This window comes from Salmo salar, chromosome 01 (assembly GCF_965601325.2).
Source record: "Salmo salar chromosome 01, fSalSal1, whole genome shotgun sequence".
Lineage (NCBI taxonomy): Eukaryota > Metazoa > Chordata > Actinopteri > Salmoniformes > Salmonidae > Salmo > Salmo salar.
Genome location: NC_138291.1, coordinates 72108908 through 72616827, shown reverse-complemented (window position 1 = coordinate 72616827; position 507920 = coordinate 72108908). Strand labels below are relative to the sequence as shown.

The 507920-nt window shown below is 42.8% G+C and overlaps 2 protein-coding genes across 2 annotated transcripts; one reads left to right on the top strand and one right to left on the bottom strand.

Moving 5' to 3' along the window:
* Positions 1-42343: 42343 nt before the first annotated feature.
* Positions 42344-400741, top strand: LOC106607945 (attractin-like protein 1). The gene is made up of 30 exons (XM_014205458.3): positions 42344-43400; positions 106156-106239; positions 106472-106585; positions 107511-107639; positions 108504-108712; positions 116143-116317; positions 116710-116797; positions 125622-125877; positions 128327-128510; positions 130011-130165; positions 138854-138938; positions 139355-139566; positions 145717-145835; positions 146076-146192; positions 146358-146490; positions 149047-149234; positions 150507-150720; positions 152172-152360; positions 158648-158884; positions 159212-159349; positions 182420-182513; positions 200213-200265; positions 213364-213458; positions 213644-213722; positions 215075-215232; positions 243416-243477; positions 258708-258786; positions 317120-317233; positions 381133-381247; positions 398042-400741. Exons 1-30 carry the CDS (start codon positions 43159-43161, stop codon positions 398164-398166), a joined length of 4242 nt encoding a protein of 1413 aa, XP_014060933.1. The 5' UTR covers positions 42344-43158; the 3' UTR covers positions 398167-400741.
* An 11014-nt stretch (positions 400742-411755) lies between these two features.
* On the bottom strand, positions 411756-507462 carry LOC106607942 (GDNF family receptor alpha-1). Its single transcript, XM_014205442.3, has 9 exons — positions 506818-507462; positions 505862-506164; positions 504266-504349; positions 437633-437984; positions 436270-436379; positions 435319-435453; positions 422294-422493; positions 415268-415315; positions 411756-414432 (listed from the first exon to the last, which is right to left on the bottom strand). Exons 1-9 carry the CDS (start codon positions 506855-506857, stop codon positions 414277-414279), a joined length of 1428 nt encoding a protein of 475 aa, XP_014060917.1. The 5' UTR covers positions 506858-507462; the 3' UTR covers positions 411756-414276.
* Between the last annotated feature and the right edge of the window lie 458 nt (positions 507463-507920).

Here is a 507920-nt window from a genome sequence, read left to right as displayed (position 1 = left end):
CTTTAGATAAAAAATGTCTCACATATAGCTCTGCTTCATACTGAACTACATTATGCCTCTCCAGTGAGATGATTTGCCTAGCTGCTAGTCTGTTTTGTTATAAACAAAACAAAGGTAGGCTACTGATTTGTTTATTTAGAGCCCCAATTAGCTTATTCTAATTGCAACAGCGAGGCTACTCTTCCTGTAATTCAACATATCAAACACCAGACGAGTGGCGCTGACACGGTGGTCAGGTGTAAGGTGTTTCCTCCGACACATTGGTGTGGCGGGCTTCCAGTTTAAGTGGGCGTTGTGTCAAGCAGCAGTGCGGCTTGGCTGGGTTGTGTTTTGGAGGATGCACGGCTTTCGCCTCTCCCGAGTCTGTACGGGAGTTGCAGGGATGATACAAGACTGTAACAACCAATTGGGGGGAAAAAGGGGGGAGGGGGAAAGGGGGGGGGGGGGGACTAAACAAAAAACACTAGCTGAGTTATGTGAATGATTATATTCCTGCCTCATATCCATAGATATAAAGCTGAAGTCGGAAGTTTACATAAACCTTAGCCAAATACATTTAAACTCAGTTTTTCACAATTCCTGACATTTAATCCTAGTAAAAATTCCCTGTTTTAGGTAAGTTAGGATCACCATTTCATTTTAAGAATGCGAAATGTCAGAATAATAGTAGAGAGAATGATTTATTTCAGCTTTTATTTCTTTCATCACATTCCCAGTGGCTCAGAAGTTTACATACACTCAATTAGTATTTGGTAGCATTGCTGTTAAATTGTTTAACTTGGGTCAAACGTTTCGGGTAGCCTTCCACAAGCTTCCCACAATAAGTTAGGTGAATTTTGGCCCATTCCTCCTGACAGAGCTGGTGTAACTGAGTCAGGTTTGTAGGCCTCCTTGCTCGCGCATTCTTTTTCAGTTCTGCCCACAGATTTTCTATAGGATTGAGGTCAAGGCTTTGTGATGGCCACTCCATTACCTTGACTTTGTTGTCCTTAAGCCATTTTGCCACAACTTTGGAAGTAAGCTTGGGGTCATTATCCATTTGGAAGACCCATTTGCGACCAATCCTTAACTTCATGACTGATGTCTTGAGATGTTGCTTCAATATATCCACATAATTTTCCTCCCTCATGATGCCATCTATTTTGTGAAGTGCACCAGTCCCTCCTGCAGCAAAGCACTCCCACAACATGATGCTGCACCCCCGTGCTTCACGATTGGGATGGTGTTCTTCGGCTTGCAAGCCTCCCCCTTTTCCCTCCAAACATAATGATGGTCATTATGGCCAAACAGTTCTATTTTTGTTTCATCAGACCAGAGGACATTTCTCCACAAAGTACGATCTTTGTCCCCATGTACAGTTGCAAACCATAGTCTGTCTTTTTAATGGCGGTTTTGGAGCAGTGGCTTCTTCCTTGCTGAGCGGCCTTTCAGGTTATGTCGATATAGGACTCGTTTTACTGTGAATGTAGATACTTTTGTACCTGTTTCCTTTAGCATCTTCACAAGGTCCTTTGCTGTTGTTCTGGGAATGATTTGCACTTTTCTCACCAAAGTACGTTCATCTCTAGGAGACAGAACGCGTCTCCTTCCTGAGCGGTATGACGGCTGCATGGTCCCATGGTGTTTATACTTGCCTACTATTGTTTGTATAGGTGAACGTGGTACCTTCAGGCGTTTGGAAATTGCTCCCAAGGATGAACCAGACTTGTGGATGTCTACAATTTTTTTTCTGAGGTCTTGGTTGATTTCTTTTGATTTTCCCATGATGTCAAGCAAAGAGGCACTGAGTTTGAAGGTAGGCCTTGAAATACATCCACAGGTACACCCCCAATTGACTCAAATTATGTCAATTAGCCTATCAGAAGCTTCTAAAGCCATAACATAATTTTCTGGAATTTTCCAAGCTGTTTAAAGGCACAGTCAACTTAGTGTATGTAAACTTCTGACCCACTGGAATTGTGATACAGTGAATTATAAGTGAAATAATCTGTCTGTAAACAACTGTTGGAAAAATTACTTGTGTCATGCACAAAGTAGATGTCCTAACCAACTTGACAAAAATATAGTTTGTTAACAAGAAATTTGTTGAGTGGTTGAAAAATGAGTTTTATGACTCCAACCTAAGTGTATGTAAACTTCCGACTTCAACTCTATGATGATTAAGTGATAATGCCCTCGAAGCCGGTGTTTGGAGGATATATTTTCACGTGCCAATATATCCTCCAAACACATTATCACTGTTATACAATGGCTTACCAACATATTCAAATAATGATTAACATATGTTAATTAAAAACATTATTATGATTCATTTATTCATACTCTTTCTACCTTCCAGAAGATATAGTCCCGAAACAAATCTAGGGTTGCTACCCAAGCCGGCTGGTCGTTCTATTGGTTCGGTTGTCAGAGACGTGACCCAGTTGTTCAGTCTTTTTGTTCTGTATCTATGGATGCGACCCAGTCGCTCGTTCTAAATGTTGCATTGCCATACTGGCTGGCAACGTTCTTATTATCGCTTGCTAGCTAGCCAACTACTAACTTACAGTCACGCCAAACAGTGCAGAAAGAACAACAACAGTAGCTTCATTTGTTTAAGCTGTTTTCTAGTGACATTTATTTGGATGCATCCATAACAATGAGCTAATGAGGCACGATTTCGCCTGGCATAAAAAGTGCTCTCTCGTTAGGACACTGTTGTTCAGAGGAGCTAGCCAACAACACAGCTAACAAAATAACTTCAAACTTGTAACGGCTGTCGTCAGAATGAGACCAAAGCGCAGCGTGGAAAGTGTTCATGATGTTTTATTTTCACCAAAAACACTCAAACAAAAATAACAAAAAAATTAAACGAAAGCACACAGTTCTGTCAGGTACAGAATACGAAACAGAAAACAACTAACCACAAAACACAGGTGGAAAAAGGCTGCCTAAGTATGATTCCCAATCAGAGACAACAATAGACAGCTGCCTCTGATTACGAACCACACTTGGCCAAAAACAAAGAAATACATAACATAGAATGCCCACCACACATCACACCCTGACCTAACCAAACAGAGAAATAAAATGTCTTTCTAAGGTCAGGGCGTGACAGTACCCCCCCTCCCCCCCCCAAAAGGTGCGGACTCCCGGCCGCAAACCTGAACCTATAGGGAAGGGTCCGGGTGGGCATCTACCCTTGGTGGTGGCTCCGGTTCGGGGCGAAGCCCTCGCTCCGCCCGCTGATCCCTCCGCTTTTGTGTAACCGTACCGTGGATCATCGCTGGAGGCTCTAAACTGCGGACCGTCGCTGGAGGCTCTGGACTGCGGACCGTCGCTGGAGGCTCTGGACTGCGGACCGTCGCTGGAGACTCTGGACTGCGGACCGTCGCTGGAGACTCTGGACTGCGGACCGTCGCTGGAGACTCTGGACTGCGCACCGTCGCTGGAGACTCTGGACTGCGGACCGTCGCTGGAGGCTCCTGACTGGGGATCGTCGCTGTAGGCTCCTGACTGGGGACCGTCGCTGTAGGCTTCGTGCCATGGATGATCACTGGAGGCTTCGTGCCATGGATCATCACTGGAGGCTTCGTGCTATGGATTATCACTGGAGGCTCCGAGCCATGGATTATCACTGGAGGCTTCGTGCCATGGATCATCACTACAGGCTCCGGGCCATGGATCATCACTGGAGGCTTCATGCCATGGATTATCACTGGAGGCTCCGTGCTATGGATCATCACTGGAGGCTTCGGACCATGGATCATCACTGGAGGCTTTGTACGTGGAGCCGGAACAGGTCTCACCGGACTGGGGAGATGCACTGGAGACCGGGTGCGCGGAGCTAGCACAGAATATACTGGGCCGTGGAGGCGCACTGGCGGGCTGGAACGTAGGGCTGGCACAACCCGTCCTGGCTGGATGCTTACTTTAGCCCTGCAAGTGCGGGGCACTGGCACAGGACGAACTGGGCTGTGAAGGCGTACTGGCAACACAGTGTGTAGAGCTGGCGCAGGATATACTGGGCCGTGGAGGCGCACTGAAGGTCTGGAGTATAGGGCTGGCACAACCCGTCCTGGCTGGATGCTTACTTTAGCCCGGCAAGTGCGGGGCGCTGGCACAGGATGAACTGGGCTGTGAAGGCGCACTGGCAACACAGTGCGTAGAGCTGGAGCAGGATATCCTGGACCGAGGAGACGCACCGGAGACCAGGAGCGCTGAGCCGGCACAATCCGTCCTGGCTGAATGCTCACTTTAGCCCGGCAAATGCGGGGCGCAGGCAACGAGCGCACCAGGCTGTGAATGTGCACCAAAGATACGGTGCGCATCACCGCATAACACGATGCCTGACTGGTCACACGCTCCCCACGGTAAGCACGTGGAGTTGGCTCAGGTCTCAACCCTGACTCCGCCAATCTCCCCGTGTGCCCCCCCCCCCCCCCCAACATTTTTTTGGAGCTGCCTCTCGGGCTTCCGTTGTTGCCGTGCTAATTCCTCATAACGTCGCCGTTCTGCTCTCGCTGCTTCTATCTCCTCCTTTGGACGCCGATACTCCCCAGCCTGCCTCCTGGGTCCTTTCCCGTCTAGGATTTCCTCCCAGGTCCATTCGTCCTGACCACGCTGCTTGGTCCTTTGGTGGTGATTAGTTCTGTAACGGCTGTCGTCGGAATGAGACCAAAGCGCAGCGTGGAAAGTGTTCATGATGTTTTATTTTCACCAAAATCACACAAACAAAAATAACAAAAAAAATGAAACGAAAGCGCACAGTTCTGTCAGGTACAGAATACGAAACAGAAAACAACTAACCACAAAACACAGGTGGAAAAAGGCTGCCTAAGTATGATTCCCAATCAGAGACAACAATAGACAGCTCTGCCTCTGATTAGGAACCACACCCGGCCAAAAACAAAGAAATAGATAACATAGAATGCCCACCCCACATCACACCCTGACCTAACCAAATAGAGAAATAAAACGGCTCTCTAAGGTCAGGGCGTGACAAAACTGAAGCTGGGAAGACTGTAATCTAGCTGCACTTAATTTCGTTTCACCTTTTTTCAATTTACATTTCTTTGTATATATCCATAAAAATTATGCCAGCTGATTCGACTTGCTAAGAAACGCTGCCTGCCTCGCTCTCTCGTCCCGACTCCTACACGTTCATTACTATGGGACAGTTGCATTCCATTTACAATCTTCACTGCTTTTAACAGCAAGCGTAATACCTCTACTGCTTCATGCCGCAGCACGACTCTCCCAAACAATTTCCCCAGGCCTCTCTGCGCTCGCGGTTTATGAGTTTGAGTTCTCAGAGCAAAGCAAAGATTATGCCCTATTCACAGTTGATTCAAGGTGGGTGACTGTTCATGGTGGAATGGTGTTGATTACTTTATTCCCTCCAAGACTCAAGTTTCGCCAAAGCAAAGTACAGAATACATTATCTCAAGTGTTGTTTTGTTTTCATACTGTCATTCATACAGTCACACTGTATATATACTTCCTTTTTTTCTACTGTATTATTGACTGTGTTTGCTTATTCCATGTGTAACTCTGTGTTGTTGTATGTGTCGAACTGCTTTGCTTTATCTTGGCCAGGTCACAGTTGTAAATGAGAACTTGTTCTCAACTAGCCTACCTTGTTAAATAAAGGTGAAATAAAAAATGAGCACTTATATTGCCCTGTTCCGAATTCAATAAAGTTGCAGACTTTTTCAAGACTTAATAAATTGTTGCAACAAATTTCACAGAGTGAAACTCAGAAAGGAAATAGCTGTAAGAGCTGGCTAACTGCATGGTGTGACAGGATGAGCAGCCAGGAGTGGAGTTAGGCACGTTTGAAGAGACTGCAGCTGCAGACTCTCCTCTCCTCCTCTTTGGATATGCAGACAGAGCAGAGGAAGCTGGGTTGGTAAAGCATCACTGGTAATGCTTACATTAAGTTGCCCCTATGACTATGTAACTAACACAGTAATAACTGTTAACAGTAGTTACATAGATTTTACTACATACTACATGATAATAGTGTTTGTTGCGAAATCAGTTATTACACAATTGGAACAAGAAATGTGTAATTACACATTCACTTGCTGAAGGTTATTCCACATGTGTAACTACAGATACTATTACACATTCTCTTGTTCCACTATGTAACTCATTTTTTGTAATTACACATTTGAAAGTCACCTGTGAATTACCATGTTAATAACTCAAACTAAAATATGACTTTGTTAATTACAAGGTGCCACTACCATGGAATGTACTGGAATACCAGGGTTGATAAATAGGCTAGGACCTGGTAACAACAATTGTAACAATGCACATCCTGTCATTAACTACCAGTCATTTTCAATTAGTTTATGACCTGGCTCAAAAGCTATACTAAATCAAGTGTAATGTAAGAACAATGTATATACTTGTAATTATCATGTAACTACCCAAGAGCAAGCAACTTAATGTAAAGTGAAGCCCAGTAGGGTATAACCTTTATAATTACCATGTAGTTACAATGTAACAACCTTTGCAGACAATAGGCTAAACAGGAGAAATTAGGAGACAGGAGAACATTAGGTTTAAACCATTTTAATTACATTGCACTTACAATGTAGCAATCTTTAACAACCAACTGTAATTACAATGTTGTTACATGGGATATACATGTACTTACGCTGTACTTACCCAGGAGCAAGCAACTTAATGTAAAGCGAAGTGACATTTTAATTATTATAGTTACTAAAACATACTAACAGGGTGGTGGTAAAGCTAGCTAGCTAAGCACTGGCACAATGTCAATAAACATGACAAAATAGTCATAAAACATTTCACAATTATGAGACTTGGATTGCACTTTTGCACATTACAAACCTTTATAGGCCTAAACAGGAAAAATTAAGAGACAAAAATGGTATCCAGGATCCTTGGGATGTCCATGCCCTAACCCCTGCCATTACCTTTAAAAATGTCAACTTCAATCGGGGTAGGGACGTCCCAAGGATTCTGGATAAAAATAGCACGTGACCTCGATTTTGGCTGCAGAGGAGAGTGTGATAGGTCAGTGTGACATCACTTCCTTGTGAACTCTCACTTATACAAAATCATTTAAATAAACTTTTACAACAGTTAACCTTTTTGTTCACTATTAATAAATAGACGGAAATGTGGACGTTTCCACATTCAAAAGAAGAAAATACAAATAAGAACGGCATCATTGTTAGATTAAGACACCACGGGAGCCGGTGCAAGATATTGGCGCGGAAACGTATCTCAATCCAGGGATAAGAAATTGCTTTTACTCCGAATTATCCCATCCCAACTGTTACACTGGGAAGATTGAATGACTGTTCATTTTTCTGTAAAGCTACACTTTTCATCCTCATGCTAGCTAGCAGTAACCACAGCAGCCATTATGGAATGGCACTTCTTGTTGAACTGTGTCAGCCAACCCGCTCCTTTGTTGTTCAACACGAAGTGCCATTCCACAATGGCGGTGGTGGCTACTGCTAGCTAGCACGAGGATGAAAAGGGCAGTTTTCCGGAAAAACTAGCAGTATGTCAATATTCTTGATGTATCAGTTTGGATATATGTCAAATTTGGAGTACAGTGGCACATCCCATCCCCGTATTGAGGAATGTTTTCCGACCCATATCTTGCGCCAGCTCTGCTGTGTCTTAATCTAACCATGAATCCATTCCGACCCCAGTGCAGCTCAGTGTAAACAAGCGTAACAGTAGGGTCGGAATCTGTTGGCTAGACACCAGAGTCATGGGAGGAGTGAGTATTAATTCTGCTGTAGAATTAATTGCTCAGCCAACAGGTCAAACAAATTACAAACAAATTACAAATCAACGAGTCACTCAGAAAAACGAATCATGATTCTCAAGTCAGTAAAAAGGCTTGTTCAAAAATAATGAATCGTTTGCAAACTGCACATTACTACTAGTTGTGGTGTAGTGGAGGGTAGATGCAAGTAAACACACTTTTTTTTTTGCCCAATAGTTTAGCTTTTGCGGAAAAATGCATTGAAAGTACAGGGAGCTGAACTTTTTTCACCACGAGCGGCGTTCAGTCTACCCACCTATTTGTTTTGCCACTACATCACTGATCACTACCTCTCACACTCTCTCTGCAGCCAAAATGGAAGCCATATGATATTTCAGTCTCTTAATTTGTTGTGCTTTTAAAGGTTTGTAATGTGCAAAAAAAAGCTATGTTGGTCTCAAATAGTGAAATTGTAAACTAAATGTTTCATGAGTTTTGGGATTTAGTAACATTTATTAAAATGTGGAAAGGGTGCTGACATTAGGCTACCAGTGCCTAGCTAGCCATCTAGCTAGCTACATTAGTGAATGATGGGGAAATGGTGTTTTTACTAACTACAATATTTATTACTTTGAGCCTGAAATGGGGAATTGAATTTGATTATGAGTCTTTGTCAAATCCATTAAAGAAAAGTCAAACTGAAAAATGCTCTCCTGTGCTCTCCTCATTTCCCCTGGTTAGAATATTATCTGCAAAGGTTGTTACATTATAATTATAAAGGTTATACCCTACTGGGTTCTCTTTACATTAAGTTGCTTGCTCCTGGTTAGGTACATGATAGTTACAAGTATATCCTATGCAACTACATTGTTCTTAGATTATACTTTATTTGGTATCACCTTTGAACCAGGTCATAACATAGAAATAAACAAATAGAAAATGACTGGTAGTTAATGACAGGATGTGCCTTGTTACAATTGTTGTTACCAGGTCCTAGTCTATTTATCAACCCTGGTAGTACATGTGGATTAGATGGTAGTGGCACCTTGTTGCTGCATGTAACAAGATCAGATTATGGTTTGAGTTATTAACATGGTAATTCACAGGTGACTTTCAAACATGTAATTACTAAACAGTTACATAGTGGAACAAGAAAATGTGTAATAACATAAGCACACTGAACAAAAATATAAAAGTAACATGTAACAATTTCAAAGATTTACAGTTCATATAAGGAAATCAGTCAACTGAAATAAATAAATTAGGCCCTATTCTATGGATTTCACATGACTGGGAATACAGATATGCATCTGTTGGTCACAGATACCTTTGAAAAAAAAGGTAGGGGAGGGGACCGGAAAAGCAGTTAGTATCTGGTGTGACCACCATTTGCCTCATGCAGCGCGACACATCTCCTTCGTATAGAGTTGATCAGGTTGTTGATTATGGCTTGTGGAATGTTGTCCCACTCCTCTTCAATGGCTGTATGAAGTTGCTGGATATTAGAGGAAACTGGAACACACTGTCGTACATGTCGATCCAGAGCATCCCAAACAAGCTCAATGGGTGACATTTCTGGTGAGTATGCAGGCCATGGAAGAACTGGGACATTTTCAGCTTCCTGGAATTGTGTACAGATTCTTGCGACATGGGGTTGTGCATTATCATGCTGAAACATGAGGTGATGGCGGCGGATGAATGGAACGACAATGGGCCTCAGGATCTCATCACGTTATCTCTGTGCATTCAAATTGCCTTCGATAATAATGCAATTGTGTTCGTTGTCCTTAGCTTATGCCTGCCCGTTACATAACCGCACCACCACCATAGGGCACTCTGTTCACAACGTTGACATCAGAAAACCGCTCGCCCACACAACGCCATACATGTGGTCTGTGGTTGTGATGCCGATTAGACGTACTGCCAAATTCTCTAAAACGACCTTGGAGTCGGCTTACGTTAGAGAAATTAACATTTGATTCTCTGGCGACAGCTCTGGTGGACATTCCTGCAGTCAGCATGCCAATTGCATGCTCTGTGGCATTATGTTGTGTGACAAAACTGCACATTTTAGAGTGGCCTTTTATTGTCCCCAGTACAAGGTGCACCTGTGTAACGTTCATGCTGTTTAATCAGCTTCTTGATATGCCACACCTGTCAGGTGGATGGATTATATTGGCAAAGGAGAAATGTTCCCTAACAGGGATGTAAACAGATTTGTGGGCAAAATTTGAGAGAATTTTTGTGCGCTTTTTGTGCGTATTGAACATTTCTGGGATCTTTTACTTCAGCTCATGAAACATGGGACCAACAATTTACATGTTTTGTTTATATTTTTGTTCAGTGTAGTTACACGTGGAATAACGTTCAGCAAGAGACTGTAATTACACAGCCCTTGTTCCAGTTGTGTACTAACTGATTCCGCAACAACCCTATTACCATGTGATTACATATTAAAACCTATGTAACTACGATGTTAACATAGTATTACTGTGTTAGTTACATAGTAATAGGGGCAACTTAATGTGAAGTGTTACCACATCATTTAGACACCGCCCACTCCCATTGAAACATCAAATAGTCAACGCAACATTTCCAGTTCAAAATGCTGGCTGCAGGCTAGCCACTAGATCAGAGGTGCACACTTGGCGGGACCTCAATCTCGACACATTTCTCATAAATAATTGTTAAATTAAATACTGATGAAGCAACCCTTTTTTTCAATGTACACATACTGCGCTGGGAAGGTCCCAGACAGCGCCCCATACTACTGTGTGTTGTCCAATCACGTGCATTATTTAAATAACTTCATGAAACTCAGCCAATCAAAGTGAATGCTAACAATGCATATTAAGAGACTGATGTTGTCAGAGAGAGAGACATTAAGAGAAGCAAAAGCGGAAGCGAGAGGAGAAATTATAGAATGGCGTGCGCAAAAGTCAGTAAAGTCAAAACAGAAAATCGAGCTTTCAAAGAGGAGTTGACAGACAAATATGCCTTTATCCTTCCCGCAGCGAGTGTCAAACCATTCTACCTGATATGTTCAGAGACCGTGGCTCTAATAAAAAGTGCCAACGTGAAGCGCCACTACGAGACAAAGCACAGATCTTTTGAGCAAACATATCCACAGCAGTCTGAGGTGAGGGCACTCAAAATAAATGAACTCAAAGCCCAGTATGATCGGTCTACCAGAGTCCTTTCCCATCCATTCACTGCCCAACAACGTGCAAACGAATGTTCACTAAAAATAGCTTGGATTTTGGGTCAACACCAAAAGCCATTTACTGACGGGGGAGTAGTGATGGAGTGCATGAATGATGTTGCTGAAACTTTACTTGACCGTAAACAAAAAGACGAGCTGTGTGAAAAGTCACGTACCAATGTCACATACAACAACAGCAAGAAAGAGTGAAATACTAACAGAGGATGTATTAACACAGCTTGATGAAGCTAATCGGAGTGCACAGTGCATAGCATTAGCTGTTGATGAATCTACTGATGTGAATTATAATGCCCAGCTTCTGGTGTATGTTAGATTTTACCACACAGAGAAGAAGAAATTCTGTGAAGACCTGTTAGGTGTAACACCACTCGAGACACATACAAGAGAAAAGGGCATAGACATGGCCATAAAGGAGATGCTGAGAAAGAGGGGGATAGATCTAAAATAAGTGGTGTCTATCACCTCAGATGGGGCCCCTGCCATGATAGGAAGAGAGAGAGGAGCTGTGGCACGGCTGAAAGAGGACAACCCTGATCTCACAGCTCACCACTGCATCATTCATCAGTCTGTCCTGTGCGCCAATCTGTCAGAAGAGTATGCTGAAGTGATGAATACAATGATGAAACTCATCAACTTCCTCAGGGCATCCTCATCTCATCAACATCGCCTGCTGAGAGAATTCCTGAAAGAAGTTGAGGCAAATGCAAATGACCTACTGCTGCACAACAACGTAAGATGGCTCAGTAAAGGCAGGGTGTTGGAACGCTTTTGGTCTATTCGAAAGAAAATAACAGTTTTCCTAAAACAGCTCAAGAGTCAGAAGGCAACCCAGTTCAGTTTTTTTGCAAGACAATTGCAAAATGGATATTGTTGCTTTTTTGGTAGGCATCACACCTTAATGAGCTCAATGTGAAACTACAGGGCAACAACAATTCAGTTTGTGATTTGATGACTGCTCCTTTGATCTGTCTGCTCCTTCCACAGGAAACTGTAAGTGTTCAAGGAAGATCTTCAATGAGACTTTGCACACTTCCCAAAAGTGCAGGAACAGATTCAGGGTGAGAGAGATGTTTCTCCTCATGTTGACTTCATAGACAAGCTGATTGGAAACTTCAGAAATCGCTTTGACAGCTTCCGCCTTGCACAGAAGCTACTTCTTCCAATTGAGAATCCATTCCTCATCACAGATGTCAGGGGATTTTCAAAGGAGGTGACACAGACCTTCAAGTGGGCATATGCTGGATCGCTACAGATGGAATTGATTGATCTGCAAGCAAATGTTGCACTAAGAGAGCACTTTCAACTAACTGATCATGACACTTTCTGGCTGCAGGCAGAAAACAGGTCTGAGACTGTTTTCCCTGGTCTAACCAAAGTAGCACTACACACCTTGACCATGTTTGTCTCCACATACAGTTGTGAGTCTTCTTTCTCCATTATGAACATCATTAAAAATAAGTACTGCTCTAGACTCACCAATGAGCACCTACATATCTGCATGAGAATGGCACTGACTCCATTCCAGCCAAGGTTTAAATTACTGGCAGGGCAAGCAAAAGCCCATTTCTCTCACTAAAGAAGAGAGATGGAGAAGTGAAGTGGGAAAAAGTAGGAAAGGTAAATATTAAACCTTCTTATTTGTTCAAAAATCAAAGCACTTTTTTTTCAGAATCAGGCACTTTTGTTATTTTTTTGTGAAGGTGCAGTCTTGTTTTACTTGAAATGAGAACATTTGTGATAGGCCTACTTTTATTTATGATTAGGGTGCACGTTTATTTTACCTCATGTTTAATGTGTCTGCATTGAAAATGTGCAATAAATATTGTTGAAATGTTGTTGAAATGTAGTACTTTGTTTATTAGCTATACATATACAAGAACTACATTTGCACATTAGACATTTGAATGGCTTGGACCTTTGGAGGGAGAAAATGTTAGTCACTGGACCTCTTTGAATTCTAATTGTGCACCCCTGCACTAGATGAACAATCCACTGGACTGTATCTACATGTACATTTGCATTTTTATAGATTCCTTGATAGAATATGAATAGATGCCTTGATGAATATGAATATAAGCCTTTTACTCCACTTTTAAAACACTGACTGAAAGAAAGCCAAAAAACAAAGCTTTTCTCTAAGTCTGACTCATATTAACTTCCTTCAATAAGAAGAGCATATTGAAGCATTACTTATAACAGCATATGGATAAATCAGTTGTGATTCATAGTACAGCTACGAGGAGCAAATAGTTAAACAATGCCAGAACTCCTCTACATCAGTCGCAGGCTCCATTAACAGCATCAACTGAGCACTGGGAGAATTAACACATTTATTTCATTTTTTTATGTTTTATTTAACCTTTATTTAAATAAGAAAGTCATTTAAGAACAAATTCTTATTTACAATGACGACCTACCAAAAGGCAAAAGGCCTCCTGCGAGGTTGGGGGCTGGGATTAAAAATATAAATAAATTAAATAAAAATATAGGACAAAACACCCATCACGTCAAGAGAGACAACACAACACTAAATAAAGAGAGACCTAAGACAACAACATAGCATGGCAGCAACACATGACAACACAGCATTGTAGCAATACAACATGATAACATATGGTAGCAACACAACATGGCAGCAACACAACATGGTAGCAGGACAAAACAGGGTACAAACATTATTGGGCACAGACAACACACAAAGGGCAAGGTAGAGACAACAATACATCATGCAAAGCAACCACAACTGTCAGCAAGAGTGTCCATGATTGAGTCTTTGAATGAAGAGATTGAGATAAAACTGTCCAGTTTGAGTGTTTGCTGCAGCTCGTTCCAGTCGCGACCCAGGGATGTGTGTGCTTTGGGGACCTTTAACAGAATGTGACTGGCATAATAGGTGTTGTATGTGGAGAATGAGGGCTGCAGTAGATATCTCAGATAGGGGGGAGTGAGGCCTAAGAGGGTTTTATAAATAAGCATCAACCAGTGGGTCTTGCAACGGGTATACAGAGATGACCCGTTTACAGGGGAGTATAGAGTGCAGTGATGTGTCCTATAAGGAGCATTGGTTGCAAATCTGTTGGCAGAATGGTAAAGTACATCTAGCTGCTCAAGAGCACCCTTACCTGCCGATCTATAAATTACATCTCCATAATCTAGCATGGGTAGGATGGTCATCTGAATCAGGGTTAGTTTGGCAGCTGGGGTGAAAGAGGAGCGATTTCGATAGAGGAAACCAAGTCTAGATTTAACTTTAACCTGCAGCTTTGATATGTGCTGAGAGAAGGACAGTGTAACATACAGTGCAGTCTGAACCCAACTTCTACACTGTAAAGGAGAGCAATTACTAATGCAATAGCTGTCTGCAGCAATAAAGTCAAACTGTATAATTTATGTCAGACAATGCAGTCGCTACTGAAGCAGATAAGATCATGCAGCAGCCAGTGAATATATAACAAAGAAGCACTGGAACTGCTAAACCAAAAAACTCAACTATAGAAACAACCAGATAAAAAATACCTAAAACCAACACCAACTTCCAAATAACGAAAGACCCACAATGCTGTTCTATAGATTTCACAAGTACAGTAACTTATCAGACAAACATCTGAAAGCTTACATGCTCCAGTTTTTTCTCTTTCCTGCGGAGCCATACGCCTGCAGAGTAGTCCTGCTGCTGGACAGTGCTGTAGATGGTATTCGCCGGGACCACCAGGGGACCACCCCCCTTCAGCTGGAGCTCCATAAAGCCCACTGACTGCAGCCCGGCCGAGCGCATCTCCAGATCCTCATGTCAGGCTAGGCTGGAGAAGCCCTCTGCTCAGATCCCTGGCTCACGGATCCCATGTGTCGTGCTGAAGGGGGAAGAAGAGACTGACAGAGGAAGAAGAGACCCGTCAGGATTAGACCCCAGTAGAGTCAGCAACACTGCCTGTCGGTGCTGGCAGAGTTAGGGAGGCAGGCTGCTCCACTCTACCCTCTCTCTCTCTCTGGCACTTTTATCCCCCTCCCTCCCTGCTTCTCCTGGTTTCTAGGTCTTTCTATTTCCTCTGTCTCTACCATCACCACTCTCCACCTCAAGCAGTGATATCCCTGGTTGTCAGAGGGAGCCTTCACAGACTAATCAAAAAGATATGCACACATTTAAACATAAACAACTGAATGTGTACACACACACACACCGTTTAATCATGCTTTGCTCACATTTTGCCATGAGGCTGAGATTATTTTTGTCATATGCCATCTGGGCCCCCCCTCAAAAGCACTGCGCGCATGTTCGGTAATCCGGCCCTGGGTATGACATCATTTTGTATGATCTGTGGAGACACACACAGGTATGACATTCTGTATTATCTGCGGACACAGACATACACATGTATGACCTCAGGTATGATCTGCAGTAACCTCTGTTTACCTCAGCCCATCAAACGCCACACAGGCAATAGAGCTTGACGTCTAATTACCCAGACAGAACCTGCTTTCCCAGAGCTACAGTCAGACCTCCTTAATTTGGACACATTGTAGCATGAAAGGCTGCCTTCCTGACAAATAATGAGATAACAACGGCTTATTTTCACCTATGCTACCCTTTTGTTGGTTGGGAGTTTGTTGGGACCCACACATTTGTAGGTGGATACCTCAGCTTGATTCTTCAACTTTCACCATTGTTATAGCTACTGTAGGTGTTACGTAACTTGAAGAAATGACTTTGTAAAAAAGGCAGGTTATGGGAGATTGCTCATCCACCCCATCAATGATAGCTGTGTCTAGCTGCTTTACTTTTGGGGGCAATGGTTCATAAAGCAACCATAAATTCCATCTTTCTGTCAGAAGGTAGGATATGCATATTATTAGTAGATTTGGATAGCAAACACTCTGAAGTTTCTAAAACTGTTTGAATGATGTCTGTGAGTATAACAGAACTCATATGGCAGGCAAAAACCTGAGAAAAATCCAACCCGGAAGTGTGGAAATCTGAGGTTTGTAGTTTTTCAAGTGATTGCCTATACAGTATACAGTGACTTAGGGTTCATTTTCCACTTCCCAAGGCATCCACTAGATGTCAACAGTCTTTAGAACGTTGTTTCATGCTTCTACTGTGAATATGGAGCGAACAAGAGGGCCTGGCAGTAGATGAGTAAGAAAATGACATGAGCTCAGAGGCGCGCGCTCACTTGAGAGTTAGCTGTGTTCCTTTTCTTTTCTGAAGACATTGGAATTGTCTGGTTGGAATATTACTGAAGATTTATGTTAAAAACGTCCTAAAGATTGATGCTATACATCGTTTGACATATTTCTACGAACGTAAATATAAAAAAAATTACTTTTCGTCGTGACATTTTGCGTGTGCTTCCTGCATTTGGAGTAGTGGACTGAACGCGCGAACAAAAAGGAGGTATTTGGACATAAATTATGGACTTTATCGAACAAAACAAACATTTATTGTGGACCTGGGATTGCTGGGAGTGCATTCTGATGAAGATCAAAGGTAAGTGAATATTTATAATATTATTTCTGAGTTTTGTTGACTCCACAAAATGGCGGGTTTGGTTTCGTGTCTGAACGCTGTACTCATATTATTGCAAAATTTGCTTTCGCCGTAAAGCTTTTTTGAAATCTGACACAGCGGTTGCATTAAGGAGAAGTGTATCTATAATTCTTTAAATAACTGTTGAATATTTTATCAACGTTTATGATGAGTATTTATGTAAATTGATGTGCTCATTCACCAGAAGTTTTGGGAGGCAAAACATTTCTGAACATTACACTCCAATGTAAAATGGGGTTTTTGGATATAAATATGAACTTTATCGAGCAAAACATACATGTATTGTGTAACATGAAGTCCTATGAGTGCCATCTGATGAAGATCATCAAAGGTTAGTGATTCATTTTAGCTGTATTTCTGTTTTTTGTGACGCCTCTCCTTGCTTGGAAAATGCCTGTGTTTTTTTTTGTTTAGGTGCTGTCCTAACATAATCTAATTTTATGCTCTCGCCGTAAAGCCTTTTTGAAATTGGACAATGTGGTTGGATTAACGAGAAGTGTATCTTTAAATTGTGATATAATAGTTGTATGTTTGAGAAATTTGAATTATGAGATTTTTGTTGTTTTGAATTTGCCGCCCTGCTGTTTCACTGGCTGTTGAATAGCGTCCCACATACCCCAGAGAGGTTTTAAAATAAAGGTTAAATATATATTTTTTAATAATCTCTCGATGTCTCTGCTGGGCATGCAATATCAAGTGTGTCTAGTGTGGGCTCAATCAAATGATCCATAGCCTATAGGCTATATAGAGAGCATGCTCGGAAAAGCACAGAGCAAAGTTATATTTCGAAGAAAATGTACTTCCTTCCCGAGTTTTTGCACTTCTGGGATGGTGTATATAAAACTAGGTTACACTGCATTACACACTGCAATTGATAGGCTATCCCAATCATGAGCCCTGGCCTGCCCTGCTCTTGCTGATGTAAACTATTTTGTGCTAACTAATAAGGCCAGTCAAAGGCTTCTTCCGGAAAAATGTTTTATTCCTCTAACGCTCTTCTATTTTCAAACTTTTGCGAAAGGATTGGTAATTCACCTGTTCTATATCAGCTCTCTTGCGCTCAGATGGGAGGGGTGGAAATTTGAGGGGTGTCCTTAAAAACATGATCCTAAGTGCTAATTTCAGGCAACACTGGTATGGATATTTAAGTCCAAAAGCTGGTTTAAGCAGTAAAGTGGTTGGTTATGGCATGAATTTTGACAGCATAAACACAGCCTATCCAGCCCATGCCCATATGTGCATGGAACAAGAGTGATGTGCTTTTGGTGACTGTATACTTTGTATTTCAAAACAAACTCATGTTTTTTATTAAAATAATGTTAATTAAAAACCAAGCAATGAAGGCTGTTTTCTTTTTTCCTGCCCAATGCAATCTAGTAGTCAATAACGTCAATAAATGGTTTGGCTCTTGAGACCACTTGGAAATAAATCTTAACCACCAAAGCTTTATTAACAGTTTGAGGGGAGCAAAACAGTAAGCTGACGTTACCTTTTTTTGTATTGTAGGCAGGCCTACATTATTTTTGTCATGCAGCAGCGCCCGTTTTGAACATGCGTAAAACCCCCTCCATGATGTATGCTAGATGTGTCCATGCCCATCATAAAACGAGAGAAGAGAACCTCGGTGAATACCGGTGAACCTTGCATTTAGAAGTTATTTTCCTGTAACAATTGCTTGTTTTCCGTTTCATATGTTTAAAACCCAAGCCCCCAATAGGCTACCCATACCCTATGCAGTGGCGACCTGTCATTCAGGGCAGGTGGGGCTCAAAACAGGTGTCGCACTGTTTAGCAAACAAAATAATATTTTATGTTAATTGGGCAATAATACTTTACACATATCAGTTTGCAAACAATGTAAAAAAATTAATAATTTAGTTAATAAAGCTGCATGCAAACATGGTCTTTTTTTGCTTTCTTGAGTAAGGCAGCTCCAAAATGCAGGTGTTTCAGCCTAGCTCAGTGCTTCCTGTGGTGGTGGGGCAGCCAGAGGAAAATACAGAGCTTAGTGGTTTGAAATGTTCTCTAGTTGCACTGTGATTGTCTCACTGTTCTTTCACTCATAGGGACACTAAGTCACTGCAAAATCTAAAGGGAGAGCTTGAAAAATTCAAGCACCTTGGGTGCTGCCAAAGATTTACATTAGAAGTGCCCATCCAAGAAGGCTCAAGGTCATTGGCCACAGATAAAATTACGTCAAATCACGTTATATCTACCATAGCTTTGATTTGACTGATCATGTCAACGTCATACTTTCAAAATCTTAGCTAGCAAGCTAGAATCGTCATGAATCAAGTCGACAATCTAGAGCCAAATCATTTTCAACCCTTGTCATATGATAAAACGTATCGGTGCTCATCGGCCATTGGACATACAGTTGAAGTCGAAGTTTACATACACTTAGATTGGAGTCATTAAAACTCGTTTTTCAACCACTCCACAAATTTCTTGTGAACAAACTATAGTTTTGTCAAGTCGGTTAGGACATCTACTGTGTGCATGACACAAGTAACTTTTCCAACAATTGTTTACAGACAGATTATTTCACTTATAATTCGCTGTATCAGAGTTCCAGTGGGTCAGAAGCTTACATACACTAAGTTGACTGTGCCTTTAAACAGCTTGGAAAATTCCATAAAATGGTGTCATGGCTTTAGAAGCTTCTGATAGGCTAATTGACATAATTTGAGTCAATTGGAGGTGTACCTGTGGATGTATTTCAAGGCCTACCTTCAAACTCGTACTTTGGTGGAAAAGTGCAAATCAATCCCAGAACAACAGCAAAGGACCTTGTGAAGATGCTAGAGGAAACAACAGGTACAAAAATATCTATATCCACAGTAAAACGAATCCTATATCGACATAACCTGAAAGGCCGTTCAGCAAGGAAGAAGCCATTGCTCCTAAACCGCCATAAAAAAGTCAGACTACGGTTTGCAACTGCACATGGGGACAAAGATTGTACTTTCTGGAGAAATGTCCTCTGGTCTGATGAAACAAAAATAGAACTGTTTGGCCATAATGACCATCATTATGTTTGGAGGAAAAAGGGGGAGGCTTGCAAGCCGAAGAACACCATCCCAACCGTGAAGCACGGGGTGGCAGCATCATGTTGTGGGGGTGATTTGCTGCAGGAGGGACTGATGCACTTCACAAAATAGATGGCAACACAAGGAAAGAAAATTAGGTGGATATATTGAAGCAACATCTCAAGACATCAGTCAGGAAGTTAAAGCTTGGTCGCAAATGGGTCTTCCAAATGCACAATGACCCCAAGCATACTTCCAAAGTTGTGGCAAAATGGCTTAAGGACAACAAAGTCAAGGTATTGGAGTGGCCTGCACAAAGCCCTGACCTCAATCCCATAGAAAATGTGTGGGCAGAACTGAAAAAGCTTGTCTGAGCAAGAAGGCCTACAAACCTGACTCAGTTACACCAGCTCTGTCAGGAGGAATGAGCCAAAATTCACTCAATTTATTGTGGGAAGCTTGTGGAAGGCTACCCAAAATGTTTGACCCAAGTTAAACAATTTAAAGGCAATGCTACCAAATACTACCTGGACAACACCCTGTCGTTCTCCACTAACATCAAGGCGGTGACCCGATCCTGTAGGTTCATGCTCTACAACATTCGCAGAGTACGACCCTGCCTCACACAGGAAGCGGCGCAGGTCCTAATCCAGGCACTTGTCATCTCCCGTCTGGATTACTGCAACTCGCTGTTGGCTGGGCTCCCTGCCTGTGCCATTAAACCCCTACAACTCATCCAGAACGCCGCAGCCTGTCTGGTGTTCAACCTTCCCAAGTTCTCTCACGTCACCCCGCTCCTCCGCTCTCTCCACTGGCTTCCAGTTGAAGCTCGCATCCGCTACAAGACCATGGTGATTGCCTACGGAGCTGTGAAGGGAACGGCACCTCCATACCTTCAGGCTCTGATCAGGCCCTACACCCAAACAAGGGCACTGCGTTCATCCACCACTGGCCTGCTGGCCCCCCTACCTCTGAGGAAGCACAGTTCCCGCTCAGCCCAGTCAAAACTGTTTGCTGCTCTGGCACCCCAATGGTGGAACAAGCTCCCTCACGACGCCAGGACAGCGGAGTCAATCACCACCTTCCGGAGACACCTGAAACCCCACCTCTTTAAGGAATACCTAGGATAGGATAAAGTAATCCCCCCCCCCCCCTCCCCCCCCTTAAAAGATTTAGATGCACTATTGTAAAGTGGTTGTTCCACTGGATATCATAAGGTGAATGCACCATTTTGTAAGTCGCTCTGGATAAGAGCGTCTGCTAAATGACTTAAATGTAAATGTAGCTATTTGAGTGTATGTAAACTTCTGACCCACTGGGAATGTGATGAAAGAAATAAAACCTGAAATAAATCACTCTCCTATTATTCTGACATTTCACATTCTTAAAATAAAGTGGTGATCCTAACTTATCTAAAACAGGGAATTTTTATTAGGATTAAATATCAGAAATTGTGAAACTGAGTTTAAATGTATTTGGCTAAGGTGTATGTAGACTTTCGACTTCAACTGTAAATAGTTGGAAATCGCAGATTCCACAATGAGTGGTTTGGAAGGAGTCAGTGGCTAACTGCAAGCGTTGCAAAGCAATCACTAGCCTGCTATTCAGTGGAGAGGGTGTGTGGTCCAAGTCTGGGTTTAAGGGTCTCATTTCCAAGCTTAAAATGATAAACATTCACTTGCAACACCATGGGCCAGAAAAAGTTGAATACATTGGCAATGCTGTCAATCCAGCATGACTTCTGCCGTGTTCAGAATAACTGGAAACTTAGAACTGGGAAATCTCAGACTTCTGTAAGTTCAAGACATGTTGTTCCATATACATTATTCATGCACTTCACATGGTACTTTTATATATGGTTAGCCTTCGTGCTCGGGGACCACGCCTAACCGCAAGATCAGGAGTCTGTGTATGCTTTTCGCTCCGGAGGCTTTCAGTTCTCTCAGGAGAGTGAGTCGTGTTGCTAGGCACACCATGTTTATCTCTCACAGGGTGCAGCCATCTTGCCTAGACTCTTGTGTGTTCCTCGGTGAATGAGCTATGCAGTAGCTAGCTTAACGAGAGCAGACCACTGCAAGACTAGGCACACTCCTTACATCCTGCCAACACCCCCACGTATAGTAGAATCAACTATAACGTGGCATGAGTTACAGCTGACCCACACATATTAACTAAGATTGAGCTAATGTGTGTGAGTTTGTGTGCTCTGCCCCTCCCCCCACGATCAGACAGTTCACACCACACTGTTGGCTTCACTTTCACAGCGAAACTACATAACTATTATGGTGTTTCATTGTGAGAGATGCGGGGTACCCCTGCCTACGGGGGATGCACACTGCCTGCATGAGCTGTCTTGGGTTAGATCACGCACGGAGAGAGGTTAGAGAACCCAATAGTTGTTTGGCCACAGTACCATCTGTAGCTGGGAGCGCCGCTATAGAGGCACCCCCGGTAGTGACGGAAGCAACACAGGAGCTTTTAGCGAGAATGGCTACCGCCATTGATATCAAGCTGTAAAAACAAAATCTGAGCAGCTCCTTATTCCCGTCTGTCCCAAGTTTGCTTTGGCTTTCTGTGAATACTAGAGCAAAATGGGAGGGTGCTTCCGTTGCGACACCCAGAACAGGCTGTGGACTCTCCTAATGGATGCAGAGTCCTTGGTGTAGACCACTATCCGGTGATGGATGACATGCTTTGGCTTCAGTGGTGACTTCACGCCACAATCTTTGGCTGGCACAGTCTACACTGCCACTGCCATTTCAGAAAACATTCTTGGAGCTCCCCTTCATGCCAGGTTCCACCTTTGGACAAAGGGTTGACAACATCATACAGCAGACTACAAAACTGAGCAAAGACTTTGCAGGAGTTCTTGGCAACTTCCCGCCCTACCGCTGCCCCTCGGAGGAGGCCAAAGACAGGGCAGGATGTTTCGAGGGTGCTCCAGCAACATCTTGGCCCCCCTCCTCCCCCGAAGAGACAGCAGGAGCAGGGAAACAGGAACTGGCGTTTTACACCCCGACAGCATAAGGACAGGTGTCGTGACCACCCTTACAAGCCGTGGCACGCGGCTAAGAACGATGGGCCCCGGCAGTCCTCCTGAGTTGCTGGCGGTCGGCTTCTGCCGTCTCTCCCAGGCCCAAAGGGCAAACTGGGAGAGGCAGGTGGAGTCTCCCTGGGTACTAGGCATTGTCCGGGAGGGATACAAACTCCAGTTCCGATGTCGACCGCCATCCTACAGGGGCATCTGGGTCCCCTCAGTGGCAGATGGGGTGAGGAAGGAGGCTTTCCAGTTGGGGATAGCCTTGCTCCTTAGCAAGGACGCAATCAGGAAGGTGGAGCCACTAGAACGGCTAATTGGGTTCTACTCCACGTATTTCATAGTTCCGAAAAAGGACAGCAGCTTTCAGACGATCCTGGACATGTGCAGCCTCAACAAATGTTTAAAGGAGCTCAAGTTCAAGATGGCCTCGCAAGCGCGGGTGTTACAGCAGGTGTACCTGTGTACCTGTTTGAGTCTCCGGAGAACATCACTAAATACTTCATAATAACAACCCAAATGTTAAAAGTGGCAGAGTTGTCCTTTAACATTTCAGACAACCATTTACACAGTGTACAAAACATTCCTAATATTGAGTTGCACCCCCATGGATTCATCTGGTCAGTCTATGTCATGGAAAGAGTAGGGTTTCCTAATGTTTTGTACACTCAGTGTATATTCTGACTGAAGCGTCCACATTACTCTATCAATATATGCACTGCATTAAACATCAAGTGAAGCCGAGTCATGTATGTATCTTTGCAAGGAGAGGTGGGTGTTGTACCCTCCTGCTGGTTCTTGTTTTGCAAGGAGAGGTGGGTTGCTGTCCATCCCATTATATTCCAATCACATTCTCTATCAGAAAGCCTATCAGAGAAGCATCAGGAGTCCATCCAGCATAGAGAATACTGAACTCTGGCCAACACTATAACTCTACCTCAAGGCCAACATTCTGTCTCTAGTTCAGAGACTAAAATATAATTGATGTTGATCTGACAGAGTATTATGCTATACATACTTAAAAAATAGAATTTAAAATAGTTGGGTTCACTGCCATTTTACTATGTGGCAATTAATTATTAAAACGAATGTCAGTATGACTGAAATGTTTCCAAAGCGGTTTCACTGAACAAATAAAATGAGAATGTGTGGAATGTCATTAAAAACAGTTATGTGGATGACATTATCCAATCTTATCGTCCAATCTTACCCAGCAGCATTTAAATGAGCCATGAAATGACATAGTAACCTCATCAGTGGGACTGAAACCAATCTAGCCGCGTACGGGTTACAAAAATACGTGCAAAAATAAAAGTGCAAAAATGGTCAATGCAGATAGTTAAGTAGTCTGGGTAGCTATTGATTAGCTATTTAGCAGTCTTATGGCTTGGGGGTAGAAGCTGTTCAGGGTCCTGTTGGTTCCAAACTTGGTGCATCGGTATCGCTTGCCATGTGGTAGCAGAGAGAACAGTCTATGACTTGAGTGACTGGAGTCTTTAACAATATTTAGGGCCTTCCTCTGACACCGCCTGGTATAGAGGTCCTGGATTGCAGGGAGCTCGGCCCCAGTGATGTACTAGAATGTACGCACTACCCTCTGTAGGGCCTTGTGGTTGGATGCCATGCAGTTGCCATACCAAGCAATGATGCAGCCAGTCAAGATGCTCTCAATGGTGCAGCTGTAGAACTTTTTGAGGGTGTGCTGGCCCATGCTGAATCTTTTCAACCTCCTGAAAATATTAACGCCTATGGCATTTTGTCCTCTGTCCCTGGAATTGGGCCTGAATGGTAATTGCCTTTGTGACAATCACTGTATGAACCAGATTCATAATTAGTATTCACTGTGCATGAAATTGAGGATAAAGTTTGGTAATTCTAAGCAGTCTGTCGACTGCTTAGAATTTATGGCCAGAAAGGGAAAGGGAAAATGGGAGACCTAGTCAGTTGTACAACTAAATGCCTTCAACGAAAATGTGTCTTCCAATATTTAACCCAACCACTCGGAATCAGAGAGATGCGGTGGGCTGCCTTAATTGAAACATGCCATTATATTGTTTGAGTTAAGAACACATAACTTGCAGTGAATAAACTCAGCAATGTCATATGCATTGCATCTAATGATTACTCAGCATAAGCCTCAGCCAAAGTTGATCTCAAAAAACGATTTAGTTGAAGTTTAAGGACATTATCTGCATGCAACTTTTTATCAAATGATAGTCTCTTTGTTTTGAGATTAATTAGTCATTTAACATTGGCTGCGTTTACACTGGCAGACCAATTACATTTCAGTCATTTAGCAGACACTTAACTTACAGTAGTGAGTGTGTCACGGGTATCGTCGGTGAAGGAGGACCAAAATGCAGCAGGACTGTGTTTGTTCATTTTCAACATTTATTAAATCAAAACGAACACAAAAACAACACACAAGCGATCGAACGATCCACTGACAGTCTGACAAGGCTAAACACAGAACAATTTCCCACAAACACACAGACAAACACACCCAACTAATATAGGACTTCCAATCAAACGCAACACCACACAGCTGCCTTCAATTGGAAGTCCACCCCAATTAACTCCACATAGAAACACACTTACTAGACTACACATAGAAATACATAAACATAGACCATAAACCACAAAACCCGGAAATACTAAATCAAACACCCTTTTACCAAAACACCACCCCGGACCACATAAAACAAATACCCTCTGCCACGTCCTGACCAAACTACAATAACAATTAACCCTTATACTGGCCAGGACGTGACAGAGTGCATACATTTTCATACTTTTTTTTACTGGTCCCCCGTGGGAATCAAACCCACAACTCTGGTATTGCAAGAGCCATGCTCTAAAAATGGATCCACACGAGACCCCAATTTTGATATTTTTTTCTCCGCTATTGGTCTTGACCAATCACAGATTTTTTCACAAATCTTTTTCAAAGCTGATTGGTCAACAAATATCAGAATTGGGCTGCCTGTGTAAACTCAGCCAAAGTGTCCCATACAGTGCCTTCAGCAACTATTCATACCCCTTGGTTTATTCCACATTTTGTTGCGTTGCAGCCTGATTTCAAAATGTATTAAATGATTTATTTTTCCTCACCCATCTACACACAGTACTCCATTATGGCAAACGTGAAAACATGTTTAGAAATGTTAGCAAATTTATTGAAAATGAAATACAGAAATATGTAATTTACATAAGCATATACACATGTTAGAATTACCTTTGTGAATCTTTCTGGGTAAGTCTATAAGAGCTTTACGCACTTGCAACTCTTCAAGCTCTGTCAAGTTGGTGGTTGATCAGTGCTAGACAGCCATTTTCAAGTCAAAACTGTAACTAGGTCACTCAGGAACTTTCAGTGTTGTCTCGGTAAGCAACTCTAGCGTATATTTGGCATTTTAGCTGTTTTAGGTTATTGTCTTGCTGAAAGGTGAATTTGTCTCCCAATGTCTGTTGGAAAGCAGACAGGCAAGTTTTCCTCTAGGATTTTGCCTGTGCTTAGCTCTATTCCATTTATTTTAATAAAAAAAACTCACTAGTCCTTGTCGATGACAAGCATACCCATAACATGATGCATCCATCACCATGCTTGAAAATATGAAGTGTGGTACTCAGTGATGTGTTGGATTTGCCCCAAACATAACACTTTGTATTCAGGACAAAGTTCATTTCTTTACCAATTTTTTGTAGTTTTACTTTAGTGTCTTATTGCAAACAGGATGCCTGTTTTGGAATATTTTTATTCTGTACAGGCTTCCTAGTTTTCACTCTGTCATTTAGGTTAGTGTTGTGGAGTAACTACATTGTTTATCTATCCTCAGTTCTCCTATCACAGCCATTAAACTCTATAAGTGTTTTAGTCACCATTGGCCTCATGGTTAAATCCCTGAGCTGTTTCCTTCCTCACCGGCAACTGAGTTAGGAAGGACTCTTGTATCTTTGTAGTGACTAGGTGTATTGATACACCATACAAAGTGCAATGAATAACTTCAGCATGCTGAAAGGGATATTCAATTTCTGCTTTTTTGTTTTACCCATCTACCAATAGGTACCCTTCTTTGAGAGGCATTGGAAAACCTCCCTGGACTTTGTGGTTGAAATTCACTGCTCAACTGAGGGACCTTACAGATACTGTAATTGTACTGTATGTGTGGGGTACAGAGATGAGGTAGTCATTCAAAAATAATGTTAAACAGTATTATTGCACACAGGGTGAGTCCATGCAACTTATGTGACTTGTTGAGCAAATATTTTCTCCTGATCTTATTTAGGCTTGCCATAACAAAAGAGGTTAAATACTTAGACTTAAGACATTTCATTTTTTCATTTTTAATACATTTGTAAAAATGTCTAAAAACATACACTTTGACTTTATGGGGTATTGTGTGTAGGCCAGTGACAAAATCTAAATTTAATACGTTTTAAATTCAGGCTGTAACACAACAGAATGTGGAAAAAGTCAAGGGGTATGAATACTTTATCTGGTCAGCCCAATGCTAACCCTGAATTAAAGGTTAATTGACATTGTGCTTTGCAGAAATGCTTAACAGACTCATGTCCTCGGTGGACAATAAGGAGAGTAATGTAGCGGAAAAGTTTATAAAGTCGATTGATGTTACGGTTGCCCTTTCCATGTCATTTTAAGTGAATATACTTTTTGTTTGCTACCATTTTGGGGGATGGTCAGACATTTACCCATGACCCTTTGAGGCGTCAGATACTTTATTTTGTCATTCCATGCACTTAAGTTTTCTTCCGTGGATTTGGCGTGAGTGTTGGAAGATGACTGTTTGAGTTTAGCACAATGAATAATGAATGTGATTCAGTGCCTGTGTGAGTTGTCTGTGCTTCTCCTATAAAGTCCACTGGACCATGGGAAGCACCTCATGCCTTTAAAGCCCACTGCGGATAGACTGTGCAGCTCTGACTATCAAGGAAATGAAACAATAGCTTCTGATACTTCATTAACTGGGTTCTTCTGAGACACCCTGTGCCAATAGAGTGAAAGTATTCATGTTACTTACCCTGTCTAAAAGTGTGTCATTGTGTTACATTTTGGACATGGTCACCTTGACAACACTGCCCAGACTTACAATAGAAAATGACTGTCAGCATCAAAAGATTATCATATTATCTCTCTTGCATTTCCTGCGATTCTTATAAAACATAGCAACTTCTATCCTACATGGCTCCATAGCAGTACTGTACTGGTGATTTAAGATGGCCAGTTACTGTAGGTGTTTTAATAGGGCACGTCTCAGGCACCCACCAAAGTTCTCAAATAACCTCTAATGAGAGCAGCTGAGACCCAGGAGACTGAAGAAGCAGTGGTGTAAAAAGTACCCAATTGTCATACTTGAGTAAAAGTAAAAATACCTTAATAGGAAATGACTCAAGTAAAAGTGAAAGTCACCCAGTAAATTACTACTTGAGTAAAAGTGCAAAAGTATTTGGTTTTAAATATACTTAAGTATCAAAAGTAAATGTATGAATAATTTAAAATACCTTATATTGAGGAAACCAGACGGCACAATTTTGTTGTTTTTTAAAGTTACCAGGGGCACACTCCAACAGTCAGACATTATTTACAAATGATGCATTTGTGTTTAGTGAGTCCGCCATATCAGAGGCATCAGAGATGACCAGGGAGGTTCTGTTGATAATTGTGTGAATTGGACCATTTTCTGTCCTGCTTAGCATTCAAAATGTAACAAGTACTTTTGGGTGTCAGGGAAAAGGTATTATTTTCTTTAGGAATGTAGTGACGTAAAAGTAAAAGTTGTCAAAAATAGAAATAGTAAAGTAAAGTACAGTTACCCCAAAAAACGACTTAAGTAGTACTTTAAAGTATTTTTACTTAAGTACTTTACACCACTGTGAAGAAGCTCTAATGAAACCATAATAAAGACTGCATAGCTGCCACAGAGCTCACCATACTGTTGTAGGAAGGCTCTCCCTTTCATGCTAGGAGCTCTGTTTAATTACTGCAAAAACTGTCACTGGGCTGACACAATTAGTTAAGTGGGCTTTTTCGCCACTCTGTAAGATTTGCTATTAAGCAAAAATGTGTAACTTTTCTGGAGTAGAATATTCAATTAGGTAACAACTGATTGGCTAGCCCTGAAAAGTTGGTGCTAACCCAGCTCCAGAGCAGTACCAGCTAGCCCTGGGCTAAGGCTGGTGCTATCCCACTTTATGCACAAGAGTGTCTTAGGTCTGGCCCAAAAGCTCCCTTAGCCCAGGGCATGGCTACTACATATTTTGTTGCCATCTAGTGGATGGTTGTGTGGCTCAAAAGCTCAGCACTTCAGAAGCTGGTCTTAAATTATGTCCGTTTGACTTGAAATAAATAATATTGGCAATAATATTTCAGAAAAAAAGTGTATTTGCATTAAAGCTGCAGTGGACTATACAACTTAGTCTGGTCATGTAAACATCCATGCAATATCAAAGGGCCACACCTAATGTAAGAACAGTTTCATATATTATCCATTATTTTTTACTGATTCTATTAATCCATTAGTTGATGTTATTGAGTAATTGTGAAATAGAGACCTTCAGTCCATTGTATAAGTTGAATTTAGGTGCTCTTTTCATTCAGTGCCACAGGAGAGCCATTGTCACTATAGTGGTTTGACCTACTGGACTAAGTGGTCACAAGAAATACAACAACTACTTTACCCCTTTGTTTATACAGGAACAAAGAGGAGCTCCCAAATAAGGCTACATGACACAGGCAATTCAATTAATGATAAGAAGCACAATGCAGTTCAAAAAAGTGTACGAGTTTATTTTCACGTAAGTACGTTTCTCGATTGCTTGAACACTTCTCGAAACAGGTTTCAGTCAACGCAGCCCACTAAACTGAAGTGCATTTAAAAAAAGTGTACGCATGCACACTTTCCCTCACTCTGTCCATTGTGTGTTGGTGTCTCCCATCAGCAGCTTCTCTTGTACTCTTTTATGAATGGATAAATGGCCATATTGCGAGAATCAGGATCCCCAACAATGTATAGTGTGGAGACTATACACTATACAATAGGCTACACTAGGCTACATCTCAGGGCCTTCTCTGTTGTGGGGAGTTGCAGATAATTTGTGTAGAACCTGAAGTGTTTCTTATTCATTTGCTGTATAGAGTACTCTAATTATACTACATTTGATATAATTAAATGTTTGATTGTACAGTATGGTAGACATCTTCATCCAATAATTTTGTACTTTTCCTGACGCGACAGCAAAATAATTAATTGTCACAAGAAAAATCAAGTCACAAGAAAAATCATAAGTAATAGGGAAAATATTCATTTAACTCATTCTATCTCTATAATTTCAACCACCCAAAAGAAAAACAACAAGAAAAAAATTATCTGGATATTATTAAAGCTTGCCATGCTTTTTGTGTGAGGAAATTGGATTTGTGCTTTATCAAGGATCATTAGGCTCCAATTACTGCGGAGGCTTCAATCTGCAGACTAAGCTATGTCCTTATTTCACTGTGTCTCTCAAACAGGGAAACGCTGAAGCAAAAAACAACTGTCTCTGAAGCCAAGGGTCTGTGGGGTCTGTTAACATGGCCATATCACTCACACGGACAAGTCATGCCCTCCTAGCCTCAGTTCTTTTAGGCCTAAATATAATTATCTGGTTGGTGATTGCAGTCTTTTGTGTTATTGCAACCATAACCAAGGTCATACTGGAATGCTCATTCTTATCTTGATAACATTATACATAGACAAATAATATCTGCAGAGAGACTGCAGGAATGTTAGTCTGCACTGGATAGAGGAGGCAGACTCAATGCTGCAGGATTGTTTTGAGAATACTGATTGGAATATGTTCAAAGATTCATCCATCAACATTGAGGAATACACATCATTAGTCACAGGCTTCATTAGGTAATGTGTTGATGATGTTGTACCCACAATAACAATCAGGACATACGCCAACCAAAAACCCTGGATGAAAGGAGATATCCGTACAATGCTGCGAGTCTGTACTGCAGCAATCAATGTCAGCAGAAGGAACCCTGATGACTCAGTGGTGCGCATCATGTATTTAAATATTTTACATTTTAGTCATTTAGCAGACACTCAAGGCTCAAAATGGCCAGAAACAAATAACTTTCTTCTAAAACTCGTCAGTCTATTCTTGTTCTGAGAAATTAAGGCTATTCCATGCGAGAAATTGCCAAGAAACTGAAGATCTCGTACAATGCTGTGTACTAATCCCTTCACAGAACAGCGCAAACTGTCACTAACCAGAATAGAAAGAGGAGTGGGAGGCCCTGGTGCACAACTGAGCAAGAGGACAAGTACATTAGAGTGACAGCTTCATTAAACTGGAAGCTTCATTAAATAGTACCCGCAAAACACCCGCAATAGTGAAGAGGCGACTCCGGGATGCTGGCCTTCTAGGCAGAGTTGCAAAGAAAAAGCCATATCTCAGACTGGCCAATAAAAAGAAAAGATTAAGATGGGCAAAAGAACACAGGCACTGGACATAGGAACTCTGCCTAGAAAGCCAGCATCCCGGAGTCGCCTTTTCACTGTTGACGTTGAGACTGGTGTTTTGTGGGTACTATTTAATGAAGCTGCCAGTTGAGGACTTGTGAGCATCTGCTTGAGTGTGATCGTATTTAATGCCCAGTAGTACTCATGAGTACATTTTGTACATTCAGCTTTGTGTAGTCGCCCTATATAAAGACCGTATTGATAGACACAGCTTTCAACAAAGTCCTAACAAATGAACTATCTGCAAGTTCTTACCCTAGTCTGTACGGATCTGATACAAAAACCACAAAGAAATCCCATATACTATATATATAAATGACAAATAGAATATATTGTAAAACCATGACCCTAACATGAAAACAATGGGACGTTTGGGCTATACAGACCTAACACAAGCATCACAGAGAGAGTGATAGGGACAGCAGAGAGAGAGAGAGACAGAGTGAGGGGACCTGATTTAAACCCAGACTGCAGAGAGTCTTTGACCCTGGGGAATATACGTCATTGAAGAAGAGGGGGTCATCGGCACAAGTTCTCATTCTCATGACATAACAAGACAGATGATCCTGTCAGTGCTTTAGCTTAGCCAAGGCCAGCCTCAGACCTCCCTGTTTAGACACACTGCAAATTGAAGGCAGGACAGATGGCAGTGTTTCATAAACCCTCTCTGGCATGAGCTGCTCAGAGGATATGAAATCACATTTTCATCCTCATCGATGATCTCCCTCATGGTTGGCTCACAGAAGCTATATGACAGGATTTGTCTGAAATGGGTCTGACCTAGATTTGGTTTTGCCCTCTGCCCTCAATCACTAGGACTGAATCATTCTCTTTGGACTATCATTATTCAGTAACATGCTTTTTGTTTGTCTACTGCACCTGGGTGAACATTTTGGTGTTTGCACTAGCACTACAAAGCTAATATTTCAAAGGCCAGTGACTGATAATTTCCTAAGTGTTAATTCATTTGTTTACATCATTAAGCCTTTATGTATGTGTTACGAATGACCAAAGGTGTCTGGCTGTATAATATATACTCTAAGGCATTTATGTATGTGTTATAGTGACCAAATGGGTCTGACTTTATACAAAGTGCAATGTCATATGATATAAGGCATTTATATATGTGTTATAAATGACCAAAGAGGTCTGACTTTAAATTAAGTAAAGAGTCATGCGATATAGAGTCTTTAGGGATGTGTTATGAATGACCGAAGGTGTTTCACTTCAAATTAAGAATTACAGGACACTACATAAAGTGTAAATAAATAGGTTATGAACGTTCTGCTGATTTATGAAGGTTCTCTCATGATCCACAGGTTACTGTAGGCTGTGAGAGGTATTTAAATTGGTTGCTGACCTGCAAAGCTTGTGTGTGTGTGTCAGAACCAAGATGTTTTGGAATAGTCCAACCTGAGACGGCCGCACCAGGTATTCCTCTTCTTTTCCCATGCTGGAGAGCAAGGCTTGATTACAACCTGTTACAATGGTGCCAACATTTTGTGGCTGATCTTTCACCGGGGGAGTGGGTGAATGTGTCAAAGATCTGATTGTGCCCAGAACCTTGCGGTATGGCTAGTTTTTGTTGTGTGCATGTTCGTGTACTGAGGAACATGTAACTTGGTTCCAGAAGAAAATACACTTTTAATGCCTTTAGGTTGGGGGCTTTCATCAAGGTACAGGTGAAGTCGGAAGTTTACATAGGCTTAGGTTGGAGTCATTAAAACTCGTTTTTCAACCACTCCACAAATTTCTTGTTAACAAACTATAGTTTTGGGAAGTCGGTTAGGACATCTACTTTGTGCATGACACAAGTAATTTTTCCAACAATTGTTTACAGACAGATTATTTCACTTATAATTCACTGTATCACAATTCCAGTGGGTCAGAGGTTTACGTACACTAAGTTGACTGTGCCTTTAAACAGCTTGGGAAATTCCAGAAAATGATGTCATGGCTTTAGAAGCTTCTGATAGGCTAATTGACATAATTTGAGTCAATTGGAGGTGTACCTGTGGATGTATTTCAAGGCCTACCTTCAAACTCAGTGACTCTTTGCTTGACATTATGGGAAAATCAAAAGAAATCAGCCAAGACCTCAGAAAAAAAATTGTAGACCTCCACAAGTCTGGTTCATCCTTGGGAGCAATTTCCAAATGCCTGAAGGTACTACATTTATCTGTACAAACAATAGTTTGCAAGTATAAACACCAAGGGATCCCGCAGCCGTCATACCGCTCAGGAAGGAGACGCGTTCTGTCTCCTAGAGATGAACGTACTTTGGTGCGAAAAGTGCAAATCAATCCCAGAACAACAGCAAAGGACCTTGTGAAGATGCTGGAGGAAACAACAGGTACAAAAGTATCTATATCCACAGTAAAACGAGTCCTATATCGAGATAACCTTGAAAGACTGCTCAGCTAGGAAGAAGCCACTGCTCAAAAACCGCCATAAAAAAGCCAGACTACGGTTTGCAACTGCACATGGGACAAAGATCGTGCTTTTTGGAGAAATGTCCTCTGGTCTGATGAAACAAAAATAGAACTGTTTGACCATAATGACCATCGTTATGTTTGGAGGAAAAAGAGGGAGGTTTGCAAGCTGATGAACACCATTCCAACTGTGAAGCACAGGGTGGCAGCATCATGTTGCGGGGGTGATTTGCTGCAGGAGGGACTGGTGCACTTCACAAAATAGATGACATCGTGAGGAAAGAAAATTATGTGGATATATTGAAGCAACATCTCAAGACATCAGTCAGGAAGCTAAAGCTTGGTCGCAAATGGGTCTTCCAAATGGACAATGACCCCACGCATACTTCCAAAGTTGTGTCAAAATGGCTTAAGGGCAACAAAGTCAAGGTATTGGAGTGGCATCACAAAGCCCTGACCTCAATCATATAGAAAATGTGTGGGCAGAACTAAAAAAGTGTGTGCGAGCAAGAAGGCCTACAAACCTGACTCAGTTACACCAGCTCTGTCAGGAGGAATGGGCCAAAATTTACCCAACTTATTGTGGGAAGCTTGTGGAATGCTACCTGAAACGTTTGACCCAAGTTAAACAATTTAAAGGCAATGCTACCAAATACTAATTGAGTGTATGTAAACTTCTGACCCACTGGGAATGTGATGAAAGAAATAAAAGCTGAAATAAATCACTCTCTACTATTATTCTGACATTTCACATTCTTAAAATAAAGTGGTGATCCTAACTGACCTAAGACAGGGAATTTTTACTAGGATTAAATGTCAGGAATTGTGAAAAACGGAGTTTAAATGTATTTGGCTAAGGTGTATGTAAACTTCTGTTTTCAACTGTAAGTGTTCCTTGGTGTAATGTCGTCTCCAGCCTATTGCACACACAGCACATACAAGCCTGGGATATCAACCATTCAAAGTTGGCCTTAGTGGGAGTGACCATAGAATTCTATAGGAGTGACCTTACTGAGTAAAGTATTTGTCATCGTCACTACTTAACAGTCAAAAAGTGATTTTAAACCTCACCCTCACTAATGAAGGCCAAGTTTGATGCATTTATCCACCAGACCTTCCGCGTATTTGGGCAGAAGTGTCTGGGAACGAGATTAGATGTAATGTGACTAACATGACAACATGTCACTCTTTATAAAGCACATGTTTATGTCATATTCAACCTAGTGGGTTATGTCACATTTGACATGGTGATTATGTCACACAGTTATGTCACATTTATGAACCCTTTATAAAGCATGACATACGGTTGTATATGCTTGGTAACATGTTTATGTAGTGCTTATTATGTCATTTCACAGGTCTTTCAAATATTTTGCAGGCCTTCTAAATATTTTGCAGCCTTCTACCAAAGTTCGCAAGCCTTTGAAATAGTTTGCAGCTTTTTAACAAACTTCGCAGGCCAAAATATTTCTATTTTATATTTTGTAGCCTTTTACCAAATTTCGCAGGCTTTTACCAAACTTTGAAGCCTTTTACCAAACTTCACAGCCTATTATTTTGAAGCTAGTTTGCCCCTTAGGGCCACAGTATTGAATACTTGCAGTAACAGTTTGTGGACATATGAGGGAACCAGCGAGTAGGCAAACATACTCTGTTATACAAACCAATGATTCATATATTATCTGGCTATGGTAGTGACAGATGGCAGAGCTGAGGGGTATACTACAAAGCAGCATAAAGGAGTTAGCCAGCTAAATTGCCTAAATATTCTGAAATACTTTTTATTTTAAATAAAGATAAGCTTGAAATGGGAGTGGTCTAATAGACTCAACAAACAGAAACACATATACACAGTACCAGTCAAAACTTTGGACACACCTACTCATTGCAGGGTTTTTCTTTATTTTTACTATTTTCTACATTGTAGAATAATAGTGAAGACATCAAAACTATGAAATAGCACATATGGAATTATGTAGTAATGAAGAAAGTGTTAAACAAATCTAAATATATTTTATATTTGAGATTCTTCAAAGTAGCCACCCTTTGCCTTGTTGACAGCTTTGCACACTCTTGGCATTCTCTCAACCAGCTTCATGAAGTAGTCACCTGGAATGCATTTCAATTCACAGGTGTACCTTGTTAAAAGTTTATTTGTGGAATTTCTTTCCTTGTCAGGAATGACGCTGGAAAATAGAAGCAGGCACGGGGAGTTGACATTTAATTAGGAGCGGACATGCAACAGGACAGGAACAGCGAAACACAAAGACAGACTACAAACAATGCAGCAGCGGGGAACAGAGCTGGGGAACTGACAAATATAGGGGAGGTAATAAACAGGTGATTGAGTGAGTCCAGGTGAGTCCAATATCGCTGAAGCACATGACGAAGGAAGGCAGGTGTGCGTAAAATGATGGTGGCAGGAGTGTGTAATGCAGCGCAGCCTGGCGCAGAGTGAGAACAGGCGTGACATTCCTTCTTAGTGCATTTTGAGCCAATCAATTGTGTTGTGAGAAGGTGTCACGCCTGTTCCCGCTCTGCCTCTCCAGCACTCAAGGGTGCCAGACTGCCTTCATTACGCACACCTGTCACCATCCTTATGCGCACCTGTGCTTCATCACCGATCACCATCACGCACAGCAATGCTTCATTGGACTCACCTGGACACCTTTAATTTGTTGATTGCCTTTCCCCATGTGTTCTCTGTATCAGTATTGTTGTCGTTTCCGTTTCCCCTGTCCAGACGCTGTTCGTATTCTGTTTCATGTCCGTAATTCATTAAATCTTCAGTTCCTGTACCTGCTTCTCGTCCCCAGCGTCTGTCCTCACACAAGGTAGGGGTGGTATACAGAAGATAGCCCTATTTGGTGAAAGACCAAGTCCATATTATGGCAAGAACAGCTCAAATAAGCAAAGAGAAATGACAGTCCATCATTACTTTAAGACATGAATGTCAATCAATCAAGAAAATTTCAAGGACTTTGAAAGTTTCTTCAAGTACAGTCACAAAAACCATCAAGCGCTATGATGAAACTGGCTCTCATGAGGACCGCCAGAGGAAAGGAAGACCCAGACTTACCTCTGCTGCAGAGGATAAGTTCATTAGTGGTACCAACCCAGAAATTGCAGCCCAAATAAATGCTTCACAGAGTTCAAGTAACAGACACATCTCAACATCAACTGTTCAGAGGAGACTGTGTGAATCAGGCCTTCATGGTCGAATTGCTGCAAAGAAACCACCACTAAAGGACACCAATAAGAAGAAGAGACTTGCTTGAGCCAAGAAACACGAGCAATAGATATTATACCAGTGGAAATCTGTACTTTGGACTGATGACTCCAAATTTGAGTTTGTTGGTTCCAACCACCATTTCTTTGTGAGACGCGGAGTAGGTGAATGGAAGATCTCCACATGTGTGGTTCCCACCGTGAAGCATGGAGGAGGAGGTTGTCACAATCTTCTCCGGCAGATGATAAAGAAAAATCATTGTCGGACCAAAACGCAGCAGGGTTATGTGCACTCATCTTCTTTTATTGAATTGGCAAAGAAGGAAAAACCAAAATAAACACGTACACAAAACACAAAACACAATGACGAATAACAGGCCGGTAAGGCATTAAGGCTATGCCTAGCACAATCTCCCACAAACTACTAACACAAACACATACCTATATATAGGACTCTCAATCAGAGGCAACTAGGAAACACCTGCCTCCAATTGAGAGTCCAACACCCAATGACCTAAACAAAGAAATACTAATACTACAATGAACATAGAAATCCAAAACATAACATAGCCCAAAACCCGGAAATAATAAATCAAACACCCTTCTAAACAACCAACCACCCCAAACCACATAAAACAAATACCCCTTGCCACGTCCTGACCAAACTACAATACAAATATCCCCTATTACTGGTCAGGACGTGACAGAGGTGTGATGGTGTGGGGGTGCTTTTCTGGTGACACTGTCTGTGATTTATTTAGAATTTAAGGCACACTTAACCGGCATGGCTACCACAGCATTCTGCAGCGATATGCCATCCCATCTGGTTTGCGCTTAGTGGGACTTAAATTTGTTTTTCAAAAGGACAATGACCCAACACACCTCCAGGTTGTGTAAGGGCTATTTGACCAAGAAGTAGAGTGATGGAGTGCTGCATCAGATGACCTGGCCTCCACAATCACCCGACTTCAACCCAATTGAGATGGTTTGGGATGAGTTGGACTGCAGTGAAGGAAAAGCAGCCAACAAGTGCCCAGCATATGTGGGAACTCCTTCAAGACTGTTGGAAAAGCATTCCAGGTGAAGCTGGTCGAGAGAATGACGAGAGTGTGCAAAGTTGTCATCAAGGCAATGGGTCGCTACTTTGTAGAATAGTGAATACATCAAAACTACAATTCTTCAATGTAGAAAATTGTCAAAATAAAGAAAACCCTTGAATGGTGTGTCCAAACTTGTGGCTGGTACTGTATGTTTAGCTTTCTTAATTAATCTGGTTGATTATCAAAATTAGTTGGCTAACTCATTGATCCTGTTGATCATTGATCCTGTTTTGTAGTATACCCCTTTGATGATCTAGATGCTCTTATCTAGGCCCAGTGTCTAAAGAAAGGATCAGTGTCCATTATGTAATTTTATACAAAACAATTGTCTTTTCATCACCATTCGATAAAACAAATCTTAATGCATCTAGGAAATAAAGACCTGTAAACACAGAGATACAATCGGCGGAAATAGCATCTAGGAATATTTATGATGAATGTAAGCTTTCCTTTCTAGTAGCTGATTAATAGACAACTTTCCAAGTCAAAATTGCTCTCTTTCAGTGCTGGATGGTCCTGTCTGACAGTAAAACAAACATTACACATGTTTTTACATTTTTTTATGTTGTGGTTATACTCAGACACGGAAAACTGTACTTTTTTTTCCAGTCAAAGGTTCCTCTGTGGATTTCATATGTTCAGCCCCTACTCTTGCAATTACGTTAGGGGGTATCCATAATGATGTCCACAATCCAATATGGCTGCCACAATACCATTAAATTGTGGTTTAATCACCTGTATAACCGCTCTACATGTTTTAAATGAGAGACAATTTTCAGATTTGTGTACTGTACTTATGACCTATAATCAAGACAATTTGTATGTAATTGAATTATGTTGGGAATCCAATATGCCCGCCATAATGACACTCAAACACCTTTGTCTGGATATAGAAATGGCAGCAGAGTGCTTGGCATGGCAACACCAAGTATTTGAAGACACAAGCCTCTTTGAGGATCAATGAGGCAACTTTGAGGCTCCAATGAAAGGAAAGAGAATCCAACCCTGGACTCGGACACCCACTCCCTAGCATTACAACTTGCCCCCACTGTGGTATAACTTGTGCCTCCAGGATTGGGTTATTAAGTCACCTCCTTATCATTTAGAAGTGAGCTTTTATTCATTGCTAATCCAAAACGGCAGCCTAAATCTAACATGAGCTTCCACTGGCTCAGTGCATTCGTGATGCATATTGGTATGTTCTGGTGCACTCTTATGCTGTTTGGGTTGTGCTGGCACATTGCTTCTTCTAGAAAATCATGTCCACCATCCTGGCTGTCTGCCCTGGAGCTGCAATATACTGTATGTTGACTTGGTGACATTATGGTGTATGGGGAGGATGCAACCACACATAATGACAAGCGCATAAGGCAGGTGTTCACCACAATGAACAAACAGAACCTGAGACTCTTAGACAAGAAATGCCATCAACTTAGTGTGCCTTCACATGTCATAGGAATTGCATATCTCCAATGTAATGTCAATGCCATCCTGAATCTCCCAAAACTGTCATTTATAAGCCTAATCCACCTTCAGTCCTTCCCTCTGGCAGTTACTAACAATTTGTATTTAAATGTTTGAGCCCACTTCTTTTCCTTGGAGCCAATTATAATAACCACAACATAAAAAAATATGTAACTATGTATTTTTGTCAGGCAGGACCATACAGCACTGAATGTGTCACGTCCTGACCATGGTAAACTGTTATTTTCTATGGTAGAGTAGGTCAAGGCATGACAGGGGGGTTTATTCTATGTGTTCTAGTTCTATGTTGTTAGGTTCTAGTTTTTGTATTTCTATGTTGGTTTGTTTGGGATGATCTCCAATTAGAGGCAGCTGGTCCTCGTTGTCTTTAATTGGAGATCATACTTAAGTAGGGGTTTTTCTACCTGGGTTTTGTGGGTGATTATTTTTGAGTCGTGTTTGTTTCTCCTCTGCGTCATGGTTTGTTGTTTTGTTTATTCAGTTTATTTAGGTATTGCATAGTTTCACAGATTAAATAAAATGTGGAACGACACACACGCTGTACTTTGGTCATCTTCTCCTTTCAACAACCGTGACAGAATGTGAACAAATTTTACTTGGAAAGTTGTCTAATACTCAACTACAAAAAGTAAAGTTTACATTCATCATAAATATTCATAGTTGATATTTCTGCCTATTGTATTTCTATGTTTACAGGTCTATATTTCCAAGATTTATTCAGATATCCTTACACTAATTGTTTGTGTGTATGGCAAACAACTGACTACTTGTTTTTAGTTATTTCAGAGCTTGCAATGTTGGGTAGCATAAGTTTGTGGCCCATGAGTTTAGAGGGTGTGTCACAATATCTATCAATTTAACCACTTTTGCAGTAAAATATTTTTACACAACCATCCATTTAATAAATTAGACATAGATTTGTTTTGTTATACCTTGGGTAGAGGTATCTACAATTTTTGGGGGCTTTGCCACTAGCCTATATCTTCAAGGTCTTTCCAGCTAGGATGGCTCTTTTCCCCGACGCTACTTCAGCCCCACTCACAGCTGTTGGTCAAAGAGGAACATTTTGGGATTAATTTTATTCAAAGATCTCTGTTTTTCTGGGCCTGCAATAAACATGCAATATAATGTAATTATCTGTGTGTTGCTCTGTTTCTAGCAACAGAGGTACATTCACTTAGTGGAAAGTAATCCCCCCCAAACAAAATTGAACATGACCTCTTCTACATTTCCCAAGAGAAGCTTAATCTTTTGTATTTTATGGAAACAAATACTCATACTTTTTTTTTACTAAAGCAATAAGTGACTTAATACCATTGGCATGTGTAAGCAGCTTAATTATATCACCCAGAATAGTAAATGGATGATGACCATTTAGACTGATAATGCTACTGAAGGTGATGATGAACAAGGTCAGACCTGAATCCTCATTACAACTCTGAAAAATAATTCAAATACCACAGTGAACCATTTATGCTGGCTTTGTATTCTTGTTGCTTGGGTAAATTCCATTATGCAGCTTAGAATTTTTCTCACCCTGGTGTCAATGCAGAAATATTGATTGGGTCACAGTCCCATCGTGAGGAAAATTAAAAAGAAAAATGTATATTGATTCTTGACAATTCGATTGAAACCAAAACAACAAATTGCATTTAATTATAAAACTCACTCAATACATGTAGGCCTAGGAAATTCTATGGCAAACCACTTACATTTTTATAATGATAGCTTATTTTCTTGGTCGAGTAGAAAAGACTGAATCCATGGTAGGTTATTGTACTTGTTCAACAGCATACATAATCAATCATCTTCCTGGCTTCAAGTCAAGTGTGTGCCATTTAAAACAAATTGAGATTAAATATATTAGCAGAGCCAAGGGAACTTGAGGTCAGTAACAAAGACAGGAAAATATTTCTGCCACAGTGGTTTGAAATTGCCCATGGGAAAATTATGTGATGTGATTGTGATAAGGTTCTGTATAGGGACCATAGAGATCCTATTAAATCACTATAGTGGTATGTCATAAACCCACAAAGTTCCAGAATGGAGGTGAAAATGGCAGCCATAAAGGTCAGGAAGAAATCCAAACCAGTCTAATCAGAATGAATGGCAGTAGAGGCATAATCCTGAAGACATGTGATACATAAAAAATGTTGCAATAGAATTATTGTCAACCTAAAATATTGTCATATAATTATAAATACAGTTTATACTGGTTTTATAAAAAAATTCTGTATATAGCCTCTAAAATATATGTAAACAGACCATAAATGTCAACATTTTTGTTTTCTTGGAAAGCTGTGAGTTCTATTATATGATACAACATAAGTAATTGTTGCATTTACAACTTGTCTAAGTCCTATCACATCAACAGATTTCAGCCAGCTGTAAATTGACTGCATTTTTTAAAGATACACTATGCAGAAATCACTCCGCCATTTCCTAGTTGCTTAAATTCTCATTTCAGTTTATGTGACAAAACAAGCAAGTATAGTGTAGAAAATCATTGTACCATCTAAACCACTGTGAAATATTGTATTTTCAGCTGTTTGAAGCTAGTGTACAAAACTGAAAGTAAAAGACTCAAAAAACAAATGTAATAACGAGAGGCATAGAAATAGCGCACATAGAACAGATATACCTCTTCTTAGACTTGCTTTCAATGCTTACATTTCTATGTGAAATTGGTCTTCATCCAGAAAGTGACATATTGCAGCTTAAAATGTAATGTTGGCATATTGTCAGTTCATTTGAAAAATGTTTGGAATTATTACTCTAAAACTGCCTGGCTAGCTATCTATCAAACAGTGCAGATACATTCTTCAAATACATTATTTTACACAATATCTTATCCCTGACCAAAATGGCTGACATTTATCCCAACATAAGCAGGATATCCACTGTTCTAGTATTGTAATTCCCAATTATACGTCAGGAACGCTATCGCTCAATACAGCTGAATCGTGTAGCTACTGTCTCTTTAAATGCGTAATTTTGCACTGCTCATGCTCGGAGCTTTGTCCAGGAGTTTCCCCGTTGAAAAACCAGCTGTGCGAGCATCTTCATGTAGGGTACTCGTGTTGTTATTCATCGGTGAATATCGCTCTCTGTGACAAGGATTAAAAGGGTTTTAATGCAAATAACTCATTATCTTCGGTGAATGCGCCTAACCTGGACGTTGGAAAAAGCGGAACGGAGAACGGTCAACTTGATCTATTTGTCCGGGTTGCTGCATTCTCCACCGCAGCGAACAACATCCAAAACCGACTCTTGCAATGGAAATAGGAATCCAGAACTAACATCAATCCTGTGACCAACTCTTTTCTTCCAATTTTTCTGGAAACATTAGCATGGCGAACTTGAAAATTGCTTGGAAAATACTTCATTTAGAATAGGCCTACAACTTATAAACAACAATTATCTTTGGTTTTTTAAAATGGCTTCTTAGCCTCTGGGAATAACGGTGTGTGCATTCATTAGTTCAAGAAAGTTTAATAGGAGTGCATTAAAGTCAGTGAAAATTTGAAGACTTCGTTGTCGGATGATGCTCTAACGTCAGTTACCGGAGATGACACAAGCAATATGCTCAGATTTCAGAGTTATGTTTCTATAGCCTATAAATAAGCCTATTTGGATGTTGAGTGTATGTATTATTTCGCTTTATGGCTAGGCTATTCCATGCATACGCCAATGCTTTGTTTACAAATGATGTATTACCAATAAGTGACGTTTAGTTGAGTCACTCCAGCTGTTTAAGTGTGAATAACGGAGTCTTCACCAGAAAAGTAGACCTTAACCTGTTTCTAAAGTAGAATGGGTGGGGACTGCCGAGGAATGCGTCGAGGCACATGGACTAAATATTCAAATACGAGACCCCAGGACATACAAATATATTTTGGGGCATTTCTTATGCTGTACTTGGTGTTTTACACCGAAGCATCAGTCTCCAAGTCCTGTGATAAAAATTGCTTCTCTGGGAAATGCACCAATGGGACTTGCGTCTGTGACCAAGGATGGGTTGGAGACCTGTGTCAACACTGTCAGGGAAGATTCAAGTAAGTATCCACAAATATACTGTTTCAAAGTAACATTCTAATGGAGTATTGAGTGGTTGTATCTAGACTACTTTGTAACCTTTGTTCAAAGACAAATTCCACTAGACATTATTACAACCTCGGTCTGAAGTAGACAATTGTTGGCTTGCCGCTGATGCTTCAGAATCTTCAACCAATGACTCCTTAACCCGGCGCATTCCTTTGTTATTGCTCTCTGGCCACGCTACAATATAAAGTCTTTACATTTCCCGCAAGGGTGGTTTTTGTCCAAATAATTCTCTCAGGGGAATCTTATCGATTTCCCAATCAAATAGGCCTAGCAGCAGTCACCTGTAGACTCAACAGATATGTAATGCATAAAGCCATGTTTTTTTGATCTTGTGGTTGGGGCTTGCAATTGCTGTCATTTCATGGCTAACCTAACTTAGCAGGCGTTAAATAAATGCCCGAGCAGAGTCACCACGTCCAACTAGTGGGTCAGGCGATGCCCCACTGTCTAATTCATATCGTATGATTTCTGCTGATTGTTCTCGACTATATCGACTGATTGGTTCTGTAAGGGGTGGGATGCAGGCCTAGCTCTGCTACACTGGCAGTGAATTCCTGATTCAGAAAGTGTGGGCAAATTCACAGTTTTATTTAGTTATTTTTGTCAAAAGTACTGATTTCAAATCAAATTTTATTGGTCACATACACATGGTTAGCAGATGTTAATGCGAGTGTAGAGAAATGCTTGTGCTTCTAGTTCCGACCGTGCATTAATATCTAACAAGTAATCTTAACAATTTCACAACAACTACCTTATACACACACACACAAGTGTAAATTAATGAATAAGAATATGCACATATAAATATATGGATGAGCGATGGCCGTGCGGCATAGGCAAGATGCAGTAGATGGTATAGAGTACAGTATATACATATGAGATGAGTAATGTAGGGTATGTAAACATTATATAAAGTGGCATTGTTTAAAGTGCCTAGTGATACATTTATTGCATCCAATTTTTAATTATTAAAGTGGCTAGAGATTTGAGTCAGTATGTTGGCAGCAGCCACTCAATGTTAGTGATAGCTGTTTAACAGTCTGATCGCCTTGAGATAGAAGCTGTTTTTCAGTCTCTTGGTCCCAGCTTTGATGCACCTGTACTGACCTCGCCTTCTGGATGATAGCGGGGTGAACAGGCAGTGGCTCGGGTGGTTGTTGTCCTTGATCATCTTTTTGGCCTTCCTGTGACATCGGGTGGTGTAGGTGTCTTGGAGGGCAGGTAGTTTGCCCCCAGTGATGCGTTGTGCAGACCTCACTACCCTCTGGAGAGTCTTACGGTTGTGGGCGGAGTAGTCGCCGTACCAGGCGGTGATACAGCCCGACAAGATGCTCTCGATTGTGCATCTGTAAAAGTTTGTGTGTTTTCATTGACAAGCCAAATTTCTTCAGCCTCCTGAGGTTGAAGAGGCGCCTTCTTCACCACGCTGTCTGTGTGGGTGGACCATTTCAGTTTGTCCGTGATGTGTACGCCTAGGAACTTAAAACTTTCCACCTTCTCAACTACTGTCCCGTCGATGTGGATAGGGGGGGTGCTCCCTCTGCTGTTTCCTGAAGTCCACGATAATCTCCTTTGTTTTGTTGACGTTGAGTGTGAGGTTATTTTCTTGACACCACACTCCGAGGGCCCTCACCTCCTCCCTGTAGGCCGTCTCGTTGTTGTTGGTAATCAAGCCTACCACTGTAGTGTCGTCTGCAAACTTGATGATTGAGTTGGAGGCGTGCATGGCCACGCAGTCATGGGTGAACAGGGAGTACAGGAGAGGGCTGAGAACGCACCCTTGAGGGGCCCTAGTGTTGAGGATCAGCGGGGTGGAGATGTTGTTTCCTACCCTCACCACCTGGGGGTGGCCTGTCAGAAAGTCCAGGACCCAGTTGCACAGGGTGGGGTCGAGACCCAGTTTGGAGGGTACTTTGGTGTTAAATGCTTTGCTGTAATCGATGAACAGCATTCTTGCATGGGTATTCCTCTTGTCCAGATGGGTTAGGGCAGTGTGCAGTGTGATTGCGATTGCGTCTGTGGACCTATTGGGGCGGTAAGCAAATTGGAGTGGGTCTAGGGTGTCAGGTAGGGTGGAGGTGATATGATCCTTGACTAGTCTCTCAAAGCACTTCATGATGATGGAATGATAGTCATTTAGCTCAGTTACCTTAGCTTTCTTGGGAACAGGAACAATGGTGGCCATTTTTGAAGCATGTGGGAACAGCAGACTGGGATAGGGATTGATTGAATATGTCCGTAAACATTCCAGCCAACTGGTCTACGCATGCTCTGAGGATGCGGCTAGGGATGCCATCTGGGCCGGCAGCCTTGCGAGGGTTAACACTTTTAAATGTTTTACTCACATTGGCTGCGGTGAAGGAGAGCCCGCAGGTTTTGGTAGCGGGCCGTGTATTGTCCTCAAAGCGAGCAAAGAAGTTGTTTAGCTTGTCTGGGAGCAAGACGTCAGTGTCCGCGACGGGGCTGGTTTTCTTTTTGTAATCCATGATTGACTGTAGACCCTGCCACATATGTCTTGTGTCTGAGCTGTTGAATTGCGACTCTACTTTGCCTCTATACTGAGGCTTAATTCTTGCCTCAATTCTTTGAGTCAAGAAATGTGTACTTTTTCACCTAAAACATTTGAGATGATTTTATATCATTATTTTATGAAGCTGACTGCCACAGTAGCGGAGATGGGTAACAACTGCACATGTGTGCTCTCGGGGGAATCCCTGCTACGTAGAAACGGCACGTTATGCCCTTATCCACAGATGCACGTTTTCTTTGGCGGATAAGTGAAGACAGTGTTACACGTTAGTTATACAAATTAATCAAACAACCTACAAATATGTCTGACTATGAAATACTCATGAGTGATGAAGAAAACAACTGGAGATGCACAGATCGAACCATATTTATTTGAGCCTGAGTATTTGGGTGAAGAATTGAGGCAAATTAAGCTTCAGATGGCCGCTGCTGCTCTTGCCACCTAAGCCACAGCAGTGGCTGTACCACAGATCCAACCCATCCCCAGGATCAAGACCGACTGGTCATGCAGTTGTGGCAATTGCGCTCCAATTCCTCAAAGGAGGAATGTTTGTGCTGTGGAGAATTCGAATACGTGACTACAATTCTTACAGAAATGGAGGATGATGATGAGGAGCAGTTAGTTTGCGTTTGCGACCACTGGGATTTTGCTGCCAACAAACTCTGGTGTCCTGAAAAAAAAAAAAATCTGTATTCCAAAAACGAATGGGAGATGCACCCCTGTTCCAGCTGGGCCAAATGGACAGTTATCTAATGAGTAAGTAGCCAGACTTTATTGAAAGATCGCTTATCGTAAACCTCTATGAGCGGGATCGTTAGTGGGTCCATGTTTTCACATTAGCCCAAAACTCTATAGCCTATGTTTTATTTATCACCATGATTTTTGTGATATTCTATTCTGCAATGTAAGGTTACAGTGTCTTATCTCTCTTACACTGATGTTCAGGATAACATGGTTTCATATTAGTTGATAACTGATATTGAAAGGTGATATGATGCAGTCTAACTAGATAAGGTGGCCTAGGCTACTTCATCCTAATGTAAGCTAAATGCATTGGATACAAATACTGGCATATGATGAAGGATAACATGTCCAATATAATTATATAAATGCATATCAAACATATACAGTACCAGTCAAAAGTTTGGACACACCTACTCATTCCAGTGTTTTAGTTTCCACTCATTCAAGGCACACCTGTTAATTGAAATGCATTCCAGGTGACTCTCACAAAGCTGGTTGAGAGAATGCCAAGAGTGTGCAAAGCTGTCAAAGGCAAAGGGTGGCTACTTTGAAGAATCTCAAATATAAAATATATTTTGATTTGTTTAACACTTTTTTGGTTACTACTTGATTCCATATATATTATTTCATAGTTTTGATGTCTTCACTATTATTCTACAATGTAGAAAATAGTAAAAATAAAGAAAAACACTTGAATGAGTAGGTGTGTCCAAACTTTTGAATGGTACTGTATATATTCAATGAAATTAATACAGCATTGTAATATTATTGATGCATTTCAATCTCCTTGCAGGGGATTAGACAGATGAACTGCAGGCACCAGATGCCCAAACTTCAAAACCAGAAACATGGAGACATCAACACTTGTCATTTTGAATAAATATTAACACGTTGATTGGTTTTCCTGTATCTGTGCATGAGTCCTTAAAAAAAGTCCATTGTACAAAATAGGTCATTCCCAAGTGAGGGACATTTTAAGTAGATTAACCTCCAACATTCATAAACTTGATCAGTACATCAAGGCAAGTTTTGTCATGACCGCCACCATTTATTTTATACACGGGACAGGAGTTTACATGTTTTTGTTCCAGCCCTTTACTAACACCTCATTCAACTAATTGTGGTCTAAATTGAAGACTTGCACACAGTGCAATCCCCTAGGACAGAAAATCACCTCTGAATAAGAATGAGCTTCATAAGTAACAATGTCTCGACAAATCTGCATGATAAACAATAACATGGGTGAATCTATTTCTATATAACACTGTGATGTTGCACACAATCCTGGGATATGGTGACTATCCTAGTGGCTGGGAGGTTCCAAACAAGTTCTTTACATCTGCAGGGTGTCAGGGTGATATGTCCTTCAAGCAGAGACAAGGGGGGAGAAATTAACCTCTGCTATTAATGTCCAATCTTTTTGTTAACAGTTTTGCATATTTTTAGGCTTGTTCAGTTGTTTATAGAAGAGTAAAATAACTCAGCCTCTAATTTTAACTAGTAACACCAAATCTCAAGTTAGGTAAACAGACACTGCATGCAGCTAGTTAGCAAGCTAGCTAAACAGACTCATCAACAGAATAAACAAATAACTTGGCTGGCTAGCAAGCCTAGAATGAACAGAACACAGCTGTCTGTTAAAAAATTGAGTTGGGCTGAACTGTTTTCTCCTGCCAAGCCAATGCAATGGAGTGAAATGCGATCAGGTTTCCCACTTCTTTCCTTTAAAACAAATGGGGAAAAAACGATTTGCTACATGTCTTTAGCTGGCTAGCAAGTTCATTACTTCATGATATAATAACACATTGCAATTTACACATTGCTGAATCTACGATTAGGCCTAGTTTGTTTAGTTGTTCATCTCTAAACAGCCGATAAGCAGGATGAGAGTTCACCTACTAATGTTAGCTAGCTATCACGTCCAACGTGTTAGCTAGCTAGCTTGGCAATGGGCTGATAAACAACATATGAAAGTAATTTGTTGAACATTTTAACATCATTTGGTGAATAAATAAACTTTATAGTTACATTTCGCAAAGTTCTTCTTATTCTTTTTCTCCCAAGCGGGGACTTCTGTCCGTAATTATTTGAAATTTTAATTTTTTACTGAGCCGCAAGGTGTTTTGGGATAGCCTTCCTAGCGAAGGATACATGGGATGCTGCCTTCATAATCGCCCGAATGAAGGCACCTTAGAAGGCAGCATTTTAAGGTACCTTGGGATTGGGACAGGCCAATTTTTATGTCCTGCCTAGAAATGCTGCCTTCCTTGTCGATTGGGACACAGCCCATATCTCGTTCATATGCATCGTCTCTGAAGTGCTTGCTACACGCGTAGTGATGCAAGGTTGGCTGCAGGAGTATTTGCATCGTATTTACTATTTCAAATTGCTACTAACTATCTTCTGCATCTCTCTGTATCTTTTATCGGAGAACAGTAAAATTTGGTGCCTTCTGCCCTGCCATCTCTTTTTCCACTTTGCGTAACTAACTTTACCTGCGATATGCCTAACTCTGTCAACTTTCGCACCAGCGTCTTCTCCCCACCCCCCAAAAAATGTAATCTGTGACGTCAAGCTCCATAAAAGGGCATATACATATTTCATGTAGCAGGGTCTCCCCCACAAGGCCGCACAAATGCGGTTGCTACCCATCTTCTCTGCTTTGGCAGTCAACTACATAAAATAATGATCTAAAAATGTTTTAGGTGCAAAAGTACACATTTACTGAACCAAAACCGATAGTACTTTTGACAAAAATAGCTCATTCTGCCAGACGCTTCCAATAAAATAAGGAATTTGTCCACACTTTTTTGAACTTCTGAATCATGATTTCACTGGCAACGGAGCTAGGCCTGCATCCAGCAACGTCACGTGACCCGTTTTTTTGCAGCTGTTTCAGTACAGTACTAAAGGGAGAGAGAGGAGGAGGAGAGGGCATCCACATGCTTTCTATCCAAATCAGTTTGTGCATATATTATGATGACATTCTGTCACGTTTTTGTTCGTTTTGATCTTCGGCAAGGGTTTTTTTGTCTGTTTGTGCACGTAACTCTAGCCGAAGTCTATGCCCCTTCGTCGGTGATCAACAGTAGGGATTCTTCAATGTAGTGTCTGTTGTCATTCAACGAGAGACGATTTCATGCACATTTTTCTTGAGAAATACAGCACCAAACATCTTAGTTACATGTAAAATTGCATGACTAAGACTTCCTCGGCAAAAACGTCAAAATTAATGACAATTTCTTGAGTTATCTTAGATTAATTCAGACTATTTTGAGGAAGTGTATACTGGCTACGGCATCTCGAGGGACATTTTTCTAGTTTTTTTTAAGGGTGTATGTGAGGCACATATGTTCCCTTTGCCTAGCCAAGTTCAGCTAGGAGAAAACCGAACCTAATATGCAAATGCCTTAACACTCCCCCATCTCTCTTTTTCTGAGAGCCCAGCTGAGGAATGATCCATGTCTTGTTTCAAACCACATATGATTAGAGGTTTAATCATGTTGTGGGAATGTATTTGCTTGCCTGGATGTTTCATCAAGGTCTGATCTCTCTTTTTTATGCCTTATAATGTGATATTAATTAGTCAGCAAATATAAATTGTCAGTATCCATAATGACATGGCCATATCCATATCGGGTGTCAGAATGCTGAATGGACAGCGATACAGACATCAAGTGGAATATGATCATAAGCTAGGTCACAACGTACTGATACTACTGATACTGAGCTAAGCTACTGATACGGTTCTGCAGTGGCATCACTAAACAGCACTGCATTGACTCTGGTGCTCAATGCAGTTCTATCTCTGAGTCCACCATAATAGTCCACATAGCATGATCTGCCAAGTCTAGTTCTGTAGTCTGGAAAAAGTCTCAATTTCAGTAGACATCCATTTTATCGATCATGACGTGGGGCTTTTGGCAAGGCAAGTATTTGGGCCCCACACCATTTCGCCGAGAACGTAGTAGCTGCAGCTCAACATGATGACCGGAGTATGGGCGAGTGGGTGTGTCGAAATGAAAGTAGTGGGCGTGTGGAAAGGAGTGAGTGTGTCAAGCGCTCTGCTATAGGTTAGACGATTTTGATTAAGCAGTGTTTTTTTGTTTCTTACCGCGCAACTAACATACCGCGAAAGTTTGGACTTCTGTTTTGAAGCCAGAGGATGAGTCCAAGTTATATAAATTGTTTGAAAATTGACAATTGTTTTTAGTTTTTATTAAAAAGTACTGATGGTGTACTGTTGCTTCATATACGTGTTCTTATACGTGTATGTCACCCTGTTATTGGCTACTAGGTAGCTACTACCTACGCCGTTGCTGAAGGACACTGTGTCTCGGTGTTGTTGCCATTCATGCCCTCCACATGCAGTAGTAGATTGTTGGCCTATGCATGTATCAAGGTGACATGTAGATGGTTATCAATATTAGTTATTTCTTGTGTAGGCTGTTGTCCTACTTTTAATAAAATCATGGGAGGGAAACTTGCCACGTCAGCCCCCGCCGGCGACACAGCTGTGATAGTCGCCCAGTAAGAACCACCTCAGGTCAGCAGGCACTTCGATACAACACCGGTCGCCGGCTTGCCGGCTTATCAACTCGTTGTGCAGCCCAATCAGCCACACAAAATGGTCTAGATTGGCAACAAATCTGCCCAATTATCTGATTTGATTTATTTCCATACACCGACTCCTTTCAACACACATCCGGTCACCATAATTGGGCTGCCACTAACCATAGTTGATTTCGCCCGGTGGGCGGTGCTATACGTAACAGTGGGCATGGGTTTCAAAGTGCAAAGGTAGTCCGATGCGCATCCAGGTTCAACCGAGAACCCTCCCCCTGGGACCTCATTCATAAATTAAGCTATGGTGGGTTTTATACATTTATAGTTTACAGTTGCACTTTCATATAAGTACATACTTTTCTTCATTTGAACTAACAATAGATAGCTACCAATTGGCTGGACCAATTTTCCCAAAAGTGAACCATGTGTAACGTCAAGTTTTGCTTGCTAGCCAACCAACAACATCAATGCCATATTAAGCCAATCTACTAAATTTACCTGAATCAACCTGAACTCATGGATACCATTTTTATTAGAGCCCGACTGATATTATCGTCCGATATTGGCCTTTCACATAAATATTTGTATCGGTCTTTATTCCACAGATAAAGCACCAATATTATATACATAGAATAAACAAATAAGTGTGCTCATTTGTGGTCATTTTGTTAACATTTTCAACGCTTGCCTGTAGAGGGCGCTCTAAGAGCTTCTCATTGAACATCACTCAGCCCCAGGTCACAAAGTGAGAGAGAGTAGGCATGGTGGTTTGACGGTGAGTAGCTTGCCACAGCCAGCGTATTTAAAAAGTAAATAATCAAAGTACACTTCACCAAGCAAGCAGCCCTGTCCTCATAACATTCTCAGTTAGTTAACTTTAACTGGCTAGCTAGCCAGCAAGATAGTTAGCTTAGCTATCTAGTCAGCAAGGTAGTTAGCTTAGCCAGCTAGCAATCTGTGCTATTTATGTGCCAACACTCGACTGGCACCAAAGTGAACCTTGATACAAAAATAACACTGTTACTGTCTGGGGATACTATGACAGCTAGTGTGCTTATTTAGTTAGTTTTCTGAAATATGCAATCTGCAAAAAGCAAGACAGTTGACGCAGACCTATTAAGTCATGGGGCGGCAGGTAGCCTGGCGGGTAGGAGCGTTGGGCCAGTGACCGAAAGGTTGCTGGATCAATCCCTGAGCTGACAAGGCAGTTAACCCACTGATTGCCGATGACGTGAATGTCGATTTAAGGCAGCCCCCCACACCTCTACATTTCAGTTGAAGGCATTCAGTTGTACAACTGACTAGGTATCCCCCTTTCCCCATGTGCTTGCATTCATGATGAGATAAGTAGCTAACGTGAGTTGGCTTACATTAGAATGTGTGACCAGTGCTGCAAGCATTTGCCTGCATAAATGTTTGCAATCATCAGTGCATGCCCTTTGCAGTTGAAATGGATAGCCGATACATTTTGTATTGGATAACAGTAAGGAACATATGGGTTCTGTAAGAAACATTGTCATAATGAACAGTTAGCTTGTGTTTGTCACAATGTACTGTCATGGTTCGTGCTATCCGGGATCGTTATGACGTGCTTACCCCATTGAAGTTGATGTTTAAAACAGTTAAGGTAGGGGTTAAGTTCAGGGTTAGGTTAAAATCCCATATCGGTCAGGCGCAAATTTTTTATGTCTCTGTCCAGTATGAAAGAAGTTAGAGGTAGTTTGATGAGCCAATACTAACTAGCACACTAGTCAGCAATTCTGTTAGCACTAGTTAGCAACTTCCTTTAAACCGCACGCAGAGACATAAAAATGGTATCCACGAGTTCATCTGACTCTGGGGAAGTTGATAAAGGGTCTCATTGCCAAGATCCTGAGGTATCCCTTCAAGCTTTCATGTACCGAATAAAAAAAAATCAAAAGTTCAATGTGTTTCCAACGCATTTTCAACTCTACTGATAGTTTTGTCACAAAAACTGGTGCATAAAATAGCAAATGTGCACCTGCACTATAGCCAACAGTTCGCAGGTAGTGATTAGAGATATGAGCGAGAATATTTTTATTTGTCAAATGGCAGTCAAGCATCAATCATCAAGTTATCAGAATAAGACCCTCAATATTTATTGAAAAGCAGCATCAAGCTCATCCAATTTCCATCACAGTTGTTGTGTTTTTTTTGTATGCAATTAAAACTGGATGGAAAAGTGGTTACTCAAAGGAATTATTTGTGTTTCTGGCTTCTTTAAAGGCCCGGTGCAGCCAAACTAGATTTTCCTGTGTTTTTATATTTCCACACTATATGAGGTTGGAATAATACTGTGAAATTATGAAAAGAATGACAATGCCCTTTTAGTGTATGAGTTGTTTAAAAAGACAGAGTGTAAAAATCGTCTGTCCTCGGTTGCAACACTCACTACCGAGTTCCAAACTGCATCTGGAAGCAAGGTCAGCACAAGAACTGTTCGTCGGGAGCGTCATGAAATGGGTTTCCATGGCTGATTAGCAGCACACAAGTCTAACAGGCTGACTACACCACTTGCGTCGCAAAATAAATGTAGAAATCTATATTATTCCATTTTTGCATCCACACTGCTCTCGCGCTCCAACGAGCGTCTGCGTTGCCAAGGGCTAAAATAGAAGTCAGTTCTATTTCTGACGCAGATTGCGCTGCAAGTCCTGCCTCTCCCATCTCCTCATTGGTTTATAGAAGCAGGTACCCACATGCCATCTCCTCATTGGTTATATCCACGTGGGTGACTGAAAGACGAAATAGGTCGGTGGCGGTAATGCACCTAATTTATGAAAGTTGCCAATCGCAATATAAAGTCAAGAGAAGAAAAGGCCTGGAAGGAGGAGAGATGACTAGAAACGATTTGGTTGACCGTTTTATGTGTGGATTAATTGGTGGAGTAGAGGACCTTGTGCATTTCAGGTAAAATAACAACTCATTGTTTATATCCCAGGTCAAATTAGCTAGCAACAGCAAGCTAGCTAAATAGGACAAATTAGCTAGCAAGTGCAAGCTAGCTAGCTAAATTGCCACAAATGTTTAATGCTTTTTGACCTGTCCCCAAATAAATATAATTGGTTTAGAGTTTGTTTTGATATTTTAACCTGCGTGTCGTGATCGCATTTGGTGTGGGGGAACAAAATACATTTATACACGATGGCGCACGCGCGCAGCCGGTTTGGGTTCCGTGTAAGATCACCATGTGCAATGCCAAGCGTTTGCTGGAATGGTGTAAAGCTTGCTGCCATTGGCACTCTGGAGCAGTGGAAACGTGTTCTCTGGAGTGATGAATCACGCTTCACCATCTGGAAGTCCGACAGACAAATCTGGGTTTGGTGGATGCCAGGAGAACGCTACCTCCCTGAATGCATAGTGGCAACTGTAAAGTTTGGTGGAGGAGGATTAATGGTATGGGGCTGTTTTTCATAGTTCGGGCTAGGCCCCTTAGTTCCAGGGAAGGGAAATCTTAACGCTACATTATACAATGACATTCTAGACGATTCTGTGCTTCTAATTTTGTGGCAACAGTTTGGGAAAGTCCCTTTCCTGTTTCAGCATGTCGAGATCGGTTTGGAAGAACTTGACTGGCCTGCACAGAGCCCTGACCTCAACCTCATTGAACATCTTTGGGATGAATTGGAATGCCGACTGCGAGCCAGGCCTAATCGCCCAACATCAGTGCCCGACCTCACTAATGCTCTTGTGGCTGAATGGAAGCAAGTCCCTGCAGCAATGTTCCAACATCTAGTGGAAAGCTTTCTCAGAACAGTGGAGGCTGTTATAGCAGCAAAGGAGGGACCAACTCCATATTAATGCCCATGATTTTGGAATGAGATGTTCGACGAGCAGGTGTCCACATACTTTTGGTCATGTAGTGAACAAATTATTTTGGTCAGTTAAGAACCCGTTCTTATTTACAATGACAGCCTACCGGGGAACAGTGGGTGAACTGCCTTGTTCAGGGGCAGAACGACAGATTTTTACCTTGTCAGCTCGAGGATTCAATCTAGCAACCTTTCGGTTACTGGCCCAACGCTCTAACCTACCTGTTGCCCCAATTGATGGCTATACATATTTTTTTTTTGCAGCAGTTAGACCTACAGTACATTACAAAACGTTCTCTGATATTGATTATCAATATCTACGGTGCCTTCAGAAAATATTCACATCCCTGGACGTTTTCCAAATGTTGTTGTATAATAATAGTGTTTAACATGATTTTTGAATGACTACCTCACCTGTGTACCTCACACATACAAATATCTGTACGGTCCCTCAGTCGAGCAGTGAATTTCAATCACAGATTCAACCACAAAGACCAGGGAGGTTTTCCAATGTCTCACAAAGAAGGGCACCTATTGGTAGAACAAAAACAGACACTGAATATCCCTTTGAGTATGGTGAAGTTATTAATTACACTTTGGATGGTGTATTTATACAACCAGTCCATATAAAGATACAGGTGTCCTTCTTAAATCAGTTGCCATAGAGGTAGGAAACCTCTTAGGAATTTCACAATGAGGTCAATGGTGACTTTAAAATAGAGTTTAATGGCTGTGATAGGAAAAAACTGAGGGTGGATAAACAACATTGTAGTTATTCTACAAAACTAACCTAAATGACAGAGTGAAGAGAAGGAAGCCTGTACAGAATTCAAATATTCCAAAACATGCATCCCGTTTTCAACAATGTACTAAATAAAGTAAAACTGCCAAAAATGTATCAAAGAAATTAACTTTATGTTCTGAATACAAAGCTTTATGTTTGGGGCAAATCCATCACAACACACCACTGAGTTCCACTCTTCATATTTTCAAGCATGTTTTCAAGCAAAGTCCTAGAGGAAAACCTGGTTCAGTCTGCTTTTCAACAGACACTGGGAGACAAATTCACCTTTCAGCAGGGCAATAACCTAAAACAAGGCCAAATATGCACTGGAGTTGTTTACCAAGACAACATTACATTTTCTTGAGGGGCTTAATAATGGTTTTGACTTAAATCGGCTTGAAGATCAATGGCAGGACTTGAAAATGGCTGTGTAGCAATGATCAGCAACCAACATGACAGAGCTTGAATAATTTCAAAAATAATAAATCTGTAAATATTGTACAATCAAAGTGTGCAAAGCTCTTAGAAACGTACCCAGAAAGCCTCACAGCTGTATTCTCAAGACATTTGCTACAATTTCTAAAAACATATTTTCACTTCGTTGTAATGGGGTATTGTGTGTAGATGGGTGAGAAAATATAATATTTTATCAATTTTGAATTCAGGCTGTAATACAACAAAATGTGGAATAAGTCAAGGGGTATGATTACTTTCTGAAGGCACTGTATATTTCCCAAAAGGCATAATCGTGGAGATGGGTGATTAGAAGTTCCTAGACACAATGAAGAAATCGCACATACATGATCCCAAAATGGTGTCAATTTGTCACAGGACCACATCATATGTAATAGGGTTCCTTTGTGCTTTTTCCATCTCCAAAAGAGATGTGACATTTCTGTGTGCATTACATGCATTCTGGTAGGAGTGTAGTAAGTCCTATGAATTATCTTAAATTGCAGTATTTTGTGTCTTAGGTTGTAGGAGCAGGTATGAGCATATTCATATCTGTAACCAATGGTTCTCCTAAATTTCTTCCTTTTAGATCTGTTTCCCATTTTTCCCTTATAGGTTCTGAACCATCAGGTATTTTTGACAAAAGGTACTTAATTGTTACCCAGAAATGATTTGATATTGAGATAAAAACGGCTACATTGGATCTTTAAAAAAAACGATGAATCTAATCGGTGTCCTTAGTCTTAGTTGTTTGCTCAAGGGCCTATACATGAGACCAACTTTACCATATTATCCTGGAGGCATACTTACACACACAGTCTCATTACTTTGCGTGAATGATATCAACTTTAAACAATGCGAAATTCAAATATACAATTATTTGTTCAGCTTCTTTCTATTCTGTGGCAGTATGAAATAGCAAACATAAGATGAATTCAGTGATTACATTTGTTTACTTCATCTTTGTGGCTCCCTGATGAAACAGTAACATCCATTACTGTAGTTAGGTTTAGCCAACCTGTACTCTATGGCTTAGCGGTGTGTTGAGTAGATTCCATGATCCGGACATGAGCAAGTGCTCGTCTCGTTTTCAACACATTGTGCACTCGTATGCGTGCTGAAATCTACGCCCACCATGACGTATAGCACCGACCACCGGGCGAAATGGTGTGAAAAGAGTGTGTTCATGGCTGACTACCTGTATAGATTGAGTGGAAAATAGTAAATTCCTACTCACACGTAAAGTACTGTGATTGATAATGAACACATTACTTATTGCTGGCAGATTGAGTGTGAAAGCCTCTTAAAACTGGTCTACGTGATTGGAAATAGTGAATATGTAGGCTTATTTGATTATGAACATTGATCAACCATCCCTGAGTGTAGAGTTGGCTTAGGGGAGGGTCTGCAGATTTTTCCTTTAGTACAGTCCTTGATTGATTGCCTGTATTGGCCTAATGTGAGGAGTTGAGGGAATCAGCACCTTTGCATCATCCAGCAACTTTCACACTTGGACCATTTGTCATCATCCTCTGGACTCACTATTTAAAAGGAAGGGTAGACACTACTGGGTCACATCTTGTTGAATATATTTTGATTGGGTGAAAACTTGCATGTCTATCATCAGGATGCAAATGACAGCACATTTGATATTTAAAATTAAATGGCCCAGGCAGATGATGTGGTTACAATGAATTAAGGTGTTTGCTGCACAAAATATATTTTTTTAATCAAAAAATTGTGGAACTATTTTAGTGCAGTTATGTTACTTAGGCCTATTTGCATTATTTACCTTGAAACTACTGTGAAATAACTGTAATTACTGTCATTTCTAAATACCAACCATTTATTATCTAAGGACAACTAAATTGAGTAATCTTAATCTAATTGAAATGTAATCCATTTTCAGCAGAGGATGTTATTTACCTCAATCTTTTAGGATTTAGGGGTCACTGGTCCAGTTTTATGTGGGACTAGTACTGTTTGTGGAGGGTAAATGTGGGAGGGTAATGCCAAGTCATGTGAGAATGGGAACTGGATCTAACCTGAGTGTGGGGCGCTGAAGAGGGATTCTAGGCAGCACATTGATTTAATGAAGTGCCACCATCTATGACCAGATGAAAGCTGGTCATTTCATCCCATTCAAACCATTACATTTGTTTATGCTCTCATTCAAAAATGGTTTGTCCTTACATTTGCCCTGGCTGATTTTATGTCCATGCTGTCTGTATTAAAGTTTTTATTTTTATTTTATCATCTCCAGATTTTAATGTCAGAAATGGCAAGTTTACAGTTCCTGTCTGAGGGAATCTCTATTGGACAGACGCACATAACATCATCTGACGCAATAATGCAATATTTTTGTTGTGGGTTTTCCGAGAGCATCTGATTCATTAGGGTGCATCAAATACTTTAGTGGATTACAACAAGTTCATTATCAGTGGCAAATAGGGAAGTTGGAACTGCACAGATGCTGTGTGAGGTTCATAAAAGCTTAAGTGCCAATCAATGAGAGACAGATGCATGAAAAAAACATGTGGTTCATCCTTACATTGACTGTGCATGACGTTAGAGTGGTTCTATTGTAATCAGTAAAATATGTGAGTTAGCAGTGGGAACAGCTTGCTTTGTTTGTCTATTGATTTTGATATCTGTGCTTTTTATGGCACTGCAGCCCTCTCTAGTCTGTTTCCCTGAGTGTGACTGTCTGACTGTCCCACAGGCTGGATGCTGCAAATAGAGCCAGACAGATCTTGCAACTTGCAGCTAACCCATACATGAATTATTTCCACAAACAAACACAGTTTCAACCGAGATGCTGCCAAAAACAAAATTCAGGCTACGAGCACTCGCTGGCATCCTAAATTAAAAAAAAATGCTAGCTTATACTCTTATAGACTGATAAAGAGGTCAAATGAAGTTTATGTATTGTTTTGAATGCAGGACAAAAATATTGTCTCTGCCAGTTTTTCACATCTGGCAATGAAGCACTTTTGTTATTTTATTCTCTGTCCTCTTATACAGTTGAAGTTGGAAGTTTACATACACCTTAGCCAAATACATTTAAACTCAGTTTTTCACAATTCCTGACATTTAATCCTAGTAACAATTCCCTGTCTTAGGTCAGTTAGGATCACCACTTTATTTTAAGAATGTGAAATGTCAGAATAATAGTAGAGAGAATGATTTATTTCAGCTTTTATTTCTTTCATCACATTCCCAGTGGGTCAGAAGTTTACATACACTCAATTAGTATTTGGTAGCATTGCCTTTAAATTGTTTAACTTGGGTCAAACGTTTCAGGTAGCATTCCACAAGCTTCCCACAATAAGTTGGGTGAATTTTGGCCCATTCCTCCTGACAGAGCTGGTGTAACTGAGTCAGGTTTGTAGGCCTTCTTGCTTGCACACGCTTTTTCAGTTCTGCCCACACATTTTCTATATGATTGAGGTCAGGGCTTTGTGATGGCCACTCCAATACCTTGACTTTGTTGTACTTAAGCCATTTTCCCACAACTTTGGAAGTATGCTTGGGGTCATTGTCCGTTCAATATAACCACACAATTTTCCTACCTCATGTTATCTATTTTGTGAAGTGCACTAGTGTCACAGCTGTGTGGAGAGATGGACCAAGGCGCAGCGTGCTCTGAGTTCCACATCTTTATTTATGTGAAACTTACAAAACAAAAAGGAAATAAACAACAAACCGTAACATAAGCGGTGCAGCATGCACTAACTCAAAATAAGATCCCACAAAACACAGTAGGGAAATGGCTGCCTAAGTATGATCCCAAATCAGAGACAACGATAAACAGCTGCATCTGATTGGGAACCATACCAGGCCAACATAGAAATAAACACACTAGATCACCCACCCTAGTCACACCCCGACCTAACCAAAATAGAGAATAAAAAGGCTCTCTATGGTCAGGGCGTTTTGGAGCAGTGGCTTCTTCCTTGCTGAGCGGCCTTTCTGGTTATGTCGATATAGGACTCGTTTTACTGTGGATATAGATACTTTTGCATCTGTTTACTCCAGCATCTTCACAAGGTCCTTTGCTGTTGTTCTGGGATTGATTTGCACTTTTCGCACCAAAGTACGTTCATCTCTAGGAGACAGAACGCATCTCCTTCCTGAGCGGTATGACGGCTGCGTGGTCCCATGGTGTTTATACTTGCAAACTATTGTTTGTACAGATTAATGTGGTACCTTCAGGCGTTTGGAAATTGCTCCCAAGGATGAACCAGACTTGTGGAGGTCGACAATTTTTTTTCTGAGGTCTTGGCTGATTTCTTTTGATTTTCCCATGATGTCAAACAAAGAGGCACTGAGTTTGAAGGTAGGCCTTGAAATACATCCACAGGTACACCTCCAACTTGCTCAAATGATGTCAATTAGCCTATCAGAAGCTTCTAAAGCCATAACATAATTTTCAGGAATTTTCCAAGCTATTTACAGGCACAGTCAACTTAGTGTATGTAAACTTCTGACCCACTGGAATTGTGATACAGTGAATTTTAAGTGAAATAATCTTGTCTGTAAACAATTGTTGGAAAAATTACTTGTGTCATGCCCAAAGTAGATGTCCTAACCGACTTGCCAAAACAATAGTTTGATAACAAGAAATTGGTGGAGTGGTTGAAAAACGAGTTTTAATGACTCCAACCTAAGTGTATGTAAACTTCCGACTTCAACTGTAGGAAAACGTGAGGGTTACGAGTGGACATAAATTTGAGGCGATTGCCTTCTGCTTGGCCCACGTTGACCTATACTCCCACACTTTACCTTTCCCTCCTTTTATCTAATCTCTTCTTTTTCTCTTTCTTTCTTGACTCTACCTTGGTGATCAAACTGTTAGTTCCACGAAAAACATATTGCTCATGTTTTTAATGTGGTATATTTTGAAAATACATAATTGCTACAGAACCAGTAAATGTGTTTCCTTTTACTCTAGTGAATGTGCAGTACATTGTGCACTTAGCGAGGGATAATAATGTTATGATCTTTCAAAGGAAACTTCTGATATGGGGGATTCTTGGCTTCTGGTTGTTTAAACTTGCCTTTTCAAGACTTTCCTAATTAGATTTTTTCCTGAATCTCATCTCATTACAAACATGCTGAGTGCATTCATTTAGTTCATTTATTTGTCAAGCAGCACTTGCTGGTGTCACATGCACTGAATTTATCAAACATTGTACAAGCCATTGAACTCGGAACACTGAACTCAGAAGGGAAGATTCAAGTAGTTATACATCTCTATAGTAGCTTTACTTGCCTAATTATAACATCATTCCCACCAGAAATCAAATCCCTTTTTGACAAGAATATGAGAATCATAAAGATATGTACACAATGTTAATCAGAGAGCATCCTGGTGAGGGGGAACGCATAGTATCTAATTAACGAATCTAGATAGCCTGTCTGCTTGTTACTTTCCCCTCACCCCCTCTCTCCATTCCCTCACCCCCCTCTCTCCATTCCCTTATCCCCGTCCCTCCATTTCTTATCTGCATTTCTAGAAGTTGTTGTAAGCTCTGAGGAGCACCATAGAATCACTGTGATGTAAATAGCCAAAACGAAACGGATATTACAATCTGTATTCGTTGCTGCATCTCCCCCTATCTACTCTATTTGCATTTGTTCCTCCTCAGTCCCACCAGTCCTGATGTGCTTTTCTAACTTAGCTCGGGATGTGGAATTTGGAAACGGATCAGAGTGTGAAAACTGTTAGAGACCTCATGCATATGTAGCCAAGGAGGGGGTGAAGTATCCAAAACATGAAGGCCTTCTTTCCTGCACGGACAGCCTGAACAGCTCTGAGAGGAGGGATTGTAAAGTTGTTTTGAGAACATGACACTCTGTATTTATAGAGCAAAGAACATCAAGCACTTCTTTTTACACAGCCTCTCAGTTTCCTCAGCATCCAAACCCTCTGGGGGTTTTCTGAAAATGGTGTCACATACTGTATACAGGCGAGGTGGTGAGAAACATCCCTGCACAGCGTAGACTGAAAAATAACTACTGTACAGGGAGTGTGCACGCAAATAGTACAAGAACATTGCACATGACCCTGCTCGCACCACATCAGGATGTGGTCTCTGAATATGAACACAGTTAGGGCCTTTCTAGATTCATACAGACCTCTGAGACTTCTAAATGAGATTGGGCTGCTCTTCTACTCCCTGGTCTACTGACAAGCCCCTCAGAGCTCCTTCCACTAGACCACATTTCATAAATGCACTATATTGTATCGGGCTGCTGTGCGTGTCTTATAAATGTTGTTTTTGTACAATGCTCATGACATTACAAATAGAGTTCCCTTGTGGTCATTTAGACACGGCTATGATGTGGTGGACTGAACCATTTGATGACTGAGATACTGGAGACTCAACATCTAAACCACAAACACCTGGTTCGCCCCTCTAGGATTACCTGTAAAACGACATGATATTAAAGAGCATGTCTGATATAAATATAGCCATGTTGGTGTTTGATCCCTGTGGATCAAGATAATCGGCTCTCCCAGTGGCATCGACAATGAAGCAAATGAAAATAGACACATTTCAGTTGAAACAAACCTAAATGTCTGACCAGATCTACTGTAAAAATAGCTTGCCTGTCCTAGGAACAGTTAATGTTTCCTAAACTTCTGTTAAATATTTGATGAGCAATGGCTGTTCATGTGCATACTTTAGGGAGGGAAGGCGTAGGAGTCTAGTTCTGTCTAGTTCTCACAGGCGTATCCTACATATTTTAGTTGTCTGAGAACACAGGAGTGACCTCTTACATCACCAAACATGTGTTTCTCATACACAATGTGTGTGTGTGTGTTGTGATTACCGTTATGCATGTTTAAGCCTCAGGCGGGGTACAGTGATGACGCAGCTGATTGTGGGTATTTTTTTGTGCACAGTGAACTGAAATTGCCACTGTGTTAAGCTGAGCTGTGTGTTTGAAGGGTGGGGGAGAGCTGGATGGCCATCTGTCCAGAGAGTGAGGTAGCCCTTTCCTGTAGTGGAATGACTGAGTGCCCTTTAGTGGCCTCATGGGTGGAACATTATTAATATATTTCATTATTAATAAATATTATATATTTTTTTAAACTCAGAAAATCTGGTATTTCTATGTCAAACGCCTTTGTTATATTTCAGTCTTTTGAGATGTACACTACCGTTCAAAAGTTTGGGGTCACTTAGACATTTCCTTGTTTTTGAAAGAAAAGCTATATTTTTGGTCCATTAAAATAACAACAAATTGATCAGAAATACAGGGTAGACATTGTTAATGTTGTAAATGACTATTGTAGCTGGAAACGGCAGATTTTTTTATGGAATATCTACATAGGCGTACAGAGGCCCATTATCAGCAACCATCACTCCTGTGTTCCAATGGCACGTTGTGTTAACTAATCCAAGTTTATCATTTTAAAAGGCTAATTGATCATTAGAAACCCCTTTTGCAATTATGTTAGCACAGCTGAAAACTGTTGTGCTAATTAAAGAAGCAATAAAACTGGCCTTCTTTAGACTAGTTGAGTATCTGGAGCATCAGCATTTGTGGGTTCGATTACAGGCTCAAAATGGCCAGAAACAAAGAACTTTCTTCTGAAACTCGTCAGTCTATTCTTGTTCTCAGAAATGAAGGCTATTCCATGCGAGAAATTGCCAAGAAACTGAAGATCTCATACAACGCTGTGTACTACTCCCTTCACAGAACAGCGCAAACTGGCTCCAACCAGAATAGAAAGAGGAGTGGGAGGCCCCGGTGCATACCTGAGCAAGAGAACAAGTAATTCAGAGTGTCTAGTATGAGAAACAGACGCCTCACAAGTCCTCAACTGGCAGCTTCATTAAATAGTACCTGCAAACACCAGTCTCAACGTCAACAGTGAAGAGGCGACTCCGGGTTGCTGGCCTTCTAGGCAGAGTTGCAAAGAAAAAGCCATATCTCAGAATGGCCAATAAACATGTAATATTAAGATGGGCAAAAGAACAGACACTGGACAGAGGAACTGCCTAGAAGGCCAGCATCCCGGAGTCGCCTCTTCACTGTTGACGTTGAGACTGGTGATGGTTGCTGATAATGAGCCTCTGTACGCCTATGTAGATATTCCATAAAAAAAATCTGCTGTTTCCAGCTACAATAGTCATTTACAACATTAACAATGTCTACACTGTATTTCTGATCAATTTGATGTTATTTTAATGGACAAAGAATGTGCTTTTCTTTCAAAAACAAGGACATTTCTAAGTGACCCCAAACTTTTGAACGGTAGTGTATATAAAGTGTAATATTGGGATGCATAACCATGTGTGCGAGGTCTATACTTTTGTTTCAAAGTAGATTTGTTTAAGACTACCAAGAAACACGGTGTGACCCTGATTTATCCCACTGCAGTAAAAGGTTAATCCTGCTATGATGAGAGAGAGGGCCATCCCTCATGTAAGAATAGACACACACACACACTTGGAACTGTGTAACTTATGACTCATGCTCTCCCTATTTTCCCAGAAACTAGAAGGCCAGGAGGCTCCAACGATGTCACTATGTTTTCTGTGACCGTCACCATCACCATGGGATTATCATGAAGAATGAGAGAATGCTTGTTGTGGAACAATGTGGTCTGCTTTCTTTCTAAGATGTTTGTAATCACTGCATGTATCCCTCTCTGTTCAGTATACCCACTGCTTATGTAGACATATAAATCAAATTAGAACACTTAAAATTATTTCTCCGCCTTGTGTGAGTATGGCCATGATTATATCTCTTTCTGACAGACACCTTCCGTCTCTGAAGGAGGTATTAGTCTCCTCTGATGGTCGCCTGTCTTGAGCTCATCAATTGAATAGCTATTACAATGTGGGCATTCAACATGTAAATGTTGGCATTCCTTTCTCTTCCTAAATGGAAGTTTGACTGGTTCTGCCTACCATTCTCTGGTCTGTCAGTGTCTGTGTCAGTCAGTCTTTGTTAGTCGTGAAAGAGTGTCTGCTTCAGTGTGGAGTCGCTTCCATCAACAGGGAGTTAGAACCATAGAACCCTGCACCTCACAATAGATTTCTCCCCCAGTTGATGATGTCATGCTAGTTTTGGCATGCTCCACAAAAGCAGAGCGATCAATGATAATTTGTCCCAATCGTAGCAATCCCAGTCCCCTTGCTCTTTATGCTATTCACCAAGAAGAATAGGCTGAGCAGATCAATTCAGTGCCAGGCGCAATTGTGGTGTGAGATTGTCAAGTAAGATGAATTGTTATCCTTCTTTAATGGACCAGGCCAATTATTAAGATGCAGAGGGGGAAAATAATCAATTTAAATAAATGTCTGCTACAAAGTGGGGTCATTTGGTTTGCCCTTCCCTCTTGCACAAATGATTATATTCTGAGCCAGTGAGGTATCCGTGCAGGTGCTAAGAATTGTCAGCAATTTGTATTGAATTAATTTGTCTATCTGTAGTTATAGGTTTCATTGTGTATTTTTTCCTCAATGTCCTGTGTGTGTGTGGGAGCAATTGTTGAATCAGTGTGGGACTGTGTGTAGGATGTGAGGGATACTTTGGGATTTTGGCAATGAGGCCCTTTATCTACTTCTCCAGCATGCTAGCAGATACCCATAGACTTCCAGTCATTGTGCTAATGCTAGTTAGCAGTGGCTCGGAAACTAGCTCTAACTTCCTTCATACTGGACATAAAAATGGTACCCACGAGTTCATGACTCTGGGGAAGTAGATAAGGGCCTCATTGCCAAGTATCCCTTTAATGTCATGTGTGTGTGTGCATTTGTCGAATCAGCATTTGTTTGTACATATACTGAGTTAGGTTTAGTCAGTTGAACTGTAGTTTGATAGATTGCACAGCATTGCTGTAAAGTGTCTCCCCGTGTGACGTCTCCAAGAGCGGTATTACGCACTTCAACTCCTTGACCGTTGGCGTTGGCAAGCTGTGTCTCAGCGGTGTCTAGGGCGGAATGTTCACTCAGTGTTATGGATTCTGTGTGTCCCTGCTGGAGTTGTTATGGTTTGCCTGGCTGAGTGCATCTCTCTCTAGGAACACATGGGAACACCAGGGAGTGGAGTGATGGTTCATGTAGAGTTCACAACAAAACCTGTGATTGAACCGAGTGCGCTGTGATTACTTCAGCTTTTTTGGCTTTTCTTCCTTCACCCCCATGCCCTGTCCGTCATTTGATCTCTCTCTCTCTCTCTCTCTTCTTACTCTCCCCATCTTTCTCTTTCACTCACCCACTGTCTTTCTCTCCCTGCTGGATGTGTTAAGTTGTTACTTTTTTGTCAAGCTGCACTAATGACCACTCATGAATGCACCCTGGAAAGCAGAGTCCACACCCCCATTTCAAAATGGCTCTGTTCATAACTGAATTCATAACCCAAGCATTTGCTGGGTGGCGGTGTGTGGGTGTGGTGGTTTAAACTACACAGTGTGGTTTGATTATTTTACTTAATTTGGGTTATTTGACCGTGTTCTTTCCTTGGTCTGCTCATGTGGTTTATTTTTCTTAGCTGCCTCTAGCTATGTTCTGACAGCTTAGTTAAGCTGTGGGAAGAGTTAAGTCACCAACACCAACGTTGTATGAGAGAGGCTTCATAGCTATGATCCTTTCCATATAAAAGGACCCATGAGCACCAACAAATTCATATTGCTCTTAATATCTCACAACCTATAATTTCAAACATTGTGTGATGACAAGAGCAGCCTAAAAGAGGGGTTGGGGGGGGGGGCACACAATGCAAATAGTCTGGGTAGCCATTTGATTACCTGTTCAGGAGTCTAATGGCTTGGGGGTAAAAACTGTTGAGAAGCCTTTTTGTCTTAGACTTGGCACTCCGGTACCGCTTGCCATGCAGTAGTAGAGAGAACAGTCTATGACTGGGATGGCTGGGGTCTTTGACAATTTTTAGGGCCTTCCTCTGACAACGCCTGGTGTAGAGGTCCTGGATGGCAGGCAACTTAGCCCCAGTGATGTACTGGGCCGTACGCACTACCCTCTGTAGTGCCTTGCGGTCGGAGGCCGAGGATTTGCCGTACCAGGCTGTGATGCAACCAGTCAGGATGCTCTCGATGTTGCAGCTGTAGAACCTTTTGAGGATCTCAGGATCCATGTCAAATCTTTAGTTTCCTGAGGAGGAATAGGCTTTGTCGTGCCCTCTTCACGACTGTCTTGGTGTGTTTGGACCATTCTAGTTTGTTGTTGATGTGGACACCAAGGAACTTGAAGCTCTCAACCTGCTCCCTTACTGCCCCGTCGATGAGAATGGGGGGCGTGCTCGGTCCTCCTTTTCCTGTAGTCCACAATCATCTCCTTAGTCTTGGTTACGTTGAGGGATAGGTTGTTATTCTGGCACCACCCGGCCAGGTCTCTGACCTCCCTATAGGCTGTCTCGTCGTTGTCGGTGATCAGGCCTACCACTGTTGTGTTGTCTGCAAACTTAATGATGGTGTTGGAGTCGTGCCTGGCCATGCAGTCGTGGGTGAACAGGGAGTACAGGAGGGGACTGAGCACGCACCCCTGGGGAGCTCCAGTGTTGAGGATCAGCGTGGCAGATGTGTTGCTACCTACCCTCACCACCTGGGGGCGGCCAGTCAGGAAGTCCAGGATCCAGTTGCAGAGGGAGGTGTTTAGTCCCAGGATCCTTAGCTTAGTGATGAGCTTTGAGGGTACTATGGTGTTGAATGCTGAGCTGTAGTCACTTCTGAGAAAGGGAGACCCACTGAATTAGTATCGGAGCTGATACTGACACTGCTGGGGATGTAACACTTCAAAACGCCCTTCCTGATCGGCCGCGCAAATAGATCACAAGCAACGAAGCCAGCCAAGGGAGCGCCACCAAGGCCGTTCATCGCACAGCTGCACTACCCCCATACCTGGGATCTCATCCTCAAACTGGCGAGTCAACATTTCCCCCTTAACTACAACTGAGCCAGGGTGTCTTTCTACCCAGATCTTACTTTAGAGGTAAGGAACCAACAGAAAGTGTATGATGAGCTGCACAATTAATGCAGGGTGGCCAGCATCCGATATGGATTCCTCTTCCCAGCCCGGTCCAAGGTGTCCGGCGAGGGATCAACACGTATGTTTTACACCCCAAAAGAGGCCGAACTGTTCTTGACAAGCAAGCTCCCTGTGTAAGAATCCAGAACTGCTGCATCAGCCTCCCAAGTGGCCAAATACAGGCCAGAACTGTGTTTGAATATCCTGCCAATGTCTTTTCCATCAGAAGATCAGACATTGGGAATTAAAATGATGGGTGAAATGTTATTGTTTATATAGCACTGTTTAGCCTATCATGTTTTAGTCCCACTCACCCCCTAATGTGAGAGTTAAGTGTTATTTTTTATTTTTTTATACAGTACCAGTCAAAAGTTTGGACAGCTACTCATTCAAGGGTTTTTTCTTTATTTGTACTATTTTCTACTGTTGTAGAATAGTAGTGAAGACTATGAAATAACACATACAGTTGAAGTCGGAAGTTTACATACACCTTAGCCAAATACATTTAAACTCAGTTTTTCACAATTCCTGATATTTAATCCAAGTAGAAATTCCCTGTCTTAGGTTAGTTAGGATCACCACTTTATTTTAAGAATGTGAAATGTCAGAATAATAGTAGAGAGTGATTTATTTCAGCTTTTATTTCTTTCATCACATTCCCAGTGGGTCATACGTTTACATGCGCTCAATTAGTATTTGGTAGTATTGGCTTTAACCCCTGTGCGGCCTCGACATCCAGCGAAAAATCATATCGCCATTAGCATAACAAAATTTTATATATTTTTTATTTTTTAAATATTTTTCAAATTATATCGTTTTATAGATACACCTCTCCTGAATCGAACCACGTTGTCCGATTTCAAAAAGGCTTTACAGCAAAAGCAAAACATTAGATTATGTTAGAGGAATATATCGTAAAAGTAGCCACATAGCCATTTTCCGACCAACCACATGCATCACAAATAACCAAAAAACAGCTAAATGCAGCACTAACCTTTTACAAACTTCATCAGATGACACTCCAAGGACATCATGTTACACAATACATGCATTCTTTTGTTCGATAAAGTTCATATTTATATATAAAAACAGCATTTTACATCGGCGCGTAACGTTGACTAACTATTTTCCCTCAAATGCATCCGGTGAAACTGTGCTACAATTTACTAAATTACTATTCGAAAACATTTTTAAAATGTAATATTGTCATTCTTAGATTTATAGACGAATATCTCTTGAAAGCACCTGTAATGCCAGATTTAAAAATAACTTTACTGGGTAATCACACTTTGCGATACTCAGAACAATAGGCTAGCAATAGCAATAGGCTAGCCATCTTGGAACAATCGCATATCACATCTAGTCTTGTATACTATTGTCAATAATCCCTTACCTTTGATTCACTTCATCCTTAGGCACTTCCAGGAATCCCAGGTCCACAACAAATGTATTTTCGTTCGAAAAAGTTCATCCGTTATGTTCCATTAGCTTGTTGTTGTTAGTGCGTTCTGAAGGCTGAACCAAAAGTCCGACATGCGCGGGGCTACTCTTTCAACAAAATGCATTTTTTTCTTATTTAGGTTCGTTCAAACATGTCAAAAGTTGTATAACATAAATCTGTAGGGCCTTTTTCAACGAGAGCTCCAATAAGATTCGAGGGGGACGATTGCATTGTGTTTCAAAACGTTTCGAAAGGGGAGGGTAACCAGGGGCGCCGGCGTCATAATGGTGATGGCCCTGTCCGTGTGACCACGTTCCACAGCGTGTCATTCTGTCAGTTTTCACAGTAGGAGACTCAAATTACTTTGTAAAGACTGGGGACATCTAGTGGAAGCAATAGGAAGTGCTCAATGAACCATAGCTCACGGTGTGATTAATAGGCAACGTGATGAAGTTGAGTTCGCAATTCAGAATTCCACTTCCTGTTTCGATCTGTCTCGGGGTTTTGACTGCCATATGAGTTCTGTTATACTCACAGACACCATTCAAACAGTTTTAGAAACTTTAGGGTGTTTTCTATCCACAAGTATCAATTATATGCATATCCTAGCTTCTGAGTTTGAGTAGTAGGCCGTTTAAAATGGGCACTAATTTTTTTCAAAATGCGCTGTGACGCCCCCTATCCTAGGCGACCGTCAAGAGGTTAAATTGTTTAACTTGTGTCAAACGTTTTGGGTAGCCTTCCACAAGCTTCCCACAATAAGTTGGGTGAATTTTGGCCCATTCTTCCTGACAGAGCTGGTGTAACTGAGTCAGGTTTGTAGGCCTCCTTGTTCGCACACACTTTTCCAGTTCTGCCCACAAATTGTCTATAGGATTGAGGTCAGGGCTTTGTGATGGCCACTCCAATACCTTGACTTTGTTGTCAGTAAGCCATTTTGCCACAACTTTGGAAGTATGCTTGGGGTCATTGTCCATTTGGAAGACCCATTTGTGACCAAGCTATAACTTCCTGACTGATGTCTTGAGATGTTGTTTCAATATATCCACATAACAGCTTACTGGCCGTATGCGAACGAGTGATGCGCGTTTGGAGCAATACTGACTGTATCCAAGGCTCAAAGCCAATTGTTCACATAACAACATAATGCAGCCCTCGCTCTGGAAAGAGAGTGGAAAGGCAGTTTGCCAGTTAACTCCTGAATGATATCGAAGAGGTAGGTGTGAAGCCTGACCACAGAGACGGGGTCAGGCTTGCGCTTTAACCAAAAAACAACTGGCATTAGGAAAGTTTGAGGTGAGGGAGAAAGTGTGGTGGAACAAGTATTGTTAGCATGGTTAAGGATCTTGCTAGCTGGATCGAATTATGCGTTAGCCAGACAGAGAAATAAGTGTGGTGGAATAAGTATTGGTAGCAAGGTTAAGGATCTTGCTAGCTGGATCGAATTATGCATTAGCTAGCCAGAGAAATGTTGAGCAACATTTGCCAACTTAACTGATCAATTAATTTAGTTTATGGTGTGAAACAGCTAACGTTAGCTCATCTGATGTTGTAACATTAGCTAGCTAACTTTAGTAACCTAACCAATTCGCTATAGTATTAACTGGTAACGTTATACAACTCCTTGCCGTTCCTCAAGTTATAACGCGTTAGTTGCTTACTGGACCCTGGCAATCTGTGTGAAATGTTAACTACTTAACTATCTAACGAACTAACTACTATCTGTGAGCTAATGTTTTCCCTCTACAGTGTGTGGTTCATTTTCAGAATGAGAGAACTAGGTGAAAAATGAGGCGTTGCTTGTTAACTGCTATGGTCTAGGTGGGACGCTAGCGTGCGGGACACAGCCAGTGAAATATCAGGGCGGCAAATTCAAAAACAACAAAATGTCATAATTCAACTTCCTCAAATATACACTTCTCCTTGATGTAACCACATTGTCCAATTTCAAAAGGCTTTACAGCGAAAGCAAAACATTAGATTATGTTAGGAGAGTACATAGACAAAAATAATCACACAGCTATTTTCCAAGCAAGGACATGTGTCAATAAAACCCAAAACACAGCTAAATGAAGCACTAACCTTTAACGATCTTCATCAGATGACACTCCTAGGACATTATGTTACACAATACATGTATGTTTTGTTCGATAAAGTTCATATTTATATCCAAAAACAGCATTTTACATTGGCGCGTGATGTTCAGAAAATGTATCCCCACCAAAACGTCCGGTGAATGTGCACATCAATTTACAAAAATACTCATCATAAACGTTGACAAAATATATAACAATTATTTAAAGAATTATAGATGGACTACTCCTGGATGCAACCGCTGTGTCAGATTTTAAAATAGCTTTACGGAGAAAGCACATTTTTCAATATTCATAGCATAGTACATAGTACATAGCTCAGCTATCACGGCGAGCTATTCAGACACCCACCAAGTTCGGGGCAACCTAAACTCAGAATTAGTATTAGAAATATTCTCTTACCTTTGCTGATCTTCGTCAGAATGCACTCCCAGGACTGCTACTTCCACAAGAAATGTTGTTTTTGTTCGAAATAATCCATCTTTATGTACAAATACCTCCGTTTTGTTCGTGCGTACAGATCACTTATCCAAAGGCATAACGCGCGAGCGCGGAACCAGAGACGAAAAGTCAAAATGTTCCATTACCGTACTTAGAAGCATGTCAAACGCTGTTTAAAATCAATCTTTATGGTATTTTTTACGTAAAATTGCGATAATATTCCAACCGGACAATAGCATATTCATTCAAGAAGAAAAAGAAGGACTGGCGCGCTCGCTTGACCCCGCCTATCCAATCCCTTTGTTGCCAGGCAGACCACTCAGTAACTGAGCTCCTATTATCTGCCCAGTGACAGGAGAATGCTCAAACCACTTTCTGAAGGCTGTTGACAGCCAATGGAAGCCTTAGGAAGTGCAACGTCCCCCACAGACACTGTAGTTTCGATAGAGAATCAAAAGAACTACAATTCTCAGACTTTCCACTTCCTGCTTGGATTTTCTCAGGTTTTTGCCTGCCATATGAGTTCTGTTATACTCACAGACACCATTCAAACAGTTTTAGAAACATCAGTGTTTTCTATCCAAATCTACTAATAATATGCATATTCTAGTTTCTGGGCCAGAGTAGTAACCTGTTTAAATTGGGTACGTTTTTCATCCGGCCGTGAAAATACTGGCCCCTAGCCCAGACAGGTTAAACAGTTAAGTGTTGCTGGAGCTGGGCCTGGCTTAAGCTGGATGCCACTATAGAGGTGAAAGGAACACCACACACTTTCCCTCTTTCTCAATTCAGTGGATATAAAGGGGTATGCTAGGCGTTCTCTCTGCCTGAAAGAGATCAATTATGCCAACAAAGGGTATCATGCTCTGCTGGCACATTGTGGAACAGATGTCCACAGGCAGAAAGTGTACAATGTAATAATGTGCAGTGTAGCCCAAAGATATTGCTTTTGTGTTGAACTTGACAGTAACACGTGAGTGAGGGGGGATTATTAAATGTTTTACTCAGTGAATGTTATTTTTGCACACATGTAGCCTTGTGCACATGTAGAGCAAAAATAGAATGCCTGTTTGTTTCATTCTATTTCTACGTAAGATGTTTTTTTCCCAAGTGCAATATTTAGATGTGTGTGGTCACAAGTGTTCTATTATAAAGGCTGTCATGGCTAACTGCAATATTAGTCTATTGTTTTTTCCTCAAGACTTGAGTGTCATTTGCAGTAAAGTCTAGGCAACAAATACATTTTTTTTTAGCTGTGAGTTAGGTTCACATTAACCACTTTTTATGTTGCACACACAGACTGATCATATTATTTGTTTAATTAGTTCAAACCTGCATTTCCCCCTAACAGGGATTTTGTGCATGTTTCAGTGCAAAAAAAAAAGCATCACCTTTTTGGGCCCTGACCAGTTTGTATCCCTGATCTATATACACTGAGTGTACAAAACATTAGGAACTACTCTTTCCATGAAACGGACTGACCAGGTGAATCCAGGTGAACGCTATGATCCCTAATTGATGTCACCTGTTAAATCCACTTCAATCAGTGTAGATGAATGGGAGGAGACGGGTTAATAAGGATTTTTTATGGATTGTGAATGTGCGCCATTCAGAGGGTGAATGGGTAAGACAAAAGATTTCACTGCCTTTGAACGGGGTATGGTAGTAGGTGCCAGGCGCACCAGTTTGAGTGTGTCAAGATCTGCAACGCTGCTGGGTTTTTCACGCTCAACAGTTTCCCTTGTGTATCAAGAATGGTCCACTACCCAAAACGACATCCAGCCAACTTTCAAGGTTTAATGTCACATGCAGTACAGTGAAATGCCTTTCTTGCCAACTCAAAACACACAATGCAAAAATAATATATTACTAGAAAAAAACATGAGAAAGAAGAGTAGGAATTATGAAATACACAAATAAGTAAGTAAGCATACTATATACAGAAATCAGTTCCAATACCATATTTACATGTGCAGGGATACTGGAGTGATTGAGGTAGATATGCATATGCTTAAGGAGACTAGGCGTCAGGATATAAGATCAACAGAGTAGCAACAGCTTGCATGTGAGTGGGTGTGCGGATGTGTAGAGTCAGTATAAATATATTTGCATATTATGTGTGACTGAGCAAATGATGGAGTGAGTGTTTGAGTGACAGTGTGTGTGTGTAGGGCCCTGTGAGAGTGCAAATATTGAAGAAAAGGTCAACTCAGTCGTATTGCTTGGGGATCGAAGCTGTTCAAGTGCCTGTTGGTGTCAGACTTGATGCACCGTTACCTCTTGCCTTGCGGCAGCAGAGAAAATAGTCTATGGCTTGGGTGGTTGGGGTCTGACGACTTTCCGGGCCTTTTCACACCGCCTGATATAGAGGTCCTCCTGAGGGGGAAAAAGGCATTGTCGCATCTACTTCATGACTGTGCATGTTTGTTTGTAACATTTTAACTTGACACAAATGTGGTAAGCATTGGAGTCAACATGGTCCAGTATCCCTGTGGAAGGCTTTCGACAACTTGTAGAGTCCATGCCCTGACGAATTGAGGCTGTTCTAAAGGCAAAAGGGGGTGCAACTCAATATTAAGAAGTTGTATACAAAGAAGCATGGAAATGTAGGCTAATATGAAGAGGAGTGTCTCATGCATAAATCATGAATGGACACTTGTCTTGTAAATGGATTACTCCATGTCAACAATGGAGTGGTCAAATGACCTATAACCCTATTTTAAAATACCCCTTTCCTCGGTTGACTGATCACTGAGGGTAGTGCAGACACACTTGTGTGTGTGTGTAATACATGTCAGTGTCAAATTATTCTGCATATACATTTCACAGTCTCATGGTATTCCTTTTTGGCTTTGATGATATACAAACTCTTGCCTAGTTTCAGACTTTGAATGAGCTTAAAGTACCAATTAAATCACTTTGACATGTTTGCCTGGAATTGCTGACACCAGTGGTCAACATTTCTCTTTCCACGGAAACCATGTGTTACTCTTTTTTATTCCAGTGTCTTGTTTGCTCAGCTCAGGACTTCATTGAAATAGAATTTTCAGTAAAATGATCATTTCTGAATTAATATTGTATGAAGACAGTGTTGGATTTCCTGCCCGAGTTCCTTTTCTAAAGGGTCTGCTGTGATCTAAGGAGTGTGTGGGGCATACAGTACAGTATGGGACGCCAACCCTTTAATGAAATCAGGAGGAGGCTGATGACAACGGATAGTGATTTCAGTTGGCATGAATTCTCCATGCAGCTCTAAGAGGCCAAAACACGATTGAGTCCTAATGAGAGCATATGTGATGGGGCCTACCATCAGGACTGAGTAAGGAGGAGATGCCTATTAGTCTGGCATTGCTTTCACAGACCCTCCCTCCAATCTTAGCTCTCCTCTAAGTCTAAACAGACGTCTAACATTCTGATCCGGAGTCAGTAGTTGTTTAGCTCATAATGGATTGGGTCAGGTTTGGGTTAGGAAGAACTGATCCTAAATCAGCTGTTAAGGGTAGAGTGACTAGCCTGCAGATGGAGATATCAGGGGTGTGGTCAGCTCTGGTGAAACTGGAAGCAGTTCTCCATCATAGTCCCAGGACACATTGATTTATCTGGCTCTGTAAATGAAACTATTAACCCTGACTGATCAGGTTGTCTTTCTCTTTCTGGTGACACACGAGTGTGTCTTTCTGTGGTATACACGTGCGTTTTTATATACCAGATGCTATACGTGTGTTAATAAGGATTTGGATGTCTCACACGTGTTTGTCGTTTTGTGGCATCTGCTTTGTGTTCAATCACTATTGCAGTCTTCCTCCCTCATCATAATCGCTAGTGTGTTTAGGATTTTATTATAATATATGCCATTGTGGGAATATTTTTAGCACAAGGTACTGTTAAACTACACAAGGCTTTTAAGTTAAACCTCCCTATGTAATTTTCCTTCTGTGGGCTGCGTGTACACTGTGGGTAATAATAGTAGTAGTACTATAATGAAGGGTCTTTCTGTTCTCACATACCATCCAACGTCATCACACACACACACACACACAGTTGTAATGAGGATTATTTCTGTCTTCACAGTCATGCCTGCATCATCAGCAAAGTGGTAGACCAGCATTTAAAGGCTGGTAGACTCTCTCACCCACACTAATGCAAGCATGTGCACTGGTGGACACACATACGCAAGCATGAAACTCCAGTATGTTTTTTGTCTTTCAGTTAATTTAGGACCGATTTCACTGTTCAGAAAAGAGTGGGTTACTCTGTATGCGGAGTTGGGTGGTGGTTCTCTAAGTGGCTTATTTGCACCTGAGCAGAGGCTATATACAGTTGAAGTCGGAAGTTTACATACACCTTAGCCAAATACATTTAAACGCAGTTTTTCACAATTCCTGACATTTAATCCTAATAAAAATTCCCTGTCTTAGGTCAATTAGGATCACCACTTTATTTTAAGAATGTGAAATATCAGAATAATAGTAGAGTGAACTATTTCTTTCAGCTTTTATTTCTTTCATCACATTCCTAGTGGGTCAGAAGTTCACATACACTCAATTAGTATTTGGTAGCATTGCCTTTAAATTGTTTAACTTGGGTCCAACGTTTCAGGTAGCCTTCCACATGAATTTTGGCCCATTCCTCCTGACAGAGCTGGTGTAACTGAGTCCGGTTTGTAGGCCTCCTTGCTCGCACATGCTTTTTCAGTTCTGCCCACACATTTTCTATAGGATTGAGGTCAGGGCTTTGTGACGGCCACTCAAATAACAATTTTCCTACCTCATGATGCCACCTATTTTGTGAAGTGCCCCAGTCCCTCCTGCAGCAAAGCACCCCCACAAAATTATGCTGCCACCCCCGTGCTTCACGGTTGGGATGGTGTTCTTCGGCTTGCAAGCGTACCTCCTTTTCCTCCAAAAATAACAATGGTCATTATGGCCAAACAGTTCTATTTTTGTTTCATCAGACCAGAGGACATTTCTCCAAAAAGTACGATCTTTGTCCCCATGTGCAGTTGCAAACCGTAGTCTGGCTTTTTTAAAGGCGGTTTTGGAGCAGTGGCTTCTTCCTTGCTGAGCGGCCTTTCCGGTTATGTTCATATAGGACTCGTTTCTACTGTGGATATAGATACTTTTGTACCTGTTTCCTCCAGCATCTTTACAAGGTCCTTTGCTGTTGTTCTGTGATTGATTTGCACTTTTCGCACCAAAGTACGTTCATCTCTAGGAGACAGAATGCGTCTCCTTCCTGAGCGCTATGACGGCTGCGTGGTCCCATTGTGTTTATACTTGCATACTATTGTTTGTACAGATGAACGTGTTACCTTCAGGCGTTTGGAAATTGTTCCAAAGGATGAACCAGACTTGTGGAGGTCTACAATTGTATAACGATGTATGATCGCTAGGGTGGCGACACATACATTGTACGTGTTTTTCATGTGTCTCTCTCCATTCTGGTTTGTTTTATACTGTTCAATCAAACTTCAACCAAAAGTTGGAATATAGTGGGCACTTTGATACAGTGTTGTTTGACATGACAACGAATGAAAAAACCAGGGAGGGGTTATTGTGACAAGGTACAAACCAAGTTGTTGGTCAGTCTTTCCCAGTGGGCCCTAATTAGTTACCTGGCTACCCAGACTCCTTTCTCTGGCCAAACACTACACCATGCACACAGATGTTAGTTTTTTCTCAACTGTTACGAACCCCTTTGGCCCTGCAGTCTAGGGGGGGGATGGAAACGAGACCCGTAACATATCTCATGCAAATCATAATAGTGAAAAGGAACAGTGAGAACTAGTAACAGACAACCTAAATCTACCGTCAAACACTTATGGTTTATTTGTTAAACACACAGTAAGGGGGGGACCCAAGGAAAGAAATAATAAATATCCAAAAACCCCTAAGCTAGTCTTACTTGCTTCAATAACCGCTAGCTAACTAACCAATAAAATACAGTGGGTGGTCCGCCCAGTTCTAACTAGGGTTCTTAGACAATGTTTTCCTACGGGTAGTGTATGCCTATGGGCGACTTGTCTTGGTATCCCCTTTTTCCACCAACAAACAGTCATACGCCACAATAATACATACTCACATAATAAGGGACAAATGTGACATCTAGGTGCTAAAACAAAAGAGAGAGAACTCCAGAGACAACTGATTGGGATACTTTTAAACCAAGGGAAAGGGGATGTGATTGGGTAAGAGAAAAGGAGCAGGTGTGTCTTCTGATTGGCGACTGATGAGTGACACCTGTGACTAGGGCAGAAGAAAGAAAACAAATGCACACACAGGATACCTGTATCCGTAACATCAGCAACGAGTCTGGATCATTCTGTCATTGGCTTTGTTACTCTGATTGGTTAGAAATGATCCAATCGCTGATGACTTTGTTTTGTACCATCCCCTTCAATTTGACATCACCACAAACAACTTCAATGAATGCCTTCTCGGACTGAAGTATGCAGCGAACATAAAGCAGTGGAAAAATTCACTTTCGAGTCATCAGGCAACCTAATTAGATTACATGAAATGTTTTCTCTTACTTGATGTAGCTTTGTTGTAGTTAACATATTCATACTGTGCCTATTCCTCTCAGATTTATATACTGTTGCACAAACAACATGCTGATCTACGCCTACACCAGCACTGGTATCAGGCTGTATTAGCTAGCTTTGTTTGCTCTGACTAAGTACGTTTAGCTAACAAACTAGCGATTAACATTAGCGACTAACACACTTTATTTTAGCCACAACTTGCTAAGAAAAGACAAACTATCTTTTTTTTCCTTTTTTGGGGGGCCTATCCACCACCACCCCTTTTCAGAGGACAAAAATTAGCTTTGTTTTTACAGCTTTTTCTTTTGTTGTTACACGTACATTCAACACATATTTTACATACATGACATTTTTATATATACTGCTCAAAAAAATAAAGGGAACACTTAAACAACACATCCTAGATCTGAATGAAAGAAATAATCTTATTAAATACTTTTTTCTTTACATAGTTGAATGTGCTGACAACAAAATCACACAAAAATAATCAATGGAAATCCAATTTATCAACCCATGGAGATCTGGATTTGGAGTCACACTCAAAATTAAAGTGGAAAACCACACTACAGGCTGATCCAACTTTGATGTAATGTCCTTAAAACAAGTAAAAATGAGGCTCAGTAGTGTGTGTGGCCTCCACGTGCCTGTATGACCTCCCTACAATGCCTGGGCATGCTCCTGATGAGGTGGCAGATGGTCTCCTGAGGGATCCCCTCCCAGACCTGGACTAAAGCATCCGCCAACTCCTGGACAGTCTGTGGTGCAACGTGGCGTTGGTGGATGGAGCGAGACATGATGTCCCAGATGTGCTCAATTGGATTCAGGTCTGGGGAACGGGCGGGCCAGTCCATAGCATCAATGCCTTCCTCTTGCAGGAACTGCTGACACACTCCAGCCACATGAGGTCTAGCATTGTCTTGCATTAGGAGGAACCCAGGGCCAACCGCACCAGCATATGGTCTCACAAGGGGTCTGAGGATCTCATCTCGGTACCTAATGGCAGTCAGGCTACCTCTGGCGAGCACATGGAGGGCTGTGCGGCCCCCCAAAGAAATACCACCCCACACCATGACTGACCCACCGCCAAACCGGTCATGCTGGAGGATGTTGCAGGCAGCAGAACGTTCTCCACGGCGTCTCCAGACTCTGTCACATCTGTCACGTGCTCAGTGTGAACCTGCTTTCATCTGTGAAGAGCACAGGGCGCCAGTGGCGAATTTGCCAATCTTGGTGTTCTCTGGAAAATGCCAAACGTCCTGCACGGTGTTGGGCTGTAAGCACAACCCCCACCTGTGGACGTCGGGCCCTCATACCACCCTCATGGAGTCTGTTTCTGACCGTTTGAGCAGACACATGCACATTTGTGGCCTGCTGGAGGTCATTTTGCAGGGCTCTGGCAGTGCTTCTCCTGCTCCTCCTTGCACAAAGGCGGAGGTAGCGGTCCTGCTGCTGGGTTGTTGCCCTCCTATGGCCTCCTCCACGTCTCCTGATGTACTGGCCTGTCTCCTGGAAGCGCCTCCATGCTCTGGACACTACGCTGACAGACACAGCAAACCTTCTTGCCACAGCTCGCATTGATGTGCCATCCTGGATGAGCTGCACTACCTGAGCCACTTGTGTGGGTTGTAGACTCCGTCTTATGCTACCACTAGAGTGAAAGCACCGCCAGCATTCAAAAGTGACCAAAACATCAGCCAGGAAGCATAGAAACTGAGAAGTGGTCTGTGGTCCCCACCTGCAGAACCACTCCTTTATTGGGGGTGTCTTGCTAATTGCCTATAATTTCCACCTGTTGTCTATTCCATTTGCACAACAGCATGTGAAATTTATTGTCAATCAGTGTTGCTTCCTAAGTTGACAGTTTGATTTCACAGAAGTGTGATTGACTTGGAGATACATTGTGTTGTTTAAGTGTTCCCTTTATTTTTTTGAGCAGTGTATATATTTTTTTTACAGTAGTTACATAGCAAGAATAAAGTAATTTGATATTTTATATACATTATATCTAGATAGATAGTATTATACATTTTATATCGTGCTTTCAGTCATAACTATTATAGAACATGAGCTTTTAAACTCACCCCTCAGAAGGTCTCAGTCCATCCCACCTATCTCCACAAACCGCCTTCTTATGACTTCCATGTGCCATATTATTCAACTGCACTGTGATGTTTAAAATCAATTCTGAACCTGTTTAATTGCATAGTATCTACAGATAAATATTTTTACTAAAAGTATTATTATATTGTTGACTGATTGACTAGGGTTTTTGAAATCTCCCAACAGTACTATTTGTAGGGTTCATTTTACATAAATGTTGTGATTTTTCAGCCATTCTTGAAACTGTGACCAGAAACAAGCTACATAGGAGCAATACCAAAATAAGTTATCTAATGATTCTGTCTCTTCGTAGCAAAATCTATATAGCTGAGATGGGTGTATGCCCCATATACATAACGTTCTGTTTGTAGCAAGAATTTAGTATAATAATTTAAATTGAAAAACTTGTAAGTTTTGAATCAAGCGTTGTTTTAGAAAGGTCGATATTTTGAAAAAGGTTCCATTTTCAACTAACTGAAAGTCAAAGGTTGTAATCTGGATAAAGGGAAAATGGGGTGAGCCATTCTTACTAATCTACTGGAGAACCAGTTCGGGTTTAAGGGTAACTTTTGTATGACTGATGCTTTTAGTGAGATGTTTAATGTTTAATATTTAAGAATTTTAGCCCCCCAAACTCATATTCATTATATAAATAAGCATGTTTTATTTTGCCTGGCTTGCCGTTCAAATAAAATGCAATATTTTTTGCTCAAATAATTTAAAAGAGAAATTGTTCGGCATAAGTAAATAGGTAAACTGAGATATTTTCCCACAAATAGACAGGTATTTACCTTTCTATGGTAGCAAGATCTTTTTTTTTGTGAACCTTCTGATAAAATTTGTTGTAAGTTCCTTTATTTCTTTAGGGATATGTGTACCGAGTGGGATTAAAAGTTTTTTTGTGCTGTTGTCTTTGCCCAACAATGTTTGTGCCCTATTTTGCTGTGTTGTCATCTGTTGCTGCCATGCTATGTTGTCTTCTTAGGTCTCTCTTTATGTAGTGTTGTGTTGTCTCTCTTGTTGTGATGTGTGTTTTGTCCTATATTTTTATTTAATTTATTTTTAATCCCAGCCCCCATCCCCGCAGGAGGCCTTTTGCCTTTTGGTAGGCCGTTATTGTAAATAAGAATTTGTTCTGAACTGACTTGCCTAGTTAAATAAAATAAAAAAGTATGTCCACTTCACCGTCAGACCATTTTATTGGTAAACTTCATGGTAATGTAAAAGTAATATTTTTTCGCAATCCAATACATAATATGTTACACACTTTTTATAGTTTGGTTGTAATCCAAAGAGGTTAAAACAATTATCTAGATCCTCTATGAAGCTGTGCAGAGATCCAGTTGTGGATTTAAGAGGAAATTAGATATGGTGACAGTGGACAACCTTGTTTTACTCCTCTTGATAGTTTAATACTTTCTGCGAAGTAGCCATTATTTATTATTTTACACCAGGGGTTGCTTTACATAATGTTAATCTGTTTGTTTAAGAGATTCACCTAAATTAAAATAGTCCAGACATTTATATATAAATTATAGTCGTACTTTATCAAAAACCTTTTCAAAATCTGCTATGAATACCAGACCTGGTTTCCTAGATTTTTCATAGTGTTGTATTGTTTCAAGTACTTGTCTTAAATTATCTCCAATATAAGAAACCTGTCTGATCAGGATGAATAATATCTGACAACACCTTTTTAATTCTATGTGCTTTGCATTTTGCTAGGATTTTTCCATCACCAAACTCTAGTGTAAGGGGCCTCCAGTTTTTTAGATAGACTGGATCTTTATACTTATGACCTGGGTTCTGTTTCAGTAATAGTGAAATCAAACCATTTTGCTGAGTACCTGATAATTTATTGTTTTTATAGGAGTGGTTAAAACATGCTAATAGTGGATCTTTGAGTAGATCAAACAAGGTTTCATATACAGTCGTGGCCAAAAGTTTTGAGAATGACACAAATATTAATTTTCACAAAGTCTGCTGCATCAGTTTGTATGATGGCAATTTGCATATACTCCAGAATGTTATGAAGAGTGATCAGATGAATTGCAATTAATTGCAAAGTCCCTCTTTGCCATGCAAATGAACTGAATCCCCAAAAAAAACATTTCCACTGCATTTCAGCCCTGCCACAAAAGGACCAGCTGACATCATGTCAGTGATTCTCTCGTTAACACAGGTGTGAGTGTTGACAAGGACAAGGCTGGAGATCACTCTGTCATGCTGATTGAGTTCGAATAACAGACTGGAAGCTTCAAAAGGAGGGTGGTGCTTGGAATCATTGTTCTTCCTCTGTCAGCCATGGTTACCTGCAAGGAAACACGTGCCGTCATCATTGCTTTGCACAAAAAGGGCTTGACAGCTAAGGATATTGCTGCCAGTAAGATTGCACCTAAATCAACCATTTATCGGATCATCAAGAACTTCAAGGAGAGCGGTTCAATTGTTGTGAAGAAGGCTTCAGTGTGTCCAAAAAAGTCCAGCAAGCGCCAGGACCATCTCCTAAAGTTGATTCAGCTGCGGGATCGGGGCACCACCAGTACAGAGCTTGCTCAGGAATGGCAGCAGGCAGATGTGAGTGCATGAGGTGAAGACTTTTGGAGGATGGCCTGGTGTCACGAAGGGCAGCAAAGAAGCCACTTCTCTCCAGGAAAAACATCAGGGACAGACTGATATTCTGCAAAAGGTACAGGGATTGGACTGCTGAGGACTGGGGTAAAGTAATTTTCTCTGATGAATCCCCTTTCCGATTGTTTGGGGCATCCGGAAAAAGCTTGTCCAGAGAAGACAAGGTGAGCGCTACCATCAGTCCTGTGTCATGCCAACAGTAAAGCATCCTGAGACCATTCATGTGTGGGGTTGCTTCTCAGCCAAGGGAGTGGGCTCACTCACAATTTTGCCTAAGGACACAGCCATGAATAAAGAATGGTACCAACACATCCTCAGAGAGCAACTTCTTCCAACCATCCAGGAACAGTTTGGTGACGAACAATGCCTTTTCCAGCAGTCAGGATGAACAATGCCTTTTCCAGCAGTCAGGATGTGGCCCAGAAGTTAATTGACAGCATGCCAGGGCAGATTGCAGAGGTCTTGAAAAAGAAGGGTCAACACTGCAAATATTGACTCTTTGCATCAACTTCATGTAATTGTCAATAAAAGCCTTTGACACGTATGAAATGCTTGTAATTATACTTCAGTATTCCATAGTAACATCTGACAAAAATATCTAAAGGCACTGAAGCAGTAAACTTTGTGGAAATTAATATTTATCATTCTCAAAACTTTTGGCCACGACTGTACAATGTTTTTTCTGAAGTCTTGGCTGATTTTCTTTTGATTTTCCCATGATGTCAAGCAAAGAGGCACTGAGTTTGAAGGTAGGCCTTGAAATACATCCACAGGTTCACCTCCAATTGACTCAAATGATGTAAATTAGTCTATCAGAAGCTTCTAAAGCCATGACATCATTTTCTGGAATTTTCCAAGCTTTTTAAAGGCACAGTCAACTTCGTGTATGTAAACTTCTGATCCAGTGGAATTGTGATACAGTGAAATAATCTGTCTGTAAACAATTGTTGGAAAAATTACTTGTGTCATGTCATGCACAAAGTAGATGTCCTAACCGACTTGTCAAAACTATAGTTTGTTAACAAGACATTTGTGGAGTGGTTGAAAAATGAGTTTTAATGACTCCAACCTAAGTGTATGTAAACTTCCGACTTCAACTGTACCTAAACTGGTATGCCATCCAGCCCTGGAGTTTCCCCTGGCCTAAAGGCTTTAATTGCATCAATAAGTTCCTCCTTTCCAATTTCCCTAAGTGCATGAGGGGCAATAATTTGTAGTGTGACTTCCTTTACGATCCATTGGGGTACATAAAACCGTCTTATAATCTCCCACCATAATAATAGCGTAATTTGTTGCTTGTGAGCTCGATAGATTAGTATATATAATTTCAAAGAAGTGTGGATCATCATTATTTGGACCATATAGATTAGTTATCAAAAACTGTTTATTATCCAATAGCATATTTAAAATGATCCACTTCCCTTTCGGATCTGTTTAATTAATATCATTACCCCTTTTGAGTTTCTTTGCTCATTACATAAATATATTTCTCCCTCCCAGTCCTTTTTCAATACAACCTCATCTGTAATTGTAGAGTGAGTTTCCTGTAAACAATAGATATTATATTCCTTCTCTTTTAGCCAGGTAAAGACTGATCGTCTTTTTTTATAAGACATTACAAGTATAACTAGCAATACTTATTTCACCACTCACCATAATTTAAATTATAGTTACCAAAATATATGCCTTTAAACCCACCACCAAAAAGTACCATGATCATCAAATGTATCCAATATTACCAGTATGAATGTCTGACATTATCCATGCAGCCGTACCATAATATATGCACTGCTAAACATATTGTAGCTGCCACTAACTCTAAGTAAACCTCCAATTGTCTTCCAATATCCTTCCCACGAAAGGCTTCCCCAATCCCAGAAGGGGGTGTTGTCCCTCATCCTATCATACAACCTCCATGCCCATAATGTACCTTTAGCGTCCTAAAACACACCTTCAACCGCCAATTAGCGTGGCCCAGGTAAAACATACCTTCAACTGGCGATTGGCGTGTCCCAGGTAAAACACACCTTCAACCGCTCACAAACTAGCTGTTTGCAGACAGTAAGATACACAAACTAATAGTGTAATTATAGAACACTTGTGGATTTATATTAAGAAGCAACGTGGAAAGCTGCAACGTTGTCTGCAGCATTGACCATGAAGACTCGCTGTGAGTGAACGTGACATGAGTGGTTGTTGTGAGTCATGGTTGAGCAAAAACGTCTCTCTTTGAGTGGCATGCGGTGGGGCTTGGTGTGTGTGGAAGGAAGGAGAGAGACGATTCAAGTATCAAATTGAGTAAACAATAAAAACTGACATTATACTTGGTGGAGGGGTGTATAGTGATGAGAAGTTTGGCTCTTTTAACTAACTCTGATCTTTTTCCCGACTTGTTCAGTAAAAACAACGAATGTTTTGACTAATTTTGTTAATTTGAGCCAGTAATGCCCAGAGCATGCAGGACCCCCTAACGGTGAACTTAAAACTGATTCTACAAGCGTCCAGTTCACCATGAGGTGTTTATTGGAGCTGTCATTTGTAACTGAGACTTGTAAAAGTATGCTTTAAAAAATGTACATTTGTTGATTGCTAGACATACAAATAAGATACATTTTTGATACATTTGAAACAAGGACTAGTTGTGGCCGCAACTGGACTAGATTGTGAACGACTCTTGGTGGAATGCATTACTTGACAGCTGTGAGGGTGATAAGCACAATATCATTTGCAAACTGCAGCATCCCAAACAATTTGTTCTCAGAGACAGTGTGTATGTTTTGGTTCTACAAAGCTGTGTCTATCATAACATTCAATAATCAATTAATTGCATTTATTCTTGCACCATGCGAACAATTAACAGTGCTAAACATGTATTTTTCTTCTCTATGCTGTTATTGCTGCCTGCAGCATGATCTATTTTACAATTGTTGGTTGGAGCACGTCTCCGGAGCTGCTGAGCCGGAGGAATGCGTATTAATCCAGCTGTAGTCATTGCGGCGAGCAGGGTCATCACAAGTTACCACAGCCACAAAGTCTTAAACCCTGCCTGTTTCTACAATTTATGTTAGTAAAATCTGATTTTAAATCTAATCTTAACCTTAACCTCTGCTAACATTTGCTCTAACCCTTACCTTCAATTAAATTAAGACCAAAAAGCAAACTTTGTGGCTGTGGTAACTAATATAAAGCGGCCAGTTGGTCAAATGAACAACAAAATGAACGAGTCACACAGAAAAAAAAGAATCATGACTCTCGAGTCAGTAAAAAGAGTTGTTAAAAAAGAACAACTCATTCACGAACTGCACATGACTAGTGGTGTAACACATATAACTAACAAAACATTTAAATACTTTTATACAAGGTAAATTAAAAACCCAAACCGGTCCCTGCATCAATACCGGTATACTGTATAGTAAAATATGATATCCTGCCCAGCCTTAGGGTCAGAGTCACTGTATTTATGTGCAGATCTGTGACCACTCAGCAGCCAATCTTTTACTATAAACTTTTTTGAATATTCATAAGCTTTCATTTGACAAAATAGTTGTTAAAGAGCTAAATACAGTAGCTCTATTCTACTGTATCTCATGGTTGATGGAGTCCACAACGTTCATTTAGATGTCTCTGATTTGTCACACTAACATATTGGTTGAGGGTGTATGGAGGGGCTAGTCAGATTCGATTCTATTAACTTAAGCCAGACCTTATTTTTGAAAAGAATGTCAAAGCTATGCCATTTCTCTTCCTGGGGTCTGCAGATGAATGAATTGCTGGTGTAATGCTGCTGGACCATAACAAGATGTTGGAGACCTACAAACATCAATCTCTCCTCTTACTGCCCCTTTTACACTATTTTTCATGATTTTAATAAAGGATGCCTGGACGGATGGTCAAGGTTATTTACAACGGGTCATCCATCACCCCTTTGTCTGTCTCTCTACTACAGACACTCACATGCATGTACACTCACACACTTGCATGCACACTCAAAATCATGCAGTGATTATGATAATACCTTCACTCAATCTTCACCCTCTTACACTGCTGATCAAATAAAATACATCTGTATTTGACACGTGCGCCAAATACACATGCATGCTTACGAGCCCTTCCCAATGATGCAGAGTAAAAAAAAAAAAAGTAACACAGAGGAATAAAATTAACAAGAATGAAGCTACTGTATATACAGGGAGTACCAGTACCAGATCAATGTGATGGGGTACGAGGTATTTGAGGTAGATATGTACAGTACCTGTCAAAACTTTGGATACACCTACTCATTCAAGGGTTTTTCTTTATTTTTACTATTTTCTACATTGTAGAATAATAGTGAAGACATCAAAACTATGAAATAACACATGGAATCATGTAGTAACCAAAAAAAGTGTTAAACAAATCAAAATATATTTCATATTTTAGATTCTTCAAAGTAGCTACCCTTTGCCTCGATGACAGCTTTGCACACACTTGGCATTCTCTCAACCAGCTTCACCTGGGATGCTTTTCCAACAGTATTGAAGGAGTTCCCACATAGGCCGAGCACTTGTTGGCCGCTTTTCCTTCACTCTGCCGTCCAACTCATCCCAAACCATCTCAATTGGGTTGAGGCCAGGTCATCTGATGCAGCACTCCATCATTCTCTTGTCAAATAGTTCTGCTGAAAAACAAATGATAGTCCTACTAGGTGCAAACCAGATGGGATGGCGTATCGCTGCAGAAGCTGTGGTAGGCATGCTGGTTAAGTGTGCCTTGAATTCTAAATAAATCACAGACAGTGTCACCAGCAAAGCACCCCCACAACATCACACCTCTTCCTCCATGCTTCACTGTGAGAATCACACATGCTGAGATCATCCGTTCACCTACTCTGCTTCTCACAAAGTCATGGGTGTTGGAACCAAAAATCTCAAATTTGGACTCAACAGACTAAAGGATAGATTTCCACCGGTCTAATGTCCATTGCTTGTGTTTCTTGGCCCAAGCAAGTCTCTTCTTCTCATTGGTGTCCTTTAGTAGTGGTTTCTTTGCCGCAATTCGACTATGAAGGCCTGATTCACACAGTCTCCTCTGAACAGTTGATGTTGAGATGTGTCTGTTACTTGAACTTTGTGAAACATTTATTTGGGCTGCAATTTCTGAGGCTGGTAACTCCAATGAACCTATCCTCTGCAGCGGAGGTAACTCTGGGTCTTCTGTTCCTGTGGCGATACTCGTGAGAGCCAGTTTCATCATAGTGCTTGATGAGTTTTGCGACTGCACTTGAAGAAACTTTCAAAGTTCTTGAAATGTTCTGTTTTGACTGACCTTCAAGTCTTAAAGTAATGCTGGACTGTCATTCCTCTTTGCTTATTTGAGCTGTTCTTGCCACAATATGGACTTGGTCTTTTACCAAATAGGGCTATCTTCTGTGTACCACCCCTACCTTGTCACAACACAACTATTTGGCCCAAATGCATTAAGAAGGAAAGAAATTCCACAAATGAACTTTTGACAAGGCACACCTGTTAATTGAAATGCATTCCAGGTGACTACCTCATGAAGCTGGTTGAGAGAATGCCAAGAGTGTGCAAAGCTGTCAATTAAGCAAAGGGTGGCTACTTTGAAGAATCTCATATAAAATATATTTTGATTTGTTTAACACTTTTCTTGGTTACTACATGATTCCATATGTGTTATTTCATAGTTTTGATGTCTTCACTATTCTATTGTCTATGTAGAAAATAGTAAAAATAAAGAAAAACCCTTGAATGAGTAGGTGTGTCCAAACTTTTGACTGGTACTGTACATAAAGGCAGGGTAAAGTGACTAGGCATCAGATAGATCATAATAATAACAGTAAGAATAAAGAACAGAGTTGCAGCAGCATATGATAAGTGTGTGCTGTGTCGGTATATGTATGTATGTTTGCGTATGTAGTGTATGTGAATGTTTGTGGGTTTTGTGTGATAGTGTCAGTGTAGGTTGTGTGAGCGAGTATGTATATAGTGCGAGTATATAGTCTTGTGAGTGTCCATAGAGTCAGAGCAAGATAAGGTAAAAGCACATTGTCTGTGTACCATTTAATTAACTACTTTGCAGTCGTATGGCTATTTAGCAGTCTTGTGGCTTGTGGTAGAAGCTGTCCGGAGCCTGTCGGTCCGAGAACCGGTGCTCTGGTAAAGTTTGCCGGACGGTAGCAGATTGAACAGTATATGGCTTGGGTGGCTGAAGTTTTTGGCAATTTTTAGGGCCTTCCTCTGACTGATATAGAGGCCTGGATGGCAGGGAGCTCGGGCCCAGTGATATACGCACAACCCTCTGTAGCGCTTTGCGGCCGAGGGCGGTGCATTTGCTATATCAAGCGGGGGGATGCAGACAGTCAAGATGCTCTCAATGGTGCAGCTGTAGAACTTTTTGAGGATCCGAGGGCCCATGCCAAATCTTTTCAGGCTCCTGAGGAGGAAAAGGCACTGTTGTACCCTATTCTTGACTGTGCGGGTGTGTGTGGACCATGTTAAGTCCTTAGTGATGTGCATGTCAAGGAACTTGAAGCTTTCGACCCGCTCCACTACAGCCCCATCGATGTGGATGGGGGCGTGTTCTCCCCTCTTTCTCCTGTAGTACACGATCAGCTATTTTGTCTCACTAACGTTGAGGGAAAGGTTGTTAGAAGTGTGGTGCACTGCCAAGTTAAGTCTTTCACCTCCTCGCTGTAGGCTGTCTCATCGCCATCAGTGATTAGGTCTTCCACCATTGTGTCGTCAACAAACTTGATGATGGGGTTGAAGTTGTGTGTGGCCATGCTGTCATAGGTGAACAGGGAGTACAGGAGGGGACTAAGCATGCACCCCTAAGGGGCCCCTGTGTTAAAGGTCAGGGTGGCGGATGTGTTGTTGCCACCACCTGGGTCCTGCTGGTCAGGATGTCCAGGATCCAGTTGCAGAGGGAGGTGTTCAGTCCCAGGGCCCCGAGCTTGGAGCGGATTATGGGAGCACAAGAGGGGACTAAGCACGCACCACTGAGGGGCCCTTGTGTTGAAGGTCAGCGTGGCGGAGGTGTTGTTGCCACCACCTGGGACCGGTCCATCAGGAAGTCCAGGATCCAGTTGCAGAGGGATATGTTCAGTCCCAGGGCCCTGAGCTTGGTGATGATCTTGTAGGGGATTAGGGTGTGGAACGCTGAGCTGCAGTCTATGAACAGCATTCTCACATAGTTATTTCCACTCTTGTCCAGGTGGGAGAGGGCAGTGTGAAGTGCATTTGAGATTGCATCATCTGTGGATCTTTTGGTGTGGTATGCGAATTGGTGTGGGTTTCAACTTTCAAGTTTTATTGTCACATGCACAAGTACAGTGCAATGCCAGGGTGTCTGGGATTATGGTGTTGATGTGTGTCATGACCAGTCTTTCAAAGCACTTCATAATTACAGATGTGAGTGCTATAGGGCGATAGTCATTTAGGCAAGTTACCTTGGTGTTCTTGGGAACAGGGACATTGGTGTACAACTTGAAACATGTTGGGATTACCAACTAAGACTAGGAGAGATTGAAAATGTCAGTGAAGACACTTGCCAGCTGATCTGCGCATGCTCTGAGAATGCTGGTATTGGTATTCCGTTTGGCTTTCATGCAGGACTCAGTGTTTTCCTCGAAGCGAGCATAAAAGGCATTTTGCTCGTTTGGGAGTTCTGCGTCACTGGGCATCTCACAGCTGGGTTTCCCTTTGTAGTCCGTTATCGTCTGCAAGCCCTGCCACATCCGACGAGCGTCAGAGCTGGTGTAATAGTATTCCACCTTCCTTTTATATTGTCCTTTTGCATGTTTGATGTCTCGTCTGAGGTCTTGGTGGGCTTTCTTGCATGGGTCCTTGTCCGTGTCCCGTTCTTTATAAGTGGTAGCTCTAGCCTTTAGCCCAGCATAGATAATGTTTTTTGGTTTGGGTACGTTCGTATAGTCACTATGGAGACGACCTCGTCTGTGCACTTATTAATGAAGCCCGTAACTGATGTGGTAAACTCTTCAATGCTATCGGATGAAACCCAGAACATAAACAGTCTACTAGCAAAACAGTCTTGTAGCCTGGCGTCTGCTTCATCACACCACTTCTGTATTGAGTGCGTCACTGGTACTTACTGTTTGAGCTGTTGTTGGTAAACAGGAAGCAGGAAGATAGTCATGGTCTGATTTGCTGAAGGGAGGGCGAGAGGGGCCTTGTATGTGTGGTCTAGAATTGTTGTGCCCCTAGTGGCGCAGGAGACGTATTGGTAGAAGTGAGGTAGAACGGTTTTAAGTCTCCCCACGTTAAAGTCTCCACCCACCAGAACTGCTGCCTCTGGGTGTGCGGTTTCTAGTTTGTTTATGGGCCCATACAGTTCGTTGAGTGCCAGTTCGTTGAGTGGGGTTGGCTTGTGATGGGATGCAGACAGCCGTGATAGTTATGGACGAGAACTCTCTTGGCAGATAAAAAGGTCTGCAGCTTATCATGAGGTATTCTATATCAGGTGTGCAAAAGCTCTAGATTTTCTTCACACTGGAAGCAGGGCACCAGTTGTTGATTATGAAGAGGCACATCCCTACCCCTTTAAACTTTCCTGAGGCTGCCATTGTCGGATCATCTGATGTATCATACAACACACACACGCACACACACTCTCAGCGGGAGCGCGATAACATATCTCTCCATCTTCACTAGCAGACACAGCTATGGATCCTGCTACTGTACCTGTGTGTATTGAGTGAACAATGCAGCAGTCACCCATGATTCATTTATCATTGTCTATTCGCAGGACTGCAATAGCCTGGAGGAGACGGGTGTTTGTGTGCAATGTATGCAAGTACAGTACCATATCTCTATTAGATAACAACCGTTATAGAGTTTTTATGGCCGATGCTGATACCGATTTTTGGGGGTCAAGGAGGTCGTTGGCTGCAATTTTATGTCGATATTAAATGTCATTCAATTTGAAAATGTTGACGACAAAATTTCCCAGAGACAGCCATGTATGCATGAATGCATTACTTTGAAATTTCAAACAATAAATGTGACTTTGGTAAAAAACAATCTGAACTACATAACAACATAATGGTAATAATTGTATTTGAATGGTACATCTCATGATAAACTGGATAAATGAAGATGGTATAGGCATACTCACAATACAGGTGAATGCATATTGTGCATGGGTTGCGTTACAGAGCTTGTTTTGGCTGATCAGTGGAGTCTATGGTGGTACAGATGACCCAAAAAATATTTTCTCAGGCCGCATCTCTCAACAAGTCAGCTGCCAGGACGAAACTCTAGTTCAGCTATCTGTCAAAAAAGGGGTGGGTTGTAATTTGATCCTACTGCTACAATTGGATAGAGCGAGGCTGTAACTCCTCTCCCCTTCACATCTCTCTCCATCGCTCATATCACTTGCTGCTGTTTACTGCTACTATGATAACTAGCTCAATGGCGAAGATATTTGTTACCAAGCCATAAACATGCAAAATATCTAGTAAGGAGAGCGACGGTAGGAATAAATCTGAAATGACGATGCAGGTTCTGTCTGAATTACTCAAATCTGCCCATAGTTTGAGAAGTGAGAACGCACACACACACACGCTGATCTACAGCTTTCTTGGTCCATAAACATGCAAGAAGATTCTTAGGTAGCTGAACCTATTGACAACCTTTCTTTTGAAATTTTTAAACACCTTTTTTTCTTATTATGACAATAATCTAATCCAACTATCCACCGTTAATTTACAGATACGATTGCAGCTGGTCAGATCAGCACATCAGTAAGAAGCTAACATTACACCGCCATTCTTCACTAAAAGGCACATTGGAGTCTGCCAAAAGGCACCTGAAGACTCACAGACCATGAGAAACAACATTCTCTGGTCTGATGAAACCAAGATTGAACTCTTTGGCCTGAAGGCCAAGCATCACTTCTAGAGGAAACATGGCACCATCCCTACGGTGAAGCATGGTGGTGGCAGCATCATGCTGTGGGGATTTTTCAGCTCCAGCTACTGGAAGACTAGTCAGAATCGAGGCAAAGATGAACGCAATAAAGTACAGAGAGATCCTTGTTTATAACCTGCTCCAGAGCGCTCAGGACCTCAGACTGGGGCGAAGGTTCACCTTCCAACAGGACAACGACCCTAAGCACACAGCCAAGACAACGCAGGAGTGGCTTCGGGACAAGTCTCTGAATGTCGTTGACTGGCCCAGCCAGAGCCCGGACTTGAACCTGATCGAACATCTCTGGAGAGACCTGAAAATAGCTTTGCAGCGACGCTCCCCATCCAACCTGACAAAGCTTGAGAGGATCTGCAGAGAAGAATGGGAGAAACTCCCCAAATACAGGTGTGCCAAGCTTGTAGAGTCATTCCCAAAAAGACTCAAGACTATAATCACTGCCAATCACTGCCAAAGGTGATTACAACCCTGAGTAAAGGGTCTGAATACTTATGTAAATGTGATATTTATTTTTTTCTTTGTCATTATGGGTTATTGTGTGTAGATTAATGACGTAACATAACAAAATTTTGAAAAAGTCAAGGGGTCTGGATATTTTCCGAAGGCACTGTATGTTGCTATTAGATCTTATCTAATATCTTAGCACCATGTTTATCTAGCCAGCTATCTAGCATAGTAGCTAATATAGCTAGCTAGTTAACACCACAGATAAAAGGGTTATCGCAATCTTTGATAACAGGTCACATAGCTATCTGCTTAGCTAGTTAGCTTGCTTATTGCATGCATGTCCAGGCATGTTGACATAAGCCTTATTATTAGTGAATTAAACTAAACGAATATTTGTGACAGGAGTTGTATTTTGGATACAGGTCAATTCATCCGTTTTTCAATACTGCACCTTTCAGTTGGAGAATGAGCTAGCTTGCTGCTTGCGGCTGCTGTTCATTTTCCCAGCTAGACATTCGTCTGCATTGTGCAGTGCTCGTGGCTCAGGCAGTGAGTGGCGGCTGGCATAGCAGCAGTTTTGCAATGTAGAGGGACTATCGGCAAAGCCGATAGAGAAGGGCTGATAGCCGTTAGACTAGAAAAAGTCAATATCGTCCCAATATATCAGCTCGGATGTTCTCTAATCTCTACAGAGGCTATGTGACAGTAAGGGAGTGGTCCTGCTCTGTCCCCAGAGAAAGCAGTTGTCTTGAACAGGGGACTGTTTTTATTTATTTTTTACCAGGGGACGACGTTGTATAACACTTGAGATGAGGTCACTATCAGCTGACTGGACACTGTCACTAAGCTCTTTGTCCACAAGCTAGATCTGTCTTTGTGTGTCTGTTTGTGTGTGTACGCGTGTATGTGTACTTACCCTTGTGTGAATGTTTTCACAAACTTGGACTCTCTATATGTTGAACAATACAATGCATTTCTGTTTTCCTGAGTTTGGAGTGTTTTTATTGGTTGAACAATATAGAGAGGGATGCATGACTGTGCTTTATTGACACCTCATGATAATGACAGAGTGACCAGATATTTAACTATAGGGATTTGCATATCAGTCTTCTGTATTATTCATTGTTTCAGAGACATTTGAGGAATTTGATAAATCTAAGGAATGGTTGATTTTACTCCTGTTTATACATACTGTAAACCTCTCCAGCTACTGCTTACAGAAATCAAAGAACAAAAACTTCCCACATAGACTCATTTCACACTCTGTATATCTTCCTCACTTGAACCTGAACTATGGGCATGCTCTTCCTCCATGTGATCAGACTAGGTCTAGATAGTGTCAGTATGCATGTGGCCTCTCTTAATACCCTTGCCCTCTAGTGCCATGCTGTATTAAGGAGGTTATCTAACTGGTCCTGTTCACCACTTCTCTCCGCTTCTGCCATGTAGTCTCTCTGGACTCATGAATTAGTACAAGAGCCCTTCTGCAGTGTGGGAGCAAGTCTTTGATCTGCTCCTGGCAGAGAGACAGGTCAGTCAGAGCTCCCTGAGAGGGACAGGTGTGCTCAGAACACTGAACACAGCCCAGGGGAGAAGAAACATGTAGTGTTGCTACCGAGTAACAAGCAGAAAGTACTGTAGCTGACTGAAAATCTGGGCATCATGAACAATGTGCTATAGTTGTGCAGTGAGGAAAGTTGAAGGAGGACAAGTAGTAGGGGAGAAAGCAGCTGTGAAGAGAGTCTGACTCAGTGAGAGCGGAGAGTTGGGAGTAAACTAATGGTGAGGTCACAGGATGATGTCTTCTCTCCAAGGAACCAGAACCTTAGACACGTGTGGACTAGAGGTCAGAGGTCATATAGATCAGCACGTGCTTCCTGTGGTCTCACTAGGTTAGCGGGCTGTGTTACAGTATATCCTTCCCTGTTCTCCTCTGCAATACATATTTGGCACAGTCTCTTCTGCTCCCCCTCCCAGTCTGTTGGTGTGTCCTTAGGGAAGTGAAACCAATAGGGATTTTCCACTTCTTTTCCAGGCCAGAATGTGTGTGATAGGATCTGTTTCCAAGAAAGCAAGTGTGTGTGTGAGAGAGAGGGAGAGAGATAGAGGAAGGAAGAGAGTGACAGTGAGAGAGGAAGAGAGCAAAGCAGGGAGGATGATGAAAAGAGATAGTTAGTTATTTTACCTACACTACCTGAGGAACTTCCGTTTCTAGTCTGAAGTGTCAAGGGATTCACACCGGCCGCTGTGCATCTATCTGCTACACACAATCAATTATTCACTCAGAGGAGATTAATATTTCATAACGGTTGACTCGCCTCCCATACCTCCACTCCTCTCTGCCTTTTTATGTGTCTCCGTTCTTGTGGAATTCTAAAAGGAGGAGGAGAAGCACTTTGGTTAAAGCCTCCTTGTCTTCCTGCATTCTGTGGGAGAGGCTGCTGCTGGCCTAATCTTCTAACGCTACCTCGCTGTGAAAACTCGCTGTTGGGTGTTGTGGAATTTTTACGTGTGCATTTTGAGTGGCTCAGGTTTTCAGGCGGTTTTCAAAGACATTCCATGTCCACATTAAAGATGTATGGGCCTCCACACTTCACCCCAATTTGAGATGCACTCGTTAAATCCTAGTAGCATTTCATGCTTATAAGGCTCAGCCTCAAACCACTCTTGACGATAGGCCTGAATGTGGTCAGATTGGCGCATGATTGAAGTCTAAAAAGACTGACCGTTTATCCTCATGTCCTTCAAAGGCTCTTTAGAAAAACAATCAATGTGCTTGTCCAGGTTAAGGGTTTAACACTAAAGGAAAGAGCATAGGCCTATTAATGTACTGCTAGCTGTATCATTATACCCTCCACAACATCTGTTACCTGCATGGAATACAGTATGAATTGTGCCTTTGATGTCTCCAGCATGACTGCAGGCGGTCAATAATATATTCCTCCCAGGCTCAGAGTAGAAAACACACACCTACACAATATCTCTCTCTCGCAGACTGACATTAGACCAATAACATAAGAGTTTCATCTGAATATTTGAGCTTGTTGGTTGTAGTCTGTTTGGATTGGATAAGAACTGTGTAGTACGGCAATCTGAGCTCTGCCTTCGAGATAGATTAACAGTTCTGTTCCAATCCCTGGGATTAAAGTGAGATAGAGAGAGTGTGAGAGAGAAAGAGAGAGAGAGTGAGTGTGAATGAGTGGTAATGAGAATGAGAGTGAAAGAGAGCTAGAGTGAGAGAGAGAGAGACCCAAACATAACCAGGTGGAAGCTCACTCACTTGGCGGTATTTGTAAGTATGCCTCCTTGGAGTCAGGCTGCGCTGCAATCTGTCTGTTTTACAGGAAGTCATCACATTTGGACCTCAAGGGCCCTGATCCAACTCCGGTCCTGAGTGGTATAATGTAGCGTTGTTTAGCCTATCTCGGCTCAGACAGCGCCTGTTTATAGTGTGTGTGTGTGTGTGTTTGTTTCTGTCTTTGTGTCTTTGTGTCTTTGTGTCTTTGTGTCTTTGTGTCTTTGTGTCTTTGTGTGTGTCTGTCTGTCTGTCTGTCTGTCTGTCTGTCTGTCTGTCTGTCTGTCTGTCTGTCTGTCTGTCTGTCTGTCTGTCTGTCTGTCTGTCTGTCTGTCTGTCTGTCTGTCTGTCTGTCTGTCTGTCTGTCTGTCTGTCTGTCTGTCTGTCTGTCTGTCTGTCTGTCTGTCTGTCTGTCTGTCTGTCTGTCTGTCTGTCTGTCTTCCTCATCCTACCCCTGCCACAGGCCCTGAACTGGTTGTCCTGGATGACCTCTGCCAGATGGGTTGTACTGTCAGTACTAGCTCCTAGCTCAGACACGCAACGCAATGCAGCTTAGTTTGGGTTTTTGCTAGTCTAGTCGCTCTGCTGGCTCTCGGGCCACTCTCTCTCTCTCTCTCTCTACCTCTCTCTCTCTCTCTCTCTCTTTATACCTCTCTCTCTCTCTCTCTCTGACTCTCTTTAACTTTCTCTCTGTATAATTCCCTGGAGATGCCTTTGAAAATGTAACTGTGTAAAGTGCAGTTGTCGTTCTGTCTGCGTCATGCCACTCAGTAGGGGGTTCGCTAAATTCACTCCCTGCTGAATGTACTCTCTGCATGATTCCAGAGTGTGTGATTTCTATCAGTTTGTAGAGCGGTTCCGTTAATGCATATTCTGCTGTGCATCAAGGTTGTTGAGAAGTCATTGTTGTTGTGTCTTCTACATGATATGTTGTGACATAAGGTCATTGTGATAAGGTCTCGGCTCTGCTAATATGTGAATATGAGACAGTCACTGCTCAGCCTTAGATGCCCTACGACTCACCCCCTAGACACACACACACACACACACACACACACACACACACACACACACACACACACACACACACACACACACACACACACACACACACACACACACACACACACACACACACACACACACACACAGTGTAGTTGGAGGGTTTGTGTTCTAGGCTGATGCCAGGGAGTGATGTTGCTAGGTGCCAGTGTGACCACAGTGTCCCAGGTTCCCAGCAGTGAGAATGCTATGTCAAATACTGGGGACATGTCAATGTCCTGAAGACATCCGCTCCTGGCTCTCCTTCAATAGTCTTCTATTTTGTCCCATTATATCAGGGTGACCTGAAAATAGCATTCTCTAATAGTCTCTATAGGGATGTGTGGCTGAAGATGGAGGTAATGTCCGTTAAACAGGGTAGATGCTTTCTGAATGTGAAAGCTAATGATTTTCTATAACACTCTTGTATTTTCTCTTGTGGTTTCAGTCAGGGATGGATTAATGCAGGGGCTTACCAGGGCTGAAGTCCCTGGGCCCAGGCCCGTGGGGGGTCCAAGAGGAAGCAACATTTAAAATATATGTATGCATGTATGTATGTTTGTACAGTTAAAGTCGGAAGTTTACATACACCTTAGCTAAATACATTTAAATGCAGTTTTTCACAATTCCTGACATTTAATCCTAGTAAAAATTCCCTGTCTTAGGTCAGTTAGGATCACCACTTTATTTTAAGAATGTGAAATGTCAGAATAATAGTAGAGAGAATGATTTATTTCGTTTCATCACATTCTCAGTGGGTCAGAAGTTTACATACACTCAATTAGTATTTGGTAGCATTGCCTTTAAATTGTTTAACTTGGGTCAAACGTTTCAGGTAGCCTTCCACAAGCTTCCCACAATAAGTTGGGTGAATTTTGGCCCATTCCTCCTGACAGAGCTGGTGTAACTGAGTCAGGTTTGTAGGCCTCCTTGCTCGCACAAGATTTTTCAGTTCTGCCCACAAATGTTCTATAGGATTGAGCTCAGGGCTTTGTGATGGCCACTTCAATACCTTGACTTTGTTGTCCTTAACCTGTTAGGGCTAGGGGGCAGTATTGACACGGCTGGATAAAAAACATACCCGATTTAATCTGGTTACCAATCCTACCCAGTAACTAGAATATGCATATACTTATTACATATGGATAGAAAACACCCTAAATTTTCTAAAACTGTTTGAATGGTGTCTGTGAGTATAACAGAACTCAAATGGCAGGTCAAAACCTGAGAGATTCCTTTACAGGAAGTGGCCTGTCTGACCATTTCTTGAACTTCTTTTCCATCTCTATCATTTACTAAGGATCTCTGCTCTAACGTGACACTTCCCACGTCGTCCATAGGCGCTCAGAGCCCAGGAAAAAACAGAATGTCGTCATTCCAGCCCCAGGCTGAAACACATTATCGCCTTTCTCAAGTGGCCGATCAAGGGACACTGGGCTTAGGCGCGTGACCCGACCGCCCCCGCCTTTGGGATTTTTTCCTCTGTTTGCCGAAAAGGAGATTCCCTGTCGGAATATTATCGCTTTTCTACGAGAAAAATGTCGTAAAAATTGATTTTAAACAGCGGTTGACATGCTTCGAAGTACGGTAATGGAATATTTAGAATTTTATTGTCACGAATTGCGCCATGCGCGCGACACTTCTTTACTATTTCGGATAGTGTCTGGAACGCACGAACAAAACGCCGCTATTCGGATATAACGATGGATTATTTTGGACCAAACCAACATTTGTTATTGAAGTAGCAGTCCTGGGTGTGCATTCTGACGAAGACAACAAAAGGTAATCAAACTTTTATAATAGTAAATATGATTATGGTGAGTGCTAAACTTGCCGGGTGTCTAAATAGCGAGCCCGTGATGCCTGGGCTATGTACTTAGAATATTGCAAAATGTGCTTTCACCAAAAAGCTATTTTAAAATCGGACATATCGAGTGCATAGAGGAGGTCTGTATCTATAATTCTTAAAATAATTGTTATGCTTTTTGTGAACGTTTATCGTGAGTAATTTAGTAAAATGTTAGCGAATTCCCCGGAAGTTTGCGGGGGGTATGCTAGTTCTGAACGTCACATGCTAATGTAAAAAGCTGGTTTTTGATATAAATATGAACTTGATTGAACAAAACATGCATGTATTGTATAACATAATGTCCTAGGGTTGTCATCTGATGAAGATCATCAAAGGTGAGTGCTGCATTTAGCTGTCTTCTGGGTTTTGGTGACATTATATGCTGGCTTGAAAAATGGGTGTCTGATTATTTCGGGCTTGGTACTCTGCTGACATAATCTAATGTTTTGCTTTCGTTGTAAAGCCTTTTTGAAATCGGACAGTGTGGTTAGATTAACGAGAGTCTTGTCTTTAAATAGCTGTAAAATAGTCATATGTTTGAGAAATTGAAGTAATAGGATTTTTAAGGTTTTGAAAATCGCGCCACAGGCTGCCAGTGGCTGTTACGTAGGTGGGACGAATTCGTAAAGCGTCCCACCTAGCCCATAGAGGTTAAGCCATTTTGCCACAACTTTGGAAGTATGCTTGGGGTCATTTAGGCTGGGTTTCTGTACAGCACTTTGTGAAATCAGCTGATGTAAGAAGGGCTTTATAAATACATTTGATTGATTGATTGTCCATTTGGAAGACCCATTTTCGACCAACCTTTAACTTCCTGACTGATGTCTTGAGATGTTGCTTCAATATATCCAAATCATTTTCCTTCCCCATGATGCCATCTATTTTGTGAAATGTACCAGTCCCTCCTGCAGCAAAGCACCTCCACAACATGATGCTGCCACCTTCGTGCTTCACGGTTGGGATGGTGTTCTTCAGCTTGCAAGCGTCCCCCTTTTTCCTCCAACCATAAAGATGGTCATTATGACCAAACAGTTCTATTTTTGCTTCATCAGAACAGAGGACATTTCTCCAAAAAGTACGATCTTTATCCCCATGTGCAGTTGCATACTATAGTCTGGCTTTTTTATGGTGGTTTTGGAGCAGTGGCTTCTTCCTTGCTGAGCGGCCTTTCAGGTTATGTCGATATAGGACTCGTTTTACTGTGGATATAGATTCTTTTGTACCTGTTTCCTCTAGCATCTTCACAAGGTCCTTTGCTGTTGTTCTGGGATTGATTTGCACTTTTCGCACCAAAGTACGTTCATCTCTAGGAGACAGAACGCGCCTCCTTCCTGAGTGGTATGACGGCTGCGTGGTCCCATGGTGTTTATACTTGCATACTATTGTTTGTACATATGAACATGGTACCTTCAGGTGTTTGGAAATTGCTTCCAAGGATGAACCAGACTTGTGGAGCTCCACAAATTTTGAGTGATTTCTTTTGATTTTCCCATGATGTCAAGCAAAGTGGCGCTGAGTTTAAAGGTAGGCCTTGAAATACATCCACAGGTACATTGGAGGTGTACCTGTGGATGTATTTCAAGGCCTGACTCAAATTATGTAATTTAGCCTATCAGAAGCTTCTAAAGCCATGAAATCATTTTCTGGAATTTTCCAAGCTGTTTAAAGGCACCGTAAACTTGTGACCCACTGGAATTGTGATATGGTGAATTATAAGTGAAATAATCTGTCTGTAAACAATTGTTGGAGAAATTACTTGTGCCATGCACAAAATCCTAACCTACTTGCCAAAACTATAGTTTGTTAACAAGAAATTTGTGGAGTGGTTGAAAAACTAGTTTTAATGACTCCAACCTAAGTGTATGTAAACTTCCAACTTCAACTGTATGTGTGTATATATTTATATATATATACAGTATACAGTGCATTTGGAAAGTATTCTGACCCATGACTTTTCCACATTTTGTTACGTTACAGCCTTATTCTAAAATGTATTAATTACATGTTTTTTCCTCATCAATCTACACACGATACCCCATAATAACAAAGCGAAAACAGGTTGTTATACATTTGTTATACAAATGTGTTACAAATAAAAAACAGAAATACCTTATTTACATAAGTATTCAGACCCTATGCTATGAGACTTGAAATTGAGCTCAGGTGCATCCTGTTTCCACTGATCATCCTTGAGATGTTTCTACAACAAGATGTTTCTATTGGAGTCCATCTGTGTTAAATTCAATTGATTGGGCATGATTTGCAAAGGCACACACCTGTCGAAATAAGGTCCCACAGTAGGTAGAGTGGCCAGATTGAAACCACTCCTCAGTAAAAGGCACCTGACAGCCCACTTGGAGTTTTCTGAAAGGCACCTAAAAGACTCTGACCATGAGAAACAAGATTCTCTGGTCTGATGAAACCAAGATTGAACTCTTTGGCCTGAATGCCAAGCATCACATCTGGAGGAAACCTGGCATCATCCCTACGGTGAAGCATGGTGTTTTTCAGCGGCAGGGACTGGGAGACTAGTCAGGGTAGAGGGAAAGATGAATGGAGCAAATTACAGAGAGATCCTTGATGAAAACCTGCTCTAGAGTGCTCAGGACCTCAGACTGGGGCGAAGGCTGACATTCCAACAGGACTAGAACCCTTAGTACACAGCCAAGACAATGCAGGATTGGCTTTGGGACAAGTCTCTGAATGTCCTTGAGTGGCCCAGCCAGAGCCCACACTTGAACCCGATCGAACATCTCTGAAAGACCTGAAAACAGTTGCGCAGCGACGCTACCCATCCAACCTGACAGATCTTGAGAGGATCTGCAGAGAAGAATGGGAGAAACTCCCCAAATACAGGTGTGCCAAGCTTGTAGTGTCCTACCGAAGAAGACTTGAGGCTGTAATCGCTGCCAAAGGTTCTTCAACAAAGTACTAAGTAAAGGGTTCGAATACTTATGCAAATGTGATATTTCATTTGTTTATTTTTTATACATTTGCAAGAACAAGAAATTTAAAAAACGTTTTTTTTTGCTTTGTCATTATGTGGTATTGTGTGTAGTTTGATGAGGCGGGGGAAAAATGTAATCCAAAATGTGGAAAAAGCCTGAGTACTGTCCGAATGCACTGTATATTATATATGAAATATATTTTTTTTAATGCAACTGCCAACCACAGGAGGATTCAGGAGCCGGCTCTTAATGAGTGTAGACAGCCTGCTTGTGCCTGCAGCCGTTCTTCTAATCGTCAGATGGGGGAGGAGAGGAGGTAGTGGGAACACGTGGGTAACTAGGGGGTCCTGCCTTGATTGGGTAACTAATTCATAAAAATATACAAATAAACTGCATAATAAATAAATGTGACTGGTCAATTATGCGAGTCAGGGGGCCCAAGAGGCAAAATATATTATTTAAAATTCAATATCGACCCCAGGAGCCCGCTCTTAATGTTCAAAATACACCAGAGATCTTAATTTCATACTCGTCGCCAAACCCACTGACTCCAGGTCATCTACAAGTCTTTGCTAGGTAAATCCCCGCCTTATCTCAGTTCACTGGTTACCATTGCAGCACCCACCCACATCATGCGCTCCAGCAGGTATATTTCACTGGTCACCCACAAAGCCAATTCTTACTTGGCCGCCTTTCCTTACAGTTCTCTGCTGCCAATGACTTGAACGAACTGAAAAAAATCGCTGAAGATGGAGAATATTATCTCCCTCACTAACCTCAAACACCAGCTGCCAGAGCAGCTCACAGATCATTGCACCTGTATAGCCCATCTGTAAATAGTCCATCCAACTACCTCATCTCCATACTGTATTTATTGATTTATTTTGCTCCTTTGCACCCCAGTATCTCTACTTGCACATTCATCTTCTGCACAGATATCACTCCAGTGTTTAGTTGCTATATCGTAATTACCTCGTCACTACGGCCTATTTTATTGCCTTATCTTACCTCATTTGCACACACTGTATATATACTTTTTTTCTACTGTATTATTGACTGTATGTTTGTTTATTCCATGTGTAACTCTGTGTTGTTGTATGTGTCGAACTGCTTTGCTTTATCTTGGCCAAGTCGCAGTTGTAAATGATAACTTGTTCTCAACTAGCCTGCCTGGTTAAATGAAGGTGAAATAAAAATAAAGAAAGAAAAATGTATCCACAAATGATCAGTAGTTTATAAAAATAACTGTGCATTAAGATGTATCAGGTATCTGCCCAAGTAAAGGAAACACCAACATGAAGTATCTTAAAAGGGTGTTGTGCCACCACAATCTGCCAGAACAGCTTCAATGCACCTTGGCATAGATTCTACAAGTGGACCGAAACCATGCCCGGAAAATGCACCCCACAGCATAACATGTTATTTGTATCCCTCATTTACTCACGTTTTTCCTTTATTTTGGTAGTTACCTGTTGCCTACATTCGGGAAGGTCGCAATTTGTCCAGCATGCAGCCAAATATACAGCTTTTTGTATTGTGGACATAGACATAATCCATAGAAGGGTTTTGGAACCTCTTACCCTGGCCATTGGACTAGTAAACTCTATGGGTACTATAGCAATGGCAATGACTTGAATAGGAACTATAATCTATCGATTATAATAAAACTGTAAGGTTGGTTGTGGCTGTCAACATACATTTACGGGAAAAACGTACAGTTTGGAAAGAAAATGCCAGCTGTTGAAAAGAGAAGACATATCTGTCTGTACAACCAATAGATTTGTTTTTCTCAACAAAAAAAAACAATTTTTTGCAAACGGCAGCACTGTTTTTCAAAGTAGCTCATCTTGAGATAGGCTATTGCCAAGACACACGCATCGGCCCTCACCGTGAGTAGTATCCTATGGCTTCATCATTAGGTGAGTCAGTCTCCCACTGGAAATTGTATTTAGTAGCCTACTGTAACCTATATAAATATTTTAGTAATTTGTGTGGTATTAAAAATAAATTCTGCCAATCTCTTCTATCATGTAAATTGTGTAGAATTGCATGAAATGCATTTTTAAAAGCAAAAAAAAACTATCCATGTGTGTAAATCCTAGAAAGCCTCTGCTCAACTGTAGCCTATGCCACATCACATGTTATTATGGCTTTATTATAAAGGGGCTTTTTCTTCAACAGTAAATTTACCACGCTTCAAATTGCATCTTGTGCACAGATTTGTTTACAGAAAATGATGGCCCTGGTTTCAGTGTAATTGCTTGAGATGGTTGTTGGGATTGTTGTTCAGTTAAGGACTCCTTAAAGCAGACCCATATCTGTCCCTAGATTCCCCATTTGAAATGAGGAAGGCCCTCAAATGTGATCACATGTAGAGAACGCCAACGCACAAACAGACTCTCAAACACACACCTTAGACGACACTTACTCACATGAAATGTACTGTAGCTGCACCACATTGATGGGCTCATACGACAAACAGGTTTTTCATTTCTTTGCACATAAAATGCAGCAGGCAAACCCACGGCTGACAAATGTGTCTCCCTCTCCGTCTCTCACCATGCTGAGTGCCATTCTATTATGTGTTCCTACTCAGCCAAGAGATGCAGGTGTTTTCCTGGTGATGTTTATTGACCTCATATAATAGATTTGATATGCTGGCCAGCTTTCTTATTCATGATGTATAAGGTGTAGTGTATGATTGTTGTGCAGAGGGAAAGGAGTATAATAACAGAGCGCTTTAATAGTAGGCCTAATTGGGACAGTCCATGTTGCAAATGGGACGACATTTCTTCATTCTCACCTATTTGGAGTTTGAATTAAGCCTATACCCTCTAGTGACTGAGGGAATAGGGGATAGTTAGTGTTAGCTATTGCTAGTCGGCTGTACCTCTGGCATTTGTCATCCTATAGCTTATTCTCCATCTTCTTTTTAAATAGTGACCCAACTGTGACTATCTATCCATCTATCCACCCCTCTCTCCACTTAGTAATTGCTGCTTTTCACTCTTTGCTAGGTTAACAGAGCCATCGGGTTCCCTCACCGATGGACCAATCAACTACAAGTACAAGACCAAGTGCACCTGGCTGATCGAGGGCTAGTAAGTAGCTCTTTCTCTCTTTCCTCCTCCCTCCTATCGCTATTCATACCCCCTTTTCTCTACATTCCGTACAGTATGAATTCATTCTTAGACTGATTAATGTCATTGTTCAGTGGTCTTAGTGTTAAATTCTTTGTCTAATGTAAAGAATCCTGGTCAGATGTGGGCAGTTGTGAAGTTCTAGTTACCTCTGCAGCCCGTTTTAAACCATGTTCTATGTTCTGTCCTCCAGCCCAAACGCTGTGCTCAGGTTGCGCTTCAACCATTTTGCCACGGAATGTAGCTGGGACCACACGTACGTCTATGACGGAGACTCCATCTATGCACCTCTGGTCGCAGTATTCAGGTGTGTCATCATACTCTATGTAGATCGGGTCACTGTGCATGCATGAACACCAAATACTGTATACCTCCAAAGCCTAATTTGTGTAGAACACATGCAGCTAAATAATACAGAGGATTGTAGAATCTACACATACTGCAACACCCACAGAAGGGATTCAGAATACTGGCTAGCTGAAGAGGAATTGTTCTCTCTCTGCAATATACTGTAGGTAACGAGTGGGTGTTATCCATGAATCAATTGATTAATATTCTACATTTAGCTTTTAGGTGTTCCTCCTCTCCAGTCTTTAGAAGCAATGTTCTCCACCCACTTAGCCACCCTCTCTCCCCCTTCCCTTTGAACAATAGGTCCACAATCTAATTCCTTCCACTGGGGGTCCTTCACCATCGACTCTCCCCTGGTCCATCACTATTGGCTGTGTGGTCTTTGTGTTGCGCCTAGGAGCCTGGGTGTGGTCCTCCCAGTGGGGACTCTGTCTGACTGCTGGAAAACAGATTAGAGTGGATTTCTCCACCCTCTCCTATAACCTTGATGTGGCTTTGCTGTGTGTACTGTGTGTGCTGTGCTGTTCAGGCCTGAGCCTGATCCTCCATGCGATAGAGGGATCGATCCCAAGGAGAGAAAGGAATCACTTTCTCCCAATGATGTAGCGAGGGAAGGGGGGTTGTCATGGTGACAGCAATCCCAGCTCAGCAGTCAAGGGTGACTGGGTGATCATTTACCCAGCATGCTTTTGGAGCTTAGTATGCATTTGTGTGTGTGTGTGTGTGTGTGTGTGTGTGTGTGTGTGTGTGTGTGTGTGTGTGTGTGTGTGTGTGTGTGTGTGTGTGTGTGTGTGTGTGTGTGTGTGTGTGTGTGTGTGTGTGTGTGTGAATACCATGTGTGAATACTCCATCATTAATGTATTTTTCTTCTTCTCCCACAGCGGTCTCGTTGTCCCGGAAACGAGAGGGAACGAGACTGTTCCGGAAGTGGTAGCCACCTCTGGATACGCACTGTTGCACTTCTTCAGTGACGCTGCCTACAACCTGACTGGATTCCACATCTCCTACTCGTGAGTGGCCCCAGCCAATACACACACTTTACATTTACAAAGTCCTCACCTCTACAGTACATCACCATTGGGGAAGTTTCTGACTCAGTAGCAGACAGTGGGATGGCTAAGAGCCATGTCCCCATTAAATTGTCTTTCCTCTCTATATATTCCTGTACACATACAACCTCAGACCACATCCCACCCTCTCTAGGGTCTACAATGTCTGTCACAGGAGTAGCTGGGGAACACCATTACAGCTAAGGAGATAGCACCCATTGACATACGAGAGGCGTGTGTGTGTGTGTGTGTGTGTGTGTGTGTGTGTGTGTGTGTGTGTGTGTGTGTGTGTGTGTGTGTGTGTGTGTGTGTGTGTGTGTGTGTGTGTGTGTGTGTGTGTGTGTGTGTGTGTGTGTGTGTGTGTGTGTGTGATTCTGAAAAAGTATTCATTGGGTTGCTTCACAAAGCAGCAGACTAGAGTCTAGCTCAGCCTCAAGGCCTCCAGCACAGACATACACCATGTGGCCATAAAGGTGTTGCCATAGCAACGCTGCTGTCACAGCCCTAAACATTATCGTCTCCCTATTGCTGAAAAGCCCATGCATTATCCTGAATCCTTGACTTCTGTCTCTCTGTCTACTGTACCTTCCCTTTTTCTCAATTATTTTGTCTGTATCTCTTTCGCACTTCTCTCTAACTCTCTCTTGATTCCTCTGTATCTCACTCTATCTGTTCTGCTCGCAGAAAAATAGTGCTTCAATGGATGTCAATCACCTCTGTTAATCAATCATTCTGTCAGCTATTTGTCTTTCGTCAATTATTACAATGATGACCTTTCCAAATGTACATCCCCATTCCTCCCATCTCTCTTTTCTGTGTCTGCAGGGTCAACTCGTGCCCCAATAACTGCTCAGGCCATGGGAAGTGCAGCACAGGGAACTCCATCGCCAGCCGGGTGTACTGTGAGTGTGATAAGTACTGGAAGGGCGAGGCCTGTGACATCCCCTACTGCAGGAACAACTGTGGCAGCCCCGACCATGGCTACTGTGACCTCACTGGGGAGAAAAGCTGTGTCTGTAACGACAGCTGGCAAGGTGGGGCTAGGGCCATGGTTATTCTAATATTGTGTCAATGTTGTCACCATGGTGTTGTATCTTCATGGTGGTTTATAGGGTTCATTCATTCTTTCTTCAATGACAAAGGTAAGTTCTTTGTGTTCTTGTAGATTGAGTCACATGGCTATCTTCTGGCTGAAAAGAGAACTGTGAACAAAGGTGCACAGAGACCATGTCTCATTTGTTACAGTAATACAAGCGGACACCTGGTGTGTTCAGCAGACACTGTATGACAGTCTTTGTGTATATGAAGAGAATGGGGTCATGTTGACACGTTTTAGGATCCACGTGAGCTGTTGGATAATGTCCAACACTTTTTCGACAGTTTGACAGCTGGAGCCTTTTGATGTTGAGTATCCCATGCTCTAACAATCTATCCTTGAGGTGATGGTGGAAGACCACAGGTTTCTTCATTCTCGCTGAACTATAATCCATCCTCCTTATTCATACATGCTACGCTAAATATAATACTTGCTATATATAGTCTACCACAGTATGAGTCATACCCAATAAACCTAGCGGTCAAACAGAAATGGTTCCGATTGTTTTTCCACCATTCATTTTATCCATCGTGGATTTTGGAAACACTTCAAATAAGGGTTGTTTCAAGTAGGCTTATCTCGGCCAGATGTTTTGATAACCATGTAAATCTCTCACGGACAAGGTGACTTTTATCAGTATATTCACCTCTATTTACCCCTCAGAAATGTAATGCTAATTAGCTGCTAATGTAGCTATCATACAGAATTACAAATGTCTGTCTCAAGCTTCACGTCACTCACCAGGGCCATGATGATCTGGACAAGACTGCCAAATCGAGGCAAAGGTAAGAATCTCTGGATTAACTATCTTATGTGAGCTACATTTTGTAATTTAATAAATTGGCTAAAGTTGTTTAAATTGACAATTCTGTTAACTGTCTTGGGCAAGTTTGACATTGAAAATGCATGTTATCTAGCTAGCTAGATCATGGTCAGCTAGTTAGCAACATTAGCCTGGCTAGATGGCTGCAGATTGTCTAGCCATTTTAAATGCATGAGAAATTCATAAAAACGAGTTTAGCTTTCTTTGGCTTTTATAAACCAACAGTCTAGCTATCTAGTTAACTAACTAGCTAACTTAGATGATGAAGCTAGGGCTAGGCGTTCTTGATAATGTTTGTTTGTGTCTATGGGTGAGGGGTGGGTAGCCTACTACCGATGTGTATCCTAGTTATCTGTATTATTTAAGTCTGGCTTTTTTGACAGGTTTCAGAGATGGACTGATTAGCATCTTCTCGAGTCAACCATGTGCTTACATTACTGCAGGAAAACATTGATATGTTAGCTGTTACCCTCTGGACAGCAGATCATTAGTATAGCTAGTAGGCAAGGTTATGTAACCTTATTTAGTCCTACCTGCTATGGTGGGTTTTAAATGAATTGGTATTCACCCGTTTGTTTTTGAGGTAGAATTACTGTCATGTTATTGATGCCAAATTGCAAACCTTATTTGCACCTTCTCTATTCCAGAACCAATGGGTGTGCCTGAGTCTTATCACCTCTCAACTAGGTTAGCTGTTTCAACCTGGAACACTATTCCAGGTTTATATATAGTGCATGCTCCACTCTCAAGTTGAAGTTGAACTTGTTGACTGATGCCATGGCGGCGGCTGCTAAAAAGAAGGGAGCAGCTGCGAACCAGAAGACTGCATCCAAGGCAGCCCTGGACCACACCTGCCCTGTTTGTCAGGTGAGTAGGATTGTTTGGTACTGTATGTACCTTTTAGGTTCCTCTCCATGTGTAGACTATTGTACTGGCCTGTGTGGGACAGTCTTTCATGTGTAGTAGTTTGTTGTATCGTATTGCTTAGTTAATCATTTGTGTCAACTTTGAATTCAATCTAAGCCGCAGATTGTTAACTTCCTCCATTTTGTACTTGACCTTTATAGAGGCAGACCCGAAGACATTCAAGCAGCACTTTGAGAGCAAGCATTCCAGGTCTCCAATGGCCCCATTTGTATCTTTATTCCATGATCAACCTTCTCCCTAGCTACCCCTTATTCCACACTATGCCTTTTATGCTCCATGGTCCCTCAACTTTGGACACTTTGGAACTTTCCATCTTATCTCTACAAACGCAGCCTACCTTCACCCATTTTCCCCATGCTGCTTTCTTCACTTGTTGTTCTTCTGATTTGATAACATCTAGACTCAGTAACATGTTTAAAAGTTTTGTGGTGTACTGTTTTGCTACCCTTTTCTCCTGTCTACGTAGTGCTGTCCTCCTGCTTTTCTGGGGATCAGTCCGAATGCAGTGGTAAATGTGCTGCTCACAAATGACAGCAGCAACATGGACCTGTTCAATTGACAAGAAGGGTGTTGATATAGCTGTGTTTAGAGATGGCTTCCTTGTTTTGAGTTAATGTGTTTCTCATTCTGCTGGAGTTGATCTAGTATTTAAAATAAAACCTACCTTACGCATTACATTTGTCCATTTGTAACTCATCCATCACAATCACAATATGCTGTTTTATATTTTGTGCTGGTGTCAGCTAGAGATGATGTGCAGGAGTTTGCAGGGATTTGTAGTCTTGTATGATGTCGACTTTGATGCTAATTAGCTTTTTTCGAATCTGAGAGTAAATAGAGCTGAATATATTGATGAAAGTCACCTTGTCCGAGAGAGATTTACATGGTTATCAAAACATCACGCCAGGGTACGTCTACACGAAACACAACCCTTATTTGAAGTGTTTCCAAAATCCACGATGGATCAAATGAATGGTGGAAAAACAATTGGAACCATTTCCATGTTTGACCGCTAGGTTTATTGGGTATTATGACTCATCCACTGTGGGGCTCAATTGTCTGTTCACCAAGAGGAGATATCTTTATATTCCATGTCTGCCATCTAGTGGTAATGGAGGTTTTGTTCTCACTCGAATACTGTATGATTTGGTGATGTATTCATACACGTATTTACTCTACTTTGTTCATGTGTTTCATCTAACCTCATGACCAAAAACAGACATTGCTCTTAATGTCACAACCCTCTGAAGTCTTCAGTGGTGTTATGTGGACTGTGTCCATGTGCATTCCATAGGAAGTGCACCTCTATTGATAAAACTAACACAAATGTATGGTTGTATTGGACATGTGAGGCATACACTTCTATGTTTCCATTCCACTCTCTGTATGATCTGGATGATTCCGACTGTGTATCTCTCTTAGTTGGGCAGGATATCAACCCTGATAACATGGTCTTTAACCCATTAGATATTAATGAAGCGAACAATAAATATAATGATTGGGTTGATCCTGACAAAAATGTCCTGAATATTACCAGAAATAAGTCTATGACTTCTGATGACTATAATGTTAAGCAATTTAACAACGTGTAAAGAGGCCACCCGATTCTGACATTGGTAGTTTGTTTCATTGATATCCTTGTGTCAACCTTGGATTTGATGAATATTGAAGATAAATGTGTTTTATATTGAGTGATTAACTATAAATGTATTTAAAAGTGTGAACCACTCACTGCATCTGATTTCAGCTATCTGTATCCCCTCATCTATGATCCCACAAGAGTGAACAGTTCATTTTCATTTTTATTGATCGTATTTTTACAAATTATTTGAATAATGTTGCTAATACAGGTATACTTTATACTGACATTTCTGACCACTTTCCAATTTTCCACTTCTCTTTGGCAGCTGGAAATGAACAGACGGGAATGATTAATAACATTAAATGTAAAATATTTAACACAAGTAATTGTGAGCACTTTAAGATTGATTGATATTTCATGTTTATAATCAGGCCAATGTAGAATCTGCTTACCTGACTTTTCTCACATCTTTCAACTCTGTATTTCACCACTGCTTTCCCTTAGGTAAGAGAGCAACAGAAGGGTTCTGGAAACCTTGGTTTACAACCAGTCAAAAAAAAAATACTCAGTAAAAAAAAACAAGTTGTATAAAAAGTTTCTCCTGAATTCTGCAAATTACAAAATGTATAAGAACAAATTCACTCACATACTTCGGATATCCCCCAAAAATATATTTTACTAACAAATTCCAAGAGTCCTAAAATAATATAAAGTCATCTTGGAAAATCATCAATCAACTGTTGAATAAGAAAAATGCATCTACAGCTATCCCATCTTAATTTATTGTTGGAAATACGATCTATAGTGATCCTGATGTTATTTCATGTCAAGTGAATAACTTTTTTGTGAATGTGGGTTCATCTCTGTCAAATAAATTAAAAAAACTGATGGAAATCCCTTGGATTACATTTAAGGGACATTTCCCTTCTCTGCTTCAGTTTGATCCTCCTGATGTAATGGAGGTAATTGGTAACTTAAAGATATCAGTAGCAGGTCATGATGAGTTTGGTGCCTCCTTTGGTGAAATCAGTGTCTTGATTACTGAACCTCAAAAGTATATCTTCACCAAATCTGGTGTTGTTCCTAAAGATTAGAAAATTGCCAAAGTTATCCGCAGCTATAAATCTGAAGATCCAATAACTTTTACAAATTATCTCCCAATATCTGGACTACCATGTTTTTTTAAATCCTAGAAAAATTGGTATATAAGAAAATGTTCAAATATTTAATTCAACACTGTATTGAGCACCAATATGGTTTTTGTAAAAACTACTCCACAGATATGGCCCTTTTGCAATTTGTGGATAAAATCTGTACAGCCCATAACAACAATGAATACGCTCTTGACATCTTTTTAGATTTATCCAAATCGTTTGACACCGTTGATCATGAAATATGACTTTCTAAATTGCATTATTACGTTTTTCATGAGTACACAGTACCTGTCAAAAGTTTGGACACACCTACTCATTCAAGGGTTTTTCTTTATTTTTACTATTTTCTACATTGTAGAATAATAGTGAAGACATCAACACTATGAAATAACACATATGGAATCATGTAGTAACCAAAAAAGTGTTAAACAAATAAAAAAAATATATATATATTTAAGATTCTTCAAAGTAGCCACAGAGATCCTTGATGAAAACCTGCTCCAGAGCGCTCAGGACCTCAGACTGGGGCCTTCCAACAGGACAACGATCTTAAGTACCCAGCCAAGACAATGCAGGAGTGGCTTCGGGACAAGTCTCTGAATGTCCTTGAGGTGCCCAGCCAGAGCCCGAACCCAATCAAACATCTCTGGAGATACTTGAAAATAGGTGTGCAGCAACTCTCCCCATTCAACCTGACAGCTTTCGAGGATCTACAGAGAAGAATGGAAAAGAAACTCTCCAAATACAGGTGTGCCAAGCTTATAGCGTCATATCCAAGAAGACTGGGCTGTAATCGCTGCCAAAGGTGCTTCAACAAAGTACTGAGTAAAGGGTCTAAATACTTATGTAAATGTGATATTTCAGTTTTTATTTTTTATACATTAGCAAAAATGTATAGCGACCTGGTTTTGCTTTGGCATTATTGGGTATTGTGTGTAGATATTTAATGCATTTTAGAATAAGGCTGTAATGTAACAAAATGTGGAAAAAGTCAAGGGGTCTGAATACTTTCCGCATGCTTTGTAGTTATGTTAATGCTAGAGCACAATTTGTTCATTCAAACGGCTGTGTATCTACCAGGGCCAAGATATCCTGCGGCGTACCACAGGGTTCAATAATTGGACCTTCGATATTCCTGATCTATATCAATGACCTAGCTGCTGTGTCTTCTACCGTACCTCCCATTCTCTTTGCTGATGATACCAATTTGATTTTATCACACAATATTTCTATTCACCAATTAATGAAGCCAACTCAGTCATGAACACCTTTTCTGAATGGTTCCAGATAAACAAATTCTCTTTAAATGTTAACAAATCTACCTTTTTTGCATTCACTCGTGAGAATAAGACATTTTTAAATATTGTTAAAAAAAGAGCCAGAATCTCAATTGGTGGGAATAAAATTGAACAATTCACATACACTAGATTCCTCTGTTCTAGTTGATGAAAAGTTATCCTTGAAAGATCCTATTCAATTTGTCTGCAGCAAAGTGATGAAATCTGTTGTTATCATCAGAAAGATTAATGGTTTGGTTCATCAGGCTTGCTTCCTAACTCTATACTATAGCTTCATTTACCGATATCTAATTTACTGTAGTATTGCCTGGGCCGGTACATATGCCTCCTTCCTATACAAATGACTCATCATACAAAAGACTAGCCACCTCTCTAATTACCTGGCTCCATCTGCACCTTTTGTTTAAGAAACTCAATATATTGTCTATTTATGACATTAATGTACTCCAATTATGCACTTTCATCTACAAATACTCATACTTCCCTGACAGTTTACCTAAACCCTTCAATGGATTCTTCCAGATTAATTCTGAAATCCATCTATATAACACAGGACACTGCGATAACCTTCACCCTCCCCACTGCCGCACCTCACATAGTCAATTCTCTATCAGATACAGAGGTACTATACTCTGGAAGTCTTATCTTTACTTTGCCAAAACCTCATCATCCCTCAGTAACTTCAAGCGAAAACTGGGGGTCAGCCTGATGAACCAAACTACCCAATAATCCCCTCCATGTATCCTCTCTTTCACTCACTCACTCACTCACTCACTCACTCACTCACTCACTCACTCACTCACTCACTCACTCACTCACTCACTCACTCACTCACTCACTCACTCACTCACTCAAACATGGTATACTGAGTATATAATATACAATTATAATTAATATGCTTTGTTTAACTTTTATACTTTTACTCGTGGTATGGTTCATTACAAGCCTTTTGGGCTTACAACCTCACCGGCACACCTTTTTTAAATTTGTATTATCTGTACTGTTTTGTCTTTCTTTTATTTTCTTTGGTGCAAATAAATTCAACATACAGCATAATACTTCATCCTTACAGTAGAACCAACCAAGCACCTCTCAATGAGACAGAGTTGGTGCCACTGCTATTTTATGAGTTGCTGGTCATTGATTACATCACACTAATGAGGTTTTCTCCACTGATATATTGGGTTAGACAGCGTGCTGGCCCATAGACACGATCACACCCATTCCACTGTCTGTCCCCCACTCTAATAGAGGCCAACAGAGGCCAATATCAGCGGGTCCTTCTCATAATTGGGTTTGATGAATCAGTCCCTCCCTCCTGATTAAAACCCCTAATGGTTTTGCCATCAGTTGGCCTCTGGGTGGTGGGGTCCTGTTAGCATGTGAGGTCTTCACCATCATGGCCGACCCCCCCACATGACATAGGCTGTGTTATCAGGCCCTTCACCAGCAGATGGTGCTGTGGTACCACTTTGGTTGTCATCTGTATTGAAGTGTTTTTGATGAGTCTTTTGCTACAAACGCACCTCACGTATTTGTAGGTATTTGTCATGTGTTTGAGTCATGTGTTGTCGTCCTCTCCAGGTCCAGACTGTGCTCTGTCAGTACCATCCACAGAGTCTTATTGGGTGATGCCTAATGTCAAGCCCTTCGGACAATCTCTGGGCAGGGCCTCCCATAAGACTGTGGTCCACGGGAAACTCATGTGGGTCGTTGGAGGATACACCTTCAACTACAGCTCCTTCCACATGGTGCTCAAGTAAGGCACTGACTGAAGAGAGGCCTGGAACGTCTGTCTGCCTGCCTGCCTGCCTGCCTGCCTGCCTGCCTGCCTGCCTGCCTGCCTGCCTGCCTGCCTGCCTGCCTGCCTGCCTGCCTGCCTGCCTGCCTGCCTGCCTGCCTGCCCCCCTCTTTCTCTTCATCTCTCTCTGTGTCTATTTACCTCCTATATATTTGTCTCTCTCCTTCCTGTCTTTCGCCTTCTCTCTGTGGGTCTTTTGCTCCAAACTCTCTGTCTCTCTCCTCTCGACTACTTCATCTCTTTGTCTCCATTTACCTGTAATATCTCTCTGTATCACTAACTTCTCCCTCCACTCTCTATCTATTTGTTGAATGTTCCCAAGCCTGACTCTCTTTTTTCCCTCTCTGCAGTTATAATATGGAGAGCAGCACTTGGGATGTGGTGCCAATCAATAGTGGTCCTCTGCAGAGATATGGCCATTCTCTGGCTCTCTACCAGGTAAAGCAGCTAATGGTCACAGCCCACTATCAGGGTGGATGTGTTCCTTCCATCTAGCTTTCTGTCATCAACTGGTACCATACACCTATACAGGGCTCTATACATCTACAGACTGTAGGGTTCTCTCTCTGTCTCTTTCTGTTTCTCTGGGGTTTTCTCTCTCCTTCACACATAAACTGTGTACATTTATATAGGGTTCTCTCTCTCTCGCTCTGTGGTTATCCTATCTCCTTCTCTCTGTTGGGTGAGGGAGCTAAGAGGATTGCCTCCCTGGGTCTGAGTAGAGATAACATTGCAGTAAGATTTATGTGGGGACCTCAGGATTTGTCAGAGAGCAGAAGGGCTGCAGGCTTTGCTTCGACTAACTGACACTTTGTCTCACTAGGGGAAACAAGCATGACCACATTTAAAAGGCCTGCTCTGCCTCTTCTCCCCTTGAAACTATAGGAGTCTGTCTGAATGACACTCCCTGTTAAATAGAAAGGCTGCATTTGGCATGTATGTGTGACATTAAACTCTTCCTTTACAGCTGTGAGTCTTTCCACACCTGGATTGTGCAACATTTGCCCGTTATTCTTTAAAAGCAACTCCAAGTTAAGATTTGGCCCTTTGTTTTAGGTTATTGTTGAAAGGTGAATTAATCTCCCAGTGTCTGGTGGAAAGCATACTTTTTATTCTGTCACTCTGTCAATTAGTTTAGTATTGTGGAGTAACTACAATGTTGTTGATCCATCCTGTTTTTTCCTATCACAGCCATGAAACTCTGTAACTGTTTTAAAGTCACCATTGGCCTCATGGTGAAATCTCTGAGCGGTTTCCTTCCTCTCCAGCAACTGAGTTAGGAAGGACGTCTGTATCTCAGTAGTGACTGGATGGTCTATCAATACACCCAAAGTGTAATTAATAACTTCACCATGCTCAAATGGATATTCATTGTCAGTTTTTTTGTGTTTTTTTTTACAAATCTACCAATAGATGCCCTTCTTTGCAAGGCATTGGAAAGCCTACCTGGTCTTTATGGTTGAATCTGTGTTTGAAATTCACTGCTCGACTGAGGGACCTTTGTGGTGGCTAATTTCTGCATTACCAAATGAGGAGAGTTACAAACTTCACACACCAGTCAGAGTTATACTTAAACTACATATTTAATAATAAGAGCTTTGCATTAGCACTGACTTTCAACGATTCCCCATTTCTAATGAACCGTTGATAGTGACAACACAAAAGTACAAAGATCTTTTATAGCCAAGATACACCCCTCTCAACCTACATGACGAACCACAGATCTTAGGAACAGTTCACAAAGAAAGACTTTTACTTGAGAGAGGAGTATCCCATAGCCAGATAGCATTCGCTATAAATTATCGTACAGTTTGGTCCCTAAGACGAGGTTCTAATCTCGTTCCTGGTACTTCATAGCACAAAAATATTACCTCATGTTATCTGGAATGCTCTTTAGGTTTTATCACCCAAAGACATCGTAAATATCCTCTGTCAGTGCTATCTCATAGAGGCCCATCCTCAGTAGAGTTAACACACACACAATAGTTAACAGAATACTATATTCTGTCGAATATAACAACAATTATAATGCAATACAAGCATTATAACATAATCTTGCAATTTTCCACGACACCTTACAGATAATTGTACACTCAGTGGCCAGTTTATTAGGTACACCAACCCGTTCACAAAAATGGATCGCTCCTACAGAAAATGAGTCACATGGCCGTGACTTGTTATATAAAACAGGCAGATGGGCATCGAGGCTTTCAGTTACTGTTCGATTGAACATTAGAATAGGCTAAATGAGTGGTACATGAGCGTGGTATGACTAGGGCTATCGCGGTGACCTTATTACCGCCACACCGGCAGTCACGAGTCATGACCGCAGTCAAATTCTCTGTGACCATTGGTCACGGTAATCCTATCCAAAACTGTGCAAATGAATGGCGCTGATGGGTAGACTACCAAACTTGTTAACGGCCCCCGCTAATGCCCTGGTACTCAGTGCTCTCTGGAATTAGAATAATATGAATGATGAGGACAAATGGTGATGGGAGTTAGAGCTCCCATTCCAAAAGGTACACAGGAAAGCCCCGGACCCAATATGCATGAATTCATTTTTAAAACCCCTTTTGAAAGTACCTAAAGAACAACCGGTCGGATCCCCGTGAGGGAAGAGTTGAAAAGCCAATTGTTTTGCTACTTTATTAAATTGGAGCCAGAAAGAGAGAGCGAGAGAGAGAGAGGCACAGAGCATCTGTAGGTTATTAGGGAGTGGAGGCATAGCGGTGTCGGTGTGTACCTGTTGAATTTTGGTCGTTGTAGCCTTTCTTTATCATTTCACTTTGAATTCTGTCATTTTAATTCCATCTTCCATTGATTAGATACCGCTAACTTGCTTGCCACACAAGCTGAGCAGCAATGCAATTGAGCGCATGCCTTTTTTTTGGCCATCTTTTCCAAATCATCAATATAGAGTCCCATCATGCAACCCATATGTTTTGATTTCGAAGACATTCCCAGGTTTATAGGCCTTTTCACAAATACATAAATAATGGATACTATTCTGATAGTGTAGGCTATATTAAATTGATTTATTTGACTTTTTTAAATGTAGATGTGTCGAAGGCGCACATCATCAGTTTATATAGAAGTCCAGAGATGATACGCATGTTGATGTTAATTAACGGTCAGTTACCATGAGACCGGCAGTCATTTGCGTGACAATTACCGGCTGACAAAATGTCATGACTGCCCCACCGTAGGTATGATTGTTGGTGCCAGGCACGCCGTATCCAGTATCTCAGAAACGGCTGTTTAATGCCTCACAAAGGATCGAAGTAACAGGCTACTTTGACACTGAAAAACTAAGAATCTGAGATCAATAAAAATGACCTTGTCTTGAATCCATCAATAGCCTAGGCCTAGGTGTGTGGAGACACACATATTATAGTCCTAAAAAAGCTTTCCAGGTTCACTGACTCACCCAATGGTGCGCAGCTCACTCACCGGCGATGGCCGATGCGCTCTTGCCAAAAGCTTATCTCTCTTGTTTTACTTTGTAAAACAATGCTGTTCGCTCAATAGACCTATTTGGAAGTTGATAACTTGGTAGTCTTCAGACAGATTAGTCTTCTCTTTTCAGCAGGATCCATTTGCTTTCCAACCTGTTTTCCCGCAATTGTATTTGAAATATTGTACTGTAATGGGCAAATATTGTACAATCCAGGTGTGCAAATCTCTTACCCAAAATCACCGTCAAAGTATTGACTCGGGTGTGAATACTATTTCTGGATTTGTGCAAACATTTCTAAAAGCATGTTTTCACTTTGTCATTATTGGTTATTGTGTGTAGATGGTTGAGAAAGAACATATATTTTATCCATTTTGAATTCAGGTTGTAACACAACATTTGGAATAAGTAAAAGGGTATGACTACTTCTTGAAAGCTAGCTTCTTGAAAGCTATGTGTGTGAGCGTGTGCATGCATGTGTGGACAGTCATGGCTGTGTGCCCACTTTTTCACTATATCCCTATCTTTCACATGTTCCATTCATGTACTTGCTTTGAACACACTTAGCCCATCAAGTGTTCCTTTACTAGTCACATTTTACATTTTACATTTTAGTCATTTAGCAGACGCTCTTATCCAGAGCGACTTACAAATTGGTGCATTCACCTATAATATCCAGTGGAACAACCACTTTACAATAGTGCATCTAAATCTTTTAAGTGGGGGGTTAGAAGGATTACTTTATCCTATCCCAGGTATTCCTTGAAGAGGTGGGGTTTCAGGTGTCTCCGGAAGGTGGTGATTGACTCCGCTGTCCTGGCGTCGTGAGGGAGCTTGTTCCACCATTGGGGTGCCAGAGCAGCGAACAGTTTTGACTGGGCTGAGCGGGAACTGTGCTTCCTCAGAGGTAGGGAGGCGAGCAGGCCAGAGGTGGATGAACGGAGTGCCCTTGTTTGGGTGTAGGGCCTGATCAGAGCCTGAAGGTACGGAGGTGCCGTTCCCCTCACAGCTCCGTAGGCAAGCACCATGGTCTTGTAGCGGATGCGAGCTTCGACTGGAAGCCAGTGGAGAGAGCGGAGGAGCGGGGTGACGTGAGAGAACTTGGGAAGGTTGAACACCAGACGGGCTGCGGCGTTCTGGATGAGTTGTAGGGGTTTAATGGCACAGGCAGGGAGCCCAGCCAACAGCGAGTTGCAGTAATCCAGACGGGAGATGACAAGTGCCTGGATTAGGACCTGCGCCGCTTCCTGTGTGAGGCAGGGTCGTACTCTGCGAATGTTGTAGAGCATGAACCTACAGGATCGGGTCACCGCCTTGATGTTGGTGGAGAACGACAGGGTGTTGTCCAGGGTCACGCCAAGGCTCTTAGCACTCTGGGAGGAGGACACAAGGGAGTTGTCAACCGTGATGGCGAGATCATGGAACGGGCAGTCCTTCCCCGGGAGGAAGAGCAGCTCCGTCTTGCCGAGGTTCAGCTTGAGGTGGTGATCCGTCATCCACACTGATATGTCTGCCAGACAAGCAGAGATGCGATTCGCCACCTGGTTGTCAGAAGGGGGAAAGGAGAAGATTAATTGTGTGTCATCTGCATAGCAATGATATGAGAGACCATGTGAGGATATGACAGAGCCAAGTGACTTGGTGTATAGCGAGAATAGGAGTGGGCCAAGAACAGAGCCCTGGGGGACACCAGTGGTGAGAGCACGTGGTGCGGAGACAGATTCTCGCCACGCCACCTGGTAGGAGCGACCTGTCAGGTAGGACACAATCCAAGCGTGCGCGGTGCCGGAGATGCCCAGCTCGGAGAGGGTGGAGAGGAGGATCTGATGGTTCACGGTATCAAAGGCAGCAGATAGGTCTAGAAGGATGAGAGCAGAGGAGAGAGAGTTAGCTTTAGCAGTGCGGAGAGCCTCCGTGACACAGAGAAGAGCAGTCTCAGTTGAATGCCCAGTCTTGAAACCTGACTGATTAGGATCAAGAAGGTCATTCTGAGAGAGATAGCAAGAGAGCTGGCCAAGCACGGCGCGTTCAAGAGTTTTGGAGAGAAAGGAAAGAAGGGATACTGGCCTGTAGTTGTTGACATCGGAGGGATCGAGTGTAGGTTTTTTCAGAAGGGGTGCAACTCTCGCTCTCTTGAAGACGGAAGGGACGTAGCCAGCGGTCAAGGATGCGTTGATGAGCGAGGTGAGGTAGGGGAGAAGGTCTCCGGAAATGGTCTGGAGAAGAGAGGAGGGGATAGGGTCAAGTGGGCAGGTTGTTGGGCGGCCGGCCGTCACAAGACGCGAGATTTCATCTGGAGAGAGAGGGGAGAAAGAGGTCAAAGCACAGGGTAGGGCAGTGTGAGCAGGACCAGCAGTGTCGTTTGACTTAGCAAACGAGGATCGGATGTCGTCAACCTTCTTTTCAAAATGGTTGACGAAGTCATCCGCAGAGAGGGAGGAGGGGGGGGGAGGGGGAGGAGGATTCAGGAGGGAGGAGAAGGTAGCAAAGAGCTTCCTAGGGTTAGAGGCAGATGCTTGGAGTTTAGAGTGGTAGAAAGTGGCTTTAGCAGCAGAGACAGAAGAGGAAAATGTAGAGAGGAGGGAGTGAAAGGATGCCAGGTCCGCAGGGAGGCGAGTTTTCCTCCATTTCCGCTCGGCTGCCCGGAGCCCTGTTCTGTGAGCTCGCAGTGAGTCGTCGAGCCACGGAGCAGGAGGGGAGGACCGAGCCGGCCTGGAGGATAGGGGACAGAGGAAATCAAAGGATGCAGAGAGGGAGGAGAGGAGGGTTGAGGAGGCAGAATCAGGAGATAGGTTGGAGAAGGTTTGAGCAGAGGGAAGAGATGATAGGATGGAAGAGGAGAGAGTAGCGGGAGAGAGAGAGCGAAGGTTGGGACGGCGCAATACCATCCGAGTAGGGGGAGAGTGAGAAGTGTTGGATGAGAGCGAGAGGGAAAAGGATACAAGGTAGTGGTCGGAGACTTGGAGGGGAGTTGCAATGAGATTAGTGGAAGAACAGCATCTAGTAAAGATGAGGTCAAGCGTATTGCCTGCCTTGTGAGTAGGGGGGGAAGGTGAGAGGGTGAGGTCGAAAGAGGAGAGGAGTGGAAAGAAGGAGGCAGAGAGGAATGAGTCGAAGGTAGACGTGGGGAGGTTAAAGTCACCCAGAACTGTGAGAGGTGAGCCATCCTCAGGAAAGGAACTTATCAAGGCGTCAAGCTCATTGATGAACTCTCCAAGGGAACCTGAAGGGCGATAAATGATAAGGATGTTAAGCTTGAAAGGGCTGGTAACTGTGACAGCATGGAATTCAAATGAGGAGATAGACAGATGGGTCAGGGGAGAAAGAGAGAATGTCCACTTGGGAGAGATGAGGATTCCAGTGCCACCACCCCGCTGGCTCGATGCTCTAGGGGTATGCGAGAACACGTAGTCAGACGAGGAGAGAGCAGTAGGAGTAGCAGTGTTATCTGTGGTGATCCATGTTTCCGTCAGCGCCAGGAAGTCTAGGGACTGGAGGGTAGCATAGGCTGAGATGAACTCAGCCTTGTTGGCCGCAGACCGGCAGTTCCAGAGGCTGCCGGAGACCTGGAACTCCACGTCACAATGGTGTACCTCCACCACTGGTGTCTCCAGGTGTCAATTCATCAAAAACAGAAAACTTTCCGGGAAATGGAGGAAACGTCTCTATATTTGACATTATGGCAGTAGAGACGTATTTAGTTGTACATGTCTAACTCCCTCCTCCGTTATGAACCCCCTCTCCTTCGCTCTATTCATTTCCTCTGTGGGTGTGAAGAGCCCTGTTTGACCGCTGTTCTTCAGCCACCAGCCCCACGTACAGAAAGGAGCAATCCACAATTAGCATATAAATGGACACCTACATTAAAGAGATTTTAAATGTAAGCCTTATGCTGAGCTAGTGCAGCACAGAAATCAAGCCAACAAACCTGGAATCTAGAGACAGGAACATGAGAGAATAGACTTTCAGAGTCAGGGAGAAGAGCATATGTGGGTGTGACCATGCATGTTGTTGTTTACACACACACACACACACACACACACACACACACACACACACACACACACACACACACACACACACACACACACACACACACACACACACACACACACACACACACACTCTCTACGTCTATAATTCAAGAGTCCTCCATCTACCCTGAAATATGTCATTATTTTCTATCTCCCCTCTAAGGATTGAGAGATTACCGTAAGCATCTGTCGCTGCTAGGAATATAGGCCGTCGCTCATGCCCATTATCGATTTTATAATACCGACCGAAGCAATAGCTCGGCCTTACGCGCGCATTCAGATCCTATCGTTTATATAACATCCCCTGCTTGGCATTCACATTTTGTATTCACAAATAAAAAAGTCACCTTCAATAAAAGTCCCCACTTTGTCGGAAATCGAGCTTCTGAGGGAGTCGTGGTAGAAACAGAAGCGTGGGGGTTGCTGCTCAGCTGGTGATGCGGTGGTTAAACCCCCCTCCAGCCGAAAATTATTACTAATTGTGTGTTGGAGTGTGTGTTTGGCTGTGTGTTTTGTGCACTCCTCTTCCTCCCCGTCTGCTTCTACTACACGACTCAGACCTTGCGTATGTGAGAGAGTAATCTCTTGGACAGAGACATGTCATATAAATGGTATTAGGCTCTGTCAACAGCCTGTGGGATGCGACGACTAATGAGGAACTTTGTTCCGGTACGCTAATTCTTCGGCACTGATCATTTGGACAAATCACGATTTCGCAGGTGCTCGCATCTTTCCAATTTCGGAAGGGGAGGGGACGTTTGGCTCATAGACTAGCCTGAAACTTGCATAGTATCTTTCACGTTAGTATCTTTCTCCTCACATCTCTCCCCAGAACTTAATAAAGCATTTTACTCAATTATGCAAGATTTTAGTTCTGGGTTTCTGAGATTAGTGAAACGTGATTCAGGTGGGTGCTGCAGTGCGTGCTGAGGTAATTTAGAAGTAAGAGAGAAGCAGATTTCCTTGACAGAAAATACATTGAGGTGCTTAAGGCTGTTGGTTCCCTGGTGGGATGTGTTTGTGGCCAGGGATACAGCATAATTGGCCCCGTGCTGTGTAGCGACACAGTGTGTCACCTGTGCTAGGATGTTCCCTTATTTGTTTCTGTGAGGGTGGAGCTCCTCTAGGTTGACTGTACAGTACAATATGTTGCTTTATGTTTAGGAAATGGAAAGTTGCAGTAGAATAGTAGTCTGCACTGGACAAACAGGATGCCATAGCATGTATGACTGTATTGCTATCTTAGATCACTGCACTGGCTGTAGTAGGTTTTTTGCATACCTATCAGGTTAAGGTAGTTGATTTTTATCTGTAGTATCAGGTGATTCAGTGGTTGACTGCAGTATGAGGCTATAGCAGCAGTCTTTCTTATTGATTGTTGGTGTTCACGGTGCAACGTAGCTATACCAAGTGTGTGTGTGTGTGTGGGGGGGGGGGGGGGGGGGGGGTATTTGGGGTCCAGCTCCCACTCTGGCAGAGCTGATACACACTATGGAGAAGCTCAAGGTCCTGCAGCTCAATTACACACACACACACACACACACACACACACACACACACACACACACACACACACACACACACACACACACACACACACTGTCTCACCTTTTTCTCATACTGAACACAAGCATGCACAGAGCAGACATATTGTCGAGGGCAGTCGGTGATAGAAATCCCTTTAATCTAGTCTGGCTTTACAAATATAAACACAATCTCTAACACATGTTCTCTGTCATCTCATGCCTCTGATGTTTGCCCCCCTCCTCAGGACGACATCTACATGTATGGGGGGAAGCTGGAGGCCGGTTCAGGCAACGTGACAGATGAGCTGTGGGTCTTTAACATCCCTAGTCGAACTTGGTCCCTGAGGACCCCGAGCAACCTGGTCCAGGGACATCCCTACGCCGTGGAGGGACACTCCGCCCACCTGACTGAACTGACCAATGGGGACCTGGTGATGGTGGTCATCTTCGGCTACTCACCCGTCTACAGCTACATCAGCAAAGTGCAGGAGTACAACATCAGTAGGTCCAAGAATGGAGATATGGATGTATGGATGGATGGGTGGATGGATGGATGAATCAAATGAATGAGTGAATGAAGTCTGTCCAGCCACACATACTGTATCCGTCCCTCCATCTATCCATCTATCCATCCATTGATCTCTCTTGTCTGTCTTCTTAACCAATTGATTTGTCTCAGTCTGACGTTAATCAATCAGTCCACTAGCCCACTGCTGAGTCCACCCTCCATTAGCCTGCTATATATCTGAGCCAAGAGAATCAGAGAATTGGGTTGTTAAGTGGGGTTGACAGCCATGATGAATGATTTCAGATTTACATCCCACATGTACCCGATGGCAGATTTCGGAGCATTCCAAAATAGGCAAGGAGACAGCAACATCCTCAGATGACCTCAACAACTTTGTATTCATTTCATGGTGCTCAATGATTAATACATTGTTGTTGGGGTCATCTTTGGGTGTTGCTGTCACTCATCTATTTATGGAAGGCTCAGGATCTTTAATGTTTACCCAGATAACTCTCTTTTCCCATTACATTTTTTTTTTGTAGCACCATTACCTGCATATTACTCTGTGGCAGTCTTATTCTTATGATGGCAAGTACACTTACTGTCTATATACAGACACGTATACACCCCACAGTATCTTTAACTTTATCATCTTTTTTTTGTAAGATTTAATTTGATATTTTATTAACAATACACAACATACACATACAAATGACAACATCATACAAACATCAACTACATCACACCTGCCCAGACCCACTAGCACACACCCCCATCTCTAGCCCGCGCATCACTTTCCTCCACATGGCCTGAAATGGAACCATTTTGTTTCTCTCCGTAGCCCATGCACTTTCAATATTTAAATAATAAATCATTCGATTTTTTCCCATTGTGCTAATGATGGCGGATGATTGATTTACACGTTTTTAGTATACGTTTTTTCAAGACGATTGTTAAGTAGAGAATCGTCTAACCAATCGGGTGTCTCACTACACCCCCATATGCCATGTACTCCAAAGACGGATTAAAAGTACGTTTACATTGTAATACTTCTGACAGCCAACCTTCTAGCTCCGCCCACAACTTCCGGACTTCGTAGCGTTCCCAGAAAGCATGGATTATTCATTATTCGTCTTATACTGAAGACATGACTGCTGTTGTGCTGTAGAATTTGTGAATGTTGTCTCTTGTATAATAAATTATATACATGTGCTTATAGTGGATTAAGCTTACATTTCCGTTAACTGTAATTTTGTTAGTTAAGCTCCATCATGTGCCAGCATCAGTTATTTTTAAGTCTTGGTTAGTTTATATTAGTTTATTATTTTCTAAAAGATTGTCAGTTGGATATGCCCTCTGCAAGGTTTTGTAGATCTTCCCTATCATATGAATATCCTTTTCTGACTCAAATAAGGTTATCCTCTTGACTGCATTAGAGTCAAGGTCTTTTGACCAGAGCTAGTGACCACTGTTGAACGCCTAGGTTTTCATACCAGCAGATGGCGCTAAGCTACAGTGTTTTGAGGAGTAACAATCAGGTGAATGTCTGCATTACAAAGCATTTCCGCCTATAGGAGGCTCACTGCAGCCCAGTCCAGCCACATTAAAACCTGTGGAGAGAGTTTAAGAGGGAGGGGACATCTACAGTGTTGGGTACTCTAGTCCTCGAGTACCTCCAATAGCACACAAAAAACACCTGATGGCTCTCTGGTCATTAAGAGGAGGTGGCACCTAGGCAAGACCTTCTAGGAGAAGACGATAATTAATGTGCCCGAGTTCTACTGGAAAGTCACTTTATTACCTCCCTCTCTCCCTGCCCCTCATCTCTCTCCCCTCCCCTCACCTATCCCTCCCTCATATATATCTCTCCCCTATCCCTCCCTCTCCATCTCAAACTAGTCCGCCTCTCTCAAACAGTTTTTTTCCTATAATTAGTTTTATTTAGAGCACTATGGATATTGTGATATTTCATCAAATTTAGAGAGTTGAGTGTCACCATTTAGAAAGTTGAGTCTACCTTTTAGGTGACTTCCTATAAGTGAAAGGAAGAAGGAAATAGTTTGTTAAAAGAACTCACCTGGCAAATTGTCAGTAAACTGTTTGACCTTCCCCATTATCTACTTTTCACTTTCTCTATTTCCCTTCACTTGTGGGAGTTGGGAGGTCTGCTTCTCAGTGTATCACATGCTCCGTGGCCTCCCCCTCTCTCCAGCTCTCCCTCCATCTGTCACAAGGGGACTTGAAGTACATGGTGGAGCAGCCTGCTGGCTTGGTCTGGCTCCCAGAGTCAGCCTTTTACACACACTCTCATTTGACACACCCAGGCACACACACTCACGAGCATGGACACTTATTTTCCATACCGTATGTCTCAAAGCTGATCCAATCATGCTGGCCCACTCACACTAAGATGCACTTCTCTTCTGCCTCTCTGTCACACAGGGACAAACTCCTGGCAGGTCCCTGAGACCAACGGGGCCATCGTCCAGGGTGGCTATGGCCACAGCAGTGTGTATGACAGCTCCGGCAGGTGCGTGTATGTCCACGGGGGCTACAAGGCCCTGCCTGCCAACAAGTATGGCCTGGTGGACGAGCTGTATCGCTATGAGGTGCAGACCCGGACCTGGTGAGTGCTATTAGGTTGGCAGAAAGTGTCTGTCTGTCTGTCTGTCTGTCTGTCTGTCTGTCTGTCTGTCTGTCTGTCTGTCTGTCTGTCTGTCTGTCAGCCTGTCTGCCTGACTCTCTGTCTGTCTGTCTCTCTGTGTTTGTGCTTGTATCAGCAGCTGCATATTCACTTGAAAGTTCACAAGCTGTATCAATTTACCAGTCCTGAGAAAACTGTGTGTAAAATAAGCCTATATTCCCCAGTGCCCCAGTAGCAAAATGCATTTATTTGCTAAATGTCGAGTGAACAGACGTTGGCGTCTTACATTAGGTAGATGTTTAACACAGAGATGCTTGTCTTGCCTGTGTTCAGACACTGTGTCTAGACGCTCAGTGCTGGACAGCTGAAAGGCAGATTTGTCAAAGCACACTAATGCAATAGTCAGCATTGTGTTGCGAGGAGGTACTCATTATGTCCACATACCTAGACACTCAGCGTCAAACACATGAGCATACAGCGCATACTGGAAAGATACAGAAGGATGAGCTAGAAAGATTCACAGTGAAGCAGAGATTGTATACACAGTGTGATATGAAAGGAGGCCTCCGCTGAACCTTGACGGATGGATGGGCGACAGGGGAGGGTACACCCTTTCAATCTCCCCCTCCCTCTCTCTCTCTCTCTCTCTCTCTCTCTCTCTCACTGTCTCTCTGTTTCCCATCATCCAGACTGTCACATATCCGTTGGGTTTGACAGTGACCAGTCTGTCTGCATGGCCGGTGTCTGTCTGTCTCTGTTGATCCTCAACTGGAGTTCTGTCTGTCTGCCTTTCATGTCTGATGTCAGTTGTATATTCACTCGTAACTTATTGAGGCAGTTGATGTGCCCTCTTGCCAAAGCTTGCTGACACATAGCACACAGTTTATTGCAATGGGTCCATTTATTTACAGTCGGTAGGTTGAATATACACTGAGGCTACTTAGGCAGAAATGGAATTTGGAATTTTCAAACCCTCTCAGAACTATGAAGTCTGTAAACCCCTACATACTCTCTCTGTGTCTATGGATAGTACAGTTGACGCTTAGGCAGACGGTGGGGTCTGTGCACTTTGACCCTAGCAGAGGAGATGGGAGAGGATGAAATATTCCTGTAGAGTTTTGTGTGTGTGTGTCCATGGTGCCACATTATGGATGACGTCTGTCTGGGTATTTGACCTGGCCTATGGAGAGTGACCTTCAGTCCAACTGTTCACTTGCATAAGCCACATGACCCAGACTGGCCCACACACTGCTGTAATCAACACCCAGGGATGGGCACGCATGCACGCACACACTCATGCATGCACGCACATACATGCTCATAATTGACACATTAATACATTAGCATTGTGTGTGTGTGTGTGTGTGTGTGTGTGTGTGTGTGTGTGTGTGTGTGTGTGTGTGTGTGTGTGTGTGTGTGTGTGTGTGTGTGTGTGTGTGTGTGTGTGTGTGTGTGTGTGTGTGTGTGTGTGTGTGTTGACAGGATGATCCTGAGAGAGAGTGGTCTGGCGCGGTACCTCCACACTGCAGTGCTGAGCAATGGGGCTCTGCTGGTGTTTGGAGGAAACACCCACAACGACACGTCCCTCAGTAACGGAGCCAAGTGCTTCTCGGCTGACTTCCTGGCATACGACATAGGTAAGGACCAATCATATGCATACAGACAAATCATAGGTAACAACCATCCCCTCCTCAACTGCTTTTGGTATGATGCAATCCTCATGTTTTGAACTGACTATATTTGATACCTTTGTGCTGAAAATATAAGTTACTGGTTTCAACCTCCAGGCATATCGTACAGGTATAAATGTTACATACTAAATACGTATACATACATAGTTAAGTATAAGCAACCCCAACCCCCTACCATACAATACCACACATTCCTCCAGGGAGACACCATACATGTGATCTTCACTGTCACCAGCATGCGCCCACCCACCCACTCCCATCAGAGTTGACCCCTGACTCCTAAAGCCAGTTGTCATTTGTCATTTTCCAGTGTTAGTCGCCTCCCAGGCCTGGACCCACACAGATCACACAGTGAATGTAACCAAAAAAGAACTGGCAGGTGATATTCTGCAGCCTTAGGGGAAAGTGTGTTCACTGACCTTTGACCTCAACAAACAACAGCATTAGCCTTAGGCTGTTATGAAAGTCAAGTGGAAGTGTAAAGCTAAGATACCTTTCCATAAGGGTAAATGCACAGCCCCAATTACCTGAGATAGAAGATCACGTTCTGTTGTAACAGGGACAGTAGACATCCTTTAAAAAGTGGAACTAGCTCTAAACCAAAAGCTAGTCATAGCCACTCATGATTAGGGCTGTGGCGGTAATGGCATTTTGTCAGCCGGTTATTGTCATGCAAATGACTGCCGGTTTCACGGAAATTGATCTTTAATTAACATAAACCCGTTAAGCATCTCTAGGCCTCCACACATACAAGCCACTGATGCGTGCCTTTGGAACCTCTACAGTGAGGGGAAAAAGTATTTGATCCCCTGCTGATTTTGTACGTTTGCCCACTGACAAAGAAATGATCAGTCTATAATTTTAATGGTAGGTTTATTTGAACAGTGAGAGACAGAATAACAACAACAAAAATCCAGAAAAACGCATGTCAAAAATGTTGTAAAATGATTTGCATTTTAATGAGGGAAATAAGTATTTGACCCCTCTGCAAAACATGACTTAGTACTTGGTGGCAAAACCCTTGTTGGCAATCGCAGAGGTCAGACGTTTCTTGTAGTTGGCCACCAGGTTTGCACACATCTCAGGAGGGATTTTGTCCCACTCCTCTTTGCAGATCTTCTCCAAGTCATTAAGGTTTCAAGGCTGACGTTTGGCAACTCGAACCTTCAGCTCCCTCCACAGATTTTCTATGGGATTAAGGTCTGGAGACTGGCTAGGCCACTCCAGGACCTTAATGTGCTTCTTGAGCCACTCCTTTGTTGCCTTGGCCGTGTGTTTTGGGTCATTGTCGTGCTGGAATACCCATCCACGACCCATTTTCAATGCCCTGGCTGAGGGAAGGAGGTTCTCACCCAAGATTTGACGGTACCGTAAATTCCGGACTATAAGCCGCAACTTTTTTCCCAGGCTTTGAACCACGCGGCTTAAACAATGACGGGCTAATATATGGATTTTTCCCGCTTTCAATTTTTTTTTTCCAAAAAAACACATTCTGTGACGTGCTCAGTTTTTTGGCGGCATGAAGCTTTCATTAGACCAATGAAATTGCCGAATGGGTTAAGGTCAAACAACTTTTTTGTTTACTGTTTAGATTAAATCGAGCGCTCTCAAACTTCCCATCATTCTGATTACGGTAGTCATTTTGTCACCTTCATCATGGCAAAGATAGGGAGAAATGCATATGTTGCAGCTTTCAAGTTGAAGGCGATTGATCTGGCTGTTGGAAAAGGAAATAGAGCTGTTGCACGGGAGCTTGGTCTTAATGAGTCGATGATAAGACGTTGGAAACAGCAGCGTGAGGAATTGACTCAGTGCAAAAAGACAACTAAAGCTTACTGCTAATTTTTTATTTTTTGTTACAAGCCGTGTTTCGTTAAAGCCTGTGTAAAGTTCATTTGTTTCAATGTACCGGTAGGCACCTGCGGCTTATAGACGTGCGGCTTATTTATGTTCAAAAAAATATATTTTTTTAAATTCAGTGGGTGCGGCTTATATTCAGGTGCGCTTAATAGTCCGGAAATTACGGTACATGGCCCCGTCCATCGTCCCTTTGATGCGGTGAAGTTGTCCTGTCCCCTTAGCAGAAAAACACCCCCAAAGCATAATGTTTCCACCTCCATGTTTGACGGTGGGGATGGTGTTCTTGGGGTCATAGGCAGCATTCCTCCTCCTCCAAAGTTGAGTTGAGTTGATGCCAAAGAGCTCCATTTTGGTTTCATCTGACCACAACACTTTCACCCAGTTGTCCTCTGAATCATTCAGATATTCATTGGCAAACTTCAGACGGGCATGTATATGTGCTTTCTTGAGCAGGGGGACCTTGCGGGCGCTGCAGGATTTCAGTTCTTTACGGCGTAGTGTGTTACCAATTGTTTTCTTGGTGACTATGGTCCCAGCTGCCTTGAGATCATTGACAAGATCCTTCCGTGTAGTTCTGGGCTGATTCCTCACCGTTCTCATGATCATTGCAACTCCATGAGGTGAGATCTTGCATGGAGCCCCAGGCCGAGGGAGATTGACAGTTCTTTTGTGTTTCTTCCATTTGCGAATAATCACACCAACTGTTGTCACCTTCTCACCAAGCTGCTTGGCGATGGTCTTGTAGCCCATTCCAGCCTTGTGTAGGTCTACAATCTTGTCCCTGACATCCTTGGAGAGCTCTTTGGTCTTGGCCATGGTGGAGAGTTTGGAATCTGATTGATTGATTGCTTCTGTGGACAGGTGTCTTTTATAAAGGTAACAAGCTGAGATTAGGAGCACTCCCTTTAAGAGTGTGCTCCTAATCTCAGCTCGTTACCTGTATAAAAGACACCTGGGAGCCAGAAATCTTTCTGATTGAGAGGGGGTCAAATACTTATTTCCCTCATTAAAATGCAAATTAATTTATAACATTTTTGACATGCGTTTTTCTGGATTTTTTTGTTGTTATTCTGTCTCTCACTGTTCAAATAAACCTACCATTAAAATTATAGACTGATCCTTTCTTTGTCAGTGGGCAAACATACAAAATCAGCAGGGGATCAAATATTTTTTTCCCTCACTGTACATTTCTTTTAAAGTAAAAAAATCAATTTTATAAAACGCATAATAAATCCATTTTTTTTTTAGACCGGTCTAAAGAAACATTATGATATGAAGAAAGTGTATTTCGGAAGAACTAAATGTGAGTCGGCATACTATATGTTATTTGGCTATGCGCCATGCCATTGGCTAGTTCATTTAGCAGACAAGATATGCTTATGAGTCCCGTGCCATTATTTTATACTGTATGATTTTATTGTAAGAATAATATAGTTGAACTTAGCTGAATAAAATAGAAAAAGGATATTTTTCTCATTCCCAAGTGATTGCGCATATGAAGTGGCTATGATGAATGTCAAAGTGGTCGTTTGAAACAGGTCATACACACTAGATTTAGAGTTATTTGGTAAATTTACTTGTGAAACCTTAGAATGTCTTAGAAATCAAAACATAAACGGGCTGCATGATGCGACTATAGCTATTGACTATTTGAAAAAGTCACACAAAAAAAAACGTCCGTGAAAGGTAGTCCCAGCGTCGTCCAGGTTAATGAAGGGTTTGGCCGGGGGGCTTTACTTGGCTCATCACGCTCTAGCGACTCCTTGTGGAGGACCGGGCGGATGCAGGCTGACTTTTGTTGTCAGATGAATGGTGTTTCCTCCGACACATTGGTGCAGCTGGCTCCAGGGTTAAGCGGGCGGGTGTTAAGAAGCGCGGCTTGGCGGGTCATGTTTCGCAGAATGCATGACTCGACCTTCGCCTCTCCCGAGCCCGTTGGGGAGTTGTAACAATGAGACAAATTTGGGAGAAAAAAGGGGGTAGAAAATACAATAAAAATAAATACAAATAAAGCTTGCGTTCCTTGGCTCAGGCGGCACACCTTGTTCTTTCATCAAGTGATCATATTTTCACCCATCAGAATATTCTCAATTTAATATTGTCTTTATTAATATGTACAATTTGTTTTGATTTAGAATGGCCCATTATCAAATGGGTAGGAACAGGGGCAGGGAGAAAAATACATGAAATTAAATCATGCCAGGTAGGATACTCTGGTTTTATAGGGGAGCAGAAATAGGCCGAAATATAGTAGCATCTGGGATCCTCATATTTTTAGTGGCAACCATCAAAACTCTTCTTTCACACAGGATTGCATATAGAAATGTCTGGGCTTATAAGAACAATTATTTCACTCACATATTCCACCCAAACTCTGTATTGCCATGGGCTCTCCAACCATGTTTCTGCAGCTACCCAGCGCCTAATTTGGGAAACCAAGTGAAATCTGTTCGGGAACATCGATGGTAACATGTTTTCATAACGAAACGTACTGTATATAGGCATATGGATGTTCTACATGCAACGTCTTAAATGTTTTGAATGAATCATCACCTTAGAAAGCGCTGTCCAATTCGTTGTGTTTGGCTTTGAAACAACCTCCACAATGACCATGTTTTACACTCAGTTTCAACCTGTTGTTGAACTTCTTTCTTCAAATTGATCGATCACAGTGAGGTCAAAACATTTAGCCTAATGATGAGTTTTAAAAGCATGATACTGTTTTGATGATAAGTGTTTGATGTGATTTTCCATTGCATTTGCATTGATGTCAGAGTGGTTAGAGCACTGAGTACCAGGCCATTAGTGACCTGATGGTCGTTAGTGAGTTGGGTACCACCAACGCATGTCCAGAGTGCATAAAAGGAGATTACCGTGACTCAACGGTCACGTGGAATTTGACTGTGGTCATGACTCATGACTGCCGGTGTGACGATAATGCGGTCACTGCAACAGCCCTACTCATGATAGACTATTCATTACCCCCTGGTCAAATACAGTTATTTTGCTCTCTTTGGAGTTAGTAAGCTATCCTCTGCAAGATATAAAAGGGCGGTTTAGTACTAAAGGTTTAGAGTTATGTGTGTGTGTGTGCATGCCTTCCTGTGTGTGTGTGTTTGGACTACCTGGGGTTTTACTGGAGATCTCGGGATGTGAGTTACAGCTCACCTTTCAGTGCTGACAGTAATACAGTGGGGATCATTAACACCCCATAAAGAGCTGCAGAATGGGAGCCGGCCAGATGGCGTCTGCTCTTTTAGGAATATTTGTTTTGAATACAGTGACTCTGCAGGGGAATTACGGGACATTCTGAGCACAGGGAGGGAGGCAAGGGAGGAGGAGAGGGATGCGTCCTCAAATCTCTACAGCCAGCCCTTCCCTGACTCTGTTCACCAGCCACCCTTCACAAGTTTTACTGCACTGAGAGAGGAGGGGAGGGTTGATGGAGAATTAAAATAGAGAGATGGAGACAAAGTAAATAGGAAGATTGGGACTAGCAAGAGAGAAAGAGGAGACAACATTAAGTCAATGAGTCATTAAGGTAGTAGATGTAGTAATACATTCAAAGAAAGAAAATATATTAAAGCGGAATGTTTATCCGCTAATTAGACGATGTAGCAAATCCAGATAAGGACAAGATGTTTGAAGAACTTGACTCTGTAGCTTTCTCCAGCAGTCATGGAGGGTCACGGCTCAACTTTCATTCTTAGTCTTTTAAATAGCCAGTCCAATCACCTTGAGTAGGCCACTCCCAATGGATGAAAAGTCCAATGTCACTTTTATAATCCGAAGGCAACTGATTGTTTTATGTTCAAGGTGTTAAGCTAGACTGATGCTTGGCTAGGGGAATGTGGAGTAGACTCTTCACTCAAGCTCAGGCAAAACCAATCTCTGTGATTGGAGCTCCGTTATATAGGCCAGTGTTTGGCCAGACATGGCCTCTTGGCGACCTGTCATTTATTATAGTCCCTGAGGACTGGGTTGTCACTGGACATTGTTGACTCATTTCATTATAAAGCCAAATTAACAATCTCCATTATCAGCCTCTTATAGAGAGAACAGGTTTGTGGAAGGCATTTTCCCTGTATTGCTTTTATAATAATGGAACAATTTTGCTTATATAACATGCCGGAACCTACTATAGACCAAAACAAAGCTATAGTGAAGGATGCTTCTTACTCAAGTATTGCTGAAAGACATTGTAGCCTACTACAGTACATATGAGATGTGTCAACAGGTTTCTCTAGTTGAATGTGTTAAAAGTCTCATTTATTAGTTAATGGACTGATATGACTTCCTCTCGTCTCCCCTCGTCTCTCTGTGAGCTAATTAATTAGTTCCACCTGTGGAAGAGGCCTCACTCTACCGCTCCCTCTCTCTATTGGCCCCGCCACGCACGCTGAGAGACGGTTTTAAGCGCTAATTTGTTTTTGTTTTTCTCTGCTAACCTTGGAGGGGGAAAGCGTTATTAGCTTTTTGTGTTTTTCTTCTGCGAGAGATTTAATTCAGGTCGACACAGATGGCAGTTTTAATTTGCGTTTAATCCCCCCCCCCCCCATTACCCCATCTTCATACTTCTAATTAGATTTGGGGGAAATGATCTCTAATTAAAAATGTTTTGTCCCCACACCCCCTGAAAGGCAACTGGCAGTGCCGTCTTCAACAAGAGTGACCTGTTTATATTGGAGCTCCAGACAGTGTCTCTCAAAGCAGCTCCCGAACACAAAAACACATTTCATTAAGTTTGCCATTTGAATGAGTTTGATTTCCCCATCACTCTTGACTCTGGTGCAGATTTGGTCCGCTGATTCTCCTGTCATCTCCCCCTGTCTACGTGTACATTATTCATGGTTCCTCTGCCAATATCCTGGGAGGAAATGAAATAGGGGGACCGTTGGGATAAGTATCAGTGAGTTTCATTATAGAGAGTCATCTCCAGCCATCTCCAGTACACCTCAGGTGGTTGGAAGACCCAATGGGCTGTCTGTCAGTGCATGTCTGGGGTATGGATTCACTCTAGCTCCAGGCTTCAGGATAGGTAGTAGGCCTCAGATAGTGCTAACGTCAGGATTCCAATTTAACTACTGGTGGTCTGTCACAAATACTTATTTTGGTCTGTCCCTTTAGCCACTGCATCACCTATGCACATCTCTATCTTATGTGACTATCAAAAAGTACTGTAGGTCTGAGTCTGACCAGCTGAGAGAGAGTATTAGAATGATTGACGTTTAAACGCGATCACACCATGACCCTGTCAGAGAGCAACTTGGTCTTTAGGAAGGGATTACAGCGCCTTCTGATCTGGACTGGTGTTGTTGACTTATCTTTCCCTTTAAACACAGTCCCAATTAGCCAAGCACTTGCGTGGTCGTTTGCAACCTGGCTGCACAATTAACTCCCAAGCACAGTTTATATTGGACAACTAATCTGGGTAAATGGCACATTTACATATTAATGCAATAGTGGACGTGTGGGTTGTAAAGCATCAGAAAGCTGTAAAATGAAATGCTAAAATGCACGATCGTGATTGCTCTTAGAGCCATTACTCTGAACCACAGCATAGAATCCCCAACAGACAAGATCAATGGATGGTTAAACTGGTTTGTGAAGTCATATTCAGAGGCAGCCACATAATAAACAATTCAAAGACATTATGTTAAGAGGTTGGCGTTTATACTCTCCGAGGATCCCTCTAACAGCGAGGAAACTGAACGTTGTACTCTCTCAATTTAACATGATTTGGCTCGTGATATTATCAAAGTGAAGAAATCGGCTTTGCCTACTATCATTTTCTCTCTGTTATTATTTGTTTGCTCTGAGCAGAATGGTAGATAATCACTGACAGACAAATTGTCTAGCTGTATTGTGGGCTGTGTTGTCAGAGCTGCTCCAGGTAGACTTGTTGTAGCCTACCCATGGATCAGTGTGGTTCCTGACCAGGGTCCTAGGAGATTGGTAATCAAACTACCATTAAGGGCCTGTGTGCCCACCACCACCACCACCCCAGGATTGTCTAATAGCAGCTGCAGTGGATTCAACTGTAATTAGGGTTATTTATGCAATCGTAAAAGGCATCTTTTCTAGCTGCAGTTAGTTGTTTATGATGGCCCTGTTTCTAGGGTATGGCCCCTAGTGCTCTGCTCACACACAGTGTTAATCACTGCTGGGCTTGACACACCCAGCCCTATAGGGGACCATGGTATTCATACAGGCCATTCTCCACAGCCTCTGTTCAAAGGATTCTCATACGTGTTAATAATGTAGAGTTGACACTTCCATTGTAGATTATGTGTGTGTGAGTGTGTGCAACAGTGCAGACGTGGTGTGTGTGTGTGTGTGTGTGCGCGCGCCGTGTGTGTGTACCCAGTCTCAGGTTTCACAGATATTCTGTCTCAGTGGCTCTGGTACTTACTGTATTCTGTGTTTCAATATGTACAGTAGGGTGGTATGGTACAGGCCTACTGAAATGAAATCCAAGCAAGTACACCCCCCTGGAAAGGATGCTAGTCTATCGTAGGGCCTTCACCCCAATCTTTCTCCTTAATGCTGAGTGCTAAGCAGAGACACATCAGGACCCATTTTTACAGCCTTTGGTATGACTCACAACCTTCCAATCTCAGGGCGGACACTCTAACCACAAGGACACTGAGTTGGTCTAGAGTCGCAGTGGAGGTATCAATTTTGGGTATTGCGGTTGAGTGCTTGACCCTACACAAGATGATCCAAGTTTCTACTGAAGCAAAAACTGATCATGTGCATGTTTGTTCTTTTCAGCTTGTGATGAATGGAAAGTCCTGCCCAGGCCAGATCTCCACCGTGATGTCAACCGCTTTGGCCACACCTCTGTTGTCAGCAATGGGTCAGTCACTCACATCCACTATATTGCCCCTCTGTTACTTTTTTATTAATTTTTTTATCTCACAGTTTCCTGACATCAGTTTCCTCAGTGTTACCTGGTAATAATGTGTACTCTGAGTATTTCCTGCGTTGTGTTCTCGGTAACACTTTATTTGGATAGTTCATCTGTAGATACTCTACAGACTAGCAGTAACATTTCAACTATCTTCTAACCTTAACTCTTATCCTAACCCTAAACATAACCCTAGCCCTAACTCTAACCTTAACCCTTACCCTCATTCTTAGCCTAACGCAAACCCTTACCATGACCTTAACAAGCAGTTGCTTATCAACAGATTGTTTGTTGATGGCATGACCATTTGCAGAGCAACTACAGATGGATTATCAAAATAAAGTGTGATCGTGTTCTCTCCCCAGGTCCATGTATGTGTTTGGAGGCTTCTCTGGTGTGCTGCTGAATGACGTGCTGGTCTACACCCCTCCCAGCTGCCAGGCCTTCGGTGAGGAGCAGCGCTGTGCCAACGCTGGCCCCGGTATCCGCTGTGTCTGGTTTAGGGACCACTGTGTCCCCTGGGACACCGGCCATGCCAACGGCAGCGTGCCCGCTCCCTTCTGCCCACCACGCACCAGTACGTGTTGCATGACATTGCTCTGTATTCTGTATTCATAGGATACATGTGGTGACACATTTTTATCTGCATATTTGTCATGGGGGAGGGTCGGTTTCGCTTCCCCCTCTGGTAGTTAACTGACTAATGGATACATGTAGGGCTATTGCGGTGACGGTATTACCGACACACCGGCGGTCACGAGTGATGAAGGCAGTCAAATGCCACGTGAACCTTTAGTCACGGTAATTAGGCTTCTCCAATCTCTGATGCTGCTGATGGTCATTAGTAGTCTACCAAACTTGCCAACTGCCTGGTACTCAGCACTCTATTGTCCCTCTAATCACTCTGACATAAATGCAAATAAAAGTCCGCTGACCCTGCTTCGGTACAGGTGCATGATAATGGTCCATTCTATATCAAAAAGAATTTCAAACATGTATTATTTAGTATATGTAAAGACAAGATTAAATCAAGAATAGTCTGATGGGTGACAATATTAGCCTATCACTTGTGAATTATATATTATCTGTTGTGAATGATGCCCAGCATAAGAACAAATTATAAAAGTTATAAATCATATTCGCACACATCATGTAGTCTAGCCCATAGGCCTATATGTCTTAATAAGGTTTGTATCACAGCTAAAGTGTCCAAATAACTTAAAATGAAGCACATAATTCCACTTTACAAGGGGTGTAGAGCCTGGCATACTTAAGCAGCGCCTGTTTGGGGAAGATCATTTTCACCATAAATGCACCATCTATCGAATCCCAAAACTATGTTTGGAATATTTATTTCTCACACAGAATAGAATATGTCGATAGTAGTGCTTTTGCTGTTCGTTAGGCCTACTGATCTTGTTGGCTGACTACAATGTATTAAACATCAAAACATATAGCCCAACGTTTGTAGAACAACTAAAGTTATATTAATAACTCTAAATTAAGCATATAGGAATACCTATTTATTTGTTAACCGCTCAACACAGAATAGCTTCATGTGCGCACTCCCTCAAGATGTTTGGAGAAATATCCTTTCTATTTTTTTCAGCTTTGTTCAATTGTATTCTTCATACTATAAAATAATGCCATGGAATTCTAAGCAAATCTTGTCTGCTAAATTCACTAGTGTAGCCCACAGCCATTTGGCATAGCCAGATCAGGACCTAACATAACTCAGAGTATGCTATTCTGTTCTTCTGAAATATACATTTTCTTCAGATCTTGCTTCTTTAGACCTGTCTAAAATAAATAATGGATTTATTGTGAAGGTGTAGGCTATATTACATGGATTTATTAGACTTTTTCAAATGTAGATGTTCCGAAGGTCTGCATCAGTAGCTTGTAGGCTATTTGTGGAAGCCAGGAGATGCTAATTGTGTTTATGTTAATTAACGGTCAATTACCGTTAGACCGACAGTTATTTGCTTGACAATCACCAATTTTGTGAACCCCACAGCCCTAGATACATGTTCTATAGTTGAGCCGTCCATGATGGAACCAATCCTCATTTCACATCAAACTCTCTTGTTCCTACCTGCCTCTTATACTGTGCTGTATGAATCATCACCCTTTTTGAGAGTAATAATAATTCTGATTCCTCATAAGGCCTGTGCACATAGTGGTTGGAACAAAAGGTCAGGACCAACACAATTATCCCGTTCGGAGGCAAATACAATTATGCTGGAAATATACTCACAAGGTTGCAGAAACACCTGTATTGTGTTTTAGAGTGTTATCGGAGGTGAATTGGACCGGTGATTAACTAATTAAATGACTAATTGATGACAGATTATCACACTGTTTATCCTCTGTCCTTCTCTAATCGTTCATTTGTCACTGGCTGCTGGCATGGAGGGTATGAGTTGAAATTGGCTCTACAGGGCAAATAGAAATGAAAAGCATATTGAGCTAGACCCATCTACCTTTTTGTTTTCCTACTGAGAAGGCGGTGTTGCAGGGGGCATTTTCATGTCAACCCTGTTTTTGTTTTTCTTAAGTCAATGGCGCCGAAGGGGATGGCTGCCGTTTTACGGGCTCCTAACCAACTGTACTATTTTGTTAGTTTTTTCACATAGTTTGTAACTCATATTGTACATAATGTTGCTGCTACCGTCTCTTATGACTGAAAATAGCTTTTGGACATCAGAACAGCGATTACTCACCTCGAACTGGATGAAGATTTTTTCTTTAATGAGTCCAATGCAAAGGATATACTGCTTTGTCCGATCTACGATTAAGACTATCCTACCAATGGATGCTACGCTACAGGACTGTTTTGCTAGCACAGACTGGATGTGTTCTGGGATTCATCCAACGTCATTGAGGAGTATATCACCTCAGTCACTTGCTTCACCATTAAGTGCATCAACGACGTCATCCCCACAGTGACCGTACGTACATATCCCAACCAGAAGCCATAGATTACAGGCAACATCGGCACCGAGCTAAATGCTAGAGCTGCCGCTTTCAAGGAGCAGGACGCTTATAAGAAATCCTGCTATGCCCTCAGACGAACCATCAAACAGGCAAAGCTTCAATACAGGACTTAGATTGAATCCTACTACACCGGCTCTGACGCTCGTCGCTTGTGGCAGGGCTTGCAAACTATTGCGGACTACAAAGGGAAACCCAGCCATGAGCTGCCCAATGATGCGAGCCTACCAGATGAGCTAATGGCCTTTTATGCTCGCTTCGAGGCAAGCAACACTGAAGCATGTATAAGAGCACCAACTGTTCCAGACGACTGCATGATCACGCTCTCCGTAGCCGATGTGAGCAAGACCTTTAAACAGGTCAACATTCACAAAGCCGCAAGGCCAGACGGATTACCAGGACGTGTACTCAAAGCATGCGCGGACGAACTGGAAAGTGTCTTCACTGACATTTTCAACCTCTCTTTGGCCGAGTCTGTAATACCTACATGTTTCAGACAGACTACCATAGTCCATGTTCCCAAGAAAGCAAAGATAACCTGCCTAAATGATTACCTCCCGTAGCACTCACGTCGGTAGCCATGAAGTGCTTTGAAAGGCTGGTCATGGCTCACATGAACACCGTCATGCCGGAAACCCTAGACCCACTCCAATTCTCATATCGCCTCAACAGATCCACAGATGACACAATCTCAATCGCACTCTACCATGCCCTTTCCCACCTGGACAAAAGGAACACCTATGTGAGAATGCTGTTCATTGACTACAGCTCAGCGTTCAACACCATAGTACCCAGAAAGCTCATCACTAAGCTAAGGACACTTGGACTAAATACCTCCCTCTGCAACTGGATCCTGAACTTCCTGAAGGGCCGCCCCCAGGTGGTGAGGGTAGGCAACAACAACATCTGCCACGCTGATCCACAACACGGGGGCCCCTCAGGGGTGCGTGATTAGTCCCCTCCTGTACTCCCTGTTCACCCACGACTGTGTGGCCAAGCACGACTCCAACACCATCATTCAGTTTGCTGACGACACAACAGCGGTAGGCCTGATCACCGACAACGATGAGACAGCCTATAGGGAGTAGGTCAGAGACCTGGCACTGTGGTGCCAGGACAAAAACCTCTCCCTCAATGTGAGCAAGACATAGGAGCTTATCATGGACTATAAGAAAAGGAGGGCCAAACAGGCCCCTATTAACATCGACGGCTGTAGTGGAGCGGGTCGAGAGTTTCAAGTTCCTTGCTGTCCACATCACCACAAACTATCATGGTCCAAACACACCAAGACAGTTGTGAAGATGGCACGACAACACCTTTCCCCCTCAGGAGACTGAAAAGATTTGGCATGGGTCCCCAGATCCTCATAATGTTCTACAGCTGCACCATCGAGAGCATCCTGACTGATTGCATCACCGCCTGGTATTGCAACTGCTCGGCGTCTGACCATAAGGCACTACAGAGTGTAGTGCATACGGCCCAGTTCATCACTGGGGCCAAGCTTCCTGCTATCCAGGACCTATATACAAGGTGGTGTCAGCAGAAGGCCCAAAAATTGTCAAAGACTCCAGTCACCCAAGTCATAGACTGATCTCTCTGCTACCGCACGGCAAGTGGTACCGGTGTGCCAAGTCTAGGTCCAACAGCTTCTACCCCAAAGCCATAAGACTGCTGAACAATTCATCAAATGTCCACCCGGACTATTTACATTGATAACCCCCCTTTGTTTTTACTCTGCTGCTACTCGCTGTTTATTATCTATACATAGTCACTTTACCCCTAACAACAGTTGAAGTCGGAAGTTTACATACACCTTAGCCAAATGCATTTAAACTCAGTTTTTCACAATTCCTGACATTTAATCCAAGTAAAAATTCCCTGTCTTAGGTCAGTTAGGATCACCACTTTATTTAAAGAATGTGAAATGTCAGAATAATCGTAGAGAGAATGATTTATTTCAGCTTTTATTTCTTTCATCACATTCACAGTGGGTCAGAAGTTTACATACACTCAAATAATATTTGGTAGCATTGCCTTTTAAATTGTTTAACTTGGGTCAAACGTTTTGGGTAGCCTACCACAAGCTTCCCACAATAAGTTGGGTGAATTTTGGCCCATCCTCCTGACAGAGCTGGTGTAACTGAGTCAGGTTTAGTGACCTCCTTGCTCGCACACGCTTTTTCAGTTCTGCCCACACATTTTCTATAGGCTGGAGGTCAGGGCTTTGTGATGGCCACTCCAATACCTTGACTTTGTTGTCCTTAAGCCATTTTGCCACAACTTTGGAAGTATGCTTGGGGTCATTGTCCATTTGGAAAACCCATCTGCGACCAAGCTATAACTTCCTGACTGATGTCTTGAAATGTTGCTTCAATATATCCACATCATTTTCCTGCCTCATGATGCCATCTATTTTGTGAAGTGCACCAGTCCCTCCTGCAGCAAAGCACCCCCACAACATGATGCTGCCACCCCCGTGCTTCACGGTTGGGATGGTGTTCTTCAGCTTGCAAGCCTCCTCCTTTTTCCTCCAAACATAATGATGGTCATTATGGCCAAAAAGTTCTATTTTTGTTTCATCAGACCAGAGGACAATTCTCCAAAAAGTACGATCTTTGTCCCCATGTGCAGTTGCAAACCGTAGTCTGGCTTTTTTATGGCAGTTTTGGAGCAGTGGCTTCTTCCTTGTTGAGCGGCCTTTCAGGTTATGTCGATATAGGACTCGTTTTACTGTGGATATAGATACTTTTGCACCTGTTTCCTCCAGCTTCTTCACAAGGTCCTTTGCTGTTGTTCTGGGATTGATTTGCCCTTTTCGCACCAAAGTACGTTCATCTCTAGGAGACAGAACGCGTCTCCTTCCTGAGTGGTATGACGGTTGTGTGGTCCCATGGTGTTTATATTTGCGTACTGTTGTTTGTACAGATGAACGTGGTACCTTCAGGCATTTGGAAACTGCTCCCAAGGATGAACCAGACTTTTGGAGGTCTACAATTTTTTTTCTGAGCTCTTGGCTGATTTCTTTTGATTTTCCCATAATGTCAAGCAAAGATACACTGAGTTTGAAAGTAGGCCTTGAAATACATCCACAGGTACACCTCCAAATGACTCAAATGATGTCAATTAGCCTATCAGAAGCTTCTAAAGCCATGACATAATTCTCTGGAATTTTCGAAGCTGTTTAAAGGCACAGTCATCAGCGTGTATGTAAACTTCTGACCCATTGGTTACCTTGACTAACCTGTACCCCCTGCATATTGACTCATTATTGTTATGTAATTTTCTTGTTACTTTTTGATTGTATTTTTTTACTTTAGTTTTTTATTTCGTAAATATTTTCTTGAACTGCATTGTTGGTTGAGGACTTGTAAGTAGTTTCACGCTAAGGTCTACAGCTTTTGTATTCGGCGGATGTGACAAATACAATTTGATTTGATTGTGTCTCTTGACCTGCTGTTCTCTAGTATTGTTTCTTTCACTAGACTGATATTATGTACACAGAATCCTGATAGAGAGGACAATGTTAGACAATGTCTCTGGCATTCTCTGTTCTGCTACAGTTACTACTGATCCTTAACTTTTTCTCTGGGTTCTCTAACTCTGTTCCCTTATAAAACTGTCTGTGTCGAGTGTTCCGTATTTATTTTTGAAGCTTTTTTTTAAACCTCACCCCCAGACGGTGCAGACTAGACTAACTGTGTTCTGCTGTTAAACTGTGTCGTCCCCCATCCAGATAGTGAAGACGAGAGGTGCTTCAGGTTCTCTGACTGTGTCAGCTGCACTGCCAACACCAATGGCTGCCAGTGGTGTGAAGACAAGAAGTGCATCTCTGCTTCCAGCAACTGCACTGTGGTGAGTCTGCCTACAGGGGGCAGTAGTGAGACAAAACAGTCACAGCTAGGATCTTATTGGCTTCAATTGTCAATGAATTACGCAGCATAAATAGTCAGGCAGCTTGAAGCTTGCCTTCTACTGAGTCACTACTTAACTCTTGTTGTTGTAGTGTACTAAGTCACTATTATCTCACCTGCTTAGCTAGCAGTGTCTGTTAGACTAATGCTTGTCCCTGCTGGCTCCTCTGTGTGTCTATAGCTGACCCTGGAGCTTGCGCAGCAGCATAGAGGTCCTCTGTCCCTGGCCCCTCCCCCGTCCATGCTGTCTGAACAACAGCTCTCTGTGTGGAAGCAAGGGGCAAAGAGGATGGGACACGTGGGTATTCCATACTGTTGCAGGGGTTTTTCTATTAATGCCAAACCATACTTTTCTGTTCTGCCAGTGCACAAATTTCAGATTTACATGACCCCAATACTATGAAGTAAATTCACCATAATAATAACTATGTAGATGTTTGATGTTTGTACACTTTCTTTGCAGTCTGTAAAGAACTTCGTCAAATGCCATGTGAGAAATGAACATATCTGCAGCAAGCTGGTTAACTGTAAGAGCTGCTCCCTCAACCTCCACTGTCAATGGGAGCTTCAGCAACAGGAGTGCCATGCCATCCCTGGTGAGAAAGAACGCACACACACACACACACACACACACACACACACACACACACACACACACACACACACACACACACACACACACACACACACCACACACACACACACACACACACACACACACACACACACACACACACACACACACCCACAAACGTCTTCCAAAAACGTCTTCCAAAAACTCCAAACAAGCAAGAACTCTGCTTAGCTTACTACCTGTTTGATAGCTACAAGCAAGTTTGAATGCTTGGAGAACTTATGCTAATGTTTGATTCATTATCAACACTCTTGTAGCGTTTCCCCAGGGAAAACATGTTTTTCCCCTGTCTCTAAAGTGGATTTATTGCTCTCATTTTTCAAAGCTCCAGAAGGAGTTCAACACAGAAACACTCACAAACAAACACGTACCCACGCGCGTATCCACGCACGCAGGCGTAAGCTGATGTACATGCACGCACGCACACACACACACACACACACACACACACACACACACACACACACACACCCACACACCCACACACACACACACACCTCCAAATACAGTACATCCACAAATACACTCTCCTCTCCAGCGTGGTGACGGGATGTAGGCCAATTATAATTGTTTACTTGATGTTATGAAAATGGAGCCTCAGCTGACTCATAAATGAGAGCCCAGTAAGTACAGTGCCTTCAGAAAGTATTCACACCCCTTTACTTTTTCCACATTTTGTTGTGTAACAATTTGGGATTGACATTTTTTTATCAACGATCTACACAAAATATTTGTAAAAAAATATTGAAAAATAAAACACTAATATATCTTGATTAAGTATTCAACCACCTGAGTCAATACATGTTAGAATCACCTTTGGCAGTGATTACAGCTCTGAGTCTTTCTGGGTAAGTCTCTAAGAGTTTTGCACTCTTGGATTATACAATATTTGCACATTATTATTTTTAAATGTTTTCAAGCTCTGTCAAATTGGTTGTTTATTATTGCTAGACAGCTATTTTCATGTTTTGCCATAGATTTTCAAGCTGATTTAAGTCAAAATTGTAACTATACCACTCAGGAACATTCAATGTTGTCTTGGTAAGCAACTCCAGTGTATATTTGGCCTTGTGTTTTAGGTTATTGTCCTGCTGAAAGGTGCATTTGTCTTCCAGTGTATAATGGAAAGCAGACAGAACCAGGTTTGACTAAAACCAAATCAAAATTGTGTAGAAATTATAATGGACCTATGTTCATACAGTTTATTGACTGTCCAGCGGGCTAATAATCACTAGACAGTCAGGGACCATTGACATTCCCAAAACTATGGATAGAGGACACATTTCTTTTCTCCAATTTTGACAGCAAGGAAATATAACACATTTTCAATGTGGCCCTCCGGACCTCATTGAAGACCGAATGCGGCCTCTAGGGCAAAATTAGTTTGACACCCCTGTTCTAAAGACTTTAACTCTAGCCATGTGTTGGTTACGGTTCATGTCAGTACTGCTCTCTCGTTGGACATCTTTTCAACAGCCTTTTATGCTTGAAAAAAGGGTTTCTTTCTTAGTCTGATGAAAATAATTTGATGGTGGTAACCATTATCCAACTTTGATTGTAATCAGCGCAGGTCTCCAAAATAAGCAGAGAAATTCCTGAGATGAAAGTGGAGTTGTTTCTCTCTTATTCTCTGCAATGTGTTGCTTATTAACTAAGGTCTCGTCCCTCATCTGTGTAGTTTTTCCCACTGTTTGATGTGTCTGTCAGTCAGAGCACAACTGTATACTTGTGCTTGACAAACACTTACTTGTGTATTCAATCAGGGTGGTCGATGCAAGCTTCTTTGAAGCATAATCCATCATTTTCAATCTATATCTCAACTGATTGACTGACTGTTCTTCAATTCACACCATGAGGTCAGGGCCGGTCTGAGATTTTTGGAGGCCCTAAGCGAGATTTGGTTTGGTGGCTCTCCACCTCATGGGCAAAACAGTGCTAAAGTTATTTTCCTGAAATTCTACACATTTTGCCATGGGGCATAGAGAAAATGTTGTGGTTTTAAAGCACATTTTATGCAATTCTGCACAGTTTGCCATGGCGTAGAGAGAAATGTTACAGTTTTAAAACACATTACATGCAATTCTACTCATTTTCCCATGGGGCGAAGAAAAAAATGTGCAGTTTAAAAGAGAATTTTCTGCACTTCTACACATTTGCAATGAAATATGCCATGTTCATATGATATCTGAGTGAGAGTGACTATCACAATCAACGGGGGCCCCCTGAGAAAAACTGCTGATGCACTACCACATTTTTTGTTAGTTAGAATGTGTATTCTACTATTCTAATTCTGAACAGTAAGTTGAGACGCCTACTGAGTTCCTAAAAAATATATTTTTTTATAAGATATTTGCCAATCGACTTTGCTTTTACATTAGCGACATACTTGCTTAATGTGTGAGTAGTGAGATGCATATCAAATGTAGTTGAGATCCTTGAGGGGTGTTGAGTCTTCCAGTTGTGTGGCCTAACACAGTCTGGGTCTGAGTCTAAATTACTGTTCTCTCCCTGTCCACAGCTCAGCTCTGTGGGGAAGGCTGGCATCATGTTGGGGAGGCTTGCCTCAGGATCAACTCCAGCAGGGAGAGCTATGACAATGCCCAGCACTACTGTAAGAACCTGGACGGGAACATAGCCTCCCTCACCACCGCCAAGCAGGTGGACTTTGTACTGGACGAGCTGCAGAAGTTCCAGCTACAAGAGAAGGTAAGGGAAACGCCTCTGTTTAAAATAGTGTGTTGTTTTAAACATAGTACTTTATCAAGGATTTTCATATGGAATGTACTTTTCCAAGTCGAAGGCCCGAGGAATGGCCATGCCAGACCGCATGAAACTTACCCCATGATAATCTGAAACCAAACATGTTGAACACATGTTGAAGTGTTAGCTTATTTACTGCTGAATCAACCCACATCTGATCCAGTGTTTACATGTACATCTAGACTACATTTCCATGATCCCAACCAAACTTATATTTGTTTTCTCAACAGTCTGTTTATATCCCTATCACACATGCTGACTTTTCCAGTGATTGCGCTGTCAGGAGGATATGCAAGAGGAAATATTTCACTGGTGTTTGACTGGTGCCGTTAATTAAAAAAATAGAGCAAGAGGATCTCTCGCTATGGTTTTGGGGTGGAGTGTTTAAGCAGCTTCTGTCTGTTCTTTGAAGATGAACGCTATTCTTAATAATAAAGCTCACCTTGGTTGTTTTAGGATGCAGAGGCAACAGTTTTCCCTCCTCTCATTTCTTTTCTGACATTTATTTGGAAGTAGCTGATGCTCTCCATGGCTACAATAATCAGTTTGCTTTTCCCCCCTAAGAAATTCATTATTTTCCATCCCAGTTGCGGCCTGTAATAGGAATTTTGAATGAAAGTGCATTTTAGCGTACAGCAACACGTTTTTCAGGATTTAAATCACGGCAGTCTCCTTCGATTACTCAAATTTTATGCTCTCATAAATTTTTACTGTGTGATAGATCATAGCCGGTGTTAGCTGGCTAATTAACAATTTATTACAGGTAAAACTTTTGAGACGTTATTGCCCATTTAAGAAATAACTCAAACACACAGACATTTTTAAAAGTCAAAATAAATACCTTAGTTTAATGACTCTGGCTTGTCTTGGTTTTATGGATTGGTGTTGGCTGTAAGTCTGAGGTCGAGAACTTTCACTGTAATTATAGCAATTTTCCCAACGGTTTGATTTAAGATTTCACATAAACATTGCATGAATCAAATATGTATGATTTATGTTGAGAAAGGAATAACATGTTTTCATACTCTTACTGGCCCTCAACATACTATGGAGAATAGAGAGAATTCCTATCTTAGATTTCAGGATTTTAACCTCCCTCTCCCTTTTCTCTCTCTCTCTCATATTCTTCATTCTTTCATCTTTCTCTTCCCCTCTTTCTCCATCCATTTTCTCCTCCCCCTCTCGCCTGCCTCTTTCTCTCCCCTCTCTGTCCTGTAGAAGTTAGCTCCATGGGTGGGCCTAAGGAAGATCAACATCTCGTACTGGGGCTGGGAGGACATGTCTCCCTTCACCAACTCCTCTCTGCAGTGGCTGCCCGGGGAGCCCAGCGACTCAGGCTTCTGTGCTTACCTGGAGAGGGTAGAGGTGGCAGGGCTCAAGGCCAACCCCTGCACCGCCACAACTGATGGACTCATCTGTGAAAAACCAGTCGGTGAGAGAGGGACTGGGAGAAAGAGGGATAGGGAGAGAAAAAGGGAGGGAGGGAAAGGGAAGGAGAGCTGAAGAAGAATAAAGGTGATGGTGATTGAATAATAGAGACTAATTCTCAAAGGCACCTGTAACCCTTGTGAATTCCATGAGGCCTCCCTTGAACATGAGTATGTCATTATTCTGAAGCTCAATCAGGCACTACTGAATTAGAGATACAAGTTTACAATCATCATCATCATTGACAAGGAGCCGAATTCACTAGTGAATTTAAAAGGGGACAGAATGTTGGTGGAGAGATATTGTTTTAGGAAGAGCATCCTTATGACTGGAGAAGATCATAGCCTGGAGTGTTTGACAGCAGTGGTGTAAAGTACTTAAGTACAAATACTTTAAAGTACTACTTAAGTCGTTTTTTTTGGGTATCTGTACTTTACTTTACTATTTATATTTTTGACAACTTTTACTTTTACTTCACTACATTCCTAAAGAAAATATGTACTTTTCACACACTTATGATCTGGCTAACTCACTAAACACGAATGCTTTGTTTGTAAATGATGTCTGAGTGTTGGAGTGTACTCCTGGCTATCCGTACATTTTAAAACAAGAACACTGCCGTCTGGTTTGCTTAATATAAGGAATGTGAAAAGATGTATACTTTTACTTTTGACACTTACGTATATTTAAAACCAAATACTTTTATACTTTTACTCAAGTAGTATTTCACTGGGTGACTTTTACTTGAATCATTTTCTATTAAGGCGTCTTTACTTTTACTCAAATATTATAATTGGTTACTTTTTCTACCACTGTTTGACAGTGGCTGACCTTCCTTCCCATCATGGCCCCTCAGTGACCGACCGTCCCTCTCACGCATTCAAGGAAACTGGAAACACGAGCAGGCCCGTCTGACTCACTGTCTTATTTTGTCCGCTTTTAGCCGCACTGAACCATGCTTGGACTCATTTAGGAACCCAGAATAGCTTGGGAGCCGAAGAAAATGAGGCCTCAAATGTGCAGTTTTGGCCGCCGTACTTCCCATAGCGCGACTTTGCACTGACAGAGAGTGGAAATGGGTAACCAAAGACATCCTGCTGTTTCTTATTACTTTTCTGTTTCCTCCACCACTGCGGAGTTGTCTCCCACTTCGATACAACCTGCCTGCCTAAATCAGCTCAAATGATGGGGTCGGACCGAGGGAGGAAATTACTATTGTTTACCGTCTGCTCTTGGGTTAAATTAATTATTTAATGTAATAAATGGTACATGAATTGTTATGGGTGTACCTGCTGCAAAAACACTCTGTTTTTGGTTGAGATAAGGTTGAAATAAAATGTCTATGTTTTAGAGGCAGTGCAAATGTACATAAACTCCCACAGATTATTTTTAGCACTACTTTCAGGCTGGGCACAGATGTTATTTAAATATGATTTTATTTTCACCTTTCCACAGTGAGCCCCAATCAGAGTGCCCGCCCGTGTAAGGCGCCCTGCTCCCTGCGCACCACCTGTGCCAACTGCACCAGCCAGGCCATGGAGTGTATGTGGTGCAGCAGCACCCAGCGATGTGTGGACTCCAACGCTTACGTCATCTCCTTCCCCTACGGACAGTGTCTGGAATGGCAGACTGGAGACTGCGTCTGTGAGTATACAGGTCAAAATGTTCAGCTTCCACTGTGTGTGTGTGTGTGTGTGTGCTGTGTGTGTGTGTGTGTGTGTGTGTGTGTGTGTGTGTGTGTGTGTGTGTGTGTGTGTGTGTGTGTGTGTGTGTGTGTGTGTGTGTGTGTGTATCTTCAACACAACCTCCAAAGGAATGCGGGTAAATAGATTATTGCAAACAGTCTCTCACTCTCTCACTCTCTCTCTCACTCACACACTCTGGCTCACTTTATGTTCCAAATAGTTACAGCTCCTGTGTGTTAGTAGTGAATTCCTCAGGGTTAGTGTTGCTCAGTGAGATCAGACTCCCTTGGATGTTTGCGGACTCATTTTGCTCTACAGTCAGCCAGGTGCTTCCACTTCCCTAGACCCTTAGGTGTATGCCACCCTGTCCCTGGGTACTATGGGAAAATCAATAACGTATCGACGTGCATCCAACTCGATGAAAAGTATATGCCCCGCTGTTAGTGTTTCCTTTGCTCTAAAAGCCCTCCGTTGAATGTCTGATCTTGATGTATAGATCCTGTAGTGTCAGATAACCCCCAGACTTTGCTGAGAGAGATAGGTGCACATAAACAGGAAATGTGTTTTACGCAGTGGCACTTTTGAAACTCATGTCAATCAGATGTTGGTACCAACAATAACACATTGTGAGAATCTGTTCTCATAGTCCGACGCAAGGAGTAACATGCTGTCAGCCGTCTATGGACTCTGTTTTACCACTTTTCAAATAGGGAAAGAGCTTTCACCACATTTTGCCATGGTCACATAATTTGCTTGAACTCCCCCTCGTTATACCACAGCAGCGACAGTATTCACAGTGCGTGACATAATGTAAAACAACAATGGTATGCACAATTAGGCCACATCCTCTCAGTGCCATTTCACCAGGGGAGTCTGAAGTCATTACCATTCAGCTACTAAGTGATGGTCAGTGTGCTTGTGGAGTATTCATATTATGGCCTGACATTTCTGATTACACTAAACTCTCTATACAAACATCTATCGGTTCTGAGATTTGGGGAATGTAATTAGGCAAATTGTACTATTGCTTTTATTGTCCTCCAGAGTAATGCAACTCACGGAAGCCTGACAATATGGATCCAATCAAAATGTAAATTAGTTGTTTTAGCGTCGGTGTGTATGCTAAGCCCATATCAGGCTTTTGGCTTCAGAACGTAGAGATAAAGAAATGTACTGTTACAGCAAAACACAATGGGTCATTGTGCTAATGTGTTTTTGTTTTCAACATGTTAATTTAAAGGAATGTCATAGTTCGCCTTAGGATTATTTTATCAAGTTTAGGGGTTTTGTAGGGAGAGAACAAATATACAAAATGTAATTATTATTCAACTCCATCTGTGTATGTTTTTTGCCTGTTCACTTCAATCCTTGCCAAGATTTTCCCCTCAAGTTTGCCATTTCTCCATCCACAGTACCTTTCCAAATCTTTTTAGGTAGGTGGTTACTTGTGTTTTGGTTTTGAGGGGATATTGGGAGAAACAGGAAGCAAGATTAACTTTTTGGTGTACTAGCCAGTAGCCACAGGATGTATTTATCTTGAAAGGCCCGGGGGAGGTCAGCGACTCCAATCTGGCTGTGCTCCTGAAAGAATGTCCCCCTAAACACAATGTGATTCTGCAGCTGCTCCTGGAAATGGTCTTTCTCCGCGTTAAGGTCATATTTCAGCAGGTAATTAGAACACAGCTCGGCCCCGTTCTCTTTAGTTAGGTTCAGTATACCTCCTACACACACTCGCACGCATGCACACGCACACACAAACACACGGGCACACTGGCATCCGATGAGGGCAGAGCCCACTTATTTGCATCTCAGAGTGATTCACCATCCCCATCCATCTGCCTGGCACACCACCCCACCCAAATGTCCAGGAGCATTAACCTGACCAACACTTGCATATGTTCATTTAGCAATCAACCATCTTCCGCCTTGTGCTTTGAGATCACACAGAATGCTATGTAGCAATAGAAAGAAATGTGTACCCAAATGCGCTTCAGCCCAGCATGAACATAAAGGGAATCAGGTGCTCGACTGAGGGACTTGAAAATCCCCCAAACATTCCTTACCCAAGGACATTTCAACAGGTGATTATCCACGTAGCTTATGTTTCGGCGTAGCAATAGAACATCACTCTAGTTTCCCTACAGATGCTTCATTCAGAGATCTGTCATAGAGCAGGAGGAAAGTCGTTAACAGTTCTTTAAAGACAAGCTGTTCCAAAGACAACCCCAGCATTGGTTGAGAGAACAATACGGCATATTTATGGAGGTGTTGTACTGTACCACATAGGTTTCTGTTCTTTGATCGACAGAGTGTGGGCTGGGTTATGTTTATTTAAATAGTTCTCAACACACAATGGAAAAAGACAGAATATTAATGACAAGGTATGAACCTCCTGAAATATGAAGTAGATGTCAGAATGATTAAATATTTTGAGTTTGTAGCCCCATATGATTGCTCAATGGTATGAGTAAACCTTTAAAATGATTATGCTATTTGGTTCTTACTACTTGGAGTGGCATTTTCGCTTGAACTTTAAACAAATACAAGAGCCCTTTAAAAAGCCTTAAAAGCTGTTAGAGTTTAGGAAGATAATATTTCCACACTGTGTAAACTCTACAGGCTGGGAGAGGGAAGAGGAGTGCCTCTGTGTTTGTAATTGTGAAGCACAAGATTGTGGTTGGAGAAAAAGACAGGAGAACCTAGAAATGAATCAGCACCATGGTTGAATATTGCAACAGGGACAATTCAATAAACACTTTTTCTGCTTATGGAAATGGTAGCAGTTAAAAACTCAAACATCTGGCAAAAATGCAAATTCTACCATTCACTCAGCCAACTCCACACGGCAATGGAAGAGAACATCTTGGAACTTCCTCATACCTTTTGGTCTCTTATGGGTTCTTGTTGAGTTACCTTGTGTTTCCTCCTTCAACCGTGTTTCACAGCGCTGGCAGGCTTGCTCGCCCCTGTGCACGTGTGTGTCGCCGTCGTGGCTCACAACCAGTTGACTTGTTTAGCTACTCCATGATGGCCAAACCTGAATAAACTATCTGAAAGGCCCCAGTCAATCATTTAGATTTATGATGTATTATTAGAACCAAGCTGTAAATATTGGATCACAAACAAATGTTTCCCTCTTATGCTCGACAAAGTTCAAAGAAGGAAACTAACAAGTTCAATCTCCCAGATGTTGTCAAAGAAAACAGATTTAACTGACCCACCAAGCTCACCTCTGCTTCTGAATCCATAAGTTATGGATTGAACATTTCTTTGTAAGCATTGAATGCAGTAAAATATGTAATTTCACATTGTTTGTTTGAATGTCAGAAACATTGTATTGTGAATACCAATGCATCCTCAATAGAGACAACGTTTATGGAAAGGAATTACATTTATTTAGGAAAGAAGAGGTCAAGCTATCGGAAAGAAGTAATAACATTTCAAGTTTTAAATCTTATTAGTCGTATGTACAGGATACACATGGTATAAACCGTCCAACGAAATGCTTACTTGCAAGTTCCTTGTCGGCTATGCAACAACAGTAAGAAGTAATAATGATAAGGACACGGACATAAAGTAAATGGCTCAGTAGAATAGAATAAACATTTTAGCATAAGTATAATACAGGAATGCATAATTTATAGTACAATATTTACACATGTATCAAGGAAGGGGAGATTGGGGGGCACGTTTTTGAATTGTGCAGTATTAGCCGTAGTATAAAATAAATACATAAAAATAGTTTATAAAATAGTATTAGCAATAGTATAAGCGTATAAAGGAGGATGCAGGTGGTACTAATGAAATAGCCTTTATTGTGATGTGACTACTATGCTTCATCAAGGACAGGCAGTTAAGATTATATTTAGTAACTTTAACTAAATTGGTACTCTCTATGTATATGTACGTCAGAAGTGTCTTTGAAAGCACTGATGTTTTAAAGCTTACATACAGTACATAAATGTATATATATATATGGAGAGTAACTGCACCTCCATAGAGTCTTTTTGAGCTAACTTTGTCCTCTAAACTGACCAAACACCCTCACTTTCTTGTTAAAGTGCCTATGCTGCATATGTTAGTGTTAAGTAAATGCATTAAGAGGATATAAGTTGTGTTTGGTCCTGGGGGGCTTTATGTTGGGGCTATGGGATGAACAGACGTTTGCCTCGCCTTAGGCTTAGGGGCTTTACTCTTTGTCGTCAGCCAACCACCTGCTTTTGTCAGACAGTCCGACGGGTTGCAATATGGCTGCCACCCGCAGCTCTCTCCCTTCTCTGATAGGCTGAACAAAAGCACGTTTGCTAAAATGTAATCCTTGCAAAATGTCACTCTTTGGTTGGAAGGCCTGAGTCAGACTTCAGCTTTCAATAGATGAAGTGAAGAGGGTGTACGTGATAAGGGCTTACAGCACTATGATAAACACACTTTTTCAACTCAAGCCTTGATAACCTCGGCAGCTCTTGATAACCTCGGCAGCTCTTGATAACTTGGCTCAATAACACAAACTTTCAATCCCCAAAAATACTCCATTGTCCTAAAGTTGGGAATCATTTCTCTCTAAATGAAAAACCGCAAATGTATCCCCACCCTCTAATCCATTAAATAATGAATCAGCTGGCTATTCGATGAATAGTCAGTGGCTGTCTAAGAAAGTGTTGGAGAGCATTACCTCCCACTGCCAAGAGAATTAATTAAGTAATGAGTAACAAATGTCTACTTTATTTATGTGTTGTTTAGGTGGATGGATGTAACAGTGCTTACTTATACTACTGATTAATGTTCTCAATAGCAGCCAAGTATTCTATAAGGGACTTTACAATGTGTCTAAATACGCTGAACAAAAATATAAACAAAACGTGAAACAATTTCAAAGATTTACCGTTCATGTAAGGAAATCAGTCTATTGAAAAAAATCCATTAGGCCCTAATCTATGGATTTCACATGAATACATATATGCATCTGTTGGTCACAAATACCTTAACAAAAAAGATAGGGGCGTGGATCAGAAAACCAGTCAGTATCTGGTGTGACAACCATTTGCCTCATGCAGCATGACACATCTCCTTTGCATATAGTTGATCAGGCTGTTGATTGTGGCCTGTGGAATGTTGTCCCACTCCTCTTCAATGGCTGTGCGAGATGCTGGATTTTGGCGGGAACTGGAACACACTATCTTACACGTCGACCCAGAGCATCCCGAACATGCTCAATGGGTGCTGAGTATGCAGGCCATATAAGAACTGGGCCATTTTCAGGTTCCAGGAATTGTGTACAGATCCTTGCAACATGGGGCCATGCATTATCATGCTGAAACATGAGGTGATGGCAGCAGATGAAAATACAAATTGGGTTTGTTGTCTGTAGCTTATGCCTGCCCATACCATAACCCCACTGCCACCTTGGAACGCTCTGTTCTCAACGCTGACACCAGCAAACCTATCGCCCACACAACGCCATCTGCACAGAACAGTTGAAACCAGGATTCATCCATGAAGAGCTCACTTCTCCAGCGTGCCAGTGGCCATCCAAGACTTCAGTTACGAAGTCGAACCGCAGTCAGTTTAAGACCCTGGTGAGGACGACGAGCACGCAGATGAGCTTCCCTGAGACTGTTTCTGACAGTTTGTGCAGAAATTGTTCCGTTGTACAAACCCACACTTTCATCAGCTGTCCGGGTGTCTCGTCTCAGACGATCTAGCAGGTGAAGAAGCCTGATGTTGAGGTCCTGGGCTGGCGTGGTTACACGTGGTCTGCGGTTGTGAAGCCGGTTGGACATACTGACAAATTCTCTAAAACGACGTTGGAGGTGGCTTATGGTAGAGAAATGAACATTAAATTCTCTAGCAACAGCTCTGGTGGACATTCCTGCAGCCAGCATGCCAATTGCACGCTCCCTCAAAACTTGAGACATCTGTGGCATTGTGTTGTGTGACAAAACTGCACATTTTAGAGTGGCCTTTTATTGTCCCCAGCACAAGTTGCACCTGTGTAATGATCCTGCTGTTTAATCAGATTCTTGATAAGCCACACCTGTCAGGTGGATGGATTATCTTGGCAAAGGATAAATGCTCACTTAACAGGGATGTAAACACATTTTTTGTGTGTATGGAACATTTCTAGGATCTTTTATTTCAGCTCATGAAACATGGGACCAACACTTTACATGTTTCGTTTATATTTTTGTTCAGTGTAAATGTGTCTAAATAATCTCTCTTTCTCTCGGTCTCATTCTCCCCTTCTAGCTCAGAACTGTTCGGGCCTGAGGACGTGTAGCCAGTGTTTGGATCAGGCAGAATGTGGCTGGTGTGGAGACCCCACTAACACAGGGAAAGGCCAGTGTATGGAGGGTTCATACCGTGGGCCCATGAAGAGCCCCTCCAGACAGGCCAGAGAAAGGGAGAGTTACCGAGACATGGTACTGGAGCCTGGTCTTTGCCCCAGAGATAAAGGGTTCGACTGGGCCTACATCCACTGCCCTGGTAGGTCAACACACACACACACACACACACACACACACACACACACACACACACACCACACACACACACACCACACACACACCACACACACACAGAGAGAGACAAACGCATGCATGCATACACCTAGGTACGTCGACCCATGTAACTACGCTCACACAAAAACTCATTACGACTCCCATCATGTAGCACCTCAATGCAACCATAAACAAACATAAATACATTCACATGTTTATTGTATTCCTTTGGCTTCAGACATAAAGCTATACACCCCCTCCACATAACAACACTCATTGTTAATCTCTATCTCTCTCTCTCTCTCTTTCTCAGCCTGCCAGTGTAATGGCCACAGCACCTGTGTCAATGGCAGTGCTTGTGAGCAGTGCAGGAACTTGACCACCGGACTGCAGTGCCAGACCTGCATGCCTGGTTACCATGGAGACCCCACTAACGGTGGGAAGTGCCAGGGTAAGTACAGTGATGGGTGCAGTGCAGCAGAGTGGAATGGAGGGGGCAGTGTGTAAAGGTTTTGGCTCAGATCTGTGCATCCTCTGTGAAGGACACTGTTTGAATGTGTTTGAACAACAGTAGAGCCAGAAACGACACATGTATTTCTGACTGTGTTGAAAGGTGTAGTAGACAGGCGCTTGAGCAGCTCCGTGTTTAATCAGAGTTCTATCAACTCCTACAGTATTTCAATCCTGTCCAGTCCAGTGGTCCCGATCGTTTTGAAACACTGATCTGGTACGTCCACGACACCATCACTCTGAATCTCTCAGTATGAAATGGAAAGAAAGAGCAAGGTGAATAACAGAGAGGGCCAGAAAGAGAGATGGGAAGAAAGAGGATGGAAAGAGGAAACAGATATCTGTAGACTCTAATAGTGAGATAGAAAGAGTAGGAGAAAGTGAGTGAGCGTGAGAGAGAGGAAGGTGTAATAACATCATTCTCCGGCTGACAGATGTGCTTTTTCCCCGCGTGGCGCGTGACATTAAATCACATTTAATCATTTTCTTATTTCCTGAAGTTGACTGCAGCCCCCGCCGCTGGCGACGAGCACAGAGCCGTGCGCGTTTGATAGATGCGCACCCCTCTGCGTCTCCCGGGGATACGCTCACCCTCTCTCACACTCCCTCTCTCCTCCCTTCTGTCTTTCCTCCCTCCATCACCCTCCCTCCCTCCAACAGGTTTAACGCTGTCATGATTAAATGCAATTTATTAACTCCCGTCCGTCAGTTGTATACCTCCCCACCACGGCCGCTTGTTTAACAGGCTGACTCTTGAGGAGTGTGCTTGTGGAGGCTGTTTCACTCCTCAGTCTTGCAGGATAGAAAGATTTACCTGGGCATTAATGGCTCTAAGTCACTGATCTGTACTGGATTAGGCTCCAAATGGGATTTCTCTCCTCATGTCTTTACATTGTGGAGGGGCGGGGGAGTTGGGGGAGTAGACATCAGACAGAGAGAGTGATTTGAAGGGGGGGGAGCGAGACAGCAGCACGTCAACAAGGCATCAAACTAAAATATGAGGAATGCGGAGCTGCCCTTGGAGTAAGAATGGACGATAGAATGATAACGGGAGATGGCGGATAGACATGAGGAAGAGAGATTGCCCGGTCTGGTGTCCCCGGCCGTGATAGATGAAGACATTGTGCAATGTGAGAGGGGGCAGTGTGTGTGTGTGTTTGAAGGAGTGTGTGTATGCAGCACTTACATGGTGAGGAGAATAGCCCTCCAAGACTCACTGACAGGTTCACCTTGTTCAGACACTGAAAGCGTCTGCTCACCCTGTCCAGCCTAGCCTAGTCTAGCACCGCACAGTACGGTGTGGCTTGACTCACTGCAACACACCTCTCTCTGGGGCGGAGAGTACTTTGAGTGGGAGAGAGAAAAACTCTTAGCACTAGCCTGTGGTGGGCTGTGCATATGAATTGGCTTTTGAAAGAGACCAGCATGGTGACATAACATGTTGTGCTGGGGTTGTAGAGATTTGATAGAGCTTGGTGAGGGAATTTACTGTACAATAGCAAAACATACCATCCCAGACACTTTCTGTTGACTACAATACCAAAACGTACAATACCAGACACTTTCTGTTGACTACAATACCAAAACGTACAATTCTAGACACTTTCTGTTAACTACAATACCAAAATGTACAATACCAGACACTTTCTGTTGACTACAATACCAGACACTTTCTGTTGACTACAATACCAAAACGTACAATCCCAGACACTTTCTGTTGACTACAATACCAACAAGCGGTACAATTCTAGACACTTTCTGTTAACTACAATACCAAAATGTACAATACCAGACACTTTCTGTTGACTACAATACCAGACACTTTCTGTTGACTACAATACCAAAACGTACAAGTAAGGCATCCAGTGTTGCCTGATCTACTGTAAACCTGGTTGATTCAATGTGCCAAGGTTAGCATTTGCTCTTGTGTTATGGTAGCCATGACTGATCTGTTTCTCCTTAACTACAGCTGCAGTAGTACTTGTATAACACTCTTCTGGGAACTTCTGGATGCCCTACTTAGTTCTTTGTGCCAGCGTAATAAGTCTGACTTCCAGTGTGTTTTTGTACGCTAACTGCACAGTCACACAAAAGACACACAGGGAGCCCCAGCAAGCTGTTGGTTGTTGTTCTTTTAGTCTGCCTCTCTCTCCTCTTTATTCCTCCCTCTCCTTGCATGAAGCCAGTTCAATTAAAATGTTTTTTTATTGCTTTTGGATATGGCACACTGTGCTAGCCTGGTGAATTCCATTACAGACCGTAGCAGAGCCCCTTTAGCCAACTTGTCCTCCACAGGCCCGGAGTCTCTACATATGATGTAGAGACATGTCTGTCTGTCGGTCTCTCTCGCTTTCTGTCTGTCTTTCTGTGTGTCTGGCTGGCTGTGTGTCTGTCTGTCTGTGTGTCTGTCTGTCTGTGTGCCTGTCTGTCTGTTTGTTTGTCTGTGTTTTTGTTTTTCTGTCTCTCCCTGCCTGTTTGTTTAATGGTCTCCAACCGTGAAGGGCTTGTTGGTTTTTCTGTTGTGGTTTTGTGCTCTCATTGACACCTAAATTGCTCTTGAGGGGATTCATATTGAGTTGTGTTGTTTGCCCGCTAACCTTTCTGTGTAATGCTATTCAAATCTCACAGTGTTCCCCAAACCACTAAGATCTCATGCAGAATTTTCTTGTTATTGCCTTTCATTAATCTTGCATGCAGGAGTAGCCTACTTCAACATCCTTTCCCCTTTTTCCTAGACTTTTTGGTTCTCCCTCTCTCTTCTGCTTTCTCTTTCTCCCCGGTTCTCTCTTTATATATCTCCAAACACATGTCATTTCAGCAAGCCATGACCCCCACCATCTCTGATTGTTCTGAAATAGTTTCTGCAGTTAGAAACAATATTAGCATTATTAGATTAGCATTCCTGCAGATTAGCATTAGCATTTATTGGAGAAACAGAGAGGACACATGTTATGTACTAAAAACAATTATCATCTGATACCCATAGACTTCCAGTCATTGCGCTAACGCCAGTTAGCATTGGCTCTCGAAACTATCTCTAAATTCCTTCATACTGGACACAGAGACATCTGACTTTGTAGAAGTAGATAAAGGGCTTCATTTCCAAAATTCAGAGGTATCCCATAAGGCACCAACCACTGCAAGTGGTCACCAATATCATTTGGGATGTAGCGTCATCACTGCAATAGAAGATACACTGAAGAAAGAAAATAAAGTGAAAGAAGGAAATGAGGAATGAGTAGTGCTCGAGCTGTTTTCAAATTATTTTTATTTGAAATGTATTTGGGCAAATACATTGTTCTAATAGTAAACTTTCTCTCTACATGTATACATCATTATCATTTAAAGGTTCAGTCATGAATTAACATTGAGGGGGGTCAAAATTATTCACACTTTTTTAATCTAATAGCAGGAACAGCACCATCTAGTGGTCAGCCCCTGGTAATATCAGGTTGTATGACAACTTCAATGACAAATTTCTCTGAAAAGGGGAAAATAACCATCACCAAATTCACTGACAATAGATTACATAGTATGAAGAAACAATACTCCTAGCTGTAGCTTCATACTACATGTCAGACATAGTGAACTGATACTATATACTGGCCATTGGTGTGGGCTTGGTGTGTGGTTTGGGGGGTCCGTGGGTTGCTTTTGACCATTGCTTAATCATTATTAAGAAGAGGTTTGGTCCAAATTGCATGTTGGGTACTATATTTACTGAATATTATATGAATCAAATATATTGAAATGGCCAATTTAGGTGCAATCAATTAGCTTAATTTCTATAGAGTTCAAATGTTCTTTCAACAAAATAATGTTGCAGGAATGCTTATCTTATCTGTTTCTAACTACAGATATTATTTCAGAACAATCTAGGTGGAACGACCCATATAGTACACATATACATACACACGCACGCACGTACGCAGACATATACACACACACCCTTTGACAGTTGCGGGGTATAAATTAGTGGCTGTCATGTTGAGTGTGGAAGGACGCTGTTGTGTGTGAATCCATGCGGAATGTGAACGCTTGAGTCAGTGTACTGTACATTTCTATTAATGCCTACATTATGTGAAAAAAAATGTGTGTATGCGTACCAGGGCCATGAATGCGCATGCCGGTAGATCATCCTTCCCAGCAGCCTCATGCTGTCCAGTCAATCCCCCTCCAGCGGCCATATTTCTGGCCACTGCTCATACATTCACACGCACACAGACATACACGCACGCAGGCACAAACACACACACTTAGTGCTCTGATCTGGAAAAGGCATCTACTGCTATAGGATTGCATACCTGTTAGCCAAGCTGAAATGTGGAGTGGTGGGAGTTGAATTATTATGCGTCTCATTACCATGTCAAAACCGCAGGTCAAGTTTAGCAGATACATCAACCTGAGAGTGATGCCCTCCTATTATACACTAATCTGCTGAGTGTGGAGAGTAGGCCTGTCTCTCACTCTTTCCCCTCTATATTCAAGACCTTATTGATGTCAGAGAGGTCATGAGCCTTTATCTGCCTTCATAGCCCTTGACCTTTCACGATCATTAAAACCAGAATAGCAAGTCCCTTTTATCTCAACAAACTGCCGACTCCTCACAATCTAACAAAGGCAAGATAGAAGACCAAATCCAAACCCTCTTTAGCAGAAAATGATTAGTTCTCAGAAGAGATGGTTTCACGCTAAGCATTAAATAGCTATGGGCTACCCCAGGCCCTCCCCGGCGGCACGTAAAGTTTTTTTGCCCTAGCACTACACAGCTGATTTAAATAATCAAAGCTTGATGAATTGGTTATTTGAATCAGCTGTGTATTGCTAGGGCAAAAACCAAAACTTCCATCCAGGGGGACCCCAGGACCGAGTTTGAGAAACCGTGGTCTACACAACCGGGACATAGAGAGACATGTACGTGCTAAATCTATCCTAGTGAGAAAAAAGCTTCGCTGATATTTATCACCACTGGTTCTAACTTTGTTGAAGATGTTTAATTAGATGGAGATCCTCAATTGAAACACCAACACTCCCATCGGTGCCGCCTCCCAAACAGGGGAGTCTGGAGCTGTAATTCCACCATATGCTAGAGACACGTACAGAGCTCTTCTCAGGGCCAGGGGAGAAGCCTACTCGCTCACAGTGGAAATTCATGGATTCTAAAGTGCTTTTGGTAGAAAACAGAGCCTGGAAGGTTGTGTGGGTGTACAGTCACTTATTGAGGTTGCAAATGTCCATTTAGTTTTTTATCTAGACAATGTGAAAAAGCCATTTAGAAAAGTCTCTGCTGGGGGGCAATGTGTGCTTATTCATGATAACATATCACAGGTGTGTTACACTGGATGTGCGTACTTGTCCCGTTTCAAGTAGCGTTTTAGGAACTAAATGCTAAGTCACAGTGTTCAGATATGCTTTCTTAATCCTGCAACAACAGGAAATGTGAATTATGTGGATTATAATTAATGGCCATTTTTTGTAGGGGTTAATACTTTTTAAACTTGATACGCTACTATTTGCATTTCCTGCTGCGCAAGACAATTATCTGCGACAACAAAGTGATCAAATGACGCTAGATTTATGAAATAGGTAGAAAATGATATCCTTCCAAAAGGGATAGGATTAGACAAATAGCTTGATTTAAAAACAAACATCAATCAAAAAACAATGTAATTGTCTTCAAACAAAGATCAACATGATCTATCAGAGAAGGATCAGAACAGCTTGCCCCTCCTTGCCTCTCCATTCCTGTCCATCATCTCCTCCATTTTGTCTTTCTGACATCTCCATTAGGGCTCACTGGGCATCTTGCTGCCCCCCCTCCTTATGTCATAGGCAATCCTCAGTGACACTTAATCATGTTTAGCCGGGCATCGTTTGTGATCCACATGGGTTATTAGGTTTACCTTCATTACTGAAGGATTTGTGAAGGTCGTGCTCTTTACAGACAGACCGCTCCACAATTACCTGTGTGTCGTCTGCCTAGAAGGTCCTTTGTCATCCGGAGATAGAGATTTGGTAGGCCTCTATTAAATCAAAAATAAAGAATTTACCCTCACTTTCAGAGAAGAGGGTTGATGCGTTATAGTCAGTGTCTCTGTTTGAAACGTGTGAGACCTGCACATACAGTGTTGCTGGTTTAAATTCCATGATTTCAGAGGAAGGCCCCAAAAATTCTCAGAAAGACTCCAGTCACCCCAGTCACACTCATAGACTGTTCTCTCTGGTACCGCACGGCAAGTGGTACCGGAGCGCCAAATCTAGGTCCAAAAGGCTCCTTAACAGCTTCTACCCCCAAGCCAGAAGACTGCTCAACAATTAATCAAATGCCCCCCCTTTGTTTTTATACTGCGGCTACTCGCTGTTTATTATCTATGCATAGTCACTTTACCCCTACCTACTAATTACCTCGACTAAACTGTACCCCCGCACATTGACTCAGTACCGGTACCCCCTGTATATATTATTTAATTTATTTTCTTTTATTTAGTAAATATTTTCTTAACTCTATTTTCTTAAAACTGCATTGTTGTTTTACGGGCTTGTAAGTAAGCATTTCACGGTAAGGTCTACACTTGTTGTATTCGGAGCATGTGACAAATACAATTGTATTTTATTTGATATTTTTATATTATATTTGAAGTGTGTTAATGCTGTTGTAGCAATACATCTCTTCAGCAGCACAGAGGAGGCTTAACTCAGGCTATCCTGAACACTAGGCACACCATGCTGCCTGCCAACATCAGTCAGTACAGTATAATCTCGCCCCTTTGACTGCTTCGAAGGACAGGAGAAAGGAACTGTAAAATGCTGGCACATTTCAATTTCTGTGCCTGGTTCCAATTCAATTATTTTATTCATGACATGATTATTTGAACTTGTCATTTGCTGGCAGGCCTATGGAGATTAATGGAGAGGAGGTTGAAAGGCTGGCCGGGGAGATGAACAGTCAGAGGAGAGAACCAAACAGACCTGCTGTGTCTTCAAAGACCTGCAAAGCTTTATGTTTACTAGGAACACACATGTACACTGAGTATACAAAACATTAGGAACACCTTCCTAATATTGAGTGTCGAAAGTGTTCCACAGCGATGCAGGTCCATGTTGACGCCAATGCTTCCCACTGTCCTTTGGGTGGTGGACCATACCCAGGGAAAATTGTTGATCGTGAAAAACCCTCTGTATGGCACACACACACAATCCATTTCTCAATTATCTCAAGGCTTAAAAATCCTTCTTTAACCTGTCTCCTCCCCTTCATCTACACTGATTGAAATTGATTTAACAAGTGACATCAAGAAGGGATCATAGCTTTCACCTGGATTCACCTGGTCAGTCTGTGTCATGGAAAGAGCAGGTGTCCTTAATGTTTTGCACACTCAGTGTAGAAAGACCTCTGTCCCCCTCCTCACCTATACTCCAGATATAGTTACTGCAGGGGTGGAGGGCAGCTCTCCTGGCTAATAAAAACAACTCAAGTACCATTCCTGTTCTGATAGAACTCTGAGCGTTAGCAGACTGAACCCTTCTCATATTGTGCAGTGGTGGGTGCTATATGCCACTACCGTTGTTTCAAATCCTCCTCTTCAAATCAAAGAGATCAGTCAATAATGTTGATGCCTGCATGCCTGGCTTTTGACACCTCAACAGATCGAGTAGGATATAATTCATGTTGAACCTCTGTCTCAGTGAGCCATTGTCCTGACACACCCGTATTAAACTCCTCTACCCTGATGTGTAGAAGTCTCAGCCTATAGGTTCTAAGGTATAGTGGGTGTAGCTGAGGGTATATCAGCCTGGTGGTTCCTATAGAAACCTCCTGCAGTATTCTTTTCCACTGTGGAGCTCCAGCTAAACACTGAGGAGGATTTAAGTGTCAATTAGAGAGCTGACAAGCAGTGACGGCTGGCAGGGGTCAGCTCCTCACAACTTAAACGAGACATGGGAAGGGAGGAGATGGGAGGTGGAGGGGATTGGGGAGTACAGAAAAGTGAGAGGGGGGTATATGGTTATGCGAGGCGTGGTCAGTGCAGTGGAAGGAAAATGATTTATTCCTTTGGATTGAGGTTATGTTGTTTTAGTTTATGTCTTGTGAGGTGAATAGTAAATCGGCAATTAAAAGAAGTGCATTTATTACCATGGTCATCCATGAGAAAAACTTGCGGACCAAGTACTAGGATCAAGATTTCAGTCAATGCTTTGGTCTCTATAGCTAGGTTTCCATCCAATTGACGACAGATTTTCATGCTAATATTCTAAATCCGCATAATGTTTGAGATCATTTTTATTTATCAAATGTCTGCCGAGCATCGATCATTATGTCACCAGACTAAGACCCTAGATATTTATTGGAAAGGTGCATCAAGCTCATCATCAGGGGTGCATGCTTATTCTCCTCCTGCACTCCCTGTTCACCCACGACTGCGTTGCCAAGCACAACTTCAACACCATAATTAAGTTTGCTGACAACGATGAGACAGCCTATAGGGAGGTCAGAGACCTGGCAGTGTGGTGCCAGGACAACAATCTCTCCCTCAATGTGAGCAAGACAAAGGAGCTGATCGTGGACTATAGGAAAAGGAGGGCTGAACAGGCCCCCATTAACATTGACAGGGCTGAAGTGGAGTGGGTTGAGAGTTTCAAGTTCTTTGGTGCCCACATCACCAACAAACTATCATGGTCCAAACACACCAAGACAGTTGTGAGATGGCACGACAACACCTTTTCCCCCTCAGGAGACTGAAACGATTTGGCATGGGTCCCCAGTTCCACAGCTGCACCATCGAGAGCATCTTGCCCGGTTGCATCACCACCTGGTATGGCAACTGCTAGGCATCTGACCGTAACGCGCTACAGAGGGTAGTGCGTTCCGGCCCAGTACACCACTGGGGCCAAGCTTCTTGCCATCCAGGACCTATATATTAGGCAGTGTCAGAGGAAGGCCCAAAAATTGTGAAAGACTCCAGTCACCCAAGTCATAGACTGTTCTTTCTGCTACCACCCCCCCTCTCTGTTTTTACACTGCTGCTACTCACTGTTTATTATCTATGCATAGTCACTTTACAAATTACCTCGACTAACTTGTACCCCCACATTGACTCGGTACCGGTACCCCAGTATATAGCCTCATTATTGTTATGTAATTTTCTTGTTACTTTTTGATTAGATTTTTTTTCTTTCGTTTATTTAGTAAATATTTTCTTAACTCTATTTCTTGAACTGCGTTGTTGGTTAAGGGCTTGTAAGTAAGCATTTCACGGTAAGGTCTACACCTGTTGTATTCGGCGCATGTGACAAATATAATTAGATTTGATATTTTATTTGTGCACTTTCACCACCCTGTGAAGTTTATCATGACTTATTTAATTTGTAGCCTAATATACTGCATGCTTTCTTGAGTCGTAGTGGGAGGACCACACAACATCTCATCGCGTGACTCCAAGTTTACTCCTATATGATGCTTATTATATCAATATTTGCACATAAAAGCGTTTCCACCACCATTTCTCCCATAATTAATTTTACTGACACAAAAAGATCTCACTTTGTCAAACTTATTTTTTGGGGGGACATTTGCAAAGTTTACAGACACATTTGCTTTTTCTATCAGGCCTGTCATGACTTTTTTTTACCGACATGTAGGTTGGATGGAAACCTGGTTTATGTAACACAATAATTAAAACAACACACAACAACACACATGGGGACCTAAAATGGATTTCGATTCAAAATCCTATTTTCCTTAACCTTAAAGGTGCACTATGCAGAAATTGCTCTGCCATTTCCTGGTTGCTAAAATTCTAATAGTTCCCTAATTTTAGTTTGTGAAAAACAAGCAAGTATAGTGAAGAGAATCATTGTACCATCTAAACTGCTGTGAAATATACTGTATGTTCCATAACTTTAAATATTTTTTGCTGTTTGAAGCTGGTGTACAAAACCGAAAGTAAATGACGCAAAAACTAAACTTAAGAATGGGAGGCATAGAAATAGCGCACATAGAACAGATCTACCGCTTCTTAGACTTGCGTTCAATGAGAATGAAAGATCTATAACATTTCTATATGAATTTGGTCGGGTCGCCCAAAAAGTTGCATATTGCAGGTTTAACCTGTAACCAAAACCCTAAACCCAATTCCTAACCTTAACCCTAACCCCTAAGCTTAAAATAGCCCTTGTCCTAATGGGCACAAGGGAGCATTTTCCTTGTTTTACTATCCTTGTGGGGCCTTTTTGTGATTTTTGGTCCCCACAAGGGTAGAAGAACCAACCAACACACACACACACACACACACACACAGACAGACAGACAGACAGACAGACAGACAGACTCCATTGTAGTGTATGTGCATTAGATCTGCTGTCTCTTACGCACAGATGCAGGATGCAGTGGGGTGAGAAATTGTAGGCTCTGCAGGGGCTTGCACGAGGAATGGGAAATATGATTTATATCAAATCCGCTCGTCGGTTAGAGGATTTTTTTTTTTGGTATCTTATTTTTGTGTTGTCAGCAGAAAATATGGTGTGTGATGCTTTTTCACATCCAATCCCCTCCCACGCATCAGAGTTTAGTGGCTCCTAATGCAATACTGTTTTCAAGGCATACTCAATCAAAAGAGGTTTTAGTGTGGTAAATAACTAGCAGTGACACATGCCATGTTGAATGAATGGATGAGCAGCCAAATGCAGGCATACCCACTGTAAATGTAATTGATCTAGCCAGGGAGCATATAAGGGATTAGGGTACTGTTCCACCTTGTTAGAAATCAATCAGTTTCCAGCAGGTGACTTCAACTCTAGTCCTAGATGGCTAGAAGGAGTCTTAGGCTAGTTTCTCCCTGGCGCTTAATTGTCTAATTTATTATATTGAGTCCACTCACCTGGATTCTCTGGCCTGAATCAATGGCTGATTTAACAGGCAAGGTTTTAAACAGGCAAACACTGAAGCCCTGTGAGCTGGTTACAGTGTTCAAATTAAATCTGCTAAATTGGCACTAAACTATTTTGAATCACATCAATGGGTTCTGCAATTTACTTCTTAGTCCAGTATTTCTGCCCCGCAAAGCTACCTCGAAGACACTTTTTTCCTCCTTTCATTTTTAGAACTTAGTCATATGTGTTAACCTCAGCAAAAGGAGGGCCCTTGAGGGACTGACAGTGAATGTCATTAAACACCACTGCTACCTGTATGCCACCATGCACCACACAGTGTTACACTATAGGGACCCACAATCTAACACGTGTCAAGTCTCACAGGACCAGAGTGTGCAGTATGGGAGGCTCAGGTGTGTCAGATCAGCCTTTGTAGCCAATCAGCTAGCTACCACAGCTTGTTGTCTCAGAACTTGGCTCAGAGGTGTGAGCTGCATTGTGACTCAGCATTCTCAGAGATACATTGTGGTTTCTTCTGCTGGTATGTATAGATGTGTCAGTTGTTGAGAACTTTAGAAGCAGTCCCTGTAAACAACCACAGTGTTGAAATAACAAGAGTAAAGTGAGGGTGAGGGGTGTGAGTCTGCTCATATGCATTCATGTATGTACTGTACACTATATTTATGTTTCCGCAAGCATAGGCACAATAGTGTGCTTGTTTGTTCCTTGTCCGTTTAGGTTCATGTATATAGTTCCGAGTGGTGTGGTGTGTGTGGTGTGTGTGTGTGTGTGTGTGTGTGTGTGTGTGTGTGTGTGTGTGTGTGTGTGTGTGTGGGGGGGATCTGCAGTAGACCCTGCTGTAGTGGTATTGAGTCAGTCACTCCCCACATCTTCCTGTCAAAGTGCTTTAACAGCAGCTCCTGAAGCACACTGCTCTGCTCCTATTATGATAGTACATTTTATACAGATCCTAATTTAACCATAAATCATATCAGTGTCTGCTCTGCACAGAGAGGAGAGGAGCTCTACAGCTGCAGGCTGCTCCCTGTCTCTTCAGCTCAGCCTACAAGAGCTAACCCCCTGTTAATACTATGCATACTAGACACTTTGGAAGTTTGACAATGTAGTCTACAGAGCTATACATGCACTGGGCCAATGATCATTCATTCTGTTTATCCAGTTTCTATTTTCATTGTGACTGCTATCAGATTTTCCTCGCATATTGGCAATGTATCATACATCATCTACACTAAGCCTGAATGTTAGAACATTCTTAATGCTTACATTGAGCCAGAGTACTGTATACAGTATTACATTAGTCCTAAACTGTCTGTGTAGCTAGGCATAATTCCAACTGAGTAAATCCCTTGTCTTGCTGTTCTCAAAAACTTAAAATGCAAATACGGTATAGCTGAATCACAAAAAATATATTTATGCTTTTTTGTTTTTGGTATGACTGTGAGAGGAGGCATTTCATCTTGTGTCTGAACAAGTATCTGGTTATGGAAGTGTGGGATGTGTTTGGGTATGTTTGATAGCGTGTTTATGTTATGCTGTAGTACAGATACCACTAGGGCTGTGAGAAAGGGCAGTGTATCCTAATAAAATACCAAAACATCTCATTGTACAGAAAATACTAACTTTGCTGTCAAGGGAATAGTATCATGAAAACATATTTACTGAGAGCTATCTTACATTGTCTCTGTGTCAGCTTCTTTAATTGGGTCAGTTACATCTGATTAAAGATGAAAAAATACAATACATCTCTTTGTCAAACTTCTCTATTTGGCTTTGTTCAAAAGAGGGAGGGAGAGATGGAGGGGGAGAGCTCCATTTGGGAATTTGCGCTGGGATGCACAGAGAGAGCTACCGCTCGTAGAGCATATGCCCCAAAGATAAAAAGCTAACAAGCTGCACTGCCTCCCAACACAGAATCCTCATTGTATTTTCGCTGTTAATTCCATTATTTTGATCTCTCTGTGTTTCTCTGAAAATAGGACAGCAAATAGGACAGTGGAAGTGAAGTGGCATGTCTCTACTGCTGCAGTAGTTAGTTAGTGGTGCACTTCACTGGGTTCCGTGCCTCCTACAGAACAGCAGTATGGAGAAGGACGAGGATGGGCAAGTTTTTCTTGCCAGTGTCAGGGATATCACAGTGGACCCTAAGGGTCTGTCTATACTTTATGTATGAAAGTCAAGTTTTAATGGGATATTTCTAAGGCTCTATGCAATGTATTGTTTTTGTCCTGATGATTCGTCACTATGGGTGGAACTGTTTGTTGTTGGTTTTGGCAAAGTCTCTGAGAGAGTGAAAGTATTTGCCTATGTATTTTGAGAACAGATGGTTATATCTGGAGTAATAGCTGTCAAACTTCTGTAAGGAGCTGGATGAGTCAGAGATCATGCTACATTCACAGATTCTCGCTCTCGTGATTCCTCATATTTTATCCATAGAAGGGTTCTTTGGATGAAGGATTATTGACATTTATTTGACATGTGTATCTTAAAGCATAATTGAGAAATACTTAATTAAAGTTAGACGATTTGTGATATTTTGGTTTACCCAAGTCTCATTTAAGACTCCATAATGTTTCACAAATATTCCAACAATAAATTATTTCTCTATTATGATTTAAGATACACATGTAAAATACACTAAATGGCAAAAAGTATGTGGACACCTGATCGTCGAACATCTCATTTCAAAATCATGGGCATTAATATGGAGTTGGTCTCCCCTTTTCTGCTATAACAGCATCCACTCTTCTGGGAAGGATTTCCACTATATGTTGGAACATTTCTGCAGGGACTTGCTTCCATTCATCCACAAGAGCATTAGTGAGGTCGGTCACTGATGTTGGGCGATTAGGCCTGGCTCGTAGTCGGCGTTCCAATTCATCCCAAAGGTGTTCGATGGGTTTGAGGTCAGGGCTCTGTGCACTCCAGTCAAGTTTTTCCACACGGAGCTCGACAAACCATTTCTATATGGACCTTGCTTTGTTCATGGAGGTGTGGTCCCGTATGGCTCAGTTGGTAGAGCATGGTGTTTGCAATGCCAGGGTTGTGGGTTCAATTCCCACGGGGGGCCAGTATGAAATTATATATTTTTTTAAACGTATGAAATGTATGCATTCACTACTGTAAGTCGCTCTGGATAAGAGCGTCTGCTAAATGACTAAAATGTAAAAATGTAAATGAGGCATTGTCATGCTGTTTCAGGAAAGGGCCTTCCCCAAACTGTTGCCACAAAGTTGGAAGCACAGCATTGACTAGAATGTCATTGCATTTACATTTACATTTAAGTCATTTAGCAGACGCTCTTATCCAGAGCGACTTACAAATTGGTGCATTCACCTTATAATATCCAGTGGAACAACCACTTTACAATAGTGCATCTAAATCTTTTAAGGGGGGGTTAGAAGGATTACTTTATCCTATCCCAGGTATTCCTTAAAGAGGTGGGGTTTCAGGTGTCTCCGGAAGGTGGTGATTGACTCCGCTGTCCTGGCGTCGTGAGGGAGCTTGTTCCACCATTGGGGTGCCAGAGCAGCGAACAGTTTTGACTGGGCTGAGCGGGAACTGTGCTTCCTCAGAGGTAGGGAGGCGAGCAGGCCAGAGGTGGATGAACGCAGTGCCCTTGTTTGGGTGTAGGGCCTGATCAGAGCCTGAAGGTACGGAGGTGCCGTTCCCCTCACAGCTCCGTAGGCAAGCACCATGGTCTTGTAGCGGATGCGAGCTTCAACTGGAAGCCAGTGGAGAGAGCGGAGGAGCGGGGTGACGTGAGAGAACTTGGGAAGGTTGAACACCAGACGGGCTGCGGCGTTCTGGATGAGTTGTAGGGGTTTAATGGCACAGGCAGGGAGCCCAGCCAACAACGAGTTGCAGTAATCCAGACGGGAGATGACAAGTGCCTGGATTAGGACCTGCGCCGCTTCCTGTGTGAGGCAGGGTCGTACTCTGCGAATGTTGTAGAGCATGAACCTACAGGATCGGGTCACCGCCTTGATGTTAGTGGAGAACGACAGGGTGTTGTCCAGGGTCATGCCGAGGCTCTTAGCACTCTGGGAGGAGGACACAAGGGAGTTGTCAACCGTGATGGCGAGATCATGGAACGGGCAGTCCTTCCCCGGGAGGAAGAGCAGCTCCGTCTTGCCGAGGTTCAGCTTGAGGTGGTGATCCATCATCCACACTGATATGTCTGCCAGACATGCAGAGATGCGATTCGCCACCTGGTTGTCAGAAGGGGGAAAGGAGAAGATTAATTGTGTGTCATCTGCATAGCAATGATATGAGAGACCATGTGAGGATATGACAGAGCCAAGTGACTTGGTGTATAGCGAGAATAGGAGTGGGCCTAGAACAGAGCCCTGGGGGACACCAGTGATGAGAGCACGTGGTTCGGAGACAGATTCTCGCCACGCCACCTGGTAGGAGCGACCTGTCAGGTAGGACGCAATCCGACCTGTCAGGTAGGACGCAACTCGGAGAGGGTGGAGAGGAGGATCTGATGGTTCACAGTATCAAAGGCAGCAGATAGGTCTAGAAGGATGAGAGCAGAGGAGAGAGAGTTAGCTTTAGCAGTGCGGAGAGCCTCCGTGACACAGAGAAGAGCAGTCTCAGTTGAATGCCCAGTCTTGAAACCTGACTGATTAGGATCAAGAAGGTAATTCTGAGAGAGATAGCAAGAGAGCTGGCCAAGGACGGCACGTTCAAGAGTTTTGGAGAGAAAGGAAAGAAGGGATACTGGTCTGTAGTTGTTGACATCGGAGGGATCGAGTGTAGGTTTTTTCAGAAGGGGTGCAACTCTCGCTCTCTTGAAGATGGAAGGGACGTAGCCAGCGGTCAAGGATGAGTTGATGAGCGAGGTGAGGTAGGGGAGAAGGTCTCCGGAAATGGTCTGGAGAAGAGAGGAGGGGATAGGGTCAAGCGGGCAGGTTGTTGGGCGGCCGGCCGTCACAAGACGCAAGATTTCATCTGGAGAGAGAGGGGAGAAAGAGGTCAAAGCACAGGGTAGGGCAGTGTGAGCAGGACCTGCGGTGTCGTTTGACTTAGCATACGAGGATCGGATGTCGTCAACCTTCTTTTCAAAATGGTTGACGAAGTCATCCGCAGAGAGGGAGGAGGGGGGGGGGGGGGAGGAGGATTCAGGAGGGAGGAGAAGGTAGCAAAGAGCTTCCTAGGGTTAGAGGCAGATGCTTGGAGTTTAGAGTGGTAGAAAGTGGCTTTAGCAGCAGAGACAGAAGAGGTAAATGTAGAGAGGAGGGAGTGAAAGAATGCCAGGTCCGCAGGGAGGCGAGTTTTCCTCCATTTCCGCTCGGCTGCCCGGAGCCCTGTTCTGTGAGCTCGTAGTGAGTCGTCGAGCCACGGAGCAGGAGGGGAGGACCGAGCCGGCCTGGAGGATAGGGTACAGAGGAAATCAAAGGATGCAGAGAGGGAGGAGAGGAGGGTTGAGGAGGCAGAATCAGGAGATAGGTTGGAGAAGGTTTGAGCAGAGGGAAGAGATGATAGGATGGAAGAGGAGAGAGTAGCGGGAGAGAGAGAGCGCAGGTTGGGACGGCGCAATACCATCCGAGTAGGGGTAGAGTGAGAAGTGTTGGATGAGAGCGAGAGGGAAAAGGATACAAGGTAGTGGTCGGAGACTTGGAGGGGAGTTGCAATGAGATTAGTGGATGAACAGCATCTAGTAAAGATGAGGTCAAGCGTATTGCCTGCCTTGTGAGTAGGGGGGGAAGGTGAGAGGGTGAGGTCGAAAGAGGAGAGGAGTGGAAAGAAGGAGGCAGAGAGGAATGAGTCAAAGGTAGACGTGGGAAGGTTAAAGTCACCCAGAACTGTGAGAGGTGAGCCATCCTCAGGAAAGGAACTTATCAAGGCGTCAAGCTCATTGATGAACTCTCCAAGGGAACCTGGAGGGCGATAAATGATAAGGATGTTAAGCTTGAAAGGGCTGGTAACTGTGACAGCATGGAATTCAAATGAGGAGATAGACAGATGGGTCAGGGGAGAAAGAGAGAATGTCCACTTGGGAGAGATGAGGATTCCAGTGCCACCACCCCGCTGGCTCGATGCTCTAGGGGTATGCGAGAACACGTAGTCAGACGAGGAGAGAGCAGTAGGAGTAGCAGTGTTATCTGTGGTAATCCATGTTTCCGTCAGCGCCAGGAAGTCTAGGGACTGGAGGGTAGCATAGGCTGAGATGAACTCAGCCTTGTTGGCCGCAGACCGGCAGTTCCAGAGGCTGCCGGAGACCTGGAACTCCACGTGGGTCGTGCGCGCTGGGACCACCAGGTTAGAGTGGCAGCGGCCACTCGGTGTGGAGCGTTTGTATGGCCTGTGCAGAGGGGAGAGAACAGGGATAGACAGACACATAGTAGACAAGCTACAGAAGAGGCTACGCTAATGCAAAGGAGATTGGAATGACAAGTGGACTACACGTCTCGAATGTTCAGAAAGTTAAGCTTACGTTGCAAAAACCCTTATTGACTAAAATGATACAGTACTGCTGGCTGGTGGAGTAGGCTAGCTAGCAGTGGCTGCGTTGTTGACTTTGAACGTGTAGCTGGCTAGGTAACCTCGATAGTTTCAGTACTACACCTTGTCATGATACAAAGCAACTTTGTAGCTAGCTAGCTAACATAACACTAATCAAGACGTTCCTTGTAATGTATTTAGTTTCTACAATGCTGCTCGTCGGTAATAGTTGGCTGGGTTAGGAAAAATGGCGTCGTGGGGGACGGAAATAGCTGGCTAGCTAACCTCGATGGCTGGCTAGCTAACCTCGGTAATTACTAAACTACACAATTATCAAGCTATGACAAAGACAACTAAGTAGCTAGCTAGCTAACACTAGTCAAATCGTTCCGTTGTAAAGTATTAGTATCTACAGCGCTGCTAGTCGGTAACGGTTGGCTAGCTAGCAGTGGGTTAATGATGACTAGGTGTGTTGACTAAGTCTGGCGCCGCGTCGCGGCTGGCTAGCTCACCTCGATAATTACTCAAACTACACAATTATCTTAGATACAGAGACAGCAAAGACAACTATGTAGCTGGCTAACTAACACTAACACCACACTAATCAAGTCGTTACGTTGTAATGTAATAGTTTCTACAGTGCTGCTAGTCGGTAGAAGTTGGCTAGCTAGCAGTGATGACTAGCTAGCTAGCAGCTAGCAGTGTTGACTACGTTAGGAGGACGAAGATAGCTAGCCTCGATAATTACTCAATTACTCTAAACTACACAATTATCTTTGATACAAAGACGGCTATGTAGCTAGCTAAGAAGAATTGCTCAGATCAAACAAATCAAGCCGTTGTAATGTAGTGAAGTGTAATATTACCTGTGGAGCGAAGCGTCGTGCGACTGCTCGCTCCAAACTGGAAGTACCGGGTCATTATAAACCAGTCATCGGATTAACACACTGTCCTCTCTAGATCATAAACCAGTCATCAAATTAACACACTGTCCCCTCTAGATCATAAACCAGTCATCAGATTAACACACTGTCCTCTCTACATTATAAACCAGTCATCGGATTAACACACTGTCCTCTCTATATCATAAACCAGTCATCAAATTAACACACTGTCCCCTCTAGATCAAAAACCAGTCATCGGATTAACACACTGTACTCTCTAGATCTTAAACCAGTCATCAGATTAACACACTGTCTCCTCTAGATCATAAACCAGTCATCAGATTAACACACTGTCCCCTCTAGATCATAAACCAGTCATCAGATTAACACACTGTCCCCTCTAGATCATAAACCAGTCATCAGATTAACACTGTCTCCTCTAGATCATAAACCAGTCATCAGATTAACACACTGTCTCCTCTAGATCATAAACCAGTCATCAGATTAACACACTGTCCCCTCTAGATCATAAACCAGTCATCAGATTAACACACGGTCCTCTCTACATTATAAACCAGTCATCGGATTAACACACTGTCCTCTCTAGATCATAAACCAGTCATCAGATTAACACTGTCTCCTCTAGATCATAAACCAGTCATCAGATTAACACACTGTCCCCTCTAGATCATAAACCAGTCATCAGATTAACACACTGTCCCCTCTAGATCATAAACCAGTCATCAGATTAACACACTGTCCCCTCTAGATCATAAACCAGTCATACGATTAACACTGCCTCCTCTAGATCATAAACCAGTCATCAGATTAACACACGGTCTCCTCTAGATCATAAACCAGTCATCAGATTAACACTTACTCCTCTAGATCATAAACCAGTCACCAGATAACACTGTCCCCTCTAGATCATAAACCAGTCATCAGATTAACACACTGTCCCCTCTCGATCATAAACCAGTCATCAGATTAACACACTGTCCCCTCTAGATCATAAACCAGTCATCAGATTAACACACTGTCCTCTCTACATTATAAACCAGTCATCGAATTAACACACTGTCCTCTCTAGATCATAAACCAGTCATCAGATTAACACACTGTCTCCTCTAGATCATAAACCAGTCATCAGATAACACTGTCCCCTCTAGATCATTAACCAGTCATCAGATTAACACACTGTCCTCTCTAGATCATAAACCAGTCATCGGATTAACACACTGTACTCTCTAGATCTTAAACCAGTCATCAGATTAACACTGTCTCCTCTAGATCATAAACCAGTCATCAGATTAACACACTGTCTCCTCTAGATCATAAACCAGTCATCAGATTAACACACTGTCCCCTCTAGATCATAAACCAGTCATCAGATTAACACACGGTCCTCTCTACATTATAAACCAGTCATCGGATTAACACACTGTCCTCTCTAGATCATAAACCAGTCATCAGATTAACACTGTCTCCTCTAGATCATAAACCAGTCATCAGATTAACACACTGTCCCCTCTAGATCATAAACCAGTCATCAGATTAACACACTGTCCCCTCTAGATCATAAACCAGTCATCAGATTAACACACTGTCCCCTCTAGATCATAAACCAGTCATACGATTAACACTGCCTCCTCTAGATCATAAACCAGTCATAAGATTAACACTGTCTCCTCTAGATCATAAACCAGTCATCAGATTAACACACGGTCTCCTCTAGATCATAAACCAGTCATCAGATTAACACTTACTCCTCTAGATCATAAACCAGTCACCAGATACCACTGTCCCCTCTAGATCATAAACCAGTCATCAGATTAACACACTGTCCCCTCTCGATCATAAACCAGTCATCAGATTAACACACTGTCCCCTCTAGATCATAAACCAGTCATCAGATTAACACACTGTCCTCTCTACATTATAAACCAGTCATCGAATTAACACACTGTCCTCTCTAGATCATAAACCAGTCATCAGATTAACACACTGTCTCCTCTAGATCATAAACCAGTCATCAGATAACACTGTCCCCTCTAGATCATTAACCAGTCATCAGATTAACACACTGTCCTCGCTAGATCATAAACCAGTCATCGGATTAACACACTGTACTCTCTAGATCTTAAACCAGTCATCAGATTAACACACTGTCTCCTCTAGATCATAAACCAGTCATCAGATTAACACACTGTCCCCTCTAGATCATAAACCAGTCAACAGATTAACACACTGTCCCCTCTAGATCATAAACCAGTCATCAGATTAACACTGTCTCCTCTAGATCATAAACCAGTCATCAGATTAACACACTGTCTCCTCTAGATCATAAACCAGTCATCAGATTAACACTGTCTCCTCTAGATCATAAACCAGTCACCAGATAACACTGTCCCCTCTAGATCATAAACCAGTCATCAGATTAACACACTGTCCCCTGTAGATCATAAACCAGTCATCAGATTAACACTGTCTCATCTAGATCATAAACCAGTCATCAGATTAACACACTGTCCCCTCTAGATCATAAACCAGTTATCAGATTAACACTGTCCTCTCTAGATCATAAATCAGTCATCAGATTAACACTGTCTCCTCTAGATCATAAACCAGTCATCAGATTAACACACTGTACCCTCTAGATCATAAACCAGTCATCAGATTAACACTGTCCTCTCTAGATCATAAATCAGTCATCAGATGAACACTGTCCCCTCTAGATCATAAACCAGTCACCAGATAACACTGTCCCCTCTAGATCATAAACCAGTCATCAGATTAACACACTGTGCTCTCTAGATCATAAACCAGTCATCGGATTAACACAATGTACTCTCTAGATCTTAAACCAGTCATCAGATTAACACACTGTCTCCTCTAGATCATAAACCATTCATCAGATTAACACACTGTCCCCTCTAGATCATAAACCAGTCATTAGATTAACTCACTGTCCTCTCTTGATCATAAACCAGTCATCGGATTAACACACTGTACTCTCTAGATCATAAACGAGTCATCAGATTAACACACTTTCCTCTCTAGATCATAAACCAGTCATCAGATTTACAAACTGTCTCCTCTAGATCATAAACCAGTCATCAGATTAACACACTGTCCCCTCTAGGTCATAAACCAGTCATCAGATAACACTGTCCCCTCTAGATCATAAACCAGTCATCAGATTAACACACTGTCCCCTCTAGATCATAAACCAGTATTCAGATGAACACACTGTCTCCTCTAGATCATTGAATGCTGTGGCGTTAGAATTTCCCTTCACTGGAACTAAGGGGCCAAACCTGAACCATGAAAAACAGCCCCAGACCATTATTCCTCATCCACCAAACTTTACAGTTGGCGCTATGCATTTGGGCAGGTAGTGTTCTTCTGGCATCCACCAAACCCGGATTTGTCCATCGGTCTGTCAGATGGTGAAGTGTGATTCATCACTCCAGAGAACGCGTTTCCATTGCTCCAGAGTCTAATGGCGGCAAGCTTTACACCACTCCAGCCGATGCTTGACATTGCGCATGGTAATCTTAGGCTTGTGTGCGGCTGCTCTGCCATGGAAATCCATTTCAGGAAGCTCCCGACAAACAGTTCTTGTGCTGACGTGGCATCCTGAGGCAGGTTGGAACTCTGTAGTGAGTGTTGCAACCGAGGACAGATGATTTTTACACTTCAGTACTCAGCAGTCCCGTTCTGTGAGCTTGAATGTCCTAACACTTGGCGGCTGAGCCGTTATTGCTCCTAGACGTTTCCACTTCACAATAACAGCACTTACAGTTGACCGGGGCAGCTCTAGCAGGGCAGAATTTTGACGAACTGACTTGTTGGAAGAGTGGCATCCTATGACAGTGCCACGTTGAAAATCACTGAGCTCTTCAGTACAGGCCATTCTACTGCCAATATTTGTCTATGGAGATTGCATGGCTATGTGATAGATTTTATACACCTGTCAGAAATGGGTGTGGCTGAAATAGCCGAATCCACTAATTTTAAGGGGTGTCCACATACTTTTGTGTAGTGTATATGTCAACAGCCCTTCCTCCAAAGGACCCTTCTATGGAATCATGTACTTAGACTCACTCATATAATGGCTTGAGAGTATTTTGTTCTCATTATGCCCTCTCTGCCCCAGGTTACCTTGACCTCATTGCGCTGAAACAGCGTTCTATCCATTTCCTCTGCATTCTCTCGATCAGACCACTCAGAATGAGTAACTATAAACACACTCCCCAGTCCCATCATTTTTTGACATACACATGCAATTTCAACTGATCATTTTATCCCCAAGGTTTCTGGTCAGCATATATACAGAAGCTAACAGTCATGATTTAAACATTGACTTGCTGTAAACATTCAAACTCTATCTGCCTAATGTTGCTCTTGAGTGTGCAATATGTTTATATTCAATGCTGTTTTGTCCTCTGCAACTATCACATTATGTGACTCACTGTCACTCCCCTCTGGCTAACCCAAGGTCACTGATTTTAAGGTTAGGTGAGGACACCAGTGTTGGCCCCTTTGCCACCAGAGAGTGCCGTTTAGACATAAACAGAACAGTCCAGGAAGATGTCAGATTCGCCCGAGAACTCAGGGCCATGTTCAGCCCTGTCACTCTCCTGTCTGACTCACTGACTCACAGGTTTGACTCACAGGTTTGTGTGTTGTGCATCATTGTGAGAAGACTGACAGTGTTTTCCTCTTTCTCCTCTCTCCCCTGCTCTCCTCTCTCTTTCTCCTCCCTTTGTTTTATTTGATCACGGCAGCTTGCAAGTGCAACGGACATGCCAATCTATGTCAGGTGTTGACAGGGAAATGTTACTGTCAAACCAAGGGGATCAAGGGAGACCAGTGCCAGCTGTAAGTATGATGTATTTTGTCTTAGCACACTTCATTATCAACCCTTTTGCATCATTCCACCACAACAGCAATACATAGGATGATTTTAGCTCCTACCATGTTAATGGTATATCCCACTACTACTGTTTGACCTGGTCGCCTCTAGCTGTGGATGAGATGTGGGGCTGTACTCACTCTGAAACTTTGAGTCTCACAGTGTCAGCAATTTGGCTCTCTGTTAATTTGCGTTTAGGGCCTTAAAGCCCAGGCTTTAGTACCAGTAATGGGGGTTGGCACAGGAGCCACAGCACCCACTGTGTTTGTGCCATCCTAGTGCCAGGCTGGCCTTCTGCAGCAATATAATACTCCAAAGTGCCTTCACTGGCGCGGTAAAGGCAGGGTGAAAAATGCTGCATCAATAAATCTTGGAGTAGAGGAGTAGAGGAGTGGAGGAGTGCACTGCTGCCACTGGCACTATAGTGTTCTAATGAGGCCTACTTAACACTGGAAGGTGCCTGTGTGCGTGCGTGTGTGCGCACGTGGGTGTGTGTGAGTTTGCATGCACGTGTCTTTGAGGGATTGAGAGATTGATGAAGAAAGTAAGTGTGCATGCATATATTGTGTAGAATAGTCTCTCTGTGAATGTCAAATCATGTGTGCATGTGTATTTTATAGCGGTGCTTTGCATACGAGTGAAAAGGTTTTGTTTTGCAAATGGGACATCTCTCATCATTACCATCTGACCTTTGCTCCCTTTACAGGACTGACATGCTGTGCAGTCTCCTGCGTTGCTCACACGTGCATGCACACTCTCTATTAACCCTCTAGAGTCTAGCGTCTAAGCCCTGTCTAAGCCGGTGGAGGGGAGGGGGGGTTGGTTCTAAGCTAACATATGGAATTGTTTTAAGATGGTCATACCAACAATCGTTTAGCTATTTGATTTAGAATTTTAAGTCCCATTAAGGTATAAAAATATATAATATATACAAAAATGATTGGATGAAACATTGAATTTGGCATTACTGCTATTAGCCAATAGAAATGCATTGAATAACAGATTCACTACATGGAACAACAGATAGTCCCCGCCCCAAAAAACTAAAGGAACTTTGTTCTGCAGTGTCTGTCCTATATCTGAGAGAGATAAGAAAGATCAGTAAACATAATTTTCTTTATTTCTTTTTACATGTATTTATCCCCTTATTTTAGGCATTCAACTATCTCCATATATACTTCCATTCATCTTTTTAAACTGGTACCGGGGACCTTCAGATGAGTCTTGTGAGGCTTGAGGGCATCCAATGGCAAAACGGAGAACACCATTGTATTCATGAGAGTCTCAGATTTCCACAGAGTGGTCATAATATACTGAACAAAAATATAAATGCAACATGTAAAGTGTTCGTTTCATGAGCTGAAATAAAAGATCCCAGAAATGTTCCATACACACAAAAGAACAAATTTCTCTCAAATTTGGTGCACAAATTTTTTTACATCCCTGTTAGTGAGCATTTCTCCTTTGCCAAGATAATCCATCCACCTGACAGGTGTGGCATATCAATTAACTGATTAAACAGCATGATCATTACACATGTGCACCTTGTGCTGGGACAATAACCACTCGAAAATGTGCAGTTTTGTCACACAACACAATGCCACATATGTCTCAAGTTGAGGGAGCGTGCAATTGGCATGCTGACTGAAGGAATGTCCACCAGAGCTGTTGCCAGATAATTGAATGTGAATTTCTCTACCATAAGCTGCCTCCAACGTCGTTTTAGAGAATTTGGCAGTACGTTCAACCGGCCTCACAACCTCAGACCACATGTAACCACGCCAGTCCAGGACTTCCGCATCCAGCTTCTTCACCTACGGGATGATTTGAGACGAGCCACCAGGACAGCTGGTGAAACTGTGGGTTTGCACAACCGAAGAATTTCTGCACAAACTGTCAGAAATCGTCTCAGGGAAGCTCATCTGCGTGCTCATCATCCTCACCAGGGTCTTGACCTGACTGCAGGTGTAAAGCTCACCACCATTTGACACTGGAGCAGTGGAAACGCGTTCTCTGGAATGATGAATCTAGGTTTGGCGGATGCCAGGAGAACGCTACCTGCCCAAATGCATAGTGCCAACTGTAAAGTTTGTTGGAGGAGTAATAATGGTCTGGAGCTGTTTTTCATTGTTCGGGCTAGAACCCTTAGTTCCAGTGAAGGGAAATCTTAATGCTACAGCATACAATGACAGTCTAGACGATTCTGTGCTTCCAACTTTGTGGCAACAGTTTGGGGAAGGCCCTTTCCTGTTTCAGCATAACAATGCCTCCGTCCACAAAGCGAAGTCCATACAGAAATGGTTTGTCAAGATAGGTGTGGAAGAACTTGACTGGCCTGCACAGAGCCCTGACCTCAACCCGATCGAACACCTTTGGGATGAATTGGAACTCCGACTGCAAACCAGGCCTAATCTCCCAAAATTAGTGCTCTTGTCCCCACAGCAATGTTCCAACATCTATTGGAAAGCCTTCCAAGTCCTAGTTTTTCCACCCATTTCAATCTAAACCATATTGGTTGCTTACAGTAGATTCATGACTCCTCAAAAAATATGTTAACCTGTACAGTATCAAACTAGGCTACAGAAAAAGAGATTCAACGGTGATATTGATTAAACCATGCACAGAACAACTGTTGTTGTTTAATCCGCAAAAATCTGAATGTTGGCGAATGGTGGACGGTTAGCAACTTGGTAAAATAATTCCTATTTTTCATTTTTCAGTCGTCCTTCACTTAGATACTTGAAGTGTCGTGAGTGAGAGCAGTCGGCTTCCCGCATTGATTTATATTTGTTCTCTCCGCTGCAGGCACTGTGCGCGACTGCTTGATGTCAATTTCCAATCAAATGCTTTTGTCGTCAAAACTCTGTTTTTCTGAGAGTTTTCTCAAAATGGCTGTGTGTAATGGAAGGCATTTATTTATTTGCCATTTTGATTATGAACGAGCGATTTCCCCTGGGCTGACGGTAAGCGCCCCCATCCCCCTGCTTCAGCAGGTCTGCACGCTCTGGCGGGCTGCAATAAAGGAACCATTAGCAAGAGCAGGATGCCTGTGTCTGTGCGTGGGTGGTTTTGTTTTGTGCGCTTGTGGCATGCATGTATATGAGTTTATGTTTTTGTGACCAACTGTTGTTAAGTTATATAGTTATATATATATTTGTTAAATATTTGTAGATATAATAAGCATAGTGAATGTATATGTATGTGTTCGTCAGCCATATCAGTGTGCCTGTGTGTCACGCCCTGACCGTAGAGATCCTTATTATTCTCTATGTTTGGTTAGGTCAGGGTGTGACTCGGGTGGGGAAGTGTATGTTTTCTGTTTCTTTGTTTGTGGGCCGAGTGTGATTCTGTAACGGCTGTCTTCATAAATGGACCAAGGCGCAGCAGGTATGTGAATACTCATATTTAATTACCCAACAAAAGGAGTAAAGCATCCACAGGAAACAATAAACACGACAGCAGCAACAGTTTGCAGGCTAAAAAACGCAGTGCAAAACAACCACCCACAACCCCAAAGAAAAACACACACACCTATATAGGACTTCCAATCAAAGGCAACTCAACACACCTGCCTTCAATTGGAAGTCCCAATCAACAATACAAACATTCCCCATACACAAAACTGCCACGTCCTGACCCCAAAACTAAAACAATAGCTCCATCTGCTGGTCAGGACGTGACAGGTTCCCAATCAGAGGCAGCTGTCTATCGTTGTCTCTGATTGGGAATCATATTTAGGCAGCCTGTTTTCCACCTGTGTTTGTGGGAGGTTGTTTTCCGTTTAGCACCTGAGCCTGACAGAACTGTGCGCTTTCGTTTTTTCACCGTTTGTTATTTTTGTTTGAGTGTGTTGTGAAGTAAATTATCATGAACACTTACCACGCTGCGCCTTGGTCCACTTCTCCTTCTAACGACGAGCGTTACACATTGTGTGTTTTTACTTGTGTGTGTGTGTACAGTATGTGTGTGTGTGTGTGTGTATCAAGGTTTTGCGCCGGACAAGTGACCGGGAAGATAAAAATGTATCGGACATTTGAGAAATTTACCGGTCGTCCATATGCGTTGGGTGCGTAACCCATTAGGGCGTCCACCCACGCAGTCAATGCCATCAATAAACAAAGGATATTGGCCAAATGAGCCACATTTACATGTGCTTAGAATCATCCTTTAACAAATTACAAAACACTATTCCTTGTGTTTTGATTTGTAGCATATGTGAAACTTCATAGCCTATTGGTTTTTACTTTCCTAAAACAATAAATGTCCAACTCACAGTTCAGCGGTCTGAGATTTGAGCACTAAAGGGCATTGCATGCATAGGCTTAGGCGTCCACTGTATGATATAAACATAGAAATATACACTACCGTTCAAAAGTTTGGGGTCACTTAAATGTCCTTGTTTTTGAAAGAAAAGCTATCTGTCCATTTAAAATAACATCAAATTGATCAGAAATATAGTGTAGACATTGTTAATGTTGTAAATGACTATTGTAGTTGAAACGGCAGATTTTTTATGGATACCTACATCGGCGTACAATCTTGAAGAGTGGATTCAGCTCATTATCAGCAACCATCACTTCAGTGTTCTAATGTCACGTTGTGTTAGCTAATCCAAGTTTATAATTTTAAAAGGCTAATTGATCATTAGAAAACCCTTTTGCAATTATGTTAGCACAGCTGAAAACTGTTGTCCTGATTAAAGAAGCAATAAAACTGACCTTCTTTAGACTATTTGAGGATCTGGAGTATCAACATTTGTGAGTTTGATTACAGGCTCAAAATGTCCAGAAACAAAGTACTTTCTTCTGAAACTCGTCAGTCTATTCTTGTTCTGAGAAATGAAGGCTATTCCATGAGAGAAAGTGCCAAGATGTGTACTACTCCCTTCACAGAATAGCGCAAACTGGCTCTAACCAGAATAGAAAGAGGAGTGGGAGGCCCTAGTGCACAACTGAGCAAGAGGACAAGTACAGAGTGTCTAGTTTGAGAAACGGACGCCTCACAAGTCCTCAACTGGCAGCTTCATTAAATAGTACCCGCAAACACCAGTCTCAACGCCAACAGCGAAGAGGCGACTCCAGGATGCTGTCCTTTTCCAGCTACAGTCCTTGGTAGCGTGCCGCGTCGGTGGGACTGTATTATCCTCAAAGCGGACAAAGGTGTTTAGTTTGTCTGGAAGCAAGACGTTGGTGTCCGTGACGTGGCTGGTTTTCTTTTTGTAGTCTGTAATTGCCTGTAGACCCTGCCACATACGTCTCGTGTCTGAGCCATTGAATTGCAACTCCACTTTGTCCCTGTACCGGCATTTCACTTGTTTGATTGCCTTGCGGATGGAATAACTACACTGTGTATATTCAACCATATTTCCAGAGATCTTTCCATGGTTGAATGCGGTGGTTCGCGCTTTCAGTTTTGTGAGAATGCCACCATATATCCATGGTTTCTGGTTAGGGTAGGTTTTAATAGTCACAGTGGGTACAACATCTCCAATGCACTTCCTTATAAACTCACTCACAGAGTCAGCAGTCAATGTTATTCTCTGAGGCTTCCCGGAACATTTCCCAGTCCACATGATCAAAACAATCTTGAAGAGTGGATTCCGATTGGTCAGACCAGCGTTGAATGGTTCTAGTCACGGGTACATCCTGTTTGAGTTTCTGCCTGTTGGACGGTAGGAGAAAAATGGAGTCGTGGTCGGATTTGCCGAAGGGAGGGTGAGGGAGGGCCTTGTATGCATCGCAGAAGTTAGAGTAGCAGTGGTCCAGTGTATTACTCGCACGAGTGCTGCAGTCAATGTGCTGATAGAATTTAGGTAGCTTTGTTCTTAAATTAGCTTTGTTAAAATCCCCAGCTACAATAAATTCAGCCTCAGGATATATAGTTTCCAGTTTACATAAAGTCCAGTGAACTTCCTTGAGGGCCATCAAGGTATCTGCTTGGGGGGTATACGCTGCTGTGACTATAATTGAAGAGAATTCTCTTGGGAGATAATGTGGTCGGCATTTGATTGTAAGGAATTCTAGGTCAGGTGGACAGAAGGACTTGAGTTCCTGTATGTTGTTATTATTACACCATGAGTAGTTAATCATGAAGCATACACCCCCGCCATTCTTCTTACCAGAAAGATGTTTGTGTCTGTTGGCTCGACGCGTGAAGAAACCCGGTGGCTGTACCAACTCCGACAACATATCCCGAGAGAGCCATGTTTTCGTGAAACAGAGAATGTGACAATCTCTGATGTCTCTCTGGAAGGCAACCCTTGCCCTAATTTCGTCCACCTTGTTGTCTAGAGACTGGACATTGGAGAGTAATATACTCGGAAGCGGTGGGTGGTGTGCACGCCTACGAAGTCTGACCAGGATGCCGCTCCGTCTACCTCTCCCGCGGCGACGTTGTTTTGGGGTCGGCCTCTAGGATTAGATCCCATGTCTTGGCTGGTGGTCCAAACAAAGGCTCCACTTTGGGAAAATCGGATTCCTGGTCGTAATGTTGGTAAGATGACGTCGCTCTTATATCCAATAGTTCTTACCGGCTGTATGTAATAACACTTAAGATTTTCTGGGCTAACAATGTAAGAAATAATACATAAAAAACAAAATACTGCATATTTTCCTAAGGACTCGAAGCGAGGCGACCATCTCTGTCGGCGCCATCTTGCAATGGCCTTTTGCCGCTCTGTATCTCAAATCCATATCAAATATCTAGTTTAAAAAAATATATTTGCTATTGAGCTCAAAATTGAGTTGAGAAAAAAAAGCTGAAAGCTGAGAACATCCTTTCTCCACCCAAGTTGTGTTTTCCCCGCATTTGGATTTTAAAATGTTATACTATCAAAACACTTTTTTTTCTCTCCCGGAGCATTTTTCTTCCTTGGGAAAGGAGAGAGAGAGTGGCTCTCTCAACACAGAAGCAGGCCCCAACAAAACAGGCACAGGGGCAAGCAGAAAGACACTATGATTATAAGAATCATGAGGATAATGTACTTTACTATTTGACCAAATCATGGTTTTAGCCTCTTAAACAAAATTGTCGCAGTCTGTAGTCCTTTCTTGTAGGCTTTTCAGTATAGACATACTCTCTAACTTTCATTTTACTTCAATGAGGCCTCATCTTCTTTTTTTGGGGTTATTTTTTACCCCTTTTTCTCCACAATTTCATGATGTCCAATTGGTAGTTACAGTCTTGTCCCATTGCTGCAACCCCCGTACGGACTCGGGAGAGGCGAAGGTCGAGAGCCGTGTATCCTCCGAAACACGACCCCGCCAAGCCACACTGCTTCTTGACACACTGCTCACTTCACCCGGAAACCAGCCGCACCAATGTGTCAGAGGAAACACCATACAGCTGGCGACTGAAGTCAGCGTGCATGCGCCCGGCCGCCACAAGAAGTCACTAGAGCGGGATGGGAAAAGCCAGCCGGCCAAACCCTCCCCTAACCCTGATGATGCTGAGCAAATTGTGCGCAGTCACATGGGTCTCCCCGTCGTGGCCGGCTGCGACACAGCCCGGGATCGTACCCGGATCTGTAGTGTTGCCTCTAGCACTGTGATGCAGTGCTCTCTTGCTCTCTCATTCTCCTCAGCAGAGGCAGCTCGCAAGGAGCAAGAGAATGGTGCTCGAAATCGGGGCTACAATTTGGCCGGCTGCAATTTTATTTATCGGCTTTTCATTTATTTTATCGCCCAAAAGCCGGCAATGTGGTTGGCTTGTTCATTCTCTGTCCTTTGCTCCAGAGTTGTCTCACAGTGCCTTTGTCTGCTTAGATCTGCAGTGTGGACATCAAGCTCACTGGCCCACTCTACATAGGCTACAAACAAGCATGCACACACACACGTGAGCTGGGGTACAATAGATCTGATATATGTAGAATGAAGTGTCCTTCCCGAATTTCCATTTACAAGATGAAAAGAGAGAAAAAAGAACCAATGCAGACCCACTCACTAACAAATGACTGTTTTTTGACACACAACCAAACAAACTGTTATGCAGACAGAAACACACTGGTATGGAGTGTGTTGTCTCTTCACCATTGCTTATGTATGATTGCCTGTTACAGCCCAAGAGCTGGGCACATGGTGCGTGGTGGGATGCTTGATTGTTTTCCAGTCACACATTGAGCAGGGGAATAGTCGTGGCCAGGGTCATGGGGTGAGGTCAGTGGGTTAGGGAGTTACTGTAGGGTCATTGGATCTAGGCCACAGAGCCAAATTTAACGAAGAAAGAAACAAATCCAATTCCAGTACTTATCTCAACACCTGCCACGCAGCTGATGCTTTTCAATATCTGGTGTGCTACCCTGTTTAAAATTGTATTCATTCATGTGTGTCTGTTCAGATGTGTGTGTGTGTGTGTGTGTGTATGTGTGTGTGTGTTTGTGTTTTTTTGGGGGTGGCAGATAGCAAAGAGGTTAAGACCGTTGGGCCAGTAACAGAACAGTTGCTGGTTTGATTCCTCTTGCCAACTAGGTTAAAAATCTGTCGATGTGTCCTTAAGCAAGGCACTTAACCCCAATTACTCCTGTAAGTTGCTCTGAATAAGAGTGTCTGCTAAATGACTAAAATGTAAATGTTTTCAAATACAGTATGTGTGTATTTGTGAGTATACCGTGTATTCCTGTGTGCTTCTGCCTGCGTGCCCATGGACCAGCGAGGCAGAGCAATGTTTGATGGAGGGAGATGTGAGCCTTAAGTGGTGGACAAGGGAAATTTGCACTGAGCAAATAAATGTCAAGTTAAGTGCCTGTTGAAATTGCCTCCATGTGGGAAGCAGGCTGCATCCAAGCGTTGCTGTCGGGGAGAAAATAGGAAATAAAAGGCAGAAGAACAGCAGCCATGACAGATTTCAGAAAACACTATGATAATCTCTTCAGTGTTGGATCTGCTGCCATATAGTCTTTCCTACAGTAACACCTTAACCTGTTTAGGTCTGTCCTTGTTTGCACTCAGCTGCTAATGATCTTTTTCTTGTGTGTTTGTTTTGATTAGGATTGAGTACTCTGTGTGTGTGTGTGTGTGTGTGTGTGTGTGTGTGTGTGTGTGCGTGCACTCAGCTGTATGATTGTGCACCCCAATACATGTCAGACATGCTTTTAAGTCATGTACCCAGTAGGTCCCTCAAGTCCTCTGGCACTGGCCTTTTAACTATCCCAAAGCCTAGGACCAAGAGTCATGGAGAGGCAGCCTTTAGTTACTATGCCCCCAGCCTCTGGAATAGCCTGCCAGAGAACCTGAGGAGGCCTGAAACTGTGGACATATTTAAAATACAGTTGAAGTCGGAAGTTTACATACACCTTAGCCAAATACATTTAAACTCAGTTTTTCACAATTCCTGACATTGAATCCGAGTAAAATCCCCTGTCTTAGGTCAGTGAGGATCACCTCTTTATTTTAAGAATGTGAAATGTCAGAATAATAGTAGAGTGATTTATTTCAGCTTTTATTTCTTTCATCACATTCCCAGTGGTTCAGAAGTTTACATGCACTCAATTAGTATTTGGTAGCATTGCCTTTAAATTGTTTAACTTGGGTCAAACGTTTCGGGTAGCCTTCCACAAGCTTCCCACAATAAGTTGGGTGAATTTTGGCCCATTCCTCCTGACAGAGCTAATGTAACTGAGTTAGGTTTGTAGGCCTCCTTGCTCGCACGCGCTTTTTCAGTTCTGCCCACAAATTGTCTATGGGATTGAGGTCAGGGCTTTGTGATGGCCACTCCAATACCTTGACTTTGTTGTCTATAAGCCATTTTGCCACAACTTTGGAAGTATGCTTGGGGTCAATGTCCATTTGGAAGACCCATTTGGAAGGCCCCGGGGCGGCAGCGTAGCCTAGTGGTTAGAGCGTTGGACTAGTATTTTTTTTATTTTTTTATTTTTTTTATTTCACCTTTATTTAACCAGGTAGGCAAGTTGAGAACAAGTTCTCATTTACAATTGCGACCTGGCCAAGATAAAGCAAAGCAGTTCGACAACATACAAAAACACAGAGTTACACATGGAGTAAAACAACATACAATCAATGATGCAGTAGAATAAAAAAAATACAAAAATAAGACTATATACAATGTGAGCAAATGATGTGAGATAAGGGAGGTAAAGGCAAAAAAATGCCATGGTGGCAAAGTAAATAAAGTATAGCAAGAAAAACACTGGAATGGTAGATTTGTAGTTTGAAGAAAGTTCAAAGATAAAATATAAATAATATGGTGCAAAGGAGCAAAATAAATAAAATAAATAAATACAGTAGGGGAAGAGGTAGTAGTTTGGGCTATGTACAGGTGCAGTGATCTGTGAGCTGCTCTGACAGCTGGTGCTTAAAGCTAGTGAGGGAGATAAGTGTTTCCAGTTTCAGAGATTTTTGTAGTTCGTTCCAGTCATTGGCAGCAGAGAACTGGAAGGAGAGACGACCAAAGGAGGAGTTGGCTTTAGGGGTGACCAGAGAGATATACCTGCTGGAGCGCGTGCTACAGGTGGGTGCTGCTATGGTGACCAGTGAGCGGAGATAAGGGGGGACTTTACCTAGCAGAGTCTTGTAGATGACCTGGAGCCAATGTGTTTGGCGACGATTATGAAGCGAAGGCCAGCCAACGAGAGCGTACAGGTCGCAGTGGTGGGTAGTATATGGGGCTTTGGTGACAAAACGGATGGCACTGTGATAGACTGCATCCAGCTTGTTGAGTAGGGTATTGGAAGCTATTTTGTAAATGACATCGCCGAAGTCGAGGATTGGTAGGATGGTCAGTTTTACGAGGGTATGTTTGGCAGCATGAGTGAAGGATGCTTTGTTGCGAAATAGGAAGCCAATTCGAGATTTCACTTTGGATTGGAGATGATTGATGTGAGTCTGGAAGGAGAGTTTACAGTCTAACCAGACACCTAGGTATTTGTAGTTGTCCACAAATTCTAAGTTAGAACCGTCCAGAGAAGTGATGCTGGACAGGCGGGCAGGTGCAGGCAGCAATCGGTTGAAGAGCATGCATTTAGTTTTACTTGTGTTTAGGAGCAGTTGGAGACCACGGAAGGAGAGTTGAATGGCATTGAAGCTCGTCTGGAGGGTTGTTAACACAGTGTCCAAAGAAGGGCCAGAAGTGTACAGAATGGTGTCGTCTGCGTAGAGGTGGATCAGAGATTCATCAGCAGCAAGAGCGACATCATTTATGTATACAGAGAAAAGAGTTGGCCCAAGAATTGAACCCTGTGGTACCCCCATAGAGACTGCCAGAGGTCCAGACAGTAGGCCCTCCGATTTGACACACTGAACTCTGTCAGAGAAGTAGTTGGTGAACCAGGCGACGCAATCGTTTGAGAAACCAAGGCTACTGAGTCTGCCGATGAGGATGTGGTGATTAACAGAGTCAAAAGCTTTGGCCAGGTCAATGAATACGGCAGCACAGTAATGTTTCTTATCGATGGCGGTTACGATGTCGTTTAGGACCTTGAGCGTGGCTGAGGTGCACCCATGACCACTTCTGAAACCAGATTGCATAGCGGAGAGGGTGCGGTGGGATTCGAAATGGTCGGTAATCTGTTTGTTGACTTGGCTTTTGAAGACCTTAGAAAGGCAGGGTAGGATGGATATAGGTCTGTAGCAATTTGGGTCAAGAGTGTCACCTCCTTTGAAGAGGGGGATGACAGCAGCTGCTTTCCAATCTATGGGAATCTCAGACGACACGAAAGAAAGGTTGAACAGGCTAGTAATAGGGGTTGCAATAATTTCGGCAGATAATTTTAGAAAGAAAGGGTCCAGATTGTCAAGCCCAGCTGATTTGTAGGGGTCCAGATTTTGCAGCTCTTTCAGAACATCAGCTGAATGGATTTGGGAGAAGGAGAAATGGGGGAGGCTTGGGCGAGTAGCTGTGGGGGGTGCAGTGCTGTTGAATGCAGTAGGGGTAGTTAGGTGGAAAGCATGGCCAGCCGTAGAAAAATGCTTATTGAAATTCTCAATTATAGTGGGCTTATCGGTGGTGACAGAGTTTCCTATCCTCAGTGCAGTGGGCAGTTGGGAGGAGGTGTTCTTATTCTCCATGGACTTTACAATGTCCCAGAACTTTTTAGAGTTGGAGTTGCACGAAGCGAATTTCTGTTTGAAAAAGCTAGCCTTGGCGTTTCTAACTGCCTGTGTGTATTGGTTTCTAACTTCCCTAAAAAGTTGCATATCGCGGGGGCAGTTCGATGCTAATGCAGAACGCCACAGGATATTTTTGTGTTGGTTAAGGGCAGTCAGGTCTGGGGAGAACCAAGGGCTATATCTGTTCCTGGTTCTAAATTTCTTGAAAGGGGCATGCTTATTTAAGATGGAGAGGAAGGCATTTAAAAAAAATAACCAGGCATCCTCTACTGACGGGATGAGGTCAATATCCTTCCAGGATACCAGGGCCAGGTCGATTAGAAAGGCTTGCTCGTTGAAATGTTTCAGGGAGCGTTTGACAGTGATGAGTGGAGGTCGTTTGACCGCTGACCCATTACGGGTGCAGGCAATGAGGCAGTGATCGCTGAGATCTTGGTTGAAAACAGCAGAGGTGTATTTAGAGGGCACGTTGGTTAGGATGATATCTATGAGGGTGCCAGTGTTTGCGGCTTTGGGGTTGTACCTGGTGGGTTCATTAATAATTTCTGTGAGATTGAGGGCATCAAGCTTGGATTGTAGGATGGCTGGGGTGTTAAGCATGTCCCAGTTTAGGTCACCTAGTAGCACGAGCTCTGAAGATAGATGGGGGGCAATCAGTTCACATATGGTGTCCAGAGCACAACTAGGGGCCGAGGGGGGTCTATAGCAGGCGGAACGGTGAGAGACTTGTTTTTGGAGAGGTGGATTTTTAAAAGTAGAAGTTCAAATTGTTTGGGTACAGACCTGGATAGCAGGACAGAACTCTGCAGGCTATCTCTGCAGTAGATTGCAACACCGCCCCCTTTGGTCGTTCTATCTTGTCTGAAAACGTTGTAGTTAGGGATGAAGATTTCAGAGTTTTTGGTGGACTTCCTAAGCCAAGATTCAGACACAGCTAGGACATCCGGGTTGGCGGAGTGTGCTAAAGCAGTGAATAAAACAAACTTAGGGAGGAGGCTTCTAATGTTAACATGCATGAAACCAAGGTTATTACGGTTACAGAAGTCATCAAAAGAGAGCGCCTGGGGAGTAGGAGTGGAGCCAGGCACTGCAGGGCCTGGATTCACCTCTACATCCCCAGAGGAGCAGAGAAGAATAAGTATGAGGGTACGGCTAAAAGCTATAAGAATTGGTCGTCTGTGACGTCCAGAATAGAGAGAAAAAGGAGCAGGTTTCTGGGGGCGATAAAATAGCTTCAAGGTATAATGTACAGACAAAGGTATGGTGGGATGTGAGTACAGAGGAGGTAAACCTAGGCATTTAGTGATAGTGAGAGAGATATTGTCTCTAGAAACATCATTGAAACCAGAAGATGTCATAGCATGTGTGGGTGGAGGAACTGAGAGGTTGGATAAGGTATAATGAGCAGGGCTAGAGGCTCTACAGTGAAATAAGCCAATAAACACTAACCAGAACAGCAATGGAGAAGGCATATTGACATTAAGGAGAGGCATGCTTAGCCGAGTGATCAAAGGGTCCAGTGAGATTAAGACAGCTAGCCGGGCCATAGGTAGCAAGCTGGTGGAAGATGGGAGGGAGGTCTGTTTTTAGCCAGCTCGTACGTTTCCGTCTGTGGGTTAGTGGGGTTCCGTGTGGAAGGGGGGACCTGTCCAAGTTGGCAAAATAGTTAGTTATAGTGGCCCAAGAAAAGCGGACTGGGGCGCGTCGCTGGAGGCTCCGGACTGGGGTGCGTCGCTGGATGCTCCGGACTGGGCCGCGTCGCTGGAGGCTCCGGACTGGGGCGCGTCGCTGGAGGTCTGGAGCTTAGGGCTGGCACACCCCGTCCTGGCTGGATGGTTATTGTAGCCCAGCAAGGGCGGGGCGCTGTTACAGGACGAACTGGGCTGTGCTGGTGAACAGGGGGTACTGTGCGTAGAGCAGGCGCAGGATAACCTGGGCCGTAGAGACGCACTGGAGACCAGATACGCTGAGCCGGCGCACTTCTTCCTGGCTGACGGCCAACTCTAGCACGGCAACCGTGAGGAGCTTGTACTTCGCATGGGCGACACAGTGCGCATCACCGCATACCACGGTGCTTGTTCAGTCACTCGCTCCCCACGGTAAGCACGGGGAGTTGGCTCAGGTCTTAAAACCGCCTTAGCCAATCTACCCGTGTGCCCCCCCCCCCATTTTTTTTTTGCTGCTGCTTCTCGGGCCTCGGTTGTTGCCTTGCCTGTCGATCTCGTCGCTGTACCTCCCTTGCTGCTTCCACCTGTTCCCATGGGAGGCGATCCCTTCCGGCCTGGATCTCCTCCCACGTCCAGGATCCTTTACCATCCAGGATGTCCTCCCATGTCCAGTCCATCGGCCCACGCTGCTTGGTCCTTTGGTGGTAGGATCTTCTGTCACGATCGTCTAAAGGAGTGGACCAAAGTGCAGCATGGTTACTGTTCATCGTTGTATTTATTTACCTCAGAACACTACAAACAAAAAGGAATAAACAATGATAACGACCGTAATGTCTTGTAGGCTTAACAAGCAGTACAAAATTAAGATCCCACAACTACAGGTGGGGAAAGGCTGCCTAAGTATGATTCTTAATCAGAGACAACGATAGACAGCTGCCTCTGATTAGGAACCGTACTCGGCTCAAAACAAAGAAATAGACACCATAGAATGCCCACCCCACACCCTGACCTAACCACATAGAGAAACAACCTGTCTCTCTCAGGTCAGGGCGTGACAGGATGTCCTAACCGACTTGCCAAAACTATAGTTTGTTAAAAATACATTTGTGGAGTGGTTGAAAAATGAGTTTTAATGACTCCAACCTAAGTGTATGTAAACTTCCAACTTCAACTGTTGATCTTAAAACACACCTTTTTCGCTATGCTTTTCCTTAAGGTGCTTTTTAGTGTTTCAATTTTTATTGCTATTATTTTGTTATTTATCTTCATGTTTCTGTTTTTATTTTCATTGTTTTTATTCATTTTTTCCCCCTGTGAATCATTTTGCGTTGCATTCATGTCTGAAATGTGCTGTGTAAATAAAGCTTGAATTAATTTGATTTGATGTGTGTGTGTGTTTGCACTGTTGCTGTGCACGCAAAAGTGTGAAATCAAAGGTAGGTACCTCTTCTTACGTGGTGAGTCTAATTAAAAGACTCCTTCCTATCAGACAGACAGACTGAAACGCAACAGTCTCCCCTTCCTTTCCTGCGTCTCCTGACACCTAGGTTATATTTGTGCTCCCCTAGAACCTTGGTCCCAGAAGAGAGCGAAGTAAACAGACTCAGTTTCAGAGGTTTATTTTGGCACTGCTGTTGCCACCCTGCCTTGCACGCTGTCTGGCCCAATGGGGTCATGGCATATGTGGGTTTGTGCGAGTGAGAGGGGGAAGTTGGCTTTTTAAATAGATCCAATCTCCCATCTCAGCATTTACCTTAGCATGCTCCTCCTGTTACTGACAGCAACTGATGCATGAACAGACAAACCACAGACTCTCTCTCTCTCTCTCTCTCTCTCTCTCTCTCTCTCCCCCCCCTCTCTCGCTCACACACACACACACATACACACACACACACACACACACAGAGCGATGGCATGCGCCCACAGCGACCTTTAATCTTCAGACCTTCTGCCCTCTGTCACGGCTCACAGAGAAAGCCATGCTGAGGGTTCACAGAGAGTCAAACACTCTTCACACAGCCTGTGTGTGTGTGTGTTCTGTTGTCTGGGGAAAAGCTGAGACTGTGGCAGCCTAATAGCAGATTAAGGGTCCCGAAGGACAGTGGTGCTTTTCTCTATGTCATCCCAGTCTGTGAGCGTAGGAGTGAAAGGCAGCCAAACAGACAGAAGAGAGACTGGGGAAGGAAGCCAGTGTGGTACACCCATCTTGGCACCATTACCACTTAAGCTACTTAACCAGCCAGCCCCTAGCTGAGTGTTAAGTGTTAGTGTTCTCTGGGGAGATGACGAGTGGGGCTGGGGCCTTCTAAAGTCCCTGTGGTGCATCTTAAAATTGCTGTCATGTTCTTAAGATTAACTGAGGAAAATATTTTTTGTCCTGGCCTTGGCTTTGTGTAAGGGGAATACAATCGGTTCCAAACTCGTATGCTCACAAGGCCTTCAACAAATAGATGGACTGAGGCGTACAAACCAGATAACACTGCTGCGGCCTTTGTATTTGAATTGAAGTCTTCTTGAGCTGTTTTGTGGGGTTATTGTTTACAACGCCCTCTATAAGAACAATACAGAAGGATAAAGCCCTGTCCTTGGCTATGAAATATTCATTACTGCTACTTTATGACTCTCATACTAAGGGTTGGCCAGCCACTGAATGAAATCTGTTTTGTTATGTATAAGCACAGGAAAGTGAGTATTGCCTACCTTATTTCGCTGTAACCACTGCCTGACCAGCCTTGCAAACCCTAGCAATTATGTTCTGAATCCATTTATTGACTCAAGGGGCAGATTTAACGATGTATCATATCTGTTTCGATAGGCTTGTCAAAATAGTGGAGTATGTATTTACAAAGTGGCGGTTTTCCACACTGTTGCCCTTTCCAAGGTCTCCTCCTGGGTTTTGCAGAAGTTGGGTATTGGTAATAAACATGGGTCTTTGGACTGCAGTAATGACCCCTGCTTCGTAAACCAAACCATATGATCAAATGCCATCTACCACAATAACCCTCACACTTGGTACTCCTGACTCCCCACAGTCTAGTCTGCTTTCAATTCTCTTCCTGCATTTTGAGGGCCTTGTCTTAGTATTGGAGTCAAGGCTGCCTGATTGACTTGACAAACAGGGTCAAATTAAGGGTTGATGGAGTCATCCACACACCTGACTATTGTTTAATAGCACTTATTCAGTTTAGTGTATTTTTCAAGCCTCTGTTAGGTCCTACTGTAGCTGTCCTCTGCGTCTTTCAGTAGCGTTCAAGGTGCTCTCTAGCTGGGCTGTTTTTAGCCGTCTAACTCCCCTGCTGTTCAGAACACAGACAGACAGACAGACAGACAGACAGACAGACAGACAGACAGACAGACAGACAGACAGACAGACAGACAGACAGACAGACAGACAGACAGACAGACAGACAGACAGACAGACAGACAGACAGACAGACAGACAGACAGACAGACAGACAGACAGACAGACAGACAGACAGACAGACAGACAGACAGACAGACAGACAGACAGACAGACAGACAGACAGACAGACAGACAGACAGACAGACAGACAGACAGACAGACAGACAGACAGACAGACAGACAGACAGACAGACAGACAGACAGACAGACAGACAGACAGACAGACAGACAGACAGACAGACAGACGGCTCCTGCCCGCGAGCAGAGCGGTATTGTCAGATAGGGCTATCTGGGGAAATCACCTCATCATATCCAGGGAGAGGACAGCACCAGAAGCAGCACACAGTATTGTCACCTCAGATACTACCTCTACAAACAGCCTCTCAGGACACTTTTCCCTGACACGCCCAAAATAAACCTCAGTGATGATGTTATTAACAGTCTGTGATGGCTTTGGCAAAGTGACAGATACCTTGTTAAGCTCATTGTTCTATGTCTTCTATTCTTCTTCCCCTTCTCTCTTATTGTTGCAGTTGCGACTCCGAGAACCGTTACCTTGGCAACCCCCTCAGAGGAACGTGCTACTGTAAGTATCCTGCCGCTGCAGTCACACCTGAGTCTCCATTGCATCTTTGTCCTCCAGATGTTGCCGTGGTCCTGATCAGTTGCAGCATACCACACATCTGCACATCTCTTTGACCTTTGCTGTGAAGGGAGTTGGCTAAGCAGATGGAAGCTTTTAGTCTGTGCCAGGCAGTATGGCAGCAATCGACTATAGATTTGTCTGGCTCTAAACTTGATTTGAAAGATTTGTAGCGGGCGATGGTAGCAGGGTTTAGAGGGGCTTCTGTCTCCAGATATCAATGTCAGACCACATATTGATTTGACTCATTTGCAGAAAATTGGTGGTTTTTCAAGTTAAAGTACATGGGGGAATATTTTACTCAAAACAGATGCTGGCATCAGCCGGTGGAATTTGGTCCACTGACCAGGGTTGTAAGGGTAGCTGTTTTGGACAAAGTTCAAGTACTGTCACTTCCAATAGTAATCCTGTTGAGTGTAGTCATGCATGAATGTAGTTCTATGAGAGAGGTTGTCAATTGTAACTTTGATGCTAGTAGTCAGAATTGCTTAGGTCAGGAAATCATCAAGTATCCCTTTGATCAGAACAAATGCAAACATTTTTTGTCGAAGCAATGCTTTCACTTACCTAGTTCAAAACTAACCATGTACTGTACATATACCACACACTACATGTAGTTTTAACATTTGTTTCAATAGTTGATATTCAGAGCTATTAAAAAACACAAAACACCCACCAAAAAAAGAACCTGTGGACTGTCCTTTAAGTTCGTTAAAGGAAGAAGAGCAACCAGAGCTCTAGAACAACACAACCCTTCACAACATCAAAACACATCCAGATATATAGAAAACAAATCTCAATCTAAAAACACATATCTGTACTGTCAACTTTTGAACTAGTACTGTTCTGTATTTGTATTGTCTGATTCTAACCAGCTTTAGAAAGGTTAAGTACACGCACCGCCATCACTCACTGTGGCCACCACTGTCTTCTGTTACTCATGACAGATTGTGTCTGTTCAGCTGACTGGCATTATGTCTGAGTACAGAGGGCACTAGGTGGCACCCTCGCTGTACAGTGTACCCACAGTTACCAGGAGGCAGTGGAGGACGTGTCTGTGGAGATCACTCCCAATCACTATGGTCACTCTGAGAGGTGTCTATCCGCCTATCTCTGTTTGGCTACGGACTGTGTCCCCTGAGGGACATGTCATATCCTGATCGTTCCCCTGCGTCAGTTGAGAGGGTTCAAAGTCATTAGGGAGCAAATGGACAAGCTATCTGCCAGGTCTGTTTGAACATGGCCAAACAAGCACACGGATACTCTAAATGGCACATTAGAAATACATTTGTTTCCTGTGTTCCTTTATCATACGCTATTCTATCAAATAGAAAAGTGGCTGTAAATCATCTATTAGCATGCTATTCAGATCTCACGGTGGACATGGAGGATAAATAAGAGCTCTATTTGAGGTCTGTGAGAAAGTGGGACTGATTTTCATCCTACATGGCATTTCAAATCTCCATAACAGGCGGGGTCATCAGCAAAGCTGTCGTTCACCTCAGAGGACTGAAAGGTCTGCCATGTTTGATGACTGATAGTGTTTTCCATTATGTCACGAGCGTAGAAACTTAGGCTCCAAGGTTAAGCCCCACTTAAGTGCTACAATTATGTCATAACCAATCAAGATTCAAAGCTTTTATCATGTTGTTTTGCTAAAGGCTAGCTATTGTGAGTCAAGCCCTGCCTTTCCTAGAAGCATTACCAGTGCAGATGTGTAGGATTTGTTGGACATGTAGGATGTGCGGATGTGTAAGCTGGGATGTGGATGTGGATGTGAAGGTTAAAGAGACTAATTGGGCCAATTATGCCTAATGAATCAGGGCGACTGAAGGGTAGCACACATGGCTTTCTGGGAACTGAGTGTGACATCCTCTATTTGAGGGGATTGATGTTTACTTTGCACGTTCATTACATGCTAATTATTTAACCATCTACTTATGTCAATTGTGACAAGGCAGAAATCTATTACAATGACACTAATAATGATAGGGAGAGTAATGATGATGAGGAAGGACATTTTATTAATTGAGATGTTGCTACTGTACTAGTCAAACTACTAGTACTTCTACAACTACTTTATGGCTTCAATATGTACTTCTACTACTAATAATAGTACTTAGTAATTATACTAATGGTAGGCCTAAAACTACCTACCACTGGAAACTGATCTATGTCATTCTTCCAATCAACGCGAAAAATACATTGGATTTGAAAAAAGTATGAAGGGAAAGGGGGATACCTAATCAGTTGTATAACTGAATGCCTTCAACTGAAATGTGTCTTCCACATTTAACCCCTCATGTGACCAGTACTGTTTTCATCTCATTTCAACCAGAGTTGTAAACATTAAAATTAGGGTAAAACTTCAACTTAAATTCTTTGACTTAACCTGACTAACAGGTTGTTACATCAATCTAATTTCAACACAATCATCAGAACTATGTATACGTTGAAATTGCGTAGACAAATTCCACATAGAAATGTAAAAAATATTTTTCATCCTACATTTAATATACTGTATAGTGGGTGGTCTGTGGAATGGCAGATAAAATGTCCACCACTACTCAACCTCATCATAAATTGATTCATTTACTTAAGTCCAAGTATTTAAGTTGAAGTTTTACCATAATATCAATATTTACAATTCTGGTTGAAATGAGATGAAAACAACACATTGATTCCATGTGACAATACGTTGACAAATTACGATGAAACAACATTGATTCAACCAGTGTGTGCCCAGTGGGTTCCCACTGGAATGTAATCATGGCTGATGCTAATGAGGAAGCTGGTCGTCAGTGGCTGACCAGGTTAGTGTGGGTAATGAGTTGCTCTCACAGTGGATCAGTGTCAGCTAGAAGGCCCTAATGAGAAGGAGCCACCAAGTGTGTCCCACCAGCCCCGCCACCCGCCATTACCAGCCTCAAACCCTCAAGCCCCTTATCATGAGAGGATCAGGCACTCTGCACTAAACGCTAAACACTATCTGACAGGCACTCTGCGCAGACGCCTAACCAGTGTCAGATAGATACAGTGAGAGATACTCTCCCCAGACGCAAGCACGGAGGCTTCTCTGTGCTGATAATCTCTACTTGCTAATTGTAGACAGGCTGTGTAGACTATGGTCTTGAACCTCGATGTTGTCACGAAGAGTGTCTGTTCGACTGGACTGAGGGAATTATCTCCCTTTAAACTAATATTAGTAATACTGAGCAGACAACTTAATTGTACAATAGATGTCTGAACATTATCAGTCAGGCAGTTGGCACAGACAGCTGAGTAGTACCATCAGACAAGCTGAGTGCTACCATCAGACAGGCACATGTTCATAGCTATTTTACAGAAGATACCGCCATCATTATAGGTGTCACTTTACCTGGGGGCCCAGAATAATCAAGGAAACCACTTCTTCTGAGCAAGTGTCCTGAGTGTAAATTCTCAATAGCTCGGTTTCCATGCAAATATTCTAAAATCTGCATAAAAACAATATGTGCATTTTCCCACCGGAGCTATGTTTCATGTTGCAGATAAAACGGTGTGTATGATGATGGTGCACATGGACAGAACTTTTGTGGTTAAATTCCCATGTACCAAATCAAATCAATAAATCAAGTTAAATGGGTTTCCAGTGGGTTTTCAACTCTACTGGTGGTTTTGTCACAAAATATGTTGCGTTATATAGCGAATGTGCCTACTCTGGTCTTGGCATGTGCGCTAAAGCCAGCAGCTCACATATACAATGCAGGTAGGTTAGCCTACATGATGAGATTAATATGGACAAAAGAGTAAGATCATTTTTAATTAGTCAAACGGCAGCCAAGCATTGATCATCATGTCACCAGAATAAGACCCTCACTGTTAACTGGGTAGGAGCATCAAGCTCATCACTGTGCACTTTTCCCCACCCTGTGAAGTTCATCGTTTATGTCATCTGTAGCCTGATATACTGCATGCTTTCCCGAGTCGTAGTGGGAGGACTACACAACATATCATTGCGAGACTCCAAGTTTACCGTATGATGGTTATTATATCAATATTTGCGCATAAAGGCATTTCTCGCAGAATGAATTACAGACATAAAGAAGGGGAAAGGGGATACCTAGTCAGTTGCACAACTGAATGCATTCAACTGAAATGTTTTTCCCACATTAACCAAACCCTCAAAATCGCAGGTTGACGTTTATTGTCATGAGCCTTGTCCTGGAGGCAGAACTGAACAATTTCCCCTTAGATAGGCAAGCTGCAAAGTTTAAATTGGCTATACTGCAAAAACTCATGAAAACAAAAATGTGCTTTTTGTTCTTAATTTAATTTAGGCATTTGGGTTAACAGGGTGGTTAAAGTTAGGCTGTAGGACTTTATGGATGTGCCAGCTAGTGAGCACTCTGCAGAGCTGCCTCCAGAACAAGATTCATGACGAAAAATGCTAACCTGCACAAAAAGGACCCACCTTGTCGTTACATTTTTATCCGACATGTACTTTACTTTCGTAAAAAGGTTGGATGGAAACCTAGTTGTTGGTGTTCTTTTTGAAAAAAAAAAGGTTTAACTAATTGCTTTCTCTCTGTACTAATGCTATACATGCATTTATTTGTCTTTGAAGAAAATGTTTCAAATGCAAGGTAATGAATAGTAACAAGCATTAAATGAAATCTCCAAGTGCATCCTGTATCGCTGATGTTGAATAGGGCATCATGCTGTTTCAACTTACTGGATGCAGACTTGTAAATATGAAATTACTTTACAGGTGAGATTTTGCTCTTTCTTTTAGATTCTGAATAAAGTTACACAGTATGCTAATACCATGACTTGTCTATAGCAACTTTAGTCTTGTGTAGCTAATTTGATGCTTACATTGCCTTATTTAAGTTATCTTTGTAAGGTAAAATGTGTGCCCAATAAACATGTTCACATTTATGTAATGTATGCAAATAATTTAGATTATCCGAGGGGAAATTGTTTTGTTATTTCTCTGATGGGAGTTTTAATTTGCACTTGTTGCTTTTGCATCACAGTGGCAAATATTATATCAGGCATGAAATCTAACATATTGAAACATTTTCGATGTTTTAAAGGATTGCGCAACTTGACAAGTCTTCCACTTTGCATAATGTCATTGTTTTCAGCAGGGATTCTTTGAGTGGGCACGGCATTTGTCTAAGTATACTGTACATTAATAACCACCATACACTGCTACCAAATACCCTAGAAACCTCACAATGTCCTTTTTTGAATTTCTCTGCACTTCTGTGTCCTCTTTACAGAGCATGTAGAACTGTTTGAAGTTTACTGAAGACCCTTATGGGATAAACAACACACAGCAACGTGTGTGCCCGAAGCGGGAGGGAGAAAGAGTCACGCATTGGCTTTGATCTGATATCTGCTAATTCCTTTAATTCGGCATGGCGACTAAACAAAACGCAACTATTTGTCGAACATAATTTCCTTTCGTCTCGCTAAGGCTCTGAAATGAAGTCCTCTCTGAACTCAGCAGGAGTATTTTTTTGTCGAGTTAGAACGATGAAAAACAATTGTATGTTCTTCTCACGTGGCTGATAAACAGCAGTTCATAGAAGGCGTGAAATGGGGAAGTGAATGGCACAGTGTGAGCTTCTGAGACAGACAGGTAGTGCATTCAGCTGTCATTGACTAACTATGAAGATGGCATTTCCTCATAGTGTGTGGGGTTTGGTTGTGATGGCCATTGTGTTTATAGGCTTCGCAGGATGCACAACTCCAGTCCACAAGGACTGTATCCCTGCATTTTCAAATGGTCCCTGGCACTGAATTGATGAGTTCATATCATTGAATGCCCAGAGAGTGCACATACCTGGCCTCCAATGTCTGATCAAATTGCAAAAAAGGAAAACCAGCAGGACCTGCAACCACTTGAGGACCGGAGTTCAGTTGTGCATTGGGTTGCACATTTTGGGGAATATTCAGAGGTGGAAACTTGCCGTGGGAATTAACGGGAATATGCGGGAATTAACGGGAATATATGGGAATTAACAGGAATATGTGGGAAATAACGGAAATATATGCAAATTAATATTAATACCATTTAAATGTAGATGTTTTTTATATTGGCTATATTTACCATATCATATGGAGACAGAAACATAAGCCTTTTACCTTATCATAAGTAGACATAATTGCAAATTATTAAATCCTTCCAATAGAAAAAACATTTTAGTTACGAATTGAACTTTAATTAAATTAGTTGACTCTTCACATGGGAGGATTTCACTGAACAACAAAAGAAAGGGAATATTGAATGATCCCCGAAGATCCATCGCATCTCCCAAAAACGTTTTCAACATACATCTGTAAAATTATAGTCTAGAAACTAAAGCTTTGGTTGTCTTCCTCTCAGGCTTCCATGTCTTCTCCCTGGACCTCCTCAATGTCCACCTCTTGAACATCAGACTCTGAGGCCTCATCTTCACTGTCACTTTCCAACCTTGTTGAGGATGGCTCGTTGTCAGGCTCAAAAAGCCTCAAATTTGCCTGTATGGCCACCAAATTTTCAACCCTAGTATTGGTCAGCCTGTTGCGTGCTTTGGTGTGTGTGTTCCCAAACAAGGACCAGTTGCACTCTGAGGTGGCTGATGTTGGTGGGATTTGGAGGAGGATGTAGGCAACAGGGGAAAGAGCCTCAGATCCACAAAGTTCCTGTCACCAGGTGGCTGATGAGATATGTTGGCACGACTGCCATATTGCATCTCCATCCCAAAGCCCTTGCTTGGAAGTGTACTTCACCAGACTGCCAAGAAACTTGCCCTCATCCAGGCCAAGGTGGTGAGACACGGTAGTGATGTCACCATAGACCTTGTTGATCTCTGCACCAGAGAGGATGCTCTTGCCAGCATACTTGGGGTCCAACATGTACGCTGCGGCGTGTATGGGCTTCAGGCAGAAATCTTCACGCTTTTTCATGTTTTTCAGAACTGCAGTTTCTTCTTCTGCAGTACGGATTTCTTCTCTTAAATCTGCAAGCAGAGTATGAACATCAGACAGGATGGCATTGTCTCCCTCAATCCCTGCAATGGCTACTGCTATAGGTTTCATGAGTTTCAGGCTGCTTACCACTCTCTCCCAAAATACATCATCCAGGAGGATCCTCTTGATGGGGCTGTCCATATCTGCAGACTGCGATATGAACATTTCTTGGAGAGACACCTTCCCCTCCACGAGACTGTCAAACTTGATGACAACACAACCCCAACGGGTGTTGCTGGGCAGCTTCAATGTGGTGCTCTTATTCTTCTCACTTTGCTTAGTGAGGTAGATTGTTGCTATAACTTGATGACCCTTCACATACCTAACCATTTCCTTGGCTCTCTTGTAGTGTATCCATTGTTTTCAGTGCCATAATGTCCTTGAGGAGAAGATTCAATGCATGAGCAGCACAGCCAATGGGTGTGAAGTGAGGGTAGGACTCCTCCACTTTAGACCAAGCAGCCTTCATGTTCGCAGCATTATCTGTCACCAGTGAAAATACCTTCTGTGGTCCAAGGTCATGGATGACTGCCTTCAGCTCATCTGCAATGTAGAGACTGATGTGTCTGTTGTCCCTTGTGTCTGTGCTCTTGTAGAATACTGGTTGAGGGGTGGAGATGATGTAGTTAATTATTCCTTGCCCACGAACATTCAACCACCCATCAGAGATGATTGCAATACTGTCTGCTTTCTCTATGATTTGCTTGACCTTCACTTGAAGTCTGTTGAGCTCTGCATCCCGCAAATGCTACGCCATCTTGAATCCAAGATGGCATAGCAGTAAGACGTGTGTTGTTTTGGCTCATGTAATATTCATTTTTTTCTGTTTTTTTGTTGTTGTATGTATTTCAATCTCTTTTTTCCATTTTCGAATCAAATATACCTACCTGCAACCCGCCTCACCCAATGTTGTACGGATCTGCAATTTTTTGGACTTTATAACTGGAACCTCCGTCAGAAGCTAGCCGCCACTGCACTGAGGATAGGAAACACTGTCACCACCGATAAATCCACGATATTCGAGAATTTCAAGAAGCAATTCTCTACGGCTGGCCATGCTTTCCACCTGGCTACCCCAACCCCGGCCAACAGCTCTGCACCACCCGCAGCAACTGGCCCAACTGACTGCCTCGCCTGGTTCACTACCTACTAGCTAACTGACTGCCTCGCCTGGTTCATTACCTACTAGCTATTTAGTCATTGTTAGCCACTGCTAGCGGTCTTTACCTTTAGCTCAGACACCAGCCGCTTTAGCCCGGATAATACCTGCCAGTCTGCACAGTGTGATATCAGCCCTGAGCATATCGGACTGCTTTTCTCCACTACATCACCGGATTCCTGCCGCAAGCTCTAGACCATTACACTGGATCATCGCAGCTAACTATCTGCTACCAAGTGGCTATTGTGGCTAACGCCCTTGTCCAGAAGCAAGCACCAGTTAGCCTCGAGCTAGCCCCCTGCTAGGCCCATCTCCCTGCTAGCCAACAAAGTACACCAACTATAATACCTCTCTTGCCAATTGGCCTGGACCCTTTGTCGACACGGATCCCCACTGATCCATCACGACTGGTCTGCTGACGGAATTCGGCCGATGTGCTCTCAACCGGCATCTGCGTCGTGGATGTCGGTGAAGACCCATCTGCTAGCCCCGACCCGCTAGCATTCTGAACACCGTGTCTCCCGCTCGCCTAGTGTTGTAACGACTACCGAATGGCTCCCTGTTTCATCTATTGCTGCTCATTGGACGCTATGATCACTCGGCTACACAGCTGATGCCTGCTGGACTGTTTATTAACACAGTACTTCATTTTGTTTATCTGTTGGCCCCAGCCTCGAACTCAGGCCCTGTGTGTAGCTAACTGACCCTCTCTGCCTATTCATCGCCATTTATCCATTGTTCTTGTCTTAGCTGTTTACCCATTGCTGTCTTACCCGTTGTTGTCTTAGCTCTCCCAATCAACACGCGATTGCTTTATGCCTCTCTCTAATGTCAATATGCCTTGTATACTGTTGTTTAGGGTAGCTCTCATTGTTTTATTTTACTGCGGAGCCCCTAGTCCCGCTCAACATGCCGTAGATGGCTTGTTTGTCCCACCCCCCACATGCGGAGACCTCACCTAACTTAACTGGTGCCTCCAGAGATGCAACCTCTCTCATCGTCACTCTATCCCTAGGTTTACCTGCTCTGTACTCGCACCCTACCATACCCTTGTCTGTACGTTATGCCCTGAATCTATCCTACCACGCCCAGAAATCTGCTTCTTTTATTCTCTGTTCCCAACGCACTAGACAACCAGTTCTTATAGCCTTTAGCCATACCCTCATCCTACTCCTCCTCTGTTCCTCTGGTGATGTAGATGTTAACCCAGGTCCTGTGTGTCCCCAGACGCTCTCATTTGTTGACTTCTGTAACCGTAAAAGCCTTGGGTTCATGCATGTGAACATCAGAAGCATCCTCCTTAAGTTTGCTTTATTCACTGTTTTAGCACACTCCGCCAACCCTGATGTCCTAGCCGTGTCTGAATCCTGGCTTAGGAAGGCCACCAAAAATGTGTAAATGTCCATCCCGAACTACAACATTTTCCATCAAGATAGAACTGCTAAAGGGGGCATAGTTGCAATCTACTGCAGAGATAGCCTGCAGAGTTGTGTCATACTATCCAGGTTTATGCCCAAACAGTACAATCCTAAATCGGTAAACATGGGCACCCTCATAGATATCATCCTGACCAACTTGCCCTCTAAATACACTTCTGCTGTTTTCAACCGTTATGGGTCTGCGGTCAAATGACCACATCAGTGTCAAACGCTCCCTTAAACACTTCTCGAGCAGACCTTTCTAATCGACCTGGCCCGGGAATCCTGGAAGGATATTGACCTCATCCCATCAGTAGAGGATACCTGGTTGTTCTTTAAAAGTTCTTTCCTCACCATCTTAAATAAGCATGCCTCTTTCAAAACATATTGAACTAAGAACAGATATAGCCTTTGGTTCACTCCAGACTTGACTGCCCTTGACCAGCACAAAAACATCCTGTGGCGTACTGCACTAGCATGGAATAGACCCCGCAATATGCAACTTTTCAGCGAAGTCAGGAACCAATATACACAGTCAGTTAGGAAAGCAAAGACTAGCTTTTTCAAACAGACATTTGCATCCTGCAGCACTAATTCCAAAAAGTTTTGGGACACTGTAAAGCCCAGCTGCACACTGCCCACTGCACTGAGGATAGGAAACACTGTCACCACCGATAAATCCACGATATTCGAGAATTTCAATAAGCAATTCTCTACGGCTGGCCATGCTTTCCACCTGGCTACCCCAACCCCGGCCAACAGCTCTGCACCACCCGCAGCAACTGGCCCAACTGACTGCCTTGCCTGGTTCACTAGCTACTTCTCAGATTGAGTTCATGGTGTCAAATCGGAGGGCCTGTTGTCCGGACCTCTGGCAGTCTCTATGGGTGTGCCACAGGGTTCAATTCTCGGGCCGACTCTTTTCTCTGTATATATCAATGATGTCGCTCTTGCTGCGGGTGGTTCTTTGATCCACTTCTATGCAGATGACACCATTCTGTATACTTCTGGCCCTTCTTTGGACACTGTGCTAACTAACCTCCAGACTCCAGACCTCCAAAAGGGCTTCAATGCCATACAACACTCCTTCTGTGGCCTCCAACTGCTCTTAAATGCTAGTAAAACGAAATGCATGCTCTTCAACCGATCGCTGTCCGCACCCGCCCGCCCGACTAGCATCACTACTCTAGAATATGTGGACAATTATAAATACCTAGGTCTCTGGCTAGACTGTAAACTTTCGTTCCAGACTCATATTAAACATCTCCAATCCAAAATGAAATCTAGAATCGGCTTCCTATTTCGCAACAAAGTTTCCTTCACTCATGCTGCCAAAGAACACAAAGGCGACCTGCCCAAACGAATACAGACCCGTAGCACTCACGTCCGTAGCCATGAAGTGCTTTGAAAGGTTGGTAATGTCCCAGCTATATACAGCCCATCTGTAAATAGCCCTACCAACTACCTTCCTCATCCCCATATTTGTTTTTGTTTTTCTTCCCTTTTGCATACCAGTATTTCTACTTGCACATCCTCATCTGCACATCTATCACTCCAGTGTTCATTGCTAAATTGTAATTACTTAGCCACTATGGCCTATTTATTGACTTACCTCCTTACTTCATTTGCACACACTGTATACAGATTTTCTGTTGTATTATTGACTGTACGTTTGTTTTTCCCATTTGTAAGTCTGTGTTGTTGTTTTTGTCACACTGCTTAGCTTTATCTTGGCCAGGTCGCAGTTGTAAATGAGAACTTGTTCTCAACTGGCCTACCTGGTTAAATAAAGGTGAAAAATAAAATACAATAAAAAATAAAGCATGTCTGGTTGGAGGGGTGTATGCTGGGCGAAGAACATTCAGAAATCTCTTCCAATACATTGCCTGTGAGCATCAGGGGTGAACCAGTTGCATACACAGCTCGAGCAAGACATTCATCAGCATTTCTCTGACTACGTTCCTCCATTGAGTACAAAAAACACTTCTGATTCCAGGAGGACCATGAGCTGTTGCTATCGATACGGTGTCGGATTCATCATTTTCACCTCGAATAGAAGTAGAGGGACTGTTGTCAGAGGTTGCTTGTTGTGAGCGCTGCGGGAACTTTATGCACTTGGCCAGATGATTCTGCATCTTTGTTGCGTTCTTCACATATGATTTGGCACAGTATTTGCAAATGTACACAGCTTTTCCTTCTGCATTAGCTGTAGTGAAATGTCTCCACACATCATATTGTGCCCGTGTCATTTTCCTGTAATGATTAGAAAACAATTACTTAAAAAAAAACAAATACAATTCCATGTACAGATAAATAGTTAAGCAGTTAGATTAAACAACTCCTTTGTAAGATACATGTTTTAAAATGAAACATGTATGGAAACAAATTAATTAATTAACACTCCTCATTTAGCAGGCTCAAGCAAGCCAAAACCCACATGGTAGCAAAAACTAACTAGCAGAAATTGTTAACAAGTTAGAAATGATTTAAACACACTTTGCTGTAGGCTACTATTTACTAGTTAACAAAAAATCATGTATGTCATATAAAATATATTCACCCCACACAGTATTGTAATCAAGACTTACCAGAAATCATGTAGTCCTTGGCTCAGATAGTGTAGTTGTGTGGGCTCAATCTCATTAATGTGCAAGATCTTGAGAATCAGCTGTACATGTAATGGAAGAATGCACTGTGCATGAAGAGGGTTGCAATTCCATTGAATTGGGGATAGTTTAACCAAAATATCCCATAAGACCTAGAAGTGCCTTATGTGTATCCCACAAAAAAGGTTCACTGTTATAAGCTAACTTTTTTGATGAATTTAAGCAAAATTCCCCAAATTCCGGGGCTTAACTTCCCATGGAAAATTTCCAGTGAAAAGGTTTCCGACCCTTTGCAACCCTAGTTGTGCACCCCTGGTGGAACCTGAACTCCTCTGAATAGTTAATAACAGTGATCTGAAGGGGTTAGTGAACCATCCTGCTGAGCATATTGACAATCCAATAGAGACCGTCTCCCACATGGCTCCTCCTAGACAGTACCCTTTGAATCAAGGGCTGTCTTCTGAATGGAATCAGACAAGGTGACCTTCCTAGAGTCCTGCTGTGGTCCAGATGGTAAATGTTCCAAATCCCAGCATTACAGCCCATTGTGGCTCAGACAATGAGGCCCTGTCATTGAATAGGACAAACGTTTATAAAAATAGAACGGGCATTGAATCCCAGTGAATACTTTCTATTAGCCGTACACCCATGTCATATTGATCTTCCTCTACTCTTGTTTCCTAGTACAGCTTGTGCTGATTGAAATACTGCATTATTGATATGAAAAGGAAGGCAATCACTTGCACTTGTTGTGGTCTGATTCCTGGGCAACTCTTCCGACGAGAGTTGTTCTGACTGTGTCCCTGCACTTTAAGAATACATCCCTAATCTTCTGTTTGTCTCTCTGTCCCTGCAGACAACCTGCTGATTGACTATCAGTTCACCTTCAGCCTTCTCCAGGAGGATGACCACCACTACACCGCCATCAACTTCATGGCCACCCCTGAACAGGTCAGTAACCACACAGAGGCTTCCCTCAGTCATCCTGAGGGACGGTCTCATGTAGCCTTTCTGTTATGTATATCATGCATCAATTATGTAAAGAAGAGAAAACCCACATAAGTATTATTCCAAGTCATCATAATGTTGGTTTGGAATACATGTGTTCGACCTCGTTTTGTGGTCATATTTTACAGAGCAACAAGAACTTGGACATGTCGATCAATGCATCCAACAACTTCAACCTCAACATCACCTGGTCTATTGGATCAACGGGTAACTTGTCTTAGCTGATCATTTTGCCATAGTTTGGATCGGTATATGCTGTAGTAAATGTCAATGTCAATGTTTATTTGACTGTTTGACAACATTGATTCTGACTGACCACCTAGCTATAGTCACTACGGTGGATATAACCCATTCAGCATCATACAGTGTACACCCTGTGCACTACAGAATCCATTGTAGGACATTTTAATACTGTACCAGTCACCTGGGATGGTAAAAATAAAACGTACAAACTCTGATGTACAGAATCTCACTCAATTTGTCAACTTACCCAGAGGGAATGGTGCCTTTGTTGTTCTGCTCAGTGTCTCTCATTAGACAAGAATGTCTGTAGAGGAATGCCCCTCTTGAAAAATGCAGTGGAGATATTTTTAATTATGGCATTGGGGCATTGTTGAAGTGTTTTTGTGTGATTTCAATTAAGATAAAACCTTGCCCAGACTGTTCCCATGTTAAGGGCCCAGATTTTTTTTTTTTTACTTAATTTGAGAGGAAACTTCAGGGCTTCAGAATATATGTGCTGAACAATTACAGTGAGTCTGTGTTATGGCACTGATAAAGTAGTTGGGGTAATCTTTTATTAAAGCTGTCCTAAAGTCTGCCCTATTAATGCAGTATTCTTGATAACGTCTTCAATTATGACTACTTAAAATATACATGCATCTCTCTTTTTTGTAAAGGAAGTAGAATTACACTCTCCTTACATTTTTTAAGCTTTATTTGAACAGATCAAGTCTCTGGCTGGGAGTTACATGTGTGTTGACAGGTTACACCCACTATCACTGCTAGAATCTGTGCATCTGTCTTCTAAAACATCACTGTCAATAGCCTGGCTACCTATTTCTGTGTACTCTCTCGACTGTCATCACTAAACGTGGTTTGTTTGACTGGTGGAACTGTCACAGCAGTACCTATGCCCTCTGTACCTATACAGTTGAAGTCGGAAGTTTACACTTAGGTTGGAGTCATTAAAACTTGTTTTTCAACCACTCCACAAATGTATTGTTAACAAACATAATTGTCTCGCGTGGCTCAGTTGGTAGAGCATGGTGTTTGCAATGCCAGGGTTGTGGGTTCGATTCCCACGGGGGACCAGTACGGAGAAGAAAAATGTATGCATTCACTACTGTAAGTCGCTCTGGATAAGAGCGTCTGCTAAATGACTAAAATGTAAACTATAGTTTTGGCAAGTCGGTTAGGACATCTACTTTGTGCATGACACAAGTAATTTTTCCAACAATTGTTTACAGACAGATTATTTAACTTATATGACCAACTGTATTATCCTCTCAGTGTCCTTCCCATGACGACTCACAATATGACCCGCTTCTCCCCCCTAGCTGGCACCATCTCTGGCGAAGAGGTGCCCATTGTGTCCAAGACCAATATCCAGGAACACAGAGACAGCTTCTCCTGTGAGAAGTTCAACTTCCGGGTCAACTCCAACATCACCTTCTATGTCTACGTCAGCAACTTCTCCTGGCCAATCAAGATCCAGGTGAGGTTCTGTCAGTAGTGATCTCACAATCCACAACTGCGTTACATCCCCACCAAGGGAGATTTAAAAATATATACACTAACGTTCAAAAGTTTGGGGTCACTTAGAGATGTTGTAAATGACTATTGTAGCTGGAAACGGCAGATTGTTTTATGGAATACCTACATTGGCGTACAGAGGCCCATTATCAGCAACCATCACTCCTGTGTTCCAATGGCACGTTGTGTTAGCTAATCCAAGTTTATCTATTTAAAACGCTAATTGATCATTAGAAAACCCTTTTGCAATTATGTTAGCACAGCTGAAAACTGTTGTTCTGATTAAAGAAGCAATAAAACTGGCCTTCTTTAGACTAGTTGAGTATCTGGAGCATCAGCATTTGTGGGTTTGATTACATGCTCAAAATAGCCAGAAACAAAGTACTTTCTTCTGAAACTCGTCAGTCTATTCTTGTTCTGAAATGAAGGCTATTCCATGCTAGAAATTGCCAAGAAACTGAAGATCTGGTACAACGCTGTGTACTACTCCCTTCACAGAACAGCGCAAACTGGCTATAACCAGAATAGAAAGAGGAGTGGGAGGCCCCGGGGTACAACTGAGCAAGAGGACAAGTACATTAGAGTCTCTAGTTTGAGAAACAGACGCCTCACAAGTCCTCAACTGCAGCTTCATTAAATAGTACCCACAAAACACCAGTCTCAACGTCAACAGTGAAGAGGCTACTCCGGGATGCTGGCCTTCTAGGTAGAGTTCCTCTGTCCAGTGTTATTTTGCCCATCTTACTCTTTTCATTTTATTGGCCAGTCTGAGATATGGCTTTTTCTTTGCAACTCTGCCTAGAAGGCCAGCATCCTGGAGTCGCCTCTTCACTGTTGACAGCTCAAGATATTGGGGCTCAGGATATTGAACTACCTGGACGAATGACTGGTGGTAGCGGAGTTGAGGGTGTAGGTGGTGTTTCACACATTCATGCTGGTTTCCCATGTTCAGTCTCTGGGTTTCATAGTGAATCAAGAGAAGAGCTGTTTGACTACATCTCAACGCATTCTGTTTCTGGATCTTGAGTTAGACTCAAGAGTGTAGAATTGTGCGTTCTTGTCCCTGCAGAGGGTGGCCGGTTTCCGGCTTTGCTTCGCCCAATTTTTGCCTATTTGGGATGATGGTTTCTATGATCGCTGTGGTTCCCCTCGGGCTGTTGCGAACTTTCCAGCGGCGGGTGGTAGACACTCGCTTGGACGCATCATCGCACCACCTAAACCCCTAGTCACTGTGGGTGTCTCGTCATACCTATGGTCTCTGGCTTGATAGAGGGACCCACGGCTGTTGTCTCTGGGGACCCCCATGGGTCGACCTATTTCCCGCAAGGTGATCATGACAGACCTATCCCCCTGAGGGTGGGGTGCACTGTGCATGAGCAGCTCAATTCGGGGGTTGTGGACTATGTCGCAGAGCATGCCACATATCAATTACGTGGAGATTTTGGGAAAGGAGATACAACACCTGTTCGGCCCCGCGCCTCCCCGTTCTGGGCTCGGTGAAGAGGGGTGAAAATGTATGGCATTAATCCGTGCCTCTGGTATATCACCTGTGGAAAGCAGGGCTTCTGGTGAGGCATGGTGTTCATTGGCCTTGACAGGCGTGATTCTAATGTTCTTCAGTAAAGTAGCGCTCAAAATCACCATAGCTGTGCTGTACCTCATTTTCCTCCTTCAGGGAACAGTAGTTATAGTCATAACTGTACAATCTCAGAGAACAATTGCCCCCGATTTGATCATTTGAGAGGACTGTTGGAAAACAATATCTGATTTAAACAATATCTGTCTCTACAGAACATATAAATATGTGAAATGGCTCTAGAACTCTTGGTCTGTCTCTTTAAGGCATAAAGCCATGATAGGACCTTGAGCATAAACTATAATAAAACGTGTTTGGCAAAAATATAATATTTAATGATCCATGAGTTTTGTAGTGTCGCCATCAATTATTTAGGATTGCCTTAATACTGAGACAGCCATACAAAATATTCATGGTTTAATCTTATGATGCATAAAATTGAAGTAGACTTTGGCGGTGATATTTTAAGATATGTCACACCCAATGTTGTGATAAAACGAGCTGAAATCTGATTGAATGGACTGACTGCAAGTAGCATGCTTAGTTAATCAACACTGAGACACTCAAATAGTCCTGAGCTAAAAAAAGAAAGAAAATGGAGGTATTGGATATGCTAGACCAGGCCTGGGCGATTATTTTCCATGGAGGGCCACATTAGAATACATTTTTGCCATCGCGGGCCAGAATCATATTACAGAATTATACATCATGTGTATGACTGTGTTGACAGCTGAATCTACTGTAAAATCACATCCGATATGCGACTTATTTTACTTTTTTAACATGCACAGAAATAAACCACATCCATGTTCTCCTTTTGGTAGGCATTTTCATTATTAAACATGCAATGAAGGTATAGGTTCTGACGTTGCTATGCGCAGGATTGCTGAGAGGTGAGAGTCAGTAAGAGATGATCTATGCCATGACTTGTTATATTTCATTACTGAAAATGTCTGTTCACATACATACCCAAACAGTACAAACATATTCTGAGCATGACTCCTGATCTTTGGAAAGTTTTGTGCATCGAAAGATGCATAGAACCTCAACAGTGACATTGTTTTGAATAGTTCTCCAATCACTGCATCAGATTGAAGATCGATAAGCTCAGGTTGCAGTTCTTTGGGCACATTATTCACATTGAAGGTGAAAGGAGAGGAAACCAACAGCATGTCATTTTCCAACACTTTGAAATCCTCAAAACGACAAGAAAACTCACCGTTCAAAGTACGCAGCAGCGATGTATACTTCTCCCGCTGGTCATCTGATGGGGAACAGACTAGTAGTGTCGGAAGGTGGGTGAGATTGTTGGCTTCTACTTGGCGGGTCAGGTTGAGTAAATTTCCCTTGAAGGCTTTGACTAGGCTGTACATCTGAAGTGCAAAAAGGCCCTTCCCTTGTTTGGAATTCAGGTGTTCACGGTGAAAGCAAAATCAGCCAACCATTCTTTATCTTGCAGTTGAGGGAAATCCACATATTTTCCTTTCATTTGCAATCTCCGACTTCAGGTCCCACACCCTTTTAAGCACCTTCCCCAAACTCAGCCATCTCACGTTTGTGTGGTAGGGAAGATCTGCATGCCCCGACTGTCTCTTCCAACAGTGAGACAATCTGCCTGTGGTTTAAAGATTTTGCTCTTATGAAGTTTACCACTTTAGTGACTGTATCTACAACATGGCTCATTTCCAGAACACATTTCCAGAGCACCTCCTGATGAATAATGCAATGCAGGAAAATCATTTTCTTATCTGGGTTCAGCTCAGCTACTTGATCTTGTATCCTTTTCAAAAGGCCAATGTTTTGGCCTTTTGTCAAGTTTGGGCACCCATCAGTGGTCACACTGGATAACTTTTCAAAACTCAGTCCCAGCTTTTCCACACACTTATTAACCTCCTCCAATAAATCTTTCCCTGTGGTTGTGCTCTTCATTGACTGCACTGAAGCTCCTCTGTAATTTCAAAGTCTGGGGTTATAACTCGTAAGAATATCAACAACTACGCCGTGTCACGTGCATCACTGCTCTCATCCAGAGCCAAGGAGAAATAGGTGCAATCCTTTACGTTGTCTTTCAACTGTTGTTCCATATTCTCTGAGATGTCCTCAACATGCCGTGTCACTGTTCGTCTTGACAGGGAAACATTTTCAAACAGCTCTTTCTTGTCGGGGCAAAGTACTGCTGCAGAGTCAATTAAACATTCTTTAATGAATTCGCCCTCAGCGAATTTCTTGCTATGTTTAGCAATTTTGTGGGACGATACATAGCTAGCTCTCTCAATTCCGTCGTTTGCTGAATGCAGTTTTGTGAAAAGTTCTTGCTGCTTTTGCAACTGAGAAAGAAACTCTTTCGGTGCACTTGCCCTCTGCTCAGAAGACATATTCCTATATTTCTCTGCATGCTTCATCTGGAAGTGTCGGGACAAGTGCTCTCTTTGCACACTAAGCACACAACTTTCCCTGATACCTCAATAAATAAATATTTCAATGTCCACTCTTGCTGGAACACCCTACATTCATTGTCTACTTTCCTTTTCTTTGAACTCTTTGGAAAAACACATTTTTGCGCAATTTCTAGCTAGCTACTATTTGTAACTGTGACGTGTGTGTCAGCCTGTCAGTCACTGTTTGTCCTCGTGCAGTTCTTATTTATACGTGCCTTCAAAATAAATGTCCCACAAGCGGTGGAAGTTAAATCATTACACAAAGGCGAGTATTCATTGGGCTTTTAATTTGAATAACAAATACGTTTTTCAAAACTTTGAGCATGAGCATGATTCTGCGGGCTGTATTGAATCAGGCGAGCTGGCCTTTGCCCAGGCCTGTGCTAGACATATGTTGCAATGCAATATCTGAAAGAGGAGCTGCACATCTTCTGGGACTGTCACACACTCTGTAGCTCATATTTGGGATTTCTCTCCCGGTTCCCACCGCTTTTCTGGGTAATTAAATGTTTTCTTATTTTAATGTCTTATCTTTCGGGGAGAGAACAACAGAGCAGCACCAGCTGGTTTTCGATGCAGCAACCAAACAGACAATCAAACAGATAAACATTCTTAGAGGGGAATATCAAATACAGAATGTTGAAGGTGCTCTGGTAGTATTCCGATATGAATGTAGCAGTTGATTGCAGACTGTCCTGCAGCATGTGTTAAAGTAATCCGTCCATTGATCGGGGCTCATAAGTATTTCCCATAAATGCTGTTTTATCAGAGCTCTATACAGATGAGATGGTAACGTGAGAAGTTAATTATCATAATGAGCACTATCCCACAGCCGTATATAGAGCCATCTCAGTCGGACGCATTTTCGTCAGTAACACGAGACCAGGCCCCGCTGCTCTCTTGACCTTGGTGGCTTCCGACACAGACACGGTAATGATGAGGAATTGTCCAGAGGATTTCTAATGGCCAGTCTCAATTATTAATTATATATTGTTTTGCTCTGAAGTTTGGTTTAGTATGTAATGCAAATATGATTTATATAAAATATAGTGATGTCTCACCCTCAGTGAAGGGCACCACCAACATCTGTCATTTTATCTGACTGAGTGACTCATCCTTTGAGAAGAAACTCTTTGGATTTTGATTCCAAAATGAGATACAGAATGCCAAGTTTTCTGTAGCTATCATCATATAAAGACTTCCAGACCAGTCATATATTTTCATTCTGGGATGTGTAGCCCAGGACAGACTAGCTGTGTCCGCTTCAAAGTGTGTCAGATGGAAGCAGAGTTAGGCTGGTGAGATGTGTTACCTCGGGTTTCTCCTGCTGGACTGATCTAATGACAAGAGAGAGATTACTTTCGCCACCAGGGCTATGATCCCTGTCCTCTCCTCCTCTTTCTCTATTTCTCTTTCACATCCACTGTGGAAGGATTTTACTTGCTCTCTCTATCTTTTTTTCTTTCTTGGACTCTCTCCTCCACGGATACATACAGAATAATACACACTCTGAATTGAACTGAGACTCTCTTTGTTTCCTGCGGATATGGGGGTACATCAGTTGATTGAAGGGGTGGCTCAATTTCTGCTCTGTGAGGCGCTCTATCTAAGAACTTAGATCAAAGTTTTCTAACAGTGTTTTATATGAACAATTCTAAACCTTCCCCCAGATATAGTGTGTCTTAGACATGCATATGTCTCTAAAATACATTAGACATGTGTTCGCTTATCTATTCTCCAAAGATTTCTACATGTATTGTTATTGCTAGTCTGCATGTAAACACGCCCACTGGACTCCTCCTCTTATTGGAGGAACTAGGTTGACCGTGACCATTTCAGTCCTCATTAACATTGCGAGTGTAGCCGTGTGCTCTGGTCTCTGACGTGATGTTATTCACTGTGGCAGTGAGACTGGGTGTAAAGATGGGTCCTCCTCCACTCTCCGGTCATTGTCTGCTTTTTGGGCCATCACCATCCCAGAGGACCCCCTGAGCTATCCAACACACTGCCTGACTGAGCACTGTCCAACACACTGCCTGACTGACGGTGCGATGTACAACACACTGCCTGATTACCTGAGCACTGGACAACACACTGCCTGACTGCCTGAGTGCTGTACAACACACTGCCTGACTGACGGTGCGATGTACAACACACTGCCTGATTACCTGAGCGCTGTCCAACACACTGCCTGACTGCCTGAGTGCTGTACAACACACTGCCTGACTGACGGTGCGATGTACAACACACTGCCTGATTACCTGAGCACTGGACAACACACTGCCTGACTGACGGTGCGATGTACAACACACTGCCTGATTACCTGAGCATTGGACAACACACTGCCTGACTGACGGTGCGATGTACAACACACTGCCTGATTACCTGAGCACTGGACAACACACTGCCTGACTGACGGTGCGATGTACAACACACTGCCTGATTACCTGAGCACTGGACAACACACTGCCTGACTGACGGTGCGATGTACAACACACTGCCTGACTGACGGTGCGATGTACAACACACTGCCTGATTACCTGAGCACTGGACAACACACTGCCTGACTGACTGAGCGCTGTACAACACACTGCCTGACTGACGGTGCGATGTACAACACACTGCCTGATTACCTGAGCACTGGACAACACACTGCCTGACTGACTGAGCGCTGTACAACACACTGCCTGACTGACTGAGCACTGGACAACACACTGCCTGACTGACGGTGCGATGTACAACACACTGCCTGATTACCTGAGCATTGGACAACACACTGCCTGACTGACGGTGCGATGTACAACACACTGCCTGACTGACTGAGCACTGGACAACACACTGCCTGACTGACGGTGCGATGTACAACACACTGCCTGATTACCTGAGCATTGGACAACACACTGCCTGACTGACTGAGCGCTGTACAACACACTGCCTGACTGACTGAGCACTGGACAACACACTGCCTGACTGACGGTGCGATGTACAACACACTGCCTGATTACCTGAGCATTGGACAACACACTGCCTGACTGACGGTGCGATGTACAACACACTGCCTGACTGACTGAGCGCTGTACAACACACTGCCTGACTGACGGTGCGATGTACAACACACTGCCTGACTGACTGAGCGCTGTACAACACACTGCCTGACTGCCTGTGTGCTGTACATCACACTGCCTGACTGACTAAGAGCTGTCACTCACACTCTGTCTGACTCAGTAGTCTCAGTAGTTACAATGACCGAAGGCTTGTTACCCACTCCCCAACTAAGCGATCGCTCTCCCTCCCTCTCTCACACACGCACATACTTACAGACAGAGTAATACATACCTTTCACATCCACTTCACAGAGCGTAATCAGATCTGAAAGGAAACAACCTCCTAATTAAACACTCCTGAACACAGGGAATATGAAGTCGCTTAGTGTGACAGATGTCTGTGTAGCAATGTCACTTTCTCTTCACTAACATCTGGAGGAAGATGTGATAGGTAGAATATATGTGGGTGTATACTATACTTGTTATTGTCTTTATACTATGTACTGTATATTGACATGTTTATATGTTTTTCACTACATATTTGTTTTTCAAAAAAATCCTGTTTGCATGCTGTGCTCTAGTCCTCCTCCACCTTCTCTCACATGATGCATTTTATTATTCATATTCCAATTAGTCACGAGGACAAATTACAGGGGTGACGACTGGATATATTAGAACACTATTTCTGTGATGTATCGCTGAGCTGTAGCGGGAAGTATTTCTGGCCCAATTCTCTTAGGCGGGAAAGACTACACCGGATGACGGACGCGCCCAGTCCCCTCTCCCCCCTCTTCCCCCCTCAACTGCCCCCCCCCCTGTTAGTATGAGTGTGGCCCCTGTAGCCATATGACTTCACCCCTGCTCTCAGGGCTGGTTGGAGGGTAGAGTGAGCTGCTGATCGTATGTCCTTGTGGAACAGATTTAGATTGAATCTGTCAAGCTGACCTTGCACCTTCTACCATGACATCACACTTTACAGAAATGTATTTTCTGTTTTTTATCTCTGATTTGTAGAGCCAGGCGATGGTAACTCAACTGGTCAAGGCAGTCTGAGATTCTTTGTTGCAAATTTTATTGGGACATAGACGTACCACCCTCTATCTCTCTATTTTTCTGTTTCTCCCTTTCTCTCTCTGATTGCCTGACCTACAGACTACTCAAGTCATCTTACATCATCAAGTCAAATCAAATTGTATTGGTCACACACACATGGTTAGCAAATGTTATTGTGAGTGTAGCGAAGTGCTTATGCTTCTAGATCCGACAGTGCAGCAGCATCTAACAATTCCACAACAAAACCTAATACACACAATCTAGTAAAGGAATGGGATGAAAATATATAAGTATAAAATATATGGATGAGCAGTGACAGAGCGGCTAAGATGCAATAGATAGTAAAGAATAGATAGTGAAAGATACAGTATATACATATGAGGTGAGTAATGCGTGATGTGTAAACATTCTTAAAGTGGCATTATTAAAGTGACTAGTGTTCCATTTATTAAAGTGGCCAATGATATCAAGTCTGTAGTTAGGCAGCAACCTCTCAGTTGTAGTGGTGGCTTTTTAACAATCTGATGGCCTTGAGATAGAAGCTGTTTTTCAATCTCTCTGTCCCAGCTTTGATGCCCCTGTACTGACCTCGCCTTTTGGATGGTAGCGGGGTGAGCAGGCAGTGGCTCGGGTGGTTGTTGTCCTTGATGATCTTTTTGGCCTTCCTGTGACATCGGGTGCTGTAGGTGTCCTGTAGGGCAGGTAGTTTGCCCCCGGTGATGCGTTGGGCAGACCGCACCACCCTCTGGAGAGCCCTGCGGTTGTGGGCGGTGCAGTTTCCATACCAGGCGGTGATACAGCCCGACAGGAAGCTCTCAATTGTGCACCTGTAAAAGTTTTTCGTCCCTCCTGAGGTTGAAGAGACACTGTTGTGCCTTCTTCACAACACTGTCTGTGTTCGTGGACCATTTCAGTTTGTCGTTGATATGTACACCGAGGAACTTAAAACTTTCCACCTTCTCCACTGCTGTCCCGTCGATGTGGATAGGGGGCTGCTCCCTTTGCTGTTTCCTGAAGTCCATGATCATCTCTGTTGTTTTTCTTACATTGAGTGAGAAATTATTTTCCTGACACCACACACCGAGGGCCCTCACCTCCTCCCTGTAGGCAGTCTTGTCGTTGTTGGTAATCAAGCCTACCACTGTAGTGTCGTCTGCAAACTTGATGATTGAGTTGGAGGTGTGCATGGGTGAACAGGGAGTACAGGAGAGGGCCTAGAATGCACCCTTGTGGGGCCCTAGTGTTGAGGATCAGCGGAGTGGAGATGTTGTTTCCTACCTTCACCACCTGGGGCAGCCCGTCAGGAAGTCCAGGACCCAGTTGCACAGGGCTGGGTCGAGACCCAGGGTCTCAATCTTATTGATGAGTTTGGAGGGGACTATGGTGTTGAATGCTGAGCTATAGTCAATGAACAGCATTCTTACATTGGTATTCCTCTTGTCCAGATGGGATAGGGCAGTGTGTTATGGCGATTTGCATCGTCTGTGGACCTATTGGTGTGGTAAGCAAATTGGAGTGCGTCTAGGGTAACAGTAGGGTGGAGGTGATATGATCCTTGACTAGTCTCTCAAAGCACTTCATGATGACAGAAGTGAGTGTTACAGGGGGATAGTCATTAGTTCAGTTACCTTAGCTTTCTTGGGAACAGGAACAATGGTGGACATCTTGAAGCATGTGAGGACAGCAGACTGGGATAGGGATTGATTGAATATGTCCGTAAACACTCCAGCCAGCTGGTGTGCGCATGCTCTGGGGACGCGGCTAGGGATGCCGTCTGAGCCGGCAGCCTTGAGAGGGTTAACACGTTTAAATGTTTTACTCATGTCGGCCACGGAGAAGGTGAGCCCACAGTCTTTGGTAGCGGGCTGTGTCGGTGGCACTGTATTGTCCTCAAAGCGCGCAAAGAAGTTGTTTAATTTGTCTGGGAGAAAGACGTCGATGTCCGCGACGGGGCTGGTTTTCTTTTTGTAGTCCGTGATTGTCTGTGGACCCTGCCACATACGTCTCGTGTTTGAGTCGTTGAATTGTGACTCCACTTTGTCTCTATACTGACACTTTGGTTGTTTGATTGCGGGCATGATTCTAGTCACCTTGCCATGATTAAATGCGGTGGTACGTGCTTTCAGTTTTGCGTGAATGCTGCCATCAATCCAAGGTTTATGGTTAAGGAAGATTTTAATAGTAACAGTGGGTACAACATCTCCTATACACTTCCTTATAAACTCGCTCACCGAGTCAGCGTATATGTCAATGTTATTGTCTGAGGCTACCCAAGACATATCCCAGTCCGCATGATCAAAACATTCTTGAAGCGTGGAATCCATCTCTATCGGCGCCATCTTGTCCTAATCCACAGCTATTCATTTGAACGGTGTACTGTACTTGCTACCTTCCAGCATTTACTGCTGTGTATTTTCCGTTTTAACCTTTTTGACAGAAGATGAGTTCCCTATTACCAATTATTATTTCTCAGCAGAACTACTCTAATCTTCTATATGGTTAGTTTGGTGTGAGTGAAGATAAACCTGTCAGGGTTGTTAGTTTTTACTCTGTTTATTTTGAACCGGACAACTAGGAAAAGCTCAAACCAAGTTTATTCACTCAATGGGTCAGACAGCTGAACAGACAAAGACATGATCGCACCAGCACAAGTGTATATATACCCCACTTTAGGTGGAGTCTCCTCCTTTCCTCTAAACAATACATATTTGTTGCTAGGTAGGAAGTTAAGTGATGTGGGTAATAAACTGTTCCTTCTCCCTTCATGTGACCTGACCTGACCTCGTCCCCCATTCCTCATTAATCCACAGCTATCCACCCTTATCAGTGACCACAACCATGTGATTGCCGTTTCCCTTACTTAGTAACATTCCATGCCCCTGGCTCATATCCAAAATCCATTGACCCCACCATAAACATTCCTCCTACATATAACCTTTAACTTCTGGTGTAGCAAGTATTTCAAATTACAACCCAACAATTGTAACCAGACTGTGGCCCTTCTCCTTTCCATAGGATACCTGATGTCTAACAAAAACATATTCTGACAGAATGTAAACGTTCTGCGTTCCCTTCTTTCATTCATTGACATGAATAGGGATATTTCATATTTCAAGTTTAGAAGTTAGAACCCATCAAGATGAACTCTGTATACTCTACTCAGTGAACTAATGCCCCGGGCTGTAAAATGATACCTGCTCATGTATAGCACATTTCCTCGATCTCCCCCCTGCACCTCCAGAGTGTCTCCAGTGTCTGTTTAATGAAGGCTGTGTGTGTGAAGTCCTGGCCCTATCAATCGCCTACCTGGCCACCCCACAGAAATAAAGGCTGTATGAATCCTACCCTCTCATCGATTCTCGTCTTTCCACTGACTCCTGCATGGCCAGGCCTAATTCAGCTGATTAAATGGGTTTCAGTGAGGCGGCCATGTTGTTTCCCCGGCTCTGGGCACACTATTGGTCCGTGATTAGATTTTCTCCCAACACAGAGTCACTTATTTAGCCTCTCAGAGGACATCATTAAATAGAATGCCTTTTATAATGTAATTGCTGACAGGCACTGTGCGGTGTACCTCAACAGCTGCTCGCCTCCCGACGATGGGAGTGACAAAGTGTCCTTTATTGGATAAAAGGGAAATTGAAACGGCACATAAAACATAGCAGCATCTCTATCTGATGATGGTCTTATCAGGAGGAGATCCTCTTTCCTATGGATGTAAGAGGAGAGGCCAGGTTAAGTGCTGCCTGTTTAAAAATATGGGAAATAGAGAGATGTCACATGGGCTATTAGTTCATGGATGTTGATTGGGGGTATACGTGACTCACAGTCATTAACATATCAACCGGAATGTAGAGGAATTATTTTGTAAGGAATTTTAATGATGATCTTGCAACAGGAACTCAAATCTGAACAATAGGACTGTTTCTTTTCACTTTTTTCTAAAATGTAGAACCAACCTTGAGGCTGGCATGTAAGATTTGTGAAATTGATTAGTTCACAGGGAAACTGTTTACGTTCAAACACTGTTCACTTTACCAAAATAAATGTCTAACTGTAAAATTAACAGACAGACAAACAAATGAATTATAAAGGACACAGTCAGTCATAGGCCAAAACAGGTTTTTATTCCACTCAATGACTCCACTGTATTTCTCTTCACCACACTCAATATAAACAATATAATCCCTACATTGGTTTGGAGCTTGTACAAGTCACAGTGGTCACTAAAGCTGCTACTGACTGTTTTGTCCTTGGTGAGTGTTTTTGGGGAACCCTGTAGCTGTTGCTAGCTGCTGGGTAGCTCTCTCCCTGGTACTCTGGACCCATTTGGGTCTGTTTTCGACCCTCCCCCTTGCAGTCATGTCAGTTCCCAGGGACAGGAACATGCACAAGCCTCTGGTGATGGCTGTTAGCACGCAACAGGCTCTATTTGATATCAATGATGCTGCCATCACATTGGGAGAAGAGGGAGAAGCAGTGAGTTTAGATCAGGGCTTTTTAAAGTTGGAGGGCTGAAACACTTCTGTTTTTCATCATCTTCTTCTAATAAGGACTTTAGACTTGGTATACCAGGTGAGTGCAATTAACTACCAGGTAGAAATAAAAAACAGAAGTGTTTCCGCCCTCCTGGACCGGACTTGAACAGCCCTGGTCTATATCCTGAGGCCGCATTTATTGTAGCTGGGGATTTTAACAAAGCGAATTTGATGAAAACTCTACCGAAGTTCTATCAACACATTGACTGTAGTACTTGTGCTGCTAAATCACTCGACCACTGCTACTCCAACTTCTGGGACACCTACAAGGCCCTCCCTTTGGGCAAATCTGATCACGACTCCATTTTGCTCCTCCCTTCCTAAAGGAAGAAACTCCAACAGGAAGTACCCATGCTAAGGACTATTCAACGCTGGTCTGACCAATCTGAATCCATGCTTCAAGATTGTTTTGATCACGCGGACTGGGATATGTTCCGGGTAGCCTCTGAGAATAACATTGACAAATATACTGATATGGTGACTGAGTTTATCAGGAAGTGTATAGGAGATGTTGTACCCACTGTGACTATTAAAACCTACCCTAACCATAAACCATGGATAGATGGCGGAATTCGCACAAAACTGAAAGCGCAAACCACCGCATTTAAACATGGCAAGGTGACTGAGAATATGGCTGAATATAAACAGTGTAGATATTGCCTCAGTAAAGCAATCAAACAGGTAAAACGTCAGTATAGAGACAAAGTGGAGTCGCAATTCAACGGCTCAGACACGAGACGTATGTGGCAGGATCTACAGACAATCACGGACTACAAAGGGAAAACCAGCCACGTCGCGAACACCGACAGCTAAACACCTTATTTGCCTGCTTTGAGGATAATACAGTGCCACCGACGTGGCCCACTACCAAGGACTGTGTGCTCTTGTTCTCCGTGGCCGATGTGAGTAAGACATTTAAGCGAGTTAACCCTTGCAAGGCTGCCGGCCCAGACGGCATCCCTAGCCGCGTCCCCAGAGTATGCGCAGACCAGCTAGCTGGAGTGTTTACGGACATATTCAGTCTCTCCCTATCCCAGTCTGCTGTCCCCACATGCTTCAAGATGTCCACCATTGTTCCTGTACCCAAGAAAGCACTCACTTCTGTCATCATGAAGTGCTTTGAGAGACTAGTCAAGGATCATATCACCTCTACCTTACCTGCCACCCTAGACCCACTTCAATTTGCTTACCGCCCCAATAGATCCACAGACAATGCAATCGCCATCGCACTGCACACTTCCTTATCCCATCTGGACAAGAGAAATACCTATGTAAGAATGCTGTTCATTGACTATAGCTCAGCATTCTACACCATAGTACCCTACAAGCTCATCATTAAGTTTGGGGCCCTGGGTCTGAACTCTGCCCTGTGCAACTGGGTCCTGGACTTCCTGACGTGCTGCCCCCAGGTGGTGAAGGTAGGAAACAACACCTCTACTTCACTGATCCTCAACACAGGTGCCCAACAAGGGTGCGTGCTCATCCCTCTCCTGTACTCCCTGTTCCATCATGACTGCGTGGCCACGCACGCCTCCAACTCAATCATCAAGTTTGCAGACGACACAACAGTAGTAGGCCTGATTACCAACAATGACGAGACAGCTTACAGGGAGGAGGTGAGGGCCCTGGGGGTGTGGTGCCAGGAAAATAACCTCTCCCTCAACGTCAATGAAACAAAGGAGCTGATTGTGGACTAGCAGAGGGAGCAGCCCCCTAAGCAACTCGACGGGACCGCAGTGGAGAAGGTGGAAAGCTTCAGGTTCCTCTGCGTACACATCACTGACAAACTGAAATGGTCCACCGACACAGACAGCGTGGTGAAGAAGGCGCAACAACCTCAGGAGGCTGAAGAAATTCGTCTTGGCACCTAAAACCCTCACAAACCTTTACAGATGCACAATTGAGAGCATCCTATCGGGCTGTATCACTGCCTCATACGGCAACTGCACCGCCCGCAACCGCAGGGCTCTCCAGAGGGTAGTGCGGTCTGCCCAATGCATCACCGGGGGCAAACTACCTGCCCTACAGGACACCTACAGCACCCGATGTCACAGGAAGGCTAAAAAGATCATCAAGGACAACAACCACCCGAGCCACTGCCTGTTCACCCCGCTATCATCCAGAAGGCGAGGTCAGTACAGGTGCATCAAAGCTGGGACAGAGAGATTGAAAACAGCTTCTATCTCAAAGCCATCAGACTGTTAAACAGCCATCACTAGCACCTTAGAGGCTGCTGCCCTGTATACATAGACTTGAAATCACTGGCCACTTTAATAATGGAACACTATTCACTTTAGTAATGTTTACATATTTTGCATTACTCATCTTGTATGTATTTATTGTATTGTATTGTATTCTACTGTATTTTATTATATTTTGCGCCGACATTGCTTTTCCAAATATTTATATGATCTTAATTACATTCCTTTACTTTAGATTTGTTTGTTGCGTGTATTGTTGTGGAATTGTTTGATATTACTAAACACGTGTACGTGACCAATAAAATTTGATTTGATCAATGTATGGCAGATAGAAAAACGCAAAACACAACTGGTCAAATATGATGGCTCGCTATACGACTTCATGACTTCATTCAATCTTTATATACCAAAGACGAAAAAAGTACGAAAAAAAAAAAATAATAATAATAATAAATGTATGAAATGTATGCATTCACTACTGTAAGTCACTCTGGATAAGAGTGTCTGCTAAATGACTAAAATGTTAATGTAAAGAACATATTGTAGTTGGGGCAAACATGACACTTACCACTGAATTCATATACATACAGGATATAAACCCTGAGAGGAATGAGTGAGTGGAGCACCTATCGGTTTAAAAGGAGTGTACTTGTGTTTACTCTTGAAAACGGTAACGTGTTTCACACGTATCGCTGAGGATCACTGATTAGCATACTGTGTAGGTGGATGTCATACTCAGCTAATGCCTTGCTGTGTCAGTAGGTCTCCTCATGAATATGCTAATGGTACCGCATGTCCAGTTTTCCTGTGGAGAAGCACTTTCTCTCATTCTCTCACTCGCTCTTTCAACCTTTCTCTCTCTCTTTTGATTTTCCTTTCTTGGACACACACTCTTAATTTCACAGACTCACATTCACACAGTTACTCTCCTATCCCCTCCCCTCTGTGATCCACTGAACCCCTTTCCCTATCTCTCCCATCTCTTATTGATAAGTTGAAATCTCTCTTTTACTGTAGTTTTAAACAAGCGGTTATTCGCCAGGCTTTGGGAATTGACAACAGCTCAGTTACTTCACTGCCCCTCTGACCATCACATGAGGTCCACCGTAGGCCTGCCGTAATGACTCTTCTGTCTTAATGTGGGCCTCTGAGCCTTGGAGTCATATCATTCACTTCAGAGACCTGTGACTATCTCTTCCCTCTCCTCTCTTTCTTGGTTTGGTCTCACTCGTAGTAATTGCAACTCATATAGGTTACTATTGAGCTTTAGAGGGCACTGTCACTCAATACATTCTTAGCCTCTGATCTCCAAACAATTTGATTCTAGTAGAGAGGGATTGGAGCAGGGACACAGGCCTATGGTATGGGACTGAGTGTGTGTGGGAGAATTATCATCTTATTTATCATCTTATGTGATCTTTTGACAGTCCCCTATTCATTATTAATACAGCTGGCCTGCTATTTACAGAGGTGTGGACTCGAGTCTGACTCGAGTCACAAGTTTGATGACTTGAGGCTCGACTTGATAGAAAATAAAATAACTTGAGACTTGACTTGGACTTGGAGCCTCAAGACTCAGGACTCGACTTTGACTTCAGTCTAATGACTTGAAATTATCTGGCCAGGTTTTGTAACGTTCTGTCACTCATTTTGTGGCACATTGTCTCTGTGGATTACTCTCCACGCAGACAGAGACGGTAGCCGCAGCGTCACACTTGCAAAAAATGTGCAACATATTGGCTAGTGAAACGCACACTCGGCCCTCTGATTGGACCAGCATAACTGTCAATCAACACAGGTCGGGTGAGCTAGTGAACAGATTGCAGATTTGCTGTACAGCTATAGGATCGGGTATTGTGCAAACGTCAAATTGTAGGGAGAGAGTATTGCCGTAAGTTAATATGCAGGTCCAAGGAATATTAACTGTTTACTTTGCAAGCTCACCAGCAATGGAGCGTTAAGCAACAAGCACTAGCGTAGGCCTACTGGTATTTTGGTATGCAATTGCTTGAAATTGATCATTTACTTATGAACCTTGCATTTGGAATTTGTTGTTAAAATGTATTATTCGATAATCAAAATATGTTGTGGACAAAATTGTTAAAAGGGTTGTCTGGCTGCCTCAATAAATAGACAAAGATTTGTAGTTGATCAAGTAAAGCCTGTTTGTTTACATTTTCTTTTACTAGACTTGAGTCTTGTCTTGGTCTTTAAATGCACGACTTGGAATTGACTCGAGACTCGACCCGTTCTACTAGTTGGGTCTCGACTTGAGACTCGGACCTTGTGACTTAAGACATGCTTGTGACTCAAATAATAGTGACTTGCTCCCACCTCTGGCTATTTATAATAGACATGTTCCTATTCAGTTATGGCAAGGTAGTAGAATCCCCCTATAAGCGGAACTCTTTCCACTTAATTTACATATTTTCACATTGACATATTTAAACAGATCTAATTAAACATTTCTATTCACTAACGCAAAGTTACGTAAATCATTGAGCACTCTCCTATATGATCATGTTCAGTTCTGCACTCCCCACTCAACCTGTTTGTAGTGAGGCATTCAACTGCAAGCCCTTTTAACCCCACAGCCCTGGCTTTAATCCCAGCCCTCAGAGATCCAGAGCCAACAGAGATGTGGCTGGTTTTATGGCCATTTTCCCCCCCTTCCTGCCTTGCTTTAAACCACAAACACTGCTCCTAGTGATCCATCACAGAACACACACCATCAACTGGGCCTTCTCCAAAAAAAACTGCAGGCCTGCCGAAAGGGATCCGACTCTAGCAAACTCACAGTGCTCCAATTTCCTCAAAGAGCTTTTTAATGGAACAGAGCAAAAGGCGGGTGAGTGCTCAGATTTTAAAAAACAACAGAAAAGGATTCTCTTTTATGATGGAGGGATTTTGTCCATGCAAGCAGTTGTTGTCAGGAGGAGTGATGTGGCCGATTTCCTCGACTCCCAGTGCCAACCAGACCTGGCGATGACGCTACCGCCGTACGTCTCCTGCAGAAGAGGGCCAGCCCCGTACTGCTTATCGATTGTTGTAGCTTTCCCAACTGCGGCTGTCGTAAATTGAAGGGCCGTCCTCACCGGCGTGCATCAGCCGTAATATGTGTGTGTGTGGGGGGGGGGGGGGGGGGGGGGGGTTGGTATACTTGAGTGCATTGACTGTAGACCAAGGCTTCCATCTGATATCACCCTTAATGGCGTGTCCCTCTGGACGAAAATCAGCCTTTCTCAATGTTTTTCATTGGAAGGCAATTTCACTAGAAACGTACATGCCAGTAAATCACTTAAACCCTTCCTCCCTCACCAACTACCCTCTGAGGTATTCTTCGAACATGGCCAGGTTTTTGACAGGTTATTATTCCCAAAAAGCCATGTGTTTATGTCTTGACTCACCTTTTATGCATAAGAATTAGAATGATCTACCAGAAACATATGGAACAGCACATATTGTCATGTTCGTCGTAATGATTGGACCAAGGCACAGCGTGAGTAGCGTTCCACATCTTTATTATAACGTGAAACTTCAGCAAAATACAAAAACAATAAATGATCAAACGAAACGTGAAGACAGTGAAATGCAAACAGGCACCTACACAAAAACAAGATCCCACAAAACAGTGGGGAAATGGTTGCCTAAATATGATCTTACAATCAGAGACAATGCTAAACAGCTACCAAGCACACGAACATAGAAATAAACAACATAGAACACCCCCAGTCATGCCCTGACCTACTATACCATAGAGAACCAAGGGCTCTCTATGGTCAGGGCATGACAGTACCCCCCCCCCCCCCAAAGGTGTGGACTCCGGCAGCAAAACCTGACACCAAATAGGGAGGGTGGGGGGGTGATTAGTGTCGGTGGCGGCTTTGGTGTGAGACGAAGTACCCGCTCATCCCGCGGATCCGCCAACATCGGGGGCGGCTCTGGTGCGGAACGAAGAAACCGCTCATCCCGCGGATCCAGCCATGGACCCAGGCTGAACACTGTGCCTGGACTGGATCTCGATGCCGAGGAAGGCTCCTGCCATGGAGCGGGACTGGACACCGGCCCTGGCCTGGACATCGGTGCAGAGGAAGACTCCTGCCATGGAGCGGGACTGGACACCCTGTCTGGACTGGGCATCGGCGCCGAGGAGGGCTCCTGCCATGGAGCTGGACTGGACGCCGTGTCTGGACTGGGTATCGGCGCAGAGGAGGGATCCTGCCATGGAGCTGGACTGGACGCCGTGTATGGAAGCTCCGGACCTGTTGACCCTCGCTGAAAGTTCCGGACTGTTAACCGTCGCTGGAGGTTCTGGACCGTTGACCGTCTCAGGAGGTTCCGGGCGGTGGACCGTCTCAGGCTGTGGACCGTCTCAGGAGGTTCCGGGCTGTGGACCATCTCAGGAGGTTCCGGACTGTGGACCGTCTCAGGAGGTTCCGGACTGTGGACCGTCTCAGGCTGTGGACCGTCTCAGGAGGTTCCGGACTGTGGACCGTCTCAGGCTGTGGACCGTTTCAGGAGGTTCCGGACTGTGGACTGTCTCAGGCTGTGGACTGTCTCAGGAGGTTCCGGACTGTGGACCATCTCAGGAGATTCCGGACTGTGGACTGTCGATGGAGGTTCCGGACTGTGGACCGTCGTTGGAGGTTCCGGACTGGGGTGATTAGTGTCGGTGGCGGCTTTGGTGTGAGACGAAGTACCCGCTCATCCCGCGGATCCGCCAACATCGGGGGCGGCTCTGGTGCGGAACGAAGAAACCGCTCATCCCGCGGATCCAGCCATGGACCCAGGCTGAACACTGTGCCTGGACTGGATCTCGATGCCGAGGAAGGCTCCTGCCATGGAGCGGGACTGGACACCGGCCCTGGCCTGGACATCGGTGCAGAGGAAGACTCCTGCCATGGAGCGGGACTGGACACCCTGTCTGGACTGGGCATCGGCGCCGAGGAGGGCTCCTGCCATGGAGCTGGACTGGACGCCGTGTCTGGACTGGGTATCGGCGCAGAGGAGGGATCCTGCCATGGAGCTGGACTGGACGCCGTGTATGGAAGCTCCGGACCTGTTGACCCTCGCTGAAAGTTCCGGACTGTTAACCGTCGCTGGAGGTTCTGGACCGTTGACCGTCTCAGGAGGTTCCGGGCGGTGGACCGTCTCAGGCTGTGGACCGTCTCAGGAGGTTCCGGGCTGTGGACCATCTCAGGAGGTTCCGGACTGTGGACCGTCTCAGGAGGTTCCGGACTGTGGACCGTCTCAGGCTGTGGACCGTCTCAGGAGGTTCCGGACTGTGGACCGTCTCAGGCTGTGGACCGTTTCAGGAGGTTCCGGACTGTGGACTGTCTCAGGCTGTGGACTGTCTCAGGAGGTTCCGGACTGTGGACCATCTCAGGAGATTCCGGACTGTGGACTGTCGATGGAGGTTCCGGACTGTGGACCGTCGTTGGAGGTTCCGGACTGTGGACCGTCGTTGGAGGTTCCGGACTGTGGACCGTCGTTGGAGGTTCCGGACTGTGGACCGTCGTTGGAGGTTCCGGACTGTGGACCGTCGTTGGAGGTTCCGGACTGTGGACCGTCGTTGGAGGTTCCGGACTGTGGACCGTCATTGGAGGTTTCGGACTGTGAAACGTCGCCGGAAGCTCTGGACTGGGAACTGTCGCCGGAAGCTCTGGACTGGGAACTGTCGCCGGAAGCTCTGGACTGGGAACTGTCGCCGGAAGCTCTGGACTGGGAACTGTCGCCGGAAGTTCTGGACTGGTAACCATTCGCCGGAAGCTCTGGACTGTGAAGGCGCACTGGAGGCCTGATGCATGGGGCCGGCACAGGACGTACCGGACTGGGGAGGCGCACTGGAGGCCTGGTGCGTGGAGCTGGCACAGGACGTAATGGACTGTGGAGATGTACTGGAGACCTGGTGCGTAGAACCAGCATCAATGGTACCAGTTCGATGACACACCTCGCACGGCAAGTGCGGGGAGCTGGCACAGGACGTACTGGGCTGTGCAGGCGCACTGGAGACCTGGTGCGTAGAACCGGCATCAATGGTACCGGTTCGATGACATACCTCGCACGGCAAGTCCGAGGAGCTGGCACAGGATGTACTGGGCTGTGGAGGCGCACTGGAGACCTGGTGTGTAGAACCGGCACACATGGCACCCGGACAAATGACACGCTCCTCAAGGCGAGTGTGGAGAGCTAGCACAGGACGTACTGGGCTGTGGAGGCGCGCTGGAGACCTGGTGTGTAGAATCGGCACACATGGCACCGGACAAATGACACGCTCCTCAAGGCGAGTGTGGAGAGCTAGCACAGGACATACAGGGCTGGGAAGGCGTACTGGAGACCTGGTGCGTGGAGCCGGCACAACTTTCACCAGACTGATAGCACGCTCCTCAGGACGAGTCCGGAGAGCTGACTCAGGTGGCATTAAACCGATAACACGCTCCTTAGGGCAAATGTCGTGCATCCTCCACCAATTTTGGGCTTTCTATGTGGCCGCGAACCCCGGTGTCGTCGCTGTCCTCCATCATAACCTTCCGTCTGCCGCTGCTGCCAAGGAAGGCGATCCTTTCCTGCCAAGATTTCCTCCCAAGTCCAGGACCCCTTCCCATCCAGGATCTCCTCCCAAGTCCAGGATACACTCTCCTCCTGGGCACGCTGCTTGGTCCTGTTGTGGTGGGATCTTTTGTCACGTTCGTCGTAATGATTGGACCAAGGCGCAGCGTGAATAGTGTTCCACATCTTTATAATAACGTGAAACTTCAGCAAAATACAAAAACAATAAATGATCAAACGAAACGTGCAGACAGTGAAATGCAAACAGGCACCTACACAAAAACAAGATCCCACAAAACAGTGGGGAAATGGCTGCCTAAATATGATCCCCAATCAGAGAAAACGCTAAACAGCTGCCTCTGATTGGGAACCATACCAAGCACACCAACATAGAAATTAACAACATAGAACACCCCCAGTCACACCCTGACCTACTATACCATAGAGAACCAAGGGCTCTCTATGGTCAGGGCGTAACACATATTTCTCTCTGTTCAATGTGAGGAGGACATTAAAAACAACCAAACTCGTAGCTCTTCTGTTAGGTCGACTTCTGCTCTTGGCTTAGTAAAAATATGTAAAATAAATTATGCCTGCAAACTTATCACATTTCTGTGAATGACTTCAGCGTAGAAAAAGCCCTTTTGACAACTTGTAGCTGAAGGCAGTGGCTTTGGATTAACAGCAGGCTCCGCGTGGCCCAACATTGTACAGGTATAGTCATGGGGAGGAGGGGAAAACAGAGTTGATCATTGGGACAAATGTGATAGTTTGTGACAGGCAGAACTTAGTTTGCGTGTGTGGTGGGGGAGCAGAGGGGAATTGGTGTATGTTACACATTCTTATCCTTGTAGTTTCATTTGTGTGTTTACTGCTATTGTATGTAGAGTACTGGACTTCTTCCACTTTGTCCAGTTAAACTTGGTTAAGCAGGCCAATGATAAACAATATAAAACTACACATTGTGGAGTTTTATGCTGCATCACCGGGAGCGGTAGGTAGCCTAGTGGTTAGAGCGTTGGGCCAGTAACCGAAAGGTTGCTAGGTTGAATCCCCGAGCTGACAATGTAAAAATCTATTGTTCTGCCCCTGAACAAGGCAGTTAACCCATTGTTCCTAGGCTGTCATTGTAAATAAGAATTTGTTCTTAACTGACTTGCCTAATTAAATAAAGGTTAAATAAATAAAAAATATCACTGCTTGATATGGCAAAGGGCTACAGAGGGTGGTGCGGACAGCCCAGTCCATCTCAGGGGCTGAGCTCCCTACCATCCAGGACCTCTATATCAGGTGGTGTCAGAGGAAGGCCCGATTGCCAAAGACTCTGCTACTGTCTGGCTCTTGGACCAACAGGCTCCGAGACAGCTTCTACCCCCAAGTCATAAGCCTGCTAAATAGCCAGACTGCTAAATACTCAATAAATGGTACCCAAACTACACTATATATACAAAAGTAACTGGAAACCCCTTTAAATGAGTGCATTTGGCCATTTTAGCCACATCCGTTGCTGACAGGTGTATAAAATTGAGCACACAGCCATGCAATCACCATAGACAAACATTGGCAGTAGAATGACCTAGAATGACCTTTCAATGTGGCACCGTCATAGGAGGCTTCCTTTCCAACAAGTCAGTTCGTCAAATTTCTGCATTGCTAGAGCTTCCTCTGTCAACTGTAAGGGCTGTTATTGTGAAGTGGAAACGTCTAGGAGCAACAACGACTCACCTGCGAAGTGGCAGGCCACACAAGCTCACAGAATGGAAGTGCTGAAGCGTCTTTCTCTGTAGTGATGAATTACGCTTCACCATGTGACAGTCTGATGGATGAATCTGAGTTTGGGGGATGACAGGAGAACGATACCTGCCCGAATGCATAGTGCCAACTGTAAGGAGGAGGAATAATGGTCTGGGGCTGTTTTTCGTGGTTCAGGCTATGTCCCTTAGTTCCAGTGAAGGGAAATCTTAACGCTACAGCATACAATGACATTCAAGATGATTCTGTGCTTCCAATTTTGTGGCAAAAGTTTGGGGAAGGCCCTTTTCTGTTACAGCATGACAATTTTGGGTATTTGGTATTTAATTAGGATCCCCATTAGCAGCAGCTACTCTTTCTGGGGTCAACACAAAACATGAAACATAATACAGAATGACATAATACGGACCATCAATAGACAAGAACAGCTCAAGGACAGAACTACATACATTTTTAAAAAGGCACACGTAGCCTACATATCAATGCATACACACAAACTATCTAAGTCAAATAGGGGAGAGGAATTGTGCCACGAAGTGTTGCTTTATCTGTTTTTTGAAACCAGGTTTGCTGTTTTTTTGAGCAATATGAGATGGAAGGAAGTTCCATGCAATAAGGGCTCTATATAATACTGTACGCTTTCTTGAATTTGTTCTAGATTTAGGGACTGTGAAAAGACCCCTGGTGGCATGTCTGGTGGGATAAGTGTGTGTGTCAGAAGTGTGTGTAAGTTGACTATGCAAACAATTTGGGATTTTCAACACATTAATGTTTCTTATGAAAAGAATAAATTATGCAGTCAGTCTCTCCTCAACTCTTAGCCAAGAGGCTGGCATGCATAATATTTATATCAGCCCTCTGATTACAATGAAGAGCAAAACGTGCCGCTCTGTTCTGGGCCAGCTGCAGCTTAACTAGGTCTTTCCTTGCAGCACTGGACCACACGACCGGACAGTAATCAAGATTAGACCAAACTAAAGCCTGCAGAACTTGCTTTTTGGAGTGTGACGTCAAAAAAGCTGATTATCTCTTTATTTCGGCTAGACCTCTCCCCATCTTTACAGCCATTGAATCTAAATGTTTTGACCATGACAGTTTACAATCTAAGGTTACGCCAAGTAATTTATTCTCCTCAACTTGTTCAACAGCCACACCATTCATTACCAGATTCATCTGAGGTCTAGCACTTAAGGAATTATTTGTACCAAATACAATGCTCATAGTTTTAGAGATGTTCAGGACCAGTTTATTATTGGCCACCCATTCCAAAACAAACTGCAACTCTTTGTTAAGGGTTTCAGTGACTTCATTAACTGTGGTTGCTGATGCGTATATGGTTGAATCATCAGCATACATGGACACACATGCTTTGTTTAATGCCAGTGGCAGGTCATTGGTAAAAATAGAAAAGAGTAGAGGGCCTAGAGAGCTGCCCTGCGGTACACCACACTTTACATGTTTGACATTAGAGAAGCTTCCATTAAAGAAAACTCTTTGAGTTCTATTAGATAGATAGCTCTGAATCCACGATATGGCTGAGATTGAAAAGCCATGGCACATATGTTCTTTCAACAACAGGTTGTGGTCAATAATATCAAAGGCTGCACTGTAATCTAACAGTACAGGTCCCACAATCTTCTTATTATCAATTTCTTTCAACCAATCATCAGTCATTTGTGTCAGTGCAGTACATGTTGAGTGCCCTTCTCTGTAAGCATGCTGAAAGTCTGTTGTAAATTTGTTTACAGAGAAATAGCTAAGAGCTGTCAGCAAGCTTATAGGTCTGCTGTTAGAACCAGTAAAGGCCGCTTTACCACTCTTGGGTAGCAGAATTACTTTGGCTTTCCTCTAGTCTCAGATAAAAAATATGGCAGATGCTGTATACAATGCCCCTTTCACAAGGCGAGGTCCATACAGAAATGGTTTGTCGAGATCGGTGTGGAAGAACTTGACTGACCTGCGCAGAGCCCTAACTTCAACCCCATCGAACACCTTTGGGATGAAATGGAACGCAGACTTGCGAGCCAGGCCTAATCGCCCAACATTAGTGCCCGACCTCACTAATGCTCTTGTGGCTGAATGGAAGCAAATCCCTGCAGCAATGTTCCAACATCTAGTGGAAAGCCTTCCCAGAAGAGTGGAGGCTGTTATAGCAGCAAAGGGGGGACCAACTCCATATTAATGCCTATGATTTTGGAATGAGATTTTCAACGAGCAGGTGTCCACATACTTTTGGTCATGTAGTGTATCTGCACTGACTCTATCTTGCACTGACACTCACTAGACTATGTATACACACCATATACACACTCACACCTCTACATTGACACTCCCACACAAAACCCACACACATTCACATACACTACATACACCCACACACATACATACACATTACACATATACATGCACACTCACACACTTTTACCCTCATCATTTGCTGCTGCTATGTTCTTTATTTTACTCTTATTAATATCTATCTTGATGGTTAGTCACTTTACCCTGCCTTCATGTACATATCTACCTCGTACCTCTGCACATTGATCTGGTTCTGGTACTCCCTGTATAATGCTCAAGATGAGCATTCACGTACCTGCTGCGTTTTGGTCCTCCATTTCTACCAACGACAACCGTGACACCTCTTGTGTTACTATTTTTAGAAAGGGCTCATAAGCAAGAATTTCACGGTAAAGTCTACCCCAGTTGTATTTGCTGCATTTGACAAATAACAATATACCTGAAAACATATCAACACGCCATTCAATATCCCCTTGCATGAGCTAACAAATGAGAAAATCACTATAGTTGAATGTACCATTGAAAAGTTTAGTCTCTCTCAGAGCTTTGGATTTACTGTATATTTGCCGTATTCAATTGATCTACAAATCTGGGAGGTAGATTTAGTCATGCACCTCTCTCATACTAATCATGGAACGGGAGAGAACATGTGGTTCTGCAGCTAAGGCAGTTTGCATCGCAAAGAAAAAGTGGTCACCTTATGTAACTTATGTAACGGTTCATAGCAACCACTAGCCTTAGGTAAAGCAGATATTTAAACCTCTTGAGGACCCCTTCGAGATAAAATTCCGTTAACGGGATTGGTTGGACAACAACCAGTGAGATAGCACGGCGCGAAATTCAAAAAAAATAATCTCAAAATGAAAATTCAAGTATTATACGGCATTTTAAAGATACTCTACTCGTTAATCCAATCACATTGTCCGATTTCAAAAAGGCTTTACGGTGAAAGCAAAACATTAGATTATTTTAGGATAGCACCTTAGCAAAAAAAAGCAATTTTCCAAGCACGGATAGCCGTCACAAAACCAGATATACAGCTGAAATGAAGCACTAACCTTTGACAATCTTCATCAGATGACACTCCTAGGACATCATGTTAGACAATACATGCATTTTTTGTTCGATCAAGTTCATATTTATATCCAAAAACCCAATTTTTTACATTGGCGCGTGACGTTCAGAAAATGTTTTCTCCCCATAACTTACGGTGAATAGGCACATTCATTTACAGAAGAACTCATAAACGTTGACAAAATGTATAACAATTATTTAAAGAATTAGAGTTAATCTACTCCTTTATGCAACCACTTTGTCAGATTTCAAAATAACTTTATGGAAAAAGCACATTGTTCAATATTCTGAGTACAGAACTTAGCCTTCAATGCTAAGCTATACAGTTAGCCAACAACCACGGCATCGACAAATCTCTAAAAAATATGTTAGAAATATTTTCTTATCTTTGCTGATCTTCGGCGGAATGCACTCAGAAGGGCACCCACTTCCACAAGAAATGTTCATTTGTTCTGCAAAGTCCATCATTTATGTCCAAATACGTCCGTTTTGTTGACCCATCCAAAACACTTTACAATGCCATGTGGCGTGGACGCAAATCCATAGACGAAATGTTAAAAAGTTCCATTACCGTTTGTAGAAACACGTCAAACGATGTTTACAATCAATCCTTTAGGGTATTTTTTTACGTAAAATTGCAATCATTTTACAACCGGGCAATAGGTATTCATCCCAGAAGAAAAATAAAAAACATCGAAGCCACGTGCATGCGCGTCACGAGACACCTGTCCTCAGACTGGCCACTGATTGACTGAGCCACAATTTTCTGCCCGGTAACAGGTGACGGATGAAACCAGTTCCTAAAGATTGTTGACAGCCAATGGAAGAGTTAGGAGGTGCAACGTAAATCCTATGTCACTGTAGTTTTTCAAGGGATTCAAAAGAAAAACTAAATTTCTAATTTCTCCCACTTCCTGATTCAATTTGTCTCAGGTGTTTGCCTGCCATATGAGTTCTGTTATACTCACAGACACCATTCAAACAGTTTTAGAAACTTCAGAGTGTTTTCTATCCAAATCTACTAATAATATGCATATTCTATTTTCTGGACCAGAGTAGTAACCTGTTTAAGTTGGGTACGTTTTTCATCCGGCCGTGAAAATACTGCCCCCTAGCCCCAAGAGGATTTATTAATCTACAAAACAGCGGTTTCACATGAGTCCTTGTTACATGTGTGGGTAGGTACACTATTATTGCACGGTCATGCACAAGATCATTCATGTCTGAAAAATGGCTTTAATTTAGTTAATGATCATTTTAGACTTTTCGCTTTAATAGTTAACCGCAAGGACTGTGTAATGTCATTGATTGGCCAGAAAATCTACTATCCTGGTTTCCCATGACTGTAACAGGCCCTGATTAGCAGGGAAGGAAGATAGTCCACATTCTGCGGAACTTGAGGTGTACATTGGAAATGAATCCCCCTGCTGTGTGTACTGTCTCCAGCCAATCAGTAGCATAAACTACTATATTGAATTATTCTAATGGGAACTCTGTCTACTTCTGTTTCTTGTCAACAACATATGTTTTATTACAGTATTATCAATCTGTCCACTGTATGTAATGTATTCAATGTCTTTTACATCCTTCTCACATACTTATTTTCTCTGTCATTTCTTCCATAGATCGCCTTCTCCCAGCACAACAGCATCATGGACCTGGTGCAGTTTTTTGTCACCTTTTTCAGGTACGTACCATTTAGATGGAACTAATAAGGCAAACAAATATGCCGTTTTCCATGGTTAATCCCTTTCTGCTTAATAAAAAAAGACAACAGACCTAATTATGTCTGCTGTCTCCAGGCCATCTTCTGCCAGTCAACCAGTTTCACCGAATGAGCCGATCACGTGCGTTGTTAGTGCTTAATTTGAGACAGATCTTGCCGGAACAGGATCCGGCACCTCTCCGTCTTAGACTGTTTCGTTCCGGGACATATTTGGCCAGATCCGGTACATCTTGTGGCATGAAAAAGTTTTTAAAAGTATCACTTTTTTGAGTAAAAGCGATCAAAGTTTATTTGAATTTCAACTTCCTTAATTGTCTGGACCAACCTCCTCCTGTATGTATGTATATATGTGTATATGTATGCATGCGTATATGTATATGGATATATATATTTACCCAAAAAATATATGGGGGATTGGAAATGATGCAGACAATTACATTGATGGAAGCAACATTCTTTCCGCAACATTAAGCTGACCCACCTCTTTAAAAAAAAAAGAAAAAAAAGAGTTGATTCGGGTTGGGTCGACCCGGGCTTATGGTTTGTGTAACATTGTAACCTATGTTTGAGACCAATGCATGGCCATAGTTGTGTGAGTAGCACGTCTGTATCTCTCACAGAACTAGAATTAGATTCACTTTCTATGATCTTTCTCTCTGCTCTGATGGACATGAGCCTGCAACTCTCATCTCTCCAGCATTGCATAATTTTGCCACAGAGGATCAACAGCTTCTTTTAAAAAATTGCCTAGATATGGATTGTGTGTAACCCAGTAACAAGGCATAGCCTACAGTCGGGAATGCGCAGCAAATCTGTCAGTGCACAGCATGCAGACAAAACAGGCTTTTCGCAATATTTCAAATACAATTGCGGGAAAACAGGTTGGAAACCAAATGGTGCCTGCTGAAAATAGAAGACATTAATCTGTCTGCCGTAGGCTAACAAAATATTTGATCAACTTCCAAATATTGTTTTACAAAGTAAAACAAGAGTGAGATATAGGCTTTTGGCACGAACGTATTGGCCATCTCTGGCGAGTGAGCTGGGTGAGTCAGTGAAACTGAAAAGCATGTTTAGGACTATCATTTCCTCCTCGTATTGTAGCCTACAGTATGTCTCCACACACCTATTGATGAATTCAAGGTTGTTTTTATTGATCTCAGATTTTCTGTTAGTAAAAGTAATTTAGATCATTTGTGTGGTATTAAAAAAGATTCTGCCTAAGTCTCCAGTCATGTAAAATGATTTAGAATTGCATGAAATGCATTTATAAAAGGCTGTGTGTAAATGCCTGTCAGAGATATCCTTGATAGCAGGAAAGGGGTAGAGTCAAGTGCAGGAGACTGTGGTCCGTTTGAACAGATGTTTAATAATCACCGATAAATAAAGTCGCCACAAGGCAGGGTGCGCAGAATAAGACAGGAGGACAGCTCCAAAATCAAAACACACAGGACACAGCCCGGCAACCCTAATGCCTAATCCAAAAATTACACGGCGTAGCTGAAGCAGCGCAAAATGCCGACTATCACAAAGAACATGACATGAAACAATCCCGCACGAATTCCCAAACAAAAAAGACAATCTAAATACCCCCCCACTAATGACTAACAAGGAACAGGTGCGGACCTAGACAGACAAAACCAAAAGACACAGAAACGTAGATCGGCGGCAGCTAGTAGGCCGGCGGCGACGACCGCTGAGCACCGCCCGACCGGGGAGGGGCGCCACCTTCTGTGGACGCTGTGACAATGCCTCTACTCTACTGCTCTATGCCACTACACAAATGCAATGATATGCATGCAGTGCTTTATTATAAAGGTGATTTTTTTTTTCTTCTCATCCCTTCCGGTACCTCAGAGTTCCCCAGGTCACCCCCCCTCTCGCGCTCTCAGCAGCTCCTGATATCCAAATTAAACACTGTGCATTGTGCTTCGTTATTGGCAGACAAGTTTGGAAACCACCAAAACAGGCAGAAATTTCAGGCGGTCTTTTCAAACAGCTCTTACATCAAAAGGGCATAATCATAATTTTCACAATTTCAGTATTATTCCAACCTCATAGTGTGGAAATACAGTTGAAGTCGGAAGTTTACATACACTTTAGCCAAATACATTTAAACTCAGTTTTTCACAATTCCTGACATATAATCCTAGTAAAAATAGTTTTAGGCCAGTTAGGATCACCACTTTATTTTAAGAATGTGAAATGTCAGAATAATAGTATAGAGAATGATTTATTTCAGCTTTTATTTCTTTCATCACATTCCCAGTGGGTCAGAAGTTTACATGCACTCAATTAGTATTTGATAGCATTGCCTTTAAATTGTTTAACTTGGGTCAAACGTTTCGGATTGCCTTTCACAAGCTTCCCACAATAAGTTGGGTGAATTTTGGCCCATTCCTCCTGACAGAGCTGGTGTAACTGAGTCAGGTTTGTAGGCCTCCTTGCTCGCACACACTTTTTCAGTTCTGCCCACAAATTTTCTATGGGATTGAGGCCAGGGCTTTGTGATGGCCACTCCAATACCTTGACTTTGTTGTCCTTAAGCCATTTTGCCACAACTTCGGAAGTATGCTTGGGGTCATTGTTCATTTGGAAGACCCATTTGTGACCAAGCTTTAACTTCCTGACTGATGTCTTGAGATGTTGCTTCAATATATCCACATCATTTTCCTTCCTCATGATGCCATCTATTTTGTGAAGTGCACCACTCCCTCCTGCAGCAAAGCACCCCCACAACATGATGCTGCCACCCCCGTGCTTCACGGTTGGGATGGTGTTCTTCGGCTTGCAAGCTTCCTCCTTTTTCCTCCAAACATAATGATGGTCATTATGGCCAAACATTTCTATTTTTGTTTCATCAGACCAGAGGACATTTCTCCAAAAAGTACGATCTTTGTCCCATGTGCAGTTGCAAACCGTAGTCTGGCTTTTTTATGGCGGTTTTGGAGCAGTGGCTTCTTCCTTGCTGAGTGGCCTTCAGGTTATGTCGACATAGGACTCGTTTTACTGTGGGTATAGATACTTTTATTCCTGTTTCCTCCAGCATCTTCACAAGGTCCTTTGCTGTTGTTCTGGGATTGATTTGCACTTTTCGCACCAAAGTACGTTCATCTCTAGGAGACAGAACGCGTCTCCTTCCTGAGTGGTATGACATCTGCGTGGTCCCATGGTGTTTATACTTGCGTACTATTGTTTGTACAGATGAACTTTGTACCTTCAGGCGTTTGAAAATTGCTCCCAAGGATGAACCAGACTTTTGGAGGTCTAGAATATTTTTTCTGAGGTCTTGGCTGATTTATTTTTTGATTTTCCCATGATGTCAAGCAAAGAGGCACTGAGTTTGAAGGTAGGTCTTGAAATACATCCACAAGTACACCTCCAATTGACTCCAATTTTCAATGGTGTGTGTACTGGGAGCGGAGTCAATATGCCAATATGCCAAAGTGCAAAACGCGCAAACGGTCACAATAATTACGTACAAACAAATAAACATACCTCGTGAAATAAAACACGGAATAAACGCACACCAGCATAGCGCGTCAAACATGACACGTAACACGAAACAATCTCACTCAAAGACATGAGGGGGAACAGAGGAATAAATACATGTAGTGTGATTGTTGAATGAAAACCAGGTGTGCAGGGAACAAGACAAAACAAATGGATAAATAAAAAATGGAGTGGCGATGGCTAGAAAGCCGGTGACGCCGAACGCCGCCCGAACAAGGAGAGGAGCCAACTTCGGCGGAAGTCGTGACAGTACCCCCCCCCCCCTTGATGCGCGGCTCCAGCGGTGCGCCGACACCGGCCTCGGGGACGACCCGGAGGGTGAGGCGCAGGGCGATCCGGCCGGAGACGGTGGAACTCCCGTAGCAGTTCAGGGTCCAACACATCCGCCACCGGAACCCAGCACCTCTCCTCTGGACCGTACCCCTCAAATCCTGGATGGAATGGACGGAGTACGCCGGGACCCCCTCGATGTCCAGAGGGGGCAGAGGAACCCCCGCACCTCAGACTCCTGGAGCGGACCAGCCACCACCGGCATAAGGAGAGACACATGGAATGAGGGGTTAATATGGTAATCAGGGGGAAGCTGTAACCTGTAAATACCACGTTCACTCTCCTCAGGACTTTAAATGGCCCCACAAACCGCGGGCCCAGCTTCTGGCAGGGCAGGCGGAGGGGCAGGTTTCAGGTCGAAAGCCAGACCCTGTCCCCTGGTGCGAACACCGGGGCCTCACTGCGGTGACAATCCGCGCTGGTCTTTTGGCGCAGTGCGGCCTGCTGGAGGTGACCATGGGCGGCTTCCCATGTCTCCTCCACATGCCTGAACCAATCGTCCACCACAGGAGCCTCGGTCTGACTCTGATGCCATGGTGCCAGAACCGGTGAGGTGAGGCTGATTGAGACCCCCAGACGTTCCATGAACACCATCCAGACTCTCGAAGTGAACTGGGGACCTCGATCAGACACTATATCCTCAGGCACCCCGTAGTGCCAGAAGACGTGTGTAAACAGGGCCTCCTCAGTTTGTAGGGCCGTAGGGAGACCGGGCAGAGGGAGGAGACGACAGGACTTAGAGAATCGATCCACAACGACCAGGATCGTGGTGTTTCCCTATGAGGGAGGAAGATCCGTTAGAAAATCCACCGACAGGTGTGACCAAGGCCGTTGTGGAATGCGTAAGGGATGTAGCTTACCACTGAGCAGGTGTCTAGGAGCCTTACACTGGGTGCACACCGAGCAGGAGGAAACATAAACCCTCACATCCCTAGCCAAGGTGGGCCACCAGTACTTCCCAGTCAGACAGCGCACCATCCAACCGATCCCCGGATGACCAGATGAGGGTGATGTGTGGGCCCATTAGATCAAATGGTCACAGACAGCAGACGAAACGTACCGACATCCGACGGGACACTGGAGTGGAGCGGGCTCTGTACGCAACGCCTGCTCAATGTCCGCGTAAAGCTCCCACACGACCGACGCTACCAGGCAGGAGGCCGGGAGAATGGGAGTCTGATCCATGGGCCACTCCTCTGTGTCATACAGCAGGGACAGTGCGTCTACCTTCACATTCTGGGAACCTGGTCTGTAGGACAGGGTAAACACAAAATGGGTAAAGAACATGGCCCACCTTGCCTGACGAGGATTTAGTCTCCTAGCTGCCCGGATGTACTCTAGGTTGCGGTGGTCAGTCCAGATGAGAAAAGGGTGTTTAGCCCCCTCAAGCCAATGTCTCTACGCCTTCAAAGGCTTAACCACAGCCAACAGCTCCCGGTCCCCCACATCATAGTTCCGCTCTGCCGGGCTAAGCTTCTTTGAGAAGAAAGCACAGGGGCGGAACTTCGGTGGCGTGCCCAAGCGCTGAGAGAGCACGGCTCCTATCCCAGCCTCGGACGCATCCACCTCCACTATGAACGCCAAAGAGGGATCCGGATGGGCCAGCACGGGAGTCGAGGTAAACAGAGCTCTTAGGTGCCCAAAAGCCCTGTCCACCTCAACCGATCACTGCAGACGTACAGGACCCCCCTTCAGCAGTGAGGTAATTGGAGCAGCCACCTGACCAAAACCCCGGATAAATCTCCGGTAGTAATTGGCAAACCCTAAAAATGACTGCACCTCCTTTACTGTGGTGGGAGTCGGCCAATTACGCACGGCTGCAATGCGGTCACTCTCCATCTCCACCCCTGATGTGGAAATGCGATACCCTAGGAATGAGATGGCCTGCTGAAAGAACAGGCATTTCTCAGCCTTGACGTACAGGTCATGCTCCAACAGTCGTCCAAGTACCTTGTGCACCAAGGACACATGCTCGGCGCGTGTAGCGGAGTATATCAGAATGTCATCGATATACACCACTACACTCTGCCTGTGCAGGTCCCTGAAAATCTCGTCTACAAAGGATTGGAAGACTGATGGAGCATTCATCAACCCGTGCGGCATGACGAGGTACTCATAATGCCCTGAGGTGGTAGTAAACGCCGTCTTCCACTCGTCTCCCTCCCGGATACACACCAGGTTGTACGCACTCCTGAGATACAGTTTAGTGAAGAAGCGTTCCCCGTGCATTGACTCAATCACCGTGGCGATAAGAGGTAGCGGGTAACTGTACCTCACCGTGATTTGATTGAGACCTCGATAGTCAATGCACGGGCGCAGACCTCCATCCTTCTTCTTCACAAAAAAGAAACTCAAGGAGGCGGTTGAAGTGGAGGACCGAATGTACCCCTGACGCAGGGATTTGAAGACATATGTCTCCATAGCCACCGTCTCCGCTTGCGACAGGGGATACACGTGACTCCTGGAAAGTGCAGCGTCTACCAGGAGATTTATCACACAATCCCCCCGTCGATGGGGTGGTAATTGAGTCACCTTCTTTTTACAGAAGACGAGAGCCTAATTGGCATATTCTGGGGGAATGCGCACGGTGGAGACCTGGTCTTGACTTTCCACCATGGTAGCACCAACGGAAACCCCTACACACCTCCCCGAGCACTCTCACGACCACCCCGTGAGAGCCCTCTGTTGCCAGGAAATGGTGGGCTTATGACGAGCCAACCAGGGAAGGCCTAGTACCATGGGAAACGCAGGAAATTCAATGAGGAAGAGACTGATTCTCTCCTCGTGACCCCCCTGCATCTCCATGGCCAGGGAGATGGTGGCTTCCCTGATTAGCCCGGACCCTAATGGTCGACTATCCAGAGTGTGTACCGGGAAAGGTCTAACCACAGGAATAATGGGGATCCCTAAACTAAGGGCAAACGCTCTGTCGATAAAGTTCCCAGCTGCGCATGAATCGATGAGCGCCTTATGCTGGGAATGCGGGAAAAACTCAGGAAAACAAACAGGTACAAACAGGGGGACAACAGAGGACTCTGGATGAGAGTGGTGCAGACTCACCTGGGGTGACGCCAGAGTGCCCTGCCTGCTGCCTCGACTCCCAGAGGGACCAACCCGGCACCGACCGGCAGTGTGCCCTCTGCGGCCACAGATTGTGCACGTTAAGGCCCCTCCTCCAGCCTCCCTATGCGCAGCCCCTCCCAGCTCCATGGGCACCGGAGCGGGGGTGCTGGAAGATGGAACCAACAGAGGCCCCTCTGGACGTCCGCGGGTGACCAGCAGGTTATCCAACCAGATGGACAGATCCACCAGTTGGTCAAAAGTGATGGTGGCATCCCTGCAGGCTAACTCCCGTCGACGTCCTCATGCAGGCTGCATCGGTAGTGGTCGATGAGGGCCCCATCGTTCCATCCTGCTCCGGCGACCAAGGTCCGGAATTCCAGTGCGAACTCCTGTGCGCTCCTCGTCCCGTGCCTCAAATGGTGCCGTTTCCCCGTTCTTCCTTCGGGTGGATGGTCGAAGATGGCCTGGAAGCGGCGGGTGAACTCCTCGAAGTGGTCCAACGCCGCGTCTCCTTCTCCCCATACAGCGTTTGCCCACTCCAGAGCTCTCCCCGAGAGGCATGAGACGAGGGCGGACACTCTTTCCCTTCCCGAGGGAGCTGGGTGAATGGTGGCCAGGTATAGGTCCAGTTGTAAGAGGAACCCCTGGCACTGTGCTGCCGTCCCTTCATACTCCCTGGGAAGGGAGAGACGCACCCCACTGGACCTGGATCCGGACAGGACTGGTAGTGGTAACCCCGGTTGCGCTGGTCGAGGCGCTGGAGAAACTTCCTGTCTCTCCCAGCGGTCCATGGTCTGGACAACACGATCCATCATGGCACCGAGATGATGCAGCATTGCTGAGTGTTCCTGGACGTGCTCCTCGACTCCTCTGACCGGGGTACCTGCTCCTGCTGACTCCATTGTTAGGTGTGAGATTTTGTCAATGGTGTGTGTACTGAGAGCGGAGTAAGATGCAGGAGAGCAGAGAATTGTGAACAGGCGCACACTTTATTTAGGCAGGAGAAACCAACAGACGGACGCCACTGCGTCGAAACCGCCAGCCAATATGCCAAAGTGCAAAACGCGCAAACGGTCACAATAATTATGTACAAACAAATAAACATACCTCGTGAAATAAAACACGGAATAAACGCACACCAGAATAGCGCGTCAAACATGACACGTAACACGAAACAATCTCACACAAAGACATGAGGGGGAACAGAGGAATAAATACATGTAGTGTGATTGGGGAATGAAAACCAGGTGTGCAGGGAACAAAAAACAAATGGATAAATAAAAAATGGAGCGGCGATGGCTAGAAAGCCGGTGACGTGGACCGCCGAACGCCACCCGAATAAGGAGAGGAGCCGACTTCGGCGGAAGTCGTGACACAAATGATGTCAATTAGCCTATCAGAAGCTTCTAAAGCCTTCCCCGTAGCTCAGTTGGTAGAGCATGGTGTTTGCAACGCCAGGGTTGTGGGTTCGATTCCCACGGGGGGCCAAGTACGAAAATAAAAAAAAAATGTATGAAATGAAAAAAATGAAATGTATGCATTCACTACTGTAAGTCGCTCTGGATAAGAGCGTCTGCTAAATGACTAAAATGTAAATGTAAATAATTTTCTGGAATTTCCCAAGCTGTTTAAAGGCACAGTCAACTTAGTGTATGTAAACTTCTGACCCACTGGAATTGTGATACAGTAAATTATAAGTGAAATAATCTGTCTGTAAACAATTGTTGGAAAAACTACTTGTGTCATGCACAAAGTAGATGTCCTAACCGACTTGCCAAAACTATAGTTTGTTAACAAGAAATTTGTGGAGTGGTTGAAAAACAAGTTTTAATGACTCCAACATAAGTGTATGTAAACTTCCGACTTCAACTGTATATATAAACACAGCAAAATCATGTTTTTGACTGCACTGGGCCTTTAAGGTTCAGTCATTTGCTCCAAGAGCTTATTCCGCTGTGTCATGTTCATAGTGGCACACACTTCCTTCTCACCTGCTGTCTTCTTTAGTAAGCACCTTCTGAAGCATGCACTTTATCCACTTTTTTCCCCAGATGTAACAGCTGATTTTTCAATATAATGTCACTTTCTGTGTTTGTCCCCTGCTCTTATCCTGCCTTGTTAAGTTTACTGCAGTGATCAAGTGCAGCTATAATTATATCACAATAAATAAAACCTCCACAGAGCCCTGTGCATCATGGGTCCTGTGAGATGCATCCAATTGCATCTCACAGCTCAAAGGCTTTAGCAGAAGCAGTATGTGCTGCCCTATGTGACCTCAGTTGATTAAAGGCTTTTGTCAAAGGGAAAAAGGAGTTCACGTGTGGCTATGTTAACATGGTTGTAGATGTTTTTGTGTAAATGTAAGCTATGCATGTGCATGTCACAGAGGGTACGAGTTTGTGGTCTTTGTATGTGTGACTGTGTGAGAGTGTATGCTTTGTCCATTGCATGTGTGTGTGTGTGAGTGTGCGTGTCTGTATGCTTTGCTGTGTGTGTGTGTGTGTGTGTGTGTGTGTGTGTGTGTGTGTGTGTGTGTGTGTGTGTGTGTGTGTGTGTGTGTGTGTGTGTGTGTGGTGTGTGTGTGTGTGTGTGTGTGTGTGTGTGTGTTGGCTGTGCTCCATTGGTGTGTATAAGAGATGAAGTGGCAGGGCGGCAGAGCTGCGGTGCCCTGTGTGTGAGTCGGCCCTGCAGGCTGAGGGCACAGCACACTGACATGATGGAGCTGGCACCACAGAGAGAGAAAGAGAGAGTGAGGGGAAGAGCGAAAGAGAGAGAGAGCGGGAACTAGGAAGGGAGAGGGGGGTCGAGAGAGAGAGACGAGGGCAGGGAGAGAGAGGGGGGGAGGGGGGGGAGCGAGAGACAGAGTGGAGGAGATCTTTTCCCTTAGAATTAAATAATCTCAATGCTTTTCATAGGTGCTTTTTCTCCAATTCTGAGTTAGGGCAGTATGCAGTCATAGATTTCACTTTCATTATCTTGTTTCAGGTACTGTAACAACAGTACAGTAATTTGATCATTTGGACATGTTTTGACCCTATACATGCCTCTCCTTTAGCATCTTTCTTCTGTTTTTCTCTTAGTATATCTTCTTATGTTTGAGTGACACTCTGGGTGTCTGTTCCTCTATTTTAGTGTTCATCCAAGCTACTTATATTTCTGCAATTATCTTTACTGTACAGTTCACCTGTCATCCTATGTGTGTGTGTGTGTGTGTGTGTGTGTGGTGTGTGTGTGTGTGTGTGTGTGTGTGTGTGTGTGTGTGGTGTGTGTGTGTGTGTGGTGTGTGTGTGTGTGTGTGTGTGGTGGTGTGTGGGACAATGCCACATGATCTCCTATCTCCTTAGTTACATCATGCATATCTTTAACATATGTACACTTGCATACATGAGACAGAAACGAGAGAGGGAAAAAAGGTTGGAAGATTCTCACCTAATTTTATCCTCAAACTAAACTCTCGACATGAAGTAGTATTCTAACAGACTCTGATTAACTTCTAAAAGCTAATTTGACCAGCTTTTCTTTGAAGAGTGGTTAAATCGTTTTTGCTCTCTCTCTTTCTCTCTCTCGTTCACACTTTCCAGAGCGGTTCCCTATATGAGCAAGAAAAATTGTTGTAATGAAGGAGTGTTTATGCTGCTTCTCCTTTTCAGCCCCAATGCTAATTGGTGACATTGCAGTTCAGTTTGGTCCAATTACTCGTTTCCTCTCTCTAAGTTGATTAGAAATCATCTCTCCTTCTTCTCTTGCTCAAGTTCAGCACAGAGACAATATACAAAGCTAAGTGCCTAATAAGCCTCTATCAGCTGTCCCAATTAATTCAAAATGGCTATCAACATTCTGTGCCGCTGCAACCTGAGGGATACTCCATGCAGTTTGACAAACAACAATGCTTTGTGTGCTATTCTTTGTAACTGATAGAAAGGTAAACAAATTGGGATTGTGTTATCCACTATTTGGGCTCCCTTAGAAATCAGCCTTTTGCCATTCTGTGTGCCTGGGGGAATATAATTGGTTAACAGCTTGGTACTCTATGGTGTACAGATGGAATTGTCTTTCTTTTGGTAATTTGTGGATTGAGTGTGGAGGATTGGGTATCGATCTTGTAGCTCGCTGCTGGGTGTTTGTGATATGTTCTCCAATGGTTCGGATGATTGGACGTGTTATAAACCCCTTCCCCATGTTCATGTGATCCACTATACTGAACAACTAACCCTCAGTCCCTCACTGCCGCACGTGCGCACACACACACACACACACACACACACACACACACACACACACACACACACACACAGTACCTTCAGAAAGTATCAATACCTCTTGACTTTTTTTTGCTCACCCATCTACACAAAATACCCCGTAATGACAAAGTGAAAAGATGTTTTTAGGAATGTTTGCAAAGTTATTGAAAATGAAGTTCAGAAATATCGAATTTACATAAGTATTCAGACCCCTGAGTCAATACATGTTAGAATCACATTTGGCAGCGATTACAGCTGTGTCTTTCTGGGTAAGTCTCCAAATGCTTTACACACCTGATTGTACAAATATTGTACATTCTTTCAAAAATCTTTGTGTGGACCAAACAATTGATTCTCATGCAAAATCCTATTTTCCCTAACCCCTAACCCTAACCGTTAACCTAACTCTTAACCTTAACCCCAACTCCTAATTCTAACCCTAACCCTAATTCTGACCCTAACTGTAAACCTACACCTAAAATAGCCTTTTTTCCATGTGGGGACCAGAGAAATGTCCCCACTTGGTCAGGATAGCAAAACCAAGCCACACACACACACACACACACACACACACACACACACACACACACACACACACACACACACACACACACACAATGAAACGTACACTGTATCCGTCCCACTCAGCCCTCCCATCCACCCCAAAACTGCACATGGAACTCATTGGTTTGAATCTCATTGGTTGCGGATGACTTGGCTAAAGCTATATGTGTAAGAAACCCCAATAAACCCCCTAATACCTCTTTAATAGTGACAGTTAGTCTTCTCCTCTCCCCATTAGTGCAGTAAGCCGCCCTGTTTGGGATTAATTGCAGGCTGAGTTAATAGATTTGATGTGGAATGATGGACTGTTACTGATTGGGCTTTGAAATATGGCCAAGCCAACGAGCGGTGTTGGAGGGGAGGAAGAGTCTGTTCCAAACAATCCCAGTTACACTCCTGCCAGCAATATGGAGCTACAGCCATCATAGGGTTGTGTGAGACTTTCATGATTATTTATTTATTTTCCAAAAGTTTTTAGACATTGGTGAAGAAATTGTTCATAGCTTGACGTACTGTACGGTCATATTTAATCAAACCTGTCAAACCTGCACACACATGCACCTATAGTGACAACTGTAAGTATGTACCATACTGTCAGTATATGGTTCACATCACTAACTAGGCAAATTCCTCAGTCTGATAGTTTATGTACTGTACTAGTGGTTTTCCAGAACATATGAGAAAGAGCATTTCCACAGCCTTTCAGCAGGCTTGGCTTGGAAATGTCACGCTAATTACAACTCTTTAGCCCTTTACGATGTGGTCATTGCTTCTAAGCTATTTTCTAGCTGTACACGGAGGGCGTTATGAAGATAGCGATTGTCTTGGACTTCTACACTACTTCCTGTCTTGGTGGTTTGGTTCTTTGACCTCCAGGACTTGTAAAAGCTCTGGTTGAAAGACAGGCTTTGTGTGATCTAATGTCCAAATGTCATTGGCATTGGGATCATTCTATGTGACATTGCTCTGTGTAAGATGGCCACTCTCCTTGACCCACTCCATGGGTCCAATTGATCTCATGCTATTTCCCCATATTTCATTTGGTTTACCTCCTCAGTCTTAAAGTCCATTTCATCGTATTCGGTGCTGCTAGCCCTTTGGCGGGCATTTTTGTAGTTTTCTCTAAGGTAAAAAGACATGCAGCACTCTATGCAGGCACATGGAGAAATGACAACTGTCAAGGCAACCAAATCTTCCGTAAAGTACAGTCGTGGCCAAAAGTTTTGAGAATGACACAAATATTAATTTTCACAAAGTCTGCTGCCTCAGTTTGTATGATGGCAATTTGCATATACTCCAGAATGTTATGTAGAGTGATCAGATGAATTGCAAAGTCCCTTTTTGCCATGCAAATGAACTGAATCCCCCCAAAACATTTCCACTGCATTTCAGCCCTGCCACAAAAGGACCAGCTGACGTTATGTCAGTGATTTTCTCATTAACACAAGTGTGAGTGTTGACGAGGACAAGGCTGGAGATCACTCTGTCATGCTGATTGAGTTCGAATAACAGACTGGAAGCTTCAAAAGGAGGGTGGTGCTTGGAATCATTGTTCTCCTATGTCAACCATTGTTACCTGCAACTAAACACGTGCCGTCATAATTCCTTTGCACAAAAAGGGCTTCACAGGCAAGGATATTGCTGCCAGTAAGATTGCACCTAAATCAACCATTTATCGGATCATCAAGAACTTCAAGGAGAGCGGTTCAATTGTTGTGAAGAAGGCTTCAGGGCACCCAAGAAAGTCCAGCAAGCGCCAGGACCGTCTCCAAAAGTTGATTCAGCTGCGGGGTCGGGGCACCACCAGTACAGAGCTTGCTCAGGAATGGCAGCAGGCAGGTGTGAGTGCATCTGCATGCACAGTGAGGCGAAGACTTTTGGAGGATGGTCTGGTGTCAAGAAGGGCAGCAAAGAAGCCACTTCTCTCCAGGAAAAACATCGGGGACAGACTGATATTCTGCAAAAGGTACAGGGATTGGACTGCTGAGGACTGGGGTAAAGTCATTTTCTCTGATGAATCCCCTTTCCGATTGTTTGGGGCATCCGGAAAAAAGCTTGTCCGGAGACGACAAGGTGAGCGCTACCATCAGTCCTGTGTCATGCCAACATTAAAGCATCCTGAGACCATTCATGTGTGGGGTTGCTTCTCAGCCAAGGGAGTGGGCTCGCTCACAATTTTGCCTAAGAACAGAGCCATGAATAAAGAATGGTACCAACACATCCTCCGAGAGCAACTTCTCCCAACCATCCAGGAATACTCTGGTGATGAACAATGCCTTTTCAAGCATGATGGAGCACCTTGCCATAAGGCAAAAGTGATAACTTAGTGGCTCGGGGAACAAAACATCGATATTTTGGGTCCATGGCCAGGAAACTCCCCAGACCTTAATCCCATTGAGAACCTGTGGTCAAACAAAAATCCACAAATTCTGACAAACTCCAAGCATTGATTATGCAAGAATGGGCTGCCATCAGTCAGGATGTGGCCCAGAAGTTAATTGACAGCATGCCAGGGCGGATTGCAGAGGTCTTGAAAAAGAAGGGTCAACACTGCAAATATTGACTCTTTGCATCAACTTCATGTAATTGTCAATAAAAGCCTTTGACACTTATAAAATGCTTGTAATTATACTTCAGTATTCCATAGTAACATCTGACAAAAATATCTAGACACTGAAGCGGCAAACTTTGTGAGAATTAATATTTGTGTCATTCTCAAAACTTTTGGCCACGACTGTACATTGACACATTGACAGATCTTTCGAGGAGACTATTATGCTGGCCATTCAAAACATTTCTAAAGTATTTCTAAAGTATTAATAGTGTTCACTTTAGATCAGGTACTGCAAAATGTGATTTGTAAAATGGTTTAAAAGAACACCTAATCGTATGAATAATTCATACATTTTTCAAAAGTTATAACTATCTATATAGCATTTACAAATTTACAAAACGTAGGTGTACTAATAAATAAATGGTGAGCAAACTATTTATGAATGCCTTATAAATGGTTATTACTGAACGTTATAATAAAGCGTTAACAGATTGGTCATGTGACAACTAGACCATGAAAATAGTCACTACCCCCTTGTGATGTCATGCCAGTTCTATGAATTATTAAATATTTAAAGAATAGGTTTGATTGTATGCAGCTACTTTTGTCCTTACCTCCCCATGGTACTGTTGTGAAATTATATTATATTTCATGTAAATACTAGAATGAATAGATAAAGGGTGATGAGCTAATTAAATTCGCATTTACATTTTAGTCATTTAGCGGACACTCTTGTCCAGTGCGACATACAGGAGCAATTAGGGTTAAGTGCTCAACAGCACATCGACAGATTTTTTTTACCTAGTCTGCTCGGGGTTTCAAACCAGCGACCTTTCGGTTACTGGCCCAACGCTCTTAACGACTACGCTATCTGCCGCCAATTTATTGATTGATTGGTTGATTGATTGTGCTGTTTCCTCCTGCAGCTGTTTCCTGTCCCTGTTGCTGGTGGCAGCGGTGGTGTGGAAGGTCAAACAGACGTGCTGGGCATCCAGGAGGAGAGAGGTAGGTCATAGGTCAATCTCCTCAGCTGACCTGATTGTTGGAAATCTACCAATGGTCACATGCCACATCATTTACTGCGCAGACGGGTATCAGATTACTATATCTTAGGATGCAGATGGATCTGGCGGGGGACTGGAATGTAGTCTGCCTGGAACGCGACCCATGAGCGGATCACACAGTACAACACCAGATTCAAACCCCCTTACTGGCACAAATGAGAGGGTGCTCTATTCTCACTAACTCAGACTCTGGGTTTGTATTTGTGTCTACAAATATGTGTATGTTTTGTGTTTGTCCCTGTCTCTGTGGGTTTTAACATAAATACATGATTTCCTATGCAGTGCTAAGAGCTTCTGGTACTCTATATGTACACTGAGTATACAAAACCTGCTCTTTCCATGACATAGACTGACCCGCTAAATCCAGGTGAAAGCTATGATCCCTTTTTAACACTCCACAGGTTAAAGAAGGATTTTTAAGCCTTGAGACAATTAAGAAATGGATTTTGTGTGTGTGTCATTCAGAGGGTGAACACAAGATTGAAGTGGCTTTGAAGAGGGTATGGCAGTAGGTGCCAGGCACACCGGTTTGCAATGCTGCTGGGTGTTTCACGCTTAACAGTTTCCCGTGTGTATCAAGAATGGTCCACCACCCAAAGGACATCCAGACAACTTGACACTGTCGGAAGTGTTGGATTCAGCATGGGCCAGCATCTGTGGGAATGCTTTCGACACCTTGTAGAGTCTATGCCCCAACACATTTTCTCTGTTTTGAGGGCAAAGGGGGGTGCAACTCAATATTAGGAAGCTGTTCCAAAATTATATCTTCACCTTTTCATGGACAATTGAACAGACCAGATCCTCAAAGACATTGACTGACCTTGTGTGTGACTCTACATGTCAACAAAGTAGGTTAGACTCTAGAATGTTTTCATAATGGTAGTAGTCTCCCCATTACATTCTGTACCACACCCACTGTGTGCTGTTCACTAGTAGCTTCCCCTGCAGGCAAGGCTTCATTTCCCCCCTCCAGTGCAAAGGCAGCTCCCGACCCCCCGGCTGTTCTGAAGGTTGTGTTAATGTCACCCGCTCTGCAAACACGACTCACTCCTTAACGAGCGGAGCGCAGCAATAAACAAGGCCATTCCCCTTAATTACTGCTCCTCATGATCCAATTAACTCTGACGGAGTGATCCTTAACGAAGTGGAATGGAGTGATATATCACTTAAAGCTGCAACAGATGCCACATCCGTTTCATTTGTCTCTGTTTCTACTCTTCTGTTTTCTTTACAGGCCGCAAAACGGTGCCATAAATACACACATACCAATGTGCAACTTAAATAAGTGATGATTGGGCTTTTAAAATCAATACAAACATCACTGTGGATTTAATTGAGATGTAACATGCTCGGTTTCTGTGAAATCCATTGAGATTTGACAAGAGGACTCTTATAGTTAAAACACTGGGGGTTTTGTCCCTCCTTTGCCAAGGCTGCCACAGTTGGTGGTTTTCTCTTCATCAAATGCTGTGCTTTCAGATGTGTAATGGTTTTAATATCACAGAGGGGGTTATTCCCGCCTGTTTTAGCTCTGTCCTTTTATCAAAATGTGCACATCTTATTAGTCCATTTGACTTTCATATCTTGTGTTTCAGATGATTAAGTGATTTTTCTGTTAGTGGGACGGCTATTGATTTAGCCAAGTCTTTTTAAAGTTCTCTGCAACATTTCAATTATACCTACAGGAAGATTTCTGCTGTACTGTGTCTACTGTTGCAGAATTGTGTGTATGGGGTTTGGATTGCCACAGAGAATTTAAAATATAGCTACTGTACCTGTACTACACACCTGTGTGTGCTTATGCGGCAGACTTGAACCCAAAACGCCAAGTTTTATGCCATTATGAATGAATGGTGGTGACATCTGCAGTGTAGTGTAAAGTCTCCTCTTACCTGGCTGGCCCTGTATTTGTTTAGCCTTGTTTCCCAGTGAGAGCACACTTGCTTGTGGACACATCTACATTATTAATGAGGAAGAGTCCCATGTCACAGAAGAGCTGCAATGCTGCATTCACTGTGCCTCACTCTCTTTGTGGACACTAACACTCAGCTTGAATGTAGCATGTCACCCATGGGGTAAAGTCCAGGGGCACTGATATCACACATTTCCAGCTGCATTAGTTATTTTACTACATCCCATATATTACAGGGGGTTGTAGTCCTATTTTATGACCACGGTTAGAACAGAGAGGTACAGTTGAAGTCGGAAGTTTACATACACCTTAGCCAAATACATTTAAACTCAGCTTTTCACAATTCCTGACATTTAATCCGAGTTAAAATTCCCTATCTTAGGTCAGTTAGGATCAGCACTTTATTTTAAGAATGTGAAATGTCAGAATAATTGTAGAGATAATTATTTATTTCTGCTTTTATTTCTTTTTTCACATTCCCAGTGGGTCAGAAATTTACATACACTCAATCAGTATTTGGTAGCATTGCCTTTAAATTGTTTAACTTGGGTCAAACGTTTCGGGTAGCCTTCCACAAGATTCCCACAATACGTTTTGGACCATTCCGCCTGACAGAGCAGGTGTAACTGAGTCAGGTTTGTAGGCCTCCTTGCTGGCACACGCCTTTTCAGTTCTGCCCACACATTTTCTATGGGATTGAGGTCAGGGCTTTGTGATGGCCACTCCAATAGCTTGACTTTGTTGTCCTTAAGCCATTTTGCCACAACTTTGGAAGTATGCTTGGGGTCATTGTCCATTTGGAAGACCCATTTGCGACCAAGCTTTAACTTCCTGACTGATGTCTTAAGATGATGCTTCAATATATCCACGTAATTTTCCTGCCTCATGATGCCATCTATTTTGTGAAGTGCACCAGTCCCTCCTGCAGCAATGCACCCCCACAACATGTTGCTGCCACCCCCGTGCTTCACTGTTGGGATGGTGTTCTTCGGCTTGCAAGCCTCCCCCTTTTTCCTCCAAACATAACGATGGTCATTATGGCCAAACAGTTCTATTTTTGTTTCATCAGGCCAGAGGACATTTCTCCAAAAAGTACTATCTTTGTCCCCATGTGCAGTCGTTTTACTGTGGATATAGATACTTTTGTACCTGTTTCCTCCAGTATCTTCACAAGGTCCTTTGCTGTTGTTCTGGGATAGATTTGCACTTCTCGCACCAAAGTACGTTCCATTCTAGGAGACAGAATGCGTCTCCTTCCTGACCAGTATGATGGTTGCGCGGTCCCATGATGTTTATACTTGCGTACAATTGTTTGTACAGATGAACGTTGTACCTTCAGGCGTTTGGAATTGCTCCCAAGGATGAACCAGACTTGTGGAGGTTTACAATTTTTTTCTGAGGTATTTGGCTGATTTCTTTTGATTTTCCCATGATGTCAAGCAAAGAGGCACTGAGTTTGAAGGTAGGCCTTGAAATACATCCACAGATACACCTCCAATTGACTGAAATGATGTCAATTAGCCTATGAGAAGCTTCTAAAGCCATGACATAATTTTCTGGAATTTCCCAAGCTGTTTAAATGTACAGTCAACTTAGTGTATGTAAACTTCTGAGCCACTGAAATTGTGATACAGTGAATTATAAGTGAAATAATCTGTATGTAAGCAATTGTTGGAAACATTTCTTGTATCATGCACAAAGTAACCGACAAAGTAACCGACATGCCAAAACTATAGTTTGTTAACAAGAAATTTGAGGAGTGGTTGAAAAACTAGTTTTCATGACTCCAACCTAAGTGTAAGTGTTAACTTCCGACTTCAATTGTATGTAGTTAAATACAAAAAAATGAATAAGATGTCTGTCAAAAAGATAGTGTGAGAACTGTTCTAGCAACTGCATGCCTGTGGTCAGTTGAGCAATGGAGTGTTAACATGTTTGTGTGTGTGTCTCTCTCTCTCTCTCACTCTCACTCTCACTCTCACACACTTTTAGTAGGGTTTTAGCTGTGTGTGAGGGTAGATGGTGGAGTGAAGTGAGGGAAAGGACAGAGGATCCATTACTAGACTTAGGTAAACACACACGTGCGCGCACATTGTCAGAACCAGTGAAAAGCAATTGTCTGACTTCAGTGCTGGCAGCTCATAACTTTGTGATTAACTACGCAGGAGTCTTCCTACCTACTTCCTTCATTACTCACTCTGCACCATCAAGCGGGAAATTAACAATGCAAATCAATGGAGCTGGATGCTGTATTTTTATGATCTTCCTGTTTTGATGTTATTAAAGCAGGAGTGATGAGATACATTGTTGATGTTACAGTAGGTGCTCGGGGACTTGGTCAATTGGACCAAATGGGGCTGATATATAATAGCCGTTATTATTTTTCGGGCTCCAACAGTCATTTCTGAAGAAGTTCTCATTTCTCTTTAAGATTGCCTTGTTAATATAATTTATCATGTGTTGTAAACAAGAAGTCTATGGGTTGTTGTTTTAAGCAGTTATATAAGTGACACAAAAAAAAGGAATATTATAAATTATATTCAGGCCCCTGGGGGAATCGATGCTGCATCACGGTCCTCTGACGTGATTAGAGGACTCCTTTGCTCCATGTAAACCGCATGTGCTTTGGGCTTCGGTAAATCATTAGCGTGAATAAAGCTTGTATGCAGTTTTATCTATATCAGTGTATTAATGTTGCACGGTATACAGGTTCCACAGCAATATCACAGTACCAAAACGTCATGATACTTATGATACCAACATTTTAGAATACCGTAGTACCATTTCATATGATACTACTTCATTTTTCGGCCCTACCAATCTAAAGAACCCGCTGGCGCCTGTTATAAAATGTTAATGAATTCTGTTTTGTTTATAAATTCAGGCGAATTTTTTTAAGCAATGTGCCGGTCCAATAATGTCCACTTCACTTTCAGGCGCATATTATATCACGTGTGGGAGCTGTAATCAGCCAGCCAGCAGTCGCATCCCCCTCCAGCCATCACTCAGCTGCTTCTCTCCGTCCGCTCTCCCTGCACATCTATTCCTGAACGTTTTTGAAGTATAATTTAGCTGTGATTATGACTGGGGATGCAATCTCTGATGAGTTTCCTTTGTTACATTTGTGTATTTGATACATTGGAGCAAACCATGTCGTGGGCCGTTTTAAACTAATTCCAGGTTGCTAATTATTGGTTAGATTAAAAAAAAAAAATCTGTCACATTACCTAGCTAACAACTTTCTAACTTGACAGTAGGTCTAGTCAAATTTGATTGGAACAGGAAGAAAGGGAAAGGGTCTGCTACTCATGAGATGTGCTTTAAAGGTAGGATTCATATAGGCCTAATGTAAGCCTAAAATATATAAAAAATCAATTTCTTGGTGCCTTACGTTTCTAAAGTTGGTATCGGTATGTTTGTGGGAGAGAGAATGGTGTGTTTATGAGTGAGAGGGTGACAGAGAGAGTGTGTGTGAGGGAGAGGGTGACAGAGAGAGTGTGTGTGAGGGAGAGAGGGTGGTGTGTTTATGAGTGAGAGGGTGACAGAGAGAGTGTGTGTGAGGGAGAGAGGGGGGGGTGTTTATGAGTGAGAGGGTGACAGAGAGAGTGTGTGTGAGGGAGAGAGGGTGGTGTGTTTATGAGTGAGAGGGTGACAGAGAGAGTGTGTGTGAGGGAGAGAGGGGGGTGTGTTTATGAGTGAGAGGGTGACAGAGAGAGTGTGTGTGAGGGAGAGAGGGTGGGTGGGACAGTCTATGTGGGTCTGTTTACTGAAGAGTGAGGAAGGTTTCATGCAGTATTTTCCCCTTACTGACACAATGACATGCAGATCATTATGCATGTATATTACTTCCTCCCATTTCTCCAACCAAATCAAAGGTAGGCCTTTGCAAATATGAGCAAATCGCCATTATATGCAGTATTATATTATACAGTGTGAAGTTAAATTCTGTGTGTTGTATTGAGTAGAAGTGTGAATATCAGTGACAGGTTTTTTGTGTAGCACATGCGCATAGCGTTTAGAAAACGGGAACAAGCGTCAGGGGGACGGGGCAAACAGGACGCTAGGCCACTCTGAATTTTGTCCCCGTGTAATTGCGATACTTCTTGGTATTGTGATACTTGGCCTGGTATTGTATCGTTAGTAAAATGTTGGTATCGTGACAACCCTACAATGTGTCCAGATCTTATAATGGATTCTTCCTTAGCTGTTAATTGTCTCTAAATCTAAAGGTACAACCTAGATTCGAGACAATGTCTTAAGTAGTTGAACATGGTATTAATCCAACCTCATGAAAGTGACAACCTGACACATACATATTTTTGTCAAAAACAACTTTATATCGAAGGAATGCTTTTGATTTGGCGGCCTGCACATGCGCAGTTTGGGGCGAGACGACCGTTAGACCCAGTGACGTGTTTCTGTGTATGAACTCAGATAGCCAATGTCACCATGACATCGCCTACAAGCGTGATCGGGGATTTCTACTGGAGAAGCAGTTTCTGCCTATCTTCATACTGTACTGGCTTTGGTAATACGGTAAAGGCAAATGTGTCATTATTTGACTTAATTTCAATGTAGTGACAGTTATATTGTAGCACTATTCACTGTAGTGCTTATCATCTTTTGGCACATATCCTATGGGTGAAACTCTGGAGGGATTGTTCTAGCGAAGGTGAAAATGGGATCTCTTCAGAGTTAATTATGGATCACAACCAGCAGAGAGAAAAATTCAACTGGGCTCATGCTAATTACATTTCCAACAATAATTTTGGGATATGAGATCAAACAATCAAAACTACTTTGAAATTGTAATGATGATGCACAAGACAGCTTGTACAGACCTCTTTGATTCCCCTAATAGGGCTGCCCCTCTGTAGACTGGGGAAAAGCCCTATTTTGACAACTAACCTCATTAAGCTTGCTCTTCATCTCGCAATCAATAAATAAACAAATAAACAAACAAATTAATAGATAATGGCTTTCTTATTTAATTGTCAATTTTATGCGTTACTGTGGTAATAATTTGGTTGTCTGATGGCCATGTTAAGCAGCTTACTGCCGTAAATTAGCTTTTTACATTAGCGTTGACTCATATTTACCAAGGAAATATTCACACAGCTAAAATATGTATTGGGTTTAGTCAGATTTTAGAGTATGGAAGTCTCTCACCAGCTCCCCTCTGAAATTACCATCTATCCCCTCTAGTCTCCAGTCCAATGTTACTGCTATTCCAAACCACAGACAGATGTTGCCCAATTCTCTGATTAAATGCTGATTTATTCCTGTAATTTAGTTTAGCCGCTGTCGTCCTCAAAAGAGCAACATGAATTTTGTGGGCATAAATTAAACCATCATTTGTATGTGTGTGTGTTTGTGTGCGTTATCATATTAGGTGAGACTTGTTAAGGCTTGGCACTTCTGACCTTTTGGTGTCGGTATGATAATTACCACAATTCCCCATTACATTTATTATTTTAAATTAGACTTTGCATAAAGTAATTAACATATTGTGTCATTTCTTTGCTGTCATTATTGCATTAAAGTTTATAGATATTCAGCTGTATGAGCTGCAAAAACATTCCATAATGAACAGAAATGTGATTAAATTTGAGGTTTTAAGGCAATTCTTTTCTTAACTTGTCCCTGCTATTCTCAAATTAGCCAGATTTGAAAGCAATTACAGCTCCCAGGAATCACATTTAATAATTTAGATGTTTGATAGTCTAGTTATTGAAGTTATTATATTCTTCGGTAGTAGTGGAGCAGCCACCTATTGTGTTGAGAGAGAATTATTTTGATGAGAAAGTTAATCCCATAGCATATTCCCAGAGGGCGGCGCACAATTGGCCCAGCGTCATCCGGGTTTGGTCGGTGTAGACCGTCATTGCAAATAAGAATTTGTTCTTAACTGACATGCCTAGTTAAATACTTTTTTTTATTTTTTATTGCTGTGAGTTGAGGTGACTCTGAAGGCCTACAGTACTTGGCACCCTCTATAGACCTATCACTCTATGCAACACAGACCACAATCTCCTGTTGGACAGATTATGTTGTCTGGGCCAGTGGGCACCAAATCACCCTTACCCCATATTTGGCAGCCATTAATAGAGGTGGTAGATTAGGAGGGTTTAATGTGGCCAAGCATTGGCTCCCCTGGACAGCCTCAGTGTAAACAAAGCAAAGGGATGAGCCTCGATGCTGTGCTGCTTAACCTAGCCGCTGAACATCAGCAACACTCAGTCAGATAGGCTGCCAGCTATTCTGCGTGCCACCACAGCACTCGTCCAGGCGGAATCAAAGTCTAACCATGCTCTTTCATCATTGTATTCAAGACAGAAAGATAATCAGTTTTCTTTCCATTTAGGGATAGATTCATCGGAGTCGATTTGGTTAAAACCACTGTTTTTTCTTTCATATAGTGAACTGTATTATACCACCATGTTAGCCAGTCTACCATATGCTCTAAGCCATAAATCACAATTTTTCATCAGAATGAAAGTTTGTTTTGGGTACAAGCTGTATGATCGATAATTGTTAATACATTGTATTGGGGTATAGGCCGACGAGGACTCAGAAGTTGGAGTAAATATGAGAGACGGACACTATATCAGTCTTCAAACACAGCTGTGATGTTTACGGGCCCACTGTGCATTAATGACTCCACACTATCAGCTCCTCACAGGTGACTGCTTTTATCATCTGACGGTAGATTAGTCTGAAGGTCCCCAGCTTCGCAGGGATCTGAAACGCCCGCCGCCGAACTCCAATGTCAATCTTCAAAGGAGCCAGGGACCCTGCGCCTAGTGCTCTGAGGGACGTGGCAAGGACGTCTCCCTGGAGCCATAATGTGGCCCACACCAGTTTTATTTGTGTTTGTTCTGGTTTCATTTATTTTCTTCCTGCAAAGTTCCCAAGGCTCACTTTTTGTAATAATATCCCCCTACACATTCTGAGGTATGTTCTGACATGCTGATCCTTGTTGTCATGGTGATTGATGGTGATGGTTGACTTCAGGCTGGTGTCTGAAATGGCTTCCATTTTATTTATTTTTGATCGTTTTTTGAGGGGGTAGATCAGCTTTAATATTGCAAGTAGATTATAGCTTCCATCAATGTAATTGCCTGCATCATTTCCAATTCCCCATATATTTTTCGTAAATATATACACATATACAGTGGATTCGGAAAGTGTTTTGATCCTTACAAGTTACAAGTTTCCCCTCATTAATCTAAACACCATACCCCATAATGACAAAGCAAAAACAGTTTTTTAGAAATGTTTGCAAATGTATAAAAATGAAAAATGAAATATCACATTTACATAAGTATTCAGACCATTTACTCAGTTCTTTGGTGAAGCACCTTTGGCAGCAATTACAGCCTCGATAGTCTTGCGTATGACGCTACAAGCTTGGCACACCTGTATTTGATGAGTTACTCCCATTCTTCTCTGCAGATCCTCTCAAGCTCTGTCAGGTTGGATAGGGAGCATTGCTACACAGCTATTTTCAGGACTCTCCAGAGATGTTCAACCTGGTTCAAGTCCGGTCTCTGGCCGGGCCACACAAGGACATTCAGAGACTTGTCCCAAAGCTATTCCTGTGTTGTCTTAGCTGTGTGCTTAGGGTCGTTGTCCTGTTGGAAGGTGGACCTTCGCCCCAGTCTGAGGTCCTGAGCACTCTGGAGCAGGTTTTTATCAAGGATCTCTCTGTACTTTCGATCCTGACTAGTCCCCCAGTCTCTGCTACTGAAAACATCCCCATAGCATGATGCGGCCACCATCATGCTTCACTGTAGGGATGGTGCCAGGTTTCCTCTAGACGTGACGCTTGGCTTTCTAGCCAAAGAGTTCAATCTTGGTTCCATCAGACCAGAGATTATCATGGTATGAGCGTCCTTTAGGTGCCTTTTGGCACACTCCAAGCGGGCTGTCATGTGCCTTTTACTGAGGAGTGGCTTCCGTCTTGCCACTCTACCATAAAGGCCTGATTGGTGGAGTGCTGTGGAGATGGTTGTCCTTCTGGAAGGTTCTCCCATGTTGTCGTGACTTTACTTTCATTCATCTGATGACTGTTACTTATCTAATCAACTAACTTTAATAACTGTTTAATTGTTACCCAATTAAATTTATCATGTAACAATTAACTCATTAGGATTTGGGGCACCACGAGAGCGGTTCTTTAAAGCATTACCATCCCCGAATTGAACTCTAAAGGCCTTTACCTATCACATCCATAAACAGTCAACTTATTAATCATAACCTTGTATCATATCATCATTCTGAACAGTTGTAACCTTGCATCTGCAAAAACCGAGCCTCACTTATAATTCAGTACTACACAAATTGGTTTAATTAATGATTTACTAGCTAACTATATGGTAACACAGAATAAACATACACATTTAATACATTAAAAACATGTCCCTAGCGGACCGACAGCTCTAGGAATTTAACCTCTATGGGCTAGGTGGGACGCTAGCGTGCCACCCGTGGTGCACTCCATCAACAGCAGGTGCATTTCAAGAGCGGCAAATTTGAATCCAAATAAATGTCAAAATTCAAATTTTTCAAACATACAACTATTTTACACCCTTTGAAAGATAAACATCTCCTTAATCTAACCACGTTTTACGATTTCAAAAAGGTTTTACGGCGAAAGCATAAATTTAGAGTATGTTAGGACAGTACATTTACAAGAGTTGTGTGTAATGTTTTGTCAAGTCAAAGACAGGGTCACCAAAACCATAAAACCAGCTAAAATGATGCACTAACCTTTTACAATCTCCATCAGATGACACTCCTAGGACATTATGTTAGACAATGCATGCATTTTTAGTTCTATCAAGTTCATATTTATATCCAAAAACAGCGTTTTACTATGGCATTGATGTTGAGGAAATCGTTTCCCTCCAATAACCGGCAGTCAAGTCAGCGTCACAAATTAAATAATTAAAATTAGAAAACATTGGTAAAATATTATATTGTCATTTAAAGAATTATAGATTTACATCTCTTGAACGCAATCAACTTGCCAGATTTAAAAATAACCTTACTGGGAAATCACACTTTGCAATAATCTGAGCACTGCGCCCAGAAAAATACGCGTTGCGATACAGACTAGACGTCATGTTGGGGAGATCTAAAATCGAAAATACTATGTAAATAATTCTTTACCTTTGATTCTCTTCATCAGATGTCACTTCCAGGTATCACAGGTCCATAACGAATGTAGTTTTGTTCAAAAAAGCTCATTATTTATGTCCAAAAATCTCTGTCTTGTTAGCACATGATCTAAGCCAGCCGGACTTCTCGTCATGAACGAGGGGAAAAAATATATTTACGTTCGTTCAAACATGTCAAACGTTGTATAGCATAAATCATTAGGGCCTTTTTTAACCAGAACATGAATAATATTCAAGGTGGACGAATGCATACTCTTTTATAACGTATTGGAACGAGGGTACCCAACATGAACTCGCGCGCCAGGTGTCTAATGGGACATCATCGTTCCATGGCTCTTGTTCGGTCAGATCTCCCTCCAGAAGACTCAAAACACTTTGTAAAGGCTGGTGACATCTAGTGGAAGCAATAGGAAGTGCCAAAATATTCCTCAGCCCCTGTGTTTTTCAATGGGATAGGTTTAAAGGTAATACAACACATCAGGTATCCACTTCCTGTCAGAAAATGTCTCAGGGTTTTGCCTGCCAAATGAGTTCTGTTATACTCACAGACACCATTCAAACAGTTTTAGAAACTTTAGAGTGTTTTCTATCCATATATAATAAGTATATGCATATTCTAGTTACTGGGTAGGATTAGTAACCAGATTAAATCGGGTACATTTTTTTATCCAGACGTGCAAATGCTGCCCCCTAGCCCTAACAGGTTAAGAATGATGGAGGCCACTGTGGTCTTGTGAACCTTCAATGCTGCAGAAATGTTTTAATACCCTTCCCCAGATCTGTGCCTCGACACAATACTGTCTTGGAGCACTACGGACAATTCCTTCAACCTCATGGCTTGGTTTTTGCTCTGACATGCACTGTCAACTGTGGGACTTTATATAGACTGGTGTGTGCCTTTCCAAATCATGTCCAATCAATTGGATTTACCACAGGTGTACTCCCATGAAGTTGTAGAAACATCTCAAGGATGATCAATTGAAACAGGATGCACCTGAGCTCAATTTCAAGTCTCATAGCAAAGGGTTTGAAAATGTATGTAAATAAGGTATTTCTGTGTTTTAAAATAAAACACCTGTTTTCACATTGTCATTATGGGGTATTGTCTGTAGATTGATTACATTTTTTTATTTATTTAATCCATTTTAGAATAAGGCTGTAACGTAACAATATGGAAAAAGTCAAGGGGTCTGAATACTTTCTGAACGGACTGTATAGATACATGCATACACATATATGCAGGGTTGGGGAGTATCGGATTATATGGAATCCATTACATGTAAGGGATCACAATTTTTTTTTGCTGTAATGCGTTACGTTACCAGCAAAAATATTGTAATCAGATTACAGATACTTTGAAAAACTAGATGATTACTTTGAGGATCACTTTTAAATTCAGAAAGGATGTTAGCTGAAAGAAATATTTGACAGTTATCTGTTTTCTCAATGACATTCAAAAAATGTGTGTGAGTCTGACCCCAAGTCAGAGACCACTGACTATGCCTAATTAAATAAAGGTTAAATAAAATAAAATACAATAAAAATGATGACACACCAAATGTGTTTGATGGATTGCGGGAAAAGAGCAGGAATAGGCTTTTGTAGGCTACAGTCCAAGGTATGTCTTCCAATGCTGCGACTGCTGTCAGCATCCAAAGATTATCACACTTGAATAAACACTTGGAGGTAAGGATGACAGCAGTGGTGAAGTCTACCGAGATACGGATATCACTAATTATTGATATCTACATAGCGCCTGAATCACACTGCTGCTCTCTCATTTAGCTATTTGCGCATTGTGGTTGTTGTGGATGGCGGTTCACAAATCTAAGTGTGTATTTGAACCCAATAATGGTTGAATTCAAGAAGTTTAAGCTACCTACAGTATCAGTCATTGTTTTTGAAACCAGTGGACAGCAAGGGGAAAATGTGCTCTTGTAACAGCAGTACGATCTTTGTCCCCAAACCGTAGTCTGGCTTTTTTTATGGCGGTTTTGGAGCAGTGAGCTTCTTCCTTGCTGATTTGCCTTTCAGTTTATGTTGATATAGGACTCGTTTTACTGTGGATATAGATACTTTTGTACCTGTTTCCTCCAGCATCTTCACTAGGTCCTTTGCTGTTGTTCTGGGATTGATTTACACTTTTCACACTAAGTACGTTCATCTCTAGGAGACAGAACGTGTTTCCTTCCTGAGCGGTATGACGGATGCGTGGTCCCATGGTGTTTATACTTGCAAACTATTGTTTGTACAGATGAATGTGGTACCTTCAGGCATTTGTAAATTGCTCCCAAGGATGAACCAGACTTGTGGAGGTCTACAATTTTCTTTCTGAGGTCTTGGCAGATTTTTTTTGATTTTCCCATGGTGTCAAGCAAAGAGGCACTGAGTTTGAAGGTATGCCTTGAAATAGATCCACAGGTACACCTCCAATTGACTCAAATGATGTCAATTAGCCTATCAGAAGCTTCTAAAGCCATTACATAATTTTCTGGAATTTACCAAGCTGTTTAAAGGCAACTTAGTGTATGTAAACCTCTGACCGCCTGGAATTGTGATACAGTGAATTATAAGTGAAATAATCTGTCCGTAAACAATTGTTGGAAAAATTACTTGTGTCATGCACAAAGTAGATGTGTCACATCCTGACCAGTAAAGGGGTCATTTGTCATTGTAGTATGGTCAGGGCGTGGCAGGGGGTGTTGTTTTTGTGTGTTTTAGGGTTGGTTCTAGTTTTCATTTTCTATGTTTGTTTTCTATGTGTGGCCGAGTATGGTTTCCAATCAGAGGCAGGTGTCTTTCGTTGTCTCTGATTGGAAGCCATACTTAGGCAGCCCCTTTTTCCTTTGGGTTTGTGGGTGGTTGTTTTCTGTATAGCCTTACGGAACTGTTTGGTCATTTGTTTATTTTGTTTGAGTGTTCTCTCTAAATAAAGTAAGAAGATGAGCACTATACCCGCTGCGCCTTGGTCTGTCCCTTACGACGCTTGTGACAAGATGTCCTAACCGACTTGACAAAACTATAGTTTGTTCACAAGAAATTTGTGGAGTGGTTGAAAAACGAGTTTTAATGACTCCAACCTAAGTGTATGTAAACTTCCGACTTCAACTGTATATACACACAGTATATATATATACTCCCATAATTGGAGTTAACTAATGAACCTCAACACTTAGGCTTCTACTTCCAGCTTATACATACTATATGCATTTTACTGACACAATCTATTTTACAACATGTATTCTTTTGTTTGTTTTTACTCCTATACTTCCGCAACCCCTCCCAGTTTGATTTCTATTTGCCATATATTTTTTAACTGTGCTTTTTCACAAAAGTTCGGAACCCCTCCCATTTATCTCTTAACACTTATTGCAGTGTAGTCACTGATAGGTTTGTTTACTTCTTCTAGAGGTATCTCACAGCCTGCATACTTACAAGTGTATACTCATAGTGGGGACACACATTGAAGGTAAGGTGCAGATGTATGGCCTCGCCAGCATGCAGTTAGAGCTCTCTCACGCTAGACTAAAGCATCCACTCTGTCCTCATGTCTCATTAGTTAGAACACAGCCTGCCTCTCATACAGCTTGGCATCTACATGCTCTCTCTTGCTTGTTGTGATCATCATGTTCTGGGTCCGGTTTCAGTGATGAGGGGGTTTGTTGCTGTCAGACCGATTCTAAAGCTGGAAGTGCCAATAGTGTCTGCTGGCAACATTTGAATCTGTGTGAATTTAGCCAGTGTGTATGTGTGAATGCACACACACCCACCCACACACCCACACATCGAGGGAATGCTGACACAAGACCTCTATCTTTGTCTCAATCTGATTTTTAATGTAGCGAACAACAACGTCCCCAGAGTCCGCCCTCCCCCCTTCAATCAGCTCTATTGCAAATAAAAACCACACCGCCTGGTTTTATTGCCACTATCTAATTTACCCTGCTTTACATCCTAGAAATGTCCTTACTGTGGCTGAATTTATTTCTGATTAGCTAGATGCAAATACATTTGTCTGGGGATGGAAATTGTGGTGGCTGCAGTTTAAATGATGTGTGTTTGTTTAGCAAGCAGGTTGGTGTTATGAAAATGGACCTGTTTCAAATAATGCAAGAAATGGAGATGATACAGTAGCTAACTTTTTTCTTAAAAAGACAACAACACTGTTTTTAGCCATGTGTTTTTAAAAAGGAAAACAGATGTTTCATTGGATTTGTAATTACATGTTTGATGACTGATGACATCTGTCAAAACTAGAAATGTGAAAAGCGTATTGTTTAATGTCAGCATATGACAATGCCTAATTATCTTTGTGCGTACAGTGCCTTCAGAAATACTTATTCCACATTTTGTTGTTACAGCCTGAATTCGAAATGGATTAAATAAAACCATATATAACCCATCTACACACAATACCCCATAATAATAAAGTGAAAACATGTTTTTAGAAATGTATTGAAAATGTATTGAAAATGAAATATCTCATTTACATAAGTGTTCACACTCCTTTGCTATGCCACTCGAAATTGAGCTCAGGTGCATCCAGTTTCCTTTGATCATCCTTGAGATGTCGCTACAACTTGATTGGAGTCCACCTGTGGCCAATTGAATTATTTGGACATGATTTAGAAAGAAACACACCTGTCTATATAAGGTCCCGATGTTGACAGTGCATGTCAGAGCAGGAACTATACCACGAAGTCCAAAGAACTGTCCGTAGATCTCCGAGATAGAGATGTGATAAGGCATATATGGTATCTGGGGGAAGGGAATAGAACAATTTCTAGAGTGTTGAAACTTTCCAGGAGCACAGTGGTCTCCATCATTGGGAAATTGAAAAAATATGGAACTACCCAGACTCTGCCTAGAGCTGGCCTTCCGACCAAACAGAGCAACCGGGCAAGAAGGACCTTGGTCAGGGAGGTGACCAAGAACCCACTCCTGAGAAAAAGGCACATGGCAGCAAGCCTGGAGTTTGCATAAAAAGCACATGAAATATTGAGATCATATGGCAAAAGATGCTGTGGTCTGTAACTATTTGGCCTGAATGCAAAGCAGTATGTATTTGAGAAAGCCAGGCACAGCCCATCACCGGTCTAACACCATCCCTACTGTGAAGCATGTTGGTGGCACCATTATGCTATGATGATACATTTCAGCGGCAGGGACTAGGAGACTGGTAAGGATAGATGGAACAATGAATGGAGACAAATACAGGCAAGTCTTTGAGAACCTCCTTCAGAGTGCAAATGACCTTGGACTCGGGCGAAGATTTATGTTCCAACAGGACAATGACCCCAAGCATACAGCCAAAGCAACCCTGGAATGGCTTCAGAAGAAGATTGTGAAAGTCCTTGAGTGGCCCAGCCAAAGCCCAGACTTGAATCCCATTGAAGATTGCTGTTCACCGCCACTCCCCATCCAATTTAACAGAGCATGAGAAAATCTGCAAGGAATAATGGGAGAAAATCCCCAGATGTGCAGAACTGATACAGACATCCAAATCGACTCAAAGCTGTATTCGCCGTCAAAGGTGCTTCTACAAAGTATTGAATACTTATTTAAATGAGAGATTTCTGTATTTTATTTTCAACACATTTGAAAAACATTCTCCAATATTTTTTTCTCACTTTCTCATTATTGGGATATTGTGTGTAGATGGGTGATAGAAAGAAATATACGTAATCAATTTTGAATCCAGGCTGTAACACAATAAAATGTGGAATAAGTCAAGGGGTATGAATATTTTCTGAAGGCTCTGTACGTACACAGACCATCACACAATCAATGTCCCTTTCTCCCTTATGCATGTACACACACACAGAGACCCTCACACAGAGAATGTCCAATATAATATTCAGACAATATCTAGACATGTGCATAAAACATGCACGCTGCAACACTGCTCCATCCCCATTGCATAGCTTCCCCCAGCTTCTCTTTGTGACTAGGAGGTGGACCACCACTCTCAGTGAGAACACTCCAGTTAATAACACTTTATGCTTGTTTTCTGGATTGCAGTAGGTTTCCATCACAATACACCAGCCAATCATCCCTGCCTGAATCCCACTTACAGCTTATTTTATGATGATTTTTGAATGACTGTGCTATTATGTGTTGTTACGTTTGAGAACTGGTCAGGATGTTTCTTTGTTTAAATGAATGGCCTGTACACGGAAATACATCTCTCTGGTATACAACAGCGGAAATAGAACATGATCTTGAGCTTGCTTTTTAAAATTTGTGTTATTTGTGAGCAAGATTCATTTGGATTCTCAAATCTTTGCGGTACATACTGTATTTCTGTTCCTGGATGGTATACAGAGATTGCTAAAAGCATTAAATGTAATTTCACAGCTGTGCTGTGCCTGATGCGTCAATGAAGCCCTGGAGTAATTGTTAACACTAGAAAAGCCTGGCCCCGGGGCCCCTCTTCAAACCAATGAGTATTTTCAACAGTCTAATAAATACATTTCATATATGCTATCACAAAAATAATAATTTGGTTGTGTTTGTGTCTTAGGTAACATTAGAATACGAAAGAAAATCACAATAGCACAATAGCATTTTCATGATTTCATTATTCTGTGTACAATGAAAAACCACTAAAACATCACAATTAAAGTGTTAAAATCCATTAAATTAACACCATCACAAAGATCATTCATTATTAATTCGTTAACGGCAGGTCTTGAGGAACGTTATGAAACTAAGAAAATGCTTTTCAGTACTAATATATTACTCTGCTTTGAGTTTTGGGAGTGTACATGGAATTGTGGTAATTCTGCCCAAAAGGTATATTTTGAAATAGAGCTCAAGTGGTCATTTTCAAAAGTTGTTTGGCAAGGATATGTGATTTAGAAGCTGCAGAATCTGCTCTCTCTGTTTCTATATAGACATCAAAACGTCTTACCTGCTTGTGACTCTGAAGGAGCATTTGCAAAAGTCACTTTTTGGCGGTTCTTTCTGTGTTCCTGTGTCAATTCCAAGCTGCACTGTTCAAATCAAATTGTATTGGTCAAAAACACGTATTTAGCAGATGTTATTGCGGGTGTAGCTAAATGCTTGTGTTCCTAGCTCCAACAGTGCAGTAATGTCTAACAATTCACAACAATACACACATCTAAAATTAAAATAATGGAATTAAGAAATATATAAACATTAGGATGCGCAATGTCGGAGAGGCATTGACTAAAATACAGTAGAATAGAAAACAGTATATACATATGAAATGAGTAAAGCAGTATGTGAACGTTATTAAAGTGACGAGTGTTCCATGTCTATGTCTAGTGATGGCTATTTAACAGTCTGATGGCCTTGAGATAGAAGCTGTTTTTCAGTCTCTCGGTCCCAACTTTGATGCACCTGTACTGAGCTCTCCTTCTTGATGACAGCGGGGTGAACAGGCTGTGGCTCAGGTGGTTGATGTCCTTGATGATCTTTTTGGCCTTCCTGTGATATCGGGTGCTGTAGGTGTCCTGGAGGGCAGGCAGTGTTTCCCCGGTTGGAGAGCCCTGCGGTTGCGGGCGGTGCAGTTGCCATACCAGGTGGTGATACAGCCCGACAGGATGCTCTCAGTTGTGCATCTCTAAAAGTTTGTGAGGGTTTTAGGGGCCAAGCCAAATTTCTTCAGCCTCCTGAGGTTGAAGTGGCGCTGTTGCGCCTTCTTCACCACGTTGTCTATGTGGGTGGACCATTTCAGATCGTCAGTGATGTGTACTGTTACGAACCGGCTCAGAGTTCACAACAAAAGGGAGACAACGTAGAGACAAGGAATATCAAAATATATATTTATTAAATAAAGTAAACTAAGAACTATGAACAATGGTGTGTGTAATCAGTAATCAGTAGTGTAAGTGAGTGTTTTGCATGCCTGAATGTAATAATGCAGGGTGTTGAAATGTGCCAAAGCAAATAACCAAAAAGCCACAAAACTACCACAACAGAAATCAACCAAGGTGTCTGCATGGAGAGAGTCTCCCCAATCAATGTGGAAGAGGTCTATTTATCATGGGACTCACCGGGCCCAGGTGTTTCCCATGTAGCTGACGACCCTCCCAACTCCACCCACCGGCATCCTAATAAGGAAACAAGAACAAAGAGAGAGAATACGACAGAGTGGGAGGGTCGTCACAGTACGCCGAGGAACTTAAAGCTTTCGACCTTCTCCACTGTGGTCCCATCAATGTGGATAGGGGCGTGCTCCCTCTGCTTTTTCCGGAAGTCGACGAACAGCTCCTTTGTTTTGTTGACGTTGAGGGAAAGGTTATTTTCCTGGCACCACTCCGCCAGGGCCCTCACCTCCTCCCTGTAGGCTGTCTCGTCATTGTTGGTAATCAGGCCTACTATGGTTGTGTCGTCTGCAAACTTGATGATTGAGTTGGGGGGCGTTTGTTGCCACGCAGTCATGGGTGAACAGGGAGTACAGGAGGGGGCTGAGCATGCACCCTTGTGGGGCCCCTGTCTTGAGGATCAGTGGAAGTGGAGGTGTTGTTTCCTACATTCATCACCTGAGGGTGGCCCGTCAGGATCTCCAATACCCCATTCCACAGGGCAGGGTTCAGACCCAGGGCCCAGAGCTTGATGATGAGCTTGGAGGGTACTATGGTGTTGAAGGCTGAGCTATAGTCAATGAACAGCACTCCAGCTGGCTGGAGTTAACGCGCTTAAATGTCTTATTCCCATCGGCCACTGAGAACGAGAGCCCACAGTCCTTGGGAGCGGGCCGCGTCGATGGCACTGTGTTATCCTCAAAGCGGGCAAAGAAGGTGTTTAGCTTGTCCGGGAGCAAGATGTTTGTGTCTGCGACATGGCTGGTTTTGCCTTTGTAATCCGTGATTGTCTGTAGAGCCTGCCACATACGTCTCACTTTGTCTCTGTACTGACATTTTGCCTGTTTAATTGCCTTACGGAGAGAATAACTACACTGTTTGCAATCGACCATATTCCAAATCACCTTGCCATGGTTAAATGCAGTGGTTTGTGCTTTCAGTTTAGTGCGAATCTATCCACGGCTTCTGGTTTGGGTAGGTTTTAGTTGCGTCCTACCTGACAGGTCGGATTGCGTCCTACCTGACAGGTCGCTCCTACCAGGTGGCGTGGCGAGAATCTGTCTCCGCACCATGCGCTCTCACCACTGGTGTCCCCCAGGGCTCTGTTCTAGGCCCTCTCCTATTCTCGCTATACACCAAGTCACTTGGCTCTGTCATATCCTCACATGGTCTCTCCTATCATTGCTATGCAGACGACACACAATTAATCTTCTCCTTTCCCCCTTCTGATAACCAGGCGGCGAATCGCATCTCTGCATGTCTGTCAGACATATCAGTGTGGATGACGGATCACCAGCTCAAGCTGAACCTCGGCAAGACGGAGCTGCTCTTCCTCCCGGGGAAGGACTGCCCGTTCCATGATCTCGCCATCACGGTTGACAACTCCCTTGTGTCCTCCTCCCAGAGTGCTAAGAACCTTGGCGTGATCCTGGACAACACCCTGTCGTTCTCCACTAACATCAAGGAGGTGACCCGATCCTGTAGGTTCATGCTCTACAACATTCGCAGAGTACGACCCTGCCTCACACAGGAAGCGGCGCAGGTCCTAATCCAGGCACTTGTCATCTCCCGTCTGGATTACTGCAACTCGCTGTTGGCTGGGCTCCCTGCCTGTGCCATTAAACCCCTACAACTCATCCAGAACGCCGCAGCCCGTCTGGTGTTCAACCTTCCCAAGTTCTCTCACGTCACCCCGCTCCTCCGCTCTCTCCACTGGCTTCCAGTTGAAGCTCGCATCCGCTACAAGACCATGGTGATTGCCTACGGAGCTGTGAAGGGAACGGCACCTCCATACCTTCAGGCTCTGACCAACCCTACACCCAAACAAGGGAACTGCGTTCATCCACCTCTGGCCTGCTGGCCCCCCTACCTCTGAGGAAGCACAGTTCCCGCTCAGCCCTGTCAAAACTGTTCGCTGCTCTGGCACCCCAATGGTGGAACAAGCTCCCTCACGACGCCAGGACAGCGGAGTCAATCACCACCTTCCGGAGACACCTGAAACCCCACCTCTTTAAGGAATACCTAGGATAGGATAAAGTAATCCTTCTAACCCCCCCTCCCCTTAAAAGATTTAGATGCACTATTGTAAAGTGGTTGTTCCACTGGATATCATAAGGTGAATGCACCAATTTGTAAGTCGCTCTGGATAAGAGCGTCTGCTAAATGACTTAAATGTAAATGTAAATGTATATAGTTTAGGTGTAGTTTTGATGGGCCATAATCAGCTCTGCAGGCTGACTGCCAGTTAATGACTGGCGGTGAATGGGGGGCAGGGAAACAAAAATTCTGTTCATGATTTTAAGAGTCTAACAACAACAGTGTGTTTATATAGACTTATTAAGGAAAAGTGAAGAATGGGGGGGACTTTAAAAATGTATTTTCTATTGTTAAATAAACAGCTAGATGTGGGATTGGTGGTTAATTGGATTGCTGTTATGAAGTGTGAAGCTTAGAAACAGGATTAACAGTGAGATATCTGCATCCTGCTCTGCTAGTAACAGACTGTCCACTTAACGCTAAACCGCCTTCCTGTCAGACTGTTTTAACATTAGCCACTATGATCAAAGCATTCCAGACAATCATCAATTATGGTACAGCCCATATCCAGAGTCATACATATAGAATATCTAAATACACGCTTATCAACACATGTGGAATTGTGACGTATGCAGCAGTGATGTCCGGGTTGAATAAAGAGAAAACAATGCCTTAAAAAAATCCATAAATGTGTAATTATTGTGTAACTTATAGGTTACATTGAGGTTTTTCTTTCATTATTTTAGGCTACCTGGATTAGTGCATAAACCTAAGCTTGCCGGCTACGTTATATGTGAAGATTGTGAGACGCTATACAAATTCGACCATGCAAAAAAACGTATCTCTTAAACTGACCGATTTTTATGGGAATGTTTTTATTATTTTACTTAGATTGACACACGGTTGCGGGCCACAGATTTTCACTTTATCACATATAGTCGGACGGTTGCGGATGGGTTATTAGCAGTTTCGGGCGGGTGCGGGCAAACAAACAGCTGACAAACAAACAGCTAGTATGCAGTGATGCACTAAAATGCCAAACAAACATGAACACACTAACACGCACACACACTCAACTCCACACGTATCCACACTCACACACAAGCCCTCTAGGAGTTCCACTAGGAGGCCAAATTAGAATAGTGAAGATTTGACTGTTAAATGACTTAAAGCCTCCCACAGCCAGCGGCGAGAGAAATTAATGCATGTCTCAGATAGAGGAACGCTTCGACTAATTTTACATGAAAGCTGAGCCTTTATCAGATTAGCAAGGCTCATTCAAGCATGTGTGAAACTGCATTTTGTTCCCCAGTGTCAAAGTGAAGCGTAACATTGGTGTCTTTGTGAGGCTATCACGGTCTCCATCATCCTCTTAGTGTCGGCTCTGCCGTGTTAGCTCGCTGCAGGGGACCGCTGAGTTACTGTAGGCCAGCGTCTCCTCCTGCTTAAAGTCCAGGTAGGCTGTGATGGTGAAAAGCTCAATGCCAGTCTATGCACCGGTTGTCCACTACAGCCACATAGGTAGACCTACAGTATGCCATCAGCACCTTATTAGCAAACAGGGCTGTCTATGTGGCAGGTTTGATCCGCTCCACACTTCAGGTGATGTTGTAGGTTACCACTGCCATAGCCAATACACTCCCTTCTCTATGGTATGATGTATATCTCTCTCTCTCTCTCTCTCTCTCTCTCTCTCTCTCTCTCTCTCTCTCTCTCTCTCTCTCTCTCTCTCGCCATTTTTCCTCTTTTACAATTGTGAAGTAGGGAAACATTCCTGCCCCCCCTCTCTCTCTCTCTCTCTCTCTCTCCATCTTTCTGAGTGTTCCAACCATGTGAGGGCTGAAGAGCCCCTGCTCTCCTCTTCTCCAGCAGAGCGGTGACAGCTGTCACGGAAACGAGTGCCAGGGAATCGAGTCCCCCATACCTGGTCCTCAGCAAGTCTCCCGCCAGGAAGAGACAATTAGCGAGAGAGGTTCTGTGATCAGAGCACATCCCGACTCCCTCTCGCTGCCCTCACACTCCCTCACCCTCCATCCTGCTTCCTCACCCACCCTTTCATGCTGCTTATCCTGTATATAAGAATTTGGACATGCAGGGATTCACTGGACAGACACAGGCTCAGGTCTGAAGTCAACTGTACACGGGGTATACATAGCTAACATGACCTCACCGTGCTTCAACAGCTCAATCACTTTTTATCCCCCACTTTGCTCATGTTCAAGTACTTTTTCTCCTTCCTTTTTTTATTTGCCCTCTAGCCTCACCTCAAAGCACTTCTTTGAAGTGACTCATAAATTGTGTGTGTGTGTGTGTGTGTGTGTGTGTGTGTGTGTGTGTGTGTGTGTGTGTGTGTGTGTGTGTGTGTGTGTGTGTGTGTGTGTGTGTGTGTGTGTGTGTGTGTGTGTGTGATTTTCCTCTGGCATTGTTATTGCGCTGATGTTCAGTGTTCAGCCTGTTCCACAGAAAGAACATGATGAAGAGTGCAGAGAATAGGTCATCTGAAGAGGCTGTATGGAGAATGTAAACAGTACTTGTAAAACCCTAAGACGAGCGCTAATATTGACACACTTGGGGGATTAATGATGTATTTGATAACTTAATGAACATATCCATTAGCATATTGCAGACATGTTGGCGGGTAGAGGTTGGCTTGTGGACTCAACAGCCTGGATGTCTTGGTGTAGCAGTAGTTCGGAGTAGAGGTTAAGGCTTCCTTATACTTCCCATCCGAAACAGTTCAGAAACATAGTATATTATGATGACATTTTGTGACGGACCATTCTGTACAGTATGCAATAGGTTATTGATAAATCGATCATCTCAGGGTACGATTTTCTTTATTAGAGTGTGTTACCTTCACCTAATTTTTCTTCTGTTTAGCCCTATGTAGAACTACATTGATTGCTGTTTTTGGTTTTTAATACTGAGGGATGTGCTGTTAATAGAGGATGTACTAGATGTCTCTGCCAGCTCTGAACCGTCCTCTCAACCAACCCCTCATCATCTCTAATGGCTGTCAGCCATTTCCTGCTTTGTTGACCCTAGTGGTAATAGCTGGGGTTACCGCAGGGGGTGGGGGGGTGGGGTTGATGGGATGCCCAACAGAAGTGGACAGGGTGTATGGGGACGTTAAACCGAGCTCACCCAACCCCAGAGAAAAGAGAATGGTGTTTGTGTGTGTTGTATCTGTGCAGCCCCTGCCTGCATTGATGTTTACATGTATGGTAGTATTCAAGCGTTAACCAAATGTTTGTGTGTGTGTGTGTGTGTGTGTGTGTGCATGTGTCTTTGCAAATGTGTATTTATGTGTTTGTGTTATAAGAGGGGTCTATAAATCCAGTCAGAGTGCATAAACCCAGACAGATGTAATGACTAGTAAAATACGAGGGGCTCCTTTAGATCCTGGATTGACTGTCTGTGGAGATGGCAGACAGAGAGGTGGGAGCAGACACTCTCCCAGACCTGCGGGACCCCCCCACCCCCCCGGACCTACACATAGAGGACCCACACCGAGAGGACCTACATCCAGACCACAACACTACCAGCCACATACACACCCCCAACCAATCAACACCCACCCCCCCCCCCCCCCCCCCCAAGTCAACCATGCCCACACCCCAGTTAGGCCCCCTCAGATCAGACCTATGCCCCTCATGCCCACCCCATGCACCCCACCCCCGCAAGAGGGCCTCAACATGGAAGTCACTCATATGCCCAGGCTGTGAGCAGGCAAACAGGCCCAACCCCCACTCTTACACTAGCCCAAGCCAATGGCATATACCAGTTGCTCAGCAGGATCTGCTCACACTTACTGGCCTGAGGCCAAACCACACGTCCAACAACATTGGACACTTTATGGAACACAAAGCCTTCACTATATCATCCTGGAATATCCAAGGCCTGAAGTCATCTGCCTTTGGCCTAAAGAGCAGGAACCTGGACTTCATCAAAGAAATCGGAAATACAGACATTGTCATCCTACAAGAAACCTGGTATAGAGGAGACGGACCCACTGGTTGTCCTCTAGGTTACAGAGAGCTGGTAGTCCCATCCACCAAACTACCAGGTGTGAAACAGGGAAGGGACTCAGGGGGTATGCTAATTTTGTATAGAGCAGACCTAACTCACTCCATTAAATTAATCAAAACAGGAACATTTTACATTTGGCTAGAAATTCAAAAGGAAATGATCTTAACAGAAAAAAAGACCTGTGTGCCACCTATATCCCCCACTAGAATCCCCATAATTTAATGAAGACAGCTTCTCCATCCTGGAGGGGGAAATCAATCATTTCCAGGCCTAGGGACATGTACGAGTCTGTGGCGACCTAAATGCCAGATCCGGACAAGAACCTGACATCCTCAGCACACAGGGGGACAAACACCTGCCTGGAGGTGAGGGCATTCCCTCCCCCATATGCCCCCCTAGGCAAAATGATGACAACATAACCAACACAAACGGGTCACAACTCCTGCAGCTCTGTCGCACACTGGGTATGTACATAGTCAATGGTAGGCTTCGAGGGGACTCCTATGGTAGGTACACCTATAGCTCATCTCTTAGCAGTAGTACTGTAGACTACTTTATCACTGACCTCAACCCAGAGTCTCTCAGAGCGTTCACGGTCAGCCCACTGACACCCCTTTCAGACCACAGCAAAATCACAGTCTACTTGAACAGAGCAATACTCAATCATGCGGCATCAGAGCCAAAGGAATTGAGTAATATTAAGAAATGCTATAGATGGAAGGAATGTAGTTTGGAAACCTACCAAAAAACAATTAGGCAACAACAAATTCAATCCCTTTTAGACAACTTCCTGGACAAAACGTTCCACTGTAATAGTGAAGGTGTAAACTTGGCAGTAGAAAATCTTAGCAGTATATTTGACCTCTCAGCTTCCCTATCAAATGTAAAAATCTCAAATAGAAAACCGAAGAAAATGAACAATAATGACAAATGGTTTGATGAAGAATGCAAAAATGAAGGAAAAAATAGAGAAACCTGTCCAACCAAAAACATAGAGACCCGGAAAATCTGAGTCTACGCCTTCACTATGGTGAATCACTAGAACAATACAGAAATACACTACGGAAAAAGAAGGAACAGCACGTCAGAAATCAGCTCAATGTAATTCCATAATTCATAGACTAACCACTTCTGGGAAAATTGGAAAACACTAAACAAACAACAACACAAAGAATTATCTATCCAAAACAAAGATGCATTGGTAAACCACTTCTGTAATATTTTCGGCTATATAACAAAGAACAAACAGCAAAAACATGTACATGATCAAAAGCAAATCTTAGAATCAACTAATAAAGACTACCAGAACCGACTGGATTCTCCAAATACCTTGAATGAACTACAGGACAAATAAAATCCTCCAACCCAAAAAGAGCTGTGGTGTTGATGGGATCCTCAATGAAATGATCAAATATACAGACAACAAATTCCAATTGGCTATACTAAAACTCGTTATCATCATCCTTAGCTCTGGCATCTTCGTCAATATTTGGAACCAAGTACTGATCACCCCAATCCACAAAAGTGGACACAAATTTGACCCCAATAACTACCGTGGGATATGCGTCAACAGCAACCTTTGGAAAATCCTCTGCATTATAATTAACAGCAGACTCGTACATTTCCTCAGTGAAAACAATGTACTGAGCAAATGTCAAATTGGCTTTTTACCAAATTATCGTACGACAGACCACGTATTCACCCTGCAAACCCTAATTGACAAACAAACAAACCAAAACAAAGACAAAGTCTTCTCATGCTTTGTTGATTTCAAAAAAGCCTTAGACTCAACTTGGCATGAGGGTCTGCCATACAAATTGATGAGAAGTGGTGTTGGGGGAAAAAACATACGACGTTATAACATCCATGTACACAAACAACCAGTGCGCGGTTAAAATAGGCAAAAAGCACACACATTTCTTTCCACAGGGCCGTGGGGTGAGACAGGGATGCAGCTTAAGCCCCACCCTCTTCAACATACAGCATATCACAAAAGTGAGTACACCCCTCACATTTTTGTAAATATTTGAGTATATCTTTTCATGTGACAACACTGAAGAAATGACACTTTGCTACAATGTAAAGTAGTGAGTGTACAGCTTGGATAACAGTGTAAATTTGCTGTCCCCTCAAAATAACTCAACACACAGCCATTGATGTCAAAACCGCTGGCAACAAAAGTGAGTACACCCCTAAGTGAAAATGTCCAAATTGGGCCCAAAGTGTCAATATTTTGTGTGGCCACCATCATTTTCCAGCACTGCCTTAACCCTCTTGGGCATGGAGTTCACCAGAGCTTCACAGGTTGCCACTTGATTCCTCTTCCACTCCTCCATGATGACATCACAGAGCTGGTGGATGTTAGAGACTCCTCCAGCTTCCGTTTGAGGATGCCCCACAGATGCTCAATAAGGTTTAGGTCTGGAGACATGCTTGGCCAGTCCATCACATTTACCCTCAGTTTCTTTAGCAAGGCAGTGGTCGTCTTGGAGGTGTGTTTGGGGTCGTTATCATGTTGGAATAATGCCCTGCGGCCCAGTCTCCGAAGGGAGGGGATCATGCTCTGCTTTAGTGTGTCACAGTACATGTTGGCATTCATGGTTCCCTCAATGAACTGTAGCTCCCCAGTGCCGGCAGCACTCATGCAGCCCCAGACCATGACACTCCCACCACCATGCTTGACTGTAGGCAAGACACACTTGTCTTTGTACTTCTCACCTGGTTGCCGCCACACACGCTTGACACCATCTGAACCAAATAAGTTTATCTTGGTCTCATCAGACCACAGGACATGGTTCCAGTAATCCATGTCCTTAGTCTGCTTGTCTTCAGCAAACTGTTTGCGGGCTTCCTTGTGCATCATCTTTAGAAGAGGCTTCCTTCTGGGACGACAGCCATGCAGACCAATTTGATGCAGTGTGCGGCATATGGTCTGAGCACTGACAGGCTGACCCCCTACCCCTTCAACCTCTGCAGCAATGCTGGCAGCACTCATACATCTATTTCCCAAAGACAACCTCTGGATATGACGCTGACCACGTACACTCAACTTCTTTGGTCGACCATGGCGAGGCCTGTTCTGAGTGGAACCTGTCCTGTTAAACTGCTGTATGGTCTTGGCCACTGTGCTGCAGCTCAGTTTCAGGGTCTTGGCAATCTTCTTATAGCCCAGGCCATCTTTATGTAGAGCAACAATTCTTTTTTTCAGATCCTAAGAGAGTTCTTTGCCATGAGGTGCCATGTTGAACTTCCAGTGACCAGTCAGTATGAGGGAGTGTGAGAGCGATGACACCAAATTTAACACACCTGCTCCCCATTCACACCTGAGACCTTGTAACACTAGGGGTGTACTCACTTAGGGGTGTACTCACTTTTGTTGCCAGCGGTTTAGACATTAATGGCTGTGTGTTGAGTTATTTTGAGGGGACAGCAAATTTACACTGTTATCCAAGCTGTACACTCACTACTTTACATTGTAGCAAAGTGTCATTTCTTCAGTGTTGTCACATGAAAAGATATACTCAAATATTTACAAAAATGTGAGGGGTGTACTCACTTTTGTGATATACTGTATATATCAACAAATTGGCGAGGGCACTAGAAAAGTCTGCAGCATTCGGCCTCACCCTACTAGAATCTGAAGTCAAATGTCTACTGTTTGCTGATGATCTGGTGCTTCTGTCACCAACCAAGGAGGTCCTACAGCAGCGCTTAGATCTTCTGCACAGATTCTGCCAGACCTGGGCCCTGACAGTAAATCTCAGTAAGACCAAAATAATGGTGTTCCAAAAAAGGTCCAGTCGCCAGGACCATAAATACAAATTCCATCTATACACCGTTGCCCTAGAGCACACAAAAAAACTATACATACCTTGGACTAAACATCAGCGCCACAGGTAACTTCCACAAAGCTGTGAACGATCTAAGAGACAAGACAAAAGGGCATTCTATGCCATCAAAATGAACATAAAATTCGACATACGAATTAGGATTTGGCTAAAAATACTTGAATCAGTTATAGAACCCATTGCCCTTTATGGTTGTGAGGTCTGGGGTCCTCTCACCAACCAAGAATTCACAAAATGGGACAAACACCAAAATGAGACTCTGCATGCAGAATTCAACCAAATCATGAGAAAACAAAAAGATAATTACTTGACACATAGGAAAGAATTAACAAAAAAACTAATCAAACTAGAATGCTTTTTGTCCCTAAACAGAGAGTACACAGTGGCAGAATAACTGACCACTGTGACTCACCCAAACTTAAGGAAAGCTTTGACTATGTACAGACTCAATGAGCATAGCCTTGCTATTGAGAGAGGCCGCTGTATGCAGACCTCGCTCTCAAGAGAAGACAGGCTATGTGCACACTTCCCACAAAATGAGGTGGAAACTGAGCTGCACTTCCTAACCTACTGCCCAATGTATGACCATATTAGAGACACATATTTCCCTCAGATTACACAGATCCACAAAGAATTTGAAAACAAACGTGATTTTGATAAACTCCCATATCTACTGGGTGAGATAGCAAGATTTGTGACCTGTTGCCACAAGAAAAGTTCAACCAGTGAAGAACACCATTGTAAATACATCCCATATTTATGCTTATTTATTCTCCCTTTTGTACTTTATCCATTTGTACATCGTTACAACACTGTATATATACATGACATTTGTAATGTCTTTTTTCTTTTGGAACTTCTGTGAGTGTAATGTTTACTGTTAATTTTTATTGTTTATTTCACTTATGTATATTATCTGCTTTACTTGCTTTGGCAATGTTAACATATGTTTCCCATGCCAATAAAGCCCCTTGAATTGAATTGAATTGAATTGAGAGAAAGAGTTGGGTGCAGACAGAGAGAGAGGTGGGGGCAGATAGACAGAGATAGCCAGACAGACAGGCAGACAAACACAGAGAAAGAATGAGATTTAAAAAAATATATTTAACCTTTATTTAACTAGGCAAGTCAGAGATAGAGAGAGGGGTGGGGACAGACACAGGAAGCGAGACAGAGGAAACGAGACTGAAGAAGAGAAAGAAAGACAGATGGACAGACAAAGAGACAGGCAAACAGACACAGAGGAAGAGACAGAGAGAGGTGTTTATGAGGCAGATGGACAGACAGAGAGGTAGACAGAGGCTCTTGCAGACTCAGTAACATGTAGAGAGCTGTGTATTGATCCCAGACAACATGCTGTAAATATGCAGGGTAATGAATGCAGTTATCGGCCTCACACACAGACTCAATCAATCACTGACTTTAGCCCTCTGTCTGTGGAGATTCACAGCTTGCCCTATTAGCGTAATTTCCCCCAAGTTTAGACAAAATCATTTTTCCATATATAATGATAAAACTGTATTGCATCAGTTTATTATCCCTGTGCTTTGAGCCTATTTTGCAATTATAGAGTTGAAATACAGAAGTGTGTTAAAATGTGTGTGTGTACAGTGTGTGTGTATACTGTATGCCTGTAAGTACATGTGTGTGTGCATACATTGCTATATAAGCGCATTCGTGTAGATGGGAGTTTTCCGGTCAGTTAGTTCAACAACTGACCCAACACTGAGTGCACAAAACAAACACATTTTTGCCTTTAGAACAGCCTCAATTCGTTGGGGCATGCTCTACAAGGTGTCGAAAGCATTCCACAGGGATGGTGGCCCATGTTGACTCCAATGCTTCACATAGTTGTGGCAAGTTGCCTGGATGTCTTTTGGGTGGTGGACCATTCTTGACACACACAGGAAACTGTTGAGTGTGAAAAACCCAGCAGCATTGCAGTTCTTGACACAGACCTGTGTGCCTGGCACCTACTACCATACCCTGTTAAAATACACGTTGTCTTGCCCATTCATCCTCTGAATGGCACACATACACAATTAATGTCTCAATTGTCTCAAGGCTTAACAGTATTTGTTTAACAATTTCCTCCCCTTCACCTACACTGATTGAAGTGGATTTAACAAGTGACATTAATAAGGGATCATAGCTTTCACCTGGATTCACCCGGTCAGTCTATGTCATGGAAAGAGCAGGTGTTTCTAATGTTTTGTATATTCAGTGCACAAGGACACTAGGTGGATGCTGCACAGGACAGCTAATAACACTTCCCCATTATGAACCTTCCCCATTGATGTCTTTAAGGCTGGTTGAGCATTGCTCTTCTGCTCTGTAGTAGAGGGCTCTGAATGTTGCATGCCTGATTGGTCCAGTAATATAAACAGATCTCAGTGGCTAGAGCATAATTTGCCATGATTTAAAGGGTGAGATGGTTTAAAAAGAATGTGGCTTTGCAAAATAATGATTGTTAATGTAACGTATTGGAACAGTTTAGCCTGGCGTAAAGGGCCCACTGTGTGCTATAAATGAGAGAGAAAACAGGATATTCTCATGAACCAACTATGGTGGATGGTGCTTTTAGCAATGGCACTATAACTGGAGGGGATTGGATTTGTTGTTACTGGTGTGAGAGTACCTGTAGGGGTACAAAAAAGGGTACTGGAAAGCCCTTGCAGCAGCATCAATATGCCTGTTCAATACTATATTGGACAGTATTCAGACTCTCAATTTGAACAGTTCTCAGTTTCATATCATTACAACTGTCTATGTTTTTTCCTATCTGCACTTGTAGAAGTACTTGTCTCATAGCAGACAATTTAGATAATTCTCTTGATTAGCCGAAAGTCATTATTCCTCTTGGAATAAGAAATGGAAACAGGTGAGTTGCTCCGATGACGGAAGCACCTTGACTCGAGGCGATCTCTATCCTCAATTTCGCTCTGCTTCATGGAGGCTGCTTGAAATTATGCAAAATAACGAACACTGACATCTGCCTGCTTCGATTGGCTTAATGAATTAAGCCAGCTGCTTAGTCTTTCAAAGTCTTTGTCCTCCGGTATTGAAGTTAGCTCCCAGGGTACTATTTGACAAGCACTGCCTCGAGGCACACATACTGCCCTCGTCATTTTCACTGCCTATCAAAATAAGCCCCCCTGAAGGAAAACAGACCTATCTTTTTTTTTTTATCTCTCGCTCTCTCTAATAAATGCAACAGATGGACAAATAATTAATGGACTTCAGGGATTTTGCTGGGAATTCAGGTGTTCAATTTATTGTCAAATGTCACTTTTCTTTTCTTAGAATGCACTTATATACTGTATATATTTTCTAATGGTATCAGGTATTTCTTAATATTTTGTGTTAAAGAAAATTATATGTTCCACTTGCATGAATACTCTAGGTATATTTGCATTTATGAACATTAACATAAAGGGGTGGAACAGGACTGCAACCACCAAAAACTTGCTCTGTCTAGGCCTACCTGCACTCACCTGTGCTGTCTAGACTGCCTCAATAACTACTGTTGTTGTCACGTTATGTTGCATAATTCAACAAGTGTGTCAATAGCAGGATAGCCACAGATACATACTTTACATTGTTTGTGAATCAGACATAATATTGGACGATAATCGTGAGTGTTCAATTTCGGAAGTTGCTTTCATTTCAGTGCATCCAAGGCCGGTTCGCCCCAGGGCCCCAAACCTCCAGGGGGCCCCCAAACCCCAATTTCTTTTCAGGTCAGGTAGCATATGTGACCGACCGGCTTGATTTGGTCTCATGTAGCAACATTTTGAAAAGGTGTTTTTTACATTGGATAAAAGTAGAGACTCAGAGCTCTTTGTCTACACCCATTCAGCATCACTTACACCCTCTTAAGCTTTAGCACCACCCATCTCTTCAAGGATTCACATGTGAGGCTATGTACTAAACAACCAAAGATTTCAAGACTAAAGGCTGGTTTATACTACGGGTATGTTCATAAATTTAATCTGGAGTGCAAGTGTGCTCTGGGCGTTTCTAAACTCAGAGTGTTGTCAGATTGTCCGTTCGTAAATTCAGAGCGTTTCACTCTCGGAGCGTTCAGACCGCACACTGGACGCTCTGGCCGAGGAGTAGGGTTGATCCTAGCGTTCTGCCCTAACAACAGCAGTCAAGCACCCTAACTAACTGGCTAATGTTGGCTAGCTACTTCCAGACAGAAATGAGAGCTCACTCTGACCGTTTTACTCATACTAGCAGAGCTGGTATGGCTGTTTTTATGTTATCCAGAGCATTGGTGACTGCAACTGTGCTGCTGGCAACAATTTAATTAAGCTTTTTTGCCAATGTTTACTGACACCGTCCGTATTTAATGGGTGTTGAGCGTTCGTAAATTTGTCAGTTATTCTGCACTCTGGCACATTCAGAAGAGAGTTCTCTGAAATCAGAGTAGATAGAGCACATTGACCAGCAACGTCTATCGACAGTTGTCGCAGTGACATTATGAACATTCTATTGAAATGGATACTTGCATAGTGGAATCTTTTGTTTAGACATGTAGCTAGCTATCTAGCTAAACAATTACCCATAATCACAACTCATAACGTTACTATCCTGCATGAATCTGCAGGTAGCTAACCAACCAGGTTCAATGTTAGCTAGCTAAAATTAGGCTATAACTAGCAATGCAAATGGCTCTGAGATACGAATAATATTACTACCCAGATCATACACGTAATGTCAGCTAGCTAGCCAGCCAGCTACCGTTACGTGCAATATCTTAAAATTTAGCTAGCTAGACTATCTTACCCGTATACATGGATGGACGCTTCTCCCTCTCTGTCACGGATGCCAAGGTTGCCCTTAGTTTGAAGATGTAACCCGGAGACAGGTGTTTTATACAACAGCCTTCTGTGTGTTCTCTTTTCGACTCCGTCTGCATATTTGCAATCAAACTCCAGAATTTGATCCATGTCCTCAGGTATCATACTCTAATTCCACTGATTTCAAAACTCGGTCGTCCAGAAAGTGGAGAGCAACACTTGTGCAATTCTACTACGTGATATCTTTAAAAAAAAGTTGCGTTAGAAAGGAATACATACACATACTGTCCAGCTCATCTTATAGACAGAAGTATGCTACATGGCAGACCAATCCGAACTCATCTCTTGGGATGTCCAGCCCACTCATTACCTCAGCCAATCATGGCTAGAGGGAAGGTTGCTGACTTTTTCCATGGCTTAACCGACTAGGCTCGTAATATAACAATTTTATTAGTATTTACAGATGGCATTACTGTTTGTTATTAAGGCACATGAAACTTCATGTTCCAGAAGGCATTTCTGCCCCAAAAAAAGCATTTTGATAAAAAAAAAAAAAGTTTAGGTTCAAATGGTGCTCCTGTGAGGTAGTGTTGCGCGACATATGCCTAGTTTCCTGAAACAAGTCACATAAGATTGCAAAATGTGTAGAATTGCAGGAAATTAGCTTTAAAACTTCTAATTGTTTCTCTCTGCCTCACGGCAAAATATGTGGAATAGCAGGAAATTTGCTATAAAACTGTTTCACACAAAAACAAAACAAATATTATTTTTCTTGTGATGTAAGTGTCGAGACGATGCGTTAAATCCCTGACAAAGCTTTAACATTCTTATAGATGTAACGGAAAGACAAGGTATTCCATTGAGCCCATTTCAGACATTACCGGGGTGTGTTTGACAGGTAATTATAAAAATGTCCGTGATAGCAACATTAATGGTAAAAAACAACAGGGGCAAGTGAATTTTCCACCCCTCAAACAGGAAATAGAAGGCTGGAAAAGACAGATCCTCAGGTGGGCGCTGCATGAGCGTTGATACCAGGAGTGAAAGTAGATTTAATTTCTTCCAGTACTGGACCTCCTATGTGTACATGCGTGAGCACCAAAATAATATATCAGCCTAGCAGGCTCTGCCCTAGATGTTGTGCTGCCACCCCCTCCTATCCACGCTAAACTGAATAGTGTACGGCAGGGGTCGGCAATAGTCGGCACATCAGAGCATAATAGCAGCCCAATTCATAGGCCTATGCTATAAAAACATTTTGTTTAACACATCTGGATAGTAGGCTTTATAATCAGTTCAATGTCAATAACATATCCTAATATTTTCAATCTGATTACACTGATAAAAATCACCAAGTGTCTTGTTTGTAAGGAAATGGTTGCTGTTTTCAAATAATAAAATATTAGACATCCTTATGAATCTAAGCATGGCACTTTCAAAAGTTACCTTTCCACCCAGACAGAGACTCGACCAACGAAGAAAGTTTTAAGCTTCAACTGCTGGCTACTCGTCCGTTGCTTAACCCAACAACACAAGTGCTTCCCTAAAAGCTTCCTGCGTTCAAACATCTTCTCTTTTCAGAAAATGAAAATCTCAATTAATAGGGACGGAATAGCAAAGTCAATTTTGGGCTGCAGCTCAGCTTCAGAATGTCATAGAGATTGATCAATATATATATTGTGGTCATTTTAAAGCTTTCTTGTAACATAAGGCATCACAGAGTTAAGCGTTGTTATAGAACGCTTTATATATACAGTGAGGGGGGAAAAGTATTTGATCCCCTGCTGATTTTGTACGTTTGCCCACTGACAAAGAAATGATCAGTCTATAATTTTAATGGTAAGTTTATTTGAACAGTGAAAGACAGAATAACAACAACAAAAATCCTGAAAAACACATGTCAAAAATGTTAGAAAATTATTTACATTTTAATGAGGGAAATAAGTATGTGACCCCTCTGCAAAACATGACTTAGTACTTGGTGGCAAAACCCTTGTTGGCAATCACAGAGGTCAGACATTTCTTGTTGTTGGCCACCAGGTTTGCACACATCTCAGGAGGGATTTTGTCCCACTCCTCTTTGCAGATCTTCTCCAAGTCATTAAGGTTTCGAGGCTGACGTTTGGCAACTCAAACCTTCAGCTCCCTCCAGAGATTTTCTATGGGATTAAGGTCTGGAGACTGGCTAGGCAACTCCAGGACCTTAATGTGCTTCTTCTTGAGCCACTCCTTTGTTGCCTTGGCCGTGTGCTTTGGGTCATTGTCATGCTGGAATACCCATCCACGACCCATTTACAATGCCCTGGCTGAGGGAAGGAGGTTCTCACCCAAGATTTGACGGTACATGGCCCCGTCAATTGTCCCTTTGATGCGGTGAAGTTGTCCTGTCCCCTAAAGCATAATGTTTCCACCTCCATGTTTGACGGTGGGGATGGTGTTCTTGGGGTCGTAGGCAGCATTCCTCCTCCTCCAAACACGGCGAGTTGAGTTGACGCCAAAATGCTCCATTTTGGTCTCATCTGACCACAACACTTTCACCCAGTTGTCCTCTGAATCATTCAGATGTTCATTGACAAACTTCAGACGGCATGTATATGTGCTTTCTTGAGCAGGGGGACCTTGCGGGCGCTGCAGGTTTTCAGTCCTTCACGGCGTAGTGTGTTACCAATTGTTTTCTTGGTGACTATGGTCCCAGCTGCCTTGAGATCATTGACAAGATCCTCCCGTGTACTTCTGGGCTGATTCCTCACCGTTCTCATGATCATTGCAACTCCACGAGGTGAGATCTTGCATGGAGCCCCAGGCCGAGGGAGATTGACAGTTCTTTTGTGTTTCTTCCATTTGCGAATAATCACACCAACTGTTGTCACCTTTTCACCAAGCTGCTTGGCGATGGTCTTGTAGCCCATTCCAGCCTTGTGTAGGTCTAGAATCTTGTCCCTGACTTCCTTGGAGAGCTCTTTGGTCTTGGCCATGGTGGAGAGTTTGGAATCTGATTGATTGATTGTTTCTGTGGACAGGTGTCTTTTATACAGGTAACAAACTGAGATTAGGAGCACTCCCTTTAAGAGTGTGCTCCTAATCTCAGCTCGTTATCTGTATAAAAGACACCTGGGAGCCAGACATCTTTCTGATTGAGAGGGGGTCAAATACTTATTTCCCTGATTAAAATGCAAATCAATTTATAACATTTTTGCCATGGGTTTTTCTGGATTTTTTTGTTGTTATTCTGTCTCTCACTGTTCAAATAAACCTACCATTAAAATTATAGACTGATCATTTCTTTGTCAGTGGGCAAACATACAAAATCAGTAGGGGATCAAATACTTTTTTCCCTCACTGTATATATAGCTAGAAAATGGGTATCCCTTTTGCCCTTTTCTTTAACAAGGGGTATGGCATACCCTTACTTCATTTGAGCCCTGATTTTAACCAAGACCTTCCCAGACACTGAGGTATTTAAGGAGTGCATGGTGACAGTATTGGAGGATTTGGCTATACCGAAAAATCTATGGATAGCATACTTGCGTCTGTCAAACAGTTTGGCCTACCTCTTTACATATATATATAGGAAGAAATAGTCTCCAACAAACCCCTCTTGTTGTTAGTGAAGTCTAATTAAAATGAAGACAATTGTTGAAATGAATTTCTTTCAGAACCATTTGCTGTCCACCTCTGTTTGATTATGCCGAAGCCGCTCCATAGTTGATGTCTGCCCGCTTGCCTTTTTAGTTGACTTTATCCTGCACTCTCTGTCCTCAATAATAAGTTCATGATTTAAAAAGTGTCTGTCTCATGAAATTGTTATACATTTGGTCTCCAGTCTAGGGCTACAGAAAAAACACATAGGCTACTACTCTTTCTACTGTAGGCTACATAGGTCTAATTTATGTTAAATTAATTTGATGGAGCGTTGGTGGAGAGCCGCAGCGCTGCGTTTCTCCAACAGCACACTGGAGAGGCGTGCTGGGCACGGAAAAATATACATAATTTGTGCCCCAGCCTTTGGCAAAGTGGGCACTGTTTATCATGGGGCTGAATCAGTGCTCACCTAAATAGCTGTCATGAGAAGTTATCATTGTTTTTGGGCAGAATAATGTGAGGTGTTGTGTGTTGTTGGAGGTGCGTCTTGGTCATTTTAGCTCAAAAAATGCCACCCTCATCAATCTGCCGCTCCAGGCGACTGCCTAATCCTGCCTAATCATAGATTTAAATTTGCAATCCCTATTAATTCAATGGCGTCTCTGTGGGCCTAGTCATACGTATTTGTCATTTAACTTTTACAATTATTTACCTTTTATTGTGGCAACTCCGACCACAAGGCACTACAGAGTGTAGTGCGAACGGCCCAGTACATCACTGGGGCCAAGCTTCCTGCTATCCAGGACCTCTATACCAGGCGGTGTCAGAGGAAGGCCCTAAAAATTGTCAAAGGCTCCAGCCACACTTGTCATTGACTGTTCTCTCTGCTACCACACGGGAAGCGGTACTGGAGCACCAAGTCTAGGTCCAAGAGGCTTTTAAACAGCTTCTACCCCCAAGCCATAAGACTCCTGAACACCTAATCAAATGGCTACCCAGACTATTTGCATTACCCCCCTCTCCCCCTCTTTTACACCGCTGCTACTCTCTGTTGTTATCATCTATGCATAGTCACTTTGATAACTCTACCTACATGTACATATTACCTCACATTGACTCTGTACCGGTACCCCCCTGTATATAGTCTCGCTATTGTTATTTTACTGCTGCTCTTTAATTACTTTTTACTTTTATTTCTTATTCTTATCCATATTTTTTTAAACTGCATTGTTGGTTAGGGGCTCGTAAGTAAGCATTTCACTGTAAGGTTGTATTCGGCGCATGTGACTAATATTTTTTTTATTTTATTGTATTTGAAGCACAACCAGTCATTACATTTTTGTCTGATTGTCAAACAATCACTTCAAATGGCTCCTTTCTAAAGCTACTCGCGCACGTTGATCCCCTCGCAACATATTTCCAGCCTCCAAACAGTGGTGAATGGAAAGAGACATCTGTTACACAAAACACCAAAAAGTGTAATGCCATTTTGGCGATAGAATTAATTGCTCCACTGCTGTCCGTGTGTCAGTGTCGGCCACTCATCTCTGCCTTGGAAAAATGTCAGTGTTCTCGTCGAACCACATCACATTTTGGAGCGTAAGCTATAGGCCTACCACCTGTTTTCAAGTCCATTCGCTCATCTTTCATGCCTCAGACATGCATTGATGGTAAATAGTGGTGTTATAGCCTACAGTTTTCTTGACATTTTGTTTTCATTATTATTGTGATATGCTCATGTTTTAACCCCACAATGTTTTTTTGCCGGGATGCCGTACCGGACCATACTGCCTTACTTTCACTCCTGGTTGCTACTCACTCACTCACTCACTCACTCACTCACTCACTCACTCACTCACTCACTCACTCACTCACTCACTCACTCACAGACAGACAGACAGACAGACAGACAGACAGACAGACAGACAGACAGACAGACAGACAGACAGACAGACAGACAGACAGACAGACAGACAGACAGACAGACAGACAGACAGACAGACAGACAGACAGACAGACAGACAGACAGACAGACAGACAGACAGACAGACAGACAGACAGACAGACAGACAGACAGACAGACAGAGAAATCATTCACTGCCAGTTTCAGCAGCGCAGTTCAATCACACACAGTCACGTTGACCCGCAGGTGGGGACATTGGCTAGCCAACATTAGACTGAGAGATGGCATAACTTATCATTAACTTAACACACTCAACTTATCAGGACCCCTCATCATGCAGAAGCCAGAGTGAAATGAGTGGGAACAGTAGGTGAGTATATACTGGTGTGTAGAGTGGTAGAGAAGTATCTAGTGGCATAGACTAGAGGCCAGACACCAGCAGCAGTAACTAACAACACATTAACCTCCTGCAGAGCCAGACACTGGTGTGGAGGGATGGAGGATAGAGGATACTGGGTATTTCTTAATCAAATTACAAACTGAAGGCTTTGTGGTACATTAGTTGTGGACTTTCTATGTGAGACATATGGTGAAAAGTGAGATAGTGAGTGTGTGTCTTGGAAAACTCATGTTTTTTTTCCTTCTTTTAATTACGTTCGACCTAATGATGCAGAGAGTTGTGCTCTCTTCATTAGAATACAATGTTTGTCTATTGTTTGGGTTTTCTCTTTCAGTAAACAAATGACCCACTGCTGTCCTATGATATTTAACTTTTCCAACTTTTGCCAGCTATGGAATAGGAAGTTTATCAGAAATACAGTAACGGGAGGAGAGAACGGAGGGCATAGGAGAGGCATGGCAACCAACATGACCAAGAAGCTGTCAGCGCAGAGAGGAGGACGAGTGATGATTCATGAGAAACTGAGCCAGCTGCAGCCATTTTGTGAAAAAAGGTTACAGACGTGTCATTGCAGCCAGGTGCCATTTTATTACTGCTTATGATAATTCACAAACACTTAAGAGTGTAGCACATATGCATTAGCTGTGAATATGCATTCCATTTAGACCAAACTAAAATATAAACGCAACAGAGGAGTGAGACAACATTCCACAATCAACAGCCTGATCAACTCTATGCGAAAGAGATGTGTTGTGCTGGTTCTCTGATCCACACCCCTACCTTTTTTTTAAAGGTATCTGTGACCAAAAGATGCATATCTGTATTAACAGTATTGTGAAATGCTTTGATTAGTGCCTAATGCATGTATTTCAATTGACTGATTACCTTATATGAAATGTAACAGTAAAATCTTTGAAAATGTTGGGTTTATATTTTTGTTCAATGTGGTAGCCTAGATCACTCAAGGAATAGTGCAGCTTTTCTTTAATGTACAATACTTTCAATTGTTTTCCATTATCTGTGCACTTCTTGATTAAGCAGTCATTACTGTAAAATATAATTTGTTGTTAATTGTAATGATATACGCTGAGAGTCGGGAAGCAAGTTCAGGGAGTGAGCGTTTTAATAAAATAAACGGAACATAATACAAAACAAGAAACACTAACAGTACACCGACATGAAACTGAAACAGAAACGCCTGGGGAAGGAACCAAAGGGAGTGACATATACAGGACAGGTAATCAGGGAGGTGATGGAGTCCAGGTGAGTCTGATGATGTGCAGGTGCGCGTAACGATGGTGACAGGTGTGCTCCATAACGAGCAGCCTGGTGACCTAGAGACCGGAGAGGGAGCACATGTGACATTAATGATATACCTGGTAGATGGATAGATGAATAAATCGATCCGTCTCTCTGTTTTCGACATCTTGATGAGTTGGCCTTGTTAGATGATGGTATGGATCACCACGTCCACTCTGTCCACTCTCATCCTCAATTCATTTACTAAAGTGACAACATGAAACAGAAAAAAGATGTAGTGAAATTCCAAAGGTGGAATGTTATTAAATAATGTCATAATTAATAAACATTATTTAAAAAACCCGCTGAATTATACAGGGTTTTTATGTCAAACGGTTTTGTTATGTTTCAGTCATCCGTGATGTATATAAAGTGTAATATTGGGACGCAAACTCAAAATGTAATACATTCCAACTCTATATCTGACATGGTACAGATGTCTTCTTCTTTAATCCCATAACCATGTGTGTGAGATGTATACGTATTTAAAAGTAGATTTCTTTAAGACTACCAAGAAACATTCTGTGTGACCCTGATTTAGCCCACTGCAATAAAAATGTATGAAGCTGTCCCAGGGAATCACCAGAATCAATAACGCTGTAACCATAACGATTCCTCAGCTTGGCACAAAATTAGTCTGATAGTTATTATTAGCATTATTGTCATTATCGTTACTGGGATATGTTGCCATTTGACATCCTTGACTCAATGGGTCATTGTTGCTTGACCTTATTGGATGGTGAAGCTGCCGTTAAGTCAGACAATTTTAGCATGTGAAATAGTATACCTATATGTGAGAGGTCAGTGAGAGGTAGAGTGCCTTCGAAAAGTATTCAGACCCCTTGACTTTTTCCACATTTTGTTACTTTTACTGCCTTATTCTAAAATGTGTTAAATAAATACTAAATCATCAGCAATGTACACACAATACCCCATAATGACAAATTGAAAACATTTTTTTTTAAATTAAAAACCAAATGACCTTATTTACATAAGTATTCAGACCCTTTTCTATGAGGCTCAAAATTGAGCTCAGGTGCATCATGTTTCCATTGATCATCATTGAGATGTTTCCACAACTTGATTGGAGTCCATCTGTGGTAAATTCAATTGATTGGACAAGATTTGGAAAGGTACACACCTGTCTATATAAGGTCCCATAGTTGACAGTGCATGTCAGAGCCCATAACCCGATGGTCACTCTAGAGTTTTTCTGTGGAGATGGGAGAACCTTCCAGAAGGTCAACCAGCTCTGCAGCACTCTACCATAAAGGCCTGATTGATGGAGTGGCCAGACGGAAGCCACTCCTCAGTAAAAGGCACATGACAGCCCACTTGGATTTTGCCAAAAGGCACCTAAAGATTCTCCAACCTGATGAAACCAAGATTGAACTCTTTGGCCTGAATACCAAGCATCACGTCTGGAGGAAACCTGGCACCATCCCTATGGTGAAGCATGGTGGTGGCAGGATGTTTTTCAGCGGCAGGGACTGGGAGACAAGTCAGGATTGAGGCAAAGATAATCGGAGCAAACTACAGAAAGGGCCTTGATGAGAACCTGCTTCAGAGTGCTCAGGACCTCAGACTGGGATGAAGATTCATCTTCCAACAGGACAATGACCCTAAGCACACAGCCAAGACAACACAGGAGTGGCTTCTGGACAAGTCTCTGACTGTCCTTGAGTGGCCCGGCCAGAGCTTGAACCCGATCGAACATCTCTGGAGGAACCTGAAAATAGCTGTGCAGCAACGCTCCCCATCTAACCTGACAGAACTTGAGAGAATCTGCAGAGAAGAATGGGAGAAACTCCCTAAAAACAGGTATGCCAAGCTTGTAGAGTCATTCCCAAGAAGACTCGATGCTGTAATCATTGCCAAAGGTGCTTCAACAAAGTACTGAGTAAAGGGTCTGAAAACTTATGTAAATGTAATATTTCCGTTTTTTTTTTTTATAAATTAATAACCTGTTTTTGCTTTGCCATTATGGGGGTATTGTGTGTAGATTGATGAGGAAAAAAATGATTTAATCAATTTTAGAATAAGGCTGTAACGTAACAAAATGTGGAAAAGGTCAAGGGGTCTGAATACTTTCTGAAGGCACTGTATACCACCATATACCACTACCAAATGGTTTACTTATTTCCCTTCACATAGGTTTACAGGTGGCTATAGACAGTGAAACGGCAGCTGAATCACTAGCGATAAAGAGCTTGCAAGAAATGCAATTCTCTATACTCGTGTGTGTGACATTAACTTGAAACTTAAAGGTTAACCGTTTGTAATTAAAAACCAAGCACACTAATCATGCTTTCGTCGGAGAAGCAAACAGGGTCGCTTCTCTCATGTCGCGGCGGTAATGAACCATGTTAATTGTAAGGCCTGAGGGCCACCTATGGCATTGACTAATTGTTTTGATATGTGAGTACCTTTATTTAAGTGACTATAGTTGAGTTTGTCATTTAGCAGACGCTCTTATCCAGAGCGACTTACAGTAGTGAATGCATACATTTCATACATATTTTATTTTCATTTTTTCCCGTACTGGTCCCCCTTGGGATTTATGTTGGAGAGTTTACCCTACTAACTTGGGGGCGGCAGGTAGTCTCGAGGTTAAAGTGTTGGGCTGGTAACCAAAAGGTTGTTAGTTTGAATAAATCTGACGTAGTGCCCTTGAGCATGGCATTTAACCCCAATTGCTTGAGGGATGCTGGAAAAAAATTGTGGACCATGACTCTGACCTCAATTCTCTGCGGTTGTCTCAGGGAGTGTGAAATAGAACAAATAGAGCACCTGTGTAGTGTATGGTTGCTAACTTCCCACCTGGTCTCAGAGTGATTCCCATTGTTACAGTAACTGCTTGGTAATCTCATTTGACATGGGGACAGATTTATGAAGTGTTTGCACCTGTTATTTATACAATGTAACCAACAATGGAAGCCAACCTATCTATATGTCATCTTAAGTGATAAAGTGATTTAACCTTTTGTTCTACCTTGTATGTTTTGATTCCCTCAGGGAAAGAACAGGTGAAAACTTTCCTGTGCTACAACCGCTTCACAAATATGCATCAGTACATCCTCCTCATATCATGCCATACCTGGCTGTCACACAACACTTTCAAACGACTTTTTTTATATAATTGTTTGTGGTGAAAAAAATTGTGACATTCGGGTGTCCACTACAGAGGACATTTTTTGATAACATCTTATTTAGCTATTATTTAATGTGAAAATATTATTACGCAGTCCTGACAACTCACTTATCCTGAGATATTCACTTACTAGAAACAAGTAGAATATCAAACTCACAAAAAGTATAATTAATAATTACACACACTTCTTTTGAAATTTGCAAATTTGGACGGCAGGCATTTTTTTTACAACCAGGAAGATACAGTTGTCATGGTCACACCTCCACATGTGCTATCATTGAAAAGGCCAGAATATCCTCTCTAAGGGACAACATGACGTAATACAGTGGCTTGTATGGCCTCAGAAATACGGGCCAAGAACTGATGTCCAGTAGAGAGGACAAAAATGAATTACTGGGTCTCAGGAGGATATTATTCATGTCCCAGGGGACATCACTCACCTAAGAGGCCAAGCCTTGCCTTGCCTTCACTTAAACATGTAGTGTTTTGTGTTTACGATGCTCCTGCCCACTCTGGTTTATCAGTTAGGGTCAGAGGTGAGCTGGAGCGATGGCGCACAGTGTCTTGACCCTGTATGCCAGTGTTAGGCCTGTGCTGGTCTGTGGTTGGCTCCCAAACAGAATGAAGAGGCAGCAGCAGCTGTGTGTGCAGCGCTGCAGATGTAAATAGTGGTCAAAGATCCCCCTCCCACGGTACCTTGGGTAAATTAGCAGCCGATCGCTACCATCTGTTTCTTTACCACGCGGAGCCGAGTCGGACAGCGGAGGGTTACTCTGAGAACTGGGAGGGCAGCCAAGGCGGAGGTGTGGGCGATATAGCCGCACCGCTCAGAGGCGTACCTACCCACATCAAGTTCGTAAATTAAATTAGAGAAGAACTAGGGCACTCATGTTTCTGGGGTAAGGGAAAAGTGTCTCGCTGTTATGTAAAAACAGGGCGGTGGACCCAGTGTTGACAGTTCTGGTATAGAATACAGTATGCTCTTTGACTCAGAGTTCTACCATGCCATCACTAGCCGGCTACCACCCGGCTACTCAACCCTGCACTTTAGAGGCTGCTGCCCTATGTACATAGACATGGAACACTAGTCACTTTAATAATGTTTACATACTGCTTTATTCATCTCATATGCATATACTGTATTCTATTCTACTATATTTTAGTCAATGCCACTCCGACATTGCTCGTCCTAATATTTATATATTTCTTTATTCCATTCCATTTTACTTTTAGATGTGTGTATTTTTGTGAATTGTTGGAGCTAGGAACACAAGCATTTCGCTGCACCCACAATAACATCTGCTAAACATGTGTATGGGACCAATACAATTTACTTTGATTTGAGAGGTGTAGAAACTGAGGAGTGAACTACTGTAAGCTGAAGCTGGATGTGAAACTCATGGAGGCTGTGTTGTTTTGTCTCCTCCATTATCAGGAGGAGATACTGTCACCACAGTTCCTCCATGACTGGGAGGGGTGTCAGTGTTGTTCAAACACGCGCATACAGTTGCACATACACACACACACGCAGTCTGCTTACACATGAATCCACATGCCTTGTCTGAAGGGGACTGTAGCACTATTGTTTTACATAGCCATAAAGTACAGTGGAAATCAGTGTGCGTGTTGAGTCTACGCCTTTACTTAGCTTAAGCATACCTCTAGCCTCACTTCATCTCTCCCCAACTAAGTGAAACTGTCTCACCTCCTCATCTCTTTGAAAAGTGAAAGTGGAACTCAAGAGTGTGTTTTCATCCCATTTCACCCCCTGCTTGCAGTTAATCTATTGTAATTTCCTCAGCTCACTAAATTCATAATTATAAATCTACATACCCATTATTGCACCCCAAACAAACCAACAACCCGAGAGCAAAGACGGAGATGAATACCGAAGTATGGTATAATTGGCTTTAGCTCATTTTCAATCTATCAGTATGTTCAATATGCTCCCCCGCCTCAGAGCAGAGGATAGAGATGGTTACTGGAGTCTAATAGGCCTCTGCTCGTTTGATCTCTGTCCATTGGGAGCAAGCCCAACCTAGTCCATTTCTCTGGGGTCTGGCGTGTGTTTTGTCTCTGCCTGTAGTTCTGCCTTGTTCCTCCGCACACAACTGGAGGTCACGGCAAGTCCTTCCTCACCCACAATTACCCCAAACCAACCTTGCTCTGCTTCGAGATGCCGGCAGATGTCCGGAACAGCGATTGTAATGATCTCACTCTAGTTCCGGCTGGGCCTGGGCTCTAAACAGACCTCCACAGTCCCTCTATTGGATTAGCCCGATCAGGGTGACGCATGACACCCCCCGTCTCCGTCCTCGCTCACAGAGGACCCACTCCACCAACAGATGGACCGTCCAGACAGGAAGTCCATTTGGAGCAGCACTAACGGATCCAATGCGTCCCTCCCTCCCCCCTTCGTCTACCTTTGTCTGGTGCCGCTGGTGCATTGGCTCTTAGCATCACAGACCTTTTTCATAGCAGATGTCTAGAGAGAGAGTGAGACCAGTGAACTGTTACTGGCCAGCGAAGTGTAGCGCCCCTCTCTCACGCTCACACGCCACCACCAGACCACCCTGCTCGCGGTGTGGTGATATCATAGTGGTGCTGCCATGGCGACTGGTCCTCCGAGGCAGGTATTTGCTAATGAGCCTTTGTGGTTGAGATAGAGGGTTGAGAAAGAGCAATGAGGAGAGGTGAGACAGGGCGTGGCGTCTGACCCATGCTTCATTATCCTGGCAGTCTGGGTGGGTGGTGAGCTGTAACGGACGTTTGGCAGGCCAGCCCCTCCTCCTTGGCACAGAGACAGATAGACAACACAGCCAGCTGGACTGTCTAAGAGCCAAGGGGAGGAGAGTCTCAAGACTATTGCTTACCTGTTGAATACAGTCCATACACTGGCACATTAAACACTAATATCTGAATCAGAATAACTTTTCCAAAGTACTTAATGCACTTTCTGTTCTGGAGGGTGTTCCAGACCAGAACACTGGTCATGACCTCTCTCTCTGTCTCCCCTATCCCCTCTCTCTCTCTCTGTCTCTCTCTCTCCCCCTCTCTCGTTGTCTCTGTCTCCTCTGTCTCCTCTCTCTCTCTCTCTCTCTCCCCGTCTTCCCCCTCTCTCTCTCTCTCTCTCTCTGTCCCTGTCTCCCTCTCCCTCTGATCAACAGATGGAATAGCCCAATTATATTACTGCTGACGTCTGCTTGGTCTACTCCATGCTCTCTGGCAGCTGTGCAAGAGAGAGGACGAGAGAGAGAAGGAAAGAGAGGAGAGAGAGTAGAAGAGAGAGCCTCTTTAATTAGTATGAGCTCTGCAACATCGAGTGCTAACATCTGCTCGTATCAGCCTGTAGTGTGGAATGAAGAGCTCTTGAAGAGGGCCCACTCTCTCCGACTCTCTCAGAGTCAACAGCACTCTCCCTCCCCTCATCTCAGCCTGGTGAAATGGCCGCCAAGTTATTGAAGGGCACTGAGCTCTGAGCTAGGTCAAGTAGAGTGAGTCAGACAGACTCAGAGGGGAGTTCACACACTAAATGGTCTTGGTCAATGTCCAGGGCATGCCCCATGTGAGATGAATGTGTGTGCATTAGCACTTTATTTATTAAAACGGTTCTAGCTTTGACGGAGTGTCTGTATGTGGCATGAAAGGTATGGATGTTCTATTCACACGACACGAGAGCATGAATTTTCTGCATGGCGCCAATCCTGACCATTTACTTCCTATACTGTGCGTTTATCATTGTCCTGGTTCAGCAAGGATGGGTTAGTAGGTCGTTTGAGGTTTTTGTCTTATGCTTTGAAGTTTGTGTGGTCAATCTTTCATTTTGTGCTTTTAACGAGGTGGTTTTACAAGCGTACTGTGCCTTTTGACTCTAAGTCTAACTCCAAGGAGAATCCTCTGTGTTCAGAGCATCTCCTTGATCAGATTGTACCCATTCTGACACTAATTTAAGGAGCAGCACTAACACTCTGCACATTCCATGGAGACAGATGAACACGGTCTGGGAATCTGAGATGGCTGTAGGACGTTCCGTTATTGCCTGCTGGGAGTTTCACTAGCAGAGTTGGAATTTGTCACCTTCGTTTCTATCCAATTATAGTATTGTTGGTACCAGAATATGATACAATGTTGCTCACAAAGACCTCTTGGACTCCCTATACACTGCCTCGTTAACTAAGTTTGACTTTGCACACCATAAAGTGTTATCTGTCCATGGAGTGGTAGCCTACAGCGATGTGACACACACAGCTTCTTGTTCTTCTGCAGGAGAGGGTCCTAATTTGTCTACTGTACATGGTGCCCCACAGTGTACCAGACAGCAGACTCAGTTTGCTCCTGTCTCCCCTCTCTCCTCTCTCTGTCTCCTCTCTCTCCCCTCTTTCTCCTCTCTCTCCTCTCTCTCCCAGACCAGACATGTAAACACAGACAGATTAGCATGCTTACATAAACTCCCTCACAGTTAGACATTCCTTGTTCACAGTGCCCTCTTTCTCTCCTCCGCTCTCACTCTTTCTCTACCTGACACTTTCTTGTGTGTTCACTCCAAAACATATATTTAAAAAAACATTTAACCCCTATCTTTTGTGAAGTACTTGTTCAGAAGCAATATTTTAACTCTCTCTCGCCACACCCTATAGTTAGCCTGTGTGGATGGCATCTCTTAGCACCTTTTGGACTATAGTCTGAACTAGTCGGAGCGAGTGTATACTTTGGGACTGTGTTTGTTCTTATGCTGGTGACCATGGAACCATAGAGCTGAAAGAACAGTGATGAGTCACTCCTCTTAGAGAACGGTAGGAAAGATCAGTCAGCTGCTGAGTCCCACTCAAGCATCGTTTGCTGTACCCACGTCCCTCCTTCAAATTAGGCATACCGTCGCTTCCTTTTTTATCCTGATTTTCATCCATAGGGTGAACATTTTCTTGTTCCTCTTTTTTTCCTCTGGGTGATGAATGCTTATTTGAGAAGTGGAACTTATGGAGAGATGTTACACAATCATAGCAATTCTGTAATGCACTCAAGATATGTGCATTAGAAGCAGCTTCTTATGGTAGTGAAAACAGTGCTATAGCTGAGTATGTTTTAGCTGAATCTGTTTTCCATTTTAGACCACGTCAACTTCTCTTTTTCTTCTTCTTCTTCTTTTCTCACTGTATATCTGTCTAACTGTGGTCAGTGCTATGTCTGACCCAGAGTCTGAATGGGACCTCTGGTCCCATATGGCATACGGTACAGTAACGTACATGTGTACTGCAAGAGTCCCTGTGCTACGGGTCTACCAGAGCCAGCATCAATGTACAAGTGAGCACCTGCTCCTTCTTCGTGTCTCTCTCCATGGGTCTGGAGTCACGCTGGGATGGTGTGTTGGGATGTTGTCTGGCTGCTCACTGTGGCTACGGAGGAATAACAGACCCCACTTTTTCTGCAGATTAATTGGTATTCTCTCTATCGCTCTGTCGCTCTCTCGCCATCTCTCTCGCTTTCTTGCTCTACTATATCTCTCTATTGCTCTGTCTCTTTCTATCTCTCCTTCTATGTTTATTTCTGGTTTGTACGTATACTCAGAGCGACAGAGCACAATGCTGTTTTGTGAATTTTCTTTGAGGTCTGCGAGTATGGATATTTGGTTCATTGGAACACTCTGTGCAGCTAGAATAGTCTACCGTGTTTCACCAGCAGAGCCATAGCCTCCAAACACAACATTATTCCAACACATTGTCCTAAGTCATTTTTCACAATACCACTGTGTAAAATCTACTTAACAACAAAGATATTCCGGGAGCCTTCCACTCATCCTCTTGCATAGACTAGCAGGCTGGTGGAAGTGTTTTCTATATCGTTTTTTTCACAGTCCATTGTTTTGCTCGGCGAAGTGAATCAGCGATTTCATGAGCAATGCCCTGAGGGTAAGAACGTTACTGATACTTATCAGCTGGGATGCCAAAGCTTCCCCCGCTGGGTATTGTTTTCAAGTGCTGCCTGTACTCTTAATTAAATGTAAGTGCCAAGGACTCTTTTCTGATGCTGCCTCTACTCTAAATCAAATGTAAAGGCTTGAGACTAATAATACGTTTAAGTTTCTCTTTCTCCAGAAGGACATGTGGAACTCACGTAAAGTATTATGATTTCAAATAATTCTTACCTCGGGAAAAAAAGTTCTCCCCTCCATCTCTGAACTGATCCCTACTTTAACAGTGAGAGGAGCATGTAGAGAAAAATAGATGAATTGTTCATGGCACGATGATCGAGAAAGCCAGAGAAATTGCCTGCCTGATCTCGTTTCACAGAAAAAAGGGAGGGAAAGAAACCAAGTACACGGTGCACTGAGCACAGAGTACAAAGAGATATGTCCCCTCTAGAAAACACAAACACTAGTGTTATGCATCTACAGTACTAGGAGTATACACAGCCTCCGATGAATATTGAAGTAAAGAAAGAAAGTTTTCATTACCATTCGCACAGACTTAGACAGTGACTGTTGGGGAACGTTGGCATATCTCTATGACTATGATAGAGCTGTATAGACATTGTACTGGCTCCCCTTTTTATCTGTGCAAATAAGTAAACTAATGTAAACTAAAACCATAGGAAGATGTGCGTCAGTCTTTCACTGTCTGTAGTGTAATAGAGCAGTATTGGCTTGTTTACTTCCGAGACAGTTGGCTCCCTTCAATCTGATCAAAGTTTAATTGGGTGCACCGACCACTCAAGGCCTCACTTCAGAATATTTGTTTATTCTAACATTATCGACCCCTCCCCTGCCAACCCCCGGAGGTTTATAATTGTGCAGCAAAGGATGTTCTGTTTTTTTCCTTCTTTTTAATTCCCTGGCACACCAAGCAGAAACAGGATGATCTAATCCAGCACTTACACAGCAGCTCTCTTTATTAACTCAATGCAGCCTCCCAGCTCCCTGTATGAGGATATCGCTGGGCCAGGCCTTTATCTTTCTGCATTGGCCCCAGATAGCTATTGATTGGGGATTGATTGGGTGGGCTCCTTGTTAAAGATATGTTGAGGTGAAGCTGGGGGCTGGTGCTAAATCTGCTGAGTCATACTGTATTTCACAGGCTCTCTGCCCATTGATGTGCTGTTGGATCTGGGCCTTCTGTAATTGGATCAGTCCATGGCCTCCAGCTCTGGGCCGGCTTAGGTTCAGCCGTAGACATCATCCCAGGTTGTGGTAATAGGGTTGTGTACTGGAGAAAAGAAGGGACGACGTTGGTAAAAAAAAAAACAAGAGGGGTACTACCTTATTTTTAAAGATAATTTAAATAGCAAGCCTCCAGCATGAGATGAGCAGATGACAACATACAGTATTTGGACAATGGTTCAAGGTTACCATCCACATCACCAGAGTAAGAGCAACGGGGTCTGAGAGACAGCAACATAAGAGGAAGAAGAGTGGTAATTAAACATTTCCCTGCATTACCATTGTGTGATCGAGCATGAAATAGAAACCTAGTCCAAGCCATTGTCACCCACAGAAAGAGATGACCCTTGACACTTAATTTACATGTCAGGTGACTTTACCTGACACGGTTAATTTAATTAAAATGAGGTAATTTAACGAGGGCATCTGCGGCCTATAATTGGCCGATGAACCCAGCCAGCCAACCAGCTGGAAGGAAAATTGCGCCACAGTCACAGTAAGGTCACGTCTGACAATTATGCTTGCCTCTGTGGCACATTTGGAAATTGATGGGTATTAATCTGCTATTTTGTTAGTTGGAGAGTAGGGCTGTGTAGGGAGCCGCTGGTGGCTTCCACTGGTTTCCAGGGGAACAGTGTTTATAATGCCCATTTAGTCCATTTAGCCATGTGTCCCATTAGCATTAGCATCCCATCTGTCTCAGTCTCCCCCGAGAGCACTGGGGTGTGTGTGTGTATGGGGGGGGTGTTTGGCATTGGCTCAGGTCTTCAAAGCTGTTATGTGGGTTGTTGATGGTGGCATCAGACAGGCCTGTCTCTTGGGTCTGTAGGTGGCACTAAGGATCGCTGCACTAGCCTGTCCTCAAGGGCTGTAGGTCAGGGTTCATCAACTAGATTCAGCTGTGGGCCGATTTTCTTTTCTTGAGCGGATGGTCAAATTGACCGCAGAAAGCCCAAACCAATGACTAAAACATAATTACTTCAAACGTTGCTTACATTTTTATATAATCATATATATATATATATATCTCTATTATGCGTGGTAATACTTTGGAACGGATTTCCATAATGTAAATCACTTGGAGCTGATTTCGCTGGTCTTTTTGCAGTATTCTATGTCCAACAACAACAAAAGAATGGTTAAAAGTGGTATTAAAATCACCAGCCACCAGTTGGGGAACCCTGCTGTAGGTCCTCTTTATAAATAACCACCTAGCTCTGACGCACACACACACACACACACACACACACACACACACACACACACACACACACACACACACACACACACACATCCACACACCTTTGTGGGAATGTAGTAGGCGTGATCATCTGTCTGAGGGAATATTTAATGCTGTCTGCGCTAAGGACCTGTCCTCAGGATAAGTCATTTCAGATGATAGGGTTTTAGCTGTGTGTGAGGGCAGGGGGTGGAGAGAAGTGAGGAAAAGGACAGAGGATCAATTTCTATTTCTTATACTGTCCTTTGTTTATATCTTAAAGGGGTAGGCAGAAATAAGTATGTGACAGGACTTTAGCAGGAAAATGATTTTATCCAATTAGCAGGCCGTTACATGACTGAGTGGAAGTGGATCAGTGTGTACTCTGGTATACTCTGTCCAGTTCATTTAAATACAACAGTAGAAGAGCTTTCTCTGTCTCCCTCACATTATTACACACACTGAAGGAGAAATTATTTGGCAAGGTCTCTGGGAAGGTAAATGTGTTGCATTGACTGTGCTCAGCGTACTGCTGTAGTTGATCCCTCGTTATAGTGAAGCAACTGCCCTGTAGAACCTGCTCCTATTCACTTTGCTTACATTCTGCCCTTCCAGTCCAGGCTGCATCGTTTCTCACGTTTCTGTTGCAGGATTAAATAATCCCAAAGGTGTTATTTTCAATTATACAACACACTGTCCCTGCTACCATTGATTGGCTATGATGGTCATTGTTATGGAGACTGTTCCACTTCTCAGTCAATTTGCTTTTCATTTCAAAACATTTGTCCAAAAGCCACTTTTTAAAAGTTTAAACCCATTTGTTTGCCAAAAGTGACTCTTCTAAGAACATGAAGCCCACTGTGGTGTTTCATATTGCAGGTATATCTTTGCCCTTGTTTGCACAGATGAGATTTCTCACCCTCTTTCAACAAGTAGACAAATGTTGCTTGGAAACTTTGCAAATACGGCGGAAATTATATTTGTTATCGCCTCTGGATATTATGCCCAGCGGCATACAGCGGAGGTGTGGGATGCAGGGAGTTTAGGACTCAACGGGTCTGGTTTAATAGTGCTGTATTGTTGTCAAATCACAGCCCATCTCAGGGGACCCCTCTCTTTCACTCCAATAGAAGGCCTGTTTAAATATTTCATGCCAATAACCGCCGCCTATCCTATCGCTCCTCTCATCCCAAGCCGAGCGCCAGCCAGAGGACGGGGCTTTAATAAGAAGATAATGAATGATTAATTGAAAGGATATCAATCGTGTCTGCGTCAGTGTAGAGCTCCAACAATGTCCAACGTGTTGTCTCCTGACGGTCGTCAAGGGCAACATAATGAGGCGTGTGCACTTGGGCAAAGTCTTTAAAGAGACTTCCCTAGATCTGCTGTTACAGTGAGAAGGTAGTAGGAAAGGGGAACATCTTTTTATTAGAGAATCAGATAATCATACTTATAGCTACCGTAATATGTGTTGGTGGACGTGTAAAACTTCAGTTTAAACACTCAAATCTTTATCTTTTTTTCCATAGAACCAGTCTAATGAGATTGAATCAGACATTAGATGTTTGTATTATTATTCTCAACCCAAATGTCACTTTCCTCTTCATTAGGGCTGTATTGATGAACACAGGGAGTCTCATTAAGAGTTGGACAGGTCTTGTTTGCAGTTCTCCTCTAATCACTGATTAAGACATTAATCAGGATAAGCCCAGAGGAGGCTGTCATTGATTAAGTAATCCAGTTAGAATGCAGATTGGTAGGACCGCAGGTCCATCCTCTTCCAGCCATATATCTACTGGCTCTCACTGCAGCAATATAGCATGAGAAATGTCTTCTCAATGAGCTTGGCATTTCTACTACATCAGCAGTCTTTGTGTGTATGTGTGGTGTGGGCGTGAGTGCATGCATGCTCTCAAGAATAATGGTTTGCTGGATAAAAGCCAATCTCCTGTCAATGCCTTTCTATACCCCAAAAATCATTACTTTGTCATATTCCATTTTTCGGATTCTGAAAATGTAGCCAAAGCACAGATGATTTTTGGTTTTGTTTTGGTTCCCACTGATTGAGATTTGCAGCCCGGTGCCCCTCTGAAGGGTAGGGTTATAGAAGTTTAGAGGATATCAAAGTATGAATTTAGTAGACCTAGTCTACTCACGCTTTGGCCAGCTGCCATTTCACTCCATTTAAATCATTGAGCACTACTTGGAGCCCCATTGTCAGTCTGCTAAACAGCCCTCAAAATGTCCTATTGCAGGTACTTCAAAGATGTTTGTTATTATCTGTGCACACAGGAAAACAGTTTTGCTCTTATTGGTCCAAAGTGTCAGTTCCTCTCCTCTGCCCCTCACCTCTCGTCCCCTCTCATATCTGCCTTTCGTTGTTTACAGCATTCTGAAATTAATTAGGCGTTTTATGGGTCATTTACTGGCAGCCGATATAGATACCACCTTGTACTTCTTGACTTGTGAAGGACTTGTCAGGGGACATAAAATACACATGCTCTACCAGGGCACAGTATCCACTGGACTCACAGCCCCAGCCCTCCCGCCTTCCCTTTTATGATCGCCTCTCTGACTGTCCAGACCGATTAATCAAGCCTCTACTTCCCGACCTAGCTCACCCTGACCAGCTCACTGTCTCTCACGCCAACCCTGCGGTAGGGACAGGTTAGAGGATAGTGAGAAGGAGCTAATGCTAACAGACAGAGACACACTGCTTTGCTCCCTTTAACCACATCCACCCCAGTGCTGTGCTAGCGGCATCAAGCTAGCTGCCATGCTAACAGACACAGCCTGACAATGCAGGGCAGGTTAGTGTTCCAGGCAGACTAACGGAAATGGACAGGTTACACATCGCTACATGCCATAGCGCTTGAGTGAGCTGTAGTGTTGTGTTACTTGCCTGCAGACACTGACACTGTGCTGACGAGTAAGTAGGTAGCGTTGACTAGGAACGCCGAGTAAATGTCAGACATGGATCCTGTGGTAGTCACGTTAGCACACAGACACCCACCACATGTCAGGTTCAAGGATCAAAGGTTATACTAACTTAAACATGCAAACATAACTCCTACTCTTTGGGCAAAAGACTGGTTGACTGGTTATACAAACAGACTCCAGCCTATGCCAAAACATTTAACACACATAGTACCATGTACTACCTGGCACAGATATACCAAGTGGTATTCCTTCATCATTGCAACAGCTTTTGTATAGTTGATTTACAGTATACCCCATTACAATTGCCCAGTATGGTATGTCTCTAACAGGACTTTCTACTGAAACTCAATGAGGAAAACATTGATGATGTAAGACCAACATTATGCATAACCGCTCTAAAACAAGTGTGCTTTACATAGAACAGGTGATTACCCCCAAGCTAAAACACAAGGAACACTAGAAACAATAGCCCAATAACATTAGCCTACTTTATTGAAGCCGAAAAGGTGTGGGTGTGTGGGTGTATGTGTGTGGGTATATTTGTGTGTGTGTGTACAGTCATATACATGAGAGGGAGGTGTGTGTGTGTGTGTGTTGGTTCTGAGCGATTAGTGCTTTTTGAGGTCGGTTCGATTATTAAAATAAAATCACGTTTTTAAAAAAAAATTGGGTATCAATTTCTTAACATTAAATGCACTATGCATTATGTGGGTTTAATGCAGAATAAAACATTTAATAAAAGTCCCATGGTGGTAGTGACTGCCCATTGCTGCTTATCACTTATTAACCATCATTTATTCACATTACTTTAAAACAATATTTCAGTTGTTGTGTATATTACGTTTGTTTCATTTGATGACTTTATTATTTAATTCCAAGTCATCATCTCATCTTTATAAAGCTGCTGCTTATGCTGCTGAAAAAACTCACTATTTTGTAGTTTTTCAACATAAATAAGGCATACTTTTATGACTGCTGAATACCAACTATCAGTCACTTAGATCATGTATTTTCAGGTAGAGATACCTCGCGAAGCAACAGCCGCTCTCCATATCACCTCACGATCGCACATTCAACTCTCTTCCGTGGCAGGCGTAAAAGAAACACAGACCCAACAAGTAGATGCGCAATGGATTTTGGTCATTGTAGTTAATTACCACGTTTTATGCGCTAAACTATATAGAATATTGGCTTTTTGGAAAATACAACTCCCTACTTCATCGCACAGTTCAGGCTGGATCTAATTCATCTCTAGAGAGACTGCGATGTCCGTGTTATTGAGCTCACAGAAGAAGAAAAAAATGTCATTCAAATAATTGAACCAACTTCAGTAAATTAGTTGTTTAAAAACAGAAAAATAACTGCAATTTCAGTTAATCCCTCGCATTGTGTATCCGTGTGTGCCAACTCTTATCGGTGCTTTGTGTCTGTGTGGCCCCTATCCAGCCAGGCCCGGCTTGGCTCCTGTGTGTCTGTGTGGCCCCTATCCAGCCAGGCCCTGCTTGGCTCCTGTGTGTCTGTGCGGTCCCTATCCAGCCAGGCCCGGCTTGGCTCCTGTGTGTCTGTGTGGTCCCTATCCAGCCAGGCCCTGCTTGGCTCCTGTGTGTCTGTGCGGTCCCTATCCAGCCAGGCCCGGCTTGGCTCCTGTGTGTCTGTGTGGTCCCTATCCAGCCAGGTCCTGCTTGGCTCCTGTGTGTCTGTGTGGTCCCTATCCAGCCAGGTCCTGCTTGGCTCCTGTGTGTCTGTGTGGTCCCTATCCAGCCAGGTCCTGCTTGGCTCCTGTGTGTCTGTGTGGCCCCTATCCAGCCAGGTCCTGCTTGGCTCCTGTGTGTCTGTGTGGTCCCTATCCAGCCAGGTCCTGCTTGGCTCCTGTGTGTCTGTGTGGTCCCTATCCAGCCAGGTCCTGCTTGGCTCCTGTGTGTCTGTGTGGCCCCTATCCAGCCAGGTCCTGCTTGGCTCCTGTGTGTCTGTGTGGCCCCTATCCAGCCAGGTCCTGCTTGGCTCCTGTGTGTCTGTGTGGTCCCTATCCAGCCAGGCCCGGCCCGGCTTGGCTCCTGTGTGTCTGTGTGGTCCCTATCCAGCCAGGTCCTGCTTGGCTCCTGTGTGTCTGTGTGGCCCCTATCCAGCCAGGTCCTGCTTGGCTCCTGTGTGTCTGTGTGGTCCCTATCCAGCCAGGTCCTGCTTGGCTCCTGTGTGTCTGTGTGGTCCCTATCCAGCCAGGTCCTGCTTGGCTCCTGTGTGTCTGTGTGGTCCCTATCCAGCCAGGCCCGGCCCGGCTTGGCTCCTGTGTGTCTGTGTGGTCCCTATCCAGTCAGGTCCTGCTTGGCTCCTGTGTGTCTGTGTGGTCCCTATCCAGCCAGGCCCGGCCCGGCTTGGCTCCTGTGTGTCTGTGTGGTCCCTATCCAGTCAGGTCCTGCTTGGCTCCTGTGTGTCTGTGTGGTCCCTATCCAGTCAGGCCCGGCTTGGCTCTTTTGTGCCCCCACTATTGTTCCCACTCTGACTCTGTTTGTGTTTGTTTTCTTCGGGGTGTTTGGAGCATACGCCGATAAAAAGCCGCTCAGCGTCTGACTCAAACAGGCTTTGTTCATCTGCCACTTCCTCATTAATTAAGTTTTCCTCCCTCCTCTCTTCCCCTCTGCCTCTCCCCCCGCTGTTCTTCTCCTCTGGTCCTCTTCTCTGACTCCCTCTCTCTCTCTCTTTCTCTCGCTCTCTCTCTCTCTCACTCCCCCTCTCTCTCATTCCCTTTCTCATTTTTGTCTACAGCAGCTCATGCGGGAGCGACAGCAGATGGCCAGCCGTCCCTTTGCCTCGGTTGCCGTGGCGCTGGATGTAAGCGCCGGCCAGGAACAGGAAGAGCTGCTGCAGGGGCAGGTGGAGGTGGGTACCTAACACATCTCATTAGCATATTGTTGTCCATGGCAATGGTGATACCGTGGAATACAGGCTTGGCACCGAGATCGCCCACAGCATCCTCTGTTGTGTGTAGACACTGGAACGTGGGTGTGAGAAAGCAGGGATGTTTCATGACTTGAAATGCAAAACATATGTGGCCAACTTAAACAAATACTGAAGGCATTGTGGGAAATCACACAACAAAGAACATGTCCAGAGTTTAGCGTGGCCATATCCAGAAAAGCTAGTTTGTTAAGAAATATGGACATTCTGAAAACCAATTCCTTTTCTTGCTGTGTCCCCAATAACATGGGTTAGGTCCTTTCATTTTATCCTTTTTAGCACCGTTCCAGCAACTATGGTGGATTCATAACCAAGCCACCACAGTACAGCTCGGCTAATCTTGGCTCGGCTAGTCTCAGTAGTATGAAAAGGGTATAACTAGTTTGCCTCCTATATATGACTTCCTGAATTGTGTTCCCACACTCCCTCTATGGGTATTGCGTATGATCTGATAATCTACCTCTGAAAATCCTAAGTGGTTTTGTGTGTTTTCCAGGTCTTTGCTTCATAAAAGATTTACCGGCTCTACCACAAATCTCTGTAACAGCTGCCGCCTGCCGGCCAGTCCACATCCGGCTTTAATGGAATTGATAGTGAGTGTCAGGGGGGGCAAAGTATGCTCTGATAATGCATTATTCCTGGTATACCTATTAATATAGTAGATGGTAGTATTATACTGCATGGGCACATAACCTATGTTAGCAGTAAGCCCTTAGAGGAGTGTTTTCCCCCACAGCTAACTCTACAGCATTCATCGGTGTCCAACCCAAAATAGATTATTTTGTTATTTTCCTGTTTCTCCCGTTTTGAGCTCCTGAAGGTGAAAAACATTGAAATGGAACGGTATCTTCACGTAAAGGTTAATTAAGTAACATCTGGTGTTGCTCCACAGAGACTATTTAGCATAATTGCATGGTAAATAAGAAAATTGTGTACAACAGTGTACTTGCGGGAAAATAAGTGGATTCATAATCGGATTTCATACATCATTTACACAGTTACTGTGTAAAAGCAAGTTCTGGACCTGTGTTTTTATGTACAGGTATATTTTGGCCAAAGCCATTTGGAAAAGGTGCACAGGAGAGCTTTTCAAATGTTTACTCTGCATTTTGATATGCTGATTCCATTTTACTAGCAGCGAGAAGCGTGGAATTGGATTAAAGTCCCAAAAACTAGAGACAGGGCTGCAGGAAGGGTACACACAGCATATAAAAAAATGACTGGATTGATAAGTGTAATTTATTTGAATGCAGTGTTGTGTTTGTATTTAATGGACATACACGTGAGGAGGTTGGCACATGTTGCCTTACCTGTCCTCTGAACAGATGGATAACACAGTGGCTTAAGCCCTTTCTCAATGACCATGAGTGGAGCAGTTAGCTAATGTGCGCTAAGTGGAGATTAGGTTTTTCACACAGCTTCTAGGTGCTGGTAAAACTGTATTTCGCACACTGTTCTGAATTATGCTATTCAGAACATGCGAGATGAACTTAAGAGTGTTTCTGATGGTTCTCTTCAAACGCAGCGTTTCAAGATATTGCTTTCCTGAGAATCTTCAAAGAACCAGCTGCAATTATTGACATCTGGTAAAAGTCAGGCAAACGAGCGACCGTCTGTTATTTACTCAGAGAAATACAGTACACCATTTCTGTTTCAAAACTGGCATCTGGTTAAGATCAACAAGACAGAGGTCATTGGAGGAATGAATTACTAACATATTTATTGGTTTAAAATCATCTATGTGCATGCAAATTGTCTCTAAATGGTTGCAGAAAATCAGACAAGTATGCAATGAAAAACCGCACAAATATAAGTTATTTCCTAATGTCATCAGAGTGGTCTATGGAAGACAAGCGATCTAAAGTAGAGACTATGAACGAGTAAGGTTAAGTAATATGGCATGTCATTATAAAGACAGACGATAGTGGTATCATCAGAAGACAATCAAACCAAATCGGACATCCAGTGTGGGTATTTTGCCTTGGCCTGGGTCTGTAGTATTGAGGAGATGCCTTGCCCTGTGATCCAGGTACATCAAAGTGGAGAGATTCATTGCGTAGGTGTGTAGCCTGAGGCCAAAGGTGATTAAAATAGGTCCTGGGCTCCAATCATTTCTCCCCTACCCTCCCCTGCTGTTGATAAAGGATGTCTGGAGCAGTTATTATTCATCAGTGACCTGAGGGCTCTCTAGTCCCCAGACTGCTGTAAAACCGGCCTGTTAGACCACACCAGAGTGGACCTGACAAGTAGCTTACTAAAACACCCACAGCCCTTACACATACACAAACACACACACAAACACCACACCTGGATCCTGTTCATTGTCTCTGAACTGGAGTGAACGGCATGGAAATGGAAGTGGTACACAAATACCACACAGAATAAAACAAATCAAATCAGTGATTAGCAGATGTTATTGCGGGTGTAGCGAAATGCTTGTGCTTCTAGCTACGACAGTGCAGTAATATCTAGTAAGTAATATCTAACCAATTACACAACATATACCTAATACACACATATCCAAGTAGGAATGAATTAAGACTATATACATATGGACGAGCGATGTCAGAGCAGAACGGACTAAGATACAGTAGAATAGTATAGAAAACAGTACATTTGAAGTCTGAAGTTTACATGCACTTAGGTTGGAGTCATTAAAACTCGTTTTTCAACCACTCCACAAATTTCTTGTTAACGAACTTTAGTTTTGGCAAGTCGGTTAGGACATCTACTTTGTGCATGACACAAGTCATTTTTCCAACAATTGTTTTACAGACAAATTATTTCACTTGTAATTCACTATATCACAATTCCAGAGGGTCAGAAGTTTACATACACTAAGTTGACTATGCCTTTAAACAGCTTGGAAAATTCCAGAAAATGATGTCATGGCTTTAACAGCTTCTGATAGGCTATTTGAGTCAATTGGAGGTGTACCTGTGGATGTATTTCAAGGCCTACCTTCAAACTCAGTGCCTCTTTGCTTGACATCATGGGAAAATCTAAAGAAATCAGCCAAAAATTGTAGACCTCCACAAGCCTGGTTCATCCTTGGGAGCAATTTCCAAATGCCTGAATGTACCACGTTCATCTGTACAAACAATAGTACGCAAGTATAAACACCATGGGACCACGCAGCCGTCATATAGTGCGAAAAGTGCAAATCAATCCCAGAACAACAGCAAAGGACCTTGTGAAGATGCTGGAGGAAACAGGTACAAAAGTATCTATATCCACAGTAAAACGAGTCCTATGTCGACATAAGCTGAAAGGCCGCTCAGCAAGGAAGAAGACACTGCTCTAAACCCGCCATAAAAAAAGCCAGACTACGGTTTGCAACTGCACATGGGGACAAAGATCATACTTTTTGGAGAAATGTCCTCTGGTCTGATGAAACCAAAATAGAACTGTTTGGCCATAATGACCATCGTTATGTTTGGAAGAAAAAGGGGGACGCTTGCAAGCCAAAGAACACCATCCCAAACGTGAAGCACGAGGGTGGCAGAATCATGTTGTGGGTGTGTTTTGCTGCAGGAGGGACTGGTGCACTTCACAAAATAGATGGACAAAATAGATGGCATCATGAGGGAGGGAAATAATGTGGATATATTGAAGCAACATCTCAAGACATCAGTCAGGAAGTTAAAGCTTGGTCGCAAATGGGTCTTCCAAATGGACAATGACCCCAAGCATACTTCCAAAGTTGTGGCAAAATGGCTTAAGGACAACAAAGTCAAGGTATTGGAGTGGCCATCACAAAGCCCTGACCTCAATCCCATAGAACATTTGTGGGCAGAACTGAAAAAGTGTGTGTGAGCAAGGAAACCTACAAACCTGACTCAGTTACACCAGCTCTGTCAGGAGGAATGGGTCAAACTTCACCCAACTTATTGTGGGACGCTTGTGGAAGGCTACCCAAAACGTTTGACCCATGTTAAACAATTTAAAGGTAATGCTACCAAATACTAATTGTGTGTATGTAAACTTCTGACCCACTGGGAATGTGATGAAAGAAATAAAAGCTGAAATAAATCATTCTCTCTACTATTATTCTGGCACTTCACATTCTTAAAATAAAGTGGTGATCCTAACTGACCTAAAACAGGGAATTTTTACTAGGATTAAAGTAATAAATTGTGAAAAAAATAGTTTAAATGTATTTGGTTAAGGAGTATGTCATCTTCCAGGTGTATATACATATGAGATGAGTAATGCCAGATATGTAAACATTATTAAGTGAATGAGATACCGTAGAATAGTATAGAAAACAGTATATACACATGAGATGAGTAATGCCAGATATGTAAACATTATTAAGTGAATGAGATACCGTAGAATAGTATAGAAAACAATATATACACATGAGATGAGTAATGCCAGATATGTAAACATTATTAAGTGAATGAGATACCGTAGAATAGTATAGAAAACCGTATATACACATGAGATGAGGAATGCCAGATATGTAAACATTAAGTGACTAAGATACCATAGAATAGTATAGAATACAGTATATACATATGAGATAAGTAATGCCAGATATGTAAACATTATTATAGTGAGTAGTGTTCCATTCTTTAAAGTGGCCAGTGATTCCTAGTCTATGCCTTTAGGCAGCATTCTCTAATGTGATAGTGATGGCTGTTTAACAGTCAGATGGCCTTGAGATGGAAGCTGTTTTTCAGTCTCTCGGTCCGAGCATTGATGCACCTGTACTGACCTCGCCTTCTGGATGATAGCGGGGTGAACAGGCAGTGGCTCGGGTGGTTGATGTCCTTGATGATCTTTTTGGCCTTCCTGCGACAACGGGTGCTATAGATGTCCTGGAGGGCGGGTAGTTTTCCCCGGTAATGCGTTGGGCAGACCGCACCACCCTCTGGAGAGCCTTGCTGTTGCGGGCGGTGCAGTTGTCGTAGCAGGCGGTGATATAGCCCGACAGGATGCTTTCAATTGTGCATCTGTAAAGATTTGTGAGTGTTTTAGGTGACAAACCAAATTTCTAAAGCCTTCTGAGGTTGAAGAGGCTCTGTTGCACCTTCTTCACCACACTGTTTGTGTGGTTGGTCCATTTCAGTTTGTCAGTGATGTGTATGCCAAGGAACGTGAAGCTTTCCACCTTCTCCACTGCGGTCCCGTCGATGTAGATAGGGGGGTGCACCCTAGTAGCACGCCACACAAGCGTTGTCAAGAGTTGAACGACATACGCAAAAAGACAACCAGTTTTATTTTAAGGGTAAAAGACCCCAGTCTTGAGCCAATAATAACCATAACCAGTGAACTACCCAGGTAGATCACACAGCACTTTCCCCCCCTCCTCCTCTAAATCTAATCACGGTGCTCCAAATGACTGGGCCACAGAATAAAACAAGAGGTAACTCATCAGCATCAATCACGTACATACAAGATCCATAACATCCACGTAACGTCGTAAAGCTGATGAGCCTACAGGAACGAGCATCTGTAAGATGCCCGGACACATCTCGCCTTCCATCCCAGAGTGATATATGGCGCTGGGGGTTTTCATAATGCTATTTAAAGGGGAGAAATGAATCAATTTTCATATCTAATGTTTTAATGCGCTGTATTTATTTTCCAATCTTGGGGATTTAATGCGCTGGGGCGGAGGGTAATGAAAGGAGCAGCGAGGAGATAAAGAATATTTATGACACCTGGGAGAAATGGGCTGTGTTTGGAGCCTTTTACTTGTGTGTTTTATCAGCACCCACAAAGCCAATGATCTCATCAGAGAGAGAACACAGATGGAATAAACCTACATCTGGAGCTACACGTAGAAATACATGAAAACACCCACAAAAACACACATTTACACACACACACACACACACACACACACACACACACACACACACACACACACACACACACACACCTTCCATCATTGTCAATTATTAATTGTACATACAGTACCAGTCAAAAGTTTGGACACACCCACTCATTCAAGGGTTTTTTATTTGTACTATTTTCTACATTGTACAATAATAGTAACCAAAAATGTATTAAACAAATATTTTAGATTTCATTTGCTGGGTGGCGGTGTGTGGGTGTGGTGGTTTAAACACCAATGTTGTGTGAGAGAGGCTTCATAGCTATGATCCTTTCCATATAAAATGACCCATGAGCACCAACATGTGAAGTTCATAAGAGCATGTCAAATTGGGTGTCAAATGAAAGCTAAGAGTCTATATTTTTGTGGTTGAAATTAAGACATGGTGGGGGGGTGCTAGAGAGCGTGCTATGGAATATACATGGATTGTTAGAGCTCTGCTCAATTTTTAAACAAATTCATATTGCTCTTAATCTCTCACAACCTATGATTTCAAACATTGTCTGACGAGGAAAAGGCACCAAAATAGGGGGCGCTAAACAAGATAATTTGGATGAGACAGACAACAGACCAATGCCAACATCGCTGACCCACAAGGAGTAAGCTGAAGATGCTAGCTCCCAAGAGCTCCCCACAGAACCCACTCCGAGTGACCTACTGGCCACTATAAACTCACAAAAGGTGGACACAAGGTTGGCTGATATCTCAAAGAGTATTGGGACTTTGACAGAAACTGTGAAGGCAATCAAGGGCAGGGTGCATGAGGTCGAGCAGACGACAATCGATCATGAGGCCAGGCTACAGGACATTGAGAAACAGTGAAAAATGTTCAAAATGACAACAAAACCCTGAAAGCCCGACTGGAAGTGCTCGAATTGCATTCTGAGAAAGGGAGACCCACTGAATTTGTATCGGCACTGCTGGGGATGTAACACTTCAAAACGCCCTTCCTGATCGGCCGCGCACATAGATCACACGCAACGAAGCCGGCCAAGGGAGCGCCACCAAGGCCATTCATTGCACAGCTGCACTACCCTGATACCTGGGATCTCATCCACAAGCTGGCAAGTCAACAGTTCCCCCTTAACTACAACGGCGACAGGGTGTCTTTCTACCCAGATCTTACTTTAGAGGTAAGGAACCAACGGAAAGAGTATGATGAGGTGCACAATTAATGCAGGGCGGCCAGCATCCGATATGGATTCCTTTTCCCAGCCCGGTCCAAGGTGACAGTCGAGGGATCAACATGTATGTTTTACACCCCAAAAGAGTCCGAACTGTTCTTGGCAAGCAAGCTCCCTGTCTAAGAATCCAGAACTGCTGCGTCAGCCGCCCAAGTGGCCAAATACAGGCCAGAACTGTGTTTGAATATCCTGCCAATGTCTTTTCCATCAGAAGATTAGACATTGGGAATTACAATGATGGGTGAAATGTTATTGTTTATATAGCACTGTTTAGCCTATCATGTTTTGGTCCCACTCACCCCCTAATGTGAGAGTTAAGTGTTATTTTTATTTTTTATACAGTACCAGTCAAAAGTTTGGACACACCTACTCATTGAAGGTTTTTTGCTTTATTTGTACTATTTTCTACATTGTAGAATAGTAGTGAACACATCAAAACTATGAAATAACACATGGAATCATATAGTAACCAAAAAAGTGTTGTTTTATATTTGAGATTCTACAAAGTAGACACCCTTTACCTTGATGACAGCTTTGCACACTTTTGGCATTCTCTCAACCAGCTTCACCTGTCATCTCCCGTCTGGATTACTGCAACTCGCTGTTGGCTGGGCTCCCTGCCTGTGCCATTAAACCCCTACAACTCATCCAGAACGCCGCAGCCCGTCTGGTGTTCAACCTTCCCAAGTTCTCTCACGTCACCCCGCTCCTCCGCTCTCTCCACTGGCTTCCAGTTGAAGCTCGCATCCGCTACAAGACCATGGTGATTGCCTACGGAGCTGTGAAGGGAACAGCACCTCCATACCTTCAGGCTCTGATCAGGCCCTACACCCAAACAAGGGCACTGCGTTCATCCACCTCTGGCCTGCTGGTCCCCCTACCTCTGAGGAAGCACAGTTCCCGCTCAGCCCAGTCAAAACTGTTCGCTGCTCTGGCACCCCAATGGTGGAACAAGCTCCCTCACGACGCCAGGACAGCGGAGTCAATCACCACCTTCCGGAGACACCTGAAACCCCACCTCTTTAAGGAATACCTAGGATAGGATAAAGTAATCCTTCTAACCCCCCCCCCCCCCCCCCCTTAAAAGATTTAGAAGCACTGTTGTAAAGTGGTTGATCCACTGGACATCATAAGGTGAATGCACCAATTTGTAAGTCGCTCTGGAGCGTCTGCTAAATGACTTAAATGTAAATGTAAATGTAATGCTTTTCCAACAGTCTTGAAGGAGTTCCCACATATGCTGAGCACTTGTTGGCTGCTTTTCCTTCTTTCTGCGGTCCAACTCATCCCGAACCATCTCAATTGGGTTGAGGTCAGGTGATTGTGGAGGCACGGTCATCTGATGCAGCACTTACGGTCAGATGCCAAGCAGTTGCCATACCAGGCGGTGATGCAACCGGTCAGGATGCTCTCGATGGTGCAGCTGTAAAACTTTTTGAGGATCTGGTGACCCATGCCAAATCTTTTCAGTTTCCTGAGGGGGAAAAGGTGATGTCGTGCCCTCTTCACAACTGTCTTGGTGTGTTTGGACCATGATAGTTGGTGATGTGGACACCTATGTACTTGAAACTCTCGACCCGGTCCAGACCCGTTAGTGTTAATGGGGGCCAGTTCGGCCCTCCTTTTCCTATAGTCCACGATCACCTACTTTATCTTGCTCACATTGAGGGAGAGGTTGATGCCCTGGCACCACATTGCCAGGTCTCTGACCTCCTCCCTATAGGCTGTCTCATCGTTGTCTGTGATCAGGCCTACCACTGTTGTGTCGTCAGCAAACTTAATGATGGTGTTGGAGTCATGCTTGGCCAGGAAGTACAGGAGGGGATTAAGCACAGTCCCCTGAGGGGCCCCCAGTGTTGAGGATCAGCGTGGTAGATTTGTTGTTTCCTACCCTCACCAACCGGGGGCGGCTCGTCAGGAAGTCTAGGATCCAGTTGCAGAGGGAGGTGTTTAGTCCCAGGGTCCTTAGCTTAGTGATGAGCTTTCAGGGCACTATGGTGTTGAACGGTGAGTTGTAGTCAATGAACAGCATTCTCACATAGGTGTTCCTTTTGTCCAGGTGGGAAAGGGCAGAGTGGGGTGTGATTGAGATTGTGTCATCTGTGTATCTGTTGGGGTGATATGTGAATTGGAGTGGGTCTAGGGTTTCTGGCATGATGGTGTTGATGTGAGCCATGACCAGCCTTTCAAAGCACTTCATGGCTACCGACGTGAGTGCTACGGGGCGATAATCATTTAGTCAGGTTACCTTTGCTTTCTTGGGCCCGCCTTTACTATGGTGGTCTGTTTGAAACATGTAAGTATTACAGACTCGGTCAGGGAGAGGTTGAAAATGTTAGTGAAGACACTTGCCAGTTGGTCCGCGCATGCTTTAAGTACACGTCCTGGTAATCCGTTTGGCCCCGCGGCTTTGTGAATGTTGACCTGTTTAAAGGTCTTGCTCACATCTGCTACGGAGAGGGTGATCACACAGTTGTCTGGAACAGCTGGTGTTCTCATCCATGCTTCAGTATTGCTTGCCTCGAAGTGAACATAAAGGGCATTTTGCTCATCTGGTAGGCTCGCGTCACTGGGTATCTCGCAGCTGGGTTTCCCTTTGTAGTCCGTAATATTTTTCAAGCCCTTCCACATCTGACGAGCATCAGAGCCCGTGTAGTAGGATTCAACCTTAGTCCTGTATTGACGCTTTGCCTGTTTGATGGTTCGTTTGAGGGCATAGCAGGATTTCTTATAAGCATCTGGATTAGTGTCCCGCTCCTTGAAAGCGGCAAGAAGCGGGACTTATTGAGGAAGTGGGTGACTGAGGTGTTATACTCCTCAATGCCATTGGATGAATCCCGGAACATATTCCAGTCTGTGCTAGCAAAACAGTCCTGTAGCGTAGCATCCGCGTCATCTCACCACTTCCATATTGAGCGAGTCACTGGTACTTCCTGCTTAGTTTTTGCTTGTAAGCGGGAATCAGGAGGAAAGAATTATGGTCAGATTTGCCAAATGGAGGGCGAGGGAGAGCTTTGTATGTGTCTCTGTGTGTGTAGTAAAGGTGGTATAGAGTTGTTTTTCTTCTGGTTGCACATGTGACATGATGGTAGAAATGAGGTAAAACGGATTTAAGTTTGCCTGCATTAAGTCCCCGGCCAGTAGGAGCGCCGCTTCTGGATTAGTATTTTCTTGTTTGCTTATGGCCTTTGTCATGACTGGCCTGTTAAAGCCAGTTTACCGTGGACCACAATCCTACAGAGACATCTCTCATGAGCTTACTCTGTAAATTGGCCACCGTTGCTCTGCTGTCAAATTTGATCAAACATTTGCTTAGTTCTTGAAGGGCTGTCTGTGGAAGGCCACTGGCACTGGATGGTAGCTGACTAAAGTTTTTAGGGTCCAGAAGAGCCATGTCGGCATACAATGTGCCATTACTCAGAAATCGCCGATGGATGCTATCTATAACTGTATCTAGAATTTGATTATGGACACCAATCCTGTATGCACTCTGCCCCAGTAAAAGTCTCATCTTGTGCCATAGTTTTCTTCTTTCGAGCCCTTTTCGTTGGCTGAGTGGTCTCTAACTCCAGCTCTGTTTCCTCATCCCATTCCTGCAACTTCCTGTTGGCCCACTGAACAAATGTGTCTGCAGCTGCCTTGACTTTTTAAATCTCTTGCCATTCCTTTCAGCTGCTCCTCTATAGACACAAACATACGATGCGCAGACAGAATGTCCATTCCACTTGTTTGAAGATATTTTGAGACTGGTGAGGTGACCTTAAATATTCAGAGAAGTGTCTGAGCTCCTTCAGCAACCCCTGAATGTATCCTTGTGCCTTGACCCCTGCAGTAGTGTTGATGTTTTTCTGATCTTGTATGGTTGAAAGAGTGAGAAGGACATCAACATACAGACCCTCATCTGGATTTCCAAAAGCTCTGCCTTCTTTAAGGCACTGTCTTTAGCCCACCAGCTTGTCTCTCCAATTGGAGCAAGACTTCTGTGTCTTCGGTCCTTGCTCTCCTTCTCCCAAATGTTAATCCTTTGGTAGGATTAACGGAAGAACACAGCTAAGTTGTTAATGAGAGAAAAAAGCGACCCACTTGCCAAGACACTCTCTGTTATGTCTGCCCAAACAAGGTTCAAAATGTGTGCATAGCACCACACATGCACTTGATTGGTGGACTTTGCAGAGAGCAGGGCAGAGAAGCCTTTAAACTGGCCTTACTAGAGGCTCCATCAGTGGAATTGCCAATGCACTTGCTGATGTCAAGCTTCATGTTTTCCAGTACTTCACTCCGTACCTGGAGAAAGTATTGTCCAGTGGATGCCTCGCATTTCACCACAGCCACAAGCCTCTCATGGAATATGTACGTCACATATCTGACTATGACAGAGCATTGATTTTGTGTTGTAATGTCCTGCGTAGTGTAAATCTGGACTGAGAACAAACCAGCTTCCTGGATTTCACTTGCTATGGTGGCCTGCAGTGTGTGTTGGATGGTGGTAATGACGTTATTCATAATAGAGTGATTAGAGAGCCTCTGCACCCTCTTGACCCAGACTCCTGCAGTTTTTTGCTTTTCTCTATGCAGGCAGTGAGATATTCTTTCATACACAGGTCGTACTTTCCCAGCAGAATGATCATCTCTAAAAGGTTGCCATGGTCAATGCTGCTGTCATCTAGGGTATAAGCTGCTTCAGACTGCATGCCTCTGTAGCTCAGACCTCTCTTGCCAATGACTTTAACAACATCTATAATGCGCTCTAGCACTTGCCTTCTTCTGCGCACTTGCTCTCAATGAGCAGACATCTGAATGCTGATGAACAGGCTCTCAATGTTAACTTTGGAGGACCTTAGAAAGTAGGCCTCAGCATAACCTATATGCATAATGCTCTTCCACTCTCTGATGGATATGTTTCAGTCTGCCATTCCATTCATGAATGGGCTGTTCTCTGTGGGCTTTGCAAATGCCATAAAAATGAAGTAGAATAAAGCATGGTTGTCTTGTATGACTGCCACAGCCACTGTATGACAGCCACTTCCTGTTGGTCCCATCACAAAAGAAAACCTTCTGCACCACAGACTTTTCCCTTTTGTTGGGGGTGGAAACTAAAAAACATATCTAGGTCCCCTGACTTTGGCCTCTTAAAAAAAAACAATTGGGGTGACAGTGGCATTCTGGCTCTGGCGCAATCTTCATCTGTCCACTGCAGATGCACTATCCTCAACCTGGATGAGTAATTAGTATAAATTAATATATTAGTATAATATTATAACATCAAATAAAAAGTATAATGTTACTATAATAGTATAATGTTAGTATAATATTAATATATTCATTATGTAATGTTAGTATATTCATATAATTTCATATAATAGTATACTATATACCACTAGCATAATATTAATTCCAATTGGACAATACAGCAGTTTTAAGAAATACACAACCAACATTTATCATTTGTGTAAGTTTTGTTCCGTCATTAAATCCTTGTGAAAGAAAAATGGTCTACATTGGTGGTTAGTCTCTAATTTGTTAATGCTAAGTACTAACTTGTCAATAATCATAACCATTCATGCATAACAATGAGTTCAACATTTCAAAAGTTTGCTGTAGCACGTCAACCTTTTTTTAATGTCCCGCCCCATCCAGGCTGTGATTGGTCGGTTCACAAAAAATGTCATTGACGAGCGCTTGTTTAAAAAAAAGGCACGATATAGCTAAATAGCCAGCTAGCCAAACCCAAACATTGCTTATCTTATCCCTATTGTCTTCTATCTTACTGCTTCAGCTGCAAAACCTTGACTAACAGTTGAACTGGTATCGCTGGGCTCAATGGGCTGCTCTCTGCTCTCTCTCCTCTCTGCTGCCAGTGCCTTCAGGCTCACTAGGCTGAGATGATTGACTGGTAACGGCGCCAAATGAATAATTTGTTATTTAAAACCTCTCTGGGCTAGGTGGGACGTTTGTGTCCCACCCTAGTCAACAGCCAGTGGAATCCTGTGGCGCGATATTCAAATACCTTAGAAATGCTATTACTTCAATTTCTCAAACATATGACTATTTTACACCATTTTAAAGACAAGACTCTCGTTAATCTAACCACACTGTCCGATTTCAAAAAGGCTTTACAACGAAAGCAAAACATTAGATTATGTCAGCAGAGTACCCAGCCAGAAATAATCAGACACCCATTTTTCAAGCTAGCATATAATGTCACAAAAACCAAAACCACAGCTAAATGCAGCACTAACCTTTGATGATCTTCATCAGATGACACTCCTAGGACATTATGTTATACAATACATGCATGTTTTGTTCAATCAAGTTCATATTTATATCAAAAACCAGCTTTTTACATTAGCATGTGACTAGCATGTGACTAGCATTCCCACCGAACACTTCCAGTGAATTTACTAAATTACTCACGATAAACGTTCACAAAAAACATAACAATTATTTTAAGAATTATAGATACAGAACTCCTTTATGCAATCGCTATGTCCAATTTTAAAATAGCTTTTCGGTGAAAGCACATTTTGCAATATTCTGAGTAGATAGCCCGGCCATCACAGGCTAGCTATTTTGACACCCACCAAGTTTGGTACTCACCAAACTCAGATTTACTATAAGAAAAATTGGATTACCTTTGCTGTTCTTCGTCAGAATGCACTCCCAGGACTTCTACTTCAATAACAAATGTTGGTTTGGTTCCAAATAATCCATAGTTATATCCAAATAGCGGCGTTTTGTTCGTGCGTTCAAGACACTATCCGAAGGGTAAACATGGAGTCGTCTCGTGCACGCGCGCCCCCGTCTCATTGTTCTCAGATCGACCACTTACCAAATGCGCTACTGTTTTTCAGCCATGGGCTGCAAAGTCATCATTCAACGTTCTGGCGCCTTCTGGGAGCCTATGGGAGCCTTAGAAAATGTCACGTTACAGCAGAGATCCTTTGTTTTGGATAGAGATGGTGTAGAAGGCCAAGAAATGGTCAGAGAGGGCGCTTCCTGTTTGGAATCTTCTCAGGTTTTGGCCTGCCATTTGAGTTCTGTTATACTCACAGACACCATTCAAACAGTTTTAGAAACTTTAGGGTGTTTTCTATCCAAATCATTATATGCATATTCTAGTTACTGGGCAGGAGTAGTAACCAGATTTAAATCGGGTACGTTTTTTATCCGGCCGTGCAAATACTGCCCCCTATCCCCAACAGGTTAAAACAATATGGCTGCATCAGCCTCAAGGGTCTTCAACCTCTTCTCTCTTCGCTTTTCAGCACCACATTTACGTTTTTTTTGTCTTTTTGTTTGTCCATCTTGCTCCACTCCACTATTTATTCAAATGTCAGCACTTAGAGATGGGAAAGGGGCGGGTCCCAGGTAAAGTTAGAATGGACTGGACCAAAAGTAATTGGCTGGGAGAGAGAGGCTGACAGATTTAATACCCAACCGCAGTGGCAGTGGGCCAGCAGCCCACTCACCTGGGCCAGTCAGACACACAGCACTTGGTTATTTTTATTTAAGCGGGGGCTGGGGTTATTTATATTTTGCGTTGCATCAGACCCAATTGTCAAAACTCCCGGTGCTCCAGATGGCCAGTCCGTCATTGGCTACATGGCTGACTGTACTCAGAAGACACCCTTTCAGAACAAGGGCGAGGAAACAGACCACTAAGAGAAAGGACACTGACATCGTGTGGACAATCAGAGAGTTACACCCGGTAACCAAAGACGTGCCGTCATCAGAGGAGAAGGCAAACCCGGTCCACAAGAGACACCCCATCGGAGACCTTCGACAAGTAATTACATCATTATATTCTGAACCATAAGAGCGGCAGTTCGGGGCAAGGTGTTAGGGCTAAACTAAGCATAGTTTACAAATGTAAGTGGGCTTTTCTCTCGTGCACTCTCTCTTTTTCTCTCTTTTTAAATCCCCATTTTGTGTCACACGTGTCATACTGTTTCATTGTGCTAAGTTCTAATCAATGGCCTAGACTGTGTGTTTTTGTATGTGTATCTTATATTATCATTTTAGCTTGTAAGTAAATAAATAATCAACTCAATTGGTGTGGTACGGACTCATTAAATGGGACTCGGGTTTGTTCAGAATCCCAGATTATGAGACGTTCAGGATGAGACTAAATTAATTCATTAGTGACTGTTGTAAAATCAATATTCTGATATTCTTTGAGTTCATTTGGGAAATGGAAACTCAATAAAAACAAACTTTCCCATGGTGCCCCAAGTTACTGAGTTAATGATTACCTGATTAATTTAATCACGTAATTATAAACAGTTAATGATTTGATAAACAGCAATCGTCACATTAATCAATACAACGTCATGACACCTTATACAGCTCATTGAGTGCGGTCTTAGTGCCAGCATCGCTTTGTGGTGGTAAATAGACGGCTACGAATAATATAGATAAGAACTCTCTTGGTAGATAGTGTGGTCTACACTTATCATGAGGTATTCTATCTCAGGCGAGCAGAACCTTGAGACCTCTTTAATATTTGACATCGCGCACTAGCAGTTATTGACAAATAGACACACGCCCCTCGTCTTACCAGAAACCTCTATATTATCTGTGTCGTTGTTCAGCCACGTCTCGGTGAAACATAAGATATTACAGTTTTTAATGTCCCGTTGGTAGGATAGTCTTAATCTTAGATCGTCCAGTTTGTTTTCCAATGATTTCACATTGGCCAAAAATATGGAGGGTAGTGGTGGTTTAGCTACTCGTCAGCTAATTCTTACATGGCACCCCGCCCTCCTCACCCTTTTTCTCCATCTTTTCTTCATGCTGATGATGGGGATTTGGGCCTTGTCTTCACAAAGCAGTACATCCTTTGCATCAGACTCATTAAAGAAAAAATCTTTGTCCATTTCAAGGTGAATAATCCCTGTTCTGATGTCCAGAAGCTCTTTTTGGTCATAAGAGACGGTAGCAGCAACATTATGTACAAAATGAGTTACAAACAATGCGAAAAAACTAACAAAATAGCACAGTTGGTTAGGAGCCCGTAAAACGGCAGCCATCCCCTCCGGCGCCATTATATTATATCAATCTCAGCTGGCCAAACACTGTGTACTGGTGGGAAATGGGGAGAATTCAGCAGTGATAAATCTTCCTGGATGGTATTCTGCTTTCCGTTTTTGGTAGAAACCTGTCTTACTGCTTTGTCTCTCTCCCTCTCTCACCCCATAGCAGTTTGTTTAGTTGGAAACAGCAGGTGGGGACGTTTTTCCTTGTTGAAGAAACGTTGCTTGTCCCAACGTAAACTTCTGAGTTGTAAGCTCCTCTGTTGAGCTTCTTCTTTCAAAGGGAGAAATGCTGTAAGAACAATAAATGCAGAGTTTGTTCTTGGCCGTTGTGGAATCTTTTCTTTTAAATGTACCTAGTGTTATCCTTGTGGACGGAATTAAGTATTTCCGTCAATATTTCAGTCACCAGTTCACAGGCCTTCCATCTAACTGTGGTAAGCCTGCCGTGTTATATTATGCTATGTTTTGGGTCTGAATATCTGGATATTTATTCCCCAGCCTGTCACAGTACTGCATTTCAAACACGCTTCCTCCTTTACTCTAAAATGCCTCCCAGATCCATGCCCCATAAAGGGCTCACATGAAACGTCCATAAATAACGCCTTCAGTCCACTGCCTTCTCTGGAGAACCTGCACCCTGTTCACCCCTGCTTTACAAGCTCCTCTACAGTCAACCTACAAGTCAGCCAGGGAGAGGCTCTGAGAGGATCAGTGAGATGTGTAAGACGAGCCGACCCATCCATCCCCCATACCCTCTGCATTTCCTCACATATCCCTCCCTTCCCTCACTCCTCCTCCGGAGTGTAATGGTTAGCCTGTCTCTTCTCCGGCTGTCTCCGATTTAGCTGACCCATCAAACTGTCACATTAAGTCTGAAACATTGGATAGATTATTTTCATAACGCTTGGCTTTGTGTTTGAGGCGAGAACAGGACAGAACAGATCTGATTTACACCGCCACACCGCCGGCCTGGGCTGGGTACCAGATGTACTGCTGTTCCGTTGTTAGCGGATGTAGAGAGAGTGATAAAATGGAATATGTGGACTGTTCTGACAATGCAGCCAGTGTCATACAGAATCACCTATTAACACAAGGACAACAACATGTCATTCTGCTAATGGCTGTGTAATTGACACTGTCTTTGTGATAAGAAGAAAAGTCAATAGGCTCTGTCATTGTGTAGTGAGGCTGGGCAGGTTGACATTGACTCACACGTCAAATACAATTTGATTTTATTTGTCACATGCGCCGAATACAACAGGTGTAGACTTTAACCATTAAATGCTTACTTATGAGCACTTTCCCAACCATGCAGAGTTAAAAAGTACGAAAATTAGCACAAAAAAAGTTAATATCTACCACAATAAAATAACAATAACGAGGCTATATGGAAAGAGTACCGGTACAGAGTCAACTAGCTGGGGGAACAAGGTAGTTGAGGTGATTGAGGTAATATGTACATGTAGGTAGGGTAGGGGTAGTAGTGATTGGGCAGTCATGATAGTTAATAAACAGAGTAGCAGCAGTGTGTGGCGTCAATGTGTGTGTGCTTTTTGTGTGTGTGAGCATATGTAGTGTGTGTGTGTGTATGTGTGTGTTGGAGTGTCAGTGTAGTATGTGTGAGTGTGTGGGTAGAGTCCAGTGAGTGTGCATAGAGTCAATTCAAGAGAGTCAGTGAAAATAAAAGGGGGTCAATGCAAATAGTCCAGGTAGCCATTTCATTAACTGTTCAGCAGTCTTATGGCTTGTGGGTAGAAGCTGTTCAGGAGCCTTTTGGTCCCAGACTTGGGACTCCAGTACCGCTTGCTGTGAGTTAGCAGAGAGAACAGTCTATGACTTGGGTGGCTGGATTATTTTGACAATTTGTAGGGCCTTCCTCTGACACCGCCTGGTATAGAGGTCCTGGATGGCAGGGAACTTGGCCCCATTGATGTACTGGGCCGTACGCACTACCCTCTGTAGCGCCTTGCGGTCGGATGCCAAGGAGTTGCCATACCAAGCGGTGATGCAGCCAGTCAAGACGCTCTCAATGGTGCAGCTGTATAATTTTGGGGGGATAAGAAGGCCTATGCTAAATCTTTTCAGCCTTGCGGTCGGATGCCAAGGAGTTACTATACCAAGCAGTGATGGAGCCAGTCAATATGATCTCAATGGTGCATGCCATCTGCTGAGGCGGTATGCGAATTGGAGTGTGTCCAGGGTGTCAGAGTGTGTCCAGGGTGTCATGGATGATGGTGTTGATGTGAGCAACTCCTGGCTGGGTTTCCCTTTGTAATTTGTGATAGTTTGCAAGCCCTGCCACATCCGATGAGTGTCAGAGTCGGTGCAGTAGGATTCGATCTTAGTCCTGTATTGACGCTTTCCCTGTTAGATAGTTTGTAGCTGGATTTCTTATAAGCGTCCGGATTAGTATCCAGCTCTTGTAAGCGGCAGCTCTAGCCTTTAGCTCAGTGTGGATGTTGCCGGTAATCCATGGCTTTCAGTTAGGATATGTACATACAGTCACTGTGGGGACGACGTTGTCGATAAACTTATAAACAGTAGAACCCCTGGGCCTCGAGGGGCCCCCTTCTGACTGCAAAATTCTAGCAAGGTAATTTATATATTTCATATATGCTATCCCTAAAATAATCATTGTGTTGTGTTCATGAAGGTGTTAAGTAACATTAGAATAAAATCTTTTTTTTCCCCATTTCAAATAACAAAATAGCATTTTCATTACCCTAATTTCCGGCTTAAACAATGACGCGGCTAATATATGGATTTTTCCCGCTTTCAATTTTTTTTTCTCCAAAAAAAACACATTCTGTGACGTGCTCAGTTTTTTGGTGGCATGAAGCTTTCATTAGACCAATGAAATTGCCGAACGGGTTAAGGTCAAATAACTTTTTTGTTTACTGTTTAGATTAAATCGAGCGCTCTCAAACTTTCCATCATTCTGATTACGGTAGTCATTTTGTCACCCTCATCATGGCAAAGACACAGAGAAATGCATATGATGCAGCTTTCAAGTTGAAGGCGATTGATCTGGCTGTTGGAAAAGGAAATAGAGCTGCTGCACGGGAGCTTGGTCTTAATGAGTCGATGATAAGACGTTGGAAACAGCAGCGTGAGGAATTGACTCAGTGCAAAAAGACAACTAAAGCTTACTGCTAATTTTTTATTTTTTGTTACAAGCCGTGTTTCGTTAAAGCCTGTGTAAAGTGAATTTGTTTCAATGTACAGGTAGGCACCTGCGGCTTATAGACATGTGCGGCTTATTTATGTTCAAAATAATATATATTTTTAAATTCAGTGGGTGCGGCTTATATTCAGGTGCGCTCAATAGTCCGGAAATTATGGTAGTTAACAAAATTCAAAAAAAGAAAAAAACGGAAAAGTTGTGTGTGCATATGTATTCACCCCCCTTTGCTATGAAGGCCCTAAATAAGATCTGGTGCAACCAATTACCTTCAGAAGTCACATAATTAGTTAAATAAAGTCCACCTGTGTGCAATCTAAGTGTCACATGATCTGTCACATGATCTCAGTGTATATATACACCTGTTCTGAAAGGCCCCAGAGTCTGCAACACCACTAAGCAAGCGGCACCATTTTGTTTGTGGAGTGCCTTTGTTACAACTATGAAACAGAAACCATCTGTGTTGGATCACAGTAACAGCTTATTTGTATAACTATTTTTATTTTTAAGAAATTACCCCAACTAGAAAGACCCATGCACCGTCAGCAACATGTGTGCGTTGATAGCAGCCAAGTCAAGCATGTTTTAGAACACAGCAACATGTCAGCTGCGGGTGCCTCCTTTTACAGAGTACAGTCGTGCCATCTGATCCAAAACATCCACACCAACCTATGGAAAAGAATAGAATAGAAAATATTAGGGTTATTTTCCCACAGGAAAAAATAACGTGTTATACAGAAGAGCATAATGGATTTTATAAATGTATCTATAAATGGCAATGCGTATTATGTAATATTGACATACAGTACCTTTGGTTGTAGTGCGTAATAGTATCTGGTTTTCTCTTTATTGTGTCTGTCGCTGGCAACTGTTGGATGCATGGTGCTCATTACAGAAACGTTCCATCTTGCCTTGCATTGGTATAGTGAGTTTTGTCTTGTCATTCTTCAGCACCGTTGTGGAGTACAACGGCCTTATTTTGCGCAGAGCGAGCTCACATCTCGCTTTGTTCATGGTGCCTATTAGGCTTGTTTTATTTGCTAGCAACATGTTCGCCAATGACAGTGAAGTGAAGAAATTGTCCACGCTGACATTTCTCCACTTGCCGGCGTAAGGTTCCACAAGCCTCATCACCACATTCTCCGACACTCGCTCACCTGCTGCCCGTTGTAGATTTTTTTCAAAACAGTACCGTCCCCACCGTTTCATTCGGTGGTGGTGTGGGCACCTGCTCAGTACACACCCTTCGGACTTTTTTGCGCTTAGGCCTCGGAGGTGTAGGTTCAGGCTGAGGCTCAGAATCAGAAGAATAATCATCAGAGATGTCATGATTCATTTATTTTTTATTCCCCACCATCTAAGTAGTTTTCATTCAGATCTTGTAGGAGCGCTAACGCAGCATGTGCGTACATTCGTCTTGGTCTTCTTGCCATTGTAAATTACACACGCTCTCACTATAGACAAGAGTAGACTGATAAAACTGCTTGGATTTGGTGGACTAATATTGGATACATACCATTTTGAGATTATAATCAGAATATGCCAATACAATCGAATGTCCCGCCCTGTTCTTCATTCACAGTTGGTGATTATATAATTATGCCCTACTGTCGGGAGAAGGAGGGGCAACATGGGAAAACCATTGAAATAATGACATGCTCTCCTAAAACTGGTTATAACTCCAGTTCTGTTTTTGATATCACGATTCTAACCACGGCAGTGTGTTTTTTTAGACTTATTTAGGAAAATGAAAGGATGGAGCAGGGCATGACTTTAAAAATGGCAGAGAATAAAATAAATTCATGATCAGTCAAAATGACTGCTTTAGCTGTTCTAGTGATTTCCCATTGCAGGATGCCTAATATCACCTAACCCTAACCCACTGATTGCCAAAGATATTTCATCCAGATATTTCATCCAGTACAACATTGGGTGGTTATATGTGTGTCTCTGTATATCTTTCAATGATACTCAGTGCCGCTCTATCCAGCGTAAGCCTAATGTGTTCAACCATTGATGCATATGAATCTGTTCCTGAGTAGACCTCCATCTCCATTTTATTGCCTGTACAGTCATCACATGCAATCAGCCTACGGTGGACCTGCTATTAGCAGATGGAGCACAATAGTCCTGTGGATCAGGGGTTATTGTTTGATTGCTTCTAAGTCCTGCATTAATCAGTCCATTAGCTTGCGCTAGCTGCTGTTGTGTGCTTACAGCAGGGCCATGTCAACAAGGTGGAACTAATGGGTCTATTCGTGCAGGCAGGGTTATGACAGATATGGTGGGTATAACGATTGATGTCAACTATTCTGAGCTCTCAAGGAGAGCAGTAAACACAGGAAGTGGTGCTAGTGCGTCACTCATGTAACCTTTGAGACGCAACGTGCGAGATTTTGGTAATGCAGATTGTGGTGCTGTTATCCAAATAGACCACATTGGTTGAATAATCAGATTAAAGGTCCCTTTTGACACTAGGGCTGCTAGTCAAAAACTGTTCATTGAGCATGCATGGCATTGTCACGTCTGTCGAAAGGATCGGACCAAAATGCAGCGTGTGTTTCGTTCCACATATTTATTTAATCTGTGAAAACTATGCAATACATCATATAACTGAAATCTACAAAATAACAAACCGTGACGCAGAGGAGAAACAAACCCTACTCACAAATAATCACCCACAAAAACAGGTGGGACAAACATCAGCTTAAATATGACCTCCAATTAGAGACAACAACGACCAGCTGCCTCTAATTGGAGATCATACCAAACAAAACCAACATAGAAATACAAAACTAGAAACTGTACATAGAAATACAAAACAGACAATCACGCCCTGACCTACTCTACCATAGAAAATAACTTACTATGGTCAGGACGTGACAGTACCCCCCCCCCCCAAACCTACACAAAACAACAAACCCCCCCAAACAACAACCTCCCCCCCCCCCCCAAGTACGCAAGTATAAACACCATGGGACCACACAGCCGTCATACCGCTCAGGAAGGAGATGTGTTCTGTCTCCTAGAGATGAACGTACTTTGGTGCGAAAAATGCAAATCAATCCCAGAACAACAGCAAAGGACCTTGTGAAGATACTGGAGGAAACCAGTACAAAAGTATCTATATCCACAGTAAAACGAGTCCTATATTGACATAACCTGAAAGGCTGCTCAGCAAGGAAAAAGACACTGCTCCAAAACCACCATAAAAAAGCCAGACTACGGTTTGCAACTGCACATGGGGACAAAGATCATACTTTTTGGAGAAATGTCCTCTGGTCTGATGAAACGAAAATAGAACTGTTTGGCCATAATGACCATCGTAATGTTTGGAGGAAAAAGGGGGAGGCTTGCAAGCCAAAGAACACCATTCCAACCATAAAGCACGGGGGTGGCAGCATCATGCTGTGGGGGTGCTTTGCTGCAGGAGGGACTGGTGCACTTCACATAATAGATGGCACCATGAGGTAGGAAAATTATGTTGATATATTGAAGCAACATTTCAAGACGTCAGTCAGGAAATTAAAGCTTGGTCGCAAATGGGTCTTCCAAATGGACAATGACCCCAAGCATACTTTCAAAGTTGTGGCAAAATGGCTTAAGGACAACAAAGTCAAGGTATTGGAGTGGCCATCACAAAGCCCTGACCTCAATCCCATAGAAAATTTGTGGGCAGAACTGAAATAAGCATGTGCGAGCAAGGAGGCCTACATCCTGACTCAGTTACACCAGATCTGTCAGGAGGAATGGGCCAAAATTCACCCAACTTATTGTGGGAAGCTTGTGGAAGGCTACCCGGAACATTTTACCCATGTTAAACAATTTAAAGGCAATGCTACCAAATACTAATTGAGTGTATGTAAACTTTTGACCCACTGGGAATGTGATGAAAGAAATAAAAGCTGAAATAAATCACTCTACTATTATTCTGACATTTCACATTCTTAAAATAAAGTGGTGATCCTAACTGACCTAAGACAGGGAATTTTTACGATTAAATGTCAGGAATTGTGAAAAACTGAGTTTAAATGTATTTGGCTAAGGTGTATGTAAACTTCTGACTTCAACTGTACATGAACATGGCAGTTATAGCTAGCTAGTAGAGAGCTTCATTTAGAAAGATCCTGTCATACTGAATTTTATTTTTTTGTACAAAGCGTGCAAAGCAAGACATGGTGTCAGAGTAAAAGCACTAAAAGATGGATTTTACTGTTCCTTCACCTCGAATTGTAACGATTGTCGTCGGATAAAGCGGACCAAGACGCAGCGGGGAAATGTGCACTCATCTTCTTTATTAATAGGACAAAGAAGGAAAAAACTAAATAAACACGTACAACAAAAAGACACAACGACGAATAACAGTCTGGTAAGGCACAAGGCTATACACAGAACAATCTCCCACAAAACACAAACAAAACACATACCTATACAGTGGGGGGAAAAAGTATTTGATCCCCTGCTGATTTTGTACGTTTGCCCACTTACAAAGAAATCAGTCTATAATTTTAATAGTAGGTTTATTTGAACAGTGAGAGACAGAATAACAACAAAAAAATCCAGAAAAACACATGTCAAAAATGTTATAAAATGATTTGCATTTTAATGAGGGAAATAAGTATTTGACCCCTCTGCAAAACATGACTTAGTACTTGGTGGAAAAACGCTTGTTGGCAATCACAGAGGTCAGATGTTTCTTGTAGTTGGCCACCAGGTTTTCACACATCTCAGGAGGGATTTTGTCCCACTCCTCTTTGAAGATCTTCTCCAAGTCATTAAGGTTTCTAGGCTGACGTTTGGCAACTCGAACCTTCAGCTCCCTCCACAGATTTTCTATGGGATTAAGGTCTGGAGACTGGCTAGGCCACTCCAGGACCTTAATGTGCTTCTTCTTGAGCCACTCCTTTGTTGCCTTGGCCATGCTGGAATACCCATCCACGACCCATTTTCAATGCCCTGGCTGAGGGAGGGAGGTTCTCGCCCAAGATTTGACGGTATATGGCCCCATCCATCGTCCCTTTGATGCGGTGAAGTTGTCCTGTCCCCTTAATAGAAAAACACCCCCAAAGCATAATGTTTCCACCTCCATGTTTGACGGTGGAGATGGTGTTCTTGGGGTCATAGGCAGCATTCCTCCTCCTCCAAACACGGCGAGTTGAGTTGATGTCAAAGAGCTCCATTTTGGTCTCATCTGACCACAACATGTTCACCAGTTGTCCTCTGAGTCATTCAGATGTTCATTGGCAAACTTCAGACGGACATGTATATGTATTCTTGAGCAGGGGGACCTTGCGGGCGCTGCAGGATTTCAGTCCTTCACGGCGTAGTGTGTTACCAATTGTTTTCTTGGTGACTATGGTCCCAGCTGCCTTGAGATCATTGACAAGAACCTCCCGTGTAGTTCTGGGCTGATTCCTCTCCCTTCTCATGATCATTGCAACTCCACGAGGTGAGATCTTGCATGGAGCCCCAGGCCGAGGGATATTGACAGTTCTTTTGTGTTTCTTCCATTTGCGAATAATCGCACCTATTGTTGTCACCTTCTCACCAAGCTGCTTGGCGATGGTCTTGTAGCCCATTCCAGCCTTGTGTAGGTCTACAATCTTGTCCCTGTCATCCTTGGAGAGCTCTTTGGTCTTGGCAATGCTGGAGAGTTTGGAATCTGATTGATTGATTGCTTCTGTGGACAGGTGTCTTTTTTAAAGGTAACAAGCTGCGGTTAGGAGCACTCCCTTTAAGAGTGTGCTCCTAATCTCAGCTCGTTACCTGTATAAAAGACACCTGGGAGTCAGAAATCTTTCTGATTGAGAGGGAGTCAAATACTTATTTCCCTCATTAAAATGCAAATCAATTTATAACATTTTTGACATGCGTTTTTCTAGATATTTTTGTTGTTATTCTGTCTCTCACTGTTCAAATAAACCTACCATTAAAATTATAGACTGATCCTTTCTTTGTCACTGTGCAAACGTACAAAATCAGCAGGGGATCAAATACTTTTTTCCCCCACTGTATATAGGACTCTCAATCAAAGGCAACTACAAACACCTGCCTCCAATTGAGAGTCCAACACCCAATTACCTAACATAGAAATACTAAACTATTAAGAACATAGAAATACAAGAACATAACCCGGAAATAATAAATCAAACACCCTACTAAGCAAACCACCACCCCGAACCACATAAAACAAATACCCTCTGCCACGTCCTGATCAAACTACAATACAAATAACCCCTATTACTGGTCAGGACGTGACACGAATGGACTGGGGGTCTACAAACTTACCCGATGCATGGCGTAAGTTCAAATTGCATGTGGAGCTAATGTTCACGTCCTCTGAAGGAAAGAGGAGAAGAGGAAAAGTACAGCTACCTGCTCCTCTGGATCGGTGAAAAAGGAGAGATGTTTACAACAGATGGACACTTACCGAGGCTGAGTCAAATGTACTGAAAACATACTACGATTGTTTTGAAGCATATGTTTTGCCAACGACCAATACGTTTTCGCTAGGTACAAATTCCATTAGAAAGTACAGGAAGCTAGTAAATTGTTTGAACAGTTTGTGACTGAGCTGCGTCTGCTTGTGAAAGACTGTGAATATGCAAACAAGGATGAGATGGTCAGGGACCGTATTGTATTTGGAATACACTGACTGCGAGTGAGAGAGAAACTTTTGAATGTTGGGTCTGAGCTAATGCTGGACAAAGCTATCGACATAGCCAGATCTCACGAGCTAGCACAGGTTCAGATGAAAACCATTTTGGGCGGCAGCATGAGTGCATCACGTGAACACACAGTCAGGCAGACATCAAAGCACACCTCCGGTGCCCAGAGACCGCGCTTCAGAACGGTTAGAGACAGAACTCCAAAGCAGAGGGACACAGACTCAAAACTCCCCAAAACGTGGATATTGTGGATAAAAGTGCATGGCGAACAGAGAATGGCCCAGCTAAAGGCAAACCGTGTACTAAATGTTGAAAATGGAATCACTTTGCTAAAGTGTGCAGAGCTTATCGTGGGAAAACAGTACACACAGTGAGTGAAGATGCTGATGAACTGTTTATTGATTCAGTGACACAGAAAAGTCATATCAGAGACAGAGCAAGCCTTTGCTGACATTGAGATAGGAGCACAAGGCACAGAGCTAGAGTTCAAACTAGACACTGGTGCACAAGTAAACATTATTCCTCTGAATAAGTGCCGCTGCTTAACATCTGAGTTTGAGCTACAGCACACCACGAGGAGACTGACTGGTTATTGTGGTGAACAGCTCCCAGTAAAAGGCACGCTAGAGGTTTCGTCGCCTGTCTTTTGGGATTATCTCAGCCCAAAATGAGTTTCAGTGAAAGATCGACGAGGTGTACGAAGGACTCGACGGAGTTGTGGAATTTGTGGATGACATCCTTGTCTATGGTCGAACCAGAGAGGAACATGACAGAAACCTCCGTGCAAAGCTGCAAATGTCCTGCGAGAGAGGAGTCTGGCTCTACCTCGAGAGCAGTACAGTCGGAGCTACAGAGGTCAGCTACTTCGGACATCTTCTCACAGCGAATGGAATCAAGACAGTTCCACAGAAGATCTCAGCCATGAAGGAAATGGAGCCACTAAAGAACTGCGCAGAGCTGGAAACAGTGCTTGGCATGGGCAACTACTTCGCCAAGTTTATACCCAGCCTCTCCAATGCTAATGCACCCCTGCGTCAGCTGCTAAAACAGTCCAGTGGGTTCCTCTGGGACAAGCAACACGACATTGCTTTCCAGAAAGTGAAATTCTTGATAACGAGATAACCAGGACCAATCATTGCCTACTACGACCCCAAGAAATAGCTCAGACTCCAAGTTGTAATGGAATAGGAAGTATGGAATAGGTGCAGTGCTACTGCAAGAAGGAAAGCCCATAGGCTACGCTTCCAAATCTCTGACAGACTGTGAAATCAACTATGCTCAAATCAAAAAGGAGCTGTACGCCATTCTGTTTAGATGTAAGCGTTTCCATCAGTACGTCTATGGACCACAAGTCATAGAGGAATCTGACCACATGCCCCTTGAGTCAATCATGGAGAAACCACTAGCCGCAGCCCCGCCAAGGCTACAGAGAATGATCCTTCAACTACAAAAATACAACTTCACAATCACTCACCGTCCAGGCAAAGACATCCCTGTCGCAGACACACTTTCTAGGAAGTTCCTTACCCACAAGGACAGCAGCCTCAGTGAAGGTATGGACATGCAGGTGCACAATATGTACAGCAACTTACCAGTTAGTGACACAAAACTGAAGGAGATCCGAGCAGAAACAGAAAAGGACACAACTGACATAGCTGAGGAAAGTCATCCAGGATGGATGGCCTGAGGAGAGGAGAAAATGCCCTCCGAGCATCTCATAGTTCTGGAACCATTGTGATGAACTATCACAGATCAACGGAATCATTTTCAAAGGAGAGAAAATCATCATTCCTACCAATCTCAGAGAAGATTTTGACCAAGATCCCTGCTGGACACATGGGCATAGAAAAGTGCAAACAGACAGCATTGGACATTTTGTTTTGGCCCCGAATGTGCAAACAAAAAGAGGACATTGTTGGTAAATACCCCACCGGTCTTGAACGACGCCACTCAAACACCAAAGAACCAATGTTACCTCACTGTATCCCAGACTGACCCTGGCGGGACGTGCAACCGATCTGTTCACCCGGAACAACGAGGACTACATCATAACAGTGGACTACTACAGCAGATACTTGGAACTCAACAAGCTTCACAGCACCACATCTGCAGCTGTGATCCACAAGCTGAAAGCAGCCTTTGCCAGGCATGGCATTGTAGAGACTTTAATATCTGACAATGGCCCCTGTTACAAATCAAAGGAGTTTGAATCCTTCACAAAAGCATGGGACTTTACACATGTCACCACAAGCCCACATTACCTTCAAAGTAATGGTCTTGCTGAAAAATCTGTGCAGACACTCATGGACAAAGAAAAAGCAGACAAGAGAGACCCCTACATCAGTTTTCTTGAATACTGCAACACTCCAGTTGACAACTTCAAATCACCAGCCCAGCTGTTGATGAGCTGCAGACTTCGCTCAATTATTCCCAGCACCAACCAGCAGCTGCGACCGGAAGTCATCAGCTACAAGGAAATGCATGAAAAACGTGCACAGAGACAACACCAAAAACAATACTACGTCAGGTCAGCTAGACCACTGGCACCACTGAATGACACAGAGTCAGTTAGAATCCAGGAGCATGGCTACTGGAAACCAACAGTCGTCATTCAGCGAGTTGACACTGAACGTTCATATCACGTCCGCATCGCAGAAGGAGCGGTGTACCACCACATTCATCGTCACCGACTGAACACAAAAGAACAACACACTGACATTCAGATGTTATTGCCACAGTGAAAAGCTGAGTTGCTAAGATACCTTTGTTCTAAAAGTAACAGTACGTTGAATCATTGTTTCAGAGTCTGTTATGTTGATGCAGTATAAATGGTTACTTACCTTGAGTTCAAACTACAGAGCATGTATTCAAAAGAAACGCTTAAAAATATGTAGAATTGTATTTATTTTTTAATGAAGGGGGATGTAATATTCATATGTGTCAACATACTGAATTGTAATTGGTTGCATTATACCGTCGTATCATACTGCGCTATGATTGGTTAAGACCACTCAGGTTGTGAGGTCATTACTTCAGTTGATCATGGACGGAGACACGTGAACATGCCAGTTATAGCTAGCTAATAAAGAGCTTAGAAAGATCCTGTTGTACTGCATTTTATTATTTTGTACAAAGCGTGCAAAAGAAGACAAAAAGTTATTGCTGTTGGTGTGATCACCAAGGACTAACTGTGAGTGTGCTCAGTATGTGAGAGAGAGAGTGTCAAGTGAGTTCATTTTTTGGGGGGGGGGGGGGGCTTTCTCCATCCATTCTTATCCCCTCCATCGACAGGGAGTTTAGTGTGGCTCTTTTGTGTTTTCACTGAATAGCTTTTTAGGGTATCGCCCATGAGACTATTAGGAAACCCTCGACGGCTATGGTATACATTTTTTTGACCGAATAAATGAACAGTTTTTCGGATAGAATCCTCTCGAGTGAGGGCAAATATGCATTTTATGGGGCTGCATTTCTACATGACATGGCATGTAGTCATTTTGTTTCCACCTTGTGATGCCTGTGCAACATATAATCAACAAACTCATGAGAGGAATCAACAAATGTAGCAATAGTTTACACGTTGTTTTGGGGCTGTGTTGTGTTTACCGGTACAGGTGTATGACTACTCATGAGCTAACCAGAAAGCCAATTCTTTCCTCATCAGGATATCTATTCTTTTCTATTAAGACTTTTTCTTAATGATGGGTGTTTATTTGTTTCCCCCTCAGCTTGTAATCAATATCTCTGCGTTGTGAAAGAAGTAAAAATCAATAGTGAATTTGGAGCAAACATTCTGAAATAATGGCCTTTCTACCGTTATGGAGCATGGGAGCCTCTCTCTCCTCCTCAGCCGACACTGAAGCACATCTGAGGTCTCAGAAAACACATTAATCATACCCGTTAATAGTGAGGGGGGGAAAATGAAAGATATACTCCACCTCTCGAATTAAGAATCAAAAAAGTTTGGCTTTCATGAAGCATTAGAGAGATGATTAATTTGTTGTCTGTGGAGGAGAGGGGCTGCAGAATAGCTTCTTTGTCCCCCCAGCTCTGATTACAATGGACATTTTCAGCGTCCTTTGTGGCCGGGTAGACACATTCTTTTTTTTTTATATCTGTCTGCAGTGGCTAATGAATCCATCTACCGAGACAGAGCTCTGGTGCTCTGACTTGGGTGTCGACCACAACAAGCTCCCTGAAGACCCCGGCTTTCTGAGCCAAGAGCTGGGCCACGCTAGGGGAGGCAGACTGGGTGGATGGAAGTTTTCTCCCCAGTTATCTTGTGATGTTAGAGCCCCCAAGAGGTGCCATGTACACTTCAGGCTCACATGAAGAGTTGGATGAGAGAGTTGAGAAGTGTTTTGTAATGTAGCGTTGTGATGCCTACTCACTCACTTAGTAGACAGTTGAGTCAGTTTCTCCTGCTGCTGACTGATTCAGTAGGCAGCAGCAGCCTGGTTAACTCTGAATAGGAACCTTGAGAGAAGAGAGTCAGCTGCTATAGTAACCTTTTTTACTGAGACTGATTCACTGGCGCTCCACACATGAATTACACTACCCACTGACATCCTCACTGTAAGACTCATACTTCTTGTCTGATTCAGAGCTTTACTATGTGACTGAATCAGAGCAGTGCTTGACGTTTGTCTCTGATTCACATGAGTGATACAGCTCAGATTCATTCTGCTCCTTGAATTTTGATTCAGAGCAGTAGGCCTACTATAAACCAGGTACCAGTGTTGGACTTAAAACCTTTTGGAGGCTGAATCTGTAGAATGTATCCATCTGATTCATAACTCGAGCCCTTAAAGCAAAGCAAATTATTAACTTTACAAACAGAACCTTAGCCAGATCAAACTCCCAGTTTGATTCAAAGTGACTCACACAGCTATACCACTCCAGAGCCAGCCCAGCATATCGCTCCACAACAGTGCTTGAATGCGTCGCAATGGCCAACTGTGGCTGAGCGGCAAATGAAAGACGGATGGAAAAGATGATTGTGATGCCTCATCACAGCCCTAGACATGTTTGTGTTATGTCTGCTCTGTTCTTTCAGCTATAATAAGTCCTAGCGTCTCTTCCCATAGACTGGCAAACTCAGCAGAACCACTCAGTGAACACCACCACAAGCTGATGTTGCTGCGCAGTGTGTGTGTGTTGCGCTGTGTGTTTCCCCCAGCTCAGCGTTGACAGGTGTGAGAGGGAGCGTGCCAGAGCCCGTGGGCGACGATCCCAGCCAGGCGATGCCAGTGTGGCAGGGGCTTGTCACGGCGATGAGAGCGTCTGCTGTATCGTGGGCCTTGTTTATGTCTTGTTTTGCAAACCTTCTCAGACAGTAAACAGGTGTTAATAAGACGTGACACTGAGTTTAGACAATACGTCAACAGGCGGAGGAGGAGAGGGATGGCTCTTTTCATCGTAGATCACAGATTTTGAAGATTAAGGCAGAGATGTAGTAATGTTTCTTTGGGTTCTTAGAACTGTCTTCCTGCTAATAGTTTCTCTGTTCAGAATGCCTCCCCTCAGGCTATGAATAGATACCAGGCTGAGAGTAGATTCCATTGCAATAACATTAGTGTATTAAATGGTAAACACTGGGATGAAATTCAAAGAGAAGATGGTTATTTTTTTCTCTGACAAATATTCAGATGAGATATTTTGTTAATGAGAGAAGTGGCTTAACCAATGGCATTCCCCGACCCAAATGCATGTAGCCCATTATGTGGATTCAGCCAGAACCACCGTCCCACCTTATGCCCTAGAGAATTCAGAACATTCTCCTATTTGGTATTTTGTAATATATGAATAATGATGCTTTAGTGATCAGTAGTAGGGTGTGTCAAATAAAATAAAATGTTATTCATCACATGCGTCGTAAACACCAGGTGTAGACTAACAGTGAAATGCTTACTTACAGGCCCTTCCCGACAATGCAGAGAGAAAGAAAATCAAGAAATAATAGAAAAGTAAAACATGTAATAATAAAAATAATAATAAATACACAATGAGTAACGATTACTTGGCTATATACAAGGGGTACCCGTACTGAATTGATGTGCAGGAGTACCAGGTAATTGAGGCAGATACTGTATGTACATATAACTAGGAATAAAGTGACAAAGAATAAACAGTAGCAGCGGCATATGAGATGAGACAAAAGTAAATGCAGATAGTCCGGGTATAACTGTTCAACAGTCGTACGGCTTGGGGGTAGAAGCTGTTCAGGGTCCTTTTGGTTCCAGACTTGGTGTATCGGTGCCGCTTGCCGTGAGGTAGCAGAGAGAACTATCTATGACAGGTTGCTGGAGTCTTTGACAATTTTTAGGGCCTTCCTCAAACACCGCCTGGTATAGAGGTCCTGGATGGCAGGAAGCTCAGCCCCAGTGATGTGCTGGGCTGTATGCTCTACCCTCTGTAGCGCCTTGCGGTCAGATGCCAAGCTGTTGCCAGCCAGTCAAGATGCTATCAATGGTGCAGCTTTAGAACTTTTTGAGGATCTGAGCGCCCATGACAAATTATTTTAGCCTCCTGAGGGGGAAGAGGCATTGTCTTTCCCTCTTCACGACTTCGTTGGTGTGTGTGGACCATGTTAGATCCTTAGTGATGTGGACAATGAGGAACTTGGAAGCTCCCGACCCGCTCCAGTACAGCCCCGTTGATGTGAATGGGGGCGTGCCTGGCCCTACATTTCCTGCAGTCCACGATCAGCTCCTTTGTCTTGCTGATGTTGAGGGAGAGGTTGTTGTTCTCTCTTCCCTTTAGGCTGTCTCATCGTCGTCAGTGATCAGGCAGAACAGTCGTCTGCAAACTTAATGATGGTGTTGGAGTTGAACGCGGCCACGCAGTTGTGGGTGAACAGAGAATACAGCAGGGGACTAAGCACGCACCCCTGAGGGGCCCCCGTGTTGAGGGTCAGTGTGGCGGATGTGTTGTTGCCTACCCTTACCACCTGGGGGTAGCCCATAAGGAAGTCCAGGATCCAGTTGCAGAGGGAGGTGTTCAGTCCCAGGGTCCTTAGCTTCATGGTGAGCTTTGAGGGCACTATGGTGTTGAGTGCTGCGCTGTAGTCAGTGAACAGCATTCTCACATAGGTGTTCCTCTTGTCCAGGTGGGAAGGGGCAGTGTGGAGTGCAATAGAGATTGCGTCATCTGTTGGGGCGGTATGCGAATTGGAGTGGGTCCAGGGTGTATGGGATGATGGTGTTGATGTAAGCCATGACCAGCCTTTCAAAGCATGTCATGGTTACAGATGTTAGTGCTACAGGGTGATAGTCATTTAGACAGGTTACTTTGGCGGGTATTACAGACTGGGTCAGGGAGAGATTAAAAATGTCAGTGAAGACAATTACCAGCTGGAAAGAGAAAGGGGATACCTAGTCAGTGTACGACTGAATGCCTTCAACTGAAATGTGTCTTCTGCATTTAACCCAACCCCTCTGAATCAGAGAGGTGCGGGGGGCTGCCTCAAAGCATGCTCTGTGTACGTGTCCTGGTAATCCGTAATCCGCCCTGTGGCCTTGTGAATGTTAACCTGCTTAACCTCTTACATCTAGACGTTCCGCTAGCGGAACACCTGCTCCAATATCCAATGATAGGCGTGGCGCGAATTACAAATTCCTCAAAAATACAAAAACTTCCATTTTTCAAACATGACTATTTCACAGCATTTTAAAGACAAGACTCTCCTTTATCTAACCACACTGCCCGATTTCAAAAAGGCTTTACAGCGAAAGCAAAACATTTAGATTATGTCAGCAGAGTACCCAGCCATAAATAATCAGACACCCATTTTTCAAGCTAGCATATAATGTCACAAAAAACAAAACCACAGCTAAATGCAGCACTAACCTTTGATGATCTTCATCAGATAACAACCCTAGGACATTATGTTATACAATACATGCATGTTTTGTTCAATCAAGTTCATATTTATATCAAAAACCAGCTTTTTACATTAGCATGTGACGTTCAGAACTAGCATTCCCACCCAACACTTCCGGTGAATTTACTAAATTACTCACGATAAACGTTCACAAAAAACATAACAATTATTTTAAGAATTATAGATACAGAACACCTTTGCAATCGAGGTGTCCGATTTTAAAATAGCTTTTCGGTGAAAGCACATTTTGCAATATTCTGAGTACATAGCCCGGCATCACGGGCTAGCTATTTAGACACCCAGCAAGTTTAGCCTTCACCAAAGTCAGATTTACTATTAGAAAAGTTTGATTACCTTTGGTGTTCTAAGTCAGAATGCACTCCCAGGACTGCTATTTCAATAACAAATGTTGGTTTGGTTCAAAATAATCCATAGTTATATCCAAATAGCGACGTTTTGTTCGTGCGTTCAAGACACTATCCGAAGTGTAAATAAGGGTCACGCGCATGACGCATTTTGTGACAAAGAAATTCTAAATATTCCATTACCTTACTTCGAAGCATGTCAACCGCTGTTTAAAATCAATTTTTATGCCATTTTTCTCGTAAAAAAGCGATAATATTCCGACCGGGAGCGGTGGTTTTCGTTCAAAGATAAAACATGGAGTCTCACAGTACTGTGACCAGCCACTATCCAAACACGCTACTTTTTTTCAGCCAGAGCCTGCAAAGCCACGATTCAGCTTTTTGCCGCCTTTTGAGAGCCCATGGGAGCCGTAGGAAGTGTCACGTAACAGCAGAGATCCCCTGTAATGGATAGAGATAATCAAGAAGGCCAAGAAATTGTCAGACAGGGCACTTCCTGCATGGAATCTTCTCAGGTTCTGGCCTGCCAAATGAGTTCTGTTATACTCACAGACACCATTCAAACAGTTTTAGAAACTTTGGAGTGTTTTCTATCCAAAGCTAATAATTATATGCATATTATAGTTTCTGGGCAGGAGTAATAATCAGATTAAATCGGGTACGTTTTTTATCCGGCCGTGAAAATACTGCCCCCTAGCCATAATAGGTTAAAGGTCTTACTCACATTGGCTATAGAGAGTGTGATCGCACTGTCGTCCGGAACAGCTGGTGCTCTCATGCACGGTTCAGTGTTGCTTTCCTCGAAACGAGCATAGAAGGCATTTAGCTTGACTGGTAGGCTCATGTCACTGGGCAGCTCGGGATTGGTTTCCCTTTGTATTCCGTGATAGTTTGCAAGCCCTTCCACATCCGACGAGCGTCAGAGCTGGTGTATTAGGATTCGATCTTAGTCCTGTATTGACACTTTTCCTATTTGGTTCGTCTGAGGGCATAGCAGGATTTCTTATAAGCGTCCAGATCAGTGTCCCGATCCTTGAAAGCAGCAGCTATAGCCTTTAGTTCAATGCGGATGTTGCCCGTAATCCATGCATTCTGGTTGGGACTTCGATGCTGTAACGATCATCTGAAAGAGGGGACCAAGATGCAGCGTGGTAAGTGCTCATATTAACTTTAATGAATCACTTTAAATTACACAAGAAAACGAAAGTCAACAGTTCTGCCAGGTGAACACACAAGACAGAAAACAACTACCCACAAAACCCCAAAGGAAAACAGGCTGCCTAAGTATGGCTCCCAATCAGCGACAACGATGTACAGCTGTCCCTGATTGAGAGCCATACCAGGCCAAAACAAAGAAATACAAAAACATAGAAAAAAGGACACAGAATGCCCACCCAAATCACACCCTGACCAAACCTAAATAGAGACATAAAAAGGCTCTCTCAGGTCAGGGCGTGACAGATGCACTTCTTAATGAAGCCGGTGACTCGTGGTAAACTCCTCAATGCCATCGGATGAATCACGGAACACATTCCAGTCTGTGCAAGCGAAACAGTAAAAATCAAATCAAATCAAATTGTATTGGTCACATACACATGGTTAGCAGATGTTATTGTGAGTGTAGTGAAATACTTGTTCTTCTAGTTCCGACAGTGCAGTAATATCTAACATGTAATCTAACAATATCACAACAACTACCTAATACACACAAATCTAAGTAAAGGAATGGAATAAGAATATATACAGTGGGGGGAAAAAAGTATTTGATCCCCTGCTGATTTTGTACGTTTGCCCACTGACAAAGAAAGGATCAGTCTATAATTTTAATGGTAGGTTTATTTGAACAGTGAGAGACAGAATAACAACAAAAATATCCAGAAAAACGCATGTCAAAAATGTTATAAATTGATTTGCATTTTAATGAGGGAAATAAGTATTTGACCCCCTCTCAATCAGAAAGATTTCTGACTCCCAGGTGTCTTTTGTACAGGTAACGAGCTGAGATTAGGAGCACACTCTTAAAGGGAGTGCTCCTAACCACAGCTTGTTACCTGTAAAAAAGACACCTGTCCACAGAAGCAATCAATCAATCAGATTCCAAACTCTCCACCATGGCCAAGACCAAGAGCTCTCCAAGGACGTCAGGGACAAGATTGTAGACCTACACAAGGCTGGAATGGGCTACAAGACCATCGCCAAGCAGCTTGGTGAGAAGGTGACAACATTTGGTGTGATTATTCGCTAATGGAAGAAACACAAAAGAACTGTCAATCTCCCTCGGCCTGGGGCTCCATGCAAGATCTCACCTCGTGGAGTTGCAATGATCATGAGAACGGTGAGGAATCAGCCCAGAACTACACGGGAGGATCTTGTCAATGATCTCAAGGCAGCTGGGACCATAGTCACCAAGAAAACAATTGGTGACACACTACACCGTGAAGGACTGAAATCCTGCAGCGCCCGCAAGGTCCCCCTGCTCAAGAATACATATACATGCCCGTCTGAAGTTTGCCAATGAACATCTGAATGACTCAGAGGACAACTGGTTGTGGTCAGATGAGACCAAAATGGAGCTCTTTCATATCAACTCAACTCGCCGTGTTTGGAGGAGGAGGAATGCTGCCTATGACCCCAAGAACACCATTTCCACCGTCAAACATGGAGGTGGAAACATTATGCTTTGGGGTGTTTTTCTGCTAAGGGGACAGGACAACTTCACCGCATCAAAGGGACGATGGATGGGGCCATGTACCGTCAAATCTTGGGTGAGAACCTCCTTCCCTCAGCCAGGACATTGAAAATGGGTCTTGGATGGGTATTCCAGCATGACAATGACCCAAAACACACGGCCAAGGCAACAAAGGAGTTGCTCAAGAAGAAGCACATTAACCTCTTGGGGCTAGGTGGGACGCTAGCGTGCCACCCGTGGTGCACTCCATCAACAGCAGGTGCATTGCAAGAGCGGCAAATTTGAATCCAAATAAATGTCAAAATTCAAATTTTTCAAAAATACAACTATTTTACACCATTTGAAAGATAAACATCTCCTTAATCTAACCACGTTTTACGATTTCAAAAAGGTTTTACGGCGAAAGCATAAATTTAGAGTATGTTAGGACAGTACATTTACAAGAGTTGTGTGTAATGTTTTGTCAAGTCAAAGACAGGGTCACCAAAACCATAAAACCAGCTAAAATGATGCACTAACCTTTTACAATCTCCATCAGATGACACTCCTAGGACATTATGTTAGACAATGCATGCATTTTTAGTTCTATCAAGTTCATATTTATATCCAAAAACAGCGTTTTACTATGGCATTGATGTTGAGGAAATCGTTTCCCTCCAATAACCGGCAGTCAAGTCAGCGTCACAAATTAAATAATTAAAATTAGAAAACATTGGTAAAATATTATATTGTCATTTAAAGAATTATAGATTTACATCTCTTGAACGCAATCAACTTGCCAGATTTAAAAATAACCTTACTGGGAAATCACACTTTGCAATAATCTGAGCACTGCGCCCAGAAAAATACGCGTTGCGATACAGACTAGACGTCATGTTGGGGAGATCTAAAATCGAAAATACTATGTAAATAATCCATTACCTTTGATTCTCTTCATCAGATGTCACTTCCAGGTATCACAGGTCCATAACGAATGTAGTTTTGTTCAAAAAAGCTCATCATTTATGTCCAAAAATCTCCGTCTCGTTAGCACATGATGTAAGCCAGCCGGACTTCTCGTCATGAACGAGGGGAAAAAATATATTTCCGTTCGTTCAAACATGTCAAACGTTGTATAGCATAAATCATTAGGGCCTTTTTTAACCAGAACATGAATAATATTCAAGGTGGACGAATGCATAGCCTTTTATAACGTATTGGAACGAGGGTACCCAACATGAAGTAGCGCGCCAGGTGTCTAATGGGACATCATCGTTCCATGGCTCTTGTTCGGTCAGATCTCCCTCCAGAAGACTCAAAACACTTTGTAAAGGCTGGTGACATCTAGTGGAAGCAATAGGAAGTGCCAAAATATTCCTAAGCCCCTGTGTTTTTCAATGGGATAGGTTTAAAGTCAATACAACACATCAGGTATCCACTTCCTGTCAGAAAATGTCTCAGGGTTTTGCCTGCCAAATGAGTTCTGTTATACTCACAGACACCATTCAAACAGTTTTAGAAACTTTAGAGTGTTTTCTATCCATATATAATAAGTATATGCATATTCTAGTTACTGGGTAGGATTAGTAACCAGATTAAATCGGGTACATTTTTTTTATCCAGACGTGCAAATGCTGCCCCCTAGCCCCAACAGGTTAAGGTCCTGGAGTGGCCTAGCCAGTCTCCAGACCTTAATCCCATAGAAAATCAGTGGAGGGAGCTGAAGGTTCGAGTTGCCAAACGTCAGCCTCGAAACCTTAATGACTTGGAGAAGATCTGCAAAGAGGAGTGGGACAAAATCCCTCCTGAGATGTGTGCAAACCTGGTGGCCAACTACAAGAAACGTCTGACCTCTGCGATTGCCAACAAGGGTTTTGCCATCAAGTACTAAGTCATGTTTTGCAGAGGGGTCAAATACTTATTTCCCTCATTAAAATGCAAATCATTTTATAACATTTAATTCTTGTAGAAATTCCCTGTCTTAGGTAAGTTAGGATCACCACTTTATTTTAAGAATTGAAATGTCAGAATAATAGTAGAGAGAATGATTTATTTCAGCTTTTATTTTTTTCATCTAATTCCCAGAGGGTCAGAAATGTACATACACTCAATTAGTATTTGGTAGCATTAACTTTAAATTGTTTAACTTCGGTCAAACATTTTGGGTAGCCTTCCACAAGCGTCCCACAATAAGTCATTTTGGAAGACCCATTTGCGACCAAGCTTTAACTTCCTGACTGATGTCTTGAGATGTTGCTTCAATATATCCACATAATGTTCCTGCCTCATGATGCCATCTATTTTGTGAAGTGCACCAGTCCCTCCTGCAGCAAAGCACCCCCACAACATGATGCTGCCACCCCCGTGCTTCACGGTTGGGATGGTGTTCTTTGGCTTGCAAGCCTCCCCCTTTTTCCTCCAAACATAACAATGGTCATTATGGCCAAACAGTTCTATTTTTGTTTCATCAGACCAGAGGACATTTCTCCAAAAAGTATGATCTTTGTCCCCATGTGCAGTTGCAAACCGTAGTCTGGCTTTTTTATGGCGGGTTTGGAGCAGTGTCTTCTTCCTTGCTTAGCATCCTTTCAGGTTATATCGATATAGGACTCGTTTTACTGTGGATATAGATACTTTTGCACCTGTTTCCTCCAGCATCTTCCCAAGGTCCTTTGCTGTTGTTCTGGGATTGATTTGCACTTCTCGCACCAATGTACATTCATCTCTAGGAGACAGAAAGCGTCTCCTTCCTGAGCGGTATGACAGCTGCGTGGTCCCATAGTGTTTATACTTGCGTACTATTGTTTGTACAGATGAACGTGGTACCTTCAGGCATTTGTAAATTGCTCCCAAGGATGAGCCAGACCTGTGGAGGTCTCCAATTTTTTTTCTGAGGTCTTGGCTGATTTCTTTTGATTTTCCGATGATGTCAAGCAAAGAGGCACTGAGTTTGAAGGTAGGCCTTGAAATACATCCACAGGTACACCTCCAATTGACTCAAATTATGTCAATTAGCCTATCAGAAGCTTATAAAGCCATGAAATCATTTTATGGAAAAATTACTTGTGTCATGCACAAAGTAGATGTCCTAACCGACTTGCCAAAACTATCGTTTGTTAACAAGAAATTTGTGGAGTGGTTTAAAAACGAGTTTTAATGACTCAAACCTAAGTGTATGTACACTTCCGACTTCAGCTGTAGATATGTGGATGAGCAATAACAGAGCGGCATAGGCAAGATCCAATTGATGGTATAAAATACAGTATATTCATATGAGATGAGTAATGCAAGATATGTAAACATTATTAAAGTGGCATTATTAAAATGTCTAGTGATCATTTATCAAAGTGATTTCAATTCTGTATGTAGGCAGCAGCCTCTCTGTGTTAGTGATGGCTGTTTAACAGTCTGATGGCCTTGACATAGAAGCTATTTTTCAGTCTCTCGGTCCCAGTTTTGATGCACCTGTACTGACCTCGCCTTTTGGATGGCAGCAGGGTGAACAGGCAGTGACTCGGGTGGCTGTTGTCCTTGATGATCTTTTTGGCCTTCCTGTGACATTGGGTGCAGTAGATGTCCTGTAGGGCAGGTAGTTTGCCCACGGTGATGCGTTGTGCAGACCTCACCACCCTCTGGAGAGCCTTGCAGTTGTGGGTGGTGCAGTTGCCGTACCAGGCGGTGATGCTGCCTGACAAGATGCTCTCAATTGTGCATTTGTAAAAGTTTGTGAGGGTTTTAGGTGACAAGCCACATTTCTTCAGCCTCCTGAGGTTGAAGAGGCTTGACTAGTTTCTCAAAGCACTTCATGATGACAGAAGTGAGTGTTACAGGGCGATAGTCATTTAGTTAAATTACCTTTGCCTTCTTGGGTACAGGAACAATGCTGGCCATCTTGGGATAGGAAGACATTGAATATGTCCATAAACACACCAGCCAGTTGGTCTGTGCTTGCTCTGAGGATGCAGCTAGGCAAGCCTTGTGAGGGTTAACATGTTTAAATGTCTTACTCATGTTGGCCACGGAGAAGGAGAGCCCACAGTTCTTGATAGTGGGCTGCGACCGTGGCACTGTGTTATCAGCGGGCAAAGAAGGTGTTTAGTTTGTCTGGAAGCAAGACGTCGGTGTCCGTCACGTGGCTGGTTTTCCTTTTGGAGTCCATGATTGTCTGTAGACCCTGCCACATACGTCTTGTGTCTGAGCCGTTTAATTGCGACTCCACTTTGTCTCTATACTGACATTTTGCCTGTATGATTGTCTTACGGAGGGAATAACTACACTGTTTGTTTTCGGTCATATTCTCAGTCACCTTTCCATGGTTCTCAGTCACCTTTCCATGCGGTGGTTTGCGCGTTCAGTTTTACGCGAATGCCGCCATCAATCCACGGTTTCTGGTTAGGGTAGGTTTTAATCTTCACAGTAGGTACAACATCTCCTCTGCACTTCCTTATAAACTCACTCACCGAATCAGCGTATACGTCAATATTATTCTCTGAGGCTACCCGGAACATGTCCCAGTCTGCGTGATCAAAACAATCTTGAAACGTGGATTCCGATTGGTCAGACCATCGTTGAATAGTCCTTAGCACAAATACATCCTGTTTGAGTTTCTGCCTATAGGAAGGGAGGAGCAAAATGGAGTCATGGTCAGATATGCCGAAAGGAGGGCGGGGGAGGGCCTTGTATGCATCGCGGAAGTTGGAGTAGCAGTGATCCAGTGTTTTCCCAGCGCGAGTGCTACTGTCAATATGCCGATAGAATTTAGATAGCCTTGTTCTCAGATTTGCTTTTTTTAAATCCCCAGCTACAATAAATGCAGCCTCAGGATATATGGTTTCCAGTTTGCATAAGTTCCAGTGAAGTTCCTTGAGGGCCGTTGTGGTATCGGCTTGAGGGGGGATATACACGGCTGTGACAATAACCGAGGAGAATTCCCTTGGGAGATAATACGGTCGGCATTTGATTGTGAGGAATTCTAGGTCAGGTGAACATAAGGACGTGAGTTCCTGTATGTTGTTACAATTACACCATGAGTCGTTAATCATGAAACATACACCCCCGCCCTTCTTCCCGGAGAGATGTTTATTCCTGTCAGCGCGACGCACAAAGAATCCAGGTGGCTGTACCGACTCCAACAGCATATCACGAGAGATCCATGTTTCCGTGAAACAGAGTATGTTACAATCCCTGATGTCTCTCTGGAAAGCAACCCTTGCCCTAATTTTGTCTACCTTTTATTATGTTATCTAGAGACTGGACGTTAGCGAATAATATAATCCGAACCGGTGGGTGGTGTGTGCGCCTCTGAAGTCTGACCAGAAGACCACTCCGTCTACCTCTTCTCCAGCGGCATTGTTTTCGGTCAGCCTCTGGAATCAGTTCAAATGCCCTGGGTGGTTCGGACAAAGGATCCACTTCGGGAAAGTCGTATTCCTGGTCGTAGTCCTGGTAAGTTGACGTTACTCTGATATAGTTCTTCCCGGCCGTATGTAAGAACACTTAAGATTTTCTGGGATAACAATGTAAGAAATAATACATAAAAAAACAAAATACTGCAAAGTTTCCTAAGGACTAGAAGCGAGGCAGCCCTCTCTGACGGTGCCATTTTGACTTCCTGTAGCTTAGCATCCACTTCATCTGACCACTTGAGTGTGTCACTGATTCTTCCTGTTTTGAGTTTTTGCTTGTAAGCAGGAATAGGGAGGATGGAGTTATGGTCAAATTTTCTAAATGGAATTGTTTGTGTGTGGTCAAAAGGACCACATCATTGACCCTCCCCTTAAAATCCTTGACTTGAATAAGAGTGTTAGAATCATGGAGGATTGCTGGAGGACACAGAGACCAAACACAGAGCAAGAATTCATATCGACAAGAATTGGAAGAATTGGAATGCAGAGAGTAAAAGAGAATCTCTCTCTCTCTCATCAATTCAGTTGGAAGGGGCTTTATTGGAATGGGAATAAGCAAGTGGAAGAAACAATAAACAAAAGTGAGAAGACAAAATAATATCAACAAAAATGATAAGAAATTAACAGTAAACATTGCACTCACATAGGTTTGAAAAATATAGACATTTCAAGTGTTATATTATCAGCTACAGTATGTACAGTGGTTTAGCAATGTGCAAATAATTGTCGTACGAATAGTAGGGGAAGATAAAAACACTGATAAATATTGGTGGTATTTACAATGTTGTTTGTTCTGCACTGGTTGCCCTTTTCTCATGCCAACGGGCCATACATCTTGCTGTTGTGATTGCACATTGCAGTATTTAGCCTAACAGATATTGGAGTTTATCAATTTGATTTGTTTTCCAATTATTTGTGGGTCTTTGTGATCTGTGGGAAATATGTATCTCTAATGTGGTCATACATTTGGCAGGAGGTTAGGCAGTGCAGCTCAGTTTCGACATAATTTTGTAGGCAGTGTGCACCTAGCCTGTCGTCTCTCGAGAGCCAGATCTGCCTATGCCGGCCTCTCTCTTTCTCTCTCTCATTTTCTCTGTTCTTCCTCGCTCCTCTCCCCATCTCTATTGTGGAATGTTGTAGTGTCACTACTCTCACACACAATCTGACCACGCCTCTGTGGCAGAGGCTCCTCTCCCTACTAAACAGATCCAATTAGTCAGACAAAACACACACGCACACACACATACAAACACAAGCATTTACACCATACATTTTTTAATTCCCAATGACCTGAAATGTTTAGATGGGTCAGACAAAGCCAACTTAAAACACTCATAATAAACTAACACATGGCTAAGAAATACTGTATATCTAATATAGAGCAGCATTTGATAGTAATAAAGCGCTGCTGAATCAACCCTCCTGTTTAATTTTGCCTGCACAGATGCTACAGCAGTGAGCCAAGGAGCCTGGTTGAAGAGCAGAGATGTTGTGACCTGCTGCTTCCTAAAGAGGGATGTCAAATGGATAAGTGCACTGGTCAATGGCTTGTGAAATGTGCAGAGGGAGCCACGGCTTTCTGATCAGCACCATTTCCTCCTCCCCGGCAATCTCTCCAGGGAGGGAAGAAGGGATTGAACATGGCAATTTTCTGCTCTGCGGGGGTAGGCATGCATGCCTGGACTAATCCTCTCAAGGGGCGCCGCAGAGGGGTCACTCTCCAAACCCTAGAGGGGCTACTGGTGAGCTTTCTACAGTATCTGTGTCATCATAATGTCACAGTTGTATGCCACCTGAGGGGAATACGGCATAGGCGATGTGTGTGTCTGAGCATTCTTTGTTAAGCTTTACCTGCGCAGACCTGCTATAAAAAACTAGAGTAATGTAATATTTCATACATTATATCCGGTTAATTTCATGTTGTTGTTATATCATGGCTTGGATCTCATGGCGTTGATGTTATGATAGTGTTATAACAATTTAATTGCAAGATCCTTACAGTTGAATGATACCAGATGTTATGGGCCTAAGTCTTGTTTTCCCACTACTCCATGTTCCTGTTTGATTTATGAGGGCTATTCTAATTAGCCAGTCTGTCTGAATTTGGCCTCTTTCTACTGACCGTATTACTGCCATACCGGTGACCAGGAGTCATGACCACAGTCAAATGCTATGCTTCTCCAAGCTCTGATGCTGCTTTTGGTTGTTAATAGCCTACCAAACTTGCTAACTGCCTGGTACTCAGCACTCTATTGTCCCTCTAATCACTCTGACATAAATGCAAATGTAATCGAAAATCAAATCAAACACTTTGACAGCATATGAGCTTATGTTCCGCAACATTTCTATAGGCTATGCAATTGCGTTTTGATGGCCTCTTTTAAGAAGAGGAGGATCCCATCAGCTTCCAAAAGGCTAGGCCTACTATATTTATTTCTCAACTTTCCTAGTAAATATTAAGCACATTGCTTCGATTTACAACAGGAGTATAGCCTACCTGGCTGGCATGAAAATGAACTTACGTAAAAGCGTTCTCCATTCCCCATTTAAGTGCATAGATGACATATTTTGTCTCCCTGCCCCTATTCTGACAGGTGCATGATAATGGTCCATTCTAAATCAAAACTAATTTCACACATATATTATTTAGTATATGTAAAGACAAGATGAAATTAAGAATAGTCTGATGGGTGACAATATTAGCCTATCACTTGTGAATGATGTGCAGTAAGGCAAGAAACAGCGCTTGCCTTTTTTTCCTCAACTTTTTCAAATCATAGTTGCACACGTGGCCAAATAACTTCTTAAAATTAAGCACATTAAAACTTCATATGGCTTGAATCCCGTTAGCGGGATCGATATGACAACAGCCAGTGAAAGTGCAGGGCGCCAAATTCAAAACAACAAAAATCTCATAATTAAAATTCCTCAAACATACAAGTATTATACACCATTTTAAAGCTTTGCTTCTTGTTAATCCAGCCAGTGTCTGATTTCAAAAAGGCTTTACGGCGAAAGCAAACCATATGATTATGTTAGGTCAGCGCTTACACACAAAAAAACACAGCCATTTTCCAGCCAAAGAGAGGAGTCACAAAAAGCAGAAATAGAGATAAAATGAATCACTAACCCTTGATGACACTCATATGACTTCATGTTACACAATACATGTATGTTTTGTTCGATAAAGTTCATATTTATATCCAAAAATCTCAGTTTACATTGGCGCGTTATGTTCAGTAATCTTTTGCCTCCAAAACATCCGGTGATTTTGCAGAGAGCCACATCAATTTACAGAAATACTCATCATAAATGTTGATGAAAATACAGTTGTTATACATGGAACTTTAGATAAACTTCTCCTTAATGCAACCGCTGTGTCAGATTTCAAAAAAGCTTTACCGAAAAAGCAATAATCTGAGTACGGCGCTCAGACACAAAAACATGCCATACAATATATCCGCCATGTTGGAGTCAACAATAGCCAGAAATAGCATTATAAATATTCACTTACCTTTGATGATCTTCATCAGAATGCACTCCCAGGAATCCCAGTTCAACAGTAAATGTTTGTTTTGTTCGATAAAGTCCATCCTTTATGTCCAAATACCTCCTTTTTGTTCACGCCTTCAGTTCACAAATCCAAATTCACGATGCGCAGGTCAGACGAAAAAAAAAAAATCCCATTACAGTTCGTAGAAACATGTCAAACGATGTATAGAATCAATCTTTAGGATGTTTTTATCGTAAATCTGCAATAAAGTTTCAACTGGAGAAATCCTTTGTCTTCAATGCAATGGAACTGACCTACCTCTCACGTGAGTGCGCATGGCTGAGCCTCATGGAAGTGAAAAATGACCCCACAGACACTGTAGTTTGGATTGGCAATCACTTGAAAAACTACAAACCACTTCCCGTTTGGATTTTTTCTCAGGTTTTGCCTGCCATATGAGTTCTGTTATACTCACAGACATCATTCAAACAGTTTTAGAAACTTCAGAGTGTTTTCTATCCAAATCTACTAATAATATGCATATCTTAGTTTCTGGGAGTGAGTAGCAGGCAGTTTACTCTGGGCACGTCAGTCATCCAAGCTACTCAATACTGCCACCATCCATAAGAAGTTCATCCGTTTTACAACCGGCGTAGAACCTAACTGGCATAAATAGGCTGTGCGTGAGTTTCAAGTTTGGGGAAGATAATTTTCACCATAAAAATGCACCTTTATAGTAAAGCATTACATGCATAATCCCATTTGCGGTCACATGAGAATGGTGTTCTCTCGCAAATGAATTGTATTTTGGAACATGCACGCATAAATCCTACTGCTGTGTGCGCATTGTGCCACTTATAATGGGAAGAAATAGCCTAATAGTTTATCAATATTTTAAGCTAAATGTTCTGATCTGTTGCGTCATTGCTTTTAAAACTTGTTTTGATGCGAGTGGTTGTATTAATTTGGAATCGATCGCATCCCACAACTGTCCCAGACTATGTTTGGAATATTTATTTCTTGCAGAGAAGGACAATTTGACCAATAAAATAGATGAACATTTGTACTATGGGGGATAGTAGATTGACATACAGTGCATTCAGAAAGTATTCAGACCCCTTGACTTTTTTCACATTTTGTTACGTTACAGCCTTATTCTAAAATGGATTAAGTTACATTTTTCCTCATCAATCTACACACAATACCCCATAATGACAAAGTGAAAACAGGTTTTTAGAAATGTTTGCAAATGTAGTCAAAATAGAAAACAGAAATACCTTATTTACATACAGTTGAAGTCGGAAGTTTACATACACTTAGGTTGGACTCATTAAAACTCATTTTTTTCAACCACTCCACAAATTTCTTGTTAACAAAATCAAGTTTTGGGAAGTCGATTAGGACATCTACTTTGTGCATGACACAAGTCATTTTTCCAACACAGACAGATGTTTCACTTATAATTCACTGTATCACAATTCCAGTGGGTCAGAAGTTTGCGTACACTAAGTTGACTGTGCCTTTAAACAGCTTGCAAACTCCAGAATAATTATGTCATGGCTTTAGAAGCTTCTGATTGGCTAATTGACATAATTTTTGTCAATTGGAGGTGTACCTGTGGATCTATTTCAAGGCCTACCTTCAAACTCAGTGCCTCTTTGCTTGACTTCATGGGAAAATCAAAAGAAATCAGCCAAGACCTCAGAAAAAAATGGTAGACCTCCACAAGTCTGGTTCATCCTTGGGAGCAATTTCCAAACGCCTGAAGGTACCACGTTCAACTGTACAAACAATAGTACGGAAGTATAAACACCATGGGACCACGCAGCCGTCATACCGCTCAGGAAGGAGACGCGTTCTGTCTCCTAGAGATGAACGTATTTTGGTGCAAAAAGTGCAAATCAATTCCAGAACAACAGCAAAGGACCTTGTGAAGATGCTGGAGGAAACAGGTACAAAAGTATCTATATCCACACTAAAACGGGTCCTATGTCGACATAACCTGAAAGGCCGCTCAACAAGGAAGAAGCCACTGCTCCAAAACCGCTATAATAAAGCCATACTACGGTTTGCAAATGCACATGGGGACAAAGATCGTACTTTTTGGAGAAATGTCCTCTGGTCTGATGAAACAAAAATAGAACTGTTTGGCCATAATGACCATTGTTATGTTTGGATGAAAAAGGAGGAGGCTTGCAAGCCAAAGAACACCATCCCAACCGTGAAGCACGGGGGTGGCAGCATCATGTTGTGGGTGTGGTTTCCTGCAGGGGGGACTGGTGCACTTCACAAAATACACTGCTCAAAAAAATAAAGGGAACACTTAAACAACACAATGTAACTCCAAGTCAATCACACTTCTGTGAAATCAAACTGTCCACTTAGGAAGCAACACTGATTGACAATACATTTCACATGCTGTTGTGCAAATGGAATAGACAACAGGTGGAAATTATAGGCAATTAGCAAGACACCCCCAATAAAGGAGTGGTTCTGCAGGTGGTGACCACAGACCACTTCTCAGTTCCTATGCTTCCTGGCTGATATTTTGGTGACTTTTGAATGCCGGTGGTGCTTTCACTCTAGTGGTAGCATGAGACGGTGTCTACAACCCACACAAGTGGCTCAGGTAGTGCAGCTCATCCAGGATGGCACTTCAATGCGAGCTGTGGCAAGAAGGTTTGCTGTGTCTGTCAGCGTAGTGTCCAGAGCATGGAGGCGCTACCAGGAGACAGGTCAGTACATCAGGAGACGTGGAGGAGGCCGTAGGAGGGCAACAACCCAGCAGCAGGACCGCTACCTCCGCCTTTGTGCAAGGAGGAGCACTGCCAGAGCCCTGCAAAATGACCTCCAGCAGGCCACAAATGTGCATGTGTCTGCTCAAACGGTCAGAAACAGACTCCATGAGGGTGGTATGAGGGCCCGACGTCCACAGGTGGGGGTTGTGCTTACAGCCCAACACCGTGCAGGACATTTGGCATTTGCCAGAGAACACCAAGATTGGCAAATTCGCCACTGGCGCCCTGTGCTCTTCACAGATGAAAGCAGGTTCACACTGAGCACATGTGACAGACGTGACAGAGTCTGGAGACGCCGTGGTGAACGTTCTGCTGCCTGCAACATCCTCCAGCATGACCGGTTTGGCGGTGGGTCAGTCATGGTGTGTCACATTTCTTTGGGGGGCCGCACAGCCTTCCATGTGCTCGCCAGAGGTAGCCTGACTGCCATTAGGTACCGAGATTAGATCCTCAGACCCCTTGTGAGACCATATGCTGGTGCGGTTGGCCCTGGGTTCCTCCTAATGCAAGACAATGCTAGACCTCATGTATCTGGAGTGTGTCAGCAGTTCCTGCAAGAGGAAGGCATTGATGCTATGGACTGGCCCGCCCGTTCCCCAGACCTGAATCCAATTGAGCACATCTGGGACATCATGTCTCGCTCCATCCACCAACGCCACGTTGCACCACAGACTATCCAGGAGTTGGCGGATGCTTTAGTCCAGGTCTGGGAGGAGATCCCTCAGGAGACCATCCGCCACCTCATCAGGAGCATGCCCAGGCGTTGTAGGGAGGTCATACAGGCAGGTGGAGGCCACACACACTAGTGAGCCTCATTTTGACTTGTTTTAAGGACATTACATCAAAGTTGGATCAGCCTGTAGTGTGGTTTTCCACTTTAATTTTGAGTGTGACTCCAAATCCAGACCTCCATGGGTTGATAAATTGGATTTCCATTGATTATTTTTGTGTGATTTTGTTGTCAGCACATTCAACTATGTAAAGAAAAAAGTATTTAATAAGATTATTTCATTCATTCAGATCTAGGATGTGTTATTTTAGTGTTCCCTTTATTCTTTTGAGCAGTATAGATGGCATCATGAGGCAGGGACATTATGTGGATATATTGAGGCAACATCTCAAGACATCAGTCCGGAACTTAAAACTTGGTCGCAAATGGGTCTCCCAAATGGACAATGACCCCAAGCATACTTCCAAAGTTGTGGCAAAATGGCTTAAGGACAACAAAGTCAAGGTATTGGAGTGGCCATCATAAAGCCCTGACCTCTATCCTATAGAAAATGTGTGGCCTGAACAGATAAAGTATGTGCGTGCAAGGAGGCCTACAAACCCGACTCAGTTACACCAGCTCTGTCAGGAGGAATGGGCCAAAATTTACCCAACTTATTGTGGGAAGGTTGTGGAAGGCTACCCGAAATGTTTGACCCAAGTTAAACAATTTAAAGGCAATACACTCAAATAGTATTTGGTTGCATGTAAACTTCTGACCCACTGGGAATGTGAAATAAACGCTGAAATAAATCATTATCTCTACTATTATTCTGACATTTCACATTCTTAAAATAAAGTGGTGATCCTAACTGACCTAACACAGGGAATTTTTACTCGGATTAAATGTCAGGAATTGTGAGAAACTGAGTTTAAATGTATTTGGCTAAGGTGTATGTAAACTTCCGACTTCAACTGTAAGTATTCAGACCCTTTGCTATGAGACTCTAAATTGAGCTCCAGTGCATCCTGTTTCTATTGATCATCCTTAAGATGTTTCTACAACTTCATTGGAGTCCACCTGTGATAAATTCAATTGATTGGACATCATTTGGAAAGGCACTCATCTGTCACATTTCTACAGCATTGAAGGTCCCCAAGAACACAATGGCCTCCATCATTCTTAAATGGAAGAAGTTTGGAGTCACCAAGACTCTTCCTAGAGCTGGCCGCCCGACCAAACTGAGCAATCGGGGAGAAGGGCCTTGGTCAGGAAGGTGACCAAGAGGTGACCAAGAACCAGACTCTGTGGCGATGGGAGACCTTCCAGAAGGACAACCATCTCTGCAGAACAGAACTCCACCAATCTGGCCTTTATGGTAGAGTGGCCAGACGGAAGCCCCTCCTGAGTAAAAGGCGCATGTCAGTCCACTTGGCGTTTGCCAAAAGGCACCTAAAGGACTCTCAGACCATGAGAAAGAAGATACTCTGGTCTGAGTCTGATGAAACCAAGATTGAACTCTTTGGCCTGAATGGCAAGAGTCACATCTAGAGGAAACATGGCACCAAGCGTGGTGGCAGCATCATGCTGTGGGGATGTTTTTCAGCGGCAGGGACTGGAAGACTAGTCAGGATCGAGGGAAAGATGAACAGAGCAAAGTACAGAGAGATCATTTGTCACGCCCTGACCTGAGAGAGCCTTTTTTATGTCTCTATTTAGGTTTGGTCAGGGTGTGATTTGGGTGGGCATTCTATGTCCTTTTTTCTATGCTTTGCATTTCTTTGTTTTGGCCTGGTATGGCTCTCAATCAGGGACAGCTGTACATCGTTGTCGCTGATTGGGAGTCATACTTAGGCAGCCCCTTTTCCTTTGGGGTTTGTGGGTAGTTAATTTCTGTCTTGTGTTTTGCACCTGACAGAACTGTTTGGCTGTCGGTTTCTTGTTTTTTTGTTTAAAGTGTTCTATCTTTAATAAATTCATGATGAGCACTAACCACGCTGCGCCTTGGTCTACTCTCTTCAACGACGGCCGTTACATCATTGATGAAAACCTGCTCCAGAGCACTCAGGACCTCAGACTGGGGCCAAGGTTCATCTTCCAACAGGACAACGACCCAAAGCACACAGCCAAGACAACGCAGGAGTGGCTTCAGGATAAGTCTCTGAATGTCCTGAGCCTGGACTTGAACCCTATCAAACATCTCTGGAGAGACCTGAAAATAGCTGAGCAGCGACACTCCCCATCCAACCGGACAAGGCTTGAGAGGCTCTGCAGAGAAGAATTGGAGAAACTCCCCAAATATAGGTGTGCCAAGCTGGTAGCGTCATACCCAAGAAGACTCGAGGCTGTAATTGCTGCCAAAGGTGCTTCAACAAAGTACTGAGTAAAAGTTCTGAATACTTATGTAAATGTTACATTTTTGTTTTTTTATTTTTAATAAATTTGCTAACGTTTCTAAAAACCTGTTTTTTCTTTGTCATTGTGGAGTTTTGTGTGTATATTGATGAAGGAAAAATACTATTTAATCAATTTTAGAATAAGGCTGTAACCTAACAAAATGTGGAAAAATACTTTCCAAATGCACCCATCTAGTGCTTTTGCTGTTTGCAAGGCCTACTCATCTTGTTGGTTGACGAAAATTAAATGTGGAGAGTTCTTCTAACATCTTCAATATGCGCCTCAGAATTCGATAAGAAGGATGTGCACAGTTGCGTCCCCAATGTGTCTGTCTTCACTTGTAGCCTACTTCGGAGCTGAGATGCCTGTGACCTTCCCTGTGGCTCAGTTGGTAGAGCATGGTGTTTGCAACACCAAGGTTGTGGGTTCGATTCCCACGGGGGGCCAGTAAAACAAAAAAATGCATGAAATGGATGCATTCACTACTGTAAGTCGCCCTGGATAAGAGCGTCTGCTAAATGACTAAAATGTCAATGTAAAATGTAAGGACCGATCACGTGATGGGCATTGGCTAATAAGAATTGAGATATCTGAGAAAGCCATGTGAGTGAGAGGAACTTCAGAGCAGGGCGATTGGCAGCCGGGAGAAGGGAATTATAATTATTATATTCAGCCCTAGGGCATAACGGCCACTTTGCCCGCAAAAGGCATGGATGTTTTTAGGGGTCATTACAGCAACACAGCCTGCCGCTGGGGAAATTTGAGGCCTGGTGAGAATATTATCAAGTGCTTGTCAAATTGTGAATGAAGTGTGTACAGTCTGCGCAAGAAACAAAGCAGAGTCGCATCATGCAGCTTTGGAATGTATAAAATATCTGAACATATAGCCCAACGTTTGTATCACAATTAAAGTTGCATAAATAACTCTAAATTAGTAGGACCTGTTTCTTTGTTAACCGGTCAACACAGAATAGGCGCATGTGCGCACTCCCTCAGAAATTGTTTGGAGAAAATATTACTTCTTGCAGCGACATGGTCATTTGTGCTTGTCCCTTCTGTGTTTGTTTAAAGTGTTTTAAAGTTGCGATTCACCTCAACCAGCCAATTCTTTAGTGTTATTCAATCGGATAACTAATAATGAGGCAAATAGGAGTACTTTGGCTGTTAGTTTTAATCCGTTTTTTTGTGAAACGCACCAAACAAGCTGTCGACCTGACCCTCAATGGATACAGCAAGCCGCAACCGTGGATATCATAAACAAGGGTTGTCCTGCTTAATCTCCGACCCTTTGCTGCAAGTCTACACTGCAATGGAATACCACAATAAATACATTCAACATGTTCCCAAGGCATCTAAACCAAGGAATCGTAGAAGTAGAGGAGGAATTCGGAATCAGATTTTTTTTTTCAACTAAACACCAGGTCTGTACTAAAGACATTGAACTCCTTGCTCTTAACCTACGGCCATACTACCTGCCACAGGAAATAAATCAGGTCAGACTATTTATTGTTTACAGAGCCCCCTCCGCTGACACCCAAATAGCTGCTGGCTTGATTCATGACCTTGTATCCCAGGCTGAGACTGAGTTGCCTGAAGCAGTAAAGCTAATAATGGGAGACTTTAACATGCGCAGTCTATCTGAACATTTACCATCATATTAGCAATATGATACATGTCCTACCTGAAATTAAGCCTGTCGTGACCTCTGTTATGGTATCATCCCAGGTGCGTATTTTTCCAAGGCACTACTCAATCTTTGGTGTTCGGATCATAACATGGTTCACCTTATCCCAGTCTACAAACCATGTTTGTAGCAAGAGAAGGCTAAAAAGGAGGAGATTAAAAGCTGGACTCCTGAAGCTACTGAAGCCCTCCAGGACAGTTTTGAGTCCACTGACTGGGCAGCCCTGGTGGATAGCACAGTGACCTGCAAGGGGCAGTGGATACTGTCTCTGAGTACATTAGTTTCTGTGAGGAATTCGTTATTCTCAAAAAGAAAGTCAACATCTTCCCCAATAATAAACTGTAGGTAACTCGAGAATTAAAAAACGAGTGTTTAAATCAGGTGGCAGTAAAGAGGAAAGGAAAAATATTAAGAGGATACTCAAAAGCAAACTCAAGGAGTGCAAGGCAGTATACAATGATACATTTTAAAACCTTTTCAAGGACAAGAACAGTAGGAAAGCCTGGCAAGGGCTACAAACCATCACAGGCTACAAACCAAAGAGACATTCTATGACCGTCGAAAATGACCTTGCTTTTGCTAATGATTTGAACTGTTTCTATTGTAGGTTTGACGTGTGATTTTACATTGCAACAGAAAGTGGCCTTGGACAGTATAGACAGCATACCAGCTGTTGATATACAGATCTCTGTGAATGACATCAAACAATACTTTCAACGAGTCAACCCACGAAAATCATATGGTCCAGACGGCATCTGCAGACCAGCTCGCATTACCGTTCCAGAAGGTGTTCCAGCTGTCACTGAACAGTGGGATAGTTCCAGACTTATGGAAGAAGTCACTGATTGTCCCAGTGCCTAAAAACAACAGTCCAAAAGAAAATAACGATTTACGCCCTGTAGCCTTGACATCTGTACCTATGAAATGTTTAGAAAAAATTATTCAAAAACAAATTCTCTCTGGTCTCCCATTCCAATTATACTCATACCAATTTGCATACCGTGCCCCCGGGGGTGTTGATGATGCGTTACTGGTCATGCTGAACAATATCTACGAACATTTAGATAAGGCAAATAGCCTAGTGACAATTGTATTCATTGACTTCAGTAGCATGTTTAACACCATCCAACCCCACCTACTGGTGGATAAGCTGGTTAATTTGGTTGTCAACTCTCTACTGATCAAGTGGATGAATAGGTTCCTTCTGAACCGTACTCAACATCTAGGATGGTGAATACGGGAGCCCCTCAAGGTTGTGTACTTTCCCCGATACTGTACACACTGTACACAAACAATTGTCAAGCCTCTGGCTCATTCCACAAATTGTTTAAATATGCAGATGACACAGCTGTTGTGTTTTTTCTCCATCCAGACCAAGTCTCTCTTCAAGGTTTGGACAGAGAAAAGGCAAAATTCATCCAAACAAAAGAGATGGAAATTGATTTCAGAAGGAACAAAATTCCACTACCTCCTATGAAGATCAATGGGGAATCAGTCCATAGAGTGACCACATATAAGTACCTGGGAATCGAAATATACAAAGATCTGAAATTCAATGGCTGTGCCCTTGCAAAGATAAGGAAATTGCAACAGAGAATGTTTTTTTAATGCAAACTGAACCATTTTATTGTCAACTGCCATATCTTACAAATGTTATATAAATCTGTCCTGTATAGTCCGCTGTCCTTTGGTCTGATATGCGTGTTTGGAAACATGCGAGTGTAAGACCAAGTCAAGCTTCAGCACTTGATCAAGATGACAATATGCTATTCTGTTCTTCTGAAATAGACTACATTTTCTTCATATCATATTTCTTTAGACCTGTTTAAAATAAATAATGGATGTATTGTGATGGTGTAGGCTATATTAAATGGATTTTATAGGCTTTTAAAAAATGTAGATATTCCAAAGGTCTGCATCAGTGGCTTGAAGGCTATGCGTGGAAGCCAGAAGATGCTAAACCTGTTTATGTTAATTAACGGTCAATTACCGTCAACACGCTCTCCGCAGCCGATGTGAGTAAAACTTTCAAAACAGGTCAACATTCACAAGGCCGCAGTGCCAGATGGATTACCAGGACGTGTACTCCGAGCATACGCTGACCAACTGGCAAGTGTCTTCACTGACATTTTCAACTTCTCCCTGTCTGAGTCTATAAAACCAACCTGTTTCAAGCAGACCACCATAATCCCTGTGCCCAAGAACAGTAAGGTAACTTGCCTAAATTACTACCGACCGGTAGCACTCACGTCTGTAGCCATGAAATGCTTTGAAAGGCTGGTCATGGCTCACATCAACACCATTATCCCAGAAACCCTAGACCCACTCCAATTTGCATACCACACCAACAGATCCATAGATGATGCTATCTCTATTGCAATCCACACTGCCCTTTCACACCTGGACAAACACCTATGTGAGAATGCTATTCATTGACTACAGCTCAGTGTTCAACACCATAGTGCCCTCAAAGCTCATCACTAAGCTCAGGACCCGGGGACTAAACACCTCCCTCTGCCACTGGATCCTGGACTTCCTGACGGGCCGGCCCCACAGGTGGTAAGGGTAGGTAACAACACATCCGCAACGCTGATCCTCAACACGGGGGCCCCTCAGGGGTGCGTGCTCAGCCCCCTCCTGTACTCCCTGTTCACTCATGACTGCACGGCCAGGCACGACTCCAACACCATCATTAAGTTTGCTGATGACACAGCAGTGGTAGGCCAGATCACCGGCAATGATGAGACAGCCTATAGGGAGGAGGTCAGAGACCTGACCGTGTGGTGCAATGACAACAAACTCTCCCTCAATGTGATCAATACAAAGGAGATGATGGTGGATTACAGGAAAAGGAGGACCAAGCACTCCCCCATTCTCATCGACGGGGCTGTAGTGGAGCAGGTTGAGAGCTTCAAGTTCCTTGGCGTCCACATCACCAACAAACGAACATGGCCTAAGCACACCAAGACAGTCGTGAAGAGGGCACGACAAAACCTATTCCCCATCAGGAGACTGAACAGATATGGCATGGGTCAGATCCTCAAAAGATTTTACAGCTGCACCATCAAGCTCATCCTGACGGGTTGCATTACTGCCTGGTAAGGCAACTGCTCGGCCTCCGACCGCAAGGCACTGCAGAGGGTAGTGCGTACAGCCCAGTACATCACCGAGGCCAAGCTTCCTGCCATCCAGGACCTCTATACTAGGCGGTGTCAGAGGAAGGCCCTAAAAATTGTCAAAAACTCCAGCCACCCTAGTCATAGACTGTTCTCTCTGCTACCGCACGCCAAGCGGTACCAGAGCTCCAAGTATAGGTCCAAGAGGCTCTTAAATAGCTTCGACCCCCAAGCCATAAGACTCCTGAACAGCTAATCAAATGGCTACCCAGACTATTTGTATTGCCTCCCCCTCTCTGGAACGCTGCTGCTGCTCTCTGTTATTATCTATCCATATTCATTTTAATAACTCTACCTACATGTACATATTACCTCAATTACCTCAACACCGGTGCTCCTGCACATTGACATTGACTCTGTACTGGTACCCCCTGTATATAGCCCCGCTATTGTTATTTACTGCTGCTATTTAATTATTTGTTATTCTTATCACTTACCTTTTTTTTGTTGGTATTTTCTTAAAACAGCATTGTTGGTTAATAGCTTGTAAGTAAGCATTTCACTGTAAGGTCTACACCTGTTGTATTCGGCGCATGTGACAAATAAACATTTATTTTATTTGATTGACAATCACCGGCTGACAAAATTTCATGACCGCCCCAGCCCTAATCTTGCCTCATCCATCTCTCCTCCTTTCACCTCTCCAGCTAGAAAAGCACAAACTGTTTGGAGATCCATTATCACTCAAAGGGCATTACAGGGAATTCATTCCAGATTGCTGTGAGATGTGGGTACAAATCGATGGTGATTAAAATGTTGCTTTCTGCTGCCTTGTTCTTATTTTGGGCTTTTGCCTTGTTACCTTGTTAGTGTAAGTCAGGTGACTAAATGTTACGTGACTGTTGGCTGAATCTTTCATCATGGCCCTCCTGGTGTAGGATAAGACTGAAACAAGATAGCTTTTGGTGTCTGTCTTTGATTTAAGGGTTTATTTTTTGCCTTGTCAGAGCAAGCCAGCCAGGTGATTAAGAGTTGTGTGAACGTTGCTGGGATGCCTCAGTGTCTCCCTCTCTGTTTAGACTATAACAAGGTGCAGAATTAGAACTGAAGCCCATATTCTATTGTGTATCTTTTAGACACAGTAAGACTGGAATTTGTGTGTGTGTAACTGCCCAAATAAAGGAATAACTTGAGTAAATGAGGGATACAAAGTATTTTCAAGGTGCTTCTACACAGGTGTGGTTCCTAAGTTAATTAAGCATTTATAACATCCCATCATGCTTAGAGATCTCAGTGACTTTGAAAAATGGGTCTCAAAGGAGCATAGAGGGCTTAAAGGGTGTGTGTGTATGTGTTTGTCTCAGTCACCAGATCTCAACCCACTTGAACACTTATGGGAGATTCTGGAGCGGTGCCTGAGACAGCATTTTCCACCACCAACAAAACAGCAAATGATGGAATATCTCTTGGAAGAATGGTGTCGCATCCCTCCAGTAGAGTTCCAGACACTTGTAGAATCTATGCCAAGGTGCATTGAAACTGTTCTATCGGCTCGTGGTGACCCAATGCCCTATTAAGACATTTTATGTTTCCTTTATTTTGGCAGTAACCTGTATGTAAGTGCTTCTGCAGGCATACTGTATATGGTAGGCCTATTCAGCAAAGTAGTTCATGTGAAAGGCATGTTAATGAAAGGGTGACATTATTATACCCCAGCAGGCTCTGCATTGTGTCTAAAAGTTGAATATGCTCTGAGAGTAATCTGTTATCCTTTGTGCTGGGAATGCATTAATTCAACCTGCCCGACGATCAAAGTCACACACACACACACACACACACACACACACACACACACACACACACACACACCTGCGTATGATGGCATTTCATATGGAAGGTGGGGGATGATTTCATTTGATTTGAAGGAGAAGATTTAACAAGGCATTTGGTATTCATCGGCTTTTGATTAAGTGGGATGGTTTGAGCCATGTCTGAATCAGAGACGACAGCTTTACCTTCCTGCCTGTGAGGTACATTTTTTACACAGCAGACATATATTTGCATGATTCTTCTCTCTGATTGGCTCGAGCGGTTCACCTTTTTTCCCTAGCTGTTTATGGCATCTGAGAGGATGTGCATGTCCACTGACAAGTGACCCACATACACTACATTAACTCTAGTAGGGGACAGGATGTGACCACACGCATCTTAATTACCAAGCCCAGATCACTATCCCCTCCCTCTCTAAAACCCACAATTTCTCTCCTTATACATATTTCACAATGTTTTCTGTCTTTTCCACCCCTCTCTCTCTTTTTCTGTTTCTCTTTCCATACTGTAGACGTTGTTATACCATGGCTCTGTTTTCCCCTCCTCTCCCCCATCTATCTATTACCAACTAGGAGCAGCGTGTTTCTCAGTGGACACCCTCTTCCATCACTTTTACTATTCACCACTTAGTACTGATGGCCCCTTTGTATCGCTGTTTGTAAGAGCCTCTTAGTGACTCTGCGCCTTTGTCTACATCTGGTGTGGCCATTGAATGCTAACGCTACCTGAAAATTTATGTTGACTGGAGGCTGTGCAGAGAACTCTCTAAGTTGAAGGAACTCTGGTCTAACAGAATACTAACAGAACTCAAGTCTTACAGAATAGATGTGCAAGGTGCACAGGGTAGGATGTTGAGAAATTAGGTAGAGAGAGGGGACCGAGACATCTTGAGACACTGTTAAAATCATCTATTGTACTGTTTTATACTGCATTCTCTGTGTTTTTGGAGGGAGAAAAATAGACATGCCTTGTGACTTTTCTTGTTTATGTCAGAGTTGATCAATCCAACGGGGATCTAACACCTCTTAAGCACATTATTATAAGAAAACCACCGAAGCAGAAAGGAATAGTAAAATAGGACTACAGCAGAGAAAGGTTAACCTCTGCCATCATTCACCCTGCCCAGCAAACTATTTACCGTAAGTGCATGGGAATTGACCACTTTTCTCTTGGAAGGGGCAGCTCAAACAGAGTTTTATTTAGTTAGTGTGAGCCAGGAGACAAGAGAGGAAAAGGAAGAGATTGGATGGGTTAGCCGTTTTACAAGCTTCCTCCTGGAATGGCTCTCTTAACTTTCTCTCTCTTACTTTCTCTCTCTCTCTCTGTTTATCTCTCTCTCAGTTTCTCTCTCTCCATGTGGGGTGAAAGGGAGGAGAATGATCTAAGAGCTAGAAAAAAACATTACTTCCTCAGGGGAAGAGAGAAACATAATGGGCAGAAATGGGACAGTGGATCGCCTCTTCTACAGTGTCAAGGTGTGCCTTTATACACTAGCACTACTATGTGGTATTCTTTGTCTGTCGCGGTCCTTTATAATGTCAAAGTTGAATGTAGTGTTAGCCCCCCCTCAGGCTCTTTCCAGTTGAACATTCCCCCGCTTCAGATATGAAAGACAAATGGAGCTGAATGTCTCTCAAATTCTCCTCAGGTCAGGAAATACAGTTAAAGTTATCTCCTTTTAGTGTTGCATGCTTGTAAAAGCTTTTCTACTGTACAGCTCAGCAATCTTTCTTTAGTCCGAAATGGCTGCCAGGAGTCTCACCCTTAGCCTCACCCTGGCCCTGCTACTCTCTCTCTCTCTCTCTCTGCTCTACTTCCTTGTCCTTACTACTTAAGCTGATTAATTTAGGAGGGGAGCCGGGGGGGCTGTAAGTAGCACACTACTGTCCAGGACAACTTCATCACTTACTCCCCCACGCCCTCCACTCTTTAATGCCACTCGTCTTGAAGGTGTCATTTTAATAAAATACCTATTAATGAGGATTGAAATTAAATGGACAAATATGTGTGGCCGTGCGGCTGCGGGGAGATGTACGGCCCTCTGAAGCTGTCTCCCAGGAAGATAAATCAGTGTTAAAGATGCCTTTTAAACAGATGAGACACAGCCAGAGTAGGGTTTCCTCTGTCCTCCTTCTCCAACCGGAGAAAGCCCTATTAGAGATAGCAGTACATTCTTAACTACACTGTAGAAATATCTGTGCCTAGTTGCATATCACTGTAACTTTTTGAATGATGTGATGACAATCTTTTTATATTTGTTTGTGTTGCCTTGTGCGTGTGTGTGTAATTGCATGCTGGCTAACAGTTGTGGCCGCTCAGTGTGAGGGGAAATGAGGAGCGACAGGTCCATTAACTAGTCGTTTCCTTGAGGAAATATCCCACCTGAGCGAATGTGTGTGTTTTCAGCGGTCAGGATCAAAGGACCCAGTCCCACACCAGGTCACATACTTTCATGACCTTTCTCCATGGAAAAAAGGTGCTTTACAAAATCAAATAGCTAGCTAAATGGTCCATGTTATTATTATCTTAAAACAATTATATGTGTTAGGGTAGTAGATATAGAAAAAGGGCTCAGACTCTAGGGCGTTAAGTCATGCTACATGAATTTGTCCATTTCATGAATGCAAAGTTAATGTATAATATTGTAGTGATTGCAGGGTGCACAGAGTTGAATATAAATATACTATTCTGTACTTTTGGCAAACATATGTTAGTAACACTGACATGTGAACATGTCAGATACATTTTCTCCTGCAGAAATGCCATTCAAATGAGCTGCTTGTTCCAAACCCCTGTAAGACAGCTTCAATTACGAGGTTCTGCCAGGTTCGTCTAGCACCTGTTTCTCTCTGACGCTCCAAATGGAAACACATCATCATGGCCACTAATTGTTGTGTTGTGTTTCTCAGCTCTTTTAATTGGTAGCAGTGTTGCTAGCGGCCGTTGCACTCTAATAAGAACCTCCTGGATGTGGCACAGTGTTGCACTCTGTTCTACCAGAGATGGCTCTTTACGTGAACCTATTTCTTCTTTCAGAGAACTGGCAGATTGTTTGTTTCTTAATGCCCCTAAACACAAAACAAACATGGGAGCCGCTACCCTGTAATTATGCTGTATGCTTCAGCACTTAAACCTATTAGCAATGGGGCCTATGGAAGGGAAGGGGCAGGGGGCGGCAGGCTTGGTAGTGTGGTGTTAGTGGGCTTTCTGTGTCTGTGTGTCTACGTGCATGGGTGTGTGTGTAATAAGAGGAATCGCGATGGATTGGCACTCTTTCAGACTGTGCACTGCGTTGTTGGGGCTATTACATTGTCCCTGTGACTGCTGGTTTGTACTTTCCATTTTGATAATTGTTCATTGTTTTTATGTTTGGACTTAATTACAGACCACTTGGGTGGTAGGGGATCTCACACATTGTACTCCTATCAAGCGCCATTCTTTCTCCCTTTCTCTCTCTGTCTCTCTCTTGGTCTCTCTTTTTTTCGCTCTCTCTTTCTCTCTGTCTCTCTCACTCATTCACCTTTAATTGACTTAATATTTTTTGTGAAGAAAACTTCATATGTATTTCATTTTAAGTGCCTGTAGAATGGTCTCCATGACTTCTGTGATCGAGGAGGTGAGAGAGGAGAGAAGAGCTACAGGGTTGGAGCAGAACAGAGAGTATACGTAAGTGCAAAGAGGGAAGAGTGAAAGCCCAAAATAAGTGAGGGGAGCAGAGGAGAGGGAAGAAGACCAGAAAATAAGAGCAGTACAGTAGATGGATGGTACATCTCAGATAGAGCACCCAGCATTGCCACCATGTCTCTGGGGAGAACAAGGGAAGGCGGGCACAGCTGAAGTGAGGCTTCTGGAGAGATATGTGGCTGGACTGTACAGGCTACTCTCTAAGGGAGCTCTACCCAAGGAGACAAGCACTTGTGGCAGAGTACTGTAAACAGGAAAGGCTCCCTTCAAGTACTGACTGAATGCTCTATCCACCTTCATTTCACCATATTGACACACCTTTGATGCGTTCCAACTGAAACTGGGTGTCATTTGTAGTGTAAAGTAGATTATAGTAGGGTGCTGGTACTGTAACCCAGCCTATGTAAGAGAAGGCTGCTCTGCTATCATCTGCCGACTGGACGTTGATCTAGATGACCAGAGGTCAAGCCCTCTTCCCTTTTTTTCGGTAAACAACCGCATCTGTCTCCTCTCGGATCCTCCTCAGACCAGAACAGACACCAGGAGTAAACACGGTCCAACCAACCTGACTCCTGTGGTGTGGTACTTGGGTCAAGCTGAGTAGAGCTCCGTCTGACAGGAACTAGCACCCAGTGCTACAGAGACCTTATAACAAAGACATTTCAGGAGCGTATGGACTTTGTTTTAATAGAGCTGCGGCCCTCAAGCTCAACTCTAGCTCTAGACTAGGCTGTCCTAGCATCACTTCTGCATCTCCCCCTGCTACTCCTCTTCAGCATCATTGTTTGAGCCACCTGTTTCCTCTGTATTTTCCTCCTGAACGCCCCCCTGCTGTGTTTCTATTCTGTGTTTGAGAGCTGTGCGTAGCAGCAAGGCACCGCGGAGGACGATCAAGTGACAGCGTCAACGTCTCATCGCTTTGTTTAATCATCTCACAGCAGGGATCAATGCGCCTTAAAGCTGAAAGGCTGTGTCTCTACGTGTCTGTGTTTTTGTGTGTGTTTGAACATCCAATGACATACTACAGGAAAATAATTCACTGCCTTTGACAATGTCTAGGTACAGGGTTGACACAGCAGTTGTAAGTGATGATGAGTTGTACTTTGAGAGTGGAAAAAAGAAGAACACATTTGCTAAAGTGTAGGATGGCTGTAATTTTGGCCTCTCCATGTTGGAATGCTTCTGGTGGCAGTAATGACAAAGGATGTGGGGTGTACAGTTTGTTTACACACACCCTGCCTCCTTGACAGGGGCATGTTTGACACCCTCTCCTTGGAGAAAGTGAGGCTGGTATCTTGAGGCATGTCCTGAGCTGCTTGGTGAGGAGAGCATGGCTTTATGGATGTGAATGAGTGTGTGTACAGGGTCTGTCCCTCAACTTGCCTGAGTGGAATGGATGTGGCGGCTAGGGCTTAGGGGAGCGGAGGAGAATACCTCCCTTGCGCCTGCTGTGCCCTCCATCCATCCATATTCATTACTCTGGCTTCAGGTAGAGCTCTAAGGGCTGTCAGTCAGCCTGCACCCCCGTGTGTGAGATCCTCATCTGGGGGGAGATTGGAGCAGGGTGAGGTTGTGTCCTCCATCCCCTGGACTTCCAGCCTAACTCAAATAGATGTCCAGTCAATGATGTAGTACATGGTGGATTCTGCTGTTCGTTTCCATACTGGATCCATGCATATATAATACATTTTCCATATTGTTTGCGTTTTGTCTATGCGTGAAACAAGCAAAGTTTTAGCGGAACACAACCGTTGCAATGTTCTTATAGAAACAGTGGGAAAACGTGGTGTGTCTAAATCTGACGTACTACTTTGTGATGGGATTTGGGAGTGTTTATTGATTGACATAACTGACATGCTCCTTCCTTCCTCTCTGTGCAGGGTGTGCCCAAGCCTATAGCAGTGGAGCCATGTTGGGGGAGCAGGGCCGGCGTACTGACCGTCCTCTTGTGTCTGCCCAGACTGCCTTCAGGAATACCCCCACCTGGCCAGTCTGGTAAGCACCCGTCTCATCTCCACTCACTGTCTATCTTATAGACCAGGCCTTCTCCCTTTGGTTATTAAAAGGCACCCACATGCTTCAGATACCACTATTTTCCTCTCCTATTTGAGATATAAAACAAAAGAAAGAGTGAGAGAGAGAGAGAAAGATAAAAAGTTTCATTTAGAAAATCTCTCTCTCTGTCTCCCTATCTGCTTGGTTCAAGACCCCAAGAGTCTCTCCAGACAGATGCTAACTGAAGCATGACATATTTGAGAGGTGGAGACTCTTCTCCTCCCCCAACCTCTCTTTCTCCCCTTCCTCCCTCACCTATCCTCTCTCTCTGTTAGATCCCAACCCCACCTCCCCTTTATCACAACTAGAACCCAATATCTACCAGAGTGTCTATTTCTCGACTTCTGGCAGTTCAATTTGGAAATCCGTGTACCATCTGTGTTTGGATGGACACAGATAAACCTGATCTATCAACTATTAGGGGCTTTGTTTTGAGAGAGACCGAAAAAGCCATGTTATACCTGGAGGAATTAGCAGGCTGTTGGATCGATTGTTCCCTCCAATAGGTTTTTCAGCAGAGGCCAGATGAGCTCATGTTTCTCCTAAGAGGATATGTGATATTTCAGAGGTGCTAAATATGCCGCTGTGCTGTAGGTAAATGAATAGGGAGATGACCATTTGAATGGCACCCAGTGTCACAGAGATGAGCTCGGGAATGCTTTAGAACTTTTAGCACTGTCAGCAGCCATCAAAATATCTCTTTCCCGCTGTCACTCATATACGCACCCACACGTTATCTCTCTCTCTCTCTCTCTCTCTCTGCCTCTCTCACTCACTCTTCCTCTCCCTCCGCCTCTCTCTTTCTACCTTTTTCTCACGCTTTCTCAATTATTTTATTTCTCTCCTTTTCCTTTTCCCCTGAAGCCCAGGGCTTTCTGAGAGGCTGCTGTCGGCTCATCGTGTAGGTATAATACATGAGCTGAAATACGAGCAGGTGTAAAAGTGACTGCAGCAGGAAGCCTGTAAAAGACAGCAAAAATTAAGCACTTTGCAAGGCATCAGGTTCTCATACTGGGAAAAGCTGCTTGCATTACGTTTAGAGGAGCCTTTAAAGCCACCAGGTACTGGGCAAATAGTAGGAGTTGATAAGTGCAGCCAGTAAGTACAGGCTACAGTATTGGCTACAAATGCTGGGTAAATGCATACTGTGCAGTATGTCAGTTCCTGCATGATTTCACAGTTCTTTTTTGTGATAGTTGCAGGCAAAAAGGTTTTGCTGCAGAAATTCGGACATTTTGGATGTCAGTTTGCGAAGATTTGTGTCCAATTTGTCAAGAAATGCTCCGATGGGTGAAACGTTTGTTGACCTGTGTCTTGATTGAAAAATGTTATGAAGTAAAGTTGTGTTGATTGCTCGTTTGGTATTGTGGTGGTCAGACAGATTTATTTGGTAATATTGTGGTGATTAAGTACTTTATATGCATATCATATATGGAACTATACAAACAGAACTGTCAGTCTGCAGTAAGTGCTGAAGCAGTGCTGTGAAACCGGGTAGAGAAAGAGAGAATCCCTGAGCTGACAAGGTAAAAATCTGTCGTTCTGCCCCTGAGCAAGGCAGTTAACCCACTGTTCCCCGGGCGCCGAAGAAGTGGATGTCGATTATGGCAGCCCCCCGCACCTCTCTGATTCAGAGGGGTTGGGTTAAATGCGGAAGACACATTTCAGTTGAATGCATTCAGTTGTACAACTGACTAGGTATCCCCCTTTCCCTTTATGGAACACTGGGGGTGGTAACTGGAAATATCTATTTGTCTTGACCCATCTGATGTGGGAAAACTGGTCAGGAAGAGATGCTAAGTGTGCAAGTGTGTGTGGGTGTGTGTTTGTGCATAACTGCACTTTATACATCAAATCAAAGTTAATTGGTCGCATACACAGTTTAGCAGATGTTATAGTGGATGTAGCGAAATGCTTGTGTTACTAGCTCCTAAGAATGCAGTAGAAATGTCAAACAAGTACACAAATAACAGTAAAAAACAAGAATTTAAGAATGTCAGGACGAATCTAGTTAACAGCCCAAATAACACTGTATCAGTAATCCAAACGCAATCTGTGTATATACACCAAAAAGATGTACTAAGAATGATCCGTACAGCAGTAGATACTGTATATTACAGTGAGCTATGTCAAGAATCCAGTATATAAATACAGGCGAATATATATATATATATCTAGTATACATTTTTCATATAGTACATTGCATTTTTGTTTCACTGTTTATACACACCGCCTGTATTTATTTATTTATATATATATATATATATATATATATATATATATATATATATATATATATACTATATGAAAAAAATGCAATAAGCTATATGAAAAATACGGTACATGAATAAGAATCCGGTATATACAGTAATCTAGTATATAATTAAGAATCCAGTACATTAATGCGCAGTGTGTATAAACATTGTAACAAAAATGCAATGTACAGTAGTAGATACAGTATATTAGAATAAGCTATATGAAGAATATTATATATGAATACACAGTGTGAAAGACAGTGTAAAATAAACAGTCCAGTGTTTAATGTCTCTATATACACTCAGTGTACAAAACAGGAACACCTGAATAGGTGAAAGCTATTGATGTCACATGTTAAATCCACTTCAATCAGTGTAGTTGAAGGGGATGAGACAGGTTAAAGAAGGCTTTTTAAGCCTTGAGACAATTGAGACATGGATTGTGTGTGTGTGCCATTCAGAGGGTGAGTGGGGAAACAAAAGATTCAGGTGCCTTTGAATGGGGTATGATAGTAGGTGCCAGGTGCACTGGTTTGTGTTAAGAACTGCAAAGCTGCTGGGTTTTTCACACTCAACATTTTCCTGTATGTATCAAGAATGGTCCACCACCCAAAGGACATCCAGCCAACTTGGCACAACAGTGGGAAGCATTGGAGTGAACATGGGCAAGCATCCCTATGGAATGCTTTCGACACCTTTCGACGAATTGAGGAGGTTCTGAGGGCAAAAGGGAAAGTGCAACTCAATATTAGAAAACTGTTCCTAATGTTTTGTACACTCAGTGTATATGGGACATCAGCGTTGGCTGTGTGTGTGTGCGTATGTTTGTGAGTATGGGCGTATGTGAGTGTATATGTGAGTACGGAGTCTGTGTGTTTGAGGTGTGTATGAGTGAGTCCTTCTTTGTCTATTACTTATTACAGGAGTACTACTTACTACAGGAGATGGCGTGATGGCTGTTCAACACTCTGATGGCCTGGAGGTAGAAGCTGTTTTTCAATCTTTTGGTCCTGGCTGTGATGCAGAATAGTATCGACGTATACACTGACTCGGTGACTGGGTTCATCAGGAAGGGCATAGAGGATGTTGTTGCCACTGTGACGATTAGAATTTATCCAAACCAAAAATCGTGGCTAGATGGCAGCGATCGAGCAAAACTGAAAGCGCAAACCACTGCATTTAACCATGGCAAGGTGACTGGGAATATGGACGTGTACAAACAGACCAGCTATGACCTCCGTAAGGCAATCAAAGAGGCAAAACGACAGTACTGGAACAAAGTGGAGTCGCAACTCTTACCCGTGTACATGGATGAACGCTTCTCCCTCTGTCATGGATGCCATGGTTGCCCTTAGTTTGAAGATGTAATCCGGAAACAGGTGTTTAATACAACAGCCTTCTTTCTTAGTTCTCTCTTTTGGACTCTCCAAATTTGGCAATCATCTCTCTGCTTCCACCGGGCATTCCACTGATTTCAAAACTTGGTTAACTTCTTCCATGACAACGACAACATTTCTTCCCCACCATTGTCATCAGAAGACACTACAATGACTGGTTTGATACATGTTTTGATCTAAATCAGGGAGTTCCTCATTGTCTGATTCATGGAGTGGTAGGTAGCCTAGTGGTTAGAGCATTGGACTAGTAACCGAAAGGTTCCAAGATCGAATCCCTGAGCTGATAAGGTAAAAATTAGTTGTTCTGCCCCTGAACTAGGCAGTTAACCCACTGTTCCTAGGCCATCATTGAAAATATGAATTTGTTCTTAACTGACTTGCCTAGTTAAATAAATTCAGAGTCAGCATGGCACAATCATCCTCTAGAAAGTAGTCCATCACCATGTTTTCCCACTGAGCTTTGTCGATAGCACTATCAACTTCAAGGCACCAATGTTGAAAGCGGTAGCAACACTTTTTGTCACTGCCTCATCTGTTTCACATGTTCTTGTGATTGTCTCCACTCGCCCATCTTCCCCATTATCCCCTGTGTATTTATACCTGTGTTCTCTGTCTGTTGCCAGTTTGTCAAGTCAACCAGCGTTTTGTCTCAGCTCCTGCTTTTCCCCAGTCTCTCTCTTTCTCGCCCTCCTGGTTTTGACCCTTGCCTGTCCCAACTTTGAGCCCGCCTGCCTGACTACTCTGCCTGACCCTGAGCCTGCCTGCCTGCCGTCCTCTACCTTTGCCCCTACTCTGGATTACCGACCTCTACCTGACCCTGTTCCTGACTGCCGTTCTGTACCTTTGCCCCACCACTCTTGATTATTGACCCCTGCCTGCCTTGACCTATCACTTGCCTGCCCCTGTTGCAGTAATAAACATTGTTACTTCAACACAGTCTGCATTTGGGTCTTACCTGAAATGTTATACTTTTTCAGTTCTTTGTGACATCTTTCAAAAAAAGCAGCAGTAGACAGGCTTATCCACACGTACTTAGCAGCTCATGTTATAGACAGAAGCATGCTACATGGCAGACCAATCCGAACTCATGTCCAACCCATCCATTATCCTAGCCAATCATGGCTAGCCGGAAGGTTCCTATATTTGCCGTGGCTAAACCAACTAGGCTCAATATTTAACAATTTTATTCATATTTAACCTCTATGGGCTAGGTGGGACGCTAGCGTCCCCCCCGTGGTGCACTCCATCAACAGCAGGTGCATTTCAAGAGCGGCAAATTTGAATCCAAATAAATGTCAAAATTCTAATTTTTCAAACATACAACTATTTTACACCCTTTGAAAGATAAACATCTCCTTAATCTAACCACGTTTTACGATTTCAAAAAGGTTTTACGGCGAAAGCATAAATTTAGAGTATGTTAGGACAGTACATTTACAAGAGTTGTGTGTAATGTTTTGTCAATTCAAAGACAGGGTCACCAAAACCATAAAACCAGATAAAATGATGCACTAACCTTTTACAATCTCCATCAGATGACACTCCTAGGACATTATGTTAGACAATGCATGCATTTTTAGTTCTATCAAGTTCATATTTATATCCAAAAACAGCGTTTTACTATGGCATTGATGTTGAGGAAATCGTTTCCCTCCAATAACCGGCAGTCAAGTCAGCATCACAAATTAAATAATTAAAATTAGAAAACATTGGTAAAATATTATATTGTCATTTAAAGAATTATAGATTTACATCTCTTGAACGCAATCAACTTGCCAGATTTAAAAATAACCTTACTGGGAAATCACACTTTGCAATAATCTGAGCACTGCGCCCAGAAAAATACGCGTTGCGATACAGACTAGTCGTCATGTTGGGGAGATCTAAAATCGAAAATACTATGTAAATAATCCATTACCTTTGATTCTCTTCATCAGATGTCACTTCCAGGTATCACAGGTCCATAACGAATGTAGTTTTGTTCAAAAAAGCTCATCATTTATGTCCAAAAATCTCCGTCTTGTTAGCACATGATCTAAGCCCGCCGGACTTCACTTCATGAACGAGGGGAAAAAATATATTTACGTTCGTTCAAACATGTCAAACGTTGTATAGCATAAATCATTAGGGCCTTTTTTAACCAGAACATGAATAATATTCAAGGTGGACGAATGCATACTCTTTTATAACGTATTGGAACGAGGGTACCCAACATGAACTCGCGCGCCAGGTGTCTAATGGGCCATCATCGTTCCATGGCTCTTGTTCGGTCAGATCTCCCTCCAGAAGACTCAAAACACTTTGTAAAGGCTGGTGACATCTAGTGGAAGCAATAGGAAGTGCCAAAATATTCCTCAGCCCCTGTGTTTTTCAATGGCATAGGTTTAAAGGTAATACAACACATCAGGTATCCACTTCCTGTCAGAAAATGTCTCAGGGTTTTGCCTGCCAAATGAGTTCTGTTATACTCACAGACACCATTCAAACAGTTTTAGAAACTTTAGAGTGTTTTCTATCCATATATAATAAGTATATGCATATTCTAGTTACTGGGTAGGATTAGTAACCAGATTAAATCGGGTACATTTTTTTTATCCAGCCGTGCAAATACTGCCCCCTAGCCCTAACAGGTTAAAGATGGCATACAATTATGTTATTGAGGCACATGAAAGTTCACATGTTCCAGAAGGCATTTCTTCCCAAAAACATATTTTGATATTTTTTTTTATTAATAATCAAATGCCTCTCCTGTGAAGTAGTGACGTGGAACATACACCTAGTTTCTTGAAACGGGTCACAAATGGTCCCTTCACACAGACAGTTTAGTGAAGAAGGTGCAACAGTGCCTCTTCAACCTCAGGAGGCTAAAGAATTTCAGCTTGGCACCTAACACCCTCACAAACTTCTACAAATGCACCATTGAGAGAATCCTGTCAGGCTGTATCGCCGCCTGGTACGGCAATGCACTGTTTGCAACCGCAGGGCTCTCCAGAGAGTTGTGCGGTCATTCCAATGCTTCATCGGGGGCACACTGCCTGCCCTTTAGGACATCTACAGCACCCGATGTCAGAGGAAGGCCAAGAAGATAATCAAGGACCTCAGCCACTCGAGCGACAGCCTGTTCACCCAGCTAGCATCTAGAAGTAGGAGACAGTACGGGTGCATCAAAGCTGGGACCAACAGACTGATAAACAGCTTCTATCTCAAAGCCATCAGACTGTTAAACAGTCACCACTAGCCGGACTCCGCCCAGTACCCTGCCCTGAACCTTAGTCACTGTTACAAGCCTGGCTACCAACCGGTACTCTACCCTGCACCTTAGAAACTGCTTTGCCATATGTACATAGAGTTATTGAACACCAGTCACTTTAATAATGTTTACATACTGTTTTACCCACTTTATATGTATATACTGTATTCTAGTCATGGCTCATCAGTATTTATATTCATATACGTCCATACTGTCTATACACACCATTATATACAGTGCATTCGAAAAGTATTCAGACCCCTGGACTTTTTCCACATTTTCCCTTATTCTAAAATTGATTAAATCATTTTTCCCCCTCATTAATCTATACACAATACCCCATAATAACAAAGCGAAACAGATTTTTAGAAATGTTTGCAAATATAAAAATAAATGTAGACCCTTTGCTATGAGACTCGACATTGAGCTCAGGTGCATCATGTTTCCATTGATCATCATTGAGGTGTTTCTACAACTTGATTGGTGTCCACCTGTGGTAAAATCAATTGCATGGACATGATTTGGAAGGGCACACACCAGTCCCACAGTTGACAGTGCATGTTAGAGCAAAAACCAAGCCATAAGGTTGAAGCAATTGTCCGTACTGCTCCGAGACAGGATTGTGTCAAGGCAAAGATCTGGGGAAGGGTACCAACAATTTCTGTAGCATTGAAGGTCCCCAAGTACACAGTGGCTTCCATCATTCTTAAATGGAAGACTTTTGGAACCACCAAGACATCCTAGAGCTGGCAGCCCTGCCAAACTGAGCAATCGGGGGAGAAGGGCCTTGGGCAGGGAGGTGACCAAGAGCCAGATGGTCACTCTTACAGAGCCCCAGAGTTTCTCTGTGGAGATGGGAGAACCTTCCAGAAGAACAACCATCTCTGCAGCACTCAACCAATCAGGCCGTTATGGTATGGTGGCCAGATGGAAGCCACTCCTCAGTAAAAGACATATGGAGTTTACTTGAGGTTTGCCAAAAGGCACCTAAAGGACTCTCAGACAATGAGAAACAAGATTCTCTGGTATGATGAAACCAAGAATGAACTCTTTGGCCTGGATGCCAAGCGTCACATCTGGAGGAAACCTGGCACCGCTCATCACCTAGCCAATACCATCCCTACTGTGCAGCATGGTGGTGTCAGCCTCATGCTGTGGAGATGGTTTTCAGCGGCAGGGACTGGGAGACTAGTCAGGATTGAGGAAAAGGTAAACGGAACTAAGTACAGAGAGATCCTTGATGAAAACCTGCTCCAGAGAGCTCAGGACCTCAGACTGGGGTGAAGGTTCACCTTCCAACAGGACAACGACCCTAAGCACACAGCCAAGAGAATGCAGGAGTGGCTTCGGGACAAGTCTCTGAATGTCCTTCAGTGGCCAAGCCAGAGCCTGGACTTGAACCCGATCAAACATCTCTGGAGAGACCTGAAAATAGCTGTGCAGCGATGCTCCCCATCCAACCTGACAGAGCTTGAGAGGATCTACAGAGAAGAATGGGAGAAACTCCCTAAATACAGGTGTGCCAAGCTTGAAGCATCATACCCAAAAAGACTCAAGGCTGTAGTCACTGCCAAAGGTGCTTCAACAAAATACTGAGTAAAGGGTCTGAATACTTGTGTAAATGTGATATTTCAGTTTAATTCATAAAGCTTTTGCTAATATTTCTAAAAACCTGTTTTTGCTTTGTCGTTATGGGGTATTGTGTGTAGATTGATGAGGGGGGAAACTATTTCATTCAGTTTAGAATAAGACTGTAATGTGGAAAGAGTCAAGGGGTCTGAATACTTTCCGAATGCACTGTATATTTTTATATTACAGATTCTGACATAACTCGTTCTGATATTTCTCAATTTCTTTCATTTTAGTTTTTGGAGGATGTGTGTGGCGTTTTCTTTGCTAGTTATTATTACTGCACTGTTAGAGCTAGCATTTCACTGCACCTGCAATAATGTCTGTGTACCCAACCAATAAACCTTGATTTGATTTGCACCTGTACTGTGTCTTTCTGCGAGATGGTAGCAGAGTGAACCGACCGTGACTCAGGTGGCTGAGGTCATTGCTGATCGTCTTGGCCTTCCTTTGACACTGAGTGCTGTAAGTGTCCTGGAGCGCAGGCAGCGTGCCCTCGGTGATGCGTTGAGCTGATCGCTCATTCAGCTGAGGGCGGTGCAGTTGCCGTACCTGGCGGTGATACAGCCCGACAGAATGCTCTCAATTGTGCATCTATAGAAGTTCGTGAGGGTCTTTGGGGCCATGCCAAATTTCTTCAGCCGCCTGAGGTTGTAGAGGTGCTGTTGCGCCGCCTTCACAGCGGTGTCGGTGTGGTGCGACCATTTTATAAGCATTTCACTGCACCCGATATAACGTCTGCTAAACTGTGTACGCGACCAATAAACTTTGATTTTGATTTGATCAACTTTGATTTGAGAACCTGAATTCAAATCTTTGAAAGAAAGTGACAGCCTCCCTCCTCGCTACATTTGTGGTGGTTCAGAACTCTATAGCAGTGCTAGCATTAGCTTTCAGAAATCTGCGTTTACAAAACGAAGACCATCAAAAAATCTGTGTTTAAAACATTTCACCTGCGTTTTATATTGAAAGTCAACAGTGTTTTTTTGCTTCAATAGAGTGATAAGGGGCATGCAACTATAGTTTTTCTTCACACCGAAAACATTAGTGCAACATATTCATCAGGAAATCATTTTCATCAGATGACAACAGTTGGTTGCAGCCACACATGTAAATCAGCTTACAATGAAAAAGCAAGGTATTTTGGCAAAAACAATGCATGACCATCATATTTCTAAGGCTTATCATAGAAAAAATGTAGCCAGCTACATTTCCTAATGTTTTGCTTGAAGTTAATCTTTCAATTTAACTTGCTGCCGGAAAGAAACTACACCTGGGGAAAGTACACGGAGAAAAGAAGTCTGCACGTCAGTCAGAGCGCTGTCTGGTGATCCAATGACTAGAGCAAAAATATTTTATAGAAGTGGAGAAGTGCAACTGAAGCATAAAATTAGTCCTTTTACATTCATGATCTGGTGCGAACCCTGACTGAACCGAGCAGAATTTACAATAAGAATAATTTTAAATCTGCGTTTACAAATCGCAGTAAGTAATTTTTTCTGGGTTTTATTTTTCCTTTTCTGCGTGAAAAACTCAGAATCCTGCGTTATCGCGACACCTGCGCCATATTAATCCGCCTCTTAGGATCCTGACGGTTTCTCCGATTTTGGGATTAAAGTGCCTGGATGTTGCGAGCCTGGGGTTTGTATGCTGGGTAGAGCAGTGCACAGTCCTGTCTGGTACAGAGCTCAAACACATTGTTCTGTAATGCTGAGATCAGCAGAGCTGAGGCTCCCAGGATAGCACAGGTGGATAAAGGGCTCATCTTCATAGGAAAAGTTACTCAGAGGAGTTCCATACCAACCATATCCATACATAACACCGTGGAGGAAATGTCACATTTCAACTCCATCCTCTACAAGTAGTAGAAGTTTTAGTTGTATTTATTGTTGTCTGGTATAGACAATCTGCCTGCACATACACACACATACCCACAAACATGCCGAACGCACACGTGTACGTACACACACACACACACATACACTCCTCTCCCCAGGCATGTCTGTGTGTAGAGATTACAAGCTGGTGAAGCAGTCAACTTCTCTAAGCCCCCTGTGTGTCACTGGCTTTACAGTGCTCTGCCGAGGAGACCAGAAGAAGCACCAAATCCCTCCACTCTGGAGTCTATCATTGCCCATCTCCCAACACAAACACACTACTAAATCTGTCTAAGTCAGGGGAGCGGTGGATCTAACCAAGCCTAATGTATTCCTTCAGTCCAATAGTTGAGTGGGGGGGCTATTGTATTAATCTGCTTACTCTTCCTTCCAACCTACTGGGACTAGCTGCTTAGTGAGGAACTTCCCCTGAATATAGGGAAGTTGGTTTCAACATTCTAAAATGGCTGAGAAAGGGTGTGTACTTTTAAAAGTCAGGCTTCTCAGACAGACTTACTATGTCAGCACAGGAAAGAAAACCATCTCCCTGCCAGATACCAGCATGTTCTTAGGAGTTTAAACATAGTCTCCATACAAACACAGCAATCCTATTCTCATCAACAATAATCTGCCTATTCAGGAGGAGAGGTGGACCTGCCATGACAGAGAGAGTAATAGAGAGAGAGAGAAGGACATATGGAGAGGGAGATAAATAGAGAAGGAGAGATCTGTTGAGTGAGTGCGGTCTGTGGTGGTGCCCTCGTTGCCCAGCGACTTGCATTTAGCCAAGGTGCCTGTAAAGCTAGTCGCTAGTGAAAGTCTACACACCCATTGCACAGTCTTCACATTTTGCTGCCTTAAAATGTAATCTGCCAAACCTACAGATCTACACAACCTACTCCACATTTTCAGTGAAAGAAATAGTATAGAACATTTTCTAAATGAATAACAAAAAAAATTAAGATGTGTTGATTGCATATGTCTTCACACCCCAGAGTTAATACTCGCTGGAAGCACCTTTGGCAGCATTTACAGCTGAGACTCGTTTTGTATAAGATTCTACCAACGTTGCACAACTTTTAGGGCAACATTGTTATTGTCAAAATTGTTTAAAGGTGCACTATGCAGAAATAGCTCCGCCATTTCCTGGTTACAAAAATTCTAATAGTTTACCTAATTTCAGTTTATGTGGAAAAAGAAGCAAGTCCCCTGCATTGTATCATCTAAACTGCTGTGAAATATATTTTCCATAAGCCAAAATATTTTATATGTAAGCTGGTGTTTATTTCCCTCATTAAAATGCAAATCAATTTATAACATTTTTGACATGCGTTTTTCAGGATTTTTTTGTTGTTATTCTGTCTCTCACTGTTCAAATAAACCTACCATTAACATTATAGACTGATAATTTCTTTGTCAGTCGGCAAACATACAAAATCAGCAGGGGATCAAATACTTTTTTCCCTCACTGTACAACACATTTTAATTCTTTATGAAGAAAATCTTCTACTTGACACAAATGCGTTAGGAAGAAAATCGTGTGGTGGACATGAAAAAATTTACTTTTTATGTGCCTGTCACAAATTTTGAATAAGTAATGTGTCTATTTCACAATAATGGGTGATAGTGTGTTGCCATTACATGATGGTGCCACCTGACAATACCCAGAGGGTCACCAACATTGATTTCACTCCACATTACTGGTCTGTATGACAAAGTGAAAAGGAAGCTTGTGTTAAAAAATCCACTCCAAATCCTCCATTCTGTTTGCAACAAGGCCATTAAGTAATACTGCAAGACAACACAGCAAAGAAATTAACTTTTTGGCCTAAATTAAAACTGCAAGTTTGAGTCAAATTCAATACAACACAGAGTGAAACCCTCTGTATTTTCAAGTATTGTGGTGGCAGCATCATGTTATGGGTATGCTTGTCATCGGCAGGGACAGGAGAATTTGTCAGGCTCAAAAAACCCACAGTCTTCTGTAAATCTTACCGTGGGATATATGTAGTTACATTTTTCAGAGGGTAAATTGCACACATTACTGACAAAAACACACCAGAATGGCTTTCCAAGAGTTGTGAATGTTCCTTCCGGTCCAGTCTCAGTCCTGACTTAAATTTTTGAAGGTTTGAATATTGCTGCCCATCAATGATTTCCATTCACATTAACTGAGCTTGAGTAATTTTGACAAAAGCAATAGATATACAGTATGTTGCCATAAGAGTTGTGCAAAGTTGGTAGAATCTTATACAAAATGATTCACAGCTGTAATGGCTCCCAAAGGTGCTTCCACCAGGTAATAACTCTGGGGTGTGAAAACATACACAATCAAGACATTTTTGTTATTTTTTATTTTTTATTAATTAGGAAAATGTTCGGTGTAGATCTGTAGTCGAAAAAATCTACTGTAATTCCTTTTTAGATTTCATTTTAAGGCAATAGAATTTGAAGACTGTGCAAGGGGTGCGTAAACTTTCACTAGGCACTGTAAGTCTCCCAGTCTCAGTTCAATGTGGCATTGGTTTATCATTTTCTTGAAGTTTCCCAAGCAAGCGATGGAAAATGTAGGAAAAACACAATCAGGGTCCCAGTTATCTCTCCTTTTCTGCTCTCCTGACCATCTCTCTATCTCTCTCTGCCGTGCTGCCACCATGACGCCCTGTTTCCCATCACAGCCTCGTGGTCCGGTGGCCTTGGCTTTTTCTAAGCTCGTTAAACTAACATGCGCTGCTGAGTGTGTCGAGGAAAGATAACGCATACAAAATAAAGATATAATTGCTCTTTTTTTCTTAATCCCTTTTCCTTTTATGTCGCCATTATTGGGAATGTAAGGGTATGCTAGTGTAAGGTGTTCTGTTTCCAGGCATAGTGTCTATTCACATCCAGACTCAGGGCTCTCTTTCTCTCTCTGACCTACAGTGCAGGCTGGGCTGGACTACAGTGTTGTCCAGTTATTCTGAGGGTATCAGAGACGTCATCTTGTCTCCTACTGTTCCCCCTGTGCAGTTGTGAGTGGAGAGCTTGTTGACAGTGATATGAGAACCAAGTGGGAAGCAGAGGTTATTGACCCAGAGTAGATCCTCTTATGTGACTCTTTCATTCGCTCCTAGTCTCAGATAATATCTGTCCTGCCAGTTTGGTTGATGAGGATTTAAAAGACTGTTAATAATCTGTATTTAACAGATTTAGAAACAGAGTATGCATTCAATTCAGTTACAAAAAGAACTGACTTTGAGATGAGGCTTGCACATCTGGTCAACATTGTCAACCACATTGTCAGGTGAAGATACTTTCGTATGTAGTGTATGTGGACGCCCCTTCAAATTAGTAGATTCGGCAATTTAAGCCACACACGTTTCTGACAGGTGTATAAAATCGAGCACACAGCCATGCAATCTCCATAGACAAGCATTGGCAGTAGAATGGCCTTACTGAAGAGTTCAGTGACGTTTAATATGGCAACGTTATAGGATTCCAACAAGTCAGTTTGTCAAATTTCTGCCCCTCTAGAGCTGCCCCGGTCAACTGTAAGTGCTGTTATTGTGAAGTGGAAATGTCTAGGAGCAACAACAGCTCAGCCGCAAAGTCGAAGGCCACACAAGCTCACAGAACGGGACCTCCGAGTGCTGAAGCGCGTAGCGCTTGCAACACTCACTACCGGGTTCCAAAGTGCTTCTAGAAGCAATGTCAGCACAATAACTGAATCTGGGTTTGGCAGATGCCAGGAGAACACTACCTTCCCCAATACATGGTGCCAACTGTAAAGTTAAGTGGAGGAGGAATAATGGTCTGGGGCTGTTTTTCATAGTTCGGGCTAGGCCCCTTAGTTCCAGTGAAGGTAAATCTTGACGCTACAGCATACATTGACATTCTAGATGATTCTGTGCATCCAACTTTGTGGCAACAGTTTGGGGAAAGCCATTTCCTGTTTCAGAATGACAATGCCCCCGTGCACAAAGCTAGGTCCATAGAGCAATGGTTTGTCATGATCGGTGGCCTGCACAGAGCCCTGACCTCAACCCCATTGAACACTTTTGGGATGAATTGGAATGCCAACTGTGAGCAAGGCCTAATCACCCAACATCAGTGCATGACCTCACTAATGTTCTTGTTGCTGAATGGAAGAAAGTCCCTGCAGCAATGTTCCAACATCTAGTGGAAAGCCTTCCCAGAACAGTGGAGGCTGTTATAGCAGCAAAGGGGGGGACCAACTCCATATGAATGCCCATTATTTTGGAATGAGATGTTTGACAAGCAGATGTCCAAATACTTTTAGTCATGTAGTGTATCAAACTAGGACAAGGTTTTAACAAGGATTCTCACTCTTAATGACGCTATTTGAATAATGGGGAACCAACAGTAGCTCATGGAGAAATCCTGCCTGGTCAGCAGAAATACTGAAAGCTAAACCTGAAAGTCAAGCAGCTGTAATCTGTGTTAGAAAGTGATAACTGTAACTCTGCTCCTTTATTGCCATGCAGATGACACTAATTCTATTATATTTCATTACAAGTTGCCATCAGAATAATGCGTTTGTTCTTCGTATTTAGTTTTAGTTTTATTTAACCTTTATAAAAAATAAACACATTCAAGAAAGACCTGGCCTTTTTACTGTATTTCTCTTCACTGAAACCCTGGTCAGATCTTAGTATCATAGTATTATGTCCCATTCCTGTTTGATTGAAAATGATATGTATTAGGGGTCCCTAGTGCTAGAAAAGCCCTTCCTGTTCCAAACCACTTTGTACATCAGGGTTAGTGATCCAGCAACCTCACCTGACAAAACAATTCCCTTAGTAGGTTGCATTAGCAGGGAGCGCCCTTCACCTCCGCTCACCTGTATCCTGATTTCATTATGTTGTCCAATTCATTTGATTTGAGATGCATATCTCTGGTTATCCAGAAGGCATTGGCTTTAATTAGCAATCATGAAAAATAAGCTATTTGGTTGTAAGCCAGCATTTCCCAAACTCAGCCTGGGGATCCCAAGGGGGGCATGTTTTGGTTTTTGCCTTATCACTACACAGCTGATTCAAATAGCCAAACCTTGATGATTAGTAGATTATTTGAATCAGCTGTGTAGTGCTATGGCAAAAACCAAAACGTGCACCCAGGGTGGGACCCAGGACCGAGTTTGGGAACCGCTGTTGTAAGCTTTCATCTTTGGTTGAGTCACCAAATTGGCATCTATAACGATAACTAAAAACATTTCATGAAAAAGTTTTCTTTGAAAAGCTTTCATTTACAGTAAAACAAAGTGTTACTTTCAAGTGTGGAAAGTTTCTTTCAAGAGTTACTTGGTGGTTTCTATCCAATAGTAGTGATGGCTTTGGATGTCAAGGTCAGACATATTAGCTGCAGTGTTACGTATAGTGATTGCTATAGAAAAAGTGTCAGGTAACGGTGTTGAAAAGGATCTGGTTGTGATTTGGAGTGAAAGGGCTGACAGGACTGGCTCCACTGACCAGACACGTCAGGCTGTAGACTAAGAGTGTCAGCCCAGGCTCTTTTCTCTCCTCCACCCCCACTTTGTCCCTCTCTCTATTCCTCTCTAACTCAGACATCTTGTTCTGTAATCGGTGCTGAGGGTTGGCCTCTAGTCCATGGCGGCGGGATTGAACACTGAGGCGATTGTTGCCATGCCTACCTAAGGCGCACTGTGGCTTGACCACACACATGCATAGGCACACTGCGCGCACTCACACACACATATCATTGTAAGTAAGCATTTCACTGTAAGGTCTACTACACCTGTTATATTCGGCGCATGTGACAAATACAAATTTGATTTCATTAGACATCAGCTTTCCCTCTGCAAAAACCCAGGCATCACTGGTGTGTGAAACGCTTAAACATGTAGAGTTTTTCCTTGTTTTTCTCTTTAGTTTTTTGGGCTGCATATTAGGAGATTTACTTCTTGTCCTAATGAGTATACTAGTCAAGCCTACCGCTGTACAGAGGGCAAGCCATACTGAAAATCCATATTAACTACAGTAAGCATCTGGTGTCATTGTATTCTCTGCTTTTTTTTTGCATTGTGGAGAAAATAGCAGACCATCAGATTGTTGTTTTGAGAAAAAGAACAGCCCATAGCAGCCTAGAGAGGTATAGAGCTATGCTTCAGTGACATGTAGTCCCTCGCCTCCTGCTGAACTCTGATATGTGAGGGCTTGGGCAAGAGTTTGGGAAGCGTTTCTGGGAGTTGGGAATGGGTTTAAGCGGGCGGGAGGCAGTGAGCTAATTACTGTCTGCTGTGTTTTACTTTGCCACACTGCTGAGTGTCTTCTTTGAAGCTCACCTTCCCCATGTGTTTCTCCCTGTAGGCATTGCCATCGCCAGTGCCCTGATTGACACCTCGCAGCAGAAACCTGGAGACTTCAAAGATAAGTACCATGGCCTGAAGAACCGCAAACTGCACGCAGTAACACATCAGGGGACCTGTGTTTGAACCGCCTGACCAAAAGGGGAGCCGGAATGCACCTGAAAGGACCGCGAACGCTTCTGTTTTATGACGAGTTCTTGCTCTATTTTTATCAGTCTCTCAACAACACGGCGTGCTGAAGTGAACCTGGTGATAACAGAATCCCTTTATTGAGACGTTGAGTGTCAGCAAGCAAAGTGTGCCTCATCTCCACGCCCTGTAATGTTTTTTTTTCCAGAGTGACTTGTCTGCTCTCTGGTTGGATCTCTGCCCAGCCCAGCTGGAGGGTTCTGGACGTCCCATTGGCTCTCTGCCAGGAAGTTTGTAGTCTGCACTTCCTCCCTGTGAATACATCTCCTTAAGAGTTCAGGAAGAGCAGGTCGGCACTGGAAGTTTGAATGTCATGTGACGTGAGTCTGAAAGAACAATGCCAAGGGCCTCTTGCTGGTGAGATGTGTGCTCATTTTGATACAAAGATAAAAGCTCCTTTATGTTTTATTTTAATGTATGGTCTGCCCAAGTTCAATCCAGACTAAATGAACAGAGCAGCCTATGGTTCTAGATAGAATAGCTTGTGACTTGACTATATGGTTGCCTCACTCTGAGGTAATGTATCCTGTGCTGAGGATTCCTCCCATGACTTAGCCTACCAGCAGTACAGCATGTCATGGGCTAATAAAGAAGTCAGATGCAAAGAACAGCGGGAAAAAAGGAAGAAAACTGGTATATCAGTATTGAAACATGCCTGTGTTTGTTATGTTTAACTTCATTGTCAAAGAGCAATGGCATAACATTTAGAATGGCATTTAAATGCATGTCTTCTCCATGTGTCATATACAGTCAGGTCCAAAATTATTAGCACCCTTGATAAAGATGAGCAAAAAATACTGTATAAAATCAATAATACATAATACTGAGCTATATTGTATGTATAAAAAAAGGAAAATTATATGATTTTATACTAATACAAATGCTCAGAGAAAGAGTTTAAGTAATGAAAAACATTCTCAAAAGATAGGGGTCAAAATTATTGGCACTCTGTTTTGAAAACCTTTCAATACCTATTATAATAATAATCAAAATAATAAATGCCAAAGTTACTTAGTCGTGTGTGCATACATTTTCATATGGGTAGTCCTAGCGGGAATACACACAATACTTCACCTTGCAAGGATAATATGAGATTGAAGAACACATTGGGAGGGATCTTAGACCATTCCTCCATACAGAATCTTTCCAGATCCTAATGGGCTGCCCTTTTCAATTCAAACCATAGGTGTTCGACCACAGATTTCCTGAGACAAATGACCATTGCAAAATGTTAATTTTGTGGTCAATTAACCATTTTCTTTGTGGATTTTGATGTGTACTTCGGGTTATTGTCTTGCTGGAAGACCCAGTTAGAGCCAAGTTTCAGCCTCATGGCAGAGGCAACCAGGTTTTTGGCTAAAATGTCCTGGTACTGGGTAAAGTTTATTATGCCATACTTAACAAGGGCCTGAGGACCAGTGGAAGCAAAATAGCCCCATAACATCAAAAATCCACCTTATTTTACAGTGGGTATGGGGTTATTTTCTGCGTATGCATCCTTCTTTCAACGCCAAATCTACCACTGGTGTGCATGGCCACAGTTCTATTTTTTCAGATTTTTCATATATATATATATTACTTGTTAAACTAAATCTCTTTGTCTGGGCAATTGTATTAGTGTAAAATAATGGAAGTAAAACATTTTTTTAGCATAAAATATAGCTCAGTATTTGTTTTTTCTGCTCATCTTTATCAAGGGTGCCAATAATTTTGGACCTGACTGTATGTGAAGATGTTTCAACATATTTCTCAGTATCTGTCAACACATATACTTTATACATATCAAGACTCCTTGATTTATTTAAGTATAGATTTAGAATATAAAATAATATTTTAATTGCTACTCCTTTTTTATTTTGCCATATTTTATTGTGATTGTGTATGATTGTGTTTCTAAGGGAATGACAAGGGCATACAGTCATAAAAGGCAACTTCTAACAAATTGTACTTAGTTCTAATGTTTTCTTGTACAGTATGTTAATAAGACAAAAACCAAAGGATTAATTTAACCTCAATATCCAGGTCGATTAATTTGTGTTACACACTAACTCAGCTTGGATCCTGCAACTCTATTCAGCCTATACCATTCTCAGTTCCAAAATGTTACATATGTTTCCTTTCCCACTCTCTACCTGGGATTTCTTCAAGGAAGGGAGGAAGGAAGAATGCATGCATATTTTTGGCATTTGGGCTGTTTGTTTTCTCTGTATGACTTTGAAGTTTGTTGTGTTTACACTTTTATCCGAAGCATCCTATGTTCTGTGTCACGCTTTGTCTTGTAAATCATTGTAAACAAACCCTAATAAATGATCACACTTTTAAATGTACATAAGAAATGTAGAAATGTGATAAATCTGATGTTTTCCGGTCAGGTGAACTACATGTATTTTACACAGATCTGTTGAAATTTGTATGAATGAAGAGCAGCTCACCTCATTATTTTGTTAATTATGGGCATATTATGTAAAGTTACAATTAAACATTTTGATGCTTCTTCATACTGTGATTAAAACATGTCTCCTTTGTATTTTTTTGCCTCTCAATTCTCAAGCTTTATTGATTTGATGCACCGGATGTCAATTTGATTGATTTACAAGCAGAGAGTACTTAAAGATACTGATATCGGACTTGGTTTGATTGCTCAGATATAGAATGTGTGTTGATTTTGATATGTAATGTGTCTTACGCAACTTATTACACGTTCAAGACTAGGGGCTCTATTCAATTTGTATAGCTTAAGCGTTGCATATTGCGCAATAGAAATGTAAAGGTCATTTAAGATTGAGCCGACATACAGTGCCTTCGGAAAGTATTCAGGCCCCTTGACTTTTTTCACATTTTGTTAGGTTACAGTCTTTATTCTAAAATTGATTCAATTGTTTTTTTCTCTCATCAATCTACACACAATACTCCGTAGTGACAAAGCAAAAACAGGTTTTTAGAATTTTTTGTTAATAACAAAAATTACCAAAAAAAGACCTGAAATAAGTATTCAAACCCTTTACTCAGTACTTTGTTGAAGCTCTAGATCCTCTCAAGCTCTGTCAGGTTGAATGTGGAGTGTTGCAGCACAGCTATTTTTAGGTCTCTCCAGAGATGTTCGATCGGGTTCAAGTCCGGGCTCTGGCTGGGCCACTCAAGGACATTCAGAGACTTGTCCCGAAACCACTCCTGCGTTGTCTTGGCTGTGTGCTTAGGGTCGTTGTCCTGTTGGAACCTTCGCCCCAGTCTGAGGTCCTGAATGCTCTGGAGAAGGTTTTCATTAAGGATCTCTCTGTACTTTTCTCCATTCATCTTTGCCTCGATCCTGACTAGTCTCCCAGTCATTCAGGCTAAAGAGTTCAATCTTGGTTTCGTCAGACCAGAGATTCTTGTTTCTCATGGTCTGAGAGTCTTTAGGTGCCTTTTGGCAAACTCCAAGTGTGCTGTCATGTGCCTTTTACTGAGGAGTGGCTTCCGTCTGGCCACTCTACCGTAAAGGCCTGGTTGGTGGAGTGCTGCAGAGATGGTTGTCCTTCTGGAAGTTTCTTCCATCTCCACAGAGGATCTCCATCATGTTCTTGGTCACCACCCTACCAACGCCCTTCTCCCCCGATTGCTTAATTTGGTCGGGCGGCCAGCTCTAGGAAGAGTATTGGTGGTTCCAAACTTCTTCCATTTAAGAATGATGGAGGCCACTGTGTTCTTGGGGACCTTCAATGCTGCAGAAATGTTTTGGTACCCTTCCTCATATCCGTGCCTCGACACAAGCCTGTCTCGGGGCTCTGGGGACAATTCCTTGGACCACATGGCTTGGTTTTTGCTCTGACATGCACTGTCAACTGTGGGACATTATATAGACAGGTGTGTGCCTTTCTAAATCATGTCCAATCAATTGAATTTACCACAGGTGGACTCCAATCAAGTTGTAGAAACATCTCAAGGATTATCAATGGAAATAGGATGCACCTAAGCTCAATTTCGAGTCTCATAGCAAAGGGTCTGAATGCTTATGTAAATACGTTTTTTAAATTTTTGTATGTGTGTATATATACTGCTCAAAAAAATAAAGGGAACACTTAAACAACACAATGTAACTCCAAGTCAATCACACTTCTGTGAAATCAAACTGTCCACTTAGGAAGCAACACTGATTGACAATAAATTTCACATGCTGTTGTGCAAATGGAATAGACAACAGGTGGAAATTATAGGCAATAAGCAAGACACCCCCAATAAAGGAGTGGTTCAGCAGGTGGTGACCACAGACCACTTCTCAGTTCCTATGCTTCCTGGCTGATGTTTTGGTCACTTTTGAATGCTGGCGGTGCTTTCACTCTAGTGGTAGCATGAGACGGAGTCTACAACCCACACAAGTGGCTCAGGTAGTGCAGCTCATCCAGGATGGCACATCAATGCGAGCTGTGGCAAGAAGGTTTGCTGTGTCTGTCAGCGTAGTGTCCAGAGCATGGAGGCGCTACCAGGAGACAGGTCAGTACATCAGGAGACGTGGAGGAGGCCGTAGGAGGGCAACAACCCAGCAGCAGGACCGCTACCTCCGCCTTTGTGCAAGGAGGAGCAGGAGAAGCACTGCCAGAGCCCTGCAAAATGACCTCCAGCAGACCACAAATGTGCATGTGTCTGCTCAAACAGTCAGAAACAGACTCCATGAGGGTGGTATGAGGGCCCGACGTCCACAGGTGGGGGTTGTGCTTACAGCCCAACACCGTGCAGGACGTTTGGCATTTGCCAGAGAACACCAAGATTGGCAATTTGCCACTGGCGCCCTGTGCTCTTCACAGATGAAAGCAGGTTCACACTGAGCACGTGACAGACGTGACAGACGTGACAGACTCTGGAGACTCCGTGGAGAACGTTCTGCTGCCTGCAACATCCTCCAGCATGACCGGTTTGGCAGTGGGTCAGTCATGGTGTGGGGTGGCATTTCTTTGGGGGGCCGCACAGCTCTCCATGTGCTTGCCAGAGGTAGCCTGACTGCCATTAGGTATCGAGATGAGATCCTCAGACCCCTTGTGAGACCATATGCTGGTGCGGTTGGCCCTGGGTTCCTCCTAATGCAAGACAATGTTAGACCTCATGTGGCTGGAGTGTGTCAGCAGTTCCTGCAAGAGGAAGGCATTGATGCTATGGACTGGCCCGCCCGTTCCCCAGACCTGAATCCAATTGAGCACATCTGGGACATCATGTCTCGCTCCATCCACCAACGCCACGTTGCACCACAGACTGTCCAGGAGTTGGAGGATGCTTTAGTCCAGGTCTGGGAGGAGATCCCTCAGGAGACCATCCGCCACCTCATCAGGAGCATGCCCAGGCGTTGTAGGGAGGTCATACAGGCACGTGGAGGCCACACACACTACTGAGCCTCATTTTGACTTGTTTTAAGGACATTACATCAAAGTTGGATCAGCCTGTAGTGTGGTTTTCCACTTTAATTTTGAGTGTGACTCCAAATCCAGACCTCCATGGGTTGATAAATTGGATTTCCATTGATTATTTTTGTGTGATTTTGTTGTCAGCACATTCAACTATGTAAAGAAAAAAGTATTTAATAAGATTATTTCATTCATTCAGATCTAGGATGTGTTTAAGTGTTCCCTTTATTTTTTTGAGCAGTGTATATATAAACCTGTTTTCGCTTTGTCATTATGGGGTATGTGTGTAGATTGCTGACAATTTGTATTTATTTAATCAATTTTAGAATAAGGCTGTAACTTAACTGTGGAAAAAGTCAAGGGGTCTGAATACTTTCCGAAGTCACTGTATACAGCGTTTACCGTGAATACAGACCCCGCTAACACGGGAACATTGCCTTTAATTTTAAATCACGCTGTGATGTTGAACTTTCCCAATACAGATTGAATAGAGCCCTTATATTTCCTCATAAACATTTTCATTGAATCTCTAATGTTTGTATACTTGAATAATCAGAGAATTGTGAAGACATTTTGATAGGGCATGGGGAGTGTAGATCTTTAAAGATTTCCCCTAGGTTCAAACTTAACAGTCCACCATCCAATGATACATGAAAGGGCTGCATACTGTCGATACTCATGCTGTCTTCGCCATTAGTAAAGAGAGATAAGTGGTGCACTTTCCTGCCATTTTAAATACAACTGGTTTTCTCAAGATAAAAGACTGTCTGTGTTGGAGTTAACTCCATGCTAACAACTCAATCAATAGAAGCAGACTGCAGAGTCTCCTGTCCCACTCTTACAGTAAAAAGCCAAAGAGACCTAGGCTGGGATTCAATCTGATTGCGCGTTGTAAAGCGCTTGACATTTAACGGTCATTTCTGATTAAGAGGACATGTACTAATCAGAAGGGGACCATCTGGCTCTCCCAGAAGTTTGGTTGGTGCATTAAACCGGTGAATTCAGATAATTAAAAAGGTGTGATTGGTCCGCACTCAAGAAGATGTAGCATAAAGCTTTCTTATATATTTTTTTAGATGTTATTATTCTTTTCACTGCATCAGGGATAGTGTACATCTGATTTGACCAATGTGTTTGATAAATCCTGATCTCTACGTTCACCATTCTATTTCAATTCACGTATCAGTCTGGCATTCCTCCTTGCAGTTTGAGCCTACCTCTGTATTGAGGGGCCTTCTTCAAAACTAACTTGGCAACAATTGGATTACCTTCAACCAATCAGATGGCACAGTATTTGTCTACATTGCTTTTTGTCATAAGCCGGAGAGGAAGAGGTGAAGCGAGAGGTTTTACTCCGCACAAAATCTGTCCACAAAAATAAGCCCACAAAGTGAGGAATTTTTGTATGGACGTCAAAATGTAATTGCTAATTTACTACCTGGGGCTTATTTGATCTAATTGAAGTTTCGTAATGGTTAAGTTGTTACGAATGCACTGATATGTGGACACATGGTATTTTTGCAACTTCTATATCGGAGCCTGTTGTCATAGAGATAGATAGAGGACTCATCATGGATATAAGTTTTGGCATGGACATCGCCATTGATGGCTTCCACCTTTTTAAAGTAGTCAACTGGGTGGGGATTCCTATGAGTTGGGAGCAATCAGCCAATGAAGAAGAAGAGAATTGACAACTTTAAAATGGAGATGCCCATGATGAGTCCTTTATCTACCTCTATGTCCTGTTGTTCAGACGCGTATCTGCCATCTCATTGGCTAGAATGGTCCCTTTGAGGACATGTATTTCCATTGTTAGAGCGGTCACTTGAATATCTTGTCAATATAATAGACAATATTTGCCTAAACTCACTCTCTGTTTCTCAGAGGGCACTGATTGGACCAGCCATTTTTTTGTCTATTCCACCCACCCATTTATTGAGAAAGTCACACACGCATATGCATTTCTACTGTGAATATGCTGTAGCTTTGACATACAGTATGCCACCCTTAGCTGCCATTATGTTTGAAGTGTGTCTGCAACTGTAGCATCTCCTAGTGTACTCGCTCATTCACACCATTTCATTCCTCCCATCACATTCTCCCTCTTAATGGACCCTGACCAGCCGGCCACACTCACCTCAGGGTCAGGGTCAACCGACCCACATTCACATGATTGATGCCACTTCCAGACCTCAATCTTTATGGTATTATGTTACAATTGCGGTGGGTAATTTCCACTTCTTATGGTAAATGACTGAGCAGGGCCGGCCGTGTTACAAAGCACATGGTTGTCCCCTGGACCCTTACACCCACAGCTCCGAAGCTTGAGAAGAATGGTTCTTCTATCAACCAATCCTGACCACTGTCAATAGTGCTCTTCACCACAACAAAAGGAGGCCTTCTCCTCACCAAGAACAAAGAGAAAGGGAAAAAAGTAACTATAGTGACAGAAATTAGTATCTGATGAGATAGGAAAGATGGTAAGAGTGATGGGAAAGTATGGTTCTTTGGCCTGTGTGGGAGGGAGACTTCTATGTCACAACTTTCCTGGTACAAGACTCTGCCAGTGAGTAGTGTCACTGGTTCATGCCATCGGAATGGGTTTAATCTGAATCAATTAGTTATACATTTTCTCATACGACCTACCATGCATTAATGTAGAATTACAAGTTAATTTGTGACCCACGATCATTTAGATCAGTATATCTTTACAATATCATAATTTGAAGGGGCATACAGTACGATTCTAAACTAGCCTCATAATTACATAGGGATTATAAAACAGTGGAATAATTATAGCTTAAACATTTATTAGTATTCATAAACCATTTGTCCATATGACATAAACTGCCCGTGGGGGTTTTCAGTGAGCTAGAGTGCCTTCAGAAAGTATTCATACCCGTTGACTTATTCCACATTTTGTGTTACAACCTGATTAAATTGGATTAAATTGTTTTTGTCTCACCCATCACGCAATACCCCATAATGACAAAGTGAAAACATGTTTTTAGAAATGTTTGCAAATGTATTGAACATTAAATACATAAATATCTAATTTACATAATTATTCACACCGCTGTGTCAATGTTAAAATCACCTTCGGCAGCGATTACAACTGTGAGTCTTTCTGGGTAAGTCTCTAAGAGCTTTGCAAACCTGGATTGTACAATATTTACAGATTATTCTTTTTAAATTCTTCAAGCTCTGTCAAGTTAATTGTTGATCCTTTCTAGACAGCCATTTTCAAGTCTTGCCATAGATTTTCAAGCCGATTTAAGTCAAAACTGTTACTAGGCTACTCGGGAACATTCAATGTCATCTTGGTAAGCAACTCCAGTGTGCATTTGGACTTGTGTGTTAGGTTATTGTTCTGCTGAAAGATGAATTTATCTTGCAATGTCTTTTGGAAAGCAGACTGAACCAGCTTTTCCTATGGGATTTGCTTATGTTTAGTTCTATTCCGTTTCTTTTTTATCAACAAAAAAACTTCTTAGTCCTTGAGATGACAAGTGTACCCATAACATGATGCAGCCGCAACCATGCGTGAAAATATAAAGTGGGACTCAGTGATGTGCTGTGTTGGATTTGCCCCAAACATAACGATTTGTATTCAGGACATAAAGTTAATTTCTTTGACACATTTTGGGGTTTTACTTTAGTCCCTTATTGCAAACAGGATGCATATGTTGGAATATTTGTATTATGTACAGGCTTCCTTCTTCTTACTCTGTCATTTAGGTTAGTATTGTGGATTAACTACAATGTTGTTGATCCATCCTCTGTTTTCAATCACAGCCATTAAACGATGTAACTGTTTTAATATCACCATTGGCCTCATGGTGAAATCCCTGAGTGGTTTCCTTCCTCTCTTTGGAATGACTGGGTATATTGATGCACCATCCAAAGTGTAATGAATAACTTCGTCATGCTCAAAGGGATATTCTGCATTATTTTTTTTTTTACCCATCTACCAATAGTTGCCCTTCTTTGCGAAGCATTGGAACACCTCTGTGGTCTTTGTGGTTGAATCTGTGTTTGAAATTCACTGCACACTAAGTGAGTCCATGCAACTTATTATATGACTTGTTAAGCAAATTTTTACTCCTGAACTTATTTAGGCTTGCCAAAACAAAAAGTTTGAATACTTACTGACTCAAGACATTTCAGCTTTTCATTTTTTGTTATTCATTTGTGAAAAATGTCTAAAAACATAATTTCACTTTGACATTATGAGATATTGTGTGCAGGCCAGTGACAAAAAAAATCAAAATGTAATCAATTTTAAATTCAGGCTGTAACACAACTAAATGTGGAAAAAGTCAAGAGGTGAATACACTATATACACAAAAGTGGACACCAATTCAAGTTAGTGGATTCGTCTATTTCAGCCACACCCTTTGCTGACAGGTGTATAAAATCGAGCACACAGCAGTTCTCAGTAGAATGGCCTTACTGAAGATCTCAGTGACTTTCAAAGTGGCATCTTCATAGAGTGACACGTTTCCAACAAGTCAGTTCGTCAATTTTCTTCCCTGCTAGAGCTGTCCCGGTCAAATGTAAGTGCTGTTATTGTGAAGTGGAAACGTCTAGTAGCAACAACACCTCAGTCGTGAAGTGGTAGGCCACACAAGCCCACAGAACAGGACCGCTGAGTGCTGAATCACATGTCGCGAAAATATAATCTGTCCTCAGTTGCAACACTCACTACCGAGTTCCAAACTGCCTCTGGAAGCAACGTCAGCACAAGAATTGTTCGTTGGGGGCTTCATGAAATGGGTTTCCATGGCCGAGGAGCTGCACACAAGCCTAAGATCACTATGCACAATGCCAAGCGTAGGCTGGAGCGGTGTAAAGCTTGCCACCATTGGACTCTAGAGCAGTGGAAACACATTCTCTGGAGTAATGAATCACGCTTCACCATCTGGCAGTCCGACAGAGGAATCTAGGTTTGGTGGATGCCAGGAGAACGCTACCTGCCACAATGCGTATTGGGGCTGTTTTTCATGGTTGGGGCAAGGCCCCTTAGTTCCAGTGAAGGCAAATCTTAACGCTACAGCATACAATGACATTCTAGACGATTCTGTGCATCTAACTTTGTGGCAACAGTTTGGGGAAGGCCCCTTCCTGTTTCAGCATGACCATGCCCCCGTGCAAAAAGCGATGTCCATACAGAAATGGTTTGTCGAGATCGGTGTGGAAGAAGTTGACTGGCCTGCACAGAGCCCTGACCTCAACCCCATCGAAGCCTCCTCAAGGTTAGGTCAATTAACCTAACGTAGCAGGCGTAAAAGAAACGGCTGAAACTAGATCCCCTACATACTGGTCTTGACGTGAAGACAAAAACTGTCGGGATAGGTTCTCTTCTGCACTGTTCAACCAATCCAGTAAATGTGGAGGAGGAGTTAAGATGGAGTGTCACATTATTAACATCCAAAAGCGGAAGTTACGTCACCGGCTCTCTATCCATTTCGGCAGAGGCTAGTGTCAATAGACTAGTTTTTCGAACTTCTTAATAAGCACATCTCCAATGTAAAATGCAGTTTTACTCTCGCTATCAAAAATGTTATTCCCTACATTTAGGGGAACTAATGTTCAATATCTTTCTTTTACTGTTCCCCTTTTTGCTGGGGGGCTTTAATTTCAAGGTTGTGCATTGCATTTGTTTGACATTAATAAAACATTTTCTGTTTGTCTGAAAGGGCATTATCCTCCTTTAGCCCATGCCATTTCCATCTATTCTCTTTTACAGTATATGATTGGAAATATTGTGCGTGATGGGATCCCTGGTTATATAACATTGGTGTTATTCTTTGAAACACATTCCATTCAACCTCAGCTGATACATATTATTCTCAGAAATCCAGAATTTAAATCTTGCAAAATCACTTCAGATACTCGATCAATGTTGCGTGCGTCTGTCCACTAGAGATTAGGGTATGTTGTTTTGCCTTCTGTAAGAGGACTGGATGAATATAAAAGCCACATATCAACCAAACACTTTAACTTAATTGTAAGAGCTGATTCTCGCTACCAAACCAGCATGAACATCTTCAGTGCATCCTTTCAATATCCCTCAGACAGTCCCATTTCATTGTGTTTGTCACAGCTGCTGCTGCATTCTGTCAAAGTCTGTATAACATGTTCTAACATATTGTCTCAGATTCATTATTTCTGTCCATTAAGAAAATGCCTACAAGAAACATACTTACATGAAGTACCAGCTGGTATACTGTTGAAACAACCACACCAGTGACATTTTGAGTTGATTTCAGAAAAAACTATGTAACAACATGTGATGTAATAATTATGAGGCGTTCCCTAATCTGTGGGATTTGAAAGGTCAACCCCGTTGGCTGTCTTTCTACCCCATTCCAGCTAAACAACCCCCTCCTAGTATGATGTCCAGAGAAAGGCCATACAGCCATTACATACTATTTCCTGCTCCATTGTGGAAAAGTGCATGCATGAAATTGACCCTCCCTTCTCAGTATTGTCCATTTTTCTGTATTTGTGCATTGAAGCTTATCTGTTTTTGGATTCATGTTTTGTTCCTAGAGTATTTCAAGTGGGATTGACTTGAATTTGTCCAGAGGTGTTCTGAGAATGTTCCCTAATCTAGGCCCAGGTCCAGGGAACAGTCAAACATTTTCAGAACTTTCTTGTTTCTTATGAACTTTCTTATATCTCCTCTCTAACTTTAAGCATCAGCTGTCAGAGCAGCGTACTTATCACTGTACCAGTACACAGCAAATCTGTAAATAGCACACCCAACTACCTCATCCCCATATTGTTATTTATCCTCTTGCTCTTTTGCACCCCAGTATCTCTATTTGCACGTCATCATCTGCACATCTATCACTCCAGTGGTAATGCTAAATTGTAATTATTTTGCCTTTACGGCCTATTTATTGCTGTCACGTCCTGACCAGTGAACGAGGTCATTTGCCATAGTAGAGTGGTCAGGGCGTGGCAGGGGGGGTTTGTTTTGTAGGTATTTTGGGTTTTCTGTTTCTATGTGGGTTTTTTCTAGTTATCATTTTCTATGTGTTGGTTTTCATGTTCGGCCGGGTATGGTTTCCAATCAGAGGCAGGTGTCTTTCGTTGTCTCTGATTGGAAGCCATACTTAGGCAGCCTGCTTTTCCTTTGGGGTTGTGGGTAGTTGTTTTCCATCTAGTCTAGTGTACCTGACGGGACTGTGTTGGTCGTTTGTTAATTTGTCAAGTGTGTTCATTAAAGAGTTTTAAAATGAGCACAATCCACGCTGCGTCTTGGTCTCCATTTTACGACTGCTGTGACAATTGCCTTACCTCCCTACTCTTCTACATTTGCACACACTGTACATAGATTTTTCTATTGTGTTATTGACTGTACGTGTGTTTATGTGTAACTCTGTGTTGTTGTTTTTTGTCGCACTGCTTTGCTTTATCTTGGCCAGGTCGCAGTTGTAAATGAGAACTTGTTCTCAACTGGCCTACCTGGTTAAGTAAAGGTGAAAAAAATAAAAAATAAAAATGAATGTTTGATTCGTGACACGAAGAGAATGTTTTCCTTTGACATGGTCAGACATTTTCCTCAATGTCCTGGTAACATGTGAGCTGTTTATCTGACATGGTAAAGCCAAGGCTGATGTCCTCATCTGGAACCGCTCTTCATCTCAGCATGTCATAGATAAACTATTATGTGGTCAGTCTTTTCAGCACAGCTCCAGATTCCACAGCTCACACAGTTCATTCTCAGGTACCAGACAATGGCTACACATGTCTATTTATGCAGACAGGTTCACCTTACTTGAATCAGGACTCTCTATGGCTGCGTTGACCAATCACATCAGATCTTTTTCAGAGCTGATGTGATTGGTCAAAAGACCAATTAGTGGAAAGAAATACCTGAATTGGAATGCCTGTGTATGTTTCTCTCTCTTACTGTTCTCTGTGTTTGCCTCTCTCTCTCTCTCTCTCTCTCTCTCTCTCTCTCTCTCTCCTCTCTCTCTCTCTCTCTCTCTCTCTCTCTCTCTCTCTCTCTCTCTCTCTCTCTCTCTCTCTCTCTCTCTCTCTCTCTCTCTCTCTCTCCCAGCCAGCCAGCCAGCAAAACAGGGTTATAACAGGCCACAGAACAACCCCCTAAGGAATAAAAAAAAAAAAACAACCTCACTGTTGGATGAGTCAACATTTTAATTATCATTTTATACAATAGATTGTACATTTTCACAAGCTATGAAGTAACGTGGATAGCTGAGGGATTGTTTGTTTCCAATCGGTATAAACATTGCAGTTCGTTTTCTTTTAGTTAAACAACCAATGTGATGCAGATGAATACAAATACTCTTGGGGTATTTTATGTCTTCACCTGCCACTTAGTGGGCTCGTTATCCTCCCTCCCCCACAGATTCCAACACATTCATCCTCTGTCTCTGTGAAATATCAGCAATCCAACTGCAGATACCAATGTGTTAAACCACCCAGCTGCCTCCATAGATCAAATGATAGTCTATATCCTTTATTGCATTTCCTATCAACCATGCGATATTATGAACTTTAACCTCTGTGTACGGTCCTATATGCTCCTTACTTGTGCCGGATGTAGCAGCTTAATAAATTAAGGCCAAAATAGTAAAAGATAGAAAAATAACAGGGTATTTACCAAAAAACAATATCATATTTAGGCAACAGCATAAATGTAACTGTGGTAGAATATTTGTTTGCTTAGGAAATACAATAGGAGAGCTACATTGATATCTTAATTTACATTAGTTCCTTCATATGTTTGTGGGCAAGTATGTAGCTTGTTGTAAATCAAAAATGCTATTGTTTAATTTGATGTATTTTATAGGAAATCTGAATCTGATAAAATTGGTAGAATATTTGTTTGCTCAGGAAAAACAATAGGAGAGCTACATTGATATCTTCATTTACATTAGTTCCTTTATACGTATCGGGGCAAATATGTATCTTGCTGTAAAACAAAAATGCTATTGTTTAATTTGATGTATTTTATAGGGAATCTGAATCTGATCAAATTGCTCACAATGCTCCTGAACAGAAGATTATAATCAGACATTTCTAGTCCAATTACTGTTTCAATCAAGTACATACATATATCATTTTAATGCCCAGTAAATAACATGTAATATATATTATGTTTTGAAAAGCCACACGAACCCAAGCAGCATGTCATAAATGCTTTAAAATGTCCAAAGGCTAAAGTAATTGGCTGCACATGCCACATGTAAGTGTGAGGTGACTGTGTTGGGTGGTCCACATGAGCAAATTATTACTTCAAATGTATCTTTTTATTTGCACATTTCATTTGAGAGTTAAATATGATTATGTTACAAGGTTGATACTTTCTCAGCAATTCTCAGGAGACATACAAAATGCTACAATATACATACAAGAGTCACATGTTCTGCGTCAGCTGGACTCAGATGCCAATCGTTATTTATAAGCCTTCGCTCCAATAAGATTGACAGTTTTATTGTAAAGGCAATATGACAACACATTGAGCAGATGTATGCTAGTCTATTGAATAATTGTGTGTAATTACAGTGTCATACAATAAAGCTTTGATCATGAGAATCAATCTCTCGTGAGCTGATACAATTCTTAAAGTCATCATCTGTACGGCTGTTGCCAAGAGCTCCACAGCTCTTTACGATGCTTACAGAGCAGTTAGAGTCCAGCGCTCACAAACTCATTCAGGTAGGAATGTGTCTACCAGAAACCCTACATCCATTCCTCCCTTTCATCCAGTATAGAGAAAATATGTCAAACTACTTTGAAAGACCAAAACAATGTCCAATTCCACCATGTACAATCACCATATCACCCAACCCAACACTCAAATAGCTCCATGTACATTTTAGGGAGCCTTTACATGTGGGCGTGAGTGTGTACTGTATGTGTGTGCTGGTCTTTGCGCGTGTGCTTTTTGCATGCATGTATGAGCCTGAGCTACAATGTCAACGTGAGTTCTTAATATGTGTGTTTTGCTGCAGCAGGCTGAGTTGGTGACACAAATGTGGCACCCAACAGAACACGGGGTTCTGTAGCCATTTTACTGTAAATCAAAGGTTCTAAAGCCAAGGTTCTGTGGTCTAACCGTCTATACTGCCTGAGCTCTGTGCCAACATAGCCCCATCCACATCTTCAAATTCTTTCTTCTCAAATGTGAAAGGATGGCAGACACCATATCAAAACACACACGCACGCCACACAAGAGATATATTGAAAAAGCTGCCTCATGTAAACCATTGCGATCAAAGTGATGGGGAATTTTTGCCTCAGCCTCAACACACAAACTCACTTAGATAAAAGCGCCTGCTTAATGACAATACCATTATTAATACATTAGATCCCATGTGAAGGACTCGTACCAGGAACTGCCCAAAAGCCACCAGCCATTGTGTATTTGAATGTAGCAATGCATTCTCATGATCGCCCAGTGACCGACATAGAAGCTTTTCCCTTCATAAAACAAAAACGAGAGAAAACAGAGCAAAACTGAGTTACACTGAGATCACTTTAGCACACTTCAACGTAATGCTTCTTCAAACTAGAATTAAAAAAGGAATCAGAGAGAAGGGAAAGAAAAATACAACAGGTGTACTGGGAACAGAGAATATCATTTCTTATTTATACAAATTGAGTCTGTCCATGTTTTCGAAATGCAGCATGGCTACAAGACTGCTGTGGGGTAGAGTGCTGCCAGGGTGCAGTGTAGCAGCGCGGCCAACAGGAGCAGCAGTGAGTATAGGTGTGCCTGAGATGACGGCAGCCCGGCTGAATTCCTGGAGATGGAGTTGGATATACCGGGGTCGTCGATCTGTGGGTCCTGTGGAGGGAGGGACAGAGAATTGAAACAATTTGACAAATCATAACGATCAGTTTTTCCCTGGTTGCATCAAAAACCTGCATTTAAAGTGTCCACATTTGTGATCTCTTGGGGCTACACGCCCCAACACTATATCAAATACACATTTTCAATTAGAGAAAGGTGACATAATCCAAACCAAATTAGAAAGTCTTAATAACACCACAAATATGTGATTAAATTGGCAGACTAGACTGGAAAGTAAAAAAAAATAAGCTTGTTTTGAGAACTAAAATGCCAGGGTGGCTCTGTCATATCCATGTGTTGCTTTGGAGGTGAGATGAAAAGCTCTTTGATGCACTAATGAATTGCTGAGCTGAAAAGGGGCCATGTCTTCTCAGGCTGTTTGAACCTGCCACTGCCTCCTTAAATGTCACTCCATGGAATAATGCAGCTTTATTATGTACAATGACATTTACTGAACTTTGAAGAGCACTAGATAAGCAATGCTCACATTTCAGCCCCGAGGACTACAAAGACCATGGGCATGTGTGCAGAAGGGGTCGCCTTGACTTCCTTATGTGGGTCTGTGTCATGAGGTTAGGGTCCAAGTAGTAATTACCTTAATCTTTCCTCTTAATTGAAAATCTACACTACTGTTCATACATAGTTTTACATAGATCCCGACTGATTAGGTAGGACCTACTCACATTTTCTGGATAGGCCGTACGGTCAGGACAACCTCATGGTCTTAGTCATGATGAATTGTGAGTTGATAGTTATGGCTTAAAGTTAGATTAATATTTTTTTCTCAAACAAAGTTCATTAGCATAATCAAACTATGCTCTCCACTTACCACGCAAAGCACCCCATCGATTGAGATGTTAGACTTCAGTTTCTGTGCCTGTAAAACCAAGAGAAACATGGTCAAAATCACCATACTGTGTGTAGCAGGAATTTATGCGCTCGTCTAAGTGATTGTAAACAGTGATGAACCATGGGTAGTGCTCAACATCAGTGATTTGTTGCTTTGGAATAATATAAAATACATATGCCATTCAACAGGAGCTTTTATCCAAAGTGACTTAGTCATGTGTGCATACATTTTTCGTATGGGTGGCCGCGGGAATCAAACCCACAATCCTGGCATTGCAAGTGCCATCCTTTACCAACTGAGCCATACAGGACCATTTTCTACTGACATACATGTCGCCATTGATGCTCTTACAGTTTTTCGATTCAGTTGTTACAGATGACTTCCCGGACCAGGTTGTATGAGGAAACGTCTCTGATCCCAGTTAAATCTCAGCGCTTTTCCACTTCTAAAACCTTTTATTTATGTGCCTCGAACAACAGCTTGGCTGCTCTAGGTAATGTCGTATGATGAGGCCAGTCATCTGGTATTCACAGGGCCTCAAGTGGACAAAGACCTTGAAGGGAAACTGCTTTTGTCAACAGTGAAACAAAAGTGATGATTTACATGACAGGGTTGCGTTCAGTGCCCTATGTGAGCCAGTCGCTCTAATGCTTTACAATACTTACCGTTTTCCATTTAGTGGGAGCTAGAAAAAACTGTGTGTGTGTGTGTGTGTGTGTGGTGTGTGTGTGTGTGTGTGTGTGTGTGTGTGTGTGTGTGTGTGTGTGTGTGTGTGTGTGTGTGTGTGGTGTGTGTGTGTGTGTGTAGGTCTGACAGTATAATATACTGAACAAAATTATGAACGCAACATGCAACAATTTCACTATAAGGAAATCAGTCAATTAAAATAAATAAATTAGGCCCTAATCTATGGATTTCGCATGACTGGGCAGTGGCGCAGTTATGGTTGGGCCTAGAAGGGCATAGGCCCACCCACTGGGGAGCCAGGCCCAGCCAATCAGAAGTAATTTTTCCCCACAAAAGGGCTTTATTACAGACAGAAATGAAGAAGCTGGATGTGGAGGTCCTGGCCTAACGTGATTACACGTGGTCTGCGTTTGTGAGGACAGTTGGACGTACGGCCAAATTCTCTAAAAGTAAGCTGGAGGTAGTTTATGGTAGAGAAATGAACATTCAGTTCTCTGGCAACAGCTCTGGTGGACATTCCTGTAGTCAGCATGCCAATTCCCCCAAAACTTGAGACATCTGTTGCATTGTGTTGTGTGACAAAACTGCACATTTTAGAGTGGCCTTTTATTGTCCCCAGCACAAGGTGCACCTGTGTAATGATCATGCTGTTTAATCAGCTTCTTGATGTGCCACACCTGTCAGGATTATCTTGGCAAAGGATAAATGCTCAATTACACTAACTTTTTGTGCATATGGAACATTTCTGGGATCTTTTATATCATCTCATGAAACATGGGACCAACACTTTCCATGATGCGTTTATATTTTTGTTCAGTATAAATGTTACTGCAAGTATTACCCCTAGAGCCATGGGGAATATGGCACAGGGCAGGCATGATAATGCAGTAATTCAGCGACTCTGGACTATTACGAAGTGTTTATGTGGAGTAATATGTACTTTGTGAAGAAAACACATTAAGACCAACCAACTTGGCAATTCAAGTTAGACTGATAACTAGTCCTGATCAGTGTAATGTGGGAGTGTAGAAGACAGTGTGAGGGTGTGTGGATTTGGCTGTAGTGGGAGTTGGATGGGACACAGTAGAGGGAAATTAGAGATGTTTGTCATTGCCCACTGAATGGAATCCAGAGCTGTCGCACAATTAATTTCTCTCCCGCTGGCCTAAACCATCAATCAGCTTGACTGGGCATGCTGTTATTGTTTCATACATCAGCATGCATTATCTACGGGATTTCATGGGGAACGGAGGAGAATCAGACCTGTATCCTTTGCGAGTACATGCGTATGTATGTGTAGGGTGTTGAATACCAATAACCTGTAACCAGATTATAACCAAGTAAAAAATGTTCTATAACAATTTATATAGTTCTATCCTTGAGCTGTTCTTGTCTATTCATGTTCTGTATTATGTCATGTTTCATGTTTTGTGTGGACTCCAGGAAGAGTAGCTGCTGCTTTGGGGATCCTAATAAAATACCAAATACCAAAATACAACCTGTCTTTATAACCAGTTTCACCCACTGGCGATGTTGATGCAGAAATGCTGTTTGAATATGTTTGATACAGACTTGTCTAAAGGCAGCTAAGCCATTTTCAATTGAGTTAACTATTCATAAGTAAAACTGAATCACCTCTGTGGTTCACAGTGAATAATCTGTTTTGCTGCTCTTAACTGTCAGGCCCAGGTTGGGGAGCGCTACAGGCCCTGCTGGGCTCAGCAGCAACACAACAGACTCTCCTTGCTATTGTTCCTGGTGCTGAGATATGCTGGGAGCCACCTGACTTTGTTGAATCTCTGATGTGGGACAAAAGGCATTTCTGCCTGTGCCACTTTCAATCCACACAAAGAGAGGAAAATCGCTCTCACCGGATACAAGACAAAGAGAACCCTTCCTAATTCAGTTTGAAGCTTAAGGTCACAAAGAGAATGAAAAAAATTACTTCCTGGCAGTTTGAGGTATACACAGTAGAGCTAAATTTGATTTGCGAAAATATATAAAATGAAAGACAAAAAAAAACATATTGCTAGCTGCTTACGTGGGAAGTTCCAAAGTTGTCTTTTGACTAGAAGTCTAGTGGGGTCCTGAGTCATTGGTTTTTCACAAGTGCTACAGCTGTCTGCCAGTGCCAGTATAGAGGGTTTGTAATCGATGAGGAGAGGAGAGAGGAGTGAGTGTTCTGACAGGCCCGTCCCCTGAGTGTGTGATTAGAAAGAGCTTGTCTGCCTCCGACAGCCGTTCCTGCTCAACACACGCTCCAGAGCAAACAGGGCTAATACAGGAACACACACTCTCATTAACTTCAGCTTGACACGCCACGCGCACAGCGCCAACAGCACTAACTCGCCAATACACCAGCCTCATTATCAGCTTAGTGTGTATGTGTTGTGTGTGTGTGTGTGTGTTTGTGGTGTGTGTGTGATGTGAGATAAATACACATTTGCTAAAACCATACAATAGTTTTGCATGCGCATCTGTGTGGGAAGGATGATTGCCTCCTGCACTTGTGTGTTGTGTGATGTGTGTGTCCTTGCAAAGTGAGCACTTTCATTTGATTAGAGAATGTGTGTATCTATGACAGAACTCTGGACAGACCTAATACTGTGAGCTTCCCAAGTCTGAACATTAGTGTCAGTTATATCACATTGCTAATGTACAACTGGGTTTGCTTTGTTGAAGCCATTCACACTGATCAAGGTACAATCTTAGATGTTAATCTTAATAACCATCAACCATCCTAACAGTGCGCTCTGATACAGCACAAGTCTCTGTCCCCTGATGTAAATGTAAGATCCATCTCCAGCAGGTCATCTAAGCCAGGACATCATCACAGAGATAACCCCCGCTCCACCCCTGGGCCTGCACACTATCTCCCATCCAGATCAATCTGGGTAATATATCCTAATCTGTACCATTAGCATATGAATGCCCTATCAAATGGTGCAGGCCGAGCAGCCAGGGACGCAGGACCTCATCAGGCGAGGGGTCGGCTGGCTGGCGGTCAGGCTAGCGGTCATCCATGTTAATGGGAGCTGGGTGGCAGTAGGTGACATTTAGATCAGACCACACGTCACCTTGTCGGTGACACCACCGTGCCTTTTTTACCGAGGTGAATGAAGCCTGCACACTGGTCATGTGTGATTCTCCAGGGCGCTAGAGTGTGTGTATGCTGTGCATGTGATGAAGTACATCTAGTGTGTCTGCTGTTGGAGTGAGTGTTTGAGCTGCAGTGTGTAGCAGGATGTGCTGACTGACTGAAGGACAGTGTCTAGCTATGAGAATGACTCCACTCAGTGTCTAGCTATAGCACTAATAGGCAAGGATAACAATTCAATATATGTGCCTCAGACTCCTATACAACTGTTAGTCCATTACAAGTTAATGCAGGCTCTGCTGAAAAAAAGCAGTATTGGTTCTCAAAAGGGCTACCCAGCTAGCATATAATGTTCTTAGAACCATATGTTTCTCAGAGTTGGGTGAGAGTGTGGTTGTCCTGTGGTTATTTTGCGTACAACCTTCCCACAACTTTCTGGGAATGGTGTAGGATAGTTGCTTGGTTTTGGAAAATTCTCTGCACATTTAAGGAACTTAACAAAAAACGTTATTTTCTTGGCATTTAATTATTTCATTAATGTTATTGGAACGTTCTCCAACTGTTTTGACATTGGGAATGTTTTCAAATAGTTCAGAGAACGTTAAGAAACCACGTTCTTCTGTGGAAATGTCAGTACTTCAGCATAAACACCCATTCGGCACGCACTGTTTCAGTTTCAATTACTCAATATTTTTAACAAAAACGGACGACTGTAACTAAGGCCGGGAATGCAATCAAAGGGCAATGATCTCAAGTCAGTCATAATGTGGATAATAGGCTAGTGCACATGTGTCAAACAAGCCCTGTGGACCAACTAGGACACACATAAATTAGTATAAATGAGTCAACAGTTGAGTCATCTACTTTATGAAATTACCACGCTCCCATCGGTGACTCAACTTCGATTGTAATGCTGTCCTGTGTCCCATGTCCTGCGCAGCAGAGGGAAAGTGTACAGACACATGCCACAGTCCTAGCTAGGCTACTAAAATGTTGTAGTCTGGCTTTGGTTTTTAAAGCTTGACAATGAATACCCCCCCCCAAAAAAAAAAAAACTGCAACAAAAGACAATGCAAAGGAGAAACATGTAGCTCTATTACAACTACAATACACAATATGTAAAAATACTATATAGAGCATCCTATGTACATAAGTGGACATTATAAAGGGCCATATTTATTCTAATAAAACAATGGACAGTTTTTTTTTGTTTTGTAAAAATGAATAAGCTATGTCTTGCCTGGGAATTCAATGTGTTTTTTCAATTTGGCCTGTGTGTTGATTGAGTTTGACACCCCTGGGCTAGCGTATCTATTTATGTAGCTAGCTATTTATTTAGCAAGCTAAAAACATGGAGCCTTACGTTAGCTGGCTAACTAGTTGCTGGGAGGATATCAAGTCATTGGAGGAGTGGGTGAGTGACCAACTTATTTTGGTGGCTACAGCTGTGAATCGCTTTGCTAGCTAACTAGCTTGAAGGACTGTTATCCACAGTTAGCATATATCTTATTTGTCAATCAAATATAATTGGCATCGATAAAATAAATGGGCAGGCAGGCAATTTCCCATTCAGTTATCAAAACATAGCTTGGGAAAGCATGCATTGGCAGGCAAACTGCAGAAGGACGAGCAGGCTGCTATTCCCCATTGTTGATCAGTGCAATTTTGATGTCAAACTAGCTGAAAACTTTTGAGAGGATTTATTTAATGTTCCCTAGTTAGATTTTATCTCATCTCACTCTGGCAAGCATTAGTTGTTGATCTTGTTGTTGTTGATGTGCATAGGCAACTAAGGGAGAAATAGCCTACCTTGTCATGGTTATTTGATCAATAGGACTGTGAAGTTGCCAAATGTAAGAGGATTCCTGTGGTATTTACATATTTGCAGAAATCCATTCAGGTTTATTTTGTGGCTTTTGGTGAATGCGTTCTAATGATCTAATGTCACACTGTTGCTACTGCCTGTAAACACACAGTCCAGTTCAAAGGGAATGATGGCAGGTCGGGTGGCAAATGGCTTATTTGCATATAGGCCTACTGATTGGCTATGGCGCACCGGTCTGCGCAGACTCTGGTCCTGGACAAGACATATGTTTTTATTAGGTTTTATGTACTGCAGTGTCTATTAATTGTCAAAACGCATGGCCGCTTTCCCACTCTATATTGCTAATTCAAGTTCTCAAATTGTTCCAAGAACGTGAAGAAACAACGTTCTTTTGTGTGAATTTCAGTACTTCAGCATAACGTTTCCTACATGTTTCCTCATGGTTCTATTTAAAGTCATGTTCTCCAATTGTTCTGAGAACTTTCCATAAGAAAACTTTCCATAAAAACGACAAGAAAACTTTAGTAACTTTCATAGAACGTTCTAAGAATGTTATTTAAAAACATATACATTCCATTCTCAGCATCAACAAACCTCTCTATCCTCTATCTCGTTAAGTGTGTTCAGGTGTGTTGGCCTCGCCCACTAATTGGCCACACCTGATCTTAATAAATGCTTGTTTCCTTCTAAATGAGTTCTGTTTGAATAGACTAAAATGAACAGCTTTGTATGCATAAATAAACATGGCATGTTAGCTCCATTCTGGTGGCGAAGTGGAATAATTCCATGAGAATAGAAGATTATAGTTTTGAATCTCACTGATGCCGTGTCACAATAAAAAAGAAATGTGTTTGCATGATTAATGCCTAAGGAAATTCATTTCCGTGTATCCTATCTGTGCTTGGAGTTCAAAGAGGTTAACCCTAAATAAGCTAGCAGTGTTATTAAAAGTTGTATTAAAACATTAATGAAAGTTTTAAGGAAGTTATTCAAAAACCTCAAAATAATCTATAATTTCCATTCTCAGAGCGTTAGGAAAACCTTCAAGGAACCAGAGTAAAACTTTCTCAGAACCTCCCTGCAACCTAAGAATAAACGTTCCCACAATATGCAAAAATGTCACTTCTGTTATCAAAATGTTTAAAAAATATTACGTTTTACCAGTCAGGAAACTTATGGCTTTGTTCTCAGAACCAACTTTCAAGGAACCAAATGTGCTAGCTGAATACTCTACAGATTTGTTCTACCTCATTAAATCAATATTGCTTAAATTAAGCCAGTGCCATCTTAAAATAGTTCCCTAAGATTAGATGCTGGGCCGTAGGCCCCCAGGACAGGAGATCCATGGGGCATGAAATCACTTCTCACTGTGTGTCATAGCTGCTAGAGCCCTCACCTGCAAGCTGCCACAGAAGTGGTAAAGGGACTCGTCTCCTGTGTTGAGATGGTTGGTGTTTGTGGCGGCATCCAGTGAGTTGGAGGAGCGGTCCTTAGCCTTCTGGGAAGGAGTGGTGGTGGAGGTGGTGGTCTGCACTGGAGGCATGGGCTGCCACACTCCCACGTCTGTCCCATTCCCAAATGCGTGGATGGCTTTGCCTACAGATAGACCAGACTCTGTGTTAGACTACTACACCAATGTTGCATTGGGAGAAGAGATTGAGAGAGAAAGTATACATTTTTCCACATTTTGTTGTGTTACAGCCTGAATTGAAAATGAATTAAATATAGATTTTGTGCGACTGGCTTACACACATTTTTTTTTTTACAAATTAAATAAAAATCAAAAGCTGAAATGTCTTGAGTCAATAAGCATTCAACCCCTTTGTTATGGCAAGCCATTAATAAGTTCAGGAATAAATATGTGCGTAACAAGTCACATAATGTGCGTAACAAGTTGCAATAATGGAGTTTAACATGATTTTTTTGACTACCTCAGCTCTGTACCAAACGGAGTCGAGCAGTGAATGTCAAACACAGATTCAACCACAAAGACCAGGGAGGTTTCCAATGCCTCGCAAAGAAGGGCACCCATTGATAGATGGGTAAAAAAGCAGACATTGAATATCCCTTTGAGGAATTGAGCTACTGTAAGCACAGGCAAAATCCTAGAAGAACACCTGGTTCAGTCTGCTTTCTACCAGAAACTGGGAGATGAATTCAGCTTTCAGCAGGATAATAACTTGAAACACAAGGCCACATCTACGCTGAAGTTGCTTACCAAGAAGACAGTGAATGTTCCTGAGTGGCCGAGTAACAGTTTTGACTTAAATCTACTTGAAAATCTATGGCAAAACATGAAAATGGTTGTCTAGCAATGATCAATAACCAATTTGACAGAGCTCAAAGAATTTTGTAAATGTTGCACAATCCAGGTGTGGAAAGCTCTAACAGACTTACCCAGAAAGACTCACAGCTGTAATGGCTGACAAAGGTGTTTCTACAAAGTATTGACTCAGGTGTGTGAATACTTATGTAAATGACATATTTCTATGTTTAATTTTCAATACATTTGGAAAAATGTCTAAAAATAGGTTTTCAATTTGACATTATGGGGTATTGTGTGTAAATATATTTCATCAATTTTGAATTCAGGCTGTAACACAACAAAATGTGGAAAAAGTCAAGGGGTGCGAATACTTTCTTAAGGTACTGCATAAGGATAGAGGTGGGCCTTGAGGGTGAAGGAGAAGAAGCAAGATTGTGAATGCAGATATGCCAAATTTATGTGCAGCATATGTGTGGCGTTCTGTGCCGTTTAAGAGATTTTTTTAATGAGCATGGCATACTTATATTACAGCATTTTGGATGACTGTCATTCATATTCCATTCACCCAGCTCAATGGAACATCGATAGGTATAGGCTACTACATGATACTCAAATGTTCCCTATACACAGCATGAGGTTGCTACAACCTAGCCTATGAATGAAAGTTTACAACATACTATAGGTGCACAGGTCAAGAGAAATTTGAGTAATCAAGGTGACAGGCAATGACACTTTCAATACCGCCTTTCACACTCTTGCCTGCATCTAGATGATCTAGGGCGTAATCATTTGTCCAACAGTTGCAAACAATATTTTCAGGTATGTTTATCCCCATTTCGTTCTGTTTGCTTCCATTTAAAAAACTTTCAATAAAATCACCGGAATGAATACACCCCTGATCACACACAAATAGAGTTCACTTTCATAGCAGCCACATACAAACAGCATGACCCCATTGATTGTATAATTCCTTCTCGCATCTATGCACTCTCCTCTTCTCATGTTTTATCTTTGCTTGTGGACGTCAGTGCACAACACATCAGCTGTTCGTGACCAGCCAAAACAAAAATTCCAAGACAAAACTTTATATCATAACCACTAACCACAGCTTACATTGTTGTCACCATATTAGCTAATGTCAAAGTCAACATGGCTACTAGAACTAACGTATTAGTAAACCTGCTACAATCATGCAGTAGAGTTTAGTTACTGTAGTAAGCAGTTTATCAGTGACACAGGCGGGCCCCAGTGACGATACATTTATAAATCTAAAAGATTACCTTGACTTGGAAGAGTTCTAGTGTTTGATAGCCATAGCCAGCTAGCTAACATAAACTCAGAAAAAAAAGAAACGTCCGTTTTTTAGGACCCTGTCTTTCAAAGATAATTCGTAAAAATCCAAATAACTCCACAGATCTTCATTGTATAGGGTTTAAACACTGTTTCCCATGCTTGTTCAATGAACCATAAACAGTTAATGATCATACACCTGTGGAACGGTTGTTAAAACACTAACAGCTTACAGACGGTAGGCAATTAAGGTCACAGTTATGAAAATGTAGGACACTAAATAGGCCTTTCTACTGACTCTGAAAAACACCAAAAGAAAGATGCCCAGGGTCTCTGCTCATCTGCATGAACGTGCCTTAGGCATGCTGCAAGGAGGCATGAGGACTGCAGATGTGGCCAGGGCAATAAATTGCAATGTCCGTACTGTGAGTCACCTAAGACAGCGCTACAGGGAGACAGGAAGGACAGCTGATCGTCCTCGCACTGTAACAACACCTGCACAGGATCGGTACATCCGAACATCACACCTGACAGGTACAGGATGGCAAAAACAACTGCCCGAGTTACACCAGGAACGCACAATCCCCCCATCAGTGCTCAGACTGTCCGCAATAGGCTGAGAGAGGCTGGACCGAGGGCTTGTAGGCATGTTGTAAGGCAGGTCCTCACCAGACATCACTGGCAACAACGTCGCCTATGGGCACAAACCCACCATCGCTGGACCAGACAGGACTGCCAAAAAGTGCTCTTCACTGATGAGTCTCACCAGGGGTGATGGTCAGATTCGTGTTTATCGTCGAAGGAATGAGCGTTACACTGAGGCCTGTACTCTGGAGCGGGATCGATTTTGGAGGTGGAGGGTCCGTCATGGTCTGGGGCAGTGTGTCACAGCAGCATCGGACTGAGCTTGTTGTCATTTCAGGCAATCTCAAAGCTGTGCGTTACAGGGAAGACATCCTCCTCCCTCATGTGGTACCCTTCCTGCAGGCTCATCCTGACATGACCCTCCAGCATGACAATGCCACCAGCCATACTGCTCGTTCTGTGCGTGATTTCCTGCAAGACAGGAATGTCAGTGTTCTGCCATGGCCAGCGAAGAGCCCACATCTCAATCCCATTGAGCACGTCTGGGACCTGTTGGATCGGAGGGTGAGGGCTAGGTCCATTCCCCCCAGAAATGTCCGGGAACTTGCAGGTGCCTTGGTGGAAGAGTGGGGTAACATCTCACAGCAAGAACTGACAAATCTGGTGCAGTCCATGAGATGCTGTCAAGAAACACTGGCATGTTTTATCATTGGAACCAGCTTTGCCTGCTGAATTTAAGAATCCACCACTTATAAGAGAGGTTGCAATTTACGCGATAAATTGGTCCATGCCAACTGCCAGCAACAAAAGAAAATCAGCCAGGCTCTTTCACGCCCTCTTCCGAATGGTAGGTATAAATGCAGAGGTTGCACAAGGTGCAACAATATGATGAAGTGTTACTATTTCTGCCACCCACATACAGGAATACAGTTGTTATGTTATCTACATGATTAAATGTCCATGTGGGCTGTGTAATGCAAGTAAAACCTCTCGTTCTCTCAAACAGAGAATTAGTGAACATAAAAGTTCAATCAGGAGAAACGACAGGGATTATCCAGTCAAAGAACATTTGAATGACCAAAAACATGACATTTCTACCTTTAGATTTTGTGGCACAGAGAAAGTTACGATATCAGACAGGGGAGGTGATATAAATAGTATTCAGAGCAAAAGAGAATGTTTGTGGATTTTCACCCTCCAGACATTTTTCCTAAAGGTCTTAATGATGAAATGCCTATGTATGTTATGTTGTAAATGTGAACATGAAATAATGCCCCCATTTCAGATTACTCTGACGTTTTTCTTGCGCTGTACCCAGTGATTTATGAAAACTTGCTTGGTGGGTCGATGTCCTGATTGTGGTTTTACAGACGTGTTTAATACGTTTTATGTACACACTTTATTAGAATATTTATGAAATGCACATTGTTATATTTGGTAACATTACTTATTTTCCTCGATTCCAACCCCATTCAATGCATGGAACGGATGTAGGTGGATCTATGTCTACATAAGGGTGCTAATTAAAAAAAACTCCATGGCCTTGAGGCCGATATCTAAAGCTTTTTAAAGAGCAGTGATACTATCAAGAGCAGTGTGTGGGTTTCTTTTTTTTTCTCATCTTATTCAACTGTTAGCATGTACCTGAAAAAAGATAAGTCAGATGTGCGAGTGCCCTTTGAATTTTTAAGTAAGTAAAAGTGAAAAACATACAAATATAGCTAGCTTTCTCTCTCTCTCTTGCTTCTCCTTCATTTTTTAATAAATTAATTTGTTCAAAACTGTTCAACTATTGTCTTTATGAGTCAACAACAAAACACATTTTATGCACTGCAGTGCTAGTTAGTTGTAGCATGTTTCAGTACTAGATTAATTCTCTTATCCTTTGATTGGGTGGACAACATGTCAGTTCATGCTGCAAGCGCTCTGATAGGTCGGAGGATGTCTTTTGGAAGTTGTTATAATTAAGTCTATGGAAGAGGGTTCTCACCCCCTTCCAGAGGAGGATGGAAACTAGCTGTCCTCCGGCTACACCATGGTGCTACCCTAGAGAGTGCTGCTGACGCTACTGTAGACCTTCACTGCAAAACAGTGTGTTTTAATAAATTATTTGTTGACATATGTATATATTTAGTATAGTTTTATCTTAAAATTATATCTTTTTTAATGTTTCACTATTTGTATTTTTATGAAATTCACTGAAGAGGATGTTCCTGCTCTTCCACCTCTGAGGAGACTCCACTGGTGTGTGTGAGAGAGAGAGAGAGAGAGAGAGAGAGAGAGAGAGACAGACAGACTACATCTAAGTCCAAAACAAAAAGCTTTTCATAAAGCCATTACTGGAGTAAAACACTATCCATTATTAAGCAATCTTTTCCAAACACTATGGAATAGGTGGGAGAGAACAATCAAATTATATGGAATTACACTGGGGGAAAAACTCTAGTGAGTGTGCTTTAGTTTGACTGAGCCGAGGGATATGAATATGTTAGCTAGGGACATAATAATAATAACAAAGTGATGATGAGGCTATTTACCCTATCCATTAGTGTGCATACAATGCACCTGGTCTATCTATGAAGTAAAGCAGACAGGGAGATCTGAAGATAGATGGACCAGAGTTATGCACCGCTTTTCCTACTCTTTTCTTTTTGTTTGTTTTAATTGTCAGCTCATTTAGGCTGGAATCTTCTAGGGCTGTAAAGTTCTCTGGCACCGCCACACCTCTCAAAGGCTGGCTGTGAGCGAATAAATTAGAGCTGATTTCATTATCTTGCTGTGAAGAAAGCGGGTGTGCCTCTGAGCCTATCCTAGTGGCCTAATGCTTTGTGCTAGCACAGCAGCGGCCTGATGAGCGTATTGAATTTGTTGATATGGTCTTTTACGGTGCTTTGTTCTCCAACAAAGACTAATTAGAGACACAGCATTAGACTGTGTTGTCTGTCACGACTGATGAGGTGCTTCTCTTGTTTGGGCTCGTATTTAGGCATAAAGCTTGTGCTGTGAAACATGAGTTTAGCTCCCATTTAGCTCTAGCTCAATGTCAGAGGTTTCAATGGAGTTTGAGGAACCCTGCTGAAGCAATCAGCAGCAGTTGAGAAATACTGACATGTATTACCTACCAGTCAAGCCCCTGAGAATACATACCGTATACACCCCTAATAGGATGAGTGTTTTCCTACAGGCGTCTACTACAAACTGGACACATAGAAACTGTGTCCTGTTCTTGCTGACAGATGAGTGGGGTTGAATAATGGGCCTACTCTGCAAACACCATGTCTAAGCAATGTTAGAATCCAGACACACAGGTAGGCCAGGCAGGCTGCTCCAGCTGCACAGGAATGCAGTGTTTGTCTTACCAAAAGCAGAGAGTAGATAGAGCCCATGTTTAAACACAGGGAATATCACACTGTGTGCAAACAGCCCCGAATCTGCACAATCTGCCACTTAATCGTTTCCCTGACAGGAAAAAGTAATTTACCCGACCTTCAACAAGTGCAAACAGCAAATGGGTAAACATGATATCATATCACTCAGTGACATTTGCATCAGCCAAAACACTGACAGACTGAGGCATTAGTGTACAGTGGCCCTCTGTTGAGTCAAACAAATAGGCCCAGGTGAGGTAACACCACATTCAAATAGTTAACGATTAACATTGACTTTATTGCAATAGTCCGAGTTCTTGGGTTTACTTTGCCTAGTCATATTGAACCAAGATGTAATCAATCAGTATAGGGATTGGATTTGCTACTGAAGGATACAGTTAAAGGGAGTAGTTCAGTCAATCCTCCCCTCTCTTTAAAGAGAGATGTTTTTTTTTTTTTACCAGGTAAGTTGACTGAGAACACATTCTCATTTACAGAAAAAACCTGGGGAATAGTTACAGGGGGATGAATGAGCCAATTGTACACTGGGGATGATTAGGTGGCCAGATTGGGAATGTAGCCAGGACACTGGGGTTAACACCCCGACTCTTACAGTAACTGCCATAGGATCTTTAGTGACCACAGAGAGTCAGGACACCCAATGTCCCATCCAAAAGACAGCACCCTACACAGGGTAATGTCTCCAAACACTGCCCTGGGGCTTTGGGATATTTTTGTAGACCAGAGGAAAGGGTGCCTCCTACTGGCCCTCCAACACCACTTCCAGCAGCATCAGGTCTCCCATAAGGGGGCTGACCATGACCAACCCTGCATAGCTTCAGAAGCAAGCCAGCAGTGGAATACAGGGTGGTATGCTGCTGGCATGCCTATTGTCATCGCTGAACAAAGATGTATGACAAATACTGAACCACCATCACTGTACTGGACTAAAGAATGGTGTGAGAGAACAATAGTAATTTACTCTGTTGAGGGAAATTCAGTTGAGGATCCTTAACCAGGAATAATATATGCTTAGAATGAGTAGACACAATTCAGCAGCTACGCTTTGTCTACTAATGCCTTCTAAAAGAGACTAAAAGGCCCCCTGGTTAAGGGCATGGAGCAAGGCCCTGTCACAGCTCCGGAGCCACACCAGCACTGACGGGTGTGTGAGAGTGCATCTGTCACTGTGTTAGTGCCGTCCCAGCTTAATGAAATGGGAGAGTAGAGGAAGATAGAGAGAGTCTACTACTATTACTTTTATTTATTATTATTCATATTACTATTGTTGTAGTTGCTGTTCATGTTAATATCATTACCACTACTACTACTATTACTTTTATTATTATTTATTTATTACTGTTAGTCCAATCATTGCTGTTATGTATGTACTTTGGCAATGCAAGTCATTTAACTTTACATGTCAATAAAGTCTATTGAATTGAATTGAATTGAGAGAGAGGGAGAGTGTGAGAGAGGGAGAGAGAGAGAGAGAGAGAGAGAGAGAGAGAGAGAGAGAGAGAGAGAGAGAGAGAGAGAGAGAGAGAGACGGCGAGGGCACAACCATGCCTTGGCATCTCTGAGGAAATCAGAGGCTAGGCTATCTGCTTGTGCCATCAAACCCCTGCAACTTATCCAGAATGCCACAGCCCGTCTGGTGTTCAACCTTCCCAAGTTTGAAACATGTCACCCTGTTTGTTCGCACTCTCCACTGGCTCCCAGAACTGCCTCTCCCTACCTTAAGTCTATGCTCAACACTTCCACTTCTCTTTTCTTACTAGCACTGAAAAGTGTTACTTACTATGACAGTGATTTGTAGTCGTCTTACCTAGCTACCTTAAGATGAATGCATTAACTGTAAGTCCCTCTGAATAAATGTCTACTAAATGACAAAAATGTACATTTTAAATGGGATAGAGGGAGAGATGGACACAGTTTAATTCGGAAAAACTTCACAGGCTCTTCCTGGATGTCTTGAGGAGCCCAGAGACATGTAGTGACAGAGCGAAACACCCCGAATAACCACAGTAGCTTGACCTCTCAATGGTAGTTTCGGAAATCACAGACCTACACTGTGAAAAGTGGGATGACGCTGTTGTTAATCTGAAGTGTTTATACTGATTGGAATAATTGAAAATTACGCTTTGATATGTTCAACCTAATCTATTCACTTTGCCTGAAATCAAATAACAAATTCGACAGATCAATGTGATTTTTAAAAATTAAATGAATGTTTCCAAGGGCTCTCTATACAATCTGTATTGCGGAAGTTCAGCTTTACAGTGTGATTGAAATTCAAAGGCAATTTCTCCACGTTAGCGGAGACTGCATTCAAGGTAAACACTGCATATGTCAGCGCAATTGGAAATTTCCTTTACATTTCTATCGCACAATCTCTAACGCTTCAGCGATACAGATGGAATAGAGCCCTAAATTGCTTTCAACACCTCAAGCATCAGAAGAGTTAGAGGTGTGGCTTATTGGGGGTGTGGCTTTCAGTTTGTTATTTTTGTCCACCCGTGAGAGTGGTCATTCCAGTTCATGTGGTCTGTTGTAGTTGTTATTTAAACTTAAACCTGTACACTGCCAGCATATGTACTGATACTTGCATAAGAGCATGTGATACTAAAGAGCATAATAAGGTTTCTATGTTACAGTAGCCAATGCTTGGTTATGATAGTGTAGCTACTAAATGTGAATGTGTAGTGCAAAGAATATTTTTGGAAACATTATTTCAAGTTATTGAACCAACTTAATTTCTTGATTTACAGGGAATTTATTTAATTGTTTGTAACCTAATTGAAGACATTTGGATAGGTAATTCCAAATAAAAATTTGAACTTTGAACAAGATGAAAAAAATGGGTTGTATTTACATGAAATTGTCACGGATACCTCCAGAACTGTCATTACGCACACCTGGCCCCTATTCCCACTGATTGTACTTGTATATATGTGCCCTTGGTTTCCATTGGGTGGTCGATTGTTGTTACAATGTCCGTTGGTGCGTGTGAGTACCTGTGCTGTGTGTTTTGACTTTCGTGCCTTTGTGGATTGCGCAGATGATTACGGGTCTCGTCCCATGTTTTAATCATTGTGCACGTGTGTTATTTATTCGAGGTACTCCTCGCTCTTTTTGTTTTGGGTTTCTACCCTGTGTTTTGTTACGTGTTTGTTTGGTCTTCGTCCCTGTGCCTTTACACGGCACTCCGTAATTTGGGCTTAATAAAAACCCTTATTACGCATTCCTGCGCCTGTCTCCCGAAGTATTTCATGCCAGCGTGACAGAAATATTAGTTTGTATTTGTTATTAGGTTTTTAACCAAAGTGTAAAAGTAAGTTGCGTGTTGAAAGAAATAGGTTGCAACTTGAAATACAGGTTTGGAAATAATCAAATAAAACATTTGGCATTGAATCATATATTTGGTTTCAATAAATGTAGTATTTTTTAATTGAGAAAACCTAACTCATTTACGTTTTCAAATGGAAAATCAAATCTCATATTCCAGTGTTCGAACTTGTAAACATAGCTGCATGGGATTTCTCTCAGTGATACTTTGTGCAACCAATGGCAATGTCCGCTTTAGGTATAATGCCGGAGCTACTTGTGAATTTGACAGCTCTAACTCAGTTCCACCTCCGACACCGTCAAAACAACCGTTATGCAGATGTTGGCTAAAGAGCCCATGGTCTGGGAATTATGTCGTATTTTCTGGGCAGGAAAACATTTGGGGAGGGTGCCCTTCAGACAAATCTCCTAACAAATCATGAGTTTGAGTAGACGGGGCTTAAAAACAATCCCCTCAGAAACATGACATCGGTGGACACACCCAAATGAAAATATACTATACTGTCACGCCCTGATCTGTTTCACCTGTCCTTGTGCTTGTCCCTACCCCCTCCAGGTGTCACCCATCTTCCCCATTTATCCTCTGGGTATACCTGTGTTTTCTGTCTGTCTGTTGCCAGTTCGTCGTGTTTGTTCAAGCCTACCAGCGTTTTGTGTCTCAGCTCCTGCTTTTTACAGTTTCTCTTTTCTTGTTCTCCTTGTTTTTGACCCTTGCCTGTCCTGACCCTGTACCCGCACGCCTGACCAATCTGCCTATCCCTAAGCCTGCCTGCCGTCCTGTACCTTTGCTCCACCTCTGGATTACCGACCTCTGTCTGACCTGACCCTGAGCCTGCCTGCCATCCTGTACCTTTGCTCCACCTCTGGATTACCGACCTCTGTCTGACCTGACCCTGAGCCTGCCTGCCGTCCTGTACCTTTGCTCCACCTCTGGATTACCGACCTCTGCCTGACCTGACCCTGAGCCTGCCTGCCGTCCTGTACCTAGGCCTCTACTCTGGATTATCAACTTGTGCCTGCCTTAACCTGTCGTTTGCCTGCCCCTGTTGTTACAATAAACATTGTTACTTCACACAGTTTGCACTTGGGTCTTACAGTACCTTGATTCCCGATACTATAGTATTCACTGTAGTGCTTTTGCAGACTTTAGTCCAGACATCACTGTAATATTTACAGTTTACTATTGTATAAATACTGTTGTATACTGTAGTATTTACTGTAGTGTTTTTGCAGATATTAATTTAGTATTTACCATAGTGTTTTTTCTTTCTCCTTCAGGAAACTTACTGGACAAAAACTAAAAGAGCAAATTTTCCATAACCTGTAGGTAGGTAGGTAGGTCTGAACAGATCTTGGCGTGATGGTTTCTCACTTATGAGTGGCACAAATTAGGATATAGGTGAGGGGAATGGACTGGGTAGATGCAAATTAAATACTGTAGTATTACTATGGTTAAACTGGAGTGCTTTTGAGGACTTTACCATAGTTTTCTACTGTATACTACAAAACTCTATAGTAAGTATGATCCGAGACATGATTGAGGGATACCACAGCATGTAGTATTTTATTCTACAGCAGCGGTTCTCAAACATCTCCTCGGGGACCTCCAGCCATTTCATGTATTTGATCTATTCCAGGGCTAGCACACCTGATTCAACTTGTCAACTAATCATCAAGCCCTTGATTAGATGAATCAGGTGAGCTAGTTCAGGGATAAAACAAAATAGTGAAATGTCTGGGGTCCCAGGGGAGAGGTTTAAGAACCACTGTTCTACAGTATACTACAGTTTACTACAGAATTCTATAGTAAGTACTGTAGTATTCTATAGTAAATTGATGTAGGCAATGTGTTCATGTGGGCAATGTGCAGATAGCTAGGCTAGTTCTAGCCACAGCCAGTCAGTGGTTGTAAGCATGTAACGCTGACGTCATGGCGCAAGCAAACTACTCACTTACGATATACACGCATTAAAAATATCCTCCACCAGCGCTAGCCCCCGAAAATGTTTATGGCAGTACATGAACAGATAATACTTTGGACGGCTTTCCCAACGCCACCCTTACCTCTCTGACAAACTGACATTGGTCTAATTAAAGTCATGTATGATGGAACATTTGTACATTGTTGGAAGAAACCCGTCTGTCTAGATAGGCCAGGGTTCCCAACTGGTGTCCCGCGGATGATTTTATTTGGCCCCCCAAGTTTTCTGAGCAAAATAAATAAATAAATACATATATTTTCTTTGAACATAAAAGACTAAACACACCAGCAAAACAGCTCCAAGTGATTTTCATTTTGGAAATCTGTTTCAAAGTATTCCCACGCATAATATAGATATATGAGATTGTATTCAAATGTAAGCAATGTTTGGAATTATTATGTTTTAGTCAAATATATATGTTTAGGCTTCTAGCTGTCACTATGCAGTCTGCAAATTATTTATAATTATGTTCTGGCCCCCTGACAAGGGAAAGGGGATACTTAATCAGATGTACAACTGAATGCATTCAACTGAAATGTGTCTTCCGCATGTAACCCAACCCCTGAATCAGAGAGGTGAGGGGGGCTGTCTTAATCCACATCATCGGTGCCCAGGGAGCAGTTGTTGGGGGTTAACTGCCTTGCTCAGGGACAGAACGACAGATTTTTACCTTGTCGGCTCGGGGATTCAATCTAGCGACCTTTTGGTTACTGGCCCAACACTCCTATCCGCCAGGCTACCTTCTCAATATCTTTTTTTTCTTCTTGCGGCTAAATCTAGTTGATGATCCGAGATAGACTACCCAATGGCTTTCTTTCTCAAAACAAAAACCCAAAAGCAGTGGGTCAAAAAGACTTCAACGACACAGAAATTCCACTAAAGAAATGTCTCTATTGCAATAGTGCTGTGTTGTGATCATTGTCACATGGAGAATACATTTATTTATACAACTCTATAATACAGTGAAAACAAACTTCTGTATAGGGTCAGTGAAAGCATGACTATATTGGGTACTACTGGCTTTGACGGAAATAAAGCGCTGAGAGACAATGCCATACCAATAACACAGCAGAGGAAGTTGAGCTGTGATTGCACAAAGAAAAGCACCACAGCCGTGGATCTCCTATCTCCAGAGGCCTGACACCTGGTGATAGTGAAGCAGCCGTATTTATTAAAGCAGGAGAGGATGGAGAGGGAGGGAGGGGAGGTAGGTTAATTAAAGGTGTCTGATATGTGAAAGGACGGTCATAGAGTTAGAAGACAATGCCCTGGTTGCTGATCTGGGAGAGCTATGCGGATATTGGAACCCTTTACTCACACATACAAACATATATTCACGTATGCATGCATGCACCCACACAGCCTTATCGCTGTTTCTTCCTCCTCTCTCTCTGCTTTTCTGCTCCATCGGCAAAGAGCTCACAGGAGAGATGGAGTATCACTTGGGAGAGAGGGAGGATGAAGGTGAGAGAGGGATGAACAATTGGCAGGAGACCCACAATGAAAGGGTGGAGGAGACAGGAAACTGGTAAGAGAATGAAGCGGAGAGGAGAGGACAGGAGGAGGCTGGTCAGTCACTCACGGAGGCAGGTGTTGTCTGTGAAGAACTCTGTGAACTTGTCACACTCCTCCTTGCCATTGCCACTGCTGCTGCAGTCACAGTAGGGAACAACACTGATCTTAGGAGAACGCAGGTAGTTGGGTGTCATCACTGTACCTATAAGGAGGGGGAAAGAAACACAGTAGATTACTTAAAGATACAAAGTTTATCTACATTATTGTTTTCTAAAAACATGTTATTCTCTGTGGCAGACAAAATAGTTTCCACCTCCCATTGCCCCAAACCATCATCCAATGTTGAATCCCTATCATACTGCAACTGTTAGCCCCCCAAAAATGTCAAGCTAGATTTTCATCCAATTCTCTGAACAACATGTAACACTGGAATCATCATGGAGTATTTCCAAAGGCAGTAAACTAAATAGCTGCAGTCAGAGATTTCTTGCTTCCTCAATGCATTGTTCCTCTACTGGCGTCCGTCCAAACAAGCCATTTTTGTTTTGCAGCAAAATGAATTGCCGTTTTGCTGGTTGCTGTGTGTACTATCTGCTACAGCTGTGCTAGTACGGGAAATGTGATGGCTTGAGCCAGGGTGGGTCCCTCAGCACACAGAAGCAGAAGATAAAGGAGACTAATCTTCTCTACACACTTTCCTCCTCTTTCTTTATCTCTTTCACATGCTCATTCTCTCGCTCTACTATGAGTCTTGGTTTCCTTGGTTTCCTCTGAACAATGAGCTAATTTCATCAGATGATGTGAAGGGGCATGAGGAAGTGGTGTGACGTTGGTTTGTGCTGTGCTAGAGCGAAGATGGGAAGGGGATTAAGGGCACCCTCACTGACAGATGAGCATAGCAACAGGAATGAGATCCACTCAGGGGACAGTATAAAAATTCAGTGAGAAAATGAGACCATAGGAAGACTCATCAATGTGTGTGAGGAACAGTTTACCAATAGAGACGGGAGAGACTCACCGATAAGGCCAGAGTAGGAGAGCAGGCAGTCAGCGTAGTTCTCCTTAAGACAGCCAGAGAGGGAGCGTGGCTCAGACTGGCAGTTGGCAAAGAAATCAGCCAGACGGGACCTGAAAGACTCAACAAAAACAGTGAGTGTATCTGAACTTTCTTATAAAACGAACTGTCACTGTCAAATAGACAACGCAAAGCACTCATACTGATGCGCACACACCCACGCACACACACACCCACGCAGACACACGCCCACGGACACACGGGCACGCAAACGCACACACATACACACAGCATGGTTGGGTCTGTGTTGATTCTACTCTGTGATACATGTCCCATATGGTGAAGGAGCAGCCAACAAGTATGCCTGGTTTTATAATCCTTCCCCACAAACAGAGAGGAGCTCTGGATACCACTCATGATGGAGTTGGGATGCTAAGTACCACCTGGTGTTACACATTTGTTGAGAAGGGGAAGAGAGCTGGAACAAGAACATTTTGCTAAGTGAAGAGATAGAAAATAAGAGAAATAGGGAGACAAAGAGAGAGAGCGAGCGAGAGAGAGAGACACTGCACAGCCCTGAGGCTGGAATCGAAATGGAACCAATTTATTTGCACTAATGCCTCCATTTAATCCCAGACAGAGTGCTGTAGCTCTAGAGGCAATGGCAGACGTCACTCATTGAGTCCAGTCTGTTTCACTGCATTTCAATACAGCCTCTATTACTGCCAATGATACACAGGCCACTTAACCCAAACACATCCAATCCCCTGCCCAGTTATTCTAGCCTGAATACTGCTACATGACAGCTAAATGAAACACTTAAGGCAGAAAAGACATGCATTCAGAAAGAGAATTGGAGTGTTTCACTGCTTAACCTGAATACTCTCAGTTATTGTAGGTAGATTTAGTGTTTGCTTATATGCATTACATGTTGAATGGTAATGGTCTATTCCTGATGCAGTCTCCCAACATAGTATCCAGTTATCTTAACAGGTTTGTTTATGGTGTTTTTCACAGCTTTTATCAGGGCTTGGTATATTTCTCAACACCTCAAAGGTATGATAGCAACCTCCATGCTGTGCTAACTTAGACACCCCATCACTTTGGTGGTGGGCTAGGACCTGTACTCTGTAGCAGCTCTTCACATTACAGAGGACGCTATCTGAAAGACGGCTTGGGGAAATACAGTGTTGACTTAAATGTTATTTTATCCATACACTGACATTGGTCAGTCTGTGTTGTAAATGTGGAGTCTGACACGTGAGACTATGTGATTGTTTTCCCTGTTACATGTTTGATGTTGTTGGTCTTGCAAGATGCCTGTGTACTATATTACGTACTCTGACAACTGTTTATCCTAGTGTACCTGCAGATGTAGTTGGTCTTGCAAGAGGCCTGCAAGTAGAGACAGTTGGGCTTTTCCTTGTCCTCATAGGAACAGACTGGTACAATGGTTTGGCGCCGGCGCTCGGAGCAGGCCGACTGATCGCCGGCTGGACAGGAACAGAACAGCATCCCGTAGCTGTGCTTGGGTGGCACCTTGTCAAAGAACTGCCGCAGGGCCTTGTGGCACTTGCGCTTGTTGCAGACCTCCGCAGTGGAGACACGGCTGGTGCAGGGGCTGATGTAGGCTGAGCGGTACTTCTTACAGGTGTCGTTCAGGTTGCAGGCCTTGGCTGCATTCAGACAGTTGTTCTCCCTCGTCACCGCGGGCTCGCCTGTCACAAAAAGGACAACAGGGTTAGTTCATTTTCCATCATCTCTAGATTCATAATCGATTGATAACACTGTCTATAATATGAACCGGATTGAACCTAACTAAATTGAGAGAGAGCTAGACAGAGTTATGCATCACTTGACCAAACTAATATTTGAGTGGATGGAAAAAAGAAGCAATATGTAAATACTTTAGGAACCTTGAAAATTTCCCCCATAATGATCTCTTCCTGGCGGTTGCTGATTGCTATCAAGCCGCCCATTTACTGCTAACCCTGTTTCTCGCCCTAAATCAAACAGTGCCCCTCCTCTCGGCAGCCCTGCAGGCCAAACAAATATGCAGCTCTCCTGAACGTCGGAGTCATCAAAGCATCCGGCGCCACGGCCTGCTCATCTGTCAGGTCTCACTAATTGGCAGCTTTCTTACAGATCCCTCAATAATTAACATTTCAAGAGATTTTGGGGAAAATGGTGCAACAACAGCATTTTTCGGCAATAAAAAATGGGAGCAGTTGGTTAGTGGAAGCCGGCTTGAGACGAGTGGTGCGTGTCACGCTCAGAAAATAGTGTTAACAAGATTCAACACTTCTCTGGATGAGGACACTGATGGGCTTTACACTCTGCTACAGGGGGTGTCACACTCATGTCCACAGTGTCTATTCGTTTTTAAGCTTGCATGTGCTTGCCACCAGCAGCAACACCCATAAACAAAGAGGGAATAAGACTGACTCTCTCACACTTTGATTTCAATGTAAAACCTTAGCCCCAGGAAAGAGAGACAACTGCTAGACACTAAAGTCTGTGAAAACTAGAGTAGAGTACCCCTGCCACACACTCCCTCCACAGTGAAGACACTAACACACCGCTTCTGGTGCTGTAGACAGGAAGTGCCTTCTCTAAAGGTCGTAGATGTGCATTCAGGGTACCCGCTGGTCCCTGCGGCCAATCCCAGATGACTGGCTGGGCCTGTCTGGCCAGCTGGGGTTCATTGTGACCATTCACTGAGATCTGGAAGTTCTCCTTCACTCAGTCTGTCTGTGCTGCTCTGCTCTACTCTACTCTACTCTGCTCAATGACCAGACACATCAATTCTGTCTAGAAGTACTCTACAGCTGCCTGGGAGATGCCTCTCCTGTCATCTGCTGGCCCTGAAGTCAGTCTGTCAACACCAATAATAGGACAGCAGCCAAATGAGGACAGACCTGACCAGACATCCTCCCCCTCCTGTGTCCCCAAAAGGGCCTTTACCCTAATGGTCCAATAGAAAAAAACTGAGTTCTGTTTGTCTGTGTGAGCATGTGAGTGTTTATACTGTATTAGCATGTGTGGACTTGTGCATCTGTGCATGTCAAATCAAATCCAATTTTATTAATCACATGCGCCGAATACAACAGGTGTAGACTTTACTGTGGAATGCTTACTTACGAGCCCTTTCCCAACAATGCAGAGTTAAAAAGTAAGAAAAATGTGCATTAAAAAAAGGAAATAGTTACACAATAAAGTAACAAATCAAATCAAATTTCTAATCAAAAGTGAGTGTTCATAGAGCCAGTACAAGAGAGTCATTTGTGTGTTTGCATTTGTGGTATGGTGTGTATGTGCGTATGTGGGTGTCATGTGCCATGCAGCTGTCCAATCACTCAGCTGTCTGTCTCCTCACTCCCACAGAGGTAGACTGCGGTGTGTCAGGACCCTCTCCACATCCCTCTCTGCTGCACCCCGAGTCAGAGAACACATCTGCTGAACCCCGAGTGCGTTGCTGGCAGATGGCACCGTCTCTCAGGCAAACACGCATATGCACACACACACACACGCACACGCACACACACACACACACACACACACACACACACACACACACACACACACACACACACACACACACACACACACACACACAAACAAAAATCCTCTATCCAGCTAAAAGTGTTTGCCCCATACATCCCTTCCTGCACATGCTCCCCTCCCTCCCATTGTCTCTCCCCTTCCCCCCTTACAGGCCCACACAGGGCTGGGGCCATCTGGTCTCTTCATAGGGAGCTGGAGCCCCCCAGCAGCTCTTGTTACCGATACAGCCTCAAATTGATTATCATGTCGCCTGTTTCCTTCAACCCCCTTCCTAATTTCAATTACCACGGGGCTCTAGGTCGAGTAATGACCTCTTCCTCCTTCTCCAATCCACGGGACAAGAAAACAAGGCATAATATTTTGGGAATGTTCCCTCCTGAGAGATTGCTATGTATAATGGATGTGCCAAAAAATCTTTAATCTTTAAATTTGTCTTTATCTGTTGTTGTCTAGTACTGTCTTGTGGCTAGCTCATGACTTGCAGATGATTGTTAACACACCAACCAGGATTAAGGGGCAGGGCAATTTGTGACTGCTGTTGTTTTGGTAATCAGTGGCTTTATTGCGTTGCTCCGCTTTCTTGACCACACAGTCGACCAGACAGGCCCTAATTTTGTCGCACCTGGACTACTGCCCAGTTGTGTGGTCAAGTGCGGCAAAGAGGAACATAGGCAAGTTGCAGTTGGTCCAGAACAGATCAGCACGTATTGCACTTAGATGTACATAGAGGGTGAATGTCAGTAACATGCATGTCAGTCTCTCCTGGCACAAAGTTGAGGAGAGATTGACTGCATCACTATTGGTCTTTGTGCGAGGTATTGATGTGATGAAGGTACCAAACTGTCTGTTCAAGCAGTCGGCACACGGTTCAGACACTCATCAGTACAACACAAGACATGCAATCAGAGGTCTCTTCACAGTCCCCAGGTCCAGAACAGAGGCGGGGAGACACACAGTATTAAAAGACAGCCATGACTACATAGAACTCTATGCTACCCTAGGTAACTCATGCTGGCAATAAAAACAGATAAAAAACCCCAGATAAAAGAACACCTTACATCACAACAGAGACTGTGAAGAGACAGCCATTTTTATATATTTTGTATTGTAATTTCCACTGTATTATTTATTTTTATAGGCAAGACAGTTAAGAACAAATTCTTATTTACAATGATGGCTTAGGAACAGTGGGTTAACAGCCTTGTTCAGGGGCAGAACGACAGATTTTTACCTTGTCAGTTCGGGGATTCGATCTACCAACCTTTCAGTTACTGGCCCAACGCTCTAACTGCTAGGCTACCTGCCACCCCGTTATGTAGTTGGGCTTGCATAAATTCTTGGCTTGCGTGATCTGGAACAGCTCATAGGGCAGGAGCCATCATATATTATGTATACTATGTTATTATATTATGTATACTATGTATTTTAGGCATTTTATTTGTTGTGCTTTGTTTCCTGTTTGGACCCCAGAAGAGTAGCCGCTACCTTGTTATTTGGAATTTATTTTATTTTATTAGGATACCCATTAGTTCTTTCGAAAGCAGTCATGAAGCATGACATAATACAGAATATTAATAGACAATAACAGCTCAAGGACGGAACTACATACATTTGAAAACAGCACACATGGCCTACAAATCAACACATGCACACAAAATATCTAGGTCAAATAGGGTGAGGGATTTTCCGTGAGGATTTGCTTTATCTGTTTTTTGAAACCATGTTTGCTGTTCATTTGAGCAATATGAGATGGAAGGGAATCCATGAAATAATGGCACTATATAATACTGCATGCTTTCTTGAATTTCTTCTGGATTTAGGGACTGTGAAAAGACCCCTGGTGGCATGTTTGGTAGGGTAAGTGTGTGTCAGAGCTGTGTGTAAGTTGACTATGCAAACAATTTTGAATTTAACACATTAATGTTTCTTATAAAAATAATAAGTGATCCAGTCAGTCTTTCTTCAACACTTAGCCAAGAGAGACTGGCATGCATAGTATTTATAATAGCCACCTGATTACAATGAAGAGCAATGTGCCAGCTGCAGCTTAACTAGGTCTTTCTTTGTAGTACTTAACCACATGACTGGACAATACTCAAGATAAGACAAAACTAGCATGGTGTCAAAAAAGCAGAGCATCTCTTTATTATGGAGATACCTCTCCCCATCTTTACAACCATTGAAACTATATGTTTTCACCATGACTGTTTACAATTTAAGGTAACACCAAGTAATTTAGTCTCTTCAACTTGTTCAACAGACACACCATTCATTACCAGATTCAGCTGTTGCTTAGAGTTTCTCCCCTCCTAGGCAATCAGCAATTAGTACCTGGAGGTGTGCTCTTCACCCTTGCAAGGCAATTAGTATTGGTACTTCAGTCTCCACAGTTTTTTGAGCGGCAGCCATGAGTGTTGGTTTCATCGCAAAACTAAGACCGTCGCTGAAACAAAGATAGTATTGCCAAGTTGTTCTGCGGAGTTGTTTGAGGAAGGAAAGAGTGGAAGGCTCCACATCACTCTCTCACACTATCTTACCTCCTTATTTTCAGATGATCTCATATGTGTGTGTTTTATATACCTGTTCGCTCCTCATCCGGTAGGCTTTACAGACACTCCCACCACTTGACTGCAACTTCTGGCACTAACCCTAGGAAACTCCTTTCCACCTCCTCCCTCCTTAGTCCTCCATCCCTTCCCCTCCCTCTCTGCGGACAACTTTGAAAAGAAGGTTGTTGACATCCGCTCCTCATTCACTCAGCCGATTGAGTCCACTGGTCCCATTCACACAGAACTACCGTACGCCTTGACCTCTTTCTCCCCTCTCTCTCCAGATGAAATCCTGGAACTAGTGAGGTCCGGCGGCCTGACAACCTGCCTGCTTGACCCGTACTCTCCTACCTTCCCCAGACCATCTCTGTAGACCTTCTCCCATTCCTCACTTACCTCAACTCATCCCTGACCATGACTGCATTCGCTCTGACATCAAAATGGCCCGAGTTGCTCCCCTCCTCAAGAAACCAAAACTCAACTCCTCTAATGTCAAAAACTACAGACCGGCATCCGTTTCTTTTCTTTCTAAAACACTTGAGTATGCTTTCTCTAACCAACTCTCTCTCTATCTCTCTCAGAACGATCATCTTGACCCTCACCAGTCAGGCTTTATGACGTGTCACTCAACCGAGACTGTTATTTTCTGTGTAATGGAGGCTCTCCGCACTGCCAAAGCTGACTCTCTCTCCTCTGTTCTTCCTATCAGCTGCCTTTGTGGACACTGAACCATCAGATTCTCCTTTCCACCCTCTAAGGGCTGGGCGTTTCAGGCTCTGCACATTCTTGGATTGCGTCCTACCTAGCAGGCCGCCCCTACCGGGTGACTACTGTTGTCTCCCAGGTCTCGGTTCTAGACCCTCTCCTCTTCTTTCTACACACCAAGTTACTCTGCTCCGTCATATCCTCACATGGTCTCTTCTATCATTGCTATGCGGATGACACTGAACTACTTTTCTCCTTCTGACACCCAGGTGGCAACATGCATTTCTGTGTGCCTGGAAGATATCTCAGCTTGGATGTCGGCCCACTACCTCAAACTTGATAAGACGGAGCTGCTCAAAGACCTCTCCATCACGGATGAAAATGGTGTCCCCTCCCAGAGTGCTGTCGTTCTCTGCAAACATCAAAGCAGTGACTTGATCCTGCAAGTTAATTCTCTACAACATCCGTAGCGTACAACCCTAACTCACACAGGAAGCGTATGTGTACACCTGCTCGTCAAACATCTCATTCCAGTCATGGGCATTAATATGGAGTTGGTCTCCCCTTTGCTGCTATAACAGCCTCCACTCTTCAGGGAAGGTTTTCGACTAGATGTTGAAAAATTGCTGCTGTATGTACCTCGCTTTACGCACGGGGGCATTGTCATGTTGAAACAGGAAAGGGCCTTCCCAAAAATGTCACCGCGAAGTTGGCAGCAAAGAATTTATCTAGAACGTCATTGTATGCTGTAGCGTTAAGATTTCCCTTCATTGGAACTAAGGGGCCTCCCGAGCCATGAAAAACAGCCCCAGAACATTATTCCTCATCCACCAAACTTTACAGTTGGCAATATGCGTTGGGGCAGGTATCATTCTCCTGGCATCTGCTAAATCCAGATTAGTCCGTCAGACTGCCAGATGGTGAAGTGTGATTCATCACTCCAGAGAATGCATTTCCACTGCTCCAGAGTCCACCACTCCAACCAACGCTTGATATTGCGCATGGCGATTTTAAGTTTGTGTGTGGCAGCTCGGCCATGGAAACCCATTTCATGAAGCTCCCAACCAACAGTTCTTGTGCTGACATTGCTTCCAGAGGCAGTTTGGAACTTGGTAGTGAGTGCTGCAACCAAGGACAGACAATGTTTACGCGCTACACGCTTCAGCACTCGGCGGTCTTGTTCTGTGAGCTTGTGTGGCCTACCACTTCAAGGCTGAGCCGTTTTTGCTCCTAGACGTTTCCACTTCACAATAACAGCACGTACAGTTGCCCGGGTCAGCTCTAGCAGAGCAGAAAGTTGACGAACTGACTTGTTGGAAAGGTGACATCCTATGACGGTGCCATGTTGAAAGTCACAGCTCTATGGAGATTGCATGGCTGTGTGCTCTATTTTACACCTGTCAGCAACGGGTGTGGTTGAAATAGCCGAATCCACTAATTTCAAGGGGTGTCAACATACTTTTGTGTATATATATAGTGCTCTTACTACGACTGTGACGTGGTTGTCCCACCTAGCTATCTTAAGATGAATGCACTAACTATACAGTGACTTCGGAAAGTATTTAGATCCCTTGACTTTTTCCACATTTTTTTTCACGTTACAACCTTATTTTTAAATGGATTAAATAGAAATATTTACTTATCAATCAACACAAAATACCCCATAATGACAAAGAGAAAACATGTATTTGTCACATCCTGACCAGTATAAGGGTTATTTGTTATTGTAGTTTGGTCAGAACGTGGCAGAGGGTCTTTTGTTTATGTGGTTCGGGGTGGTGATTTATGTAGTAGGGTGTTTGATTTATTATTTCCGGGTTTTGGTCTATGTTTTGTATTTCTATGTTCTTTCTGGTTTGTTGTATTTCTATGTTTAGGTTGATGGGGGGGTTGGACTCTCAATTGGAGGCAGGTGCTTTCTCGTTGCCTCTGATTGAGAGTCCTATATATGGGTAATTGTTTGGTTTGGTGTTGTGGGAGATTGTTTCTTGTTTTGCCTGTGTGAGCATGACAAGACTGTTTTGTTGTTCGTGTGTTCTTCGTTTTTTTTTTTTGTTATTTTGGTGTTCTCTTTATTTGAAATAAATATCAAGATGAGCATCCACATTCCTGCTACGTTTTGGTCCTCTATCCCCGACAACAACCGTTACAGAATCTCCCACCACAAAAGGACTAAGCAGCGGAGAAAGGAGCCAAGGAAATTCGGTCTGGACTATAGGAAGCAGCGCGCTCGGGAGGAGATGGCATCCTGGTCGCTGGAGGTGTTGGAGTCTAGGATTGACTGGACATGGGAACAATTACTGGACCACTGTGACAACCTGCTTGGGAGGAAGGTAGAGCACGAGAAGCACCCCCAATTTTTTTTTGGGGGGGGGCACACGGGTAGTTTGGCTGGGCCAAGGGTGAGCCCTAAGCCAGCTCCCTGTGTTTATATGGAGAAGCGTATGGAGTGGGGGGCGCCGTGTTTTGCTGAAGTGCGCACAATCTCGCCCATACGCACGCACAGTCCGGTGAGAGTTATTCCAGCCCCTCGCAGATGCCGTGCTAGAGTGGGCATCCAGCCTGGTAGGAGGATGACTGCACAGCGCGTCTGGTCGCCGGTACGCCTCCTAGGACCAGGCTACCCAACTCCCGCTCTACGCACGGCAACCATCAGGCCCCTGCACAGCCCAGTTCGCCCTGTACCAGCACTCTGCAAGTACAGGGCTACTAGTTCCATCCAGCCAGGACGGGTTGTGCAGGAGGTGAGATCAAGACCGCCTGTGCGCCTCGATGGCCCGGTGTTTCCAGTTCCTGTCTCTCGTGCTGACCCTGAAGTGCGAACCCCTAGTCTGGCATGTCCAGTACCAGCACCACGCACCAGGCTTCCAGCGCGTCAGCCCAGTCTGACTCGGCCTGTTCCCGCTCCCCGCACTAGCCCTGAGGTGCGTGTTCCCAGGCTGATACCTCCAGCATCAGGCTTCTAGTGCGTCAACCCAGTCCCGACTCGGCCTGTTCCCGCTCCCCGCACTAGCCCTGAGGTGCGTGTCCCCAGACTGGCACATCCAGTACCAGTACCACGCATCAGGCTTACAGTGCGTCAGCCCAGCCTCGAGAGTTCGGCACCAGTGTGCAGTCCAGAGTATCCGGCACCAGTGTGCAGTCCAGAGTATCCGGCACCAGTGTGCAGTCCAGAGTATCCGGCACCAGTATGCAGTCCAGAGTATCTGGCACCAGTGTGCAGTCCAGAGTATCCGGCACCAGTGTGCAGTCCAGAGTATCCGGCACCAGTGTGCAGTCCAGAGTATCCGGCAACAGTTTCTAGTCCGGAACCGAGGGAGACTGCCTGCGACCCGGAACCGAGGGAGACTGCCTGCGACCCGGAACCGAGGGAGACTGCCTGCGACCCGGAACCGAGGGAGACTGCCTGCGACCCGGAACCGAGGGAGACTGCCTGCGACCCGGAACCGAGGGAGACTGCCTGCGACCCGGAACCGAGGGAGACTGCCTGCGACCCGGAACCGAGGGAGACTGCCTGCGACCCGGAACCGAAGGGGACTGCCTGCGACCCGGAACCGAAGGGGACTGCCTGCGACCCGGAACCGAAGGGGACTGCCTGCGACCCGGAACTGAGTGAGTCGATCAGCAACCCGGAACTGAGTAAGTCTGTTGACAATCCGGAGCTAAAGATGATTAACTGTGTATCGAATGAGTCTGCCTACAGTGTGGAACGGAAGAGGTCTGCCTACGATCCGGAACGATGGGAGTCTGCGTACGGCCCGAAACTGAGCAAGTCTGTCTGCATTCTGGAGGACAGTAGGCCGGAGCCAGAACCACCTCCTGTATAGGTGGGTTGGGGGGGAGTGTAGCACAAGTGCCGTCGGTGACGGCAGCCACCCTCCCTTCCCTCCCTTTAGTTTAGGGGGATTTTTTGTTGTTGTTTTGTTTTGTTTTATTTATGAGGTGCATCCGGGGTCTGCACCTTTAGGGGGGGGTACTGTCACATCCTGACCAGTATAAGGGTTATTTGTTATTGTAGTTTGGTCAGAACGTGGCAGAGGGTATTTTGTTTGTGGTTCAGGGTGGTGATTTATGTAGTAGGGTGTTTGATTTATTATTTCCGGGTTTTGGTCTATGTTTTGTATTTCTATGTTCTTTCTGGTTTGTTGTATTTCTATGTTTAGGTTGATGGGGGGGTTGGACTCTCAATTGGAGGCAGGTGCTTTCTCGTTGCCTCTGATTGAGAGTCCTATATATGGGTAATTGTTTGGTTTGGTGTTGTGGGAGATTGTTTCTTGTTTTGCCTGTGTGAGCATGACAAGACTGTTTTGTTGTTCGTGTGTTCTTCGTTTTTTTTGTTATTTTGGTGTTCTCTTTATTTGAAAAAAATATCAAGATGAGCATCCACATTACTGCTACGTTTTGGTCCTCTATCCCCGACGACAACCGTACAGTATTAAAAATAAAAAGATGCCTTATTGACGTAAGTATTCAGACCCTTTGCTATGAGACTCGAAATTGAGCTCAGGTTCATCCTGCTTCCATTGATCATCCTTGAGATGTTTCTACCACTTGATTGGAGTCCACCTGTGTTAAATTCAAATGATTGGATATTGTTTGGAAAGGCACACATCTGTCTATATAAGGTCCCACAGTTGACAGTACATGCCAGAGCAAAAAACAGGAATTGTCCATCGAGCTCTGAGACAGGATTGTGTCGAGGCACAGATCTGGGCAAAGGTACCAAAAGAATTCTGCAGCATCGAAGGTCCCCAACAACACAGTGGCCTCCATCATTCTTAAATTGAAGAAGTTTGGAACCACCAAGACTCCTAGAGCTGGCCGCCCGGCCAAACTGAGCAATAGGGGGAGAAGGGTCTTGGTCTGGGAGGTGACCACGAACCCGATGGTCACTGACAGAGCTGCAGAGTTCCTCTGTGGAGATGGGAGGACCTTCCAGAAGAACAACCATCTCTGCAGCACTCCACCAATCAGGCCTTTCAAGTAGAGTGACCAGATGGAAGCCACTCCTCAGTAAAAGGCACATGACAAAGGTGCTTCAACAAAGTACTGAGTAAAGAGTCTGAATACTTATGTAAATGTGATATCAGTTTTTTCTAAAACCTTGTTTTTGATTTGTCATTATGGGTTATTGTGTATAGATTGAGGGAAAACAAACAATTTAATACATTTTAGAATAAGGCTATAACCTAACAAAATGTGGAAAAAGTCAAGGGGTCTGAATACTTCAAAGTAAGCAGGATTTCGAAGGCACTGTAAGTCCCTGGATAAGAGCATCTGCTAAATGACTAAAATGTTAATTGCCTTTTTATGACTGTTAGCCTACTTCCACAGGAATAACAGAGTAAATGTGATGACTTTCATGCATACGCTACACATCAACAGCCAAGTTGGCCCTACTGGTGTGACTCTGCTACGCCAACCAGTTAAAACCTCTCATTTATTTCTCACACCTCATATCTGCATTGAAAATAGAGTATTGATTAAATGGTAAGCAGTCGGTGGGGTTAACCACAGATCCAAAGGGGGCCTTACTCTAGCTTGCCAGGTTTGGCAGACTGTGAGTCCCATCCCTTTAACACCTTTATGTACCCTGGCTGGGCCTTTAGCAATCAGACGATGGTCAGAGAGGGACTTGATTAAACCAAGGCTTCAATTACAACCTCCATATGGATAGTATACATGTCCACCTGTACAGCTTTGACCTCCCATATAACCTGCGCCTCAGTGGGTGTGCCAGCCATGATGCAGGTGACTGGTGATATAACCAGAGGGTAAATAATCAGCTGATTCACAGATAATGATCCGACTCTACAGAAGCGAGTCATTAAAAAACACATTCCCACACAAATCCTGTATGCATCCCTATCTGCTAGCTTTGGGGAGTTGTTTGCTGGCTCAAGAGGAACTAATATTACGTTGGAGGGGGGAGGGGCTCTACAGACACAGAGTGCTGAATCACCCGAGCGTAGAGGGCATGGAACACAGCGATGAGATGGTATTATTGGATGCCAGAAGTAAATTGGGTTTTTTAGGTGCTTGATTAAGTATCAATTGAGTGGTTCTAGTCCATTGTGGGTAGGCAGTGAATGGTGGAGGACAATGGGGAATGATGTTGAGCTAGTGAAGCATATGATGAGCTGTTTTGAGTGTCCATAGCAAGGAGTCAACTGAGATTGTAGGGGTTAGCGTCAGGGTAATGAATTTGTCATTGTGCTGATGAGTGTACAATGCCACAGTATGAGTCCATGAACCTATGGAGCAACCTAGTCGATGGTGGTCTCAATGAAGTTTCCTAGAGGTCTGCTGAATTATAAGGGGTGTTGCCCTGTACTGAAAGACGGTATGATGTCTGTGGCATCACTGTGACAGATTTTAAATTAGTTTTAATCTGCTGTGATAATTTGCGGGGAGTCATGTACATACTCGCAGTCACATAAATGAGTGTGAAGATGTGTCATAACTTCTAAATGGGTGTGAGAAGATATCAGCTATGATGATTTGTGATCAGTTTCATCAGTGTTGCAGTTCATGGCGCAGTATTCAATGCTGTGTCCAGCCTCTCTATAGTGATATTTATAAAGTGTCTCTAGTCAGTCTCTCCTCTCGATTATCATTGCTTTAAGATACTCTGCTCACCACTTTAATGGTCTGCAACTGAAAGTGCCTGACAAGAAGAAATGAATGAGAGGAGAAGTGGAAGCCCCCAGGTTTACTCATCTATTCTTTTCCTTCTTCTCTGGTGCTTAATAAGCTCCCTGTTTCTTCCGACTATGTCCCATTGCAATAAACCCACATACCAGGGCAGCAAACATGATAACTCACAACCCATGTAATTGATCCCTGCAGTGCCTCTCACTCTCTCTCATTCTCATCTCCACCCTTTCACTCACTCTCTTTCCCCTCTCTCTTGCTCCTTCCTTTCACTATCCTTCTTTCCAGATGGACCTTTCCCCTCCCCTGTACCCTCTGTCCTCCCTGGTCCCCTGTGGGAGTGGGGGTCCTCGTTGTGAGGACAGACTCTGTTACTCTCAGATATTGCATTACACAGTGATGAAGTTCTACTGTGGCCTTTTTCATTAACAATCAGGTGGTGTAGTGATCAGGCGGTAAGGAGAACCTCCTCTGGGAGTGGGCCACAAGGAAACAGCAGGGTAGAGGGTCCTTTAATACAAATACTACCCCCCTTTCTCCCCAAAGCCTTTCGACAACCCAGTCCCACAGGCCCCCAGTTCACTCCTTATGCGAAACCACCAGCCACCACACAGAGATAGATGGGGATATAATGACAAGAAAATCCTGCTTATTTCTTGGCACGTACAAGCCTCTACTCCACAAACACAATGTATGCTGTGAATGTACTCTATTCAACACCACACCTCCAGACCTGTCATAATGATTTACAATAGTGGTACCAAAGTGCCAATGAATTTGTTACACTGCGGTAACACCAGGGAAAGTTATTGTTGGTAGATTTATTTTATTTATTTTTATTGGCCTATTCACCCCCCCCAGGACAAAAGTAACTTTGTTAAACAATTTTTGTATTTACAGTTTTTTTGTTACATATACACTACTGTTGAAAAGTTTGTGGTCACTTAGAAATGTCCTTGTTTTTGAAAGAAAAGCTGATTTTTTGTCCATTAAAATAACATCAAATTGATCAGAAATACAGTGTAGACATTGTTAATGTTGTAAATGACTTTTGTAGCTGGAAACAGCTGATTTTTTAAATGGAACATCTACATAGGCGTACAGAGGCCCATTATCAGCAACCATCTGTGTTCCAATGGCACGTTGTGTTAGTTTATCATAAGGCTAATTGATCATTAGAAACCCCTTTTTCAATTATGTTAACACAGCTGAAAACTGTTGTTCTGATTAAAGAAGCAATAAAACTGGTCTTCTTTAGACTAGTTGAGTATCTGGAACATCAGCATTTGTGGGTTCGATTACAGGCTCAAAATGGCCTTAAACAAAGAACTTTCTTCTGAAACTCGTCAGTCTATTCTTGTGCTGAGAAATTAAGGCTATACCATGCGAGAAATTGCCAAGAAACTGAAGATCTCGTACAACACTGTGTACTACTCCCTTCACAGAACAGCGCAAACTGCCCTAACCAGAATAGAAAGAGGAGTGGGAGGCCCTGGTGCACAACTGAGCAAGAGGACAAGTACATTAGAGTGTCTAGTTTGAGAAACAGACGCCTCACAAGTCCTCAACTGGCAGCTTCATTAAATAGTACCCGCAAAACACCAGTCTCAACGTCAACAGTGAAGAGGCGACTCCGGGATGCTGGCCTTCTAGGCAGAGTCCCTCTGTCCAGTGTCTGTGTTATTTTGCCCATCTTAATCTTTAATTTCTATTGGCCAATCTGAGATATGGCTTTTTCTTTGTAAATCTCCAATTTGCACCCATCAGACCAAAGAACAGATTTCCACCAGTCTAATGTCCATTGCTCGTGTTTCTTGGCCCAAGCAAGTCTCTTCTTATTATTGGTGTGCTTTAGTAGGGGTTCCTTTACAGCATTTCGACCATGAAGGCCTGATTCACGCAGTCTCCTTTGAACAGTTGATGTTGAGATATGTTTGTTACTTGAACTCTGTGAAGCATTTAATTGGGCTGCAATCTGAGGTGCAGTTAATTGCCGATTTCTGAGGCCGGTAACTAATAAACTTATCCTCTGCAGCAGAGGTAACTCTGGGTCTTCCTTTCGTGTGTCGGTCCTCATGAGAGCCAGTTTCATCATAGCGCTTGATGGTTTTTGCGACTGCACTTGAAGAAACTTAAAACATTCTTGACATTTTCCGGATTGACTGACCTTCATGTCTTAAAGTAATGATGGACTGTCGTTTCTCTTTGCTTATTTGAACTGTTCTTGCCATAATATGGACTTGGTCTTTTACCAAATAGGGCTATCTTCTGTATACCACCCCTACCTTGTCACAACACAATTGATAGGCGCAAACGCATTAAGAATGAAAGAAATTCCACAAATAAACTTTTAACAAGGCACACCTGTTAATTTAAATACATTCCAGGTGACTACCTCATGAAGTTAGTCGAGAGAATGCCAAGAGTGTGCAAAGCTGTCATCAAGGAAAAGGGTGGCTACTTTGAAGAATCTCAAATATAAAATATATTTAGATTTGTTTAACACTTTTTTTGGTCACTACATGATTGCATATGTGTTATTTCATAGGTTTGATGTCTTCACTATTATTCTGCAATGTAGAAAAAAAATATAAAAAATAAAGAAAAACCCTTGAATGAGTATGTGTCCAAGCTTTTGAATTGTACTGTAATATTCACACCCCGGAGTCAATACTTTGCAGAAGCACCTTTGGAATTGATTACAGTTGTGAGTCTTTCTGGGTAAGTCTCTAAGCACTTTCCACACCTGGAAAGATTAATTAATCTCCCAGTGTCTGGTGGAAAGCAGACTGAACCAGGTTTTGCCTGTTCTTAGTTCCATTCTGTTCTCTTTTTTTCCAGTCCTTAACGATTAGAAGGATAGACATAACATGATGCAGCCACCACTATGCTTGCAAATATGGAGAGTGGTACTCAGTAATGTGTTGTATTGGATTTTCCCCAAACATAACAGTTCGTATTCAGGACAAAATTGAATTACTTTGGCACATTCTTCGCAGTATTACTTTATTGCCTGGATGGATGTTTTGGAATATTTGTTTTCTGTACAGGACTCCTTCTTTTCACTCTGTCAATTAAGTTAGTAACTACAATGTTGCTGATCCACCCTCGGTTTTCTCCTATCACAGCCATTAAACCCTGTAACTGTTTTAAAGTCACCATTGGCCTCATGGTGAAATCCCTGAGCGGTTACCTTCCTCTCTGGCAACTGAGTTAGGAAGGACGACTGTATCTTTGTAGCGAATGGGTGTATTGATACACCATCTAAAGCAGTGGTCACCAACCGGTCGATAGCGGTTGACTGGTCGATCTTGAAAGCATTCCTAATTGATCACCAAACATTTCTGTAGAAAAACCAACGATAAAGTCTTGCGCTCCTTTAAATGTTTTATTTATGTTGGGGTGTTGGCAGTAGGTGCATTTGATTCAGAAGCCCTGTGCACTGGGTAGGCAAAGTGTTCCCATTTTGAACCATTTAATTTGTCTGAAAAGACAAACTCCACCTGCCCGGCGGACCAGGAGATATGTGGCTAAATCCAGTGTGCCTACTGCGCTGGCCAATCTGATAGCTCAAATCACAGTGGCTACAGCTTCCACAACCCCGGCCACAGCAAAGTTTGAAACTAGCCTACGTGAGATTTCATTACTTTTAAAACCATGACCAAAGAGAGACTGTCAAAGAATACAGCAAAGAGCTGTTTTTTTATGATTGAGTTCATGTCTAAGTTTTTATTCAGCGCTGTCAACTGTATTTTACTCAACACTAGTACAGAAAATAACTAATGATTATTTTTCTTTGCAGCAAAATCTCCAGAGCTGAGATTGTTGTATGCCCCATATACAGTATATAACATTCTGTTGGTGGCAAGAATTTTGCATCATCATTTAATTTGAGCAACTCTTCAAAGTGTTGAATCAAGAGTTGTTTTGTGCTTTAGTTCATTCACCATGTGCCATGGAACGGTATATCGAAAAAAATGTCCTAGCTAGTTCGCAAGCTGTATGGAGCAGCTGTCAACATTTTTGTCCTTTCAATTTATGCCACTCTTTTCCAGCAAATTTTAGTCTTTAATATATGGCAGACAAACAAATTCCCTACCTTCTCGTCCTTCCTCTGGCCTTCTCCATTTTTGCGGTAATACTGCAATCAATTGGTTGTAACTTTGGATTGAGTAAACTTGTTGGTCGATCATTTGTTATTCTGGTGCCCTTTCAGGCTATGAATTGTGGGTGGTTGTCTGTGGGAGAGTGTAAGAGGGCTTTGAGAATAGATCTGTCTGAATCTGATATGATTGTCTTGAGGCTACTAGCATAACTATAATTTTATTATCACATAACATACCAAGGTTTTTCATATCAGTAGGACATTTTATAGATCTGACCTAGAACAGGTGGATCATTCCTTGAAATGTTTTCTTATATTTTTTCATCAAGTGAAAATACAGTAACTTGGATGTTGTCTGAGGAAAGTTTGTTGCAATATCTTTTTCGGGGAGTGTAAAATGAAAGCTGTGCACCATTTCTGTTATATGGTCTGATGGTATTGAAACCAATCTCAGTGCCACCTTTCAGAATCGATAAAGAATGGCAGTGTGTAGCTACTGTTATGGAAATAGGAGAGCCTGTCCCCTCATGTTTGGATCATACGCGCATAATGATTATTTTAGCTCAGAGTTGACAGCCATATGCCATGACTCAGTTTAGGCCCCAGTTTGATATAGTCACATAACACCACGTTTGCATCTGCCAAGTGTCAATCATCACATTGAGCCCCCATCACTTTAGGAAGGGGACTTGAGGTTACATAAAACCACTGAGTCATCATCGCCCGCTCAAGAACAGTTCAGACAGTCTGGATCATAACACAAAATCATCTAAGATTTAAAGTGCATTCGGAAAGTATTCAGACCCCTTGACTTTTTCCACATTTTGTTAGTTTACAGCCTAATTCTAAAATTGATTACATCTTTTTTCCCTCATCAATCTACACACAATACCCCATAATGACAAAGCAAAAACAGGATTTTATACATTTTTGCTAATTTACAAAACATTTAAATTGGAAATATGCCATTTACACAAGTATTCAGACCCTTTACTCAGACCCTTCACTCTTTACTCTCATACTCTCCAGAGATGTTCGATCGGGTTCAAGTCCGGGGCCGGGCTGGGCCACTCAAGGACATTTAGAGACTTGTCCCGAAGCCACTCCTGCGTTGTCATGATTGTGTGCTTTGGGTCATTTTCCTGTTGGAAGGTGAACCTCTGCCCCAGTCTGAGGTCCTGAGCGCTCTGGAGCAGGTTTTCATCAAGGATCTCTCTGTTCTTTGCTCCGTTCATCTTTCCTTCCTCTGACTAGTTTCCCAGTACCTGCCACTGAAAAACATCCCCACAGCATGATGCTGCCACCACCATGCTTCACCTTAGGGATGGTGCTAGGTTTCCTCCAGACGTGACACTTGGCATTCAGTCCAAAGTTTCATGAGACCAGAGAATCTTGTTTCTCATGGTCAGAGACCTTTAGGTGCCTTTTGGCAAACTCCAAGCGGGCTGTCATGTACATTTTTACTGAGGAGTGGCTTCCGTCTACCATTAAGGCCTGATTGGTGGAGTGCTGCAGAGTAGGTTGTCCGCCTAGATGGCTCTCCCATCTCCACAGAGAAACTCTGGAGCTCTGTCAGAGTCACTATCGGGCTCTTGGTCACCTCCCTGACCAAGGCCCTTCTCACCTGATTGCTCAGTTTGACCAGGCGGCCAGCTCTAGGAAGAGCCTTGGTGGTTCCAAACATCTGTCATTTAAGAATGATGGAGGCCACTGTGTTCTTTGCTTTGATTTCTTTGATTTTTGCTCTGACATGCACTGCCAACTGTGGGACCTTATTTGGACAGGTGTGTGCCTTTCCAAATCATGTCCAATCAATTCAATTTATCACAGGTGGATTCCAATCAAGTTGTAGATACATCTCAAGGATGATCAATGGAAACAGGATGCACCTGAGCTCAATGTCGAGTCTCATAGCGAAGGGTCTGAAAATGTATGTTAATAGGGTATTATTATTATATTATTTTATACATTAGCAAACATTTTCTAAAAACCTGTTTTCGCTTTGTCATTATGGGTCATTGTGTGTAGATTTATGAGGAAAAACATTTATTAATCAATTTTAGAATAAGGCTGTAACGTAACAAAATGTGGAAAAAGTCAAGGGGTCTGAATACTTTACGAAGGCACTGAATAATATGCATGTTGCGATGTGATACAACAATTATAATGTTATATAGTAGAGATTGGGTTCGCAGTTCCTATATTTTCAGTCAACACAGACTGTATGTCAAAGTTTAACTAATGCAAAAACAGCTTATTCAAATGAAGGATCAAATTAAAGATTTCGTTTTCACAGAAAACAAAAATTTGTCACATGCATCAAACATGATATTCAAATGCTAGGATATGAATTAATAATGAGATAAATTCAATGTAAATACATCTTCAAAGGAATCATGTTGGGGACGGAATCTACACATAGGGATAATAAATAAATAAAATGTTATATTTTGATAGCCTGAAGGACCCTTGTTGTCTTTGGCTGAGGTTATTGATTTAAATTGTTGTATTATTGAGTTGGTATACAGTAACTTATCATTGTAAAATGGTGGGTTTGGAAAATAACAGCCGATAGCACAACTTTCACCATGCATTCACTTGCTGCTTTGCAGTGAGCACATCCATCACATTTGCTTCAGTGTCCAAAGATCGGATGACAGACAGCCCAAAAGTTTCCCTTCTGGGACAGCATCCTAAAAGTAGTGACATTTGGAGACTTTTAGCTGCAAAACAAACTTTCCCAACTGTCACCCACTATAATTGGCTATGGTGATGCAGCATTAGGCTGAATCACCATTCACAAAGCATTGTGGACTGGAGACTGTGATTGATGATGTTTATTTTCTAAACTGTGTCTTCAACACTTTAAGTGCATATGACCCAGTTCTTTGGGCGATACATTTTTAATTAAACATCCAGTGTGCCAAAGTCTGCAGTGAAGATGGATAGTCCCTACTCTCAGATTCCTGGCAGGTGGAGCTGAAAAACGCATATGGGAAAAAAACTGTTCAGTTTGGCAGGGATATGGAGAGAAGAGATAGAAAGTGTATAGAAGTATCCATATAAGGAGAACTGAGTGCTACACTGACTCCATCAAGACTGCTGACTAAGGAGGATAAAAGAGAGGGATGAGGATGAACAAAGACAGGGAGAGAGAAAGGGAGAGAGAAAGAGAGAGGAAGAAAGAAAGGGAGAGGGAGAGAGTGTGAGTGAGAAGCAGGAAGCTGAGCAGACATGATAGCAGCACAGGGCATCAGGATAGGGCTGTTTTAGACTACCCATGTAAGGCTACTGACAGAGTGGCTCACCCCGACAGAGCAGATATGGTAGATAGGAGAGCTAATTGCAGGAGATATGTGATCCCCGCGAATCTGTGCCGCTGTACTCTCGGCAGCGTGATGGTCTTAGAGCGCGGATCAGATCAAAATCCGAAGGCACACCATTTTCTCTACTCTCACATGGCAATTCCACTGAAACCTCACCGCTATTGTATTTCACAGCACAGACTTTTGGAATCCATTTCTCTGCCACAAAAATATTTTCCTTTTAAAAACAAACAAATAAATGAAGCCGGGAGTCAGGGACACTTCCTGTTATTCCCATAGTACTCCTCTCTGTGAATGTGAGAGGTACAGGAACGACCCATGAGGTCATTACTAAATGAGATTACCTAATGACTTCACAGGCAACTAGCCTGGTACAGGGCCATTTAGAGACATAATTACTTCCCCCGTCATTATTTAGAAACACTAGAAAAGTCGTCATATGTTGAGGCATAGCTTAATCACATTGTCTGACTACTTTAAAAAGAGTAGTCAGACATTTACCAAGGCCATTGTGATCAGAAAACCAACTCTGTAGCATTTTCATGCACTAGAAGAAGCCAACTTCTGTTATCACGTGTAGGACTTATTATAGAGCATCCTTTTACAAGGCTGTGTTTAAAGTATGGGTTCTATTCAATCTGTATCGCTGAACTATTACAGATTGTTCAATAGAAATGTTAAGGTAATTTCCGATTGAGCCGACATATGCAGCGTTTACAGTTTATGCAGTTTCCGCCATCGCAGGAACATTGGCTTTCAATTTCAATTGGGCAAGAGCACTGAACATCCACGATGCGGATTGAATAGGGCCCTAAATCAGGATGTGTGTTCCTTTCTATCCATTAGGGGAAGGAAGGTGGGAAAGTAATGACACATCAGTAGAAAGAGACAAGCAGGTCTGAAGGACCACTCTCTACAGAGGAAATGAATGTAGTTGTCAACTTCTGTTTCTTCATGACTAGGATGACACTATTTTCATATCTGGACCGCTAACTCATTCCAAAGTAGTGTTCACCATAAAGTTTTAAGTTCCCTCCAACGTATTAACAATGAGGTAACATCTATTCAACTGTCTCAAAATTATAATGGAAGGAAAACTGAACAGAAATTTCATCAAGCTACTGTCATGTTATATGAAAGTTTTTTTTAAATATTTTTTTACTATGTAATCTGTGACTCCATCTCTAAAGCAACTCCAACTAAAACTTTAGTCAATGTCATAAATGAAGACAGCAACAATACACGAGTTGAGAAGCAGTCTCTTCAGGAATTGGTGGTGTTTGAGGTTGAGCCATGGCCAGGTAAGTGGTGGTTTATGGGGATTCATTACAGGCCATTACAGCAGAGGTTACACAGGACAGGGGGATGTTTTATCTGCAAACACATAAAGAACAGACATCCAATATTTCTGACATCCCAGGAATGAAAGCATCTATCCCTCGTGGCTGTGAATCAAAGACTACATGAACTGCCAAAATAATGGAAACGAGGGCTGCAAAGTTTATTGAAAGCATGTGCTTTCTTGTCACAGGATTGGTTCCTGAGTTAATTAAGCAATTAACATCCCATCATGCTCATAAAATAATGGGCATGCCATTATTTTGGTTACCATGGCTATGCCCCCATAGGATGACAATGCTTATACCCACAGGGCGCAGGTGGTTACTAAATGGTTTGATAAAAACTATGTAAACCATATGCCATGGCCATCTCAGTCACCAGATCTCAGCCCGATTGAACACTTATGGGAGATTCTGGAGTGGCGCCTGAGACAGTGTTTCCTACCACCATCAATAAAATACCAAATGATGAAATAAATAAATCATTCACTCTACTATTATTCTGACATTTCACATTCTTAAAATAAAGTGGTGATCCTAACTGACTGAAGACAGGGAATTTTTACTTGGATTAAATGTCCGGAATTGTGAAAAACTGAGTTTAAATGTTTAAATTTGGCTAAGGTGTATGTAAACTTCGGACTTCAACTGTATATCTACTTGTCTCAAGATATTTGAACCATAAAGAGTTGGCAAATCACAATTTCAGTGGCGGGGGAATTGATTATGAAGCTATGTTTGGGAGTAATTCAGTCAAATGTAATGATGACAGAGGAGTGAATCGACAGAACGGTGTAAAAAATTCCCATAATATAATTTATGGTGATTTTGAGAGATCAGACCACACAGAGTTTTGTACGTAGGTGATCCCATCACAATGTCCCACTGGAAGGTGAATTGATTAAATATTATTCAGTAAATCAATAACATTGAGCAACATTACATAATGATTACATATCACTAGCTGGTTACAATGCAGCCAGTAAAATCTACCATTGACCCAAGTCCACCTATTTTGTCTGTGTGAAATGTGATTCAAACATCTATACTACTCCACAGTACCCCTACAATAATGAGTACAGCAAAAGTGTCCAGCAAAATAATAATGTCTCTCATTTTCAGAGTAAATTTGAACTGTAAGTCATGTCTGTTCATCAGTGTGGAACTTCGGCCCTAGCTGTGTGGGCCTTTGGGACGAGCCGTCCCACAGTGCAATAATGTAAGGTACCATGATATAACTGCAGCAGTGGCCACCTCATCATGGCTGGAGCTCTCCAAGGACACTATCCTTCAGAGGAGGAGAGGGGGAGGAAGGGACGAGGAGAGGGGGAGGAAGGGAGGAGGAGGGAGGAGGGGTGAACTACTAAGGCTCAGTAGAGATGAGTAGCCTGCTATCCTCCGTGGGAAAGTGTCATGTCAGGACAGAGAGAATGAAAAAGAGAGATGGAGGAAGGATGAGGTTATGTGCTAACTTGACGAGGGAACAGCAAATAGTGATACGGAATAACAGCCTTAGACTACGGGGGTTGAGCTCACAACTGTGACAATTGCACAGCTGTAAGATTTAGGGCAAAAGTGAAGCCCCTGATTTGACCAGCAGGAAGTATCATATCTTGTTGGTGAGTTTGCTGAAGAGAACCTGTTATTGTTATTGTACAAAGGAATTCAACAAAACAAACTCAGTGAGAATTCACCCATACTTGAACCTCAATTTCCGGCTTTCACACGGTCCTTCTGAAAGTTAACATGTATCTTGAAAGTGTGGCAACGTGAGACGTGGTTTTGCTTGGTGCAATCATTTGCTCCTATTGACAGCTCATCTTGGCCATGTGTGTTCAAAAGAGAAGAGAACAAGAGAGACAGGACAAGATTAAAGGCAAAAAGAACGGTATCTTTGTTGAGTTCATTGATGCAGTTCTGCATTGCTTGTTCTTTGGGGTTTTAGGCTGGGTTTCTGTATAAGCACTTTGTGACATCTGCTGATGTAAAAAGGGCTTTATAAATACATTTGATTAGAGAGAGAGAGAGAGAGAGAGAGAGAGAGAGAGAGAGAGAGAGAGAGATCTCCACAGAGCAACTCCACACAACTAAGGGGCTTTGATTTATACTAAGAGCTAAGTGACTGGGTCTAGTGATGTATATTTAAACACCCATATGCTATTTCATAAAACTATCTCAAAGTTGAAATAATCTATCCTCCTTTAATCTGCATGTTTGTGTGTGTGCGTCTATTCTATTTAGCTTTGTAGAAAGTAGGTGTTCTATAATAGAGAGGGGTGGATGAATTGAATGGACCAGAGAGTGTTATCATGCAGGATGTGAATGCAACAACACAACCTGAAACAAACCTGAAACAATTACCTGGTCAATATGTTCACTCACTCAAGCCACTACTAGAGTTGCAACACTGAACATTATACACACTTTAAAGAGTCGATTCCCACACTGATTTTTAAGCAGTGCTGGAGATTATTAAACATTTCAGCCACTCCATTTTCTAAGTTTTTTGAAATTACCAGCGCAATATAAGGGTTAAACTCTCTAAATTCTCCCTTCCTGAACAGCCTAGCTGTGAGATCTGGGGATATCAATGTGTTTTAGGTGCTGAGGGGCTGTAGTCCCATTACAAGGACGATTAATAATTGATTCCCTCACTCTTGGGTTGATTGTGTTGGAAAGCACGCTCCGTCCCGGCTCTGTCTCACATTATTGATTTGGAATGAGCTGTCACTGAGCCAGGTGTGAGATAGAGTGGCCGTAAAGGCCGGTTTGTGTGTGTGTGTGTGTGTGTGTTTGTGTGAGCATGCAGGTGTTTTTCTGCGCATGTGTGTGTGCGTGAGTGCATGCATGTGTGAATGTGCATCTGTGTGTGCACATGCAGGTGTGTGTGTCTGCACACTTCTCATGTCTGCAGGCCTTTTCAACAATAATAGCAACATGGCAGCATTTGTCTTCGTTGTGTGTCTTGATTGAGAGTTGCTGAGCCTTTACCTACAGCCTCTATGATGAAGAACCTCATATTGGACTCAAAGGAAATGACCCTGGCTAGTCAAGAGCTGTACCGATGACAAAGTTGTTGTGCTGTTTTATGGTGCCTCGGTGGTTTTACATTCATCCAATGCTGTTGAAGTATGACTCCACTTCCACCACAGGGGTGAAAGGTCAAGATGTGGCTCTAGTTTGAGATCATTCAGACAGAGGACAGAGGAATCAGGCCAAACACTAAACTTACAAACTATGAACACCCTCTTCAATGTGTTTACTTCACACAGAGTTTATTTGAGGTTTGCTCAGCTACAGTATGGCGTCTTCACTGATTGTTGAAGTACGATGATGGAGAGCTTCTTTTGATCGGTGTTCCTGCAGTGTTTCTGCTGGGACCATTAGGTGAGCTGACATGATTCCCTGTGGGTTGGAGGGGAAATCCCGCTGCTGTGACTGAAGGCCGGAACCATCCCAGATCTCCTACTCTTAGTTCTGTTCAAACCACTCCTGTCTTTCATCACCTCTGCCTTTTGAACACAACATCAAACAGACAGGGGCCTCGCTTGACTTGGTCCACTTTGCAGTGTGTGTTGTTCAGGCATGGTTAGGTACATGAGTGGAGAGACTCAGTAGGCAGCGTAAAGTCTCACTTGATCTTTAAAACAGGCTATGAACGGTTGTATATACACTGTAACCAACCGACTGGGAAAACCAAACCACCGAATAATGCTTTGACGATTACGGAATTTTGGGTAAAGATGAATTGTAAATTAAGCTTGTAATGCATCTTTGAAAATTTGTTAAGAAATACAACACAGCTTTGCCTCAAAAATGTCACTTCTATTCCCAACTGTGCCGTTTTGCTCTTAAAATGATTTCCAACTTTACCCAATTAATGTCAAAACTATTGGGTAAAGTATATCTACTTGAACATAACGTTAAATTCCCCTTTCACCAAAAATGTATGAGTTAAAGTAAGTGTCCAGTGTTTGCAGGTTTCTATGAAATATGACCTATAATTAATTACAATATGAGTGAAATTGTTTTTGGTAATGGTAATTGAGTACGTTAAAAAGCAGCTTTTCTGTGTTGGAATGGTGAGGATGTACCCCAACAACAGAATGGTGTGGACATATACTGGTCATTAAAAATATTCATGCGAGTAAACTGCTGATTGGCCAGCCATCATCTTCTATGAGGAAATAGCAAGCATCTGTTTGAGATACAAGTTTGAGGTGTTTTTTTAAAGTGTTGTTTAATTTTGTTATTTATGCTTTGGCCATAAATACGAGTATAGGATGAGTCAACAACATTATTTGGGTATAAGGTAACAGGATATTAACTTTAAAAAGTGAGATTTTCACTGGACAGTTACTTCAAGACGATTACGAATATTATTTTTTTGGTTCACGGTTATTGTCCATAATTGTCAGATACACGATTATACGATAATTGTGCCAGCACTACCACTGAGGACATAAGAAACACTACTAACACAAAGGACATCAACTTCAGCCAGAATCCCCAGTTCTTGAATAATCCATCCACCACTTGAGCTCAGGTAAGTAGGCTACTGTTGCTGCAGTCATGTGTTATTTGTAACTTATTTTGTACATAATGTTTCTGCCACCGTGTCTTATGATCGAAAAGAGCTTCTTGATATCAGGGCAGCGATTACTCACCCCATACTGGAGGAATTCTTCTTCTTCAATGAGTCGGACAGGAAGGATTTACTTCGGAAGCCCGGCAGGGCCCTCATCCTCGTCAGTCGCAGGAGGAAAAGACGGAGATATCGTGGACAACGGTCCGGGTGCCTTGTAAGGATCCGTCACCGAGAGGGTAATCTACCTTTACCATTGGTCCAATTAGCCAAAGTACAATCAATCGATAATAAAATAGACGAAATACGAGTATGTATATTCTACCAATGGGACATTAAAAACTGTAATATTTTATGTTTCTCCGAGTCGTGGCTGAACGACGACATGATTAACGTACAGCTGGCTGATTTTAAGCTTTTTCGGCAGGATGGAACAGCGGCCTCTGGTAAGACAAGGGGCGACGGCCTATTTATATTTGTAAACAACAGCTGGTGCATGAAATCTAAGGAAGTCTTGAGGTTTTGCTCGCCTGAGGTAGAGTGTCTCATGACAAACTGTAGACCACACTATTAACCGAGCGAGTTTAGATCAATATTTTTCATAGCTGTCAATATACAGTTGTACATACACTTAGGTTGGAGTCATTAAAACTCGTTTTTTAACCACTCCACAAATTTCTTGTTAACAAACTATAGTTTTGGCAAGTCGGTTAGGACATCTACTTTGTGCATGACACAAGTAATTTTTCCAACAATTGTTTACAGACAGATTATTTCACTTATAATTGTCACAAAATCTACCAAAGGTGGCTCCTCTCCCTGTTCAGGCGGCGCTCGGCGGTTGTCGTCACCGGTCTACTAGCTGCCACCGATCCTCTTTTCCTTTTCGTTTGGTTTTGTCTAGTTTTGTGTTACACCTGTTTTGAGTTAGGTAATTAGTGGGGTATTTAGTCTTGCTGTCTGGGTTTAGGTTTTTGTGCGGGATTGTTCGTTGTTGCCTGTCGTGGGGTTTCGGGGGTGTTTTTTGTTTTCATGATTCATTTTGTGGAAGACGTTATTTTTGTTTCTGGAAAGTGTTCCGACCCTGTTGAGGTGGACATTGATATTTTTGTCATGTTTCGTTTTCCTTGTTCATTTCCTGTTTGGATTTGTTGGAATCAGGAAATAAAACACCCTACTACGCATCTTTGGTCTCCTGCGCCTGACTTCACCCCATCACTCTGCTGAGCCTTGACAATAATTCACTGTATCACAATTCCAGTGGGTCAGAAGATTACATACACTAAGTTGACTGTGCCTTTAAACAGCTTGGAAAATTCCAGAAAATAATGTCATGGCTTTAAAAGATTCTGATAGGCTAATTGACATCATTTGAGTCAATTCAAATCAAATCAAAGTTTATTTGTCATGTGCGCCGAATACAACAGTGAAATTATTACTTACAGGCTCTAACCAATAGTGCAAAAAAGGTGTTAGGTGAACAATAGGTAAGTAAAGAAATAAAACAACAGTAAAAAGGCTACATACAGACACCGGTTAGTCAGGCTGATTGAGAAAGTATGTACATGTAGATATGGTTAAAGTGCCTATGCACATATGATGAACAGAGAGTAGCAGTAGCGTAAAAGAGGGGTTGGCGGGTGGTGGGTGGCGGGACACAACGCAGATAGCCCGGTTAGCCAATGTGTGGGAGCACTGGTTGGTCGGCCCAATTGAGGTAGTATGTACATGAATGTATAGTTAAAGTGACGATGCATATATGATAAACCGAGAGTAGCAGCAGTGTAAAAAGAGGGGTTGGGGGGGGGGGGGGGGGGGGCACACAATGCAAATAGTTACCCGTTCAGGAGTCTTATGGGAGTCTCTGACCTCCTCCCTATAGGCTGTCTCGTCGTTGTCAGTGATCAGGCCTACCACTGTTGTGTCGTCTGCAAACTTAATGATGGTGTTGGAGTCGTCCCTGGCCATGCAGTCGTGGGTGAACAGGGAGTACAGGAGGGGACTGAGCACGCACCCCTGTGGAGCTCCAGTGTTGAGGATCAGCATGGCAGATGTGTTGCTACCTACCCTCACCACCTGGGGGCGGCCCGTCAGGAAGTCCAGGATCCAGTTGCAGAAGGAGGTGTTTAGTCCCAGGATCCTGAGCTTAGTGATGAGCTTTGAGGGTATTATGGTGTTGAACGCTGAGCTGTAGTCAGTGAATAGCATTCTCACGTAAGTGTTCCTTTTGTCCAGGTGGGAAAGGGCAGTGTGGAGTGCAATAGAGATTGCATCATCTGTGGATCTGTTTGGGCGATATGCAAATTGGAGTGGGTCTAGGGTTTCTGGGATAATGGTGTTGATGTGAGCCATTACCAACCTTTCAAAGCACTTCATGGCTACGGACGTGAGTGCTACGGGTCTGTAGTCATTTAGGCAGGTTGCCTTTGTGTTCTTGGGCACAGGGACTATGGTGGTCTGCTTGAAACATGTTGGTATTACAGACTCAACCAGGGACATGTTGAACATGTCAGTGAAGACACCTGCCAGTTGGTCAGCACATGCCCAGAGCACAAGTCCTGGTAATCCGTCTGGCCCCACAGCCTTGTGTATGTTGACCTGTTTAAAGGTCTTACTCACGTCGGCTACGGAGAGTTCATTCATCCGGAACAGCTGATGCTCTCATGCATGCCTCAGTGTTGCTTGCCTCGAAGCGAGCATAGAAGTGATTTATCTCATATGGTAGGCTTGTGTCACTGGGCGGCTTATGGCTGTGCTTCCCTTTGTAGTCTGTAAGGACTAAGATTGAATTGTACTACACCGGCTCTGACGCTTGTTGGATGTGGCAGGGCTTGTAAACTATTACAGACTACAAAGGGAAGCACAGCTGAGAGCTGCCCAGTGACATGAACCTACCAGACAAGCTAAATTACTTCTATGCTCGCTTCGAGGCAAGTAACACTGAAACATGCATGAGAGCACCAGCTGTTCCGGACGAATGTGTGATCACGCTCTCCATAGCCAGTGTGAGTAAGACCTTTAAACAGGTCAACATTCACAAGGCCGCAAGGTCAGATGGATTACCAAGATGTGTACTCCGAGCATGCGCTTACCAACTGGCAGGTGTCTGCACTGACATTTTCAACCAGTCCCTGACTGAGTCTGTAACACCAACATGTTTCAAGCAGACCACCACGACTCCAACACCATCATCAAGTTTGCCGATGACACAACAGTGGTAGGCCTGATAACCGACAATGATGAGACAGCCTATATGGAGGAGGTCAGAGACCTGGCTGGGTGGTGCCAGGACAACATCCTCTCCCTCAATGTGATCAAGACAAACGAGATGATTGTGGACTACAGGAAAAGGAGGACTGAGCACGCCCCCATTCTCATCAACGGGGCTGTAGTGGAACAGGTAAAGAGCTTCAAGTTCCTTGGTGTCCACATCACCAACAAACTATCATGGTCCAAAAACACTAAGACAGTCGTGAAGAGGGCACAACAAAGCCTATTCAGGAGACTGAAAAGATTTGGCATGGTCCTCAGATCCTCAAAAGGTTCTACAGCCGCAACTGCTCGGCCTCCGACCACAGGGCACTACAGACGGTAGTGTGTATGGCCCAGTACATCACTGGGGCCAAGCTTCCTGCCATCCAGGATCTCTATACCAGGCGGTGTCAGAGAGAGACCCTAAAAATTGTCAAAGACTCCAGCCACCCTAGTCATAGACTGTTCTCTCTGCTACCGCACGGAAAGTGGTACTGGAGCGCCAAGTCTAGGTCCAAAAGGCTTCTTAACAGCTTCTACCCCCAAGCCATAAGACTCCTAAACAGCTAATCAAAGGGCTACCCAGACCCCTCTTTTATGCTGTTTATAATCTATGCATAGTCGCTTTAACTCTACCTACATGTACATATTACCTCAATTACCTGGACTAACCGGTGCCCCCATACATTGACTCTGTAACGGTACCCCCTGTATATAGCCTCGCTTGTTATTTTACTGCTGCTGTTTAATTTTATTTGTTACTTTTATTTTCTACAGTATTTTCTATTTTTTACTTCTGTATTTTTTACTTAACACTTATTTTTTATAATATATTTTTTACTTCTTATAGCATTGCTGGTTATGGGCTTGTAAGTAAGCATTTCACTGTAAGGTCTACACCTGTTGTATTTGGTGCATGTGACAAATACAATTTGATTTGATTTGAGTAATAGCTTTTATGCATTAGCAGACTTATTGTTATGAACACTGATGTCCTGAAGTAGTGGCTGACGTTACACAGACTTCAACGTGAAGGTAAAACCATTTTGTTTTACAATATAGATCCTTATCTGTTTAAAATGGGAACATACACACAGAACATCTTAGTCAGTAAAAAGCCCAGGTCCGTCCATCACACCCCATAACAGAGCTCCATCTCTGACAATAAAATAACACTGTCCTGTCTCCCGACGGAACCTGTGGATTGGCTATGATGGAGGAGCTCGGGAAATGACTCCATTGTGTTACCCTGATGTGATCCCTGTGACCCCAGAGAGAGGTGAGAGAAGACCGGTGTGGACTGTCACTGAGACACAGTCCAGATGTTCCACATTCCTCACCCTGAGGGAAGGTGTTCTCACCCCCAACATGCTACTGTTAAGATGAAGGATAAGAGCTCCATGCATGGGTGTGCATGTGAACCACAGCATTGGTCCACAGTAGGGCCCAGAGGTTTTACAGGGCATGTCACGTTGTCAAGGAAAAGTCAGAACAACATACTGCTGTGCTTGTTATGCCATTTAATAGGCTACATTCTCATCGCTGTTATTAAGGACACAATATTGGTGGAGATTGCTGGCCATCCCATCTCAAATGAATGTTGATTGATAAGAAATATGCTTCCATTTGTGACTCTGAGAAGCACTTAAATAATAATTGGCCTTTGGACATCTATTAAACTGTCCCTTCCCATGTTTTCCAGAGGGCCTCCCGAGTGGCGCAGTGGTCTAAGGCACTGCGTTGCAGTGCTAGCTGTGCCATTAGAGATCCTGGTTCGAGTTCAAGCTCTGTTGTAGCCGGCCGCGACCGGGAGACCCAAGGGGGGTGCACAATTGGCCCAGTGTCGTCTGGGTTAGGGGAGTGTTTGGCCGGCAGGGATGTTCTTGTCCCATTGTGCACTATAGTGGCAGGGTGGGCACAGTGCATGCTGACATGGTTGCCAGGTGTACGGTGTTTCCTCTGACACATTGGTGAGGTTGGCTTCCTGGTTTAGTGGGCATTGTGTCAAGAAGCAGTGCAGCTTGGCTGGGCTGTGTTTCGGAGGATGCACGGCTCTCAACCTTCGCCTCTCCTGAGTCTGTATGGGAGTTGCAGCAATGGGACAAGACTGTAACTACCAATTGGATACCACAAAAAAAGGGTAAAAAATGTCATATTTTCTAGATACTAACTTTCTCATATAACCTCTGGCTGTGAAACATAATATATATTCTCCTTGCTCTGCAGATTTGACATATAGATAGACATATAGAAAGCTGTGATGGAGACTGGAAGTCCAGCTCTGTAGGGTTCCCATGCAGGGCAAGCGCCTGCTGAGCTATTGATGTATGTGAGCATCTGTGTGAAGGGGAAGAATGGGTCCCTCTCTTTCAAGAAACACTTACAGGTGAGCTGGGGTGAAATGGACTAGGCCATTCATCAGCACTGGCAGGTGGGAGATGGGCAAGTGTGGGTAGGGGTGGACATTGAACACAACCAGGAGGGGAGAGTAAATACATCCATTTGTGTGCACACGCACACACAAACACCCACGCATGCACGCGAAGCGCACACACACACATTTACTTTTGACAAAATACATTTACACTCATACGCACATTAGAGTTGTATCGGTTTGCTATATGTGTGGATAAGTGGAGATTCCTGAAAAGTAGAATATGATGTAAATGTATAGTAAAGCAGAGCATACTGATATGTGTGGAATGTTATTAAGACATACATGTGAAATAACATGTCTTTCTCCATCATGGTTCATTGTGCATCATACCTTTCATCTTTTAGATTGACTCTACATTATTATTAGAATATTACAGCACAGCTTTATTAGTTCAATTGAAAATGACAATAATGGAGCAGTGAGTGAATTATTCACTTTTAAGCATTGCCAACGCATTATTATTCCATAGACATAAATATTTAAAGCCCTTGTGCATTAATTAAATGCAAAGCAACCACACACAACTGCAATATTAGTACACAATAGAATTCATTCATTGGCCTAAAAAAAATGATTAAACAGCTGAATCCCCTCCCTAACTTGAAGTAAAAACAAAAATCCTCTGACACTGATATTTTTCGACAACCATCAGCTTTCTATTAACCTGGGGCATATCTAAGAGAATGACATGTATTATTCACTGGTGTTAATATTGTAGTGGCAGATCAGGGAACATATTTACTAGGGAAATGCTATAAAATAACCAGAGTATAAATTGGTATCGCAGCTGTGTTGTGCTGTGTACTGTGTGTATGTGTGTGTGCACATGCATGTGTGTACCTCTTCTCACTCAAACACACACATACCACACACGCACAAACTTTTTCAGTTACTGTACCACCAACTGAATTTGTTCTATGCCCGGAGTACACCTGAAGTACACCCTCATGTGCATTTTACCAGTAGACCTATGGTCTCATGAGTCTTCTCAAGTACCCCCTGTGGATAGGCCAAAAACCCAGAGGGGTGCTTGTACCCCTGATTGGAAACAACTACTCTAGATCATGGAGAAGTCCAGGAAGTGATGTTACTTTTTAATCAGCCTTTTCATCTCAAAATCCTTTCAATGGTGCAGATGGTATTAGAGCACACCTATCCTATTATTTCTTTGTCATTTGCAATAGTTGCTACATTACATATTAGACCCTTTCCTCTTTCAGTGGAATCCGTTTTGCTCTAAGACAATAACTCCCTTAAAAGGGCAATCAACAGTTGCTACATCCATTTCTGGATTTATAAATGAATGATATGTACCCATTAATCTTTGAAGAATATAACTTATGAATTTAGTTTAACTGTCGTACCCATCAGAACCCTATAAGCTTGTTTTACTCCAATGTTTATAAACAACGTAAATGTAGACAAACACTATATAGCCTCAAAACTATAATTTTGATAACATGCATGATCAGTCCTTGCATCCATAGCTCTGTCTATGAATTTGACACTAGTTACATTTCTTCCGCCCCATCACTCAGCTTTTTACGGAAACAGGGGCGAGAAGGACACTTTGTTATTGTTTCTACTGCTGATTGCCACTTTAAGATGTGAATCCGTGTTGTTAGGTAACAACACTTTTACACAACACAGATTTTCACATCCAGCAACATCAACGGGCACAGAACTGAAGCAACGGTAGTCATCAGAAAAATTATGTTAATTTGACATTGATCTATCCTTTGTGTTTCACATACATGATTTCACGTACAGATGTAGGATCTTAATGTGATCACTCTTTTGTAGCTGAGAATTTTCCTGCACTGCAAGAAATGCAAATTAGCTTTGTGATTTACATAAATTCACTGAAAACCCACACTAACATATTAACAGTATTGCACTTTTCATGTGGTCTAATTTTGGACTGCTTATAGCCTAACCACCGATCAAGCAACATTATGGACTAAACGTTCAAATCCTGTTGCTGCAGGATTATTTTGCCGGGACAATACGGGTCAAATTAAGATCCTACTACTGTAGTGTCTCTCACATGCAATTGGATGTGTTTACCATGGATGTGTTTATCCGCGGGTGAAAGTGACTAGGGCATTTCACATGCTATTGGATGACTAACGTGTTAGGCATGTTCTGACCTTGAGAGTCCAGTCCTCTTTGCTAAAGTACTGCCATAGCTCCAGGTGCAAACAGTGTGTTCCTAATGGAAATATTTCAGTTTAATTTCCAACTCATTTCTCTCTGCCTTCCTAAGTGGATATGTTAAATATCTTGGACCTAAGGATATTTGATTCCGCTCAGTTCCGTTTTATCTGACTGCGTGGAAAAATGAAGGGTGGCTAATTGGGGAACTTGCTCATGTACTGATTATTTGTGTGTGTGTGTGTGTGTGTCTGTCTGTGTCTGTGTGTGTGCGCGTGCGTCTGTGTGTAAAAAAAGGGAGAGAAAATGTATGTGTAAGAGAATGCGTCCTCATTTGTGTGGGCTACCGAGTGGCGCAGCGGTCTAAAGCAATGTTAGAAGTGTCGCTACAGTCCCTGGTTCGAATCCAGGCTGTATCACATCTGGCTGTGATTGGGAATCCCATAGGGCGGTGCACAATTGGCCCAGCGTCATCTGGGTTTGGCTGGGGTAGGTTGTCGTTGTAAATAAGAATTTGTTCTTAACGACTTGCCTAATTAAATAAAAAAATACCTGTTTGTTGTAAAAATGCCAGTGTCAAAAAGCATACTGAGATTCTGGGATGTAGGGTGGACACAACACAAGGATGTACGTACAGTACGTGTTTGCACATAAATAATGCTGCCATTAGGCCTCTCCACTAAGCTGATAACAGCATTACAGGACACATTTAACATTCATGCCGCTTAGTTTTACAATACGTCTTAATTCAAGGGAAATCAATGCTTAATAACCTATGAAAATGTACATTTTCTGTTTTACCATCGCCAGCAGCTTAGTAATGCACCCTTGGGGGCTAGGCTTTCAATTCGCCTCATTAGCAGTAAAAAAAATAATCTCAACCAATATAAAAGACACATGAGTAGTGGGAAAGAATCAAATGAGGCGAATCGTCTGTTCAACTGGGTCACAGGAGGCATGATCTAAGAGTGAAGCAAAGTCCTCACATAGCCTAGACAGAGGTATTGCCAACCTCATAGGTATTCTGACAGTGGTTACATGTGATTTCACAGTATGTGTCTTCATGTATCAAAGTGCATATGTGTGTTAAGTCATGCGTGCCTGTTCAAGTGTGCATCAATCTACAATGTGTCTACCTACTGTATACAGCCCATGCATCCTCTCCTGTTCAAGTGTACATGTGCCTGCTAGCACCTGTAGCCATGTCACTTCATCATTGGCGTGGGAGCCCTACTCAGCCCTGTGCTAGATGGATGGGGCTTCCTGGGCTAAGCCCCCATAGTGAATAGTGAAGGCTTGGCCTGCTGTGGTTTAAACACTGCTGGATGAATGCTGGGGCTTAGAGGCACAGGGATGAATGCTTTCAGGGCTTAGGAGTCTTCATCTTCCTGCATCATACACACCAGCGCCAGGAGCAAATGCACTTCGTCTTCAGAGAGACGACGCTCAATTATTATCAGCCAGCTCTTATAAATGCATATACGTTCTTATTGCCAGTGGGCTGATCTCTACCAGGCGTGATATTAAATCCATCAGGTTTCCATGCTGGAAAAAGTATTATCCCTTCTCCAATTCTCAGAACCCTCCTTTACAGGGCATTCTTTTTAATTACATACATAACTTCTCCCTGCCAAAAGCACTTCTCTATCGCCTTGACAACTCAGGGAGCACTCTGAAAAATCTATGTCTGCATCTGGCCCGGTGTGTAAGAGAGTGGAGGAGACATTTTTTGCGTGTGTGTCTGGGAGAGATGGGAGAGAGGGAGAGAGGGGGGGGGGGGGGGGGCTATGTACACATTCCTCTGAATGTGCATGCCCATTTTTATTTAAATATTGCTCTGTGTATATGAATGAGAGAGATGGAGTGATGTAAGAATCTATGAGAAAACATGACAAATACCTCTGAGGCAGACAAATCTGAGAGATAGTCTCTGCCAAGTTTATTAACCAAATCCAACTGCTCCACGTGGCATATACAGTTCTATTGGAAAGTATTCTGACCCCTTGACTTTTTCCACATTTTATTATGTTACAGCCTTATTCTACAATGGATTAAATGAATACAAATTCTCAGCAATCTACACACAACACCCCATAACGACAAAGCGAAAACATCTTTTTATTTTTTTTGTGCAAATGACCAAGACCCCGATGGACACTGACAGAGCTCTAGAGTTCCTATGTGGATATGGGAGAAACTTCCTTGGTCTGATGAAACCAAGATTGAACTCCTTGGCCTGAATGCCAAGCGTCACGTCTGGAGGAAACCTGGCACCATCCCTACGGTGAAGCATGGTGGTGGCAGCATCATGCTGTGGGAATGTTTTTCAGCGGCAGGGCCTGGGAGACTAGTCAGGATTGAGGCAAATATGAACGGAGCAAAATACAGAGATCCTTGATCAAAACCTACTCCAGAGCGCTCAGGACCTCAGACTGGGGTGAAGGTTCAACTTCCAACAGGACAACGACCCTAAGCACACAGCCAAGACAACGCAGGAGTGGCTTCGGGAGAAGTCTCTGAATGTCCTTGAATGGCCCAGCCAGAGCCCAGGTTTGAACCCGATCGAACATCTCTGGAGAAACCTGAAAATAGCATCCAACCTGACTGAGTTTGAGAGGATCTGCAGAGGATCTTGTAGCGTCATACCTAAGAAGACTAAATGCTGTAATCGCTGCCAAAGGTGCTTCAACAAAGTACTGAGTAAAGGGTCTGAATACTTACAGTACCAGTCAAAAGTTGGGACACACCTATTCCTTCAAGGGTTTTTCTTTATCTTTAATATTTTCTGTGTTGTAGAATAATAGTGAAGACATCAAAACTATGAAATAACACATATGGAATCCTGTAGTAACCAAAAAAGTGTTAAACAAATCCAAATATATTTTAGATTTTAGATTCCACCCTTTGCCTTGATGACAGCTTTGCACACAGGTGGTATTCTCTCAACCAGCTTCACCTGTAATGCTTTTCCAACAGTCTTGAAGGAGTTCCCACATATGCTGAGCTTGTTGGCGGCTTTTCCTTCACTCTGCTGTCCAACTTATCCCAAACCATCTCAATTGGGTTGAGGTCGGGTGATTGTAGAGGCCAGGTCATCTGATGCAGTACTCCATCACTTTCCTTCTTGGTCAAATAGCCCTTACACAGCCTGGAGGTGTGTTGGGTCATTGTCCTGTTGAAAAACAAATGATAGTCCCACTAAGTGCAAACCAGATGGGATGGCGTATCGCTGCAGAATGCTGTGATAGCCATGCTGGTTAAGTGTGCCTTGAGTTCTAAATAAATCACAGACAGTGTCACCAGAAAAGCACCCCCACACCATCACGCCTCCTCCTCCATGCGTCACGGTGGGAACCACACATGCAGAGATCATCCGTTCACCTACTCTGCTTCTCACAATGACAAGACGGTTGGAACCAAAAATTGGTACTCGTCGGACCAAAGAACAGATTTCCACCGGTCTAATGTCCATTGCTCGTGTTTCTTGGCCCAAGCAAGTCTCTTCTTCTTATTGGTGTCCTTTAGTAGTGGTTTCTTTGCAGAAATTCGACCATGATGGCCTGATTCACGCAGTCTCCTCTGAACAGTTGATGTTGAGATGTGTCTGTTAGTTGAACTCTGTGAAGCATTTATTTGGGCTGCAATCTGAGGTGCAGTTAACTCTAATGAACTTATCCTCTGCAGAAGAGGTAACTCTGGGTCTTCCTTTACTGTGGCTGTCCTCATGAGAGCCAGTTTCATCATTGATGATTTTTGCGACTGCAGTTGAAGAAACTTTCAAAGTTCTTGACATTTTCCAGATTGACTGACCTTTATGTCTTAAAGTAATGATGGACTGTCATTTCTCTTTGCCTATTTGTCACGTTCGTCGTAAAGATGGGACCAAGGCTCAGCGGGAATGTGAATACTCATCTTCTTTATTGTGAAGAAAAACAAAATAAACACTTAATCAAAAGAACAACGAGAAACAGTCCTGTGAGGCACACAGCTACACATACGGAACAACTACCCACAAAAACCCATGAAAAACCACCCCTACTAAATAGGACCTTCAATTAGAGGCAACGAGGAACAGCTGCCTCCAATTGAAGGTCAACCCAATAAACTAAGCATAGAAATAGAATAACTAGACACAGATGTAGAAATAGACTAACATTAACCAAAAAACCCCGAAACACATAAAACAAACACCCCCTGCCATGTCCTGACCAAACTACAATAACAAATAACCCCTTTACTGGTCAGGACGTGACACTATTTGAGCTGTTATTGCAATAATATGGACTTGGTCTTTTACCAAATAGGGCTATCTTCTGTATACCACCCCAGCGTTGTCCGTGTTAGGGGAGGGTTTAGCCGGGGGGGGCTTTACATGGCTCATCGCGCTCTAGCGACTCCTTGTGGCGGGCCGGACGCCTGCAGGCTGACCTCAGTCATCAAGTGAACAGTGTTTCCTCCGACACATTGGTGCAGGTGGGTGTTAAGAAGCGTGGTTTAGCGGGTCATGTTTCGGAGGACACATGACTTGACTTTCGCCTCCCAAGCCTGTTGGAGAGTTGCAGCGATGAGACAATATTGAAATTGGGGAGAAAATGTGGGTAAAAAAATTATTTACAAAAATTATTATTACAAATATTGTACTTCTAAACATATACCTCCTAAGATAAGAAATAAATACAGACCCACCCCTAAGCTAAACTTTCACTGACTTGCTTCTCGTCCACTACTGTGGCCAAAAGCCAAGAGGTCCTAAAAGTAAGACTCGGTGTGGCTGTCAGCCTCAAACATTTCCCCACTATGCACTCATCATTTCTCCTCTCCACCACAGGAAAAACAGCTATAACTACTGAGACCTTAATGACCATGACATTTGTCTTTCAGACCATAAAGGGAAGAAAAAACGTACTATAAGATCAAATGGAAATTCTGGCATGGTCTTACAGTAGACTTTATGAATGATTGATGACCCAGACCACTATCTGGGAGTAATGTAGGGAAAAGTTTTAATAAATAGGAACTATCTGTCTTTAGGTAATGATATGCTATTAATCATTCTCCCAACTATCAGTTATCACAAGGTTATAGGCATGCCGACCACTTCCCCGAAACGACATGTTCCAAATTATAACGTATGCGTATGTGACATCCTTCATAACCCATAAATATACTTTATGGAATCGGCTTGAAAAAGAGGAAGACATTTAAGAGGTCTATGGTACTGTATCTCGGAGGGTAATGCAAACCTACAGTATAGTTACAACAAATATACAGAATTCCCTGAACCACCAAACAATGTCGGAATAACCTGCATGTTAGAAACTGCATGTGAACAAATGCATGTTCCTCATAAATAAATACAGTATTTTCCGTTCTACCTGGGGCTGGAGAGAGTAGTGTAAGAGGGAGAAAACTTGACTCATCTGATGTTAAAGTAAAGACCAGCTATAGGATGGCATGTTTCCTAAAGTAATTTCCCCTAGAGGAGGGGAGGAGAGACAGAGAGAGAGAGATAGATTGTGTATGTGTGGGGGATTGTTTTGGTCATACTACAGTGGAAGGATGCATCTCTATTCCTCTAACTCCTATCTGAGAACCTGTTAAAAGCCAATGGCTTTCAGTGGACAAATTGTCAGCATTTAATCCGACTGATTCACATTTTTTACATTTTAGTCATTTAGCAGACGCTCTTATTCAGAGCGACTTACAGTAGTGAATGCATACATTTCATTTCATGCATTATTTTGTTTGTTTTTGTACTGGCCCCCCGTGGGAATCGAACCCACAACCCTGGCGTTGCACACACCATGCTGGCGTTGCAAACACCATGCTCTACCAACTGAGCCACAGGGAAGGCTATTCACAATGTGATACTTTTGAAATAATCTCTTTACATAACTTCCATTATATTTTATAGTATTCCTAAAATGCCTGCATCTAATATCAACTTATTCTTTACCCCAAAATACTACTAACACTTCTGACATCACATCAAAGCTCCCCAAAGTAAATCTAATTGGATGTTTTCGCGTAAGGACCAATCGTAACAGTCATAATGGAGAGAAGGCTCTCTGGGGCAAGAGGAGTACCTATGCATTTACTCCCTTCATTTGGTGTCTGCAGCTGAGTGATGCCTGTTGACCTGTCGGCTGCCTGCCTGCCTGGACGCCGCGCTGCCCTCGCTCTACACCGTGCTGCTGGAGGATTATGTACTCAGTCTGTCAGTTCCGCTAGGCTAACGCTGCTGTGCTTCGATCCCAAGCTTTGTTTGATTGTTTGCTGCTCGCTGTAGTGAAACGCAAGTGCAGACATATCAGGGTTGTTCACAGAGCCTTGCCTCCTTCCTCACTCTTGTACACGCCGTATTTAAACAGTGCATAACCCGTCTCTCCTCTTTTTCTTACAAAATAGAGGTTGGCCACAATAAAATCTTATTTTGGGTTTAAAAACCACTCCAGGCCACACTTGAACACCTAAACCTTGATATAAAGTGTGAAGAAATTATAATGGACCTACAGCGTCTATGTTCAAATAACTGCCATTTTCTGGGCAGATTTTTTTGGGGATTTACAAATCAAGCCACAAAGTTTGCCCATCCCTGCTCAAAGCCATATTATGTATCACTTTTATATAGCAAAATGTTATGTATAATAGATACTGTATTTACCTTACAGAGTAAGCATCTAAGGCAACTCTGCGAAAGGACTGCAGTAAGTGACACTTTGAAGTAAAAGGCAATTGGTGTGTGTGCACAAGTGTAGAATGTCTAGATTTTATGGTGTATACTTTGATACCACATTTCACCTTCCAGTATAACACACAGGGTTTCTAAACCAGGAGATTTCACAGGGCAAATTTAAGCAGTCATGTTGGTATGTGTAGGTAATATATATAATATATGCCATTTAGCAGACACTTTTATCCAAAGCGACTTACAGTCATATATTTTACATGTGGGTGGTCCCGGGAATCAAACCCACTATCCTGGTGTTGCAAGTACCATGTGCTACCAACTGAGATAAGTTACCAACAAGTTAATCTACCACCAGATGGTTCCTCAGACAGATGACCAACCTCATCCAGCAGGATTGTCTGAGAGCTGAGAGCAGGAACAGGTGCATGCTCTGATTTCCCTCCAGTAAAACTCGCCATGTCTCTCTCTCATTCCCGCTGACACATTCAGACAACAGACCCTGCTGTTGCTCTTCACGCCGGACTTCTCCAATTAACTCAACCAACCTATATGCCCCTAAGCACTGTCACACGAGAAGCTATTGGAGCTTTGTGAATACAACTCAATTTGTCACAGGGCAAACTGCTAAATCAAATGTGGCTTTTGAGTGATTTATTGCTTAGATTGAAAGTTGAGTGCATGGCAGAGAAGCAAAGAGAAAATGCCTCGTAAAGTCAATTAAATGGATTTGCGAACAAATCCCATGTGTTACCCTCCCCCGTTTACCTTTATTGAAATTAAGTCCTAATGCTGGGTGAAAAAATATCCCTCCCTATTTCTTTCACCTTATCGTCGGTTGGATGTGTATGGGGTAATCTGGGATAGTGTGCTTCTGCAGGGGTGAAAATGCTCGTCTCCTCACCAGTAAACACATTCAAATCCAATGTAGTGTTGTGGACTGTGTCGTGCGCTTCATCATTGGAGATACCATTGCATCAGTTGGTCAACGCCCACTGGTATTGAGCCTGCATATCATGGCTGCCAGGGACACATTTAGCTCATAATCATATGAATTTCATATATGCATATATAGGGAGACCAGTTCAGTTATGGAATAACTATATTTAGGTCATAAAATAACATTATGGATGTTATTACACAACAGGATATTTTAATAAATTAATTCATCTGATTATGCATCAGCTGTTGATGTGAATTAATTCCATACAAAAAGACTAACAATCTCAAAGTGAGTGTGAATGACTATACTGTAGAAAGATATTACCCAAATTTCCACATGTAACGAAATTGGATTCCTTGGTACCAAAGTCCTAAGCGCATTTGCGACAAGTACATTTCAAACTTGACTTCCCCAGTTAAGACGTAGCACCAGTACTTTGCATGTAAATCTAAAAGTTAAGCATGCAGCCCACACATATTTCCCAAAGCGCCAGAGCAAATCCAACTCCAACTTGCCAGCCTGTATTTCCCTGTTATACAGGTTACTTCAAAATGAGTCACTCCCATGTAAGAATGAATAACTAACGCACAAGTAGGCAGATGGCCACTTCTCTCCATTCTCATTCACTGCCTTCTCAACAGGTCACTTCTCTGACGCACTTCTCTGGTGCTTGAAAGTTAATAGATCTGCATGAGAGTTGTAGCAGCACAAATATCACTGTGGTGCCTTGCCAAACTGCAGCTGTCAGGGCCGCAGCTAAAAGCCAACGCACCAGACACGCCGCAATCACTGGCCATTGGGAGCCATTTGGGGGATATTGCTTTGCCTATCATTCAGTCAGCAGAAAGGCACAGCGATGCAGCGATGGGAAGCCAGGGCTGGCAGTCTATTGAGGTGGTGTGCGCGCCCTTCGTCATCAATGATTTAAATAGAAGAGCTCCACAGGCAAGCAGGCAGGAGCAGTCCACAGCACAGGAATAAGGCACCACGCTCACCGTGAGCCTCACACAGCTACTATTCCATAACGTCTGGGACAGGGCCAAAGCCTCATACTGCACACACACACACACACACACACACACACACACACACAAACAATGCCCCTTCTTCTCTCCCTCACCCCTCTTACTCGGTGAATCAGAGTGTGTGAATAATGTATGAAGTACAAGCTTTAAAGGCCTGCCCAGCCACAACCCCGCCAGATGAAGATTTAAACTTTACTTTGATGCATTCAAATAGACTGAAAACACAGTCTGCATACAGAACTGCTGTCTGTTGGTAGGCCTACCTTTGTCACATTGCTCCTTTAGACCACTGACTGTAGACATAGGTGTTCCATGATCAAACTATTTTTGGATTCAGTATTCTAGACTGATGCTATCCTGTTATTTAAGTACAGCCCTTTATGATTTATGGTGTTATGCTGATTCATGTTGGACACAGAGTACATATCCTCAATGAATATCAACTTGTTCCCGGTGAAAACCTGCAGTTTTCCCATCAAACTTGACCATGTCCTTACAATGGTAGTTATGTGAAAAACCACCATATAAAAACATAACTTCACTACCCTTTCAACCTGGACTCAGGGGTAGATGTAACATAGTAAAAGTAATTCCGAGACACTCCTATTAGTATGATGTGTTAAGTTTCATAGGGTATGTACTGTATTAATTTGTGAATGTCCATCATCCATTTCGTCTTTTTTTTTACCTTTATTTAACTAGGCAAGTCAGTTAAGAACAAATTATTATTTTCAATGACGGCCTAGGAACAGTGGGTTAACTGCCTTGTTCAGGGGCAGAACGACAGATTTGTACCTTGTCAGCTTTCGGTTACTAGCCCAACGCTCTAACCACTAGGCTACCCTTTGGCCCCATCCATTTCGTATGATATGTTACGAATTGCAATCGTACAATATGTTACAAATTGCAATTTGTACCAAATGTTACGAACTCCAATTTGTTGCGGCTAACGTTAGTTAGGTGGCTAGGTGGCTAACGTTAGCTAGGGGTTAGGGTTAGGAGTTAGGTTAAAGGTTTAAGGTTAGGGTTAGGGAAAGGGTTAGCTAACATGCTAAGTAGTTGCAAAGTAGTTAAAAAGTAAGTAGTTCCTATGTTGCTAAAATGCAAAAGTTGTCCGTGATGAGATTCGAACACGCAACCTTCAAGGTTGCTAAACGTTCATGTTATACACATACACATACCCATCCACCCTAACCTACCACCCTACTTTCCTTTTTGCCTTAAGTAACCTTCTGTCTTATACCATACGAAACGTGACATATTATCCTAATTTGAGTGTCCTGGATTTACTATGTTGCGTCTAGTCTATGCGACCAGGCTGTCCCTTACCCCTGAGGAATGTTGGTCGCCATTCCCAGCCTGAATTCTCTTAATGCTCTAAATCTGGAACATTATTTCAAGGTCTACTGAAATCTTATTTTTTCTTGTCTTTTTTTCAGTCACCTGTCGGGAGGCAAAAATCATGCATGCGTGGCTGATTTTGTGCCACCAAGTCCTCCAGGCTTGTTTGGAAGGTTCTGTGACCTGTTTAGCTCTTTGATTCTGTCTTCATGTACCGATCGCAAATGGCCGGCAATGAAATAAACAGTACATGAAAGAGTGGGGAGCAGAGTGGAAGGCCTAACAGCAAACAAACCCACCGGTATAAACCACTTGGAATATTCATACAGGACCTGAGTCTTCCTCTGGAGCTAGGGCCCTGGCTTAATTGTATGCCAATAGTAGGGGTGCAACAGTACATCTATTTGTACCAAACTGTTTGGTACAGGGACCTCGGTTCGGTCCTTCTGTTTATAGTCGCGGATATGCACTCATTCTCGGTGGTTGAGAATAAGTGGTTTCAGCACCTCTTGAAAGTGATTGAGCAACGTTACGAACTTCCCATCTAGTAGGCAAACCAAAGCCAAAGTTTTCAATGCGCTTACTTAACAGCCCCATCACATTACCCGGAGTGGGATATGTAGTATGCTACAGACACGCCCCTTTTATGAGAGTCACAAGTGAGCATCTGGCACTGAAGGAGGCAGTGTTATGGTGCATAGGAATTGGGAATTGACCACATGACTGGGAAAAATCCACTTCAACGGCCCTCAAACTGGTAATTACTAGTGGGAAATTCATCTAGCATTCTGAGCACCCACCTCTCCCACATGGTGACCTCTGATGACACCTACTAAGGAAATGGCATCTATAACAGCATTTTCACCAGATAATTGCAACAACAAAACATTATTTATAAAAAAACAATCTATTTATGTATTTTTTAACTCTATAATTTGTTTACAAGCATGATAGCTTACCTTTTAGCTATGGTTGACAAAGCTTCTTGGCAATTAATGCCATTATGAATGGTATTATATTTTCCAGCTGTACCAAAACCGAACCGAACCGTGACCCCAAAATCGCCATACATACCAAACCGTGGGGTTGTTGAACCGTTACACCCCTAGCTAATAGGGTGAATTTCATTTCCCTGACAAAGTACAATATGTACACTGCAAAAGTATAAATATTAACACTATCAAATAACTATATTTACACTCAGTCTGGAATCTGGGTGAGCAATATTTTCTTTATTAAGGATAGTCTAAAACACAAATGAATGGAATGGCATTTAAAATAGTGTTGAAAGAAACACAGGTCTGATTTCCCAGGCATTTTCCTAGATGATCTGTATATGAGGATTACAAAATCATATTAAAGTTAACTATGATTTACCATCCATTCTGATATAATATCCCTTTATCATGGTTAGGAAAGCAACAACCTCATCAGGATATGCTACAAAACCTCCACACAAAAAGTACATGTACCCTGTTGCAAACCCAGCAGGATGTGATGCTTTAAACGACTAATTACCCAAAACAATAAATATGTTTTAATAATGTGATTAATATTTCCAAAACTCTCTTTACGGGAAGCCCACAGCCTCATTCATATTAACTTCAACAATGACTAACAACATTCTGGGGATTTGAGTTTTTAATTAATCTGAATGTGCCTCCCTGAGGGCCCTGGCTCTCGCTCGCTCACACACTTGGCAGAGTTATTAAGACAGCGCCACTGTAAGCTACTGAGAAGTGGAGATAACTTCACACACTCCCTGCTGAATCCAACACCTATCAAAACAAAATGATAAGGCTGTAGCTCATTTAGCAGGGCTACTGCACCTTCAATACCCTGTCAGACGGTTATAATCCCTGGTTATATTATCACTGTCTCTGTTTACATTTAACTAGTAAAGTGTGACATGTTTTGCCTCTTAATCCCATTAAATCAAACGGAACAACACTGTTTTCACACCCACAATGTTCCAGTATAAGACAACAAACACTGGCGTGAAACTGTTTTTATTGGATAGCTCTTGTCACTTTTGTAGATCATTATGGAAATGCTCCCTCCCTCTCATGACTGTGGTTCATTTATTGTCTGCTGAGTGAGATTAGTAAAATCCCATATGAAAAAAGACTATAGTATTCATTGTAGCGTTTTTGAGTATACTGTATACTATAGTTAATAATGTAGTGTTTGCGGATTGTAGTATACTGTAGTATCAACTAAAGTGTTTTTGCGGAATGTAGTATAATGTAGCATTTACTGTAGTGTTTTTACAGACATTACTGTAGTATTTACTATAATGTTTTTGGTTTTATTATCTTTGACATAGAAGTGGAGGATTTGTCCTTCAGGAAACCTACTGGAGAAATACTAAAATAGCAAATGTTCCATAACCTGTAGGTAGGTAGGACTGGGCTCTGAACGGATATTTCAGAGATTCTGCTCTTTTATATAACCTGTAGTGAACATAATATATGTGTTATTGGGGGGAAGGAATAGGCAGTGTATATGCAAATTAAATGCTGTAGTATTTCCTTTAGTTAAAAAAGTGTCATGTTTCTGCAGAATGTAGTGTTTTTGTGGACATTACTGTAGTATTTACTACAGTGTTATTTTTGCTGATAATACTGTTGTATTTACTGTAGTATTCTACAGTATACTACAACAGTCTATAGTAAGTACTACACATGATCGAGGGATACTACAGTGTATCGTATATTATTCTATAGGATACTACAGTTTACTATATAATTCTATAATAAGTACTGTAGCATTCTATAGTCAACTGTAATATTTTTCATCTGGGTATTCATTTATAGCGAGTAGCAGAGCCATGATACAACCAAACACTTCATTGCATTACCCTGATTAAGGTGTTTAGTTTTAGACTGAGGTTTGTTTGTGGGAAAGTGAATAAGTTAGGTGGAATGCTTTGATCTAAAGAGCACAACATTCTTAGCCACATACAATGCCCCCTCCCGTAGCCCGTACATTGTGATGCATTTGTTGCAGATTTGCCTTCATGAGGGTTTATAAATTGTATGTATTCCAATTGCTCAGTATGAGAATGAACCAGTGTTTTGGCACTTTCATACAGTGAGTGGAAGCGAGTTATGACCCCCAGGTCCCCCTGAACGCTCAGTCTGATTCAGCCTCTCAGCTTCACTGATGTGATCACCCCTTCAGCAATACAGAGAGCAAACACGACACCGGGTGTGGGTAGTGGTGTTTGGTGTGTGCGTGTGTCTGTGTGTGCGTGCGTGTATGTGTGTGTGTGTGGTAAAAAAATAGGTGGGTAATTGCTGTTTGATGTTTAAGGTGAATCTAACGCTCCCTATATTTTGCATGCACACACCACTGGCCTTATCCACACAGCCATTGAGAAAACCACATCAAATATTTACACTGGTAATCTTTCTAATACTATGGGTATGTAAAATGGTCCAGGGTAGTAAAGCATGACATCTCCCCATCCTCTCTCTCTGCTCTCCAGGGCTTGAGCATAGACCGCATCTGCTCTAAAACTATCTCCCAAGGATGCTACAATCCTGCTACACCCAGAAAACTATTTATCTTCGGGCTGGATAATATGGAATAAAGTCGACATACTGTAACTTTGTGTTATAATTATATTGATATTTGTTACAAAACCCTATTATAAAAAAGGATAGAACGGTTTCATCCCACAGCAGTCTACAAATCAACCACAAACAAATGCAAAAACACAATATCACAACATATCTCATTAACTCCTGATAAGCCTTCTTAACCACCCCACCCACCCACCCACCCATCTCTCTCTCTTTCTTTCTACATCTCTCTTTCTCTCTCTCTCACACTCACACACACACACATGCATTCACACACGTACACGAATACACACACACCTTTACACACAAACTTCTTCACGTGCATCCTGTATGTCTTGAGGTTAATTACCCAGAATTGCCCAATTGGGATGAGCTCTCCTGTTTCTACTGGGGTCCTTCACTGCTCGGCCCCTGCCCTGGGGCCCCCTCCCTGTGGGCACGGTGACGGGGCCGCTCCAGGGGTTGCTGCTGACCCCTTCCTCTGCAAGAGACGCGCTACATTCAGGACCAAAGGGTGAATAGAGCTCACAGTTCAGTGGACCAGGGGAGAGGGGACAAGCCACACTCAGAGGGTAAAAAGGACATGTCAGAGAGAGGAAAGTCACTGGGTGGGCAAAGGGAAAGGAGTTAACGAGGAATACAGCTTGCTTAGGTTAGTGGAAGGTCTGGGACAGTACAAAGGAGAAGAGGGGAGGTTTTGCAATGGTCAGAATTTTGCTCAGGGAGTATAGTTCTTAAAGATGGTTGACAACAGACTGTTTCTGGTTAAGCTGGTAGCACCAAACACAAGGAAAGATGCTATGCACAGGGTACTGCCCTATTAATTGTTACATAACATGAGATATAGGTCTATGGCGACTACACAGGTATATGTAGCATCTTTGCAGTTTCTATTTATATTTTGAACTCTCACAACAATACCCACTCACAATACTCCCACTCATAAGTTGTTGATTTACAGTACCTGGTGGCAAATAAAAGAGTGGTAATACTACAATGCTTGCTAGATCTACTCAGGGTTTTCTAAAGCTAGGCAGCTTCAGTTATCTTCACATTCCAGCTCAGGCCTCATCCGTATTATGACTGTGGATATTGCTCGTTCTCCGGCCGCTAACTCTTGCAGGATTGTAACTGCGAGTGGCTAGTTGAATGCCGAACTCTTCATTGAGACAATGCTGAGACATCAATCGATGGCGAGTCAGTGCCACATTTAAATTTTTTCCCGAAATCAACATGAAAGAAAAGTTATCTTGTAAGTTCAGCAGGCTATGGTGTGAAATAGGAAGTGATGTTTTTATTTTATTATGTATCATTAATGCCATCTTTGGTGTGCTTTGGTGCAAAAGCACCTTTTTTCCCACTCCTATCGATAAAATAATTGTATAAAGTCATACAAAGGTTTTACTGTGGGTGAAGTTTCAACATCCTGTCACTTAATGTGTAATGTGATACAGTGCCTTGAGAAAGTATTCACACCCCTTGACTTTTTCCATATTTTGCCGTGTTACAGCCTGAATTTAAAATTGATTAAATTTAGATTTTTTTTTGTCACTGGCCTACACACAATACACCACAATGTCAAATTATTTTCTAATTAATTAAAAATAAAATGCTGAAACGTCTTGAGTCAATAAGCATTCAATCCCTTTGTTATGACAAGCCTACAGTAAAGGAGTTACATAATAAATTGCATGGATTCTATGTGCAATACTAGTGTTTAACATAAGAATTATGACAACCTCATCTCTGTACCCCACAAATAAAATGATCTGTAAGATACCTCAGTCGAGCAGTGAATTTCAAAAATAGATTCAACCACTTCCGGCAATGGCGAAGCTCTAACAAGACGCGTCTGCGTAGCGTCCTCGAACTTTCAAAACATTTTAAGGCATTGTGACACAGTTTACCTGTTCGTTAATAGTGAATTGGAAGTTAAAACATCTCTTTTATCGCCAAAACAAAAGATGCCCAATATGTCAAAGCCTCAGACGAGGCATGGAAAAATTACCCCCTGTGACAGCCCTTCTTCGGTCTCGGTGGATGCTAACTCGGAAGAAGCACCAGCATGGTTCAGAATGGAGATGGACAAGGGTTTAACAAAGATCCAAGAGATACTTTCTGAATTCCTCAGCAAAATTGATGTGCTGGTGCATAAACTCCACGAAGACCAGAAAGTCACAATGGAACGAGTGACAAAGTTAGAAAAAGACCATGCTTACCACCAGGCTGCCATCCTGGACGTCCGCAAGGACATGGTCCCAAAAATACAAGAAGTTGGAAGACGCCATCTCTAAACTCGACGATGAATTTGATTATTATGAACATTTCCAAAGGCGCTCAAATTTGAGACTTCAAGGTTTCCCGAAGGCAGTGGAGGGAAGAGACGCCATCTCCTTTCTACAGGAATGGATTCCCAAAATTCTGGATCTACGCCCTTCTGCGCACCCACGGGAAATCGAGAGGGCCCAGGCGGCTGCCTGGCCAGGTTGCACCCAGGGCATTTGTCATGAAATTTCTACAGTACCAGGACACTGTTCACATCCTCTCTACTGCCTGAGCAAAAGGGAGAGCTCAAGTACGGAGATGCCAGAATAATGATCTTTCCGGATCTCTCTCCCATACTGCACAAGAGGAGGATGGCTTTCTCCCCACTGAAGAGACTTCTGTGTCAGGCTGGCTTGGCATACGGCATGCACTACCCCGCGACTTTGTGGATCGAAACCAAGAATGGTGAGCACACATTTGACTCTGTGAAGACGGCTGAAACATACATGAGGAAAAAACTACCTGACTTGTTCACGTCTACTACATCATGAGGAACTGTCTTTTGAACTTGGATACAGTGGATAGTGAACTGCTAGAACATGAGGAAACAATAAAATTACTCATATGATTGACTGGCTAACGCGATAATGACTGGTGCGGTAAAGTTGGATCATACCTAACATTGGCTGTGCTATTTAGCTAGCTTGCTAAGTTTACAAGGGTGTAACTATAGCTACAGCCACACTATGCCAGGTAGTTACATTGTTGCTGTATAGTTTTATTTGAGCATAGAGGTCCAGTCAGGTTTTGGTTAAATAGTTATGTGGCTTTTGACTGGGTTTCAAGTATGTTGTTTATATTACTTCAGGGAATTTTAGCTACTATTATGTTTGCTGGCTTGTTTATTGTTAGAGATGTATGCTAGCATTAGTGATACCGTAGCATGGATAAGCTACTCACTGGCTGGCCGCCTAATTGCCAGATAACTGATTGCTTTACAGTTGTGTATATGTGTATATATAATATTTTTGAGGGGAGGATGAACTCAGGAGGATGGTGATTGTTTAACTACTTGTCCCTATTTGCTATTTGAGGGATGATAGTTATCGTCTGGTAAAGGTTTTCATTTATTCATCATAGCTTGATGTCTTTTTTCCAGTGCTGCTTAGGTTCGTTTGTGGTCACTGCTTTTGTCGCCGCGTGGCACAGGTTTCAGGGCGCATTGGGGAATGCCGATTGGCTAACATATGGGTGTACGGGTAGGCTCTGTTGGTGACTATGAATGCATCCTCTGTTTTTGTTGTTGTTGTTGTTGAGACATGCTGAAGTGGGGCTAAATAGTCCGGTCATAATTGTTGACAATGTTTTGTCGCTTTGATTCAAAGTGTATTTTGTTACTCAACTAACAATATTTTCATGTAACAAGGAACAGTCAATGCACTTCTAATGCCATATACGTATAATGTAGAATGAACCTAATTCGAGCGATGCTAGCATAGCAGGTACATTGCTCACAGACACAATTGAACAGGCACTGATCACAGTTTTGTTAAAACCTGGGAAAGATCCTCTGCTTTGTGGGTCGTATAGACCAATATCTTTATTAAACACTTCATATAAGATTCTTGCAAAACTCATAGCTCTTAGACTAGAAAAGGTTCTTCCTGACCTGGTTGATATGGACCAAACAGGCTTTGAAAGAACCGCTCATCTGCTGATAATATCAGAAGATTATTTAATATTTACAGTGAGGGAAAAAAGTATTTGATCCCCTGCTGATTTTGTACGTTTGCCCACTGACAAAGAAATGATCAGTCTATAATTTGAATGGTAGGTTTATTTGAACAGTGAGAGACAGAATAACAACAAATAAATCCAGAAAAACCCATGGCAAAAATGTTATAAATTGATTTGCACTTTAATGAGGGAAATAAGTATTTGACCCCCTCTCAATCAGAAAGATTTCTGGCTCCCAAGTGTCTTTTATACAGGTAACGAGCTGAGATTAGGAGCACACTCTTAATAAAGGGAGTGCTTCTAATCTCAGTTTGTTACCTGTATAAAAGACACCTGTCCACAGAAGCAATCAATCAGATTCCAAACTCTCCACCATGGCCAAGACCAAAGAGCTCCCCAAGGATGTCAGGGACAAGATTGTAGACCTACATAAGGCTGGAATGGGCTACACGACCATCGCCAAGCAGCATGGTGAGAAAGTGACAACAGTTGGTGCGATTATTCGCAAATGGAAAAAAAAAGAACTGTCAATCTCCCTCGGCCTGGGGCTCCATGCAAGATCTCACCTCGTGGAGTTGCAATGATCATGAGAATGGTGAGGAATCAGCCCAGAACTACACGGGAGGATCTTGTCAATGATCTCAAGGCAGCTGGGACCATAGTCACCAAGAAAACAATTGGTAACACACTACGCCGTGAAGGACTGAAATCCTGCAGCGCCCGCAAGCTCCCCCTGCTCAAGAAAGCACATATACATGCCCTTCTGAAGTTTGCCAATGAACATCTGAATGATTCAGAGGACAACTGGGTGAAAGTGTTGTGGTCAGATGAGACCAAAATGGAGCTCTTTGGCATCAACTCAACTCGCCGTGTTTGGAGGAGGAGGAATGCTGCCTATGACCCCAAGAACACCATCTCCACCGTCAAACATGGAGGTGGAAACATGCTTTGGGGGTGTTTTTCTGCTAAGGGGACAGGGCAACTTCACCGCATCAAAGGGACGATGGACGGGGCCATGTACCGTCAAATCTTGGGTGAGAACCTCCTTCCCTCAGCCAAGGCATTGAAATGGGTCGTGGATGGGTATTCCAGCATGACAATGACCCAAAACACACGGCCAAGGCAACAAAGGAGTGGCTCAAGAAGAAGCACATTAAGGTCCTGGAGTGGCCTAGCCAGAAACCTCGAAACCTTAATGACTTGGAGAAGATCTGCAAAGAGGAGTGGGACAAAATCTCTCCTGAGATGTGTGCAAACTTGTTCGCCAACTACACGAAACGTCTGACCTCTGTGATTGCCAACAAGGGTTTTGCCACCAAGTACTAAGTCATGTTTTGCAGAGGGTCAAATACTTATTTCCCTCATTAAAATGCTAATCATTTTATAACATTTCTGACATGCGTTTTTCTGGATTTTTTTGGTTGTTATTCTGTCTCTCACTGTTCAAATAAACCTACCATTAAAATTATAGACTGATCATTTCTTTGTCAGTGGTAAATGTACAAAATCAGCAGGGGATCAAATACTTTTTTCCCTCACTGTATGTAGAAAATGACCAAGAACCTGTAGTGGCGGCTTCATTAGATGTGGAAAATGCTTTTGACCGCATTGAATGGAGCTACCTGTTTGAAGTTTTACAGGGGATGAATATTGGACCCTAAGTATGTATTTCTGATTAGATTACTGTACAAATGTCCAGTAGCTCAGATCCTGACTAATGGAAATGTTCCTCACAGTTCTCTCTATCATGTGGCACAAGACAGGGTTGTCCCGCTAGTCCTCTCCTTTTTCCTTTGGCTATAGAGCCACTGGCAGAAGCTTTTAGATCTCATCCATCCATCCATGGTGTTCGTATAGGTGGGCGTGAACATCTGGTCTCGCTATATGCTGATGACATTTTGCTTTACCTCAGTAAATCAGAAATTTCACTCCGATCATTAGTTGACATACTGAAAGAATATGGGACATTTTCAGGATATAAAATAAACCTATCGAAGAGTATAATTATGCCTTTTAACAGGGCAACTATGCAGAACCCAATCTTAGACAAGCTGTTTTCTTGGAGACCTCAGAAAATGACATATCTTGGATTGCAAATATCTTCTGAAATTATTAAGACATATCAACTGAACTATACTCCACTTCTCAAAAAGGTTGTGGAAGAATTGGATAGATGGCAGAATTGAGCAATTTCTCTTACTGGTTGGGTCAATTGTGCAAAGATGAATATATCAAACCTTGCAGTTTCCTATTCCCAAAGTTTTTTTCAATCAACTTCATAGGAAAGTTTCTTAATTTCTGTGGAAATGGAAACCCCCCAGAGTGAAACTCACAACTTTATCCATACCATACTCTGAGGACTTACTCTGCCTGACTTCCAGTTTACTGGGCATCTCAGTTAAAGGCTGAGTGGATATGGCAAAATACAACAAGTTCACCCTCTTGGAGACAGATAGAGGACTGACCCTTGCTATATTGGCACCTATACCTTATATTAGCCCACCTAAAGCTTTGCTAGGTCTCATAAACAACCCTTTCATAAAAAACAATTTAAATATATGGATTGAAGTCGGTAACCAAACAGAATGGCATAGACCTAAACTCAGCAAAATAAGAAACGTCCTCTCACTGTCAACTGTGTTAATTTTCAGCAAACTTAACATGTGTAAATATTTGCATGAACATAACAACATTGAACAACTGAGCCATAAACTGAACAAGTTCCACAGACATGTGACTTACAGAAATGTCCCTGAACAAAGGGGGGGGGGGGGGGGGGGTCAAAATCAAAAGTAAAAGTCAGTATCTGGTGTGGCCACCAGCTGCATTAAGTACTGCAGTGCATCTCCTCCTCATGGACTGCACCAGATTTGCCAGTTCTTGCTGTGAGATGTTACACCACTCTTCCACCAAGGCACCTGCAAGTTCCCGAACATTTCTGGGGAGAATGGCCCTAGCCCTCACCCTCCGATCCAACAGGTCCCAGACGTGCTCAATGGGATTGTGATGCGGGCTCTTCGCTGGCCCTGACATTCCTGTCTTGCAGGAAATCACGCACAGAATGAGCACTATGGCTGGTGGCATTGTCATGCTGGACGGTCATGTCAGGATGAGCCTGCAGGAAGGGTACCACATGAGGGAGGAGGATATCTTCCCTGTAACGCACAGCTTAGAGATTGACTGCAATGACAACAAGCTCAGTCCGATGATGCTGTGACACACCGCCCCAGACCATGACGGACCCTCCACCTCCAAATCGATCCCGCTCCAGAGTACAGGCCTCGGTGTAACGCTCATTCCTTCGACGATAAACGCGAATCCAACCATCACCCCTGGTGAGACAAAATCGTGACTCGTCAGTGTAGAGCACTTTTTGCCAGTCCTGTCTGGTCCAGCGACGGTGGGTTCGTGCCCATAGGCGACGTTGTTGCCGGTGATGTCTGGTAAGGACCTGCCTTACAACAGGCCTACAAGCCCTCAGTCCAGCCTCTCTCAGCCTATTGCGGACAGTCTGAGCACTGACAGAGGGATTGTGCGTTCCTGGTGTAACTCGGGCAGTTGTTGTTGCCATCCTGTACCTGTCCATCAGGTTTGATGTTCGGATGTACCAATCCTGTGTAGGTGTTGTTACACGTGGTCTGCCACTGTGAGGACGATCAGCTGTCCGTCCTGTCTCTCTGTAGCGATGTCTTAGGCGTCTCACAGTACGGACATTGCAATTTATTGCCCTGGCCACATCTGCAGTCCTCATGCCTCCTTGCAGCATGCCTAAGGCACGTTCACGCAGATGAGCAGGGACCCTGGGAATCTTTCTTTTAGTGTTTTTCAGAGTCAGTAGAAAGGCCTATTTAGTGTCCTAAGTTTTCATAACTGTGACCTTAATTGCCTACCGTCTGTAAGCTGTTAGTGTCTTAACGACAGTTACACAGGTGCATGTTCATTAAATGTTTATGGTTCATTGAACAAGCATGGGAAACAGTGTTCAAACCCTTTACAATGAAGATATGTGAAATTATTTGGATTTTTACGAATTATCTTTGAAAGACAGGATCCTGAAAAAGGGCGGTTTCTTTTTTTTCTGAGTTTATACATCAACAAACATAATTCTATCGTAACCCAATCTTACCCAAAGCCCTAGAGATGGTATTGTATTTTCTTGGTTCAACAAAGGAATTAAAACATTTGGTAATCTGTATAGAGAAAGTGAACTACTATCCGTTCAACAACTGGCATCTCATTTTCAGTTACCTCAAACTCATTTCTTCAAGTACCTACAGGTTATGCACTATATTGCCACCCAGCAGGGAGGTAGGATTCAGCTCATGAGTAAACCTATAACTGATAAACTGTGGCTGGAGAGGAAAGGGGTAAAAGGTTTCATTTCTTACATGTACTCTAGTCTTCAAGCTCTGTTGGGGAACGATGAAGCTCTGAAGACTTGCTTGAAATGGCATAATGACCTTGGTCTCATTTTTGAGGATGAGAAATGGGGAAATCTCTTTTTAGATGCTCAGCTTCTTTCATTTAATAACAGAAGGCAGAAGTTGATGCAATTCAATATTTTACAAGAGGTCTACTTTACACTAGAGAGACTGCATAAGATCAATTCTAAATATTCAAAATGTTGCCCAAGGTGTAAAATGGGGGTGGGCACACTTATGCATATGCTTTTGTCCTGCCCTGAACTAAGAAATTATTGGAAAGACATTATTCAGATCTTATCACAGGTCACTAATATGATGGTACCACTAGTACCTTCCCTTATTCTTCTTGGAGATGACTCTGTTCTACCAGTTAATATTGGTAGCAAAACCAGATTAATTAAATTGGCAATCATTGCAGCCAATAAATGCATAGCTATTATATGGAAGAGTGACACTCTGCCAAGCAAGTAGATGTGGCTAAAAGAACTAACTTCCTATATTCCATTTGAAAACATAACATACAATTTACGTATTAACCCTTTGAATTTACTGATGTCTGGAGTGACTTTCAGCAGTTTCTAGAGTCATCACCTTAGCTGCCTCTTTATTACTTTCTTCATTAATGTTTTACTATTATTATTATTTGTTTTTGCGTTGAATAATTCATTTTCTAGCATTGAATGTGAAGGTCATGTGGTGCGGTTAATCATTTAGGCTAATAACGGTAGAGGGGAGGGATGGGTTTTGCACGATGTGCTCCCATGTAGCTTGGTGTTTTGTGTAGGTGGAAGGAATATCGGGGCATTATCTGTGTCATATTTTGCTGATTGTAAAAAAAATGTGAATAAATATATTGTAAAAAAAAAAAAAAAGTTTCAACCAAAAAGACCAGGGAGGTTTTGCAATGTCTCGCAAAGAGGCACCTATTGGTAAAAAAAAGTGGTCTAAGGCACTGCATCGCAGTGCTAGCTGTGCTACTAGAGATCCTGGTTCGAGTCCAGGCTCTGTCGCAGCCGGCCATGACTGGGAGACCCATGGGGCTGCGCTCAATTGGCCCAGCGTCGTCCGGGTTAGGGGAGGGTTTGGCCCGCAGGGATGTTCTTCTCCCATCACGCACTAGTGACTCCTGTGGCGGGCCGGGTGCAATGCACGCTGACACAGTTGCCAGGTGTATGGTGTTTCCTCCGACACATTGGTGTGGCGGGCATTGTGTCAAGAAGCAGTGCGGCTAGGCTGGGTTGTGTTTCGGAGGACGCACTGCTCTCGACCTTTGCCTCTCCCGAGTCCATACGGGAATTGCAGCGATGAGACAAGACTGTAACTACCAATTGGATACCACGAAATTGGGAGAAAAAGGGCAACAACAAAAAAAGGCAGACATTGAATATCCCTTTGAGCATGGTGAAGTTATTAATTACACTTTGGATGGTGTATCAGTACACCCAATCACTACAAAGATACAGGCGTCCTTCCTAACCCAGAGAGGAAGGAAACCGCTCAGGGATTTCACCATGAGGCCAATGGTGACTTTGAAACAGTTACAGAGTTTAATGGCTGTGATAGGAGAAAATTGAGGATAGGTCAACAACATTGTAGTTACTCCACAATACTAACCTAAATGACAGAGGGAAAAGAAGGAGTCCTGTACAGAATAAAAATACTCCAAAACATCTTGTTTGCAATAAGGCACTAAGGTAATACTGCAAAGAATGTGCCAAAAAAATGCACTTTATTTCCTGAATAGAAGGTGTTATGTTTGGGGCAAATCCAACACAAGACATTACTGAGTACCACTCTCCATACCTTCAAGCATAGTGGTGGCTGCATCATGTTATGGGTATGCTTGTCATCGGCAAGGACTAGGAAGTTTTTGGGGGATAAAAAGAAATGTAGAGCTAAGCAAAGGCAAAATCCTAGAGGAAAACCTGGTTCAGTTTGCTTTCCATCAGACACTGGGAGACCAATTCACCTTTCAGCATGACAATAACCTAAAACACAAGGCCAAATATACACTGGATTTGCATACCAAGACGACATAGAATGTTCCTGAGTAGCAGTTACAGCTTTGACTTAAATCGGCTTGAAAATCTATGGCAAGACTTGAAAATGGCTGTCTAGAAATGATCAACCACCAACTTGACAGAGCTTGAATAATTATTTTAAGAATAATGTGCAAATATTGTACAATCCAGGTGTGCAAACCTCTTAGAGACTTACCCTCTAAAGACTCACAGCTGTAATCGCTGCCAAACGTAATCTATTGACTCAGGAATACTTATGTAAAATATTTCTGTATTTAATTTTTAATAAGTTAGCAAAAATGTAAAAACATGTTTTAATTTTTTCGTTATAGGCTTTTGTGTGTAGATGGGTGAGCAAAATATTTAATCCAATTTAGATTCAGGCTGTAACAGACCCAAATATGGAATAAGTCAAGGGGTATGAATACTTTCTGAAGGCACTGTAGTTATTTTAAGGTGACTATTTTTAACACAAAAAAGCAAGTAATAGAATATTTAATCAGTGATGTAAGGGATCTTTGCAAGAGGGAGGGAATATGATTTCATTGGTCCTCAACTCACGGCTCAGACACTTCATTCAGGACAAGTGGAGTTACCCCTGAGTTAGCCTGACCCAGAGCAGGTTAGTACTGAGGGATTCATTGCCATAGAAATGTACCTGGCTAAAAGGTGAGCCACATTTGTGTGACTGGTTATCCCAAGTTGAACTCAGAGTTGACCAAAGTTACCTCGCTAACTCCTCGAACCTGATTTGTAGTATGGGACTCAGGAGGTCAAGGGGATGTTTACTGTAATTTATACTTTCAACAAAAGTAAGACATGTATGGATAACATCCACAGTATTTAGCCTACAAATGCCAGCTCACGATTGTCTTGATTCAATTGATGGATTTACACTAACTAAACCCAAATGGAAGATCTGAAGATGTCACACCCTGATCTGTTTCACCTGTCTTTGTGCTTGTCTCCACGCCCCTCCAGGTGTCGCCCATCTTTCCCATTATCCCCTATGTATTTATACCTGTGTTCTCTGTTTGTTTTGTTTGTGAAACCTACCAGCGTTTGTTCCCCTGCTCTTGCCTGTTTCTTGCTCCTTTTTCCTAGTCCTTCCCGGTTTTGACCATTCTGCCTGCCCTGACCCTGAGCCTGACTGCCATCCTGTACCTTACCCTACCTTACTGGATTATTGACCCCTGCCTGCCCTGACTCTGAGACTGCCTGCCGTTCTGAACCCTTTGCACCCTCTCTGGGTTATTGACCCCTGCCTGCCTTTGACCTGTCGTTTGCCTGCCCCTGTTTAAGGAATAAACTTTTGTTTCTTTGACACTGTCTGCATCTGGGTCATACCTTAAACGTGATAGAAAATGAGACAGCCTATAAGGAGGAGGTCAGAGACCTGGCAGTATGGTGCCAGGAAAACAACCTCTCGCTCAATGTGAGCAAGACAAAGGAGCTGATCGTGGACTATAGTAAAAGGAGGGCTGAACAGGCCCCCATTAACATCAACGGGACTTAAGTGGAGCGGGTCGAGAGTTTCAAGTTCCTCGGTGTCCACACAACAAACTATCATGGTCCAAACACACCAAGACAGTTGTGAAGAGGGCACGACAACACCACGCCCTCGTTATTGTCATGTACATTTATTGTGTTACTTTTTGATTGATTCGATTTTTTTACTTTATTTATTTAGTAAAAATTGTATTAATTATATTTCTTGAACTGCATTGCTCGTTAAGGGCTTGTAAGTAAGCATTCCATGGTAATGTCTACACCTGTTGTAACAAATAACATTTGATTTGGAAATTAGAACGTGAAAAATTCTAATCTATGTATCAATGCCCTCATTTAACATCCTTGAGATCAAGAATGGCACAAAGCCAAAAACAGCTGGATACTGGAGAGATGTATATTTTCATGGACGTTTTCCAGGAAAGTTTCTTGACTAAAATTGTTATTAAAAGTGGGGGGGTTCTCTCGAGACAAGTGCTGCAGCACAAACGCCCTGTACAGTCAAAAGACTACTAATATTACCAGCAATAACTGTATTGTTAGGGGATCGGAAAAAACACAATCAGTCAATGGGAAATATCATTATACTCATGGGTAATGTAATTCTTTTTAGGGCAATATCGGTCGAAATATTACAAATAGGGAGGTTCAAGATCCTCGTAAGACATCACATTAAAATGGAGGGATGTATTGCAAAAGGAAATTGCAAAATTGCATTATACTGGGAAAGTTGGGTTAATGTGGATAAAAATCCAGCACTTGCAGAAAGAGTAAATTAGGACTACATGTATAATTATTTAACTACCTGTACCGTACATGTGAGCGAAAATAGTTCTAAGTAGCAGTCAAAGTATTGTTGTCCGTTACTTTACTCCAATCAGGAGTATAAATAAAAAATAAGGGGTTTAGAATTGATGTAAACAATTAAATTGATAGAACTCACAATCTTTCTCCAAAATTAAAGCTGATCTACCACTAAAAACAAAACATTAAATCATGATTAGAAGAGTCACAGACACACAGACAAACCAGTACCTCCCTCTCGGAAAAAAACAAACAAACAGCTGCAGCCTTAAAAAGGGTTAAACATCTACATGTACACTATATATACAAAAGTATTGGACACCCCTTCAAATTAGTGGATTTAGCTATTTCAGCCACACAGGTGTATAAAAGCGAGCACACAGCCATGACATCTTCATAGAAAAACATTGGCAGTAGAATGGCCTTACTGAATAGTTCAGTGACTTTCAATGTGGCACTGTCATAGGATGCCACCTTTCCAATAAGTCAGTTTGTCAAATTTCTGCCCTGCTAGAGCTTCCCCGGTAAACTGTAATTGCTGTTATTGTGAAGTGGAAACGTCTAGAAGCAACAACGGCTCAGCTGCCAAGTGGTAAGCCACACAAACTCACAGAACGAGACCGCCGAGTGTTGAAGAGTGTAGCGCGATGATATCGTCTGTCCTCGGTTGCAACACTCACTACCGAGTTCCAAACTGCCTCTGGAAGCAATGTCAGCACAAGAACTGTTCGCTGAAAGCTTCATGAAGTGGTTTCCAGCCGCACACAAGCTTAAGATCATGTGCAATGCCAAGTGCTGGCTGGAGTGGTGTAAAGCTTGCCACCATTGGACTGGAGCAGTGGAAACGCGTTCTCTGTAGTGATGAATCACGCTTCCCAATCTGGCAGTCCGACGAATGGATCTGGGTTTGGTGGATGACAGGAGAATGCTACCTGCAGAATGCATAGTGCCAACTGTAAAGTTTGGTGGAGGAGGAATAATGGTCTGGGGATGTTTTTCATAGTTCAGGCTAGGCCCCTTAGTTCCAGTGAAGGGAAATCTTAACGCTATAGCATGTAATGACATTGTAGACTATTCTGTGCTTCCAACCTTGTGGCAACAGTTTGGGTAAGGCCCTTTCCTGTTTCAGCATGACAATGCCCCCGTGCACAAAGCGAGGTCCATACAGAAATGGTTTGTCGAGATCCGTGTGGAAGAACTTGACTGACCTCAACCCCATCGAACGAAATTGGGATGAATTGGAACGCTGACTGCGAGCCAGGCCTAATCGCCCAACATCGGTGCCTGACCACACTAATGTTCTTGTGGCTGAATGGAAGCAAGTCCGTGCAGAAATGTTCCAACATCTAGTGGAAAGCCTTCCCAGAAGAGTGGAGGCTGATATAGCAGCAAAGGGGGACCAACTCCATATTAATGCACGTGATTTTGGAATGAGATATTCGACGAGCAGGTGTCCACATACTTTTAGTCATGTACTGTATGTACTTAAAGGTCTTGCCCATCCAAGAAAGGTATCCTATGATACAGTATGTACGCCTTTGCATAATAATCAATTGAATCCTAACCAATGAAAAAAAAATATTGTACCAAACAACTACAATAGACCTTTTTTTGTATGAAGCCAGTGAATATTTCATCAAACATGGTTACTCACGACATCTATCTGACTTTATACTGACACCTCACTGTTTGCGGTATGGATAATTGGCATGCATCTGGGCAGAAAAGCAATAGATGTAGCTGGCACATGTGGCGCCCCTGCTGATTCGAGCTGTCAGGAGCGTTGATTAACTGTGATGAATCACTCTCCCACTTTATATCCAATCAGAAACCTCCCAGGAGGACTCCATTCTGGTCACCTTTAACTAAATTATTTTTTGGCTGCATAGAGCTAGCGGCAGGGACAAGGCTGCAACCTGATGCTGCTGTTAGCATTATTCTGCCATTAAGCTGCAGCTGTGAGAGTAATGTCTGGAACGGTGTCTGTGTGTTAAGCAGCTAAAGCCCCTCAACCTGTGGCTAAATCCTCCGTGTGAATTGGAGGGACAGCTATGGACTTTTGGATGAAAGTCAAACAGACAGACAACAACAGACATCCAGGATGTTATGTAGTATTTGAAGGACTATTAAAAACCTTCATTGAGATCTAATATTATAATCAATCCCTACAGCAGCAATCCCCAAAATAGGATTTGCCTGATTTGGAAATGGGGTCGCAAGAGAAACTTGTGCTTGGTTCATAGAACCGAATCGTTAAGTCCATAACTTCCGGTAGCCACTAGATGCGGTTGTAAAAAACTGAGTGGTTTCTGTTTTCTTCCTACAAATGTGGCTTTTTAACAGTTTCATCTACTGAAAGATAAGATTCTGAGGATCACATCCATGTCTTGTGTTTCCCTCTACAATGCCCACAAGGACTCATTAGAACAGAGTGGGCAAGACCAGGCACTTAATCAGACTGGGGGGAAAGGAACATTATCAATGATGATGTTCTTTTCTACACAGAAGGTCATACAAAATTATTGCCTGAGTATCTTTTGAACTTCCCAATACCTTCCTGATACATTTCAGTCACTTTAACACACACTTCTTTAAGATTAAAATATTGTCCAAAAATGCTGTCAGACTGATTTGTAATAAACTGTCATAGCCCCAATTAAACAAGTCAACATTGGCTTTTGATTACATCACATTCTTACATTGGTGGGGTCACGGTGCAAACATTTTTGGGAACCCCTGCCCTACATCTTCTAAGACGGCCAATGAGAGTGGAGGAGTCAAGACAACCCTGTGGAGCTTCCCGACTTCTCCAGACCGATGTGCATTGGTGGAACCGTATACCTGAGCTCCAGCAACATAGGGATTATCCTTTGATCCAGTCCAACAGAAGAGCTCGGGCGAAAAAACAAATCAATAGTTTTTTGTACTCACAGCCTCAGGTTTCTATTTTAACATGTCTGGCTATTGATTAGCTTTCAGATGAGAAGTCTCCCTACGACATCACACTCTAGGTGGATTTGGGAGTCTTTAGCGGAACAAAAAACCCTTGTAAAGTAGGAAGGAGGGAGCAAGGGAACGTTAACATAGAACTCCTATCTCAGTCAGTGCTCACTGAGGAGGCTGAGGCCACAACTCTGACAGATAGAGTACAGCTGTACCCCGACATCAAAGGCCCAGGCTTGGCCTGTGATTGACACATCCTGACACAAACAGCCAGACGGGGGAAATGGAGCTGCTTTATCAAAGTAGCCATTTTAATGACATTTGTTTGTCAGGTGGCACAGGGAATATTGATATGGAAATGCTACCATCAAAGACACCTCCTTTTTATATTCTCTTTCTCTTTCTCTCACACAAACATTTTCAGTTGGGGAAAGTACAGAGAGTCAAACACCAAAGCAATAACATTGAGAGTGGTTTTGGTTGGTTGGTGGAATCTAGGGTTGGAGCTGTCATAATACTTCTCCCAACACATCATAAAGTGCAGAGGTACTCTTGAGTCCAAACAACACAAATACTGTTCTCTCCCATTCCTCTCCCTCCTCTCACTCTATAAGAACCCAAGTGGCAGTCTGTCCTCATACACCGCTGGACTCTGAGTTCATTATAAGAGTGGCATTCCAACAGCAGTGAGCTGTGTTGACAAGCTCTCAGCATCGTGTCAGTATAGGGATTTAAGGTGCTGTGTGGTCCGTCTGCAAGGGTGGGACTACATGGGTTTTCACACATACACAGCTCAAAGACTTCAGAGAGAATCCTTTAAATGCTTTAAATGCCACTTTTGCATGTTTATGTGCTGACCTCATAATCATCATCATGATCTGTCATCAGCTTAAACCACAAAAACGTAACGGGGAAAGGTCATCTACAGGTCTTAGAAAATAATGGAGTGATATAGAAACTCATCTTTATTCATAGTAGTACTTCCCAGATTTTTTGATGTCCTTATCCCTTTTTCACCTCTACCTCATCATATAGGCAATTTCAGTCCAGCCAGTCCATGCTGCACAGAAGACTCTGTTTTACATTTTGTGTCACATTTTTTCCACGGGTTTCATTTTTCTTATTGGCGCACTGAACAGTAAATGACAATTGGCTGACATTTAAAAGGGGCTTTATCTACAGAGTGATTGTACCATAGCTATATCTCTGTGGCGATAAGCCAGACCATTTTGTAATTTTTACCCATTTCCTCAGTTTAAAGGTATAGTACATCAACAACTCTTTTTGGTTTAGACTTTGAAGAGTCAACCTCCAATGTTATTCCACGCATACAGCAAACAAGCATTTTCTTATTCTAGTTCTAAAAATCGAGGGGGGGAGGGAATATTTACATTGGTCAGTATGAGAGGCTCCAGACCAGTGAGTGTTCATGACTACGGTAATTTGAAACTGTGCTGTGTATTCATCCATTTCCTCCACTGCTTGCCTCTTCAGCAGGGGCAAATGGTCTGGGAGTAATGCAAGTCCACTTGAATCTAGGAGAAATGGGCTCTCACGGCCTTCTCTATGCATCAGTGCGTCACAAGATGGCAAACTGGTGGGCGGAAAAGGAACAATTTTATTGAATTCTCTTTCTCTATTTCTCCAAAGGCGTTCTAGCTTACACGCACACACATGCAAACGCACACAAAGGAATGCACAAAATGAATTCAATGATCTGGTACTTCATCCATGAGCAAGTGCACTATGGTGAACTCTGCATGTAATTGAACGATGTGTGACTGTGTGAGTAAACCATTTACTTTCAAACATATTTAAAGAAGGGCACATCCCTTGAATGAGATGACTCACCATGTCTGTCTTATGACAGCAGTTGTGGCTTTTGTGACCATTGACACAGGAACTACTCCAAACTTAGTATGTTTCACCAGTACACTAGCCTGGCGCTCAGGCAACAGCATGGCACTTCTTGATAATGAGAAGCAATGAGCTCTGCAGACAGCGGAAGCCCAGAAGCATTCAATGAGCCATTTAATAGAGTGAAACAGACATCAATACAGGTAGTTCCCACTGAAAGAGACTTAGGGTTTCTATGAGGAAATGGAGTGGGAAAGAAACAAGATGCACCGCTTGTATTAAAAGAAGAAGTAGAAAAATACACAACTCAGCTCCAGCAAAGAAGCATGTTGTGGTCACTGATGTGATACATTTGCAATCTGCAGATTTCATTAATTTGTGTTTCAAGATTTTGTAACTTTTTTTGCACTCATAGTATTCTCAATGTGATTTAAATGGAAAATATAGATCAAATCAAAATGAGATGATATGTTCTGTTCCTGGGATGTACACTCTACTGAAGTTTCTCATGTGGCAACTTCCACCACATTAAGAGACTGACTTACTCATACTTCAAAGTGACTCACCCTGACTCATCGTACGGCTAAAAGCATTCTATCTGCCTGGAGAAAATATTTGAAAATAATTAAATTAACTTAGAACTGTGTGCTGTGCACAAACATGTGTGTGTGTATGTATGCACAAGTGTGTATGTTCATGCAATCACGCTCAGTGCTCTCCACATCCTCCTCACACATTTCAGCTGCTGTTCTAATACTATTCTATTATTTTCACTTAATAACAATTAAGGACACCCAGTGTGCTTTAAGGCAGCTGTGTACCTTATAAGTTTCACTGATATTGTTCCAGCGTTATGTCTGGTTTAGTCCTTCGGAGGCCTACAGTACCCAGAGTAGAGGAGGGAATAAGGACTGTAGGGCCTGGGGGTGTGTAGGAAAGATCAGGAATAAACCTCACTATAATCAGGAGGGTGCATAGGAGAATGCCCAGAGTGTCACTGGAGATTATTAGGCTCAGGTCCCAAGCAGGGGCCTATTACAGATTCATTACATCTCACAATGCCTCCCTTTGTTCCTTACTATGAATCAGTAGGCTGATCTATGAGTCCTCTAAGCCTTACTGAGACAGCCATGTTATAGGGCTGCCTGGGAGTAGGGGTTGTGATAGGCACTGCGTTGACCTAAACCTCTATGACACCCGTCCTGTCTCCCCTCTCACCCTTATTGTCTCCTTCTCACCCTGCCTGGCCCATAAATCTCCCAAGATGAGGTGGAATGGATGATCTGTGAGACCTGTCGCTAAGAAAGAAATGTGCAACCGTCAATCAACATAAAGAGCTTTTCAAAAGGGAATAAGAAGCACCTTCACATTCTGAGAGCTTTCTCATAAATCTCTCAGGTTCTAGTAGCTTAGAGCGGAAAATGTCTGGGGCTGTTATATGCCTTAATATGAACTATGCTCCTAAGCGACAAATGGAGCATTGATGTTTGGCTGTATTCTAACTAACATATATAATGGCTTATGAGCCATTTCCACTTTTCTGAAATTGGAGTCATTGTTCTGGAAACGTTATTTGGATATCTCTTATTTGCCCAAGGACTCTTCAAGTTTCTGCTGTTTATGTCTCTATCACCATTGATGACAAAATTGTCCCATTTCAATGTGCTTATTAAACTAATCTCAGACTCTTATTCTCCATCACTAGCCACACAATATGCCACCTCACGTGCACTGGATGGGAGTTCCTCATAACAAAGACCAAGGCAAAGTCAGAAAGGCCACTATAACATCAATGGATTGCGCCTATGTGATCGAAAATAAACTACCAATGTGCAGATTGAATTGTTGACAACGATGTGCGATTTAAACACAGCCCAATAAACTATGCTCCAACGTGACGCATTTTTGTCATTTTACCAACTCCACACCACCACACTGTGTTGAGCTCTCATTGGACACTCAGAACTATAGATCTCCATGCAAGATCACTTACAATGGGCATGCATTTCATTGGGGCAAAATAGGGAAAGTGTGAGGATTGTAAAAATGTTTAAACACAATTCCACTAAGAACATGCACAGCCAGCATTTAATCTGCATACTTTCACAAAGAAGCCAGGCGTCCATCCATGAACTTCGCAATAAGTGGCACAATCGTAAACTCTTAATAAATCCATGTCTTTACCTGAAATAATGGGGGCCAGTCGGAATATGTCAGACAGCCGGCTATTCATGGTCTCGTAAGGAGAGTCCTCCAGGAAATCGTTCCCTGAAAGGAATAATGAAATACAATGTGATTTTTAACATACTCTTGCAGTCTTAATAGTCATGTTAATGTTGCAGACAACCAGATACACTGAGAAAAAAAACACAACATGTAAAGTGTTTTCTCTCAAATTTTGTGCACAAATTTGTTTACATCCCTGTTAGTGAGCAATTCTCCTTTGCCAATATAATCCATCCATTAAACAGCATGATCATTACACAGGTGCACCTTGTGCTGGGGACAATAAAAGGCTATTCTAAAATGTGCAGTTTTGTCACACAACACATTACCACAGATGTCTCAAGTTTTGAGGGACCATCTAATTGGCATGCTGACTGCAGGAATGTCCACCAGAGCTGTTGACAGTGTTCCAGTTCCCGCCAATATCCAGCAACTTCGCACAGCCATTGAAGAGGAGTGGGACAACATTCCACAGGCCAAAATCAACAGCCTGATCAACTCAATGAGAAGGAGATCGGTCGCGCTGCATGAGGCAAATGGTGGTCACACCAGATACTGACTGGTTTTCTGATCCACATCCCTACTATTCCCAGTTATGTGAAATCTATAGCTTAGGGCCTAATGAATGTATTTCAATTGACTGATTTCCTTATATGAATTGTAACTCAGTAAAATCTTTGAAATTGTTGCATGTTGCGTTTATATTTTTGTTCAGTATAGCTAGATAGAAAGATTTAATTTAAAGAGCATGCACATGGGTTATTGTTTTCACTAAATGTTTGTGAGCTACCATGGGCTGTGTTTAGACACTAATTGATCTTTTGACCTATCAGATCAGCTCTGAAAAAGATCTGATGTGAAAAGATCTGATCTGATTGCTCAAAAGACCAGTTGGTGAAAGAAATATCAGAATTGGGCTGCCTGTCTAACAACTACCTTTACACAGACAGCCAAATTCTGATATGTTTTCCACTAATTGATATTTTGACCAATCACATCAGTTCTTTTCACATCAGATATTCTTCAGAACTGATTGGTAAAAGGACCAATTAGTGAAAAAAGATCAGAATTGGTCTGCCTGTGTAAACACAGCCTAAAACAGCCATGCAAATACACATGGGATGGGTATCTGGGTCAGTCAATGTCCATGCTGCCCAACAACTCATTAGCCTACAGTTGATTAGGTATAGTGGTCAGTTGCACAACTGAGATCCCATTCTGCCCCACTGGCCACTGGGATTAAGCAGTACAATTGTTGTGTATGATCAACTCCAAGATAATGAGTGCAAAGTGCCTTTCCACTCGATTCATTCCAAGAGATGTCTTAAGGATATTACCTTTCCCAGTATGCACTGGCGGGAAAGTTTACGTACCTAATAATGTGGTGTTTTCTTACTGAATCGGTTTTTACTTTAGCAGTTTACATGGTCCATCAATACATTAGGCCTAATCATACAGCATGTCTGGGATTTAAAAAAAATATATTAATGTATAGACTTCTGACAATTATTGTGTGCTTGCTGTGTTGTAGCCAACTGTAATGATAGTGCATACCCTGCAAAGTCTGATAGATTCCCCAATAGATGCGAAGGCAGTTCTTCTCTTTCTTCATGCCCCTTTTACACCTGCAGTTGTACAGGGGGCTCTGCTTGACTGCTTCTATGGCACTCCGACATTCGTCCTGCGCCTCCAGTCCGGCCACCATGCTAAAGTTTCTCTCCTTCCCTCCAGCAACGCACTGTCTCATTGTCCGATACTTGGTACTGCATCCTTGCTCCTTCATACACTGCTCACTCGCCTTGACACAATCGAGGCGGTTGGGACCAGAAGGAGCATTCTCCTGGGCATACAAAACATCTGTGGAGAGAATAAATGATTATAGGCCTAATAATAATAATAATGTTTCTGTTGTGTATATGTTAAATATTGTAGACAATACGCGATTTAGTCACAATAAATATTCAGAGATTAAACTAAATGAAAGCAGTATTAGATATTAAAATATTGATTGTATTTTATTGCGAAACTCCATACAATTAAGGTGACAATAACAACACAAACATCTCATAGACTACTAGCCAAATACTAGCGTTCAATGCATTTCATAGCCTAACAATTTGTGCAACAAAAAATAAATAAGATAAGGATAAGTAAAGTTTTTAAATATGACGTACATGCTTTTGCAACGTCGGCTATAACAAGGGTAGGCCTATATAGGTTATGATAATGAATTGTCACGGTCTTTAGTTGTGTCTAGTCCAGAATCAGAACTCAATTCACTTCGATTAGGATACATGAGCTCGTAATTGACTTTTCACTAGTCTTTGGGCATGACACGCATTTGGTTGGCCCATTTCGCTCCATAACGACCACCAATTTTGCTATTTATTTATCTCAGCTGGCCTCTGACTGATTGTCATTGCTTATTTACAAATGTAGATTATATACTATATGTTTACACTAGTCATTTGCAGTGTATATTAGTCATAGGCCTTGATACTAAAACTTACCTAAAAGAGGCAGAACGACATAAAGAGTGACGAAGATCATTGCGTATCTATCCGTGTGATGCCTTGTTACAATGGAATTGGTAGAACGTCTAGCAAAAAACTTCGTGCTTTCATTCCACTCTATTCAAATCCATTGAAAACATCGGGGCATGAGGTCCGACATTCGGAACACATCCAGCTGACTTCATGCGTAAAACATTCCAACCCAAAAGTACTCCAATTTTGCGACAGGCAACCGAAACCATCAACCACAGAATGATTTTCTTTCCGTGTAAAAACTAAACAAAAGACAACGATAAGATATCATAAGGAGACTAAACGAACGGGCCAGAGTGCTCTCGGGAACTCCAGCTCGTAGGATGCCCGCGTGTGTCTGAGCGCGCGATGATGCTGTGCTCAATAGTGCAGTGACCACAGCCAGGCAGCAGCAGCAGCAAGGCAGAGGAACTTCTGCATTTCAACGTGGATTTCGGCGATGACAATTAGATACATTTTTGTTATTAAACTTTTTCAGACACATTTTCTTTTTGCAGTTGTCATACAGTGTTGATGTGTGGATAAATAAATGCGCGTAGGCTATTGTCTGTGCGCAATAAGTGAATTGCACACATTACACGAACTATAGGCTTTTTTTGTACACTCTATCCTAAAACATAGGCTATGACACTATTTGCAATACTTTTTATTGTTGATTCTGCGTTCAATTTAATAAAAAAAATAACCTAGTGTCTTGATTAATTTCTTAGGACTAGACTTCTCCACTACCATCTTCAATATTCCATTATTCTTGGGGTCACAGAGTTCATGGGTTCAACATGAAAACGTTAAAAATATGTTTTGGGAATATCCCCAAGTCATAACCAAAGCTGCTATCGCCGATCAAAACGCCATACTAATTTTTGCGAAAGACAACCCCATGCGAACAGACAATAGCTATATGCTCTACAATATTGCATTTCTTGGTTGATGTGGGCATTTTCTAACCAATTCGATGAAAGCCTGTGTTTGTTCCCTTTTCCACATTGAAAATCTAATCAGATAACAATGCTGCCGTATGCGCATGCATGATGCGCGTTCGCCACCCATATGGAGCGTGGAAAGAA

Bases quoted from the DNA above. Each gene is read 5' to 3' on its own strand.
- LOC106607945 (XM_014205458.3), top strand. From the start codon at position 43,159: ATGGGTGGGGACTGCCGAGGAATGCGTCGAGGCACATGGACTAAATAT. The intron at 200,266-213,363 runs GTAAGTATCCTG...CTGTCCCTGCAG, and splicing joins CCTCAGAGGAACGTGCTACT to ACAACCTGCTGATTGACTAT. The intron at 381,248-398,041 runs GTAAGCACCCGT...TTCTCCCTGTAG, and splicing joins ACCCCCACCTGGCCAGTCTG to GCATTGCCATCGCCAGTGCC.
- LOC106607942 (XM_014205442.3), bottom strand. From the start codon at position 506,857: ATGATCTTCGTCACTCTTTATGTCGTTCTGCCTCTTTTAG. The intron at 506,165-506,817 runs GTAAGTTTTAGT...TTCTCTCCACAG, and splicing joins TGTCGTTCTGCCTCTTTTAG to ATGTTTTGTATGCCCAGGAG. The intron at 414,433-415,267 runs GTAAGTGGAGAG...CTCCCTCCACAG, and splicing joins TCGATGGGGTGCTTTGCGTG to GACCCACAGATCGACGACCC.